A 570,410-nucleotide genomic window follows, 5' to 3' on the forward strand; every position below is an offset into this window, starting at 1 on the left:
TCCCGTGGCCGCCAGTGCACGGCTAATGCCGCCACGGCTATCGCCAACTCCAGTTCCAAACCATTAAATGAATGGGCCCCATCTGACTTGGATCGAATTTTATTAGCTGGTAATACATATTTCAACAGGTGCATGTCACGACTTGCAAACAGACCGCAATTTTTAAATACTGAAGAGCTATTACCCGCAGTTTCTGTGGCCGCTACAGAATTCGAATTAAATATACAGCCCGATGTTGTCGTTGGAGTTGTTAACTCGAGTGCGCCATCTGACGTTCTTGAAGGATACTTCCCTAATTTGTCTTCGGGGATTGAATATTTTTTTACAACACACGATAAAGGAATTATTACATGTCAAACAAATATTGCATTGGCGGTAATGAAAGTAATCGTCGAACGCAATCAGTCTCCCGATGTCGAGATCCCAGAATATTACTTATTCGACTCACATTCTCGGGGACCCAAAGGTTATGTTGCACCTAACAGAGGAGCCTCCATGTTGATGAAGTTTGCAAATCAAGGCGATTTATGTCAACATCTTGCTGTTGCACTACAGGTAAGAGGCCATCGAGATATGCAGCATAGTATCACAGCTATAAATGCAACACCCTTGGTCATCCCAAATGAATCGCCAGTACTGAATGAACAACACGACACTCAGATAGTTAGCGACGGCAATCTGAATAGCAGTGATCCTGTTCACGAAGAACACGCGTTTGTTACTACAGCTCTTATGCCGATTGATACTAATATTCCAGATCTAAACGAAGTTGTTTCGAATGCTAATACCGTAGAAGAGAGACCAATACCTATCTACGAACTCAAACGGAAAACTGTGCCCCCGGTCAGCGTCTTGAGAGAGCAAAGAGCAGAAGAGCTAGCGTGGATAAGGTTATTCCCAGATGGTCGAAATGGGCTTAGGGAACAAAGACCCGTTCCAATAACACCGCTCGATTACTACCAAACTCGAGTGATGAGCAATGACAAACGGTTCCAATTTAACGAGTACATATTTTACGCCCTCTCGTTAGTAGAACTTTGCAAGGCTCAACAAAATGTTTTACTCTTTTTTTAGTGTGCAGTCGGGTATTTTGTTTTTTTAATAATAATTTTTTTATTTAACAACATGCTTTGAATTCTCTTGTTTATTGTGTGATATTCATTTCACACAATAAACAAGAGTTTGAGGAGAACAAGAGAGAGAATTTTTATCAATCTTCAACTCATGTGACTATTTAAAGTTTGAAAAGCCCGCCAGTAAATTGTTTAAGGGGGTACAAACTAGATGGCGGATCAATCGTCTTCCTTTATTTATTTTTTTGTATAATGTTGTCATTCTTCTCGCCGAAGGTGGGTAGTATATTCTTTGGTTGAAATCGTACCAGCTGGGCGGATCGGATTTAAATTTTTATTTTCTATAAAATATATAAATTAGATATGTCTTGTGAATTTTTGAACTGTATGAATAAGAAGACACCAAAGAATAATATCAGTTTTCATAAGTAAGTACACTAAATGGTATTATGTATGGTTTTCAGTTTTCACGCATAAACTAATGGACCGATTCCAAAAATTCTTTCACCATTAGAAAGCTGCATCTTCACTGAGCAACATAGGCTAGGTTTTATCCAGGAAATCCCACGGGAACGGGAACTATACGGGTTTTTCTTTGAAAACACGGGCGAAGCCGTAGGCGGAAAGCTAGTAAGAAATAAAGTATGAAGGAAAGTGTGCTAGTTTATTAACAACTATATTTGAGTACAACTATATTTCTTGCCATTAATTCCAGAATTTGTTAAGCATATGTTTGTCCTTTATTATTGTACTTCATTGTAAGGCCCTTAAAGTGCCTTTATAAAAAATAAGTGAGTAGTGCGTTTATTTTTATTAAAAAGTACCAGTTGAAGTTGTGATACGGAAACGTCATCGAGGTAAGTAAATGATTTTAGATTTTTTAAGTAATTAAGTATTGATTCTAAGTGATTTATTTAGATTTATATTAATGCATTAGATGTAAAAGAATGATAATAAAAACTATTACATAAATTACATGTAGTTACCTAACATAAAACTAGAATCTTGTAACTGTAACTATACTCAGTTGAGTACACTGACGACATACATAATCAAAATAACCGTTTACTTTTTGATACTTTACAATGAAGAAATAGCAATATACAGCTCAAACTAGTTACCGTAGGCTTCAGGAAGCTGTTGAAACTGTGTTACAGGGTAGCGAAGATGATGAATGTGACTTGGCTATAAGCATATTGACTGATGAACCCTGTACAAATATTTAAAAATAATGGACAAGCAACCTTCATCTTTCAGTTTCCTTATTTCACCTGTAGACAACGTTCACTGAAAATAGTGGTGGTAGATACTATTTACATATAACTATTATTATGATAGATATGGCTGTTACTAATGCGTCCTGGCGTTAACGTGTAATATGTGATAACCCTGGATCAGCTGATGTTCTGACGTCATATTGTAAGATTTTATTTACGCCAAAGTGTGAACCAAGAAAATCAAGCAGCATCAGTTGTCGAAGGGTATACGGTATACCTCAAGATGAAGTTGGACACTAACCCCCCAAAATTGTTTAACAGCTGCGGTGTGTTTGTGTGTGCAGTTCAAGAGTGTTGGCAGTGTAAGAAGTGCCTGAAAACAGTTTGGGGTTAACAGTTAACAGTTATAAGGACCTTCCAACGATAAGCGAAATGAAAAAAATTCATATGAAACATGGCAGCTCACAACGTGCAACTACTGTTGTTGTAAAAGGCTCAAAATATTTTAATTTTGAGGATGAAACAAAGACATTTGTAAGCCTAGTGAAGAGAGGAGTCAAACATGATCGTTAGAACAGATTTAAAATGTCGGTATGGAGAGTCCTCAAAAGGGAGGGATTACATTCCTATCATTTTAGGAGAGTGCAGGAGATAAATGAACCGGACTTTTCAAAAAGGTCTGTCTTTGCTTCGTGGATAATTAGAAGAGTGCGTTCGGATCCAAATTTTTGTACAAAAATTTTGTGGACCGACGAAGCTACCTTTACGCGATCGGGCTACATCAACCATCGGAATGAACATCTGTGGCTCCACGAAAATCCGCATGCAGTTAAAGAGATTTCTTTGCAGCATCAGTTCATAGTCAATGTTTGGGCAGGTATGATCGACGACGTTCTGATTGGACCAATCATTTTACCGTCCACAATGAACGGTCCAAGATTTTTGGAGTTCCTACAAACCGATTTATTTTGATAAACATTCTCTTCTATCGTTCTTACATAAACAATTAGCAGTTTAATGCACTAGATTTTTCACAAAAAGCCAATAATTAAAAAAATACACAAAAAAAATCTAAATTTTTTAGACTTTAATTATTTTTTCTATTTTTTGTTCCATGAATTAAATTGAAAAACGATGGCTGTGTAATTGTGGCCTTATTATGGCATTTATTGCACACAGATGTTGAAGATGGCGACTTTTTGATAAGAATTTCATGGACTGACGAGTCAAATTTTAGCCATGAAGGCATAGCAAATCTGCATAATTTGCATCACTGGAAGAAAAGAGGCCAAAATCCGCACAAAAAAAGGCAGACTTCCTTTCAGCGAAAATTCAGCGTAAATGTTTGGGTTGGTGTTATTGGGCGAAATCTTATCGGCCCATTTTTTATCATATTTATTGCCAAAAAGACTCAATGGATACAATTATTTAGAGTTTCTTCAAAATTATTTACCTGAACTGGTACTACCAGTTTTAGAAGGGGAACTATATTTTCTATCACCAAAATTTATATTTGTCATTAAGTTGTATCACCTAATAAATAGATCTATCACCACGAAATATTTTTGTTCTCAGATAAACAAAAATTGTTCCCAGGTATGAATTATCAAATTAATGTTAAACGCATCTAATATGTCTCGAAAGAGCTCAGCGTATGCTCTTAAAAATTATTACTTTCAAATCTTTTCTGTTCCCTACCTTCGACCTATATCAAGAATTTTCAAGTTCTCACAGTGCGACAACTATTCTTTCATAGCCTTATTTTAAAACAGCATAGTTTCCCTAGAGATAATAGTGACTTAACCCTGGCTTCAAAGCGTAAAAAGAATAAAGTTTTTATTATTCAGTAATAACAGTTTTGTTACTTAAATAATAGCTCTGTGCTCAGAATGGTAGATCTGTCTCCAAATAAATCGATTATCGATCCCTGACTGCGACTCCTTTTTATTTGATATTTTGTCACCAATACAGTAGTAACATTCTATTTCGTTCAGATAATAAATTAATAGTATTCGTTACCAATTTAATACATCAATTTATAATTTTAATGAAAAAATGATCAAAGGGTCGGAGACAAATTGGCGCGACAAGCTGATTATTGAGTGGTTATTATTTTTAAGAATAAATATTGATTATTTTAACTTTAATTAAGTGTTTTATCTACTATTCTGCTAGCCATAAGCCAGCTATTTTAAACCAGCGCTGAATGTTCAGTGGTAATTATTTTAAACAATAAATATTGATTATTTTGACTTTGTTTTATTTACTGCTCTGCTAAAAAATTTATTTAAACATAATTTATACTTCCAGTGGAAATTTAGAACCTTGGGAGTCTAGTTAAGTAGCAGAATGTTTTGGTTGAAACGATGATGACAACCCTAATTTTTTATTTGAACTTAATGCAATTTTCTAATAACATAATATGATTTATTGGTGATCTCTTTAAATTAGTTTGCTTAAATACTTATTAGGACACATCTATTATAATACATACAAAAACATTTATTTGGTACTAGACCTTATATCTCAGGATTTTAGGTGATTTATTGTGGAACTGATTTTGCATTGTTTGGTGACTACATTTTGGTGACAGATCTACTATTTTGAGGACAAACCCTATTATTTAAGAAACACAAAAATTGGTGATAGCTTAAATGATACCCTTTTAGAAGAACATGTGCCAATTGTTTTTTCAAAATGATGGCTTTCCGGCACATTACCAACGAACGGTACGAGAGCATTTAGATAATGCATTTCCAAACTCATGGATTGGTAGAGCTGGCCCTATTCCATGGCGAGCACGGTCCCCAGATTTGACACCCCTGGATTTCTACGTATGGGGACGAGCAAAAGAGATAGTGTATGCAAGTGGTGCCCATAAAAGAAAGAAATTTTTAGTGGAACGAATAAACACAGCATTCGTAAAAATGCAAGATGAAATGCTTTTAACTACAACCTCGGAAATAAGAAAAAGGTGTCGTGCATGCATAAGGTGTGGAGGCGGCCAATTCGAGCAAACTTTGTAATTTTAATTTAATAAAAACAACTTAACATAAAAAACGTATTTTCATTATCTTTACTCTAGCAACAAAGTATCTCTTAGGTCGACCCCTGATGTATTATTTCTGTCATGTAGCATATCGTTAGAAAGGGTAATAAGTAAAGAACTTTTTACAAAAAATAAACCAATAGGTATATCAAGACGTAACACAAGAGATCTCGATCCGGACGGTGCCCGTTCCGCATGTATATCCCTAATAAACCTAGTAAATATGGAATTAAAATCCCTACGCTGTGTGACAGCGGAACGAAGCTAAATGCAATTCCGTATATTAGAGCCACGAACACCTCTCTCCCGGAGGAAGGACACCGATCCCGATGAGTTATACTCATATTTTGGTATGAGTATAACTCATCGGGATCGGTATGGCTATGGGGGTTGTTATTAAGACCCGCATAGAGGAGTACTGGTTTTCCACCCTTGACATATTTTATACTCCCAGTTTTAGCGCACATCGTCTATCGATCGTCTATCGATCGTTTTTTATTACTAAGCAAATGTCTCCATTTTAACGATAACGACGACATGTGTGCGGTAGAACTGGACTACTCCGAGGCCAAACTATTTAAAATACGGCCAATACTGTCACATTTGAACAAAAAATTCCAAGACCTTTTTTATACACCAGCTCAAAACATTGCACTAGACGAGAGTCTTTTAATGTGGAAAGGTTGGCTTGAAATGAGTCGGGCAGCTTTATTGGGAATAGCTGCCCGGCTCATTTCGAATTAACTTTTCAATATCCATTATTATACACTGGATGGTTTCCAAAAAAAAAAAAAAAGAATAGAAGAATAGTGGAGGAAAACTAACCCCGAATAAATATGTTAGATATCTCCTTCTGAGCTAACTAGCTTCTGAGTTTTGATCATTTGTCCGAAGGGTGGTTAGTTGATATGCAATGTAGTATTTTAGAAGAAAGACTTCGTAACCTGTCCAAAAAGGTAATACATATAATGCTCTCCGTCCCGCTCCGTTAAGAGAAGTAGAGTCAGTTTTACAACAGATCAGCGGATCAGAGGGTGGGCTTGTGCCTGAGAGTTTATTTGCCGATATATGACGCAAAAATATATGGATATTATGGCAGTAGTAAATAGATTAGGATTGCGATCTTTTCTTTTAACTTTAACTTTCAATCCCAAATGGCTTGAAATACGAAATTCAACAAGTTACACCAAATTTGATGGATCTTTGCACAGGAGTTTCACACAAAAAAATATAAAAGCTATTTCTCAAAACTAGAGACAGAAGTCACATATTGAAATGATGAAGGGTTTATTAATTTAAAGTGTAACAGTAAGAATACAGCTACCATTAAATACAGAGACAGAGAGAGATGTAGAAATCAGTGATTTGTGGATAGTACCATACAACATTGCACTTTATCTTAGATACGATTGTCACTTCAATTTAGGATCAGTGTCCATTCGCACTGTCATTAAATACCTCTTTAAATATATGACTACAGGTCCAGATGATGAGTAGCCATTCTTCCAGACGAACTCAAAAACAATGAAATTGAACAGTACGTCACAAAACAGTACATCGATGTCACGAGACGTGAGCCAACTGTAAAGGTGTTAGACGTTCATTTAGAGAATCACCAATCAATTTTCAAGACGAGAAAAGAAGAGCCCCAGAACCTATTATTACATGAAATAACGCATGATAAATTAAATATCATAGTTATGCTCATCCTCACCATGGCGATGTTGTAGAGATGGACAAAAGTTGTAGAACGGTTTTACGCTTTAAGGCACGAAATAATATTATTTCTACAACAAAATAATAAAGTTTATAAAGAACTTTAGCAAGACAGTTGGTGGTGTCTTTTAGCGTTTCTTTGCGATATAACAGAAAAACTTGGTGAACTTAATCGTCGATTACAAGGTGAGCATAAACTTATTTCTCAAATGGCAAGTAAAGTGTTTGCTTTCGAAGACAAACTTCATATTATGTATATCGAAGAAATAAAACATGAAAATCTTAATAATTTTCCAACATTGCTAAAAGCTCAACAGGATGGAATTAAGGTTTCCCCAGAAAATCTGATTTATATTTCTAATTACTTATTTTCATTAAGCAACGAATTTCAGAAGAGATTTCAGGATTTACGTAAAATAAAGAAATGTCTTCTTTTAATTGAAAATCCTTGGCATTTAGTAGCCACTACAACAGAGCTTGCATTATTGGGTTTTGATAATGTAAAATTATCTGATCTGATTGATTTAAAAAATGATACGAATCTGGAGGTGATTTTTAAAGAGAAAAGAGAGACACATCAATATGAAGAATTTTGGAAATTAGTACCGGATAGCTATGAAACGTTAAAAAATTGAGCACATTTACTCTTGACATTGTTTGCATCAACTTACCTATGTGAATCCTCATATTCAAAATGAAATATGCAAAAAATGTCTACAGATCTCGGCTTACCGATTCGCATCTAGTCGACGTCTTGAGAGTAGCATGCAGTAACTATGTGCCTGATTTATCAAAAATTGTCAAATATTTGTTACAATGTCAAAAATCACATTAATTTTTATGACAGAAATAAATGCTAATTTTTTTATTATATAGTTTTATTTAACTGTCGCATAATCTTCGCTTCATCACTAGTAACAAATGCGAAAGAAACCCAGTCTGTCTGTTACGCATTCGTGAATAAACCACTGAATCGATTCTGATGAAATTTGGTACATAGATAGACTATTCGCTGATGACGTAGGTGAACATAGGTATGTATGTAAATTACTGCGACCCGCAAGATTAAACAGTAGCAATTATGTGGCCCAAGGTAAAAAAAGGTTGAGTATAGCTGGGTTAAAGGGTGTATATTATTATTAAAATTAAATCTGTATGATCTAGTATAGTTAGAAAAAAAATATATTAATAAAAAATGTTTTACAGATTTCCCACAAATAAATCCAATCAAAATAAATGGATTGAGGTTCTCCAAAAAAATCGAGGCGATCCTCGCTGGACACCTCGGGAACATAGTCTTATATGCTCCGTGCACTTCATGCCGGCAGGGTGGTTAGTTGATATGCAATGTAGTATTTTAGAAGAAAGACTTCGTAACCTGTCCAAAAAGGTTATACATATAATGCTCTCCGTCCCGCTCCGTTAAGAGAAGTAGAGTCAGTTTTACAACAGATCAGCGGATCAGAGGGTGGGCTTGTGCCTGAGTTTATTTGCCGATATATGAAGCAAAAATATATGGATATTATGGCAGTAGTAAATAGATAAGGATTGCGATCTTTTCTTTTAACTTTAACTTTCAATCCCAAATGGCTTGAAATACGAAATTCAACAAGTTACACCAAATTTTGATGGATCTTCGCACAGGAGTGATACTTCACACAAAAAATATAAAAGCTATTTCTCAAAACTAGAGACAGAAGTCACATATTGAAATGATGAAGGGTTTATTAATTTAAAGTGTAATGCTCCAGCCACACGACTCGACGAGTGGTATGGGAAGTGACGAGGGAAGTAGGCAGGGACGTAGTGTGGCCACGTTACTCGTCATGCCACTCGTCGTGCTCATCGTCCTGCTCACTGCTGTCGGCTTTTGCGCGCGAGTCAAAGGACCGGCAATACGAGTGCGAATTAGGGATGGGCGTCATGGAATCAACGGACTAGTTAAATTAACCGTCTGTATGTACACTCAACGATTCGACTAATCCATCGCTCACCAATGCACTAGTTGAATTCAACGGCTAAACAGTCTTATTGATAAGAATAAATTCTTTTCTTTGAAGTTTTTTAAAAAAAATATTTTTGGTTTACAAGACCAATGTTTTGAATTTAAACTATAAAAACAAACGATAATAAGTTTTTTAGTAATACTTTTTTTAGGGAGTATAATTTTTGTAAGAAAGCATAAATATTTATTAATTGTTTTATTGAGATTAGAATTTATTGTTTTAAGAATTTATTTAATAATAGTTATTTATTTTACACATGGACTAGTCGAAGATTTTAATTAGTTGAATGACTAGTTGATGAACGACATTTTCTAGTCTCGTTGATGAAAAATACGTCGACGACCCATCCCTAGTGAAGAGCGTCGCGATTAATCGCGCGAGTAGAGCAGTGTGTGGCCAGACGGCAATATCGAGGCGAGCGGCAGCGCGATGAGCAGGACGAGGAGCAGCACGAGTAGCAGGACGAGTAGCATAGTGTGGCTGGGGTATAACAGTAAGAATACAGCTACCATTAAATACAGAGACAGAGAGAGATGTAGAAATCAGTGATTTGTGGATAGTACCATACAACATTGCACTTTATCTTAGATACGATTGTCACTTCAATTTAGGATCAGTGTCCATTCGCACTGTCATTAAATACCTCTTTAAATATATGACTACAGGTCCAGATGATGAGTAGCCATTCTTCCAGACGAACTCAAAAACAATGAAATTGAACAGTACGTCACAAAACAGTACATCGATGTCACGAGACGTGAGCCAACTGTAAAGGTGTTAGACGTTCATTTAGAGAATCACCAATCAATTTTCAAGACGAGAAAAGAAGAGCCCCAGAACCTATTATTACATGAAATAACGCATGATAAATTAAATATCATAGTTATGCTTATCCTCACCATTATAATTGTCGCTACTATAATAATATGTTGGCGATTTTGCAAAAAAAAAGTACAGTCAGTACTTAAGAAGGGAAATTCAGGGTTTGCGCGCTAGTTATAGCCGTTGCGACCCACCAGATCCAGCGCATCCACCCCACGCAGTGCCCATATACTCAGTGGCGTAAAAAGTGTGTCATAATAATGTTATGAATGAATGAATGAATGAAATGAATGAAAAATACTTTATTGTACACCTTATAGAATACATTTTACAAACTTAAAAATATAATATAGCAATGTACAGTAGGCGGCCTTATCGCTGGCAGCGATCTCTACCAGGCAACCCAGAAAAGACGAGGAAAATAGATGAGTCAATAACATGGTGGTGCAAAATAAATAAAAGTGCCAGAAAAATATTTTATTATATATATACTATACTATTTTTTACATATATGCATCTTACATTATTACGTTATGAGTGGTATATATATAAAAGGTATATGACAGAAAAACAAAGCAGATGCCGTTTAGTAGGTTGCAACAAAAAAAGTAGGACTAAATGTTGGAAATGCAACATTTACTTTTGCTTGACCTTTGATAGGAATTGTTACTTCCAATTTCACACAACAAACGTTTAATACGTGCTTGATGTTGTTCCAGACAAAGTTGATTGATGATCCGATCAAAAATATTTTATAATTGTTACTTACTCGTAAAACGAGAAGAGATTATGGATTAAGTATTTTTTTCCTTCCTAAAACAAGTGTTCAAATTAATAATTAGTTTTTTTTTTTTTTTTTTGAAACCATTTATTGATAGAAAAATAAACATACATTAAGCATACAGAAGAAACACCACATAAATCGACACGATTTGATCGTGGTGCACATGCATTCTAGACGCCAAACAAATACTAGACAGATTAATATAAATTTTGCTGCATTACATTTGAAAATAACATTACATTATGATATTACATTGAAAAATACATTAAGATGGCAAGTAAATTATACAACAGAAAAATATGACGTACAATAGGGTACTTGTGGAAAAAATTATTTGCGATCACCTACTGTGCTGGCCGAGTCTTTATAAACGTGATATATAGTATGATTTTAATTGACGGTTAACATTTTTACAGTTTATTTTATTTTTAATGTTATTATCTAATTTGTTGATTAAACGTGGAATTATGTATGAGCATCTTCTTTCGCCATAGCGGTTATTGGCTCTGATAGTACATAATTTATTTTGTGTTACTTTTCGTGTGCCAAGGTTGTGAGATGTAACTTTTTCAGTAAATGTTTTATTAAAAAGTTGTTCTTTTAAGAGTTGTACTTCTACTTTTTCAAAAATTGGTAACACATTGCAGTGCTTAAAAAGTTTGCTTATATCGTTTTCGTATTTCTTTTTTATTCTAGTTGGGACTATTTGTTTTAAGATGCGAATTTGAAGGTTGAGTATATTTTGTAAATATGTTTTATACGTTCTGCCATAGCTACTAAGGCCGTAGGATATAATCGAATCGACTAAAGTGTTGTATAGTAATAATTTTACCTTGTATGTTAGTCTGTTCCCTATTGCATATATTTTAGCTGCGAATGCGCGGAGTTTGTCACATACGGCTTCAATTTGTTTGCCCCAGTTGAAATTATGATCTATGATTAGTCCCAAATATTTGTAATGATTCACAAGTTCGATCTGACTACAGTTAGAGCACGATCGTGAGCATTGGTTATGCAAGCATGAGTGACAATGGCAGATAAGCTGCGGCAAGTCAACTTGTTTCATATATGGAGACTTGATGTACAATAATTTAGTTTTACTTGCATTGATGACTAATCCCGCATTATGACACCACTTAGATATATTGTTGAAGTCGTGTTGCAGAAATTTAAGGGCTAAATTTGCATTCTCATGGTTTATAAGGATACAGGTATCATCAGCGTACTGAAACATTTTACAATGACTGAGGTGGTCACTCATATTGTTGACATAAGTTAAAAAGTGCAACGGCCCCATCACCGATCCCTGAGCTGTACCCACTTCAACGCTGCTCATTTCGCTGAAACTGTTTTCTATTCTGACGCAAGATTTCCGTCCATGCAAATAGTCTTTACACCACTCAAGGAGATTGCCCCTTATTCCGCAATAGTCGAGTTGGTCAACGAGTTTGCGATGGTCTAGCGTATCAAAAGCACGCGAGAAGTCTATGAAAAGGGCGAGTACGTGCTTTTTATCATTAAGGTAAGTATTAACCTCGTCAGTAAAGTTTGATAGAAGTGCCGTAGTGCTTTTGCCGGATTGAAAACCATATTGATGCGGAGAAAGAATATCATTTTTCCTTAGAAAAGAGTGAATTTGGTTGCTTATTACTTTTTCTGCAATTTTATTAATGCAGGAAAGTAAGGTAATTGGACGATAGTTCTGACAATCATTTTTTTCACCTTTTTTGAAGACCGGTCTTATGCAGCCAGTCTTCAGTGCATCCGGATATCTACCAGTCCGAACTGAGGTATTTATGAGATTGACTATTACGGCAGATATTTTATCACTTATAGACTTAATATCGATCGCCCTTATTTTATCCATGCCTGGAGCCTTGTTATTATGTAAGTTTTTAATGATATGTTGTACTTGTTTGTGAGTGGTTGGCTGAAATCGCATACTAACATCCACCGGCCTACTGTATCTCTTAAGAACTAAGTCAATTTTAAATAATATATATAGCAATATGGCATTATGTTTTTAATTGAATTTTTAAATTCCAATGCGAATTTTTCCGCGATTTCTTTACAGTTTAGTGGAGTGAAAGCACGTACGATTTGTGTGTCGATTGTTCGGGTTTTGTTTCCACAGATACTATTAATAACTTGCCACAACTTTCTAGGATCGCCATCATTTTCCTTTATTTTGTTACTATAGAATTGATTCCGGGCAGTTTCAAGAGCTTTATTAGTCTTGTTACGAGTTTGATTATACAGTAGTCTCAGCTGTGCGTTAGTTTCATCCTGTCTCCATTCCTTAAAAAGCTTGTCTCTTTTTTCACATAATTTTATTAAATTAGTATTTATCCATGGTTCTCGTTGAATGAATTTTCGTGGTATTATTTTATTTAATGTAGATTTTTTATACGCTTTATGAAATTGTTGTGTTATATATTCAAATATGTTATTAGAATTATTCATTGTGTTTGTTGGTGAGAAGTCAATAGCATTTAATTCATTATTTAATATATTATAATCCAACACTTGTTTAATTTTATTTGTTGGAGCACGCTGTATATGACATGCTGTTGGTGTTGTGTCGATGCATGCAAGTACGACAACGCGGTGATCGGCAAGCACAGTATCAATAGCGGCTGTGTACGGGTCAGATGTGTATGTTCGTATAAAGATGTGGTCGATGCAGGATTTAGTTATTAGTTTTTGTCTCATTTCAATACGCGTATAATCTGATATACCGCACATCAACCCATACCCAGCTAACAAATTTACATAGCGGCTTTTTTGCATTGTTGTGGTTTTTAAATCTATATTCATGTCACCTAGTAAAAAAAGTGAATTAAAAGTACTTATATTGTTTACCTCGGCTAGCAGATTGTTCAATTCTGTGATAAATAACGTTTTACAACTAGACGGCGGTCTATACAGTGCACACAAGGAAAAACACTGCTGATTGTTTTTTATTTTACCACAAATATTTTCAAAAGAACTATATTTACTGTTGAAACGTGTAAATTTTAAATGCTTTTTTATATATAAAATTATTCCACCACCCCTTTTATTTTTTCTAAGTAGTGTGTGCATTGTATAGTCCGGTAAGCTATATAAATGACAAATATCTTCAGAAATGTTAGCTTCCGTAACCACAACGATGTCGAGGGCATGTTTTGTACATGAGATGATTTGCAGCAGCTTAGGAAAGTTCTTAAGCATTGAACGAATGTTTACATGTATGCAAAATAATTGTAAATTGCCAGACGGTAAGTTTTTGAGGTAATAATTTAAATCTGTACAGTTAAATAATTCAGTGACCTCTCTTATATTACGTGCTTTATGAGTGTGAGAAAAGGACATTTTTGTATACATAATTTTAGACACTACATAATAAAACCGTTAGGTATTAGTTTAATTACTTATCATTCAGCAGACTATCAATATCATTTACACATCGAATAACGGACACTTTACAATTATCAGACTTACGTGCGAGGATACGTCCTTCTTTGCACCAGATATATTTGTAGTATTCCCGTAGACGTTGCTTAGCGTTATATAATAAAGTTTTGGTCTGGGAGGTTAAAGCTTCTCGAAAGTAGATAGGGTTGTCGGGATTGTCGGTTGAACCACGGATATTCAGGTCACTTACTTTTAATTTAGAATCTCTTCCTGCCGAAATCCAATTATCACGATCACTTTGAGATTTTAATTCTACTAGAATGACACTCGGCCGCTGTGGACGGCCGGGAAGCCTACGGATTGTTCTGATGCATTCCTTATTTGCTTTAATTTTTTCTCCTAGATTTTCTATAAGACTTTTATCAGTATATTCACGACAGACGGGTACTCCAGATACTTCCAACGAGTTGCATAATTTGTTTTGATCTATCTCATTTAGGCGTTGTTCCAAGGCTTTGACTCTCAGTTCAAGTCCTTTATTTTGATTCGTAAGATACTCGTTCTTCTTTTCCAAGGCTTTGATTTTATTCGCATTTTCGGTTAGCTTTTCTACGGTGTCCGATAGTTCGTCGGATATGAATGTAAGCGTATGTTGAAGCGGCTCAATTTCTTTCTTGAGGAGTTTCTCCATTTGAGCACTCATATCGTGAATTAGCTTTTTCATATCGATCGCCACGTTTCCAGGGCTACTTTGAATGTCTAGATGAGAATGTGAGGCGGCTAGAGCGTGTGGATTGTCATCTTCTTCACAGGGAACAAAGAATGAAGATCGTCGCGGCGTATGATTCTGGCATTCATCACAACTCCATTCCAGCCCCGCTGTTGCACGAAGAGCCTGTATTTGTTTGTTTGTCAGGTTGGCACAATCTGTTTGAGCGTGAACTGTTTTCTCACATCTGCTACACTCTAAGCCAGGGGACTTTCGTGTTATACTTTTGTTACACTTGAAGCATTTTTTGAAAACCATCTTAATGAGGGTATTTTAATATAACCAGTCGCACTTGTGTTCGAATCAACGGTTTGACGTAGAATGAACGGTTTGACGTAGAATGAACGGTTTGACGTAGAATCAAGTAATAGTTAGGTAAGCTAGTACGTCCATATGCACAATTTAATTTTGAGACTCATTTACACAAAGTCATTAGAAGGTAAAACCGTTGATTATTCTATAAAATGAACTTTTATTAACAACCTCTGAATTAATTAAAAATTCAACCGGACATTTCTTACTATTATGGTTAAGGGAAACCATCATTGATACTCATAATTTGTAAGAGAACTATGTTCTCATACGAGAACGCAGTCCCCATGCACTCGCACGAGGACTTTGTGAACTGTCGGGAAAATCATTAGATTTTTTATTATTTTTTGTAAACTGAAGGACTCCTAATAAATACATTTATTGAAAAAAAGGACAATTTTAGCATTCACACTTCCCAGGACCCAGGAGGATATAGGTCGACTTAACCTGTAACCCTGTTTGTATATAATCAACCGACTTGAGTGTTCTCTCGCATCTGTTATACTTTGAGTGGAGTAGTTTTATTCCTCGGTGCAACTTTTGTGTTACAAGATTGGACAAATACTGTTTTTACGGATGAAAAATGGGTCAATAAAAACAATATCCCGTTCCTGGGCTGATGATGCTACTGCTTCGACCTACGCGGTACCATTGGGAATAATTTAACGCCTCATCATTTGCGACGCTATTACAGCAAAGTACAATATGCACTGCTGGCATTTAAATAGAAGAAATCAGGCGATTACCATGAAGAGATGAATGCAGAGGTATATGAAGAGTGGTTCAAAATAATATGCTCCTATCATTGGAAGATCCATCAACAATTTTTATTGATAACGTACCTTAACACTCTCGCCAAATTGACAAAATGCCAACACAAGCTAATAAAAAACATGAAATTATTAATTGACTACGCAATAATGGAAAAAATGTGGACGACTCTGTGAAAAATAGAATTGTTAAAAATATTAAAAATCAAAAAGAAACCAAAACGCCATGTAATAGATGAAATGGCAGTAGGATATTGCCATATTTTCCTCAGGATTCTTCCCTATCACTGCCAATACAACGCTATAGAACTTATCTGGGCCCAAGTAAAAGGGGATGTTGCGAGAAGCAATACGAGCCCGCCATTCACAGTTAATTAAATGTTGGCACTAAAAAACGCTTGCACCCACGTGACAGCCGAGAACTGGGCAAGTGTTGTGGAGAGAACTAAACGTGTCATATTATGTCTAATTGAGACCGTGATATTGCATTTCAATATATGCACACAAGAGCTAATCATATGACAGAAGTAGAGAAGTAGAGAAAACACAGTAGAACATTCATATGACAGAAGTCTCCTCATCGGACGAATCTATTAATCATAATTAAATCATCGAACTAAAACGTTAATAGTGCCAGTTTCTAAAAATACTTATTCCAATATTACCAACAGTGGCTCTTGTTAAGTCAAAATATTGAGCAATATTTATTTATTTATTTATTTATTTATTTATTTATTTATTTACACACACACATAGAACTAACTATCATTACAGGTTAACCTAATTCGACAGAGTTCTTTTATAAATTAAGAAAAAAAAACATATCTCATAAAAATATAAAAATAAACACGTTGTAACACAAGAACAGCCTATTAAGCCTCAATAATTCATAAACTTAACATAATATATACATAATATGAAAAAACAGAAAGACGAACATGTTTCATTTGAAGAATTACTATTGAAGTCTATTAGATGTAGCCACATCTTACCTAAGACTTCAAGAAAATGTGTTAGTCAAGAAGCAGAGATAATACCTAAAAAGAGGCATTATCTCTGCTTCTTGCCTAAAGCATTTTTTTATTGAGAACTAAGACTACCGACATCCCCATCATTAACAACAACAAAGATTATGTTATCCACTTGCCACCCCGATGTGAACAGAAGGTAAAAATTCCAACCTACCTTCACTCAGGTGTAGCAATAGTTGATTTCAAGGAATTCAAACCCGGTGTAAGAATGCCTTCAGCATTAGTTAACTGTCTTAATGGCTATGCGACAATATTAATCCAAAATAGCTTAGAATCACCTCTGACTGACTCCGACAATAATAGCAAACCATTTAAAACATCAGACCCTTCAGAATGTAAATTTGTACACGATCACAAAAATACAGTGACTGACAACGACAAATAACTAATACATAATTTATCAATGCTGAGACTAGACCATACTAAAAAAAATGGAGCGTAACAGGATATTCGAACTATATCATGAATATAGGGACATATTTTATTGTGAACAAATACCATTAAGCTTTACCAACGAAGTTAAACATCATTTTAGGATTGATTTTTAGATTTTTGGATTGTTTGCGTTGAAAAGAAATGTCAACAGACACAAGTATGGTGCCAATGTTCAAAATGACGCCTCTCAACTATTTTTGGTGCAGAATCCGTGATGAATATCTAATGCTTGGCAAAATGGCTCTAAATATTCTTCTCCCGTTCCAAACAACATATTGTGCGAAATATAAGGATTCTCAACCTATGCAGCCATGAAAACAAAATATCGCAAGACGACGCCGAACCTGACTTCAACTGCCTTCTATCAAACCTGACATCAACCAATTGATGAGAAATAAAAAACAGTATCACACCTCCCATTAGTTTGATTTTTTATTTTAAAAATATCTTCTTCTACTTGCCATTTATGGTGAAGTAAGTACTGCACCAGTTCAAGATGATATTGGAAAATATTTTGGACTCTGAATTTGCTTTGGAATGCGTAAAACAAAAAGTCTGCCGTTTAAGATTGTTTTTAGAAAATAAATATTTACATTAACAACAGAAATGCGGATGGAGGATGTTAATTATTACACCGATTTGTGTGGGAACTGGGATAGTGTTCTTCGGTTTCTAAAATAACTTTTTCTCATAGTTTTTGCCTTTTTCTCATAGTTAAGTATTGCTGTTTTGCTTGCTAGTTTATTAGCAGTAGATTAGGTTTAAGATAATTAGCTTAAGCTTGTAATTCCACTGATCTCTGCGAAAGAAAATCTTTTTGGACTGATTCCAAACCAAACCGAACCAAAAACTTGTTCACATTGTATTCTCAGGTTTGCTGTTGACTCCGCAAATCTGCGGAGTAGCACCGCGCAAATTATAAGACTCAGTACGCGTCTGGCTCTGCGCTTGGCGACACATTTTTAGGCTGGCACTGCGCTTGAATGTTGTAGATTTTCGGTACAATTTGTGGTTTTGGAATTGTGACTCTTACTTTAAGATTGTTAAGGCTCAAATATGAATGAAGAAGCGGGGCTAGGGAATGCAAACCGGTTTCACCGAAATTCGAAAACCCGGGTTTTTGTGATATTTTAAACGATAAAAAAACTCGGTTATTTTTAACAAGTTTCCGGTTTTTCAGTATTTTCGGTTTTTTTGTAACGGCAACACTATAGCACTGTCAAAGTGACATTTGTGAAGCAAAACCGCCAACCGTTTCAACTGTCATCATAATTTTCTTATAAGAGATGTTTGTTTCTAAGATTTAATAAGTTTTGACTATTTTAAAAGTATAAATTATAGAAACAATAGTGAATTAATCGTAAAATTCAAGTGTTCATCGTACAGTACTGGTGTTTTTGTAAGTATTTTATTGGTTTTGTATGCAGTTTCAAATTGTTTTGTGTAACACTAATAATGGACTAAATTATGATTAAACTATTAGTTAAAGGGTGCATTATGTTATAATTATTTATTGTTATATGCTATTGCTAGCTACATTGAATGATATTTGCACAGAACAGAACATACAATGTCGGTCTTACTTGCTAATGCAATAGTCACATTTTTAACCGCATTAATTTTAAAAAGGCACTAAAATCTATTTGAAAAGGCATGAATTCTAGCTTAAGCGCAATTTTTTTTGTTGCTGATGATCGCTCGACCGATACTTAATATAAAAATGTACGTTATTACAAATTTCTTATCGCTTAGGTCTGTTATATTCCGTAATCTGTTGCTTTCAGTTCAGTATGGGGGACTTTGTGGAAAACACGAAAAAGTCTGAAAACAAAACTAGCGTGTGGCTACACTTTTTAAAATCGAAGACTAAGTCTGAAGCTAAGTGCAAACATTGCAATAAAATACTTTTGACTTCCGGAGGTTCAACATCGGCACTCCGAAATCACTTAAAAAATAAACATTTGATTTCATTAGATTCTTCAAAAATAGCCCATCAGCAGCTAGAAAATGAAGAGGCTACACCTTCAACTTCTAAGAAACCAAAGAAAATTACAGAATATCTCACAACTTCTGACTCTATGGAACTAACTATTTCAAGAATGGTTACTGTGGATGGTATAGTTTTCAGGGTATTTGCTAATTCTGCTGATTTAAGGAGACTGTTCAAAAAAAGTAACTATGCCCTTCCAGCCTCAGCTAACACAATAAAAAATATTGTCATGAAATGCAGCCAGAATGTCAAAGATGAAGTCAAATGTGTGTTAGCTTCTTTAAAAAAGGACGGAAAAAAATGTTCTTTGACGGCAGATGAATGGGTGTCTACTCGCAATCGTCGTTATATGAACATTAATTTGCATTCTCCAGACTTAAACAATAAAGAACATATCAACTTAGGACTTGCTCGAATAGAGGGGTCAGCCACAGCCATAAAGTGCGCTAATGTTTTACAAACACGACTTCAAGAATTTGATTTGTCTCTCGAAGACGATATTTCTGGGCTGACTAGCGATGCAGCTGCAGTGATGATGAAAATGGGGAAATGTTTACCCGTACATCATCAACTTTGCTATGCACATGCCATACAATTAGCCGTGCTAGATGTACTCTATAATAAAAAAACAGTAGTTGATGAAAGGTCATGTGGAGATGATGAAGGAACGGAAATAGAAGGCATTAATTTACATCAATCTGATTCAGACGAAGAAGATGACGAAGAAGATGGTATTGTATTTGAAACAGATAATAGGCAACAATCAGATGTTTCTAATCAGCACTACAAAGATATCATTCAAAGGGTTAGAAAAGTAGTTAAGTTGTTCAGAAAATCTGCAACTAAAAATGATGTGATGCTACAGAAATATGTGAAAGAGAAGTTTGGTCGGGAGTTGTGTGTGATCCTTGATTGCAAAACTCGTTGGAGTTCACTGTGCAATATGATTATTAGATTTTTAGAACTCTATGAGTGTATACAAAAAGCCTTGCTTGATTTAAAGTCGGACATCCGTTTCACTGACAACGAAATCACTTCTCTAACAGAATTGAAAGATCTACTTGAAACAGTCAAAGGAGTTGTAGAACAACTCTTCTTACAGCCGATACTGCATTCAAATGTTTGTTTAATAAACTATCGGGCTATAACAGTGTACTGAGTTCTGAACTGCATGCAGCTTTAAAGAAGAGGATCGGAGAAAGATACCTTTTAATTCAAGGCGTCTTGAAATACTTAAACGACGCTCAAGATTTTTTCGAAGATGAATCTATTTTTCCTAAACCGACGCACAGTATTTTTTTGACCCTTCTTTTGCGACAGCCTAATTTTATTGAATGAATGTATGGATATATACATGACAAACGCAAGAGTAAAACTCCCATGAAGCTCACTATCATACTTTTCGAAAAAATTCAATCTGAATAAAAAGTACCGGTATTTTATATAATTCAATTTTAATTTTTTATTAATTTTTCTACCATTATAACACATTTTTTTGCATTGCGAGCGTCAAGGCTAGCCATAGGGCCAATTTTCGATCCATTCGGGGAAGAGCTGTGACTTCGCAATTTCGAGATAATCGCATAAATAACAAAATTTCATTTCTTTTTTTGTGACTGAACTTTTAAGAATAGGCAAATTATTTTTACTTCAAAACATAGTTATATGTATGGACTACTTCCACAAAAAAAACCGATCGCGAAAAGAGCGGGATTCGCGAGATATTAATTTCTGAAAAAGTACCGGTTCTTTAACGAATTTTTTGTATAAAATCCACAATATAAATTGAACTTATATAGAGTTGCGTTTCTCAGATGACGGAATACTACAGAAAATTTGATGAGACATATTGTTAGTAAATTGAAGTGTCTATAACAAAATATAAAAAATAAAAAAGTTATAAAAAAAATTGAGTTAAAATTAAACAAAATTTCTTTATGCAGTAAAATTACATCATTTACAAATTAATCTTAATTATTTTTTTATTGATGTTATTTAGCGTTTATCGCGACATAAGGTGTTATAATAAAAATGTTTTTGCTTTAAAAGACTTTCAATAAATTCTCTATTTGTTTGGTCGGATGACATTTAATTAGATAAATAAAAATAAATAGTTCAAATTTTTTTTATTCAACTCATCCATCAATTGAAATTGCTTTCTCTAGGCACTAGATATCAAGATTACGACTATTTATTTCAACTTATTAGTTGACATTATCGGGGTGTGTGGAGTTTTCGCAATCCAGACTAGAGGGCGCTTTTGCGCGCTGAATCGCGCTATTGAAATGTTTTGTTAGTTACATATAAGATGTAAGCTGATTTCCATGAGTTGGGTTAATTGGTTTGGAGAAATAAGTAAAAAAAAGTAAAGTTGGTAGTTTGAAAAGTAAGGTTGGTTGAATTAGCGTTTTATCCGCTTTAAACGAAAAATCGGTTGGTTTTATCGGTCCAACCGTTTCAGTTGGTTGGTTGTGGGTCAAAACCCTAATTAAATCTTCTATTTCGTTTTGTAAAGCCATTTATTGGTTGTTGATTTTTGACTTTTCTTTTTTACTTTGTTTTTTAATTTCTTTAATCCAATTATTTTATTTGATTAAATACTTTCACTGCCATTCATACAGTTTTGTATACGTAAAGGCTATGGATAACGCTGTAGCTGGAACCTCTTATCCTTCGGAGGTGGCCTCATACAGGCTAGATGTAGAAACAGGCTGCCATACACTAACTCGATATGATATATACATATATCTGGATCAAGAGAGTAAAAAACTCCATGGTCGCTATGGAAAACCGTTTGACTTATCCAAATCGGAAAGGAATATTTTTGTAAAAGCGATTTTTGCAACTATATTAAATACACCCCTTTCAGAACCACAGGAGAAAAATTTTAACATTGCTATAAACCGTTTTATCAACAAAGTTGAGAAAAGATATAACGATAGCAACAGAATTTTGTCACAATTTCGAAAAAAAAATAACGCTTGGTTGAATAAGCCTTTTATAAATGATCTTCCTCAAGATGTCATTTCGAAACCTTCTGAGGTTGTGAATGTACCACCTGCCGTCTTGGATGTATCGCCTATGGTTTTGGACGTGCCATCTGAGGTAGCCGATGAACACCCAATAGTTCCCGATCCTCATCGCTTGGTCTTGCGTGAAATTGCCTGTTGTAATAAAGATGAAGAATATGCAAAACTTCATAAACGAACGCAACTTAGAAAACAAAAATCACTAGAATTATTGATTCAGAATGAACCATCAGCAAAACTGATTTCATCATTTACTAAAGTCATTAAATCTCATGACAACAAAAAACTAAGCAAAAAAAGTGCCCATGACTTAGAAGCTGTGATAAAGATATGTTTGGAGTCTGCAAATAAATCAACTGAAGTGTTGGCAAAAATAAATCAGTACAGTAATCCATACTCTCCAGAAGAAGCGCTTGGTATACTTATTGACCGAAAATATAGTGTCGAAACATATAAATTTTTACAACAAGATTTAAATAAAAGAGGTTTTAAAGCTTTTCCACCGTACAGACTTGTAGCAAAAGCAAAACTGGAGTGTTACCCAGAGGATGGAGTCTTGGCAAATGAAGTTGAAGCTTCTGTTTCGCTACAAGGTCTGCTTGCACACACATTTAAAAGAATTGTAAGTCTCTGTGATGATGTCATTAATGCGTATTGCGAACGAATGGATTTGGACGAATTGTCTTGTAAATTTGAAGGCTCTTGGGGCTTTGACGGCAGCACAGGCCAATCATTATATAAGCAGAAGGCACCCCAAGATCCTTTGTATGATGAAAATACTATATTTGCCACAACCTTCGTACCATTAAAGGTCATGGAAACGTGCAGCAGTCAAATTCTCTGGGTAAATCCAACACCTCAATCATATCGCTCTTGCAGGCCTCTACATATTCAATATAGAAAAGAGTCAAAGTCTCTTATTCTCAGAGAAAAACAGTACGTTGAACAACAATTAAAAAATTTGTCCCCTATCGCAGCAGCCACATCAAAAGGCTTCATAGTAAAAACTATTTGTAATCTTACATTAAGTATAATAGATGGCAAGGTGTACAATATCATCAACAATACCTTTTCTCAACTAAGGTGTCCAATTTGCGGGTTGACAGCAACTAAATTCAATGACCTGGATTTGGCGTTCTCTACACAAATTAATAAAGAAGCTATAAAAAATGGTCTGAGCCCTCTTCATGCATTTATAAGATTTCTAGAGTTCTTACTCCACTTGGGATACAAAAATGACCCCCGAGTAAGACAGTGGCGAGTCTCAAAGTTGTCACCTGCGGGCATAATTACTGAAGACCGAAAAAAAACAATTCAGGCGCAAATACGGGATCGTCTGGGTATACTAGTAGATGTTGTACGTCCGAACTCTGGAACAACTAATGACGGAAATACTGCTCGAAGAGTTTTCGCTAATGAGGAAAGTCGCGGCATATTTGCAGACATATTAGGAATAAGTAGATGGCTTGTAGATGACATACACGTAATTTTAGTGGCAATTAACTGCGGTCTACCGGTAGACTCAACGAAGTTCGGAATTTTTTGCAGAAATTTAGCCAAAAAATATGTAGCTAATTACAACTGGCACCCCATGACGACGACAATGCACAAAATCCTTATTCACGGCCAAGAAATTATAGAAAACTCGGTACTGCCCGTAGGTGTTTTATCCGAACAAGCTGGAGAGTCCAGAAATAAATATTGGCGATATGACCGCGAACATCACAGCCGAAAAGACGACAGAAAACACACAATGGAAGACTTATTTCATAGGGCATTGGAATCGTCCGATCCAGTTATATCGAATACACGTTTGAGTATGCGCCAAAACAGTATGAAAAAATTGCCTTTGCCCTCTGCTGTTATCGAAATGTTGAAACCATTTCAATTTAATGAAGAAGAAGATGAACACAACGAAGAAGAATCATATTGTACTGAAATTGAAGACAGTTCACTCATTCTAACAAATGAAAATGACGTATTTTTAGTTTAGACATTTTCACATTTCATTTCACTCCCTTAGCTACATATTTTTTCCTGCCAAATCCAAGGTCAAGTTTATTTTAATAATTTTACAAACAAGGAAACTTACAAATTTATGTAATCCTCTTCATAGTATAATGTGGTATAAGTATATAAATAAAGAAAAGAAATAGTAATTGGGGTACCTACTTACCTTTATATGAAAGTATGAAATAAAAATATTGATAAAGTGTGATTTAGGATTTTATACAAAAAAATCGTTAAAGAACCGGTACTTTTTCAGAAATTAATATCTCGCGAATCCCGCTCTTTTCGCGATCGGTTTTTTTTGTGGAAGTAGTCCATACATATAACTATGTTTTGAAGTAAAAATAATTTGCCTATTCTTAAAAGTTCAGTCACAAAAAAAGAAATGAAATTTTGTTATTTATGCGATTATCTCGAAATTGCGAAGTCACAGCTCTTCCCCGAATGGATCGAAAATTGGCCCTATGGCTAGCCTTGACGCTCGCAATGCAAAAAAATGTGTTATAATGGTAGAAAAATTAATAAAAAATTAAAATTGAATTATATAAAATACCGGTACTTTTTATTCAGATTGAATTTTTTCGAAAAGTATGATAGTGAGCTTCATGGGAGTTTTACTCTTGCGTTTGTCATGTATATATCCATACATTCATTCAATAAAATTAGGCTGTCGCAAAAGAAGGGTCAAAAAAATACTGTGCGACGGTAGAGTTTATAAAAAGTATTGTTACGAAAATTGCTTTCGACGATGATGAAAACGTTCCTTTGGCATCACATGTAAATTTAGCCATTTCTGCTCCTGCATTCAAAAGTTTTAAAGAGGAGCTTTTACATTAATTGAAACCAACTAAAAGTAATGCTGCCCCTACTTTGTTTGCATCCAATTTAGAAAAGAACAAAATGGTTTTATGTGAAATGGCGTTACACGAAAATGGCGGTGGTAGCGGAAAATTGTTAACAAAGGCATACCAAGCTCTTATTACTATCAAGCCGACAAGTGTCGAATCAGAACGAGCATTTTCTACAGCCGGTTATTTTTGTAATAAGATAAGATCTCGTTTAAATGACTCTTCTCTGGATGCTTTGATTTTCTTAAGATCTCATTTCCTTTCCAAAAAGTTTTAAGTTTTCAGATAATTTATGCTCTTTTATTAGTTGATTTATGTCTTTATGAATCTACTATTTTTACACAATGTTTCCATGATTTAAAACTGTCGTTTAAAATGCCATCTAAAGATACTTGCCACAAGTGTGATCTTCTTAACACAAAAATAGAGTTAGCTGTTGGCGAAGACAGATTCAATTACGAAGTTGAGCTTCTTGAGCATCAATCACAAGCTGAAAAAGCTTATTCAGAAAAAAGAATGGATAAAGATGAAGCCAAGCGCAATCCTTCTTTTGGAGCGTATACATTTGACCTGCAGCAATGCCTGCCTACGCCTTACCTGAAAACTTCTGTTGCTTTTTACAAACGGCAGCTATGGTCTTTTAATCTGACAGTACACGATTTAGCTAATGATAAAGCTACATGTTATATGTGCGACGAAACTATCAGTGCTCGAGGAGCTAATCAAATCGCGTCATGTTTGTGGCATTTTCTTATGAAATTGCCTCCAACAATCAAAGAAGTAACGTTTTATTCAGACACATGTGGAGGCCAAAACAAAAACAATGCTGTTGCAATGATGTTTGTGGTTTTACGGCACATGCATCCAACGCTAGAGACAATCAACCATAAGTTTCTCGTCAGTGGACACAGCCACATGGAGTGTAATTCGGATCATTCTCTCATTGAGAGCACAAAAAAGAAAACGCAGATAAAAATAAACCACCTCAATGATTGGATTCAACTGGTAAGATCTTGCAAGATTAATAATGCGTTTAACGTTGTACCAATGAAGCTTGATGATTTCCTAAATTTTTCGGAATTAAGTTCGAAAAAAATAAAAATTTTGGTGATAAATTCTTATGGCAACCTGTAAAATTCTTGTAAAATGGCTGCAATATAAAGATCCCATAGGAGAAATTCGTTTCAAGACAGATTTGGACAATGAAAGCTCTTTTAAAGTAATAAAATAATGTAATAATTGTTTTTGGTGTTTTGTGTTAAACTATACTTTTATTTTTTATAGTTAAATTCCGGAAGGTACTAGGTATATTATAGTATTAACTTATTCATTTATTATTATCATTATCGGTATATTTGTTTTTCTTTATATATATTATTTGTATATTATCAATATTTATAAGTAATTTATTATTATTTTTTTATATACATATAATGTCAAACGTAAGTTCTGAGTATCACGATTGTAGTTCTGATCTTTTAAACAGCGATGAGAATAGCTTTCATAGTGCTTCCTCTCCTCTCGACCTTGTCCTCTCTTCCTTGTTTAATGATGCCCATAAAAATTTTAACGCGACTCACATTAATGCACAGAGTATTCCGGCTCACTTTCCTGACATGCTTGCATCATTCGTAGAAAATAATATCCATGCTATCCTTATCTCCGAATCATGGCTAAAGCCTTCCCTTCCTTCAGCCAATTATTCCCTTCCCGGCTTTAACCTTATCCGCAATGATCGTATTGGCAAAGGCGGTGGTGGAGTCGCGATTTATCTTCGGTCTTACATCCCGTTTAAGTTGATTCGATCTTCCTCTCAGCCCCCTCCTAATAACACCACTGAACATCTCCTCATCGAAGTCCTACTACCTAACTCCAAAATTCTCCTTGGTGTTTTCTATAGCCCTTCCCTGACCAATAATTACTTCCCTTCCTTTGAGAATCTCCTAGATGACCTAACTCCCGAATACGATCACATAATTTTTATGGGTGACTTCAATACATGTCTACTCAAAGATGACCACCGTAGTAAAAAATTATGCTCTCTCCTTTGTTCACACAACCTCCAATTACTCCCACTTAATCCTACTCATTTCTCTCCTGGCTGCTGCCCATCCCTTCTTGATCATATCATTGTCTCCTCCCCTCTTTCCGTATCCAAGCATGGGCAGTGTTCTGCCGATGTTTTTCCTATCACGACCTGATCTACTTATCCTACAAACTCCGCCCACCTAAGTTCAAACCTTCCTCTATCCTGCTGCGTAATTTTGCCGGTATGGATTACGATCAACTTCGACTGGATGCTTCTGAGTGTGATTGGCAGGCAGTTTATGATGCAGACACCATGGACTTAAAAGTGAGCGTATTTAACGATGTCATGCTTGCTTTATATGATAAACATGCACCATTAAGACCTGTGAAGAAAAAGCACACACCTGCACCCTGGCTTTCTCCAGAACTTAAATCGCTCCTAAATAAAAAACATCGTGCCAAGTCTAAATTGAAAACTGCTAAAACTGCTGAGGTACAGGTCAAATATAAAAGTATCCGTAATCGTTGCAACGTATTGTGTAGGGATGCACAAAGGCGCCATATCCATAAGTCGGTCGAGAACGGCGACCCTGTTAAAATTTGGAAATTTTTAAAATCTCTAGGAGTTGGTAAAGCCTCCCACACCTTTTCTTCTTGTAACATTAATATCGATAATTTAAATTCACACTTTGCTTCTTCGTCTATTCTTAATCATAATGTACAACTTGCCTCTACTGTTAAAAATCTTTCTACCATTTCTACTCCTGATTTTCCCCCGTTTATTTTCAAGAAAAGTTCTGTAGATGAAGTTAAGAAGACAATCCTGTCCATATCATCGAATGCCATTGGTACTGACCATATCAGTCGTAATATGATCATTCCTATCCTTGATATCATTATTCCCGTCATAACACATATCCTTAATTTTTCAGTCACCTCCGGTTCTTTTCCTAGTTCCTGGAAGGACGCTCATGTCATTCCCATGCCCAAAAAATCTAATCCTTTGAGTTTACCTGATTTTCGTCCTATCTCCATCTTACCATTCCTTTCTAAAGTACTCGAGCGTCTTATCCACTCCCAGCTTACCAGTTTCCTTAACACTAATAACATCCTTAGTCCTTATCAGTCAGGCTTTCGTCCCGGTCATAGTACGACGACAGCCCTGGTTAAAGTTACCGATGACATTCGTCATGGTATGGACAACAAGCAACTTACTGTTCTAACTCTCTTAGATTTTAGCAATGCTTTTAACACGGTAAATCACAATATCCTTCTGAGTTTGCTACGACTTCTTAACTTTTCATCGACAGTTCTTAACTGGTTTCAAAGTTACCTGGGCGACCGGCGGCAGCGTATCCTGATGGATGACAAACATTCATCTTGGTGTGCAGTACCCGCCGGTGTGCCACAGGGTGGCGTCTTGTCACCTCTCCTATTTGCCATATTTATTAACAATCTCACATCTCAATTAACTTCTCCCTACCATATGTTTGCCGACGATTTACAGATCTACACGCAATCAACCCCTGATAACCTACCTAACGCAGTTCATTCCATCAACAACGAACTAACCAACATAGTAACATGGTGTGATCAATTTGGCCTAAAAATCAATCCGTCGAAAAGCCAGGTCATCGTTATCGGTAGTCCTTACCAAATATCGGAGGTTGATTGGGGTATACTGCCTTCTGTACAGATTCGGGGAGAAATCATACCTTATAGCGAGCACGTCAAAAATTTAGGTGTCTACCTGGATCAGACACTATCTTGGTCGCATCACATTCAGGAACTGAGTCGGAAATTTTATGCTGCTTCCAGTTCATTGCGGCGTCTTCGTAATTTCTTACCCATATCGACCAAAGTTATGCTAGCACAGTCCCTTCTCCTTCCTATTATTGACTACGCTGATGCTTGCTTTCCTGATTTATCAGTCGAGCAGATAGAAAAACTTGAGCGCCTCCAGAACTATGGTATCCGGTTTGTATTTGGTCTTCGCAAATACGACCATGTCTCTTCCTTCCGCAAGAAGCTCAAGTGGCTCCCAGTCCGCTTTCGCCGGAAAGTGCATTACTTGCAGTTACTTTATCGTGTCCTTTTTGACCCTAAGACTCCTTCATACCTTAAAAATAAATTTGACTTCTTGCACTGTGAAAGCTATTCCCTTCGTTCAGTGGATAGGCTTGTCCTGTGCACACCTTTCCATCGCACGCGCTTTTATGGTGATTCTTTTATTATTACGGCCATTAATCTATGGAATTCCTTACCTATACCCATAAGGCAAGCTCAAACTCTATCTAAATTTAAGAGCCTCATACGTGACCACTTTTTAAATCTTGCGTTTGAATCGATATAGTATTTTGTATTTGTAGTATATTTTATAGTATATTATGTTTATATTTTTATGATGTATTTATATATTATTATATTTATTTTATTTATAGCATTATATTATTATATGTATTCTATATCTTTTGGTATGGTATATTTTATCTTATTTTAGTGTGTATATTATGACTGTATTTTTAGTAACATCTATTTATGTTTAACTTTTTACCTACCTCCGCTGTAGTAATATTGTTTTTCACACAATCTGTTGGTTGCCTGGAAGAGATTACTTGTTAGTAATAAGGCCGCCCTCTGTGTTGTTTGTACTAGTTTAAGTCCTATTGTACCCACTTTTGTTATGTTGGCAGCACAATAAAGTGTATAAAATAAAATAAATAAAATAAATTACAGAAAAAGGGGCAAACAAAATTTTGACAACATACAGCTGGAAGTTGTATCCAAAGACACTTTACTGATAAGTAAAGAAAAAAAGAAGGATTTGATGAATCTATTACCATTAATAGATCCCGCATTTCATGAATTTTATAAAAATACTAGCGGTCCGCCCCGGCTTCGCCCGTGGTACATATGAAAAATAGATGTTGGCCGATTCTCAGACTTACCCGATATGCACAGAAAATTTCATGAGAATCGGTCCACCCGTTTCGGAGGAGTATGCAGACTAACATTGTGACACGAGAATTTTATATATAAGAGATAAAGACCGATAATACCGATAATTCGGCCAAATACCGAATACCAAACAAAATGGCCGAATAGGCCGAATACCGAATAGTAGCCGAATATTCGTGGCAACTCTAGTTTAAAGGAAAAAAAAATTCAAAGAGAAACTCAAAATTTGGAATTTGATTAGAAATACCCATTTGCATGTGTTTACACCACAAATAGTTAACTACTATTTACATAACAAATAAAAAAAGTTATAAAGTTTCATATATTTTTAATTCGACAACCAAAAATTAAAAGTATAGTGTAGTAGGTATTTAAAAAAAAAATCACAATTTTATTCACAAGCAATAGAGCTTAACAATTGGTATAATTTAAAATGATAATAATTTTAATTTATTTTCCCCAAACCAACAACATATTAGTAAATAGTCATACCAATGCTAAACGTTTTAACAAAATACATACATATAATAATGTTGCCTATTCAACTGAATTTCTAATATAAATTCTAATATAATACATATATATTATTTCTAGCAATTGATGGTCAAATACATACACCTACATAAATGTAGTATAACTAGCGGTCCGCCCCGGCTTCGCCCGTGGTACATATTTCGCAATAAAAGGTAGCCTATGTTCTTTCTCAGGGTCTAAAGATTATCTGTGCCAAATTTCATTAAAATCGGTCCAGTAGTTTATGAGCCTATTAATTACAACCAAACAAACAAACAAAGTTTTCCTCTTTATAATATTAGTGTAGATATAGTTTATTCACATTTTTTCTCAAATCCGTGATACACATTAAAATAATCCCAAGCAATCATAGAAACTAGAAAAGCCTTGCGTTTTAGTTCATTTATATAAATCTATACTATAATATTAAAGAGCTGAAGAGTTTGTTTGTTTGATTGAACGCACTAATCTCAAGAACTACTGGTCCAATTTGAAAAATTCTTTTAGTGTTAGATAGCCCATTTATCAAAGAGCACTATAGGTTATATATCATCACTCTAAGACCAACAGGAGCGGAGCACTGCAGGTAAAACCGAGGAGCACAGCGCTTTATAAATATTTCAAAATTTTAAAGGATATAAAAATGATGATTTAATTTTAACTCAAAATTAAGTAACCTTCAATCTATTTCACGCTTCCAAACTAGCAACGGCCATTGCTAAAGCACCCTCTCTTGTCTCGTTTCCGCCGATGAAGCCTGTACTGTGACAGAATATGCAACCTTTTATGTTCGCTACTTCACTCAGTAGATCATCTCGTACCCCCCACCACTTCTTGTGTAATGGTTTCCTGGAATAAATTGAGATACAAATGACAAACATTGATATGTATATATTTTCGCCATTGATATACATTACTACTATTATAAAGGCGAAAGTTTGTAAGTATGGATGTATGGATGTTTGTTACTCTTTCACGTAAAAACTACTGAATGGATTTGAATGAAACTTTACCACAATATAGCTTATACATCAGAATAACACATAGGAAATCCCACGGGAACGGGAACTATGCGGGTTTTTCTTTGAAAACGCGAGCGAAGCCGCGGGTGGAAAGCTAGTACATTAATATGCATTTATTTTTATATATTTTTCCCTTAAACTTATAGATAAATGGAAATTGAATTGTAGTTATAATATACTAGTGGTAAATTATAACTTTTCTGTATTTTGACGATTCAAAAGAGCTAAACAGTCTAGTTGAAGGCATAATTGTCCGAGTTGTGAAGTCCCATGTAAAAAAATATAAAAATAAAAGTAACAAAGGCACATATAAACCCTCTTATCCGCGAAATAACATCAAAACCGATTTAGTAATTTCAGTTTTATCCTAAATACACATAGTGATACAAAACTTTAATATCACTATCATTTATGTATTATAAAACTTCTTAAGCAATTATTCATTGATAACAGTAAAAAAAAGACAGGTTGCACTCCGGGAGTGCTGGCAGAAGTGAAAACTTGATTATTAACATTGAGCACGTTTGATATTTTGGAATGGTATCCGTCTTACGCTTTTTCGATCAGGTCACGTGTCCTGACGCGAGTTTAAGATTTTATACCCATTACAGAAAAAGTGCTCAACGCCGCTAAAGAAGTTTTCACTTCAAAAATTATTACCTAGTAACAAAGCTGCCAGGATTCATAGGTACTGCTTGCACCCTCCAGGACTTCGGCTTGTCGTTAAACAACACATACATAATCTCTTGCGATACACCCATTTCCTCTTCCAAATCAAACAAATGCTCTTTCCATGGAAACCGTTCCTTAAATTCCAAGATTTTACCCGACTTGTGCACTTCGAAACGATCCTCTAACGAGTTTTTCACGTAATCTCTAGCTGGCAGCCAGACTGATATGAAATAATTCACTGTGTATATAAATTCCTCGCTCACTAGCTTCATGGCTTTTTCGAATATTTCATTGGTGCTTATTGTCTGTGAGGAGTTCCATTCAGGGTTCAATCTGCTGACTCTTGCGCTTAAGTGCGTGCGTATTTTATATCTAGGCTCCTTATCAGTCATGGGCACACCATTATCAATAGCATCCATTTCTTCAATGAAGTTTTCGTAAACTTTTTTAAATATCAGTTTTAGGTCATCAGATTGTAAAGGATGTTCTTTTGGTGCGAGCGTTTGTATAACTCTCTCACCGTAAAATGCGTAGATGAGCCCAGCTGAGCTTAACCTGAGAATAAAATAGTTAATGTGTGTGGCATCATCACTACATAGTACAAAACAAAGTCGTTTTTTCTGTCCCTATGTCCCTATGTATGCTTAAATCTTTAAAACTACGCAACGGATTTTGATGCGGTTTTTTGTAATAGATAGTGATTCAAGAGGAAGGTTTTAGTATATAATTTATTAGGTTTTAGACAAAGCGGGCGAAGCGCGGGCGGAAAGCTAGTAAAATAATAAGATGCCACTTATTGAAATATTTGCAGTATATGTAATGATAACAATAGAAAAAAACTTTATAAATTTATGATTTGTATAAGACTTTATGTAGGATTTAAAAACTTGATCACCTTATTTCTTTATCAGAAATTTAATCAATTACCCTAAAATGGATTGAAATTGGACCTTGAACAAAAATATATTTAATACTATAATTAAGTATATTAGATGTTTTATTTATTATCTGTCCTAAATAACAGTACTAATTTTATATATTGTGATTGTCTCTCTTTGTTTTAGGTATATGTGCGATTTGATTGTTGTCAATTTATTAATGTTATTTCCTCAATCATGTATTATCTTCCCAATGTGACATTGGCAGAATTGTGCTTAAACAAAATGGCCACCCTTTGAAAAAAAAATTATTATATTTTTTTTATAATCAACTGTTCAATCATATCAGATGCTATTAAACATTTTACATATGACATGGCTATGCAAATCATTCCTACCGTTTAAACAGATATAAGTACAGATGGCAAGACATTTTGCTCTTTCCTGACATGAATTAAAAACTATAAGAAACATAAATAAGTGAAGTCCCGTGTCCCCGTTGTGGGGTAAGGGGCAGATGCATTATTCATACATCTGTTTCACTGGTCGATTTTCTTTAGGGACAAGTAGGTGATCAGCCTTCTGTGTCCTGCCAGACTAAGACATTTTTTTTTTCTTCGTCTCCTCCAGGAATCGAACCCAGGACCCCTCGTTTCTACGCTAACGCGTCAACCACTGTACCAAGGAGGCGGTCATAATCAAGAAACATAAATAACTTACTTAATATTATATTTATCACCCAATTCAGGTTTCAAGCTGCTCAGTGTCTCATTAAATTCCCTTTGATGGTGATCATATCGCTTCTTGTTATGGTCGAATACCGCACCAACATCAACTACTATGTCACAAGCATTGAGCTTCTCAATTTCCCTTGTTCTGATGATTTCCGCATCTTTGTATTCTGGGAGGCGTTGCAGCATAAAGCAGGCTAGGACTTCATCACAGTGGAATACTCCATCGTGTGTTCCGATCTGATGAATGAAAGATCTTATTAATAACTAGCGGTCCACCCCAGCTTCGCCCGTGGTACATATTTCGCAATAAAAGGTAGCCTATGTTCTTTCACAGGGTCTAAAGATTGTCTGTGCCAAATTTCATCAAAATCGGTCCAGTAGTTTATGCGTGAAAACCATACATAATTACAAACCTTTCCTTTTTATAATATTAGTATAGACTACTTTTAAATACAAATTTTCTATTATTTACCTAGAAATAATGTTTATATATAATAATAAATAACCTAAACCTTTTAACCTGATTAAGGTTTTAATTAAATGATATGAATACTACGATTTTCGTAATTGAAATAAATAAAGCTGGCAGGTCTGTCAACATAAAGCGGGAATTGAGAACGAAGTTGTTATTTATATTTTGTTGGATTGAAAACACCATGAAATTGATAATACATAAAAGGATAATATATCGTTAACCACAACCTTGTATTCTGGTGTAACACTAATCCCTGCAATCGTCAATAATTATTGTTTATCATACTGCTTTTTATAACCTCAAAATTTACAAGCAAAATTCTTTACAAACTTAAAAATACCAACCTTAGTCATTTCGATTTGTTTAAAATATTGTTTAGATACACTAATGAATCGAGATTTCGAATTATTAGATATCAATACGGCAAGATTAGGTAATATACGCTTAAACATAAGTTAACGATATCGTGCCGTACTTACAAACAAAGCGGCAATCCGAAGTAACTTTTGAATTTAATTTATCGTTACCGATAGCACATATTAAGAGATACTAGGAAGCGTTCTAAATGATTAAATAAAAAAATTTATATTTAATATTTATCACAAAAGAACACCGTTAAAATTATAATTTGCTAAGCTGCAAACATAGAGGAATAATGTATAGCTGAGCTGCAAAATGCCACAGATTATAGAAGTAAAAGAGTATCAACCACGTACACAGACCACCTAAGAAATTAATAAAATGGTTTCTATATAGATTTAGTCAGACACAGTATTTTTTATCTATAATATTTACCTGAATTATAGCTATTTAAGATACTGAAATATAAATCGGTGATAATTATTGTTCTAGAATCTAATTCTGAATAAACTTTTACTGTTGAAAAACCTTACTTTTTTAGTACTTTGTTGTTTTTACACGCTTTATATTAGCTTCACCTGTATGTTTGTTTGTTTGTAACCGACTTCTTTGGGCGCGATTTTGACCCACTTTAAACGGCCAGATTTCGTTCAAACTTTGTAGATTTATTGAGGACCGATGACAATACACTAATTTGATAAAATTTTCTATTTTTTAGTTCGGTTTTCTATAAAAAGCGTGTTTTATAGTTTTTTTTAACTATTATTATTTATCATTACCTCAGATCATTACTAACAACACTGAGAAGCTTTTAGAATGTTGCTAGTGTATTTGATACCATATTATGATATTAATCAAAGTAAATAAATGGAATTTGAAAAAAAGGTAAGCTATGTATTCGATCTATTAGAATTAAACAATGTTTAAAGAATACCTTGCCTTTTTTTTAATATGATCTATAAACAATTTGCAATCACTTTGAAAAGTATAGTGCCATCTATTGGTGTTTTAATATAACTAATAGAAATAAGTTTTTATTAACCAAAGTATAGATGGCGTCGCTTTCTTTAATGACTGTCAGTTTGTTCGAGGCGTAGAGAGAGAAACCAACTTGGTATCTCTGTCTACGGTTCGAGGTGTCCTCCCCTGATAGAAGTAGAACGTAATTAATAATTATGAATGCTTTCTAGGTAATAGTTCATGATAATACTAAGTTAAAATTTAAATAAAAATAAGCAATAACTCATTCTCAAATATTCATAATTTGTAATAATTTGTACGTGTATTATAGCGACATCTGTACAAATATACGTCAACTACGACATAATTAATTTATAATAATTAATCGAGATGGCGCTATAATGACGGGATTTGAATTATTCTAATAATTGTTAATTAAATTGGTATTGATCGCCTCTGCTCCACTATTTCTGTTTTTCATTTTTTTAAACAGCAATAACGTAAAAAGCGAAGACAAATAATTAATATAACTCCAACATGTCCACGAGAAACCATTTCAAAATAATAAGTAGGTAATACCTATGGTAATACTAAGGTAATACTAGTACCACAGACTAATAATAATATACTACTAGTACTAGTTATTATTCTGTGGTAATAATATGTTCATTGCTAACCGTAACTCCCACGTACCAAAAAAGGTGTAATTTTTTATTTATTTATTATATTTAATTCAGGTAATAGACAATAAATTGTACAGACCCATAGAATAAATAACTATAATAAATAATCTTACAGACTAACATACATATAATAATTTAAAAGTAAAACTAAGAATACCTATAATAAAGTAATGTTATAAGCCACAAGTTAAAAGATTTTCAATTTTAAATATTATAAATTTGCTACTTCTTACCTGTGTTCTTACCAGATGGCGTTAGCGTATCGAAGCTTTTAAAGCCTGTTTTACTACTGCTCGATATTAAGTTGTATTATACCGATGTTCCAGATATAGTGAAAAATAATGTTTGAAGATCTACATTAAAAATTCTTATGTTATATTATTAAGAATTATGACACCCTGCAATTTTAATCGATACTATATTCATTTATACTTAACTAGCTTACCGCCCGCGGCTTCGCCCGCTTTGTCTAAAACCTAATAAATTATATACTAAAACCTTCCTCTTGAATCACTCTATCTATTAAAAAAAACCGCATGAAAATCCGTAGCGTAGTTTTAAAGATTTAAGCATACAAAGGGACATAGGGAAATAGGGACAAAGAAAGCGACATATCATCACTACATAGTATAAATACTATGTAGTGATGATATGTAGGTACTTGTATTACAAATATCTGTATGTTAAATTTACATGCATATTTCTCTTGTTACAGGAGGTTTTATTAAAAAAAATAATTTAATACTAGCTGCATCCCGCGGTTTAACCTTGAATTATAAAAAATAGCCACAGTTACTCCTTATAACGTCATCTATATGTCAGTCAAAGTCACATCAAAATCGTTCCAGCTGTTCCAGAGATTAGCCGGAACAAACAGATAGACAGACAATTGTAAATATAATTGTAAAAATTACTAATAATACAATTGTAAAAATTACTATTTTGGTGTATGTAGGTACGTGTATACGTCGGTAATCGACGGGGCGACGACGTGGGCGCGTCAAATAGCGTAAACCTTTACAACCTTTAGATACAACAAATATGTTGTGTCTCTCCCAGTTGAATAAATAAATGTTTGAGTTAAATTATAATTTATAGTATCTATCACTTTAACACTAATATCGTTTGTTAAAATCTTTAAAATTACACAACAGATTTTGATGCGATTTTCTTAATAGTCGAGAAAGTTTTTTGTATAGGTACATAATATTATAATTTATTAGGTTGTAATGCCTAATAAATTATAGGCTAAAACCACAGATAATATTATAATACTATATTAGTACTAAAACCTTCCTCGAGAAACACTAGATATCTATTAAAAAAAAACCGCATCAAAATCCGTTGCGTACCTACTCCGTAGTTTTAAAGATTTAAGCATACCTACATAAGGATATAGGGACAGAGAAAGCGACTTTGTTTTATACTATGCATATATATTTTATACTATGTATTGTGATCATATAGGTAGTCAAATAATAAATACAAGTAGGCTAATTATTTAAATTGAATCAAATGTAAAACAGCGGGGTTAGTGACTTGCAAAAATATTGTTCGATGAACTATGTTTTTGAAGGTCTGATTGAAATTTAATTGTCTTCTATAATAATGTATGTATAACTATGATTATCAAGTATCTACGTTATTTAATTGATTTTTGGACTTATCCAGGTTCTCGAGGAAGGCTTTAGCATTAGCATAATATAACTTATGAGATTTTAGACAAAGCGGACGAAGGTCGACGCCGCGGCCGTGGTCGCGGGCGGAAGTTAGTTACTTAGGTATAAAGTCAATAAATTATACAAGTACTAAAACCTTCCTCGAGAAACACTATCCATTAAAAAAATCCCATCAAAATCTGTGATATCTTATCTTTGAATGATGCCTTCATATTTACTCATCCATCTTCTATGTAATAAAGAAAAAATATATTTTTGGTTTATTTGGTTGAGTTGAGTTACAATTTAACTAAAAAATTATAGCATTGATTTAAAAAAAATATATTACTATTAAAAAATATACATTTCAAGTAACTTAGACTTTTTATCCCGGCTCTACCTGTGTGAAGCCGGGACAAGCGGTGTGGATAAAAATATGTACAAACCAACACAGGATAATATTCTACAATCTATAGTAACAAAAAAAAGCTAAAGAATATGTTTGCACGCGCCAATCTCGGGAGCTACAGGATTCATTTCAAAATTCTTTCATAGTTTGTTATTTACGTGACCCTTGAGCGCTCTATTCTTTTTATAATACATGAACCTAGGACAAAACTAGACAGCTTGTAAACAAAATACAGAACTTAGAAACTTCACATAAAATCTAATGCAATGTTATTAGAAGTGGAAAAGTGTAAGTAGGTTGAAAGCTTTCCGGCAACTTTATAAAATGGCTAATTAGCTAGAATTTTTTTCCCCTTTTCGATCACGATAGAATCATGACATTTTACTTCGACGTCCAATCGTGTGTGCGTTAGTGTGCCGTTTTTGAATGTTGTATTAGTCTATCTACCCCGTTTTTTATATCATTGGTCTAAAGTCGTCGTTAATTGAAGTTCGAGGCAGCTCCGTCAACAAGATTCCTGAACCATATATAACTCCTGACATTCGCTGCCCTTATAGGCTGACGCTTTTGGGAAGCGAGGCACGTGCCCACTTTTTTGACAGCATTACATGGAGTTATGTTCCGCGGTTGCTATGGGTTACGCTGGCTTTTATAGCTGAGATATTGCTTGGCATATTATAGGGTTTTGCTTTCGTTTTATGCACTAACTTCCTATTGTTTTAATTTCGTTTAGTAAACTCGTAGCTAGCCACCGACCCCGTTTGTTTATTGTTACCTACTTATATTATGGTGTTTTAACTGGGGAAGTTAAATACTTTTTCAAACTCAAACATTCATTTATTCAATTAGACTACTATTTAGTAGCACTTTCGAATCGTCATTACATAAGTATTTTTAACATTTACCACCGATTCGGAAAGCAGTATCTATGGAGAAGAATCGGCAAGAAACTCCATAGTTGCTCTTTTAAATCATGTTCCTAGTCGTCAATCATGTTCGTAGTCATTTTCTTTCTGTCTTCAAGGACTTGATGTTTTATGTTATCTACGTTTATCTGGACCGACTTAATTCGAGAAACTAAGCGAACTATTTTAAAGTTTAAAGTTGACAGTGTCAGAGTCGATACATTGATTTTTATCCCATTTCAGCCGAGTGAAGACAGGTAAATGGCTAGTACATATATAGTAAGCTGTATACATTGTCTATACATATAAAAATGAAACCCGTTTTCCTTGGTCACGGCATCACGCGTGAACGGGTGGACCGATTTCGATAATTCGAAAAATGAAGTACGAGGATGGTTCTTATGTAGAGAAAACGTAAATATGTGCCACGGGCAAAGCCGGGGCGGACCCTAGCGGTCCGCTCATTATACTATATTATTGTTTACTATATACTACATATATTATTATGCAGCTTAAGTTGTAGTTGAAGGTTTTTATTCCGTTCAGTTAATTCGTTTAATTTTTTCTGTTATTGAACGTAAAGAAAATTAAATATATTCTAATTATATTGAATACTAGACGTTTTATTTTGTGAATACGTTTTTGATTTGTAATCAATGTTGAGGTCGTTTATCAGTCTATAAATTAATCAAAAGCAAAATGATGAAGTGTTTTCAAGACGTGGGAAACTAATGTATAGAGCTAACGATAGAGAGAAAAGTAATAATTATTAATATAATATTATGTAGTTTCAAAAAACTAAAAACATTCTTACGCTTTATTATTTTACTAGCTGTGCCCCGCGGTTTTACCCGCAATGCTCTGCTCCTGTTGGTCATAGCGTGATGATGTATAGCCTATAGCCTTTCTCGATAAATGGGCTATCTAACACCGAAATAATTTTTCATATCGGACCAGTACTTCTCGAGATTAGCGCTCAAACAAACAAACTCTTCAGCTTTATAATATTAGTATAGATTGATGCTTTATACCTACATATTATGATATGATCATAAGCAATATTTGTTTGTGCAAGCACAGTGGGTTGCCTGGAAGAGATCACTCTTTAGTGATAAGGCCCCCCTCTGTGCTAGTCTAGGTATGTTTTAGTTTTAAGTAATTTGTATTATTAACTAGCATAGTAAAGTGTTAAAAATAAATATAAAATAAATATTTTATTAGCTACTATAAATAATCCTAATTTCCTCGTGCTTATTCTTACTAATTTTATAAATGCGAAAGCGTTTTTTTTATGACAGATTTTATGATATAAGTTATTTCCCGCAGTTTCGCCTGCGTGGTTTATATAAAATTAGCTTACCGCCCGCGGCTTCGCCCGCTTTATCTAAAACCTAATAGATTATAAGCTAAAACCTTGAATCACTCTATCTATTTAAAAAAAAGTAGGAAAAAATCTGAATATTTTTAATTTGAACATGTCTGATTGTCCTGTTGATTCGTCACTTGTTTTTCCAAGAAGGTTTTCCACACTCAGTTTGAACGGTTTGTCATTGCAGACACGTTCTTGACCCTAAGTGCATCGTAATCCCTTAAAAAAAGTTATAATTGCCTGAAGTAAAAGAAGTTATTTTTGTCAGAGTTTCACCAATTTTTGTCTTCATTTTTTGTGTCTATTGAAATTAATTGGTAGATAGAGAATTAGGTACAATAATATTAATAAGGTAATTATCTCGAAATGGTCCTACATCAGCCGCGGACTGCCCAAGGCTGTATATCTATAGTGCAATCATGGACAGGCTGCGGCTGGTGTCCTCGTGGGACAGTAAAGTTCTCGAAAGGGCCTATTCGTGTTGGATCCGTGTCCACACGTAAGCCTTCCAAAGGACCGGTTACCGTCCTTATGATGGTACCCGAGTATTATGGAATTGAGATTAATAAAGTCATACTTGAAAACCTAAAATTTATACATAAAATCAGCATCAACAAAAAAATTTAATAATTTTAAAATATATTCCAGTCTAATAATTCAAAGGAATTTAAACTGCATATATAATATGTTTATTTCGTGTGTATGTTTTGTAAATATAAAAACATATAAAAAACTGGATCGATCGTTGACAAGGACGAAGTTTACATACGGGGAAGGACATGCTACAATGTAAGAGAAACCGTGAATTGGAGCGTACATACATACATACATTTAAAATTATTATTGTGTCCGTTCATTATTTATACAGAGTTATGATTTTTTTTTTTCAATTTTTTAGTTAAAATTTATTGTTATGGAACAAGATTTTAGTATCGCTGAATCGCTATAAATCAAAACTTATAGTAGATAGACATAAAAAGATAAAGGATCAAAATCTAAGTATATGACATTAATTTAAATTAAAATTCAAATGATGAAAAAAAAATAATATAAAAACTATAATATTATGGTTTTGTAAATCGGTAGAGCAATTTTAAAGGCAATTAATTGTTCTCTAATAGATTTTGATATAACACGCACAATTTCGCTGGTTTTCAGGTCTTGTACATAGAACAATATATAATAATGTGTAATACAGTACCTATAATTAAATATTATTTACTTGAGATATAATTAATTAATTTTATAAATATGAGCCATGACTTATGAAACATTTTTTTTGTGTTGATTATTAGACTAATGTAAATATTTACTACTTATCATGTAATAAATATGTCTGTAATAAAATCACGATTAAATTCATGTGTTTTAATCTTGTTAATGACTTTTTAAACGAAATTTAACGATGACATATTAATATGCGTCTCTACATCTCTACATTTAATATATCGTAATATTTTATATAAAACTGGATATAATATATTAATCAGATTATAAATTAATGAAATCACATCTGTTTTTTAAATTCTTGGCTCGAATTCTTATTTTGATATTTTCCCATCATTATGTAGAGACACTAAAAATATTAATTTGTTAAAATGTTGACGCATCCATCTTCATTATTACTATGTTGAATAATCTTTAATTTGGACACCAAACTAGATATTATTAATGAGAGCGATCATTTAAAATGTTGAAAATGAATCGTACAATTTTGATAGAGACAGCGAGAAATGGGCGCGCTGCGTGAAGAAAAAATGCAAAGTTCAGGAAGTCTTAACTATTCGGCACTTCGCGCTAAACGCGAGCGAGCTTTTGAAGTCTCCAAGACTGTATCGGGAATGGGAGCTAGGTGTGATTGTAGACTGGCCTCAGATAGTCAGTGCCGCGCGAGACTTCGTTCGGGCCGGTCATGTCATGCCGCTACGGCACGCGACAGCGCGCAACCGAAAACGCACCCGATAAACCGCTCCGGTAACCTAACTAGTGCAAACGTTCACAAAATATCACAGAGCAAAAAACACCACAGTGCGCCAAAAGTTTTAGCTCGACCAACTTTTGAGGTTAGAGTTTTTCCGGCAGTTTTCCCAAGTTGGACGCGGACCTTTCGGCGACGCTCCGGGTTTTCTGCAGTTGCATAACAATGCAGGCCGCGTGGAAATGTGTTTTGTGCGGTGGAAATTTCGTGTGTTAGCTCTAGATGTTCCGTTTCCACGCGGCGAACGGCACGCTAAAGCTGATTTGGACCGATTTCAGTTTAACGACTCGTACCCGGTGGCCGCTTACGAAACACTACAAGCAAAAAGTTTCGCCGAAAAAAGTTCCTTTGCAATTCGCTTGACAACAGTAATCAGATAATTGTTTAACAAAATTTCCTTTCGCGCGCCGATAACCACTTGTGCGCCGGAGTCGTGCCTAAATCTCACCATTCTAAAGATTAATTATTTGGGCAAATATTTGAGGGCCTTTGAGCGTTATCGCGTGCTCTGTAGATTCTTCAAATTTTCTGTCATTCGAGATATTTACTTAGTTATTTTATTGGCCTCGATCCGAATCGCTCTGTGGCTTTACTCTGTGACATTTTGTGGTGGTGTCAGTGGTGTACATTTGTGCTTTATTTGCAGCTCTCAGGGAAACGCTACTAATATCTATTACCTTCCCGATGTGATGTTTTACAGCAGTGTACTGTATCAGTGTTTAGTTCTGAGTTAGAATTACAATAACCACAAGTGATCCGATCCAGGTGGAAACGGTAGGAAAGTGACACGCTACCTATTGGTGAACGCGGTTTTGAAAAATATCTAGTGTGAACGGTATTTCGAAAGTGCATCTAACCTCGTGGCTCCAACCTCAGCGATATACGTAAGTTTTGGCTCATTATTCTTAATTAATTACTCGCCGGTCATCGGCTAATGTTAATGTCAATTCGAAGATGCTATTTTCGGTTTTGCGTGCATATAATACAGTCTGTTTTGCTATGTTCTAATTTGTCAGTTAAAATTAGACGTTGGCCTATGCGTTACGCATGACATAAGTGGATTTATTTTTCTTCTGTAGGAACTTTCGTATTGAATTCGTTTCTTGAGATCTTGACCTACGTAATGGTTTCTGCAAATTATGTTATCGTCGTATATTTTCCTTATCAACGCCTATTCATCATTTATTTTATGAGGGTCATATAATAAGTCTAACGAGTATATTTCATAGATTATTGTTTGTGATTACATTAAAGATGTATCTAGAGTTAAAGAGGTAGAGTGAAAATTTCGTAAATAATTTTTTAAACAATACCTACGATGTTTGAAGAATAAATAAGTGGAAATATGTATGGCAATTTAAATGACCAAGAAAAAAGCGTAGTTGGTGTCGTGATTTTTGTATTGCGATAGGCATATTAACCTAATATATCTAATATATTGAGCATATAGATATATCCCAACGTAAGTGATAAAATACGGTTTATTCCGTTAAGTCAATTACTTTCACTTTCAAGATTTCAAAGGCAAATTCATTCGGCATAAAACTTTAGAATATTTAACTGCACGTTCTCTACAAAATTGTTTTATGTTTACTTTAATAACTCTATCCATTTCACAAGGTTCATAAAATATGATATTTATTATAGTTTTAATATTTTTATTTTATTATTTTTTATAATAACAGAAGTAACTGTACAATTTTATGTGCAATACAGTTTTCACGGTAGAATTCGTTAAGCACATTAGATTTAATTTTAATATGGCCTTAGAAATGTGCATATTTTATTATAGGCTTATGTTAAGCCGATGAAGACATTTTCCTTATTCGTATTGATTTTTAAATACTATTTTATAAAAACAATTTCATATTTGTTGTTCTAAAGGGCTTAAAAAATAATATAGAGCGTTTTCACTGAACTTTTTTCAAGGTAGAGTCGCTTTGATTTAACAAATTATAACAGTTACTTTTTTTAATAGGTTTTAAGCAGAGCTATTTTGTGTGTACTTTAAATACATATAGGTTTATGTAGGCTGCTCGTTTATTCTTTCATTGTGGTTTTTAATTAGATTTAGTATTTTATGACTAAAATTTGACTGCTTAAAAATTATATACATATAAGCGTTATTCTTCTGATTAAAGTAATTGTCCAAATATTGTAGGTATGTACTTTATGACAGGATATTCTTATAGAGACACGTCTTAGAATTTTAATATATTTCAATTTACGTTAGTATTTTCCGATCCCATAATCGGCTTTGCAACTTGACATCAAACATGAACTTAGGAATATTTTAACACAGTCGTAATAAAACACAAGGCACAATTGTATCGCTTTCTCTAAAGGATACCATTTAACACTTGTTAATAACTCATTGTCTTTCATTTTACTTTCAAAAGACGATAACGTCAGTTATTCGAATACATAATATGTATAAACGATGTTATGTAAGGTCTTTTAACACGCTTCAAAAAGTGAAGTCCCTTGTCCTTAGTGGGGTAAGGGGCAGATGCATTATACATCTGTTTCACTGATCGCTTTTCTTTAGGGACAAGTAGGTGATCAGCCTTCTGTGTCCTGCCAGACCGAGACATTTTTTTTTCTTCGTCTCCACCGGGAAACGAACCCAGGACCCCTCGGTGCTACGCTCACGCGTCAACCACCAAGGAGGCGGTAACACGCTTAAGATTCACCTATGTTTGTATGTGACCGACTCTTTTACATTTTGACCCACTTTAAACGGACAGATTTAATTCAAACTTTGTACACTTATCAAGGATCAATGATAGTATAATAATTTCACGAGTTGAACAATTTTTAATTAAAAAAATTAGCTTTTTTATTTTATTTTTTTGGTGAGTATATTTTTGAGGAGTAAGTACCTAAGGTCTGATTTTATTTTTTTAACATTAACAGTGCTACCTTGTGATATTTATGCCAATGTTCTTGTGAAATTATAATAATTAATGTAGTTATGCCAATTGTAGAAATAGGTGTCTCTACATATTATAATTGGTAGTTTCTGCGTCTATTTGATATCATTTTCTGAATGATTGGACCAATTTTGTGAATTATCAGGGCAATATAAATGGATAGGTATACGGGTAAAACCGCGAAAAATTGTACATGAATTATTTTTTCAATGTTCCCATTTTATTTCTCATATGGCATCAACGTTTTTTGACAACAAGTGTTTTGTTAGATATGTAATAAAAGGTATGCTTGTGTTCTTTTAGATTATTTCATAAAACTCAATCTATCTCTTGCAGAAATATTTTATTTTATATTTTTTTTACTGGCTCCACTTTTCTGTCCATATAAAAAATATTTGTCCACCTAACACCCTTGTGACAAAAACTGATAACCCCTACGAAATGGTATGACTGACTCGCATTTTTATGAAAAATTTAAGTTATTCGGTTCTTATTCAACATGTACATAAAAATCTTTTAATGCACAAGGCCTTAATCGATTTTTTATTATTATTTAAAAAACTGTCCACTTTTTTTATACGTGTGTAACGTCACGTATGTAACGTCTCTAACTGCCATACTATAAGAATTATCAGAATCCTTCTCTTATTTTGTTGAGTGGCAACACTATTTGGCATGCTGGCAACATTTAAAAAACAAAAGCAGCCATTTTTTCTTTGAGAGAAATGGTGTTTTGTGTTGATGTGAGATTTGTCGCTCGAAAAAAGGGTATTTAAAGTGTTTGATTGCGAGGTAAGTATATATATTCTGTCTTATTATTATAAATCTTTACGTAGGTTTACTATAAAACTAAAGAATCAGACTACTTCGTGGTTCTTAGCATTCACAATCGAGTAGTAATTTTAATTTAAGGTTATGTCGCCCGCATTTTTTGTCATGATTGTAACGATGTGTAACGAAATGTGTTACGTTACAGTCATGACATATTGTTAGGCTTAGAACACATAGGTCTATTAAAAAATTGCGCGAAAAAAGGACGATAATATTTTCAAATCTAAACGGCTGAACGGATTTTGATGTGCAAGATATCATTGGATTGGTCTTTATCTATAGTTTTCCATTACCTTAATATGTTTTAAATTACAGATGGCGTTGACGAATGCCGAAAGGCAAAAAAAATATCGAGAGAAGTTACAAGTTCAAAATCCCGAGAAATATAAAGAACTACAAACGAAAAATGCAGAAAGGAATAAAAAGCGGAAAAAATATCAATTTTTTTCAATACAATTTTGATTTATGCATCTTTTTGTTTTAATTCATTATTTTATGATATGAATTGGTTTTACCTACCTATATCTCCATTTTTTCCTGTCGTGTGAGTGTAAGACACCGTGTCGACGTTAACTTTTTAATGCTAGGAAGAAAAGATAACTGATATATGTACTAAGCTTTATAATGGTCATGTAAGTAACATTCAGTCATGTATGTAACGTTTGTTATGATGTCATGAATGTAACGGTACAATTTTTCGCGGTTATACCCATAAACTGAAATAAGACTAGAGATATTATATGTCTTTGTCAATAATATAGTTATTCTTCTGTAGACTTGAAGATATTTTTATAAAACGTCATAAATACGATGAAAATTATAAGAAACTAGCGGTCCGCCCCTGTTTCACCCGTGGTACATTTTAACGTTTTCTCTCCATAAGAACCATCCTCGTACTTCAAGGAATGTTATTAAATATAATTAACGAAAACGGTTCAGCCGTTCTCGAGTTATACGCTTAAAACACATTTTGTGATTCATTTTTATATTATACAAGCAGTCCGCCCCGGCTTCGCCCGTGGTACATATTTACGTTTTCTCTACGTAAGAACTATCCTCGTACTTCAAGGAATATAATAAAAAAAGAATTAACGAAATCGGTTCAGCCGTTCTCAAGTTATGCGCTTACCAACACATTTTGGGATTCATTTTTATATTATAGAGATATACATATTTATATAGATGTACGCTTTACTAAATGTAAACATATGTAATTAATACCTAAGTATATTTCTTTTATTGAAGGTCAAATAAACAAGTTATTACCATAAATCCCAAACTTTAAGAGAAATTTCACATAAAACCGATTCTCAGAAAATATTTTCATACCGACAAAAACCAACATTGATTTCTTAATTAACTACACGATGTTTCGCTTGAAAGACATTTAAATATAATTTCGAGTCATAATTTTTAATGATTGGAGTTTTGTTTCTTGTTTTTTGAACAAAAATATCAGTAGGGAAGTTGCTAATATCCCATGTCTGCAGGAAGAGTACATGTCTCTCTCTGGGGAACTGCGCCTAATGAAATCAAATCTAATATATTATTATTTTTTTATATTTTAATGGTAGGAAAGTATTTAGAATTTATTAGTTATTAAAAAGTATAGCTCTACCAAACTACATAAAAAATATAGCTCTATCAGACTCATAGTATGATTAATTTATAGCCAGTTTGGCTTACAGTTTTGTTACCATGTTGTCTTAAAGCAGTATTATTTCCAGTGTGTGAAAGTGATGGCGCTAGAGTCTAGACGACCTATATTTTTTCCACATTGGAATGAATGCGGCTTTAAGACATCATGGTAACCACTAACCCCCCTGTTCGTGATTTCTGGTGATTTCCAAATTCACTTAGCAAGCGAAAACGAAGGTTAAATATATACTAATATTATAACGCCGAAGAGTTTATTTGTTTGTTGGTTTGAACGCGCTAATCTCAGGAACTACTGGTCCGATTTGAAAAATTCTCTTGGTGTTCGATAACCCATTTATCCAGGAAGGCAATAGGCTATAATATATCATCACGCTAAGACCAACAGGAGCGGAGCCATACGGGTAAAACCGCTACCTAGTAATTAATAAATTGTCTTCAAAATAAATTGTCAATTAGACGGATTACTTCGTCAATTTTTTCTCCCTTCACAGTAAATATTTAAGGCAAGCCATTCCGTGCCATTTACAGAATTCCCGTTTATCGATTGCCAAAATCGGGATTCGTAATTGGTATTTCAATATAACGATATGAAAAAACTAATAACCGATTGTTAACTCTATAATCGCATTAATTTAGACTTTCAAGTACGTTACTTACGTTGTACGTATCTATGTCTTATGCAAGTTTAGTTGCCATAAAAATGACAATAATTAATCTTCTCGAAAAATGTCAAAGAAGGTATATCATATTCTACAGTTTGTCTCTTGGAAAATATAAGGTCTAATGTCTTAAAAGATCATCTGGGAAAAATCCTAAGAGCACCTAGAGATATTATTGCCATATTTTGAACATATTTTGGTTCATATTTTCAACTAGAAATGGGAGTAATATTGGAATTATAAAAAAGTATCTACTAACAAAACAAAATATTGTGTTGCGTATTAAGAATAATTAATAGCTTTTTAATGGCAAAAGATTAAATTAATCAAAGTTATTTTATCGAAACAAACGAGCAAATAGACAATATAGGTTATACCGTAGTTGCCATGCCAAATAAATAAGTTGCATGCTTGCCATAGTAAAATAGTAATAAAATATGTATAATGACTAGGCTATCTTTCGAAATAAATTTACATTTTATATTAGTTACTGTACTGTATGTATGTGTATATCTATACATGTGACATACATTAAATGAACTTGACTATTTTTTCTTCATATTTTGTTTTAAAGGGAAATAATTAAATCAATATTTCTTTCTCTATTCTAATTAATCTGATCTACTTTATATTGTACTAGCGGTCCGCCCCGGCTTCGTCCGTGGTACATATGGTACGTGGTACATAAAATATAGCCTATACGGATTCGGAAGAAATGGTAAGAGAAATTTTGAAATCGGTCCAGTAGTTTTGAGCCTATTCAATACAAACATACAAAAATACAAAGGTTTCCTATTTATAATATTAGTATAGATATAGATTCTAGATCAAAATAGGGGATTTCATTTCATAGTGTTACTAATACTTAACGTGTTAGTACTTTAAGGGCTGATTTTTCAATCGTTGGTTAAAACTTATTCATCGAATAACGTATTAAACTACCATTTCAAAAATGTATTCTAATTGTCCGTATTTGACATTTTACAGGTGACATTTTAAAATGATCGTGTAATACTTTATTGGAATGATAAATTTTAACCAAGGATTGAAAAATCGGCCCTAAGATATTTAAAAATAACAAATAAATATACTAAAAATAAGCACTAAGGCCTATTTGAGGTTAATTACCCCGTCACCTAGATTGAAGATTTCTCTTCTGTTGAAATAAAAATTTGACACTTAGAGATCCACGTGATCTTTTCATTTTCGAACTCAAACTGAAACATTTATTATTTATCTTCTTTCAGAAACGCTTTTAATTTGATTTGCTTGGATTAATCCGATACAGTTAGAGCCAGTCATAATACCTAATGGCGTAATACATAGTTATAAATTATAATAAATATTTTCTGTGTTATTTGAGGAGTTACACTAAGCATTATCTTCTTCCTAATTTTAAGCATTTTGAATGGCCAAACAATCTCGGATTTATTTCCAATTAAGTACCTACTATTCATAGATTAAAAAGACACAATGAAAAGAATAGAGTCAAAATTAAAATACTTAGAAATTTTTATTTATTAATAGAATAAAAATATTTTGCAAACAGCATAACATCAAACGCAGTGCCGTCAACGTTAAATCGCGTAATTACAATGAATATTTACTCAGTCCTATCTATTTGTTAGAGTTTTAACAATTCGGCCCTGAGACAGTTCAACGACATTTGCAGTTATGTGACTATCACTGTAATTGTTATCATTTTTCACGCTGTATGACGCACTGATAAGAGATCGAAATGCACTACGATTAGTTTTTCTTGCTTTTCATCACGCAAGCTTCACCTGTATATTTGTTAGACTCTATGATCCATTTAAAAAGGATAGATTTAATTGAAACTTTGCTCGCAATCAAAGAAATTAGTACTATAATTTTATGAGGTTACCTTAGGAAAGCTTGAGTTTTAGTTTTTTTTTTAACTACGATAAATTTTCATAAAAATATTCAGATTGTAGAGTTTATCTGCACACATTAATCCGTAAAAAACGTTAGGTTCAACAAGGTAATTATCATCGCATTATGACTATATTATAAAATCTGCCATCGAGATAAACTTATTTATAATTCGCATACATTTTTTCATCATATCAAAAGCGGCAATACAAGTTCCACAGACAAACGTTATCACAAACAAAAAACTAGTAGTTTATCTGTTGAATTTACATTATGTCGAAATTACTGAATAAAATCTACGTCACTTCAACCTATGCTTGGTCACGTACGCATACATCGTTAGCTATTTTGTGACTGGGTTGCCATTGAAAAGAACTGAGCGTTGCAATTTGCATATATTATATGTGTGACCTGCATGCATTACTTTCACGGGGCATTACGCAATTTAATTCCGCTTTTTTCATTCATAAATGTAACAAGGTCGCTTTATGCAGATTAAAAATAAAATTAGTATATAAATAGATTCAAAAGATATATCAAGTTTCTGTACACGTACTTTTTATCATGATTGAAGTGTTTTTATCTAATAGTATTTGCTAACGTTTAAAATAATTTCTTGTGTACAGAAAACACTCTCCAAGAGTAAATAATGACGTTGCGCATACCACGTGAATACCTAAATAACAGGTAATTGCTTCTATTATGTTTTAGAAAACAACGACCTCGAGGGTAAATTTAGCGAAATATCGTACTGTCTGGTTGAATTTCTGGCGTCTGGCCGCTTCCCGCGTTTCCTAGATGCACACGTAATTTAAAAAGTTTACAAATTGTCGATGGATTTGTGCGCGGGAAATTTGAAAATATGAATATGATGGCGTCATGGAAGAAATACTTTCAGGTTTATGCTGTTATGTTATTTTAACTGTTTCTCATATAGAAATTACATTTTACATTGTTATTGTAAAGAAAACGGTTCTGCATAGAGCAACTGCTTTCCGAACCGTTGGTAAATAGTTAATCTGACAATTCAAAAGTGCTTCTAGAAGAAATCTTATTGCATAAATAAACGTTTCAGTTATATAATAAATAGATTATAAAGCACTCGCAAATTAAAATTGCACCGTCTCGATATAATACAACGCGGTATCATTTCGTATCGCCGTCTATCTATCTGACACTGATTTTGTTCTGATAACCGTAGAAAGTATACAACGTACGATATCACTAAAGTATATATCTTATCTATCGTCCCATTTGTGTTATCTGTACCGAAATATAGCGGAAGTGTACGGGTTACTGAAATTGTTGTAAGATTACATCTTTTTAATATCTAAATGCTAATATTTGGTGTTACCTCGTTTGTATGCACGTACGCCATGTTATAGAACGCGAGGGCCCGTGTTATGACCTCTTATTTCCCAGTCAGTTTACGCCGTGAATTGAACTGACTGGCAGATTCATATACCATAATTAACCATGGCTGGGGATAATATTTTTGCCAGTCAATTCAGGGCGTAATCTGTCTGGAAATAAGAGGTGATACGGCCCCTGAAATAGTTATTTGAAACGAATTTAGTACAAGGGATAGGTTTCCTTGTTATAGATATTTTTATCAAGCTTATGTAATATCTAGGTTATCTCTTATCGTTAATACTAAACTCGATAGTGATTTTTAAAGTAAATTTTTAAATGCAACTAAAATTGTTTTAAAAATAGACGTGACTTGGTTTTTGTTTTCTTTACAATTTTTAATGTATACCACGTGTTTTCTTATAAGTTAGTTATTTTGACAAAAATATCGACCGGTCACTTACCTATTTAGTAGTAGTAGGAAAAAGCGATTGAAACGTTAAAAATATACATAAAGTATGACATGACTGTCAGGGTGACTATATTTAGTAATGTTTACCTACCAGGTTTTTTTAATGTGTTGTTTAAAATTATTTTTAAACTTTGTACTATTATTGGTGTCCGTGTGTGTTAATAATTTCATACATTTGTGAATTTAAAAAGATCGACAGTTACATTCCTTCAATAGTTTAAAATAACTTTAGAATGTACTCTACATTTCTAAAAGTTTGATTTCAAGATAGTGTTTGTAATACTAATCTACAAATTATAAAATAATTTTTATTATCTGGTAGATAAGTAGTTTTTCAATAAAATTAAGTAACAAACAATTACCTTTCTTTTTATAAGTCACTAGCTGGTCCCCGCGATTTTACCCGCATTGCTCCACTCCTGTTGGTCTTAGCGTGATGATATATTATAGCCTATAGCCTTCCTCGATAAATGGGCTGTCTAACACGCGAAATAACTTGGAAATCGAACCAGTAGTTCCTGAGATTAGCGCGTTCAAACAAACAAACAAACTATTCTGCTTTATAATATGTATTAGTATATATACATAGATATTAGTAGCTTAAGACATAGGCTGGTAACTGGTCAATTTAATAGGACACAGGTGTATGCAAACACATGTGTGCTATCTAAATCACATAATCAAATAGGACAAGACATGGTGATAAATGTCAGATGTAAGAATTAAAAATATTTTAATTTAAACCATATTATTATAACCACTAAACCATATATTATATACTTCCGCCCGCGGCTTCGCCCGCGTGGTGTTTTGATAAAAGGTAGCCTATGTTCTTTCTCAGGGTCTAAAGATTGTCTGATACAAATTTCATCAAAATCGGTTAAGAGGTTTAAGCGGGAAAGCGTAACAGACAGACAGACAGAGTTACTTTCGCATTTATAATATTAAGTAGGGATGGGATGTGTCTAAATTAGATAGAAAATAATCTCTTTTAATACAAAAAATTATACTTCTAAATTCTCTACAATGTAGCGAGCATGTTTACATATATTTATAATACCTACTGTATGTAATATAGGTACAATAAAAGAGGCAATAAAAATAAATAGCCCTAAGGTTATCGCTACTTGATATACAAAATACCACCTACAAAGGAAAAGTTCATAAAATTATATTAAAAAGTAGTGGAAAGTTTAATTTTTTTATCAAACTGCATCTGGCACGCCCTTGAGTAAATTATGAATATGCACAGATAATATATTTCGTGAGAAAACCGGAGTTTTATGTAAAAAGTTTGTATGTCACACCGTTAAATGGTAATAAATATATGGAGTTGTTCTGAGTTTGATATGCATTTTATTTTATGAGTTCGAGAAAATGGTGCCTTCTCTTCGTTTTAAAACTAACATTGTAAGGATGAACTTCCTTATATAGATGTAATATATTGTCGTCTGTAAGCTCTGCTCTCCGAAAGTAAACATTATAAGTATTACCGTTTAAAACATTTCTGCTATTATTTAGTCCAGTCGATTTTAAATTTAAATGATATCATTTTTTTCTCATTAGAACCGAGTTCACAAGACCTTATCCGTGTTCATTTTAATCTTTAATGAGTAAATAATCGCAATACATTATATTTCTTAAATAGTAAAACTACAGCCTAATATTACTGCATTTATAGTAAAACTAGCTGCTCCGCGCGGTTGCACCCCCGTGGCTCCACTCCTGTTGGCCGTAGCGTGATGAAATATAGCCTATAACCTTCCTCGATAAATGGGCTATCTAACACCGAAAGAATTTTTCAAATCGGACCAGTAGTTCCCGAGATTAGTGCGTTCAAACAAACAAACAAACAAACTCTTCAGCTTTATAATATTAGTATAGATTTAAACCATTCAACGCAAGCAACGCCACGAGTTCCAACTATCTATTCAACAATCAAAACACAGAAATGGAGGAAAAATGCTAATTCAAGATTAATTTCTATCGTTAAGCGAATAAACAAGCTGTAGAATGCAACTTTAAGATAACTTGGATAAGTGATTTTCATTGGAAAGTTACCCGGATGACAGTTAAGTTATCAACTTAGTTTTATGGTGGTTGAATGTGACATTTAATAAGTAGAACTGTGACATCGTGTTTAATTACCTTAATGAAAACTACTTTGTGAAAGCAATATATTTGTGTTTAATGGCGTCTTGGTCAATATAAGAAAATAAATAGTATATATTATATAGTATATAAATATAAAATAATAGTCTAGAAATCTTTGATCATTTATTTTATTTAACACTTTTATTATACATACTTTTATAAAATGGAAAAGAAACAAAAAATTCTCATACAGCTTTATATGTCTAATGGGGCGGTCTTATCACTTCAGAGTGATCTCTACCAGGCGACCCCTTGTGAATTATAATAATAATAAATACACTTTATTTAGCACCAAATAAAAACAGACAATATAACAAAAAGAAAAAGACAATATAATGTAAAGCCAAAAAGGCAGCCTTATCTCTACTGAGCGATTTCTACCAGGCAACCTATGGGTAGGATTTGAATTTTATAAGGGGAAAAAAACAGAAGTTCAATAAAAAATTAATCAGGGGCTTACTATTTATTTACATTGTCGTACAAATATTTCTTACACGAGCAAAGCGAGCTAGTAGTTTAGATAATTAATATTCACAAAATTGCATATTATGACTTGGTATAGAATAGATATAAAGGAACCGTTCTAGTGGTGGGCCTGGAAAGGGGCATCTGCTGGGCGGGACACGCGGTAGAGTCGTAACCGTTCCCGCAGTTCCGTCCAAAGCAGCGCGATGGAACAGAGTGGGATTTTAGTCGGTAGAAATCCGACATAACCACGGCTCCATCCCCGGGAGCCGGGGGTATCTAAGAAGATTTCCCCACTATAAAAAAAAAGATATAAAGGAACTATTTTAAATCGTCACTTAAACAGCAAAGTATAATTTAATTTAATAGTAGTGAATGGTCGATTGTATACAATATTAATTCTGTACACAAACTTCTTAGAATTAACTATTAAAGTCTAGTAAAAAGAACCGGAATTGAGTTGTAAATGATTCGTAACGAAAAAACTGGTCATTCAGTCTTGAGCAATTATAGTAACTATTGAGGCCTTTATTCTTTGATTCTTCGATGATAAAGCATAAACTAGAATAACTATACTAACTATGCACTAACTAGAATATGGAGGATTATTTGGAGCCCCAAATTCAAGGGCCCCGATATTTTTTTACCAATATAAATGAGGCTTGTGTCCGTGTTTTTTTTTAAATTGATACACAACATTCGATATGGATCTTAAAAATGTTCTTTAAAATTCGATAAAGTATGTTTGAGGCAAATTTTCACAAATATGGGCAAAACGTTTGGTGCCATGTATAAAACTACGACGAGGTAAGAAGTGGAATAATAGTTTTTTTTTACAATATATGTATATCTAAGGTAATAGAGATGTTTTCTTTCGTTGTTTGACCACATTATGTTCTTATAAACTTATTAATTGTAAGTACCTGTATTCATAGAGATTGATTAAGTATAATTATAAAATTTTATTCTCGTCGTTACCCACCATATAAGAACATAGGGGCCCCACTTGAGCCCCAAAGTTTAAACAACCAATTCGTTGCACCTTAATGCCTAGTTCAGTTGAGGGCAATGACTTATCTAAAAATCTGAAATATAGCACGTGTACTGTATCTATTAAGAGCGCATATTCTATTTAACGCAAGTCAAAAACTCCGCGATCTATTACGATAGATCGCGGCTTGCGCTATCCTTTTACTATGAACAGCATAGGTCCACAGGAGAGCGCCGAGCAACATGTCCTCTCTCTGGAAAGGCTCGCTGCCGACTGATTTTAATCGGGTCGCGCGCAGTGTTTTATAGTACTTTAAAAAATTTGTAGAAAAATAATAGAGGTACCTTAGTTGATTTTTTAAATTTTATCTTATAAGTAAGACATTCTTTTATTGAAATATGTATAAATTATATTCAATAAAGCCAAATATCTTGGTGAAAATAATCATTTTGACGACTATAATTTCTAAAAAAATTCGCATTGTTCGGATTTTAATTTCGTAAGTTAGGAGTCCAAAATAAAAAAAATCTTTTAACTAACTATTTTAATAAGGATCTTTGCAGTTAGTTAAAAATAATTGTGTGTTAGATCTGTCAGCAATTTCAGATATTTTTAGCTTCGAAATTGACACTAAAAGTGAAATCAAGTAATCATCGGCTCAGTTATCTTGATGGTATTCACAAATACTGTATTAATTGAAAAAAACTCTTAACTAACAACATAGACAATAAAATTTCCTAAAATTATTAGTAATTCATATGTTTGTAAGATAAGTGGTTGATGGACAATCTGGTTTGAAAAATCACATATTTGAGCCAAACAGCGCACGGACCGCGTACACAGCCTTAATATTAAATAGCTATTTCTTTGATAATACGCTGCCTACTGTATAATAGTAGTATTGTTTTGTGTTTGTTTTCGATTATACAAAAATTCATGAACTTTAGAGCGATTTTGAATTAGTGGATGAATGGAAAAATTATTTATTTTACAGGATAATGGTAAGTTATAAACTGATATTATAATATACCTACCTAGGCTAGTTTTAATTTTTTAAATGAAATACATACACGTTAAGATAATAATATCAATATAGGTACTTTAGCAGTCAGCACAGTTGTGTTTTTTTGTTACCTGTAAAGTTTTATGATGATAGATTAACTGCTGAATTGATTTTGATAACCATATGTTAAAATACATCCATACTAATATTATAAATGCGAAAGTAACTCTGTCTGTCTGTCTGTTTCTCAATCACGCCTTAACTACTGAACCAATTTGCATGAAATTTGGTATAGAGATATTTTGATACCCGAGAAAGGACATAGGATAGATTTTATCCCGGAAATCCCACGGGAACGGGAACTATGCGGGTTTTTCTTTGACTGCGCGGGCGATGCCGCGTGTGGAAAGCTAGTAATCTATAATATCTCTAAATTAAAATAAACTATTGTTTGAAAGCATAGACAGCTACTATAATTTATATAACAAACAGATAATTAATTTAAAAATAATTGGAAATTAGGTACCCACAGTCTCTGGTATGAATGATGAGGTCATTGTTCATTATAATAAAGAGATTGATTTGCAAGATAAAGATAGATAAGCTTCCTGTTTGAATTCCAATAGCTTCCAAGAGAATTGTCCATCATTTTTGGGAACATCTGTTAAAAGTTATAGTGTTACTACTTCGTGCTTCTATTCATTTTCGTACTAATATCTATACAATATATAAAAGAAAGTCGTGTTAGTTACTCCACTTATAACTCAAGAACAGCTGAACCGATTTAGCTGAAAATTGGCAGGGAGGTAGTTTAGAGCCAGGAGAAGGACATAGGATACTAAATATGTACCACGTACTAGGGACCACTAGTTATGTATATAATTATAAATAAATAAATAAAAAAAATAAATAAAAATCATTTATTTGTTTCATAACACAGTGTAGTAATTATGTTAATTATGTTCCATTTCCACATATTTATCTTCATGGAGATTAATTAAAAATATCGGGGATTTGGTCAAATCTATATGCTGAAGAGTTTGTTTGTTTGAACGCGCTAATCTCGGGAACTACTGGTCCGATTTGAAAAATTCTTTCAGTGTAAGATAGCCCATTTATCGAGAAAGACTATAGGCTATATATCATCACGCTAAGACCAACAGGAGCAGAGCACTGCGAGTAAAACCGCGGGGCACAGCTAGCAAATAGATATACAGTCAATCTATAAGGAATCCAAATTTCCTTTTCTCTAGAGTTACAAGGTCTTATTAAATTATTAACAATACATAAGCTATTTAAATTGCGCCAAGTGTCAACGGCTGAACGAGTTAAATTTTTGTGGAACCTGTCGAAAATCATGACAAAAAACCGGAACAGTTGCTCTGCTTATGTCGTACTCGTACCTGTTTGCAGTTTGATGTATATGCAATTAACTGTACTTCTCGAAAATTTGAATAATAAAAAGAGCGCACGTGTCAGAAGTGAAACTTCTTTAGCAAGATTCCAACTAACTAAAATGGTGACGGTATCAAGCGACCTTGAAATTTTACTCTCAACGCGTCTAAAGAAGTTTCACTTCAATAAGTAAAACTGAGAGTTACTAAGAAATGGGTATCAAGACTTCAAGATATTTAGATCTTGTTTGAATGTTTACATTCCCCAAGGACTACTCAACCGATTTTGATAATTCAAACTCTATTTGATAGCCTTTTCCAATTAACAAAAGATTAATAAAGTAATTAAGTGAACCTTAAGTTATATATATTGTTTTAATATGTTATTACTTATTCCATACGGATAGTTATAGATATATTTTCCTCCACTTAACAAAGATTTTCTTCGTGTCTTTAAAGATATATTATATGCATACCTAAACACTACATACCTTTGCTAAAACGGGTGCAAACGAATTGTGAAATGTCTCATGAATTGTATTTTACCAATTAATATTGTAAGCATATCGATAACCAATAATGCGTTTGATAACACGTTATCAAAACGCATAAATACTTATCTGTCTGTTAAACTACTTTTTGGACAGTGTTGATTTATTACTAACTCGTTATTTTTATTCAGTAGTGTGATAACAGTAAATGTAGCTCTAGCTAGAGATTGTATGAATGGACTCTATAAAATGTAGAGTTTTTGCGTTTGTATTGCCGACTCTATCAATTTAGGTACATACTATATATATTATTTAGATAGTGTCGGCTCTAGCTTTCACAAGAATGTTAGACAATGAAAATAAAACTTTATGTGCTCTACAATTTTCACGAAATCAGAATCTAAACTGCATATTTATACATCATCTCTATATAGATTTTACTCAAGCAAAAAGCAAAAATTTTAAGGCAAAATTTTCAGGTCAAAATAAGAGGAAGTTCTTATTTCCAATCAACTCTCATTAGTATTAGATATATTAGGTACTTGAAAAACCAAAGAAAGAAGATCTGCTATCAATGCTTGCTCCGAATCCCCACCGTGGTTATTAACTTGTCATAAAATATGTACATCCGTACTCGCCAATAGTCCAAATAATGTTGCGTACATTCACCTAATAAAAGGCCCATTTAACGAATTAATTCGCAAATATTTCTATTAGGTCTATCCGCTTTGCCTATCATAATATTATGGTGTAATTTATGTGCTGGGATCTTTAAAGGAGGTCAGGTACTCAAGGTTTAATGTGACATAAATATTGTTTATTATTGTTCAATCCTACTAATATTATAAATGCGAAAGTTTGTGAGGATGGAAGGATGGATGTTTGTTTATTTTTCACACAAATACTACTGAACCGATTACAATGAAATAAAAAATAGTATAATGGTTTAAATAATGATTTAATAATGGTTTAAAATTTTAAATGTCTCATAGTATCCAATAATCAAAATTCTTTGTCACACTGATATCTGACTAATCTCGGCTTGCAAATAACGTAATAGTTGGCGAAAGTTTTATCAATAAAACAATGGTACAGTCGATTCATCCCGACGCCTGTGTATTTTTAGCGTGATCGTAAATAGCCTGTCCCACTAATCTGCAGATAAGATGCTGTTAATCTCAAGTGGTTTGCGATTTTGAGAATATTTTATGTTCCCTACGACCTTGTTAGGGGTTTTGGGATGTGTGATATACTTAATACGGGTAATTTATCTTTGAGAAATTGTTTTTGGCTTTTTTATTTCGTGAAATGTGATCAATATTAACTCTTAATACTGGTACTTATAATATACAATTATTAATTGCTTTTTCAAGTGGTAAATGTATGTGTGACTTGTTTTCACTGAATAGGAGTGGAATGTTAAGAGCAAATAGTGTAAGTTGGATATCTATTAAAGGAAGAATTCCCTGATGAACATTATCATTATTTTAATGTGTTTGTGTATTTGTGTAACTCTTATTTTAGTAAGTTTATACCACTTTTAACACGCTTTTATTAGCTTCATATATATTTTGTATGTATCCGACTCCTATAGACATATATTAAACGGACAGATTAAATTAAAAAGTTGTACACTTCAGGGATCGGTGACACTGCAATAATTTCATAAGGTTTTTTATATACATTATTTGTATTATCTTTGTAACTTGCCGAATAATACTAGTATGTAGAAAATACCCGGGATAATTTAGGGCCGATTTTTAAATAAATCCGTCCAATAAAGTAGGTATTACACGATAATATTAAAATTTCACGTAAACTGTCAAATACGGGCAATTAGAATACGTTTTAAAAATGGAAGTTTTATACATTATTCGACGAATAAGTTCTAGCCAAGGATTGAAATCAGCCCGTTACTTAAATATTATTCATCCTGACATATTGTTGTTTTATCAAATGACATTTGAATTAATCATTAGAGCGTTGACACAACATGTGTTGTTTTGGAATATCTAATTACTTTGTTATTTTACAAATAGTACAGAATAATTAATTATACCTAGTAAAAAAATACAGAAACGTGGCACAACGTAACATTTTATATTCAAGCAGCTTAATAAATTTACCACTAAGAAGACATTTTCTTTCTTGTTCCCAACAACGTATCAATATTTTACAATCAGGAAGCTCTTAGGAAATAGATTTATTACCTTTTTTAAGTAATCTTAGTAAATACTTATATTTTATCCGAATAGGTAGGTACTACGCGGCAAATTTTTTTTATTAAAGCTTGTAATTTATATTTATTAATAACGTTTATAAAATGCAATTAAAAACCTCATAAATCAGCTCAGAAAGATAATGTAATTCTACTAAAACAAAATATTTCCTTTTACTTGGAAAATACGTTTGAATTAATTAACATATTTGAGACACTAATAAGAAATTTATCTTTTGGTCTTGACCTAAAGAATACGTAAGTATTAGCTGGTTTAATTGACTCTTAATTTTGCCATTTTCGGTAGTATTTACGAATAAGTTGGTGAAAAACATATTTAATTAGGTGTGATCGAAAAATTTCGAAATTAAGATTGATATACGATTTCTATGAAAGTACCTATCATTTTTAATTTATTATTTTGTATATTGTAGCAATTATAATATATAATTACTATAATGTGGTAATATTGTTCTCATAGTTGTAGGTACATCATCATTTAATTAAGCAAAAATGCAATATTACTAAAAATAATAATAATAATTAATAAACACTGCAGCGCTCTACCATGCTCTACAGCACGTATCGCAATGAAACATACATTCGACAAATCTGCATTTTATTACTTAAAGAATTACTATGTATGTACCTACATATACGTATGTCATGCGTATTGTGGCGTCATGCATAAATTATCGTTTAATTCAATGATTGTGTGACGTGAGCATGACGTGAGATTAGTGCATGATACACTATGCTATGCATGACATGCATCGATCTAAACGAGCATACATATCAGTCATACTTGCAGGATAGATAAAAGCAAGATTCGTGAATCTGCTGCCGCACGTAGCTTGCATGTCATTCAATCCAATCATTAAATTAAACTATAATTCATGCATGGTACCACGCCACGCTTGTCACGCTGCATCACCGTCTACCTGCAGCAGGGGCAATATTAGAATTGGACCCTAAATTGGCTCCTTAATTGTGATGTGTATTGACAAACAGGGGCAACTTAGAGAACAGAAAAATTGCTCCGACCGCCGTCCAACCGAGTTTGTTCCAATATTGCCCCTGCGGCAGCTGTACGTGAATAGCCGGCTTTACTGTAAAACCGTGACAAAATTTTTGACTCGTGTCATGCACAGAGTAAAAAATATGCAGATAGATCCATTCTCACGATAATTCTATGCCAATGTGGTGCGTCTGAAACTGCGAGCTATGTCATTATCCAATTGTTACGTAACTCGGCGACGACCTAAAATCAAATCTGGCTACAGACGGACGCTGGTCCTAGTGTTAGCGAACTAATTGTTTTTATATATGATTTTCTTTCTAAGCTTAGTCCGCTTTGTCTAAAACGTAATAAATTATAATATACCAAAACCTTCCTTTTGCCTACCTAATAAATTGTATACCTTCCTCTATAATCACTCTATTTATAAAAAACGCATTAAATAATGTTGCTTAATTTTGCCCGTGCCCCGCGGTCCTACCCGCATTTCTCCGCTCCTATTGGCCTTAGCGTGATGATATGTAACCTATAACCTTCCTCAATAAATGAGCTATCTAACACTGAAAAAAAAATTAAAATCGGGCCCGTAGTTCTTAAGATTATCGCGTTCAATAAAACAAGCAAAATGTGTACATGAGTATGTTTGTTGTCACACTTTCGGTTGGTTGCCTGGAAGAGATCACTTATGATTAGCTCGCTTTCTGTGCTTATTGATAAGTATGTAAAACGTTTAAATTCAATGTGCGTAAAACCACGATATCAGTGTTTTTAAAAAGATAAAAATGAATTTTGTTTCTGTCCCTTCATCAGCGATGATTTTGCATTTTATTTACCTAGTCTGGGGTTTTGTTCATAATATTTGCATGTATTTATATGGCCATAAAATTGCGCTTTTAAAATCGCGATCACTAGAACCACACCCAGTAGTCCGGCTAAATGAAATAGTGCATTTGACTTTGCAGTGCGTTCGATTTCAAGGGTAGTCAGAATGTAGTCAGGTTGCTTTGCAAGTCGGTTTGGTAATATGTGCTATTACCACCATTTTAATGTGTTGTTGATAAATAATATTATAAAGAGGAAAAAAACTTTTTAGAAGTGAAACTTCTTTAGACGCGTTGAGAGTAAAATTTCAAGGTCGCGTCATGGAGCAAGGGGGCGATTTTCTTATCTTTGAATCTTGCCACAGAAGTTTCATTTCTGACACGTGTGCTCGGCACACACACTCTTTTTTGTATGTATGATAGTAGTAGAGTTAATGGATGTTTAAAATAATAATAAAACTACCTAAATTAAAATTCAAGGATATTCTTCCGCAGACAGGTAAGAAAGCTACTATAATGTAAAGAAAATCGATCAATGAAACAGATTTGAAATTTAGTTAACCCTCAAGAACTACGGGACTTACCTTACAATTATAATATACCTTACCTTACATAAGTCATCACTACATAGTATAAAACAAAGTCGCTTTCTCTGTCCTATGTCCCTAATCCCTATGTATGCTTAAATCTTTAAAACTACGCAACGGATTTTGATGCGGTTTTTTTAATAGATAGAGTGATTCAAGAGCAAGGTTTTAGTATATTATTTATTAATTATTATGTTTTAGACAAAGCGGGCGAAGCCGCGGGCGGAAAGGTAGTGAATAAATAATTCCTTATATTAGTATTAGTGTTACAACATCTGTCCCTCAGCATTATCTCATAGTTAGAACAATGTGTATTTTTTTCTAATCAGTTGATAAGATTTTCAAGTTTGTTTATCTTGGACATGCATGAAGTTACAGTTAATGATAAACGTTTGGAAATAAATTTAACGGATTTAAAACATGTCACATTTACTGGAATACCTAAATTATGAGACTAATGTAAAGCGTAAGAACTTAATTTAAAACAAGTTTTTGTATTTTTTTTTTACTTTTAAGAGACACATCTAGTTTTTGTTATATTATATTATATTGCTTCGTTATTTTTACGTTTGAGTTTTATAGAATAACTAGCGGTCCGCCCCAGCTTCGCCCGTTGTACATGTTTACGTTTTATCTCCATAAGAACCATCCTCGAACTTCAAGGAATATAAAAAAATAATGGCATTATTTTCTTCACTAATATATATTACCTTGTTTTCGTATCAATACAATGTATACTCTGAACTAGCTGTGCCGTGCGGTTTCACCCGCATTGCTCCGCTCTTGTTGGTCTTATATATATATAACATCTAGCCTTCCTCGATAAATGGGCTATCTAACACCGAAATAATTTTTCAAATCGGACCAGTAATTCCTGAGATTAGCGCGTTCAAACAAACAAACTCTTCAGCTTTATAATATTATATGTATCGACTATAGTCCTTTCCACCTAAGATGATTTCTGTGACACATCGATTTTTGACACGTGTAGAGATGTCGGTTACTGAAATCGTATCAATTGTTTCCGATAATCGAAAATATTCTATATGGAAATGAAATCGATTTGAATAAAGTACCAAAATTAGTTTTTTCGGCATTTCGCCAACAATTAACTAAGGAAACTTAGCAAACAACAGCAACAAAAAGTCAACAATAACAATTAGTAAAAATAACAGAATACCACGTAAAGTATCAATATAAAAATGCAACTTGTATACAAGGCTGACGTACTCGTACAGACAATTGACTCGATTGACAAACGATCACAAGATGGGCGCCGATTATATGATTTTCCAACTCTATGATTTTTCAACGATCCATTTCATGTACACGAATTGCGTAGGTATTATATTTTAGTGTCATTTTATTTTATTTTTCATTATATTAAACTAAACAATAGTGTTTTTGATTTATAAGCTTAAGATGTTTCATTTTTATATTTTTGGTAATAATGCCGCCATAAAATAAAAATATTATGCACTAAAATTATTTTGACTTTTTAAACATAAAATACGTAATTCGGAACACGATGAAGTGTCACAGGAATCATCCTAAATGAAAAGGACTATAGTTAATGTAAGATTAGAATTGCAACAACCTTCGTTCTGTCAAACTTTCCAATATACGTGTATTATATTATACTAGGTTTCCGCCCGCGGCTTCGCCCGCGCAGTCAAAGAAAAACCCGCATAGTTCCCGTTCCCGTGGGATTTCCGGGATCGCGTCATTTTCCCGGGATAAAAAGTAGCCTATGTCCTTTCTCGGGTATCAAAATATCTCCATACCAAATTTCATGAAAATTGGTTCAGTAGTTTAGGCGTGATTGAGTAACAGACAGACAGACAGAGTTACTTTCGCATTTATAATATTAGTATGGATTTAGTCCACACGTGGTAAGTGACCTAAAGTAGAACATGTGCGTTTTATCTCTTTGCAAACTGGATTTTAATGTATAACTAGCTTTTCGTCCGCTTTGTTTAAAACTTAACTTAATCCATACTAATATTATAAATGCGAAAGTTACTCTGTCTGTCTGTCTGTTACTCAATCACGCCTAAACTACTCAACCAATTTGCATGAAATTTGGTATGGAGATATTTTGATACCCGAGAAAGGACATAGGCTACCTTTTATTGCGAAATATGTACCGCGGGCGAAGCCGGGGCGGACCTCTAGTTAATTATATAGTTACATCTTCCTCGTGAACTACTCTATAGTCTATACATTATTATTCGAAATCTGTTGCGTAGTTTTAAAGATCTAAACACGCAAAGGGACAAACAGACAGACTGATAGAGGGAAGCTATTTTGTTTTATAGTTTTTACATACAAAGATATATTATGTAGTTACATACGGAAAACAATAATAGGCCTAAAATGAAACGTGGTTATAAACAAATTTTTATAATAAATATTTGTATCGAGAAAAAAAATATTTTAGTTATCAATCGAGGGATTTCAAAAAGATATGATTTTAAGAACGAATTAAAATATTTCTTTTAAACAGGTTACAATTTTAGGCATAGGTAAATAAATAACATTTCACATAATATCACCATATTTACCCAATTATACAAATTTTATAGGTGAAGTGTATAAGAAAATAAAACATAGAAAATAAAACTAAAATATATTTCATATCGTTATTTCTTTATTCATGAACGTTAAAATATATATTTATGTTATTACTTTATTATAAATGCCTATATAAAAAAATCTTAAGTCAATGTGTTTGTTGTGTATGGTTTAACCGATTTTTTGAATGGTTGAACCGATTTTGAATTTATTTTAGAGGCAAGCTGTTTCTCCTAAACACAGGTTGCCCAGTAACCTAGCTAGGGAAACATTGGCTTGTATAAATTGTTTTAGTAGCCTTTTTATATTTATATACTTTTACATGAATATTAATTGTATATTGTAATAAATTGTAATTGTATTTAAGTATGTTTAACAAATAAATTTGATTTGATATATGTTTTTAGTTATATAGTAGATATCCGCTCGCGGCTTCGCCCGCTTTTTCAAAGAAACACTCGCATAGTTTCCGTTCCCGTGGGATTTCCGGAAACCTATCCTATGTGTTAAATTTCTCTATATGTGTGCTAAATTTCATTGTAATCGGTTCAGTAGTATGTGCGTGAAAGAGTAACAAACACACACACACACACATCCTCACAAACTTTCGCATATTATATATAATAAGTAGGATGTAGAAAGGTCCAATCCAAAGAATCCAATACACAATAATTTTGTTTAAATATCTACGTATTGATATAATATTAAATATGGTAGATACTATTACCTACTTCTATCTTGTCATAAATTATTGTTGTTTATCATATGTTTATTGATTATCATATTGTGTTTATGGCAAAAAAATCTGATAATAACGATGATTGGATAGAAATAATAAAGTAAACAATACATTGTATAACATTTATTATTTACAAACATTAACAAATAACATGAATTTGTAAAATTAAAAAGGTTCTTGTACGCATGTCGATCATTTCGGCCAAACTGGATTGATACCAACCAACTGCGCATGAGATTATAGAAAAAAACCGGCCAAGTGCGAGTCGGGCTCGCGCACAAAGGGTTCCGTAGCAGCAAATATAATAAATTACAGTTAAATCAACCTATCTCAAAAACTATAAGAGATACTTTGATCAAACCAAAAATCGTTGAAAGAGTTAATTAGCATGCATCACCTCTATTTTTTTTAGAATTTTATACCCCGTAGTTATAAAAATAGAGGGGGGGGGACATACTTTTTACGACTTTGAGAGCTGATATCTCAAAAACCGTTCACTTTAAGAAAAATGTTTTTTAGAAAACTTTATATCATTTTAAAAGACCTTTCCATTGATACCCCACACGGGTATGTACATCGAAAAAAAAAATTTCATCCCTCAGTTACATGTATGGGGGGCCCCACCCCCAATTCTTTTTTTTACTATTTAGTGTCATATTTTTGTAGCGGTTCATACAACACATATTCCCATCAAATTTCATCACTGTAGTACTTATAGTTTCCGAGTAAATCGGCTGTGACAGACGGACAGACGGACAGACGGACATGACGAAACTATAAGGGTTCCGTTTTTGCCATTTTGGCTACGGAACCCTAAAAAGGTTCTCCAAGTGATTCCCTACTAGCTGCTCCGCGCGGTTTCACCCCCGTGGCTCCACTCCTGTTGGTCGTAGCGTGATGATATATAGCCTATAACCTTCCTCGATAAATGGGCTATCTAACACCGAAAGAATTTTTCAAATCGGACCAGTAGTTCCCGAGATTAGCGCGTTCAAACAAACAAACTCTTCAGCTTTATAATATTAGTATAGATTCAATCATTGTTCTAGTCCGATACGGTGAATCCACAGCAATCTGAAAACAAATAAGTTTATTAATAACATATCAATACTATTTAATACAGTTAGGTATGACTTGATTATTAGCACTGCGATATACAGACATTCAATCATCGTCATCATTCAAACATCAACGAATTGTTTTATTAGACTGACTTTGTTCTGTTTTAATTGTGGGTATTGTATTTTTGGACTACAATAAAGAAAATATTTAAAAAGTGATTGCTGTAAATGTGTTCATGGAAATAAAATAGACCAATCCCTGTGCAAGGTACTCTTTTGTAAAGTCGGTTGAAAAGAGTTAATCATTACCAGCTAGTCATATTGAGAAACAATTTTTCGGCTTTAAATGTCAACAGATAACTAGTATAAGCTCCTGTTATTTAAGTTTTAGTTTTATTTACCTAATTTGACAATAGACATTCATTGATTTGATCAACTTTATATCTCTTACTCAATACGTACATTTTATATTGTAGTAGCTGTGCTCCGCGATTTCACCCGCGTGGCTTAGCGGTCCTTCCTGGTCTTAGCGTGAACCGTGATGACTGATGATATATAGCCTATAGCCTTTCTCTATGAATGCTAAAGCCTCGATGAAGGCTATCTAACACCGAAAGAATTTTTCAAATCAGACCAGTAGTACAGAGATTAGCGCGTTCAAACAAATAAACTCTTCAGCTTTATAATATTAGTATAGACTTAACTGTATAAAATCTTATTTAAATCGGTAAAAACTTTAGCGCTTCCAACGCCGATGTTATATGTAATCTACAATAACTTTTAAGGTCAAACAGCTTCAAATAAAAGGCTATTTTACATGAAAATAAACGTGTACAATTTATTAACATAGGCTTAAAATTGTTACGGTACTTGACGAAACGGTATGTTAACTTTTGTGACGTAATAGGCTTGTCTGTACTAACTTAAGATTGAATTTAAAATGTGTGTAATACAATAATTATGTATTTGTATTTAAAAGTCTTGATTGTTTTTTGAACTGATTTTGAAAATGTTTTCACCGATTGAAAGTCAAATAATTTTTCAGCGATATGCGCTATTATTTTGTGGAATTTACTGACCTACTTCGTAACACAAGGAACGGTTTATTAAAAATTATAAACCCAAATTAGGATTGAAATAAATATAAATGTGTGCGTGTACTAGTGTACACACCTAAGAAGTGAAACTTCTTTATGACCTTATTTTTCAAAAAATAATTTACTATAATATGCAACTTTACAGAAATACGAATCGAAGTCGAATCACGCGTAGTAGGGATAAGAAAAAGATGGCACGTAACGGAAAAATGTCACGCGTAACGAAAAAATGTTACACTAAATTTTTTTCCAACCCCGATAAAGAAGTTTCACTTCAAAAATTACAAGAAACTATAACAATTTATTACTTCATTTTTGTATTAGCATTAGCTCTATGCAAATTGCAGTTGGTTAGTCTAATATCTATAATATCTAATCTAATATATATTATAAATGGATGTATGGATGTATGGATGTTTGTTACTCTTTCACGTAAAAACTACTGAACGATTACAATGAAATTTAGCACACATTTAGAGGGTTACTGGGATTAACACATCATTTATCACGGAAATCGCACGGGAACGGGAACTATGCATCGAGATAGAATGTACTACGTACTAGAGAGGCGATCGCTACTACACTCTCTTTAACACGAGCTAGAGGTAAGAATCACAAGTCTCTTTAGTCTGTGTCGGACTGTGCCCCCCGCTTGCCGCGTCAACACGTGTTATTGCTCTGTTCAAAATGCCTTCGTGTTTGCTTAGATATTGTTTTAAAAGTTCCCATAATACAAACAAAGCCCGAGGAGTGACTTTTCACCAGTAAGTTTCCTTATTATGAGTAAGTCATGCATTTTACTAATATCGTTATCATTTTGCGAAAAATCACCACGCGTTCTGCGTTTCGCGCCATTTTTCATAGACTAACAGCACAGACGTGACACTATCGATGAGTCTGTTAAAAAAATGTAACTGGATTTTTTTAACTATGTATATACAATATCTACTAGGAAAGATTACCGTGGTGTAGTATCTAAATATTTATACTTTTACCCGACTACGCAAAGTAAAACGGTAGCCGTAGGTTATATTAAGTAATATTTATTTATTTACCTATTTTTATTTATTAAAAAAAGGTTAATCAACAGTTGTTCCAATAGGATTTATAAATTATTATGCACAACAATTACAAATAAACACAACATTCACAGAAACTAATACAGTAAAAGTTCCTTAATCGCGCTTCCTATTCGACCCAATTTCTATATTCACGACTAAAAATTTTTTTTATTCGCGGATTTAATAAGTACATACATAATAATAAAATTATTCCAATAGGTATCTTACCCAATATCCTTGTCAAATGGACTAATAAGAAAGTAAAATAGATCTTATTACAAGTTTGCCTAAAGTACATAATATTATGTTCTTAAATGATATCGCCGAGGCCTTTGACACAAGCCGCCTTTGTCGCAAGCCACCTCTGAGGCGATTGATGTTTTTGAGAATGTAAATAAACAGAATGGAAGCAACCTTATAACTCAATAAATAAAGTATATTTTTAAATGTAGTTCCGTTTATAGTAAAGTTACAAAAATTGTGATCGAGTAAGGGGGCGTCCATAAATTACGTGAGGTGTTTTTTTAAATTTTCTGCACCTCCCTCCCCCCCTGGTGAGATGTCGTGAGAATTTATTCAACCCCTCCCCCATCCTCAAATCTCACGTGAGATTTTTCAAAATGTGAGTTTCTTATACGTAAACGCCATCAACATTGAATCATCGTATCCATTTAATTAAGGCTATTATAAACCAATACTCCAAAATTCGATTACATCATGAAGCAAAAACTGATAAAACTATTGATTACTACACAAAACGACAAAAGCTTACTAAATTGATATTATTTAAAGGAAATTAAAATACATAGTTTAATATAAAATCCTCGTTTTATTAATTCCCTAGTATCAGTACCACCAGATAGTACCGAGTAAACAGATTGCACAATGTGTCGCATCTGCACGCATTGCTTAATCTTTGAACTTGAAGCCACGCCTCGCTCGTTCCACACGTACCCCACCACATCGGCCGCGCGCAATGTTTTTGTTTGGAATAACCCCTCTAGTACATATATCTCGATGGAACTATGTGAGTTTTTCTTTGAAAATGCAGGCGAAGCCGCGGGTGGAAAGCTACTTAGTTACTTACATATTATGTATAATGTAAATTGTTATTATGATGTTACAAGATGTAAACATTTAAACATGAGGTACTTATAAACTTGTAAAATAAATTTTACAAGTAGACGCAGTTTCAATATTATTTATAGTTTAGTTTGCATGTGGATTACATAAAATTTTATCGAGAATACTACATAATAATATTAGTTATGTCACATAAAACGTTATTTTCTTAATCAATTTTAAATCTATGTTACGCTTATTATTATAAAAACATTATAGCATTCTAGGTTTTAGTTTTTTTCTTTTAGTTTTTCTCTAATTTTCAAAGATATATGAGTCATATCTATGTATTTAATCTATGTATCATATAAAAATAGGCAAACAAACATACACAGTATTCTAAATAATAGTATTTTTAATATAGATTTTTAATGAGAATTTTGGAAGTAATATCGCATATCAAACTATTATTATCTAATCAATAATTTATGTAAAATATATAAGTACCTACTTGTTACTTACCTGTATAGCCTATTATCTAGGATACGCCATTTTTAAGTCACGCAAATGACCTGTTAACCTAGTTTCTTATCTTATATTAAAAAGTGAGTATTTTTCATAGATGGATAGATTTTCCTTTACATGTTGTAAGTGTGTCTGTTTTGATTCAAACGGCGTCTATTAGATAAAAGATTGATTAAAATACAAGGTCATTTATCAAGTTAAGATGGTTATCTTAACATCAAAGGTTATTGAGCTCTTTAGACCTGAAAACTTAGCATTTATGAAAAATATATTTATAAAGCAGCTCTACAAATTGATAAAAATAATCATAACAATCTTTAAATCGCTTTTCAAAATATAATAATAAATATATAGTAACTACTTTAAATTTCACAACTGCAAGGGAAAAACACCAATTAAACTTTAGGTACAATTCGTATAAGATTAAAAAAAACAATAATCCATAACAGATCCCAAATATAGATTATAGTTCATATCCGTTTACAAATAAATAATCATCGTTCTAAAATCTAAATGATAAAATTTACGTCAGTATTTTTTACTATTAGTTTAGGTTACGCCTGGTTTTATGTCTGAGTTATGAATAAGATATTTTATGTGCATTCAAATAAGTTATAAAAAAGGTGATATAAATTTATAGTATTTGAGGCTTAATTTATATTAAAACACAAGGATGATGCAATCACTTTTATTTGACACAACAAACTGACATACGATCGGTGACATTATTTGTGTGTACCCTCACTAATATACTACAATCCCTCCACCTTTAGTTACAACTTAATGACTAGGTATTACAAAAATTTACGTTTTTTACGTATACGCAAAGGATATCTACGAGGTGTCAACTGATCGTCACTCCGGGGGTCTATAGGGGCGGAAGGAGAACTCACGCTAGTAGTGACAGAGCTTCCTTCAGAATCTGAGCCAACTGGTACCGACTCACTCCTCTCCACCTCTACCTGTTCTTGTTGAGGAGCTGGCGATGACAAGACGTTTGAATCATGAGGAACCCCCTGCAATTGCGGTGGATCTTGTTCCGTAACATGTTCCCCAGGAACTGAAGATTCAGTCACCTCATTAGAAGTGTAGTCCCCGAAGCAACTCACATCATCAGAAACATGTTCATTGTATTTTTTAGAACCCTTATAAATCAAAATTTGGTCTATATGTTTGCGAACGTAGACATTTTGTTCTGGTACATAAACCAAATACATCCTTGAGCCAATGTTTTTCTTAATTATACCAAATTTATAAGTATGTTTGGTTCCATTTTTATAATAGTGTTTAAACAAAACTTCATCTCCGGTTTTAAATATAATTTTACGATGACCCCCATAGGCGTTACTTTGTGAAATCTGTTTAGCATGAACATTATCCTTAATGACACTTGACAAAGACTCTGAGGTCGGTGAAGTGCCACCAGCCACCGTACTACGTTCATAAAGTAAATCTAAACGGCAACGTAACTTACGGCCAAACATCAACTCTGCGGGAGAGACACCGGTAGTGCAGTGAGCCGAATTTCTATAATTAAATAAATATTCGTATAATTTATCAACCAACATTTTGGAGCTGCCTTCGTTTAAAATCACCTGAATGCTGCGTTTAAATGTTTTCACAGTATTTTCGGCCTGACCGTTAGACGCTGGGTGGTACGGTGCAATAGTTACATGTTTTACTCCATTGCGTTGACAAAAATTTTCAAAATAAGCTGAACAAAAATTAGTTCCATTATCCGTCACTATAACTTTAACTAAACCAAATCTACTAAACATTTCACTGACTCTCAATACCACCGCTTCACTATCTGTCGTTGACATAATAAAACATTCTACCCATTTAGAATATGCATCAACTGCTACTAAAAAATTTTTATTGTTCAACGAAAACATATCTAAATGAATGCGCTCCCAAGGACGCTCGGGGTAGGACCAATGGGCGAGGGGCGCGCGCGGGGGGCTGCTACGAAAAACATTGCAAATACTACATGAACCAATTTTTTGCTCAATATGTTTATCGATGTTAGGCCACCACATACGAGTGCGCGCTTCATTCTTAGTTTTAACGATTCCAAAATGAGAACTATGCAATTCATTCAATAAACGTTCACGTAAAATGGTAGGAATTACAATCTTATGGCCGCGCATAATGCAACCATCTTCATATGAAAGTTCATTTCTACACATAAAATACGGTTTTAAATCTACATCCGCAAGCTTTTTAGGCCAACCGTGCTTAATGAAATTTATAATTTTAAGGAAAATATTATCATTTTCAGTGGCGCTCTTAATTTCGTTAAAAGATATAGGTTTTAAAAATAAATTCACAATAAAATTAACGTATGAACATGAGTCGGTTGTATTTAAATCACATTCAGATTCAGACGGAATTTCTAGAACCGATCGAGACAAAAAATCTGCAACATTGTTATTGCTATTAATATATTCGATATTAAAATTGTATGCCGATAAAAACAACGCATATCGCTGCAAACGGTTCGCAGCGAGTTCGGGAATACCCTTTTTTGATGCAAATATCGACAACAAAGGCTTATGATCAGTTCGTAAGGTGAAAGGAACAGTACGACCGTACAAATAATGATGGAATTTTTTTATTGCAAAAACTATAGCAGATGCCTCTTTCTGAATCTGCGCATAATTACGCTCCGCGGACGACAACGACCGCGACGCATACGCCACTACCCGCTCAGCGCCGTCCGGCTGCCGCTGTGCCAGCACGGCGCCCAGCCCCGCCGGCCCCGCGTCTGCCGTCACTATCGTACACAGCTCGGGGTCGAAGTGGGCCAGCACCCGATCCGATGATAATTCTTGTTTAATTCTACAAAACGCCTCATTCTGTTCACGGCCCCAAAACCATTTTGTATCTTTTTTTAGTAACAAATGTAACGGATCCAAAACACTCGATGTGTTTGGTATGAAACATCTATAATAATTTACCATACCTAGAAAAGATTTCAACTCACTAACGTTCTTTGGGCAACTTGCGTTTAAAATAGCTTCAACTTTTTGTTTTGATTTATGTAGACCGTTTTTATCTATGACGAAACCGAGATATTCGATAGATGTCTGAAATAATTTACATTTCTCTCGTTTTACACGTAAACCCGCATCCTGCAATCTACTCAAAACCAGCTCCAATCTCTGCAGATGCAATGCTTTTGTAGGACCCGTTATCAAAATATCGTCCAAAAAGACGCAAACTCCCTCAATACCCACCAATAACTGATCCATAGTACGCTGAAAAATGCACGGAGCGTTCGATAAACCAAAAACCAGTCTATTGTATCGAAAGAGACCCAAATGAGTGTTGATACATGTCAATTCTTTGGAATTATCTAATAATAATTGATTGTAAGCCCTAGAAAGATCAAGCTTAGAAAATTCTAACCCTCCGTGTAATTTAGAAAAAATATCTTCGATCCTAGGCAGAGGATAATTATCGATGTACAGCACTTTGTTTAAAGTTACTGTAAAATCCCCACAAATTCTTATATTGCCGTCGGGTTTTAAAACGGGGACGATAGGTGTTGCAAAATCAGAGTAATCAACCTTTTCCAAAATACCTAAATCAAGTAAACGATTTAATTCCGCCTCCACTTTAGTTTTCAATGGAATCGGCACCGGTCTAGGTTTAAAAAATTTCAATTGACTCCCTGGTTTGATTTTTAAAGTCACTTTATATTTATTAAACGTACCTAAGGTATCACTAAAAAGTACAGAATATTTATTTAAAATCTTATCTGCAAGTCCGTTTGATTCTAAACTGTTGTAGTTACACGAACTAAACTCCAAACTAAAAATAGAAATAAAATCACGGCCTAAAAGTATCGGTTGGTTTTTGTGTGTGTTTACAATAAAAAAATTAATCGGTTTAACGATATTATCATAGGTAACGTTCATACAAATATAACCCAATGGGTTAATTCTAGTCCCGTTATAACAATTAAACACCACACTACTCGGTTCTAACAACAGTTTACGTTTAAAATATTTTTCATAAATAAGATATGGCAAAACGGATACTGCACTACCGCTGTCGATTTCACAAATAAACTTTAACGAATCCAACAACACCGAAAGACGCATAGGTTCTCCATTTAAACATTTAATATTAAATAACTCACCAAATTCAGAGTCCTCGCCGTGCATTTCTACATAATTATTACGCTTAACATTAACGTTACAAACTCGTTGTAAATGCCCTTGTTTACCGCACTTATTACAACTATAACTTTTAAAACGACACTGCTCTTTTGAATGGCCTTTACCACCGCACACTACACATAACACTTTCTCACTGAAGCTGGGGCCCCGGGCCGCCCTCCCGGGGGCGCCGGGACGGACGGCGAACACACCAACCGGACCTCGTTCAACTCCCGGCTGCAAACTCGCCGATGATGCCGAATCAGCACTTTGCAATGCCAAGCGGGCACACTGCACGCTTAATGCCATCTCCAACGCCTTGTTGAAAGACAAATTATCGATATTCTCAGCGAATAACTTTTCTTTTTCTTTGGCATTTACTAGACCCAATACGAATCTATCACGTAGTGCTGTGTCCAATTCGCCCTTGAAGCCACAATGTTGCGCTAAATGTCGTACTCGCGCCGCCCATTCAGTTAAATCTTCCCCCGGTCTTTGTTCAGCCTTATAAAACAAATATCTTTCAGCAAAAGTACTTCTCTTCGAGATAAAATGATCGTTTAACTTCTGTACGAGTGTGGCGTACTCGATGTTTTCTAAATCCGAAGGAAATACTAAATCTTTAGCGACGCGATAAGTGTCTTCTACCAACGCTGTCAACAACAACGCGCGGCTCTTCACCCCGGCTTTGTCTGTATTTTCATCAATGCTGTTAGCCGTGCAATACTGCTTAAAACGACTAATGAAAATACTCCATTCTTGCGCGCGGTGGTCGAACGTGAGATTGCTGCCAAATGATGCATTTCCAACAAAAGACATATTTCACTGTATTCTATGTACTTTTTCACGTGTGAATTACTATTTCCTCGTCGCCAATTATAGTATTTGAGGCTTAATTTATATTAAAACACAAGGATGATGCAATCACTTTTATTTGACACAACAAACTGACATACGATCGGTGACATTATTTGTGTGTACCCTCACTAATATACTACAAAATTATAAGCAGGTATTACATCCCTTTCACGTACAAGCTATCTAACGTGAGCAAGAAGGAAACAAAAGAACCCTAGCTAGGTATTACTAATTGGGAAACGAAAAAAAAAAAAAAGAAATTAAGGCGCGAAGTTATCGTCATTATGAAAAAAATTGCCAGCCAGTATTGTGGATGAGTTTAATAAAAACGAATATATTGTACCTAACTACTTACATATTATTTAATCTACTTTTAAGAAAGGCAATTAAAATAAGTTAACTTATTTTTTGTAAGGTTCTTATTAACAATAATGTGATTTTTTATGAAGTAGGATTGCGTCATTCATAATTATTATTGTACATGTTACTGGTTAAGACACATAAAATACAAGCATATTAAGTTCTAGGGCAGATTCATAGGAAAAATGTGTCTTTCTTTTGGTGAAAGAATTTCTAAGTCCGCTAAGAAAAATATATTAATTAATACATTACAAACTAACATTAACTATAAATTATCGTAGAAAAAGATATAAGTCTACTTGCGAGTAAAAAATTGAAATAGAAGAAAAATAAGCTCTACTATATTCTAGAGGAAAGTTTAAAAAAAATAATATAAGAGAAATAAATTAGCTCTATTCTAATAAAGTTTATTGAAAATTCTCGTCTAATATAATATGAGATCGGTACTAGGTAAATATTATTACTATAAGGAAAGGTTAGTATGTGGCTTTGAGGTTATAAAATAAAAACCATTTTCATGTCACACATTTTATGTTGGTTAGTAGTATTTTTATTCGAATTGATGTTTTGTTTCTGTTCATGTTATATAATACTAGCGGTCCGCCCCGACTTCGCCCGTGGTACATATTTACGTTTTCCGGGATAAAATATAGCCAATACGGATTCGGAAGAATCCCTCTAAGTAATGGTAAAAGAAATTTTGAAATCGGTCCAGTAGTTTTTGAGCCTATTCAATACAAACATACAAAAATACAAAGGTTTCCTCTTTATAATATTAGTATAGATAAAAAGGCTTAACGAGTTACAGAAATATTGTCTTTTATGGCTAATTGATAAATACATTTTCATAAAGGAAATTTTAAAACATTATTTAATGATTATTTACTCTCATTTCTTTCACTTACCTACAACATAGATTATTATCTGTGATTATTATCTACTTTTTTATTTTTCCGAGAATGTTGCACAGAATTAACTCGTAATATAAATAAATATGAAGCATAAATTCATAAGGCATATGAATAAAACAAAGTATACATTGGAAACGTGCTTAGAAAGGAAAATACAAAATTTTGCGATGATACAAATGTCCGTTGATATAATTAATTGTTGTATCTATAATCGAGTTGACTAATGGTCACAGATTAAAAAATATAGAGAAATATTTATTATCTGTGCTACCACGTGTACAGAGTGTTGCCAAATAGAAAAAACTTGAAGCGAATGTTGACCCACAGTTACGTGAATGAAGGAATTGCTTTTAATAGACGACTGGCAGACATTTTGTGATTTGAATCATCGTGTTATTGGTTTTTTGAATTTGTCGTTTAAATCGTTATTTACATTGGAATAAAAAACACATAAATAATATACGTTATCTTAATTGTAGAGAACAAAATGTTAATCCTCTTATAATTGGATCGGGTGTATTATAATCCATTTTAAAATCCTTTTACATAAAAAAACAAGCATAATTATATCTTCACAGATTATATTTTTATGCAATACATACATATATGGAAGTTTGCGCGGGAATGCGCTGTGTTATCTGTGAAGCAATTTCATAGACTAAACAAAATATATTTTAAACTATAAGTTTTGGTAATGTATGAGAAAACATGTAATAATAAACACGTTTTCGATACAGAAATACTTCAAGCGTGTAAGCAACACTTCAAAACACTGAAACTATAATGGTTTTTACGTGGAATAGAGATATAAATATCACAAATACTAAATAAATAGGTATTTGATGGAATGTTCTAGTAGTTCAGTGCTTAAGGCCTACGACTTCCAGAAATGTATGATTTTTTCTTAAAACTATCTACATCATAGCCCCAATTGGTGAAAGAAAACATCGTGAAGAAACTAGCATGTCCCTGAATCAAAAGTTCGTTGACATGTGACATCTGCCAATCTACACCTGGCCAGCATGGTGGATTATGGGCAAATCTGTGTAGGAGCAGTGTCGCTGAACGTACAAATATGGCCAGGGTTACCGTGAAGTTTTAAAGCAGTACTGATTCCTGTGTGGGAAAGTGATGGCGCTAGACGACCTATATAGATCTGTCTTTTTCCATCCTGGAATAAGTGCTTGAAGACGTCACGCCAATGATTATTCGTTGAAAAATGAAACCAAAACGTGTTCTTGAAACATCAAAGATCCTAGTAATAGTTCAACAATTGGTTATAGTGGAAGCCGTCAATGCTAAAGCATAGTTCGCACGTGACAGCATTGATGTGTATATTTCTGTGTACAGCGACTAAAATAGGTGTGTGACGATTTGCCAACTAGCCGTGACGTAACGGCTTTAGACCTATTTGAAAGCTATTGGGAAACCATTTTTTGAAATCTTAATACAATACCTTTGATAATTATTACGCTTGCACTTAATTTGTAGGTCAAATGAATTAGAACTATTTCGTTCCGGCTTTATCCGTTGATATATTTAGTATTTACCTATTTCCAAACGAGCTTAAAATTGGTTTGAATTTTATCCATAACAAATTACCAATTAATACTTTTTATCAGTATAATTTTAGATTACATAGTTTTTATGTAGATGTTTATTTTTAATCATCTTCCAATGCGTTTATGTCGATTCGTGAACTCAATGTTTTATAATCTACTAGCTTTCCGCCCGCTTTGTCTTAAACCTAATAAATTATATACTAAAATCTTCCTCTTGAATCATTCTATCTATTACAAAAAACCGCATCAAAATCCGTTGTGTAATTTTAAAGATTTAAGCATACATAGGGACAGAAAAGGCGACTTTGTTTTATACTATGTAGTGATTTACATACTAATTAATTACATATAAGAATGCACTCAAATCATTATAAGGTATACATTATACAAGTTCCGCATATTTGAAAAGTAATACGTTTTTATAGATAGCAACACTAAAGGGCAAACGGTCACTATTTAAATTCTTACAGATCTCGATTACAAAAGAGACCCGTTCCCTCGATAACCACCTTATCTTTAATTATTTTTATCAGTATGACCATTGAATCAGTTTTTTCCGTAATATTCCGAGATTGGGGACCTATTATGAAACTACTCGATATCGCCCATTATCTGACCCCTTGCTGTTTAATTCATTGGCATTCGATAATGTAATGATAATGTAGAACGGGATTTGTACTTGCATAATTTCGAATGGTTTTCGTATAGAAGTGTTTGAAATTTGTAATTACGTAGAGAAAGTTTAAGAAGTACCTACATGATATAAAATATTTTCAGTACTTTTCCCTGTATTTATATTGTTTTGATCTTTGTCAGTATGGCTACTTTATTACTTTACTAGCTTTACGCCCGCGGCTCCGCCCGCGTTTTCAAAGAAAAACCCGCATAGTTCCCATTCCCGTGGGATTTTAGGCATAAAACCTATCCTATGTGTTAATCCAAGTTACCTTCTATATTTGTGCTAAATTTCATTGTAATCGGTTAAGTAGTATTTGCGTGAAATAGTAACAAACACACACATACACGTCCTCACAAACATTCGCATTTATAATATTAGTAGGATAGGAAGTAGGATTTGGTGTTCTTTTAGTTGCTGTGTTCGATATGTAAGAAAAATATCAGAAATAATGTTATATTCCGAGTTCTTTCGACAGTATACACTATTCATTTGTCTCTCTTAACGTAAGTTATTGAGATGTTAACCAGAATTAAAATATGCAAAAGGTGATTAAAATATTAACAATGTAAGGCCAAACGTCGCTATGTTAAAAGCGATCTAGGAGACCATATTGAGATGTCTTTTTGAGGACATTTCAATGGGAAGATGGTTACAATATTTTCGTTTATATGCAAAAATTGATTACAATATGCTCATCTGCATATGGTGTTGTCTTTTTGTTAGCTTTTGCCATGTCCAGGAAAATATGAATACTTCTTGTTGTTTTCTATGTTGGTGGTTGTGAATAGACTTGAAATAGAAAGGTGAAGGTGAAAATTAAATTCAGAGTCGCATCCTGGAAAATATAATTGTTTCAAATAGAACCAATTAGAAATTTGTATTGACTTAAATACTTACTAAGGTCTATCTACTTACTACTTTATTTATGAACATGATGTTTAATGCAATGAACTAATGATTTTGGCTGCTTTGCTTGGTAAATGGTGAAAATTAGGGTTGCCCCACAGTACTAGAATTATCAGTCAATATTAAAACTAACGTGGACCAAGTCGAGATCTTTTGCTGTGTTTCAATATAAACGCTTAAATTAGATTTAATTTACACGTTCAGAAACAGGTTTTATATCGAAATCCGTTGTTTAACTTCACATGTGGATTTATATTTATTGATAAATAGCCGGGTATTAATGCTATCTGTTCACAAATCACGTTGACCCATATTATATGTTTTACTTAATTAAGGCATTTGACTACCAGCCCTTTGTTCAGGGCTGTCAACGCAGAAATCATTATTATTTTTTTTAATTCTATAATCAGTTACTTTTTCAACATCTAAGATAATTTTATTTGTTCTTGAACATTGCTATAGGTAAGTTTAATAGAGAGTAGATGTCGTTATTTCATTACCTAATTAAATTTTTATAAAACACTGCATCCATCTGTCATTGTTTATTCATTCAAATCGCTCTTGTAAACAAGTTAACAATAATTATTATACTCTACCTTTGCAGACTTTTATACCAAAAGAGCTGCGATAAGGGCCAGTACTTTTTGACACAATAAAATAGTACAATTATTTCTTCTGAAAAATAATCAATAATTTTTTGACAACCCTATCAGCAGCCAATATTCAAAGAATTCCAAACATGACCGATTCACTATCAGAGAAATTATTACAAGAATATATTATCACTCTCTATAAGCAAGAACCTAATGTATTTAAATTTGTACCAGAATGCGTAAACACGCGTCTATGTTATAGCTGAATAAAATTAAGTGGAATGCGATAGATGACATTAAAATAAAATGCGTAGTTATTATTAGTACTTTCATATATTTTTGGTGCTCGTCGTAGACATATTTATGAAGAGATGGGCGCAATATTTTCTGAAAAGAAATAATTAGTGTGCATTATAAAAAAAATGTGCGCGTGTACTAGTGTACACACGTAAGAAGTGAAACTTCTTTATGACCTTATTTTTCAAAAAATAATTTACTATATGCAACTTTACAGAAATACGTCAATCACGCGTGGTAGGGATAAAAACAAGATGGCGCGTAACGAAAAAATATTTTTCCAACCCCGATAAAGAAGTTTCACTTCAAAAAGTTTTTCAATAGCATTAAAATATATTATATTTTCGTAGTTGCATACGAGTAATGTGACCCTGTTTAGGTTTAAAATTTCTGTTCAAAGTATTAATTTAAATTACCTACCTATTTTTTAAAAGTAAATACTACAACTATTGATTTTATCATACATCTCTCTACCGGCTCTATGAAGTTGTTTGTGTTTGAAACAGCGTACAGAAATAATGTTTTCTTGTCTTGATTTTACTCGAGTATTTTACATTAGCCTACAGAAACATCTAGATCCTTTTAATTCCTTAATTCATTCTCTTATTAACATTATTGGAAATATTATATTTTCGACCCAGTTAGTCAAATTATGAATTAGATTTATGATCGTTTGAGGTCGACCCTTTTCTGTTAATGTTATTTATATAAGTCATAAATAAATTAATGACTTTTCTCAGAAAACACATTGAGGTTTCGTTAAATAGAATTTAAATGATTGACAGATAATATCAATTTAAGTGTTTAAAAATACATTTGAGACTCATAAATAATAATTATTTATTAATTGCTTACAGATCTTCATTTAGAAAACATAGGTCGTGTGCTAAAAATAAAAATACAGAAATTATTTATATTTTAAACTAGCGGTCCGCCCCGGCTTCGCCCGTGGTACATGTTCACGTTTTCTCTACATAAGAACCATCCTCGTACTTCAAGGAATATAATAAAAAAAGAATTATCGAAATCGGTTCAGCCGTTCTCGAGTTATGCGCTTACCAACACATTTTGCGATTCATTTTTATATATAAGATAATCTCAAAATCATTTGTCAAAACTATCACTCAAGTCTCGATCGTTGGTTGTTTTAATTGGCGGCAATATAGAGAGCGATATCAAACATCAAAGGAAATGATAAATAACTTTTACATCACTTTAATTAACTGCCTTGCAAATATTCATACTTACCAATCAAACCCCGGTAGTGAGTAAATAGAGACAAATTCTAGCTATTTAGGGCCAATAACTAACGCGGCAACATCAGAACACTAATTAAAGAATGTTATGTTTGATGTAAAAGCACTTGTAACAATTGAGGTTATTAAAAAAGCGCGCCGCTGCGGACCTGTCAAATAATTGGCGGGAATTTTTTGACAGGTCGTAATTTAATCTGTGGTCAGCTATAGTCTTTTGACGCCAAATATTTAATGAAATGTTAAAGTTTATACTCTCTAAATATATGTGGACTAGATTTCCGCCCGCGGCTTCGCCCGCATTTTCAAAGGAAAATCCGAATAGTTCCCGTTCCCGTGGGATTTCCGGGATAAAACCTATCCTATGTGTTAATCCAAGTTACCCTCTATATGTGTGCTAAATTTCATTGTAATCGGTTCAGTAGTTTTTACGTGAAAGAGTAACAAACATTCATACATCCATACATCCATACATCCATACAAACTTTCGCCTTTATAATAGTAGTATATGTGGATTATTCATTCGTTTTAAAATAAACGAAAGGTTTGGATGCAAGTGTATTTTTCCATTTGTATTAAATTAAGTTTAATAACACCGGTTTTTAAACGCCATCTGGCTGAAATTGGGACAAATAAAAGTGAATACATTTGTAATTGGTCACAAATATTTTGATGTGTCTGATAAGAAATTTTATTTCTATAAATAAAAAGTGGAAAAATTATGCCTAACGTTACGAATTATAATTTGTTTTTGAATATTAATTATATCTATAAGTACTTGGCTTTTTATCTATTGTTTTTTTTTAGTAAATTACGTTTTAAGAAATAAGTTTCTATCCAATTTCTTCCGTGGTTAATCCTAGATACAAAAACTTGTAGATATTACATAAACATTGCGACATTAATAATAATATTTGTAGGAATATTAAAGTCAATTTACTATTTTCATGAATATGAAATAAGTGGTAAAATAAAGAAGTTTTTTACGACTAAACAATGTTATAATATATAAAATATTTGATTAGACGTTTAGCGAAAATAAAAGTCTCGATTCTAGTTCATTGAGTAAATCAGATTATACGAGGAGCATTACAGCGGCTGTTTTGGTAGTGATGGGATTTTATTTATCGATATCGATATTTAGTGCCTGTTAAATTATTTATGATGAATTTATGATTACAGTATTATTAAGTTCTAGCTTCTACATTAATATACATGTTTTTGAAAAATGATTATTTTTTTACGATAACAATAATATGCAAAGAACACCAAGAGAACAACTGATTACTACCTAATATCTTTATAATTTAACCTACTTTAACTTTCTTTAGAGATGTATTAGGTAAGTATTTAGTGATGTAACTATAACGAAAGTTATTTAAGTATTCTTATGTTTAGGACCGCGTTAAGAGGTAGAGCTGCATTAGCTGAAAAAGCTTTGAAAATCAAAATTTGTTCGTTAAAATTTAATCTATATACTTATAAATATTAAAAAAACCACCACATTGCGTGTGGTCGATGTATTTCACGGTCGAATAAATTTTATGGTGTTTTTACGTGTCGTTTAATTTGCATGCTTTCGGTATCGCGAATTAATTGCAAAGTCAATGCTAATTTAATTAATGCAGGTTATGAATATCTTTCATAAAAATTACGATTCTTTCTTGATGAGTCATGATTTGATGGTATTTGAGATCCGAATTTGTGAATGAGCTTTAGTTTTTTTGGAGATTTTGATATTAATATTGGATTTGGAGATTTGAATCTAGATTGCAAGTTCATTTGCTGGTTAGGAATTAAATTTGGTGCATTTTTTATTTGGTTTTGTTGAAGAGGTTTGATTAGTTCATATTATGAAAGGAAGGTAGTAAATAAATATTTAGAAATTTGTGGTTTATTTCTTACTTGATACATATTAAATTGCGAGGAATTTAAGTAGATAAACGAACTTTCAATATGTAACTGTCCTTATAATTAAATAAAAATTCCAAAAACATTTTTCTACAGTCACTCATCAGTAAAAGTTTCCAAAAATTCAAAATTATTATACAGTACTACGTTTTACGACTTCTTATCGCTACTATGCGTTTATTCAAACATCTGGCAGTGACTGAATAATGCATTTTTATCCACGGTTTTACAATACTCGTGTTCATTTAGAAGGTGAAGTATGTGTAAATATTTGAGCACGCTCCAATGTTTTCTTACAAATATTGCAAAACTTTATTGTCCATTAAATATTTACGTACTTACACGTTGTGTTTACGGATGTAGTAAATTGAATGAGCATTTCCATAGTATCGTAAATTCTTGTTGTATCTTTGTGGGTCACATTTGTTAATCCAGTATTTGGTTCAGATTTTGAAGCATGATTATATTCAATTGGTGTTATTATGTGGGATAGTATGACATAAGCTTAGTTTAAGTAAAATGTAGCAAAATTTAATTAGTACAATAATTAAGAAATCAAATAAATTCTCAACAAAATGCATAATAGGTACGTAATTGTATTAGGTATGTTTTTATTATTTCTTATTATTGGTAGATGAAGGCCACATAACATATTGCAAGAATTCTTGTTAAAACAGTTCTGGGCAAAGACTTAAATTTCACCTTGCGACTAAAATATAAGACTTACAAAATAAAATGTGTCCTATGTGTCTTTAGTTGCTCGAGGCTATCTATAACAAATTAATAGTTTTTAATTATCTTCCCGTTTAGCAGGCTTTTGCGGAGACTATGTTCATTATGATTTATGTTCGTATTCATAAAACTTAGGCGCAAATGGAAATTTAAATAACTTGTGAAAGCTAACCGGTTTTATTTAAGTATGCCAATAACATGGGAGTTCAATTATACATTAGTTTGATGATTATATAGTTTTATTTAATAAACGTAGTTAATTAGGTAACTCTGACGTTTATAGCGCCATAATAAGCATAAATGTCTGTTAAATAGATATAAGGAAATGTAACAGAGAATGACATAATTTACGTTTAAATTTATAGATGTTGTGATAACAAATGTATAATCAAATTGACAGGTTAAATGAAATGTGACTAGTATAAATAGATACCAAATATGCAAATCAAAAACTAATAAATCTTATAGGTCAGTTTCAATTAGTATCGAATAATTATTTAATAGTTTTTGTAATAACACGTGACAATATTATAGTATTACGAGCTGTTTCGATAATTAATGTTGTTCTGCCTTACTTATTTAGAAGTATGAAAAATAGACCTCAGACCATCTGTCAAGTTTCGGTAGAATTTAACTTCAAACACCGCTATGAGAATTTTACATATTTATCGATAAGTTGTATCCATCACTAGCGCTAGACTATTCGATGGCATGCTCGCAAAATATCGTTTCTAAATCTGTCGTAGAGTTATGCATTGTCTCACCGCTTCACTTTGCTTGACCAAGATGATCCTTATTTATTGCCATAACTGTTAACACAGAATACAGATAAAATATATATTTAACAGCCGCAGTATGGTCTTTAATGGAAATTTGACATCAGCCATATAGTGTTATATCGTTGAATCTTGTTGATGGGTTACTTGTAATATTAAATATGTACATATTTATGATTGATTAAAGGTATTGTGCAACATACAATCAAATAAATGTACTGGGAATGTGTTGTTATGAATATAAAGAAAAATGGGAGCCAGAAAGAGGTGCCAAAGAGTCTGTGTCAAAAAATCTTCGTTTATTCCTGAAAAGTTCCAATTATAATTTAATAATAATAATATCATACAAAAGTACATAAACGATAAAAATTCTCGTAAGTTCATAGAAAATATTACATATAATATAGATAAATTATAACGATCTCAATCAATACATATATGAACACTTTATAAAAACGGTTGATAGGTGAGAATCCTTTAAAATACAAAATCTTATAAAAAAACAAGAAAAAACAAATAATCCCGCTGTGTTAAAATAAAACAAATCGTCCACTGACAACAAATTGCATATTCACGTAAATACATTAATTTTGGCGAATTTCAATTTAAATGCATATTGATATGTTAAAAGTGAAGTTTCAATGCAAAAATATTAAGATAATATAAAAATGTTGAAGATATTTGTAATTTGTTGAACGCAAATTAATTAAATATAATTTTATATTGTGAATGACATTTAATATAACATCAATTCACAAGAATTACTACGAAATATTCCCACACAAAGAGATTATGTATAGAATTTTTTTGTCAATTTAAATCAAATCACACAAAAATTGTTATATTTTTTTTTATTATTACTAAATAGTTACTCCATTCGAACAAACAAGACATACATTACAGTAATGGAGCTTTTATTTTATTAACAACTAGCTTTCCGCCCGCGGCTTCGCCCGCTTTGTCTAAAACATAATAAATTATATATACTAAAACCTTCCTATTGAATCACTCTATCTATTAAAAAAAACCGCATTAAAATCCGTTGCGTAGTTTTAAAGATTTAAGCATAGGTACATAGGGACAGAAAAAGCGACTTTGTTTTATACTATGTAGTGATAGTGAAGTCGAATATCATTGCTTCCGTATTGCAAAATATTTATTTACATTAAAATTGTTTTTGAAATACATCTCACATCAAGGAACAAAACATTAGTTATAGATCATTTTTGTAAGCTAAATATCAACCGTTATTTTAATAGGATCTAGACAACCGTGTCACACGTGACTAGATTTCTAGATATTCTAGATATATAGTAATACAGTTAAACTAGAATTATTTATTTATTTGTTAATAGTTACTCTAAATAAATAGTACAAGGAATTAAACAAATATCTAATAAAAATCATATAGATATAGCTGAAAACCCGTTAGTATTAGGTAATTATATGCTGAAATTTTTAATCTCATAAAATACTAGCTTTTCGCCTGCAGCTTCGCTCGTGTTGTCAAAGAAAAACCTATGTGTCTGCCAACTTTCATGAAAATGAACTGAAGGAGTAACAAACAAACCGACATACAAACTTTCGCATTTATAGTATAAGTACGATTACTGAAAAAAAAAAGTATTTCTAAGTTATAATAGTACACGCTAAGTCGAGCATTGTTCAAAATAAAAAGCGAAACGATTACGGGAAGTCACATCAAAGTGTACATCTAAAAATGTAACCGTAGCAGCTGCCAAAATTTCGCTGAAAAAAACTGTCATCTCAAAATATTCTAGCTTCCTAATTGCCTCCATTCTCTAATTCCGTTTATCATACGTCACCAGTTCAATGACCTCTCTTATCGCCCCTTCCAGTTTAGTTTTTCCTTTTGTTTTTTTTTTTATTTCATGCCAGTTAGTGTTACACATTGGCGGCTAATTTGTTTTAAATATAAATAGTTTGACATTTAAGCTTTATTTGTTTTGGAATGAGTTAGTTGCACGGTTAAAAAAGAAGTTAAAATTTTTGGTTCAATCCCGAAGACATTTGTTATCCTCTTTCAGATAAATCAATCCTTCCTTGTTCGTTTTTATTGAACCTCTTTGATATCGCGTATGGACATAAAAAGAGAAAATTCTTGTTAGTCTGTGTTCCCGCCAAAATCGTGGAAGATCGCATCTGTCAAAGTCAGTTCGCGCCAATCTTGAATTACGTCACATTACGTTTAACGTATCGAATGGGTTTACACCTCGAGTGCACTGACATCCAGTTAGATAGTGCAGAGATTTCTGAAGCTTATTTTAACGGAATATTTATGCTAAATATTATACGTAAATCTTGTAAACAAGTTTTCGATTTGTCCAATTACTACTAAACAATTGAATATAATTTGAAAATTGTATGATAAAAAAATGCTTAAAAAGAATTGACTATAACATTACATACATAGGTAATACTCAATATAATATTTCTAAGAATTCTTCATTCATCCAACAATACAATCAAATATACAAAAACGCTATAATCATTTTCTTAAATCAGCGTAAAAAACAACCATAGACAAATACAGATAATATAACTTCACACTGGCAAGGTGTATGGAAAAAAAAGTTATAAAAAAAAACTAATACATATAAAAAATTCTCTCCATTGATGTCAAATGCGAATCACAGACAAGTTGGGAGAAAGGTGTGAGTTAACTTGATAAGATATGACGTTTAGATGATGTAAGGTGTATTGTTATCGTTATACCATCAACCATTTTCATGATGCGAGCAACCTTTGGATTATTTGATATTTATAACTATTTTATATTTACGCCATTATATAAAATATTGCGAAGCTCTCATAATTAGGGGAAATGTAATACCTAATTTTAATGTTGCAACACCTTCCTTAGAACCGTTTTCATTTTTCATATATAAAAATTTTTTATTCTAAGTAAATTGAATTGAGTGTGCACACAAATAGATTGCATTAAATAATGTAATATAGCCAAGTCGTAGTCAGTACAATAATAATTTTGAAATCAATTTACTTCTCACCCAAGGAAACAATTATGTTGTATAATATACTAAATTACTGCTCAATACACAACAAATTAAAATAGCTACGTGACTAGACGTACCTACATTAATAAATATTTAAATAATTATATTCTAAGGAAATACTAGAATCGTATTACAGCTTTACTCGGATAAATGTGAACAAACATTTCAAATTCATTTAAAAAACTAATTCGGTTTCAAATTTTGAAATAACGTAATTTTCACGTACCATAGACATTGTTCTTTCATTTTAAATTATACAACTGTCAACGATTCTATTATTTTCATAATTAAAATGTGACAGATTATAACAAATGGTGGAATTTACTGGCAAGTTCATTTGAGTTTTAATCTCAGTAATATCTTCACTGTCACCACGATATATTAGAGTGTTGATTACGCAATATGATAATTTAATAAATAATCTATTTTAAGTCCCTTGTGTGTGTTGTGTGAGTCATCTGCACTATACAGATAAAAAATTGTTTGACACTAAATAATATGCTTGCTTCTGTTTTCGGAAATATGTTTCCATAGTTTTCATTTAAAACGTTATTATTATTACACTATTTACATAAATACAAATATTTTTAGAAAAAATGGTATCATTGTTTTTTTATTGTTACCTATGCCATAAAGAATGAAAGGGACACTGGCATGAATTTATTTTTAAATACACACGCGCGCTATAAATTCTTTCAGATTTTAGAAGGAATTTGGTTGTTTATATTGAATTATTTTATTATGCTAGTAATTTTAAATATCTCTATTGGAAGTCGCCATTCAAAATATTTGGCGCCAAAATGTATATAGATTATACAATGATTCATGTAATCTTCTTATATATAAAAATGAATCGCAAAATGTGTTGGTAAGCGCATAACTCGAGAACGGCTGAACCGATTTCGATAATTCTTTTGCACGCCTCATAAGCGAAGCGTTGAGGTGGGTACTACTGTCACTTCGCGCAAAACATCTGATTTTTCAAACTTAAAAAGTCTTTATGTATCATACATTGCACTTGTAAGATAATACATACACACACATATTAAGAAAAAACACTATTTTTAACGTTCATGATATTTTTGATGTCATTTTTGTTATTTAAACTAGTTAAAAAACAGTTTAAAAAAGTTCTGTCTTGGACGTCCGTGTGTCTGTATGTGCGGATCCTTTTTCTTGTTAACACGATAGCGACCGAAATACTTTACTAATCGAGTCTTTTTTTTTCTCTTACGCTTGAGTATGCTCAGGAATAGAACCCTTTCATTTTTCAGGGTCTGATTCGATGTGGTTTAATTGTTATTAAATAAACAAAAATAATAATTAATAAATATTTATTAAAAAAAAATTATGAGGCGTGCACTTTTGGATTTTCCAAATTATTTTTATTATATTCCTTGAAGTACGAGGATGGTTCTTATATAGAGAAAACGTAAACATGTACCACGGGCGAAGCCGGGGCGGACCGCTAGTTTAGGATAAAAATTTAAATACAAAATACTATTGAATCAACCAAAGTTACTGATTATGTGATACCTATAATCTGAAATATAAATATTTTAAATGTAATATTTAGAAATGAATGAATGCATTTTTTTTAACTATTATAGATAATCTTAAAACAGAACGCATGTAGAATACATGAAATAGCTTTAATAATACAATAAATGTATTTTTTGATCACTTTCCTGTCAATATTTCTCGTAGAATTATCAACAGCTATAAGAAATGCAATCAATGTATTGATGCATATTGTTTTCTCCGTGTACATAAAAATTAACCCGTTATCACAAAATATTCAATAACCCGTTTTATCTTTTCAATAAACCAAGGTTAATGTTATTTACATTTTATACTGATTACGATTTTTATTAAGTGACAAATACATACAATTGTCCGTATTTATGCAAAATGGAACCACTCGACAAATTTCGTTTTTTGCTTTTATTGAAGAATACTCATCCAAAAGTGGTCTAAATTCTTATACAAACAAGAACCACATGATTTTTACGTTGGAAATAAGGTATACTAAAAGCAGAAAGGAACCACCAGCAACAACGAATAATTACATATTAAGCAAAACCGAACCACAGCACCACGGGACTGCTTTGTTCAAACAAATAAACGAAATTACTATCATGTCATTTTATACAAAACAGATCCACACCTACTTGGTACCATTATACATTACACATATTTCTATTACTAACAATTATTTTTAATACACAAAATGGAACCAGGTTTCTGTGGTATGGTTATGCGTAAAATAAATACATAATTTAATTGTAATTTTTTATTGCAAAATAAAACCACAAGCATTCGGTTCTATTATGCATAAATAAATATTGTAAAATATCCTGAAAGCCATCATCGCTATATGGAACCAAATGCCTTGACTTGTTACAATGCTTCTCATCTTTAAACAACGTATTTCATTACTTAAATAAAGCTTAAATAGCTCAAAGTGCAAAACTCCAATTTTTTAAGTAAAACGTCGAACGTGACATATTCAGCGAAGTAGTTCGAATACGTGACGGTGTTATTTTCCTCCGCGAAGTAAGTTCTATTGTTTTTGTTAATTACCTTTAAAATTAAATGTGAAAATGTTTATTAATAAATAAATAAACAAGCACTTGGTAAGAAAAGCATTGGAGACGAACACCGAAGATAATAATGAAGATACAACGGGTAAGTAGTTTTATTTAATGCATTTAAGTACTTATTGAATCTGAGATGCAGGTACGCTTTATCCACTTTTGATTCATTCCCGATTGTGGTGTGATTTTAAGAAGATAGTTCATTAAGTAAGTGCAAGAGGAATCCTCTGTGGATTTACGTATTTTAACGACAATGTTGTTGTTCACGAAGGCGAGTCGAATTAAGAGTCATTTTGTTACGATTTATCTGTCATTGTGAGATGAAACTACTAAACCCTGTTTTAAAAATAACTGTCGATGATCTAGGTACCTACCTACTATTTTGGTAAAATACGTTGAGATTCAGATTCAGTAGGTACAGTACATTCAGCCACATCATTCAGTGCATATAATATTATTTGTTTGATTTTAAAACTCGCGCGGCTACTGTTTTGACCGGAACAAGGCCCTAGGCTGCGAAATTCAAAATTTTAACAAGTTTATTAAATTTTTTGCTAGGGTTGCCACTGTTGCGTATGATTTTTAGGGTTCCGTACCCAAAGGGTAAAACGAGACCCTATTACTAAGACTCCGCTGTCCGTCTGTCTGTCCCTCCGTCTAGTTAGACAGTTGAAATTTTCATATGATGTATTTCTGATGCCGCTGTAACAACAAATACCAAAAAACAGAATAAAATAAATATTTAAGAAGTTCCCATACAATAAACCGTGATTTTTTTGACGTTTTTATAGATAATGGTACAGAACTCTTCGTTGCGCGAGTCCGACTCGCACTTAGCCAGTTTTTTGTACATGGCGCATGTACATACAACATAGTCATAGACACGGCTTTATAAGAACTAATAATATTTTGCTGTCGCCATATACTTACGTATGAAAGCCACGTGGCTTTGTTTAATGTTTTGATTTAAAGCTTTTTTCTTTTTATTACAGAAGATAACGAAGAACCTTATACGTCGGTGCCTCTGGAGAAGCTTTCTTCACCTTCTAGCGATATTCAGGCCATATTACATCTCATTCCACAAGATGCACAGAGTTTTTATAACGGTCTCATTAGTGATGATGCAATAGGAGATCACATAGATGGACTAGACACGGTGGATTTCGAAATCCAATTTGATGATAACGTCGAATAAACGTCCTATATAAGTATTATTTTATATATTTTATTAATTAAAGCTTTAATTACGATATTATAAATACATAGTTTCATTTATATCATTAAATCCCTGGGATGTGGTTCCTTTTTGTATAAGAGAAAACCTATCAATTGATAAATGTTAAAAGGAACCACATGCACATTTTCTTAATTATCTAGAAAGTTTAAGAATATTCAGAGCAAATTTATATACACATACTTAAATAAGCAATTTATCAATGAATTTAAATAAAATAAATTTTAATTTTACATCATCTGACAGAGCTTCAAATGTTTTTGTAAATCCTTTGATATCTCAGAAGTGCGTTTTTGCTGGGTGGTTCCTTTTTGCTTAAATACGGACAATTATGTTTACCACACATGTGTTTAATGCAAGTTATGTTTAAAATCAATGAGAAATATTGATTAGTAATTTGAAACTAAATCGATGCTTCGTTAATTCAAATACGACCTTTCCTCGCACCTTGATTATAAATTATAATATGATTATTTAGAACAAGCTGTGCCCCGCGGTTTCACACGCATTGTTCCGCTACTGTTGGTCTTGGTCAGTCTTACTGGTGATTATATATTTATAGCCTTCCTCGATAAATGGGCTATCCAACACCGAAATAATTTTTCAAATAGGACCAGTAGTTCTTGAGATTAGCGTGTTCAAACAAACTCTTCAGCTTTACATTATTAGTATAGATTAATACTAGCAGTCTGGCCCGGCTTCGCCCCTGGTTTTCTCTCCGCGGTTTAAGGACGCGTTTACGAATCTGACAAAAATACGCAGTTTTTCGGTGCATTTTGCGGCGAAATAGTACAAAACCAAATTTAACTAATAATTACCATAAATAGATTACTCCTTAATCTTTAAATGGTACTATATTTTAAGTCGAAAATTTTGGTTTATAATATTGAAAAAAATAATTTCCGTTGCCTCTTCACCCAAAATTGACAATATCGTGCTGAATAAACGAACATTTTTCTTGTATTTAATAAAACAAATTGATTTATTTAAAAATATTTTAAGTAAGTAGACATGTCTAACTCAAAAAGGTACTAGATAAAACTATCAAAATGTTACAAATAGGCTGAGAAAAAAATTAAAATCAAATCTTATTTTTTCACATATTTAGCTGTAACGCGTGATACTTATTGCATTGAAATAAGGGTTATTTTATTTGTCACTACCTTGAATTATTGCAACACAATTTGTAATGAAATATTTTAGTAATTTAGTCTGCGCTCAGCCGCCGTTGTGAGTAGACACTGTGACGCTTGTAAGCAGCTCCTCGTTTACGAAAAGATCACTGTACGAATACAAAATATTTCACCTAATAAACTTGATCCTTCTAGCATTTATTTTATTTATAGATTTTATACTTATGGGATTATAAATTTCATATTTAGTTTCTGACTTGATGGAGTGACCTGAACGTGTACTTCGAAGACTGCTACTGGAACTAATAAACGATTAGAGCTAGGTATGCCGAGTTTGGGCTCGTTTTGTTAGTTATGTTGAGAGTTGAGACCTTACCTCCGGACTTGATGGAGTGACCTGAAGGTGTACTTCGAAGACGGCTACTGGAACTAATAAACGATTAGAGCTAGGTATGCCGAGTTTGGGCTCGTTTTGTTAGTTATGTTGAGACCTTACCTCCGGACTTGATGGAGTGACCTGAAGGTGTACTTCGAAGACGGCTACTGGAACTAATAGACGAGTAGAGCTAGGTATGCCGAGTTTGGGCTCGTTTTGTTAGTTATGTTGAGACCTTACCTCCGGACTTGATGGAGTGACCTGAAGGTGTACTTCGAAGACGGCTTCTGGAACTAATAGACGAGTAGAGCTAGGTTTGCCGAGTTTGGGCTCGTTTTGTTAGTTATGTTGAGACCTTACCTCCGGACTTGATGGAGTGACCTGAAGGTGTACTTCGAAGACGGCTACTGGAACTAATAGACGAGTAGAGCTAGGTATGCCGAGTTTGGGCTCGTTTTGTTAATTATGTTGAGACCTTACCTCCGGACTTGATGGAGTGACCTGAAGGTGTACTTCGAAGACGGCTACTGGAACTAATAGACGAGTAGAGCTAGGTATGCCGAGTTTGGGCTCGTTTTGTTAGTTATGTTGAGACCTTACCTCCGGACTTGATGGAGTGACCTGAAGGTGTACTTCGAAGACGGCTACTGGAACTAATAGACGAGTAGAGCTAGGTATGCCGAGTTTGGGCTCGTTTTGTTAGTTACGTTGAGACCTTACCTCCGGACTTGTTGGAGTGACCTGAAGGTGTACTTCGAAGACGGCTACTGGAACTAATAGACGAGTAGAGCTAGGTATGCCGAGTTTGGGCTCGTTTTGTTAGTTACGTTGAGACCTTACCTCCGGACTTGATGGAGTGACCTGAAGGTGTACTTCGAAGACGGCTACTGGAACTAATAGACGAGTAGAGCTAAGTATGCCGAGTTTGGGCTCGTTTTGTTAGTTACGTTGAGACCTTACCTCCGGACTTGATGGAGTGACCTGAAGGTGTACTTCGAAGACGGCTACTGAAACTAATAGACGAGTAGAGCTAGGTATGCCGAGTTTAGGCTCATTTTGTTAGTTATGTTGAGACCTTACCTCCAGACTTGATGGAGTGACCTGCAGGTGTACTTCGAAGACGGCTACTGGAACTAATAGACGAGTAGAGCTAGGTATGCCGAGTTTGGGCTCGTTTTGTTAGTTACGTTGAGACCTTACCTCCGGACTTGATGGAGTGACCTGAAGGTGTACTTCGAAGACGGCTACTGGGACTAATAGACGAGTAGAGCTAGGTATGCCGAGTTTGGGCTCGTTTTGTTAGTTACGTTGAGACTTGAGACCTTACCTCCGGACTTGATGGAGTGACCTGAAGGTGTACTTCGAAGACGGCTACTGGGACTAATAGACGATTAGAGCTACGTGAAGGTAGTCGTGATGATACACCCGAAGGGCAACCGGAAAGATATGACGATCAATTTTTGAAGGAGAACATGAAGACACATTTAATTCGATTTTATAAGAACAGCCTCCTTCCAGAATTGACCGATCCAAGATTCAAAAGAAATATGGAACTACAGGAACATTCATCAAATTGCCATAGTAATATAATGAAAACTAAGAATTAATTAAAAAGAATTGTTTTTCTTGAGTTTTATCCATTTTTTTATCTTTTACCCTACATAACCCTACCCTATCTATCCTACCCTACACTACTCTACTGTACACTACTTTACCCTATTCTACCATACTATACACTACTCTACCTTACCAAACTTCACATAAACCATGTACTTAATAGTCTGAAAAAAGCCTAAACATTTTGTTTGGATAGGTGAGCCTGTTCTTGAGTTATAAAATTACAACGCAAAGTGGCATCACTACATAGTATAAAACAAAGTCGCTTTCCCTGTCCCTATGTCCCTTTGTACGCTTAAATCTTTGAAACTACGCAACGGATTTTGATGCGGTTTTTTTTAATAGATAGAGTGATTCAAGAGGAAGGTTTATATGTATAATAATATCCATTAAGTAGTGGAGAAGTACTGTTATTTTTGAGGTTTCTAATGTGATGTCGTAAAAAATTACATTTATTCCGCTTACATTGCAAACGCAGGCTGAACCCTACGAGTTTTATCAAAATAATGTACTAAGTATTATACACATTGAAAAGTTCTACAGAAAAGTCCGCGATGGTATATGTCTATCTCTTATGGATAACCCACAATAACTTTTTTTTGTCATTTACTTTTTACGACAAATAATGGCTAATTTTCGAAGCGATTTTAACCAATACAGCATTAATCCTTAAGCAATTAAATACCATGGATACATTGTTCATTTAATATAGATCTATATGGCCCTTTACACCGCATGATTTAAGTGAATATTTTCGAAGATATTACAGATTTAAAAATTGCGGGACGTAGCGTTTGCGGCCGCCCGGCTATGTATTTTATACCCGTGCGAATTGCGATGCCGGAGCGGGCCGCTATATTTTTATACCTATACAACGTTCACAATTTTTCTGTAGTGTATTTAGTATCAGCATTGCACCCGTGCGAAGCCGGGGCGGGTCGCTAGTATTATTATAAAGAGGAAAGGTTTGTATGTATGTATGGTTTTCACGCATAAACTACTGGATCGATTTTGATGAAATTTGGCACAGATAATCTTTAGACCCTGAGAAAGAACATAGGCTATGTTTTATATTTATTGCGAAATATGTACCACGGGTGAAGCCGGGGCGGACCGCTAGTTGATTATAAATAGATAGATACATTATATTATCACTATCATCACTACATAGTACATATAAAACAAAGTCGCTTTCTCTGTCCCTATGTCCCTTTGTACGCTTAAATATTTGAAACTACGCAACGGATTTTGATGTGAAAATAATGTACTAAGTATTGTACACATTGAAAAAGTCTACGGAAAAGTCCGTGATGGTATATGTCTATCTCTTATGGATAACCCACAATTACTTTTTTTTGTCATTTACTTTTTACGACAAATAATGGCTAATTTTCGAAGCGCTTTTAACCAATACAGCATTAATTCTTAACCAATTAAATACCTTAAATACATTGTTCATTTAATATAGATCTATATGGCCCTTTACACCGTATGATTTAAGTGAATATTTTCGAAGATATTACAGATTTAAAAATTGCGGGACGTAGCGTTTGCGGCGGTACCGGCCGGCCGCCGCGGCCGTGCCATTGCACCCATGCGAAGCATGGGCGGGTCGCTAGTTAGATATAAATAAAGATACATATTATATACGTATGATATAAGATTTTTGATAGATTTTATTAAAGTGAAACTTTTATTACATCGTCTCAAACTTTTTGGTCTGTGTAGCGCATGTCGCGTGTATCGCGGCTGCCGAGTAGGTATACCTACTCGGCACGCGACATGCGCTACACAAAGCAGTGTTCGGAACCGTTCGAACAGTTTCACTTTTACCGTGGTTTCATAAAACCACACAACATTTTATTTATAGTAATGTTTCAGTATATTGGAACTTAAAAAGTATTTGCAAGTACCTATCAGTAGTATATGTATGTGCCAAATAAAAGTATTTTCTTTCTAGTTTTCGAAAACCCACTTGCATTTGATACCACAACAAAATTATATACTAAAAAAACGAGCCCAAACTCGGCACACCTAGCTCAGCTCGTATATTAGTTCCAGTAGCAGTCTTCGAAGTATACCTTCAGGTCACTCCATCAAGTCCGGAGGTAAGGTCTCGACATAACTAACAAAACGAGCCCAAACTCGGCACACCTAGCTCTACTCGTCTGTTAGTTCCAGTTGCCGTCTTCGAAGTACACCTGCAGGTCACTTTATCAATTGCGGAGGTAAGGTCTCAATATAACTAACAAAATGAGCCCAAACTCGGCATACCTAGCTCTACTCGTCTATTAGTTCCAGTAGCCGTCTTCGAAGTACACCTTCAGGTCACTCCATCAAGTCCGGAGGTAAGGTCTCAACATAACTAACAAAATGAGCCTAAACTCGGCATACCTAGCTCTACTCGTCTATTAGTTCCAGTAGCCGTCTTCGAAGTACACCTTCAGGTCACTCCATCAAGTCCGGAGGTAAGGTCTCAACGTAACTAACAAAACGAGCCCAAACTCGGCATACCTAGCTCTACTCGTCTATTAGTTCCAGTAGCCGTCTTCGAAGTACACCTTCAGGTCACTCCATCAAGTCCGGAGGTAAGGTCTCAACATAACTAACAAAACGAGCCCAAACTCGGCATACCTAGCTCTACTCGTCTATTAGTTCCAGTAGCCGTCTTCGAAGTACACCTTCAGGTCACTCCATCAAGTCCGGAGGTAAGGTCTCAACATAACTAACAAAATGAGCCCAAACTTGGTACACGTAGCTCTAATCATCTATTAGTTCCAGTAGCCGTCTTCGAAGTACACTTTGGCAAGTACTTGTTTACCAATCAATCACTGTCCAATGAAATTAGGTAAATGGTATCTACTTTTGTGACCATTCAACGTTACAAACAAATCAAAGTAAATTAAAAAAAAAAACATGGCAATAAAAATAAGTTCAATTATCAAGTCGTGTCAGTTTAGTCATAATTTCGTCGTTTCTCGCATTTCGCTGTGTGTGTGAGCCGTGCACGTGTAGTAGTAAGACTCAAAACGTAAAATTGATGCGCGTCAATTTGTATATGCGTCCTTAATCGGCATCTGTTTATCGTAGCGTGACGCCTACTCAACAGAAAAATAGTTTTTCAATTCAAAACAGTAATCTTTGAGATTGGCTCGTTCAAACAAACAATCGGACAAACTCTTACTATTATATTTTAAGTATTATACGTTTCGGTAAATTATTATTACTTTTAAACTTATATCAATCAGTTATTGCGTGATAGAGCAATGAACTAGGTAAATAATACTACGGTGTAACAATAAAGTTTATTTACTCCAGAACTATTTAACAGACTTGATTGAAATTTTTGAAAAAAACTCAAACTCAAACATTTATTTATTCATTTAGACTTCTATAAGCACTTTTCAAACGTCACAACATATTTTAACATTTACCGATTCGGAAAGCAGCATCTATGGAGAAGAACCGGCAAGAAATTCAATGGTTGCTCTTCATTCAGAAAGCAAGCGAAGCCGCAGGACGAAGTTATACATCATCGAAGAATCTCACGAGGCCTCCACATTTGATGATGTCATCCACACATCGCCTAGTAATTTTTTATCTGCGAAAATGAAAAAGAATCATTAAAACGTGCGGTTTGAAATGTCAATTAGGATCGGATCAATCATTCTCGTTAATTCATTCAGGATCGAATGACAGATTGATGAGAGAAGGATTGGGCCTTGTTAGCCGTCCGGCCGATTCATTAGCAATACATACTACTAATATTATAAATATAAACTAGCTTTCCGGCCGCGGCTTCGCCCGCGTTTTCAAAGAAAAAAGAGCATAGTTCCCGTTCTCGTGGGATTTCCGGGATAAAACCTATCCTATATGTTAATCCAAGTTACCCTCTTTAAGTATGCTAAATTTCATTGCAATCGGTTCAGTTGTTTTTTTCGTAAAAGAGTAACAAACATACACATACATATCCATCCTCACAAACTTTCGCATTTATAATATTAGTAGGATAGGATAGGAATTAGGATAGGATGCGTATGTTTGTGAGGATGTTTGTTACTCTTTCACGCAAATACTATTGAATCGATTACAATGAAATTAGATATATAGGCAGCTGAAGACCCGGAATAAGACATAGGCTACTTTTTATCCCGGAAATCCCACAGGAACGGGAACTATGCGGGTTTTTCTTTGAAAACGCGGGCGAAGCTACGTACAGAAAATATAGTATGTAGTATTATTTCGTTCACTCTTAATTAACTCGATGGAATAGACAATTGTATGAATGGTTGTTATGAATGCTTTTGAGTGTTGAATTAGCGATTGGTTATTTATTTATTTATTTATTTATTTAAATAGGTACACATCACAGCTGACAATTTTGACTAATTATACACAAATTTAATCACATGTTGCGGTAAAATGCCAGCCAAATTGTATGTACACAGCACAATTGAGGTTAAAAAAAATTTTATTAAAAATTACATTATTTAGCACAATTCATAGATCAAGTAAAATATTTTTTTTAAATACATGTCAAATCATAGTACAGATAAATATCACATCACTATAGCTACAATACATTAAATTACATAAAATACAGTTAAATCAATAAATACCTATGTTACATTCAATCACATAAAATAAAATTCATTATTAGTTAGACGCTTTTTGCTAAGATTTGTAGTAATTAGTGTGTTGACGTCATTTGGATGAACGTCAGAATTATTATACGTATAATCTTTATATATAAAAATGAATCGCAAAATGTGTTGGTAAGCGCATAACTCGAGAACGGCTGAACCGATTTCGATAATTCTTTTTTTATTATATTCCTTGAAGTACGAGGATGGTTTTTATGTAGAGAAAACGTAAATATGTACCACGGGCGAAGCCGGGGCGGACCGCTTGTCTTATATATAAAAATGAATCGCAAAATGTGTTGGTAAGCGCATAACTCGAGAACGGCTGAACCGATTTCGATAATTCTTTTTTTATTATATTCCTTGAAGTACGAGGATGGTTTATAATAACCGTGGTACATATTTACGTTTTCTCTACATAAGTAGAGAAAACGTACGGTACATACCACGGGCGAAGCCGGGGCGGACCGCTAGTAGGTATTTTAATAAAATGCTTATTTATTTCTTGATAGCTTTAGCTTATTCCTTGTAGAGCAAAGTTTTTTTTATAGTTTCCTGCAACATTTAATCTAAAATTCTACATCATATTTCATAAAATTTCCGTAAAAAAAGAACCTTTACAACACTATTCTGATTTATGATATTAATTAGTGAAATTCATTTCTGTTAACTTTATCTCAAATCGTATTTAATATAAATTTTATTGTACAATAATTAATCAATAGGCTTTTTTTCTTCACCTAAGATTTCTAGAAAGTGCAGAAAGCGTCCATTAATACCATTAATCACTAATAAATAAACAATGCAGTTAATTCTAAACCTCTGACCGGAAAGATTTCGAGGAAGCAATCAAAGTCCAATTTGTGAAACTACCCGCTAATCAATTGGTCAATGAAAGCCGTGCTCCAGATACACTATCTGGAACTTATCTTGTAATTAATTATCGATGACAGTGCTGATTTTAAAGTTGTATAACGGAAAGATAGTCTGACAGATAATGTTTTAACTTGCTTCTTCTATTTAGATTTAAGGGCGTTTATATTGTCAAGGCAAATTTTCTAAAGTTTAACACCATTTACCAGATAATGTTTAAAATTCCTACTTATATCTGGCACTTTATATTTTGGCACTTTATGATTTAGTTTATATTGTTTATCAAGGCAAATTTTTGCAGAATAGAGCTCGCAAAACTTTTTTGAAATTTGAAACCATTTATGAACATTAACTTTTTAAACATAATAGCAGAATACATTATGCAGCGGTTTTTGTCACCTTGACCTAAAAGATCATTCTATTATTTCTTAGCCTCTATCTACTCTATGTCATAAATTCGTGAAAGGAAGGACATACTAACAAACTTTCGCAAGACTAAGAATGATTATCGTTTATTAGTCAAAACATTTAGCTATACCCTTTTTATTGTCAAGTTTTATTCATTTTCAACAGAATTATCATCTCATTACCAAGAAAATTATACCCTTTTAGCAGAATATTAGACATCTTTATCAATAGTTTCAAATCCTTATCAATAAATTTAAATGTATATGCCACTACCGATGTGACCTGGTTTCGCCTGGGGTAGGTACGTATTATATTATATCTTATAGTACTCAGGGATCACGTACATTTCCAAGGGTGAAAGGATTTTGGAAACCGTCCAGTTGTTCCTATGCTTAGCTCGTTCAAACAAACAAACTTTTCAGCTTTAAATTATTAGTATATCTAGATTTTTAGGAGCAGTAAGTGAGGTCAGGTATAGAAATAAATAGCGGATGAAGCTGGAAGGATACAATTGCAGGATAGGACAAGTTATACATTTGGGTCTCGGATGCGTGAAGATGGACGGATATTTATGGTTATCTCAGTCTGTATGATGAAGATTTGTGAATTTTTGACATAACCCATTGACCACCGAGCGGCCCGATCGGGCCGAGACACAATAGATTTTCTATTGTGTCTGTGATCCGAGGACTGACGGATTAAAATTGGTTAAGAAATGTGATATTTAGTTTAACAGCATTCAAATGCTTTATAAATAAATTAATAAATGTTTCAAGACAATAGGCATGACGAAAGATTTTGAAATCCTCTTCCATAATGTGTGTATACGTTTACTATACAAGAAAAACCCTATATTTCGGTAATATACTTAAATTTAACGAAGATTAAAGCCATTTTTCAAAAAATATTTAATATCTGTGCCAAAACAGCTCGCAGGTGTCATGGCGTAGGCGTGACGTCAAACTTTGGTAAATACGTAATTATTTGTACGCATTGTGAAGAAAATTAAAAAAGTCTTTATTTAATATGTGTTATATAAACGAATTTCAAAGTTTATGAGTGGTGTGCAGTATTGCAGTATGAATCTACATAAAAATAATGCTCAAAAATGTGTTAGTAATTATTTCAAGCGAGAAATAATAAGAAATGATTGTATAAAGTTGGTGCGGAGAACCCCGAACCACGTATTCGTGAATTCCCAATTGTATTTCTGTTCTGAGTCGATAAAGCATACGTGAAACAATAGAAAATAAATAAAAATGCGTATTCTCAACATATTCATAACAACAAAACACATCTGACGCGAGTTGTTTACTTATGCGTGACGTCACGCGTGTTTTAGTCAAAATGGCTAACTGCAGAATTTCAATGTTTTATTTTATTGATAATCTCATTAATCTTAATGGTTTTAAGATTTCTAAGTCACTATATTGAATTTATTTATTGTACATTTTCCCTTAAAAACACTAATACGATCATTTATGGATACTGTCGTCATGCCTATTTTCACACACGGCACGATCTGGTTTCCATAACACAAGCGTAAGCTTAGTATGATGCCAGATGACTGATAAGTGATAAGCATACATACATAAATGGAAAACCTTTAAAGAATAGAAAAAATGTGATCACGAGGCGGGATTCGAATCCGCGTCTTTTAGCTTGCAGAAATATTTAAGCAAACATCTCAATGATTGTATGTTTTAATGTGCTTTATTTATAATTATGATTTGATAGCAAAATTTGTTTTTCTAGTGGAATTTTGATGACATAATTAGATAAAACTATTTAATCCTAGTGAAACTAGTTCATGTACTTTGTTTTGATCAATAAGTTCATAAAATATGATTAAGAATCGCCTTATTATTATAATTTAGTAATAGAGATGCAGAATTTGAAAAATAAGTATACAAACATGCGTACATTAGAAAAAATAACTCTTCCAAACGCAGTTAAATATAACATCTACACGGACGCTAAACCTGCTCACTTAATATTTACTCATCTATTTTGGTTCAGCAAAAATAGACCGCAATTGAAGTTTTTCGTCTGTCAATATTCTTACGCTTCCTAGAATCGAATATGCTTCCTTGAAAGATTGCAATTAATTTAACATTTAATTTTAAACTTTATTCCCAAGTAATACAGTTCAAATAAGACTGATAGGATGGAAATAGATTTTCACACCACCGTGAAGATAGTTTAGTTTTGTTAATTATTTGAATGAAATAATTTAAACGGTATGCGGATTGATGTTTAACATGAACGGTTTGGTTGCGTATTTCATTTGTTTTATATATAACGATGACTTTCAATTTTGCGAAGTTTTATCTATTTGTAGGTTCTGAGAAAAACGGAGTTTTATTGAGCGATTAAAACTATAGGAACTCAACATAATTTAGTGCGGCATTTAGAATACAGCGACGTGCAATTAAAATTAATGTGTTATTGCTACTCTTTTATAGAAAATGTATTATATTTGAATATAAATCTTATTCTATGTGTCATCGCTTATAAATATTTATAAGTCCTAAAATTAATTTCAAAATTGACCGCAAATAAGCGTTTCCCAGAGAGATGATTCAGAAATCTTAGAACTCTGTCCACATTATTGGTTTTACGAACATGTCTCCGGTAAATACCATTACCAATAGATTACGCGACCCCATGTTCACATTAAAGGCGAAATCACGCAAACTATCGAATAACACACGCAATAATTAGTTTATATGTCTTTTCCTAGTCGTATCGATTACAATAAAACACCGCAATCTAATAATAACAATCGTTTGTTTCAGATACGAGAAACCTGCGGTGTAAGCGGAGCCGAGCGGTGCAATATTAGTGCATTATGTATTACATGAGCCGGCAGAGATTCACGCGTCGAACTGATTATACTTGAGCCGTGAGTCAATGTCGGTAGCGCGTGCGTCGGAGCGATAAGGCGATGTCAGACAGGACGTAGGGTAGTTCAGCGTAGAGTCGGTGCGTGTGCAGTGAGCACAAGCGAGCAGTGACGGCGGTAGGGCGGCTGCAATGGGCGCGGCGCGCCATGCGACCGCGTGCGCGCCCGCTGCGCTTGCTGCTCGCGGCGCTGGCGCTCGCCACCTGCGCCGCGGCGCCCGCGCCGGAAGCGCGCGCGCAACGCTCCGCCAACCTGAGCCACATTACGGGCACCTCGCGCACAATACAGATGTTCCTCAAGAACCGCTATCTGCAGCTACTGCCGGATGGCACCGTCAACGGCACCACAGACGCCAACAGCGTTTACAGTGAGTATGCGCATGTTAAGCTAGGTATTGCTAGGTATTGTATTTTTAAGCTAGGTAATATTTTGGGTGGTGTCTCTCGATGTAAGCCAGAAGCTACTTCATCTTTACGCGGTCGGGAACTGCTAGAGGCATGCGCAAGGGCGTCCCGCCTTGAAGAGGATCACGAACATCGGCTACTCTAGAAGAATGCGATTTCATTCCTACAATCCCTTACAAAGATAGAAAATACAAACATTTTTCCTATTTATAAAGAATGATAATTTTATATCCGTATCCAGTAGTAATATGAAGTCATTGAGATAATATTAATAGGAGACGACACCGCCTACATCACTTATGTTCCACTCAACATACGTCATGTGACGTATGTTGAGCGGTATTTTTTAATGGTTTTAAAGTGAAACGCATCAAACATGCCTTCGTGTGTGTTACGATATTGCACAAATAATACAAATAATACGGAAAAGTGCAAAGGAATAACTTTCATCGTTAAGTACCTAACTAAATAATAATTTTTAAAACTTAGTTAGAGCAAAAAAATAGCGCACAGATTTTGTTCGTGGTGTCTCCTCCATACGTAGTAATATTATCTCAATGTATGAAGTATGTATTATAGAGACATTTTAATGATAAGCTTAAAATACATTTGCGAATAAAAATATTAAATGGCACTTTTTCGTAAAGATAGAGCCACATATTCTAGGACTCACGTAATTAATGGCTTCTACAATGTAATATCGACAGTCTAATTTATGCTAAATACCTAGAAAAACATTGAATTTTAAACGACCAAAAAATTTATTTGAATGATACGTATTCTATATTGCAATTTCCATAATGTAATCATAATATGTAAAACTTAGACCTTGCAAGATAAAAGGAAGCGCAAACACTATAAACTACAAAATTTATGGACCGAATCTTAGTCATAAAAATTTGATCTGATATAAAATATACCATTTTTCGCACTATAAATCGTTGTTAATTACCCAAAAATCAACCGACACTAAAAACAATTATTAGCCTAAACTAATAAAAATTACAATAAAATGCAACCATGAATACTAGATGAACTGGTTGTATTAAAATTATAAATGCATTATGTATATTGCAAATATTTGATAAGATTATTTCAAATGGAAGCAAAACGGAGGCGATAAAAATAAAATAAGAATGAATTATACGTAATTTATGCAGCCGTAAATCGTGTATCGATTAGGTGTTTATACGAGTGGCCTGGCTACTCTAATAACCAATGGCATTGAAGAGAAATACCTGCCTAAATGGATAAGGTCAGAAGTTAATTAGACCTCTCTCTTTTCTCTTAAAAAGCTTTTAATTTATCGCTACTTTTAATAACTAGCACGCAACTTCGACTGGTCTAAATAGTTTTGCCACTTTTTTCATTTCAACTAAGCATAGCAGAAAAAAAAAGTGGCAAAACTATTATACAGGGTGTCCCACTATTGGTATACTAAGCGCGAAGGAACTTGTAGTTTAGCATACACTGATCACGTAAAAAATACTTAAACAACAAAATTACGAATTAAATTTTTGCTAAATTTTTCCTGAAAATCCATGTTTTCTTCGCTTCTCTAATGTGAGCTTTTTGTCTATGAAAACATAATCTTAAACAATAGCTCACGTGCTGGTGGCAAAGTTGGGCGGGTTGCTTGTTATGGGTGTACACATAAAATTTCCTAAACACATAAAACCTCCTTTGAGCTTAGTATACCAATAGTGGGACACCCTGTATAGTAGCAATAGGAGCACCTATTGGTCGGTTCGTATAGAAGAATGCTATGGGCGATGTACCATCACATTATAGCCTGCCTTTCTCGATACAAACATGGTCTATCCAACACAAAAATGATTTTTCAATTCGTAACTAAGCAAGATCATAAGTCGTCTTATTTGCGACTTCAACAGCAATAGCAATTGTTTCCCAAAAAAACTGTTCTATGATAGATGTTATAGTGACCACATGTTTGCAAGGTCTTTACGTATATTATGTAGATGTAATTATTAATTCGAATTCAACATTTGGTTAAAACTCACTTTAAATTTTAATGCTCCATAGTAGGTATCATGGGTAGTTTAAATTTAAGTTCAAACGTAAAGGAGATTGATCAATATACATTTGGAATAAAATCATAAGATACAATCATTTCAAACGCAAGCCAAACAAATGATCTTGAACAGGGTAAAATGTTTCTCTCAAATTAAATGCTAATTCGTTTTTTGCACAGCATTAAGCAGACAGACGGTAGACATTATTGTAGCGTGATTTAAATGAGTCTAGACAGTTTACTACGTTGACATGTGTTGGAATTCGCTTTCATCAAATATTTGTCCAAATATATATTGTTTGGCTAACGAACAATAGCTTGAACAGTGGTTGTTCTTTTTTTAATTTCAATTACTTACATGAGTAATTCCTCGACTATACTTATAGTAGAAGAACAACATTAAATTGGCATAGGACGCCTAATTCTCTAATGCTCGAATATATTTTTTAATTTTGCACAATGCTCAATACATGATATAGTCAGATATTTTGGTCTTGATTATTATTAAAGCATAAATTTATAACGTTTCACATAACATATACACAATACAGCATATTATATGCCTTTTTATATATATTTTGCGGTTGTTGATCTTACCATAATAATTTCACCTGTATTCTCTTCTTCTTAAATAACATACTCGCTAATAACTTCACCAACTTTCTCATAATTGGCCATAATCATTAATGTTTTTGGTTCAAGCCTTTTGTTCCACCATTGACCTCGGTAAGTAAAACACAATACTCAATTCAAACAGCTCAATTATAACTGTATATAAAATTTCAATCTTTGTTATAATTACATAGGAGATAGCCATTCGTTGCTGTCAAATTGTAATAATGACTCAATTATCATTAGGTTCGCCCGCGGCAGCTGTGTGGTGGTCTCTCTGTTATGATAAACCTTAGTTATTACATATATTAAACTATGAAAATAGAAAGCATAGGGTTTGTTTTATTTGGTTTTGTATGTGCAATTGATATTAAGTCATTTAATCCAATGTACAGTACGCTGTGTAGTCCAAAGGAGAAGCTTGAAATGGATATGGTCGATACTTATGTTTGTAAATGTATACGTAAAATGTCTAGACTCTAGGTAGGTAATCAAAATAATATGATTTGATTAACTATATTTATTCCTTAGTATGGTAATGCGTTCTGATGTAATTAAATTAAAATCTTATATAATTACATTCAAAAATATTGGGATTCTTAAACCACAAACGTTGCATCCAATAATTAATTTCATATATAAGTCATCAACTCGCAAATAAAGATGGATCCGACACATTCAAACATAATAATATTTGCATGTAATTTTAGAATCGGTATAAAAAGCAATATTTTATAAGCATCGAGTGACAAATGGCTATAAGAACAGAAGTTCAATGCATAAACCTGATTCTGAGGACACCTTAATGTTATTCTAAATGACCTGTTAAGAACGCTCAATGATATAAATTTTATATTGATAGCAAGGATTCATTTCAATGAAGCAAATCTTATTTTTGTTACATTTTAATAAGAAAATCTTACCACAATTTTTATAGAAATTTTGATATGAGTATTCCGAAATATTTATGTGGTCAAAAGGCAAGACAGATGAAGAAACGTTCTGTAATCGATTTCTTCTTTCTCCTATGCTTTTTCCTCTAGACCTATACGCAATGGGGCAGAGCGGTAATTCTTTAAAAAAAAAAGTTCTGAATAATTTTGCTTAAAGTACTTAATGCAAAAAATAGTAAGATTATAAATATTAAATATTACCAAATCGGGCCAAAATTAAATCCGTAAATCTCTTACTTGCACGCCATTTTTTCATACATTATATACACGAAGCTACATCAAAATACCAGGAAGGTATGACCAGACCTTAATATCGTCGTATAAATAGTAACAAAATAGTGTTCAATAAATCAAAACGGCTTCTACATTCCAGTAGTATGTGGGAATGTAGCTGAAGCGTAACCACAGAGTATACAGATCTGAAAGGTAACATATCAAATTGTTAGTGCAATTGAACATTAAGGGCCCTCTTCACTATAGGCAGCGTTGGCCCAACTGATCGTCGATGTTTGCCGCCATTACGGCGATTATAAACATCAACAATGACGACCGATCATAGACATTTAGGCTTTACACTATCGTGATTGCCTTTAGTCGCCCAGCGTTGCCCATTGTGAAGAGGGCCCATTATATTATGTTGGATTAGGATCAGTTTGTGCGGTTTTTGGAAAAGTAGACTATAGGTAATATTGTAAATACAATGAAGCACATTGCAAACAAAACTAGCTAGTTTTAAAGGTTACCTATGTAGTATGTATCTATAATTTTTTAACTTATTAGTAGGGATTTTCATTGCATGCTATAATATGTTCTGAAAACATAATGAGCAATGTCTAATATGTTGGCATGAATACAGGGTTTTAAAAGTATGTTAGGATTTTTAAAAATGTAAATATATTATACGAGTATTTAATTTATCGTAATTAACAATTTATTCGATTCGATTTGAAACAAATAACATCAGCATGTGAAAAAATGTACTAACTCTTCCTATCGTTGTTGTTGGTAAATAGTTTCATTTTCTTATCTCTTCTTTTAACATATTATTAACATACACTTGCACCAATTTGTGATTGTGAATGAAGAAAGAACAACGATCACTCTCAAACAATTAATAATAATAAATAATATAATAATAAATATAAATATAAATATTATAGGACATTATTACACAAATCGACCTAGTCCCACAGTAAGCTCAAAGGCTTGTGTTGTGGGTACTAGGCGACGATAAATATAATATTATAAATACATATATAGATAATAACACCCAGACCCAAGAACAAATAATTGAGTTCATCACACAAATATTTGCCCTGACCGGGGATCGAACCCGGGACCGTCGGCTCAGTAGGCAGTTGCTTTACCACTGCGCCAACCGCGTCGTCGAATTTCACACGAGTAAAGATTTTAAAGCTTTTATCTTTTCCTCGTAATAATTTCCTTTGATTGCGAATAAACTTTCGAGTTTTGACAAACTCATTATGTACTCAACATTGTAGTTATTGTAATAACAATTCTGTTGTTACGTAAATAGAGTTCATTTTAGCGTTTGTTATATAAGTGAAGTAATATTGTATTTAACTGCATATGAGCTCGGATTATCAATTATTACTTTGTGGAAAGCCATTTTGCGAGTCGTACTTTTTGCCACTTGGTCACGAATTATTCTGTCGACGTATTTCGAGGTTGTGTGCGGTTTATTTGATCCAATTATTATTTGGGTTAGGGCTTGATGAGGTTTGTATTTTATGGATGTTCGATAAATAACTGAGCTTTAAGAAAGTTCTATTTATCGATATTTTTTAAACAGTTTCGTTTTATTGTTGTTAAAAGTAGATGATGAACGTTAAGATTTTTAAAAGGAAAAAAATATATATATTATGAGGCGGGATTCGGGCCCGCGTTCATCACCTAAAGAGATGATAACACTATTTTGCTATTAAACTTAAAAATATGTTGACACAATGAAAAGAAAACATTGGAACAAACTCGGTCTTGCTTTGTAGATAATGTTTAAGATAAATAATATAATGTACCTACCCACTGTTAAAATCAATATTGTATCGAATCAATAAATAATGTCTAATCACAAACGCACAGATAATTAATTAACTGAACTAGTGTCACAAAACTATATAAATCATTATTAGGATATATTATGTCGAAGTAAATTCATTTATTTTAGTAATTGGAGTTAATATTTACTCGTATTATAATTTTAAATTTTAATAATGTTTTTCGACTTTTTATTTTCATTTTCATTTAAATAAGCACAAATCAATCAATAATATTCATTAAAATTAATCATATTATAATAAATAAAGACTAAAAACCTCGACGTATTTTTTTAAAAATATCGAAATACGTTGAAGCCTTTCGCAATTGCATAACGCTCTAAATCAAAAATAAGAAACTATTTATTTTATACGAAATACGTTAAATCTTCATTAAGACTTACAAACAAACAAACAGACAGTAAATATGTTGCCACTTACCGAATTATGGATGGCAACTCGGATAAAACAATATAATTTAGTGCCAAAAATATTGCATTTGGTTTATTCTCTATTGCACCTCTTATTATTATTTAAAATTTATTTAGTTGACTTAAAAAACTTTACATAAAAAATATAGGTACCTACGCACACATCGTCGAAGGTACTTTATTGTAATTATAAAAGACGGTCTGCAAAAAAAAATGAAACAATTATCTTGAATTCCGCGCGTGTACCTACCCACTTATAACTTATAGGTAAGATTTAATTCAATTCCCTTATCAATTATCTACCATTTTTTTCATGTGATAATTTGGTTCTTTCCTAGATCAAATACATTTCTAGTTTATCCCATACACGAAAATATCCCAGTCGCAGACCACACGTACGAACAATAAACCTCAGAAAGTTGGCATGTATCGAGATTTGTCATTTCACAAAGAATTTACTGCACAGCCGGTAATGCTCTAATTCATTGGATTGCTTTATTTTCAGTCTAGACTGAGCTAGACTTGGTTTCTAGGTTTTGAAATCTTTTTGTGGGTGGTCGCTTTATCTTACGACCTGACATTAATTGTTATTTTTAGTACACTAGAAATGTATTATATGGTTTGTACACGTGTAAAAAGTTTTAATCGATTTAAAAATGTGATTTTAATACTTTATTGCTCTTAAAATTGTTACAATAAGACTTAACCTAAGAATACACTTAAACAATTGGTGGTCAATCGCTATGTAGCGATTTCTTCCAGACATCCGAACGGAGAGAAAAATAAATGATTATTAAAAAGGCTAAATTTTTGTAAAACCTGTTGAAAAAACAGGTTAACGTTAAGCTATGATATTTGCAATCACTGGATATTTTTTTTACAGTTATAATAAACTAAAAAGCCGGTATTTGTACGGAACCTTTAGTGTCACGATTCCGACTCGTACTTGACCGATTTTTTTTTGTTCTTTGCTAAAAAGCTTCAATACTATTTCAAAATGCATAGAGCTTATTCTAAGGCGAAATTTACGAGTGTGGAACTGAGATGCGATCGAACAAAAACAAACACACAAAAATAGTCTTTGTTCATCCCACTTCAGATTTCAGATAGTTGACGATGAAGGATTTATTCATTATTGTATCGTAATGATAGAGAATTCCAGATTAAATATTTTTAACGTCTTTATAAAGATATTTTAAATTGTGACGTTATAATTTTTAAATTCTAAATTTGTATCGGTTTTTGAAGATTTTTTTGTGTTGATTTTTTAGGGTCGGTGTCAGTTTAAGTTGTGAAAAATTTGTTTCTGAAATAATACTTACTTTGAATTTGATTTTTTCTTATGTGTTTACATAATATACTTTTGCTATTTAAATAAAATGCTTGTATTAAAATTAAATTTATGGTGCGTTATTTTCATTTCAGTTTATTATTAAACTAGCTGTGCCACGCGGTTTTACCCGCATTGCTCAGCTCTTGCTGGTTTTAGCGTGATAATATATAGCCTATTAATAGGCTTCCTCGATAAATGGGCTATCTAATACCGATATAATTTTTCAAATCGGACCAGCAGTTCCTGAGATCAGCGCGTTCAAACAAACAAACAACTTATCGTTACCACAATATTGTATATCAAATTTATTAGCAGTGAAATAAAACACCACGTGTTAACTTAGTCGGCTTAGATTTAAATAATATTTTAGGTAAATAATATTGTGTTATGCCGGGTCCAGACTGGTGAAACGTAACATGCAATGTAACATGCAATGAAAGAATTCACCGTCCACATTGCTGCAATGTATCATGAAAGGTAACACACTTTGTAACAATTTCTCATAGTTTGGACGTCTTGCGCGCGCGAATTGTGCATTACACGCGCATGCTACGAGCATTACAAGCCGCGCGCGGAGCGATCCGAAATTTGTCGGTTTTTCGACGAACACAAAGGGGCAAGGAACACGACTACGCTACGGGAGGTTCGTAGTGAATGCGCGTTATGAGCGCGCTATGCGTCCACACCAGCAGCGAACATGCAATGAAAGGCAGAATGTTACATTGCATGTTACGTTTCACCAGTCTGGACCCGGCATTATATGTATTTACATTTAACAATTTTCTTCAATACGTTAATTAGAAGCACGTGTAGTTTTTTTCTATTGTATTACACTATGTCTAGCTTGAATTTACATTATTCAAGTAAATTTTGAACCTTTGAATATTATAGAGTTTTTGATATCTATATAATTATTTACTTATTGTGCTGTTGTTTAATGTTAATATTTTACATTTTATTTATTTGAATAAATCGTAGTGCCTAGTTCATATAACGAAATTATTATTAATATATATTATTAAGCCGCGCGGTTTCACCCGCGTAGCTCCGCTCCTATTGGCTCGATAAATAGTTTATCTAACACTGAAATAATTTTTCAAATCGGACCAGTAGTTCCCGAGATTAGCGTGTTCAAACAAACAAACAAACTCTTCAGCTTAATAATATTAGTATAAAAATATTAGTATAGATTTGCGATGGATAAATTAACCTCAAAACTTATTAAGATAACCATATTTTAATGCTTGAACACTTTTTAGATACATCTGACTTTCCAAGCACATATTCGTTGTAAGAACTCCTAAATACCTACGTACATAAAATTACCTACTCAATCCATCACGAAGAAATTTGCATAAAAAATCATCTTTGATCTCCAGAATTTATAGCGAATCATATTGAAGACTTACTGTAATATTTTCATATCTTTCAACAAAATCGTTATTTAAATGCACATAAAATAAATGGTTTGACACAAACATGATGTTGTATTGCGTACAAAACACCGACTTCATGTAAATGCACATTTTTTGCAACATTCGTTAAAAAGATGCGTAAATCAAATGTTATTCCACTTGGTACCTACTTTAATTTTTATATTAAACGTATTTTTTTTCTAAACTTATAAAGTACTAGCTTACCACCCGCGGCTTCGCCTGCTTTGTCTAAAACCTAATAAATTATATACTAAAACCTTCCTCTTGAATCACTCTATCTATTTAATAAAAACACATCAAAATCTGTTGCGTAGTTTTAAAGATTTAATCATACATGGGGACATAGGGACAGAAAAGGCGACTTTGTTTTATACTATGTAGTGATTCTATATCTATACTTATATTATAAAGCTGAAGATTTTGTTTTTTTTTGTGTGTTTGAACGCGCTAATCTCAGGAACTACTGGTCCGATTTGAAAAATTCTTTCGGTGTTAGATAGCCCATTTATCGAGGAAGGCTATAAGTTATAATATATCAACAACTATACAATTGCGGAGCAATGCGGGTAAAACCGCGGGAGGATATAAAAAAAATGAGAAAAGTAGGTAGGCTTCTATTTTGACATATTTTGTCGTTGAAACTTGAAATAGCAACCGAAAAACATTTTTCGAAAATAAAACCAAAATATATGAATGGTGTTTGCTTTGTTTATGTGGTTCATATTAAATTAAACTACATAAATCAGAGTTTAAATTATATGACCTAATTAAATTAATATTAATTTTATTCATATATTCAAAAAAGTTTTTTCACTAATCACAATTATATGTAAATATTTGTTTTACGTCTTAACTATGACATATTGTTATGCCAACGAACGAACGGACAAGCACATATTTTGTATAATATTAAAATTATCAGTTTAGTAATATTAATCGTTATTAATATCGTTAAAAATAATAACGACATCGCGTTAACGTCAAAAATAATAAATTTTCCAATAAGCCATTTATTTTATGTACATGCAGGCATTTTAATGGTCAGGCATTGTTCAATTGCTTGACCAATTTGCATGATCGTTGGTTGAACGACTTTTTTAATATGATTGTATAATATTTAGGAAAGTGCATACCATCTTAGATCACATCTCAGTTTCATATCAGACGAGATTGTGGTCAAGCAAGCAAGGGAAGTCCCTATTCTGTTATATTCACATATTCAATATTCACATAATCCATACTATATAATATTATAAATGCGAAAGTAACTCTGTCTGTCTGTTTGTTACTCAATCACGCCTGAACTACTGAACCAATTTGCATGAAATTTGGTATAGATATATTTTGATACCCGAGAAAGGACATAGGATAGGTTTTATCCCGGAAATCCTACGGGAACGGGCTTTTCTCTGAAAACGCGGGCAAATTGGAAAGTGTGGCACCGCCTTAACATTCTTGATCGGGACGGATACCCGCATTTTAATATAGTAATTTACACCTGGTTAGCATGTGTGAAGAAATTTTGATTTGTGGTAAATGGCTTTTTGAGGTGTATCATATTTAGCTTTAATAGCCGATCTTATCTGTGACAAAATAATTTAGGGGCTTGTATGAAAATGCCTTATCAAATTATGCGAAGTTAATTTGGAATGGCTTTTTAACGCCAAGAATATTATTATAACAACACTTTTTGGTATAACCGTGAAATTTCGTCATTAGAAATTGTTACAGATTTGATACTTCACTAGATATCGAACCTAGGACCTTCATTCTTGAAGTTAACCGCTGAACCAAGTATACCAAATAATGATAAAATGCAAGTAAAACTAAAAACATATAGAGGAAGTTTAATGAGACAAAATCAAAGAAATATATTTAAATGCCACGACGTCCGTCTGTCAGCGACCCATTTATCTTTTTAACATTTTAATTAGACAATCCATTAGTTTGATTTTAATTCATTTGTAACCATTAGTGAAATTCGCTCATTTGTTATTTTAATACGAATTTGTTTAAATATAAAATATAATCCGATTGTTATGAATGATTGTATTATTATCTATATTCTATAGGTATATAATTTAGAGCTATTGCATTTCTAAATTAAACGCGTAAATTGTTTTAAATTTGTTTAAGCCTTTAAGGTGCTCGAATCGGATTAAAATATTTATAAATAAATCACGTTTTAAAACGTAATTTTATCGAATAATATAACAAATGCATAAGGCACTAATAAACGGTATGCCGTATGATAAGCAACTCCCTTAAGGGCCGATTTTTCAATGCTTGGATAAAACTTATCCGTTCAATAAAGTACATATTACACGATAATATTAAAATGTCACGTAAACTGTCAAATACGGGCAATTAGAATACGTTTTTAAAATGGTAGTTTTATACATTACTAGCTTCCGCCCACGACTTTGTAAGTGCCTCCCCGTTTTCCCCGTTCCCGCAAGAGTTTCGGGAAATCCTTTCTTAGCGGATGCCTATGTCCTAACATCTACCTGCATGCCAAATTTCAGCCCGATACGTCCAGTGGTTTGGGCTGTGCGTTGATAGATCACTATATCAGTCACCTTTGAGTTTTATATATTATACATATATAGATTCGTCGAATAAGTTTTATCCAAGCATTGAAAAATCGGCCCTAAGGCATATATTTTCATCTGTTATTATTTACTAAACTAAACGTACAAAAAACCAATATATGAAGAACTCACTCTTTAATCGCCTGCCTTCGATATACAATCAAAAATTTTCTACTCTTGACATATTTAACAGCCCTCGCAATCGTTTTAAAACCAATGTAATTAAAATATTATCTAACGTACCTAACACATTTTAATCATGCACACACACACATATATACACACAAACATACCCAAACGCACGCACGCACTCACCCACACACACAACTCACCACTCTTTAATAAGTTACTGTTTTAAATATACATGTAATTGATAATAATTGTAAAACTCGTAATTGGCGTATTGTATCATAGATATAAGTAGAGTAAGTCAAACTGTAAGCTGTGTAGTTTTCAAAATAAATAAATAAATAAATAAATAAACACATAAAAGTCAAATATATTATCATTGTAAAGTACTTTCTCCGAAAATGATGTCTTGAAATAGCAATCAGCAACATTTATAGCATTTTTGTTAATTATATTTGTTAAGATCCAATGTTGGTGATTAAATAACTGAATGGTACATGTTCCGAATTTTAATATGAACCCTTAAGTACCGCATCGATTCATTTGGCAAAGAATAAGTAACGTGGCAGAGGTGGCACGACTCAAACTTGAACTAAATTTTCTTATCACGTTTTTATTATCTTCACCTATATGTAACCGACATGTTTGTATGTAACAGACTCCTTTAACACGATTTTGACCCACTTTATTGGATATTAACTGGTGGAAGTATATAATTGATAAATACAGGATATTAATATAAAGTGTGTCGTTTTGTAAGTATTATCGTTGTTTTCGTTTTACATTACAGTCTGTAGTATTCATTTTACATTGCGACTATTGCGTGTAATTTTAGACAGATTCTTAATTACTTTGATTTACTTTGATTGTATAATTTATCAGTTAATATTAAATCACTACAGTCGTCCTTAGATTCCAACCAATTGAACCTTAAGCTTCCTAGGTATAAAGCTACTGTATAACCACACACCATCATGAAACTCAACGACAGTGAGTAATAAGGTGTCAAAAATTCCTGTCAAATTCAATTGACCATGTCATTGGGTAGACGTTTGAAAAATCAAATATTTAGTCCATGCCTTATCTGATAGCGAAACACGCTCTACTGTGAAATGATCGATGTAAAGCAGTGCTTCAATAAAAACGATTAGGTACATTACAGTTTATTGTCCTGGTTTTGTCTGGGTTTTTATAGGGGAAGCAATGTAATAACGTTTGTTAAAAGGAAACATGTTCATGGTAGAATCATCAAGATCTTTAATACAGTTTTCAATGGAGTATCAAATTTATTTTACTTTTAGATTAAAAATATAACAGATAAAAATCTCTGTATGTAATAGTGCAATAAATTAGGAGATAATATTATGAGAAACTGTAGGTAATATTATGTAGGTAGAGATCAATAGCCAACGTCTCTGATAAAAATAGGAATATCGCAGATATCTGTACAAGTAGAGAGATAATATATTACAAGTTTAAATTCAATACCTATAAATAAAATGAAAATTACTTTAAAAATAAATTGAAGCCTGAAAATCGATCGTATGAGTGAGAAACAAAAATAGAAAATGTTTTATATAATTTTTTGTTTATTTTGTTTCATTAGGTTTGGTGGGGTTTTTGTTAAAGCTTAATAAGAGTTGATCGAAAGATTTGGGCGAGAGTCCAACCTATTAGTAAGTAAAAAACGCGCATGTTTTTTTCAGCTACAGTTATTTTTGTATTTGAATAATATGTTTTTCAGAATAGATTTCTTTAAATAATAGAGACAGATTGTGGCGCTTGGTGCTGTTCATCTAAAACAGTTAATATTTATGTAAAGTTATAAATTGTACAGTTAGTTAAATAATTCCTGACGTTTTGTTAAAACCAGGTCTAAGGGTAACGAACTGTAAAATATCTTATATTTTTGAATGTGTAAATAATTCATTCATTCATCGACATTTTTCTGTGGTTCATTGACCAGCCGGTTTCATTACGATGATTACATTTACCAAAAGCAGAAAATGACTATAGATAAACTGAAAAAAAAATCAATTGCATTTTTAAATGACTCCAAATTTAGTAATCCACCATTAACATTTAAACTACTTCAATATATGTATATATTTAAAAAACAAATGACACGTCTACGAAATAATCTTTGTCACAGCACAGGTGCATCGACACGCGCAAAACAGGTCGGACTCGACTCACTTACCGAAAATGATGTACCGCCAAATTGCAAGTTACCCCTACCATAGGGGCCTTCAGGAAAACGGCTTATTTGTCTTTAAAACACAGCAAAGCACCTGTAATGCTAGCAGTGTGTTTATGAGCGGTGGTGACCACTTAACATCAGGTGGCCTACGTTTGCTGATATTAAAAAAAACATTGGATACTGAGGTTTCACGCATTCCTATTAATTCAAAGAAGTATTACTAGTATAGCATTAAATTATCTGTGGTATTGGTAACGTTTTTACACCAAAGAATAAAGTAGCAGATGTGATACGTAATCATTGAAGTCGGGGATTATGCATTATTCAAAAGTTGTAATGAATTTATATAGGAGTTAACCCATTTCCCAGATATTTCGATAACTTCATCTCTCTCTTTGTTACAGAAATATTTGAAATAGATAATACCGAAATATTGCCTGCTTTACATGAAAACAGTATCTCATTAAAAAGATCCACTATTGATGAAAAAGCTAAACATAACCACTATTTATCAGCAAAATGGATGTATCTCTTGAAATTTGAGCTATTAAATGTTTCTAAATAGCAGTAAGAACATTAATAAAATTGCAGTAAAGTTATTAAGCTTCAATATAATGGTCTCGTAATAGAGATTAAATTAATATGCCGGGATGTCATGATATTATACTCCAGTGAAAGTATATGCGGTAGGTTGAATTTTACTACGATATTAATGTAGGAATGTGAATTAGTATGTATGAAATTAATTTTTACTGTTGCATTTTACATTTTAATGTTCAAAAGTGGTCGGTTTAGTTTTTAGCTGTAGAAGCTTTGAAGGTCATGTACCTCGTCTATACTAATCTATACTTCTATTCTATACTAATATTATAAAGAGGAAAGGTTTGTATGTATGTATGGTTTTCACTTTTCACGCATAAACTACTGAACCGATTATAATGAAATTTAGCACACCTTATCAAAAATTAAAATAAATTATGAATAAAATTAAAGGTAGGAAGGTAAAATATTCGTGAATAAAAGTGTTCTGTGGTGACCTTTGGCTTGCAAACAACAACCTAAGGTATTTTACAATCTCCTAACACATGGACTAATTCCATAAAAATATAATTCAGAAACTTATTAAACTCGAAAGCAACTCACTCGAAAATTCTCATTCGAGAACCCATAGTAAGGGTAACATTTCTTTGACCTTGGGATTAAGAGGACTTAAATCGGGACTCATGTTTTATTAATTGCACTTCCATTAGATTCTCATCAGGCTACTTGTTTTTATTTAATGATTCATTAACTTTTATTGTGTTTTTAATTTTTCAGGGACTTTATTTTTCGGCCAGAGGCCATTGTTACAAGGAGCTTTATTAAATTGAAGGTAAAATCGGAATGTACACTACAATCATTGAGATACATGTACTACATATTAACTCAATGACTACAATAATGTTAAAATGTTTGGCTGTATGTTTCAGCTAATCTCCGAAACTGGATTAATACAAGATATTGGCTGATAGTGCTCTTATCAAAATGACTATTGGGTATAAAAAAGTACACTTTAGCACCTCATTCATAGCAAAATTGGCGAATTTTATCAAAATCTTATTATTTATCGTTAGGTCCGTACCTATAGGTCCATCATTGAAATTGTTAAATTATTTATTTTATTATTAAATAAAAAACAATCAAAACCTGTGCATGCATTTAAGGTAAAATTTAGATTGGTATCGTTTCATTTATTCTTGCTTTTGACAAAAATAACAATTATAAATATCAGTTAGGTAACAAAGTCGTGGGCGGCCAAACTGCAGTCCTATATTAGGTCCGTATAATAAAAAAAGAAAAACAATACAAATAATTGTTAAAAGATGCGATAAATCCACGATCAGATAAAGCTTAACTATGATTTGTGGAGGCGGTGTGTAAACATAAGTATTTTTATTTGTATGTCAACGCAATACACGCACGGAATTGAGAACCACATCGAAATGGATTTATTTAAAAAATCAGCGTACATTCATCACAGCTTGTCATCTTTGTTATGGATATGGCATTTAGCTTTGGCTGAGAAATATTTAAAGTAGCTTGTTCAAGAAAATTAAGCCTATGTCACACCTCACATTTTACTAGTAAAATTATTTTTATTTAGTTCAGTAGTTTCGGAACTTACTTGGTACATATAAACAAACAAAAAAATATTTATAATATTAGTAATTAGTATGTATAGGACTACAGATAACCGAATTTAGTAACGCTGTTCGATGTTTAGGCTTGAAATAAATAAATAAATATAATATTCACATTAATAAAATTTGAATAACAAGTTTATTATTAATATTTTATAGTCTAATCATTATGATATATTCGTTTAGAAATTAAATGAGGGCACGATGTTTTGCGAGTTTGTTTTCAAAATTGCTAACTTTTGATTAATTGGTATTTAGAATCTCCAAAATAAGATAAATCATTTTGAAAACCAAAAAGTGGTTTTATTATTTATATAATATAAAAAAGACAGTTAAGTTTATGATTTAATAACAAAAATTCAACCTGTAATTTTATACCGAAGGTGTCCTTTTACTCAATAGATACAGACATATGTATAATTCAAACCGATACTGTAAAGGGAGCAATAACAATGAATTTATAAAATTGTTGTAGTGATATTATGGTTTACAATTTAAAGTAAATACTGGTGATTTTTTTCGGCGTCACGCGTGAACGGATGGACCGATTTAGATAAGTAATTCTTTTTTTATTATATTCCTTAAATTACGAGGACAGTTCTTATGTAGAGAAAACGTAAATATGTACCACGGGCGAAGCCGGGGCGGACCGCTAGTTTTAAATATAAATTGGTATCTTTGGTTTACGTATTTATGAGAATATTATTCAACAACTGTGATTATTAATTCATTGTAACATCCGATAAAATCATAAAAATTAACTAGAAATTACTAGTTCTAACCGAAAACGCGTTATACCAGTAACATCCAGTTATTTTAATACATAGTAAAATGTATAACGTATTTATTTACTGACGTTTATAACTAAAACTGGAGGCCGATAGTTAAGATGTTAAAATTACTTATATCGTGTTACATCCGTGAGAATCTTGATTGATAAACTTTTATGCTTTTTTTTTCTTCTTTTTTTTAATTTAATGCTTGTTCTGGAATATTTAAAGCGGCCAGTTGATTGAGGTTATATTCCAATTTTATGTAACCTATTTTGTACTGGCTGTATAGATTAAATATGATATGGAGATTAAAAAGAAATGGGTTAGCTGGCTGGCGGTAAATTTGAAATTTAAATTTGACATTTGTCCTAGTTTGGTGACTTGACCTGTTGACGTTTAGTTTAGTTTTTTCTTTTTAATACGTCACAGTTTACTGTTTTCGATAAAATAATGTTACAAGACATTAGAATTTTTGTGTAGTACCTTACTAAATTTAGCGAATGTAACGCCTAATTTTTTTCATAGAAATCCTTACAAATATTGTATTTATTAACATAAATAACAGACGTTGCCCCAAGTACAAGTATGTAGCCATACTTGATAATATAATATACTGTAAGCTACTCAATTTGCACGGTTCCAGCTGATTTGACAGGTGACACCATGACTTATGGGTTATCTCATTGCGAATAAAATGATACATAAACTCCTTGTTTATTTATAGCATATGTTATTTTATTTATTTATTCATGGCGATATCACAGAGAAACAAAAATTACAGAACATAATGGCGATTGTTAAGGATTTAACTAAATTATTTAAATAGTAGTATCATATTGTTGTCGAAAATGCAAGTATTGAAGACGCAAAGAAAACCGTGATCGAAGAATTTGTCTAAAACCAAAATTTATTGTATGTGATTAAAACATATTTAGATTTGTTCGTACGTCTTTAATTTCAAAACACGACACCAGGTCCTAAAATAATTTATAAGGACACTATAAAAACAGGATCAAGCTAGTGGTCGAAAGACGGACACCGGGACATTTTGATTATATTTATTGGCGTAATAAAAATGTAATTGGTGTGTGAACAAAATAACTTGTTAAAATAGAAAACATAAATTATGGCATTTTAAAATTGTGACTAGCCTATTTTTAATTGTGTTTAATTTATTTGATAGCCCTTGGTGACATTTTATATTAAGTTGTATGGTGCATCGGCTTTTCTGTGTGATTTTATAAAATGACTTTATTTTAGGGTTATTCTTTTTCTCTATTTGACTGTACCTCACAAAATATTGTTACGAAATCTATCAATCATAGAAGACTTTTGTTACAGAGGCTACACTAATAAATAAAATATAATACTAGCTTGCTGCCCGCGGCTTCGCCCACGTAGTCAGAGGAAAAATATCACTATTGCTTCCTACCTATGTCCATTCTCCATACTCAAAAGACTTGATACCTAGTCTTTCATGATTGAAACCGACAGGCAGAGATATATTATCAGGAAATAGGTGCGACACAATGCGACAAATAAAAACTTAAATATACCTACTGTCAAATTTATAATTTACCTACTACTAAAGAATAAGGATATACGTGTGGAAAGTACAGTCAGCAAAAAAACACAAACTCATTTTCCACCCGACTGTACAAAACTTGTGTAAGCAAGTGCATTGAAATGGAGAATTCTTCCGATTGTCCCTTGGGACAAGGGCTGTGTGGGCCAAAACACGTGTATTCAAATGAGCGTTGTTGCATTGTATGCATTTCGGTGAAAGTAATTGCATAATGCATTCTTTGGTAGTAAAAGTTTTTTTGTTTATTAATTGTATGTAATTTGTTATGTATGTATATGCTATCTATACTAATAACTAGCTTTGCCCCGCGGTATTACGCGTATTACTTCGTTCCTATTGGTCTTAGCGTGATGATATATTTAGCCTATAGCCTTCGATCGATAAATGGACTATACATATAACAGTGAAATAATTTTACAAAGCGGGATCGTGATTCCTGATTTAAGCGCGTTCAAGCAAGCAATGAAACAAAAAAACTCTACAGCTTTTTACCTAATAATATATATTTTACTTACTACTGTATATTATTATATACTAATAATATGCAGATGAAGAGTTTGAACGCGCTAATCTCAGGAACTACTGCACTGATTTCAATAATCCTTGCACGGTTGGATTAAAACTATCACGGGCGAAGCTGGGGCGGACCGCTAGTTTTGTATATTTTAAATTACACATGTAGGTTATTTTCATTACAAAAATTAAATAAATCTCTCATACATTTGTCGAATATCTATTTTAACACATGATTGTCACGAACATTTATTGCGGTCATAAAAAATGGCTCCCATAATAGTTTAACGGTCGTATAAAATCTGTCCCACGGCCGCAGAATTACGAAAATATATGCGTGGTAATGGATTTTGTAAAACATTAGATTGTTCAAATAAATAAAAACTTTACATTCAAAATAATAATAAAAAGTTTAAAATGTTATGGTTCGATATTGTTGATTTTAATTATACATAAATAATAAATAAAAAAAATGTGTGTGCCGAGCACATGTGTCAGAAGTGGAGTGTCTTTGGTTAGATTCAAAGATACCAAAATCGTCGCCTTACTCCAAGACGTGACGGTATTGCAATGACGCGTCATTGCAAAACCGTCACGTTATGGAGTAAGGCGACGATGAAACCTTGAAATTTTACTCTCAAAGCAATTTTACTCTAAAGAAGTTTCACTTCAAAAAAGCAAGTAAGCACTAAAAATATATCTCATTCTTTTTTTTCACTGAAACTTACCCAACTCACGCATCCAATTCAGGTATTTTTTCATAATCTAAGACTTTAGCCTTTTATTATATGACATTCTAATTAAATGATAAAATCAAGGTCAGGGCCAGCCATTAATAATCCCTTCAACCAATAAACCAAGTACTTAAAGCCACGATTAATTGCATTATTATAAATAATTAATCAAATTTAAAACATGTACAGCGCTGTCAGAGCCTATAATTGTGTAGATAATATATTATTGTTATTATATTGTATTATCCATAGGCAGATACCTACATAATATAAAAAAATCGTAGGAAAGTCAAAACTGTACATTTAATACTTTTTAAAAGAATACTTGGGGCGTGAGCTATATCAATATATCGATCAATAGATACCGAAGCCAAAAATATATTTTATAGAAATTTTGTTTGTATGTATGTATGTCCGGGCTAATCCGCCGATAATTTGAGACCTGAGGAATTAAATAGATCGGTTTTATCCCTGAATTCCCACGGGAACGGGAACTATGCGGGTTTTTCTTTTACTACGCGGGCAAAGCCGCTGGCGAAAATCTAGTTTATTATATTTTGTGGTAATAATGTCATGATTTTAAAGGAGCAACTACAGAGTTTCTTGCCAGCTCAGCTCTGTAGAAACTGCTTTCTGAACCCGTGGTAATAAAATTATGTATTTTGAAGATTCAAAATTGCTTCAAAAGTAAGTGTAATTGAATGAATAAAATATGTTTGCATTTGAGTTTAGTAACGTCTATAATCTTATAATCTAGGTAATCCATTTTAATAATATAATTTTTTAGACCTCGTAGAAAAGTCATATAAATGGATAATTAAATAATGTAATTAAGAATAATCTAATTTAGTAAATGAAGAATTAAATAATGAGCTTTTTATAAGATTTAATTTAAATCCCGATAGGATTTGCGTGGCAGTAATGAAACATGTTGAAATTTAACAAAAAAGTCGAGTTTGACACATCGCCTATATTCAATACATACAATACAACTAGTGGTCCGCCCCGGCTTCGCCCGTGGTACCTACATGTTTTTAAACTATCCTATCTCTCAAGTTGGATCGAACTGCACATGGTGTGCGAATTTTATTATAATCGGTTAAGTGGTTTAGGAGTCCATTGAGGACAAACATTGTGACACGAGATTTATATATATTAAGATAAAATCTTTGTTTTTTAATAAAATTATTTATTCATTATAAATCGCGATAATTGAGAAACATGTATTTTAAATAACATTATCATTAAAATTTTTATTTATTAACAATTTTTTTTTATTCCCAAGAAACTCATCGCAAATTAAAGTTCCTGCAAATAGCAAAAACTGAATGAAATAAAACATGCGACAACTAATTATATTGCAAATATGTTATATTGATAAATGACTGAACGTTTAAGATTTCCTACTTCAAAGAATCACAATTTAGGTTCAAACAATTTATTTTATGTCACGGAACAATCAGTCTCATACTTCCTTCTCTATTAGTTTGAAGGATTTCTTGAAATAACATCAATAATATCGATTATCGTAAAATTAATGCTAACACTATAACTAATCTTGCTAACCTTATGATCATATACTGAATATTATAAAGCTGAAGACTTTGTTTGTTTATTTGAACGCGCAAATCTCAGGAACAACTGGTCTATTATTCATTTTTGTATTTTATGTATTCTATCTTCTATGATCTATATTATTATTTTATGTATTATATCAGCCACCCGCGTAACATGTACGTTTCTTCCTTATCTCTTACCTTGGGCAGCCTGGAAGAGATCGCTAGTAAGCGATAAGGCCGCCTAATGTACCTAGTACCTACCATATTAATCGTCTTTGTTTAATTGTAAATATTACTTGGTGTGGTATATTAAATTGTTAAAAAAAAAATAAAAAAAATTGTCTAATTTTAAAAATTCTTTCGTTAGATTCATTTATCGAGGCTATATATATATCATCACGCTAAGACCAGCAGGAGCGGAGCCACGCGGGTGAAACCTCGGAGCGCAGCCAGTATCACATAGTGATACATAATTATTTAGGAAGAATACCTATAATTATTTTCCTAATAAAAATGCTTGAAGGAAATTTGAATTGTTAATAGTTGAAAACCAAGAATCAAAATTCACCTCGTGATCGAATTTTTTCTATTCTTTATAAATTTATATTTATAAAGCATTTGAATGCCATAAAACAAAAAATATCAATTTCTACCTACTTCTTACAATCAACACATAAAAAGTTAAAAAAAAGGAATAAAAACTATTGATTTCATAAGAGAATAAAAACCACGGGGCACAGCTAGTGTCTACTTAACTATCATCCACCCATACCTTAGTGCTTGAAATTTAATTCTTTTCATAGTTACTATGTTACAAACACATACGCATAATATGTATTTTTATGTACAATTGTATGTATATTATCTATTGTTTAATTACCCTGTTATTGCTTATAATTGTTGTTAATTGTTATTACTAGGTATGTCTAGGCGCCAGTACACAAAAAAATATTATTTACATTTTAGACTGCATTAATTATATTATGTTATATTTCCTGAACTGTAAACACAATGAATAAACATTAACGTGTTTAATAAATAGATAACATTTATCTGGAGTTGAAAATTGCAATTTTAATCGTGTTAATTTTTTAATTACGTGTAGGTACTAAATAGTTTTTATTTTAGCTTCAAAAAGAGACCGGAATAATAGTCGGATCACTATTAAACAAAATTCTAACTCGTCTGTCTGTCTGTCCTTATGTATATTATCTACTAGATGTTTAAAATATTTAACAAATTTTGATGCGCTTTTTTAAATAGATTTTCAAGAGGAAGGTTTTAGTACATTATTTATTAAGCTTTAAACAATGAGGGCTAAGCAGCGGGCTGAAAACTAATAAGTTTAGTTTTAAAATATGCATACGGAATTTGATTATTGAAATTCAAATTAAATACAAAACGGCTATCCTTAATTTGAGAAATCTAAAACAATTGTACCAAGATTTCAAAACAATATACCTAAATCATTGTCGAAAGCGTCATTTGAGTGGGTTTTAAACATTACGACTCAAATTACGTGATACTGAAGTATTATTATTATTTGAGTTAAGTTAAGTAATTCTTATCTACTTCAATCTGGTTTAACTTATGAGTTTCAATTTGTCTATTTAAATTTAAAGGCAGTTTTGATGGAAACATATGTGGAAATAAGTAATTAAATTTATTATTCGTAAGTAAATTTACACTTTTCAATAATCTATACTAATATTATAAAGCTGAAGAGTTTGTTTGTTTGTTTGAACGCGCTAATCTCGGGAACTACTGGTCCGATTTGAAAAATTCTTTCGGTGTTAGATAGCTCATTTATCGAGGAAGGCTATAGGCTATATACCATCCCACTACGACCAACAGGAGTGGAGCCACGGGGGTGAAACCGCGCGGAGCGGCTAGTCTTTAATATGAATCGCAAAATGTGTTGGTAAGCGCATAACTCGAGAACAGCTGAACCGATTTCGTTTATTATTTTCTTATAATATACCTTGAAGTACGAGGATGGTTCTTAATTCTTATGAAGAAATCGTAATTACATGTATGTACCAAGAGCGAAGCCGGGGAAGACCGCACGCTAATAAAAATATCTATAAAAATCGTATCTATGTTTTGGATTTGTGAATATTCCGGGCATATGTTTTTTGCTTAGATAGAAGTCAGCTTAAAATGATTACTAAAGGATAGCATAAAAATAACAGAGGAAAAATAAACCACACTGAATTATGCAACTGTAGATTTTAAATTTAAATTTACTTTCAAACCGCATACCGTAGTTCATATATCTAAATAATGTTTCGCGTAACTGGACGTAAAAAATAAATAAAATAAATGATAGAAATTGTGGACCGGTCGTGGACGGCATCATTAGGCGCTCTGGCATTAATTGTCATCTGAGTCTATGTGCTAGGAGCTTGGTACGTAGACTAAGAGCTGAGTGAAACTTTTAAGGATTAGATTTAGGAATATCGCATAGTATAAAAAGTAATTGTTTCCCGCTATCTGTCTGTCCCTGTGTATGCTTAAATCTTTAAAACTACCTATGCAACGGATTTTAGAGCGTTTTTTTTAAATAGATCGAGTCATTCCCGAGGAAGGTTATTTGTTATGTTGTAGACAACGCGGGTTTACCCGCGTGAGGAAAGTTTGTATGTATTAAGAAGAAGAAGTGAATGATTTGTCCCAACAACTCAAGATCCAATTGTAATAAAGAATTTGCTTTTTTAAGAAAAAAAAAAGATCAATTAAACTGTGTAAATAAATAAAAATATAATTCAAATGTAAAGTTCGTCTACTCTTAAGCTATTCGATATGTAACGCAAGAGGATTGGATTTATGAACGGAATCGAACGAAATGTGGCTGCGAACGGAAAATGTAGGCTTTCGTTAAAATATATAAGTAGGTAGTGTGTTTTATTGAAGTGTCGTTTAAATTAGTTTGTACCTTATATTTAGTCTCTCCGTTATTAAATTGTGGAAACGTGAGCATTATGGTTCTTTACTAGATATTTTCGCTTTGAATTACGTTATACTAGATGTGCCCCGCGGTTTTACCCGCATTACTCAGCTCCTATTAGGCTCAGTGCGATTATACATAACCTATATCCTTCCTCGATAAATGGACTACCTAACAGTGAAATAATTTTTCAAATCGGACCCTTGATTCCTGAGATTATCGTGTTCAAGCAAACAGCTCTTCAGCTTTCTAATCTAGCTATGTATCACAGTATTTGACAAACAAGGATTTTTTAAATGTAAGCAATAAAAAATAATGCACCTATGTATTTTTATATGCATTATGTTTTAAAAAGTCGTTTAGGAAATAAATTATTTACTTTATGTTGTAGTACAATAGAATGAGACGCATTCTTTAAACTAATAAAAAATACACAACCAAATCCCTAAAACATGTAGGTAGATCGAAATATTTCTATTTATATTCCTAAAGATATAAAATGAAAAACTACATCGCTAAGCTTTCTAAATGTTGAATGGTCTTGTCAGTGAAGAAACCCGGTATTATTACAAGTATCTTTTAATTAATTAAAGTATATATTGAGCCATTAATTGGGACACGTGTTTATGAAACTACAAGTTCCGTTCAAACTAATATTTATGCGATTAGCGGATAACTTCACTGGTTTAATAAAAATATTAGGAATACATAGTTCGCTATGAAGTTAGTTATGTAGTTTTGTGGATCAGTAGCTATTAAAATAGAGATCGCGGTATTTTGTAAATGGGTGAAAAATATTTTCTTCTTATATCATAGGTACTTGTTATTGAGGAAGCTATAACAGTCATCAGTACTAATTTGAAGCAACATTGTACTATTACTATAAAGGTCAGAATCCGTAGGTAATAGATAATGTAAGTAACTTCTAATTCATAAAATTCTTAATAAATTAATGCTAAATTAGACTTCAGGAGTAGGCAGTAGCAATAAATAATTGAGGTTTTCTCAAAGGGCAAGCAACATAAAATGTTCATCTTATAAGAAGTATTATCATTTCGTCATAAGGCTGTATTATAATTATTATCCATACATCTAAATGCAACCATAATTCAGAAGCATAATCAAAAATGTTTTCCTAAACATTTACAGATAATATCGTGGTATATTTATAATCAAATTCACAGGAAATGAACTCTTAATGACTTTTATCGCCAATTACTCCTGTTTCGACGTTTTTATTATCCAATTATAATGTATTCAAATACCTAATCATTAATTAATATTGATTTATTGTGTTTGTTAAATACTGAAGATGTTTGAAAATCCATGACACTTGGAGAAATTAAATCGCGTGGGCGTAATGAGGGAAATATTGGTTAATTAGGAAAGGTATATTAAAGTGAAACTTTTATTACATCGTCTCAAACTTTTTGGTCTGTGTAGCGCATGTCTCGTGTATCGCGGCTGCCGAGTAGGTATACCTACTCGGCAGCCGACCGTCACGCGACATGCGCTACACAAAGCAGTGTTCGGAACCGTTCGAACAGTTTCACTTTTACCGTGGTTTCATAAAACCACACAAAATTTTTATTTTTATTTGTTGTCTATACTTCTATACTAATATTATAAAGAGGAAAGGTTTGTATGTATGTATGTATGGTTTTCACGCATAAACTACTGAACCGATTACAATGAAATTTAGCACACATATAGCCCTCTATGTAACTTGGTTAAACACATAGGATAGGTTTTATCCCGGAAATCCCACGGGAAAGGGAACTATGCGGGTTTTCCTTTGAAAACGCGGGCGAAGCCGCGGGCGGAAATCTAGTACCTACTATATAAGTTATGAGAGACGATTTTAGTTGGAAAGTTTAGGCACATTATTACAATATATTATTTCGTTATTGTAATACTGTGGTTAAGGTGAAATGTCAGAAGTGGCTGAAAAACAGCAGAGTGACACATTTCGTGTTTTTTTTAAGTAGGTATTTTTTTTATCCATTTATATTACCTACACGATTCATAAATTAATTTGTGAACTGTATTTTATATGAAATCGCTTACCTTCATTTCTTCTTGTCCTGACTGCATCAGTCCCATCCACAGAACAGTAAGAACAAATAGTTATGGTAATTGAAATATACAATAAAATATGTTATGTCTTATTCTAAATGTTCAAAATTAACGGATATTAATATAGTGACAACGCTTCTTCGTGATGGTTTGACACAGACTGAAGTTAGGCGCGGGAACTGTTTCGGCGGTTATATTCGAATTTCGAAGGCGAGGAGAAAGAAAAATTAACAGCAATAGATAGATAATATTATTATAAAAACAATAAATAGTGTTTGGTTATAGATGCTTTAATATAAATTATATACTGCAAATTTTATATTTCATAAAATTAACACAATTAAATTATAATTTCAAAGTGTATTTTGAATAATAGGTACAATTTGCTGAGCAAAAAAAAAGATCAACTATGGATTTCGTTGTCGGTTCTTCTCCATAGATACTGCTTTCCGAATCGGTGGTAAATGTTAAAACAGTTATGACGATTCAAAAGTGCTTCTAAAAGTCTAATTTATTATATGCTTGAGTTTGAGTTCAATTACTTCACTCGCATTTACTGAAAAGACGTATAACTAACATAATACAATGGACAGTTTTCTATTTGTACATCGTTATCCCTTAACAAGAGGGATCTTTTGCGATATCTAACCAATTATAGGAACTAATATCAATTTAACACGATATATATTTCTCTGTAACCCACATTGTTCGTAGGTTTACTATTAGATACCTAATCTAATAGATATCTAATACTAGGTGCGCTAGGTAATCCGATAGTTTAACGATCTAGGTTGAAATGAAACTAGTACAGTGCTTGCAATTTAATGACATTTTTATTAGGACATTACTTTCTAGGAATTCTAGGAGAGTTTTATGGCCGTGTTATTTGAGATGTCTGAATGTGGTTGATGAAATTAGTGCTTTGTGTTGTATAACGGCTTTTAATTTATTTAAAACTTTTTATACAGATTTTAAACTACTATGTTTTCATTATTATAATTAGAAATCAAGAATTTTTATTCGTAGTTAGCTCAAACTGTTTATTAATAGGTAAGTAAGATAAAATATGAGTTTTTTTTATTATGTTGTTTTGTAGAGAGCACTAATTGTTAGTGATAAAACTCTTTTATTATGGAAAATATTCAACTTGAGTCTTGATAATAATTTCATGTTGTACATAATATCCGTGTTGTATTTTAGTACGATAAATAATTTATAAAGAATTTACTTTGATTTCAAAGTAATTACTTAAAATTTATCTTTTTTTTATCAAGTATTCTACTGCAGAAACTATACAATCAAGAAAAACATTTATTAAATTAAACTGCACACGAATTAAAAAAATCACAAGATGTTGCCATGTAAATCTTATATATAAAAATGAATCGCAAAATGTGTTGGTAAGCGCATAACTCGAGAACGGCTGAACCGATTTCGATAATTCTTTTTTTATTATATTCCTTGAAGTACGAGGATGGTTCTTATGTAGAGAAAACGTAAACATGTACCACGGGCGAAGCCGGGGCGGACCGCTAGTCTATTAATATTTATTATTAGTACTGATGACATTTTAATTGATTACTCATCATGGCAGCCATTTTGTATTTATTATTTATTATTACTCGTGTGGGAATGTGAAATGTTAATTGAATTTGCGTTTCATTCATGCGTTTATGTATTTTTGAAGCTATTTTTGAACGAAATTTTTAAGCTTTTTTTATTTTAAATACTATTGCCTTTTGTTTTTAATTGTTGAGTCTTGTTTTATTGTTTTTGTGACATTTTATTTTTCCTGCAATCTAACATAATATTAAAGATATTTATACTTTAAAATAATACGCCATAGATAATTAAAACTGATAAATACTTTGTTAGCTTTGAATGAGAAATCCAATATTATTTGTGTTCTCAAATATTTTGTCTAGATAAACGTTATCAGTATCAACAAATAAATTTTGCATCCAGTAAACTTTAACCTGGGCACAGATAAACAAAACAATATAGCCGATGTGTGAAATTTGTGGAGGCGGCCATTTTTATTTTTTATCTATATTTTTAATACAATTAACAAAGAATCAGTTATAGAGTCAGGTAGCGAGAGATACCTCAGTTATATAATTTAAAAAAAAAAAGTGTGGCACTCGGGGACTGCCGCGGTAAAGCTATTGCATATAACATGCCTTCAAGCCACACCTCCGAGCCCGTCGGAGTGGGGAGCGTGAGGTTTTTTCGTTACGGAATTTCTCGATTCGGTCCCCGCGCTCAAGGCCCGCGATTGAAGCTATGCAATAGCTTAAAAATATATATAAATGAAAAAAATAATAAAACTACCGATTTAATGAAAATGATCACTACTTTTTTATTTTTTGTCATTTTTTTCTTCAAATAGATTAGGTTTTCGAATACACACAAAACCACGTGGTTAATAAATTCGCTAGAATTTGTGTTACTGATAGCTTATCAGTCTACAATGTTATCTAGAAGTGATCACGTTGGGTGGTCAGATTTGCCAAGCGAATGTAAACTTTATCAGTATCGAAATAAGGAACAATTAGATTTTAATTGAGGTGTGAATAAAGGTGTATTGATGTTAATTATAGTTAAATATGTGATTTGATCAAATGATTTTGGTTTGTGGCTTGCAAATAGGCAAGAGAAAATAAATACGTTTATACACGATTTATTAAATTCAAATTTGGATAGAAATATCTAAAAGCGATACACAAGAAATACAAGAGCAGAGACAATAGAAGAAACAACGTGAACCGATTTGTTATTTTTTTAGGTTTATTTTATATCTGTTCCTTTAGGAATATTGAACTGGCTGACCATCAAATAAAGTTTTTAATTTTAATAGGTTACGCATATTATGATTTTTTGATTCCTGTATGAACGCGAATATAATTAAAAATAGTAACATATTTATGGTAAAACAAAGTGATCATATTTAGTCGAAAGAGTTCCAAAAATGCAGTTATGCGGGTTCTAATAAAAACGTCAAATTGACAGCACTAACGTTAAGTCACGCACGTCTAAGCAGTATTGGAATTTGATCCTTATCACATGTTAATAATGTATATTTTAAAATGCGTTTATCACACTATAATAAACCCGTTTTGAATTCACGCATAACTCATAATTTTATTTACGGCCGTCCTTTTGCTAATTTCTACACATTGTGTTCAAGTTTGCGAATGAACATGGCGGAGTGAAATGGCAATTTTGACATCTAGTGGGCGATTCTAAATTAACTTGTTTATTCGTATTCAATTCCCTTAAATATCATATTCATGAGTCAAGTCATTTTAATCAAGACGTTTTGTAACGCTCTATCCCATAATTCTACCGAAATCAACTAACATCCTTACTATTTTATCAAAGCAAAATGTTATATCAATTTAAAAATAAAGGTGACAGTAAAAACTCTTGCACCAAAAAAATAAAAACTCCTTGCACATCTCAAAAAAAAGTTAGTCTATGGCACGAAAGCGAAGGCGGTGCCACACGTTCGCCGTTCGGCCTAGTTGCGTCGCATCCATCACACTATCACTATTATATTATCTGTGCTATCATGTTGGCTGAGAGATAATCCGTCGTCAGCTCAGAGGAATAAACCTATAGAGTTCTTACATTGAGACAGAACAAAATACATATTTTCTAATCTACTTACTCTTAGTCAATAACAGCATAAGTCAGATTGAGATAGCGATAGAGTATCTGCACTGTCTTCAAACGTAGCGCGCCGGCTAAGTTTTGTTTGCCTTCCAGCTGGAGGTCTCGGTGCGTCAAGTGTTTTTAACGAAATATTTAGAAAATATAAAGTGTTTAGTGTTTCTTTTTATTTGTCAGTGTGCTAAAATGACTATTGTATGTTTAGCTACCGGCTATTACTAGTCGAATGGGAGTTTTGGATGAAAACAATGAAAAAATATCTTTCCATCGGTAAGTGATTTTCAGCAAATTGATAAATATTTATGTTCTAACCCTATTTGAAGGTTTTATCAAGCGCTTTTTTATAAGTTTATGTTGTAACTGTAACATTTACCCACTTTATGGGGTTGTGGAATACAAAAGAATTAAATAATTTTTAAAAAATGTCACAATATTATCACGTTTGGCATTTTGTTTACCACCGTAGTGTTGTAACACATCTAGCGTATATTATCGATTTATGACAAAAAATCTATTTCATATTAACGTTGATTTATTTATTTTGTTTCTTATATCAGATTTATATGTAGTTGTTGTTGCAAATAATAGATGTAAATTTTCTACAGCAGGAAAATAAAAAATACCACGTGGTTGTTTTATTTGACTTATCTGTTTAGTTTGTTGTTTCTCTTTTAGATTATTAATAAATTCATTTTGTTTAAGATTTCCAGAGCTAAATAAAAAATGGGTATAAAACATGAGACGTGTAGATTGGACGCCGTCGAAATTTGCTAGATTGTGTTCACTGCATTTCGAGCCTGCGTGTTATCAAGATGGATACTCTAGAAGAATTGTGCAATCTTACGCTTACGTTTTTTTTTTGTTCCTTTAGATAATAAATACATTTGTGTGTGAGTGAATTTTTATTTGGAATTTTTTTTACACATTTACTTTAAATGTGTAACTATGTGAAAATTAAACGGTTGATTAAATGACAGTTCTCATAGATGAGAAACTACTATTTAAATACATACCTACTTAATATACATGCGTTTTCAAAGAAAAACCCGCATAGTTCCCATTCCAGTGGGATTTACGGGATCAAAAGTAATTTTTCCAAATTTCATTGTAATCGGTTTAGTAGTATTCGCGTGAAAGAGTAACAAACATCCATCCTCACAAACTTTCGCTTTATTATTAGGATGTAAGGAAAATGTTTTCTTTAAGACTGTCCTTTTATGAACTTGTTAAAATTCATGCTGACTGTGCCTTTCTCCTCACTCCTTTAACTTTATCATCATTTCCATCTTTATTTTAAATTAGTTACATTTCAAGTTTTAAAATTTATTTTAAAATATACTAGCTTTTCGCCCGCGTTTTTAAAGAAAATCCCGCACAGTTCCCGTTCACGTGGGATTTCCGGTATAAAACCTATCCTATGTGTGTATGTACAAAATTTCATTGTAATCGGTTCAGCAGTGAAAGAGAAAGTTATCCATTCTCGCATAATTTCGCATTTATTATATTCGTAGGATTAAACAAATAATGTATTCAACTGAAATTAATGATTAATTTTGTTTTTTTTTTATTATTTATTATTTCACGAAACCGTAAATGCAAAATGCATTCACGATTTTATCGATGGAAGCACATCCCATCACTATCACCTTCTATCTATCTATCTAGGTCTGACGACCTCAGAGGAATAAACCTATAGAGTACTTGTATCGAGCGTATACAATTTACATATATTTGTTTCTCTCTATCTAAAGAAAACTTCGTATGAAAGAATGAGATAGCTATAGACTACAAGCTACGTTTCAACATAGTCATGGCACCATTTTTACTATAGGTACGTATTTAGATAGATAGAAGGTGATAGTGATGGGATGTGCTTCCATCGATAAAATCGTGAATGCATTTTGCATTTACGGTTTCGTGAAATAATAAATAATAAAAAAAAAACAAAATTAATCATAAATTTCAGTTGAATACATTATTTGTTTAATCCTACGAATATAATAAATGCGAAATTATGCGAGAATGGATAACTTTCTCTTTCACTGCTGAACCGATTACAATGAAATTTTGTACATACACACATAGGATAAGTTTTATACCGGAAATCCCACGTGAACGGGAACTGTGCGGGATTTTCTTTAAAAACGCGGGCGAAAAGCTAGTATATTTTAAAATAAATTTTAAAACTTGAAATGTAACTAATTTAAAATAAAGATGGAAATGATGATAAAGTTAAAGGAGTGAGGAGAAAGGCACAGTCAGCATGAATTTTAACAAGTTCATAAAAGGACAGTCTTAAAGAAAACATTTTCCTTACATCCTAATAATAAAGCGAAAGTTTGTGAGGATGGATGTTTGTTACTCTTTCACGCGAATACTACTAAACCGATTACAATGAAATTTGGAAAAATTACTTTTGATCCCGTAAATCCCACTGGAATGGGAACTATGCGGGTTTTTCTTTGAAAACGCATGTATATTAAGTAGGTATGTATTTAAATAGTAGTTTCTCATCTATGAGAACTGTCATTTAATCAACCGTTTAATTTTCACATAGTTACACATTTAAAGTACCTAAATGTGTAAAAAAAATACCAAATAAAAATTCACTCACACACAAATGTATTTATTATCTAAAGGAACAAAAAAAAACGTAAGCGTAAGATTGCACAATTCTTCTTGAGTATCCATCTTGATAACACGCAGGCTCGAAATGCAGTGAACACAATCAAGCGTCCAATCTACACGTCTCATGTTTTATACCCATTTTTTATTTAGCTCTGGAAATCTAAAACAAAATGAATTTATTAATAATCTAAAAGAGAAACAACAAACTAAACAGATAAGTCAAATAAAACAACCACGTGGTATTTTTTATTTTCCTGCTGTAGAAAATTTACATCTATTATTTGCTACAACAACTACATATAAATCTGATATAAGAAACAAAATAAATAAATCAACGTTAATATGAAATAGATTTTTTGTCATAAATCGATAATATACGCTAGATGTGTTACAACACTACGGTGGTAAACAAAATGCCAAACGTGATAATATTGTGACATTTTTTAAAAATTATTTAATTCTTTTGTATTCCACAACCCCATAAAGTGGGTAAATGTTACAGTTACAACATAAACTTATAAAAAAGCGCTTGATAAAACCTTCAAATAGGGTTAGAACATAAATATTTATCAATTTGCTGAAAATCACTTACCGATGGAAAGATATTTCTTCATTGTTTTCATCCAAAACTCCCATTCGACTAGTAATAGCCGGTAGCTAAACATACAATAGTCATTTTAGCACACTGACAAATAAAAAGAAACACTAAACACTTTATATTTTCTAAATATTTCGTTAAAAACACTTGACGCACCGAGACCTCCAGCTGGAAGGCAAACAAAACTTAGCCGGCGCGCTACGTTTGAAGACAGTGCAGATACTCTATCGCTATCTCAATCTGACTTATGCTGTTATTGACTAAGAGTAAGTAGATTAGAAAATATGTATTTTGTTCTGTCTCAATATAAGAACTCTATAGGTTTATTCCTCTGAGCGTCAGACTGTTTGCTCACGGGCTCCTATTGACACTGTCTTTACTCTTAACCTATTTATTGCCTTCTTGTCATTTAATTTGGAAGTAACAGTAGCTTGGTAGATAACACGTTTCATGTTGTAAGAAAGGGGATATAGAATTATCACTAAACATACCGTTATTATTTTTTGGCATGAAATATACATTACCTATAGCTATAATAAGAAGACAATTTAAAATGTATCAACATGAAATCATTAATTATATTTTATCAACGTGAATTATTAATCCACTTGGGTTTTTCTATTTTTCATTGCGTCATTATTTTTTTTCAAAAACTAACCAATGTTTGGCTAAAAACTATCAATAATAATAATTAGCACAAATTCCTTTATCTTAAAACCTAATCACTATGTTATTTATTAAAAGCACCTTAAGGTACTATACCTTTTAAAGTAACCTATGATTGATATAAGAAATCAATTATTCATTGAACAATTTTATTACCAATTCAACGACACGGCACGTGTGGGCATAATATTTAACATTTTTATTATAATACATTCATAGACAACCGATTTATATGAAAACAATACATGTTGAAAGGAAGTTCTTTTTAGTTTATCTGTATATTTTGAATGTAAATAGTTTATTGTCTGTGTGTAAACTCTATAATCTATGTTCTCTTCTTCTTTAAAATATGAATAAAACGGCCAAAAATTCTTTCTAAAGCTTGATAATTCCATAATTTATATTTTATCTAACCGATCGACATATCTATGATCTAGCAAAAACGTCAATACGGGTTTTCTACAATATTTTTTTATTTAAATGAGCTGTAGGCGTCTTTATTAATTTTTTTTTAATAAATAACATTCTCATGTTCAACCGAAACAGTGCGATCCCATAATAAATGTTTGAATAATTTAAATTTAAAATAATTTATTGGTTTTCGCATTCGTTTTTTAAATTTGTAATCGAACAGATAATAACAAAACAGAGATTTGACAATAGAAACTATTGTCCTTTATCCAGATAATAAATCAGTGTTGCCGACTACGTAAATTATACATTTCGTAAACGGCCATAAATTTAAAGCATTCACAGCGCTTTACAGTAATTGGACTTATTTTCACCTTCCTAGACGATAAATACTTAATAATTCAGCGCTTAAATAGCGCTTGAAAGAAAGGTAGTAAATATACGTCGATGCAAGCTGGTCAAGCTTAAACATTATTTATTCTACAACCTACAATTAGGGTTATCAACGAGAGAAAATAGTTCAGGAATTAAACTATTACCTATTTCTTTTAATATGTGATGTCAAACCCTTCATTTATGGACATATCGATCAAAATATTTAAAATATAAGTTATCAATGTTAACTTTGGTACTATTCCTAAAATAAATTAACTTTAAAATGTATTAGTGACAGCCCTATTCTTGATATAGTAGGCAATTGGCCCTACAAGAGCCAGGCTAATATAATTGCGTGGACATTAATTCGAAATCCAGGAATTGCCTGCAATCTTTACACCTATCTGCGAACGTAGATCATATCGAATGGTCTATTTACACGACTTTTAAGGCATAAGCGGAAGCGGTATTATTTTAATCAAATTGTTTTAATTTATAAATTAAATAATAAAACTATTCTCATTCTTTAAACTATAATATTAGTTGAAATTTCTGAATAAGAAATTTTGAATTGGAGATTAATTAATATATGCATACAATTTTATTTTTTACTAAGACATTTCAATAACATTTTTTTAACTTTGTGCTCATGGGCGACGATGATCATGATCACCTCACTAGGTGACCCACCTGCTCCGTTACCCGCTCTATTATAAAAAAAAGCCTCAGATTTTGTCAATATGGACTTGAAACATTATAGAGTAGGTTTCTAATTTCTATTAGTGAAAGAATTTTAATGATCGTATCATTACTTCTGAAGATTACTTTCGCATTTAATATTGAATGAAAATACTTTTTCATGTTCCTAAAAATCTTATAACTTGTACTACAGGCATGTGGGCGTACTTCCCACATGGTAAGTAGTGATGCTGTCAAGATTGAAGCAAAGCCACCGTACTCCCGATGCACAGATAATCAAATAACAGATACAATATAGCATAGACTATAAATTGTGGTGATTAGGTCAAGTCAATATGCATTTGAATATTGTTGGAATTAAAATTGAGTAGGTATATTAAATGTGAGTAAGTATAGGAAAGGAAATTAATTAAAATGCTGTGTGGTTATTTAATTATACCAGAATAAAAAAAAATATATTGAGTTGAGTTTATTATTTTAATCAAAGATTGTTTTTTAGAGTTATCTTGTGGATCTCAATCACGTTCTAATATCTCAACCGTCTTTGATTATAATTTGCATATAAATAGTAGATTATATTACTTTATATAATATTTTTATATCGGGGTTATCATATGCGTAAAATTCCGTTTTACAATTAACTCGCTTTCCGCCCGCGGATTTGCGCGCTTTATTTAAAATTTATAACAAACTAGTTGTGCCCCGCGGTTTCACCCGCATTGCTCCGCTCCTGTTGGTCTTAGCGTGATGATATATAGCCTATAGCCTTCCTCAATAAATGGGCTATCTAACACCTAAAGAATTTTTCAAATCGGACCAGTAGTTCCTGAGATTAGCGCGTTCAAACAAACAAACTCTTCGGCTTTATAATATTAGTATAGATTATATAAGTACTTATACCTGCCTCAAGCACCACTCTATCAATTAACAAAAACCTCATCAAAATCCGTTGTATAGTTTGACAAACAAACAGCAAGAAGCGACATTGTTTTATACCATATACAGATTTCAAACCGTTAATATTTCACCTCTATTGAAATTTTATATAAACATACATTAACAATTACCACATCGCACCTACTTAACAAATTAGTAACATAAGGTAGCAAATGTCAGGTGCTATTATTAGTGATGACGGAACACTGTTTAAACAATTGGTAGACGGTTAAACAGTAATGCAAAGAAATAAAATGAAAAAAGTTACCGGAAAAAGATTGACGAATTATTAAACAGAATTACATGGGTTATGAAAGATGTTATTTATGAAGGATTTCTAGATATGAATAAGGATTTAATAAACAAAATAGGGTTGCGATAATAACATCTTAATTTTTAGTGTTTATGTGTAAAAGCGACATTTTAAATCACTTATTACGGTATTCCCTATCTTTAATACACCGATTTTTGTTGTCATAACAAGCTTATAAGTACACTTTAAAAGTTTTAGAGACCCATACAGTTATAATTTAATCAATTTATTCAGTCTCATTTATAATCAACTAGCGGTCCGCCCCGGCTTCGCCCGTGGTACATATTTACGTTTTCTCTTCATAAGAACCATCCTCGTACTTCAAGGAATATAATAAAAAAAAGAATTATCGAAATCGGTTCAGCCGTTCTTGAGTTATATGCTTACCAACACATTTTACGATTCATTTTTATATTATAGATTACAGAGATATTAAGAACGTTAATATAATCTCATATAAATCATATGAATATTTAATCCCAAGCTAACAATATAACGGTATTCACGTTAATGACGCTTAAGTTGACATAATGTTGAGAATAATTACGATTAAATTTAAACAAATTACATTATAATAAATTCAGCTAAAATGCTCTTACTTTTCATGATCATGGGAATACAACCTCGTTTTGTGTACAAAATAAGTAAAGAATCACTACATAGTATAAAACAAAGTCCCTTTCTCTGTCCCTATGTCCCTATGTATGCTTAAATCTTTAATTATTTATTAAACTAGCTTACCGCCCGCGGCTTCGCCCGCTTTGTCTAAAACATAATAAATTATATACCAAAACCTTCCTCTTGAATCACTCTATCTATTAAAAAAAACCGCATCAAAATCCGTTGCGTAGTTTTAAAGATTTAAGCATACATAGGGACATAGGGACAGAGAAAGCGACTTTGTTTTATACTATGTAGTGATTCCTACGATAACATAGATGTAACAACAAATGTAAACATAAATAGATTAACCTTTGACACGACCAAAAATTAAATTGTAACCAAAACCGTCATATAGGATAGTGTTACAAATTCCGACACCATAGACTATGATATAACAGATAATATAAGGACAGTAACCCAATAACCTTGACACAGACTAACAGTTACCGAATGGTGTTATGACCATAAGCGGCCATGACAGTGACGGTATAAGATTTAGATTATCTGTGATCTGTTTTGTTTCTTTGTTTTTGTTGTGAAATTAGTAGAATTTTTAATTGTTGTTTTTTGATTAGATAAAAATGTTGATACGAAATTATTCATATTGTTATTGTAACATTTACGACTTTCAAGGCTTTAAGGTTCTGTCAAAACATAACTATTAGATTAATAGGTATAAATCACAATAAAAACCATATAAAAAGGTATACCAAACCTTAGATACTTCATTACTACAATTACATCATGTTCTTTAAATTATTACTAAGATAAATTATTTCCATACAAAGAATTATGCTCCGAATAATCTTTAAATCTTACTCTCACTTCATGGCCTCGATGTGTTGAACAAAAGTTTCTTATATCACGTAGGTACACTTTCCTTGAAACAGTCGCGTCTCATTTTATATTGATGTTATGTCAACAAGTTTGTTTAAATACGGTCTCAGAATGCCTCCTTGTGGGACACCAAGGCGGAATAAAAGAATCCAAATGAGTCACTAAGACGGTATGTTTACGAATAAATACGGTGGTCTTTATTTTGGGACCGGTGAAATCAAATAATAATGTTGATATAAACTTTATTTGTAATTTTCACTTACCATTTCCTTCTGACCGCCTCCTTGGTACAGTGGTTGACGCGTGAGCGTAGAACCGAGGGGTCCTGGGTTCGATTCCCGGTGGAGACGAAGAAAAAAAAATGTCTCGGTCTGGCAGGACACAGAAGGTGGATCACCTACTTATCTCTAAAGAAATTCGATCAGTGAAACAGATGAATAATCTGCCCCTTACCCCACTAGAGGACATGGGACTTCACTATTTCCTTCTTCGGTCATAAAAAAGCCTTAAATCGTACGTTATTGTAGGCTTTGTCTAATTCATATTACATTTATTGCACGCCTCATAAGCGAAGCGTTGAGGTGGGTACTACTGTCACTTCGCGCAAAACATCTGATTTTTCAAACTTAAAATGTCTTTATGTATCATACATTGCACTTGTAAGATAATACATACACACACATATTAAGAAAAAACACTATTTTTAACGTTCATGATATTTTTGATGTCAGTTTTGTTATTTAAACTAGTTAAAAAACAGTTTAAAAAAGTTCTGTCTTGGACGTCCGTGTGTCTGTATGTGCGGATCCTTTTTAGGGTTCCGTAGCCAAAATGGCAAAAACGGAACCCTTATAGTTTCGTCATGTCCGTCTGTCCGTCTGTCCGTCTGTCCGTCTGTCACAGCCGATTTACTCGGAAACTATAAGTACTACAGTGATGAAATTTGATGGGAATATGTGTTGTATGAACCGCTACAAAAATATGACACTAAATAGTAAAAAAAAGAATTGGGGGTGGGGCCCCCCATACATGTAACTGAGGGATGAAATTTTTTTTTTCGATGTACATACCCGTGTGGGGTATCAATGGAAAGGTCTTTTAAAATGATATAAAGTTTTCTAAAAAACATTTTTCTTAAAGTGAACGGTTTTTGAGATATCAGCTCTCAAAGTCGTAAAAAGTATGTCCCCCCCCCTCTATTTTTATAACTACGGGGTATAAAATTCTAAAAAAAAATAGAGGTGATGCATGCTAATTAACTCTTTCAACGATTTTTGGTTTGATCAAAGTATCTCTTATAGTTTTTGAGATAGGTTGATTTAACTGTAATTTATTATATTTGCTGCTACGGAACCCTTTGTGCGCGAGCCCGACTCGCACTTGGCCGGTTTTTCTTGTTAACACGATAGCGACCGAAATACTTTACTAATCGAGTCTTTTTTTTTCTCTTACGCTTGAGTATGCTCAGGAATAGAACCCTTTCATTTTTCAGGGTCTGATTCGATGTGGTTTAATTGTTATTAAATAAACAAAAATAATAATTAATAAATATTTATTAAAAAAAATTATGAGGCGTGCACTTTTGGATTTTCCAAATTTTTTTTCAAATGCGCTTGATATTAGTAAATTCCACTTTATAAAACCTGGAAATATCTATACGGCCAACATCTGAAGCAATTTTCCAAATCGAGAATATTATAATATAGGTCCTTAATCTCATGAATGCACTGCTAATAAACATCGTTTAGAGTTTAAAAACAAAGACCATATGTTCATCATAATATGTACTATCTCTAGTTTAACTACAAATTGATAATAATTAATCATTTCATGACACAATTAAGGCTAGTTTAAATAAAAACAGAAGCAATCTAAAGAGTTATAACGTTAACCTGTTTCTTTTTTTCAATATGTGAAATAATACTAGTCTCGTTGTCAATTGCTAAAAGATGTTGAAAACCACTTCAAATAATAGTCTCGGAAGCTTACGATTTACTTCAAGTGGCTACTCATTGCATGTATACTTATTAACCACTTAAGCGGTAAGTACAAAGCTTACTATTGTTGAAGTATAGAATAAAGGAAAAATATTTTATAAATATCATGTATTTTGCAATAAGACGATAATTTTAAATCTATGCCAATATAATAAAGCTGAAGAGTTTGTTTGTTTGTTTGAACGTGCTAATCTCGGGAACTACTGGTCCGATTATTTTGGTGTTAGATAGCCCATTTACTGAAGAAGGCTATAGGCTATATTTCATCACGCTAAGACCAACAGGAGCGGAGCCACGCGGGTGTAACTGCGGGGCGCAGCTTGTATTCAATAACTTCGCAGTTTCAACTTTATAACATGCTCTGTATATTTTGTCAAACATTTCCCTATATTAAATACTAGCTGTGCCCGCGGTTTTACCCGGATTGCTCCGTTCCTATTGGTCTTAGCGTGATGCTATAATATAGCCTAACCTTCCTCGATAAGTGGACTATCTAACAGTGAAATAATGTTTCAAATCGGAACAGTAGTTCCTGAGATTCAAGCAAACTCTTCAGCTTAAAATTTGTATAGATTAAATAAGTTGTTAATTATATTTTCCCTTTTAAAATATATCGTAAATCGAATAGATTCATCCAGTAAACGGATAAAGAGCAAAAGCGATCTAAATATAGTATTATTTATGCATACCCGTCAGATGCATCTTTTGACGGACGGTGAGCGGTATAAATCAGATTGTTTTTCTTTTTTTGTTGCATTGTTTGTTAACACTAATGAGGGATTTATTTGTTTTCTCTAAACGGAGGGTGTAATTAATCCTGTTGGGCCTATGCGGGTTTGTTTGAGTTGGTTTTGATGTAAATAATGCTTGAGTAAGCGCTCTACAAAATATGCTTTTGAGGTGACTAAAAGATACTCAGTATTAGATATATTTTCGTTTATCACTACATAATATTAAACAAAGTCGCTTTCTCTGTCCCTGTTTCCCTAGTAACGATTTTGATGCGGTTTTTTTTAATAGAAAGGGAAAATTTTGGTTTAAGAGAAAGGTTTTAGTAGATATATAATTTACTAGCTTCCGCCCAAGGCTTCGCCCGCGTGGTGTTTTGATAAAAGGTAGCCTATGTTCTTTCTCAGGGTCTAAGGATTGTCTGTGCCAAATTTCATCAAAATCGGTTGAGAGGTAACAGACAGAGAGACAGACAGAGTTACTTTCGCATTTATATAATATTAGTAGGGATTAGATTAATATATTATAATATTAGTAGGGAAGGAAGAGGTATTACTCCACCTCTTCCTTGTATAATGATTGCCAACTCTTATCTGTGCGTAAACTTTTTATTTTCAATGCAATGTTAAAAAAACACAAAACAATTACATTTGATCCTAATATATTGTTGCACCGGAGGAATTATATTGTCTGCATGACTGCAGCAGTAAGAACGGATTTGGCCAAACGTCACTTTAATGTTGGTAGCTCATTTTTATATAACAAAATAAATAAGTCTCTCAATATTTACTCTCTAACCTGTAATAAAATAAAACCGATTTTAAAGGAATATCTATTAAAACTATCATATGAGGACACTGAAGCTCTATTATTGTAAAGATCATAAAAAAAAAACCACACACACACACACACTCTACACAAACGTATACACACATTCACACACCCATACATACTCTCTTACATACTCATGTTTATTGTAATGTAATGTAATTTTATCTCCAATGTAATGAAATTATAATATATACTGTAATTTTAATTTTAATATTTAATTTTAGAAATAACATAGTCATTTCTAGTTAATTTGAGGGGTGGGCGCAGGTGTCTGTAGCACAGTTTTTACTAACACAGATACCGGAGTTCCTCCTATTTTTATTGTATAATTTTTCAAATAAGTTTATGATATTAACTTTATGTGTAACTTTATGTGTTATTTTGCTGAATAAATGAATTATGAATTATGAATTAATTATGAATTAGTAGGGATTAGATTTTAGATTGGTGCATAGTACCTATATACTTTGGTTTCATAGCTTTTTCGTTAAAATAATAATTAATTGTCAAATCATTGATAATATGTAATAGTTATTTTTAAGCATTTTATATCGAGCTGTAATGGAATTCAATACAAATAAAAGAAGTCATGAAATAAGAGAAAATTAAAAATGTCCTGTCATTTTAACTTGAACATTTAAATAGTTTTTGCGATCAAACATAATTGAGTTATCAATGTAGATTTCTTTGTTTAGTTTTTGTTTCCTTGTGACGGGTTTTTTCTTTAACATCGCGAGTCGCGACAACAGAATGGTTTTATTATTTTCAAGTATTAACAAGGTTGATGTAAATTGTAGAGTTGTTTTTTATTAAAATTATTGACATACTAGCTTTCTGCCCGCGGCTTCGCCCGCGTTTTCAAATGCCCGCAAAGTTCCCGTTCCCGTGGGATTTCCGGGATAAAACCTATCCTTTGTGTTAATCCGAGTTACCCTCTATATATGTGCTAAATTTCATTGTAATTGGTTCAGTAGTATTTGAGTGAAAGAGTAACAAACACACACACACGAAAATTTGTGAGGATGTGTGTGTACACATCCTCACAAACTTTCGCATTTATAATATTAGTAGGAAACTAGGTTTATAAGTATTCTTCAGCATATAATTTCTTGTAGTCGTCTAAAATACTTATTAGACCGGGAGATACTGACACAAAATTTCGAGTCATTTGTAACAGGATGGCGGTTCTACAGGGGTCTTAGTACGCAATGATAAAAAGAAAAATGATGGTGTGATCGCTGGTATCGGTGGTTTAGTCGTGTGGACGTTAGCCGAACTCGTCGGAAAAATAGCGAAAGTCAAACGATTTGTAACACAAAAATTTTAGTATTTACCGATAGCCCATAAAAAAGAAGTAGGCGGTAGTGTCATGCCATACTTTTCCGGTGTGACTTACAGCCCGCCATACCGACGCGAATATGTTGATTTAAATAAAACAATTATTCAACCATTTGTACCAGGCTAACTTTTGCACAGGTAACCATCGTCGTGCAGCCATTTACGAAAATCGCCATGCCATACTTTTCGGACGATTCCAAATGGTCGCCATACCGCCGAAAATCTGCAAAAAAAATTTATTTCGCCAAACTTTTTGTACCAGTATTGCATTTGGATTTTTGGAGAGTATTTGATAAAATGTGACCATTATTATATTTGCCATACTTTTAGTAGGGGGAAAAAGTGCTGTCATACTTGAAAAATTAATTTAGTATTAATTTATATAAGTGAAGATTTCCAACACCTAGATCTTTGAAATTTTGTATTTATATTCTTTGATCCTCAAACTTCCAGGAAAAATAAGTGCCATACTGTTACAAATCGTTTGACTTTCGCTATTTTCCGACGAGTTCAACTAACGCCCACGCGACTAAGCCGCCGGTACCAGCGTTCACACCATCATTTTTCTTTTTGTCATTGCGTACTAAGAACCCTGTAGAACCGCCATCCTGTTACAAATGACTCGAAATTTTGTGTCAGTATCTCCCGGTCTATATAATATTTGGACCGTATTTTTTCAGAATCCGTCAAAAAATTCGTTGCAATGTTTTGATAGATGCAAAAATCCTTTTAATTCTGCGTAGAAAAATATGTTTTGAACGATAAGTACCTACCTAATTAAAACAAGACTTTTCGCCAAAGTCAGAACTCAGTAGCCAAGAGCTTTCTTAATGTATCACAAAATATAGTACAAGAACACAAAATAGGCATTCTACAACTAATAGTTAACAGTAATAACTAATTATTCAAACTTGAACCAAATATAACGGTTAATAATTACAAAGTTACCGCTGCCGGTAATTGCAGTAATTTATATGGTCATTGTTTGAATGTTTCGCTTATTTTGGCGATGGTATGCGTACAGGTGATCTTTGATAAATGTGAATATTAAAACAGTATTACAAGATTAAGGATAGACGATACCCGCGTGGCTCCGCTCCTGTTGGTCTTAGCATAATGATAGGTATATAGCCTTCCTCGATAAATGGGCTATCTAACACCGAAAGAATTGTTCAAATCGGACCAGTGGTTACTGAGATTAGCGCATTCAAACAAACAAACAAAAGTTAATAACAACAAACAAATTAGATAATGCAATAAGCTACCTCTATATTCATATTTCTTAATCATCAGTATCTATAGTACCTCAGTCTCACAAGTCACAGGGCAAGCGTTGCATATTGTATTAATAACAATAAATACAGCTTTTTTATCGATAGGGAAGCGCTTGACCACAATCTTGCTTGTTAAGCTGAGATGTGGTCTAAAACGGTACGCGCTTCCCTAGAAGGTACCTGTTCACTCTATGCTTCAAGACCCCCATATTGTACTCGTCGGGGAACACAGATTCAGGAAGCATGTTCCAGTTCCTCCGATAAGCTTCTTTATTTAATATTTTGTAACAATTACAAACACATATATAAAATATCTTTTATGTAGTTTATATTGTATAAAGCAAGAATCATAGATTGAGGAAACATGATTGACATAGGCTACGTTTTTAGAAAACGCATTAATTCACGCATTTAGTAGATTATTATTATTAGTATGTGTTAAGTTCTAGCTGTGTCTCGGGGTTTTAACCACATGGCCACGCACCTGTTGGTCTTAGGGTGATGATATATTATTATAGCCTATAGCCGATTCTCGTTCTTCGATAAATGCTATCTAACACCGAAATAATTTTTCAAATCGGACCAGTAGTTCCCGAGATTAGCGCGTTCAAACAAACAAACAAACAAACTCTTCAGCTTTATAATATTATTATAGATTATTAGTAATTGGTATGTTTATCAAGCCAAAAGCACTACAGGAATGTTCATGTATGAAAGAAATGTACATATTATATTATCAAGCATGCCTAAACCGTTTCCTTGGAATTAAAGGAGTGGTCAGTTACAAATGAAGATAAATCTCTTAAATAAGACATTAAAACGCCTCCCAAACTTAAAATCGAGTTATCATTCGATCAGCACTCGGAGGGATAATTTAATTTTTTAAAACGAGTATTTTTATTTTTTATGGATTACGTTGTCATGGTAACAGTAATTTTTTACCCGTGTTTCTCTCGCCGTGCGTTTACATCAAACGAACATAGAGCTAGAGAAAGAGCATTTCGTGATCTTTTAGTGTAAACGAAAACTCGTATTCAGTGTTGTTCGGTATTAGAACATTGTACAGAATCTTTTCGAACGCACTAAGAACAACGAAAGAATGCTCTACGCCTGTTTACAGTAAAAGAATTTGACATAGTAGTGGTGCTGGAATGAGTATTGGCTCGTTTGATGCAAATGCACCGTTACGTCACGAAGTTGGTCAATTTTATGATTATAGCGATGTCGTTATCAAGAGAAATTAATGTGTTACTTAGTTACTTTCTTGCCTAACACGGTAGGTACTTACAACAATTATTTCTTCTTTAAGAAAATTTTGCATTATCTAGGATTTTCAATAAACAATAATGATTATTAATGGTAGAAAATTACTACTGAGCGTATTTAAAAATCTTAAGCAACCCTAAAATACGTAAAACCGTGAAATTAACTAAATTTACGATAAAATTCTTGATGCTTTTTTGTACTTTTTGGTAATTTGTTTCACATTAGCATATTACGCTTGTTATAAAATTAAAAAAAATCGCAATTTGATCGATGATTGCAAAATTTATAGAGATCCTATCGTTATTACAAGAATATCGACATACCTATATGAAGTTGAAATTGTTTTAAGTTGTACGGTCCGGTACAGAATGTTCATTTCTCTATACAAATTATTTAACTAGCTTATACCAAGGTTATGCTCGTCTTTGCAACTAAATAAAAGTAACATTTAACATTTTTAATTTTGCTTCTCAAAAAATTTTTTGAGAAGCAAAATTACAATATCTTATAGCATAAAAATTACACACGATACCTACATTTATTTAAAATGCTAACGTTTAAAACTTAATCTACTTACAAAATCAAAATCAAAATAATTTATTTGTTCATCACTTTTAACATGCTGTAAGTATAATTGCGCAATGAACGTAAAATCTACTAAAAAGTACGTATAGTAGCAGTCCGTATCACGCAAATAGTAGTAAATAGTAGTCGTCCGTCCAAAGTAAATATTTGGAAATTAGCGACTCGGTGACCATGTGCCCTTTCTACACTCTCGAACAAGAACTGGCTTTGAAAAACATACACATATTATATAGATATGTTATGAAAACTAAAAATTAATAAAAGTCAACTGTGGTAAAAAAAACATCGATTCGACGCAAAAATGAAACCGGTGGATTCAAAGATAATTAACAAAGATCTAATAAATAATTACGAGTTGAATATTAAAGTAAGAATAATGCAAAGAAAAATACATTATTAATTAAGACTATACTAGATGAGCATTTAAAAACATCTGATTATTGGGCCTTCCCTTAAGTTTTTATATAACGAGTAATCACGTGTCGCAATTATTAAACCATTGTTTTTTACTAGAATTTAATATATTTGCATTATACCTTTCCACTATCCTACTCCACATAATTATTACATATTGTTATATCTATACTAATATTATAAAGAGGAAAGGTTTGTATGTATGTATGTATGTATGGTTTTCACGCATAAACTACTGGACCGATTTTGATGAAATTTGGCACAGATAATCTTTAGACCCTGAGAAAGAACATAGGCTAACTTTTATTGCGAAATATGTACCACGGGCGAAGCCGGGGCGGACCGCTAGTCAATACTATTTTATAAGGCATGTATACGAGAGTGTGCACTGCCCTTAACGACAAGTAGAGTTCATTGTACTCATTGCATAAGTAAGCTATGGGAAACTCGATCAAGGTGACTTGTCAACAATCAGCCAGTTGATTTAACATTACAGCATTGAAAAACTGTATTTAACGTATATTTTGCGTTACGTATTCAAAGAATTCGGTTTTTTGTCTGTGGCAATTTTGATTAATAGTTTTTATTTTTTAATCTGTAAGTATACAATTGTCTTTCTCGTCAAATTGACAGAAGCGGGAAATTATAATTAAATCGATTGTTAACTACTAAACCTAAAAAATTTAATATTTAATGAAAATATTTTTAATTCCATACTTTAATCCATTAAAAAGACATGACTCGTTATATCAGATATTTCATAACCAAAAATAGAGCACTCACAAAAACACAGATTAAAAAGCAACATTACGTCTTCCACAGACTATAAATAACAGATACGTCAATATTACCAAATGAATTGGTTTACCGCCCTTTTACGGTATTACACAAATATATCAGGATTGAAGTAATTATCCAACTAAACATTGATTTATATTTAGTTTTAATAGTATTATGTCACGCGATAGGATGACCAGTAGAGTGGTTATGATTACAGTTATTTGGGGATAATTTTAAACTATATAATAAGTTGAAGCTTTTTTTAAACGCTTTTATTAGCTTTACTATGCTTGTATGTAATCGACTCCATGTTTTTTATTTATATGTTTTACCTGTATGTTTGTGTTTAACTGAATCCTTAAAACTCGATTTTGACCAACTTTAAAAGGACAGATTTAATCCCAACTTGGTACACAAATTAAAGATCAGTGATAATACGATAATACCATTATTTCATGAGATCCAGCGCGTTTTTTTCAACTTAATTCAATATTTTTCAATTTTAAATTAATTAATTTAATATCATAATAGATCTTGTATTGCAAATATGTTATCACTATATAGTATAAAACAATGTCACTTTATCTGTCCATATTCTCCCTATGTATGCTAAAATCTTTAAAACTACGCAACCGATTTTGATGCGGTTTTTTAGATAGAGTGATTTATTAACAAAGTTTTAGTATATAATTTATTAAGTTTTAGACAAAGCGAGCGAAGCCGTGGGTGGAAAGCTAGTACATATCTATTATAACCTGAATATTTATAAATCTAGTCATATTGAAGAAATTATTTTTTAGGCCTATAAACTGTCAGTCATCGGTTGAAGGCCTATTTATTTACATATTTTTAATTGAAATTCACTAATTATATGCAAATTCATGATAATGATTTAATTCTGAACCAATAGCCCCGCATTTTTTAACTTATGAATATGTTAATTTCATTGTTTTTAACTTTATCTAATTTATTCAGATTTAGACGAACCAAAATGTTTTGCTAACATTTGTATATAATTTACTTAGCGGAAGAATTCCAACCAATACCTGTGGCCCCATCAGCGGCTCGACGGAACACAGTTAGTCGGTAAGAATCCGACATAAGATCGCCATAAGCTCCCGGGGAAGGAGCCGTGGGTATCTTTGGAAGATTTCCCCACTTAAAAAAAAAGTCTTTGTTTTGTCTTGACCACATTTAGCAAATGTTTATTTTGTGGTCCTTTTTCCTTTGTGATGTTGTTTATCATGCTTCTTCTAACGAGGCAATAATGGGCATTATAAAATAACGTTATTCTTTATAAGTTTTATAGTTATATTTGTCTTTAATTTAAGTATTTTAACATATTTTTCATATAGTTCTGGATTTTGTTTATTTTGTCCGATTATAAATTGAAACGTAGTCCCACTAGTGTCATAAAAACAATATTTATACACGATTGCACTTACTTATTATTTGGTATAATTTCATAAAAAAGGAAATTCTTGTTAGTTATGTATGTTTGATTATTTTTTATTTCTGATATTTTGTAATTTAATGCACGGAAAACGGATTTTAAAATTATTGATATTCTATGATCGAATGTTTGTTAAGAACAAGAAAACGTTGTATGTGTGAAGTATGATTTTTTATAATTTTTTAAAATTATCAAAATTATCAGCTATAAACTGTAATTAATAACACTAGAAATCCTAAACCCTTTAACCTATTTACGACTTGTTTTAATCTTCTTATTTTGTTTGTTTCAGGTAAGTTTTGCAGGTGATATTAAGGTTATACTCGATCTTTGGTAGGTCATATTTTCTATCACATCTAAAAGTAATAAGGCCGGTTGCAGAGATTCACCGACCATCAGTGAGTACGTCAGTCGCGCTTGTCATATGTATGGAAATTCATAAAACCGTTCATAGCTAGACCGACCATACGCACGCGTATTTCCATACATATGACGAGCGCGACTGACGTACGCACTGATGGTCGGTGAAGTTCTGCAACCGGCCTAATAAAAATTTTATTCTCGTAGATGTATAGGGTTAAATCCATAAAAAAAAATGCATCTTCTAACTATTATGCGTGTATTATGCCTAGGGCAATCAATGTATTGACATAATAAAATATGAAACGATTTAATAATAGCCGTATTTATAGTCTACACCTGTTAATGATGAGTACCACAAGGAAGTGATAGATTGTTTACAGTAACGGACTATAAATACGGATGCGGGCTAATGACCTGATGAAATTAACTAGGAATTTAATAACTTTTCAGATTACTAAATGCTATAACAGGTAAAGGCTTATAATTCGAGAAGATACGATTACCTTATATTAGACTCGCGCGTACACGCGTACCTACAGACAATCCTACTAATATTATAAAATATGCGAAAGTTTGTGAGGATGTGTGTGTGTGTGTGTGTGTTTGTTACTCTTTCACGTAAAAACTACTGAACCGATTACAATGAAATTTAGCACACATAATATAGAGGGTAACTTCATTTAACACATAGGATAAGTTTTATCACAGATATCCCACGGGAACGGGAACTATGCGGGTTTGTAATTTGAAAACGCGGGCGAAGCCGCGGGCGGAAGCTAGTAAATAATAAATACTGAATTAATCACGGTAATATTTTGGACTTTAATAAAGCTCTATATTATTAATTATTATTATAGGTAGATAGACTGGTTTATTTACAGCATTATGGGAATTTGTCAAAAGGAAAAGGTGCGACAATTGCATAGTTCTCGAAGTGGTTAAATATCTTTTGAATTTAGTCGGGTTATATTCTGCATATCTGCTTCTAATACCTTCATATTCAATAAATATTCCACTATAAGCCCTGTAAATATCAATATAACATAAAATTTGCAACAAGAAATTATTATCATTTCATATTGTTTCCTCTAACGAAAAATACCTACAATACTAATACTTCACAAGTAGTAAATGCCTATTTCATATCAAGCTATAAATTCCATTTCAACCCAGTCATCATCACTTGATAAAAATAAACCATTCAAGATACGACTATTTGGCAGATGTTTAGTCGTAAACGTGGCTGAAGTTGTCGCCTATTTAATCGGTTTTTCCTCACACAAAATACGTTTTCTCAGCAATAAAACGGTAATGGATAACACTCAACTGCTCTACATTCGATTATCCTTTATTCTGGAGTCGTAAATATTTAATGTACGATAGATAAAGCGCGCTGTTCACGCGCCGACTGATGTAATGCAATTAGATGCTGATGTAATAAAATAGTAATTGATTATAATTATTAATGATTATAAAATGATAAGATTTAAGTGTGGAGATGATATTTTTAACGGGTATCAAATTATAATTTATAATAAACACATTTTTTCAAGTGTTTCTTTTTTGTGTACAATTTTCTGAAAGGCATCGCATTCAACTGAAAATGATGCGTTCTAGTATACCTTATAAACAAGGTGCACCAAACACACGAATGAATTAATTGCAATTTTTCTTTCATTTGCGTTCATGAACAAAAACAACGTATTCGTGTAAGCGTGTCGTAAGCAGCTATATTTTGACCCAACATGTCAATTTATATTATGGGGTTAATATGTTATATGTCAACGTAAATGGCAACCTACCAGCACAACATTTAATTTCAGTCACACCAAGTACATACACATTAAATCGAACACATAAACATTCTCACAGAGATATCGTCGCATCGTTCACAGCGCGCCTTTCCCACCCTCTCAAGCGAATTCGAGCGAATTTAAGATTAAATAGCAGTAAAAACTTTTACGACCGATTCTGTTGGACTTGCCGAAACATAAAACGTTTGTCGGATCTTAATCCTTATGATATTATTTAACGACCATTTAATTGAGTTTTTACGAGCGTGTTCGTCCTGTTAAAAGCTTACTTAGTAAATAAGTAATTTGTCGATAACGTGTAAATACCACTTAAGTAGTCCTTAACATTCCATAATGTATCGTTTGTTTTATTGTGGTAATCTGTGTTCGAAATATTATGAATCTTACCCGCTCTATTTCATGGGAGTAAGGAATATTCATTAAAAAAAAGACGTGTGTCACTCGGGGACTGCCGCGGTAAAGCTATTGCATGCTATGCCTTCAAGCCACACCTCCGTGCCTGTCGGAGTGGGGAGCGTGAGGTTTTTTCGTTACGGAATTTCTGTATTCGGTCCCCGCGCTCAAGGTCCGCGATAGAAGCTATGCAATAGCTTAATACATAATTTTTCACTTGGCAGATTTTCAAAAATAAAAACAATTAAGTATATGCTTACCTACGCTATCAAATATTTGCTTTAATTTAAAGTTTATATTCTAACGTTTGAAGTTTCTAGCCCAACTTCACTAATGGTCTTAGAATTTAATAGTGAAATAATTTTTCAAATTGGACCTCTGGTTCCTGAGATTAGCGTGTTCAAGCAAACAAAGTCCTCAGCTTTATAATAATAGTATAGATCTAAGACAACGATAACAAATAAACAAATACGCAATTATTAACCAAATTCTTATCAATTAACATTGCACTCATTAAAGGACAGAAGCAAACATAAAACAACGAATGATAAAATATCTCACCAAAAACAAACCGGTTATATGCGAACAATACTTAAAATCAAAAGTGGTCATACGACTTGAGGACTAATTCTCGTGTTGGCATGTAACAGGACAGCTTTTTAAATAAATAAATATCTTAAGAAATAAATCGGAAGAGTCTGGAAACCAAATATTATCTATCATGTATTATAAAGCTGAAGAGTTTGTTTGTTTGTTTGAACGCGCTAATCTCAGGAACTACTGGTCCGATTTGAAAAATACTTTCAGTGTTAGATAGCCCATTCATCGAGGAAGGCTATAGGCTATATATCATCACGCTATGACCAACAGGAGCGGAGCAATGCGGGTAAAACCACGGGGCACACATGTTTTGTGGCGTCATGACGATACATTAACAGATTTATTAATTTTATGTAATAGATTATCTCTATATGTATTTAATATAACAGATACGTTACCTCAAATCATTTCCGAACTTTGTCTTAATACATACATACGATAGGTACATATACCTAATAATATTGTGTATTAAAGTTTTACAATAGAATTATTTTCTGAATATACTTTACCCAAATCAATATACCTCACTTTAATTCAAATTCAAAATCAACTTAATGGTCGGTTAATTTCAAAAGTTTTACATCCATATCATACGATGTCCACCACGTTATCACTTGAAACAGGCAATAAAGCATTGGGATGCTTCGCCAAACAAAATTTCGTAACACGTAAGTCTTTTGTGGATAAGCCTTGACCAGTTTATAATATCTTGATTTATAGCAAGCTTTTGTTTGATGAGATTTATTTTAAACTGGAGGATAAATATTTGTGTACTTCAATAGATAGAGTCCTTGCAAGAGTTTGTAAAACTTGTAAATGTTACATTCATATTTAATGAATCAGATTAGGTTAAGTTTCAAGCTAGAATATAACTACACAGGCATCGTAGTTGTTATTAACAGGGGAATAATAATACTATTACCTGCTTAAAGTTTTTCAATTTTCAATTACTTAGAGGTATAAAAAAACAGTTTTTAACCTATACTCAGCCCTAGTACCGAAAAAATTTTAAACCATTCATTTCAAATAATACATTAAAATATAATTAATCTTTGTAAAAGTCGGTGCAGTGGTTTTTGAGCTTTGAACTTTGAACAGAGAGACAGACGCAAGGACTTTGCTTTTTTTTACAATATGCAGTAAGGATTTAGCCTGTGGTGAGGTATGTAGTAAGGTATATCCATAAAAGCTAACGTCATTATCAAAATCGTTATCGCCAAAGAAACCGCATCATTAAGCATATGTGAGCGGCGTACAGCATTTGATCGTGTGCTAAATATAACATGTTTATTCGCATTCCACCTACCAAGGGTTTAAGTTCTTTGATTAATTATTGTAATAAAGTAAAAATTAATAACCAGATTCTTTTACGTAGGTTATAGTACGATCTTGTTGTGTTGGCTAAATCGCCTAATGACTAGAAAAATCCGCTTTTTTATTATATACTAGCGGTCCGCCCCGGCTTCGCCCGTGGTACATTTTTACGTTTTCTCTACATAAGAACCATCCTCGTACTTCAAGGAATATAATAAAAAAAAGAATTATCTAAATCGGTTCAGCCGTTCTCGAGTTATGCGCTTACCAACACATTTTGCGATTTTGCAATACTTAGTTTAAAATTGCTATGTAAATTTAAGTGATACATGAGCAGCCTATCGTAGGACACTATCACTATTTCACTACTCACTGTATAATAAATTGACATTTTGAGATACTACGATAATATGTTACGAATGAAATCTGAGTTTTTTTATAATGTCTTCCTTAAACGATATTATAATAACTTCAATATTGCTCATATAACTGTCAAAAATACATCATAAAAAATAATATTAAAACATAAATAGACAGAAATCCTTTGAACTATCTATTGAGACTTCATAATGTACATACTTATAAAACCTTTTTAATAAAAATGAAAAAAAAAAAAACTATAATCTAGGAGGCCATGTTGGTGGTCGGTAAATAACAATGTTTATAGGACATTAACAGCATAATTCAACCCACCAGAATATTGAACTAATAAATATTTTTGTCTGTTTGATTTAGTGTACCACGGGAACGAAAGAATTGTGTGGATTCATGCACACGTGTATAAAGTTCATAAAATTTGAAACGATGTTCTCAATTCAAATACATAATTTGAATTTGTAATTCGTGTTTACTGTGAAATTGTTCAGAGTGATTCATCAATTATTTTTACATGTATACTTAATTAATTGTCAAATTATATACCGATAAAAGTTGAAAGGTCACGAAAACTAGAACCTATTACAATATTATAATTTCACATAGTAGATTTAAATTCGTACCCTAGTTATTGTTCATTAAGTAATTATAATTAATAAATTATCCAACTAACATCTAGAATTTTATTAAAGTACAAACTAGTTTCCGCCATACCGTGGCTTCGCGTGCTTTGTGTTAGTATACTAAAATCTTCCTCTACAATTGCTCTATCTATTAAAAAAACGCACAAGAATATGTTTTTTTACGCAGTTTTAATGATTTAAGCATACATAGGTACAGATATTTATTGTTATTTTATTTATTCACATCGTAAGTTAAGTTCCATGTACTATTCCATGTTCCATGTATATCAGGATTTTAACCTTATTCGACAAAGTTTTTTTATTAAATTAAGAAAAACAAATCCATCTCATAAACCTTATAAATACGTATACATATATACATACATCGACGACACACGATCGACATTGTTATATACTATGTAGGTAGTAACTTAAATTTAAAGTCATGTCCACACTATTCCAACGTAAGGGCGCATCAAATAGAAATTAAAATCACTATAACAATGTTTATGTTACGGTCCCAAATGATCGGGATGGCATCCTCGTATTTGTTACAGTTAGTTTAGATAAGGATATTAACGGTTTTGAACGGTCAAGTATTTTGTTATCTAATTGTTGATGATATTTAAGGATTTGGATGTAAATGCAACTAAATACCTACTTTATATATGTAGTAGCAAGTTATGCATTACTAGATGGAACCGGCGGCGTCACTTACTTGGTAGTCTATTAGAGTAGCCTTTGTACTAATCAAGACTAAAATTTTTCGTTGCATTAAATTACATATAGATCCTACTAGGTCTTACTCTTATTTATAAACTTTTTAAATTTTGCACGCCTCATAAGCGAAGCGTTGAGGTGGGTACTACTGTCGCTTCGCGCAAAACATCTGATTTTTCAAACTTAAAATGTCTTTATGTATCATACATTGCACTTGTAAGATAATACATACACACACATATTAAGAAAAAACACTACTTTTAACGTTCATGATATTTTTGATGTCATTTTTGTTATTTAAACTAGTTAAAAAACAGTTTAAAAAAGTTCTGTCTTGGACGTCCGTGTGTCTGTATGTGCGGATCCTTTTTCTTGTTAACACGATAGCGACCGAAATACTTTACTAATCGAGTCTTTTTTTTTCTCTTACGCTTGAGTATGCTCAGGAATAGAACCCTTTCATTTTTCAGGGTCTGATTCGATGTGGTTTAATTGTTATTAAATAAACAAAAATAATAATTAAAAATAATTATTAAAAAAAATTATGAGGCGTGCACTTTTGGATTTTCCAAATTATTTTTAAATATTTTCATCTTCGTATTTCTCATCCTGCAGGCTGCAACAGTAGGCGCTACTTAAAAATTAAAGATTATTTACATCTCTTTTCGTACTATGTATTAGGAATATGCATCTTGTTACGTATTCATCTACCACGCATAAATATTTGAATTTGAATAAATCTTGATATACCGCGCAATTCTAAACAAGACTCGAACCCAGTACTTTCTCTTTAGGTCAACAATTAATTTGTTCGTACGTGATTCGAGATAGTTCCTCTTAAATAAGCTAGATATGAGCATTTCTATTTTGGAAATTATTAGAGAAATTTGTATTTATGAGACGTGAGAGATATATCTTTAAGATAAAACTTAAGATATAGTACTGTAAGTAAAAAGTATGTTGTATAATTGGAAAAAATTTGACCTACAATAAAAAATTTGTCAGTCATACATAATGTTTCTTTATCAATTTATTACTGAGTAACCAATAACCTAAGTAAAACCATGTAAAACTATGTAATTATTTCTAACTGTTTCTAATTATAATCAATTTATCGCTTGTAATTAAAGCGCGCCAAAGAAAAATACATGTATATTAAATAACTACAAAGGTACATACACAAAGAATAAATCTCCTTTAACCGCAATCGGGTAACAAGACATACGAATCTTCGAGTGTGGCCGCCATTTGCATATTTCGTAACAAAATTACGAATTTTAAGTAGCCAATACCATGTTATAGTACGTATTTTCCCCGCTAATACTGCATTATGACTATAAATAAGTAACGGTTTGAACATTCAAAATTAATTCCCTAATTATGCTAATTTTGAACAAAGTTGTAATGATTATAATAACAGGTGTGGATAGGGCTGCCACGAAATAGTTTTATTAATATTGAAACAATTTGCGATGAAATCAAATGTTCTGGTAAATACTCTTAAGTATTTGATTAAGATTATATTATACAGTAAGATATCCTCCAAGCGTGTATAACTCCATGTTGTAATTAAGACTTAAGATAAATTAATACCAAACATATCGGTTTAAATGAAGTTAAAAAATTATATCCCAATTATCAAGTTCTCCATTTACTCAGAAAACAAGACAGAATACATCAAAATAAATCATACTTAAAGTACAAAATCATACATATAAAAACCAGTTATAAATCTGGCAAGTGGCAACCCTACACAATACCCTGAAGCATCAGCCACAGCTTAATCACACTCGATTAAATTATAAAGTAAACAGTCGAAAGCGAAAGCCGACAAACCATCAATTTTGCTCGAAATTTTGATAACTTCATCTCTGGTAATAATAGCGTTGCAATCCCAGCCAATCACGGACGTGCATTAATGGTGCATTCACACATTCGTGTTCGCTCTTCGCCTCGAGAACATTTGTATACGAATGTCAAAAATTAGTCATTCCTCTGATTACATTCGACGATATATTTGACGAAACATACGAATACCAGTGTCTACGCGAACCACTGTACAGATTTGTCTTCTTTCTGATTACGTCTGAAAAAACGCTCTTAATTAACTGAAATACGCGCATATAAAGGCGAAAAGCGAATGCTCTACTTTTATAATAATATGCAAAATAAAGTAGCTGCAACCCGCGATTTTACCCGCATTGCTCCGCTCCTATTGTACTTAACATGATGTTATATAGCCTTATAGCTTTCCTCGATAAATGTGCTATCTAACACTGAAATAATTGTTCAGTAAACAAACTCTTCAAATTTATAATATTATAATGGGCCTCTTCACAATGGGCAGCGTTGGCGCAACAAATGATCGTCGATGTTTGCCGCCATTACGGCCGCGGCGATTATGAATAAACACCCACAATGACTGCCGATCATAGACATTTAGGCCTGTACACTATCGTGATTGCCTCTACTCACACAAAGCGAATGCGAAGAGGGTCCATTAGACTAGTATAGACACAATATATAGGGTTATTGCTATAGTATAATTGTGAATTAACACATATAAGAATCCCCTTATACGATTCTCGTAAACACGCTTGCTTGTTTGCGTGAGCCATTTCGAACGTTTTGTATGAAGTTTCCCTACTGGTTGTATCTGTATATTGTGGTATAGGTGCGCATTTGTTATTCGAATGTGTAAATGCACCATAAAACAATTTGGAACGATTCCCCGATTTAGCTCAAATGAGTCCCGACAACCATAGCCTGAGGGCGTGTTAGATGCTCGTTATAATTTGCGAAATAATCCTATATTGTTTCGCTGATTTGACATAATGTCAATGAACTTGGCAAGGTGAGAGTACTTGACCGCGTAATTGAATATTTTAACGCGGATAGGGAAAACGGATTACAGAGTAGCCTTATGTAGAGGTGACTTAATTATAATTTTTTACATAGAGTAATTTACACAAATGTACTTGAAATTAATTTTAAAACCACCAACTATCATAGCTCTTATAAATAAATATTACAATAATATTTGAATATATATCTACTTATATTAATTTAAGTACAAAATCCCTATATCTCATCGAAACATAATGCACTACTTATTTCCTTATATTTTTTTTATCTAGTATTAATTCTGAATGGAAATTCAAATCTACGAAACCTACGAAATTAGCCCCTCAAATATTAACATGTTCCTCCAGATAATGTCACATAAAAAAAATATAAAAGCTCTATAGAAATATACTCTATGAATAATAAAAGTGCGGTAACAAAGGGTCGGGGCTTGAGTTAAGTACTATCTTGTTTGCACAAACGTTCATTTAAAAGTTGCTACACTTTTACGATTAAAATCCACTGTGTTGACGGTTTAAAACCGTTAAATTTTATAGTACAATACAATAATATTAATATAATATTAAAACACAATTATTAGCATAAAGTTTATTTTCAAGAAAACACAATGAAATAAAATTAAACAAACTTAATCAGTCAATAATCTTATCAATAATCTAATTAATAAAAATCAATCAACGCTAATTATTAACGCAATCCTAATTTAAGCCTGGAAATATAACCTATTTGTATCGATAATAAGTAACCCATCCATATAACGACTGCGCGTAACGTTGCTTAACCCAATATCATTTACCGCTTTACACTTTACGTGCCTAGAAAATAATAATATTTCAGGACAATTTTCACTCATGGCACCATTTTTATCCCATACTAAGCTTTCGCTTGTGTTATGGAAACCAGATGACTGATAAACATACATATATAATTTTAAATAGATGCTTATATCTTAGATCATTCTAAGGCTTATATAGATATTAATTAACACCCAGACACAGAGCAAACATCTATGTTCATCAAACAATTATTGACGACGCGGTTGGCGCAGTGGTAAAGTAACTGCCTACTGAGCCGACGGTCCCGGGTTCGATCCCCGGTCAGGGCAAATATTTAATAGTGAAATAATTTTTCAAATTGGACCTCTGGTTCCTGAGATTAGCGTGTTCAAGCAAACAAAGTCCTCAGCTTTATAATAATAGTATAGATCTAAGACAACGATAACAAATAAACAAATACGCAATTATTAACCAAATTCTTATCAATTAACATTGCACTCATTAAAGGACAGAAGCAAACATAAAACAACGAATGATAAAATATCTCACCAAAAACAAACCGGTTATATGCGAACAATACTTAAAATCAAAAGTGGTCATACGACTTGAGGACTAATTCTCGTGTTGGCATGTAACAGGACAGCTTTTTAAATAAATAAATATCTTAAGAAATAAATCGGAAGAGTCTGGAAACCAAATATTATCTATCATGTATTATAAAGCTGAAGAGTTTGTTTGTTTGTTTGAACGCGCTAATCTCAGGAACTACTGGTCCGATTTGAAAAATACTTTCAGTGTTAGATAGCCCATTCATCGAGGAAGGCTATAGGCTATATATCATCACGCTATGACCAACAGGAGCGGAGCAATGCGGGTAAAACCACGGGGCACACATGTTTTGTGGCGTCATGACGATACATTAACAGATTTATTAATTTTATGTAATAGATTATCTCTATATGTATTTAATATAACAGATACGTTACCTCAAATCATTTCCGAACTTTGTCTTAATACATACATACGATAGGTACATATACCTAATAATATTGTGTATTAAAGTTTTACAATAGAATTATTTTCTGAATATACTTTACCCAAATCAATATACCTCACTTTAATTCAAATTCAAAATCAACTTAATGGTCGGTTAATTTCAAAAGTTTTACATCCATATCATACGATGTCCACCACGTTATCACTTGAAACAGGCAATAAAGCATTGGGATGCTTCGCCAAACAAAATTTCGTAACACGTAAGTCTTTTGTGGATAAGCCTTGACCAGTTTATAATATCTTGATTTATAGCAAGCTTTTGTTTGATGAGATTTATTTTAAACTGGAGGATAAATATTTGTGTACTTCAATAGATAGAGTCCTTGCAAGAGTTTGTAAAACTTGTAAATGTTACATTCATATTTAATGAATCAGATTAGGTTAAGTTTCAAGCTAGAATATAACTACACAGGCATCGTAGTTGTTATTAACAGGGGAATAATAATACTATTACCTGCTTAAAGTTTTTCAATTTTCAATTACTTAGAGGTATAAAAAAACAGTTTTTAACCTATACTCAGCCCTAGTACCGAAAAAATTTTAAACCATTCATTTCAAATAATACATTAAAATATAATTAATCTTTGTAAAAGTCGGTGCAGTGGTTTTTGAGCTTTGAACTTTGAACAGAGAGACAGACGCAAGGACTTTGCTTTTTTTTACAATATGCAGTAAGGATTTAGCCTGTGGTGAGGTATGTAGTAAGGTATATCCATAAAAGCTAACGTCATTATCAAAATCGTTATCGCCAAAGAAACCGCATCATTAAGCATATGTGAGCGGCGTACAGCATTTGATCGTGTGCTAAATATAACATGTTTATTCGCATTCCACCTACCAAGGGTTTAAGTTCTTTGATTAATTATTGTAATAAAGTAAAAATTAATAACCAGATTCTTTTACGTAGGTTATAGTACGATCTTGTTGTGTTGGCTAAATCGCCTAATGACTAGAAAAATCCGCTTTTTTATTATATACTAGCGGTCCGCCCCGGCTTCGCCCGTGGTACATTTTTACGTTTTCTCTACATAAGAACCATCCTCGTACTTCAAGGAATATAATAAAAAAAAGAATTATCTAAATCGGTTCAGCCGTTCTCGAGTTATGCGCTTACCAACACATTTTGCGATTTTGCAATACTTAGTTTAAAATTGCTATGTAAATTTAAGTGATACATGAGCAGCCTATCGTAGGACACTATCACTATTTCACTACTCACTGTATAATAAATTGACATTTTGAGATACTACGATAATATGTTACGAATGAAATCTGAGTTTTTTTATAATGTCTTCCTTAAACGATATTATAATAACTTCAATATTGCTCATATAACTGTCAAAAATACATCATAAAAAATAATATTAAAACATAAATAGACAGAAATCCTTTGAACTATCTATTGAGACTTCATAATGTACATACTTATAAAACCTTTTTAATAAAAATGAAAAAAAAAAAAACTATAATCTAGGAGGCCATGTTGGTGGTCGGTAAATAACAATGTTTATAGGACATTAACAGCATAATTCAACCCACCAGAATATTGAACTAATAAATATTTTTGTCTGTTTGATTTAGTGTACCACGGGAACGAAAGAATTGTGTGGATTCATGCACACGTGTATAAAGTTCATAAAATTTGAAACGATGTTCTCAATTCAAATACATAATTTGAATTTGTAATTCGTGTTTACTGTGAAATTGTTCAGAGTGATTCATCAATTATTTTTACATGTATACTTAATTAATTGTCAAATTATATACCGATAAAAGTTGAAAGGTCACGAAAACTAGAACCTATTACAATATTATAATTTCACATAGTAGATTTAAATTCGTACCCTAGTTATTGTTCATTAAGTAATTATAATTAATAAATTATCCAACTAACATCTAGAATTTTATTAAAGTACAAACTAGTTTCCGCCATACCGTGGCTTCGCGTGCTTTGTGTTAGTATACTAAAATCTTCCTCTACAATTGCTCTATCTATTAAAAAAACGCACAAGAATATGTTTTTTTACGCAGTTTTAATGATTTAAGCATACATAGGTACAGATATTTATTGTTATTTTATTTATTCACATCGTAAGTTAAGTTCCATGTACTATTCCATGTTCCATGTATATCAGGATTTTAACCTTATTCGACAAAGTTTTTTTATTAAATTAAGAAAAACAAATCCATCTCATAAACCTTATAAATACGTATACATATATACATACATCGACGACACACGATCGACATTGTTATATACTATGTAGGTAGTAACTTAAATTTAAAGTCATGTCCACACTATTCCAACGTAAGGGCGCATCAAATAGAAATTAAAATCACTATAACAATGTTTATGTTACGGTCCCAAATGATCGGGATGGCATCCTCGTATTTGTTACAGTTAGTTTAGATAAGGATATTAACGGTTTTGAACGGTCAAGTATTTTGTTATCTAATTGTTGATGATATTTAAGGATTTGGATGTAAATGCAACTAAATACCTACTTTATATATGTAGTAGCAAGTTATGCATTACTAGATGGAACCGGCGGCGTCACTTACTTGGTAGTCTATTAGAGTAGCCTTTGTACTAATCAAGACTAAAATTTTTCGTTGCATTAAATTACATATAGATCCTACTAGGTCTTACTCTTATTTATAAACTTTTTAAATTTTGCACGCCTCATAAGCGAAGCGTTGAGGTGGGTACTACTGTCGCTTCGCGCAAAACATCTGATTTTTCAAACTTAAAATGTCTTTATGTATCATACATTGCACTTGTAAGATAATACATACACACACATATTAAGAAAAAACACTACTTTTAACGTTCATGATATTTTTGATGTCATTTTTGTTATTTAAACTAGTTAAAAAACAGTTTAAAAAAGTTCTGTCTTGGACGTCCGTGTGTCTGTATGTGCGGATCCTTTTTCTTGTTAACACGATAGCGACCGAAATACTTTACTAATCGAGTCTTTTTTTTTCTCTTACGCTTGAGTATGCTCAGGAATAGAACCCTTTCATTTTTCAGGGTCTGATTCGATGTGGTTTAATTGTTATTAAATAAACAAAAATAATAATTAAAAATAATTATTAAAAAAAATTATGAGGCGTGCACTTTTGGATTTTCCAAATTATTTTTAAATATTTTCATCTTCGTATTTCTCATCCTGCAGGCTGCAACAGTAGGCGCTACTTAAAAATTAAAGATTATTTACATCTCTTTTCGTACTATGTATTAGGAATATGCATCTTGTTACGTATTCATCTACCACGCATAAATATTTGAATTTGAATAAATCTTGATATACCGCGCAATTCTAAACAAGACTCGAACCCAGTACTTTCTCTTTAGGTCAACAATTAATTTGTTCGTACGTGATTCGAGATAGTTCCTCTTAAATAAGCTAGATATGAGCATTTCTATTTTGGAAATTATTAGAGAAATTTGTATTTATGAGACGTGAGAGATATATCTTTAAGATAAAACTTAAGATATAGTACTGTAAGTAAAAAGTATGTTGTATAATTGGAAAAAATTTGACCTACAATAAAAAATTTGTCAGTCATACATAATGTTTCTTTATCAATTTATTACTGAGTAACCAATAACCTAAGTAAAACCATGTAAAACTATGTAATTATTTCTAACTGTTTCTAATTATAATCAATTTATCGCTTGTAATTAAAGCGCGCCAAAGAAAAATACATGTATATTAAATAACTACAAAGGTACATACACAAAGAATAAATCTCCTTTAACCGCAATCGGGTAACAAGACATACGAATCTTCGAGTGTGGCCGCCATTTGCATATTTCGTAACAAAATTACGAATTTTAAGTAGCCAATACCATGTTATAGTACGTATTTTCCCCGCTAATACTGCATTATGACTATAAATAAGTAACGGTTTGAACATTCAAAATTAATTCCCTAATTATGCTAATTTTGAACAAAGTTGTAATGATTATAATAACAGGTGTGGATAGGGCTGCCACGAAATAGTTTTATTAATATTGAAACAATTTGCGATGAAATCAAATGTTCTGGTAAATACTCTTAAGTATTTGATTAAGATTATATTATACAGTAAGATATCCTCCAAGCGTGTATAACTCCATGTTGTAATTAAGACTTAAGATAAATTAATACCAAACATATCGGTTTAAATGAAGTTAAAAAATTATATCCCAATTATCAAGTTCTCCATTTACTCAGAAAACAAGACAGAATACATCAAAATAAATCATACTTAAAGTACAAAATCATACATATAAAAACCAGTTATAAATCTGGCAAGTGGCAACCCTACACAATACCCTGAAGCATCAGCCACAGCTTAATCACACTCGATTAAATTATAAAGTAAACAGTCGAAAGCGAAAGCCGACAAACCATCAATTTTGCTCGAAATTTTGATAACTTCATCTCTGGTAATAATAGCGTTGCAATCCCAGCCAATCACGGACGTGCATTAATGGTGCATTCACACATTCGTGTTCGCTCTTCGCCTCGAGAACATTTGTATACGAATGTCAAAAATTAGTCATTCCTCTGATTACATTCGACGATATATTTGACGAAACATACGAATACCAGTGTCTACGCGAACCACTGTACAGATTTGTCTTCTTTCTGATTACGTCTGAAAAAACGCTCTTAATTAACTGAAATACGCGCATATAAAGGCGAAAAGCGAATGCTCTACTTTTATAATAATATGCAAAATAAAGTAGCTGCAACCCGCGATTTTACCCGCATTGCTCCGCTCCTATTGTACTTAACATGATGTTATATAGCCTTATAGCTTTCCTCGATAAATGTGCTATCTAACACTGAAATAATTGTTCAGTAAACAAACTCTTCAAATTTATAATATTATAATGGGCCTCTTCACAATGGGCAGCGTTGGCGCAACAAATGATCGTCGATGTTTGCCGCCATTACGGCCGCGGCGATTATGAATAAACACCCACAATGACTGCCGATCATAGACATTTAGGCCTGTACACTATCGTGATTGCCTCTACTCACACAAAGCGAATGCGAAGAGGGTCCATTAGACTAGTATAGACACAATATATAGGGTTATTGCTATAGTATAATTGTGAATTAACACATATAAGAATCCCCTTATACGATTCTCGTAAACACGCTTGCTTGTTTGCGTGAGCCATTTCGAACGTTTTGTATGAAGTTTCCCTACTGGTTGTATCTGTATATTGTGGTATAGGTGCGCATTTGTTATTCGAATGTGTAAATGCACCATAAAACAATTTGGAACGATTCCCCGATTTAGCTCAAATGAGTCCCGACAACCATAGCCTGAGGGCGTGTTAGATGCTCGTTATAATTTGCGAAATAATCCTATATTGTTTCGCTGATTTGACATAATGTCAATGAACTTGGCAAGGTGAGAGTACTTGACCGCGTAATTGAATATTTTAACGCGGATAGGGAAAACGGATTACAGAGTAGCCTTATGTAGAGGTGACTTAATTATAATTTTTTACATAGAGTAATTTACACAAATGTACTTGAAATTAATTTTAAAACCACCAACTATCATAGCTCTTATAAATAAATATTACAATAATATTTGAATATATATCTACTTATATTAATTTAAGTACAAAATCCCTATATCTCATCGAAACATAATGCACTACTTATTTCCTTATATTTTTTTTATCTAGTATTAATTCTGAATGGAAATTCAAATCTACGAAACCTACGAAATTAGCCCCTCAAATATTAACATGTTCCTCCAGATAATGTCACATAAAAAAAATATAAAAGCTCTATAGAAATATACTCTATGAATAATAAAAGTGCGGTAACAAAGGGTCGGGGCTTGAGTTAAGTACTATCTTGTTTGCACAAACGTTCATTTAAAAGTTGCTACACTTTTACGATTAAAATCCACTGTGTTGACGGTTTAAAACCGTTAAATTTTATAGTACAATACAATAATATTAATATAATATTAAAACACAATTATTAGCATAAAGTTTATTTTCAAGAAAACACAATGAAATAAAATTAAACAAACTTAATCAGTCAATAATCTTATCAATAATCTAATTAATAAAAATCAATCAACGCTAATTATTAACGCAATCCTAATTTAAGCCTGGAAATATAACCTATTTGTATCGATAATAAGTAACCCATCCATATAACGACTGCGCGTAACGTTGCTTAACCCAATATCATTTACCGCTTTACACTTTACGTGCCTAGAAAATAATAATATTTCAGGACAATTTTCACTCATGGCACCATTTTTATCCCATACTAAGCTTTCGCTTGTGTTATGGAAACCAGATGACTGATAAACATACATATATAATTTTAAATAGATGCTTATATCTTAGATCATTCTAAGGCTTATATAGATATTAATTAACACCCAGACACAGAGCAAACATCTATGTTCATCAAACAATTATTGACGACGCGGTTGGCGCAGTGGTAAAGTAACTGCCTACTGAGCCGACGGTCCCGGGTTCGATCCCCGGTCAGGGCAAATATTTGTGTGATGAACTCAATTATTTGTTCTTGGGTCTGGGTGTTATTATCTATATATGTATTTATTAAATATTATATCTATCGTCGCCTAGTACCCACAACACAAGCCTTAATTGAGCTTACTGTGGGACTAGGTCGATTTGTGTAATAATGTCCTATAATATTTATTATTATTATGTATCTCAATTCCATAATACTCGGGTACCATCATAAGGAAGGTACCCGGTCCTTTGGAAGGCTTACGTGGGGACACGGATCCAACACGCAGAGGCCCTTTAGAGAACTTTACTGTGTTGTTACCAGCCGCAGCCTGCCCATGACTGCACTATAGAGATACAGTCCTAGGCAGTCCGCGGCCGATGTAGGACTATTTCGAGATATGGAAAACAAAATAAACTGGGCTATGGAGTGGGATGTTAAATGGGCCGGTATTTGGGGACTATTGGAAACTATGGCACCTGCCTTTCTACTAAAAGAAAGTAAAAATATGTTGGCAGGTGGTGACTCGCCCTCTCACTGTATGGGCCCCCGAAATAAGTCGCTGCAATAGTGCGACAAGGGGGCAACATATTGTGAGCAGCTAAGGGTGGAGAGGCGTCCCTGGACTTTAAACTACGATCACGCGCTCCCTGAGGGTCCAGCATCACGTGCCCACTCGCCACTTACGCTTCGCATCCACCCTTCGAGCTAAAAGCTCTCGCGACTCCACTCTGGCCGGCCGGTTAAGGCAAGCCAGAGGTGGGGGTCCTGTCCTCGTCAGGCTTCACTCCGACCGGCCGGTGAAGGCGAGCCGGAGATGAAGACAGGGGCCTCCCCCGGGAGCACTCGGTTCCCGCGGGGTCGCTACTCCCCGACACCCCGCCACAAGGTGTCCTGCGGGTTGACTGATTGCACGGGTGGAATATCTATTGTCACGTAGACAATAGATATTCCAACCGTGGGCGATGGGGTCGTCACATCCCTACGCCCTTATTATTATTATTTTTTATGCTTTGCATTCACAGCTTATGTTCAGCTGGTATTAATAGAATACACGGGCGTAAACCAAGTGTAAGCTATATAATTATATTATTAAAGTTGTTGTCTGTCATTCATTCTCTGTCTGAAGAAATTTGCGTACTATTCTACATGTATTTAATATTGCCGCCTTTTGTAATTTTATGTATGTATGTTTTGGTAAATCTAATAATTCTATGGATTTGTGAAGTTGACTGGGTATAACACCTGTAGTGGAGATTACTATGGGCACTATGCTAACATTTTGTAGTTTCCACATTTTTGTTATTTCTTGTTTAAGTTCTATATATTTATTTAGTTTTTCGGCTATAGTATTTGGAAGATTGTGAGTATTGGGTACAGCTATATCTATTATTAATGCCTTTTTTTCCTTTTTATCAATCAGTGTAATGTCAGGTCTATTGTAGTGTACAGTTTTATCAGTTAATATAGTTCTGTCGTAGTATAATTTATGAGAGTTATTTTCTATAATGGTTTCTGGTATATATTTATAGTATGGTGTATTGTCGTATGGAATAAGTTTGTATTTTTGCGCTAATTTTTGGTGGATAATGCTAGCTATCTGATCATGTCGGTGTTTGTAGTCGGATTGGGTTATTGCTTTGCATGCTCCTGTTATATGTTGGATGGTTTCTGGTGCACTATTGCATTTTCTACAAATATCTGATGATAAATTCTTGATAATATATTTCTGATAATTGCGTGTCTCGATAACTTGGTCCTGTATAGCTAGCATGAAGCCCTCAGTCTCAGGAAAGAGCTCCCCTCTCTTAAGCCATGTATTTGATGCTGCCTTATCTACATGAGGTAAATTAAGATGTTGGATATGTCTTCCATGAAGTGATTTTTGAGTCCATGCTGTTACTTTAGTACTATTACTTATCAGGGTCTCATTACGCTGGGTTGTATGGTCAGATAAATTAAGTGGAGTAAACTTTTTATCGTTTTGTACGATGGCATTGTGCAATATTACTGTAAGTGCTTTATTATGGAAAAACTTTCTAAGAGTGGCTATTTGCTTATTGTGGAGATTGACAATATCTATAAGTCCCCTCCCTCCATCAATTCTTGGTAAAGTTAAACGTTGGATGCATGATCTTGGATGATGTTTTCTATTTTTGCTCATGTTTACGTTGATAATGCGTTGGATGTTTTTAAGTTCTGATTTTGACCAATTTATAATTCCAAAAGAGTATGTGAGGATAGGTATTGCATATGTATTTATTGCTTTTATTAAATTTCGTGCATTTAATTTTGACTTTAGAAGTACATTTAGTCTATTCTTAAATTGGTTGGTAAGATCTATTTTGGTTTCTTTGTTTAAGATTTGTTTTGCCTGATTATATCCTAAATATCTATATGTGCTATTTTGGTCTAGTGGATCTATTTTCTCTCCTGTATCTAAAACGTAAAAGTGTTCATAATTACGGCCCGCTTTAACAGAATTTATCTTGCACTTGTCAATACCAAACTCCATACAAATATCTTTTGAAAAATTTTCAGTCAATTGTGCACGTTTATTCATATCATTTTGTGAAGAAGTGTATAGTTTTATGTCATCCATGTAAAGTAGGTGTGTAATTTTTACAACGTCATTATTTCTGATACTGGATATTTGTGCGTTTATGTTAGGAGTATATTTAAGAGGGAAACCCAAGTCGTGGGCATTTAAAATGTTTGATAGTGGGTTGAGAGCGAGGCAGAACCAAAGGGGGCTAAGAGAGTCCCCCTGGAAAATGCCACGTTGTATTTTAATGTTATCTGTTAGTTGGAATCCATTGCAAGTATTAATTTTTAATCGAGTGGCCCATTTTTTTGACGCGACTGAAAGGAAATCTATTATAATTGGGTTAACTTTGTATAAATCTAACACTTTAAATAACCACGAATGTGGGACCGAATCATATGCTTTTTTATAATCAATATACATTGTGAATAAATCTTTTTTCTCCTTTAGTACCTGTTTAAGAATAACGGAATCGATAATCAACTGCTCTTTACATCCTTGACTAAATTTTCTACATCCTTTTTGTTCCTCGCTTATTATGTTATTATTATTAACGTGTTTATTTATATTTTCAGCTATACAAGAAGTAATTATCTTATAGACTATTTGTAGGCAGGTAATAGGTCTGTATTTTGCTGGGTTAAGTGGTTCTTTAGGATCTTTAAGTATCATATGTGTTATTCCTTCGGTTATGAAAGGGGGAATTGATTCAGGGTGAAGAATGAAATTATTGATATGGTCCAATAAAAAGGGATGAATATATGTTAACTTTTTGTACCAGAAACTGTGAATATTATCTGATCCTGGGGATTTCCAATTCTTTAACTTTGATAGTGAGTTCATAAAAATTTCAGACGTTATATTTTCAAAATGCATTGTTTCTAAATCAGAGTATTTATTTTCTTCGTCGGCAATCCATTCAGTATGATCATCATGTTCAAGTGGCTGTTCCCATAAATTAGCCCAGTAGTTTCGAAGTTCACTTGGAGTCGGGTTTCTGCTATTGTGATGAGTAGCTTGTTGATTATGCAAATTCCTGTAAAACTGTTTTTCGTTACTAGAAAATAAATTATTTTGTACCTTACGAAGAGTACAAGCTGTATACCTTTTTAATCTTTGTGATGCTACTGATAATTTTTGTTTAAGTGTATCTAATACATGTTCGGGTTTATTATTTTCTGGTTCATAAGTTGCGTGCGTTTTATAACTTTCTAGGATTACATTTACATGTTTCATTACTTTTTTATTTCTATTATTATTTATATACTGCGTCAATCTACCTATTTTAATTCTCAAATCTTCTATCTTCTTTTCTAATCTTCTTTGCCAGGCTGGTTTGTGTGTTTTATTTCTAGCTTGTGTATTTAGTGATGGTGTGTGTATTTTAGATCCGTTATACTTCGCTGCTGTTAGTGCACCTAGTGTAAATTATTGTCTGTAAAGACATAAAATCGGTGTCGTAGTCTATATGTTTGGGCAAGATAACTTGGTTTAGATACTGTACGGCTGTGTTTAATTTTTTTGTAACTTTTTGTTTCGGTATATATGAACGCTCTGTAGGACTTGTTTGTAAATAAATGCTAAGGTTTTCATTAAATACGGTATCTATTTCTTCAATTGATTGCGGGTTATTTTGTTGTTGTTCTTGAGTTTGATCAGTTGGTTCATCATTCAAAATTCTATTGATATATGATAAATGATTTTGTTCGTTCAGTAATTCTACAGTGGTTGATCTAGTCTCCAGTAATTGCGATGTCATATTATGTGTTTCTTCTGTTTCGTTGGTATTAGTAGGCTGGTTAATTATACATCGGTCGTGTGTCTCACGATTGTTTCCGTCCGATAAATTTGGCTGCAAAGTTAATATTTGGGTATTTTCAAAACTATTTTCGTTATAATTAGTTATTCCTAGTTCCGCTGCAACTTCTTTCTTAATATCTGCAATTTTTTCTTTACTTAAGTATCTATTGTTGATTATAATCCTTCTTTGGTCAGCTACTCTCTGTTCTGATATGTGCTCAAGGTGTGGGAATTTTGAAATAAAATCTTGATGCATTTGTTTTCTATATGATGTTTTATTAGTTTCTAAATGAGTAACCCTAAAATAGCTGCGAATTATGGCTTCGTTATATTCTCGTGTCCATCTCATTCGTTGTGATTGTTCGTGTGTAGTTGGTTCAGTAGGATTTGAGAATTGATTATTACTAGAGTTTTGTGCTAAATCATTTTGTTGTTGTACTTCTTTAGTTATTTCAGCTATTCGTTCATCTGATAATAATTTATTCCGGATTATGGCTCGTCTTTGGTCTCCTATACGCTGGCGGCTTACTTGAATGTGAGGGTATCTGCTAATGAATTTATTGTAAAGAGACTCTAAGTATGTTCTATTGTCTGTTCCTAATGTTGTAATTTCTAGATAGGTGCGCATTATGAATTCATTCATTTCTGTTGACCATTTTCTGCGCATTGTTGTTTCACTTGAGGTGGGCACAGTAATACCAGCGCTATCTGCTGTCTGTGCAACATCCACGAGTGATAATGAGGGGTTTGATAATGATTTTGGGGTGATTAAATTCTGTCTGCTGGTGGTAGTTTTATGAATAATATTGGGTTGTCTTACATTGGGCCGATTACGTAACTTATATGAGAAAGTTGATGAAGCATTGGTATGAGATGAACATATTGATGAAGGTGATGTTTCTTGTAATGAAGTTGGCGATTTAGTGGGACTGTAAGCTGTAGATGTCGTTATATTAGAGATAGGGGAATGATTAGATGATGAAGATAAACATGAAGGTGATAATGATTGTTCGGCTGTCGTCAATTTTTCGAGGGGAACCCGCCTGTTCAGTCCCCCGTCGCCAGCGGTTCGCAAGCTGTAGCATCCAGCGTTGGCTCCAGATGCGCCCCGGCGTCCTCCGGGTAGCGACCGTAGGTTGTATCTTCGTCTGCCGCCTACCTCCTCCATGATTGTTACATTATGTTCCCACGAGTAGCTAGGGACGATCGGTCCACCACGGCAGAGCCCTGCGTTCACCGTAGCAAGGGTAATTTAAACCGGATTTCCCCTGGTTTCCGGAGTTCGCAAACTAGCGACTAAGCTCCCCTTAGCCATGCATCCTTCGGCGTTTGCTGTTCCACCTTGGATTGGGCTGTATCTCGCTTGGTCTGGTTTCTCGTCTTGGGCCTATCCGGCATGAGTAGCTCTACCGGCTTAGCCCCGAGAGTCATTGAAACACTCAAGCCCCATCACGTCGTCAACGTAGAGATACGGTGATGGGTTATTATTATTATTATTAATTATTTGCCTCGGGTGGGAATCGAACACACGACCTCTGTCTTGGAAGGCAGGGCCACTACCAACCAAGCCAACCGGTCAGTCAAAACTAGAAATATGATAAATGCCTTAAAATAGAAGAATCATTATCAATAAAATATAACAGGAACAGCCATTTAGTTGAACACGGAGCCGCAGTTTGTTATATTCAATTTCTAACCCTATAAAGTAACAGTTAAATCGCATTGCATTTGTAATGATTGATGTCTACTGTTCATTCCGATAACCTTTAACACCATTTATAATCGACACAATTACTACTTCAAGGTACATTGCGTTTGTTCTTCGCCGAACGAATGGCGCTATCATTCAAAAGGGGCAATGGAACCGCATTATTGTGAAATGCCGCTCGCTTGTAAACAGAACCAGTCTCGTAATACAGGATTTGTAATTGATGGTAAAGGGCAAGTAATATGTCAATAACATTGTTAGCAGCTTTCGTGGTAAGTATTGATAATTGTGTGATACGATTATAACCCCTAACTACAACTACTTAAGAGCAATTTTGGTATAACACAATTTGGGTTTAGAAATTGAATCAAGTGCATCGATTGTTCTAATTTCTTGTAAGGTTGAACAAAATTTATTCGGCACGAATAAAATTCGTGAAACTCTCGGAACTAAATGAAAATCCATTTATAATCGTTTTATCCGATGACTTACAGGTGAAAGGTTATAACTTAGTGAGATTTTACAGTAATAATTTCATACTTTTTAATACGCGATAAAGAATTAGGTAAATAGACATCTTTGAGAAAATTGTGTAAATTTAAGAAGAGAATCTTCAAATGTAAAACTGAATAGACCACAAACATAGAAACAAAAAATAATGAGTATTCTACACCTAGATTTCCGCCCGCGGCTTCGCCCGCGTTTTCAAAGAAAAACCCGCATAGTTACCGTTCCTGTGGGATTTCCGGGATAAAAGAAGCCTATGTCTTATTCTGGGTCTTCAGCTACCTACCAAATTTAATTGTAATCTGTTCTGTAGTATTTGCGTGAAAGGTTAACAAACATCCATCCATCCATAAAATATTTTTTTTTATAATCGGGCGATGAACCGAAAATCTCAATCTAACGACTCCTGCAATCCACTACACTTATCGCGATAGCATACATTCAAAAAATCTGCATTATAATACGAAATAACGTAAATATATTTACGCAAGCTTTAAAAACCGCAAGATAAGACAATCGCATGCGTATATTTCCTACTTATCTAAATCTTTATTCAACTAATACATATTTGTAAAAGTATGTGAGATTAAATTCGTAAACTTTTACGCTAACGGCCGCGGCCGCGGCGTTGCGGATTTGTATGTAAAGCAAATTAATTATATAGATTACAGTGCGAAATAGGACTTTCCTGTCTATCCATACTAATATTATAAATGCGAAAGTAACTCTGTCTGTCTGTCTGTTACTCAATCACGCCTAAACTACTGAACCAATTTTCATGAAATTTGGTATAGAGATATTTTGATACCCGAGAAAGGACATAGGCTACTTTTTATCCCGGGAAAATGACGCAATCCCGGAAATCCCACGGGAACGAGAACTATGCGGGTTTTTCTTTGACTGCGCGGGCGAAGCCGCGGGCGGAAACCTAGTATTCATATATTTTTTAGCTTTGTTATGCACAATGCTAACGAATTCGCGAGCTAATGCCGGCCACTCACATGCCGTAATTTGTAATATTTTTTCCATATATTAACTTATTCCAAACCTTCCAAACCGGAAAATGTTCCCAAATATTTAATAATACGAGTTGGATGAAACTTTAAATATTTGAATAGGTGATTCGAAATAATACGTGAGTTATATAAATAAGCACTTGATTTTGCCGGCGGGTGAAACCGCGCGGCACAGCTAGCATACATTTTTATTTTTTTTTTATGTACTAAAGTGCAAGTAAAGGGGCAGATTGGGCACCTGATGTTAAGTGGTCACCACTGCACATAAACAGTAAACACTTACACTGAAAGTGTTACAGGTGCTTTGCCGGCCTTTTAATCTTATATCTTATATATAAAAATGAATCGCAAAATGTGTTGGTAAGCGCATAACTCGAGAACGGCTGAACCGATTTCGATAATTCTTTTTTTATTATATTCCTTGAAGTACGAGGATGGTTTTTATGTAGAGAAAACGTAAATATGTACCACGGGCGAAGCCGGGGCGGATCGCTAGTCTTATATATAAAAATGAATCGCAAAATGTGTTGGTAAGCGCATAACTCGAGAACGGCTGAACCGATTTCGATAATTCTTTTTTTATTATATTCCATGAAGTACGAGGATGGTTTTTATGTAGAGAAAACGTAAATATGTACCACGGGCGAAGCCGGGGCGGACCGCTAGTATGTATATAAAAATGAATCGCAAAATGTGTTGGTAAGCGCATAACTCGAGAACGGCTGAACCGATTTCGATAATTCTTTTTTTATTATATTCCTTGAAGTACGAGGATGGTTTTTATGTAGAGAAAACGTAAGTACCACGGGCGAAGCCGGGGCGGACCGCTAGTAGGTAATAAATACGCTCTATACATATTCTATATCGGTACATAAACTTACAAAGGAAGCGATTTTTACTTCACTAAGCCGTGTCAATTTGTATCCACGTTAGATTTTCCGTCCACCTGATAGCCTTTCAGAATTGTTTAAGTCCAACAGCTTTAAATCAAAGAGAAAGACTCAACGCGTTCGCCTAGTCTAATGTTACAATGTAGAGCGGTTGTAGAAAGTAAGCGAGCGATGCTATTTTTACACATTTATTTTAAACATATGTCATTGCCAATAACAAATATTAGATAACTGTTGTGTTGTTGTTTGTGTTGTGTAAACAAATTGGTGTTAATGTTTCGTATTTTTTTTTAGTTATTCAAATTACTTATAATATGTGTTTTAGGAGAATGCAGTTACAAATTATAGTTAGTATTGTATAGACGGTATTGTACAATGTACACGTTTCAAAATATCAGACTGGGATATTTACTTTAATAGAGTTATGAAATGCGAAAATAAAACTAAGAAGTTGGATTAGATATCTATACTTTTTACCTTAGTAAAGCTTAACTAAATGTATCAAGTTACAAAAACGCTTCGCTTATAAATATAACACCACCCGATAGTAACATAATACATACTGAAAGGCGACGTCTATCAAGATCACTTTTCTTTTATTATTTCTCTTAAGATTATAAATATTATGCCTTTGTTTTCTTCGTTATTATAGTTAATGGAAACTAAGCAGACCTTTTAAAAATAGATACAGTCGTTCATCTCATGCACAAACATAAAATCTTTGAATTGAAGGGTTCTACTTCCTTTTTATCAGTAAATAAGGACTTTTTTTCTCTCTTTTGAAATAAACTAGCCTTTATGATACAATTATTAATATTAGAATGAAAAACCATTCCTTCTGCAGATAATCGCAAAAAAATAACATACTATTTCGCGCCATTAACGTATCTGTCATTCGAATTTGACACATGTCAAACAACCAAAGCACAGATAACATAACATAAAGCGCGCCTAAAACTCGTACCTTCTTACAAGATGCGCTATGAGACAAAAAAGGAAGTTGATTAATGTTTATGCAACGAATTCTCAGTGCAGTGATAAGCGGCCGTTGACCTCGGCTTCTGACGCCGTCGCGATACGTACTTGAGATTATATTCGTCACGTTTTTGCAGTATTCCGTGCGTAGTGCAGATAGCTGGATTATTGCATTTTATTGTTAGACGAGATATAGATGGCCATATATGGGCATAGTACTAGTAGTATAGTACTATCATGTACTAGTACATGTTTGTCGTGTGTAAAATTAAATTTTAGAGTTCATCTGTCAAATTAAATTTTCGGAATAATTAATAACATTTTTTTATCACGAATTTGAAGAATGAAACAACTTTTATAACAATGTTAAACATTATTTATTAGTAACTAGCCGCCGCTCCGGCTTTACCCGTGGTATACGTTTACGTTTTTTCTACATAAGAATTAAGAACCATTTACCATCCTCGTACTTCAAGGAATATTATTAAAAAAAATAACGAAATCGGTTCAGTCGTTCTTGAGTTACGCTTACCAATTAAATATTTTGCGATTATTTTTTATAATATTACTAGCGGCCCGCCCCGGCTTCGCCCGTAGTACCTACATGTTTAAACTATCCTATCTCTCAAGTTGGATCGAACTGCACATGGTGTGCGAATTTTATTATAATCGGTTAAGTGGTTTATGATTCCATTGAGGACAAACATTGTGACACGAGATTTATCCATACTAATATTATAAATGCGAAAGTAACTCTGTCTGTCTGTCTGTTACTCAATCATGCCTAAACTACTGAACCAATTTGCATGAAATTTGGTATGGAGATATTTTGATACCCGAGAAAGGACATAGGCTACCTTTTATTGCAAAATATGTACCACGGGCGAAGCCGGGGCGGACCACTAGTATATACATATTTGAATGTATTTTATAATATTCCTTCATCTACATCCATTCTACATTTTAGGTTTAATTATTTTTATTTCAAAACCTCTGTTTTGAATTAAAGTATACTGCATCTGGTTGAATGCTAGATTAAACTAAATAAAATCACTTATACATGCAAATGATAATTTCATACATCCTATTTTCATTGAAAATATATTTACATATCTGTTAGTATTTGTACAAACGATTATATCTTGTTCGGATTGAAACTATTTCTTAGTATCAATTTGTATGATGTAAAAGTAGGAAATATTATGTAAAAACTAGCGGTCCGCCCCGGCTTCGCCCGTGGTACATAATATTTACGTTTTCTCTACATAAAAACCATCCTCGTACTTCAAGGAATATAATAAAAAAAGAATTATCGAAATCGGTTCAGCCGTTCTCGAGTTATGCGCTTACCAACACATTTTGCGATTCATTTTTATATATAAGACTAGCGGCCCGCCCCGGCTTCGCCCGTGGTACATATGAAAAATAGATGTTGGCCGATTCTCAGACTTACCCGATATGCACAGAAAATTTCATGAGAATCGGTCCACCCGTTTCGGAGGAGTATGCAGACTAACATTGTGACACGAGAATTTTATATATAAGAAGATATAAGTTTCATTGCATTTTTATAGAGTTTTACTTTTAGTATTCATAGAGAATTTCAGAACTCTGATCAACCTGAAACTGTATTATTTATTTATTTACCTATTTGTTTCACGAGGTTGGTGAGTCTTCATCAGAAACGGCTGTCAGAAGCCAAACGATGTATTATTCTGGGTATAATTATTTATGTAACATGAAATTAAATTTAAATGCTATCTTCACAGGCTTGGTCTACAGGTAAAATAATAATAAAAGTAAATAGCTATCGATCTCTGTACTTTTCATTTATTAACATAATTTTATAAAACTTACCGATAATAATTTCTTATAATTTATATTCACAATAATCGCACATGCCTTGCTATTATAAAACAATACTCACAAGGTAAAACTTCTAAACAGCCCACCTTGAAATTACCAAGAAATGATTCAATTCTATAACAAATTGGTGTTTATTTTTATATGTACTGACGAATTTGTTTATTTTCTCTCCAATAATAGGGAGCGTTACGACGCAAAATATTTGAAACAATTGATCTAACCCATGTGTAGCTGATTTTTTTTCTAACAGACAAATAAACTAAATTGCCGTATGAGGAATAGGGATGTGCTATCAAGGTTAAGTTGATATCGATAGATTGTGTGCTATTATAAAACTCTATATATTATGCTCTTTAGTCTATATCATTCATGTATGCGTATGGAAGGATGCACTTGCCTATTATTTGTTTGAACCGAAAGTCACATTGTTTATCATATAAATTGAGTTTATTGAAACTATTGCAATGTAATTGAATCAAAAGTCATATTGATAATTGTTTTATTGGTTGTGCCTCGTTGTAATGATAATATTGAAAAAGTTAAAGATACGTCACGTAAGTTTAACCGAAAATTAGGAATATGTGTGAAGGCATATTTTTAAATCTTAAATAATTATGTTCTGATATCACTTTATGAAAACGAATGAACGAAAAAAACATAGCTATGCAAAAGTTCACTATCCAATCGCTAATTTTAAACTTCGCAAAAATTGTGCCATTCTAAATTCTAATCCACGTTTTTGTTTGACGTTTGAGCAACGTGATAAAATATAATAATGTATCCATTATTTTTAAATTATCGACAACAGCTGCACATCACTATATGTTACGCAACTGTTTATTGTTGCTTTATTTAAATAATCGGGCTATTCACCTCTCGCAAGGCCGTCAGACTGTATACTAGTTTTACATTCGGGTTTGCTCTACATTCATGATATAATGTCGACTTTTAGTTCATATAATTAGTTACATTTGTCGGTTTTAATTTATTCTATATGCATTTGAATTTATCATAGTGACCTTGAATTATTTGATTTTAAGTTTAAATTAAAATGTTATAATAATATACACATTTAGGCTAAAAAATAAAAATACATATTATTGTCAATCAGTCGTAACTCGGAGATAACCTTTTCTAAATAAAATATAACCTTGGTATTTAAAGCTAAATTTAAAAGCATAATTATTATAAAAAAAACTGTATTTTTGTTATGTTTTACTGAAATTTTATGTAAATAATTTATTTTTCTTTTTCAGGTAAGTTCGTATGTCAATACATTTACCTCTTCTCTATAAAGGGTAAGTAAGTAAATTTATAAAATGAGATAAGAAATCAAAATAACCATAATTCATGCTTAAAAATATTTATTTTTGTTAAGTATTTTGCATGTGTAAGTGTTTGTATGTATGATGATTTTTCACACTGAAATCATTGAGTCATTTTTTTTGAATTAAACTTTGTTTTTATTTTTATCTAACTAATAGAATCTTTATATGTATGTTAATTTCGTGTTAGTTCCTCCGAAACGGCTGTACTGATTCTCACGAAATTTGGTACTATGCCTATTGGGTAGATCTGAGGATCGGCCAACATCTATTTTTCATACCCATAAGTGATAAGAGCGCTGCAGAAAATTAAACGTTTGCCGGGACATCTAGTAAATTACATATAGGCGTAAAATACACTTATTTTAACAATAGCAAATATGTTGTTGTTAACTTCATTTACCAAGAGTAGGCGCAATCTATTTAAATGTGTAGATATTATCGTTTAACCTCACGTATATTAACTTGTGAAAAGCAATTCACTAGATTAAGTTAGATTTTACGAGTCTAACTGTTACAAGTTAACTGTAAATATAAAGATGCATACATAGAGAAAACCTTCTTTTACATTTATTTTCAATAATTATTTGTCGAAAACCATCTAAAACTGATCAAATTATGTAATTCTCTTTCCTTTTCACTAGATTATTGATCGAATTATTATAAAAAGATCTAGAAGATCTAGATTAAAAATAAGGTTTGGTTTAATTGAAAATTGAAGTCGTCAATCAAATATATTATTATACTAGATTTCCGCCCGCGGCTTCGCCCGCGTTTTTAAAGGAAAACCCGCATAGTTCCCGTAGTAGGATTATACATTTAACAAAAAATTTATATAGGTAGATATCGCATTTCTATTTCCATATTTGTTACAATAGTCTCGTTGTGAACATAGCTTAAAGAAAAGCTGATAACTATGAAATTATGCGGAGATTTAAGATATTAAAATATGTTTGTAAGCAAAAGCTTTAGTACTTATAAAAATGGTTTATGAAGTTACCTGTTGTCGCGTTAATCCAATAAAACATTTTTTAATTTTAACAAAGAATTTTAGGAAAATTTTTTGGTCTTGTCAATGATTAGAATTTTGCAATAAAATTTTGTATTATCTTTTTTATACTCATTACTACTAAAGAGGTTATCTGTCTGTTAAATATAAGAATAATTTATTATTGAAACTGCAAAATGTTATCAATTTAAAGCACTAAAAATATATAACTAAGCAAAGCACTAAGCTTATATTTTACTAGCTGTGCTCCGCTGTTTTACCCGCATTACTCAGCTTCTGCTGTTCTATTATATAGCCTATAGCCTTCTTCGATAAATGGGCTATCTAACACCGAAAGAATTTTTCATATCGGACCAGTAGTTCCTGAGATAAGCGCGTTCAAACAAACAAACAAACTCTTCAGCTTTATAATACATATTAGTATAGATAGACCAAATATTATTAGATCATAATTATATAATTGGACTGATTATCTTATATATAAAATTCTCGTGTCACAATGTTAGTCTGCATACTCCTCCGAAACGGGTGGACCGATTTTCATGAAATTTTCTGTGCATATCGGGTAAGTCTGAGAATCGGCCAACATCTATTTTTCATATGTACCACGGGCGAAGCCGGGGCGGACCGCTAGTCTTATATATAAAATTCTCGTGTCACAATGTTATTCTGCATACTCCTCCGAAACGGGTGGACCGATTCTCATGAAATTTTCTGTGCATATCGGGTAAGTCTGAGAATCGGCCAACATCTATTTTTCATATGTACCACGGGCGAAGCCGGGGCGGACCGCTAGTAATAATATAATATATTATGTGACATTTACATAACTTCACGCATTTAGAGATACAAAAATAACTATAAACAGAAATAAGGATTTCAGGGGAACATTTTAACAACCTAATCCTCCAATTACCACCAAATAAAAATTTAATAAGATTTTACAGCTGCGGGATAAAGTTTTCACAACTCTGTCGTCAAATTATCTTCCCCTTATTTTGATATAAATCTATCAATAATTAAGGACTTTTAATTGCTTTTAACGATAACTCGAAGTTTTATGACTTTCGACTAAATTTGGGCTAAAACTTCTTAGAATATAAATATTGTGTGGATTGAAGGAAGTTGTTTCTTCAATGAACGTAAAAGTATTTTGGTGCGGATGTTGGTTTTAATTATTTTTAAATTAGAGATGAAATTTAGAAGAATTTATAATAAGGCAATGAAATTTTGACAATATCCAAAAGGAAATTTAATCAAAAATTATTATAAGAATTTACGTTTATTATTATTAGTCCTGAAATCCTTGTTTTGATTTAAAATTGTGTTTTCACCGACTGTGCCAGAAAAAGTGCTATTCTTTTCACACTTTCTATAAGAATTTATTGTAAAATGATAACTCTATACATTACTCGTTTAGTTTAAGATAATAGAGTTACAAATATATTATTTCTCATACAAATGTAATGTAATACAAAATTTATATACGTGCTCTGAAAAATAAACACGGCCAGCCTTGATCCCGATTCTAGTTAGAAACATTAGATATTGTTAATAGTTAATGTTATTTTAAGTACTGAACTTTTGAATATTAATAAGTATTAAATGTTATAGAATACTAGCGATCCGCCCCGGCTTCGCCCGTGGTACCTACATGTTTTATAGCTTATGTTTCTCAGTGAAGATGTAACTTTCTAATGGTGACAGAATTTTTGAAATCGGTCCAGTAGTTTATGCGTGAAAACCATACATACATACATAGTACATACATACATAATTACAAATCTTTCCTCTTTATAATATTATTATATATATGTAGATATAGATAGATAAGATAGATTAGTATATTAGTACTAGCGGTCCGCCCCGGCTTCGCCCGTGGTACATATGAAAAATAGATGTTGGCCGATTCTCAGACTTACCCGATATGCACAGAAAATTTGATGAGAATCGGTCCACCCGTTTCGGAGGAGTATGCAGACTAACATTGTGACACGAGAATTTTATATATAAGATTAGTATAGATTCATATGGAAACTAGTATTGCCTGACCAATGCCATAAATGAATTATTATAAAGCAAGAAAGAGCTTTTTTAAATATCTGACACCAGCTGTGCCCCGCGGTTTTACCCGCATTGCTACGCTCCTGTTGGTCTTAGCGTGATTTTATATAGTCTATAGCCTTCCTCGATACATGAGCTATCTAACACCGAAATAATTTTTCAAATCGGACCAGTAGTTCCTGAGTATAAATTACTTTTTCATAAATTTAACGTTTCGTCCCTAATCTCCAAAACAATTGGATCAATTTTGACGACACTTTCACAATATAGCTAGATAGCTGATAATATTACCTCTATAAAGAATAGCTTGTGCTTGAATTTTATTTTAAAACCTACAATCATAAGAGAGCAATTTCTTTAATAATCACGTGCCGAAAGTTTGATATTGGCGTATATCCAAATAGCATAGGACGAGATATCACCATATGAATGACATTAAACTTATTTTTGATTCAAGGACAGACCTTAACCCTTAGCTAAATATATCTACAATCTATAATAATATCATGAAGTGTTTTTTGAGAAGATATTTAGCTAAAAATTACTCGACCGTTTTAAGAAATTGTTTTATTGTAAGGCAACTCTACTTAGATTTTTTATGAATGAATGAACAGATAATCTATACATATGTATATGAAAAATAATGTTTGTCTTTATGTCCTTTAAATAATTGAAAAATATGAATTTGATCATGTGATGATCTTCAGTAAAGTGTTGTGCATGAGCCTACGAAGATTTCTGAGTCGAGGTTCGCTCAATCTTCGACAGTGTAAGTACCACATTCGAACCCGGGGTGCACAGCTAATCCCTATCCCTACTATCCCTACTAATATTATAAATGCGAAAGTAACTCTATGTCTATCTGTCTGTTACGCTTTTCCGCTTAAACCTCTCAACCGATTTTGATGAAATTTGGCACAGACAATCTTTAGACCCTGAGTAAGAACATAGAACATCTCCTTCAAAACACACTAAATAATAATATTCCTTTTCCTAGAGAAACCTATAAAAACTAACTGAAGCTATAAATCTTAAACAGTTTCTAAGAACAATTAGGCACCAATTGTCTAGGCGCCTCTTGCGATCTAATAATTGCTACATGACCTAAGTTATAAGCGCCTATAAATTATTGAAAATAGGACAGACTGATTAAAATTATAAGGTGTGACATTTACTTCTATAATTAGTATTTGTTAAACAATGCAAGCGTTTGACTTACTTCAAACTATATACGTATATACTACCTATATATTAGGTACTTACCTACTTTATTTACAGCGTAGGTTGTGTTCCAAAAGACATAGTTCTGTATTGTTTTAAATTTATTAACTGTGGTATTACAAAATATGTGGGTGCTCTAAAACGTATTATGATGAAGGTATGATTTTTTGTGTGTTTGTGTTGGATAAACTCAGAAACCAATAAATTAACTTTGAAAATAATTTACTTGTATGGAGCTACATAATTCTTGAGTGGTATTTTTTATTTTATATCCCGGCTTTATAATATATCACTTTGCTTATAAAATTTGAAGGGACCTTCCTACTACTTCTGTTAGATACATCTTAATATTATAATTAATAATTATTATGCAAATAGATAATTAATATAGGTAAATACAAAGTATATAAATAATTCAAGTTAACAGAGCAATACGTTAAGCACATAAGTTATTTACCAGTCGCTATTTATTAATACGATAATAAGAATCGATTTGTACGCAAATTAAGTGGATTAAACAAATGACCTGTATGGCTTACATATGCATTATGTAGCCTAGGGCTGTCACAAACACAAAAATTAAATATTTGATATGACATTGGCTTAATTTTGTTTAATACCTAATTTAGCGTTTAACTGAGCTTTCCTTTTGGTAAGACAGTGTTAGCGTAAATATTTTGCAATATATATAAAGATGTTTAAAAGAATGTTTATAAGAATAATAAGACACTCTTTTAAGAGACCACAATGTGTAATTCATTATCTTCAACATTTTTCAATGCATATAAATTTTGGTGATCATTTAGTCACAATTTCAGTAAATACAAAGATAAATATACAATTATATACAATTTTACATTGAGGACTATACGTTTTAATTACACCTTTTATTAAATCACAGTTAAAACCTGAAACATCCCAGTCTATCCATTATAGTAAACTACGATGTAAAGTGATCTGAATATGCAAAATATCAATTTATCTCTTTTTGTGTAAGGTCGAAATATTTTTTTCTAAACGGATAACCTTAAAACTCATTTTGTACAGCCCTACCACTAATCCTCCATACAAGGGACATATAAATAAGCAAGTCAGCTGAGTGGCGCCTATCTGCTGATCGATTATGCAATAAATTATTGTAATTAACCTGATTCATATTGTTTTTACGATAGAAACATGGAACGCAAAAAGGTTTGTGTTTGTATGATTATTATTTACTTAATTAATTCATAGTTGCAAGCATAGAAATCTAAATAACAAGACACATAGAAGTGCTGTAATGTCATAATTCGTATGAAAACCGCTGTCGCCAAAATCAACACATTCAAACCGAAAGCTAAACAGTACACACAAGTAAACTATGCCTTTTATTGGACAGCTTGATTTTAGTGAAAACTAACTTAACTATTAAATTAAGCTTTTGAATATGTATCCTAACGCACGAATTTACGGTTTATTTTAGAATAACATCCCTAAGTATATGAGACTTTTTGCTCCAATACGAACAAACGTGATAATAAGAATGGTCGACTGTGTCATTCATTGTTATTTCGATTACTATGGTGACACTCGTAATACTTGTAAATATTCTATAATTTTAAGGAAAAACGGCATTATTTCTAAAAAAAATATTTTCCGATGAAATATTATTCCTTTATAAGTATAATTACAACTTGTGGAAGAATTTCCGCAATGGGAATTGCTGAAACACACCATGTATACACTCATACGTCTCCAGAGCAACTGAACAGTGACGAATGCACTGGTGATGTGAACATCACCTGAGTGGCGACAAGGTCACGCACGCTTACGACTTCTAGTGTCTTGTTATTTAGATTTCTATGGTTGCAAGTCTTGAAATAGAGCACAAAATAAGAAGATAATATTTATCTTGAAGGAAGAATTAGAAACGTGACAGAAAGAAGAATTATAAATTACCAATTCCAGCCAAAGTAAAACATTGAACATCAATAAAATTATAAGATTAGGCCACAGAATACATAATAGTAGCTAAACGCTACAGAACGGACACTCTCCGCCTCCCGCCAAAATTAAACTTACCTCACCCCCGCGCGATCAGACATAAAATGGGCCATATTTTTCTGCAAGGACGATACGCAACGAAGTTTGACAACATTAATCAAATTGACTTAAAGTAATTTTATTATTTTGGATTTGTGATTATCGTTTTTCGTAGAAAATGGTTAGATATTGTGCTGTTTACGGATGTATTTCATCAGAAAAACGCGAATTTTTTTTTACGCTAGTCACAAATGTGCCAACCATAAAGCGTTAACACACACATTTGCAGTCTCTACAGTGTGACTGTCAAAACGATCATTTTGTATGGAGTGTCCGGGGTGTGATTAGGCTTTTACGAATTTTCGACATTAATTTTATTAAGATCAAAATTTGATTTTTATTTTGCTCGAGGATACAGATGAAAAACTGCAATTTCAATATGCTTTGGATAACGTATTATATACTTAGGCGCTAACTTACCAAATTTCCTACAATATACCATCGAAGTGTTGTCCGGCTTTTATTTATATATAATATTTTTTCTAGTTTCTTTATTTATAAGCTTTATTGCACACAAACAGAGAATACAAATTTTACTTAATAGGAGGACATATTTAGTCACAAGGCCTGTAAATTTCTTATTCATATAAATAAATAAAAAGTCTTGTTTATCAACTAAGAATTTTTAAACCCATCTATTTAAAATATCTGCTATCTCATCCCAATATCGTACGAACTAAATTTCCCATAGTAACAAATTTACCGGTAAATGTATTAGGAAGTTAATCGTAACAATTTCATACAAGTATTCCTCTGACAGTTACACGGTAAATTTCTATACAAACATACAGAAATGGGTTAATGTCGATATTATTATGGACCGTGGTTTCGCTCACTGTAAATTTCAATGCAGTGTCTTGTCTGTTTTAAAAGGGTGAAATTGCGCTTAAATTTAATTTTAATATTATAGAGCTGAAGAGTTTGTTTGTTTGAACGCGCTAATCTAAGGAACTACTGATCCGATTTGAAAAATTCTTTCGTTGTTAGATTGCCAATTTATCGAGGAAGGCTATATATCATTACGCTAAGACCATAAGGAGCGGAGCCACGCGGGTGAAACCGCGAAGCGTAGCTAGTTACAATTAAAGTTTAACTTATTTTGATGAAAGAAAATTCAGTATTCATATTTTAATTTACTAGCCGCTCGTCCCGGCTTTGCCTAGACTGAACAAGGATACGACGAACTAAAATATAGCCAATATTACTTTCTGATACGTTTTCTGTTAGTGAAAAAAATAATCATAATCAGGCCAGCACTTTTGGACCCTATTCAATACAAACACACAAAATAAATCTATATCAATGCATCAAATAATCCTACTAATATTATAAATGCAAAACTTTGTGATGTGTATGTGTGTGTTTGTTACTCTTTCACGCAAATACTGAACCGATTACAATGAAATCTAGCACACATATAGAGGGTAACTTGGATTAACACATAGGATAGGTTTTTCTTTGAAAATGCGGGCGAAGCCGCGGGCGGAAATCTAGTAATAACAACGTCATGGGAAATGATTAGCAAACAGATAACATAATAATTCATGAAATAAATAAATTATGCATAGATTTCTATATATGGAAAAACTTATAAAGCGTAGTATTAATATTTGTATGGTAGCTAATTGGAATTTTTATACGCTTGTCAATATTATTAGATTATCGTATTAGTGGTTTTAAAGTGTAAACTACATAAGGCTTTGGTTAGATAGCTTAATATAAGATAAATTTTATTATTCTAAAAGTAAGGATAAAAAGACGTGTGGCACTCGGGGACTACCGCGGTAAAGCTATTGCATAGCATGCCTTCAAGCCACAGCTCCGTGCCCGTCGGAGTGGGGAGCGTGAGGTTTTTTTCGTTACGGAATTTCTGGATTCGGTCCCCGCGCTCAAGGCCCGCGATAGAAGCTATGCAATAGCTTAAAAACTATAGTTTTATATATTCTGTAATATTTATGTGTGTATATTTTCGACGATTTTACCTAATTTCAGAGGAAATGGCCAAGCTTGAAATTGGCATAGGTATAAATAAGTATAGTATAGTAGTTAATGTAACTAGTTATAATATAATTACCTATCTGTGGTATAAGTTCGAAATTAAGTATACAAAATTTTATAACTGAGTTTGCAAATAGACTCGAGAATCCTATTAGGATAGGACTTTCGCATTTATAATATTAGTAGGAAGTAGGATAGGATAGGTCCTATCCTACTTTCTACTAATATTATAAATGCGAAAGTTTGTGAGGATGTATGTATGAGTATGTGTATGTATGTATATTTGTTCACACAAATACTACTGAGCCGATTACAATGAAATTTACCACACATATAAAGAGTAACTCGGATTAACACATAGGATAGGTTTTATCCCAGAAATTCCACGAGAACGTGAACTATGCGGGTTTTCTTTGAAAACGCGGGCGATGCTGCGGGCGTAAAGCTAGTTATATAAGAATATAATTATATACATAGTATATATAAGAAATATGTATTTGAAAATAAATACGTGTGAAAAGATTTACAATACAAATTATTCACTATTAATTAACGACGTTTCTAGTAGTTCAATTAGCATAACAACAAATTATAATTATGCCTTTGACATAAATTTACCGTCAAAACATCGAATAAAAATGTCGAGAGATTGATAAATTGGCCCTTTAAACAGTTAAAACTACAGATAATAATATGATGAATATTCATACGATTGAAAACGATTATATTATAGTGACAAGTAAAAATGAAATACAGACTATATTTGCGAACTTTCTTTGATGATAAACATCTATTATATTATGAAAATATACAGACTGTGCTAATACTTTTCTATAATAATAAAATTTATACAAATACTAGCTTTCCTGTGGTGCGCCGTGCGATAGGAAGCGTAGAGTCAGATAGTGTTACATAAAATCTATACAAACTATTAATATAAAGCTGAAGTATTTGTTTGAAAGCGCTAAACTCAGCAACTACTAAACCGATTTTGAATAGACTCCTAGTTAATATATTATTGTTTTAAGTCCTAGCGCGTAGACGTACTAAAATCGTAATTCTTCAATATTGTTCTAAGCTCTTACGTGCTAGAGATCGTACTTCTTTCATATATCTTGCTATCTAGCACCCACCGCTACACCCAAGCTATATTTTGACACGCGTAATCTGCTAGCAACGGCAAAAACCACCAGATTGAGTCACTTTGATTCGCCGCGATGTGACAGCTCGCGATTAGCGGTTTTTGTTTGAAGATACACAAGTTATAAGCGATTTTGGTTCTATTTTTAGTGTGATTTTCCTATTATTATGTTTATGGAAGTGTTTAGTTTACGGACATTGAGAGCACCGTTTTTTTTTCAAATATATGGATTATTGCGTATAATTTTTTCTGGTACTTATATTATTTTATTATGTTCTATATTTTAACTTATCTGTCAGTTAAAGAACAAAAACGTGTGATAATAATAAAGTGTTAAATAGAGTCACTCAAATTGTTATCAGCATTCTGTTATTTGCTATGTTAAAATGTATTTTTATAGGTTTCTAATAATATCTATCTTTCAGAAAGTAACTTCGTAACCGCTTCAGTCCATAACTTAAGTTACTACTTAAAATTAAAATAAATTTTCCGTCACATATCGATATATAAGTATATAACCACTTAATACTAATTTTACTTATCTCAACAGCATTGATTTATTTTTTCACATTCGTATGTTAATCGAATGATAAGTTAAAAATTAAAATCTAGGTTGGTTTTCGTTTTTTTTCGCTGTTATGTTATGAATATGCCTATCTGGATTATTATTAGACGTAATAGATACATTATTATTTTTTTATAAAGATTTAAAAAGCTTGGGAAAGCCTATATCTTAATATAATATATAAATCTCGTGTCACAATGTTTGTCCTCAATGGACTCCTAAACCACTTAAGACGATACACAAAAAAAAATCTACTGCTTGGCGGGCGGAGTCTAATAGCTCGCTATCGCGAACGCGGGTGTGCGCGAAGTCATTCTTGCAAACTCGCCGCGCTGCCGCTGGCCGACTCGGGACAAACATGTATGGAGTCGTCATACAGTTATAATATTCTTATACATATATTTAATTGTTGATTTATTGGTTTTATTTTCTTGCTTATAAACAAATAATCTTCTTTTTAACAACTACTTAGACATTATTAATAATTATTATTATTTCGTAATGTTTACTTTATTACAAAATAATACAGGTTATAAATAATCTTTAAAATAACAAAAAATATTGTTACTCTGAAAAAATTAAATGGTACTCAATAACGCGGACTACTGAATGGATTTAGATAGAATTTGATGCTGACGTAGATATTACGTCATGCCCAGAAATGAAAGGTAATATTTCTGAAAGAAGTTATAAACCCTAATTCTTCTCAGTCAAAGTCAAGAGTGGAAGATATCACTAATACAGTAAAACTGATGCGAAACTTTGGATGTTAATTTGTATATTTTTTTGTTAGTTGTTACTTAATCACGTCAAGACTACATTACCAATTTTGATAAAATATAGCTAATTGCCTGGATTTACACAAAGGATACTTTTTATCCGAACTGAACACTTCTGTGGGATAAGACAGGATTCACGATATAATCTAATTCCACGCGGGCAAAGCCGCGGTCGGAATGATATTTTTTTAAATAAAAAAATTGTTTAAAAAAAAAACACAAAATATATTGACGCATGTATTTATTTTTTGCACTCTATTATAATTGTAATTATTCATTACAAATAATCAAAATAAAATAGCCAGAACAAAGTTAGGCCCTGGTAGGGTAGGTAGGCAGGTACAGCAATGTGAGACGAACACTGGCTTATTTATACCAATAATAATGTATTATAAATATTAAATTAAGTTTACTTTCTAACAACAAAAATACATAATATTAGCTAATGTGAAAGCGAATCAACCAATCATCACACAAAAATGAAATGTGCACACAAATATTCATCCAAATCGGTTCATGTCATTAGGAGGAGTGACTGCAGCGCCATCTTCCGGGCCCAATTGTGTTTCCAGATCACCCAGGAACTCAATTTAATATACTTACACAAAATTTTTCGAAATGAAAACTCACATTACTATGTAAATATGAATATAAACCTGTTTTATTACTAAGCAATTTCCCGCACAGGTGTAGTAAGTATAAATGAAATAAATATCAACATCAAATTCTTTATACAACATACTTATCTACCACCTTCTAAGAAATGTAATTCTTGAAATTATTTCTTATTTTTTTTAAATATAATACTACTCCAATGAGCTCCTGTTCCATATTATGTCCGCCATACTTCCACTAAGTTCACCATGATTTTTTATTTCTTTGCACTTTGTTGCTTTTTGCTAAAAATGGAATGATGCGATAAAACCAGTAGAGCTTTGATAACATACATTTTTGACTGAATAAAGGTACTTACGAAGGAGTGGATTCACATTGTGAACAATCAGTGGGTTTATTTTCCTTCTGGATTCCGGATTTCTGAAAAGATTATTTATGCTATAAATGAAAAAATCTTACACATTCGTTATGTACTTAAAACAGGGGTACATATCAAACATCGTCTATAATACAATTATCATCAAATTTAAAATAAAACCAACTTACTTCATTAATTTGTTCTAATTGTAAGCATTCTTTTTCCTCCAACCTTTATGTTTCTTCTTCTTATTTTCTTTATTGTCCCCATTTGTCTCATTTTGTCTTATCGTGTTGTCACCCTTTTTTACGATTGCGCGAGCGACACAAGTTCCCCGTGTGACGGCCGTAGCGGGAATGACTCGTGCAGCGATCGGGGTAGGAAGGTACAGGGCGGCTCTCGCTATATTGGCTGGTCGCGCGCTAATTTCAAGTATTTCTTGTTTATTTCAAAACCATCGCATATTTCAAAATTCTAACACGGTAGACGTATAGGTTGTATATTTTATAGTTAATATCCAAAAAGTCGTAACTTTACGTTTGTTATTTTGAAGATGCCAGAGATTAAAAAAAAATAACAATGATAACTTTGTATTTTTTTTCTATCGAGAAAATATCATGGAATCATGTTTCTAAAACGGTAGACGTATTGTGTTACTATTGAACTTTCTTGTCAAGAATTTTCATCACGACAACTTTAATAATATAAAAATTAGGAAGGTTTGAAAAGGGCCGTAAATGTTAGAAAAATTAATTCATCACCTTAACCGATTGTAATAAAATTCGCACACCATGTGCAGTTCGATCCAACTTGAGAGATAGGATAGTTTAAACATGTATGTACCACGGGCGAAGCCGGGGCGGACCACTAGTATACCTATATATACCTATTTATTTTAATATATTTTTATTATTACAACTACGATCATTATTAAAACACATTCACTAGTTTTCGTACATTCATAATCAACTTCAATTTATTCAATTTGACTGTGGATTCATAAATAAAGAACACTAAATCCTTTTTTTGCTAAGTCAGGTAAAAATAAGCCGGCACACGCTTGACCGGTTTAATCAGCACATTGCGTGTGTGTCTAATGGCCGTCACACCTAATTGCGAATGACTGGAGTGAAAAAAAACTTAAAAATATAGCTTCATTAGATCTTAATGCATTTGAGATTCCTGGTTCATTAAGCCCGGTCGGATTTGCATTTATTTATATTTTAATTACTTCTGGTTTAAAAATAGAATTATTTCATATTGTTTCACGTGGAAACTTTTTTTTAACAACAAAGCAAGATTCTTATGTTATCTGTGACAATTGTTTGAAATGGCGGGAGAATTTTTTGAATTAATTAATTATAAATTAAAAGTTAATTACACATTTTATTTATAAACAATACCGTCTAAGATTGTGTTATAGAAATAATTGAGAGGAAATTAAATTATCTGTTATCTCTATTTTAATTAAAAATTCGCTCGTAATATTTTTTTTTATCTGTATAAAGCCGTCGTGTCGTCTATAATAGTCATTTTAGTACTGAGTCATAGAATAAGATTGTTTCTATTACTGGAGTGTGTTTACAAAATAATTGTTTAACTGGGCTATTGATATAATTAGCAATGAAATAATTACTCAATAGTCAATACAATTAACTGTTGAATGAAATCTGATTCTTATTTTGTTTAATCATTTGATAAACACATTGGTTAAAATAGTTGAGATATTTTAGTACCGTTACAGTTGTGTCTTGTTCGTAAGATTAAATGCGCCTATAATAATATTATGTACATTTAAGATATGGTGGTAAATATTAAAAATATGTTATGACGATTCAAAAGTGTTTCTAGAAGAAGTTAATTGAAAAATGTTTGAGTTCGAGTATATTAGAGATACTTAAAAATTATAAAAAAGTTCTGCTACTTGCCTTAAAGAAAGAAAAAACTTTTTGATCACTATAATAATATATGGACCGATTCAAAAAATCTATGTAGAAACCTGTTTCCAAATTTCATAGACATACGTTTTGCGTTAGATGAACAGAAACCTAACTTATGTTATGAATGCGAAAGCATTGTTTAACAAAGATGAACTTTATATCAAACTTAACAATTACATGTCATTATTTCATTTACATACGGCTGATGAATGAAACAAGCTTCAAAAAATGATTACGAGCGTTTCGCGTGATCATAAAAATGCTCAATAATTTTACAAACAAACATGAGTAGGTACATTGCAGCGTATTAACAAGCGATGCATGTTCATTTTCCATGGCCCATGACAGACTGACATAAAAAAAGTCCCGCCAACTGACATAAAAAAAGTCCCGCCAAAATTGCACAGATTATAACAACTTTGTTGAAATAATGAGTTGGCTATGAAATGCTCGGTAGAGTACCTAAATTTATGGTACTTAATAGATATGCTTTTTGTTGTTATTGAATATTAATTAAGTAAGTAATTAAGTATTAGGTACAGATTTTCTCAAATATGAGAAATGTTACTGAACTTTTTTTACCAAATTATTCATAGTGGCGGTTTTGAAGTAACCTTACTACCTACTTTATAAATAGGTTTATTTTGTTTTAGAAAAAACAAATTTAATAAAATAGTTATTTGATTCTATAAATTCCCTTTAAAAGTTTTGCAATAAAAAAAATGTACATTTTTATTGTTTTCGTAGAATTTTCAATAATTGGTAATTTTCCATTCTTACATACTTACACATAATTGAAAAAAGTCTTTCTTGGAATTAAATAAGTATGTATTATTTATTATTTAACTCGCTTTTTAACTGGCTTCCCATTGAAAAGCGTTATTTGCATTAAACTTCGAAAAAATGTATGAAACTGGTTATAAAGTAGGTACTTACCAAAAGTGAAAAATATTTCTCGAGGTATTTCATAATTATTTTAATAATTGATATTTTCTGACGTAATACCTACTTGTATTAATATAGACTTAACAATAAAATAAAACAGATTTCAATTAGATTTTTTTTTATTATTTTATAATTAGTTCTTATTGTTATACTTATTTCTTATTTTTGCATGCACATGTGCATTATTCTTTCACAAAAAAATGTTTATGGTATAAATTACATCTATTATTATACTAAAATCGTTTCCTATTTGCCGTAGATTATAATTATTACTACTATAGTATTACATTATCTGTGATATGACTAACGTCACTGTGTCTATGGTTTATCGATTTTCTCCAAAGAAACATTTCCTGTAATTCAGAGACATCGATATATCGTCTAGAAATTAATTAGCAGATAATAATCACGTAATTTGTCTTTAATAATTGACAGAGAAAGTGTGATTCTATTATCTATGTGCAGTTTTCTCGAGGTAATTACTGGGGTTTAGTGTGTAGGATTGTTCAGAAAGCCAAATTATCTGAGTAGCAATTCTTAGCGAGGAATTTTAACAATACTTGTTATAACAAAGAATATCAAAAAATATCGAATTATTAAATTGTATCCACGCCAATAAGATGAAAATGCTAAAAACTTATAAAAAGATAGTTTGGTTTAAATCATTTAATAAAATATTAAACACCAAAGCGTAGGTATCTGTTTTAAAAGATTATCATAATTAACAACAATTTTACTTCCCTCTGTATCAAAACACAAATCTTATTCGCATCTAATAATATTATCATTTGCAAACCAATGTTAGAAAGTTAATACCTGTGTAATTAAAGTGCTAAATCAAAACAATGTTTAACAGTATTACTATTTAACTTGAGTTCAATAAACTTACGAAGTCTAGTACTATTTATATTGCTATTATATTCAAATGTAGATAATCCAAATAAAATGTTAATCGCCATGGACCAATAGTTATATACCTATTACAAAGTTTTATCAAAATCCGGTCAATAACTTTTGCGTGCAGGTTGGATAACAGACATACAAACAAAATTTTAAAAATGTATTTTTATCTTGTGTTACTTGTAAGAAGACAAGGGGGTATTTTTTAGTTTTTATTCAATGTACAGTATTTAATAAATGAACAGTAGGTATATTATGTATAAATTCATATACAACAAACACAAACAATTATAACAAGAAAATTGAATTGTATTACCTACTAAATACGAAGATTAGTACCGTTATTCTAAGTTTATATTTTATATTACTTAGAACATTAATGTATTGCAAATCTAGTATCAGGATCGCTTGTGGGCAAGCATTGAGATATTTATGTTTATCTGTAATAGTGGTAATAATGTGTGAAAATGATATTTATTTCTTCGTTGCTTATTTTATAGTGTCATTTATGTATTTATGATGTAATAAAAAATAGACCGACGTTTATGACGACATGAAAAACTACGTTAGGGTCGAAATTATGCACAATAAGCATACTCTATGAATTGAGCTTAGAGCCCAACAAACAAATAAAATAATAAATTACATCATCAAAGTATTACTTTGCCCACCTTTGCCCAATTATTCGTAACTAGTTGTGTCCCGCGGTTTTACTCGCATTGCTCCGCTCCTATTGGGCTTACCGTGATGATAATAATATATAGCCCACAAGCCTTCCCCGATAAATGTACTAGGTATCTAACAGTGAAATAATTTTTCAAATCAGACCCGTGGTTCCTGTGATTATCGCGCGTTCACAAACTTTTCAGCTTTATAGTGTCTACTAGCTTTCCGCCCGCGGCTTCGCCCGCGTTTTCAAAGAAAAACTCGCATAGTTCCCGTTCCCGTAGGATTTCCGGGATAAAACCTATCCTATGTGTTAATCCAAGTTATATGTCTCTCTATATGCGTGCTAAATTTCATTGTAATCTGTTCAGTAGTATTTGCGTGAAAGAGTACCTAACAAACACACACACATCCTCACAAACTTTCGCATTTATAATATTAGTAGGATAGGATAAGTAAAAAGACCTACCTATACATGACCGAAATATCTATAAAATGAAATCACAGTTTCTCTGTAATATCATCTATTGATATATTATGTACTAGCTTACCGCCCGCGGCTTCGCCCGCTTTGTCTAAAACCTAATAAACTATATACTAAAACCTTCCTCTTGAATCACTCTATCTATTAAAAAAAAACCGCATCAAAATCCGTTGCGTAGTTTTAAAGATTTAAGCATACAAAGGGACATAGGGACAGAGAAAGTGTCTTTGTTTTATTCTATGTAGTGATAGTGATAACGTATGTCTCTAAACTTCCTTCTCAGTACTCTATTACGAATATGGAGAAAATAATTATTCAAACAGCAGTCTCTCGAGCAAATTATAAGCACAATCGATGGAGCTACGATAAGATGGCAAATACCGATGGTCATTGGGTATTGTAGCCAATTGAGTAATTAAGGGCTTTCTAACTTGTTCGGTTTATCTAAACAGATCAAATACGTACTAATTGTTGTATTTGATACTATTATGTTTTTATAGAACAGTTTAGGATAGCATTATTTAAAGTATTGGCTACGTAATTATTGTTTTTTATATTTATTAGTGTGTAAGTTATAATTTATGAGATATGTATAATATTTTGTGCCTAGGTACAGTAAAATTTTCTTTAAAACAGCTATGAAAGTTCTGGTTTTGCGAAATGAACGTCTTATTACAAAAAGTATATCCTAAACCTTGCTATCTAAATGTATCAAGTCTATACACTTATCAATTCAATAAATCCTTGGGTAATTTGTGAAAACACGACTTTCTCAGCACAAGCGTATCCGTGGGCGGGTACTAGTGTTCATGCCTAAATAATTAACCCACTTGGAATGGCTTGTAGTTAATTTATGTAGTAATATCGAGTTTGTTAGAGCCCTCGTTGAACCTGGTGTACTGGTTGTGCCGTGCGGTTTTACCCATGAAACTGTGAGCAAAAACTATTATTAATAACGCTCAAATAAAACCAATCGAACTGGGTGTAAGATACTATGACTCGCGGTTTCAAACAGAATCTACGAACCAATTATTTTAATAGCTCAAATTAAACAAAATGTTGAATAACGTTAAATTTCCTATATAATAAAAAATCACTGTGTCTACAGAAATAGGTAGATGGAAGATAGTATGTGCCGTGTGGCTTCAACTGCCAGTGAAACCACGGGAATAAGAAAGTATTTTTTTTTTTGCTTTTGTCATATTCTAACATTTAAGCTACAGCACTGCTAAAATGCAATGCTGCTAACTGCAGTGTGGGACGGCCTACAACGAGATGGACAGACGATCTGATCAAAGTGGCGGGGAGCCGCTGGATTCAGGCCGCTGGTGATCGGTCGTTTTGGAAATCTTTGGGGGAGGCCTATGTCCTGCAGTGGACGTCCTGAAAGGCTGGAATGATGATGATGATGATGACTGCTAAAATATCATCGAGAATGTTCAGAGCTTTTTCTACAATAAAAATATTACTTTACAATGTTTTTAAAGTGGCAAGTGGCGATTGTACTATAAAATCCAACAATTCATAGTATGAATTTTATACATAAATAAAGCTAATAACTTATAGCTTATTCAAGTTTAAATTAAGTAAATTATGCAGGTTTCTAAAGCGTCTTTATCTTAACAATTAACTTATCTATCAAGTTATGAATTACCAATAAAGTTTACCATTACATTGTTCACTTCCTGATTGTAAAGTTCTATTATATTGAGAAATACGATCAATATAATTCATGTATTGTTATGTAAAATTTATTTTATTAATAGGTTATGTTAATATTGGCTATACATTTTCATTTAAATTAGACACAGGGTAGACAAAGATAAGATAGTTTAATTGAGGTTTATTTGTATTGCCTTACCAAGATAAAATTGTAAATAATTCTTTATCTTTTATATATAAAAATGAATCGCAAAATGTGTTGGTAAGCGCATAACTCGAGAACGGCTGAACCGATTTCGATAATTCTTTTTTATTATATTCCTTGAAGTACGAGGATGGTTCTTATGTAGAGAAAACGTAAACATGTACCACGGGCGAAGCCGGGGCGGACCGCTAGTCTTATCTATAATATAAAAATGAATCGCAAAATGTGTTGGTAAGCGCATAACTCGAGAACGGGTGGACCGATTTCGATAATTCTTTTTTTATTATATTCCTTGAAGTACCAGGATGGTTCTTATGTAGAGAAAACATAAATATGTACCACGGGCGAAGCCGGGGCGGACCGCTAGTATACATATAAAAATGAATCGCAAAATGTGTTGGTAAGCGCATAACTCGAGAACGGCTGAACCGATTTCGATAATTCTTTTTTTTATTATATTCCTTGAAGTACGAGGATGGTTCTTATGTAGAGAAAACGTAAACATGTACCACGGGCGAAGCCGGGGCGGACCGCTAGTAAATAATATTGTTATACACATATACATATCGTTAAGGCGGCGAAAGGTTAAGGCGGCAAAAAGCTGAAGACCGAGCTCTATGGCGTGCCTTAGGAGAGGCCTATGTCCAACAGTGGACGGAAAAAGGCGAGACATATACTATACCATACTATTCTTGTAATAATATGTCGCGGGTGTACTGATATAAATTTTAAATGCATATCAATACCTATAGGTAAGGGATTTTCGTTATACATAAAAAAATGTAACACTAAAAAACTTATAATAATACTAGCTTTCCGCCCGCGGCTTCGCCCGCGGCTTCGCCCGCGTTTTCAGAGAAAAACCCGTTCCCGTGGGATTTTCGGGATAAAACCTATCCTATGTCCTATCTCGGGTATCAAAATATATCTATACCAAATTTCATGCAAATTGGTTCCGTAGTTCAGGCGTGATTGAGTAACAGACAGACAGACAGAGTTACTTTCGCATTTATAATATTAGTATGGATTTTATCTATACTTAATTTTTACTAAATTTATCTATACTATATTAAATTACTAGATAAGAGTGATAATTAACTGGATCTCCTAATGCTCTATCTTAATCTTAATTTCTTAATTATACTATATATAGTCCAGGAGGAATCGGCGCATGAGTACCGAAAACTATTCCACCTCAATTTTTTTACGTGATCCTCTTCAAATTGCCCTACTGATGATATAAATGCATGTTGCCATGGGGCAACCCGGTGCCATATTGTTTAAACCGAAATTGTTTAAACAATTGCAAGGAATTGTTATTTTTCAACCGGACAAATTTTTTTTATATTTTTTATCGAAATACCAATAAAAAAGGTCCAATTACTTTTCACGATAAAGTTAATATTTTCAAAGATATGAATTTTTTAAGGTTTGAAAAATCTCAAATTTGGGTACTTTCGACCCATGAAAAATATATTTAAAAAAAAAATAATATATAAGTAATATTTTTTTTTCAATTCTCTATACAATAGTTAATAATATTGTTAATAGAGATTTAAGAAAATTTCATTGTTTATATCTGTTTTTTAATTGTTAACTTCGCGCGCTCACAAATAATATAAGTTGCATACTTCTATGTGGTTGTGATTCAGAAGACTGTAAGAATATAATATATAAAAATAATATTGATAATAAATAAATACTTATTTTTAAATCTTGTTTTATTATTTCATACTTCTCCATCTATAACTTTCGTTTGAAGAAGTTATTCAATGTAATTAATAAGGTAAAAGACCTAGTTATTGACACTTTAAATTTTATTTTAGTTAAAAAAAAAACAAATCAATTCTAATAAATTAATAAATATAATTTTTGAATTAAAAATTTTAAGATCTTTGGTTTTTTGAGAACATTTCATTCTTTTAATTAAAATCAAATTGCGAGTGTCAAACAACTAGGCCAGTGTCAATAACTGGGTCTTTTACCTTACTTGCTGTTTCAATAACAAAAAAGTAATATAAACTGACAAAAAAGTAATTTTAATTACATGTTTCAATTTATGCTTAAATAACTTTAAAAAAATTGATTTCAGAAAAAAATATATAAGAAACAAATTGTAGACAATTTAATTATTAATAAGATTGCTCTCTTTAGAAATCTTGATAAAGTTGATAGTTTTTAAGATAAATGATAAATAATGATTCAAGACACAGAGAGGCCGATGCAGCGCATGAGTAAGAGAGAGACGGCGATACTTAAAGGTAAGCGGCGCGTACTTGTGAGCGCGCGAAGTTAACAATTAAAAAACAGATATAAACAATGAAATTTTCTTAAATCTCTATTAACAATATTATTAACTATTGTATAGAGAATTGAAAAAAAAATATTACTTATATATTATTTTTTTTTTAAATATATTTTTCATGGGTCGAAAGTACCCAAATTTGAGATTTTTCAAACCTTAAAAAATTCATATCTTTGAAAATATTAACTTTATCGTGAAAAGTAATTGGACCTTTTTTATTGGTATTTCGATAAAAAATATAAAAAAAATTTGTCCGGTTGAAAAATAACAATTCCTTGCAATTGTTTAAACAATTTCGGTTTAAACAATATGGCACCGGGTTGCCCCATGGCAACATGCATTTATATCATCAGTAGGGCAATTTGAAGAGGATCACGTAAAAAAATTGAGGTGGAATAGTTTTCGGTACTCATGCGCCGATTCCTCCTGGACTAATATTCTTAAATATACTATTATAATAAAGGCGAAAGTTTGTAAGGATGTATGGATGTTTGTTACTCTTTCACGTAAAAACTACTGAACCGATTATAATGAAATTTAGCACACATATAGAGGGTAACTTGGATTAACACATAGGTTAGGTTTTATCCCGGAAATCCCACGGGAACGGGAACCATTCGGGTTTTCCTTTGAAAACGCGGGCGAAGCCGCGGGCGGAAATCTAGTAGGTGATATTTTTTAATGTATTAAAATACGAATGAAAGTTCGATATTGTTTAATTGTACTGTACTCAAAATATAACTTAACCATATTCAATATCTAACAACATGACGTAAACAAAGGACATTAGAATTTAGTTACATTTTGTAAACAACATGATAAAATTAATTGAAATAATTAATTATAATAATTCTATTATCGGAATATTAATTGAATAAATTATTGTTTCGCTTCAAAAGCGTAGCGAATAGAATAATCGTATAAATCTCGAGACATCGTAGGCGTTTAATATCAAATGATATCGTAAGGGCGTGTTTACACTAGTATTTTATAGACTTCCTACATAATTTTGTTAATTATGAACTGTTGTACAAAGCTAAATATTGCAAATCAAATTATAATTATCTATCTTAAAAGCATTAAAATATCTCAATTAAGATTAATATACATATATGTATAACGTAATTTTGTCTTGCCAAAATCAAAATGTATCCAGTTTTACTTTTGAGTATTTATCAAAAATCAAAATTAAAGACTCACAAATCTTAATTTGCACATTTTTGCGAATAGCGAAGCGAATAAGGAAAGTTAACCATTCGCATTGAGTGCGGTATTTTACTAGTATTCGAAAAAAAAATGTCTCGGTTTGGCAGGACAAAGAAGGCTGATCACCAACTTGTCCCTAAAGAAAATCGATCAGTGAAACAGATGTATGCATCTGCTGCATCTGCCCCTTACCCCACTAGGGAACACGGGACTTCACTAGTACTGTATGTACACGCCTTTACAAACTCTCTCGTGTTAAAATGATACGTCATTTACAGCTAACAGAATCTATCGTTCGAACATAACCGTTCGTTCACAAGCACGTCAGCTAGTTAGAATGTGATTGCAATGTATTTACATGCGCTCGAGAGTGAATGGTTCTGAATGAACGAATGACGGCTGTCGATAGTTCTATATTGTATCTGTGGTACTGATTACGATGTATGAATGGCGGGAAATTTGAAAATCGATTTTCGAATTGAGGTGAAATTGTTGTTTTTTTTTTTAAATTGTTGATTGTTTTTTATAACGTTGAATTGCTAGATTAATTATTATCGAATTCATTGCAATTAGGTAAAATGTTTATTATGAAATTAATAATTGCTAAGCAAGTGAATATGATTGTCAGATAACAAAATTCTAGTAATAACATATTTGCAAAAAATTGCATTTACCTACGACTTAAAAACAGTCGCAACGAACCTAGTTAAAAAATTACTTATCATTATGAGACTGTTTATCAAATAACTAATAAAACTGGTAATAAATTAAAATGTCTATATTTGCGTGTCTCTATGCAAAAATAATGGCTAATTCATAAAATGTAAGTCCAGGACATATTATTATTTGTTAATAATATCCATTGTTTATAGATTTATAATATTTTTATCATTAAATCTATTCTTATACTCTCTCCGAAAGTTTAGATTGGATTAAAAATCTGCTTTTCTATAACTAACCAGTCATAACTATCTTTACCCATAAAGAAAAAAAAATATTGACAAGTGACAGCTATAACTGTCAAGTTATATTTATAATCTGTATCAATAAGCACAGGATATAAATAATATTCACGGTAGCTGAAGTGGCAATGCAAATGGCGACGCGTGGGTGTTGTCACGTAATTTTCGCCCAGCAATTGAGATGTAATTGACTCGTAAAATGGCGTTTGCTTCCTTATTGAGTATTCGTGGCCCTTTTTGTTCTTTTTGCGCTGTTTGAGAGTATATTTTGTAAGATATAGGCGTTTATCATGGCTATTTATTGCGTTAGAGAGTATATTTTATAAGTTATAGTTTATTATGCGTATTTTAGTGGTATTTTGGTCCTGTGAAAGTCTATTTTATGTCTATTTGTTAGAGAAGATGCCCTTGTATGACTGGCAATAAGTATCGGTGCTTGTTTCATTTAGTAGACTTTATTTTGCGTAGAGACATCCTACATAAAATACCGATTCTCAATAAAAATGTTCATGAGTTAATTATAATCTTTATTACAGGAGTTTATTAAATTTATGTACCCGGCGCGGCCTAAGATGATCCCTATGACACTGACAGTTATTCTCAAGAGACAAACTTGTAATGGCGTCACCATTAAATTAGAAACGTATTGGAGGCGTCTAAAAATGGCATTTATTAATTTTTACGTAGCTTTATTCCATTACAATGATATTCCGTTGGAATTATAACAATTCTTAACATTTACGAGAAATTATATCAATCTGACTTTACGTTTACGTCCTTCATAACTTACATCGTTGGCATTTATCGACTAGTGCGAAAGTATCGATAAACAAATTTCGATAATGGAAACGAGTTCACATTTTTTCCATGCTTAAGCTATAGTTCATTCTCTATTGAATGGAACAGAAGATCGCAGCATAATTAATTAATTAATTACCGTTCGCGTTAATTTACTTACCTATGATAATATAAGTTTTTTAGAAAAATTAAATGGGGGATTCCATTTTCATGATAAAATAATATACACTGTGTTAAACGGGTTAAAGATTACGAGAAAATGATAAGGTGCATTTTTATGTTTTGGAAAACTTTCGTTTTACTTACCGTTTCGTTTACATAATAGACGTTAAAAATTCATTTTATAATATTTGTAAAAACATGTTTACCGACGTGGCTGAATGCAAACCACGCCTTAGCCTATAAAATAGTAAAGTATCGACACGATCCATCATACGAGCAATCACTAAGACGAACTGTCATAGGGATCATCTTAGGCCGCGCCGGGTATAAGTAATTTTACATTTAAATTTTTCTCGTCATTTATTTGTTTATATAAAAACTAGTGTTACGCCCGCGGTTTTGCTCGCATAACAAAAATAACAACAGGTCTTTGCCCTTTCAGAGCCCAATCAATTAAACAGCCCATATTAAAACTATAATCGCAATTGAGACAAGTTCTAAGGTCAATAAGTTAATTATGTTAATGGTGCCACAGCCTCCAAAGATGGCTGATTACACTCAGTACTACGTAATTAAACTTCAAATTGAAATCTAAGCTTCACTATTTAATGGTAGAGAAAACTTTATAATTAAGAGGAATTCCGAATGACGAAGTTAATCTAATATTTTGATATTAACAATTATAATTACTAGCTGTGCTACATGGTTTTACCCGCATTGCTCAGCTCCTGTTGGTCTTAGCGAGATGATATATAGACCTTCCTCGATAAATGGGCTATCTAACACCGAAAGAATTTTTCAAATCGGACCAGTAGTTCCTGAGATTAGCGGGTTCAAACAAACAATCAAACAAACTCTTCAGCTTTATAATATAAGTATAGATAGTATAAATTATTGTAAGTATTAGTAACAAGTGATTGATGAAAAAAAAGCTGTAAGTATATTTCAACAAGCACAAACCTGTAAGTAGGTATATTTTCATCCAATACCTACCTTCACGATAGATACTTGTACTATAAAACGATCCTCTGAAGTGGCATTCAGAATTTTCAATAATTTACTCTTATACGCAAATCCCTCGATATTATAATGTGACTAAAACTGATTTTAAAGCCGAATTAAATTACGAACTATTAAATTAATTAATTATTTAACTTAGAATCTCGCGTGATATCAATCATAAGATATCTTCTTCTTTCTGCCTTTTAAAAATCTAAAATTGAACCTTAGACGAACATTTTTAATGAAAAACTTACAGTAACTGAAACATCATTTGACAAACAAATATTACATCATTACACACATGGATTTAAATCACTAACAGATAATACTAAAATAAATTTCTTCATATTTCAAGTATTTCAAGACGGCACAGATAAAATAAGTTAAAATTACTAAATCTCTAAGCTAGACAGGCAATATGTCTAGACACTGCATGGCTAATACCTAAGTTATGGGGGAATGCTAAGCTCCTGTACTTTACGGTTTACAAAAAAGCCTATTTGATATATGATGTGTCAATTACGCGTATCGAATGGTAATTCAAATGTTTTCTTATTATTTTATGGAGAATTAAATAAAATAACTTAATAGTTAATAAACTTCCTTAGAAAATAATTAGGTAACTACAAGAAACTAAAATAAAAAAAAATGTGCGTGTACTAGTGTACACACGTAAGAAGTGAAACTTCTTTATGACCTTATTTTTCAAAAAATAATTTACTAAATGCAACTTTACAGAAATACGTCGAATCACGCGTGAATCATAAGAAAAAGATGGCGCGTAACGGAAAAATGTCTTCGTATTTCGTATTTATTCGGAATTTCTTATAACTTGACAAATACATACATTTATCTAAACAATACCTCACAAATATAATTATTGTATTAAAATTCTCTTCGTAGATCTATGTATACAAATTTTCATAAATCTTTAAACCATTCGTGCGAGCTTTGACTCTACATATTATTCTACCATACAAAAATATTCAATCACGTTATCTGCGTACACGCCATTAATCGTAACATTCAATTTTCTAGAAACCGCGTTAAATATTAATATTCAAGCGACTTTCTATATTAAAGGGCGAAATAAATCTTGAGATAAGGCTGTTAACTCCCCGTTAGCGCTCGATTAAGGTAATTGCTGTTCATTGGATGTCAATCTTGTAAATCAATGGGTATTAAACAAATGTTTGAAAAGTCCCCTTGTATATACACCAAAGATATCCGTCAATTTGAAGACAAAAGAAATTCATTTGGGAAAGAGATCTGAATTTCTTTTTTATGGGAACAGATCTTTCACAGCGGGTATGCCTATATCCTTCTCTAACCTCCTAAGTAAACCTGGACTAATTTTTTATTATTTTTATCATGAAATCGCTCCATTGCGCCTTAAAATAAAAACAGACCGACACACTTTCGCAGTTTGCACTCATAATGTTAGTTAAGATTCAATGTACGCATAATATATTATTTTTCTCCCAATTTCTCAGACCTTACGCAAATTACAAGTATAAATTTACACATATTACTTTTTATTCGTGTACCACGCAAGTAAAACCGCACTCTGCAACTATGTTCAGAATATTCCTTGAAATCTCCGTAACTAAAAGGTTTAAAACCCAAAAGCCATTAATACACCTAAAATAAGGCAAGCTATTTACAATCATAGCAACAATAACAGCGATAGTACCTCGTTCCGATTGTAAATTAATTTGCCACTTATAGCTAGTGTTGTTCGAAATGTAGATGATTTATCGATAAATAAAGTACAAGCCTCTGTTAAGTTGCCTTTACTGGTTTAAATGTGCTCGTGGAATACAATTTAATAAGGTAAATGGAGTAGAAATTTATTAATACACTTACAGATTCAGATGAGAAATGTTTTCTTTTATGTGTGATACAAATTCAAGTTGAATGGAAAACTTTATACTAACAAATATCAAGTTCATATCGATTGTGATCAGGCAACTGTATAACTTATTTTATAATTATTTAGCAATGTTCACGTTGCTAAAAGAATATGTTACTAAAAATCAAACTAACAAAACTTATCTAATCGCACAATTCAATAGAGATTAAAATCAATCAATTGCTTAGAAATAAATCACCGTCAATAAACATATTAAAATCTATTCATAACAATTACTATAGATGAAAGGTGCATTTCCATATCAAACCAATGAAACGAAACGCAAATAAACAAACCAATTCAAATATCTCAAGTCATTGATCCGACATTGATACGTCAAAACATCGACAGATTTATCGATAAACGTCTCGCACGTCACTATTTGTTTACTTAGCCCTGCCTATTTATATTTTCAACAGATTTCTACTTAGTCTAAGAGCAAGAAACTGTTATATTCTAGGAATCTACATTACGACTACAAATTTAATGTGAAAGCTTATATTGTTACATGTTTATGGTATTGAACTCGTAATGTATTCGCGTATATGTCAGGCTTTAGGAAGTGACTTAAATAGGTGCATTTATTTTACGTGGTTAGAATTTGTTTTGAAGTGAATAAACGTTTGTACGACAAAATTACGATAGATGTTTCATAGGATAAATAAGTTTGTCGGATATTAGCATTTGAATGTTTGACGACAAATTGTTTCAAAGCTTTCATATATTTTTGTTTACTTTTATACGTTTTGAAATAAATGTATTTTAACCTTTGCTTCCGTTTCAATACTACCATACTGAATTGTTCATAACAAGATATATTTTTTATCATTGTTTTTTTAAAGTGAAACTTTTATTACATCGTCTCAAACTTTTTGGTCTGTGTAGCGCATGTCGCGTGTATCGCGGATGCCGAGTAGGTATACCTAGTAGGTATTACGGCTATTACCTACTCGGCAGCCGACCGTCACGCGACATGCGCTACACAAAGCAGTGTTCGGAAACGTTCGAACAGTTTCACTTTTACCGTGGTTTCATAAAACCACACAACATTTTTTATTCATTTAGTTTTTTTAGAAGTCATTCGATTTATTCAGAGTCAGCAATCCGATGGGAATGTTTTATATTCTTGCACAAAATACAGTTCTTAATTAAATTCAGCAAAGATTAAAATTATACCTAGCTTATTGCATTGGCTACTTTTTACTTGGGTAACTCGCAAGTAAAGCCGCGGGTTCAAACTAGTCGTAGCTAGGACAATTCGATTAAAGTTAGTAGCGAACATTCCTTAGTTATTGTAACATTGTTAGGGCTATAGAGAATAGAATGTATGACATTCACACCGGGTATAGTGAGTTAGGGTTGACACAAATACTTATAATATTTTAGAGCTGATTAACGTGGTTTAGTAATATTTTATTTTAGTAGTAAGTATGTAAATCTAGAATGATTGTATTTGTTGTTTATTTATTTGCTTTTTAGTTTAAGTGATTTTGTAGAAGATATAAGTACAAAAGACAGGTTGGTTAGCAAATCAGTTAGTAAAATGAATATAGGTCGATATATTCTAATGTTTTGAATTGATTTTTTTAACAAAACTCTGGTACAGTTATTTCTTATATCACCTTAAACACATGAAAACACTAAAAAGTTAAAACTATTTTATTCCAACACTGTAGGTATGTTAGAAAATATATCTACTAAGAAAACAATCCACTACTTTATACATCTAGCTGTAATTGAACATTCATTTTTCAACTACATATTTATAAAGCTTTAATAATAATAAATTTCAAGTGACAACCCTAAACATTGTCACCCAAGTTCACAGTTACGCCCCAAAATTAAAAACACACGGTCGGCGCGACAAAGACTCGAGAAGCCAATAAATAACATCAAAATTATGCATCTATCCTTATGAGATCTTTATTTAATATTTATTAAGCCAACGGGATGATAATGGTAGTGATAAAATGTCCTGAGGGATTCAATTCCTGTCTCATTGTGTTAGAAATCCCATGCGAGATAGTTATGGAATTTGTAAGTGGAGAATATTTTGGACTGAATGTTGTTTTAGATATTACTAGATTTCCGCCCGCGGCTTCGCCCGCGTTTTCAAAGGAAAACCCGCATAGTTCCCGTTCCCGTGGGATTTCCGGGATAAAACCTATCCTATGTGTTAATCCAAGTTACCCTCTATATGTGTGCTAAATTTCATTGTAATCGGTTCAGTAGTTTTTACGTGAAAGAGTAACAAACATCCATACATCCATACATCCATACATCCTTACAAACTTTCGCCTTTATAATTTTAGATATTATTATGCTCAATACAGTATACTATAGTAATGTGACTGGACTAGTCAGCTTCAAGAATCTATATTTTTAGGATGCGTGAAATAGGTTTCTGCTATTCTCATAATTCTTAAACATTCGTTGCCTTGTACTCTACAACCATTGCAGTCTTAGATAAAAAGACGTGTGGCACTCGGGGACTGCCGCGGAAGCTATTGCATGCTATGCCTTCAAGCCACACCTCCGTGCCCGTCGGAGTGGGGAGCGTGAGGTTTTTTCGTTACGCAATTTCTGGATTCGGTCCCCGCGCTCGAGGCCCACGATAGAAGCTATGCAATAGCTTAAAAATAAACAGTATGAATAAATTAATTAATTCCTTATTGTAGGTACACACCAAAATCTTATATATAAAATTCTCGTGTCACAATGTTAGTCTGCATACTCCTCCGAAACGGGTGGACCGATTCTCATGAAATTTTCTGTGCATAACGGGTAAGTCTGAGAATCGGCCAACATCTATTTTTCATATGTACCACGGGCGAAGCCGGGGCGGACCGCTAGTAGAATATAAATTTCAAAGTATCCTTTGATATAAAACGAAACTAATGGCCAATAGATTATTAAACATAAAACAATTATCATTATAACTTACTTGATAGTAAATCATCATTAATTACTACCTATATTTATTTACATAATAATCACATGTCAATTACATAATTATTAATTGATTATAATTGAGGATTAACATTTGCGTGACACTGGGTATTGGCTATTGCAATCGAATCATGTTTTATTTGACCTTTGTTATTATTAACTACGCAGCTTCTGCCGACTGCCGATAATAATATTTAATAGAAAAAATATTACTGAAGATATTTGATTGTGTATGTTATTAAATAAATAAATAAATATTTCAGGACAATTTCACACACGGCACGATCTGATCCCATACTAAGCTTTCGCTTGTGTTATGGAAACCAGATGGCTGATAATTTGATAAACATACGTATATAATTTGAAATAAATACTTATATAGATAATTAACACCCAGACACAGAGCAAACATCTATGTTCATCACACAAATATTTGCCCCGGGTGGGAATCGAACCCACGAACTCTGGCTTGGAAGGCAGGGCCACGACCAACCAAGCTAACCGGTCAGTCAAAATTTATTATTATTGTGAGAAATTATATTTATTGTGAGAATTTGAAGTGTAACTAATATAACTAGTGATCCGCCCCGGAAACATACGGGTGCAATTATCAATGTATAATACATAAAAACCTTTCTCTTGAACCTCTCTATCTATTTAAAATATGGCATCAAAATCCATTGCGTAGTTTTAAGCCTCTGACAATACAGGCAGCGGGAAGCATCTTTGTTTTATACTATGTAATAATAATGCATCATAAAGTTATTTTAAATAGACTATTCACTATTCAATAGATATATGTATATTTAGTTATAAATACCCTACTATGTAATATTATAAATGCGAAAGTTTGTGAGGATGTGTGTGTGTGTGTGTTTGTTAGGTACTCTTTCACGCAAATACTACTGAACCGATTACAATGAAATTTAGCACACATATAGAGGGTAACTTGGAACACATAGGATAGGTTTCATCCCGGAAATCCCACGGGAACCGGAACTATGCGGGTTTTTCTTTCAAAACGCGGGCGAAGCCGCGGGCGGAAAGCTAGTTTAGTTATAAATGTGGTATTTTAAATCAATTTACTTACAAATTGTTCTAATCACCTCATTCACAAAGGAGCGTTCAGCTTTCTCCGTTTATCTTAAGCGCCTGTCCTGTTATATTATCTTCTAATGAGAATAATAACTATTTAGATATTATTATAGATATTTAATAGAGAATTGTACTTAATTACGAAGGTTTAGAGAGGAATTTACTACAGTTATCACTTATCACTAAAGAAACTATTTCTAAGGAGTAAACTGTCTTTCAAGTTTTCAGAGTGACATGTTGTTTTTTAACCGACTTCAAAAAAGGAGGTTTCAAATTCAACTGTATTATTTTTTTGGGTTTGTTACCTCAGAACTTTCGACTGGATGAACAGACTGATGATTCATTTTTAGAATTCTAGTGCTAAACCAACCAGTATATATTTATATTTTGTCTCGTTGTAATTATTAGCTGTGTTTTACCTGAAAATAAAACACATATTAAATACTTACCTATATTTGAAGCTTACTTCATTGGAGAAGGTACCTAGCTTTTTCCGCCTATTTTGCCCTCTCTTTCCGTTGTATATATGCTATCTCTCTCGCACACCTCTCCACCAGGTGGCGGGGCGCACGATAATGTGCGGGCGCTGGATGTTTTTTCATTGAGTCGAAATCCACAACAGGTGGACGTTAAGTGTAAGCTTCAAATATAGGTAAGTATTTAATATGTGTTTTATTTTCAGGTAAAACACAGCTATTAAACACTTGACCGTAATTTGAAGCTTACTTCATTGAGACCTGTTTGTTACCCACCTGGTGTACAATGTGACGCCAATGTGAATTTGAATACATAAGTAATTACTTATTTCTTTATTTGAAAGAGTAAGGTGTGCAGATAGTATACCAGCTAATAAATCACACAAATTTTTATATTATATAATATATTAACAATCCCAGATGAAAAGTTAATCAAATAAGAACCAAAAAGTTAATCATAATGATTAAAAGTATTAGAACTTATGAGATTGGTTCAAGCGTACCTTAGTTAACCTTTTGGGCTTGAAAAGTTAAAGTTACTACAATTTTCACTATCTTTAGCGTAAATCTGCGAAAGCGCCAGTACCTAACGACTTTCAATTACGCATTTAGATTTTACTTACAAAATGAAGCAACAGCTGATCCCGACGAGGCAAAAATACCTCAAACTCAAACCTTTATTTATTCAATTAGAACTCTGCAGAAGCATCATTGAATCATCTTAACATAGAATTACCAAATGTCTCAACTCACACAGTTTTAACCCAACCTGCTACAAGCGGACAAGAAGAGACCTTGGTCCTTACTTTTGGGGTCAGAAGTAAATTTAAAAGGTCACCCCTTGAATAAGGCAATAAAATAACAAAACAGGTAAATGGTTTAAATTATAATACAGATTTTTAACATCCAACTAAACCGTGCGGTATCTTTTAATGTTTAGAGCCAACGTCGCAATCATAATCTAAACATGGCTGGTACTTTCAGTACAATGCATGAATTATTTATTTAAAACTGATAGGTCATAAACTCTGTACTGGAAACAAATATACTGAACTCAAGAGACTAAAATGATAAAGAGCTTATCTGTGTCCCAAAACTGCAATTACTACAGCTAAGTACGTTACTTTTAATCAATTCAGTTTTAAGATATAATTATGATTTACATCAGAACTTATATACCGAAAGTCTCGGGACTACATAACGTGACTTATTTATAATAGTGTTTGTGCATAACACTAGGCAGTCAACAGCTATACGAACGTCAGATAGGAAAAGAGCCAAATTTATCCAGTCAGTAATAAAGGATTTTAACTATACTTATTATAATTCAACCAACTACTACTAGCTACTCCGTACGTCTTTTGGGTAGACGGAGGCAAATAGGATTTTTATTCCAACTATATCATTTGATATTTTGAAAATGTACTCCACATTTTCATACCGTCAGAGTCATTTTGCAGATTATAGTGGTGCAGCACTGAACACTGTCTATTAGGTGACTGGTGCTGCTGACCGGGCCTTCAGTTCCGCTTTCCAGAATACCTTCACCCTTCTAGGTGCTACTACTACTGAAATAGCGGTACTCTATCGCGTCGTTCAGGTCTCTAACTGACAGGATTTCTCATATTATCGTAACAACCTCGCTCGTTCTAATGCTGGGGCCACACTAACGGGAAATGCCATTAATTAACGCGATAATGGACGTTAACTTTAGGTGTAGCCAGTATTATTTAACAACGGCATTAACATTGCCGTTTGGCGAGGCGATAGCTTTATCGCGAGAATTAACGCAATGAAGCGGTCACACTACGTCCATCTTGCTAGAATTTTAGTAAAATTAACGCTGTTTTTATCGCCAACAATCGGCATTCACGTTGACCGTTCAAGTGTAGCCACTCACTTAACGCCTTAAAAATTATCGGAATAATTATCGCGATAACGGGCATTAGACGTTAGACGTTAGTGTGGCCCCAGCATTACGAGAACAAATTATCGCCAAGGAATTCTGCTGCAGGATAATGGCAAGAGAGATTATAAGCTTAACTATGCATTATTATGCTCGGGAATATGGTGGATTTTGAATACTATCGTCGTCTGAAAGTATCTCCTTTCGATTAACTTCATTAAGGATGCAGATCTGATCCCATCTTTGTTCCGTAGGAATGCTACGACAGTCTAAACGTTACACTGGACAAAGAAAATTGCCCTAAATATAGTCGGTTGTTCCAACATCCGTAATATGGCTAGCCTACCTTGCTAGCCCTTGATTGTAACTGCTACCAATGCAGGCATTGCTCTCGTGTTGTCCACAGTTGTGCGAGTGCAAAAATGAAGAACAGAGCTCGTGGGGAGCTATGTCCAATGAATCTGTGTTAAGATTATGACAGTATAGGACAGTTAGCTGTGGATGCGAAGACAGGACATTACTTTATTCATCCGTAAACACGCGAGGCAGCCACGGACAGCGATATAGCAAGAACTAAACTAGCAAAGTTTAGTTCGCTTACCAGACTTATATTTTAAAAGCCGTATAGTCTGTACCTACTGCATTTCATTTATTGCCCCCCCCCCCCCCCCTCAAAGCAAAGAAATGAACAGTCATTTGGCAGAGCTTTCTCGTTAGGGTAGGGGTTCCAAGTAATATCTAATAATAAGAGGCTTTTGTTTAGATAGATTGACTTTCCGTTATTTATCCTCTATCCTATGTAACTCAACAGTCAGTATTCTCAGTATCCGTTGAGTACTTAAACGTTTTACGTAAATAGTTGTATATAACTTTATTATACAATAAAATAATCCTGGTGGGATGACAAGAAACTTGTCTAACAAACGATTATCCTAATCCCTCAGCGATTTATTGTTTGAGCCCTGAAGAAAAATCTCATGGGTGCAATAATGAGGTCAAATGGGTTGAAAAACGAGTCAAATAAATTGCCTACAAGACCGGGCAACTAAAATAGGCCTATGAGAGGTCAAATATACGTAATCAATCGTTTGAAATTTGAAATTTGATTTTGAATCAATCGTCATTTGTTACATTCAATCGCTTTGCGATTAAAAAATCTCTTCCGATGTTTTTATATGAAAATTGGTCGGCTAGTGCCATTGAATGACGATACCAAACATACCGTTGACACAAGGCTTGGTGACAATCCTCGAAACCACCGCCACAAATCATCTGCGAGATGATATTTGATCCGACTCGCCTTCCTTTGTTGTGAATAGGCTTTACATTGGTAAATACGATTTGTTCAATTCCAATTTCCATAATTGGTAAACCAATGGTGGTTTCCTGATTCCTGAAGCGTAAACTTTTAGGATACGAAGTATCAATTTCATGCGCCCATTATTTGACGTCTCTAACCTTTATTGTATTTATTAGGTCATATTACTATACTGCCCACTGTGAAGAAGATTTCAAAACCTTTTTCTACCTACCTTAGAAGAGTGAAGATCCGATACGGTCATATCCAAAACTTCTTTCGTGGGTCCTCGTTGACGAAAGCAAATATCTATGATCATTTTAATGATCAATCCTTTGTATATTTGCACCAATCGCCATCAAAGCCCCGCGAGGGCTGATATATATTTGCACCATGTCTCCGTGAGGTACTGTTGTAGTCAAAGCCCCGCGAGGGCTGATATATATTTGCACCATTTCTCCGTGAGGGACGGTTGTAATCAAAGCCCCGCGAGGGCTGATATATATAAAAGATGGTGCAAATGCACCATCTTTTCCGTGAAGGACGGTTGTAATCAAAGCCCCGCGAGGGCCGATATATATTTGCACCATTTCCCTGCGAGCGACAGCTGCGCGAGGGATGTTTGTAACTAGAAATAAGTACGGCCTGCCAAAAAATGCTTAAGAGACACCCTGCGAGGGTGGATTTGACCTGGCTAACCCCTGCGAGGAGTAGTGGCCACATTTATGTATTCTGCTTCGAGCAAGAATACACCTTAGTGCTAATATAAAATTAGCAGTAAATAATCATTTAAATAATATAGCAATTAACAAGGTCCTTTAACTTATTTTCCAATGTTAGCGACAACTGTCCAGGATGAATTAATAAGAATTGATTTGACAATGGTAATTAATTATTATGTTTATATAAAAAAGAACTAACTATTTAATAAATTCATAATTCAAATCAATTCACTAAATTTTAAAATGAACTTCGATTCATATTTATTTTTGTTCATGCAATCGATGTAACATTTAGTTGCTTTATATCCGTTAACATTCCTTACGAACGCAACCATACCGTCGTAGGACGTTATATTTAATTGAACAAAATATTCTCCACTCACCCGCAATTTTTTACTTTTTGTCAAGGTGTACAAGTTTATAATATTATTCTAAAACGTTAGAAGTGAATTGTAAATCCTTTGAAATAAATGTATCTAAATCTAATTTATATTAAGGTATCTCGATAATTATTATACGATAACCCTTTCAGCACAAGTTCAGTAAACCAAAGAATTTAATTGTAAAATTTTGGTACTTACTCGTTTAAACAAAAAAGTTGCATCATTTGAAACATAGGAAACGTAATTTTCAATCAAATTAGCCGTGTGTAATATGTCTATTTTCACATAAAAACGGATCAGAATAATACTCATAAAAGGACACGTATAGACTACGGATAGTTTTGAATGTGTGGTACATTCATGGTACGTATCTACTATACATGAGCGAATCCATCATTATTCAGTTGAGCGGTAACTCCCGTACGATTTATAAAATAATATCACAACATGTTCTGACATGTCGTGACTCGTGACTTCTTGGAGCTGACTCATCTCGTTCGATAATTTTTAGTAATAAACTATTATAGGAATTCCGAACGGTTCCTAGCGATAACGACAATGTAATAAAGTCGTAGCAATGGATTGTATGCCTGTAAAGCTTTGAGTTGGCTCATATCCATACTAAGTAGGTATTAATTGTAATTTTTCCAAGAAAAATTCACTTGTAACCTTGTAATAAAAACACATTATTAAAAATGACATAAATAATTAAAAATATCTATATACAAGAGAGGGTATTTGATATATCTAGTAATATCAAATAATCACAAAAGTAATATTAACGATTCGAGTAAAGCCGAACGGTAACACCGTTAAAATAGCTTTACTCACAGTATTAAAAATTCAAATATTAATTAGTACATATTGCATAATGAAATATTTCAAAAGAAAAGTTACTATTTCAAGTAAAATGTAACGGTTGTATCGTTAATTTTAAATATCTTTATTCATGCTATTAAGTATTTAAGCATATTGAAAAATAAACTATTGCTGAAGGATTCATTAAAAACCTCAGCATTTTAAATAAAGTCCAACGATTATACCGTTGACTTTAAAGATTTTTACTCATTTTTAAGTAAAATATTATTTGAATAGATGTAAAAATAACTCACTGTACCGATCCGACGGGATACACTTTTTAACACTTTTAGCACTTGCTTTAAGCAATACTTAATAGCACCAAGGTTGTAGTCTTGTAGACAACCTTCTCGCGGCGGAAGCTAGACGCCAATGAAAAAACATCCAGCGCCCGCACATTATCGTGCGCCCCGCCACCTGGTGGAGAGGTGTGCGAGAGAGATAGCATATATACAACGGAAAGAGAGGGCAAAATAGGCGGAAAAAGCTAGGTACCTTCTCCAATGAAGTAAGCTTCAAATTACGGTCAAGTGTTTAATAATTAGTTTATAAATATCACTATCACTACATAGTATAAAACAAAGTCGCTTTCCCTGTCCCTATGTCCCTATGTCCCTATGTCCCTTTGTACGCTTAAATCTTTGAAACTACGCAACGGATTTTGATGCGGTTTTTTTTAATAGATAGAGTGATTCAAGAGGAAGGTTTATATGTATAATAAGATCCATTAAGTAGTGGAGAAGTACTGTTATTTTTGAGGTTTCTAATGTGATGTCGTAAAAAATTACATTTATTCCGCTTACATTGCAAACGCAGGCTGAACCCTACGAGTTTTATCAAAATAATGTACTAAGTATTATACACATTGAAAAGGTCTACAGAAAAGTCCGCGATGGTATATGTCTATCTCTTATGGATAACCCACAATAACTTTTTTTTGTCATTTACTTTTTACAACAAATAATGGCTAATTTTCGAAGCGATTTCAACCAATACAGCATTAATCCTTAACCAATTAAATACCATGGATACATTGTTCATTTAATATAGATCTATATGGCCCTTTACACCGTATAATTTAAGTGAATATTTTCGAAGATATTACAGATTTAAAAATTGCGGGACGTAGCGTTTGCGGCCGCCCGGCTATGTGTTTTATACCCGTGCGATGCCGGAGCGGGCCGCTATATTTTTATACCTATACAACGTTCACAATTTTTCTGTAGTGTAATATGATCAGCATTGCACCCGTGCGAAGCCGGGGCGGGTCGCTAGTAATTAATATATAGAGAAATTATTTAATTCAATTAATATTTTGTTAACTTTCTAATACGGAAAACGAAGCGATGACGAAGGGAATTATTGCGGTAAAACAGTAAACAAAATACCAGATGCAAAATGAATTGCTATTTTGATCAGTCAATCTTCGTTAAGATGATTTCTATATAATATCGATTGAGATGCAATGATTTGAGATATCACAAAGCCATTTAAATAATTTCATAAAATAGCGTATCAGAAAGTTACAATAATTTATTTTCGCCTAGGCGTAGTTATACTGAGTTTCTTAACGTTTATTTAAAAAAAATCTTCAGAGCTTCAACCGAAAATATTACCTAGATTTTCGGTCTCTCCTCTCTAATATAAATCTATCATATCAATCGATAATAATTTATCTCTATCTATAAATGATGTAAGTAATATAACTATACATTGCCTCTACAACATAACAAATAAGGTTCTGGTCAGAGTTACATAACGGGATATACATCCTATGTTTGCCTTATATACTGATTTAATGATATCACCAAAGAAGCAATACATTTTATTTGTAGAGATATTAATAAAACCCTTTAAGTCAGCCCCCGTGCAGCCCGATTTATGTCTTTATTGAACCTGACAAGTTGCCAGTCGCAAATATTAAATTGAGTTAAGAAAGGTTGCCATCATACAATAATAACTTATTGAAATGTCAATGCACAATATTGGATTTTAATTTATAAATCAGTGACATGCAAAAATGGAATTAATTTTAGATATCGAAAATAAAATAAGAGCGGTGTTGTTTAGTTTTCGTGGTATCTTATTTTAGTATATTCTTTTGGGTGGAATGATAAACAGTGTGAGTAAAATAGTAAAAATAAATGTGTATATCGTTGTTTTTTTTTTCGTAACATTTCGTGTATCGATGCCGTCATCTCTATTCCATCTCTGCGTACATTTTTTACAATCTATCATTCGCTTCATTTTATATTACTCTATTCATTTCCAAACAGAAATGTTATTAAAAAAAAGTGAAGAACTGAAAGTTCTTTAGCAATATTCAAAGATACCACAATCGTCGCCATGACGAAACCTTGAAATTTTACTCGCAACGCGCCTAAAGAAGCTTCACTACAAAAACATTTTCTTTTCCCGCCAAAATACAAAGCTGTCACTTTTACGAATCTGTGCTCACTGTAAAAGAAAATTAAATTAAAAATTAGCAAGCATGACAAACGCGTGTCACCTCCGCATGGGGGGTCCGCTGTCAAATTATTCCGTCGTATGTCAACTAACTGTCAACAATGTCAAATATTAATTGGACACGCCGACCCTTAACACTGTGATTGATATAATACCAAATGACTTTAACACTTTGGCAACTTTTTTTTCGACTACAGTGGGAAGTTTAAAAGGGACTGTTTAAAAAGCATGCCTTGCGAAATTTTCGAGTGTATTTTTATAGGTATTGATAATCTGTGGTATGTCAAACGTTACATATGTTTTGGCGGGAATTCAATCGATATTTATTTTGTTTCTTGATGCATATTAGTATCTACTACCTATACTTATAATTCATACTGTTGCAAAAATAATTAAAAATTAAAATAACTTTCTTACTTTAGAAAAAATAGCATTATTATATTAATTATATTGTTCTTGAAGTTGGCGGCAAATCTATAAGCTCAAAGTGACATAGTATCAAAATTAAAAAAACATTACAAAGCACCACAGATAATATCTGTAGTAAATAACTAACACTATAAAATGTAACAATTTTACGACTTTCAAGCACTGAGGTTAAGAGTTACAAATAAACAAATTTAGAGATAATGGTTTAATAGCAATAAGGTTTACATACTGTCGTTAGATATGTCGTATCAAATTAGGTTTAAGTCCTATAAAACGAGAGAACATGGTTTTGATGAGAAGAGCACATACAGGCGTGATTATATATCTACTACATACATACTTATTTAATTATTATAACTTAACTAAATACAGGGATGGACTTCAGTGAGTTCAGTATGGATTCTAATTTATTTAATATACTTATAAATAGTTTTTCAATTTCAAGGTTTTCGTAGGCATTTGAAATTTGAAAAACATACATTACCTGTATAAAATATACGTCAGGAAATAAATTAACTAATTAATGTAAATATACACTCTATCAACAACAATTATTAATACGCAAAGGCGATATGTAATGTCAAAGGTAAATTCAACTCCTTGCACAGTAAAAATCCTACTAAACTAACTTTCCGCCCGCGGCATCGCCCGCGTTTTCAAAGAAAAATCCGCATAGTTCCCGTTCCCGTGGGATTTCCGGGATAAAACCTATCCTATGTGCTAATCCAAGTTACCCTCTATATGTGTGCTAAATTTCATTGTAATCGGTTCAGTAGTATTTGCGTGAAAGAGTAACAAACACACACACATCCTCACAAACTTTCGCATCCTACTAATATTATAAATGCGAAAGCTAGTGTAACAATAATTATAATACTTATTGAATAGAGTCTTATTAGTTCAGAAGGCTGAACTTAACTAGAAGTAAAAATATCTAATTAATAGGTGTAAAATAAGTTCCACGCCCCATGTTCATGCCCCATTTGATAAAACCTGTTTAATTTAATTACTTTCCTTTTAGATTCAATCTAGATTATTAACGTTATATTTCATTAAACACTATAAGCAGGTAGTCTATATTTTCACATTCCTATTATAAATCTAATAATGGTCTAAAAACAATTATTACAATATCGAGTTGTCTTTCTTGTTTTTTTTTTCGACAATTTTAGTAGAGTCGCTTATTGGCTCGCTTATTTTCGTAAAACTCTCACTGTTATGATAAATAAATGTAGGAAAACATAACATTTTATTAGGAATTATTTATATATATTTCTGCTATGAAAACGAAATCGTCTTACGTAACAATTAATAACACTATTAACGTCATTTAGGGCCGATTTTTCAATGCTTGGATAAAACTTATTCGTCGAATAATGTATAAAACTACAATTTTAAAAACGTATTCTAATTGCCCGTATTTGACAGTTTACGTGACATTTTAATATTATCATGTAATACTTTATTGGACGGATAAGTTTTATCCAAGCATTGAAAAATCGGCCCTTAAACATTAAGGATAACAAAAATGATAAGCGATTATATTAAAAACGAGTTAAATATGAAATAAACGAGTAGCCTAATAATTTTCTCACAGAATTAATAATGTAATTACAAAACGCTATAAGTATGCTAAGATCGTTAATGGAATCATTGACTACAACTAGTAGCTTATGTTTTGAGGCCCTAAACACGTAATGCCGGAGGCCATGAATAAAAATATTCTAGAATTTGTTCGTCTTACTGGTCTTTATAAATTCTCATCTTTTAAGCAAACATATGCATTCATTTTATGCCATTAATAAAAACCTTTTAAGTTTGTATTTCTATTTAGAAAAATATCTGAACAAATTCGATTAAAATTCAGCATGGCTTAATATAAAACCTTTCCACGCAAAAATAAATCTTACCAAGAATACAAAACTGTAATTATTATTTTAAGACCATCTTATGATATAGTAGGTGCTATTGTGCATCTTATGTTCATTTTAAACTTCTTCTAGAGTCACTATCTTTTTAACAACCGCAACAAAATTCGTTCGTTGTTTTAAAAATGTAAGCATACAGCATACAATGTAAGTATGTACATACAGCGGGCAGCGGCTTTGTTTTAGTATATAGTTCTATTTTCTATTTTATAAATTTATGTAATAGTATATAAGTTAAATTAACAATACTGGCTAAGTCTGGAGAGGAAGGCGTCGATCGTCTCTAGCACAGGTATCTTCCTAGTTGAGGCGATCGTCGTGTCTAAATTGTTTTTGTTTGTATGTATTGTTCTAAATAAACGATTTTTATTTATTTTTATTTTTATAGTGATAGTACATATTAAAATAGTGCCCCTAAATGTTCCTTGGGCTTCAATTCCATAGCCACTCCGTCCCTGCTCCCATACATTGAGCGGCGCGCGCGTTGCTCCCATAAACGGGCGATACATGAATAAAAAACAAATTTTACTGCCATACCAGATAGCTTGAATGAAATAGCTTTATATCAAAGGTGACTGAACTAAATAGTAGCGACACCTCTTTATTTAGAAGTAGGTTTCTGTTTTAAACGTTGTTTGTGTGACTTAGGTTTTAAGATAGTACCTATATCTAATATTGCAATTTAACTGAATATATTGATAGACTAGCACTAGCTGCTCGCCCCGACTCCGTCCTTTTACATATTTTTTGTAAGCTTTTCTAACATTCAAATAAATGAATAAGGGTAAACAGTTGTTCACCCTAATTTAAGCGGGGACTTAAATCTAAGAAACTTACAGGTCATTAAAATCTGTTCAGCCGTTCATAAGTTATAATGATAACTTATTTTATTTTAACATAACATGCACTAAACTTCATTGCTTTCGAGGAAATATCCTGTAAACTATTATAAAAAAAGTAATCAACTATCAACTACCTACTTAGCCTTTAAAAATTAACGCGGAAAAAAATTTGCACGACACCTAATCAACATATAATAAAATACCACCAAAGTGGATTACTTATCAAGCGACTCCGGGTCAAGCCATTAGCTTTGAACTCAAGTCGTTTTTCGATCATTGATACTTTGAGATTTTGCACTGGTTATAATATTGGGTATTTTAATTGACATTAATAGTGATGTGGTGTGTCGATAGTTTTTTTAAGATTTTTTAAAATTGTTGGCGTAAAAATCTGTTGTTTTTGTTCTAGTAAATTTAAATTTAAAATACACTTATTTGTATAGTTTTATATGGAGATATTTTATTCTATTATTTAACAGGTCGTTTTAACGCTTTTTTAAAAACTGACCACAGATCCGTTGTCTATGCTCATTGCAAATTGATTAAAAAAAACATCAGAACTAAAACAATACAATTAACATACGTTACAATTAATTGTTACGCTTTTAATTTCATTTATATTCTTCTTAGAATACAACTCAATAATCAATTATACCACTCTTTTTACGCTCTATTTAAAAATCTTATAATATAAGAAACTTTTAACCATTTTCCCGCTCTATTTTACCGCACCAATCAATTACCAGTTCCAGAAACTAGACATCAACCAATTGAAAGCTGACAAGATTCTCCCAAGAAATTGCGATTTGGTATACAATTCGTCATGTTTAGAACGAATCTAACTGGTCTAAGGTTGCTAAGCGACGGTTTAAACAGACTTGGGAAAAGGCGGTTCTTTTACTGTAATCTAAATGTATTGAATGTAATTTTGTTGCTGAATAAAAAGGTCTTATAACGGCAAACAACTATAAATAATAATCGACCTTCATTTTTAGTATACATAATTGATAATACACACATAAGTACCTCATAACGTCATAACCAAACAAAAAAGTTTTCATAAAATTAAATGTCGTTATTCCAACGTTATTCAGTAACAGAGAAAGAGTTTCTTTTTCTTAATTAATTGAAAGGCACAGCCCTATTTGCATGATAACATAATAAACTGTAATATCTTGTGACATACAGATGCTCTTTATATTTTCAAAATAATTTCTACTAAGTTATTTTCAAACTAACGAAAAAGCACACAAATTTCACAGATCTATATTTCGACATCGTTAAACATCTTGGGTATCTCAGTATAAATCTCCCCTATAAAAATAAAATTATATCTTTCTACGCATCAAAACATTTGAATAGTCCAATCATAGATAAATATCTTAAACTTAAAATAACAGATTTATTTCAATAGCAAGGATTATAAAAGGGGCATAAAATGAAACATAAAATCTATTTCTACATGAGCAATGAGCATGCCACTTTGACACACTATTGACTATACTAGCTAGTTGCTCTGACTTCGCACGTCCAAACTTTACACAAACTATTGTATAAATATTGTTTGTACAATACATTACATTAATTTATTGCAGATAAACTTTAATTCAATATAATAAATGCGAAATTTTAAACTGTTAGATTTTTACTGAATCGCACGTATAATATTTGTACTTACATTTGAGCATATCATTAATATCGCCACTACTGCAATAGCAGTAAGAATATTAATATTTGTCTATTAATATCATCACTAACTGCATTAGTACACAATTTTACTGTAAGAAAACGCAATGAAAAGATCTTAAATCGTATCTACCAACCCGCTCTTTGCCAACAAAAATGGCCAAAATCACAGATACAAAAACCCATAGAAGTAACTATTACACTAGGAACAGAATAGACTGAACAATCATAAAATACATATACACCTGCATATTTTTATACAGATCAAATAAAGAAATGATTTTATAATCTTGTTTTATACCAGAGGCGCTGAAAGCGTTAACAACTCTACAACTTGTAATAAAAGAACTCTAAAAAAATTATACGACTTCAAAATGCCTCTGAAAATAGATGGAAAATAGTATACGATTTGATAGTGTAAATAAAATATTGCTGTCGCTATAAAATCTTACTCTTTCCTCAATTCAATGGATTTGTAAAAATAGTTTTGTTTTGTCTAATGATAAAAGCGTGTAATGCCACAGAATAAAATTGTAGTGCATAAAATGAATATATTCTTATAAATAAAACAATTTTTTATATTTTAGAAATATTAATAGGATAAAATCTGTGGATAAAACCTATGTGTTAATCCAAGTTACCCTCTATATATGCGTGTGCCAATTTTCATGAAAATCGGTTGAGCAACTTTCGCATCTATAATACTTATAGGTAGGATGATATGCATAATATAATGATGCACTCCTTTTTTATTCGTATTTACATATTCTATTTTAAGCTCTAACATAATATTATTATACAACGTTTCCACCCGCGGCTTTGCCCGCGCAGTCAAAGAAAAACCCGCATAGTTCCCGTTCCCGAAGGATTTCCGGGATTGCGTCATTTTCCCGGGATTAAAAGTAGCCTATGTCCTTTCTCGGGTATCAAAATATCTCCATACCAAATTTCATATTTGTAGTTTAGGCGTGATTGAGTAACAGACAGACAGACGAGAGTTACTTTCGCATTTATAATATTATTACTAGCATTCCGCCCGCCGCGGCCGCTTCGCCCGCGTTTTCAGAGAAAAACCAGTTCCCGTAGGATTTCCGGGATAAAACCTATCCTATGTCCTTTCTCGGGTATCAAAATATCTCCATACCAAATTTCATGAAAATTGGTTCAGTAGGTTATGCGTGATTGAGTAACAGACAGACAGACAGAGTTACTTTCGCATTTATAATATTATAGTATGGATAGGTTACTTCTTAGGTTACTTTATTAAATAAAAGACATCATATATAAGAAAGCACAATTTAATTCATTAAAATTATAATCTATTTACCAACTAATACTTATCATAAGGTTACATTTTATATTATGTTATTCATAACTGATAAACCTATGCATCCATACTAATATTATAAATGCGAAAGTAACTCTGTCTGTCTGTCTGTTACTCCATCACGCCTTAACTACTGAACCAATTTGCATGAAATATTTTGATACCCAGAAAGGACATAGGATAGGTTTTATCCCGGAAATCCTACAGGAACAGATTTTTCTTTGAAAACGCGGGCGAAGCCGCGGGCGGAAAGCTAGTAAGTGTATAAATAACATATACATATTATGATTTACAATTCGCATTATTTCTAATCTATTCTCAAACATTATTATGTAAAACACTCATATACTTCTAATTTAATAATAAAATGTATGTTTCAACCTGAAACGTAATTTTTAATTTTTAAAACTTAATATATCAAGAGATGTCATCGAGAGTGTTTTAATTCTTATAATTATTGCGTACAAAAAGAAACAAATCTATTATCCCTTTTTACGTTGCAATACAAAACTCAGAATCTTAATAATAACTGTTATGTTATTTGATAATTACTAATTACTGTCATGTTATTTGATATCTATAAAAAATTCTGTACATGTAGGTCACACATTTCGTTCACTTCCTGTAGCCAGATAAACGACGAGAAGAAAGCTTTTCAGTGTTGTTCGAACTGAAAAAAGATTGTATGTGCCGAGCACACGTGTCAGAAGTGAAACTTCTTTGGCAAGATTCAAAGGTTTGTCGCCTTACTCCATGACGTGACGGTGTTACCATGACGAAATTTTACTCTCAACGCGCCTAAAGAAGTTTCACTTCAAAACAAAATATGTACATATAAAGTTATTAGAGATAAACTACGATAACATGGCGCGCCCCTCCAAAATTCAAAACGTTTGAAAGTATTTGTGAAATTCATAATAAATAATATAATAATATAATATAATAATAAAAATTATTTATATTTCACTACACACATTGAAACAGTAATTTGGAGGGGCGCGCCATGTTATCGTAGTTTATCTCTACTACAGTTTAGACGGCCTACGGAATATTCATATTCTTAGTATTTGGTTGTAAGTAAGCAGCATTTGTTAACTTTTTATACCAAAATGAATCACAACTGTAAAACAGTCTTTTTATCATTCCTATGTCTATAAACAATTGGCACTCATTTAGATCGATGAACTTTACACAAAGACATAAATGTGTACATAAATTATACTAGCGTTTTATTGGTCCATGAATCACTGGTGTCTGACGCGTTACGTAAGATGGCCAAAAACTCATTAATTAGATTAAAAATTTACATACAAATTGAGAAATTATTTAGTTATTATATTATAGAAGTACATAGTATTAAAAAGTGTAATGCTTTTTTGGCTACTATTAATCAGTTTATTTGAATATCAATTAATAGCTAAGAAGTCAAATTAACTTGACTTTCTTAGTAATATAATTCAGCAAATGTGTTCTTTAGAATAGTGTCTTTTGTAATTATGAAATAAATAAAATATCATGCAAATAGATAATAACTCTACATTATAAAAAAGCCTCCTTGTAAAAATTCATGCTGTACGTCAACAGGGATACATCCGGGTTCGAACAGTGGAAGAAAATCGAACAAAGAGATGATTAAATGCATTAATTATCTGATAATTTCATATTTTCTATATCCGCTCTCACTAAAACAAAACAATCACACTATGCACAGGCATTGTACCTATTTAAAAAATAACAATCCATCGCACTTTGTTTAGAATCTTTGTACCTATTTTTAGCCTAATATACAGTTAAAAAATCAATCAATTACTGTAGGTACCATTCCATTAACATACAAAAAATCTATTTACACAGATCACTTCCGCATCATCTCAGTCACGTTACTCATTTATCGATAACTAGGAACGTCACTAGTACCTACGTGCGCGGGCGCACGTTGCCGCGTGTGACGTCACACCCGCGAAATTGCTAACAAGGCCGAACGATGACCTCACGCTTACAGCTTCAGCTAACTATTTTCGGTTTTATTGAGTGTAAGAATTTTTACTTACGCATTGACAATAGTCTTTTAAATTTTTTTGTAGAGATCTGTATTGATAGTAGTTTATGAATAATTTGTGAATTATAAATAAAGTTAACTATGAATAATTTGAGGTAGTGATTGCGAATCTTGAGTTTAGAGTAAAGAGTAGCATACTTAGATAATGACTGATGTTTTTAACTTGTATTTTAGCCGCCGCACACCGCGTAATTTAAAACAAGACTTTATATTTTATACCTGACTCTACATTTATACTTATGCTGACGGTATTTCATATCTACGTGGTATTTACAGCTGAAACCGTTAAATAAATAAAATGTTACGTTACGTAACAACAAAAAAGATGAGAATGTAAGAGAGATAAAAAGTTATTACAAGAACAATTGCAACTGCAATGCTGCCGATTTATTTATATTAGGTACATTCTATCCTGGGTTAAACCCCTGTTTACTAAAACCGGCGCACATACATTGATATATTGACATACATACTAACGTTAGACATTAACTGGAACCGAGTGCAACAATGTAACAATTAATTGTGTCAAAGTGTGTCAAATACAGCGGATTTCCTACAATTGTGTCGAATGTTGATACAATAACAAATCCTCGTTGACACGGGGAGACACGCCTTGATAAATATTTTATGTAATGTGGAGCAAATTGAATTTTTATATATTTGGGGATTGTTTGTTCCGTAATAATTGTAAGTAAAAGTACGTTGAAATAAATATCTAATACATATTACTGTTTTAATAGTGAACCTAGATTTCAATTTAATTTAATGCGAAATTAAGCTAAATTATTATTGCTTATTATTGCTTTTTTTTCTAAGGTGCAGACTGCAGGTGGTAAGGGGCAGATAAATTATGCACACGTCTGTTTCACTGATCGATTTACTTTAGAGTCAAGGTGATCAGCCTTCTGTGTCCTGACTCCTGCCAGACCGAGATATTTTATTTTCTTCATCACTATCGGGAATCGAACCCAGGAATCCGCGGTACGAATATGATTAAAATATATGATTCTACTTATCGTAACTTAAAATTCCGTCTAAAACCGACTCTTTCACAAACTTTCATTAATTTGTCGACACAGTCCTATCAAACCATATCGCTTGGTCAACGCTTGGTCAAACCCGATTTTGACAGCTACCTGCAGCTTTCACCATAATTATTATTTATACACCTTGTCTCTTCATAATTTCATTAGCCGGTACTTTATCAGTAATAGATTATAGATTTCTAAATGTCTCATGATTCATGTTTTTTGATAAATCCGGTGGCTGTTAAACGTTGCTTGTCATAATTAGGTACATTATCATTATGTATCATATTTTAACGGGAGCAATGCGGGCTTTTCTTTGAAAACTTGGGCGAAGCCGCGGGCGAAAAACTAGTGTTACATATAATATACTTCCTCTTTATTATCTATTAAAAAAGCTTACATTAAAATCTGTTGCATAGTTCTAAGGGTCTTAGCATAAAAATTACATAGAGACAGCGGAAAGGGTCTTTGTTTTTTACTCTGTAGTCTTTAATAAAATATTATGACGTCATAAGCTACGATAGAGCATGTAATAATAAATAGACATAACCATAATTTTTTCAAATTCGCATATCTATTATCTAGCAAATTATAGCGTCTAGTGAACATTTTAATACTATTTAATTAAAAGTTTCCATCCAAAAACGTGTTATTTCCTAGCATCTAATACAGACATTAGTGCTAGACGTAGACATATATTAAACTAATTGCGACAAAAAGGTGATATTCACACATCAAACGGACATTGATTGCGTTAATTAGTTAAATAACAACAATTAGAGAACACGTCCGTCCCCGTGTGTGGTCGTCGCGTGACTGAACCAATTACACGCATAACTAGCGCCATCTATCTTCTATTGGTCTATTTTTGCATCTAGACGTGATTTTAATAGTTTTTTCTATGGATCTGTAATTATAGCTGAAATGTGAAGGATCGGTGGAAAAAAAAGAGACGTAGGGATTTGCAGTGTATTATTATTAATATTGTTTTAATATGATATTTGCTCTATGTCGTACTTGTATAGTTTTTTGTTTTTACTTAAAATGTACAATGTTAATTTTCAAAGAATATAATGGTCTGATGACAAATGAATTCTAAAAAGCAATGATCATAAATATTAACTTTTATATAAGAACTAGCTGTACCCCGCGGTTTTATCCGCTTTGCTCCGCTCATTTATAGCGTGATGATAAATAACCAAGAAAAATGGGACTATTTTCCAGTGAATTAATTTACTCCCCCCTCCCCCCCCTTAAGAAAATTTACTGAATTTATTTACTATTTATTTTATTATTATAATGTCTCCCCGTGACCACGCTCGCTGTGTTCGAAACGTCGGGAAAATAATATAATGAATAAATCGCGTTTAAAATCCGTTAAAAAGTCTTTAATTTCTAAATTATACTCGCGTAAAATCAAATACTAGAAAAAATAGTGAATTAATTTTTCAAATCGAACCACATGGTTCTTAAGATTATCATTCAAACAAACAAACTCTTCAGCTTTATAACAGTATATATATAGATAGATACATATTTAATAGAGCTTCTTCGATCGTCTCTAGGAAGTAAAAGATAGGCCTCGTTTAGTCTATAACCTCATACATAAGGTGCCTAGCTTGTCGCATTAGGCTATCTAATAACGGTCATTTGCGATTACCTGTAAAATATTGATGTCTTCAAGCATTAGTCCGTGATCGCTTCAGGCGGGTTACTTGTATCCTTGGTTGAAGAATTGATATTTGATAAGTATGGTTCTTGTTGAAATTTATTGTTTGATTGATTTCTTGCGGCTTGTGAATTTAAAGACAATAGATAAGATGTAAAATAATATTAATATTAATTAATATGTTTATGTAATATGTAATTTATGTATTAAAATAAGATGGTAGAAGAATGCTTCGTAAAATCAATGGTCAAACGTGGTATAAATAATTAAATTATTTAAAATAATGTCCTGTGAAGTTTTATTTCCTATCTACTAGTTAACTAACATAAAGATGATTCAATGTTTTATTTATGTTCGAGTGTACACTGAAAATAGAAAAATTAAAAAAAAAACAATTGATTTTTATACTTTAATAACTGATATTGTTAAACTGTAATAAAATTGTCCATAATAGAGGTTTAGATTAAAAATATAATTATTACCTCTATATTCATAGAGTTAGTATTTCTGTAGATACACGTCTTGATATATTCCCTTCTTAATTCTTCTTAATTCTATTGATTAAAAAGACATAGATTCTTGAAACAAAACAAACAAACAATAAACTTACACCGAAACCACCAAAAAAGGTAAATTGCGTTAGGTAAATTGCACGGAATACGATATCCAGTATCAGGTGATAATATTTATCTGGGACAAACATATTTTACGCTAATAACAAGTGAAGGCAAATCCAGGAAAACTGTATAAGGCATAACGAGGTATTTGTTGTTTTATCTGTATTCGTTTATATTGTATTGTGAATAGCGCCATCTATGGAGAATTAATGCAAATTATGGTGATAAAGGTGGTATATGATGTTTTGCTGTGAGGCCATCATAGTGAAGTCCCATGTCCCCTAGTGGGGTAAGGGGCAGATGCATTATGCATCTGTTTCACTGATCAATTTTCTTTAGGGACCAGTAGGTGATCAGCCTTCTCTGTCCTACCAGACCGAGACATTTTCTTTTTATCTTCGTCTCCACTAGCAATCGAACCCAGGACCTCTTGGTTCTACGCTCACGCGCCAACCACTGTACCAAGGAGGCGGTCCATCATAGTACTTCAGACTTATTGTGACTAAGTGATGATATCTTCAATCTTGCGTCGAAATTTCCCTGTAACAATTGAAAAAAAAAAGTTAAGATTGAAGATTCATAGATAACTAGATAGTCTAGATAACAATAAGCAAGATCCCAATTTTAAATTTATAGGGTCTAAGTTGGAAGGCTTCATCATATTATGAATAATTTATGATAACTACAACAAAAACATAAACTTCAGTTAAGTGCTTTAAATCTAAATGAAAAACGGCATTACTATATACGAGATACATACACACTATATTACGTGCAGAGCAAGTTCTTTCGCGATCTTTTAGTGTTAACGAAAGCTCGTATTCAGTGTTGTTCAGTATTAGAACATAGAATATTTTTAAACGCACTAAGAACAACGAAAGAATGCTCTACGCCTGTTTACACTAAAATAATTTGACATAGTGGGCTTAGAATGAGCATTCGCTCAATGTAAATGCACCGTTACAAAAAGGCAATGATATTTTGTTTTGAGTATAGTAATTTTACCTATTTATAATCCTATTTACTTAACAATCAAAGAATTTGTCATCTATAATTATTTAGAACATGAAATTTATTCATTAAAAACTTATACAAAATGCATACTACATCCGACAAACTACATACCATATAGCCTCAACATATATTATTATACAGTAAATCTAACCCATAGTATTTGTTACAGCGATACTTCAACGTGCGACGTTGAAGGTCGGCCTCCTGACGATCCAGGGGGTGTCCACTTGTCTCTACCTCTGCATGGATGCCTGCGGGTTTCAGTACGCAAATGTAAGTAATTCATTACATAAAAAGAATATAAACGTTCATAAGTACATAATCAATACATACCTATACATGCATTAAAAGTGAATAAGTAAATAGCCATTGTAATGCTTTCGAAAACTTCTGCACCGATTTTCATTTTGTATAAAAAATGAATAGCATGGTTCTCAAGGAATATAATAGTGTAGAATTTGTTAAGTTTTAGACAACGTGGGTGAAACTGCGGACAGAAAGCTGATAAAACTTTATTCACTTTCGTTGTTCGGAAACAGATTAAAATATGTTTATGGTAGAGCGGACAACATAATAAATGAATGAATACTCTTCATATAGAAATATAGTTTGTTACATGGTTGAGATAGCTACTTATAATAGAAATGTACAAAGGCGGCTTTATCGCATGTGAGCTATTTCTTTCAAGCAACTAGAGCTGTTGGTTCGCCAAAGCGATCATCACCACAAAAAACACATAACGAATGACAGACTTATCGCTACTAAACGATCTCTTCCAGACTAAAAATAAAAAAGACAACTTTTTTTGCACTTCATTAAAAAATCTAAACCAATTGGTGTTGTAATTCGAGCAGTGTCGCGTCAATCATTTTCGGTATTATTAAATCCTTGGCCTGGATGCTTTAATTTAAACAATTGTACTGATTACTGTTGATAATATGCACAGACTGTAATTAATTGAATTTCATTGATGATAATTTATTGTTTTGGTCTTTGAATCGGCTGTTGACTTACTTGATTACTTTGGTTTGCGTGCTTAGAATTTGTTGAAGGCATGAATATGAAAAGATTTAAACATTGATGTATATTATATAAAAAAGCTTGCTAAAGCTCCTATTTTTTTATGTAAGAACTTTAAAATATCTAAATATTCATGAAATATTTTTAATAATTACATAAAGCGTTTTTGACTGAATATTTTTATGATTGAAAATATTTTTGTTGTTATTAACTGCAGCAGTTTAAAAGTTTTGCATTGAAAGCATGAAACAATAAAAGTACTAGGTACAAATGTGTATATTTGGTAGATCTGCACAATCTATTATATCCTTTAATTATTATCAAATAATTTTCAACAACTGTCCCATTAGTTTTTGCATTACAAGATCAGTGTATTAAAACGCTCTCAACTCTATGCCATCGATGAGCGACAAAACCCAACACTGAACCTGTTACATAAACATCAACAAGTGACGTAACATTTGTCGGAAGTCGTGTCATAAACTTTTAGTACTTGGTGTAGAGGTCTAAGGTACGCGGAAGCGGGAGCGGGAGCGAATTTCAAATACAAATTATATTTATAGCTACACAATAGTAGAAGTACATAATAGTTGACTCATTGGTGTGATGAACGCAGAGGTCCTAAGTTAGATTCCCGATGGAGACAGATTTGTTAACATAAATTCATAATTGATACATATTTTTAAAGCTTTAAGGAGTTATTAGATTTAACAATTGGAATCCACAACATATTGTAGAGCATGTTATGTTAGAGAGGTCAAAGGGTAATATTTTATTTAATACTTACGTACCTACTATATTGTATACATTTTTAGAATAAATATGCAATATGTTATGACTGTATGCTGCAGCTATTTGTTGCATTAATTAAGAAAAATCCTAACGATGTTTTAGTAAAATCCATTCCCGCTTCGCTTACATCCATATCTTATCCCGAATAATTTCAAACATAACTACAGATCCCCGAAATAGCTTAATTAAATCATAACACCGTGTAATGGTGATTGCCCACAGATTATCCGTGTTAGATTACAGTATAGACAACTATAATTATATGGGTGATATGTCATTTGATATTTATTGGTGTTAAACTTTCTTTTTAATTTTTGTTAGGAGTTGTTTAATTATATAAATTATTACACCAAAAATATTTGTACCTGGGGCCGTATTATGACCTCTTATTTCCAGACAGATTACGCCGTGAATTGAACTTACTGGCAAATTCACATAATGATCGCAATAACCAGCCATGGTTAATTATGGTATTATATGGTAAATTATGGCGTAAACTGACTGGAAATAAAAGGTACGGCCCCTGATATTCTACATTGAATTTACCAGAGTAAGTAAAAAAATACGTACAGATAGAAATAGATTCTAAAAAAAACAAAGTATAAGTAGCATAAAATTATAGAGACCGCTAATATTAAAAAATAACCTGTGTATAAAAATTGCTTTAGTTATTTCTTGGTGTAATAAAGTGACACTTCCCTACTAACATATTACATAGTTATTTCTACTAAGCTATATAAATTCACACTTTATAGTAATACGTCATACAGGTCACATTTTGAATATACGTAAGTACATAAATTATAATTTGCATGCGAATTATTTAAACACCAAACTAATTAACCCGCCGAACTTCACGCCTCGTGAATTTTTTTCTGGAATTTTCTAATGTTACCTATTCTACCATTCAGGGCAGAATCAGAGGCTTAGAAACTATTAAGAATTTCTATCTGTAAGAGAACATGTATAAAAACATGAAGAATTATATAATATTTTGGTTCAAAACCAGTTATATTTTGTCATCTTATCATAATACAGATAATCAAAATCCCAAAAACCAGGTTCACGGTCAAAACTTTCACCAAGCCTGTGGATCATTAATCATCGATTGATCGATAGATCTCGAATTAGATCACTCGATAAAATACACTTGTTGTGATACTATTGTGATTTTGTAATGAACTCGGTAATATTTTAACCGGACAATAGATTAGGTAATGGGCTATTTATTTTCGTTTTATGAATAATTATGTGATGTTATGAAAAATTACTAATACCATAGAATAGATATACATCATAGTACTAATAATTCGTAATACCTAATTCGTAATTAATAATTCATAATAATTAATAAAACGTAATAATTCCTAATAACTACTTCGTAATAATACGTGATAATACTTATTCAAATTGAAGTTAATAAGCAAAAATGAATTAATTAAAGAAAATAATTGAAATTTTAAATCAATAATTAATGAAAGTTTAATGACGACAATTTAAAAAAAGCTACATCTGTTTGACAAATATTTTTTTTTATTTATTGTAGTAGGTGATCAGCCTTTCTACCAGACCGAGATATTTAGCTCCTACCGGGAATCGAACCCAGGTTCCTCAGTTCTACGCTCTCACAATAACAAAGTCAATTTCTTTCTAAAAGCAATTTCTATAGATAGAAACAAGTCATCAAAAAAAATTTCAACATCAATTTGTTTATATAAAAATCCATTTATACAACAATTTTTCTTCACTATTGTTATTGATAGATTTGCGAGTGGGTGTGACAAACAAACAAACAATCGACAAAATGGTTTTATATCTATGTGATTAATGGATTCGTGAATTTGTCACTACGTGAGATGGCTTTGAAATAATTGTTGTGTAAAATAAGATATTGAGGGAGACTTTTGTTTGGGTGGGATTCAATATTCTATTTATTTGTTAAAAGTGTTATACATATAAACAAGGAAATCGTGTGAAAAGATCAATTAATAAAGGTTTGTACATAATGTAATTGTAACAGCGTTTTATAGGATTAGAAAATACGTATTAAAAAAAGAATTTGCCACTCGAGACGAAAAAAACGTCGTGTTTAATAATAAATTAAAACGTTCTTTGGTTATTTCTTAAAAATAGCAATATTTACAAAGCATCTCAAAACTGCTAAAAAGTCCCAGAAAAGAATACTCCTCACTATATTTCTTTCTCTGCTCATAGTAAAAAAGTTTCTAAATTTATCAAAACAATAAATAACAATTAAAACCAACGTTTAACAACATCACCAGAATAAAAATTATTCAATTCACAACACATAAAAAGATCAAAGAAACAATTCAAAAAGGCATCTATAACATGATAGAGCGGTTAAATATAACATAAATAAAATTAACGACCAGTTTTTCATATTAATGTCTTAATGTGTTTTTGCTGAGACTAAATAGTAGTGAAAATATGATGTATGGGTTTTATTTTTAACTGTGCTTTTAATATTTAGGTGTATTATTTTTTTGTGAAAAGTCATGACTTTCAAATAAATACATTATAAATATTGAGTTTATAAACATATTTGTAATATTTTTATAACCATACTAGCCGTACCCGCGGCTTTACCCGCATTGCTCCGCTCCTGTTGGTCTTAGCGTGATGATATATAGCCTTATAGCCTTCCTCGATAAATGGGCTATCTAACACCGAGAGAATTTTTTCAATTCGGTCAGATTAGCGTAAACAAACAAACAAACTATGTACCTATAATATCTTAGGCTTTTCATGTGTTGTCAAAAATATAAATACCAAAATGACACAATGTAAAAAGAAACAAAACTTCAATTCGATTACATTTTACGGGTGGCAATTCAATTTCGTATCTAAAAATATATTTTAATTATTTTTTATGTGCATATCGCAGTTGATTTTATAGCCATAATTATATAGGGATGTTTACACCCACTAGCATTTGTTGTAATAATAAAGAGCTGTTTATACGACCCGACATAAATCGAAAACACTTGTAGCCGCACTTGCTTGTGTTTATCTTTATTTTATCCCTTTCAATATCTAATAAAACCCATTAAAGGCAATATAGAACATTATTATGTGTTTGAACATCCTTTAATAGTATTTAAGACTAAAGTTTTTATATGGCTTATTTGTAGGTATATTTTCACTCTTTATTAAACTAGTTTTTGTATCAGTTATCCTATGTCTTTCTTGGAGATGTTTCGTTTCATTAAAATCTGTACAGCCGCGGCCGGTGTGGCATTAAAACAAAAATAATTTGGAAAATCCAAAAGTGCACGCCTCACAATTTTTTTTTAATAAATATTTATTAATTATTATTTTTGTTTATTTAATAACAATTAAACCACATCGAATCAGACCCTGAAAAATGAAAGGGTTCTATTCCTGAGCATACTCAAGCGTAAGAGAAAAAAAAAGACTCGATTAGTAAAGTATTTCGGTCGCTATCGTGTTAACAAGAAAAAGGATCCGCACATACAGACACACGGACGTCCAAGACAGAACTTTTTTAAACTGTTTTTTAACTAGTTTAAATAACAAAAATGACATCAAAAATATCATGAACGTTAAAAATAGTGTTTTTTCTTAATATGTGTGTGTATGTATTATCTTACAAGTGCAATGTATGATACATAAAGACATTTTAAGTTTGAAAAATCAGATGTTTTGCGCGAAGTGACAGTAGTACCCACCTCAACGCTTCGCTTATGAGGCGTGCAATTATGCATAATACTTACCAACGTAATAGAAATATAAAATTTTGGTTATATTCTTAAAACGCTAGGATAGGATAATATCAAATATTGTTTTTAATACATAACATAGATAACATGTGTAATTGTGTAGGTATGTATGTTTATGTAAACATTATCGTCGATCTTGAATATCCTGGGCTGGTTTCCACTGCTATAAATTTTAACAACTATAACTGCTATAATTTTTTTACTCTGATTCGGCTTTCAACCCCTTTTATATGCTCCATTGGATACAGAATATATTATACTGTACGACACCATTATGACTTCGTTTAAACATTTTACATATGAAAACAAAAGTTGTTCTATAAATTCAAGAAATTCTAAAAAGGTAAGGTGATCCATTCTCCAAATTAAGAATTATTCCAACATTTTTATACATATGCAATATTAAAAAAATTAAACAATAAAACAAGAAAAACATCCTTGCCAATAAAATAACTATTAAGTCATACCATATCGCACGGAAAATAGTGTTAAAAGTGTTTTCAGAACAAGTAAAAGTCGTTTTATAAATAAATATTAATGGTCGTGAAAACATCGTAACATGTCACACATTGGTATCAATACATCATTTATTTAATGTGACACCCCTAAGGATAGGGTCGCTATTCTAATAGTTTTCTGGCTTGTTTTTATGTATCATGTTTATGTTATTTTTATTTTTACAAGCTTCATAGTATTTGGCATTGCTCGCTGTGGGCTTTTGTCGAAGTTAAATGTTTATAATCATACCTACACACAAGCCTACATATGTAGTGACTAGCTTTCCACCCGCGGCTTCGCCCGCGTTTTCAAAGAAAAACCCGCATAGTTTCCGTTCCCGTCAGATTTCTGGCATAAAACCTATGTGCCATCCTATGTGTTAATCCAAGTTACCTTCTATATGTGTGCTAAATTTCATTGTAATCGGTTCAGTAGTATTTGCGTGAAAGAGTAGCAAACATACACAAACTTTCGCATTTATAATATTAGTAGGATACCTTTTTGGTTACAATATTACTGCCAGAATGTATTTCAAATGCTTGCTCTGCAAGCTACAAGTATTTTCAATCTTTCCGCATAACACATTACCAAAGCAATTGAAGAAAATAAATAGAAAAAAACAGACACATTACGTCCTTACAAGCGCCATTATGTTTCGGGCTATTAACTCCAAAGGGGAGCTTTCTTTCAGATTTTACTCGACAATTTGTTTTACAAATGACCATTTACATGTCAAAGGAGCATTGGAGGGTTTGTTTGAAAGGGACGAATATTTCTGAAAGATAACCATTGCAAATATGGAATATGGGAAATGTTTTACTATGTATGGTATTCAACAGTTATGTGTAATGTTATATGTACTAAAAGCTTTTAAATACAAATTATGAATTCCTTAAGATTTACCTAGGTTTTGGTGTGGTATATTGATGCTATGATTCAAATGCATGTTAACCTTATTTTGATAAGTCTTTAAGACAATTTTAAACTATGTTTCAAGTGTTTTAAACGTTTGAATAGTTTAAACTCTACAATGAAAACGTTTTAGTTGACATAAAGCTGACGAAAATTGATATATTAAAGTCTAAAGTAAAATCAGAAAAATATATTACTACATATTTATTAGAATATTTCTAGAGTCAGTAATCAATTTTGCATACAATAAAAATATGTCGTTGATCGTGTCCTGTCATTCCGTTTGCATGCAGCTCTTTTTGAAGTGAAACTTCTTTGTCGGGGTTGGAAAAAAATTGAGTGTAACATTTTTTCGTTACGCGTGACATTTTTACGTTACGCGCCATCTTTTTCTTACCCCTACCACGCGTGATTCGACGTATTTCTGTAAAGTTGCATATAGTAAATTATTTTTTGAAAATAAGGTCATAAAGAAGTTTCACTTGTTACGTGTGTACACTAGTACACGCACATATTTTTTTTTCATCTAAACAAATCCATTACCAAAACGCTTTAAAAGTAAAGTGTGAGAGGGCGGGAACTATCATTAATCTGAATCCTGAGTTAATTTAAATGTGGCAACACTGGCATTTGTCACTTATAAGGGTTGTAAGCTTTTACGACTAGTTTCTCACCCATACTTCGCGTACGGAACTACGGAATAAAAATGAAACATGGAATACTTAGGTATATAGAAATTATGTTTAACTGGTTAAAGAATTTGGTGCGTGTTTATTTTCAACAACACACATGTACGTTATTATATCTTTTAGACTCTGAATCGAAATAAAATACCAAATTGCTTGAATTTTATCAAATAATCTACTAATAATATTTGACCGCAAAAACTACTAAACAGATTTTGATGATACATTATCATCATCTATACATATAATAAATCTGTAGAAGGGTCAATTCTGTACATTGAAAATATTGAAAAAATAAATAGCAGGGGGTGTTACTGGATCGATACCAAACCCAAATATGTGATTAAAAAATTTTTGTCTGTCTTTCTGTCTGTCTGTCTGTCTGTCTGTATGTGAAGGCATCACGTAAAAACTAATGGTTCGATTTCGATGAAACTTGGTATAATTATACCTTATTATCCTGGGCATAAAATAGGATACTTTTTATCCCGGAAAAATACGTAGAAATAAATAAATCTTAATTTTTCCGCGCGGACGGAGTCGCGGGCGGAAGCTAGTATAGAATATAATATGTACAAATGCTTACTATTGCCCGCAGGTTTATCCGCAAGTGAAACCGCGTGGCGCAGCTAGTAATATAAATTATAATATTTATGAAAAGGAAGTATGAGTGTGATATTTTATAATATAACATAACGATTCCCAACTTGTCCACAGAAATCAATTTAAATCTTTTTCCCATACCTTTCACACGCAGTCGACTGAAGCGTACTCAAAACAATGGTAATTGAAATAAAACAATAACGGATAATCGATTCAAGCCTTTATTGTTGACAGCTTTGATATAATTTAAATTGACGATACGAAGCCTCCATGGACTTAGAAACTTTGAGATAGGGTTGTCACAAAAAATTGGAAAAATTTAAGTACCAAGAATGATAAAAGCATAACAAAATAGTATTGATGTACCTATTTGTAGAAAGTATAGTCATAAAAAATTGCTGTGATATGAATTTTATTTGTGTTATCTTAAATATTAATGTAGGACATCTGCAAATCGTTGTATCACTCTTCTTGCAAATAAATGAATTTAAATTTTTAAAACGGTCAATACTTTCATTATTTATATTTATGAATTTTTCATTTAAGAGTTAATTTCAGCATTGTATGATCAATTAATTAATAGCTATTTTAAATGATTATATATTGGTATATACTAAAAATATCTTAAATTTTTTATTTTTAGTGGCAACCCTAAACATAACGGTATGTAGAGTAGTTTTGTCTAACCCTAAGCTTGACATTCTTAACATTGTTAAGGGGATGATACTGAATTCTTAAGATTTTCATTAAGATATTCCTTTTGTAAGCAAACTCCTACAAAATGGGTTATTTAAAGGTTAGAATAACTTACATGGGAGCTTTCTTGTGTTTGTTTTTACGTTGGTATTATTATTTAGGTATACTAATATTATAAAGCTGAAGAGTTTGTTTGTTTGTTTGAACGCGCTAATCTCGGGAACTACTGGTCCGATTTGAAAAATTCTTTCAGTGTTAGATAGCTCATTTATTGAGGAAGGCTATAGGCTATATATCATCACGCTACGACCAACAGGAGAGGAGCCACAGGGGTAAAACCGCGCGGAGCAGCTAGTTTAGAAATATAATACAACATACATTTTTAAGTTCGAAATAGTATTGTGATAAAAAACATGTATAGTTTTATACTTACTTATATAATAATTTAGAACTCTATAGACTCTTCAGAGTTTGTTTGTTTTAATGCGCTCATCTCTGGAACTACCCTACCCAATCCTGAGTCACAGATTATTACTTAAATAGTTATGAAATTACACGGATCTGAAAATAATTAATACAAACAGATAACAGCCAAATAAAATAACTGTATTAATCGTACTAAACTTTATTTATCTCAAAAAACAATACTATCAACGTGCTATAAACCGTCAGGTACCGTTAAAAATTTATTCAATTAATAGTTTTCAGAAAATTGAACCGACAGCTGTTTCGTAACACTGACACAATCGATCACTTTTATAATCTATAGTTACGTCACCGCTTCCTCTTGTAAATGATATTATGAAGTAGCTTCTGATTGGGAAGGCTGGAGGTACACTGGGATCTGATAAATATGATGTTCGTTTAATAAGTTTAACATTGTTCTAGTGTCATTTTTACATGTATCTAACCATAGTATTTCTGCTAGTTGTTGTGTTAATTTCTTGGCTAATCATATCAATTACCCAATTATCTTTCATCTTTTAATACATTATTAATTATTATAGAACTACTTCAAAACTACAGAATATCAGCATAAATGCGTCCAGCATACATGTCAGTAAATTAAATATAAGGTATTTCTTGCTCAACACGGTTTCATTGAATTTAAATATATCAATTTGACTAAAAATAACAATTTATACATAAAAATTAAAAAGCTTTAAATTCAAAATCGATCATATTTATGATACAACAATGCTCTACATTACAATTAATTTTGTTCCAAATTCAATTGGACTTATCTTCGTACACCAACATCAATGTTATTTTAAAATAGATTTTTGCCTTCTTTAACTACTTTACTATTAATACCCATTGTGCCACCAACCTAACCGAATATATTGTATCGTGGGAGAGCTCACAGATCATAATAGTTTCCGTCTCAGGGCAGTTGATAAACCTGCACTATGATATATATCAGGTTGATCCCGAACAATCAATAATATGTCACTCTTAATGTACTGGACTAGACCTACAGTAATGTTAAGTAAGTTAAAATGCGTTTTATATGGGAAAATATACTTTTATTACATTGAAAATGATATACATTTTGTAATGTCGTTTAATAACAGGATTAATCTAATGATTATAATATTCATTAGTTTAGTGAAAGCAACACATAATTTGAATTAAATTAAGTAACATTTGAAAATCAGTAGGTTATTTCCTTTATTATTTACTTTTTTAACAAGATTAAGGTGTTAACTATATTTAACAAATTAATTTCGTTCATCCATTTAAATATATAATTTACTTTTAAATGCCTATATAATATCTAACCCACATGTCTCTCCTTTCGCTGCAAACGATTGTACGTTCATTAAATTATTTATCAAACAGTCGGGACTAATTTTTTACGCACATCCCTTAAATGTAGATCACACGCCCTTAACAAAATAGAGCTCCCAAAACAGATAATAGACAAAACTGTTTGCCCAAAATAAAGCGTTTAAAGATAATGGCGGGAAAAGGATTAATAACTAGCGTCAATGACAATGATAGCAACCCCGAAATAGCCCGCCTTCAATGGGATGACAAAATTAAGAAAAAAAAGTAAAAGCATAGACTAAAGGTTTTTACCGCGCCCCGGGCGCCGTGAGTGTTGCCGTCACAAAAAATGATGATCAGAAAAAAAGTGTAAAAGGCCCATAGAATAGACATAATTTATCCTTGAATTAATGATAGCATTGTGTGTTTTCGTTGTAATTTTTATTTACGATTGTTTACCCTATTTTATGTTTTAATATGATACGATATTTATAGCCCTTTACATTTTTGTACTGAGGAATTTTGACTTTTTCCAAGGGTTGTTTTTATTTATGGCAACCGAATCGACGTTTTAATGAGACTGGTTAAAAATTACTCTCTTTGTTAAGTGACAAATGTTGTTCGTTATTCACAATAGAGATTTGTTTAATGGTCAATAAAAATTAGATTTTAATTCTTAAAAAGGACGATCGTTATCTAAATGGAAATGGCGTCATCCAATGTTTTGCTTATCTTTATAAAAAACTTAGAATATAATGCGTAGCTTAATTAAATTTAATAGATAATCATTAATTTCCATAACCCAACGAAAACGTATTTATAACTAAATTGCATAACATAACTTTCCATAAAGATAAACCAAAAATATTTAAAAAAATATTCTTCTACTTATTATGACGATGATGTTAAAAAAACAGCCATCTTGATTTTTATATCAATTTTATTGTTACATACTCAGACACGCCGCGTTTTATAAGATGAGGAGATTAAAATTCGTAATAAATTTATTAATGATTAATAATGATATCCAGTTTTGGGGTATTAGGTTAAAGATTTTAGATAGTGAAAGGAATGGATAGTTGTGGCAATAAAAAGTCGTAAAATAACGATAATGATGTTTCGATTGTTCTTTGGATGTGGGTGATAATTATTGTTATAGTGTTTTATGAAAAAGTCCTGTGTATTGAATATGAATATAAAGATTGGAGCACATTCCCCTTACTAACACATTGTTTGATAAACTACTTACATATTCGTTTTCTTTGGCAAAGAGGTAGATTGGACTTCAGAGCCGAGAAATATATTTTTTTATATTAGTAGATATTCACGATTCAACAAAGGTTTCACAAGTTTTATTCGTTTAGATACAGGGACTGTCAAAAACATGCCACTAATTTCACACAAAAGTTTCAAGACATAAAAATATGTTGAGTAGTTTTTACAAATACTATATTTATATCTACATCAATTGACAAAGCAGTTTCTACAAATTAGGACCTTTATATTTTCTTTACATTAAGAACATTTTAGTCATTAAATAATATTGTAATTGCCATATCATAAGCCTTTACACCATTACCTTGTACAAATATGAAAAAAAAATATTGTCTTTGGTGAGCATAGACTTTATGGATTATTCACACTCCCACATAACCGTGTTCCCGCCACGAACATTATATCCAGCGTTTTAAATTCCCATAAACCGAATGCAATGACACCATATCGGATCGTAAACTTTTATCTCTTCATTTCCTTTTATTTTACACCTTTTGTTCTAACGTTATTATAAAAACATCCCGATCCGTCGATACTGCCTTGACCAATGTGTGACGTTAAAAATAATGCGGCCATAAAGTTTTTATAATCTGTCAAATCGATAATGTTTCAGCCTTGTTTCAGCTTTGACATTGGTGAAAAAAAAAAGATTATACACTGTTTTTTTTTTGCTAATAGATCATATTTTCTTGGTTTATAAATAACTAGCTTCCGCCCGCGGCTTCACCCGCGTGGTGTTTTGTTAAAAGGTAGCCTATGTTCTTTCTCAGGGTCTAAAGATTTTCTGTGCCAAGTTTCATCAAAATCGGTTGAGAGGTTTAAGCGGGAAAGCGTAACAGACAGACAGAGTTACTTTCGCATTTATAATATGTATTATAGTGGGGATGTAGAGTTTAACCAAAAACGCAATACACTGAATTTCGGCATAGCTAGTTTACCGTAAGTATTTCATTTCCTTACAGTATAATAATAATAAAAAAATAAAGTATACCTAGTCATATTAAACATAAGAATTTACCTTAACCAGTGACCTCTCAACCTATGAATAAATAATCGATTTAAAAACCTAAATATTTTTAAGCAAAAACAAGGCTAATTTAAACCACTATTATTATGCCTTCAATATAATGATGTGTTAGGATACCTACTAATTACTAGACCGAACTAAATGGGCGTATGGCTGTGCAGGAAATTAAGTTCTAGATTTGAATCTAGTATTTAAGTTATGATAAAAAATTATTAGCCTTCAAATATATATTTATTGCTAATTATTTGTAAACGGTTTAGAGATGATGTTTTATGATTAGTCACGGTTTATGTTATTATAGAGATGTTGTTTCATATTGTACATTAATAAGAATTAATGTAAAAAGTATAATTTACTAAACTGTATTACTTTTAAAACATAATCTATACTATATTAACATTATAAAGCTGAAGAGTTTGTTTGTTTGTTTGTTTGAACGCGCTAATCTCAGGAACTACTGGTCCGATTTGAAAAATTATTTACGTGTTAGAATTAGATAGCAAAAGCAATTAGAAAAGCACGCTAGTACAAACAGGAGCGGAACACTGCGAGTAAAACCGCGGGGCACCGCTAGTTATTTCATAAACTTTAAAAATTATTTACTTTTGCAAGAAATATCTTATTTCTATATCGTATACCTATTTAATATATAGTAGGTAATGATTAATGAATAAGATAAAATATAATATATTCTTTTCCACGCACAAAATCTTTGGAATTTCAGTCACCTTCATAAAGATTATTCATTTGTATCAAATTTGCAAGTAAATGTATTTCCTTAAAGATAATTAAATCAACGTCGAATTCATTGATAAAATCAACATTCAGTACAATTTTAATGAAATTCACTTCGAATCGTGAACCAAAAAACCGTTTATATTGAACAAATACTTTCTCAATTTGCAAGTCAAAAGTGTATGAATAATTCAGTTTCGAGCGAGACGAGCAAAAACACACCTATCATTAAAACCCGAATAGCATTATTATTGGTTTAGCAAATTAATGTTATTATGCACTAGGCTCTTGTTATTGCCTAGGTTTTACGTAATTATGCAGATAGACTTTAGAACTTTAGATATTATCATGTGTGATTTGTAGTTTGTGTGTTTTATAAATTATATCCTCTTTAGTCTATGTTTTAAATTATTATAAAAAATATTCCGCTCTTTAAAATATTACCTACATCAGACGAGGTTTCAATTGCGGTTTTTTGCGATGCTATAATATTCTGTCGCATTATTATAATCTAGTGCAAATAAATTAAACTAAGAGTAAACATTGAAGATTATTAGAAAACAAGATTACCAAAATTGTATTTTTTGTAACTTCACATACAAGCAAGCTTAAAAAGTTAATTTAATATTGAAAATTAATAAACAAACTACTGATACATAATATTATATGTAGGTACGATTACATAATTAATGCCAGCTTTCAAATAAATATCTTAATCACACATCAATTAAAATATCTCTACACTTAAACGTTGACTAAGTATCTACATATTTTCAAATAAAACGTAAGTCCAATTAACAGATGATTCAAAGTAAAACTCATTTTATTAACTCAATTCAAAAACAAGATGCAACATTAGTAGGACAATATTTTTACGCAGGCAACCCTGCGTAAATCTGTCTCGTCTAGAACCGCGTAATTGACGTATTTATTACGGGATAAATAACTCCCGAAGCGCGTAAATTAGTGTAGTACCTAATTTAGCATACACGGATTTTAGTACTCCCTCACTAAATAGAGTGGTAAAAATAACTTGGTGTAATAAATTACTATTAACCAGCTATGTCTATATTTAATAACCATTTGTAACAAATTGACTTGATTGTATCAATATGTTAACATAAAATGGTAACAATTTATAGAATTTGAATTCATAATAATTAGTATTCGGTTTAGTTAAATTTTTAATTTCTAATCTCGATAAAAATTTGGCTGTATACGCTCTAGTCCTTCGCCTACTATTTGGGTTTGAAAAAGGAACAAGAATCGGCGGGAAAAACATGAATGACACACGATGCGTAAAAAGTTGAAAATGGCGCCGAACTAACCCTTACCTAATAAGTGTGGTCAACAGGGCCGATTGTCATCATTTCCCCGAAGCGGTGGATACAAAGATCGATGGGCTATATAAAATTCCAGGTAAATACGGTTTTGTCAAGCGTTATAGTTATTTCCTACATATTTGTTAGTTAAAACTGTCGTCTGCGAATCTAGTGTTAATTTATCCCATTCCTTTGAGACTCCGAAAGATTATAAAAAGGAGATTAAGTTTTTATTGGTTCGCGATTTTGGTGATCGTTATCAACGGCCTTCTAGATTTATAAGTTTTCCCACGAGTATTTGTCTAACCTGTATTATGGAGCTGTGGTATTTTTATACGCTAATTTAGGTTCTTCTGACGGATTTAAAACGCGATTTATTATATATTAAATTTAGAATATTATGTGATATTAAGTAAGTGAAGTCCCGTGTCCCCGTAGTGGGGTAAGGGGCAGATGCATTATTCATACATCTGTTTCACTGATCGATTTTCTTTAGGGACAAGTAGGTGATCAGCCTTCTGTGTCCTGCCAGACCGAGACATTTTTTTTTTTTTTCTTCGTCTCCACCGGGAATCGAACCCAGGACCCCTCGGTTCTACGCTCACGCGTCAACCACTGTACCAAGGAGGCGGTCACCAAGGAGGCGGTGTGATATTACTTAACTTGAATTATCAGGACATGTTACATCTCAGTCTGTCCGTGGACCGTGACCAAGCGCGCCGTAAATTTTACGAAACGTCCGATTTATTAATAGAATGAAATGAATACAGTCGCGTATATAAAGCAAAATTAAATATAAAACAACCATCTTATATTCCAATTTCACTTTAAATATGAGAAAACAATTTGATTAGTGCATTATGGAATCAAAATCAACTGTAACTAAACCGAAGTTTTCAAATTTTTATTACAAAAATGTGATCGAATGCAAAGAAAGCCATTTCAGTATAGTTAAAAGTAAAGTTAAAAAATATGCTAAACTAAATATTTAATTACCGTAATAAAGTAAACTTGAGATACCAATTACGCCGTAATAAATGTTAATTATCAACATTTTTGTTTAATGTATTTAACCAATTTGTTAACAGATCAAAACTTGTTTTAAGTAAATCCTACAGTTATTTATGAGGCTTTTATAATATTTTAATGTTAATGCAATGGTAATAAAAATGAATACTGACTGAAGTTAAGAGCATTCAATTATAAATATTTCAACGCAGTTTTTTAAACTTCTACCATTGATAGACATTTTGATATTTATATTAAATCTTCGTTCTTAAATTATTTAATAAATATTTTATTTCTCTGCGATTTATTTAATCATATCATTTAAACAATGTTTACATCGCGTATAAAAAAATGATACATAAGAGTTACTTCTAACCATATTTTAAGCATAAATACCAAAATATTATAATAATTTACAAATCTTCAAAAATATAAACGCACGCACACATTTTTACAAGCACGAATCCTTTCATGAATAATTACATAACTATAAAACGTATATGACGAGCATATCCTGGCGTCTGCCGTCAGCAGACTAGTTTAATTTTACGATCGTCTATATTGACACATGACAAGATTGGCCGTGTATACAAAATGGACTCCTAAATTGAAATCCTTACGAAGATACAACGTTCGCAGTCGTCAATCGATTCTAAAGATCGACAGAGATAAGCGTAGTGATGCCCTATTGTCCTTTATCGATAGCTTATCGAGTTATCGATGATTCTTACCGCTTGACCCGCGGGTTGTAGATTTATAGTTTGCTAAATAAATGTAAACATAACATCGAAAGCATTTGCATATTCTATTAGAATGTGCTTGTCTGAAAATATACGTAACTTTCTGGAATTGTGGGAATCTGAATTATGCAGACGGTCAGCGGTCGCGTGTTTTACCTCTTGAGAAAGTGTTGCTTGATATTAACTATTGAGTTTAAATCTTGTGTCATAAAGTATTAAATTAGTAAGTCTGAGAGCTGTAAATCTACGCTTTTATGTGATGTGAATATAAATGACAACATAGTTAATTATATAGCCATAAATAGATACGAATTAGCCGATACTTCTTTTTAATAAATAGCGTATTTTATAAAGCAAGAAGAAAATTACCTTCTATTTTATTACCTAATATGTATAAGAAAATTATGACTTATAGTAACCATTTGTCATCAGCTATTTAATAAGTACATACTTCAAACACTACCTTTATTTAGTTTTATGTTTCAACTGTAGAAAGAATTTATTTATTATTAAAGTTTCAATTACACAATTAAGTAACCATTTTACCTATATAATACTCACGAAATATAAACAGTATCTAAGTATGATGATGAAACAGATTAACATATTCCATCAAATTATTCAAACTGTACTTATAAGTTTAATCATATCTCGAGACAAAGACTTCCAATTACGTGCGTCAAATAAACAATACACAATTAGAAATTTTATCGACAATCGATATCGAACTCATCAATCTCTAGTCGATCGGTATGAACAAATTTTTCCGACGTCTTCGAACTATTTTACGAAATAGGGTATAATAGTTGTGATAAGATAAAATTTTGGAATAAAGAGCGATTAATAAACCACTTAGTTATAACTTATAAATGTCTTAATTAGTAGGTATTTAAATTGGGTTCCGCAAGTTGACGTTGAATATTCAAATCTTAATAAATGAATACGTTTCGATTGACGTAGAAAAATAGTGGATGAGTGATTAATACTGTTTATATTAAATAACATAACACTAATATTATAAATGCGACAGTAACTCTGTCTGTCTGTCTGTTACTCAATCACGCCTTAACTACTGAACCAATTTGCATGAAATTTGGTATAGAGATATTTTGATACCCGAGAAAGAGGATAGGTTTTATCCCGGAAGTCCCACGGGAACGGGAAATATGCGGGTCTTTCTTTGACTGCGCGGGCGAAGCTGCGGGTGGAAAGCTAGTGCGTTATAAAACTTTATATCTAAATAAACTGATAGTTCAAAGAGTTTGACAGATTGTATGTAGCAGTAGCTTTTTTAATCTGTGAATATTTGAAAGCAATTCTGTATCTGTCATATTTAACCGATTAAAACCAAAAGGATTTTGTTTAGCCGGTTTGTATGTTTGTCTTCAGTATATTTTCAAATCTATGTTATACAATTTTAGAAACGGCAAATACTTAGAAATGTCTAATCTACCAGCAATTTGTAGCGTCAAAACATAAAAATATAAATAGATTTATTTTCTTAATTTAAGAACGCGTGGTAGTCAAGTTTGGGACTAATTTATTATGTGCTGTTAGATGGAAAGGTAAACAAACACACGGATTACATAAAATGATAAACATTTAACACGATATTTACCCTATAATTGATTGGCGAAGTTTCCAGTAAAGCGCGTCACACACGGTGAAGATTTTATCTTAAGATACTGTTATATTTTATGTTACAGTATCTCAACGCATCCGGTATCAGCGTTCGGACCATCATTTTTCTTTTTGTCATTGCGTACTAAGACTCCTGTAGAACCGCCATCCTGTTACAAATGACCCACAAAATTTCGCGTCATTTGTAACAGGATGGCGGTTCTACAGGGGTGGGTGGTACGCAATGACAAAAAGAAAAATGATGGTCCGAACGCTGATACCGGAAGCGTTAAGATACTGTAATATAAAATATAACAGTATCTTAAGATAAAATATGTATTATAGTCATGATTATAGTATCTTCACCGTGTGTGACGCGCTTAATAGTTACTCTTGTATGGTGGATTACTAGAAACGGAAGGGAATTTTACTATAAGTAGGTACAGAAATATGCAAGGTCTGTATTGACTATTAGACACTGTTCAAGTTTCTAGGAAATTTTATTAAATTAAGTAAAGAGGATGCTGCTGGAAAGCAATGGTTCAAAATCGATGAGCTTTTAATTCATTACTCTTAAACTTATAGAGGATCAAATATTTTAATGTCTATAATAATACTAGTGGTCCGCCCCGGCTTCGCCCGTGGTACCTACATGTTTAAACTATCCTATCTCTCAAGTTGGATCGAACTGCACATGGTGTGCGAATTTTATTATAATCGGTTAAGTGGTTTACGAGCCCATTGAAGACAAACATTGTGACACGAGATTTATATATATTAAGATTATACAGTCTATAGATTAATAAGGACATCCTTGATCTATCTACTAGATTAACAAGACACACATTCAGATAAACAACTAAATAAATAATACTTAAATACAACATAGACCGTTCACATCAATTCTCCAAATATGCAAATGTACATTCGTTGTCTATTTGTCCGTCTGTACGACTTTCGCTTGAGAAGTTTATTATAAATTAAAATGGAATTATCTTCGGTGAAGTAATGTAATTGTGTCCGTTTATTTATATCACCGTATCGAGAATAGCAAGGTATCAGATTATATTACGACCTATGTTTATTTATGTTTAATAATAGTCAAATAAAACCTTCGCAATTGATCGTATAAATAGCTTCGTATACAAAGAAGTATAATTGTAATAGCATTGGAGTTTCCCGCCAAATTGGTCATAGACAAGAAAATGTTTTTACTGTTTTATATTATTATTTCTTCTAATTTTACATAGGTACCTAAGCAATGATAATAAGGTAATGAGACTGGAGACTTAACGTTCTTTTTGCTAAGCAAATTACTAGTAAGATATTTCAAAAAAACAGAAGTCTTTGAGTCATACTCTCTTACATAAGCACGACTGTTTAAATTTATCCAATGTTGTGTTTTAAGATAATTGCATAAGATAAATTGAATTGGTATAATTCCCTTTCAATGAGGCTCTTCAAATTGATTACCCATTATTAGTTTAAAACATATTTAGGTATAATGGTGGTTACTAATAACTTCATATAGAATAAATTTAACGCAAAATGTGTATCCCATAATCTTTATTACACGACATTAAAATAGAATTTATGCTTGAGCATTATTTCCTTCGACCATAAACAACACCTTGACAAGTTTTCTCCCGCCATTACCGTGACGTTCCATTTTACGGACATTCGCGTTGTCTTCACAGATTATAAACGAATATAATTCCTTTTCGTGCATATGAGTATAGTGACCTCTGGCGTGGTGTAGCAGAACTAGCGCTAATTTGCCCTGCAGGATTCGCTGCGGGGGGTCCAACGTTTTGCATGATAAATACGGGTACCTCCGAGATGAAATTCTATTATTTATACAAAATTACTAGTTAAAGTCTGGGACTTGTTTACGACCAGACAGACTTCCTAATGGCGTAGGAGTCTAATTATTTATAAACAAGAATCTTACGTGTTAAATGCAATGTTGGTGACTTTATAATATTGTTAATGTAGCCTATTCTAAGCCTAATAATTCAAAAGACTTCCGATAAATAAATTGCCACCGCAATAAATCTGCGAAATAATATTAAACCGGCGGCCAATCGCTATATATCAAGGAATAGAGCCGATTGAAAACAACGTATTCGAAGCTAATGCTGAGTCGTGGCACAATTTGCGGTACATTAGTACGACTTGCGGCAATTCTCTTATACATATTTATGAATGCGACGGACAATTTCTTTAGTTACCACACCGACTCGTTCGGATAACAAGGATCTTCATGATAGACCAATTTAAAGACAACTGTTCGAATTCCTCGCGGTAATATGTGTAAAGTCTATGCCGACCGGGCGACAGCTTTATCGAGCTATCTTTAGAAGTAGATAATAGAAACTCTTTGATCATTCTGCCCTAATAGCTCGGAGGCGCTTTCGCTCGTTATAAATCTAAAACTAAAATTGTAACACAACTGTACCGTTTAAACTGTATTAATTTTACTCAACTCGCAAATTGGACGAAAAACTTGTCGCATAACAGTAATGATTGACTTCACAAAAATAATTGATGAATTACATCGATAACTAAAACTGGATTTCTTTTGTTCCAGAAGGATCTCACGGACGACTGTGTGTTCGATGAGTATATAGAGGAGAACAATTACAACACGTACTCGCGGATACGAGGCGACAAGAAGACGTTTCTGGCGCTCGACAACCGGGGCAAGGCGCGGCGGACGCAGATCCCGCTCAGCCGGCCGCTGGGCAACCTGTCCGGGTACGCGCTCACGCTGACCAAGCGCTGGGAGGGGCCCAAGCAGGCGCAGTGCCCGCCGCGCCGGCACCGCGGCAAGCTGAAGCGCCCGCCGCCTTTCCACCGGAACTGCCAGCGGCGGGTGCAGAAGCAGAACATGAGGAAGCGCAAGCACAAGAAAGCGAACGATCCGAAAAAGAAGCGGCACCCGAAAGCGCGGCGGAAACACGCGAACGGCACCACCTCGACGACCACGGAGGGCTGGGACGAGTCCACCATGTCGACGATGTCCACGACGGACGCGGAGTTTTTTCGGTCGGCGACCGGCCACGCGTGAGCCGGTCGCTGCTCGCGGTCGGGGCCGCCGTGGCGCTCGCACACTAGCACCGTTCCACACTTACGCGCGAGAATCTCTTATCATTCCCACTCAACGCCCTTCCGAAGGAATGGCTCTTGATATTCGCACGCCGAATGAAACGGGCGACGCGCGCCCCAGACTCGTTAATCGTTACCCCTTGCGACTGCGGTCTGCTGATGTTTCACCGCGAAAGGATTATGTCTGTAATGTCCAGCGACCGCAGTATGATTAGCATTTCCCAATTAAATACTCAACAATTCGTGACGTTGCATTTATAGTCGTCATCGTATGATATTACTCTACCAAAGCTACTGAAATTATCTATCTCAATTTATATTCCTAGTTCGCTTTAACGTAGTCGTATCGGATTCCAATCGTCTTAGTTATCATGAAATTATTAACATAGATGTTATCGATAACTTATGTAATGTCTAATGAATTCGTTTAAACGAGTCGAGATTGATGTTTGGTAATGTGGAACTGTGTTAGGGGAAGGACGATCCGTGTTCGCGGCAAATGGGCGGCGGTGGAGCGCGAGCTCGGCTGACCCGGCCCACTGTTCCTCTCGTCTATTTTAACCTTTCGACCGAATCACGCGTCTGTTTATTATTCGTATATCATCCGAATCGATTTTCTAAGCGTCTCTTATTTAATTAAGTCTAAGTGATCCGTTAATGGACGCTGTGCGGCCGTCGTATTCCGTTATACGCGGTTATCAGATCCGAATATCTCGAAGCCCGTCCCGTACGAACGACTCGAATATTGTCTATATTAATGTTATGGTTATAATTGGTGACGAGTCCATTAGTTGCGAACATGGATCGAAGAAATGTTTTTGTACTTAGACGGATGTGTTGGGTGTATTTTCATAAGAAATTGACTGAAAATATATGACTGAGTAATGTAGGTACCGTCGGTTTTGGAATAGGCTATGATAGTGTAAAGTGCGGCGGCGGCATGCTTCTGTTTAATTTTAGTTGCGATGGACGCGAAGCGATCGATTTTATTTATCTGTGACTCGATTCGAAAGTTCGCCATTTCGCGCCCAAAATCCTTCGCTTCCGTCCGCCCAAAAAAATGAATTAGTGATAAAATTTAACGGCGACGAAGTGACTATTAGTAGTTAGTTATAAAACGTGTATGTAATTTGTAAATTATTTATTTTATTTTCCATAGAGAAAGTCGTATTTTGTTAACGTTTTAGTTGATGTTTTAATTCTCTTGACCCCTTAGTTCCATCCGATGTAGATAGTAGGATGACATACGCTTGTAATGTTAGTGAGCCAATTTTATGTGTATTATATTTATAACTCCGTTCTGTAACGATATGTTATTTGTATTGTTTGTATGGATGAATATTGTGAATGAATACATAGATATTATTACACGAATACATTCTGTATAGATCCCTCGCATTCGATTTATGTTCTTGGTATGTACCTATGTATCATTAAAAAATTAGCGGACCGTTTCTATGAATGTTAATTCAAAATTCATTCGATACAAATAAACGTATACCTATTAATCGATTTGTAGTGCATAACAATAACAATTAATGGTCCGCTGATTATAAATATTCAAAAGTAATGAATATTCATAGTAACAAGCTTTATGATTGTACCTACTTAAGTATGTAAGAAGGATGATATCAAGTTATTTATTATGTCTTGTTGTGGAAAATGAAAACGACGTAATGTACTATGTAAAGCATTTAACCACATTTATCAATACATCCTGAATCAACTCGTCATTCAATACATGTTTATAATCGATTTTAATAATCGATACGCTATTATTTTTTTGTAAATATCGTTCTTTTAGCCTAGAAACAGTATTGGTGCATCGTGAAACATCTCGATTTAATAACTAGTTTTATAATTTTGTATCAAATAAACTTTGTCGTAAGACTTTGTATTTTCATCATTCGATTATACGTGGTTATTTGAATTTTGATTCCTTTCAGACGTATGGCAACACTATATAAATCTCATACGCGTGCTCGAAAATATTCTTAAAAATTATCTATATTCTCTATGGTTTTAATAATCTATGGACAAGTTTTTAAGAACACAAATTTTCGAGTTTCGCGCGAATTTTCAAATCATAGTACCTACCTTGTCAATGTAAAAATAAATGTTATTTTTGTTATTTATATCTACACATGTGCCATAATACCCCTACTTTTAATAGTTTTATCTGTCAATAGTAATTTGTAATAATTGTCTATTATCTGTTATGGGATTTAACAGGAGTCGGTCAATATATGTATTATAATATTATAATACTCCTTAGAAGTTCCAAGAATCGTAATACATAGCATGGTAATTGAGCCGCAAGGAGTTGGGGCCATATAGTTGCATTTTAAAACGATTTAAAAATATTTCGATCACGAAACACCGAGTATACAAAATTATTTTATGTAGTTAATAAAGACAGATTTTTTAAATAAAGTATACTGTTAACATTTCAATATTATTTAGGACAGTAAAGTCCTAACAGTTTATTAAAGTAATTTATCAATTTGCAACATATGGTCAAGAGAGAAGGGGTAAAGAATTGGATATAGTAGTGAAAAATGTATCGAAAGCTTAGCTTGTACCCACCAATTTATGGCTCCTAAGCCTGTTTCTCGAAGTTCGAGACGGGTAAAACTTGGGTCAAACAGTATTACTTAATTAATTTCGATACTTTTACATTTTTACATTAATATACCGGTATTCGTGACGCAAATGGACTCATAATGCTTAATCGATAGTGTATTGCTCGAATAATCAACATAAAACAGAATCATCCTCGAAGGACCATTTCCACGAAAATTCGATCGAATTCAGTGTACATACATATAACTAGCAATAATAGGTTTAAAATGTACTCATAAGGAATTATGAACACTTAATTCGATCCGATTATTGTAGAAGTGATATTATTTTATACAAATATTCGAGCAAACCTTTATTATCGATATAGCATAATGTCGATTAATCGAATCGATTATCAATTCATCAGAATTAAAAAAAAATATTGCACGACTGGCGGCATAAATTTATATATAAACAATTACTACTTCATGTTGAGTCGTGCGATAGAATATCCAGAGGTTTCGGCTCACAATAACAAATTTTGCCAGAATAAGTAGACTTACCAAAAGAATGATCGAAACTTTAGACAATAACTTTTTACAGCCTCTTATACCGAGAATAAATAAAATGATTCTTTGAATATTGTACGATGTTTTATTTTTAAACCTATTTAGTTTATAAGTACACCTTTATAAATAAAATCTACAAGATATATATTGCAATAAAGTATAAGAAAAAATAGTAGAGATAGAAAAAAGAAATGGGTATCTTACCTTACCTTCTAATCGTATTGTTTCACCGATCGATTTTCATAAGTAATTTTGTTACTCTGAATGAACAAGGTACCTACACTAAAATCAAGACCAATATGTAACATAATAATTGTAGTCCAGTTATATTGAGAACATACCTACCTATATATTTTTAAACAGAAATATTAGGTATATATTGTAGAGAGAAACGACTCAAGCATAATATTATCTACTTAACTAATCTTATGTTATGTAGTAGAACTGTAGTAGGTAGAATAAGGGTAGAATAATGAAAGTGAGATATCTATGTAATATCATAGATCACTGTGAAATTCACGGTCTTTATATACAAGTTAAATATGCTGATTTGCACTTTAAATCTTTCTGGTTGTTGCTAATGTTTAAATAATAAGGAGATCCACATTATTATTCAAATTAATTCACATTTGTAGAGCTCTTAGCAGTTATAAATCTTCATTGCAACATGTTGATAGACAACCAGTCTTAAAATATGCCTAATTGGTTACATACAAGATGAATATCATTTATACTTAGGATTAAAAAGATACCTTTTAGCTGACTCCGAAACATTACTAATTACTACCGATTATGGCAACTGACACAAGAATATTTTTACAAAAAATAATTTGTTGGTATCGAGACATTCGCCTAAGTAAATGTACATAATGCCTTATTCTACATACTCTTTGCAAACCTAGGTATCCGTCATATACGGTATGTTTATAGAATGAAAACTAAAAATGAAAGAACTCATCATATTCAACTTACTATATCATACTTATAAATTACTATAAGCGTTTTGAACTTCACTACGTTGCTGACATAATAGAATTTTATTAAGTACATGTACATACACAAATAAATCTTAATTTTCCAGATTCAATCTGAGCACATGAAAATCCAATATAATCTGTATACTGCAAAAATGATATCTGTCAGTGTCACTCGCTACTTTTTGACAGCCGCTATCGATGACATTATCTGCGTCTTTACTCGATGCTGTATTCGATCGACGCCATTTTGTCTCAAGTGAATTTAATAATTCCTCGATTCGATACGCGTACAGAATCGGTTTCGGCCTAACATCAGAGATTCGACGGCGAATTGATTGATAATCGGGAATCGATAATTATGAAGAAAACATCGTCCCTTGTATGGCGATTTTTCGATCGCTTGGAAGAGAATAAAAGATGTGTAGCTGTGGTGTGTAAATTATGTGATTGCCAATACAAATACTTTGGGAATACAACGAATTTGCGGACGCATTTAGTGAATAAACATCCTATACAATGGGAATTAGGGCAGAATGGAACATTGGAAGAAAGCTATCGAGTGGCTGACGATGAAGCTACAAATACATCGAGATCTACTCCACGTAGGAAGAGATACACAAAAAACTACAAGAATGATAACGTACGTTATTCCATATCAGTTAATAAGAACCCAGATAGCATGGGCGAGGAGGGTGGCATACCTGTTATAAAAGTACGCAATGTGTTTATGTAATTAGCCTGTAGGTGTAGGTTAATGTTTTTTTATCTTAACTGTTGTATCGATTATAAATGATAGTGATGACCAATCGATAAGATCGATATCCAGTCCTGTCATAGCGTAAAATCGATATGGTTTTATTATGATTTGATTAACATTACAATCCATTGGATTGAATCCAATCACCATTAAACTTAAATAAAAAATTAAGTATGAATTTGGATTGATAGTTACGTAAATGATGATAATGGTCTTAATATAGAAAACAAGGAATCATTAAACAGTTTGTAAACAAACTAAAATTTAGGTTACTACTTACTTTATGGTACTTTTACAGCAGTTTTTTTCAATATTTCAAATATACCTACCTATGAGAAATTTCTAATACCTATTTTAATTTCTCATATATTATATAGCATTCAGATTTATAACTTTACTAGCGGTCCGCCCTGGCTTCGCCTGTGGTACCTACATGTTTAAACTATCCTATCTCTCAAGTTGGATCGAACTGCACATGGTGTGCGAATTTTATTATAATCGGTTAAGTGGTTTAGGAGTCCATTGAGGACAAACATTGTGACACGAGATTTATATATATAATCACTATGAGTTTATTTTAATAAGATATTTTCAAGGATCCTAACTAGAATATGACTTTGTTTTGCACGGTGAAAACATAGAAGTTTTAAACAATATTCAAATTTTATATTATTTTGTTTTTGGTATGCACTTATTCTTGATTTTTATTATTTTTTATTATCATTTAAACACTTGCTGTATTCTCGTCAACTTCTAAATATTAACAAACAATTTAATTGTCTTATATTTCAGGTAGATGTACTAGAAAATGAAACGGACACAGATCAGCATGATGACGATACCGAAGCAACAATAAACCTCGTGAAACAGATGGAAAACCGAGGTTCCGATGAAGAATGGTTAAACGATGAAGTATTTGAAACTGTAGAAGCGTATCAGCCACCGAAAAAGAAAATGAAGTATAGAACCATCAAACGCGAGGTCACAACACCCCCTCGCACAACTAACTACCAACGGATCCCCAAAGTTTCCAAACAAATATTAATCGACAATCGGAAAGACGAATATAGCGTGTTCGGTGAATATGTGAGCAATAAATTGAGGAAACTCAAAAATAATCAAACTAGAAGCAATATTCAACAATTAATTACAACTATACTGTGGCAAGCGGAGTATGGTGTATATGATAGTATGGAGACCGTTAAAAGGGTGATTCTACACTCTGTACAAGATATGGATGTACAGACGGAACAAGTTATCGTACATCAGATTAACGAAACCAGTGAAGTGCAAGATCCCATATTGGATCAGTAATTTTTTCATACCAAAGAAATGTGATTATAGTGATTTAAGTTTATTTGTTGTATATTATTAAATAAAGGTAAAGAGTTTGATATAAATAGTGTTTCTTCTTTCTTTCTTTCTTTATGGCAAGAAGATATTAGCCAAGCAGTCTCTTTGTGAGCCTTAATTTTAAAATAAGAATGATTTTTCTACTTTTCTTGCATTTGGACCAAATGATTGACTTTTTCTCTAGTAGTTTTCATGAATTATTTTAGCCTCATAACCCTAATTTGTTTTAAAGTAAGTCAATCTGAATAATTAATTATTACTTTAACAAAATGCCCTACAAAACATACAAAGAGGTCAAAATGAGAATCTTATTTATCAACAAAACGCGCATGCGCGTTCTTCAAAGGCGGATGTCAATGTCAAATGTCAAATCAGCTGTTCTACCATCATGGCGACGTTGACTCGCGCCTCGCAAAAATTATTAAAAAACGCGAATTTTTCGCAAATAACCGCTCGTAATATTAGTTTTGTGAATAGAAATAATTACAGAAATGTGTGGACCACCTGTGCTTGTGTTGTTGGTGCCGGTGTGTTGTTCTATGCTGCTAAAAATAGATATGGAAAGCACACCGTTTACGCGCTCAAAGTAAAGGTGAGGTTTATTTATATTTGCGCCGGCTGCAAAAAATTTACATTTGTTTAAGTATTAAGAAGGCCTCTGATGTCATTTGATTCATTATATAGGGAATATGTTACGTTAATAATTTATAAAATCGATAAATTGGATCTGGACTTTTAATTTTTTTTCAGATCATCACAAACCGTATGCCATTGATATTACATTTTATTATATAAATAACCATATTTAAAATCTATCACAAACGCCCTTTTACAGTAATCTTTTTTTATTCCATGAAAAACGGACAATTCCAAATAATAGAGCTACACTAATCTTTTTCTGTGAGTCACATAGGTACAAGTAAAAATTTCAGTTTTCAGAACCTATAAAAAAAAATCCTACTTAACAGGATTCATGACAATAAGCTTTTCTATTGATATTGATCAAATGATTTATATTTTATAATATTAAAAATTAAAATAAGAACTTCATGAGACTAAAAAGGTTGATGAATAGTCTGTAGGTTCTGGTTTGGTTTTCATCTAATAAAATATGTAAAAATCTCGAGCTGCAATGCTAAAGTTAAACTCCTTCGAAAAGGCTTGACCAATTCTCATGAAATTTTGTGTGCATATTTGGTAGGTCTGAGAATCGGACAACATATATTTTTCATCCCCCTAAATGATAACAGAAAGCTAGAACAATGTTTACTGGGACAGTTATTTAATCCATAGTATTATGAACCTTTTCTTTTTGCTTGTTTTTCAAGCACATATCAGGAAGTTCCGGCTTAAATTGGAAATAAGCAATAGTCAAGTGTTCTCTTATTTGTTACAGCGTAGCGTATTCGTTATTAAACTAATATGTTCAAGCATAAAAGAGGAGCAGTGTAAAAGAGTTTCTAGTTACTAATAAATAAATGAATATCCAAGTTACAGTCCTTCATCAAAAGCAGATGTTAACGAGATTGATGTAATTCTGGTAGTCGTCATCTATTCCAAGAAAAGAGAATTATGTTTTAGGCCAATGTGTTTCTATTTTCGCACCATTCATCATACCAGCACACTGTATGTCTCCTTCCTTGTAGGCTGTTAGCTGAAAGTGAAAAATATGGTTAAAAAATATTTAAAATACATCCTTAAACTTACGAAAATATTATTTTATCACAGATCTTTATAAAAATAAAATATAAGTAACTTTATTTGTCTATTCACAACAATAGGTACATTGCAATACATTGTAAGTGTATCATCTAGTGTTGTGAGAGACTGGTGCCTGAAATAGGTATCTTCGATATACAAAGATGTATTTAATTGGTCCATTTAATGTGGGCCAAAATCAAGTCTTAAAGGAGTTGGTTACATACAAACATGTCAATTACTAATAGTCAATCCAAGTAATCATTGTGAACAGGGGTGATTGGAAACGACTTACAAGAATTTCCAAGCGTTTGAAAAACCGGAATCGGATCTATAAAAAAAAAATATAATTTACAGTTGTAAAAAAAGAGTTATTTAGAATAGGTATTAAATGTGTAAGTGTAGTTGTTTCCCATCATCCCTGTGTACAATTACCCGGATTGAACCTACATCACAGATTAGAGAATAGTTACTTGCCTACATACAAATATACTATTGAAGCTAATAAGAGCGTATTGATAGCTAATAAATTGATGAAACTTCTAACAGAGATACTAAAACTTACTTATATATATTGATTTTCCTTTTTATTTTGTCAAGAAAACAAATGCAACTAAAATTGAGGTGGAAACCCGTATTGCTGTAATGCAATATTGAGAAGTGCACGCAAGCGAAGACGCGAGCGGAAACCTAGTGTAAAATTAAGAAAATTGGTTTCTACTTAATTAAATAAGAAATATAGACGGAGAATGAAAAATATTTCTACTTACAACGTTTTTCGATGCCCCGACGTAATGTATTTTTCGTCTACAAATTCAATAATTGAAAAAGTGGGTAGTTATTAAATTAACTTTCGATTCGGCTCGATTTCGCATGGCAATACCACATTTTTTAACTTCGATACAAACATTATTTTTTATTATTTAAGTACACATATTTTTGAAATGATGATAAAAATATATTATCACAGATTAGTGAATAGTTTTGACGTAACTATTAGATACCTACGCACAAAGTACAATATCGTCAGGAAATGTTTTACAAGGTGACCGTTTCAAACAGTCACGGGGGGCGATCCCACTGTAATTACTCTCGTGAATTGTGATAGCTTATATTTCAAATGTTCAGAAGCATTCGCCTTCATCACGTACTAATGTTTTTTTGTACTAAATGCATATGGTAATAGACAACCGTCCACCACCCGCGTCGCGAAGCAGCGACGAAAGTAAGATAAAAATCCACGACGACTAATGTGAAACGATTAATTTGAACGGGATCCGATGAGAATCGTATCGGGAGTTAGGTGTAGGGCACATCGTCGTTTTTTACACGTGTTAGGCGTAATGAGCGCTGCGTGAATCGGTAATGCGACACCGCCGTGATTGCTTTCGATTTTTTTTAATCGGTTTCACTTTTAAGTGGCCGGGATTTTAAGGATCGGTCATTTATAACATTGCACTATTAGGGTTAGAAAAATAGGTCGGTGGGAGGTGGTGAACGAAATTAATTGTGCATCGTGGACGGTTAATGAGGGAGGCTGGGTGTACACAGTACACTGTACATCTTAATTTAAAATTCCTATATTAGAGCTCATTATGCTATCAAAAATGCCTAAAGGGGCTCTACGACACGTTTCACATAGTAACGTTATTCCCAAATTATATCCTATTTGCACAAATAATAAGGGTAAACGGAATCAGCACGCGCTTCACATCTTTAGTAATGATTTCGTTTTTATCAGAGAGGAAAATAAACAATAAGGTGACGAATCGGAAACCACATGCACAGAACATAACACACATATTTGTGGATTTTGTGGACTATTTTAAATAAGTTTTTAGATGTTGGTAGGATTATACGAATCAGGAATAGCAGAATATTGTTCTGGAGCTAATCTCTCACCGTTTGGCAGTACACCTTTATGGTGATACGTGGTTCTTGTTCTGTGTTTGTAATTCTGCAGTTGTACTTCTATACTTTTGTAAAATTACAATAAACTTCCCTATTTACTGAGACAGTAAAAATTTAACCAAATTCTTGTAGAAGCGTTGTCAATTCGGACAAATTGGGTTGTCACGGATGGCATGTTTATACCGCCAATAAAGAAATAATAAATTGTTATAACGTACTCTTCGCGTTAACTGCTAAAGAGCATTAATTAAAGCCATATCTCAATTCAAAGGTAATTCGTGGTGGCATGTTAAGATCATAATAAGACCAGCAATTATCCTGTCTCACCATATAACACATATGTTAACGGCAACTTAATTGCTACACTAATTGGATTGTATCTGCTAATCGATGTATTATCGATATTTATTCTATCGAATTATGCTATACATGTCGGTTGTTATGATGTATGAAGTGCCAAAACTGTATGTAATTATATGGTATAAATTAGATTTCTTCCTACAGGCGCCTATTTATCTTTATCACCTTAAAATGCAGATAACACTTTCACTTAGATCCTATAACTTTGTGGCTCAATGTTCATAGTTGCCATTTGGCGACCCTCCGTCTCGTACCTATTTAAAAAATGCATTTTTTATTAAATTTTCATAAATTTATGCTTTATCATAGGTAATAAATAATAAGGAGCTTTAGGCAAACCGTACGTAACATTCTGTAACTTTGGCGTAAGAAAAATTGTAAGAAATTAAAACTATTTCCAAGAGATGTCTTCCAACTTACATTTGTAACAGTATCAATTACAATTGCAATGGGCTTAGTGCTGTGCATGCCATGCTATCGATAATGTCGATATTAATCTCTAGTAGTCGACGATTTGCTCGTTTTGTCGACGCGGCGCCTGCGAGACGCCGCGCAAATCCTATCATTACTCGTGTCTAGTGATGTGTGGATGATAGCATTTATCGATAATGGGTAACAAAGGAGTCGATAGTGATATCCCTAGATGAGAGTTATTTATTGCACCTACTTACATGGACTGCGATCTAAACGTAGGTAATATTGTGATATTAAAGCCGTTTATGGGGAGAACAGTTTTGAGGTAATTTTATAGTGCAGAATTGTTGCATACAATATAATCTATAGAATTTTAGTTGGCTCAGTAGTTACAAAAATTCTGACTTCAATACAATTTTAAAATTCAGGAATCGTGTAAATATACTTAATTTCGTTTTGTAACTAACATAAAGTACGACACCACTCCTTCAATCTATGAAAGAAAACATCCTGAAGAAACTAGCGTTAAATATATATATTTATGATTTGCGTATCTCATTCTGCTATTTTATATATTTCATGACCATTCTCAACAGAGTTTCAAAGTTCTTCAAGGTACCGTTCCATTCACAGTCGTGAAAGTAAAAGTAAATTCTCGTTATTGTAGGGCGCGGAGTCCTGAACCTTTTATGATTAAAATAAAATTTGATTATATCAGATTAAAAACAACGCTTGTTAGTTAGTAACGTCATCTACTGCATTAGATGCTTTTGTTTTTTTATTAGATAACTAAAAATTTGGAAAAGTCAAAGATACTTTTTGTCATTAGCAAAGTAAATGATTAAAAATAAATCTAAGTGCACACTAATTTGCCTAAATTTATTCTTAGTACGTGCCTGAAACATGTTTTACTGTACAGCTACATATCGTTAAAACTTTATATATTTACGAGTTGACTACCGCCTACGCAATTCAGTGGCCTACGCGTCTGCCAACACGTGGTTTCGCTTTCAAGACGCAAGTGAGGCCTCCAAGTATCAAAACCTAATCACGTACATGCCATTTTCTTAATTGTCACTATAACTCAATCAATGTAGACCACCTTGCTGAATGAACTGTGACGTCATCGAGCGGTATAAGGACATGTCGATTGGTAAAACCGCAGCCTTTTTGATAAAACCTGATTGTCTCAGTTATAGGTTTGTCTAATACATTATTCATTGTAGTGACCCCCGTGGTCTAGGAGTGTGATGTGGGAATTTGTAATTGATATGATTCAGTGGAACATTGTGACTAATAAGGCGTGTAAATTTAAAGGAAAAGTGGATCCCATTGTTTTGCTGTTTGTGACTAGCTTAAAAAGTTCCGTGATGAATGATTAAGGACTGATATGTTTCAAGCAACAAATCGCATCATAACAATCACAAAATGTTTAGCAGCTTAATTAATTGATTGATGTTGATTCCTCTTCCAAGTAACAACAGCTGGTTGAATGTGTGTGATTTGGCATAGATTTAGTTTAAATTCTGTGTTAATAATAAAGCTGTAAACTTTTAATTCATTGCTGATAGGTGATTATTATTTAATGCATATTTTCAACATTGTATATAAATAATTAAGTCACACGGAACTGCATGCGACGTCGTATCCTTTGCATAAATCATTATACAACATTTAACTAAGAAATAAGAATGTATGTTGCCCCATAACGATTTAAGGGCGCGTATAAAGTCAAATCACCAATCAACTTTTAGTTGATACGTGTAATATTCAAGACCAAATATAAAAAATAAAATATATGTAAAACTTGATGATATTTTCGATTATATTGTCAGATCAAAAACATAAAATATTGAAATTGACTCGATAGAAAAAATTCACGAAGTTACCTCTAAATTTCACACTTTTACGTTTTTTACTGGACATGGTAATACTTATTATGATTTTTTTTTCATAAACAATTATATTAAAACATTTGCAATATATTTGTCAGAGCATTTTGTGTAATTACTTTTAGTTTTGGTTTAATCACGATAAAACACTTTTGGCGCTTACTATATTTTTAATTACGCAAGAAATCATCTTCCATCGCACGTTCCGGGAGCTAAAAACATAATTCTATTTCATACATCAGACGCTATCGCTCCGTTGAGACGAGTAGACCACGCTAAAATTGCTGCGCCGTGTTTTATAATTACGCCGAATATTGATTTGTTGAAAATGGTAAACAACAAAATGAAAAGACTTAAGAAACGAGAACTAAAGAAGATTCAAATTGAAAAGATAACTAAATGTCGAAGGTAATAATGTATATAATGTATAATATAATAGTATTGTTATAATATTAATAAATAATAATTATAATATAAAAAGATAAGTCTTGATTTACCTATTTGAGAAAATTTAGTTAGGTAAATAAAATTCATAGTGGTACCTAATTCTTACAGTCGCGGTGCAATCAATCAAGTCAAGAAAGATTTATATTATTATTATTACTATAGGCAGATCCTATGTTCGCTCCAGTAAATAATAATATCAATAATATGTAAACCGGTTGTGAATAGTACATATATATTATATTTACAATCTGTATTAGATAATCATACATAACATCTATACATAGGTATAACAAATTCGTACGAAAGTCAAAATTGTACTTACATTGAATAGGTATTTTTTTTATAATATACATATGTATATGTATATATATAATATATTCATAATCTGTATTACATAGTAATATGTAGTACATATCTATACATAAATATAGTTTTTAGAATTTTTGTATGTGTGTCTGTATGTAGGTATGTCTGGGCTCTAATTTTGGTGCAGATATAGCTTGAGACCTGAGAAAGGTCATAGGATGAGTTTTATCCCGTAAATAAAAAAAACTGTCTGTGTTTGTCTGTTTGTTTGTACACGCTAATCTCCGGAACTACTGGACGGATTTGAATGAAAGTTATTTTGTTGTGTAGGTACTATTATATTATCCGGGAAATATAAAATAATAATTTATTTTGAAAACTGAAACACCTGATGCAGAACCGCAACAGACCACCTAAACTATAGATTCATTTGAGAAAGTTTATCCAGGCGAGTTTGGATATTATTATTTGTGTAAATTCTGTAAATTCGTTTCCGCGAGTTGAGTATTCATGCGACGATATTTATAGATACCTACATTCATAGTGCAACACACTGCCTTGCCTACAATTTACAAAGACACTTTTTATACTTAGTTATGTAGGTACCTAATTCCTACGGTCGCCTTGCAAATGCAATCAATCAAATTGACCCTGTTTGAAAGTAATTTACTAATTTCACAGAACAATTTTAAATTTGGAAAATGTGGACCCTCACTCTCAACCTGTGTCTACTGACTATTGCCACGCAGAAAAAAATACTCCAGAAAGGTACCTGCTAAAGTTACCAGCTGTCGATAAAATAATACGTAAATTTCGAAGAACTTTGTAATATTTTATAAAGGATAATTTTTATTTTTATTTTTAGAATAATTGCTGAGTCGAAAAATGTCGTACAATCTAATAGTCCATTGAATAAAAAGTTCTAGAGTGCGTGAGTTAGTAACGTAAGATGTTTCTTCGGAAACATGTCAAGAGTCCCTAGGTAATAAACATACTAAAACCCCGGGCCACTAGGAGGAGCCCCGGAGTGGGGGGAGGGGGAAAATGGGTCCATTTTTTCATTTTTCGCTTAAATCTCAAAAACGGTACATGTTAGAGAAAAACTTTCAAGGAAAAGTTGAAAGGCCATAAAATTATCTACAAGTTGTACCTGAATCATTTTTTCCTATATCCTACCGTTTCTGAGTTATACGCAGTAAAACATGATTTTGGCTCAAACAATTTCCACATCAATCGATCAAAAAATATTTCTTTCTTCCAAAAAACTCAAAAGTGCTACTTGTGACCGGTACTGATAGATTGCTCTTAATTAGGTCTATAATTGGTAAAATAAACACATTCCTCCATGGAAGCCTTTAGGAGGAATCGATTGTCAAAATATTATATTATGGTAGTTTGAGTTACTGAACTTGATCTTTTTATTTTTTTCTTCCAAAAAACTCATAAGTGCAACTTGTGACCGGTACAGATAGATTGCTCATAATTGGGTCTATCATTGATAAAAATACCAGATTCCACCATGGAGGCCTTTAGGAGGTATTGAATTTTATTAGGGTAGTTACGATACATGAACTTTTTAACTAACTACCCTAATAAAATTCAATTCCCCGTAAACGCCTCCATGGTGGAATCTGGTATTTTTATCAATGATAGACCTAATTATGAGCAATCTATCTGTACCGGTCACAAGTTGCACTTTTGAGCTTTTTGGAAGAAAAAAAATAAAAAGTTCATGTATCGTAACTACCCTGATAAAATTCAATTCCCCGTAAACGCCTCCGTGGTGGAATCTGGTATTTTTAGCAATGATAGACCTAATTATGAGCAATCTATCTGTACCGGTCACAAGTTGCACTTTTGAGTTTTTTGGAAGAAAAAAATAAAAAGATCAAGTTCAGTAACTCAAACTGCCCTAATATAATATTTTGACAATCGATTCCTCCTAAAGGCTTCCATGGAGGAATGTGTTTATTTTACCAATTATAGACCTAATTAAGAGCAATCTATCAGTACTGGTCACAAGTTGCACATTTGAGTTTTTTGGAAGAAAGAAATATTTTTTGATCGATTGATGTTGAAATTGTTTGAGCCAAAATCATGTTTTACTGCGTATAACTCAGAAACGGTAGGATATAGGAAAAAATGATTCAGGTACAACTTGTAGATAATTTTATGGCCTTTCAATTTTTCCTTGAAAGTTTTTCTCTAACATGTACCGTTTTTGAGATTTAAGCGAAAAATGAAAAAAATGGACCCATTTCCCCCCTCCCCCCACTCCGGGGCTCCTCCTAGTGGCCCGGGGTTTTAGTATGTTTATTACCTAGGGACTCTTGACATGTTTCCGAAGAAACATCTTACGTTACTAACTCACGCACTCTAGACCCCCCTTGGAGGGACTCATTCAATGGACTATAACCAAATTAATCAAAATAAAGTTCTGGAGGAATGTGTGTCGTCGACTGCGTATGTTTATTTAAAAATAGTATCTATACTCGCTATTTCGACAGACTTTTTTTACGGATTCGTGCTCTATACTGTTTCCCTAATATTGTTTTTTTTTTATATATTACATACAGACAGTTTTTACTTTTTTTATTGTTTTATAATATGTATAGATTATCATTAATAATTATAAACAAATAATAATAAAAAGACATATTACATAATTTGTGATGATTTCAACTTCACTGTTTTATACAATTATTTTAGACAACATACCTACTAACTACCGAAAATACGCGTTGAACGAGCGAAGAATATTGTGTATAATTTAGCGTGCGATGAACTTTACGTACGTTGGATGAGCCGGGTGTATGAGGGTATTGTGAGGGCGCGCGGCATGGCGCGTAATGTGCGGGGCTTAATCGTAGAATTATCTGGCTTTATACGCCTTCTTAAGCACCAGTTTCGATATTATGACCCTCAGATCGTCATGTCCCAGGGGTCACAAATACACCGTGTCTGTTTGTCTGTTTGAAAAAATATCACGTTTCTACAAGACAATGAAAAGAATGTTCGACATCGGACTTCTATCCCAAGCAATGTTTATTTAAATTATTTTTCTAAGCGACTTGGTACATCGGCTTTTTATTGTTACCGTTGACAACTAGCTCGTGTTTGGTACCTTTTTGGTTTTTGTATTGGGAAATTACTTTAACATATAGCTTGTTTGAAACTTTAGATTAAGTGAAATGAGGCTTGGTGGCGATGGAGTCGATATTTTTTTAGAACAAAATTAATCACTTCACTTAACTATTATATTACGTAATGCTTTTCGTCAATAAAAAAATTAAAGCTATGGATTGCAATGCAAAACATAATAGTTTTTATTTGCGCAGTTGCTGAAATAAATATGAAAAACACTATCATTTAAAAAAAATCCTGCATCAGAATCCGCGTAGTACGCAGTTTTAAAAATCTATGGACAGGCAGCTTTAAGAGACTTTCTTTTCTGATAGGCGCACAATGTATATGCAAGCACTGTATGTACCAAATACATATATATAGTATACTATATAGTGATTTAATATAAAACGTCTACACGATTCAATATCTTCCAGGCTAGGCGTCGTTAACAAAGGCCTAGGTCACTCTAAATGGTGTCAAGTTGATTCTGACCTATCTCCTATCTCTAACATAGAGATCGTGATGTTGTTATCATAAATAGTCTCCAATCTAGAGGTTAGTGTGTTGACCGAGATTTCGGAAAGGCAAGGAGGTTATGGGACAATGTATTTTCAGTTACGAGGTTTTTAATTGTACGATAAACTTACTGTTGTCCAGAAATTAAAAGGAAATTGACAAGCTATATCGGTGCATGCTATTTTAGCTTTCCATTGTGTTAACTGTGTGTATAAATATCGCACTGACAAACATGAATAAAGCTCATTAAAAATATCGTAAGGTAAACACTTCGCATATCGATCTTGAAGTGAATTAAAATCATGACGTTTAGGTAGGTAGGTACATAATAATACTAGAGGTCCGCCCCGGCTTCGCCCGTGGTACATATTTCGCAATAAAAGGTAGCCTATGCCCTTTCTCGGGTATCAAAATATCTCCATACCAAATTTCATGCAAATAGGTTCAGTAGTTTAGGCGTGATTGAGTAACAGACAGACAGACAGAGTTACTTTCGCATTTATAATATTAGTATGGATATTTAAATGACTCAGTAGGATACAAAATATATATCTAATAGTTTCACTTTACAAATACATGTACTATTGTTTTTAAAACACAATTCGCGCCACAATCGCGAAAAGAAAAGAATAAAAACCGTCTAGAACAATCTGTGTAAGTATTTACAGATGTCGGTTCCATCGCCCCGTTCACAACTTACATCAAAGCAAATAAAAAACACCCAGTATTCGTAACAAAATACTGCGTCTTGATATTATCGCTCTCACGATTAAAACTAAACCATTCCAATATCCTACAATAATTAAATAATTCAGTATTCAACCCTTATTTTGGGCATATTCGAAGAAGGCCACCAACGAAGTTCTCAAAGGTCATTGGGACAGTTTTTTGTCCGAAATACGTATTTATGATACTCATTGTATAGTGATGTAATGTTATAATTTGTTCTCGATTTTATGTGGCGTTTATTGTGTTTCACGTATGAATGAGATGTCGAGTTTTGTTCAGTTTTTTTTTAAGAATACATTTTTAATAGTACCTAGCCTGTAGCCGGAGAAATGTAAAATTGGAGGTTTTTGCAAATGTACGTAATGCTGTAATAAATAAACTTCGCAAATGATATATCAGAATTCATGTTCTTAAATGTTTCCATAACATTGGTTTTAGCATTAAATGTTTTTAAAATAAACTTTTAGGTTCAAAACAAAATTTTAAACATAAGGTTTGTAATACACATTAATTTAAAAAGTTTGTGTAATTGCCGAGAACTTATTACACGAATATAAACAATCCAAAATTGAAGCTATAAATAAAGCAAACATACAGAACCTAATTGTATCGAAATTCAATCGACGGAACATTTAATACTGCACAATAAAATGTCACATATTACATTAGATCTACGACCAGACATCCGGGTCCAGTTTCTAGGTTATCTATCTCGTATTACCTGAAAATATACTATTTTACAATATTATCTGTGCCCTGACACAGCTTTCGTGTGTCATTCTATTGTTCGCGATATAACTTGTCGGAGGGAAATCTTATTTATGGCCGGTCTGGAGGGCTGTTCCCTTGTATGAGCTTTGATATTGTATCGAAGCTGGAACACGGAAGTTTGGCTTTTAAACGGGGTTTAAGTCGAATCCATACTAATATTATAAATGCGAAAGTAACTCTGTCTGTCTGTCTGTCTGTTACTCAATCACGCCTGAACTACTGAACCAATTTGCATGAAATTTGGTATAGATATATTTTGATACCCGAGAAAGGACATAGGATAGGTTTTATCCCGGAAATCCTACGGGAACGGGTTTTTCTCTGAAAACGCGGGCGAAGCCGCGGGCGGAAAGCTAGTAGTATCATATTTGTTTGATGTTTGATGATTTTGGGAGTATGTATAAAAGGTAGGGTTTTGAACAATAGTGTAAATGTTTAAATGTGATTGGTGTAATATTTAGAAACTAGAGGCTAGTTGGTAAGTTAGATTTTTGCATATATTCATATTCATGGTTCAATGTCCACAACAAAACCATTATCTATATAATATATGTATAAAAGAAAGTCGTGTTAGTTACTCCACTTATAACTCAAGAACGGCTGAACTGATTTAGCTGAAAATTGGCAGGGAGGTAGTTTAGAGCCAGGAGAAGGACATAGGATACTAAATATCTACCACGGGCGAAGCCGGGGCGGACCACTAGTATACGTATATAATATTATTTTTATCCTTGTAACAATCATCATACAAATTAATTTTGATAGCGGAAACGTTGTTCATAACAGCATTAAAACCTCGTGTGTTCGATGATGAATCCTTACCTCATTTATCCTATTTCGTTTCAATTCTGATCAAAACGTATCCGCAACGCGATTCTATACGATTCAGACAAAGAACTGTTTAATCTCGTTCCTCAAAACGAAATTATCTTCACCAGATTAACTTCCCCTGATCACTTTCATAGCATTGCACTCGATTGGTACGACGTTGATTAGGACTGGCGGCGGCTTGGGGTTGCTAAGTGGATAAGTGACTGGGTTGTAATCTAGTTACGTCTATGTGGGGCCTGGATGTCTGAACTTGGTCACATTCGCACGAATATACTCTTGGACCCACTTCACAATGGGCAGCGTTGGCCCAACAAATGATCGTCGATGTTTGCCGCCAGTATGGCGATTATGAATAGACATCTACAAACGGCTGATCATAGACTGGAAATGGTTTAAAATGAAACCACTTAAAGCGATAGCTTAAATCAAATATATTTGTTTAATTTTCACACTATTTCTCTTTTTATCACTTAACTAAGGAAATGCGTAGATATCTAAGATGTTCTTCAACAACCATTTTAATACTTAAAAGGATCAATGACTAGAAAAACTGTAAAAAAATGTTACTGAATAAGTCTTTTTGTATTTTAATCTCTTAAAACATAAAACGCGTTTTAAAATCCAAAAGCATCATCATTTCTAACAAAATTTCGCTTGTTTTCATTGGTATATTATGATAAACAGGAAAGTTATTAAGGAGAGAACATTCATTAGGATAAAATTAAGACATCTCCTTTTAGCGTCGCCGTACTCGAGTAATAAACTAATTAGTTATTGCAAACGACGTCGCATAATCGTATATTTGGATATAAGTGGTCTAATGTCATTCAAGTAGGTATATTAAATTCAAGTAGAAATGTTTGATACAAATATACAATTATAAACTACGTGTATAAAATTATCATTTAGAAGAATTTAATACTAGTGGTCCGCCCCGGCTTCGCCCGTGGTACATAATATTTCGCAATAAAAGGTAGCCTATGTCCTTTCTCGGGTATCAAAATATCTCCATACCAAATTTCATGCAAATTGGTTCAGTAGTTTAGGCGTGATTGAGTAACAGACAGACAGACAGAGTAACTTTCGCATTTATAATATTAGTATGGATATTCATCTAGACCGCATCTTTTCTTATATGTTACAAAGCAAGGAGGCAAAAATCATACCACAAAATCGATACACTGCGACGTGAAAGAAAGACAAATAAACTCACTTTACCAGCACAAATGAAAACAATGTTTGTGGTAAACTGAAATAACGAATTATTTCTACTAGGTATAACACGTCATGTTGACAGTATATTATACACTTCGTAAGCAAATATGGTATTTGAATTAAATATAACCACAGATTACTAATTTCTTAAATAATTACTACGTATATTAGCTATGAAATATATGTTTCAAAAATGACTACCGATTATGCGATTATCTAAATATTTTGATATTCAAAATAATATTTAAATTAATGTAAATGTAAACTGTATAAAAACAATGTAAACTAACATAGTAATTAAGAAATAAGTAATACTTACAAGTGGACCTCTGATGTTCTATCTATACATATAATAAATCTGTAGAAGGGTCAATTCTGTACATTGAAAATATTGAAAAATAAATAGCAGGGGGTGTTACTGGATCGATACCAAACCCAAATATGTGATTAAAAAAATTTTTGTCTGTCTGTCTGTCTGTCTGTCTGTCTGTCTGTCTGTATGTTCAGGCATCACGTAAAAACTAACGGTTCGATTTCGATGAAACTTGGTATAATTATACCTTATTATCCTGGGCGTAAAATAGGATACTTTTTATCCTGGAAAAATACGTAAAAAAAAATTAATCTTAATTTTTCAGTTTTATCCATAGACGTTGTTCTGTAGAACCGCGAACACACGTTGCGTATTATTATAGGCCTAGCCGTATTTGGGTCCAATAGATATTTATAAGATGTCATTGTCAGAGTTACTCAAAATGGAGAAATAAACCATCCACGCGAAGACCGACATCCGCGCGGACGGAGTCGCGGGCGGAAGCTATCTATACATATAATAAATCTGTAGAAGGGTCAATTCTGTACATTGAAAATATTGAAAAAATAAATAGCAGGGGGTGTTACTGGATCGATACCAAACCCAAATATGTGATTAAAAAAATTTTTGTCTGTCTGTCTGTCTGTCTGTCTGTCTGTATGTTCAGGCATCACGTAAAAACTAACGGTTCGATTTCGATGAAACTTGGTATAATTATACCTTATTATCCTGGGCGTAAAATAGGATACTTTTTATCCTGGAAAAATACGTAAAAAAAAATTAATCTTAATTTTTCAGTTTTATCCATAGACGTTGTTCTGTAGAACCGCGAACACACGTTGCGTATTATTATAGGCCTGGCCGTATTTAGGTCCAATATATATTTATAAGATGTCATTGTCAGAGTTACTCAAAATGGAGAAATAAACCATCCACGCGAAGACCGACATCCGCGCGGACGGAGTCGCGGGCGGAAGCTAGTACACAATAAATCTGTAGAAGGGTCAATTCTGTACATTAAAAATATTGAAAAAATAAATAGCAGGTGGTGTTACTGGATCGATACCAAACCCAAATATGTGATTAAAAAAATTTTGGTCTGTCTGTCTGTCTGTCTGTATATGCTGACATCACGGGAAAACTAACGGTTCGATTTCGATAAAACTGTGTATAATTATACTTTATTATCCTGGGCATAAGATAGGATACTTTTTATCCTGGAAAAATACGTGGAAAAAAAATCTAAATTTTTCAGTTTTATCCATACACGTTGTTCTGCAGAACTGCGAACACACGTTGCGTTATATATATAGTGGATTATTTTTTTTTATAAAATGTCATTGTCAGAGTTACTCAATATGGAGAAATAAACCATCACGCGAAGACGGTTATCCGCGCGGACGGAGTCGCGGGCGGAAGCTAGTTATTAAATAATAATTAAAAAAAAAATATAATGATTTACTTTTCCATCAATAAATAAGGTTTTGTTTAAGAAAAACTTTTGTTTAGTAAATAATATTTGTAAATCATGTCCAAAATAAACACCACATACAATACCTTCGGATTCCGGTCGTCAATACTTCAAATTTGAAGTCCTGCGTAGCCACACGCATTGTTACACGATAAACATCTTGTTCGTCAATCACTACCAGGACCTACCCCCATAAACCTGCGACAAAAGTTATGGAAAATTAAACCTTATTACAAGAAAAATAAAGTTGAAAATTGAGGGTACCTGCCTTTTACCATAAACCACTGAATGGTCACTAAAAATTGAACCATAATGGTCAGAACATAAAGTTTAAAATTGAGGGTAGTTGCGTATTAATTTATGACGATTAATGGAAAAATAGAGCATCAGGTGGCGATGTGTTCGCCTAAACATGATTTCTGAATCGCAGGGCGTTATCTTGACTGATCCAATTAACATAGTTCATTTTATTTGGACGTAATATTATGACACATTTGGAGCGGTTTTCTTTACGGCATAATTTAGACCTTTTTGTTATGAACGATGAGGGGTTAACCTGTTAATTATTTTGTTTAAATAGGCCTGATAATTTCATTGGTTAATAATTTCATTATAGTTCAACGGATTTTAATCTATGATTGTTATAATTTACTCCTTATTATACACGTATTTGCCTAAATTAAATTAGATTTCGAAGATACCATAACTGCACCTGCAATTTGGACTCAATGCTCTCAATCTTAAGTGCCATTTCACAATTAGCAAAACCCGTCAAGATTATTTATATGGCGCGATCGGAGACGGAACCGATGCGCTCAATAAATCTCAATCAAGATGTACGATACGATATGATTGGTCGGTCTGTCGGTCGTCTGTCGGCGCCGGAGTGTTGCATAACTAACAGCGTTTGGTAATGAACTTCTGCTTCTTTCTTTGGAAATAGTCTGCCGTATAAATGGCTTATTTCAATAGAGATAGCGCTTATTTCTAAATTCTAGTGTATCTTCTGTTTCATTCTTTATAAATGGCTGTGTAATGGCTTTGCTCATGTTCCAATTAAGAGTAGGGTGTTAATGAACTTATTGAAGTGTAAATTAATGTGATGACAGAAAGCGTACTTAAAGCAAAATTGTGGTATCTTTGTTTTATTGGTTTGCGAGCATAATCGTCAATTTCCTCACATCAACCAGTAAATGAATATCATTGAAACAATAGCTAAGGTCTTCCACGGACTTATTAGACTAGATGTACCAAACTACGACAAATAATAAAAACGTTTACTAGAAAGACTGAGTTCTTTTTGGAATCGAAAAGTCTATACTTCTATACAATAGAATCTGATAAAGATTAACACTGAAAAAACATATAATTTGTTTACATTATTTGTCATCTAGTCCAAACTATCCGTGTTCTGACCAATGGCAATCTGGAGTGGTGGTCGCGTCACACAACCCGAGCTATGTGCTGTGCCGTGACTCCGCCGGCGATTAGTCACGAGCGCGTGCTTGCAATTATATCATCAACTGATGTGTAGACTGGAGACTAGCCCCGGGTCGATCCGGGATGCAAAAATGGTGTACCTATGTTGTTCGGTAAAGATGTAGCTTTCGACCGGTAAAATATTTTTTTAAATCGATCTATAAGTTCTGAGTTACAACGTAAGAAACAATAAACAAAAAATGTTTCATACTAGTGCAAAATAAAAACATCTAAACGATTTTATATCGTAAATAAGAGGTCTACCTCTTATTAAGAAATACGAGAAATCGATAGATGTAAAATGCATACGTATATCCTCTGCTCAACATTAGGTAATGCCATATTATATATAATGTTTATAAAATATGTAATTAAAATTAACTAACCACCTAAATAGAAAAAATAAAAAGTGTCTAAAAATAACTGCCCTTGAATCATTCGGACTCCAGAGACAAAGCTTTAGTTTTTTCATGTTGTGTCTATGATCGCCAATTTGTGTCGAAACTTGATGGATGACCAAATGGACGCGAAGCAAGGCATTGTAAGGCTCTTGACTAATACCTCATTAACTATAACCTATTAGAATTAAGACTTAATTAGATTGCCGTTTTGTATTATAATAGAGGGTTTCATGAATTAATTAAATATTTCATAAAACTGTAAGCAAAATCATTAGACATTATCTAACTCATATAAAGTATTTAGTGGCCCATTGTGGGGTATAGACTAAATGTATTTCATATCATCAGTTACCATAAAGATTGTTTGTTTGCAGACGTCAGTAGAAGGTTTTTACTAAAATATAAAATAACATTAACAAATAAATTTTCATTTAATTTCATTTCATTAAATGAATGTTATTTAAACTGTTATTTACTGGATATTACATTGCATTTAAAATCGATTGCTAACTGGCTCGAACCATTCCCACATAAGAATTCGTGAAGCTGCGCGAGTGTTACCATTTAATCAACAGACAATAAGAGGAACCTTTTAAACCTACTTTAAATGCATACAATTATGTTCTAACTCGCCTATTTGTCAGATAAATAACAGAGAATATATGTGCGTTTGATAATACAGAGATAATAGGCAAAACGCATTACGGGCCAGTGATTTATCCCCCGAAACTTCGATCCCATCAACCAATACATCATTGTTCAGATGTATTCTTCCTATTGTCAAGTTAACCCCATATCTTATCTCGCTCTCCAAGTAATTGTGTATTGCATGCCTTTTGTTGGACTCTAAGTCACACCCTTCGACAAATTAAATTCTTTAAGGATAGGCGCTGCTCTGAATTGATTCGGTATTTTCAATTCTAAATGGTAGTTAAATTGCAATATGTAAAACATTTAAATTAAAACTCGCGATCTTAACATATTCGTCTACATCAATAAGCCTGATTTCAGATAATTTAAAAGTTAGAAAGAAATGAAAGTAAAACGTCGCAACCAATTTGTAGCATCTATAAAATTAATTAGAATTTAATGCAATGCTGGTTAGTGATTTTAATTTATAACTGAGCTTTTTTGTCCGTAAAAAAACAACCGACGAATCGAATGTATAATTCAAGCACACAATATAACACGTTCACAATTTAGACTGGGGTAGAAGCCTTTAAAAATAATGAAAAGATAAAAAAAATCGCAGTCGGATGAAACCCATTAGAAAAGGAGGGGAATGTGATGAAAATAAAAGGAAAAATAAATTACGGTCAATCCGAGTTCGGGAAGTGGGAGGGGGGAGCTTTTAAGAGAAAAAAATGGTTTCTCCTGATTTCCGACAAAACTACAAGTCCTATAGAAACAAGTTCAATGGCAAAGTTGTAGGTAATTAAAAGTTCTACAACTTTTGTATTGACAATTTTTTCACATAACCTAAAAATTTAGGTGAAAAATTCAAAAAACCAAGTTTTTGGTCTTTTATTTTTATCTACTTCAAAATTAATTTTTTTTCTACGAAATTTGGTGGAAACTTACTTTATTATGTCCCAAATACACTGTAATTTATTTGATTGAAAATATTTATTTTTTCGCCTTATTTTGAATTAATACCAAAAAAACAACCTAATTTTCAATCGAAAAGTCACCCGTCAAAATATCAGCTTTTTTCAAAAACTTGGGGTGCCTTTTATTCATTGAAATCTCTATTTTCATATGGTGTAAAAAAAAATAAACACCACTATAGTAAATGTTCTCAGGAAATGCATATTTTCAATCAAATAAATTACAGTGTATTTGGGACATAATAAAGTAAGTTTCCACCAAATTTCGTAGAAAAAAAATTAATTTTGAAGTAGATAAAAATAAAAGACCAAAAACTTGGTTTTTGAATTTTTCACCTAAATTTTAAGGTTATGTGAAAAAATTGTGAATACAAAAGTTGTAGAACTTTTAATTACCTACAACTTTGCCATTGAATTTTTTTCTATAGGACTTATAGTTTTGTCGGAAATCGAGAGAAACCATTTTTTTCTCTTAAAAGCTCCCCCCTCCCGCTTCCCGAACTCGGATTGACCGTAATTTATTTTTCCTGACATTTTTATCATATTCCGCTCCTTTTCTAATGGGTTTCATCCGACTGCGATTTTTTTTTGTTTCAAAAATTATCTACTCTAGTCTAATTGAAGTAAGTGATTAAACGAAATCAAAAGTCAAGCGAATGCCACAGTTGTCGACATTTGTTATTGAGAGGAAAAAAATATTTCGCCAACAATGGGTCACTTTGTACGGTCACATGTTGCGGTGGGATGACGTTGATTTGACGGGTTCGAACCTGTTTCAGACTGGTCCTCATGTTAGATGTGTTTTCTCTTATTGGGATCAGTGTAAATTTCTGATATGTGTTGCGACGATTGGCAAGAAATCGTCCGAAAGGTCTACAGAATTGTATGGAATATGTATTAATACTATGTTATATTTGTTGTTATACTACGTACTATGATAGTTGCTCCATCGGTTCTTTAGCCTTATTTTAGTAATGTATTAACGTTTGTAATGTAACAAATAAGATGATAAATAATAAGCACATTATACGCACTTGCAAAGAGCGTTAAACCTTTCAAAAAAGTGTCGTACACATCAATACAACGTCTGTAGTAACAACCAAAAAACGTGTACATTCTCGCCCCTTAACAAGAAAATTTCTTACGTTCAAAAATTGGTGAGAAAACACGTGCTTACGGAGATTCGGTACACCGACTTGCGGCCAAATTTGGCAGATGCACCCGTATGAATCTGTCCATCATTGGCATTGAATATTGGTACACACGACACTGATGGATTGCCCCGTCAGAAACAAAACGTTTTGACTCTATGGCCTCACGTGGCGCCAAATTACCCCGCATTCGTGTGACGTATTTTGACATTTTGAAGGAGTGTTTAGAATAATGTCATAGTGATCGATAATGACAATAGCCGGCTGAATGGAATCGCGGTGGAATGTGCTAGAACGTCAATCAACGTTAAAGGATTCGGTTGTTTTTTTTGGTTATTATTGATATCGTATTAAGCAAAAATATATATGACGAGACGTGACGTGATGTCGGCATTTCTTTGTCGAGAGTACGACTGACTGTCTCTAAAATTAAGTATTTTAGAGACAGTCACTCCTAATTAATGTGTCCCTTAAATTGAATAATTTGTCTTTTTCCATTGGGTTGGTTAAAATTGAATATTTGTGCATGTGTAATTAATCATTTGTAATAATGCAGAAGTTCTTATCTTACCGTTCTCACTTCATGTTCTTTTATCCCAACCTTAAAACTTTATATTAACTGTGGTCTGAAAAACTTGTTTATTTATAATAACCTTCAATTGTCAAATGGTATACCTGTGTACCAATCGCTAAATCAATGTTTGTGTATAAATTGAGGACGTTGACAGCAATTTATACTGGAACAATAAAGCAATTTTGATGACAGCTGAGAATAAAGTGCCGACGTTCATATTATGTTATTATTGTCCCCTGCGGCAGTTTGATGCTCATTTTAACACTTATGTAATGTAATAAGATTGTTTTGGTTGAAGTAAGATACCTTTTTCAGTAGAGTCTTTTGGAAGACTTGGGTGACACACAATTAAATTATATTAAGCTCATTATTATGTGATGTGTTATGTGTGAAGTAGTTATATCGAATCGGAATCACGCAGTCCAATTAAATTCGTTACAAAAGTTTTTAAATCCTAAGGATATTATACCTACTTGCACAAAATGATATACACGAATGAAATATTCCATCGTTACTAATCTAATGAAAGAGAATCCGGAAAATACAAAATATCAGGTGTTGAACCAAGTTTTGGGCTATATCATGTGTTAAGTATACCTGTAACCTGACACATAATAATTAGGCCCCAAATTCGCAAATCGCACTCCGTCTAATCACCAAGAATTATTTACGGCCCCGTTCCATACTTTTATTAGATGACGTTCAAAACTTAGCAGTAAACAAGCAAACGAGATCTCAAAATATATTCGAGCAAAATAATCCGTACCGCAAAGAAAAGATCATCTCGAGATTGACTCTAACGACCTATTTACGTTGCAAAAATCCGAACACGCCCAATAATTTCTAAGTAATCGAAAGAAATACCTTCAAATAAAACCCTCGTTAGGCACCATGATGCGATGTATAAATGTATCAAGTTTAAATTGGAAGGTGCCGAGGTGCATACGATACGTAGGTGACGATAAAAAACAATCCCGACGCGATGTTATGGTACTTAAATATAGATACAAAAGGTCTAATACCGTTAGTTTGATGGGAGTCTTGTTTATAGCGGACGACGTGTCGTGTCGCTATCGTAAGGATAAGATATTTATGTGATACTGATATCGGCACGTATACGGTACATATAATTCCAATTCAAGGTAATATTTAGTGAAATGAAGTATGGAGAGGGAATAATATCGAATTCTGTATCGAAGAAATTCACTAGTTTTATGAGTGTCGAATTTTGTTGATGAATTTATCTTATTAGGTTCTTAATATTATTGGACATAGATTGGATTATTTATTTATGCACATTTATCCAATTGTAACGGAAAAATTAAAATGAAAAATGCAACAGTAAGGTCGTTGCATAATGGCAAATTTTTACAATAATTTAAAGATAAGAAGAAAGGACAAGTTTTCATTATATTCTATCCGTCTCATTTTCCTCTATCTTATATCAAATAAATGCATGTACCTATAACTTTTTGTCGCATTGAAATAAACATCAATAAAGTATGCATTAATATGTCTGAATAAATAGTTTATGGATTCTGGCCGTGACAGACCCTAAGCATAAACGCTATATTTCTGCATCAAACGATCCTTTAATCGAAGTTAAGGTAATTCGATTTTATACAATATGTTCCTGTATCGTTACAATTTATACATAATTCATACAACAATAAATTAGTAAAACTACATTATAAAATAAACATACAGAAAACGATAAAATAATCACCAATCTAATAACTTAATTCATTAGCTACACTCATCTCAATTCTTATTGAGTAAAACCACTATCGTATTGGGAAACTGTAATGTTAGTGTGTGTTTTCAATAAATAAATAAATAATGCAAAAATAACTGCTCTCCAGTGTTGTTTCGTTTTTCTTAAATAAAAAGCTGATATTTATAAAAATAAGAAGACTGTTAAAAGACACGATACATCAAGTCGTGTCGTATCTTATAAACAGTCGTCCAGTTGCCGAAATGAATTAGTGAATCGGCGTCGGCATTCCCGATGCTCTCGCGCAGTAAAAAGCGCAGCTCTAATTTATTTATGAGAAAACGGATCAACAATGGACGGTTGGATGTCCAGGAGAGCTCCCTATGGTTCAATTGTTTATGATACAAGTCTAAATCTAAGCTGATATTATAACGATTCTTTGTTTGTTTATAACTCGACCGGATAAACTCCAATGAAAAAAAGGATTAAAATTGGCCTTAAGCGTAACTTTAATGAGAAGAGGATTATAAATGGAATATTCGTCTGTTCGATCGGAGCATCTAGCAATTGCTAAAAAGCAATTACTAGTATATAGGCTAACAGACAAAAAAATCCAACCACTTGTTAAATTTGTTTAAATTTGCCATCTCTATGACATTATCCATATAAAAATTAAGCTCGAATATAACTTGGTGAAAACCAAAACTTCAAACGACTAGTTTTCCCAGCGAACTCAATATAGTTCTAACATAGCTGTACACTAACTCAAAATACATTTAATTAACTTAGCGCAGCGATGACAAGCGAAAGTCGTCAAGTTATAAATAAGTCTTGCATAAGTAAATTACATTCAGATCCGTACGGACAAACAGATAAATCTGTCCGCTTTGATATATAGCTGCGTTCACTTCCCTGAAAATGCCTCATGTACGAGAAAAAAGTGATCAAGTGATGACTTCGGTTGTCAATGATCAGCTTAGCTAGTACGTGTGTGTCGATTGAGTAGTTGGACTGGTTCGTAGAAGTGTTCTAGTGTTTATAGTGGAGATGACGGGAATTCTCAGTGAGATTCGCTCGGTGTTTGTTAGATGGGCTAGGGGTGGAACACATGACAGATAGGAGTTAGAAAAAGAATGGCTTGAAGTAAATGTTCCGTTTTCGAACACTAAATAAATAAATAATGTGTCCCTTTTTGTATGGTCCCTGAAGATTTTCTTAAAATCCTACTTCTATCAAGAAAATATATATAAAAGATAACAGTAACTTCAAATAAGATTCCTAATAACATCATCATAGCTGCTAATTATTGTTGTAACTCCTCATCTAACCGAAACAAAACCCAATTATGTCACTTTACCTGTTTTACAATCTCATGGAATAAATATTAACTGTTTAAAGTGTTTCTTTTTTTAACAGCTTGTCATCATACCCAGTAATACTTGATACGAGTAATACATCAACACTTAAACAGGGGAAAAACTAATTTGAATATTCTATTTACAAGCAAAGAGACCGCAACTTGTAAATGACATTACATGTTGTTATTTCAAACTAATTAAGTTTACTTTTAGACGCGTAGAAAAATTGCTAGGTGGGAGTGCAAATGAAATTATGCTTTATGAGAGTGGTGTAACGTTGAAAATTGTATGTGACGTAGATGGATGTGCTTGCTAGGGTTGTCAATTGAGGTTTAAAGCATGGGAACACTCAATTGACGGAAAACTTTATGCTGCTTCAATCTGCTTATTATTTGTAGATACAGAAACTCATTCAGCAATGTTAGATTATCCAAAATTCAACATTATTGTTACAATTTTAATACCCAACTTTTTTTACGATTTATTGGACTGTAATTTTTTGTTTTATTTTGTTAAGTAAACTGTAAGTAAATTGTTAAAAAAAAACACCAAATCAATATGTTTACTTATACACAATATTGTGTTTATATTCAAATCATTTAGACAAATAAGCCAAACAAGATTAAATTTCTCTAACCATGTGACATCCACAACTTAAAACTTTTCTAGAAATTGCTATGTGACAGCCCTAGCAACAAAATCGATATTGGTAATAACTTAAATGACAGGCTGATCGATTACGAGGGAGACACATCATCTAATGGTCCCCAAGACCACTTCAGCACCAGATCATGTGTGAAGGTGTTATTAGAGACACCTTGGACAAGGTAACTGGTAATTATGTAATCTGACGCAATAGGTTTAAGAGGATATTTATGTCATTAGTGGTGTGACTTTATTTGTGATGATTCTCGTATCGGCAATATGTTAGAAATTTTCGGTTTAGAGAATATGTCTATTTATGATAAGGATGCAAAGATTTTGCTGTGTTAAAAGTCATGCTTCGAAGCTCGAATGTAAAATGCAATTTTTACAGGAACTACAGCTGGTGAAATAATTTTGGATATATTTCTCAGTCTTAGCTTAATCGTATTACACTTGCTATCTTCGTTCAACTATTTCTTTAATCTGATGATTATAAAAGTTCCATCGTGTATCCTGTTAAAGATTTATAAATAAAACAAATCATCATGTTTAGCCCCTGATTTTCGTACAACCAACTCTAAATTTAATAAGGTAATGAATAGCACAAAAAGATAATTACCTGGACCACCGACGACCATAAGTATCTAAGTCCATGATGACTACATTATCATAATGACCACTCATCGAGTGTGATAACATAATCGTTTCATTTAACTTTTTGTTTAGTCATAATCCAATTGGCAGGAGGATTTTTTCTTCTGTTACGTGGGTGGGTCGTGATGGTTTAACAATGGAAAATATTTTGTTGATGTTCTGAACAAACACATTGGTTGGAGACTGCTCAATCTATATACAGGAATCTAAGGAAACTAAAAGCTTATGTAGATTTAAGTTTCTAGCTGTAATCAAATTGGGAAATTGATAAAAATTTTACGCAATTACGCAGTATGTAGAAGACTACTATTAGAATCTGATAAAATGAGAAGCAGAGGAGCAGCAGTAGCAAAATACTGCATTAAAGGAGATGACACACATCTCTTTCTATTAATAAATAAAATAAAATAAATGGACCTACCATACATATTTGAAATGAACTCATAATGATTTCAACGATCACATCTAAAAAGCTACTAATAAAAACAATTCCTAATCGAGCGCAATTGTCGGCAAAAACTCCGAGCGAATTCAAACGATACCTGCGCCTGCGGCGGTACACGGTGCCCGAAATGAGCGCGTGCGGTACCCAATCAGTTCGCTCCAACTAGGTATACCTACCGACATTAATAACCCATTAATTTTATTCATAACTATCGCTTTATTGACTATAGATTCAGAATGTGTCCACCCCTGCCTCGAGGCTGGTGGCATTAATGAAGCGGCGATTAATTTTTTGAGGACTTATGAATTTTAATGGTGATTATTGATTAATATGATGGGTGGCAAAAAAATGGTTTTTACTTTAATTTTAACACATCAAATCGAACAAATCTCAGTGCTGGACTTGGTCAAAGACACGGGTGTACAATAAACCGTTTTTTAAAGTTTATTAGTATCTATTTTGCGTTTTCTTGTATTGTTTTAGTTGATGTTGTTACATTGTTGTTTATTTTTATGTTCTATTCAGGGTTATGTCCTTTTGTTTCTTGACAAATATATTCTCCTTTCTTTAGAGTTTAATGAATCAATAGAGGCGCTCAGTTAGAATACAAATTCCGTTAAGGAAGTTAGCACATTTTTGCAGAGTTACGCACTGGCTACGAATTCAATGCGATCCTGTCATTGTTAGAAGCTTTATATTTCTTAGGAACTATTTATTCGATAACCATCCAATCCTATCTTATCACTATGAAAATACAATTTAGCTTCTCTCGCGTGCACTTCGTGTTATGGCTTGATTGTAGTACATATTCCGTTCCTATTTCAGTCGTATCATATTTTGATTTCTTCAAACAAATAGCTTATGTTTTTCTTACCTCATCTGATATCTCTATACCAAATATCCTCAAAATCAACTTATTCTGATTTAGTCGAGGTGCGAAATTATAGTAGATAGGAGTTACTTTCATGTAAGGTGTTGTTATGAAAGATTATTCAGATTCATTTAAAATATTAAGAATATTATGAAAAGTATAGGTTAGGATTGTACCGAAAAGATCTCGACAATTTCACCAATATCAGAACGCCCCAAATTTGCAAAGGTTCAAATGCACAAGCAAACAGTCAATCAAATAACGCAGTGATTAATATCGAGGGTTGCTGAAGACAGGCGCAATCAGCCGTGTTGAAATATCGAGATTTCTGGTTATAAATACTGGGTTTAACAGGGTCTGTACAAGTGTACATGTGTGTATTATGTGTTACGTATGTTTGGATAATATAATGTTACCAAACTGCATGAAAAAGGTCCACTATAAATAATTGTAAGACTAATTAAGGTCATTTTTAATTACATTATTATTTTGTGTCTAGATAAAGCGTAAGAAAGATTTTAGAACCATCAATATTTATCAAGCATGGCTTTAAATTGCAATTAATAATCATAGATAATTTAAAAATATATTTCGCCACTCATCTTATTATATCTATTTTTAAAAACTGTTGCTTGATGGAGGCATTGTCCGTTTTATAACAAAATATGGACTAAAACTATACCTCTGTACTAAAGTTATACCATGACTTTATAGTCTGGATTTTTAAACCCAAAAAAATATTTAAGTTTTTCTAATAAGATGGTATAGGTTATGAGTATCAAGAATCCTTCTTTTAAATGAGAAACAAAAGACGTCAACGAGTCGTATTTCAATTAATGATAAACTCTGCCTATTTATTGGGACGCGAAATTGAAATTTACGACATGTCCAAATTTTATTGCGGTTCTTTAATAGGCGATTGACCTCCAACGTGGAACCACGTGGTTCTGTTTCTGGGCTTTTATGGGACATTTATTTAGCACAAATACAGACAAAGTATCTTTTAATTTTATAAGGAAACTGGTTCATATGATAGCCGTTCCCCTAAGATAATTATAGGCTTGAATTACTAACAAAAAATATATTGCATTAGGTACGAATAATTATTTTTTAACAAAAATCTAAAACCGCTTTTAAATTGTCAGTACTAGACAAAATTTTAATTGGGACCAACTGGAAGGCACGTGCTTTCAAATAGAAAAAATAATCAAAATTGGTTATTTTTTCTATTTGAAAGGGATAACTACCCAACGATTCGACATTTCTGGGATAACTACCCAAAAAATATACCTTCGCATCTAGAATCCCCTTTTTTTCGAAGTCGTTTAAAAATACAAAATTGCATCTTGTCATATATTGAACACGTCATTTTGCAAATACATTACATCTCACAAGCTCAAAGCTGACTATATAAGGCAGGTATTTACATAATATTTGTACTCTAAAGAGTTCATATTGCCAAAATTCATGCTAATACGCTTCGGGGAACACGGTGAAGCTAATTGACCATACTTTGTTAACAGGAGTCTAAACATGCCTGCGCTGAACTGTAGGCCTGTTGCAGACGGGACGCTGCGTTTTATTTTTTGGGGTTCTTAAATATATGTGTAATGGATCAATAGTAGTACAAGTGATCTTGATCTTTGTAACTTTAGTAAAGAAGTATTTTTAACATTATATATTTGAAATTGGTAAGCTTAGCGTGCAGCCATCTGAACTAAATAAACAATTGTTTTATTAAGGGCTGATTTTTCAATCCTTGGTTAAAACTTATTCGTCGAATAATTTAAAAAACTACCATTTTAAAAACGAATTCTAATTGCCCGTATTTGACAGTTTACGTGACATTTTAATATTATCGTGTAATACTTTATTGAACGGATAAGTTTTATCCAAGCATTGAAAAATCGGCCCCTTAGTTAAGGATGCTACTCCTAATATAAAATATGTACTTAAAATAATAGTGGAGTGGTTCAGGCAATAGTTGATACGCTTGTGAACGTAATTATACTTTATTAATTGAATTAGTAAATCACAGATTTTCAATTATTTCAGCAACAACTGATAAGTGTGTTGGACCGTGGACGTAAGGGACGTTCAAAAAGTGCAGTGAAACCTTAAAATAATTAAAGAAACAAGCTGCCAATATGCTCCCGCCCTTTCGAACCCATAATAAATTAACATAAGTCGTGAGGGTGCCGTATTTGAGTCGTAATCATGACTGATTGTTTCACAAATCCTACCTGCAAAAACATTAAGACGAATTTGGCTACCACAATGTGACGAAAGCTAATAACTTGAAAAAAGAAGCTGACCACTTTAACTTTTTTAGATTATTATTTTGAATTAATAGATTTTCGTTAAAATTTTAACGGAAATTGGCAATGAATGGAAATAATTTGGCGACACTTATCTATATTTCAACGAGTTTGACCAATTATGGTCACTGTTAGAACAAATCTAATGACACCTCTTAGTAATAATTTATCTTTCCATTTATATGACAGTCCTTAGAAATATATATAAACATACAAAAACACAAAACATAAGCTGCTTTCGACAAACAAATAATTTTGCAAGTTTTACAGAGCAAGCGCCACAACTAAGATCCTGAGTACATGAATCTTAAGTGCTCAAATGATTAAGATGCAAATGTATTGAATAACACAAAGAACACACATTTCTAGACGGGCACGATTAATTCGATATTCATAAGGTCTCCAGGCGATGGAGACGTGGTAATAAATTACTTCGCAATAACTCTATTTAAATTGACGATTTATAAAATCATGCGTGTGTCAATATTAATTTGTAAGTTTTTATTTTGTAGGTAGTTTCTTAAAATAATAGGAAAGACTGATATAGGCTAAACTCTTGCTAAACTACAATGATCAACTGTATAAAGAATTTCTTCGTTAGGAACTAAGGCTATTGATAACGTCATAACATAATCACCTATAGATACTTAGCTGCTGTTCTACTACTACATTTATTTTCTTTTTTTTTTTGTTTTCACAATAAGCCTGATACAGTTTAGTTTTTAGTTTCCTCAATCCATCTCTATTTACAAAAACAAATCTATCCCTTCTCTCAATAGATCACTCATCACTGATATTCTAACACCATTAAGCATAATGAATCAACGAAAGGTCCTATAATTGGTACACTTGACCCCATATGGATGGAATTTCCCTAGAAATCGCCTAATTAAAACCTAGGACACACTTTCTAAGAACGTCTAGATGGCCAGATGATATCATGGTATAAGGCCTGTGTGGTCTGGCCCACCTACATGATATATGAAGACAAACTTAATTAGTAGGAGTCTGTATATAGCATTGTTTCAGACTAGCTTATCAGGTATGGGTCACGGGACTAAATCAAATGGAAGATCGTTTGGTTGGACTAGTTTTTATGGGTCAGAGCAGTAAAAGAATAACGTACGTTTGTTCTACGTATAGGTGATAATCCTTGAAAGAATTTAAAGTTCAGAGTTAAAATAGTCGATTATTTCATGATTCAAAAGCTTATTTTAATTAATTGAACAATACATTTTCCTATTGTGATTTGTGGTAAAAAGTCTGTTATATTTTATCAGCAAAATTCATTAAGCTCAATCGACCTGACCAATCGACCGATCGAATGACCTATTCATAAAATTGTAATAAGAAATTCATATGTATTACGAAGCATTTAAATTTTATATATTCCATTTCTCCGTTGATAAGTTACTCTATATGTAGACTGAAACCTTAACTAGGCTCATTTCAAAAATAAACTCCACAACCAAGCGTCCTATAAAATGAATCACATTTTTAATGCATTAAGCGTACTAATTAGTGTAAACAAGCCCTCAACAAAAAGGTCAAACTTGATATTGATTCGGAATAACCACGCACCAGTCGAGCGAAAGCGTAAACAATTTAATGAAATAAAGCAATATTTAACGATGAAATAATACGACGCACTCACGATATGTGCGTACGCGCATTTTGCTATGGATCACCCTGTATCGTAATTGATATGGCTCGCCTGGGCGGCGCTAGTTAAGATGTCAGTGTTTTTTGTTTTGTTATGGCATCGAGATAGAATGTACTACGTACTAGAGAGGCGATCGCTACTACACTCTCTTTAACACGAGCTAGAGGTAAGAATCACAAGTCTCTTTAGTCTGTGTCGGACTGTGCCCCCCGCTTGCCGCGTCAACACGTGTTATTGCTCTGTTCAAAATGCCTTCGTGTTTGCTTAGATATTGTTTTAACAGTTCCCATAATACAAACAAAGCCCGAAGAGTGACTTTTCACCAGTAAGTTTCCTTATTATGAGTAAGTCATGCATTTTACTAATATTGTTATCATTTTGCGAAAAATCACCACGCGTTCTGCGTTTCGCGCCATTTTTCATAGACTAACAGCACAGACGTGACACTATCGATGAGTCTGTTAAAAAAATGTAACTGGATTTTTTTAACTATGTATATACAATATCTACTAGGAAAGATTACCGTGGTGTAGTACCTAAATATTTATACTTTTACCCGACTACGCAAAGTAAAACGGTAGGTTATATTAAGTAATATTTATTTATTTACCTATTTTTATTTATTAAAAAAAGCCTAATCAAAAGTTGTTCCAATAGGATTTATAAATTATTATGCACAACAATTACAAATAAACACAACATTCACAGAAACTAATGCAGTAAAAGTTCCTTAATCGCGCTTCCTTTATTCGTGTTTTCACTATTCGCGGATTAAAAAAATGCGACCCAATTTCTATATTCACGACTAAAAATTTTTTTTATTCGCGGATTTAATAAGTACATACATAATAATAAAATTATTCCAATAGGTATCTTACCCAATATCCTTGTCAAATGGACTAATAAGAAAGTAAAATAGATCTTATAACAAGTTTGCCTAAAGTACATAATATTATGTTCTTAAATGATATCGCCGAGGCCTTTGACACAAGCCGCCTTTGTCGCAAGCCACCTCTGCAGCGATTGATGTTTTTGAGAATGTAAATAAACAGAATGGAAGCAACCTTATAACTCAATAAATAAAGTATATTTTTAAATGTAGTTCCGTTTATAGTAAAGTTACAAAAATTGTGATCGAGTAAGGGGGCGTCCATAAATTACGTGAGGTGTTTTTTTAAATTTTCTGCACCTCCCTCCCCCCCTGGTGAGATGTCGTGAGAATTTATTCAACCCCTCCCCCATCCTCGAATCTCGCGTGAGATTTTTCAAAATGTGAGTTTCTTATACGTAAACGCCATCAACATTGAATCATCGTATCCATTTAAATTACATCATGAAGCAAAAACTGATAAAACTATTGATTACTACACAAAACGACAAAAGCTTAATAAATTGATATTATTTAAAGGAAATTAAAATACATAGTTTAATATAAAATCCTCGTTTTATTAATTCCCTAGTATCAGTACCACCAGATAGTACCGAGTAAACAGATTGCACAATGTGTCGCATCTGCACGCATTGCTTAATCTTTGAACTTGAAGCCACGCCTCGCTCGTTCCACACGTACCCCACCACATCGGCCGCGCGCAATGTTTTTGTTTGGAATAACCCCTCTAGTAATATATCTCGATGTGTTATGGGTACATTTTATTTAGTGGATATGATTATTGTTGCTAAGGTAAGGATTGTGAGGTGGTCGAAATTCAACCTTTTCATTGTAAACACTCACGCCGCGATAAAATATATGAGCTTGAGATCTGAATTTTAGTATGTGAGCAATGATATAATAAACGCGAAAATATTAAGGAGTCTTTTTGTTTATAACATACGATTACATGATATTCATCTGCATTACACCTTTCTATGCAACAAAATAAAGCATTCTAACAAATATTTGATATTGACGTTATTGGTTAGGTGTTTATCTTTTACAAATTCTTCTGATCTATTACTTATCACTTTTTTGTTAAACAATGTAACCCGATTATTGCTCAATGCTTCTCATCGATCATGTTACCAAGCAATTTCACCAATTTATTAATAATAGCTACCACCTTAATCGTAGGCATAAGTGGCACCATCTTACGTAAGCACTTAACTCCTACTGATGTTTTTTATATGCTCCATATAGAATAATCGTAACTACCATGATCATAACACATAAATCGTTGACACATAGCCGATGTCGTAGCTGCGTAGGCGCATAGCATAAAAATATTGTGTGACCACAACCGTGTAATAGTTTAATTTTCTCAATCGACTCTTTATTGTGTTTAGCGTCAGATAAAATTTATTGTGATTGGTTTGCTGCTGTTTTTAGTTTATTGATGTATTGGAATGGTTTTTATAGAAGAGTGACAATGAAAAATAGGTATTAGGTTGTTCAAATGTTGATTTTTTTTATTCGATATTGATTATATAGTTGTGGAGTGATGGTGCGAAATTATGTCAATCTATTCTAATATTATAAAGCTGAAGAGTTTGTTTGTTTGTTTGAACGCGCTAATCTCGGGAACTACTGGTCCGATTTGAAAAATTCTTTCGGTGTTAAATAGCCCATTTATCGAGGAAGGTATAGGCTATATATCATCACGCTAAGACCAACAGGAGCGGAGCCCCGCGGGTGAAACCGCGCGCCACAGCTAGTTATAGATAAAGTTGTTAACAGCTTTTTGGTAAAAGTAAAGAAAATGTGATATACCGAACAAAAAGGCTTAGAAAATCTGTAACATGCTTATAACATACTAATAATAAATGAGATTTAAATTAGTCAGTGTCACATCTATAACAAAGACAAATCTAAGAGCGTATACGCACTATGCGGGTAGCCGCATTGCGGGTAGCCGTCCGGCTGACCGCAAGCACAATTGAGCGTATACGCACTATGCGGGTAGCCGCATTGCGGGTAGCCGTCCGGCTGACCGCAAGCACAATTATGTACGTAATATTCATTTCTATGCGCACTGCGATGCGGCTACCGCAGACCGCACAGTGCGCATAGAAATGAATATTACGTACATAATTGTGCTTGCGGTCAGCCGGACGGCTACCCGCAATGCGGCTACCCGCATAGTGCGTATACGCTCTAACGATTCATCATAAGTTGAAATTAAGATAAAAAATAAATGGCATGTGTCACTCGGGATGATGTAAGGATTCTAATAATATATCATATTCATTAATATCTCTTCTGAATATGGAAGTTACGTTAGAATTATAAACTATGAAACATGTTTATACTTTTTGAGGAGTACTACATTTCATTTATATGAGTTAACGTATTAAAATATTCGTTTAGTTTGATATTTTGTTAAAATAAGGAAATGATTATAAATGTCAAGTCAAAACTATGTGCAATCACATTTATTACTTGATAATTATCCTCTGCCTGCTTAAATCAAGCATCCTATAATTATCCAATTCTTATCTTAACCTCATAAACGTATAAGGGTAATATGTCTGCATTTTTACTCAATAAACAATATCCAATACTTTCACACGATTATTTGCGACCAAAACATCATGTCATACATCATTTTACATCCATTTTAGTCATTTAAGCGATTATTAAGACATGCGTGCGGATAAACTGTTCGTGATGGCAGCACCGATGCAATTTTTGCCAATTTTTCACAAGTGGCAACAATTTATCGCCTCGTAACGGTGGATTTCCTCTCATTGACAGATTTGATGCATGTTATTGCGGTTAAGCGGTGGCAGGATGGTTCGTTTGATGTATTGGTGCTCTGGTTATGTGAATGTGATATGATGTATTGGGTAATAAGATAGTTCTATCGGTTCTAGAATGTTCTGGAAGTTTGAATGTGTTTAGGCGAATACAGGCTGGTATTACAACCATCTGTCATAGGCACGATCTGATACGATAGTGAGAACGATACGATTATCAAATTATTTTCAAACAACCGATATTTAAATAATGTTATAATAAGTTTTAATTTACCTATTTTGTACTGTCACGATTAGTGAAACATTATCTGTGCTGACGTAGAAAACCACGATAGTTGATAGGCATACCTGCTATAATAATGTAACGAATAACGATGTAACGTGGATACTAATTATTAATAAATTATCCGATAGTGGATATTGCCTTACTAGCCTTGTTAAATCAACTACAATTCGTATGATACTCAGCATCCACCAAGAACAAAAGCCCGATTTATTCACACGCTTTTACGACATTCCTAACCTCAAATCACACCATAAGCACTTTACGCTCGAAATTAGGAGACATGACCCAAAACAAGGTCCTGTTGTATCCAACGGAGCAGTGCATATCGAGATTTTATGACCCAACAAACAAATAAAATAACCATCAATATACAATATAGAGTATTGAATTTAAAAGTCAAATGTTAGTGCGTTTTTATCGACGACATCAAGTGGCGCCGCGTGAGGATCTAAGTTTAATGTAAATGTAGGCACTTGTTCTAGCAGATCATCTATAACGTATTGACAAATGGATCATGAAATTTTTATATGAATATCGAATAGTTGTGACTCGTATTTAAATGGAAATTGACATTACTATACAATTTATGAAAATGATACGGAACCAAAAACATTTTTAATTTACGTTCCCTTTCTTTCAATGAATGCGTATAGATTTTTATGGCTGTTCTAGTTTCTTTAACGTTTTCCGAATGTTAATTTTCTCCCACATAGAGCACCTCATTACATAAGTCTAATAACATCTATGACTACGGTTTGATTATTCTTAATGTCTGATAACGTTTATGATTACGACAACTTTAGTAGTTGTAATAAACTAATCATCTCTTATAGATATCGTACCATTCATCACGTACGCGTTCAAAGCGTCTACGATCACTACAAATTAAATAGTAACTATTTTTGAAGTTAACTAGTAGGTAGTATTATCATTACTAACTATCATCATATAGGTGTCGTGAGATTACAAGTAATTCTTTCACCCAGGGCCGCTGTAATCGCGCGCGTGCCACCCGGAAGTGGCTTAGCCGATACGCAGGGGTTATCTTTGAGGAATGGTGCTCTCCAGCAGATAGCAGCCTCGTTTAGTATTAAAATGCGGTACATTATTCAAGCGGTATCGCGTCGTGAGTGTACAGGTGGTGCTCTGTATGGGAATATTGTTTGCTGTGGGATATAAGTGGATATGGTTGGTAAGGGGTATAGATCTTGATAAAGTATTGCCAATAATTAGGCTTGTTGTCAATCAGGTCGATCTTGCTGGTTTGCTCTTTATAGCTCAGACGTGTTGCTGAAAGGGAACGAACATTCTATATCAATGCCAAACCATGTCATCCAACTGTCTGCGTTACGGAATGACGCCGAAAGTTAAAGCTCATACACACAAAAAATTCGTTCAGTAAATATTCAGATAGATGATATTTATTTCAGTAACAGACAAACTTTACGAATTCAAGAGTCGTAACATCTAAATTTCAATACATAATACTACTAGCGGTCCGCCCCGGCTTCGCCCGTGGTACATATTTCGCAATAAAAGGTAGCCTATGTTCTTTCTCAGGGTCTAAAGATTGTCTGTGCCAAACTTCATCAAAATCGGTCCAGTAGTTTATGCGTGAAAACCATACATACATACATAATTACAAACCTTTCTTCTTTATAATATAAGTATAGATTCACAATATCACTAACCATAACAAATAAATCAACGACAATACCAATTCTAGTATCCAGGCACAAAATCAGTTAGACACATGTAACGCCAGCGCGGTAGGCCTAGATCCAGATACAGGTAACAGAACACAAGTACTAAACGACTACAAGTCTGTAAACAAGGAAATGCCTCAAGCCACCATTTATCAAGTAGCAGGGATTTTGCGTCAAAAAAGGTGTTATAATGGTATTATTTATGGTAACTCTGGTGTCCTGAAACGTTTTAACAGTTGTTTTCTATTATGCTTATTTTTGTTTAAAGTGATCATGGCACCATTTGTTTAAAATCTACTGATTATTTTTGACAACGTTACAATAATGTATTTATAGAATTTGATCTGAACTTTTTAGTAGTCATTTCCATCAACTTTCAACTTTGTTTGATAATTAATGTGATCCCACATAATAATATTATGGTCAGTATGCGATATTAATTAACGCCAAAGTTAAAGTTAGAAAATAGCAATCAATCTTTACAACATATCAAGTCTAACAAGCTTTCCAGATTTCATCTCATATTCCATCACATCATTCTTCCAAAAAACTGAAGAATTTAATCCTCCAAATAAACAATAAAAACAAATGTAAATACCCTTTCTGGTATCATAAACCACTCCATTACCGACTTATAAATTTGTCACTCAAAACCAGATTTCCAGAGTTTTTGACTGCATTGGACTGCAGTTTCCGTAAACATTGCTAAATCTATCCACTGACAAGCTGCGGTTCGCGACACGGTCGACGCCCACATCGGGATGTACGGCGTGCGCGTGCGTCGTGTTTTCTGTTAACCGTCGCATGTGCTTAGATGTGCTCTAATGTTGTATTAGAATTGTACAATGAACTTGTTTGTGGCACGAGGGCTGTTAATAATTTGCTTGGGAAGATGTGGAACTTTATTTGGCAGGAAATATCTTTGGGACTGTTCATTTGATATGGAGTAGATAGTTTGCTCGGTCTGGGAAAATGTGGAAATTTATTATGTAGGAAGAACTTTGGGAAGTGTGTTTGATGGATAGCTGTGTCGTGGTTGAATACTTTTTTCTTTGTAATATATTATTTATGTTTTTGGTCTTTATTTGACCCGATAAAATCCGCATTTAAGCTTATCCTATAAATTCTTTCTTACCTATATCCTATGTTGATTTGAATTTCCTAACTTACTAAACTTTTAAAACATCAGCAATTATTTTATCGTGGTTGGGTATTAGCATCCCTATTTCAAAAACACCCATACTTTCGCATTCCAGGCTATTAAAATTAGATCGTATATGTGGGTTGGAAAATAATATATGAGGGAAATAAGTAAACGACATCGCATGGACATCTAGATCGCATGCGTGTAGCATGCTCGGAGGTGTCTAAGTGTTAGATTAGATTTATAGATTGAGTTTTATCCGACTTTGAATAAAGATAATTTATTTTTAAGTTTTTTTTAGGCGTGGGAAAATGAGCTTGATTAATCAAAAAATGTATTGTATTTTTTATAGAGAATTAATTAATATTGTTTTTTTTTTTTATTAAAATCTTTAATAGGTGTTAAGATGATGATTTATAATGTAACGATCCAAACGTTTTTGAAGTGAAACTTCTTTACCGGGGTTGGACAAAAATTTAGTGTAACATTTTTGCGTTACGCCGTACGCGTGACATTTTTGCGTTACGCCATACGCGTGACATTTTTGCGTTACGCCATACTCGTGACATTTTTAAGGTCATAAAGAAGTTTCACTTCTTACGTGTGTACTCTAGTACTGAGTACACGCATACATTTTTTTTTATTCTGCACTAAGTATTTATTGTAAAATTGGCAAATTAAGCCTACTTTGTTATGGAAAATTCTAATGCCGATAGCATCACACCTTTTATGATGATTATAATCCTATAAAAGCCTTAATAAAATATTTACAGCCCTTGTTAAAATTTTTGCATAATCTTTATATCTTTTACATAGATAAAACTATAATTAGGATGTAAAATTATTTAAATTATTTTTGAAGTGAAACTTCTTTAGGCGCGTTGAGACTTGAGGGAAAAATTTCAAGGTCGCGTCATGGAGTAAGGCGACGATTTTGGTATCTTTGAATATTGCCAAAGAAGTTTCACTTCTGACGAGACGCTCTTTTTTATGCCAAATCTAAATGGTCTACTAATTTAATCCTTTAATATTAATTCATATTTTAATCTCATTATTTATGATTATGCTTTAGGCTTTGAAACCTGTTAAGTGGTTTACTTTACAGAAAGGTTTAAAGCAATACTAGTTAGTAGTAATATTTTTTATGATTTCAATTTAAATCATAAATTAATAAATACCAGTTTTATATACTCAATGACGCAAATAAGTATCGAAGCGAAATATAAAGTAGATCATTAGATATAATGAGGAATGTTTCTATATTAATATATTACATAAATATTTTTTTAAACTGAATTTCTCTTGAATGTACGACCTTTTCATTCGTTTTGCAGTGAAGTTTTTGGTGAATTATAAGTATTGCGTATTTGTCTGGTTCAGACAATTTGGTGTAGTTTTTTTATTAAAATAATTATTTTTATAAATAAGGCATTATATTTATACTCTTATTTAATAAGCTAAGGACAGCTCCTCTGACAAATCATAGTGGCTTCAATAAAGGAACCGCTAGTCCTGCCAAATCAACGATCTTCACGTCGACAGAAGAAGTGGCTTCTACCACGGAGATGTGGGAGTCGTCAGCCAGCTCACAATTACTTGTATATCAATGGGGATTGTATAAATAAGGAACTGTAGGAACTATATATATATATATAATGTATGTCTTACCTAATGTGCCCTCTTCACAATGGACAGAGTTGGGCGAGTAAAGGCATTTACGATAGAATAGACTGTAGAGGGTCTAAATGTCTATGATCGGCCGTCAATGTAGATGTTTATTCATAATCGCCGTAATTGCGGTAACCATCCACGATCATTTGCTAGACCATCGCTGCCCATTGTGAAGAGTTCCCATTATAATCTATTTAAGGACAGTTTTTCTGACAAAGCACGGTGGCCTTAGCAAAGGAGCCTCTGGTGTTGCTAAATCGGACGATCTTCACGTCAACAGGAGAAGTGGCTTCCACCACGGAGATGGGAGAGTCGTCAGCCAGCTCGCAATTGCTTACTTGTACACCAATGGGCGTGCAAGTGTCATCCTGAAAGTGGAATGTATATAATTAGCTTTCCGTCCGCGGTTTCGCCCGCTTTGTCTATACCCTAATAAATCTTAATATATACATATAAATCTCGTGTCACAATGTTTGTCCTCAATGGACTCCTAAACCACTTAACCGATTATAATAAAATTCGCACACCATGTGCAGTTCGATCCAACTTGAGAGATAGGATAGTTTAAACATGTAGGTACCACGGGCGAAGCCGGGGCGGACCGCTAATAATATACTAAAACCTTCCTCTTCAATCACTCTACCTATTAAAGAAGGTCGCATCAAAATCCGTAACATAGTTTTAAAAATTTTAGCATACCTAGGGATATAGGGACACTTGATATACTTTGTAGATCGACGACGACGATATACTTTGTAGTGATGTGAAGGCAGAACATCATAATATATCAGTGATGATGATGAAAAATACATTGAATGTTTCTCGAAAGTAATATGAATTGGTACTGAATATAGTTTATACTATACATAAAATTTTGAGCTCAATGGTTGAGATCTCGCTATAAAATATGCGAAATATACTTATAAATAAAATCCCAGTTTTAAGTCGGGTAATAGCTCTATTGTAGGTACTTAGGAACATTTTTATAATTTGAAAAATATGAAAGAAACACAAATAACACATTATTTAAATAAAAAAGTGAAGTCCCATGTCCCCTAGTGGGGTAAGGGGCAGATGCATTATACATCTGTTTCACTGATCGATTTTCTTTAGGGACAAGTAGGTGATCAGCCTTCTGTGTTCTGCCAGACTGAGACATTTTTTTTTCTTCGTCTCCACCGGGAATCGAACCCAGGACCCCTCGGTTCTACGCTCACGCGTCAACCACTGTACCAAGGAGGTGGTCATTATTTAAATAAGTACTTACATAATTATTTTTAATGTCCAGAACGGTGTGGGTTTGATAATTCGGTATGTAGACTGTGGGTAAGTCGATTCTTGCGCCGATTTCCACTCCTGGCAAGTTACCTTTAAAAATAACATCCTATAGTTATAACTTGATGTCAAGTAAAATATAACTAAACATCACGTAAAACTTAAAAGTAAAAAATAATAGTACATTTTGGATAAAATATAAAAAGTACCTACTAAAAGGCTGTAGAGTTAATTTGAAATCAAATTCAATTTTTTATTAACTTCTTCTAATTGAATTTTTACATTTTCTCCCAGTAAAGCACAGAAATTAAAAAAACAGCTAAATCTATGTTAGAATTCTATAACGATTGGTGGAAGATGATTAATTAAATTATGAATGAATTTATAGTCGTATCACATACATACTCACTTTTACATTGAAAAATATTAATTGTTAATTTAATATATTTATTTAAAACAATACCGTAACTCCCATAGGAACATGTGTACGCCTGGCCAGCGGGCAGCAGTACAGCACACGACACTAAAACCAACACTAACATTGTTCTAATTATCTATCCCTATGTATATAGCCTTATATATACGAGAAAACACGCGTGAAATATCATTAAAAATAATTAGTGAAAAAATTCGTTAAGTGGATTCTGGAACGAATGTTCGATGTTATTTGTAATGTTGTACAAACAATAAGAATGTTGGTAGTTAATTTCATTTTTTTATCGGGGTTGGAAAAAAATTTAGTGTAACATTTTTTCGTTACGCGTGACATTTTTACGTTACGCGCCATCTTTTTCTTATACCTACCTGCTACCACGCGTGACTCGACGTATTTCTGTAAAGTTGCATATAGTAAATTATTTTTTGAAAAATAAGTTCATAAAGAAGTTTCACTTCTTACGTGTGTACAGTAGACAGTACCTACACGCACACATTTTTTTAAATAGAAACAGACTGTTTGTAAATAGTGAAGTAATAAGTTAATACTTGATGATGTAAATCTAATAATTAACTTTCCAATGGAATAAATACCTACTTATTATTTGTCCATACCTAGAGGTCAACGTTGTGTATAAATGTATCATAGGTTTTACGTTGAATTGTATTACATCTGTTGTTAAAACCTTTTAAAGAAATCTTGGTCGGGCGAGGCCACAACACTACGTTGCGGCGTCGCGTCGCAAAAATAACATCGCACAGCAATGCGATGCGATGTCGCAACGCAAAAATTTCATCGGATACGACATCGAACGAAAAGACGCTAACCAACGTTTCAGTTTCTAGTGAGACATGGATTTACATAAATTATATATTTACGATAGATTACTTACCATAGATTTTTACGACGCGACGCCGAAACGCAGTGTTGTGGGCTGTGGCCTCGCCCTATGTATTTAGTTTTATCTATCACTAGCGGTCCACCCCGGCTTCGCCCGTGGTACATGTTGACGTTTTCTCTCCATAATAACCATCCTCGTACTTCAAGGAATATAATAAAAAAAGAATTATCGAAATCGGTTCAGCCGTTCTCGAGTTATGCGCTTACCAACACATTTTGCGATTCATTTTTATATATAAGAAGATTATTTGAATGGTTTTTAAATAATATCTTAGTATGTGGACAATATTACTTACACTGACACTTTCCAACTCAGCCCATAATAGTTCAATCATAAATACCCATACATTTACATTAGGGAATGCAATCCGGATTACCCGAAATCCGATAAATCCGGATTTTGCTCGAATTTAAATAGGCTTTTAAATCCGGATTTAAAGAATGGAATCCGGATTTTTCGAACATATTAGCACAGTATTACAATATTTATAGGTTCTAATGTTTCTTGCGTTAGACGATAGATGGCACTGTAAGTGCATCCCGTTCCCGCGCAAGCAGTCGAATTTGGCGCGAATCGCGACACGTCGCGAAGCGGGCCTAGAAATAATACGTTTGAATTTAGATCTTATCACATTGCATTACTGTTGACTTTTGTTTACAACAATTTATCACCATTCGGGCGTTTGTCCACTACAAGGAATTTTACGGTCCGGCATTCCGATTTTTTACGGTCCGGTATGGCACGTCATTAATCTATATACTAGCTTGTGCACTATACGTAATTTTACTGTCCGACATTTTACTTTTCCCTATTCCGGATGGTTTTTTGTGTCTACGAGTCGCTGTAGGTATAATTGTTTTCGAATGCCCACTTGCTTGGATTTTACTGTTTTTACTGCATATGCCAATTAAAAGCAAGCTCTTGTTTTACTTTCTTTTAGTTGGCAATGAGATTTGAGAAGTCGGTATTGTTATTTTATATACATTGACCAAGCATTGACCTATAATTATTATCTAAGTAAGTGTTGGTAAGTTAAAGTTCAAGTGGGAATAGCTTTAGCTCCTCGTCACCGATTAAAATAAATAAGTGAAACACGCATTTTAAATCTCTTACGGAACTTTACTTTTTATTATAACGAAGTAATATAATATTTCACCTTCTATATTTTTTACTCGTTTCTTGTAAAATGCAAAAACAATCATTTATGATAGCATTATACCGCCAAACTTCCTTGAACTGTACCGCACTGATCCGAGTAAAGACGGACAGGTGCACAAGCAATTCATCGGTTTTTTCATGCCACACCGGACCGTAAAAAATCGGAATGCCGGACAGTAAAATTCCTTGTAGTGCACAAGCGCCCTTCGAAGCGTCGACTGGATTTCAGCTTACGCAGCTTCGAGTATTCGAGTGAAGACAGGCTAAGTAATGGAGTAGCTTCCATTTATAATGTTAATACTTATTAATAAAAAAATACTTATTAATCATAGCTAAAATATAGCTATGATTAATAAGTATTTTTTTTTAACTTTGTAGAATCTTGTTTATTGAAGTTATACTTTGTGTGTAGTTGTGTTCATGAAAATTTGAATTTTGTTATTACTGATTTTGATAAAAATAAGAACTCTGATGGAAAGACTGTCATCATTACTAATAAAGAATGAAAAAGCAAAATAGGATTTTGCTTACTAATTTAGAAAATTGAAGCTGTTTCGTTTTAATATGTTTGTATATGATGAAAACTCTGTTTGCAATTTATGTTGTTTCTATTATCTAAGAAAATATTAAATGTTTTGTTATAATGTTTATGTCTGATGGATGTGACAAGGAGTCTGCTTTATGTTTTTTTCTTTACCAAAGTGTAAAAGTTTTTATTTTATTAGAATTTTAGAGTTTGTCTAGTTAATTTCTAGGTATTGAAAAATATAAATACATTTGATTTAACTAAGATTCATGTTTTTTATTGATTTTACATAATAATAAACGTTTCAAACGGAAAAGTCAAATTTTTCATTCAAAATCCGTTAAATCCGGATTCTCCGGATTATTGTATAAATCCGTTTTTCAAAATCCGGATTTTGTAAAGTAAACGGATTTGCATTCCCTAATTTACATCAATAGCGGTCATTAAACACGGAATATAATAAAAGTGTCTAAATATCAGTAAAACAGTGGGTGGTAGTGATATAGTCGAGATCGAGACGAGATTTATCGGTGTGAAACATTATGACGACGTGATGCAACTGTGGTGTTAGATTGAAGATCGTAGTGTTTAGATCAGGTGCATTTGGTTGGAAGTCATTAACTTGTACACTGTTTTCAAATCATTCATAGTAGTAAACGCGAAATAAGAAACATATATATATATCAATAGTTTAAATTGAATTAAGACATTTTTGAAGTGAAACTTCTTTATCGGGGTTAGAAAAAAATTGACTGTAACATTTTTTCGTTACGCGTAACATTTTTCCGTTACGCGCCATCTTTTTCTTATCCCTACCACGCGTGATTCGACGTATTTCTGTAAAGTTGCATATAGTAAATAATTTTTTGAAAAATAAGGTCATAAAGAAGTTTCACTTCTTACGTGTGTACACTAGTACACGCACACAATTTTTTTATATACAATAATTGATTATACTATACATAACTACGTAGAGATAAACTACGATAACATGGCGCGCCCCTCCAAATTACTGTTTCAATGTGTGTAGTGACATCCTTACGAAGGAGTTTGTATGTAGTTGTACGTATTCGTCTTTAGTACTTTACGTCCAGATTTGTTGGTCAACTAATCATAAGTTGCCGAGCGCCCAAGACAACGCACGTGTCGTTTTCATAGAATACGTCAGTGCAGCGCCATTACTAATAATAATGAGCGATTAGAGCGTGACTAGTCGAGCAATAAATCCGTGGATTTGTTTTTGTTTGACGGCCGTCTCATTACGCACACATGCGTTGTGAATTATTGGTGGTGCATTGTAAATACTTTCACAAATACTTTCAAACGTTTTGAATTTTGGAGGGGCGCGCCATGTTATCGTAGTTTATCTCTATCAATGTCTGAAGGTTCCAATCGAATAGTCAATAGACAAATAGAGTATAGACTGTTCTAAGATTCTCTCCTTTCACTAGAGAGCTCCTTTCTTCCTTCACAATTTTGACATCACACAAAGAATCTTTCTATCCTTATTTTCACTGCCGTTGCACTTCATATTAGCACCACAATGAAATTATATTGTTTTTAATGCTAAATATTTGTAGTACGGTAGTATTTCATACGTATGTATCGTTGTTTAACCTGAACTTTTCATTTTCAGGTAATATATAACTCTACTTTCTGAGTACAATTATTAGTGGTGAGTATATTATAGTGTAGTAGGTTTCCGCCCACGGCTTCGCCCGCGCAGTCAGAGAAAAACCCGCATAGTTCCCGTGGGATTTCCGGGATTGCGTCATTTTCCCGGGATATAACGTAGCCTATGTCCTTTCTCGGGTATCAAAATATCTCCATACCAAATTTCATGAAAATTGGTTCAGTAGTTTAGGCGTGATTGAGTAACAGACAGACAGACAGAGTTACTTTCGCTATAATATTAATAGTATGGATTTGTTGCATCGTCAATTTGAAACAAAGACTCTTTCTTTGTTTCAAATTGAGGAAAGAAAAGATATTTAATTTGGTGTAAATTGCAATTGTTGTAATATATGTAGTAGCTAACTGGCTTAATTAGTCGTTTGATTAAGAGCCTACTTTAGCTTAGCCTACTTACCTAGTCCATAACCACGACATCTATACATATAATAAAATCGTAGGAAAGTCAAAACTGTACATTGAATATTTTTTTAAAAGAATACATAATCCATGATCTATAATCGATATAGAAGCCAAAAATATAGTTTTTAGAATTTTTGTCTGTTTGTCTGTTTGTCTGTTTGTCTGTTTGTCTGTTTGTCTGTATGTTTGTCCGAGCTAATCTCGAAAAGTACTGCATAGATTGACTTCAAATTTTGCATGAATATTACTAACAGGTCGTGTGAGGTTTTTTTAAACATATTATCATGCTATCACCTCCGGGGGAGGAGCTGTGAACCTTTACTTTTCTTACGTATTCCGTGAACTACGACAGCGTACAATCTAAAGACTCATGTTTAAATGTTGTTTTTGAGTAAGCCATGCTATTATCTAGCTTTACACTATAAAAACTACGTCATTTACGTTATTTGGGCAGAGAAACTGTTTAATGAATCTTAGTACTATAAAGACAAATTTGATTCAGCGCCATCTATGAGATTTCGTAAAAATCAAATCAATTTACATGTTAACACTACTGAACACAATGTTAAAAATTAATAATTTAAATATAATTATGTTATTTATTTATTTAACTCTTTAACCCATAATAAATCTTCCCTTCCCTATAAGGTGCGCTTATATAATTCGTGTGAATATACTACATTTTTAAAAGTGAGGGTAGATGTATATTATTTTAAGTCAAACTAGACACCATTACAGTGTTATTAGGACCGAATATGTAGCCGCCTCAACTTACGGAAACGAGAGTAACCTGCGTTGTCTGTTAGTTATTATATAGTCGAATTTAACGTTACATGGAAATTGGAATCTAAATATATGTATACCTACTTATATTAAATCTGTAGAGGTCAATTCTGCACATGAAATATATTTCCTAAATAACTATCACGAGGTGATTAGAGATCGACATCGACGTCAAAAATGTTTGTCCGTCTGTCTGTCTGTATAACCGTTATAGAAACAAAAACTACTCGACGGATTTAAACGAAACTTGGTACAATTATTTTTCATATTCGTGAGCAGAGCAGCAACTCCATTTTTAAGCTTTCGTCGCGTGTGCGTTCTTAATGCGTGTATCTTAATGGTTAAAGCTACACAGAAATCAAGTATGAAAGAAAATATGTTCTCCATATTATATAAAAAATATCTCCCGACATCATAAATGTCTATCTTTTATGGTTGAGCTTAGGAGTTCAAAGCTTTCTTATATTTGTCTACTAGCTGTCCCCGCGACTTCGTTCGCGTGGAATAGTGACTATGGGACCTATGACCATGGGCTCAGGGTGGGGCAACAATAAAAAATCATTTTTATTTTCATGCTCCCACTCCCGCGCCCACTCGCACTCCCACGCCATATGCCACGTTCAGTCCCAATCCCACGCCCACGCCCACTCCCCTTCACAATTAGTACCTACCAGATCAAAGCCAGGGTAAGCGCCCCACCCAGCCCCACCGTGGCTACGCCCATGCTGAATTACTACTTAACATACAATTATTGAGTAAATACGTACAACCATACTGTACTGTTGTACTACCATAAATAATTAAAAGAATTGTTATTAAAATTTCTTACTAAACTGAGCTAAAAAACTTACGTACCAAATTATTAAAGAAAATCAAGAAATGAAATGCCTAACCTATACCAAATAGTTACTACATATTGTAATTAAAAATTATGATTAGTATATAATATCGAAAATCAAAAAAGAAATGCCTAACTAATTCTACGTAAAATTTCTTTTAAATTATGTCATATTATTTTTTAGGAACCAGGGGGGGGGAGAGGAGCAAATTCTATTTCCTTCCTTTCTTAAACGGATGTTTTTAATAATCTATGGTGTAGCCAGTAGCCACTGATCAGCTTAATCGATACTCAGTTTTTATCAAATCCAGAAACAAATCCAAATTAGATCTTTCCTGTCTCACGCACGTAACTAAAGGCTGAAGAGAGAGAGAGCACGTAACTAAACCGTTTAGACGAAGAAAAGTGTATAGAAAAAGGAATAAATAATTTCATAAACTTCCCGACGATCTTTAAAAATAAATTATAACTTTCATTTTTTTCATTCCCACTTTTACCCCTATGTAGGTATAATAAGTGGATGAACCAATTTTGATACACTTTATCTAAGAACCAGCGTCGGAAAATATTCTGATTCTGCCTAACAAAAAAAACCGCATCTAATTCGGTTTACCTGTTAGCCAGCTACGGTGCCATAGACAGACACACACACACACACACAGAAATACATAGCGGTCAAACACATAACACCAGTCTTTTTGCGTCGGGGGTTAAAAATATAATACGACATAATTTAAAGGACATTTTATGTGGAAAATTTACCTATACACCAGGGTAGATAATTTTTGAAACAAAAAAAAATCGCAGTAGGATGAAACCCATTAGAAAAGGATATGATAAAAATGTAAGGAAAAATAAATTACGGTCAATCGGAGTTCGGGAAGTGGGAGGGGGGGAGCTTTTAAGAGAAAAAAATGGTTTCTCTCGATTTCTCGATAATAATAACACCTGCTAATTTTTTTCTACATATTTTAATTGTACAGACATCACTTTTCCACAATTTTATTATATGTATTGATGATGATGATTGAGATTATAACACTCTTAGTCCGTTTTAATTTTTATTCACCCGCATCAGTGCCACCTAAAAAATCTTTATATATCGAAATTCGAGCAAAGTTAAGAAAATGAGAAATAAGAGTTCTCAAGGATCGTTAGAAATAAGAGGCTTACTATTGACCGAAAACAACATGTGTTATGCCGAACCTGAAACCGCTTCACAACGAGAATTGCGGCTCACAGCTGACCGCGAACGGCATGTACTATCCTGTGAGACCGAAACCTTCACTGAGGGTATATATAACGTCTCACAGCTGATCGCAAATGGCATATTGTACTATCCCGTGAGACCGAAACCCTCACTGAGAGGGAATTACGTCTCACAGCTGATCACGATCGTCATATTTTATCTCGAGAATTCTGAAACTTTTACTCAATATGAAGACCGTTTGACAAATAATAGGGTGCACCATAATATTATTCGATCTCTCGAAGATGAACATGAGCATAAGCAATGACTAGAGTAGGGACGCGAATATTACCATTATTTGAGACAAGAACGATTAATAAGTTTGTTTAATCAAAGATTAAGAATTGAAACTATTGGTCTCTTTTAAACGGACGAATAGCGAGAGGCCCGTCTTATTGCAAACAGATTTCGACATAGTCTTAATGACAGAGGTAAACATAGAAGATCAATCTACAAATTCGGTGGTGTGGTCCGACAAAATAATATAAAAGTGGGTTTGCTTATAACCTCACAATTGATTACAGATCATCTTCTGTATAGGCGATATTAACGTAGTATGTTCTTTTTGTAATGCTTTAAAGTGGAGTAAGGAGTCGGCTTTCGTTTGAAGATACGCCGGAACCTTTGAAATCACTACTTTTAAGTTTTAGAGGAACATGTGCAATCTAAACAGTTCTTAGACAATATTAGCTCTTATAGTATTGCGTTTTAAATGATCCTTTGGTGCTCAACAATTATTAGATGCTCCTTTCATTCTTACTTTTAAGATACAAGGTCAAGTTTATCATTTGATAGGATCCCTTTTGCCTGAAGGCCAACCTAAGTTTCTTTAAATATATTTTGTATTCGACTACGACGAATAATCGAATACAAGAAATCAATATTTCTCGAATTTAAAACTGAACTCATTTCACAATTTTAGAACATGTTAATTCATCAGGTTAATCCGTATATATGCGTTTTAAATCGACATTAGAAGCTTTTCCTCAAGATGGTGATATTAATATAAAATTGGTATAAATGCCGATAGACGGAAGTCTATCAGCACTCAGGAATTCCCTGAGCGTGTTATAACGCCCAGGCCGCAGTATTACAATTTTTCCTACAGTAGGGCGACGAATGTATTTTCGCATAGCAACGGAGGGGAACTCGTGGGGGGTAAAGTGACGCGGGTCACGTACCACAAACATGTTTAGTTTGTGGTACCGAGCGCGAAAGAAAGTCATCGTGTTTTTAGTAAAGTTACAATGTAAACTAACGTAATTTATTACTTAGGTACATATTCTATAATGGTGCGCTCAAACTGTTAATCTACATTTAATTTAGATTATTATTTTAATTACTAAGAAATGTAGAATTTAAATCACATTCATTCATGTTTTCTTCAGATATTCGATGTCTATGATTTTCGATGATTTTAAGATTTTCTTATCAGAGTATTCAATTTTAATGTAGTTAAATTTTATAAGAGACAATTAAGAACATTCAAAAATAAAGTGTCACGTATTTTTTTTAAACGACGAATGACGAAAAACGACCGAATCGCGGACGAAGTCGCGGGCAACAGCTAGTATTGAGTAAAAGTTTCAGAATTCTCGAGATAAAATATGACGATCGTGATCAGCTGTGAGACGTAATTCCCTCTCAGTGAGGGTTTCGGTCTCACGGGATAGTACAATATGCCATTTGCGATCAGCTGTGAGACGTTATATATACCCTCAGTGAAGGTTTCGGTCTCACAGGATAGTACATGCCGTTCGCGGTCAGCTGTGAGCCGCAATTCTCGTTGTGAAGCGGTTTCAGGTTCGGCATAACACATGTTGTTTTCGGTCAATAGTAAGCCTCTTATTTCTAACGATCCTTGAGAACTCTTATTTCTCATTTTCTTAACTTTGCTCGAATTTCGATATATAAAGATTTTTTAGGTGGCACTGATGCGGGTGAATAAAAATTAAAACGGACTAAGAGTGTTATAATCTCAATCATCATCATCAATACATATAATAAAATTGTGGAAAAGTGATGTCTGTACAATTAAAATATGTAGAAAAAAATTAGCAGGTGTTATTATTATCGAGAAATCGAGAGAAACCATTTTTTTCTCTTAAAAGCTCCCCCCCTCCCACTTCCCGAACTCCGATTGACCGTAATTTATTTTTCCTTACATTTTTATCATATCCTTTTCTAATGGGTTTCATCCTACTGCGATTTTTTTTTGTTTCAAAAATTATCTACCCTGGTGTATAGGTAAATTTTCCACATAAAATGTCCTTTAAATTATGTCGTATTATATTTTTAACCCCCGACGCAAAAAGACTGGTGTTATGTGTTTGACCGCTATGTATTTCTGTGTGTGTGTGTGTGTGTCTGTCTATGGCACCGTAGCTGGCTAACAGGTAAACCGAATTAGATGCGGTTTTTTTTGTTAGGCAGAATCAGAATATTTTCCGACGCTGGTTCTTAGATAAAGTGTATCAAAATTGGTTCATCCACTTATTATACCTACATAGGGGTAAAAGTGGGAATGAAAAAAATGAAAGTTATAATTTATTTTTAAAGATCGTCGGGAAGTTTATGAAATTATTTATTCCTTTTTCTATACACTTTTCTTCGTCTAAACGGTTTAGTTACGTGCTCTCTCTCTCTTCAGCCTTTAGTTACGTGCGTGAGACAGGAAAGATCTAATTTGGATTTGTTTCTGGATTTGATAAAAACTGAGTATCGATTAAGCTGATCAGTGGCTACTGGCTACACCATAGATTATTAAAAACATCCGTTTAAGAAAGGAAGGAAATAGAATTTGCTCCTCTCCCCCCCCCTGGTTCCTAAAAAATAATATGACATAATTTAAAAGAAATTTTACGTAGAATTAGTTAGGCATTTCTTTTTTGATTTTCGATATTATATACTAATCATAATTTTTAATTACAATATGTAGTAACTATTTGGTATAGGTTAGGCATTTCATTTCTTGATTTTCTTTAATAATTTGGTACGTAAGTTTTTTAGCTCAGTTTAGTAAGAAATTTTAATAACAATTCTTTTAATTATTTATGGTAGTACAACAGTACAGTATGGTTGTACGTATTTACTCAATAATTGTATGTTAAGTAGTAATTCAGCATGGGCGTAGCCACGGTGGGGCTGGGTGGGGCGCTTACCCTGGCTTTGATCTGGTAGGTACTAATTGTGAAGGGGAGTGGGCGTGGGCGTGGGATTGGGACTGAACGTGGCATATGGCGTGGGAGTGCGAGTGGGCGCGGGAGTGGGAGCATGAAAATAAAAATGATTTTTTATTGTTGCCCCACCCTGAGCCCATGGTCATAGGTCCCATAGTCACTATTCCACGCGAACGAAGTCGCGGGGACAGCTAGTAGACAAATATAAGAAAGCTTTGAACTCCTAAGCTCAACCATAAAAGATAGACATTTATGATGTCGGGAGATATTTTTTATATAATATGGAGAACATATTTTCTTTCATACTTGATTTCTGTGTAGCTTTAACCATTAAGATACACGCATTAAGAACGCACACGCGACGAAAGCTTAAAAATGGAGTTGCTGCTCTGCTCACGAATATGAAAAATAATTGTACCAAGTTTCGTTTAAATCCGTCGAGTAGTTTTTGTTTCTATAACGGTTATACAGACAGACAGACGGACAAACATTTTTGACGTCGATGTCGATCTCTAATCACCTCGTGATAGTTATTTAGGAAATATATTTCATGTGCAGAATTGACCTCTACAGATTTAATATAAGTAGGTATACATATATTTAGATTCCAATTTCCATGTAACGTTAAATTCGACTATATAATAACTAACAGACAACGCAGGTTACTCTCGTTTCCGTAAGTTGAGGCGGCTACATATTCGGTCCTAATAACACTGTAATGGTGTCTAGTTTGACTTAAAATAATATACATCTACCCTCACTTTTAAAAATGTAGTATATTCACACGAATTATATAAGCGCACCTTATAGGGAAGGGAAGATTTATTATGGGTTAAAGAGTTAAATAAATAAATAACATAATTATATTTAAATTATTAATTTTTAACATTGTGTTCAGTAGTGTTAACATGTAAATTGATTTGATTTTTACGAAATCTCATAGATGGCGCTGAATCAAATTTGTCTTTATAGTACTAAGATTCATTAAACAGTTTCTCTGACCAAATAACGTAAATGACGTAGTTTTTATAGTGTAAAGCTAGATAATAGCATGGCTTACTCAAAAACAACATTTAAACATGAGTCTTTAGATTGTACGCTGTCGTAGTTCACGGAATACGTAAGAAAAGTAAAGGTTCACAGCTCCTCCCCCGGAGGTGATAGCATGATAATATGTTTAAAAAAACCTCACACGACCTGTTAGTAATATTCATGCAAAATTTGAAGTCAATCTATGCAGTACTTTTCGAGATTAGCTCGGACAAACATACAGACAAACAGACAAACAGACAAACAGACAAACAGACAAACAGACAAAAATTCTAAAAACTATATTTTTGGCTTCTATATCGATTATAGATCATGGATTATGTATTCTTTTAAAAAAATATTCAATGTACAGTTTTGACTTTCCTACGATTTTATTATATGTATAGATGAAGACCGTTTGACAAATAATAGGGTGCACCATAATATTATTCGATCTCTCGAAGATGAACATGAGCATAAGCAATGACTAGAGTAGGGACGCGAATATTACCATTATTTGAGACAAGAACGATTAATAAGTTTGTTTAATCAAAGATTAAGAATTGAAACTATTGGTCTCTTTTAAACGGACGAATAGCGAGAGGCCCGTCTTATTGCAAACAGATTTCGACATAGTCTTAATGACAGAGGTAAACATAGAAGATCAATCTACAAATTCGGTGGTGTGGTCCGACAAAATAATATAAAAGTGGGTTTGCTTATAACCTCACAATTGATTACAGATCATCTTCTGTATAGGCGATATTAACGTAGTATGTTCTTTTTGTAATGCTTTAAAGTGGAGTAAGGAGTCGGCTTTCGTTTGAAGATACGCCGGAACCTTTGAAATCACTACTTTTAAGTTTTAGAGGAACATGTGCAATCTAAACAGTTCTTAGACAATATTAGCTCTTATAGTATTGCGTTTTAAATGATCCTTTGGTGCTCAACAATTATTAGATGCTCCTTTCATTCTTACTTTTAAGATACAAGGTCAAGTTTATCATTTGATAGGATCCCTTTTGCCTGAAGGCCAACCTAAGTTTCTTTAAATATATTTTGTATTCGACTACGACGAATAATCGAATACAAGAAATCAATATTTCTCGAATTTAAAACTGAACTCATTTCACAATTTTAGAACATGTTAATTCATCAGGTTAATCCGTATATATGCGTTTTAAATCGACATTAGAAGCTTTTCCTCAAGATGGTGATATTAATATAAAATTGGTATAAATGCCGATAGACGGAAGTCTATCAGCACTCAGGAATTCCCTGAGCGTGTTATAACGCCCAGGCCGCAGTATTACAATTTTTCCTACAGTAGGGCGACGAATGTATTTTCGCATAGCAACGGAGGGGAACTCGTGGGGGGTAAAGTGACGCGGGTCACGTACCACAAACATGTTTAGTTTGTGGTACCGAGCGCGAAAGAAAGTCATCGTGTTTTTAGTAAAGTTACAATGTAAACTAACGTAATTTATTACTTAGGTACATATTCTATAATGGTGCGCTCAAACTGTTAATCTACATTTAATTTAGATTATTATTTTAATTACTAAGAAATGTAGAATTTAAATCACATTCATTCATGTTTTCTTCAGATATTCGATGTCTATGATTTTCGATGATTTTAAGATTTTCTTATCAGAGTATTCAATTTTAATGTAGTTAAATTTTATAAGAGACAATTAAGAACATTCAAAAATAAAGTGTCACGTATTTTTTTTAAACGACGAATGACGAAAAACGACCGAATCGCGGACGAAGTCGCGGGCAACAGCTAGTACATCTATATATGGAGTGGTTATATTAGTCCATAACATATAGGTCACCATAATTTGTTCTTATCGCCTCTAGCTATGATTTATTATGGGCAGAAACAATTACCTCTTGTATATAGATAATTCGCAAACAAACAGGCTAGGTAATACGCAATTGTACAAACGTAATTATTGTTAACAGTTACTTCATTCATACGCACTAGAAAGTACGTAGTGTAGTGTAGCTATGAGATGACACTGAAAATTACTTATTTTTTGCACAATTATCAACATTCTAGCATTAATAGTACATACTTACCAATACTTAGTTGATCATAAGCACAAAACCACAGCAACAATACGCCAACCTGTCCTCTAATCCTTACAAAGCTTTGTTTAATTACTTAGACTCTGATAGATGGCGCTTACCGCGTATATATCACTCGCATGTCGCGTACGATTGGCGGATGACAGCGGACGTGTCATGGCGCCTGCGCCCGCGCAAATTAAGAAGATGGTGGTTAGTTGTACGTGGGTTTATGGGAGGTTGTTTTATTTTTCGTGTGTATTATAAGTAAAAATATGCGGGATATATTCAATAAATAGTAATCTATAAGGCCTATTGTCCACGAACAATGCGCGTCATGTTTTCGTCAAATGACGATTCCAAGATGAATGCTTGCATCTAGCGTTGAAACAATCAAAATGTACAACTGTGAACCATAGGCAAGCTCGAACATCTCCAATTATTATTTGCAATAAAAGATTATTCTTTGTACCAACATTTATTCTACATCAACTCAACGAAGAAACGGACACCTCAAGGAACCAGGTACAACGTAATAATTCAAGAAATAATGACGTTAAGACGATAGTTAATAAGTTATTAAATACGTGTGACACGGGACCGCCGTAAATTAAGAGACGCGAGTTGGAAGGTAATCCCTACAGTGAGGAAGTGAAAGTTGATCTGATCTGTCTGATACGCAGGTGCTAAGGTGGTCTGATCTTAGAGATGCTGGTTTAGTGTTATATTGTGATTTTCTTTAAAATGTCTGTATAGGTGGATATGTTTATGTATTATGTAAATAATACACTATATCTTATTTTTGAATGTCATAGTTACCTAGACCTAGAAGATAGTAAAATGTAAATAGTATTTAGTTTTTAAACTTAGCAAATTTTAATTTAACTTGAAAATGCCACACCGCGCATGTTTGGTTATGACATGCAATAAATCTTTTATTCATTAAGTCTAACATATTTTTTTCATTATATAGCAATATCGAAAAACATTTCTTGGGAAATTCGACAAAAAGATCGGTAGATTAAGTTAATTCATTGTTCCATTTATTTTAGAATTATTAACTTTTTTCTTTTCGCTAGCTCCTAGACTATCATCCCGTAGATCAGTTATTAAGCGATTTTACAGCGATATCGGCGCGATATCTCGCTATAGATCTGATGCTATCGGACCCAAGCGTCGTGGTTTATTGGATAGTACTTAATATTTGTTATTATGTTCGTGCGTATGGTATTTATTGTTATATAATTTTACCGATTGGTAGTCGGTTCGATTCCGGTAGTGGCTCGTTTTGGGAAAGTTGGGTTATTATGTTTTAAATTAGCTGCTTGCCCCGGCTTCTTCTATATAGCGCCAGAATTGGTACTGTTTTATAGGGAAAGAATTGTCACGATCGCCAACTGTATAATTTTAGAATTACATAATATTATATTAGCATAGATGCGACGATAATATTTTTTTCTGTTTTGTTTCACTCATTTGTCTACAAAGATTCGCGCAATGTACGAATGTTTGTACTCATGTAGGAAAAAAAAAGACGGGTTGCACTCCGGGAGTGCCGGCAGAAGTGAAAACTTGATTATTAACGTTGAGCATGTTTGATATCCATCCGTCTTACGCTTTTTCGATCAGGTCACGTGTCCTGACGCGAGTTTAAGATTTTATACCCAACGCCGCTAAAGAAGTTTTCACTTCAATAAAAAATATTTGCAAATCTCGTCCTGCTTATGGGATTGCATGTGTGTGTTATGGCATTCAGATGTAAATCTTTAAAATGTATATATTATGTTGCGTGATATCTAGTTACACTGCTATACATATATTATTTTTATTTTATAATAAAAATTGCTAACCAACAACGCGTAGGCGCATATATTTTAGAACATTTCGCGACTTGTCAACACGGAATTCACAACGTGATTTGTTTGTGTCTGTCGTCGAGTTATTTGCGAGTGATTCATTGCAAAATCTTCATACTGAATACTCAAGAGTATCTTCCTTGTTAGATGTTTTAAATGTTCGTGTGAAAGGTTGAGATTTTGGAAATAAGCCGATTGATTGTAAAGGTAGGTCAAGTCATGACTCATGAGTAATTCTGAATGTAAATGTTGAAGTGAAACTTCTTTAGGCAAGTTGAGAGAAAAATTTCAAGGTCGCGTCATGGGAATACCGTCACGTCATGGAGTAAGGCGACGAACTTGGTATCTTTAAATCTTGCCAAAGTTTCCCTTCTGACACGTGTGCTCGGCACACACGCTATTTTTTATTAATGTATAATCAATTTTTAAAAAGGTTCGAAATAATTCAAATTATTCGGGATATACATTCTGAACTAATTTATTTCTGAGTTAAATGTAATTTGAAATTCGTTAAAAAATTATGTTTTTTTTTTCAATGTATGGAAACGAGCCACTTAAAATTAATACAGGGCGAAAGTATCATACACCGTACTCCAGAGTACTTGTAGGATTTCATGATTTTAATCCTCTCTAAGTATACTTAATTATAATCTCGCTCGTAGAAAATATCTGTAAATATATAAAATGTATATTATTACAATTCATCCAAGATTCGGAAAAAACATCTAAAGTTCATAAACCCAATAAGTTATGAGATTATCAGATAAGCTAACATTATCATATTGTACATTGTTTCTAACAACAAGCGGTTATTGTTCTAGAAAAATCAGTTTATTATCCACTCGCTAACTGGTTAAAAGCTGCACAAACATATTGGTTTGGTTGTGCAAATATCTATGGGTATATTTCTATAGCAAGAATGGTAGGTATATGGTAAAAGATAGCTATTATATAGAAGAAACTGGTATTATCACTGCGTAGCATAGATCCAGCCGTGTCCCTATGTATTGTTAGTTATCTTTAAAACTACGCAACGTATTTTGATGCGGTTTCTTTCTGCAGCGCTCTGGTAAAAAGTTCGTCTAATGACTAATCGAAACTTTTGAACATACACTGAGTTATCGTTTTAATAATCTAAATATTCTCTCTAATACACATTATTGTTTTTGATACGCAGAATCAGTTTGCGCCTATTTTCACACAAGAAATGAAAAAATTAAACCACAATAACTTAACCAACTGAATACAGGTGTAACTCACCTAATAAATAATTACATTCAAACAGTGGCATTATTCACAGATGAATTATATACATATGGCGTGTAAATTACCTTACAAACTACCTATAATTATTTTTCTTGTTTATATAGATGATTTATTACATGTTTCACTTGCTTTCAGCCGCGGCTTCACGCTTTGACTAAATTTTAAAATAATAAACTAATGCCTTCATTAATAACCACTCTATTTATTAAAAAAAATCTCATCAAAATTAGTTTCGTTCACAAGTAAACATAGAGACAGATAGACAGCTGAATGTTACTTTGTTTCATACTTTGTATTGGACTTTAAGGGTGCTTTTCAACTAGGAATGTGCGAGGATGCGTAGCGAGGGATATGTTTGTAAAGAACCAATCATATCGCTTTATTTAGCGTTTGAAGCGATACTATTAGTTCTCTACAAAGTTACAAACACTACGCAACTCATCCTTGCACGTCTCTGGTGGAAATGCACCTTTAGGAGAGAATTAAAGATTGGCTATACTCCTATACTTAGTACTATTTATAGTAACAAAATAAAAGCTAGCTAATTAAAAGTCTCCCAAATCTCATTATCGGTAAACACGGAATAGTTTTCAATCAGCACACGTGGTACGAAACGAGGGTGTAAGCCCGTCGATGTTTCGCTTATTGCCTCGTTGGGGACGAGAGGTGCAAGATTTATGGTGGTACAGGGCTGGCACTTGTGAATTAACGTGGTTGAAATAAATTATTAAGTTTCTACTTTCTACTTATAATAATGCAATATGTTGATTGGAGTTAATTCTGGTAGAGTAGTTTTATTAGAATACGTATTTATTTAGTTTATTTTTTAATATACAAACTTAAAAAATAATTAAGATAGTGTTATAAGCAGAGCGCAAAATGCTGCCGTATTCCTGAAGTTCCTGAACAGAATACTCTGCTAGGAAATCTACTAATTTAATTATCATTATCTCGGCGTACTCCTGATTTCGCCAACAATAAGCGTTCATGGAAACAACACCGAACTTTTAAGCTATTGCATAGCTTCTATCGCGGGCCTTGAGCGCGGGGACCGAATCCAGAAATTCCGTAACGAAAAACCTCACGCTCCCCACTCCGACGGGCGCGGAGGTGTGGGTTGAAGGCATAGCGTGCAATAGCTTTACCGCGGCAGTCCCCGAGTGCCACACGTCTTTTTTCATCATAATTTTACATTATAACACAAATTCAGGTATTTTACCAAAGTTATTTAAAATCCTTTAAATATAGTTTATTTATGTTGAAGTTCTACTTTATTTTCATAAAAGGTTTATATCCATAACTTTGTACATATTTCATGTTGTGGCAACCCTAACGCACACGGTTATTCCCGCAAAGAATCCCAAAGGATTACCGGTTAAACCCCAGCTAATAGCTATCTAAAAGCGCGTCAAACTGTCGAAACTGTTGCCGGCAAGATGTTCAACTGTTTACGCTTCTCTTGTTGATAATTATTGGTTTTACTTTCAATTATTGCTTAAAATTATATCTTTTTGATAACCCCTAGCTATTTGAAGCCTTTACCCGATGTGCGCAGTGCGATGTCATAAATCTGAATACATACATATATGGTATAAAATCGCTGTTGCTATCTGTGCGTCCGTATGCAAAAATGCGCAACGGATTTTGAAGCTTTTCTTAAATAGGGAGAGTGATTCAAGAGGAACCTTTTAGTAAATAATTTGTTAAGCTTTCTACAAAGCGGGCAAAGCCGCGCGCGGAATGCTAGTGAAGAATAAAACCTGATTTTTGATAAAATAATGCTAACCGAAAAAAATGTACTGCACTCATGTTGAAAGTAAACATTATGTACCACCACCATAAAATGGTTATGGTTTTTCGGGTTGTTTGGCAGAAATCGCTTACAGCGATAAGACCGCTCTCTGTACATATTTTAACTTGTATCATTCTTATTTTGTAATCTTGTATTTTTGTGTGCAATAAAGAATTTTTCATTCATTCATTATGTTAGATGTTGTAAATGTAAAAAGTGGCAAACAATTACAACAAGTCTAGATTCTAGTAATACAATTAAATATTTAATCCTAAACAAGTCCGCATTCTTAAGATAATAAAGTTGGATACTTAATAAACAGAACAAACATTAATAAGTAGGCAAAAAGCTTAATTATTGGCGACAACTCACTCTACGTTATATGATTATTTTTTACCAACGGCAATAAAATTGTCGTAACATGGAAAATTTAAGGAGACTTTTGCGCTTTACTATCGAAGTTTTTCAAGTCTTATCTGAAGTTCGTGAAGTATGTATTTTGTTGAGAATATGTTTCCTTTTCTTGGTTTAAATTTAGCTAAAAGCATACACAGACCAAGGATCTTTGGATTTAAAAAAAAAACTTAAAGATTTAAATATACAAAAAATAGACTAACCTTAGAACTAAAATAACAATAATAATACAAGAGAAATTGAAAGTAATTAATCTTAAACATTTAAATATACAAAAAATAAACTAAACTTAAAATTAAGAAAACCAAAGGAAATTAAAACGAAGTGAAAGTATTTGGCCTATCTTTAATCCATATTAGGGACAATATCGAATGGTGTAATATTACAAGTTATATTGTTTTATTGAAAATGAAGAAGAAGAAATAAGATCATTTATTTAACTCCACAAGATTGCAATAAACACGATTAGCACACAATACAGTTAAAATAAGACAATACAATTCAAACACAACAATAAATAAATGTAGGTACAGTAAATTAATAATAAGAAGCTAAAAAGTGGAGCCAAAACGGTAGCCACTCAGCATAAATTGCAACGCAACACTGATTTTCAGCGGCCCTTATCTGAAGCGAAAATGCATATTCGTTACTCATTCCCACTCTCATTCCTGCCCTTCAGGACGTCCACTGCAGGACATAGGCCTCCTTCAAAGATTTCCATAACGACCGATCATCGGCGGCCTGCTTAATTTAAATAATGTAAAAACGAAATTAAAAAAATAGACCTCGATGTAGGCAAAAATACATGTATGTATTATGATATAGAGAAGAAAACAAAAGAGAGATACAATCAAACTTTACGTAGATGTTACCTAACTAGAGGAACTACTATAAAGTAATAATAAAGGTAATAATTTTGTGCTTTCCGGTAAATTAATAACCAATATAAACGCTACTTGAAAAGTAGGTAAGGGCGTGACCAAATAGGAAAAGATCGAAGCGTTAAATCGTCGATATCGCAGCATCACACCCCATAATCAATGATTGTCGCTTCCACTGAGAAAGCTACCGTTACAAGTAACGAGTGTTAGGCTGATTGTACACGAGGTAACAAGGTAGGAGCTTAGGCTTGCAATACAGTCGTAAAAAAGTCAGCAAAGAGGTTTAAAGGTAAATGTAAGCTACGTTTGCAATAGTTACGAATGTAAAGTGGATTTGGCATGAGATATTGTAGTAGGAGACCCGGGCTAAAGTAACAACATAGTAAAAAAAGGCTTGTCATGTAGAAGGCAACGAGATGGGTTCATTTAGTTACTCAGGGACCAGGGTGCTTAAACCCTAGGCGATGAAAAGTAAATGTAAACATAAAAAGTACTTCTAATAACAGATTATATTTGAAAAAATATGTTAAACGCCTACCGTGTAAAAACCTACAGTAAACATAACAGATACAACACGTAACTAACTTACTAACACCCGGTGGTCAAACTCATGCCATTCAATTGTCCATCTCGAACAAATGGCGGGAAACCGTGGGAAATTACCGTTTATAGCTTTGGTAATGAATTTCATTTGATAGGTGTTTGGTGACCTCTGTCCAGAACCGAATATGGATTTGATAATCGTAAGGATTTAATGGACATGAATTAGTTATTTATAATGGAGCTTTCTTGTAAGCAAAAATGTTTTAGCAATACAATTGCTATGCTTATTAAAATTAGAATCATCCAAAAATAGGAGAAGACTAAGCCATGCTGCCAGATCTTTATATTCATAAAACATTAATGTAAATCCTATTTTCTATAACCAAGTATAATATTCAATGTTCAATAAAAGACTTTGTTTTGTCTATTAATCCTTGAGAATACGTAAAACGAGTATGTATAACATTTTGTTTTTAACGTTGGGAAATTCATAAACGCATATCTACTACCTAACGAAGTAAGCCGAAATGTGCGTAACCTTACTTGACCTGACCTAACGATGAATTTGGAACATTCACACAGTTTAGTCCTAATCCTAGACCAATATTGTCTGGCAGCTATCCAGTGAACAACCATTAACCACTTGTCTTCATAGAGCATTTAGTACGCTAGATAGTGCAGAGGCCATTTATGTAGGAAAGAGAAATATAGGTAATAATAGCCAATATGTATTCAACTATAAATTTTTCGTGATAATGATTTGGCGTTGGGAAAGCAGAATTTCCATGTAAAGTTTATTTCACCAGAAGTTAGGTACTAGAAATAATCGAAGATTCGACAGGCTTTAACTCTTAGAATATGGTTGTGTATTTTTCACTTCCTATAATTAAATAAATGATAACTTTTCAATTCGATACTAATAACTACCTCTGAAAGTAATCATTTATTTACTCGATAGTAAACAGCTCACTGGAAACGAATTCTTTGTTAATGACTACCTTTGCATCACTTCTATACCTTTGCATCACTTATATTAGCATCACGTACGATTTGGTCAATCCTTACGTTATCTAGACACACTTATGATCTGTGTAACACATACGAAGCTGGTTGCCAAAGCCTATCCACATCAAAGAGTTGTGAGTTCGGGACTGGGAGCATGCCAGCGTGGCTCAATTAGTGTGTTTTGAACTTTAATTATTCTTTATACAGTGCCAAATATGTTGCGGTTGCCGAATTTTAGATCCTTTTGGAGTTATGAGGGTTGGGACTTGGGAGAGCTTATGTCGGTTACCATGACGTGAATAGCTTCCGTGATAGGATTTGTTTTGGCTTCACGACTATAAACCATGGTAATTCGCTTGATTTTAATTTATTTATTTCGAACAGAAGTCGCATAAGTGGCGATGTTGGTAAATATTGGCGTTTAACATAGGCACTAATATGTATAGCGTTTATTCTGTTAAGACAGAGCTTTAAACTGAACTTTGCGGTTATAATAAAAATCAGTCTTTACTGCTATACGTCCATGCCACGGAAATGTATCTGAAAATCCCATCCATGAACTTGAACCTGATATTTCTAACGCACCGCACGAAGCGCGATAGCAAACTGCACTTAAATCAAGAGATCGTGACCCATATTAGTACCAAAGCATTAGCCTACTAGTGGTGACCATACTATTAAATCATGAAAGATTCGCTTCCTTGGTGTATGTTCATGTGAACCGTGTTATAGGGCTGATGCTGTATATGTTTTGATAAATTTTCTTCACGTACAATTAGAGTGGTTCAGTGTCTATCTCCTGCCTGACGGAGCCAATACTTTTTGTAAATCCTGACCGGGAATCGAACCCAGGATCACTCGGTTCCGTGTTCAAGCATTAAGCACTATACCTCAGAGGCGATCGAAGTGTGAATACATACAGGATATAAAGAGTAAATTACAGTCAATCATTTAATACGCTAAGCTACCTATAATCGACACTTGACAAGATCTCGTTACGCAAATTAAGGTCATAAAACACGTCGCAATAAATAAATTATAAGTACGGTAAATAACCGTGCTCCGGGTCTTAATGCCGTTAGGATAACAAATGGGTAACCATTACGGGTGAGGCATGCGCAGGGGAGGAGCGACTAGTGGAGAGATTACAGGAATTATTGTCAAATAATTTGGTAGGACTTGATCAAGAAGGAGAGGTAAAGCCAAACATTAACTCTTAATTTAGTAATCATCAACTATTTAAGTAACATATTTTTAGCAGTTAATTAATACTTGAATATAAATGAAACTTAATAGTTATAACCAATTCCAATATAAATTCGCAAATATATGTTGCATATGACTTCGAATACAGTGTGAAGAGAGCATACATCATCATACATCCGCATAATATAAAAAGATCGCAAAACGCCCCTTACGTGATCACTACCTTACAGCCTAGTGCTGAAACGTTAACCGAGACCTTGTAAATGTTGGTGTTAGATCATAGTGCATTTAGCGCAATATAAGATAGATTAGTTAGTGCCTTGAATGTGATATTTTATCACATGTTTACCCGCTTCCGCTTAACAATTCTTAATCCAACACAAATAACCTTATGGCTTTGGCAGGCAGAACGCGTACTTAGCGTGCGTCAACCTTATGGCTTTGGCAGGCAGAACGCGTACTTAGCGTGCGTCGGAGCTAATCTGACGTCGCGCTATGTCGCCGATATGTGTCATACGATGATGGTTGTGTACCGTCAAGTATCACTAGCACTAGCGCTAGCAGTAAGCAACGCTGACGCTCTGATTGACAGTATGTGAGCGCGTAGTACAATAAATCTCGGCGTCATAGCGCCTCTCTGAATCTTCTCTTTAGCATAATATGTTTTTCCGCTTCAGCTTATCAAATCGTTCGATTCGTGACCACAACCGTAAAACCTAGTGCTGAAACGTTAACCGAGACCTTTTAAATGTTATTGTTAAGTCATAGAGCGGTTAGAGCATTACACATATTTTGGGTATAAGTACCATTTTCATGTTTCTACGCTACGGCTTAACAAATCGCTCCATTAATGACCACAGCCTTAGAGCCTAGTGCTGAAGCTTTAACCGAGACCTTGTAAATGTTAGTGTTAGATCACAGGGCGGTTGCTGCGCAGATTGTAACATTAATCACGGTGTGGGAGACACTATTAAATAGTATTTGATACGCTGTATTTGGTATAAGTGTTTTATAATAATGATGGTTAGAACCTTGTTAGTTATCGGGTAGTTAATACACATGTAGGAAATGGTCTGTTACAAATGTATGGGTAATTTTATATAATTGGTACTTTACAGTGTAATTGTGATTGTTGCAAATGGTAATGTTTAAATAGGTTTTGAGATAATTATATTTATCTATGAAAATAAAATACATACTATTTTATTGAAATGGTAAATGATATGTAAGGATATCTTGATTTAATTAACTGGTGGATAGTAAAAAATGTTTTAACAAAATAGTGAAATTTCAAAATTCGACATTAGGTAAAGTCTAAAGATATTTTTAGTTAAGATTCCATTTTCAGGCAAACCTATAAAAATGTATCCATTTGTTGAGTGGTAAATATTTCGTAAGACTGGGCTCTATTTCAGACAACGCTTAAGCTTTTAGACGACGTGTTTGTGATGAAAGGTTTCGTCTAAAACTTATAAATTATGCATTATTCGTAGATTTGTATAAAGCTTACTTAATTGTCCAATTAACCGCAACACAGCTTACAGACATCATATCATGATCTCACTTACCTAAACTGTTAAGAAAAATTAGCGCATATCACACAAAAGGACATGATAATTATTTTTTTTCTTTTATCGCCTGACCATCATGATATATCATGATATCAAATGTTACTATAACTTCTACATGAAATTGAATATCCTTAAAATACCTTTGTCTATTGATACGTATGGGTATTAATAAACATTTACTTTGATCAAATTGCCAGAAGAAATTGCCATGAAATGAGATGTGTCAACTGTCACTGCAGTAAAACGTAGCCTTTGTCACTCTCTAGCTTCCTAATCCAGACATAAAAATCATATCCTAAAACCGCTCTAACTCAAACATTTATGTATTCAATTAGACTTCTTTTAGAAGCACTTTCGAATCGTACATACATATTTCGTATTCGTATTTATATCGTATATACATATTTTTAACAATTACCACCGATTCGGAAAGCAGTATCTATGGAGAAGAACCGGCAAGAAACTCCATAGTTGCTCTTTTAAAATCATGCTCCGTTGAGACTTCGCACTAACAATATTAGTAGGACTAGAAATAAATCCACGTTCACACTCAGCCTACATCGTCTATTAACCGACTGGCCTGCATAATCTATCAACACAAGGCGTTAGGTTTCAAATGTTGCGATTAGCACTCCATCTTATCTGCTAGTTAGCACTGGTTCACTCGGCTTTCTAAAGGATTAAATGGATTTCATCAATGTATTTGACTTTGATGGAATGAATTTGTATCTCAAATTTATTCAGTGCTGTTTTGTTTATGCGTATTGTAGGCGTTCGTAGTTATTGTGGTTGAATTTAAGGCTTTCAGCTATGTAGTTGTATGGTTCGTGTTTTGACAGTTAAAATGAGATTTATAAATCTTTAATTGTATTTTCGTTAGATTTTTTTTTTTACGCTGCAATAGGGAAGCGCTTGGCCACGATCTCGCCTGATGGTAAGCTGAGATGTGGCCTAACATGGAGCGCGCTTCCCTAGAATGTACCTGTTCGTTAGATACATTGATAGCGTTATAGATAAATGATTATGTATTACTGTTTAATTTCTATTACATATCTCGTTTAATTTTAACATGTTTACAGAAATATGCACAGATTCCAATAAATGTTCAAACTTGTGTTAGAAATTTTCTGTTTTATTCCTTTTTTTTAAGTAGTTTTCGTTCAGTCTTCTCTATCTCCAAATCAAAACAACTCTTTAAAACCGTTTAAATACTCACAAATCATACTAATCTAGCCAATCATGAGATTAACTGTCGCCATCAGCCCATAATAGCCCCAATGTACGATGCCTCAGTTGAATATTGAGCAGCTGATAACAGAATCTTATCAGCTGATGGATCAAATGATTCATTATCTTAAACGGTGAGTTAACGAGACGTGATGAAGATGATTCATTTGAAATGCAATTAGGGATGGCTGGATTTATTGCATTTGATTTAAATTAGCTTATCGATGGATTTGATTGTCAAAACAATATTTTGTACAAGAAAATAAGACTACTTTGTACAAACTGAATTTTGGGCAGTAATTCAAGTACTGATAGCTCAATAAATACTGTTGATAAATAAATGATGTTATACATCGACTAAAAATACTTAACCATGATATTATTAAATATTAGTTGAGGGAATAGCCATATAATATATAACGTAACTAATAATGTGTTTTTGGGCGATGGTGACCACTTAACATCAGATGACCTCTTTGCTTGCTCTGCCATAAAAGAAATCATCAACGAAAACTTCCAGCTATGGAAATTGTTTTCTTCTCAAATATTGGCATACAGACTTTCACTGCCAATTTGACTTAAGATTACAAAATCCATAGACCAGCAATACAGTGAATTATATTCATGCAAATTTGTAAATCTGGACACGGTTTCACTGACAAACTAACTTATGTTGTACAATATTCGAATGGACAGCAGGTTATATTTTCAATATAGTTGGAGATATCTTGTATAGGCTGAAATTAATCGATTTTGGTGTTCATTTGAGTGATTTGAATACTCTACAATAAGATGATTTAGAATTAGTTAACGTGGTATTTCATAAAAAATTGCTCGAGATAAATAATAACAAAATAATGTTCTTTACATTATTTATCATACTTAGTGGGCATTGAAAAGTCTTTGGATTTAAACTGAAAATTACTTTACTAAACTTTTGTGAATACAATGCACGGCTGCATTGTTGAACTGAAAAGTCGTCTAGAATTATACTTTAAAAAACTTTTGTTTTCAATTCGTTCTATTGACTTCAGACTATAGAATCATTTACAGAATTAATCATTCTCAGAACCGTAACCTTACAAAGCTTATAATGTAAGGTACTCTTCCACAAAACCTTAGGTACTCTTCCACAAAACACAGATGCCTTTCAAAAGAAACTTTCCCGTAATATTTACGTAACAGCCTCAGAGTCTCACAGTTATTTACCAGCAATTGTACGATAAGGAACCAGCTCGGAGCGTTATTTATATATTTTGCATCTAATTACGATTATTTACGAGGTAGTACTGTCGGCCCGAATATGTGTCAACACATCCGTTATATTCTACTATTGTAGGAAGATTTAAAGATCTGGTGAGAGAAAGGTACGGTACAATGAGGTATTTGGTTCTTTAAACTGATCTTTTAGCTCGATTTTATATGATGTTTGGTACACGAAGGTGTGTAACAAGGGTTCATATTATATAACTAGCTGTGCCCGCGACTTCGTCCGCGTGGAATAGTGACTGCATAGTAGTTACTACTTAACACACAATTATTGAGTAAACACGTCTTGAAACACGTACTACCATAAACAACTAAATTATAAGTACTTACAGATTATTTTACAGTTAAGAAATAAAAAAAATAATAACACAAAATAACTGTTAGTAAAATTAAAACTAAACTGAGCTATAAAACTTTGTTACAGAAGAGTTCAAAATTTCCAGGGTGTGGCTATCCTCTCGCTCCCATGTCCCCCTCTTCTTTCACAGCCTTTCAACCCTTCCCTTTCCATCCCTAGTAAATGGTAGAACCGATTTTGATGTAAATAATATTATCTAATTGTACCTATATGTACACGTCATATCCTATCGTTTGATGCTCCATTTGGTTTATTTATCTAACCACTGTCACCCCTAAAGTGCCCTATATGTAATAAACGGATGAACCGATTTCGATAAAACATTACTAATTGTAATTCACCCGTTATGCACATTCATTTGATATATCACTTAGGTAGGTACTATCACAATATTTGACAACATTCGTTTCTTTCATTCCCACTTATACGGTTATACCTATACAGTAAAGTAAAAAAAGTAGTCAAATTTTATCAAAATCGGTTCATCCATTTATTTGATATAGAAGGTATAAAAGTGGTAGATAATAAAAAAAGTGAATTTTGACTCAAGTGACATATGAAATGAAAGGGCATGACGTGTAAAGTATAATTAGACATATTTAATCAAAATCGGTTCATCAAATCAAATGCCTGGAAAATCCCCGGAAAATGCCTGAGAAATGTCCGGAAAATGCCTGGGAAATGCGTGGAAAATCCCCGGAAAATGCCTGGGAAATTCCCGGAAAATGTCTGGAAAATCCCGGAAAATAACCGGAAAATGCCAGGGAAATGTCTGGAAAATATCCGGAAAATGCGTGGAAATGTCCGGAAAAAGCCTGGAAAATGTCCGGAAAATCCCCGGAAAATATCCGGAAAATGCGAGAAAATGTCCGGAAAAAGCGTGGAAAATGCCACTTCCAATTTGCGAAGTAATTAAAGCAGAAAACCAAAAAAGAAAAAGAAAGCTAAAATCTTTCATATTAAATGTATACGGGATATTCATATTTCATACTTAATGTATGGGAGGGTATAAAGATAATTTTTTGATATTTCTCGATTTATTTTTAAAAATTTATTACGGCCATTTTACTCATTAGGTTAAGTACTTTCGATATCAGTTTAAAGTTTTTTGTTATCTGTAATACTTACGGAAAAATCGCCTGTGCACACTTAACGATTACACCCTGTATATAGGTATAGTAAATGGATGAACCGATTTTGATTAAATATGTCTAATTATACTTTACACGTCATGCCCTTTCATTTCATATGTCACTTGAGTCAAAATTCACTTTTTTTATTATCTACCACTTTTATACCTATATCAAATAAATGGATGAACCGATTTTGGTAAAATTTGACTTATTTTTACTGATAGGTCGTTCACTTTCATTTAATATATCACTAAAGTATATTCGACAACTTTAGTTATTTTCATTCCCACTTTTACCCCTATATACCTAGTTACAATAAATGGATGAACCGATTTTGAAACAGTTTATTTAAGAACCAGCGTCGGAAAATATGCTGCCTAACAAAAAAACATCATCTAATTCGGATTACCTGCTAGCGAGCTACGGTGGCACAAACACACACACACACACAGCGGTCAAACACTTATCACCCTTATTTTTGCATCGGGGCTTAAAAATATAATATAATACGACATAATTTAAAGGACATTTTATGTATAAAATTTACCTAGAAATACCCCTCCCCCCTACTACCTCAGCTTACCCCCCCACCCTTGGGGACTTTCGATATGATCACTTGGACATAACTGTAGCGTATAACAGATAACTTACGTTTTATCGTACACTGTATGTGTATTGTGTACCATAGAATGCCTTAGCAAATGTTCGCCGTGAGTACTTAAATGGTCATAACTTTTTTATTTATGAACCGATTGACATGAAATAAACACTAAATGTTAAATGAAGATTACCACAATATATTAGTGAAAACCGCATCGAAATCGGATAAGCCGTTTCTGAGATTAGCGTGTTCAAACATACAGACAAACAGACAAACAGACAAAAAATTTTTTAACTACAGTTTTGGGTTTGGGATCGATTTAATAATAACCCCTGCTAATTTTTTTTTACATATTTTCATTGTACAGACACCACTTTTCTAGAATTTTATTATATGTATTGATGATGATATATCTAGATTGCAAATGTTAAAATGGATTCGGGTAATTTAGATTGTGGAAGGTCTTATTAAACATCAGTCACAGGGCACGTTGTGGTACATTTTTCCGAATTCCATAATCATTCAATTAAAAATCCGCATTTTTATAACTTGTATGACCTAAGGAAAGACATGCAAATACTATATATCTGCGCATAGGGGTTACATGAGTTACGTCCCTGATAATACCGTGGTAATCTTCATTCCATAGCAATGTTTGTTCTACTTCTATCAGTTGATACATACAAACAAAAACATTATGTCCATCTGTTGCAACAGCGACTAGGATCCCATAACTAGATTAAATCTCTCCACCAAATCCTCGTATCTTCTTTCGAACATCATATCAAACATAACATTCTCTCGTATTAAGAAATAGCAATAAATTAAAGCACCAATTACAATGACAAAACGCTGCATACGAACGGAGTGACAAGCGGCGTGTAAAACAAAAACCATATATTATTGAATGCGCGGGCGCAGACTGAACGAGATTTGTGGCGTTTCAAATTTTAGTATTTGTGTTCGTGTATAATGTGATATTTTTAATTGCTTTATGATGTTGGGTACGTGTTGTCTGATATTTCAATGGTGTAAGTTAATCACTTGATGAGCTAACTCGTGAAAGTTCTGTATGTTTTATTAGAATAGGTACTAGCTTTCCACCCGCGGCTTTGCCCGCGTTGTCTAAAAACTTATGCGAAAACCTTCCTCTTGAATCCGTTGCGTAGTTTTAAAAATTTAAGCATTCATAGGGATTAGGGATATAGGGAAAGTGACTTTGTTTTATACTACATAATATGTAATCACTACACGATATACTTTACAATTAATGATGATGGTTATAATAAACTCCTTATTGCCGACACAACTTATGTTTTTCGGTTATGACTTTTATTTGAATCTATAGTAATGTAAGCCGAATAAATATTTTTTATAATATTTGTGAAAGGTATATTACTGGATAAATATTTGGCAAAGTATTTAGTACTAGCTGTGCCCGCGACTTCGTCCGCGTGGAATAGTGACTGCATAGTAGTTACTAATTAACACACAATTATTGAGTAAACACGTCTTGAAACACGTACTACCATAAACAACTAAATTATAAGTACATACTTACAGATTATTTTACAGTTAAGAAATAAAATAAATGATAACACAAAATAACTGTTAGTAAAATTTATTACTAAACTGAGCTAAAAAAACTTAGGTACAAAAGAGTTCAAAATTTCCAGGGTATGGCTATCCTCCCGCTCCCATATCCTTCTACTTTCACAGACTTTCAACTTTTCCGTTTCACCCCTAGTAAATGGCAGAACCGATTTTGATGTAAACCATGTCTAATTGTACCTATATGTACACGTCATATCCTTTCGTTTGGTGCTCCATTTGGATTATTTATCCCCACTATATCACCCCTAAGGTGCCCTATATGTAATAAACAGATGAACCGATTTTGATAAAACATGACTAATTGTAATTCAGACGTCAATTGATATGCCGCTTGAGTATATTATTTGACCACATTCGATTATTCATTCCCACTTTTACCGCTATAGTCCAATAAATGGATGAACCGATTTTGATTAAATACCTCATTATACTTCTCACGTCATGTCATGCCCTTTCATTTGATATGCCACTGTCAAATATACCCAATTTGACAAAATTCATTTTTTTATTCCCACTTTTATACCTATATCCAATAAATGGATGAGCCAATTTTGATAAAATATGTCTTATTGTACTTTACACGTCATGTCTTTCATTAGATACGTCACTTGAGTATATTTGATAAAATTCATTTATTTATTCCTACTTTTACCCCTATATAAAATAAATGGATGAACCGATTTTGATAAAATTTGACTAATTGTTTCTGACAGGTCGTCTATTTTCATTTGATACCTATATCACTTGGGTATAACTGACAACATTCATTTTTTCCATTCCCACTTTTACCCCTATATATATAATAAATGGATGAACCGATTTTGATACACTATACCTAGGAACAACTAATGTAACAAAAAAAAACGCATCTAATTCGTTTTACCCGTTAGCGAGCTACGGTTGCACAGACGGACACGCAAACACACATAGCGGACGTAACACCCCTCTTTTTGCGTTGGGGGTTAAAATTAAAATACCTACGACATAATTTAAAAGACATTTTTCAGCTAAACCCCCCCCCCCCCACCCCACGGTACTTTCGATATGATCATCTGGATATGTCAAGGAATAACTTTAGCGTATAATTTACGTAATAAAGTTTTTCAGGTAAGTTATTCATGTATAGAATGCCTTAGCAAATGTTCGCCGTGATTACTTAAATGGTCATAACTTTTTTATTTATGAACCGATTGACATGAAATAAACACTAAATGTTAAGTGAAGCTTACCACAATATATTAGTGAAAACCGCATCTAAATCGGATAAGCCGTTTCTGAGATTAGCGTGCACGAACATACAGACAAACAGACAAAAAATTTTTTAACTACAGTTTTGGGTTCAGGATCGATTTAATAATAACACCTGCTAAGTTTTTTTTTAATATTTTCATTGTACAGACATCACTTTTCTACGATTTTATTATATGTATTGATGATGATGATGAGCTGATCGCAATCGCTCTCTCTGTACCGCTTCTTATTTGATGCAAATCACACATACAAATATACACAAAAAATATCTTTTTTATTCCCAATATGTATGTAAAAAAATGTAATATGTTATGAAAATGAGGTCTCTTGCATATTTACATTTGGTGGACTTTTACAATGTTGTGTCAACTTTACTTTGTTTTTATTTGTGTAAACATCTTATAATAAAAGCTTCGTCTACACTATTCAAATATTCCTCTTTTCCTCATGTGTCCAGTTATGTCCAGCTACATCGATTTATTACTATCAATAGTATTCTTATTTCTTAGTAAACTCAAACTCAAACATTTATTTATTCAATAAGACTTCTAGAAGCACTTTTGAATCGCCATAACATATTTTTAAAAATTACCACCGAATCGGAAAGCAGTATCTATGGAGAAGAATCTGCCGATTGAAGAAACTCCATAGTTGCTCTATTATTTAGTAATAGTATTATTACAGTTCATTTAATTATTATCTGTGCTAAAAAATAGTATAGAACGTGCCATCTACCATGACCGCACTATGATACATTCGAAAAGGAGGAGGAATGTCGTATTCGCTTCTGAACATTATTGTTTTACCTCGTCACCTGATGATAGTAGTCATGCTAGTCGTATGATGATCACATGCCTGTATACGTGCCAAACTCCAACAGTTTAGATTGTGTATCATCACTACATAGTATAAAACAAAGTCGCTTTCTCTGTCCCTATGTCCCTTTGTATGCTTAAATCTTTAAAACTACGCAACGGATTTTGATGCGTTTTTTTTGCGTTTTTTAATAGATAGGGTGATTCAAGGGGAAGGTTTTAGTATATAATTTATTAGGTTTTAGACAAAGCAGGGCGGTAAGCTAGTCTAGATAAAATTATTATTGTAATTCTATGTTGTGACGTTGTGTTATGGTATGAAGTTTTGTAACAACATCCAATGAAATTAGGCCAAAAGTACTGTATTCAAAAACACTCAACTTAATCCTATATCACAGTAAAGAGCTAAACTAATATCACACACTATTCCTTTGGTTGACTACGACTACAATATTTCTACAATATTGTAGGAACGCATCCCTACAGTTGTCCCCCAGAGCAGAACGCAGATTCTCACCCGTCATCACCATGCCCAATTTTTGCTCAATAGCATATCTATTGCTTGCAAAAATTGGGCACTCGAGTAACAGGTGAGGAACTGTCTCCTCAACTCCAGGCTGACATAGACACGACGGATTATCCTTCAGCTTTGTTGTTTGAACGGGCTAATCTCGGGAACTACTGGTCCGATTTGAAAAATTATTTCGGTGGTAGATAGCCCATTTATCGAGGAAGGCTATAGGCTATATATAATCACGCTAAGACCAACAGGAGCGGAGCAACGCGGATAAAACCGCAGGGCACAGCTAGTACAGTATAACTATCGTCTATACATCATTACCCCTACCATACGTCACGGACCTACAATGGGGAGATTTCAATTTATAGCTCGCCCCACACGCGCTCGAATTACAAACAAAGTTAAAACCGTGATGTACAATACACGATCGAGTGTCTATTTATGCGACTCTCGTATTTTGTTTTCGATATTGATTATTCATACTGTTAAAAATGGCGAGTGTTGCGAATTTAGTATTTAGATCAAGCTAAAGAGTTTGTTTGAACGCGCTAATCTCAAAAACTACTGGTCCGATTTGAAAAATTCTTCCGGTGTTAGATAGCCCATTTATCTAGGAAGGCTATATCATCTCGTTAAGACCAACAGGAGCGAAGCACAGTTAGTTAGCTATACATCGCACAAGAAACTTAAACAACTCGATGTAGAAAAACCACCACGCCACGTTAAACTTAATGCCACCACCGAGAGAACGATAGAAATCTACATTCATTTACCTCATTACGCATAGTAGGTAACACGGGTGACGCTACACCATAATGTACGCCGACTCATAATAAACATGCATCAGTAAGTAATACACGATAAATTAAATAAGGGATATCAAGTTTAAGTGCATTCTTAATGGTGGACACTCGGATTGATATAGAGCCCACGTCGGGTGGTATTTCGTAATAGTAATGCGCCTTAATGGTTTTAGTTTCGAATTAAATATAATTGCCGGTTAATATTTAAAAGTGTTAGACGAGATTGATTGCGGTGGCTTTGATAATGCAGAAATGTACCTAGGTGTTAAATTGGAGGTTGAAGTAGCTTCTATACAAGCTTCTCCTTTTGCGGATCTGTACTAGTATTGTTTATGCGAATGTCTGTCTGTCTGTCTGACCATTGCGCTATTACGCTAAACCATGGCATCGCTTTAATCGAGATTGAAAATGAAAAAAGTTGAAGAGCTAGAGTCAAACTTAAGCTCCTTGTCTTTCCAAAATCAACCCTTAATGAAAGTTGGAATAGCTGATTATTGATGTGAAACATCTATAATTGGCGCACGAAAAACCGATCTCTACCTTTTTTTTTTTTTTTTATAGTGGGGAAATCTTCCAAAGATACCCACGGCCCCCGGGGAAGGAGCCGTGGGTTATGTCGGATTCTTACCGACTAAAACCCCACTGTGTTCCGTCGAGCCGCTTTAATGATGGGGCCGCGGGTATTTGTTAGAATTCTTCCGCGACCCCCTCGGCGGTAGCCCATCTCCAGGCCAGGCGCAAGCCAAGAACAGGAAAGGTGGTTTGCCTGCTCTTCCCTCCCGTTAACCGATCTCTACCTGGCGATGAATGCCGATGCTAATAGTTTTGTCCGCAGCTGCAGTTTTAACCGCGGGAATATTATAATAATTACTAACTACTTATCCTATTATGATTAATATTAACTTGTTATCCTAAACTTGCATTTCCCGTAATATTTATGGTAAGCTTTCATTAGACAATATTTTATGCTCGCTCATTATTAATATGTCATGTAGGACCTAGGAGACTTTCATACCTTTCATATGTTGACACTAAATTATTTATTTAAAACTTGTAGCAATAAATATAGCTAATTTACTTGTAGACATTGCACCTTACACCTTGGTCAAATACATGATGCCTAAGAACAAATTTTTCTTGATTTAATCATTGGATAAAATTTTCTTATCATTGATATTATTCATTTGTATTTTAAAGACCAAAATTTGGTCAGTAAATCAAGATCTGGGGATTTTTTTTTTACTTTTCATTGGTCAGAGATCAGTTTGTATAAGTATATTTTTATACGCTGAACTCAAAGATGTCTGCAATTTGTTTTAATTCTATAATCGGTATCGGCAAAGCTCCTTCCTATGAAATATTAATCGACCGTCAAAAGGTATCATATTGAGGATCAATCATTTATTTATTTATTTTATTTATTTATTTATGTAAAGGTACCTTACAGCTAAACTTACACTAGGTATTACATTAACAATTCAATACGCCAATTAAAAGGTACACCAATAACAATACATAATACTGCGAGTGAGCAAAGTATAAAGATAAAGAACGATATAACAATTACAAACCCTATATTATATATAATTATAGTTAAATAAAAAGGTAACAATAAATATGAGTGAGTACAAGTGTGATTGTAAGTGTGTGTGAGTGTGTGTGTGTGTGTGTGTGTGTGTGTGTTGTTTGTGAATTTCTTTACAAATTTTGGTCAAATAAGCTGTAGTATTAATTTTTTAAACTTAGAGCGAGATAATTGAAAGGGATCTGCCAAGGAGAATTTATTATTATAATTATTCGGAATTCTCAGAAAGGGTGAATGTTTGAGGTAATTAGTAGAGGTTGCTGGGACATTAAAGAGAGGCGTATGACGAGTACGTTGTGATGGCGCACGATATTGTAAGTATTCTAAAGCAACAGGAAAATCAAAGTTATTATTGACAATATCATGCAATAACATAAGGTCGATTACATCTCTACGATCCTCCAAGGTATTGATTTTATAGTGAGAGCAAGCTTGTGAATAGGTTAAGGGTGCACTCACACACATCAGTCACCGTCAAGTCACCGATGACTGATCGGTGACGGTTTGTGTACGTATCCACAAACACCAGTCACCGTCATGTTGTCCGTCAGTCACGTCGCCGGTTTGACTGAATCATTGAACACATACATCAGGTTAGTGAGTGATTAGACGTGTGTCACGCTAGAGAACATGTAGCAATTGACGGTAGCACGACGCTGACTGAACTGAGACGTGACGGCACCGGGTGAGTGGGGATAAAAGTATGATACATGTATGGAAAGATTATTTGACGTGCCTGACCGGGGACGTCACTGATAGATTTCGTGCCGGCGACTGTCGTGTGGGAACAGAGTCATACTAGAACTATTGATACATATTTTTTTTTAATCCTGTCCGGTGACGTGCCGTGACGGTGACTGATGTGTGTGAGTGCACCCTAAATCATGTTGTTTATTTTTATATTTCATTCTATTTACAAATACCTTTTGAAGCTTTTCCAATTTAGTTATATGACATTTATAACTTGGACGCCAAATAACGCTGGCAAACTCAAGAATACTACGTACATACGCGTAGTACAAAACTTTCAAACATGCCGAATCATCAAAGGGTTCCGCTTGCCTCAAAACAAATCCTAAATTTTTGTAGGCTTTTTGAGATATTAATTCAATGTGCATGCGGTAACTAAGTTTGTCGTCATATATGTTTTGCTTGCAGTTGTCGGTAGGTATAGCACATATTGTATATCGTAGTTGTCATACTTATGCGTGAGGCACTGTTGGAGTGTTCCTTCTATAATTCTTTCCTATATATTATCCAATTTCTTCTTCTTTCCTATACATTATCAGATCACCAAAAATATGGTAATAAAACATGTCGGGATACATTAAAATTTGGCTAATGTTTCTTTCTCTTGTATGCTGAAGTAGCTGATTAACTACAGGTACTTCCTGAAACCTATATTATACCTACTCCAAAGAAGGATATTTAATAATCTTCCATACTAGCTGAGCACCGCGGTTTCACCCGCGTGGTTCTGCTCCTGTTGGTCTTAGCGTGATGATATATAGCCTACAGCATTCCTCGATGAATGGGCTATCTAACACTGAAAGAATTATTCAAATCGGACCAGTAGTTCCTGAGATTAGCTCGTTCAAACAAACAAAAAACACAAACTCAGCTTTATAATGTTAGTATAGATTATTTGATAAATCAATAATTATGAATACCGGTAGCAATAAACAGGTGAATAAACGTCGAGGGATTGTAACGAATGGACCACGATGAACATTACCATAAGTCATGGATGTGAGAAAATTGTTTAATTTCAAACGTTGTAAATAGCTATTGTGAAAGTTAGATTATTTGATTAAACACTTAAATACTAAAACACGTAAAAGGTGTATTTTTCAAAAAGATGTTTAAAAATTGTGAAACTTAAATTCGGTACATACAATGAGTGAATGTAGAATAAGAAAGAAATAATGCAGCACTATACAAAACAAACACAAAAAAGACTACAAAAAATGAAACATACAATAAAAAATGGTGCTTATGACTGACATACAATCCGTACTAATATTATAAATGCGAAAGTAACTCTGTCTGTCTGTCTGTTACTCAATCACGCCTAAACTACTGAACCAATTTGCATGAAATTTGGTATGGAGATATTTTGATACCCGAGAAAGGACATAGGCTACCTTTTATTGCGAAATATGTACCACGGGCGAAGCCGGGGCGGACCTCTAGTAACATATATATGTTCATAGTACATAGTGTTCACTTGTAGCCTATATTTTTTTTAATACGTCATAATCTATTAACACTCATCATATTGTCTATTATGCGTTAAAAAATGACATCCCTTGCAAACTGCAGTGAAGTGAGTGGAACAAGCACGACTGATAAAAAAATGTTTAATTTATTAAAACTATTATCATATAAACAACAAGCGCGAAGATTCACAGTTTTATGTCAAGCTCTACTAATTAAAAAGATTTATTCTTTCCCCGTTAATTTATCGTCAACCCCAAGGGGTGTTATTTATCTGTATGTCTGTACGTTTGTAACTGAACGCCGTTTAAACGGTGTTTTGCGTGATTTACTGTAGCGGGTAGTTTTTAACGTCTCTTTAGATTGATAGAGCGATGTTATCTACTAATTGTTAGGATAAATTGCCTTGTTTGTACGTTTTGCAGTGTAATTATGGTTTGCGTTGATTAATGGGAATGCTAGTACGAGATATTAGTAGTGACTGCATAAAGTATGTATACAGGGTTTATTATGTATGTGTGTGTATGTTTATTATTATTGTAACTTCCATTCTTTTTTAATGAACTGACATAGCGGTATGGGGTATTTTTGGAATTAATTTACCTATTGTAGAGTTACATCTCCTATATATAAAAATGAATCGCAAAATGTGTTGGTAAGCGCATAACTCGAGAACGGCTGAACCGATTTCGATAATTCTTATTTTATTATATTCCTTGAAGTACGAGGATGGTTTTTATGTAGAGAAAACGTAAATAAGTACCACGGGCGAAGCCGGGGTGGACCGCTAGTTGAATATAAATCTTTATTTATAACCTTTCCATTGACTATTTCTTAACTAATAATAACTTGTATGAATTTTCACAAATTGATTCAATTTCGTTCCTCTGTTGTGGACTAAATTAAAAGGCATCTGCAGGACTTGATAACATGCTTTAAAACTAAACAAATAAATACAAAATAAACCTAACAAGCAAATTAAAAAATAGAAAGTCTCATTTATACCCATTGTGACCAAACACACATTGGATTCAGTTTACAAAGAAACAAGAGACGTGATGTGTTTTCCGCGTTCCGTCCCCGAAATAATATTCGGAAGTAGAGAGAGAATAGCTTGGTGGAAGCCGGCTATTTGTATCTTTTGTCTTTTACGACGACGTGTGGTTTTAGATGATTTAGAAAGTTCTTAGTGATGTTATAGTTGGATGAAGGAAAAATGTTTTTAAAAGAAAGAAAGAAAATAAGCATAAGAATTTGAATTTGATGAATTATAATAAGTACCATTTTTATTTTTATTTTGTAGGTGCCGATACATATCTATATGAAATTTTAAGCTCCCTATACTTTGCACAATTGTGGCACATATACTTTTAGCCTCTTGAATTTTTTTTTGAATTTACATCTGAAAACAGCCCGTGCGTAACTTTCTCTAGAAAGAAGCTCTGTTATCAGAAAACTAAGATTTTTATCCTATGGTGTATATCTCAATTATCTACACTGCATTATTTTTCCGTTTTACCGTTTATATTTGCTGGTATCTTGATTTCCTATATCTACTAATTAACCGAATTTGACTGTCTACAATACATTATTGGCGGCTAATATAAAAACATTTTATGCAATCCTATAAAATGAATCGTCCCAATTAAAAACTTGCTCATCGTTTCCTTAATCCTTCTCAGTATTGCAGTGTTTCATAAGAAATGTTTAAAAATCACCTAAATCAAACATAAGGCTACGTCGAAGCGTGGTTCCTATTTCTGACAGTAGTAATTAACATATTACGAGTTGCGAAACATAACATCGATAATCATAGTGTAGGAACGAATAATCTTTGTTTGTTTAAATATAATGTCTTAATCTGTTATAATATATGTCTTAATCTAAGCTTAAAAAGGGTATTTGTTTGACGTGAAAACCGAAAATTGATGGGTCGGATCTTTTTCCTTTATTGTAAACAAAATGATGTATAATTAACCTATAGCCTTAGTAATTCTGTCCGATATAATATCATGCTCTAAAGCTTAAGGGGGCGCATAAAGCAAAAGTGGTTTATCGCAGATAAAACCAAAACTAAAAATAATTACACAAAATGCTCTGACAAATATCTTGCAAATGTTTTAATATAATTGTTTATGAAAAAAAACTCATAATAAGTATTACCATGTCAAGTAGAAAACGTAAAAGTGTGAAAATTAGAGCTAACTTGGTGATTTTTTTTATCTAGTAAATTTTAATATTTTATGTTTTTGATTAAACAGAATCGTTGAACATATCATCTAGTTTGATATATATATTTTATTTTTTAGATTTGGTCTTGCATATTACACGTATCATCTAATAGAAGATTGGTTATTTTGCTTTATGCGCCCCCTTAACACCTCAAGGCGTTTCGAATTAACCACCGATTTGAATTAGGACATATATGGGTCCTCTTCACTATAAGGCAGCGTTGGGCGAGAAAAGGCAATTGCGACAATAGAAAGGGCCTAAATGTGTCATTGTAGACGTTTATTCATTATCGCCGTAATGGCGGCAAACATCGACAATTATTTGTTGGGCCAACGCTGTGCATCGTGAAATCCTGCTCAGGAATTAACGAAATTTTTAACGACTATAGCAACGAAAATAGGACATGTTTTACTTTGAAAATTTAAGTTTAAGGCTTTAACGGTTAAAGGTGATTAATGTAATCAGGTAGGTCAGCCATATCAAAGCTACCAATAACATCAAAATTGCAATACAATATTTCTCACACGGATCTTAGACTATGGGATGTTTAATTTTAATCAATAGCTGAACCGTATATAGATTAGCTGTGGATATTGTAATTACAATGTCGAGACGCCTTCCGGGTTTGAACGTGTTATTAATTAGACTGCGAGTGGATACACTATCGACTGTAGCCTTGTTTTGTGCCTGCCATTTGGGGCAGATTCTAGCTATTACTGGGATTGGTGTCTTTACTCTGATTGTTGGTAGATTGCGTAGAATGCTATCACCTAACCATTAATGATGAATACTAACTGGACTACTTTTAAAATGTTGGCGATGTCAAATATTAGAAAGGGTGGTTCTGGTAAGACGTCTGCCTTTTAATAGTCGTAGGTCGAGCAGGATAATCTTTCAATGATGGTACAGATCCCACCTTATTTTCAATTTGAAATTGCAGATATCTTTGGTTTGTAACTGTAGGGTCGCGATCAGGACGACGAAGGACTATTGATTTATGCATCAGTTCATTTACTTCTATAGCGATATTAAAGTTGTTGCAAAAATATTCCCTTTGAGCAGACTTTTGCAGATGAGTTTTGGTCAGTTGGGTAAATAAAACCATATTTTTCAGCAACCCGACGAGCTGGCGAGATCCGTGAAGCTGACGTCACGCGAGCGGCGCTTCATCAAGTTCGCGAGCGTGGAGCACGGTGGCCAGCTGTACATGACGCCGCAGGACTTCCTCGAGTCGGTGGTGGAGCAGGAGCCGCGCCGTGAGTTGCTAGTTATCTTAATATACATAAATCTCGTGTCACAATGTTTGTCTTCAGTGGACTCCTAAACCACTTAACCGATAATAATAAAATTCGCACACCATGTGCAGTTCGATCCAACTTGAGAGATAGAATAGTTTAAACATGTAGGTACCACGGGCGAAGCCGGGGCGGATCACTAGTAGCTATAGGAAAATAAATGTGGTTCAAGTAGTATTCATGATTACGAGACCGTAAGAGAATGGAACTTCTAGTAATGCAGATTGGACGGTTGTCCTATAAGTGTGACCTTATAAAATGCAGCTGAATTTGGGGTCTAGAATTGGCAATTAAGTTGGTAAATAGCTCTGCTTATAAATAAGGTAATAACAATTCAGTTAACTAGATTTTCTCAATTTAACAACTACATAGATAAAAAAACTTAAATAATTTATATACTTGTCAATATACTTCTTGAAAACTTAATTATATAACTTGCTGAAGCACCATTTAAAACGCCTACCATTTATATCTGAGCAAAAACGAGCGCCAAAACTTATGACAAACAACTGAAACGAAAGCACCTGTCTAAATTACAATTCCACTGTACCATTATGTCACTCATCTGTAAGGAGCTGGCCAATAACCACCTTCCCAGTATTTTGTCCATATTAAGCGTTCACAGAATTGCCTATTTGATTGGGTAATTAAGTTACAAGCGTGTATTTCCACAGCTCGTCTGAAACGTCGTGTGCTCACTAGTAAGGAGATCGAGCAGCTGCGAGATCAAACGCCGCCGCTGAAAAAGGGCAGCTCGCAGATGTTCAGGAACATGAGGGACAGAGGTATGGTATAATTGTAATATCAGATTATGAAAATTGGTAAACTAAGTTATTTTGAAATGATTAGTCATAAAGAATTTATGGAAGACCAGGGCCCGTAGACAAAGTAACAATTAAAAAACGATAACGAAGTTAGAAAAGGAAAAATGTATGGGATTGACATTAGATAGACCACGTGAGCTAACGCGGCGTATGGCAATCCCATACATTTTTGCCTTTTCTAACTTCGTTATCGTTTTTTAATTGTTACTTTGTCTAAGGCCCCAGCTGACCCGACAGACGTTGTCCAGTCTTCGCGCAAATAATCAAACCCATGAAGTTTATGTGGCAGTTATGTTTTCGCATTTTCCATAATGTTTTGGCTCAAATTTATTGAGATTTTCTTTAATAAGATGCTTCTCCTGGCAATAACTAACACATCAAAATAAGAATTATCGTAATCGGTCCAGCCGTTCATGCGGGATTCCGTGACAAAGGGAAACTGGGATTCATTTTTTTTATATATAAAAGAGATGATAATGTTATATGTTGTTGCTATATCTGACATGATTATTATTTTAATTTTTCAGGAATAATATCGTACACGGAGTACTTGTTCCTGCTGTCAATTCTAACGAGTAAGTATTTTTTTTCTATTTTACTAGCTTTCCGCCCGCGGCTTCGCCCGCTTTGTCTAAAACATAATAAATTATATATGTACTAAAACCTTCCTCTTGAATCACTCTATCTATTAAAAGAAACCGCCCCAAAATCCGTTGCGTAGTTTTAAAGATTTAAGCATACATAGGGACATAGGGACAGAGAAAGCGACTTTGTTTTATACTATGTAGTGATTAGGTAGTTTAATTAAAAATGGCGTTACTGAACTCTCATATGGACACTTAGAAAACACAACCAAAAAATTTAAATTTGAATATTTAGAAATATATAAATATATTTTCCTTGTCCTATCAAGATAAAGATATTGTTTTTAATCATTATTTCTATTTTTTTCAGAGCCAGCGTCGGGTTTCCAAATAGCATTTAACATGTTCGACACTGATGGTAACCAGCGTGTTGACAAAAACGAATTTCTAGTCGTAAGTCATTTTTTATTTAATGTTTTTGTAGTTAGAAATAGTGCACCAATTCATTATTATAGATAATGTTTTCTATTTTAGTTTATTAGAGGTGAAAAGTGGATTTTAATTATTATTTTGATAATACATATATGTTCCTTTAAAATAACTTTAGAGATAAAACAAATAGGTATTATTTGGTTAATATAAAATGGTTGATATAAAATTTTAATTCATTTAAATTTCCGAATTTTTTTTTTTTTTACTAATAACATAAAATATAGTGAATGCAATTACCTAGTTGATAATTATGGGTGGTTAAAAGCATTGTGTATTTGTATTCAATTTAGTAATTAATTTTTTGTAGTTTCATTTTAATTGCACCTAGTATTAAGTAGTTGTTAAGCCGTTATTTCTATCATAATGTAGAATTATTTTTTATAAACTTAGTAGCACTGCAAGCAATATGTGAGCACATGCATTTGCATTTTGATATGCTCCCTAGTTTTGGAGGTGAAGACAGACTTATAATCATTTATATCTATATATTATAATCAAACTAAAAATTCATTTTTCCTTTTAAATCTTCCTCTTACTCTGTAATCATAGGTACTTTGGGAACACTATAAAAGTCTTTCTTCAATCTTCTATAATTGTTAAAGTGAATATTTTTAATGTAAACTAGGTACGTCTATTAAAATACTTAATGGATACATAATACATAATTTACTTGGTTGTACATCGATATTTAAAGTAACAACATCGATAATAGTAGAAAAATACTCTACACATGCTTGTTAAAGTTACCATTTATAAAAAATGAGTTTGAATTAAAAAAGTTTATAATTTTAACAAAAATCTGTTCAAAAATTATTCACTTTAAAAGACATCGCTTGACAGCCCTACCCTTAACACTCATTAAGGCGGGGATCACACCTTCGTATTATTTTATTTAATTTCGCATGATTAGATACAGCGTCTTCTCGGCGGTTCAATAAAGGAGCGGAAAGATCTGGACAAGCACACGGAGCGGGCTGTGAGTTCGATATGTGGTTGTCGTGGATCGGTTTTTGTTCTGGTGGAGGGTAATCACTACGTAGTATAAAACAAAGTCGCTTTCTCTGTCCCTATGTCCCTCTGTATGTTTAAATCTTTAAAACTACGTAACAGATTTTGATGCGGTTTTTTTTAATAGATAGAGTGATTCAAGAGGAAGGTTTTAGTATATAATTTATTAAGTTTAAGACAAAGCGGGCGAAGCCGCGGGCGGTTAGCTAGTTTTATAAATAAATGTTAGGGAGTTTTGTACGTGCAAATTCATGTACTTTCTTTAGGTCATGTCTTATTCTGATGGTAAAGGTACATAAAATAAGCTATGGTAAAGGTACATAAAAATCCGTCTAGTGGTTTTTTCGTGCTCCATCCTCACAAACTTTCGCATTTAATATTAGTAGGATAGGCTATTTCACCTTTTTTCTTTGTGGTGTATTTGTTGCTATAATTGGAATTTGAAACAGTAATGTCATCTGTTATTTATAAGAAACATTAGAAAGGCTTAGCAGAGCCTTATTTGGACATTGAACTCCATAAGCACAAAATTTTCGATATCTACTACAAAAATATATTAAATTATTTAGATATTTCTTAAAATTCTTTAAGGGAAATCCTCTTCAATAAACCACCGTAAAATATTTTTGTCTTAGCAGTGGATTTAACCTAAAATTCTGGAATAGAGATTTATCTTTGTAGCTATTAGCATCAATTTATAAAAGGTATTAAAAAAGTCGATCCATGATAATTTAAATTGTATCTAACACAACAAATTCAGCATCACTTACTGCTCTTAACAGGTGTTAACAACGCTTCGAAAACTTCGTTTAAAAAATCTAGCAACTGGCAACCCTAATTTATTCGGCCATTGGTCTAACAGACAGATGATAATGTTGCCAGTGAAAATAAAATATGCTTTTTATAATATATGTTGCTATTTTATGACTTTCTTCTATGTTAAATTATTATTTTTCTGTTGGCAAGTTTTTCTAAACACTCTTCTTAAGAGCTTGGTTTACTTTTCAATGGGTTTCCCAATATATAAGTTTGACTTTATATTTAAAAAAAATCTTTATCTACCCCTGTACTATATATATGTATATTAATATATGATATATGTGCCTACGTAGCTGCTTTCCTTAGTATCGACGAGTTCGCTCAAGAACCGGATCAATCAAGGCGAGGACAAACCTAAACCGTCAGTTGTAAGTGTTGCCATATAAAAAAGAGCGTGTGTACTGAGCACACGTGTCAGAAGTGAAACTTATTTGGCAAGATTCGAAGATATCAAAATTGTCGCTTTACTCCATGACGTAATTGCCATGACGCGACCTTGTAATTTTACTACGCGCCTAAAGAAGTTTCACTTCAAAATATTTATGCATTGTTGCCATATACGCTTGCTGTGTTTGTCGAGCTTTATTTGTGGTTGTGTTATTAATCAAATTAATTGTCTGTGGTGTATTTTAATCATGTTTAGATTAAGTTTTTGGTTTAGTTTTAAGTGTGAGTTTTAGGAGTGTTGTAAGTGTAGAAAATAAGTGTTAAATTATTGTTTATTGCCCGTACATTTTCTTCATACTTTAAATTTACTTTCAATATAATACATGTTTACAAATTTTAAAATGTACTTAATATATTAAAAAAAAAACATGAAGCCGAATTTTTTGCATTATTTTTTATAGGTAACATATTTATTACTAGATTTCCGCCCGCGGCTTCGCCCGCGTTTTCAAAGGAAAACCCGCATAGTTCCCGTTCCCGTGGGATTTCCGGGATAAAACCTATCCTATGTGTTAATCCAAGTTACCCTTTATATGTGTGCTAAATTTCATTGTAATCGGTTCAGAAGTTTTTACGTGAAAGAGTAACAAACATCCATACATCCATACATCCATACAAACTTTCGCCTTTATAATAGTATTAAGATGACAGATATTGGTAAGTTATCTGTGATGGGTTTTTCAACATTCTTTCTCTATTTTTTAACTTCTCTGTGTATTTTATTCTTGTTATTTGTTCGAGTTTTATCTTCGATATTTATTACTATTTACATAATACTCTAATATAATTTCTTAACATATTTTCATAAGTTTTTTTACATCATATAACAAAATCATTTAAAAAGCTACTTAAAATAACACACTAAATAAAGCTTCAACTAAAATTACAATACAAAAATCATTAAACAACTAATATTAATCTGTACCTATTTAAATAATTTTATGTCTAAAAATGTACATATATATTTTAATATTTTAACTTTATGCAATATGCTTATAAAAAACCTAGAATTACAAAAAGAATAGGCCGATCTATATCTATATACAATATTTGGTATTCAAAACTGTAAGCCATATCTAAAATAATACAATATTTTCCTTTATAAACTCTAACTTCTATCTACCCTAAAAATAAAAAAAAATAAAAAATACGAAATCTACAGTTAAAATATATTTTTTACCGATTAAACATAAGTAATAAACCCATATTATACACGATGCACATATTCTAGATGGAGAAGATATTCAGTTTCGCGTGGCGCGACAAGCGAGGTATGGCCGAAGAGGTTCCGGGGGGCAAAGAAATACCAGACGCATATGATGATCAAGGTCTGCAAAGGAGGCACAATGTGGATACTATGCTGCAGGTAATGTAGACTTTGTAGACGACGTAAGGATATAATTAAAGGGTTAATTTTATCATGTCTCATGTTTTTCTGATAAATTGAACGTTGGTGGAGTGTTGAGGAGTTTCAGTTAATTGAACTGTTAAGGCTTTGTCAGATAGGACGCGTATTTTAGCGCTGCGTAGTAGCGCTACAGCGTCCTGTTTTAACGTCGCGCGAGGCTTCGTCAAACAGAACGCTTTAGCGCGCGTTAGGACACAGCAATTGATATTATTAAAGCTGCATGTTGTTTACATAATTATTACTTACGAACAAAACAAGGTACAGCGATATTAACTCCGGAGTCGGAAGAATTTTTTACTTACCAGTTTCATTAATTTCTTCTCCGATTTGTGCCCACAATTTTGCCTTCATTGATATATCTTTATAGTTTATATGAACTATCCTTCGTATTATATAAGCATGGATATTTTCTAACCAATTCTATCAAATTTTCGGTCATTATGCAGTATTTTATTATTATTTTACGCCTATTAACTCCGACGCTAAAATAAAATTTGTAAAAAAATACAACACCCGACGTTAAAGCGTCCTAACGCCGCGACAGAGCGTTGCGTACTGCTAGCGCCGGCGCTCTGTTTGACGGTATTCTACGATGGTAGTAGAACACATCTTAGCGTCATATCGCGGCGTCAACTTAACGCTCTGACGCGCGCTAAGTACGCGTCCTGTCTGACAAAGCCTTTATAGTCGAATCAGTTAAACTAGATAATGTTCGACGTTTAAAATAAACAAATTTTGCAATTTCAGTACCTATGTTAGCGATATAGTTCGTCGACATCTTTAACATTAAAGAATACAGTACCTACTACTTTGTTAGAAGTTCTAAAAACTCTTCTTTTTTTTTAGGCTTTAGTAGCATCATTACATTATATTTTTTTATAATATAAACGAATATTTCAATAAACGCTTCAGGTACATTTCTTCGGCAAGAAGGGTAACAGTGACCTGAAGTTCGAAGGTTTCCGGCAGTTCATGGAGAACCTACAGACTGAAGTACTGGAGCTGGAATTCCATGAGTTTTCTAAAGGTATGTGTCTAGAAAAAAAATATCAGTACTTAAGCTATAAGTAATATGCTAAGTGTGTGTATTCTGTTTATAAAACAAATATTTTTTTTCTTATTTAAATTAACCAGCAGTGTTGGCAAAACTGTTAACGACTTCTTTTTAGATTTTCTGCAACCATGTACTCACAATTTTATAAGACTTGTCCACTTTACAGTAGCGAAGTGTATATTTTAGTTCTTTTTTTTATAATTTGACCGCCTCCTTGGTGCAGTGGTTGACACGTGAGCGTAGAACCGGTCCTGGGTTCGATCCCCAGTGGAGACGAAGAAACAAAAAATGCATCTGCCCCATGGGACTTCACTTATCTATACAAAGTCAACCATATCTTGCTTTAATCCCTCAGTCCCGGAATCACAGACACAATAGAAAATCTATTGTGTCGCGGCCCGATCGGGCCGCTCGGTGGTCAATGGGTTATACCACAATTTCTACAAAACCAAACTGATTACCTTCTACCTACTTTTCTTTAAATAATCATTCTAAAAGCAACATATTCCAATTCCAGGCCACGAAACGATATCCGAAGTAGATTTTGCGAAGATCCTCCTACGATACACGTATCTAGACACAGATGAATATGACATGTATTTAGACCGACTTTTAGACCGAGTGAAGTATGGAAGAGGCATTTCCTTCCACGAGTTCAAGACTTTCTGCCAGTTTTTGAACAATTTGGAGGACTTTACCATAGCTATGCGTATGTATACGCTGGCTGATCATCCGATATCGAAGGGTGAGTGTTTGGGAATGTTCTAGAAGGTTCTAGATTTTTCCAGTACATCGAAATGTATGGAAAAAGTTCATGTATAAAATAAAACCAACTTTGAGTTGGGAGTTTTTTGTACCATATACAAGTATTTCGTATCTTGTTCTGTTGTTTATTTAAAAATAAATATTTCGAAACCAATTTTTCTAATATTGTAGTCCTTTATTGATTTTACACCCATCCATTATAGCCTACATGAATATATTTTTGACGTAATTTATATTATAAACTAGCGGTCCGCCGTGGCTTCGCCCGTGGTACATATTTACGTTTTCTCGACATAAGAACTAACCTCGTACTTCAAGGAATATAATAAAAAAAGAATTATCGAAATCGGTTCAGCCGTTCTCGAATTATGCGCTTACCAACACATTTTGCCATTCATTTTTATATATAAAAGAGAAGAAGATTACGTCAAAAAGCTAATAGCATTGGAACTAGAAATTATATTCTGATTTGTTATATATATGTACTACAATTTCACGCAGAATTTTTATATAATTTGATTTATAATATTATAGTATAGATGTACATAGTCAAAAATATCTTACCGAAATTATAAGGATGGAATATAAGCAAATACAAGGGTTAAAGCTGACAGCAGATAGCTAACACAATTTGCATGCCCTTTCGCGGCTTATTTGTTAATTTATAACGCTATTTTTATCTTTTACACACACATTAAGCATGTAAATAAAGAATGTAAATAAAGTCCATGTCAAATTAAGTTGCTATTTAATTAAATGTCTATTTTCAGATGAATTCCACCGTGCAGTTAAGATATGCACCGGTATATCTCAATCGGAGCATCTCGTGAGCACAGTGTTCGCCATCTTTGATGCAGATGGCGATGGGCTGCTCAGTTATAAGGAGTTTATCGCTATTATGAAGGACAGACTGCATAGAGGGTTTAAGGTATTTATTAAGCTAGAATTTAATTAAGGCTAGAAATTAATTAATAAAAGGAACTAGGTTCATTATTATTTTCTAAAAAATGTCAGCCAACCAGACAAAAAAAAATAACAAAAGTGAGTGTCGTTGAATGAAATTATGTATATGAAAAATAATTATGAAGAAGATGGATCCGGGAAATTTTATCAAAAGCAGTCTATTCGTTCTGCCATTGTACAGAGACTTTCATACACAATAAACTTCATTTGTGGTGGTAACCAGATAAAAACTAACCTATATTTTATTCTTAACTAGTCTACCTATCTCTCTAACAAATTGCATCTATATTTATGTAGTCGTTCAGACGGCTAGTCCTCCATAGTTACTGTATGAACCTATTAATTACTAGATTTCCGCCTGCGGCTTCGCCCGCGTTTTCAAAGGAAAACCCGCATAGTTCCCGTTCCCGTGGGATTTCCGGGATAAAACCTATCCAATGTGTTAATCCAAGTTACCCTCTATATGTGTGCTAAATTTCATTGTAATCGGTTCAGTAGTTTTTACGTGAAAGAGTAACAAACATCCATACATCCATACATCCATACTTACAAACTTTCGCCTTTAAAATAGTATTAAGATTATACTTGTTAATTATTGCAGTTTAAAAATTTATTTATTTCTTTTAATTTTCAGTCATACGCGAAGAACGAAGGCTGGGAAGCGTTCAAGTCCTGTGTGAAACAAGAAATGAAGAGTTCCGTTTAAATTTCAATATTTTGTTAAGAACAGAGAAAATAATGGAGTAGACAGATATTAAGATTTGATGTATGTATTGGAATAAGGGTCAGATACGTGAGACTCTTGAACAAAAGTCTTAGAAAATGACAAAAATTAAACGATTAAAAATTAATTATAATGTTTACTTTATTATTATTTATTGGATGAAACTTTATAGCTAAGTTTTTCATGACTTAGACCTGTTGTAATTATAAGTTACTGTTACCAATGAAAATGTTATAAGTATCAAAATTGTTCATTTTACGATCGTCCACTCCATTATTTTCTCTGTCCTAGAGATTTCTTAAATGCTCTACTAATTCATGCACAAATATTCTACTTAATCTAAATTGTACTTTACATTTTAAATATTAATATATAATAATAACTTACTGCATTTTGTATTAAGCTTATAGAGGGATATAAAATCACCAAATGTATTTGTAAAAATTTGATGTTTATTAGTTATTTTTCAAATTCAGAACTGTATTTGATTTTGTGAACCATTATCAAATACAAGCATTTTAATCAAATACACTTGCGACTAATTTATAGGTTTTAAATTTATTATAAGCATTTAATGCTAAATACATATAATTTAATTTAATTTGACAGAAAAACTAAACCATACTTGCATATGCGTGATCTGTCATAATGACATTTAACACTTAAAAGCATTGAAAATCATGTGATTTTTTTAATATATTTTATACTTTTTACGTTATGCTATTTAATACCAAACTATTTTTTGCTCAGAAAATATTATAATATACGCTAAATAATTGCCTTAATTAATTTTACATTACTCTATTAGTCTCGAAGTGTATTGAATACACATAAGACATAAGTATTAATTTATTTATATTTTCTACCATCTAATAAATAATTTATTGATTTTTATAAGTTTCGGTCCTAAACTTGCCAAAGAAAACATATAATAAAATTATAGCCATAGAAAGATCTCAGTTTATCGCCGCGAATTATTTTTGAAATAATTCTTTTTAAATGTAACTAGTTAGTTTTGAATTTAACAGTAAAGGATTTTTATTGAAACATATTATTATGCTTATATTGTAATCACTTCCTATTCAAATCTTATAAGTAAATCAAATTGACTCTGTAATCATAGCATTTGATAATTTCTAAGTAGGTATTTATTGCAAATTTGTCTTTTATACATAATATAGTCCATTGAAATGTTACATTTTTAGGCCTAACCTTGCATTTTTTAGAGGACGCAATTTTTAGGGGGGGTCAGTGTGAAGCTAAAACCAAGTTTGTGGGGTCGCCACCCTTGTTCCACGGCCGCCATCTTGAAAATAGCGGTTGAAATTTTTTTTATGATATATATCTTAAACTATTTATCTGATAAACATACACGTCAAAAAATAAAATTGCGTCCTCTAAAAAACGCAACCCCAAATGTAACTTTTCAATGGACTAATACAAATACAAAATAGACAATTTTGTTATTAAATAATATCAAATCAAATTTTGATGTTGTATATTTGTATGCTAAATACCATTTCTCTCTATACTAAAGTTATAAAATAACCAGTTTTCATTAGTATTTTTCTATAACAAAGGTTGTTTTGAGTGAGATTTTAATTGTTTAGTTGTGTGTTGTGTTTTCATGTAATATGTTGATTATTTAATAATTTAACTATTAATTTTATATTGCTGGCGATATTTTATTTATTTTAATGTAATTTTGTACTTAATTCAGAATATAATACTAATAATAATGAAATGACACAATTTGTGAAATGTTTTAGTAATTTTTTTACTAGTGTCTTCAATGTATTTAATATTAATATCTATAAATAATTTTATAAGCCAATTCTTGTCAAGTCATTACCTAGTATGTATAAGTGAATAAATAACTTGATTTTATAACTATAGAGATTTTTTGTGATGTTTTTAATTTCACATATAAAATGTAAGAACGTAATAAAGTGTATTGGGGTTATCCTAAAATTAATATGGTTTCTACAAACTATAATGTGCTAATTTTGGTTATAAAATAAAATTATAATAATATCGTTATATTAATTATACTTATGTTATAATCGATGAAGTAAAAACTGACTTGAAACTTACTCCAATACACTATATAAATAATTTTAATTGTGTTGGGTTGTGTGCAGTTACAGTATTGTCATAAATTTATAAGTAAAATTGACTGGTTTAACCATCATAGTTAAATGTAACTAGTCGTTCACCTACTTATTAAAAGTGATTTGTTATTTATTAATATTGTGATTATTAGCTTTTGTGAAATAAATTGTTTGAGATTATTGTTGTTTTTTTATTCACCCATATTTCTACATTACTAATTTTTCTCTCGATGAAGGCTCACATCACATCAAAGTGCAAAATCTTATGTAAAAGAAAGTCATGTTAGGTACACTAAAACTCAAGAACGGCATAGAACTAATAATGAGGTTACCTAGTTTTATCCTTATAATTTTGAAAAATTCACTACCGAGCCGTAGCCGGGGCGAACATGTTTAATAGATAATTAAAAAACGGCAAAATATGCAATAACGTTGGACATGGAGTTGCAAACATCAGTTGGTTACTTTATCTAGAGAAGTGCGATGTTTCGTAAGTTTGTGTATGTGCCTATAGAACACTCCTTTACAATTTAAAACAAACACAAAATATAAAATAATCGGGACGAATACTAAATATTAATTCATCATCCATAGATCATAATATATTATGCTGTTTTATATTGGTGAGAGAGAATAAACATTTTGTATTCGGCCCGATTCTACCAGTGTTAAGCTGTGAATACATTTGTTGTCTATCAAACACAAAAAACAAATCAAATCACTGCTTTTAACAATCAATAACCAATGTATTATTTTTAAAGGGGTGTACAATGTAAATATACATGTGCATACACGCGCAAGAAGCGCGCAAGTATAGAAATTCCAATTCGTTTATTCAATCAAATACTTAACCTAACCTTAGAGCTAAATTCATTTAGGTGGTGGTACCTGTATATAGGTTTACCAATTGACGGTTTGCATATATAGAGGGTAACCTGTAAAAGATATCAGCCATCTAGTGCTAAGTAATGTTCGGCGAATATTTCTTTTCTTAGTGCAGGGATGCAGGGGCGATATAAATAATTATTGCTTAATGATCCACTGATCTGTATTTTTTACTTGTTTGTAAAAATGCAAAAAACTGACTGCTCGATCAGACGACACCATCTCGTCACGTTATTTAAATTTTTATCAGACAACGAAAAATGCTGACTGGTCAATATTTTAGTTCATGATCAGTATTGGAGTAACGGTCGGGAATTTATTTCTGTTTTTTGCTGAGAACTAAATACACTTTTGCTCTATTAGACGTTTCCATCTGCACTCATTTTTTATATGAAAAATGTTTTATTATCCTACTTATATTATAAATGCAAAAGTTGCGTGTTTTTGTTAATTTCTTTGCTACTCCTTTAAAATAAAAAAAAACTGCAGAACCGATTTTCATGCAATTTGGCACACACAGAGCAACTTGGATCAACACTTAGGATAGTTTTAACTCCGAAACCCCATGGGAACGGGAACTATGCCGGTTTTCCTTTGTTTTCGCTGGCGAAAAACTAGTAACACATAACTAAATATTATAAACATTTTTTCAAGTAGTGGGGATCGAACCCACAGTCGCTAATCGTAATCTATACATAAGGAAATTGTATAACATTTTACAAATAAAAATTGTATGTAGATAAGGAATAATAAGGTAAATAAATAAAACAGAATTGTTCCACAATTACTTTATTCACAACATTTCTTACATAAATAATTTTCTAATTCCACTGTACTTATTTAATAACTTAAATAAATTAAATTCACCATCTTCCAAGTTAAATCAAAATATTTAAGATAATCCAACATAATTTATAATTAAAAAAAATGTTGTGTGGTTTTATAAAACCAAGGTAAAAGTGAAACTGTTCGAACGGTTCCGAACACTGCTTTGTGTAGCGCATGTCGCGTGACGGTCGGCTGCCGAGTAGGTATCTCGGCAGTCGCGATACACGCCACATGCGCTACACAGACCAAAAAGTTTGAGACGATGTAATAAAAGTTTCACTTTAATATCGGATACATTGTTTGACAAAATTATCTATTTTTTGATATTACAATAATCGTAAGTTTTTTGTATGTTATGTCGCAGGCAAGTTGTCATGTCAGCCGTTTTATTAACAGCCTAGGCTCTTTTTAGGGAGTCGATTATTTGGCTTTTTAACGATATGGCTAGATATTATTCAAATAAAATGGTTGATTTAATCTGTTACCTGCGACATAATTGTAAATGCAAAAACCTACAGAAATCAACTACCGAGATTTATAGATATTACAAATATTCATTGAGAATTATAATTTTGAAGATTTATAGATATAAATAATGTTAATAGCGCCTCTATAGGATATTAAGTAAAACTATAGTATTTATAAGCACGCATAGTTTATAGCAAAATGAAACTAAGCCCGGACGGAAATAAAAAAAAATAAACTTAGGAATTAAAAAAGAGCGTGTGTACGAGCACACGTGTCAGAAGTGAAACTTCATTGGCAAGATACAAAAATCCTCACCTTAATGTATGACGTGACAGTATTGCCATGATGCGACGTTGAAATTTTACTTTCAACGCGTCTAAAGAAGGTTCACTTAAAAAGATAAACTTAATTATTTCGAGACTAAAAGCTAATTGAATTTAAAAAGCTCTTTCTGAAATATTGAATTTATAGTGACTGTTTTTAAGCTATTGCATAGCTTCTATCGCGGGCCTTGAGCGCGGGGACCGAATCCAGAAATTGCGTAACGAAAAACCTCACGCTCCCCACGGGGACGGGCGCGGAGGTGTGGTTTAGTTTGCAATAGCTTTACCGCGGCAGTCCCCGAGTGCCACACGTCTTTTTTTGTATTTTTCACGCATACATAATATAATGTTATTCGCACCTTTTTTAAATGTTTGTGTTTTTAATTATATTTGGATATTATTATAAATCCATAACACGGTTATAGTCACGAACCAGTTTTTTTTTCATAATCACATAAGTCACTTAAAACAGCGTTAAATACTAAATTTTACAAATATTATGGAAGATAATTAATAATTTTAGTCATAGAATGTCATAGAATCATTACACATATTTGAATGAAAAATTAAATATAAAATAACTTGTGATCATTTATTTATTACATAAGTAAATAAGAAATTTAACTATCTAAATGTTAAACAGATAGCTTATGAAAATACTGAATCTAATCGAATAAGTACTAAAAACAGTTATTTTTATATTTTAAATATCTATAAGTAAAATTTAAGAAGGAACAGAAAATGAGACCTGACTGGTTAAAAACACTAATTTTTATAGCAGTCTTGACGTCACAAAATTCTATTTAATAAATCTATTAGCATCTGAAATAGTTATGTAGATTATTTACATTTTTATCACCGTTTGATTGAACTTATAAAATAACGCTCAAAATATAGACATTGTAAAACTGAAAAAAAGAGTACAATTTAGAATTACACATTGGTTTAACTCTTAAACATTGGTTTAACAATTTCATAAATTGTTGTGAAATTTTTCTTTACTCTCTTCATCGAAAATAATATTTGATTTCAACAAACAAAAAATCACTAAAAATTTACAAAATCAGTTTGCTTCAACTTTTTGAAAATATTTTCTAATCCAAAGTAAAAGTAAGTACAAACATCGAATCGTATCCCGAAAATAAGTTGATTCCCATTTTTTTTTCAAAATACATTGATCCCCATTTTTTGTTATTTTTCAAGTCCAATCAAATAAAGCAAGTACATTTAACAACCGGGCGCCGAAGAGAGTTGCATGTTTTCGCCATTTTCCGTCGGCGATGTGAGACGGTGACGTAGCAGGAAGGACGCTAGTACACGGCTTACCTGATGAATAGTAATATTATTTAAAAAAAAAAAACAAAATATGAACAAAAATTCTAATCAAGATAAAACTTTATTATTTTATGTGTTCTCAACGTATATTGAAAAAAAAAATATATATAAGAAATTACACGCGAGGCCGAGTTAAATATTAGTTTGAATGTAATAAGAATGTACTGCGATTCTACACAACTGCCTAATTGATGTAGGTAGTTGATAACAAATCGCAGCAAGTCAACGACTATTAGCAAAGTGAGGGTAGTTTATACGACGTATAAACAACATCCGAGCCCGTAGGCACGATTCGTACGAATGCGCCACGATTCAAAGGAAAGCGGCATTTTATAGTTTTCGACAACTAAACATGTTTTGTCAGGAAATAGTGACAACTATATTGACAACTACATATTCATTCACAAAAATATTAAATCAAAAGTTATGTCTAACAAATAAATGCAATCATGAACCAATTCTTATTTTATTTTATTTCCAGAGAAAGTGAAAAATATTTTCATTTTTCAAAGATCATTATATTTAATTTGAAACGTAACATGTATGAATAAGTTTTATTTTTCTTACCTCAGCGGGCGAATCCTCGTGTACAGCGTGACCACAACGCGTCAGCACCTGCATTTGAAATTTGCCTGTAAATTAGAAAATTATGATTAATTAGTATGCAGAAACAATTCTTATAACAATTATTGTATTATATTAGTCTGTTGTATTCCCAATCTGGGCAAGATAAGGATTGGGAAGGCCTAAGGCGCTTCCATGAAAGACGATCTTGTGCTATGGTAGACCAGTTTCTATTAAATTGGTCCAGGTCACCCTCCAACAATTAGGGAAAATATTTGAAGTAAAACTTATTTATCGGGGTTGGACAAAAATTTAGTGTAACGTTTTTGCGTTACGCGCCATCTTTTTTTATTTTAAAACCTTTACAACTTGATCATTAGGAATTTATTACCCCTATTGTTCGAATAAAAATAAGTTACCGCCTTTAAGAACTTGCCGACAATGTAAGTACACTATTGTTTCTTAGAAAACATTTTAGGAGTATACGATAATAAATCTATGACTCACGTAAACACGTGTTTGCTTGATTGGTATTCAATTATGATTTTGTGAATTCAAAATTTATAAGAATAAACCTCAAACTCTTTATGTCCAATAAAAATCCGCCTAAGTCGAAATTCTTTATAAGTTGAAAACTCTATAACTCGAATTTTTTGGCGTCTCCCTTGGTCTTTTGAACTACCGCACGAGCGGAGCGAGCGAAGCGAGCGAGTCGCGGCAGTGGCCGGCGTAAATATTCAAATAGGTAGCGAGGAGCAAAGCGAAGAGCATCTTAGGTTAACTTTTGAACTACCGCACGAGCGAGTTGCAGCAGCGGCTGGTGTAAATATTTAAATAGGTAGCGAGGAGCGAAGCGACGAGCGTGTTAGATTAACGTATTTCTGTAATATTGTATACAAGCTGTGTCGCGCGGTTTCACCCGCGTGGCTCTGCTCCTGTTGGTCTTAGCGTGATAATATATAGCCTATATTACTCGTGGATAATGTAGCTTTCGAATGGTGAAAGAATTTTTAAAATCGGTCCAGTAATTTATGAGCCTATTTATTACAATCAAACAAACAAACGTACAAAGTTTTCCTCTTCATAATATTAGTGTAGATGTAGATAGTAAATTATTTTTTGAAAAATAAGGTCATAAAGAAGTTTCACTTCTTACGTGTGTACTAGTTCACGCACACATTTATTTACTACATTTTCAAACAAACCCTGCATCTGCCCCACGGTGAGGTCCCTGTCGAGCCCGTCCACGGAGGCCAGCAGCAGCAGGCGCGGCGCGCGCGCGCACAGGAAGGCGGCGCTCAGCCCGCTGAACCAGCCCGCCCAGTGCTGCTCCGTGCGCGACAGGTCCACGCGCCAGCGGTACCTAACACCGTATTATTGGCTAACACACGCTTATATAAACGTGTAAAATTTTCACCCAGGGCCATATAGTCCGGGATTCATCGCCCATTTTTGCAAGTGATTACTATCAAGCTAATTTTTCGTGAGTAGCTTTATTTTGATGAGATGCCCAATAATTTCATGTACGAAACTCTCGATTGTGGTAGCTAACAGAGGAAACAAGGATAAAATATTTTGATTTGATGGTTCTCAAATATTAATTACTAACTGAATGTTTTTTTTTGTTCAATCTCAAGATAATTATCTAAATTATTCGAAAAAAATATTTGTCCTACAAAATGTATGGTTTGATCAAAGAGTCCCCCTTTCCAATGTGTATCGATAACGAAGTCATCATAAATGATTACTAACCAGCAGATTTTTTATTTTCACTTATTTAATACTTATTTAATTCAACAGACATATTGTCCTACAAATTGCGTAATAAATATTTGAGAACCGTCAAATCAAAAATTTTTATCCTTGTTACCTCTGTAAGCTACCACAATCGAGAGTTTCGTACATGAAATTATTGGGCATCTCATCAAAATAAAGCTACTCACAAAAAATTAGCTTGATAGTAATCACTTGCAAAAATGGGCGATGTATCCCGGACTAATATTGTGACCTCTTATTTACAAACAGTTTAGGCCATGAATAAGAATACGTCAATAGCCAAGGTTCGTAATTGTGATCGATCATAATATGAATGCACCAATCAGTTCAATTCTCGGCGTAAACTGTCTAGAAACCATTGAGATACACATATGGAGACGACACCGCCTACATCACTTATGTTCCGCTCAACATAAGCCATATGGCTTAACTGCACGCTCATTTTTTATTCGTTTTAAAGTAAAACGCATCAAATATGCCTTCGTGTGTGTTACGATATTGCACAAATAATACGGAAAAGTGCAAAGGAATAACTTTTACCGGTATGTACCTAACTAGATAATAATTTTTAAAACTTAGAGCAAAAAAATGGCGCACAGATTTTGTTCGTGGTGTCTCTTCCATACGTAGTAATATTATCTCAATGCCTGCCACACGGTATTATTGGCTAAAAAATTGGTTATCTGTAAAGTCGGTTTACTGACGATAGTTGAACGTGACAACGTCCGATTGTGCTTCTTTGTCGCTCGTTCCGCGCTCTCGCTTGCACTTCAAGCCTACATGGAACGCCTCAGAGCGAGGTAACGTCGCATGAGTCATGTTTTTTCGTGCGTGCAGCCGGCTATATCGAATTATAAGACGTTGTCACGTCAAAAATTAATAAATTGTGTAACCTATACTTAATAAATTAATACTATACTTAATTTTTTCAAGAACATTTTCTGAATGTTGAAAACAATATATTTTACAATTTCTGCTAGAAAATTTCCACACTGTATGAACGGTAAAACTTAGCCAACAGTATTATCAGCTAACACGATAATACTGTTGGCTAAGTTTTACCGTCACGTCTATATTTGAAAAAAAAAATGCATTTGTAATTTTGTAAATATTTTTTAACGGACTCAGCGTATGCAAAACTATAACCTCCATTGAGCTTAGAATACCAACGGTGGGACACCCTGTATAAGCATGTATTAGCGTTTGTATATAACAAACTAATATCTAAGACGTGACGGTAAAACTTAGCCAACGGTATTATCAGCTAACACGCTCATACAGTGCGGAAATTTTCGAGAGGAAATTGTAAAATATTTTGGTTTCGACATTCAAAAAAAGTTCATAAAAAAATATATTTTATTAAGTATAGGTTACAAAATTTATTAATTCTTGTTCGCATTAAATAAAAAACATCCTGAAAAAATTTTAAGTAAATGTTTTTTTTATTAAAAAAAAACACTAAACAAAAATTCAACCAAAAGATCCTTTTTTTTACAACAAAAAAAAACACAAATTTTCACGAACAACAAAACCTACCTCATTGCCCCGTTAGTAACCACCGGCGTGGGTTTAGTGAACCCATCCCCCTCCCCATCCCCGTTCCCCTCCCCATCCCCATCCCCTTCGCTCTCCTCGAGGATGACATCCCCGCGGGTGAGAGGAATCTCGCCGTCATCGGACTCGCAAGTGTAGGACTCCACCTCGTTGATGGCTAGCTGGTTTGTGGTGCAGCTGGGAATTTGTTATTAATTTATTTAAAAAAAATCATTTATTGAACAAGGTTCCTTACATCAATATATAGACCCCAGACTCCCAATAATCAATATAGCTTTCGCTGTGTTTCAGGAGGCTGTATTATATTTTAATATTACACTATTCATAATGAGTTTTTTGAAATGAAAATATAAAAATTTTCAAAATAGCGGGTTGAACCAAAATCAAAGTATAGCTCATTTTGGAGTAAAAAAAAAACATTACCTAGCCGAAATCTACGTATTAGTTTCAAAAATATTGGATATTTTAACTTTTCTTTTTTAAATTTGCCATATTCTTCGGGAAAACGATAAAAAGTAATAAAAGAATTTTAATAAGCCTAGAACAAAATGCATTTTCATATTTCAATAAAATTTTTGCATAGCATATTAATCATTTTATGTGAACATTATTTCCTTTTTTGTGTTCAATAAAGTTCGAATAGACACATTTTAATATAAACTTACTTGACAATTTGACTGGGCATAGACACTCGCGCAGAGTCAACATTCCTTACTTGTCCACTCCTCACACTGTTGAAAAAAAATTATTATTTTTTTATATAATCAAAAAATGCAAAAAATAATGTTTTTTTTTTTACTAGATGTGCATAGTGTAGCTAATGAATCAGTGTTAAGGGTGAAATTAATTCCTTCTTCATAAAAATACTATCATTCAGTTATTGTTTGTATAATTATTACTATTTAAAGGCTATTTTCCGAGATAGAAAAAAATATTTTTTATAGACAAAACTGTTTTTTCATGTTGTATAAGAAATGATTTATGTAAATATTATTGAATACATACCACCACTCTATAGCATGCTCTATGCTCTTGAAATGCGTCGGCCTTCCGCGCAAGAAGCTCTGCATGCTCGCAAGAGCGTCCATAGCAGTACCTGCAATGTTAATATGATAATACATATTATATCTAAAAAAATTGGTTGTTTGTAAAGTAGGTTTACGATCGAGATGTTTACGTGATAACGTCTTATTGGTGGCAGCGCTCGAGATGAGACGGGAGATTGGTCCGTCTCTCTCTCGTTATACCTGCAATCGCGCTCGTGAGGTTTTGGTGTGACACAAGTTTCTGAACATGCCACCCGACTAAATCGATTTTAAAAACGTTATCACGTCAATAAATAAAAAAAGACGTGTGTCACTCGGGGACTGCCGCGGTAAAGCTATTGCATGCTATGCCTTCAAGCCACACCTCCGCGCCCGTCCCCGTGGGGAGCGTGAGGTTTTTTCGTTACGGAATTTCTCGAATCGGTCCCCGCGCTCAAGGCCCGCGATAGAAGCTATGCAATAGCTTAAAAATCGCCGGAATGTTTGTACGCGCATAACTTAACTAAGGGCCGATTTTTCAATGCTTGGATAAAACTTATCCGTCCAATAAAGTATTCTGATAACTGTCAAATACGGGCAATTAGAGTACGTTTTTAAAATGGTTGTTTTATACATTATTCGACGAATAAGTTTTACCAAAAATTGAAAAATCGGCCCTGACTAAACTAACCAAATTATTATACTACTATATTAAATGATTATACCAAATTAGACAAATTATGTCTAAACTGAAAATCTTGCTAAAAGAACGGATCGGGCAGAACTGGGGCGAATAGCAAATTAGTAATAATTTCATTAAAAAATATTTTATTATTCATATTAATTTGCATGATGAAGTCTCTGATTATTGTGATAATTAGACATGTTATCTATTCAACGATTGAATCATTTATATTCTTTCAGATTACATAAAAACGAATACAATTCAGATTACAGTTATTAAATCATTATCTACAAATAAATTTACCTAACATCCATTATTCAGAAATTTAACATAAAAAGAGCGTGTGACGAGCACACGTGTCAGAAGTGAAACTTCTTTGGCAAGATTCAAAGATACCAAAATCGTCGCCTTATTCCATGACATGACGGTATTGCCATGACGCGACCTTGAAATTTTGTTTCTCAACGTGCCTAAAGAAGTTTCACTTAAAAAATAAAAAAAATGTGTGCGTGTATACACACGTATACACACGTAAGAAGTGAAACTTCTTTATGACCTTATTTTTCAAAAAATAATTTACTGTATGCAACTTTACATAAATACGTCGAATCACACGTAGTAGCGAAAACAAAAAGATGGCGCGTAACGGAAAAATGTCACGAGTAACGAAAAAATGTTACACTAAATTTTTTTCCAAAATTATAAATTATAAATTTTTTTCCCCATAAAGAAGTTTCACTTCAATAAAATTGAATCCCATACCCTCAACAACATCGATAACCGCTACACCCTGTATGTAGGGCTCCAGTGCGGGCAGGTGCGCCGCCCTCACGGCGATGGCGCCGCCCATGGAGTGCCCGAGGAGCACTAGAGGGGGCAACTCGTCTTCACCATACAGTTTATGTAGGATTTGTTCAACGTCTCTGTAACAAGTTATTACGTGCAAATTTATAAAGAATGGAAAAATAACATCATTATATGTATTTATAAAAAGCTTTTGAAAGCTAACTAACATATCGAGATATCTATACTAATATTATAAAGCTGAAGAATTTGTTTGTTTTAACGCGGTAATCTCAGGAAGTACTGTTCCGATTTGAAAAATTATTTCGGTGTTTAGATAGCCCTTTCATCGAGGAAGACTATAGGCTATATATCATCATGCTAAGACCAACAGGAGCGGAGCAATGCGGGTGAAACCGCGGGGAATAGCTAGTACATATTATAAATGCGAAAGTAACTCTGTCTGTCTGTCTGTTACTCAATCACGCCTAAACTACTGAACCAATTTTCATGAAATTTGGTATGGAGATATTTTGATATCCGCGGACATAGGCTACTTTTTATCCCGGTAAAATGACGCAATCCCGGAAATCCCACGGGAACGGGAACTATGCGGGTGTTTCTTTGACTGCGCGGGCGAAGCCGTGGGTGGTAAGCTAGTTATATATAAAAATGAAACCCGTTTCGCGTTGTCACGGCATCACGTGTGAACGGGTGGATTGATTTTAATAATTCTTTTTTTATTATATTCCTTGAAGTACAAGGATGGTTCTTATGTAGAGAAAACGTAAATATGTACATATTTACGGGCTAGTTACATATAGGTACATTTTAAAAGAATGGAAAAATAACATCATTATATTTATAAAAAGCTTTTGGATGCTATATAAATAAAATATCAAGATATTATGTGCACAAGTCAATAACTGCGTTAAAAACAACCGACTTCAAACTTGCACTTGCAACATTTACAAATACAGACAAAAATGCTCATAAAATAAAAACTACTGGGCCTATCCGAATAAAATTTTTATGGGACCAATTCGACACCATCCCGCATCGAACAAAAAAAGAATCACGTAAATCGGTTCAGAAACCACGGAGTAATCGGTGTACATACATAAAAAAAAAAAAAAAAAAAAAACATACCGGCCGAATTGATAACCTCCTCCTTTTTTTTGAAGTCGGTTAAAAATGGTAACTTTTTATAATGAGGTTTATAATGAAATGTAAACAATTTATTAATACTGTTAGGTTATTGTTTTTTTAATGCTTGCAAAAGTACATTTATATACATACTAGCGGTCCGCCCCGGCTTCGCCCGTGGTACATATGAAAAATAGATGTTGGCCGATTCTCAGACTTACCCGATATGCACAGAAAATTTCATGAGAATCGGTCCACCCGTTTCGGAGGAGTATGCAGACTATCATTGTGACACGAGAATTTTATATATACACTAGCGGTCCGCCCCGGCTTCGCCCGTGGTACATATGAAAAATAGATGTTGGCCGATTCTCAGACTTACCCGATATGCACAGAAAATTTCATGAGAATCGGTCCACCCGTTTCGGAGGAGTATGCAGACTAACATTGTGACACGAGAATTTTATATATAAGATACTAGCGACCCGCCCCGGCTTCGCACGGGTGCAATGCTGATACAAAATACACTACAGAAAAACTGTGAACGTTGTACATATACGTATAAAATAAAAAACATAGCGGCCCGCTCGACTCGCCCGATAGCCGGGCGGCCGGCCGGTACCGCCGCAGCGTATTTCCAAACTATACATAGCCAGAACGCAACCATAGGAAACTGCTCGTGTATACTTTGTAATACTGTTTTTAAGTTTGTTATTACAATATATACACGAATTTTGCGTACTGATCGTGTATACTTTGTAACGCGGATGCTTACTTCTTTGTTCCAAACTATACACGATCAGTACGCAAAATATGTATATAACTAAATATAGCTACTACACCACTTACGCTTGAGCGAAATAATAAATATAATGCAATCAAAGACTTGTACAGCTATATCTATCTACTTTTATTCTTCTTGATTGATTCAGTAAAATATTTAATAAAAATATTATTAGGTAAGCTTAGAAAAATAAATAGGTAACAGATATAAGGGTTACCTACCTATGGGTTAGGTTAGGTTCGTGGTTTTTTTAACTACACAAAAATAGGAAGCATAGGGGCTCCGTCACCTCGCAACCGTCTTCTTCTGGACTTATTAGATTCTTACATTTTAGCACTATTGCCAAATTGTAAGTCGTGCAGTTTCTGTTAAGTCGTCGTCGGGAACGAAGACACAAGCATCCTCGATACAAAAAATATACGATCAGTACGCAACATTACATACACAATACACATGCATTTTAATAATAGATTTCAAAACAGCAATACAATAATATAAACGCGAGCAATGGAAAGACGCCGCGCTTACTCCGAAACATACACGATTAGTCCGCATGCGTACTGGCGCTGTATATTTTGGAGCGCTATTCTTACTTACTTCACTACAAAGTATACGCGAGTATTTGCGTACTGCTGTAGTATAGATTGGAAGAACTTTGTAAAAAAGTTATTTCCAAACTATACGTGATTAGTTTCACACCGTTGCGTACTGGCCTTGTATAGTTTGGAAAGACGCACCGCCGCAAACGCTACGTCCCGCAATTTTTAAATCTGTAGGTAATATCTTCGAAAATATTCACTTAAATCATACGGTGTAAAGGGCCATATAGATCTATATTAAATGAACAATGTATTCAAGGTATTTAATTGGTTAAGGATTAATGCTGTATTAGTTAAAATCGCATCGAAAATTAGCCATTATTTGTCGTAAAAAGTAAATGACAAAAAAAAGTTATTGTGGGTTATCCATAAGAGATAGACATATACCATCGCGGACTTTTCTGTAGACCTTTTCAATGTGTATAATACTTAGTACATTATTTTGATAAAACTCGTAGGGTTCAGCCTGCGTTTGCAATGTAAGCGGAAAAAATGTAATTTTTTACGACATCACATTAGAAACCTCAAAAATAACAGTACTTCTCCACTATTTAATGGATGTTATTATACATATAAACCTTCCTCTTGAATCACTCTATCTATTAAAAAAAACCGCGTCAAAATCCGTAGCGTAGTTTCAAAGATTTAAGCGTACAAAGGGACATAGGGACATAGGGACATAGGGACAGGGAGAGCGACTTTGTTTTATACTATGTAGTGATATGTATGAGTTTTGCTTACTTACAAAAGATATAATGTAATAATAAATGTAATGTGTAACACGGTGTGAAACTTCCGATTGACATCGCCGGACGTATACGCCGAGCGCATTAAATATTTACGCTTCGTAAGCGACCGCCTCCTTGGTAAAGTGGTTGACGCGTGAGCGTAGAACCGAGGGGTCCCGGATTCGATTCCCGGTGGAAAAGAAGAAAAAAAAATGTCTCGGATGGTAGGATACAGAAGGCTGATCACCTACTTGTCCCTAAAGAAAATCGATCAGTGAAACAGATGTATGCATAATGCATCTGCCCCTTACCCCACTACGGGGACACGGGACTTTACACACACACTTCGTAAGCGAGTATTTCATATTTTATACCCTAAATATAAAAATCGCAATATAAATAAAAAAAGTCTATTGATGTAGATTCTCAATTAAAAAAATAATGTAATTGATTCAGTTTCAATGAATAACTAAACATTAATAGTCCATTGTCCTGTATTAAAAATTATTGATCACTCTCTGAAGATAAAAAATTGCCTTGCATAAAATTGCATTGATTTGCGCTTAAATAAATAGATACTTAATATTACAAAGCTGAAGAGTTTGTTTGAACGCGCTAATCTCAGGAACTTCTGGTCCGATTTGAAATTTTTTTTTGGTGTTTAGATAGCCCATTCATCGAGGAAGACTATAGGCTATTTTTTATCATGCTAAGACCAACAGGAGCAGAGCCATGCATGTGAAACCGCGCAGCGAAGCTAGTATAAATAAATAATAAATAAATATTTCAGGACAATTTTCACACACGGCACAATCTGATCCCATACTAAGCTTTCGCTTGTGTTATGGAAACCGGATGGCTGATAAACATACATAATTTTTTAAATAAATACTTATATAGATAATTAACACCCAGACACAGAGCAAACATCTATGTTCATCACACAAATATTTGCCCCGGGTGGGAATCGAACCTACAACCTCTGGCTTGGAAGGCAGGGCCACTACCAACCAAGCCAACCGGTCAGTCAATTAGTCAGTATAATTAAATAAATTTATGTATGTGTTAAATAAACAAAATCTCTTACTTTATAAGAGTATCAATGCTCAAATCGTCAGGGTTTTTGGCCTGCGTTTCTCCGTGACCTCTCACATCTATAGATACAACCTGGCAGTGCACCATGTTTGTTATTTCTTCCTGCAAGAAAAAAATATATTTTGGTAATACAGTAAAAGCTCCTTATTCGCGCTTCTTTCATTCATTCATTCGGTTTCACTATTCGCGGATGAAAAAAATGCGACTTAATTCCTATGTTCGCGACATTAAATTCTTTATGCGCGGATCAAATTGCTGCATACATATATGTATTTACCTAAATAAAAATCATTCGCTATCCCTAGTAAACGCCTGATCTACAACTAAGAATTTATGATGTCGTAAAAAAAAGGAGGAAATCAAGTAAAAAGTGCCAAGCCATTGTCTAAACCTGATGATAATACCTAATTAAATGGTAATTAATAAATATATATAAAAAACTTCAATTAAACTGATTTCCTTATGTATTTGCTTATTAATTTCGTCACCTAGGAACGTATCCCCTATAACCCCATACAAATTACCATTCCTTATTCACAGCATATTTACGGAACCTATTACCCGCGAATAAAGAGCACTGTATTGAATGTTTTCAATTGGCTTCAAATTTATAGTTAAAGTAATAAGTTTTGTTTTAGTTACTTTTTCGCTCTAGTGTTAGTACCAATACCAAGTACCAAGATCAAAACTTCTTTATTTAGGGTATTAAAAAGCAAAGTATAACTTGTTTAAATTTATTTTGTAAGTTTTTTGTTCTTTAAACAAACTTATCTCTATTAAACTATTATAAAATACATTTTTATTAGACAATATAATAACAAGGCATAATCAGAATGAATTTCTTACTTCATTAAATCATTGAAAACAAATAGGAGCTGATAAATAATCGCTATAAAATACTGTTGCCTTAATAATAAGCTCTAAAAGCTATACCTACTGTAAAACAAGCCCAGCTGAGACCAGAATAACCACCGCCATGCAGCGTCACAATCCTCGGCCTCTGCGGATGATCAGGTTCCGGTGAAAGGTAGACTCGGAAGGTGCCTCCATCAGTCTCGAGATCTACACACTTCTCAAAGAACTGCTTCCATGATACTGGTGTGTAGTCGCGCTTTCGGGACGCGCCGAACGGTGCCAACCTAGAAATATGTAGTACTATAATACTATATTCTGTTGAAATCAATATAGCCCTTTTAATTGTTTGCTTTGCAGATAAGAAGATGCCTTTATCACAATATTGTATGTTAATCTATTATTGTTTACGCAATACACATACTTACCTACAGTTATCATCATCAGTAAGATATTTGCATTTTTTTATAGAATTATGAACTATTAGAAAAATGTTTGATAATATTCTTTGTGTCTAAAATGAATAATGTTGATTGATGAAACACAATAAATTGAATTCACGTAAACATTTGAAATTATTGAAAAGTAAATATATTCTCTCCCTTTCAAAAGCTGTTACATTAAAATGAATAATGTATGATTGGAAATTTAGTTGAGATAACTCTTAGATCATTGTGGAATAATACTATCAACTAACAAAATACATAGACATGAATGTACTTAGAAAATAATATAACTCAATTTAGAAATCAAATTAAATTTAAAAAAATATCTTACTTGGATACGCCTGAGGTTCGTGGCACTCTTGGAGGGAGTTTGCTTTTCATAATACTTTTTTGCAAGGAAGACATTCTGGTCACAATCTTTTAAGTAAATATAGAAATATATATGTACAGTTAGGTGTTTTATTTACGGGATTTATTTAAGATTAAAAATAAAACAATTTAGCACAGACGCCGATTCTTCAGCATTTGCGATTTGTTTTGACACATGAATGTTTGATATGTTTGACTTTTGACATTTTAATCGAGGTGATCCCGTGCTGCCAGCTGAATAAACCGTAGAGTGAGAATGAACCATAGAGGAGGCACTAAAATGACAAGGAATGCGTGAGAGAAATACACTTATGACTATAAAGCTAAGAGCAAGAGAGACAGAAACATTGTTTTTTGTTTCTCTCATGTTATGCGATTTCTTTTGTTGGGGACAAAGGCAGTTTGTCCCAAACAAGCGGCTACAGTCCATTGTTTTGCTAGTTTTCTGTTTTTTCTCGCTGTTAAGTGACTTCAAAGTTTAATAAACGTTGACAGTGATCTGTTTTAATCCGACTTTAAGTGAAAATATGGTGCGTTGTAGTGTGATTGGTTGTAAAAATCGGCCGGAACGAAGATTACCAAATATTACCTTTCACACGTAAGTAAACTTATTTGAAGTATATTGTTTTATAGAACTGGATATAGTTGATACATTTTCATTAACTCTAATGTGAAATTATCTACAAATATATAATATTTTCATCGAAATAGACGTAAACATTTTTTTGTGTTATCCGACTAAATTACGAAGTGTTCTTGTTGTTCAGGACGCCATTTGTTTTTACGTAGTTTCAAATTTATGGTATAATCATGTGATTAACATTAGGGATACCAGTACAGGGTAAAATTTTCCCCAAAATCGTGAAATGTTTTTTTAATATTAAATGTTAATGTTTGTGTAAAGTTTGTTACACGGTTCGGTTTTCCGGTTCAGCTTTCCTCATTTGCATTGGTTTAAGTATTTTTTTTTTCAATGTCGGTTTTTTTGTATATTCCAGGTTACGATGCACATCATAACGCTGAAGACTGCGAAGCTGGCCCTTCCACACGAGCTGCAGCTGCCACTGAAGGCAGCGAGGACCCTGCCCCGTCAGGAGAGGCGGTGTTGGAGTAAAATCCGGAAGGCCACCCCCCGCGCCTTCCTCACCGAGGTGCGGCGCGCCTTTATAAGAACGAACGAGCGGCGGAGTCGTCCATTTTCGTCTGCTACTCGCGCGCACATTATCGCGGACCCTCTGCCCATTTATTTCTACCGTCATTTTGCTGTTCATTTTCAAATAAATGTATTTCGTTTAATTTGCTTTTAATTTGAACTATTTCCAGTACGTTTTTATTAGACTACATTTACGGCTGTATCTTCTAATTGCGTTGACATAGAAATTTGATTTTATTACTGCTTAAAGGTATAATAGACCTAAGTTTTTGATGTGAATATCAATTATTGAATACCTACATTACATTTGCGTTCATGAGTAAAGGGGTTATAAGATTAATTTTTTTTTTTATATAATGTAATAAAAAATTCATGTTTTTCGTAATTATTCCCGTATCTGTTTTATAAGATATTATTCTGTCTTCTGATTCAAATTCAATTTGAATCTGAATCAGAAGAAATAGCAATTAAAACCGCATATTCTGAAACTAGCAACTACTTGCAAGGGAATCACAACCTACAAGGTACTCCCCACGTCCTATAGCACAGACAAAGAAAAAATTGCTACAAGCAACATTTAAAGATACAACATAATAAAACAATTAGGTTTGTTCGAAGCCCTCGGTGCGCGAGTCCGACTCGCACTTGACCTTTTTTGTCCTAATTTTACTGTATTTTCTATTATTATTTACCATTGATTGAAATGATATCTAAACTTTAGCCTTGTTTTTTTATAAAAAATATATGAACTGGGATATTTCGATATTTGTGGTTAATTGCGAGAAGTGTAAAAGCAAAAGTTGTAATAAATATTTTAAATACCTACAACTTTACCATTAAACTTTATTCCGCAGTTATAGTTTTTTTAATCCCGATCTCAGATCGATCGTAAATAACTTTTCCTCTAATTTTTGTTACCTATATTCTCTTCCGTTTGAAATTGATTTCATTGTTCTATAATATTACTTTTATGTTTCAAAAGTTAATAAAAATCATGTTGAACAATATTACTTTGTTAATTTCAAAAGTTAATATTAAATTAGTGGTCCACTTAGGTCGTGCACATGGCCCAGGGGGGGGCATGGCCCATGACCCCCATGACCCCCCCCCCCCTGGATCCGCGCTTGTACCGGCCGGCCGCCCGGCTATATATTTTATACCCGTGCGAAGCCGGAGCGGGCCGCTATGTTTTTATATACAACGTTCACAGTTTTTCTGTAGTGTATTTACTATTTAGTATCAGCATTGCACCCGTGCGAAGCCGGGGCGGGTCGCTAGTTAAGTTAATAAATAACAAAATCTTTTCAAATCTGTCTTTTTCTTCATAAACCTATCTTACAAAAAAATACCCAAACATTTATAGATATTTTGCCAGTTTTTCGGATAAAAAGTTTTTGTAATAGTTGGCAACATTGACGTAAGGATTCGCCATCTCGTTCGGGTATACGCCGATGTCGTCTCTAGTACATTCTCCCTCTACGGAATAAACTGATCGAATTTCTGAGGACTATAAAATAGGACTATAATCTATATATTATTCGACCAAGCCAACTAGACGCTCGGGTGGAATGCGGCCTCCCCGCCCGCTTACCGCCTCAGGTACCGCGTTCGCCTTAGTACGGTTCGCAGCATCGACGCATTCGTACGTTTCGCATCGCTAGTTATTTCTGTACTTTTTATTATTAATCGTTAAAGCTTGTTGTTGACTGTTAAGTTTTTCGTTGTTATTTGTTTAAGTTTTTACTGTGTTGTTATTCATAGACAGCCCTCGAAATGGGAAAAAATAAGACTATTCATAGCGGAGAGCGAACAGTGATATTATTAATATTTTTTTTTTTGCTATCTGTACCCGAGACATGGGCGGGTGACGTCACAGTTGAAAAGGGTCTAGTTGGCTTGGTCACGTAGTACTATAAAATATATATAGATACCGCCTCACCTAAAAACAATAGCTCTGTGAGTGCGGCAATTCAGTTCTGTAGTGTGTGTAAGGCAATTTGTAAGGACGCTAGTGTGTGTGAAGAATTGTACTGCCAGCTACATAAATTTTACCTCATAAATGGGTAATGGGCTGAAGTTTGAAAAATATTTTTTTTTCATCTTGGCCTCGCCGGGAATCGAACCCATGAACATGCGACTCAAATCCACTTGCGATGCCACAAAGGTTGTTTAAAACTTAAAAGTAAAAAGCGGTAATAAAAAAATAACATATGAGTCAGTTAAACATGGTTAAACAGAAATAAATTATTGTTAGGTATAATTATCCTTTTTCATATATGCGTTATAGCTAGAGAGCTAGCGCAAAGCTACCTGTATGTATTTGACCAGACCTGGATTTTTGTGTGTTGATTCCCCTATACCTACTATACATGAGATGAGGAGTCACTAAGCCCAGAGTGGTGGACGAGCCGCGCGCTTAGGTAAGACAGGTGGTAATTTTTGGCGAACTTTGAAACCATTTGACCACGTCTGCCATTTTGATATTTGAAAATAGATTATTATTACTATCGGAAAATAACAATGGCAGACCATTATCACGCGGATAACATTCTGGCAGACACTTATGAAAGTGCTGAAAAAAATACAATTTTGAAAGTATTTGACCAGATCTGCCATTCATATATTTTATTTATTAGGGTCTTAAAAACTTATTTTCGAAACGGCAGACATTTTCATTGCGTACAGACTTCAGCAGACAACAAAACTTTACAGACTTCAGCAGTCAACAAGACTTAGCTTCTACATGGTCAGATGTATATAATATGTATTACGTTTACTGACCTTACATCAATGATTTACTTTATTAATGTTTTATGGTCATTTACATTTAATTTTGAAAACCATGGAATAAAATTTATAAATTTGATGATACAAAACTAAATACCTACATTTGTAAAGAATCTCAAATATAAAGTTGTGTTGCATATAACAAATCATCATTTAAATATTTAGTTTATTTCTTTATTTAAGAAACAATTAACAATTACAAAACAACATAAAACAACACGCATGCATTTATTGAAATGTTCATTCATCATCACTATCGTATGGCGTTGTGTGACTCGTCTTCATATTCCATTGAATCGGATTCTGTAAAAGTAAAACGTAAATTATATAATAAAAGAAATGAGTAAAGTCAAAAATAATTATTAAAGAATTAATCATTATAAACTTACCTAGTAAGGCAATGCCTTTGATGTCGCACGATGCCGCGGCCGCCGCGCCGCGGCCGCCAGTGTAGGTACTTCTGCTGCTACATGAAAATATGGTAGGGTTGCAACAAATGGAAAATAAAACAATTGTGATTATTACTATTATGATGTAATCATTTATTCATATGTACATTCAAAACATTTGCGATTATTAAATCTGATGTAATTATTTTTTCATAAATATATAATTATTATTAATTACATAATATATTGCACTGTGAAATATTTACGTATCACTTTATTTTTGATGCTTTAATTGTCTTTTATAAAATTTAAGTGACGCACTCGCATTGGGATCAACAATCCGATAAGAAAAGAATGGAGACAACATACCTATACTTAGCTTTGATTTCAATTCTACAGATACAAAATATGTATACAATCTATCTAAAATGATACAACGGATGTTTCCTGCGTTTTCTCGTCAAAATACCGAAACAACGTAATTATTGTATAGTGGTTGGGCGTGAAAGTAAAAAAACAAATGAAAAGTGTTTTCCATATGATTATTTATTAAATTTACGCGATTAAGAATAATTTCAACGATACAATTTAGTAAAGGATTAAAGAAAATACCTGCCTGATCATTTTATCAAACTCTAAAAGAATTATGGTTATTTCGCATCACTCGGTTTATTAGTTTGGTAATAATTATTAAAGGTAGTTACAACCCTAGCCATTGAGTCGAACGGTAGGCAACACAATATCGACTTTGTGCGGGTACATATGGTACATTTCTTCTTGCTGTGAAGCGTAATTATTATTATTAAGATTTTTTAGGCTATTTATAGCGTAGTAATTTTCACTTTTGCATGGAAGTGATGTATCTGCTAGTATCTAATCTGTACTGAAAACATCTGGCAATAACCGTTAGAGTGGGAACCGAAAAGAGCCCTCTCAGGTATAAAACCTAGACTATTTGAATGCTAGTAACTATATAAAATAAAAATACTATAGGCTAGAGTGAGAATAATATTGATATTATATGGAAAAAAATAGCTACAGAGATAGTACTGTATGCATAGATCTGACCATGTAGTAGCTAGTTTTTGTTGTCTGCTGAAGTCTGTACGCAATGAAAATGTCTGCCGTTTCGAAAATAAGTTTTTAAGACCCTTATAAATAAAATATATGAATAGCAGATCTGGTCAAATACTTTCAAAATTGTATTTTTTTCAGCACTTTCATAAGTGTCTGCCAGAATGTTATCCGCGTGATAATGGTCTGCCATTGTTATTTTCCGATAATAATAATAATCTATTTTCAAATATCAAAATGGCAGACGTGGTCAAATGGTTTCAAAGTTCGCCAAAAATTACCACCTGTCTTACCTAAGCGCGCGGCTCGTCCACCACTCTGGGCTTAGTGACTCCTCATCTCATGTATAGTAGGTATAGGGGAATCAACACACAAAAATCCAGGTCTGGTCAAATACATACAGGTAGCTTTGCGCTAGCTCTCTAGCTATTAGTAATAGTATTGAAAAAAACATTATGAATAAGTTCAAATTATTGCTAAAAGATTTCCTTAACCATGTGTATTTTTTGGGATATGCAGTACGGCAACACTGAATGGCGTCGTATTTTCGTAAACATTTTTAAAGTACAGGTGAAATTTCGAATAATACGATTATTCCTGATCGTGCGTGATCCCAGTGTCTCACTTATTTTTTGTTATATTTTTTTTACACAGTTTTATGGCACAAACAGGCATTTTACTTCGGGTTTTGTCCAAAATCTTCAAAAACTATCGGTATGCCCTCTCCACACAATGCTTGTGACACGACTGGCTCGGGTACGCCGAATTCGGCGTACTAAAAGTTGCCGCATTTTTCAAGTACGCAAGCGGCATCTAGTCGTAGCGCGCGCGCGGAGACCAATCCATAATCTAAGGGCGTATTCAGAAAGAAAGCTTGAAACTTATAAGCGCTTATCGGCGCTTGTCATGTTCATATATTTTCCTGTCAGTGCTGTCAACCCGCGCAGGAAAATATATGAACATGACAAGCGCCGATAAGCGCATAAAAGTTTCAAGCTTTCTTTCTGAATACGCCCTAAGGATATGTTCTTTACTTGCTCTGTGCCCTGTGGACATCATAGACTATAATATATACGTGCTATATACTTATCATTGGTTTCTCTGTCTACGCTTCATGGACAAATAAAAATTTATAGGACTTAGAGCGTTTTCACATTATCCGATCCGATATCGGATATCGGAAGTCGATAGCCGATATCCGATATCGGAGGGAAGTAAATTGTATGAAATATGTGCCTGTCTTTCACATTGTCCGGTCCGATATCGAATATCGGAGCCAACACCGATATTCCCAGTGGCTATCGGACGATAATGTTCAGTGTTGTCAACTCAATTTTCGAAAAGGCAGTATACCAACAGCAAAAAAGCACTAGTTTGTGTATTTACAGTCTTATAGGGTCTGTCTCTCGCTCAATCTTTAAAAAAATTCTTTGCTTTTAACCTAAAACCCTTTCTATTAAAAGAAACCTTTTTTTATTAAGAAAACACACATTTAAGTATTTATAGGCATTTAAAATACGATTTATACGGCAGGTATTTTTATTTGCCGTATTAAAATATACGGCAATTGGCTGAACTTAAGTAAACAAAAATATATTGCGTTCTTAAATTCAAATATCTATCTTCGAAAACATTAGTGTCTATCATCTTTATTTTATCTCATTCTGCCTCGCTCCTCCTCCTACTCGGATATTGGTTGTGCTGTTTATTGTATTGTTGTCATTGAGTGCCTTGTTTTTAACCGACTTCAAAAAAAAGAGGAGATTTCACACCGATTTTATTTTTATTTTGAATTTACAACAAAGAATACAAAGTTTGAAAACTCTTAATTCTAAAATAATTGGTTATGAGAATAAAATAATTTATGTAAGTATCTTTACTTACAGGAAATTACAACAATCATATTACAAATATATTTGTAATTTGAACGAGTGACAATATTATTTTAGGATATTACAGTGTAATAAGAAAAAGAAAAGAAAATGTGAACAAAGATTGTATCACTTAATAAATTTATCATTGGTACTACATGAACTTTTATAAATATATGTAGTGAAAAAATGACTAAATGACTAGGTACGTCTTGCTAAAAATACATTTATTAGATTTTGAAAGGTATTTACTAATATGTATTACCATGGACAAATATAAATTATATTCGTCCATGGTATTACTAAAACTATTAACTAATACTAGGTTGTAGAATGGTATTGATATAAATTTATTTAATTTATATTGTGTTAACATAAGTATATTATGTTATACAAATGACCGATATCAAAACTATTTAGTAAATAGCACATCTAAATAATATGCAGTAATTTGTGATATCAAATCTTTTTTTTACATTTTACTTTTCTTTTTTGAAGTTGTTTTTCTTTATCGTAGTTATTTTTAATGTACATGTACAACTATTAGTTAGTTTTTTAAAGAAACGAATCTTCAATGGCGGCGCTTATCATTCCCTCTCGCTCACACACGGCCGTACGGTATGCAAAAAAAAATGGAAAAATAAAATCACTAAAATGTATTTGATTTTCCCTATAATAGTTTTTATCATAAATTTACAATGACAATTATGCATTTGTGAAAGTAAATAATGTTTTATTGGAATTTGACAAAATATGTTCTTTGGGAAAAGTTGTTCAGTTTTATGGGCTTATTACAAGTATTATGGGGATTTTATTATATTCTGTATACGTAAATATGATAATTCATATAAATACACAAATACAATAACAAAAAAGTTTGTCAACAAACAATTTGAAATAATTAATAAAATAATTATCAATTTACGTTATTTTTATTTTCTTTTTTGATGATCCTACCATCTGTCAAAGTCAGCTTTGGCCGCCATTGAAGATTCGTTTCTTTATTGAACTGACTAATATGATTTATAACATTTGTTTTTTTTTTAATTATACCTTTTTTATCAACTGGCAATTTAGTTTAGTTTTCTCTAAAAATTTCTGGCAACACTCATGATGATATCGGAACGATTTTATCGGACAATGTGAAAGGGCAAATTGTATCCGATATCGGATATCGGCTATCGGCGTCCGATATCCGATATCGGATCGGATAATGTGAAAACGCTCTTACAATCGCCAAAGGGCGTATTCAGAAAGAAAGCTTGAAACTTATAAGCGCTTATCGGCGCTTGTCATGTTCATATATTTTCCTGTCAGTGCTGGTAACCCGCGCAGGAAAATATATGACGGCGCGCCGATAATTACTGTACTAAATAATAATTATCTGGCATAGTTGATTTCACGTAGTTAAATTGTTTGTTTTGATTGTCAATGTCAAAGTATTATGTTGTGTTGCCAGTAATGAAAATATTGTGAAGTAAGGTTGACACATGACGTTATAAAAATAAGAGCGGGTAGTCCCGAATAGGGTAGTGGGTTGGCACGATGGTGACAGCTGGCATTCTACTGTCAGTTGTGCACAGAGGCACACGCGTACTAACCTATTGGCTCTTAATCTGTTTTCATCTTGATTGTTACGCAAAATTGTGAAGTACTGTAAATTTTAATAAACTATCTGATTGGCGTTTGAGAAAATAGTGAGTTTATTTCGGTGTTCCCATCACTACTAAACCACCGCTATGTCTGATAACGGAGATCATACCGCCGAGCCTTCCGACGTTCCGTTATCAGAAGTGGGATTACTCCGTGCATCTCAGGAGCAGCATGCAGCCCACTCAGGTCAGATTGAACAACCTTCTTTAGAAAAAGAGTGCGACCGTTGGAAAACACTGTTTGAATTGCAGCAACGAAGTTTGACAGATTTGATACGGGCAATTCAAGAACCTCGGCTATCTGTATCAAAAATAGCTTTACCCGAATTTAATCCTGACCTTAAGGATAGCGATGCTCGTGCTTGGTGCGAAACAGTTGACCTATGCTTGCAAAAAAAAACACTTTCTGGTGGAGACCTGATAATAACCATGAGTAAAGCACTCAAAGGAATTGCGGCATCATGGCTAGCACAGTCTAGTTATCCTGGAATAACATGGGCCCAATTAAAGGATCTATTTTTAGCTAGATTCGATTTCGTTGAAACTCCTGCAGCAAACTTATGGCGATTGTTTAATGGAAATCCAAAGGAAGGTGAATGCTTATCCTCTTATGCCTGCCGATTTATGAGTGCAATAATGGCAAGATGGAAATCTTTATCAACGGAACAAATTGCCATTGCTGTTACACTAGCACACGCTGCAAAAATCGACCCAAGATTGCAGAGATTGGCTTTTACAACGGAAATAGACAACCGTATAAAATTACAACAAGAACTTATGGCATTTACGTTTAGAAAAAGAGGACCTCCAGCTCAAGAGCAGGTGACATCAGCTGTAGAAGCAAAGAAGCCGCGTCCCGAAAACTCTCGTAGGTGTTACAATTGCAACAAGTCCGGACACGTGGCTACTGAATGTCGATGGATTGGTAATCGTGATGACACTAAAGCACAAACCGAAACTTCAAGCAACTCTGTAACTCATGCTTCAAAGGAGGGCAGTGCACCGAAGAAGACCATCACTTCAACCTGCTTCAAATGCGGTGAACAGGGCCATATCGCAACGCGGTGCCCCGGCAAGGAGGCGAAATCCAACGAGGCTCGAGTGGAACGTCGTGTGGATATCTGCGCTATCAAACCAGCTACTGATGATCTTTCGGACGAAACCGGTGAGAAGTTTTCATTTTGTTTCGATTCTGGTGTCGAATGTTCTTTGATAAGGCAGAGCTTAGCAGAACGACTTTCTGGTAAAAGATTATATGGTGCAGTGACATTGCTGTGGCTAGGTAACGCTAGTATACATTGTAACACCCAAATTTTGTCAACGGTCTCGATTCAAGCCTATACGGTACAGTTGTTGTTTTATATAGTGCCGGATAGTAGTATTTCGCATGACATAATGGTAAGTAGAGAATAGAGATCTACTCGTGCTATGCCTGAGTGTTATATTCCCTTGGAGTTTAGCGCTGGGCTAGAAGTCCCTGTCAACCAGGCCGAGTCAGAATGCGCCAGTGACGGCAATGGTGAGTTAACTATTATCTTTAGAGTTTATCACTATTTTGGTAGTACCAGTTATCCTAAGTGGCAAATACAAGCCTGTGTGGCTTTTCATAATTATGCGATGCGTAGCCTGTGTGGCAGTTGCAAGCCTGTGTGGTATTTTAAGAGCCTGTGTGGTATTTTAAGAGCCTGTGTGTCAGTGTTAGAAGCCTGTGTGGCAGATAAGAGCCTGTGTGGCATTGCTAGAAGCCTGTGTGGCATTGTTAGAAGCCTGTGTGGCAGTTAGGAGCCTGTGTGGCAGTAAGGGGCCTGTGTGGCAGTTAGGAGCCTGTGTGGCAGTAAGGGGCCTGTGTGGCAGTTAGGAGCCTGTGTGGCAGTTAGGAGCCTGTGTGGCAGTAAGGGGCCTGTGTGGCAGTTAGGAGCCTGTGTGGCAGTTAGGAGCCCGTGTGGCTGCTTGGAGCCTGTGTGGCAGTTTGTAGGCTGTGTGTGATAACTTATGACGATTTATAGTCTGTGTGACACTCAAAATATTGCGTAGTTTGTATTTAAGCGTATGTGACGTAATTGGACTTATATTGCGCTTTTGAACTGTGTGCCTAGTTTTGAGTGTGACCCACTTTGGTCAGGATGCCCAAGCGGTGCTTGATGTAAAACATTCTCGTTTGCCTGTTTACAGATGATGAAGATGAGCGAAATGACTCCACACACGAGGACGTGTGAATATGCAGGACGGCCGTGACGGCGCGCCGATAATTACTGTACTAAATAATAATTATCTGGCATAGTTGATTTCACGTAGTTAAATTGTTTGTTTTGATTGTCAATGTCAAAGTATTATGTTGTGTTGCCAGTAATGAAAATATTGTGAAGTAAGGTTGACACATGACGTTATAAAAATAAGAGCGGGTAGTCCCGAATAGGGTAGTGGGTTGGCACGATGGTGACAGCTGGCATTCTACTGTCAGTTGTGCACAGAGGCACACGCGTACTAACCTATTGGCTCTTAATCTGTTTTCATCTTGATTGTTACGCAAAATTGTGAAGTACTGTAAATTTTAATAAACTATCTGATTGGCGTTTGAGAAAATAGTGAGTTTATTTCGGTGTTCCCATCACTACTAAACCACCGCTATGTCTGATAACGGAGATCATACCGCCGAGCCTTCCGACGTTCCGTTATATATGAACATGACAAGCGCCGATAAGCGCTTATAAGTTTCAAGCTTTCTTTCTGAATACGCCCATACCTAGTAAAAAACGTAACTCGTTTCTCAGTTCCCAATTTTGTCGATAGATGTCACTCACAGCAGCATTTGGCATTTTTATAAGTTTTTTTATACATTTAAGAACTAGATGTCGCCTTAGAGCATTAAGTTGGTTTTAAACACAGAACAGTAAAGTAGATAGAAGTGTGATGTGGGCGTGGCCCACGTGTCAATGATAAGTTTAGATCACCTAACTTGCTCTCAGTTGTGCGCAGAAAAATATTCGAGTCGGTTGTCAGCTGTCAAACCTTTTTTCCATATGTATTCATTAATTAGGACGTGTTGTTCGGTATAAAGAGTGCAAAAATGATAGCAGACGAAATAATATCAGCAATGAAGGCATTTCATACCGTCGGTAAGTCTTATTTTAATTTATTTTAATTATATTTTATGTTATAACTTCGCTTGTCGTAATTTGTCAAAATTGTATACAAATATCTAGTCAAAATGAACCTTAATCCATAAGAAATTAGTACTATTATAGATTGAACAGCAAACAAGACTTTCTGGAATATTATTGCAATAAACAAACGAATTTCGCTTTAGTGATGCTTGTTGTGCATATCGACAGTATCGATACTTTAGAAAAGACAAACATTATAAATATTAAATTTTATTTTATTTTTCCTTAGCTTTCATTTGTCTAATTTATTTATAGATTTCCCAAAGAGGCTAATTTAAAAGAGAAATGGATAAATGCAACGTGACGAGTTAACTGGATGCTGAACAGTAGCGGTCTAACAAAGGCCACCGATACATCAAACCTACAGCAGTTCCAAGATTTAAAATTATGCATATTTTCTGTTTTAATTTTGTAAATATAGATTTATACTATTTTATTCCGTTTTTTATTTAATAATAATAATATAAAAAGACGTACTTAGTAGTAATAAACATACTCCAAAGTGTGACGCATTATACTATAAGTACTCATATAAAAGAAAGAAAAAAAAATACACAAAAAATATTTATTTGTGAATTATCGATAACAAGGCTGACATCCCTCAGAGCATAGCATCAGATAAATATCAAGTTAATGTCATTAATGTTGAGTGACACAAATTTCAACCTTATCTCTATGTGCTGCGTTTCAAATTTATATCTATCGAAAACTAACGCCCTCTGTTGTGGAGTAGCTGAATGTTTTCGAATTTGGAATTTCTGTACAATGAGAAACAAAACAGCTAATATACCTAGGGATGTTATACTAAAATAAACCGTAACATGGTGCGTTAGGGTACATATTGAAATGCTGAATTTATAACCTAAGTCAGTTTTTACTCAAATTAAGCTGTCCAATCAAAGGCATAGTTTACTTGTAGTGTACTGTATAACTATCGGTTTAAATGTGTGGGTTTATTTATTTATTTTCTTTATTGGAAAACATACAGAGACAAAGACAGAGATATATAAAACAAAAAATCTTATTAACTAAAGATACATGAAAATGCCTCCTTATAGTGTTTTCACTGGGAACATATGTTATTATTTTTGCCAACACTCAGCAGTAAAAGCGACAAGAAAAAGTAATCGATAAGTAATATTTATCATGCGTACATAAAAACGGAGGTAAACAAGTATTTGCAAAATCTTTACACATTAACATTCTTACATGTTGAATAGCAATTTTTTTACATTCATTTTGTAAGACGAAGAGGAACAAGAAAACATAATATCAAGATCATTCATATAGGTATTATAAAAACTGGAAAGTTGGCGACACTGGTTTTCATACTAATTAGACATTACAGCACTTCTATATGTTTTTACTGTTCTGTGGTTTTAAAAATTTATGTGAAAATATTTTTTTGTCTATGAGTTGATTTAGTGTATACTAGCATTCCACCCGCGGCATCGCCCGCGCAGTCAAAGAAAAACCCGCATAGTTCCCGTTCCCGTGGGATTTCCAGGATAAAACCTATCCTATGTCCTTCCTCGGGTATCAAAATATCTTTATACCAAATTTCATGCGATTTGGTTCAGTAGTTAAGGCGTGATTGAGTAACAGACAGACAGACAGAGTTACTTTCGAATTTATAATATGTAATAATATAAGCATGGACCAATAAATATCAAGGTATAAGTAAGTATGTTTATGGAAGTATGGATTGGTATACTTTCTTGATTTGAAGCGTAAAATCTCGGCGTAAAATAATACTTTCTTGATTTTAATATTTTGACTAATGACGGTCAGTGTTGCCAATGTAGGCGATTTTTCACCATTTAGGTTACTCAGAACGAGAATCAAAAAGAGTTTTAATTTTAAAGTTAAATAAATAATTTGTTAAAATATAGTTCTTCTAGTAAACTTTATATCGAGTACAGCGTTGGTCAGGTCCAGGTCACATCACTAAGATCACGTGGCGGCAGTGAAGTGCGCGAGCGAGCCTGCGCGTGTCCGCCTCCCACCTCCCCTTCACCCCCGCGATGCTAGATTTATTTTCATAAAAATAAGTATAACAATCGACTTGCTGATGAAATGTGATACTGGATTTCAATTTTGTGTATTTTCTAGTATCGTTTTTGCAAGATATAACTGCACATTTCACCATGTTTATTCCTAGATATGAAAAAAATCCAGAGCAACGCACTTCGTCAGCACTCAACCACGACTACGAGCGCGCGCGGCGGGAACGTCGTGTTGTTCCCACCTGTGCCTACTGTTCCCACTTGGTTGTTCGCACTCTATCTTAGATCATTAAGTAATGGATAACACTCGCAGGCGTTTCCCCTTTTGCTGAGGTATAAGATTATTCGAATCGAAAAATCTTATGCTTTCATAAAAACTACTTGCGTAATCGATTACAAACACTCTGCGTATTCGTAAAACATCGAAAGGACGTCTGCGAGTGCTCCGCTAAAAATGCCGTTTTGCACTGTCAAGTCTTGCAGAAGCAATTCAAACATGTCGAATATTAAAAAAGATGGAATAACCTTTAATTTGTGTATATTTTTTTATTTTTTAACGTACATTTCTAATTAAATGCAATTTCTAATAATCGTCGATGTATCGTTTAGCGATATGATCAAGACAAATAATCGAGTCATGTTTCGAGAGAGAAAGAGACGAGACTATCATGGAAAGAAAATATACAAATTTAATCTTTATGTACTAAGAGATAAAGTTGAATTTAAAACGCGATAATGAACCGCATTCCTTACGAGACTATCTTTTAAAGAAATACAAATTTAATCTTTATGATCTAAGTTATAAAGTTGAATTTAGAACGCGATATTGAACCACACTCCCCACGAGACAACTTGGAATGAAATACAAATTTAATCTTTATGAAATTAGGGATAGAGTTGAATTTAAAAACTCGTCGCTTAAAAGGTCGTAAATTTTTACGACTTTCGTGACACAAATTATTTTTGTGAATGTGTGATTGTGTTTCAATAGTGTGAGTTGCCCTCCCCGCACCAAAATCAGCAGAAAGTTTAGTTAGAAGATTTGCCAGCGTACTCCATCCATTACTTAATGATCTAAGCACTCTATAGATATATTATCTATACTCCATCCTATAGGCTACTTCCATGGAACTATAGTCATACTAGTATATATAATTCCATGGCTACTTCACAGGCTACTTCATGCACGAGAAACGGCGACATTAGGGCCAGCTATGTTGGCAACACTGATAACGGTTTGACCGACAGAATACAGATTTAACTTTTTCACCAAAGAGAATACAAATACTACGTTTTTTCACTTCGTTCATCGCTGTTCGAGAGTGACTTCGTGTTTATTTTTCTGGTTTTTTCTACTATTTTACGACCCCTGCTTGCCTATCAGACCCTTTTCTCGCCCAACCGTTTTGACCCTTGCTTGTACCTGGACTTCGTTTTATGCTCAACCTGTGACTACGGCACTGGTGATACTTGTGTGTGGAAGATGTCCTACGTGAGATGTGTTTATGTAGGATGCGAAAAAACAAGTCGAGACGTATCAGTGTTTCGGTTTCCAGTTAACGATGAAGAACGACTTTCGCTCTGGATACAACATTCAGGTAAGGTAGCTCCATAATTTTTATTTTATTTTGCGCTATTACTTACATAAAGACACGGGGGGCGCACGGTAACTGTTTATTATCTTGCGGCACCCTACTCCTAGGGGTAGGGCAGGCAATTAAAAGAACCCTGTAAGTTACCCTGTAGTAACCCTGTAAGTAAGTATGTTAAAACCATAACAATTTAGAATAATAACCTACTGACCAATAAAATTGTGCCATGAAGCCCTGGCTTTCTGCTTGTCACTAAAAAGTAAGTACAAATTTAATAATTTGATTAAAATTGAGCTTTAATCTTTGCAGGAAATTTATTTTTGGATTCCTTGACCAAAGATGAACTATACTGTAGATTCATTTGTGCTGACCACTTTGATGAGTCCGTCATCCATAAAGGAATCAAGAGAAACCGACTTATTGGAAAAGCAGTACCTGTCCATTATCAAAAAGCTGGCGTTGTTGAACAACCATCGATTTCTGCACATGCACAGAAAACTAAAGATATGGAAATTGGTAAATATTTCAATTCATGTTTTAATTTACTAGGAGATACTTATGTTAATAATTGTAATTAAAATTCATGCCTAAAATAATTCTGATCCACATTGACAGGATGTTACAGTGGTTTTCACTCTTCAATTAATTAAAAAAGCCTTCAAACATAATGAAACTGAACAACTTTTTCTACAGTGCAGCACTATACTATGTACAATGTACATACATACTGCAGTACAGTGCGCTCAACTAGCCTCAGTAAATCTTAATACTATTATAAAGGCGAAAGTTTGTATGGATGTATGGATGTTTGTTACTCTTTCACGTAAAAACTACTGAACCGATTACAATGAAATTTAGCACACATATAGAGGGTAATTTGGATTAACACATAGGATAGGTTTTATCCCGGAAATCCACGGGAACGGGAACTATGCGGGTTTTCCTTTGAAAACGCGGGCGAAGCCGCGGGCGGAAATCTAGTAGTCACATAAATAAATGTATCCAAGTTAGCTAACTGCATCAATGCATTTAAGTCAATAGCTTGTATTCAAACCGATGAATGTAAATGAATGCTGGACTGGACTGAACGGACAACTCTTTCCATGGCAATGATTAACCCATTGACCACCGTAAGGCCCGATCGGGGCGCGACACAATAGATTTTCTATTGTGTCTGTGATTCCGAGGACTGATGGATTAAGACGGTTTTGAAATAATCTACATTTTAGTTCAAGCCCTTTGATTCTATTAGTCCATGATACTTATTGTGGACATGTTGACAGATGTCAATGTCATAACAATTTGAATTGCTATAGGGCGTATTCAGAAAGAAAGCTTGAAACTTATAAGCGCTTATCGGCGCTTGTCATGTTCATATATTTTCCTGCGCCGACAAGCGCCGATAAGCGCTTATAAGTTTCAAGCTTTCTTTCTGAATACGATCTTACTTGCTCTGTGTACTATATTACTTGCTCTGTGGCTCTGTGTTCAAAGTTCAAACTTCAGTCTTCAATATTGTTTTAAACTTTAAAACAGCACACTAAATAAAAATACTCACACATTATGCTTTAATATTAATACACCAAATTTTCATACCAGTTTTTATTAAATATGACAATTGACACAACAGACTTTCAGGACATATGTAGAATATGTCTTGAACGATCCCGAGCAACTTTTAATATTTTCACTTGTTATTACGCGAAAATATTATACTGTGAAATGCTGTCGGATTGTACAAAAATAAAGGTAAACTTTAAGTTTTTACCAAATTTTATAGCAGAAAATGTCATTCTTCATTAATTTTCCATAATATTGCAGCCTGATAAAGAGGATGGTTTGCCACGGCTCATTTGTAAAAATTGCTTTCGGCAGTTGAAGAGAACATATAATTTCAATATACAATGTGTAGAGAGTGAGATAAAATTAAGGAACCTTCTAAATAGTAATGATACAATAATTACGGAAGAGAAAGAAAAATGCATTGGAATCGAAGACGAAATACAAGATCTATGTGATAGTGTGAATGATGAAATAGAAGATTTGAATGACAAATCTGTAGAATTATTGTTAAAAGAAGAAAAAGCTATTGATGAGGATATAAAGTCAGGTAAACTTGTTTGAGTATATTTTATTATCTTATGAGAAAACCATAATGTTAAAAATTTCCACTAAAAATTATGTACTTCATAAAACAATATTAATTTCAGAACCTGGTTACAACGACAATGAGGAAAGTGACACTTGGAATGATGATGATGATAATTTACTTAATCAGTTCAAAACGGCACCAGAAGCTGAAGGTTTGCGATTCTTTATTATTTTATGTATATACAAGTGGTCGGCCCCGGCTTCGCCCGTGGTACATATTTAGTATCCTATGTCCTTCTCCTGGCACTATACTACTTCCCTGCCAATTTTCAGCTAAATCGGTTCAGCCGTTCTTGAGTTATAAGTGGAGTAACTAACACAACTTTCTTTTATATGTATAGATTACTTTTGTACATTGATTAGATTCCAAGTTTTTATAAAACATGATCACAAAAGGTTTGATCTGTATCTCATATTTTCTCATTTTCTACCATATGGCATACAAATATGCTGGAAATTTCCATTGTAGTCCATACATTTTTAACAGTCAAAAGCGTTATTATTTTATTTAATTATATAACATACTTTTTTCACACCCCGGACACTCCATACAAAATTATCGTTTTGACAGTCACACTGTAGAGACTGCAAAAGTGTGTGTTAACGCTTTATGGTTGGCACATTTGTGACTAGCGTAAAAAAAATTCGCGTTTTTCTGATGAATTACATCCGTAAACAGCACAATATCTAACCATTTTCTACGAAAAACGATAATCACAAATCCAAAATAATAAAATGACTTTAAGTCAATTTGATTAATGTTGTCAATCTTCGTTGCGTATGGGCGTATTCAGAAAGAAAGCTTGAAACTTATAAGCGCTTATAAGCGCTTATCGGCGCTTATAAGCGCTGGTAACCCGCGCAGGAAAATATATGAACATGCGCTTATAAGCGCTGATCGGCGCCGACAAGTTTGTTGAAACTTGTTGGAACTTGTCGGCGCCGATCAGCGCTTATAAGCGCATGTTCATATATTTTCCTGCGCGGGTTACCAGCGCTTATAATCGCCGATAAGCGCTTATAAGTTTCAAGCTTTCTTTCTGAATACGCCCTATCGTCCCTGTAGAAAATGTGGACCATTTTTAGCCTGATCGTGCGGGGTGAGGTAAGTGTTTAATTTTGGCGGGAGGCGGAGAGCTAAACGCTACAGAACGGACATTCTGTAGCGTTTAGCTACTATTATGTATTCTGTGCTTTCTTATTATTTCCTCTTAAGTATTCCTTCTATTTCATTTTAAAGTTTGAACTGAACTTTTTTTATCCAGTTTCCATAAAAATTAATCACATCTTGAAACTGAAGCATGACATTACATTTGTTTCCAGAAGCAAATGGCGAGGTAATAACAAAGAAAAAAAGAGAGCGCAAGAAAAAAGGTAGGACAAGTTCTTTTTTCTTTCATAAATTGAATTAATAAAATCAATTAAGTGCTTGAGTTAAATCATAAGAAACAAACAAAAATCTTCTCTTTATCATATAACAACTATTTTATTAAGCAACTTACAATATTTTATCAACTTAGATGGAACATGGTACAGCAAGTTACCACACCAGTGCGAAGTCTGCGGCAAGATACTGTGTTCTATAAGCAGTTTGAACACCCACAAAATAACTCACACGGACATCAGGCGTTATAAGTGTACCGAGTGTCCTGCGACTTTCAAGTGAGTTTCGTTTATTATGTTTTATCTTATTTTCCGTGATTAGTATACATTTTTTTAAGTTTTTGAAATGTTTAGTATAATGACCTTACCTTACCTACCTTAACCTTACCTACATAAGGTTATTATGGAGGATATTACTTTAATGATAAATATGCTATCCAATCGTAACTAATAATTATATTTTATTTATATTATAATTAAGATTTTAAGTTGTCACCAAGTGGCCGATTCACTGCACTATCACAATTATAAAGTCATTCTTTCATTCTGACTGACCGGTTGGCTTGGTTGGAAGTGGCCCTGCCGTCCAAGCCAGAGGTTGTGGGTTCGATTCCCACCCGGGGCAAATATTTGTGTGATGAACATAGATGTTTGCTCTGTGTCTGGGTGTTAATTATCTATATAAGTATAATTTATTTAAAATTATATATGTATATGTATGTTTATCAGCCATCTGGTTTCCATAACACAAGCTAAAGCTTAGTATGGGATCAGATCGTGCCGTGAGTGAAATTATTTGTCCTGAAATATTTATTATTTATTCTGCTTTCACACTCACGTTCAAAAAGTGTCAAAGCAAAAACCTGCATACACGATAAATAGACTTTGAGCTTTACTACCACGAAGTAAAGTCCTTATTTCAATAAATGTTTTATGCAACGGTGTTCAGACATAAAAAAAGTCTTTGAAAGCCAAAAATCGTCTTTTGTTCATCAGTGTCTTGAAATATATATTTTTTATTACAGAGGATACAGCGGTTTGTTCCAACACAAAAGTTTACATACTGGCGAGAAACCATATCATTGTGAATATTGTCCGAAACAGTTTAGAAAAAAAAGAGCACTTGTTAATCATATACGTATGCATACAGGTATGATATATTTTTTTGTAAGTTAAGCTGTGTTTGTTTAATTAATTAAGCATTTAAATTTTAAAGTATTTAAAGTATTAATGTAATGGCTCAGTGAAATTATATTAATTCTGTTTTTGTAGCAATTTGTAAATATTTGGTCCTTCGAGTCGGATTTTTTTCAAATTAAAAGAAAATATTCTTGTTTGGATAGTCCCTTTATCGAGAAAATATTGTGTTATCTAGTAAAGTTTATTAATAAAGCAGAAAGTAATATTAATAATATCCTCTAAAACTATTAAATATAACATTTTCAGGTGAAAAGCCATACAATTGCAATATTTGCTTCAAGAGATTCTCTCAAAGCGCTCATCTGGCGATACACATTAAACGGCATACCGGGATCCAGCCGTATCTGTGCCAGGAATGTGGGAAAGGTATATAATATTATAATTAAAATAAGAATGATTTACTTTTCATAAAAATCTACCGTACTTACAAGTTACACAAACAATGATGTAAAACTGATATTATTGCAGGATTCCCAATAAAAGCGGAGCTCAATGTGCATCAAAGAGTACACAATAGAGAGAAGCCATATTCTTGTCATCTCTGTGAAAAGACATTTGCCACTGCTAGCTATTTGTCCATCCATGTACGAATACATAAAAAAGAAGTTAGGTAAATATTTATTTTCTTATAACAACTTAACAACAAGAATGATTTTATCATGGACGTATAAAAAAAGACGGACGCCGTATTACGAACAAACAACGTGAAGCCACCACAGTAAGCTAGCGATCGTGTAAAGACAATAAACACGCACACACTCTCACCATAGTAAGCTAGTCGGCCGCCATTACGTCGTGAACTACCGACTGATTAACTGCGTCACTGTTTCACAAAAAATATTTAAAATGCCGTCTTGCGTGGTTAAATGGTGTCGCAACAGTACAATTTTAAATAACAAAACATAAGGGATTACATTCCACAGGGAAGCAAGTTATTTATTTTATGTTTTAATGACAAAATTATTACGGCAAAATTTATAGAAAAAAATACAGCCGCCATTGTCATCAGGACAGCTGTTGCCATGGCAACATGGCACACACACATGGATGTTTCGCCGCCATTACTAGGCTTCACTCAATGTTTAGGCGATATACCGTCCGTCTTTTTTTATACGTCCATGGATTTTATATTAAGTTTTTATCTCTAAGTACATAAAAAATGAATGGTATGTGATAAAATTGGTTATAAATTATCTTATTATTATATTAGAAGACAGGTCAAAACTGTACCCTAAAGAAGTAGATTTCCCTTAAAATTCTTATGATTTAATTCTAAAATTCAATCGACCAGCATATAACATAAAGTATTAATTACCTGACTCTATTTACTACTACTATCTACTTATGTAAAGATACGTATTATATAAAAATATTTGCCTCTTTCCAGATATAATTGTAAATACTGCCACCGCGGTTTCATAACGCACAGTTCCTACAACGTTCACGTAAAACGTCACGGGCAAAAGGACTATGCCTGCGAGTGTGGAAAGACATTCTACACTTCTTCAGAACTAAAACTACATAAAATAGTACATACAAAAAAAAAATGCGAAAAAAGATACCAATGCAAAATATGCGATAGAAAATTCACGCAAGGGGGCCATTTAGGTCGACATTTTAGAAAAGCCCACGCGAAACCGAACGCGCCTTTACCACCGTCGGATTACTATAAAATATTACTTCCACAGACTTTTAATAATTAACTAAAAATATCCTGTCCAGGATTTTTTCAGTAAACCCATCTTTAATAGATTTTTTAATAGACTACATTTATTATAAAATTGGTCTCATTCTATTATCACGCCGGTACAGGTCGACCTATATTCGGATCTTAGACCAATAAAATTATGAGTTTTATTTTATTGTGATTTTATGGTGAAAGAAATAAGTATCGAAGTTTGTTCCGATAATTAAATGTAAGTTAATAGCGAGGATAAGCCATACGATTGCGAATATATATTTGTTGTATTGATTTACTCAGAAAATTCTATACTTACAACTATTAAAGTGTCTTACTGAAGCTGGCGTAATCATGGATGCATGGAAGATTAAAATAAGACAAAGTTTATATTTAAATAAATGAAAATGATTTTCAAACACTGGTTTTCATTTAAATTGTAGAAATCTAATCATTAAAATCTCAGTCCAAAGGATTTACAGAATCAGGGATTATTTCTATTTCTGATATCGTAGAATGATCAGAACTTTCATTATGCTCTTATTAATTTACACTTTCCCCACTGCTATCTGCTACCTGTGTAAATAATCATTTTATCAGAAAATTCAACTTTGAAACAAAACTAAGAAGGGGATGTAACAGCAGCTCTTTATAATTTCATACAGAGATAATACGTGCGGTCACCACCTATATATAAAGACGACTGACGAATTTAAGAATTTTTTGACTGACAGGCTACCGTCACCTATCGCCTATATTGTTTTCGATTGTGTATGACTCTGAATTAACTCCTATTTCTTTTGAACAAGGTGCAAGATGCAAGTACATACATTGTTTCGGGCACTTACAATTCAATGATTCGGGGTGATTCGGGTGTTTCTGGAAATACGATAATTAGCGAAGATCTGCATGCGCATTATTAATTTTGCCTTTTGGAGTACTGTAATTATCTGTGATCTGTGGTAATTATAGTCCTTTTCCCAAGCCTTTTCCCTGTGCTTTTCCCCTAAGATGATTCCTGTGACATATCGTTTGTTGACACGTGTAGAGATTGCCTTTACTGAAATCGTATCGATTGTTTCCGATAATCGATAATATTTTATATGGAAATGAATTCGATTTGAATAAAGGACCAAAATTAGTTATTTCGGCATTTCGCCAAAAATTAACTAAGGAAAGTTAGCAAACAACAGCGACAAAAAGTGAACAATAACAATTATTAATAATAACAGAATACCACGTAAAGTATCAATATAAAAATGCTACTTGTATACAAGGCTGACGGACTCTTACAGGCGATTGAGATTGTAAAGTAAGTGATGACCGCTGCAGTTGCTGCATATAATTCCTTCAACATCGCATTCCTTGTATGAGTGCTGTCCAGCACATGAAGAGCACATTTGTGTACCTCTGCAAGCTTTTGCTGAATGATAAAACTTAAGGCATTTATAACATTGTAGCAGGGGTGGGATGTACAACTGGAATGGGTATCTGAACATTTGTTTATAAGCATATTGCGGCAGTGTCGTAGTCGCAAAGGTTACTGCAATAGTACCTAATGGTGTCAGTTTTCCATTTACTTTTCTCTGGAATCGTTTTATTGAAATCACTTCCGCATCACAAGTGATAATCTTGTATATCTTGTTAAATCTGTGGGGACATGTCGAATGACCCTAGTGGATTCTGTTAAGTGCGACGACACAAATGCTTTTAATTTATTTTTTAAAAGAAATTTCTCCATTTTAGATACTGTTTTTTTAAATGTAACACCAAGTTTAAAAGCATTGACTCTGTGCACACCAGCAATACCTTTAACATGCTCAGTGAAAAGTTTAGTAAGCGCTATTGGATTTTTATTACCAATTTTTTCACTGTCGAGAGATTCTACGTATAGGTACTATACAGTCTGTGCTTTGATTATCTGGGAACTGTCTCGTATAATTTGGTTTGGTAAAAATAATTTTTGAAATCGAGATCTTTCTTCGTCGTAGTCAATTTTCTTTTTTTAGTGTCTTTTTGACGGGGCTTTCGTCACCGAATCGACTCCCATAATATTTCAAATATATATTTTGGTGTGTATTAATTAACTAAAGGAACAATTATTTACAGTATTTACTATTTATACAAAATGTTGAAAAATTTAATCGCAGAAAAAATTAAACATCCAGCTTAGTTTGACTTCCCGCCAAAAAGTCAGCCATTTTAATCGAAGTGACCCCGTGCTGCCAGCTCAATAAACTGATCGAATTTTATAATAATCCAAATTTACAACATACACAACAACATAAATGATGAAAATTAAGAAGTAATTACAAAAAAGTGATTATATAAGTATAAAAAATGCAAAATATAATTTCAATTTTGATTGTTTTATGACATGTTCATTTCATATTATGCTCTGTGAACATGTGAACATGTTGACAAATGTCAATGTCATAACAAGGTATCAAATATCGTCTTTGAATTGCTTCAAATAACAATATTGTTTTAAAACAGTACAGTAAATAAAAATACTCAAACATTAAGCTTTAATATTAATACACCAAATTTTCATACCAGTTCTTATTGAATAAAATATGAAAATTGGCACAACAGACTTTCAGGACATATGTAGAATATGTCTTGAACGATGCCCAGTAACTTTTAATATTTTCACTTGTTATTACGCGAAAATATTATACTGTGAAATGCTGTCGGATTGTACAAAAATAAAGGTAAATTTTAAGTTTTTATCAAATTTAATAGCAGAAAATGAAATTCTTTATTAATTTTCCATAATATTGCAGCCTGATGAAGAGGACGGTTTGCCACGGCTCATGTGTAAAAATTGCTGTAGGCAGTTGAAGAAAACATATATTTTCAATTTACAATGTGTAGAGAGTGAGAAGAAATTAAGGAACCTTTTAGAAAGTAATGATACAATAATTACGATAGAGAAAGAAAAATGCTTTGAAATAAAAAACAAAATACAAGATCTATGTGACAGTGTTAAAGATGAAATAGAAGACTTAAAGGACAAATCTATAGAATTATTGTTAAAAGAAGAAAAAGCTGTTGATGAGGATATAAAGTCAGGTAAACTTGTTTGAATCTATACTAATATTATATAGGTGAAGAGTTTGTTTGTTTGAACACGTTAATCTCGGAAACTACTGGTCCGATTTGAAAAATTGTTTCGGTGTTAGATAGCCCAGTATTGAGGAAGGTTATAGGCTATCTTTACTTTACGGCCAACAGGAGTAGAGCCACGGGGGTGAAACTGTGCAGAGCAACTAGTAATGTTTTATCAGAAAACCATAATTTTGCCATAAAAAATTTCCACTAAAAATTATGTACTTCATAAAACTATATTAATTTCAGAACCTGGTTACAACGACAATAATGAAAACGATACTTGGAATGATGATGATGAAAATTTACTTATACAGTTCAAAACTGCACCAGAAGCTGAAGGTTTGTGATTTTTTATTATTTTATGTATATATTACTTTTGTACATTGATTCCAAGTTTTTATAAAACATGATCACAAAAGGTTTGATCTGTATCTCATATTTTCTCATTTTCCACCATATGGCATACAAATATGCTGGAAATTTCCGTTGTAGTCCATACATTTTTAATAGTCAAAAGCTATGATATATAAAAAAGCTAGATACGTTACCCGCTCTCTATTTTGGCAAGAAAAAACTCAGCTAAGTGCCCGAGTTTCACTTAGTCACGCACCATTTAGCGTCGTGGCTGGACGTTCTTTTTATATTTTAATCGGCAGTTGTTATTACGAAGTACATGAGTGAGACATGCATTATGTCTCGTGCGTGAGAGTGAAAGAGAGAACAACTGTATTGGTGATAATGCGTTAGTAAGTAGGTATGTATTAATTACGCTGTTTTTTAGTGCAATGATGTTGGTGTATGCCGCGTCTACTAGTATAATAGAGTCATTGGTCCAAAGCGTTATTATTTTCTTTAATTACATAAAAAAAAATAATAATAATAAAACTTTTTATTAGCAGATAGGCAATATTAAAATTAACAATTTAAGTACTTACAATCTACTTATTCTAAAAACCTAAGTGCTAAAAGGATTGCCGCTCAGCATTTTACAATGAAAAGCACAGGCCTTCATTGTAGAGCTGATTTTCAGCGACACCTAATTATACAGTGATATCTAATTCTAAGATTCAATATAATAAATAAATAAATAGATAAAAATAAATAGAATAATAAATAGTAATATCTATTTTTAAATAAATAAACATATTGTGTTAATAAATATATAAATACGTGTGATAAAAATATACAATGAAACCATGACGAGAATAATATATTGTGTGTATGTAGTTACAATGTGCTATAAAATGTTTAAATGTTTTTCTGTTTACATAAAAGGTATGCTGTTAAATTCTTATTAAATGAAAATTTTGACTAATATAAAAAAAATATATAAAATACTTTCTTATTATTTCCTCTTAAGTATTCCTTCTATTTCATTTTAAAGTTTGAACTGAACTTTTTTTATCAAGTTTTCATAAAAATTAATCACATCTTGAAACTGAAGCATGACATTACATTTGTTTCCAGAAACAAATGGCGAGGTAATAACAAAGAAAAAAAGAGGGCGCAAGAAAAAAGGTGGGACTAGTTCTTTTTTCTTTTATAAATTGAATTATTAAAATCAATTGAGTTCTTGAGTTAAATCCAAGAAGCTTATTATATCTAATACACTGGAGATTTCAGTATGAACATTAACTTGTAACAAGAAAATATGACCTTGAATGACGCCTGTATGTTTTTTTATCCCTTTCACACCCACTTGCCAAGTTAGGTACTATACAGGGTGTACCAAAAAGTAGTGATGAACGGAAGCTGAGAGGTAGAGGACCTAGAGGGCTATCCGAATCACCCCCATGTATGTTATGCGATTTTTCGTATTTTCGGAGTTATGACGATTTTTTCAATTTTTCACCTATCGCCGAGTACGATGATATTTTCACTCATGCTGACGTCAATGATTGCGGAAGATGCTTGATTTTTTTTTGTGTGCTAAGCTGAAAGATAGGCCAATTCAGTATGGTAACATTTACTATCGTTAGATCTTTGAATGGAATAAAAAAAATAATTAAATGGCAAGAAAGATAAAATTACCCAGTATGTTCACCACTTCAAGGGCCCGTAAAAAAATAAAATCACATAAAAAAAAATTTCCGTTTGACTTTTAAAAACTTGCTCTATCTATCAGATAGCTACCCTGAAAATTTCATTTTATTATTCAGAAGGCTTCAATCGAAAAATTTGAATCTAAATGTGGTAAGTGCAAAAATTGAATTAACATGATGATCATTAAAACCAATAAATAGGTGTTTAATTACCAGAAATTTTTAAAATAACCCCGCTGTTGCTCAATGCAAGTGCGACATCACCGTAAAAAGTTGTCTTTTAAATGTCTGAATGCCCTTTTATCATTTTTAATGGTTTCTTCTGTTACTATGAATTTCCGGGTTATTTCGTCTAAATTGTGGCATTCTCTCAAGTAGCCGAAGTCTTTTTAATATTCCCATTGAAACAAATCAATGGGGTTTAGGTCGAGGGACCGTGGAGGCCAGGCTTTAAGGCAGGCTTCACCGTCGCATGCGCAGGCTGCAACGACCAATCCATCTTTCAGGGTATCTTGGCCCTTTAGCCTGGCCTGCACGGTCCCCGGACATAAACCCTATTGATTATTTTCCGTGGGGATACTACAAAGACGAGAGACTGCCACAATTTGGACGAAATAACCCGGAAATTCATAGTAGCAGAAGAAACCATTAAAAATGATAAAAGGGCATTCAGACATTTAAAAGACTACTTTTTACGGTGATGTCGCACTTGCATTGAGCAACAGCGGGGTTATTTTAAAAATTTCTGGTAATTAAACACCTATTTATTGGTTTTAATGATCATCATGTTAATTCAATTTTTGCACTTACCACATTTAGATTCAAATTTTTCGATTGAAGCCTTCTGAATAATAAAATGAAATTTTCAGGGTAGCTATCTGATAGATAGAGCAAGTTTTAAAAAGTCAAACGGAAAACTTTTTTTATGTGATTTTATTTTTTTACGGGCCCTTGAAGTGGTGAACATACTGGGTAATTTTATCTTTCTTGCCATTTCATTCTCTTTTTTATTCCATTCAAAGATCTAACGATAGTAAATGTTACCATACTGAATTGGCCTATCTTTCAGCTTAGCACACAAAAAAAATCAAGCATCTTCCGCAATCATTGACGTCAGCATGAGTGAAAATATCATCGTACTCGGCGATAGGTGAAAAATTGAAAAAAATCGTCATAACTCCGAAAATACGAAAAATCGCATTACATACATGGGGGTGATTCGGATAGCCCTCTAGGTCCTCTACCTCTCAGCTTCCGTTCATCACTACTTTTTGGTACACCCTGTATACTAGCATAGTAAAGTTTCTTTTTTTTTTTTTTTTTTCTCAAGATGAAACAACGGTAGCACACAGCAAGCTTCCGCATCAATGTGATATCTGCGGCAAAATACTAAGCTCCAAAAGTAATTTGAACTCGCACAAAATATGCCACACGGACTTAAGGCCTTATAAGTGTACAGAGTGTCCTGCGACTTTCAAGTGAGTTCTGTTTATTACTTTTATATACATATTTCGTGTTTTCGCCGTTTCTATGCTTTAGGAAATGTCGTAAGGCTAAACTTAAAATATAATACCACGAGTAATATAGGATACGTTTTATCCCGGAAATTCCACGGAAACGGGAACAATGCGAGTTTTTCTTTGAAACCGCGGGCGGAGCCGCCGGCGGAAAGCTAGTGTATTATAAAACGATCTAATGGTTATATACTTAAAGCAAATTATTTTATTACAGAGGACACAGCGGTTTGTTCCAACACAAAAGGATACATACTGGTGAGAAGCCATATCATTGTGAATATTGTCCAAAACAGTTTAGAAAAAAAACGGCGCTTGTTAATCATATACGTATGCATAAAGGTAAGATATTTTTTTGTGAAAGTTAAGCTAACAATAAAAGTATTCTTGTAATCATTTAGTGAATTTTTTTATTATACATATTTCTGTGTATATAGCGATTTTTAAATATTTGGTCCTTCGAGCCGCGAAGATCGTACTATTTTAATTGAATAATAGTTTATTGATTCAAATAAATATATATTAAAATAAGAATATAATAAATTCTGCTGATGAATGCATGTGTAACAGCTTTTTACTGAATGTAAAAATAATGCATAAACACAAATATTTGTTTGCTCTTTGGTAAATATACAAAAAATTATTAAGCATTATAAATTTAATGATTAATTAAGCGTTATACAGAAAAACACTAGTTTTGTCAAAAAATAAATAAAAAAGACGGGTTGCACTCCAGGAGTGCCGGCAGAAGTGAAAACTTGATTATTAACGTTGAGCATGTTTGATATTTTGGAATGGTATCCGTCTTACGCTTTTTCGATCAAGTCACGTGTCCTGACGCGAGTATAAGATTTTATACCCATTACAGAAAAAGTGCTCAACGCCGCTAAAGAAGTTTTCACTTAAAAAATTCAATTTTCCAGGTGAAAGGCTATTTAATTGCAACATTTGCTTCAAGAGTTTCGTTCAAAGCGGTCAACTGGCGATACACATGAAGCGGCATAGCGGGGTCAAGTCGTATCTGTGTCAGGATTGTGGGAAAGGTATAAATTATAATTAAAACATTGAGATAGTATTACTACGTATGGAGGAGACATCACGAACAAAATCTGCGTGCCATTTTTTTGCTCTAAGTTTTAAAAATTATTATCTAGTTAGGTACTTACCGATGAAAGTTATTCCTTTGCACTTTTCCGTATTAATTGTATTATTTGTGCAATATCGTAAGACACACGAAGGCATATTTGATGTGTTTCACTTTAAAACAATTAAAAATATATATATGGCGTATGTTGAGCGGAACATAAGTGATGTAGGCGGTGTCGTCTCCATATGTATATCTCAATGAATTAAAATTATTTTTATTAAAAATCTACTTACTTACCGTATTTAAAAAATTAATGCTTTAAAATTTAAACTCACAAAAATCATGATCTATCTTTTTTAACCAATGTGCACAATAATGGCAGTTCTCGATTTGTTTTTTTATTCTTTTTTTATGAACTATGTTTTCTCAATTAATCAACACAGGTAAAGCGAAATCATGCATTAGCATTACATAAAGGAGTATTGACTAAACACTTAAATACAGCGAGTGCCAGAACCGACTCGCTATTGTTTTACTTGCCCATTACAGAAAGATTTAAGGTGATTGCAACGATCTGTTCCCAGCCAATATCCCGCTAGATGGCGCTGAATTCTACATTTCTAGTTTATTTGAGTTTTTGCGTAATTGGAATAGTCATCAAACCTAGGAATAGTCATGGCGGTTACTGAATATTATATTTTATTGAAATATGTTATATCATTGCCTTAAAATCCACCCAATTCGGTAAAATTATGCGTTTTAACATCTGTCATTGCATACAGGGTCGTTTACACACACAGACGTATACAAAAATGATAAAGATTTAACTCTAGATGGCGTGAATGTAAAGCGCGTCACACACGGTGAAGATACTACCTATAATATTTTATCTAATCTAGTAATATTTTATATTACAGTATCTTAAGGTATCCGGTATCAGCGTTCTGACCATCATTTTTCTTTTTTCGCTGTAGAACCGCCATCCTGTTACAAATGACCCACAAAGGAGAATGACCACGGGTGGTATCGGTAAAATTTTAGTTGTGCCACGTATTCGTTATATTGTTAATTCCTATTTGTATTTATAATGATCATATGTATCAATATTAAGTCTTAATTAAACCGGATAAATTGAAATAATAGTAAAAGTAAAAGTTTTTCTTTTGAAACATGTATGACTACGTATGGAATCGGTAAAATACTAGTAGTGTCACGTGTTCGTGATATTGTTAATTCCTATTTGTATTTATAATGATCATATTTATCACTATTAAGTTGTAATTATACCGAATAAATAGAAATAAAAGTAAAAGTTTTGTTTTGACACATACCTATATCTATCTCTCTTGCAAACGTCATATGTCATAGTTTCTATTTGAAATGTCAAATGAATGTGTTCGACGCATTGTTCGATGTTATTTTGAAATAATGTTTAAATTACGATTTACTTTTCACATTTGTCTTGTAAATTAAAATATTACCTATGTAATAAATGTAAAACTTAACGTTCATCGTTAGTTTAAACTCGATTAAGTAGTTTTTTGAAGTGTTGAATAAAACTATTGTTTTATTTTTATTGTCGCGAACTGCGGCTTATTTACATAAAAACTTTAATCATATCTAAAAGTACTAACATCAAGCTTTAAATTGAGCTATATTTCATCTTGACACAATAAGTTTGATTGCGATACCAAGTGCCATAGTCACTTGGGCAATCTCCTGTGGTTTTCATTTTTCTGTATGGGTAGACAAAACTTCAAAACGCCACCTGCTACGGTTTATATTATTATGAACGATTAGCTTTCCGCCCGCATTTTAAAAAAAAAACCCGTATAGTTCCCGTTCCCGTGGGGTTTCCGGGATAAAACCTATTCAATGTGTCCAAGTTACGTTCTATATGTGTGCTAAATTTCATTGTAATCGGTTCAGTAGTATTTGCGTGAAACACACACATACACATCCTCACAAACTTTCGCATTAGTAGGAAGTAGGATTGTTATAAAAATAAAAGTTATATTTGTTGGCGTAAACTATTTTATTGTAATTTTGGGAAATAAATAATGTCAAAATTGATTACCTACAATAAAACGCAGTTTTATTTTATTACCTACATTACACTATTGTTTTTTTTTATCAAAACATATATTTGAAGTAGCAAATATGATATTATGCTGATCCAAGCATTTTCACTCAAAACTAATATCACTAATGATTTGTAAAAGTAAATTATTTCAAAATACATTTCATAACCAACAAGTAAGAATAATTATTCATACAACAACAAATCAAAAACATTATTTACTATGGAAAAAAAACCAGGAAGGTGAAAAACATATTTACGATTTCGATGCACTCGACTTTTAGTAAAATAATAGGTAAAAAATAAAAATATTATTATGGTTTTGATCACAGACATATCTGTGGTTTTGATTTTAGCTACTAGTATCAGAAAGCTGCGTGTTCAATGCACGTCGGGGTCCCACAACTGTGGAGGAAGGAAGGTAGAATACCTCCATCGAATAAGTGAAGTTTCTCGACATACTCGATTTGCCGGCCGGCCTCAATGAAGATTGTCCGAAAGTTGTATATGTGCTCTGTAACGAAAAAATTTCGCTAGCGCGATTCAGAGTGAGGTGTCGTACAATATACCTAATGAAGTTTTTCATCTTTTTATTTTACTGCAAATACAAAATAAAAATTAAACAATGGTAATGTAAATTCTAAACAAACTACTACCAAAATACAATTAGAACAAAAATCATTTGACTTGTTTATTTCACCCAGAGGCCAGAGGCGGCTCGTGACAAAATTGTATAGGTGTTCACTTGAAATAAAACAACGAAAATACAATAGCGTTCGGGATGATTTATTACAAAAAAATGAGCACCACATTTTATAAATGTCTATAACACTAAAAATTACAAAGTACAGGCTATTTCAAAACGAATTCAATGACTAGGTATCAATAATTAGTAAATCACCGAATTTGCATTCGCGAGCGTAGGTATCCATAGTGTTTGTCACTGACGGTCACTGACCTCTATAACTTATAGTTATAGAGGTCAGTGGTGTTTGTTGTGTAAACATGTATGTATTTGAGTAGTTAGTAGCATATTATATTCTGAATTTCTGATCCATGCCTATTCACTCAAAACTAATAACACTAATGATTTGTAACAGTAAATTATTTCAATAGGTAGGTATTTGAACATTTCCCAACAAGACGTAAGAATAATTATTCGTAGGTATCTATACAAGATACAATAACAAATCTAATACACTATTTATTATTTTATTATTTACTAGCGGTCCGCCCCGGCTTCGCCCGTGGTACATGTTTACGTTTTCTCTCCATAAGAAGTAATAGCTAGAGAGCTAGCGCAAAGCTACCTGTATGTATTTGACCAGACCTGGATTTTTGTGTGTTGATTCCCCTATACCTACTATACATGAGATGAGGAGTCACTAAGCCCAGAGTGGTGGACGGGGCGCGCGCTTAGGTAAGACAGGTGGAAATTTTTGGCGAACTTTGAAACCATTTGACCACGTCTGCCATTTTGATATTTGAAAATAGATTATTATTACTATCGGAAAATAACAATGGCAGACCATTATCACGCGGATAACATTCTGGCAGACACTTATGAAAGTGCTGAAAAAAATATAATTTTGAAAGTATTTGACCAGATCTGCCATTATATATACATATATTTTATTTATTAGGGTCTTAAAAACTTATTTTCGAAACGGCAGACATTTTCATTGCGTACAGACTTCAGCAGACAACAAAACTTTACAGACTTCAGCAGTCAACAAGACTTAGCTTCTACATGGTCAGATGTATATATGTATTACGTTCCCTGACCTTACATCAATGATTTACTTTATTAATGTTTTTATGGTCATTTACATTTAATTTTGAAAACTATGGAATAAAATTTATAAATTTGATGATACAAAACTAAATATACATTTGTAAAGAATCTCAAATATAAAGTTGTGTTGCAAATAACAAATCATCATTTAAATATTTAGTTTATTTCTTTATTTAAGAAACAATTAACAATTACAAAACAACATAAAAAAACACGCATGCATTTATTGAAATGTTCATTCATCATCACTATCGTATGGCGTTGTGTGACTCGTCTTCATAATCCATTGAATCGGATTCTGTAAAAGTAAAACGTAAATTATATAATAAAAGAAATGAGTCATTATAAACTTACCTAGTAAGGCAATGCCTTTGATGTCGCACGATGCCGCCGCGCCGCCAGTGTAGGTACTTCTGCTGCTACATGAAAATATGCTAGGGTTGCAACAAATGGGAAATAAAACAATTGTGATTATTACTATTATGATGTAATCATTTATTCATATTATGTACATTCAAAACAATTGCTATTATTAAATCTGATGTAATTATTTTTTCATAAATATATAATTATTATTAATTACATAATATATTGCACTGTGAAATATTTACGTATCACTTTATTTTTGATGTTCTTAATTGTCTTTTATAAAATTTAAGTGACGCATTCGCATTGGGATCAACAATCCGATAAGAAAAGAATGGAGACAACATATACATAGCTTTGATTTCAATTCTACAGATACAAAATATACAATCTATCTAAAATGATACAACGGATGTTTCCTGCGTTTTCTCGTCAAAATACCGAAACAACGTAATTATTGTATAGTAGTTGGGCGTGAAAGTAAAAAAACAAATGAAAAGTGTTTTCCATATGATTATTTATTAAATTTACGCGATTAAGAATAATTTCAACGATACAATTTAGTAACCGAGAATTCAGAGGATTAAAGAAAATACCTGCCTGATCATTTTATCAAACTCTAAAAGAATTATGGTTATTTCGCATCACTCGGTTTATTAGTTTGGTAATAATTATTAAAGGTAGTTACAACCCTAGCCATTGAGTCGAACGGTAGGCAACACAATATCGACTTTGTGCGGGTACATATGGTACATTTCTTCTTGCTGTGAAGCGTAATTATTATTATTAAGATTTTTTAGGCTATTTTGAATCAGCTGTTCTAATTTAATTCTAGAAATTTATTAAAACGTGATTTTTTTAAAAGTATATTATGAGTTTATAAATACCTCAACCAATAGTTATTGTGTCCTATCCTCATTTCTTTATATCTTGGTAGTTAACTAAAGTGTTAAATTTACATAACCTCAACAACAACATTTACACTGCCACTGCACTAAAACTAAACTAACTAGCTCTCTAGCTATAAGAACCATCCTCGTACTTCAAGGGATATAATAAAAAAAGAATTATCGAAATCGGTTCAGCCGTTCTCGAGTTATGCGCTTACCAACACATTTTGCGATTCATTTTTATATTAGACTAGCGGTCCGCCCCGGCTTCGCCCGTGGTACATGTTTACGTTTTCTCTACATAAGAACCATCCTCGTACTTCAAGGAATATAATAAAAAAAGAATTATCGAAATCGGTTCAGCCGTTCTCGAGTTATGCGCTTACCAACACATTTTGCGATTCATTTATATATATATACTAGCGGTCCGCCCCGGCTTCGCCCGTGGTACATAATATTTACGTTTTCTCTACATAAAAACCATCCTCGTACTTCAAGGAATATAATAAAAAAGAATGATCGAAATCGGTTCAGCCGTTCTCGAGTTATGCGCTTACCAACACATTTTGCGATTCATTTTTATATATAAGATAAGATTATGTGAAAATAACCAGGAAGGTGAAAAACATATTTACGAAAACATAGTAACATAATATGGCTGTCGCTACAATAATTATATTTCAATTTTATCTTTTTATACCTAGTAGAACTGGCCGACGAATAAAAAAAATCGTATTAGAATAAATACAATAAATTACGGAACAAAAAAAGGATTGTAACTGAATTAGGTATGTTTGTTTCTGGGCGCACCGTTTTCGACGACGCGACGCGCGACGTAAGCGTATAGGTATAGGTACCTACTTTGCTAAAACAAACTAATAAAATTGTGTGTCTGTCTGAAAATTCGGAAAAGCATATTTTGCAAGTTTGTAATTACTTTGATAGTTTACCGATTTATAATAATTGTAATTGTAATTGTATAATATATAATTTGCAATGTGGTGAAATTTCATAAAAATCACGGGCCAATTTTTTGTTTTGAATCCCACCGAAAATATAATTGCGTTATTAGAATAATTAATTACTATACCTACCCACGATCAATTATTACAATATAGTCTCAAATGCATACTAGAGAAATATTGCAATTTGATTCAATTAAAATGCATAGCATACAAAAATAAATTCACAACACAAGAAATTCCGCGCGCAAATCATAGCGCGTGTCAATGAAATCAAGAATGTTTTATATCAAGCCGACGCGGTCACGCGGACGACGACGCGACGCCGAACAAAAGTACCTACGACGGACGACCACGCTTCGAGTTGCCAAACAACATGAGTAATAAATTGTTTACAAAAAAAACAAGTTTTCCATTTTTCTGTATGAGTAGACAGAACTTCAAAACGCCACCTGCTACGGTTTATATTATGAACGATTGTTATAAAAATAAAAGTTATATTTGTTGGTGTAAACTATTTTATTGATCAATAATTTTGGAATTTAAAATTGTCAACATTGATTACAATAAAACGCAGTTTTATTTTATTACACTATTGTTTTTTTTATCAAAACATGTATTTGAAGTACCATATGATATTATGCTGATCCAAGCATTTTCACTCAAAACTTATATCACTAATGATTTGTAAAAGTAAATTATTTCAATATACATTTCATAACCAACATGTAAGAATAATTATTATTATTCCTACCTACAACAACAAACCTAAAACACTATTTACTATGGGAAAATAACCAGGAAGGTGAAAAACATATTATTATTTACGATTTCGACGCACGTCTCGACTTTTAGTAAAATATAGTAGGTAAACATAATATTATGGTTTTGATTTTTGCTACTAGTATAAGAAAACTGCGTGTTCAAACTACTTGTTTGTCTGTCTGAAAATTCGGAAGTACTTTGGTAGTTTACCGATTTATAATAATATTGTATATATCGTTGTTTAAAAAATATTCAAACACAATAAAATATGATATACTGATTTATCACTGGTTTCAGTGATGAACTGATGAGTCAATTATAGCCACTATACTTTCGTCATACGTGTGTATGATTGATGTGATTTGCAACGTGGTGATATTTCAGAAAAATCACGGGTCAAATTGTCCCACCGAAAATATAACTGCGTTATAAGAATAACTATACCTACGATAAATTATACATAATACAATATAGTCTCAAATGCATACTAGTGAAATATTTTATTTGAATCAATAAAATAAAAAAATAAATAAAAAATAATAATAATACAAAAATAAATTCACAACACAAGAAAATCCGCGCGCAAATCATAGCGCGTGACAATGAAATCAAGAACTTTCGAGCCGACGCGGACGACGAAGGAGCCTAACAAAAGTACCTACAATCATAGGCGGCTCGTGACAAAATTGTATGGCCGTGTTCACTTGAAATAAAACAACGAAAATAGGTACCTACAATAGCGTTAGCAGTACAAAAAAAATGAGCACCACATTATAAATGTCTATTTATACACTAAAAATTATAGAGTATTTCAAAACGAATTCAATTATTATTTAGCAATAATTAGAAAATCCCCGAATTTGCATTCGTGATCGTATTCATAGTGTTTGTCTACACTAATATTGTAAAGAGGAAAACTTTGTTTGTTTGTTTGATTGTAATGAATAGGCTCATAAACTACTGGACATTTTACCAATGTTTGCAAGTTTGTGATTACTTTGATAGTTTACCGATTTATAATAATTGTATACTTATATCATTGTTTAAAAATATTCAAACACAATATGATATAGGTACTGATTTATCACTGGTTTCAGTGATGAACTGATGAGTCAATGTTAGCCACAATACTAATCACTTTCGTCATACATGTGTATGAACTATGATTGATGTGATTTGCAATGTGGTGAAATTTCATAAAAATCACGGGCCAATTTTTTGTTTTGAATCCCACCGAAAATACATATATTACTATCTAATTGCGTTATTAGAATAATTAATTACTATACCCACGATCAATTATTACAATTTACAATATAGTCTCAAATGCATACTAGAGAAACATTGCAATTTGAATCAATTAAAATGCATAGCATACAAAAATAAATTCACAACACAAGAAATTCCGCGCGCAAATCATAGCGCGTGTCAATGAAATCAAGAATGTAATTTTATATCAAGCCGACGAGCGACGACGCCGAACTAAAGTACCTACAGTACCATTTACCTTCAGTGTACAATACAGTTTACAGACCTACGACGGACGAACAATAATGAGTAATAAATAAAAAAAAACATAGTTTCTAAGGTCATTAGTTTTATTTTATTTTATTGTTATTTTCTTTGAACGATTGGAAATGAAATTACTCAATTTTTACACAGAACTTTGATTTATTAGAATTATGCTCATTATGCATAAGATAACGAACGCGAATGCACGACATCTAGCGCGTCAATGTCTAAACATCGCCTTTCGTTTAGACATTGACGCGCTAGATCTGTAATAAGTATATAGTCTATGCGCTAGATGTCGTGCTTTATGTCGTGTTTCGCTTGGCAAAAGTCACGCACACTACTGTAGAAGTGTCAAATTTTTCCGGTATTTTACTGTTGTTTTTCTAAGTAAATATTGTAAATTATTGATTAAAAAGGTCGAACGCGCACACATTTCATTATAGAGAAGTGATAAAATGATTAGTTTTAAAGAAATAGTGTCTGTGTTAAGTGTTTAGAGGTAATCAAAAATGTATGGAGGGACGGTCGGAACATCAACCTTAAGTGTTAAAATCTATTCAGTACGTTGGTCAATTACCTTATTAACTGAGTTTGTCAGATAAAATCAGTCAATAAGGATATTGACCGACACCCTTAGTCAATAACTTTATTTACAAATGTTACCGGTCAATAAGGATATTGACTGGTTCAGGGTTTTGACTGTAGCATATACATCAAATTAAATTAGACCTTATTTGAATGAAATAAAGTTGGATTTACAATGCATTAAAACTTAAACTGTCCCTTTTTTGTGGCTGACTGTGTATTATCATTAAGGATTAAAAATTTTGATTACTTATTAGGGTTAAAAATATATATTTATTCCAGGATTCCCAATAAAAGCGGATCTCAATGTGCATCAAAGAGTACACAACGGAGAGAAGCCATATTCTTGTCATCTCTGTGAAAAGACATTTGCCACATCTGGCAATTTGTCCATTCATGTACGGATACATAAAAGGGAAGTTAGGTAAATATTTTTTTTATTACGACAACAATGAATATTAAGTTTTTATCTCCAGACACATCCTACTAGGTTACCTATCTTAATCTCGAATTTTAATATTCCGAATATCATAATCCAGAAAACGTTTGGACATTTTTTCATAACCCCGAATTTTAAAATTTCGAAGTTTTGTTTGCCATATAATCGCAACTCCGTATTTCATTTGCCCATTTCTTTATTTGTAAGACGTTTTACAATCCAGACGAATGAGTTCCAGACATACGTAATCTAAATGCACAAAATCCAGATGACCGTAATCCATATGCACGAAAGCCAGATTTTTAAAACACAAATTTTTGAAATACAGTTAATTGATATCCAGACAAACAATGTCCAGATTTTTTAAATTCAAATAAACGATATCCAGCAAAACGAAATCCTTCCAGGGAGTCGCAGCACGAACCTAACCTAACCTACCTACTGAATAGATTTTACACTTTAACCTTTCTGTAATGGGCAAGTAAAACAATAGCGAGTCAGTTCTAGCGTGGAATAAAAAGATTATGAAAATCTGGCAATAGTTTATCTGTTATACGATTATATGGGAACCAAATAAAAAGATTATGAAAATTTGGCAATAGTTTATTTGGAAAATGGTATGATGGGAAACAAAAAAAAGTATTCTGAGAATCTGGTATAATGAGATCTGTATTATGAGAATACGGGAAACAAAAAAATACTTTTTAAAAATCTGGTTTTGGTGCATCTGGAAATTGATTCATCTGGGAAATTAAAAAAGGAATTTTAAAAATTTGTCATTCATTACATCTGTCTTTTAAAAGTTCTAACAACCGTTTTCGGGGTTTTAAGATTCGGGTAATAGAAATTCGAGTTTTTAATAGGTTACCATCCTACTAATATTATAAATGCGAAAGTTTGTGAGGATGTGTGTGTGTGGGTGTGTTTGTGACTCTTTCACGCAAATTCTACTGAACCGAATACAATGAAATTTAGCACACATATAGAGGGTAACTTGGATTAACACATAGGATAGGTTTTATCCCGGAAATCCCACGGGAACGGGAACTATGCGGGTTTTCCTTTGAAAACGCGGGCGAAGCCGCGGGCGGAAATCTAGTAAATAATACTGAATGGTATTTGATAAAATTGGTTGCAATCATTGTCTTATTATTATTTTATTAGAAAAATAAAACAGCGTCAAAATTGTACCGTAAAGAAGTAGATTTCCGTTAAAATTCTAATGATTTAGTTCTAAAATTCAATCAATTACCATATATCATAAAGTATTAATAACCTGACTCTATTCTACTCATGTAAAAATACGTATTATATAAAAAGACGGGTTACACTCCGGGAGTGCCGGCAGAAGTGAAAACTTGATTATTAACGTTGAGCATGTTTGATATCCATCCGTCTTACGCTTTTTCGATCAGGTCACGTGTCCTGACGCGAGTTTAAGATTTTATACCCATTACAGAAAAAGTGCTCAACGCCGCTAAAGAAGTTTTCACTTGAAAAATATTTGCTTCTTTCCAGATATAATTGTAAATACTGCCACCGCGGCTTCGTAACGCGCAGTTCCTACAATGTTCACGTAAAACGTCACAGCGGCCAAAGGGACTATGCCTGCGAGTGTGGAAAGACATTCTACACTTCTTCAGCACTAAAACAACATAAAATAGTACATACAGGCGAAAAAAGATACCAATGCAAAATATGCGATAGAAAATTCACGCAAACGGGCCATTTGAGTCGACATTTTAGGAAAGATCACGCGAAACCGAACGCGCCTATACCAACGTCGGATTACTATAAAATAAAACTTCCACAGACTAACCAAGGGTTGGTGTTCGAAATTCAAAAAGTGGCGCCAATTGATGACAATATGAAATGTGAGGAAACCTAGCGAAGAGCTGCTGGCTGGCTGGATACAATTGTTTGTGTTGTGTTGTGTTGCGGAATTTGAATTGTGCACGATTGTTGAATGTGAAGGAAAATGACGATGTTATTTGAAGCGTGAATCCACTAATTTTTGACGTGTCAAATTAATACGTATCGTTCGAAATTTGAATTGTGATTCGATGGTTAGAGCTAGCGCGCAAGAGCAACTTTTGTCTCCGCAACTATTTTGTCTCTCCCATCAATTGTATGGGGAGTTGCGTCGCTACGTGCGCGCACTTTCATACTAGCCCATAGAGTTGATGGGAGAGACAAAATAGTTGCGGAGACAAAAGTTGCTCTTGCGCGCTAACTCTTATTTGCATTGTGACTAGGATTGTAATTAGAAATTGTGCGGAGCGGCAACTATGAGCTATTATTACTACGTATAGAGGAGACACCACGAACAAAATCTGTGCGCGCGGCTAGTGAGTCATAGATTAAGCGAGGTCACCAACTCACCGCTATAGAGGCGACACTTTATAAATATTATGCCTATTTATACTTAACAATTAAAAACAATCAATTTAAAAAAAATATAATTAATTTAATAAAGAAATTATTAATGAACTTATTAAAAACTTTTCAATTAAAACCAATCAATGTAACAAAAAAAAATGATACGTAGGTAATTAATTTTCATCTTTCAAGATTTCAACCTTTTTTTCAAATAATATTCACAGTACATAAATGTGTAAAATTATTATTTTCCACTATAAAAATTTACGTCGTGTAATATTACTATTTAGACATCTTTCATACCCAATGCCATTTCTTAAATTTTTAGTCTATGATAAATGACGCAAAATGGCGCCCGCCAAAAATTTTGCTCGATCCAAGTTTTAAAAATGATTATCTAGTTAATTACCGATGCAACATTATTCCTTTGCAATGTGCCGCATTACTTGAATTATTAGTGCAATATCGTAACACACTTGAATTGATATATGTATTTTGATGAGTTTCATGTTTTTTTGCTTTAAAACAAACATAACATGAACATGACCATCGTGCTATTAAAGCGACTGAGTGCAGTGTGGCCGGTTGACCTATGTTGAGCGGAACATAAGTGATGTAGGCGGTGTCTTCTCCATACGTAGTAATAGTATCTCGATTCGCGGCAACGTCGCATCGTGCGTTTGTGAACACAGTTTTATTGTTTCTATGCAAGAGGCAATGTAATAAAATAATTGAATATTAGTGGAAATAAATGATAGTTGCGGTTCTTAAAAGTGGAAACTATGCATTATTTTTAATTAAGAAAGTTTTTTTGACAATATGCATTGAGTTATGGCAATGTTTAGAAATTAATAATATTAACGGATTTATTCAATATATTATTTTCCTGACGTTTCGCACACTTTGCAGCGTTAAAAATCCGTTTAAATCTTTAATTTCTAAATCTATAATACTCGCGTAAAATCAAACACTAGAAAATACTATATTGCAAGGTTTTAAAAATGCATTAGGTTCAACAGGATTGCATGAACAAATTAAAAGTGCCATTACAAGTTCGATTTAAAAAATGGCGTCAAATACTGGTTTTTTTAAAGAAATATTACACTTGTAAACGATAATTTAGTTTAATAAACGAAAAACACGTTTTTATCTATATTGCGCTAAAACCATTAATAGATTTTTTAATTATTTTACGATCAAAAAGCTACATCTTTACCAAGTAACATAGGCTAAATTTTAATTTATTCCGGCTAAAACCGGACGAAGTCGGGTCAATCGGCTAGTCTAACGATAAGGAAGAAAAATTATTTTCTTAAATTATGTGGAATCGATTGTATCTCTCGACAACGACGCTTATTAGCGCAATAAAAATTAGTTTAATTCTCATGCTTTTTATTACTTACGATTCTTCTCTATCTTTATGAATTTTAATGTCGAGCCAATGTAATTAATAGGCAACATTTGACGTCTATCAATTTTATCTTCGAAGAGAGGTAACCTGCTTAAAAACATCGATTAAAGTGAATTAATCGATACTGACTTGAAACACATTTATTAATTTATGATGATTTTTATTCACAAGTAATCAATGCATTCGATTCTAGATGTCAGATTTCGATTTTTAGAGTAACTTCTCTGGTATTTAAAAAAAAAAGGTTTATTGACACAAAATTGTTGGAACGTCAGTTCTTTAAGAGCTAGCGCGCACGAGCAACTTTGTCTCCGCAACTATTTTGTCTCTCCCATCAATTGTATGGGGAGTTGCGTCGCTACGTGCGCGCACGTTCATACTAGCCCATGGGTGGAGAGACAAAATAGTTGCGGAGACAAAATAGTTGCGGAGACAAAGTTGCTCGTGCGCGCACTGTCTAAATCAGAAATTGTTCATTATGTTTAGAATAGTTTATCAGTAAAATCAAATCTTAAAATGGCTCTACTAAAGGTGAAAATTTTGTAACCCCTTATAAATATTTCTGTAATGATACATAATGTCATACTCAATTATTTTTAGCTGTAAATAAATTATTTTTGTAAATTAGTACATATGTATATAGATTTATATTTATATATTTTAAATAAATGAATTTAAACACTTTCTAATCTCAATATGAAATATTTGGTTGTGCGTATGTGTGCGTGTTTTATTATAGTTTATTACTATTATGTTATATATACTATTAGAGTAAGATTATGTTCTATAACTAGATAGATTAAGTTGTTTTTCAAATACAGACATATGTCATCATAAGATTAAAAATACTGTTAGGGCCGTCGCAGATATGGCGAAGCGCAGCGCATTTTTCACTGTCAAACTATTATCGACATTGCCCCTATTGAAATAACATTCAAAAAAACGCAGCGAACTTTTCGCGGGTGACGCTTCGATGCTCCCCGAAATAAATAGTTTTTATTTGATTTTGAATTTTATTTTGATAAAAAAAAATGTCGATAATAGTTTGACAATGAAAAATGCGTTGCGCCATATCTGCGCCGACCCTTAGTTTTATAATCTGTCGCGGGATTGTAATTACATATTGTAAATTTCAATTTAGCTAGTAAGATTATGAACTAAGGGCGTTTGTCCACTACAAGGAATTTTACGGTCCGGCATTCCGATTTTTTACGGTCCGGTATGGCACGCAATTAATCTAAATACTAGCTTGTGCACTATACGTAATTTTACTGTCCGACATTTTACTTTTCCCTATTCCGGATGGTTTTTTGAGTTTACAAGTCGCTGTAGGTATAATTGTTTTCGAGTGCCCACTTGCTTGGATTTTACTCTTTTTATTGCATATGCCAATTGAAAGCAAGCTCTTGTTTTACTTTCTTTTAGCTGGCAATGAGATTTGAGAAGTCGGTATTGTTATTTTATATACATTGACCAAGCATTGACCTATAATTATTATCTAAGTAAGTGTTGGTAAGTTAAAGTTCCAGTGGGAATAGATTTAGCTCCTCGTCACCGATTAAAATAAATAAGTGAAACACGCATTTTAAATCTCTTACGGAACTTTACTTTTTATTATAACGAAGTATATATATTTCACCTTCTATATTTTTACTCGTTTCTTGTAAAATGCGAAAACAATCAATTATGATAGCATTATACCGCCATACTTCCTTGAACTGTACCGCACTGATCCGAGTAAAGACGGACAGGTGCACAAGCAATTCATCGGTTTTTTCATGCCAAACCGGACCGTAAAAAATCGGAATGCCGGACAGTAAAATTCCTTGTAGTGCACAAGCGCCCTAACGATGTTTATGATTTGATGATGATTTATCTGTTAACACAATGCAAAGGTCATCAACCGACTTCAAAAAGGAGTTGTCAATTCAAGTTTTTTTTTTCATATTTGTTAACTCAAAAGTTTCGATTCGGTTTATTTGAAAACTGGTGCCTCTCATGTAGTCCTGAAAATTTCAAGGTTTAGTGTTATTAAAAGAAAGTATATAAGTACTTAAGTATTCCTCGTTTTTTTTGCATCATCCTTCTATCATAAAAATATAATTAAAAAAGTTAAAAACATTTGTAAAGACTATTCTTGAATATATTTCTATTCACAATTTTTGTTGTTTTATTTAAACCTTAAACAATGGTTTCCATACCTGCAACTCTAATATCTTCATACACTAAACATAATTATTCGTAAAAAAAAATAATGTTTATACTTGAAAATGGGGGGAAAGAAAATAGCAAACAAATATTCCTCGATAAATGGGATATCCAACATCGAAAGAATTTTTCAAATCGGACCGGATCTTCTTGAGATTAGCGCGTTCAAACAAACCAACTCTTTAAACGATAGGTACTTCGCTGTCTATATCTTTCAGTTAATCAAAATCCTAGTTAATCAGACGTAAGTATAGGTATTTACTTACCCCATAGTTATTCTGAATACACCTCAAGGAGACACGGTTCGGTTTTCAATACAATGATCATGTAGTTAGTAGGAAAAAAGTGAAGTAGGTACCTACCTGGTCTTTAGTGATATTCATGAATAAGCAAATATGGTAGTTACATAATATAATTTAATTATGTAAATAAATTAAATAAGATCTCGGTTTCCTTTCATGTTAGTCAAAACTCAAAAGTCAAATATAGCACATGCTAAAAGTAGGATAAGTAGGTACTTTCTTATCCGGAACGTTACTTGATATTGAGTAAACACGACCAAATACTTTTTATAAACAAACTGCATCTTATTAGGTACGGTGCATTTAGACCACACGAACATAGAGCTAGAGCTAGTACAAGAGCATACCATCTGTCATGATTTAATATTTTTTTATCTTGTGTTTGGTTGCCTGGAAGAGAAGGCTACTAAAGCCATAAGGCCGCCATTTGTGCATGTCTCTCTTCTGTATATGTATATATGTCTTTTTCCTGTTTGTAATGGTGTACAATAAAGCGTATTCATTCATTCATTCATTCTTTTGTATAAACGAAAATCGTATTCAGTGTTGTAACAGTTGCAGTATTAGAACATTGCATAGAATCTTTTAGAACGCACTATTACAAAGAAATACTTCTCTAGTTTACACTAAAAGAATTTCACATGGTAGTACATAAACACAGATCACAGAATAGATCTCTATGTACTTATATGTGAATAGGATGAGAATGAGCATTCGCTCATTTGATCTAATAGCGCAGTCATTTAATCTTAAATTAAGTAAGAATCTCGGAATTCGAGATACCCAGCTGTAAGTTTGTAAATACTTGTATATTGACACCCAAAAAGTTGTCTCAAAACCTACATAATATGGTAAATTTCAAGGTCAAAGGTCACAAAAATAGTTTTTTTGGAAATATCTCATTTCCTGTGGGTTTTTTGCTATTTGTATTTATTATTAATATTGCAGAATACAAAATTTGTTTAAAAAAAATTATAAGTACGGTGAACCGTTTCAAGATAGAGGGCGGAGAGCGCGCGGTCACAGAATCACTTGTCAACTGTTACCTATAGCTCCGGTTTAGTTGATGAACTATCGATAAATCAACGATTATATGATTACGAAGAGCAAACATTAAAAAAAAATTACGTGTTGCAAATTCGATGTTATATTTAAATCGTGCAAATAATCAAATATACAATACAAGGAATTTTAGCAGTTGAACAAAGTTAAATATTTATTTTAGATTCAAAAGAAAACTAAAAATAGGCCATTGTATTGCCCCTTGTGAAGGTTATTAATTACTAAAGAACCTAAGATCATTTTCAGTTTTTGATCATGAAACCATTTATAAAAGTTTAGAGGAATAGAAAGTTTCAATGAGCTTTTACATTTGAAGAAGAAGCTTTTATATTTGAACCGTTCGAGTTGCTACGATATATTCTTTTAGGGTTCCGAACAAAGGAAAAACGGAATCTTATTTTATTGAGACATCGATGTCTGTTTATTCCAAGTCTATTCAGTGGCCTAACTTTAATGAACCGTGAAAGTCTTTTATAGACAGTTGATTTCAGAGATGATTGCGGCTACACCGGCAAATTATGTGTCTTCAATTTTTTGTTTGCATAAATGCCTAATGCTTATCTAGAATTTATCTTTTATTTATACAGAAGTCAGAACCCTCTGTCACGAATCCGACTCGCAGTTTTTCTGTCTTGATATGTAAAAAAAATATATTGACTTTTTGAAGTGAATCTTCTTTATCGGGGTTGGACAAAAATTTAGTGTAACATTTTTGCGTTACGCCTTACGCGTGACATTTTTGCGTTACGCCGTACGCGTGACATTTTTGCGTTACGCCATACTCGTGACATTTTTAAGGTCATAAAGAAGTTTCACTTCTTACGTGTGTACTCTAGTGCACGCATACATTTTTTTGGCATCAATAAAATATTTTGTGAATTAAAACGTTTTGGACTTTATACAGGTTAGATACAAGCTTTAGAGCATTTTACATAAACAAGTTAAAAAGGCAAAATAAAATCTAAAAATTCCTCTACTAAATACCTACCTCTCTCTTGAAAACCATAGATAAGCTTACACAAGAGTTGACATAATAAAATAAATGTAAAAGTTTGTACAACTTCCAAGGACGGATTCTGGAGCTAAAAAAATTAAAATAGATTGATTAAGTAGTTTTCTAGTTAAATAGTAAGAGAAAATCGAATAAAAACCAATTCTTTTCTCAGTGACAAGATTTGTAGAGCAACTACAGAATTCCATGCTGGCTCTTTTCTGTAGAAATTGCGTGGTAGGTCGGTAGTAATTAAATTTAAAGACTTAAGTAGTTCAATTTCGGAGCTCATCTTCTCTTTCTAATAAAATAAAGAGAGATAATGTTAGTTACACTATATTCATAAGGTACTCAAGAACGAATGAATTTTAGCGCTATTATTTGGGAGCACAGGACTCTGAAGAAGAATGTCAGAATAACGACACTATGTAACAACGTAGTTGAAGGAAGGAAGTTTTCCGAAGATTAGGGTGCATCAAGCGGGTGTAGCCTTTTACAAAAATCAGAAATTCGAATCTGATGGATTGAATTTTTGGATGGAAAAAAAATTGAATTCTTTTGAATTGGTTATTTATTTAAATGTCGATTAATTTCCCTAGGAAAAAAGTATAATGTAGGTATATATTAGTCGACACCGCGACCGGCCGGCCCTGTTTATATGCGTTATTTGATCAAACATATTATAAAAATGTATGTATGTAGGTAATGTAATAGCAGATTTCCTTAAGACAACAGAAACACAGATAACTCTGAATATATATATTTCATGTCTGCGTTTGAATCTTCACTTCCAAGACGCAGAGGGAGTAGGAAGTCAAAATTATTAAATTTAAAAAATAAATAAAATGATTTCCAATATTATAACATTGTGCATATTCGTCTCTTGTTTCGTTACGATTAAGACAGGTGAGATACTTTTCATTTATTTTGGCTATGCGTTCATAGATCAATCAATTAGGCACCTTTACGTTTCATGTACTTAGGTATTAAAATATAATTTTGAAATGAATCATGATTAGAATATTATATGTCACTCACTGTAAAGACCTCCAAGAGATTTTTGGAAAAATTTAACTACGATTCACCATTTTTACGAACACATTCAAAGAACACAGGATCCATCCCATACCACAATAAGACATTCGTGTATAATTTTGAGTAAGAACCAAAGCAGAAGCAGTTTATAAGAAATTTTTGGTAAAATAATGAAAATGTATAACTACTTAACTAATAAGATTTTTCGAAAAATTTGCCAATTTTAGTCAAAATTTATAGATTTTTTAGAACAAGGAATGAAGATCATCCAAGTTTTCACTTTGGTAAGAAAAATTAAAATTTTTAATGAAATTAAAAAATAGTTGGAAAATCCAAAAGTGCACGCCTCATAATTTTTTTTAATAATTATTTATTAATTATTATTTTTGTTTATTTAATAACAATTAAACCACATCGAATCAGACCCTGAAAAATGAAAGTGTTCTATTCCTGAGCATACTCAAGCGTAAGAGAAAAAAAAGACTCGATTAGTAAAGTATTTCGGTCGCTATCGTGTTAACAAGAAAATCCTCCGCACATACAGACACACGGACGTCCAAGACAGAACTTTTTTAAACTGTTTTTTAACTAGTTTAAATAACAAAAATGACATCAAAAATATCATGAATGTTAAAAATAGTGTTTTTTCTTAATATGTGTGTGTATGTATTATCTTACAAGTGCAATGTATGATACATAAAGACATTTTAAGTTTGAAAAATCAGATGTTTTGCGCGAAGTGACAGTAGTACCCACCTCAACGCTTCGCTTATGAGGCGTGCAAAAAATCATGAAATGTTTTTAATTTTTATTGAGGACTTCCATTTGCAATATCACAACATTTTTCATTGATTTTTACTTAGATATTTGATGACTATGTTGATGTATTACTATTTACTAGTATGAGTAGTATGACAAGTAGAACTCATAGTAAGTATAATCATTTACTAGCTGCTTAGCAGGCATCGCCAGGATTACTTTCAAGGAGGTGCATAAATTAGGTACCTATATCTACAAGCTACATATAGATTATCTAATATTAAAAATAGAACAGAAATATGTATGTGTGACGTAGTATTTGAATAATAGAATTAACTACTACTTATAAAGTGAATTATGCTAATAACTTTTTCATTGCCAAATATCATAGGTACATGATATTACATAGTACTTACCTATATAAGCATAAATATTATTTGGTGATTGGGGCCCATAGAAATCTAAATAACAAGACACTAGAAGTCGTAAGCGTGCGTGACCTTGTCGCCACTCAGGTGATTTTCACATCACCAGTGCATTCGTCGCTGTTCAGTTGCTCTGGAGACGTATGAGTGTATACATGGTGTGTTTCAGCAATTCCCATTGCGGAAATTCTTCCACAAGTTGTAATTATACTAATAAAGGAATAATATTTCATCGGAAAATATTTTTTTTTAGAAATAATGCTGTTTTTCCTTAAAATTATAGAATATTTACAAGTATTACGAGTGTCACCATAGTAATCGAAATAACAATGAATGACACAGTCGACCATTCTTATTATCACGTTTGTTCGTATTGGAGCAAAAAGTCTCATATACTTAGGGATGTTATTCTAAAATAAACCGTAAATTCGTGCGTTAGGATACATATTCAAATGCTTAATTTAATAGTTAAGTTAGTTTTCACTAAAATCAAGCTGTCCAATAAAAGGCATAGTTTACTTGTGTGTACTGTTTAGCTTTCGGTTTGAATGTGTTGATTTTGGCGACAGCGGTTTTCATACGAATTATGACATTATAGCACTTCTATGTGTCTTGTTATTTAGATTTCTATGTTGGGGCCCAAGACTAGAAGCATATTATAACGATTTTTTACTATGCTAGAAGTCCATTTTAATGTTTGAATTTTAATTTATAGGTAACTATCTTCTTTACATAAACACTAAAATATAATTTGGAAAATCCAAAAGTGCACGCCTCATAATTTTTTTTAATAAATATTTATTAATTATTATTTTTGTTTATTTAATAACAATTAAACCACATCGAATCAGACCCTGAAAAATGAAAGGGTTCTATTCCTGAGCATACTCATGCGTAAGAGAAAAAAAAAAGACTCAATTAGTAAAGTATTTCGGTCGCTATCGTGTTAACAAGAAAAAGGATCCGCACATACAGACACACGGACGTCCAAGACAGAACTTTTTTAACTGTTTTTTAACACGTTCACTGCGGCACCTAAAATGCCAAACTTACCGTTGTTGCGGCATGTCTTCCATACTTCACATCGGCAAGTTCACCACTGTGCGTCATGAGCCATTTTTATCACATCGCACCTACTGACTTTGAAGGTTAATAATTTCATGAAATTTCAAGATATTTCAAAATTTTTTTTTTCGGATAATAGTATATATAGTCTTGTATATACCGCATAAATAGCTTTTAGTTTGACCCAATAGTTTAAAAGATATGAGGGAAAATGTAAACCCCTGATTTTGTGAAAAATTATTTGCCATCCCGCACTGCGTTGATACGGCATGTTTACAGTAATAGCGATGGGAAACACTGTAAAATAAAACATCGATATCGATATAAATCAATTTTGTATATTTCAGTCTGTTTGTTAACAGATAACGAGATCGTCGATACAAAAAAAAAAACACATATAAAACAAGGTATTTGATAGAGTACTATCAGGAAATTGTTCAGTAACTTTTGTTTTAATTTGTTCAGTAACTTTTGTTTTAATGTTTTATATTATTTTCACAACTGTCATCACATTTTTGCATTTATGCTACGAAATAAAAGAAAGTAAAAAAACTAAAGCCTCTAAGGTATCATCGTCATTTAAAAATTTGATAACGACGCGTGCGGTCCTGGTACATCACTATGCGAGATTGACACGCGGCGCGCTCGCAGTACAGTGCGGCATGAGGTGCTTGTCCATGGCAAAATATTTGACATGCCGCACACAAAAGAAACGGTTTCTTTTCTATGCGTGTGTCCAATATTTTGCCATACGATTTTTAAACGAAATTGAGTCCTACTTCAAACTGTGATCACAAAAATATATTTGTCTCTTTTCTAGTCATTGATTAACATATAAAAAACCTCGCCGCACCACGGTGAAAACTGCGATTTTGGGCGCCGCACTGTGGTGTAGTCGCTGATGGCCCGATACTGGACATGCCGCAGTGAACGTGTTAACTAGTTTAAATAACAAAAATGACATCAAAAATATCATGAACGTTAAAAATAGTGTTTTTTCTTAATATGTGTGTGTATGTATTATCTTATAAGTGCAATGTATGATACTTAAAGACATTTTAAGTTTGAAAAATCAGATGTTTTGCGCGAAGTGACAGTAGTACCCACCTCAACGCTTCGCTTATGAGGCGTGCAAAATTAATGTTATTTTAGCAAGAAAATACCGTTTATTTACAGTCTTATTACACTCATTATCTACATAGTACATACCACGGTGGATATTGTTTACGAAGAGCAAACATGATAATTAAATTTTTGCGCGTGTCGCAAATTCGATGTTATATTTATATCTTTGTGCAAATATACATTGTAAGAAATTTTAGCAGTTGAACAAAGTGAAATATTTATTTTTAATACAAAAGAAAACTAAAAATAGGCTACGGTTTTAATGAGCTTTTATATTTGAAAAAGAAGCTTTCATATTTGAACCGTTGCGACGATGTATTCTTTTAGGGTTCCGTTGAAAGGGAGAAGAAGAATCTTATTATTATTTAAAGATATTTCGCTGTCAGTTTATTCCAAGTCTATTCCTTATCGCTGTATTTTATGAACCGTGGTCCGTGAATCCGAAAGAATTTTTCAAATGGGACCAGTAGTTCCCGACACTCGTGCGTTCAAACAAACAAACTCTTCAGCTTTATAATATTAGTATAGATTTATTTCTATGTTCCTATTAAAAATACACTTTTAGATACACCATGTGCGGCGAGGCAGATATCAGGACAATCTGTTGTGTGTGTGTGTAATGCGACATACTGTGACGATTTCACCAGGGATGAACCGGAGCAAGGGTCGTACAAGATCTACACATCTTCGAAGGTAAGATATAAAATAAAAGTGTCTATGGAGAACGTTTTATATATTTTGTAATAAGAAAGCATCATGTTTTGAATAGTATCTAGGTAAGAAATATGGAAGTAAATTATTTCAATTGAATCATGTTTTTAATACCTAATTTAAATTCATCATCATCAGCCTATATTGTCCACTGCTGCAGGCCAATTTTAATTCGATTATTCGAAAATAATTATTATTCAAATTTAAATTAAATATAGTTTTGTGCTTTCTATTTCATTTGTTTTCAAGGAAAATGTTTAGGCAGAAAACACATTCATAATCGCATGATTGTTAATCAGGTGATTATACTATTTTATGAAACAAAAAAACAGCCTAAAGTATAAAATCATAAATCCTTAGACACACAAAGAGTATAAATTTTGATTACGGAAATAGCCTAGGTACTTAGGTACCTTAAAAGATTATTGTTATCAATCGCATCTAAGCCTTTGCAATGATGATTAATATTCTATGAGATAAGTCTCGCAATTAAAATAAGACAAACGTTTACATAATTTCTAACAAAGCGAAAGGGTTGTTACTTGTTATGTTACCTATTTATCAAATAATATAACTAAATTGTGTAATAACTCTTATAAAACTGTTTAAGAAGTTTATTTGCATGTGGTTTAATAAATTAAACTAATAAAAATACTCATGTAGAGATAATTTCCTTCACTCATAATTTACAACCTGATAACTACATAATTGCATCAAAGCTGTTCATTATGTAATTCTGTTTATACGCATTTATTTCCATACTAGCGGACCGCCGCGGCTTCGCCCGTGGTACATATTTCGCAATAAAAGGTAGCCTGTGTTCTTTCTCAGGGTCTAAAGATTATCTGTGCCAAGTTTCATCAAAATCGGTCCAGTAGTTTATGCGTGAAAACCATATATACATACATATATTTGAAATATCACCCTCAACATCTGGACACTTGGCGCTCTTCCACCGTGCGATTTAGGAGGAACTTTCTTCCACGCACCACTCCTCTGTGGAACGACCTCCCGAGCTCAGCATTTCCGGACAGATACGACTTAGGGTACTTCAAAAAGAGAGCGTACTCTTCCCTAAAAGGCCGGCAACACACCTGCAACCGTACAGGTCTTGTGGGTGATTATGGGCGGCGCCAATCATCGCATTAATCCGGTGACGCGCCAGCTCGTTTGCCCGCTAATACATAAAAAAAAAACATACAAACCTTTCCTCAATATTAACTAGTATACATATTTTACAAACGGATATAAAACTTTTTTACCTATGTTTCAGAGCGGCCTACGTTTCAATAAAAGCGAGGGAACTTTAGGAGAAAGTAAGTTAATTATATAAGAAATATAATTTGTAACTAACTAGTTATAACGATTCATTAAAAAAAATTACGTATTTCAGGTAAATTATGCCTCTTGTGTAGTAATACTTTTGAAATACAACCGGACAAGACTCATCAAGAAATCCAAGGGTTTGGTGGATCAGTGACTGACGCTGCTGGCATCAATTGGATGAGCTTAGATTCAACTATACGGGACTATTTGATAAAGTAAGTGATGTGAGCCGGTACTTTATCCGAACCGCGAGGGACTGGAACATGCTTCCTGAATCTGTGTTCCCCGACGAGTACAATATGGGGGTCTTCAAGCGTAGAGTGAACAGGTACCTTCTATAGGGAAGCGCGTTCCATCTTAGACCACATCTCAGCTTAACATCAGGCTTTACGTCAATCGTACTTATCCCATGACACTATTTGATAGAGTAGAGACTAGAGTTATATAAACTTCCTTTTCCTCAATCTTACCAATCCATGTATTTGTTCCCGACAATACTTTTAGTATCCTTTAAAAGCGGGTAATGCACCTCTGCAAATATTCTTGCGCGCTCAGGCGATCTCGGCTCTTGCTTCTTCATCACTACATAGTCTAAAACAAAGTCGCTTTCTCTGTCCCTATGTCCCTTTGTATGCTTAAATCTTTAAAATTACGCAACGGATTTTGATACGGTTTCTTTTAATAGATAGAGGAGAATTATTAATTAGAGATTCAAGGGGAAGGTTTTAGTATGTAATTGATTAGGTTTTAGACAAAGCGGGCGAAGCCGCGGGTGGGAAGCTAGTACGTAAATAAAAGTTTTGTGTTGTGACGCTTCTAAAACGATAATATCTTTCGCCTTTTAAGTATGTATTTCGAGTACAAAATAGAGAAATTTGAGAACTAACTAAGGAGTCGACATAAATTAAATGTTTAAACGTAGATAGATATCATGACACCATTTTACAGTTTACCTATCCAAGACAATTTTTGAAACGGCTGATTGAAACGTTTGGTTGCTACATAAACCTTAACTAAGTTAAATTAAAAGTGTTTCGAGTCTGAAATCTGTATGCCAAGTTGCTAATATATCTTATTCCCTTTAGGTCATATTATAGCAACAAGGGGTTGGATTACAACTTTGTGAGAGTTCCCATCGGTGGTTGCGACTTCTCTACACGTGCATACGCGTACAATGAACTGCCTGTAAATGATGTTAATCTCTCCAACTTCACTTTGTCACCAGAGGATTATGAATATAAGGTAATTTCACGAAGACATTAAATTTAAAAAATAACTGGCGGTTAAAAAATAACTGGCGGTTCAAGTCTGGATTTATTTCAATCATATTTTAATTATTTATTAGTCCAATTATTTAAATTTAACGAAAGATAAAAACATAATATACAGGGTGTCCCGCTATTGGTATACTAAGCGCGAAGAGACTTGTAGTTTTGCATACACTGATCACGTAAAAAATACTTAAACAACAAAATTACGTCAAAAATTTTTTGCTAAATTTTTCCTGAAAATCCATGTTTTCTTCTCTAGCTTCGCGCAGCCGGCATATACCGCTTCTCTAATGTGAGCATTTTGTCTATGAAAACATAATATTAAACGATAGCTCATGTGCTGGTGACAAAATTGGGCGGCTTGTTATGGGTGTACACATAGACTTTTAAGAATTCATCTACTTGAAAAAAAAATGCGTCTGGAATTTTTTAAGTATTTTTTACGTACTTAGCGTATACAAATCTATAACCTCCTTTGGGCTTAGTATACCAACAGTGGGACACCCTGTATAATATAGGTAAATTATGTAGATAGGTACATATAATATCTATCTAAGTATGTTAGAAAATGTTGTGTTTTTGATCACATCAAAAACTGCAACACACAACAAATACACAAAAGTAGGACGCCCCTAAATCCTAATCATTGCTCTATTTTTTTAAATATTTTTTATAAATTTTTTTTCATCGATTGTATTAATATATTCTTGGCTAAAGTATTCAGATGTTTCTTACCTCTATTTAAAATCGCAACTAGAGCATCATCTTATATATTGCAAACTAGTGGTCCACCCCGGCTTCGCCCGTGGTACATGTTTCGCAATAAAAGGTAGCCTATGTCTTTTCTCGGGTATCAAAATATCTCCATATCAAATTTCATGCAAATTGGTTCAGTAGTTTAGGCGTGATTGAGTAACAGACAGACAGAGTTACTTTCGCATTTATAATATTAGTATGGATGTAAAACCCACAAAATACTATGTTCATAACTTTTAGATTCCCATGATACAAGCAATAAATGCGGCAAGCAGTGTGCCCGTCAACATCTTGGGCACCACGTGGTCTCCGCCTGTGTGGATGAAGACTAACAACGCGTATACTGGAGTCAGTCGATTGAAGGCTGAATACTATCAAACGTATGCTGATTATCATATAAAGTGAGTAAGAATTTGATGGTTTTTTTCATGAATGCTGTTTCGATCTAAATATTTTCAGCTGGAGAGAGAAAGCCGACAAGAAACTATTTTTATTATAGTATTTTCAAATGTCATAACTCTATCTGTTTCAATGTATTATTTATATTAATTGATGCAATTCTAACAGAAATAAATACTAGAAAGTGTAATTTAGTAGATAACAAGTATTAAACTGATTTTATTTCGCAAACGTTATATAAAATATATGTAGGTATTAACTGAAATTATGAAAATCAGATTCATTGAAGAATACGCGGCAGAGAACATCACAATATGGGGAATCACCACAACCAACGAACCCCTGAACGGAGTTCTTGGAGTCATTCCATTCAACTGTCTGGGATGGACTGCTAGTGAATTGGTATGTTATGCCTTTTATATAAAATAGATAGCCGCTCCGCGCGGTTTTACCCCCGTGGCTCCTCTCCTGTTGGTCGTAGCGTGATGGTATATAGCCTATAGCCTTCTTCGATAAATGAGCTATCTAACACCGAAAGAATTTTTCAAATTGGACCAGTAGTTCCCAAGATTAGCGCGTTCAAACAAACAAACAAACAAACTCTTCAGCTTTATAATATTAAGTATAGATTTTCGGTTATTAATTTTATTATAACATAACCATAAACAAAAGAGTATAATTATATACGTTTCTGTGTGTCAAATATTGCTTTACAAAATATTATAAAATATGCGAAAGTAGGTAACCCTGTCTGACCGTTTCTTTTTCACATCTAAACCACTGAACCGATTCAGATGAAGTTTGGTACAAAGATAGTTTGAAACTTCCACAGAAACGGGAACTATACCGTTTTTTTTTACTTATACTCGGACGAAAAGCTAGTCGTCTACAATTATTATGAATATTATGTGCTATTAATATTATTTAAATAACTTGCAGGGTAGCTGGATTACCAAGTATTTAGGACCAACGGTGCGTAACTCTACATTCAAGGACATCAAAATCTTGACCGGTGATGACCAGCGCTACTCGGTTCCTTTATACTTTAATGTGGTGTGTGAAACTTTATTTTTATAATAGTACTAGCGGTCCGCCCCGGCTTCGCCCGTGGTACATATTTACGTTTCCTCTACATAAAAACCATCCTCGTACTTCAAGGAATATAATAAAAAAAGAATTATCGAAATCGGTTCAGCCGTTCTCGAGTTATGCGCTTACCAACACATTTTGCGATTCATTTTTATATATAAAGATTACGTTCATGAAAGTGTTGAAATTAAGTTAATCTATCTACTGTTTTAAGGTCCGATTATAGTTCTTTATTCACAAATTTTCATAATTCTTTCTTTCGTATGGACAAAAGATCTTGAATTTCGCTTTGGAATCGATACAGAATATAGAATACTTATAATAGCACAGATAATAAAAAAACTAATATTAATACAATAATATGAAGTGGATATGAGTTTAAATGATATTGTGTTTGTTTACAATTACAGTATGTCACGTATAGATTGCCGCCGCATTGTCTAAAACTTTATAAAAGCATATGATAAAATATTCTTCACGAACCACTCTATCTATTAAAAAAACCGCATCAAAGTCCTTTGCGTAGTTTTAAAGTTATGAACATACATAGACAGCGGGAAGCCGGGAAGCAACTTTGTTTTAGACTTGTTTTATTTTATTATTTTTTTCTATATAGTGGTAAATGATTTCAGTTATTAGCAAAGTATCCAGAAGCCCTTGAATACATAGATGGCGTTGGTGTGCATTATTACGCGAATGCCATAGTCCCAGCGGAAATTCTAGATATTTCTATAGACCAGTATCCAGGAAAGTTCATAATGGGCACTGAGGCTTGTGCAGGTAAGATATAGTTTAACATAATAGTAAGTATACTTTAACATAATATACTTTATAAAATCGTAAGGACGTCAAAACTGTACATTGATTTATTTTAAATAATAGTCCTCCGATCACCCGATCTACAATCGATAGCCAAAAATATAGTTTTTAGAATTTTTGTCTGTTTGACTGTGTGTATGTTCAACTCAAAAAGTACTGCATGTATTTACTTCGCATATTGCATGAATAATATTACTAACAGGTAGGGTCAACATATAGGCAACATATCACGCGACCAATAGGAGCGGAGCAATGTGGGTAAAACTGCAGGACACAGCTAGTTAATATAAAATTATTTATTGTATCATTGCGACTTTATTTGAATTCAGTATTTACTAAATGTAATATCTCATCATTCTTTTATTTCTTTTTTGCGCTATCCTTATTCTTCTCACATTTCCTTTCCTACCAGGTTGCCTGGCAGAGATTGCTGTGTAGCAATAAGGCCGCCTATTGTGCAAAATTTTTGTACCTCATTAATTTGTACCACATTTCCTACATTGTTTTGTACAATGAAGTGTTATAAATAAATAAAATAAATAAATATCTGTGAAATATGATGATCATTGATACGTGTTACAGGATTCTTACCGACCGACATAAAAGTTCTTCTGGGCTCGTGGGACAGAGCGAACTCGTATATAAAAGCAATATTGCAGGTAATATAAATGGCAATTTGTAACACTAATTCAACCACTTATTGAAAAAATTATTTTTTCTTCTGGACATATTCTGTTAGTTAATTGATTCTAATGGCTATTTTTATAATAGCTACATACATGTAGGTGCTAAAGCTTATAATAGTCTTAGCATTAGCCGAGGCTTCGTTTATTCAAATTTTAAATCTTAACGATTCTCTATTCCACCTGTAGACAGTAGACACACAAAAAATACACCGAAACGTATTTTCCAGGATCTGAACCACGAAGTGAGCGGCTGGATCGATTGGAATTTATGCCTAGATACAACAGGGGGACCAAACTGGGCATCAAATTTCGTCGACTCCGCCGTTATTGTGAACGCAACCGCCCAAGAGTTTTACAAGCAGCCAATGTACTACGCTCTAGGACATGTCTCCAAGTTTGTGCCTAAAGGGTCTGTGAGAATCGAAGTTTCCGAATCAAAGGGACTGTTACAATCTTCGATACCTAATGCAGCTTTCTTGACGCCGAGAAATACAACAGTATTGGTCCTTGCTAATACGTAAGTATTGTCTATGGTCATCTCGTTTAAAAATAACGTACTTTTTAATGACAATTTGTGAATGGTTATAATCATGGTTATAATTTTGGATATTTTAGGATATACTAGCTCGTGCCTTTGATATCTCATTTATAATTTCTATCTACCTACATTGAGTAGGTATACTAATATTAGTATGTATCTACTCAATGTTTATTACTAGGTCTAAATACATGAACAAAGCGATTAAGGCCGTATAATATTGAAGACTACATTTAATAATAAAAACACGATTTTGAAAATATTTTAAATAATTGTAAATTAACCATTTATGTTTCAGTGGAGGAAACAGGAAGGTGAAAGTGAAGCGCTCGGACGACTCCATGGTGTTGGACCTCATCGCAAATTCTATTGTGACCGTCGAATTTAACAATTAAGGATATTTGAAAATAGTTGTAATTTTTTTTAAACCTTAAATCATCTTAAGAACTGCAAGTGCTATTTTATAATACCTATAAGTACAAAACTCGTGTATTTTTTACTATAAAATAAATAAAGATTTTATTGTGAAAATATTCTGTCTTATACAATAGGTATGTACTTGTTTATGCAATATACATACTTATAATTATAATTTTTGAAACCTACATTTATAAAATTATGTTTGAAATTTAATATATTATCTAAATAAAAATTAATACATCTTTTTTTCCAACCCTGATAAAGAAGTTTCGTACTTCAAAAATGTTAATGATAAAGAAGTTTCGTACTTCAAAAAAACACGCTTTTTATGTGTGACGGTCGGCTGCCGAGTAGGTATACCTACTCGGCAGCCGCGATACACGCGACATGCGCTACACAGACCAAAAAGTTTGAGACGATGTAATAAAAGTTTCACTTTAAAATCAAAGTAATTAGTCATGAGATAAAAGCATTTGTCTTCCCATATTAGCAGTCCGTCTATTCTATATTTTAATTTTACAAGAAAATAGCAAGAAAGCAATAAAATGAAATACATTTATTAAACTCTTAGTTTTTTAGAAAAAAAGGGTAAGTATGTTGAAGAAAAATAAAATGCAGTATTGTATTGAAATAATATATTTTACATAAATTGTATTTTATTTATATTTAAATAAATTTGTTTTGTTTACTTAAAAATCTAACTAAATATAATGTTAATAATTATGAATCTAAACACAGACTAATAACTGAATTAAAATAACTAAAACAAAATAACAAAAGTAAAACAAAGTGTTGAAATGTGAGAAAAATGAACAAAGACAATTATTTAAAGTGAATAAAAGAAAAAGTATGAATAAGAACTAGCGCGCAAGAGCAACTTTTGTCTCCGCAACTATTTTGTCACTCCCATCAACTCTATGGGCTAAAAAAAAGTCTCCCGAGAGTTTCGTCGCTACGTGCGCGCACTTTCTTACTAGCCCATAGAGTTGATGGGAGAGACAAAATAGTTGCCGAGACAAAAGTTGCTCTTGCGCGCTAGATCTAAGAGCGTATACGCACTATGCGGGTAGCCGTCCGGCTGACCGCAAGCACAATTATTTACGGAATATTCATTTCTATGCGCACTGTGCGGTCTGCGGTAGCCGCATCGCAGTGCGCATAGAAATGAATATTACCCGCAATGCGGCTACCCGCATAGTGCGTATACGCTCTAAGTGATGTTTTCTATAATATATTAGAGTACAAAATATTCTTTATACACTAGGATTAGTGTGTATGGTAAAAGTGATTTTCTTATATCACTGAAACCATAAACACTATAATTCATAAGAATATACAGACATTTATCTTTTGAATGGACATTGGACTATCATTACTTTTTAAATTAACTAAAATTTAACACCTAAGTGACATTCCGCTAAATTGAATTAATTTATACGCTATTTCGCTGTAGGTAAATTTATTTTATTAATAGGAATGGAATCGATCCTTCCAAAAAAATAATAAAAAATTAATAAAATGTCAAAAATGTTTTCATCATCAATAAACAAATTGGTAACAATATATTCATTTTTTGTCAATTTTTTTTATAATGTGCTTATTTCTAACAAATTTACACCAATTTTGCATGGAAACTTACCCGTCTTTGTAGTTAACCTACAAAATGTTTGTGAGTATACATATTTTTTATTAAATTAGCCGCTATGTCACTAACAAAATCTCCAAATAAACATTATAATACTTGTTATCTATAAGCATATTGTTACAGCTGAGATTATATCTGTATGATTAAAGATGAAGAATAATAAAATATTATTAAGCTATTGCATAGCTTCTATCGCGGGCCTTGAGCGCGGGGACCGAATCCAGAAATTCTGTAACGAAAAAACCTCACGCTCCCCACGGGGACGGGCGCGGAGGTGTGGCTTGAAGGTATAGCATGCAATAGCTTTACCGCGGCAGTCCCCGAGTGACACACGTCTTTTTTTTGGTTCTTTACAAACATGTTATAAACTTACTACCTACAACATAATAGTGAAGTATTTTTTTTAATCAGTTTTAAATATTTAAATTATATACTTAATACAAAGTAGTAATTTTAAATGCTTCTTCATACATCGAAATTAATGTATGAATTAGGACATTTTAAGGTGAAAGTATAATTGAACAAATTCCTTCATTTAATGCTTACAACATTAAATACTTTCGTGATAACATACCTACTTTCTGGTCCCCATTATCACTCCATTATTTTTATACATCTTTCCCCAAAATAAAAACTGAAAATTATATAAATTAAATGTAATTTATTGATATTACACTGTTTTACTAAATGGTAATGTATTCAAATTTTACTTGATTATTGTCATTACACTAACTACTAATTAGTAATTACACATAAAAATTTGCATGAGATGTGAAAATATAAGTCTTTTACCCGAAAACTACTAAACAGAAATGGATGAAATTTTATATGTACATAGATTATACATACACCCAGTAGAAACAAAGCTGCTCTATAGTCTATGGAACTATTTAATTAAAATTATTCATCTTTAATCACACGAAATAATAAATTATATGTCAATCTTGGGTCTATATTGTAATCGTAGCGGGGGGTCCCTGAACCTCCACCGAGTGACGTAAACAAATTTCAACGTATGATCCTTGCCTAATAATTCGTCATTGCATAGTATGTCAATCTGAAATAAATAAAAATAATTATCAATAACTCGCAAATTATTCGGAAAATATATCGTAGATGTTATAGAGATTTGATTATGTACTTATGAATATTTTGTAATCATATAATATTATATTGTTTTCATGTTCAAGAGGTTGTATTGATTAATGTGATGAATAATTATGATATTGATTTTTAAATCTAATTGTTTGCTATCAAACAATATAAAGGGCAATTTAATAGTTCCCCATCATCATACATGAATTAAAATTATGGAGATAAATTTCAAAAAAAAAATTGGTCTACATAAAATTATAAGGCCAACATTTAATCCTTCTTAAAAATATAATTATAATTATAATATTATATATGCGAAAGTTTGTGAGGATGTGCATGTGTTTTTTTGTTACTCTTTTACGCAAATACTACTGAACCGATTGCAATGAAATTTAACACACATGTAGAGGGTAACTTGAATTAACACATAGGATAGGTTTTATTCCGGAAATCCCACGAGAAGGAACTATACGGATTTTTCTTTGAATACGCCGGCGAAGCCGCGGGCGGAAAGCTAGTAATAACATATTTTTAAGACATAAACAAAAAATACTCACTTCTCTATATTTGTCTATTCCGCTCAACACTTTCTTGGCTACAAATTTCTTGAGGTGCGTGATGGTGGCTTGTGCTGAGCATCGAATGAAACTACGCTTTAGCGTTCTGAGCGATGTTGATATGCATTCCAAGCAAACATTCACCTGTAACATTATTATATTATTTTAACAATGTTCTCTACACATTTTGGTAAACATATTAGATACAAATGCACATATGCAAATTGAGATATTAGAATTATATACCATAAACTTTCTGCATGTGAATTATTAAGTTAGAATAGTGCCTTTACAGTTATCAGTTTGCTGTACAAAAAAAAACTGCCTTTATCATTTATCAACGCACATCAAAACAAGTTAAAAAAGATTCCCGACAAATCGCCTATTATCATAAATTCATCTATACCAATTTTCTGTCAATTTCTTTTTATCCTGTTATTACAAACAATCCCCATTTTTTTTGCATCATCAAATACATCTTAATATGTATTTATAAATCTCGTGTCACAATGTTTGTCCTCAATGGACTCCTAAACCACTTAACCGATTATAATAAAATTCGCACACCATGTGCAGTTCGATCCAACTTGAGAGATAGGATAGTTTAAACATGCAGGTACCACGGGCGAAGCCGGGGCGGACCGCTAGTAACACTATAATACATACCTGTTCATCCTTCCTATGACAGTCGCTATTATCCTGCTGTTCGGGCTCGTCCCCACCGCCGGGCTTGTCCGCGGCGAGCGCTGCGTCCTTGGGACACGGTAACCCGCGGGCGCGATAGAAATCACGTTCACGCTTTATTTCATCTGAAATTTGTGGTGTGTAGTAAATGTTTTTTTCAATATTTCAAGTAAAAACTTCCAGTTTAATCAATTATGACTGGCCAAGTATTTTTGTATCGTTCTGTTCATATTTTTTTTGAAGTGTAAACTTCTTTAGCGGCGTTGAGCACTTTTTCTGTAATGGGTATAAAATTTTAAACTCGCATCAGGACACGTGACCTGATCGAAAAAGCGTAAGACGGATACCATTCTAAAATATCAAACATGCTCAACGTTAACAATCAAGTTTTCACTTCTGCCGGCACTCCCGGAGTGCAACCCCTCTTTTTTTTTATTTGAACTTAATTTTACAGCAGTAATCTTGAAAAAATCATATGAGACCACTCTTCATCCCTAATTTTAAAAATATTATAATGAAGAAAAGATAATTTAAATCTTATTTGCATTGAAACTTAAAAGTGTAACATAATTTGTTATATTAGCTGAATAATTTATTTTAAACTAGATTTCCGCCCACGGCTTCGCCCGCGTTTTCAAAGGAAAACCCGCATAGTTCCCGTTCCCGTGGGATTTCCGGGATAAAACCTATCCTATGTGTTAATCCAAGTTACCCTCTATATGTGTGCTAAATTTCATTGTAATCGGTTCAGTAGTTTTTACGTGAAAGAGTAACAAACATCCATACATCCATACATCCATACATCCATACAAACTTTCGCCTTTATAATAGTATTAAGATTAAGATTAAGATGTTTCATCATCATATTAACTTTCATTGCTTAAAAGAATCTTAAATATTTAAACCACCATTGCTTGTCAACCTTTCCTACCTTTCGTCACTTACTATCAAAACCACACGATACAATCATACTCACTGTCCTGCAGATCGGGTACGAGCTTGTACACAATATCCTGCATCGTCCTGTCGAAGCTTATGTATTGCAGCGGGTGGGACTGATGTATCACTATGTTGCATGTTGGACATGTGTTGTTCTCTTCTAAGTGCTTCACTAGACAGCTCTTGCAGACTGGAATGTAAATAATAAACAAAAATATAAGTAATATGTGAATGTGGTTCTTGTAAGTGTGGAATAGTGAAGTATATGTTCAGCCTGACCAAATATTGGAGAGTATTCCACTATAATTATAAATGTGAAGTTTGTGAGGATGGATGTATGTTTATTACTCTTTTACGAAAAATATACTTTCATAGGAATATAGGTTATACATCAAAATAACATTTGATGTGCCCTCAGTTTTGGCCGCAAGTGAAACCATGTCTTACAGCTAGTTGTTCTGTAATAAACATTAAAGTTTGTAAGAATAAATATAGTTACACTTTCATGCATAACAAATTTTGATGATATTTGTCAGTGCTGTAGCTAATGTACCAGAATAACATATACTCTATAAAAATACTTGTTGTTTACAATGCCAAATTTGTCCTATATAAGAATTACTTATTCATTCTGTTTTGTAAGATTTTTTTTTCCTTTATATTTTCTTCATACTGAAACCCTCCTCTTTATGGTATGTATTTATTTGTTTTTACATTCTTTCTTATAAAATTTATATATTTTTTTGTGGTTTGTGACACCTTTACATACAGTAGATAAATTTCATGACATATTTTAATCTATTTACTTAGTAGTCCACATAAGTAGTACAACTAACTGTTTAAAGTTCATAACACTCCGAAATACTTATAGGCCTTAAGTACTGCCTGGCCATATACCATTGGATACAAGGTTATCTTAAAGTCAGATAAAAATTATGAAATATCTATGTATATATTGTACCTATACTGTGAAATGAAATATCTTTCACCTGCTCTATTGCTTACATTATACCTTTTTAAACCTTAGCAATGCTGAATAATAATAATACTTACACGTATGAAGACACTCGGTAACTGTGGTCGCGTCAATGAAGTAGCCGCGGCAAATCTTACACGTAATATGACTGTTTAATGTTTTTAGTTTTATTCTTCTTTCCATTGTCATCCTAATGTGTAATAATGTACCAAACCATTAGTATTTAGTTTGAAAATAATGAAAAACAAAAATAAAATCAACACAAACGCTAAGTCACAAGCACCAAACACAAAAGTGACGTTTGACAATGACAGATGACAATTAGAAAAAGTGTTTCTTTTTTTTTGTACAGATTATGTAGAAAATTTATACAGCAAGCTTAAGATTGTTGATGTGTATCGAGTTATTAGGAATCGATTCACATCGATTAAATTTAAGTAAAAAAATAAAAAGAAGAAAACTAGTGAAAGGTTGGAAACTGGGAATGTGGGGTGGGATTATTTTATTAATTAAAATACGTGCACGAATTGGCTTTTTAATTATATATTAGGAATTATTATAACTTGAAACATCTTTTTTAAGAGAATAGAATACACAAAAACAGAAAATAAGCACAATAACACATTATGATAAGCAGCTGATGAGGAAAAAAGAAGGCTTAGAAGGTATCTAAAGTACTTTTAATATAAGTAATACAGTTTTATACTAGCTTTCTATTATACTAGTAGGCTTTTTGGGATTAAACCTACATATACAAGACCTAAAAGGTGAAAGCATCCTTTCTCACGTTTCAAAATATCTCTTTACAAATATTCATTCAAATCCGTTCAGTAGTTCTAGTTTAGGAGTGAAGAAAATACAGACAGACCGATAGAAAGACAGTGACTTTCGCATTTATAAAATTAAGTTAAGATTTGTCATAAAATTTAGTGTAACATCTTTTCGTTACGCGTGGCATTTTTCCGTTACGCGCCATCTTTTTCTTATCCCAAAGAGAAAAGTAATATATGTTTTATCCCTACCACGCGTGATTCGACGTATTTCTGTAAAGTTGCATATTATAGTAAATTATTTTATAAAAAATGGTTGCCTGTAAAGTCGGTTTTACACTTAGATCATTAAGTAATGGATGGAGTACGCTGGCAAATGTTCTAACTAAACTTTCTGCTGATTTTGGTGCGGGGAGGGCAACTCACACTATTGAAACACAATCACACATTCACAAAAATAATTTGTGTCACGAAAGTCGTAAAAATTTACGACCTTTTAAGCGACGAGTTTTTAATCGCATTCTAAATTCAACTTTATAACTTAGATCATAAAGATTAAATTTGTATTTCTTTAAAAGATAGTCTCGTAAGGAATGCGGTTCATTATCGCGTTTTAAATTCAACTTTCTCTCTTAGTAGATAAAGATTAAATTTGTATATTTTCTTTCCATGATAGTCTCGTCTCTTTCTCTCTCGAAACATGACTCGATTATTTGTCTTGATCATATCGCTAAACGATACATCGACGATTATTAGAAATTTCATTTAATTAGAAATGTACGTTAAAAAATAAAAAAATATACACAAATTAAAGGTTATTCCATCTTTTTTAATATTCGACATGTTTGAATTGCTTCTGCAAGACTTGACAGTGCAAAACGGCATTTTTAGCGGAGCACTTGCAGACGTCCTTTCGATGTTTTACGAATACGTAGAGTGTTTGTAATCGATTACGCAAGTAGTTTTTATGAAAGCATAAGATTTTTCGATTCGAATAATCTTATACCTCAGCAAAAGGGGAAACGCCTGCGAGTGTTATCCATTACTTAATGATCTAAGGTTTTACAGGCGAAGATTTTACGTGTCAACGTCTTTTTCTCGATCATAGTTGAGTGGGAGAGAGACGCAAGGCATTCGGCGGGCCTCTCTCTCGTTCGGTGACTCATCGTAACGTTACCGAGCGTTACCATGGGCGTAGCTAGCCATGGGCACAGGGTGGGGCAAAAAAAAACCGGCCAAGTGCGAGTCGGAGTCGCGCACCAAGGGCTCCGAATAAACCTACTTTTTATTATGTTGTAACTCTAAAATGTATGTTTTAGCAATTTTTTCTTTATCTGTGCTATAAGACATTGCTTTTAACCAAATTTCAAGACTCTGTGTTCACGGGAAGTAGGTACAATGTAGGTTTTGATTCCCTTGCGAATGTCGAAATTTGCGATAATTTGCAGCATAAAATGGCTGTATCTTTTGATTGCGTTGGCTTATAAGTTTGATTTTTTCACAGCTTTAAGAGACCGTAGACTTGAGTATTCGATATAAATTTCAGTTTGATAACTCTACGCGTTCCTGAGAAAGAGTGTGTTGACAGACAAACCGACAGGCAGACTTTGTTGTGCGTCTGTCTGTCTAAAAATACCTTTTTTTTCAAGAACACGTGGCGGTATCAAGCTGAAATAATAATGAATAAATCAAAACAAACAAAAGATACCTACAGCCGTTTATGTTGCAAATTTCATCCCTATATTATATAGTTTATCTGTCTAATACAATAATATGATTCCTTTTTACCATAAAATATAGGTCTATGTAAATAGAAAAATGAACCATTTTAAATAACTCAGTAAATAAAGCAAAACCTTGCACTTCCGATTTCATGTTTGTTTTAGGTTAATGGTCACTTATTGACCATAAAAATACAAAATGTAGACAGATCCAGGTGGAGCTTTGCTCACAATCTTATAGTTTTTGACCGATATCTCGAAAACTATCCACTTTAGGGCAAAAGTTGCTTAGACTTTTTTGTAGAAAGTAAAATTTTGCATATTTTATACCATGAAAATTTTTTGGAAAACTTACTATTTACGGTTTATGGCCTATTTGATGAACCGGTTGATCGTTAAAATATTGGATTAATGAATAAAATGCATGTATGTACATAGTTTTTAGGTCACTTTATTCTCTACAAGTTTTAATGAAATTTTTTTTCTAGTTCCCATATTTTTTGAGTTGTTCCACGTATAATGTAGAAATGCCGAGGCTCGGCGGGTGACGTGGCAGGCCAAAAGCTTTTTTACGGATGTAATAAAAACGAAGAAGAAATTTCCAATGCAAGTGGATTTTCACCGTTTCCGAAACGGCAAAATTTTTTATTTATTTTTTTTACTTAAGTATAGAAAATTACAGAAAATTTTTTAAAATATTTTTGCATCCGAATATAAAATAACTACTCAATATTATTTAGAATATATATATACGAAACATACCTATGTACAAAATATATACGAAACACACATAGGTACCTACCTTGAAATTTACTATTTATCGCCAAACGTTAAATAACTCAAAAAGGATTAGAAAAAAAAGTTTCAAATAAAGTAATCTTAATAAATGGATAATGCATATTATGTATAATATATTAATGCCTTTGCATTTCATTGATAAATCCAATATTTAAAGAGTTACTTGCCAAAGATGATTAACCGGCTCATTAAATAGGCCATAAATCGTAAACGGAAAGTTTTACTTACATAAAGTTTACAAAGTATAAAAGATGTAAAATTTTACTACCTACAAAAAATTCCCAATATTTTTTTGCCTTAAAATGGATAGTTTCCGAGATATCGGCCAAAAACTTTTATGTAAGATTGCGAGCGTAGCTCCACCTGGATCTGTCAGCATTTTGTGCTTTTATGGTCAGTAACTTATCCTAAAACAAAAGTGAAATTGGATGGGAAATTTAGTGCGAATTTGGCTAAATAAAAACAGTTTTGAATGGGGTAACAGTACTACACTACTTTTTCTGGCACCAAAAGTGGTTTAAATCATGTAACATAGAAGCGCAAGCTTTTTGTTTAGATCGCATTTTTTTTTGTGTCGACTGACAACTTTCGAGTGAGAATTTTTAACGAATATTAAGTTTTGTAGTCAGTACCTAGATAATTACGTTTTTTAGATTTGGTTAGGTACCTTCCAGATTAGAGCCAGGGTGGGGCAAGTGCCCCACCCTGCCCCACCGTGGCTACGCCCATGAGCGTTACACTTTTTCATAAGTGACTCCCAGTCGCAACCTAATTTAAGACGTTGTCACGTCAAAATAAGGTCATAAAGGAGTTTCACTTCTTACGTGTGTACATTAGTACACGCACACGTTTTTTATATATATTAAACCGCGCTTGGTATTTTTTTCTGTTCATATTATGTTTATACTAGCTTTCCACCGCGGCTTCGCCCGCTTTGTCTAAAACATAATAAATTATATACTTTAGTATCCTTCCTCTTGAATCACTCTATCTATTAAATAAACCGCTTGCTTAAATCTTTGAGACTACGTAACGGATTTTGATGCAGTTTTTTTTAATAGATAGAGTGATTCAAGAGGAAGGTTTATATGTATAATAACATCCATTAAATAGTGGAGGAGTACTGTTATTTTTGAGGTTTCTAATGTGATGTCGTAAATAATTACATTTTTTCCGCTTCCATTGCTAACGTTGGCTGAACCCTGTATTGTACACATTGAAAAGGTCTACAGAAAAGTCCGTGATGGTATATGTCTATCTCTCATGGATAACCCACAATAACTTTTTTTTGTCATTTTCTTTTTACGACAAATAATGGCTAATTTTCGAAGCGATTTCAACCAATGCAGCATTAATCCATAACCAATTAAGTACCTTGAATACATTGTTCATCTTCTTATGTATAAAAATGAATCGCAAAATGTGTTGGTAAGCGCATAACTCGAGAACGGCTGAACCGATTTAGATAATTCTTTTTTTATTATATTCCTTGAAGTACGAGGATGGTTCTTATGTAGAGAAAACGTAAATATTATGTACCACGGGCGAAGCCGTGGCGGACCGCTAGTTTAATATAGATCTATACGGCTCTTTACACGTGAATATTTTCGAAGATATTACAGATTTCAAAATTGCGGGACGTAGCGTTTGCGGCGGTACCGGCCGGCCGCCATTGAAACCGTGCGAAGCCGGGGCGGGTTGCTAGTTATACTATGTAATGATGTACGTCAATCAAAACAAAAAAAAGACTTGAACATATTTTGACGACATTAATTTATATTGTGATTGTTTTCGCGAGCGGAGCTGGGTGTGGAAACTGGAAAAATAGTTATTAAATAAATATCCAGTAATAATAATAATTTGTTTCCGAGCATAAACTATTCGATGTTTTATTCGAATAGAAAATCGATATGAGTTAGCTGTAATCTGTGCGACTTTGACATTAACTTCTATATATCTGTGCAGAAGTAATCTGTGTACGAAATTGTTTTTTATTTTTAATCTTTGTTGTGAGATTTTTGCAAATTGCATGCATGTGTTTGTGACTATTGTGATTGCAAAACGAAAATGGACTGAATTAATATTTTTGTTGCACGTGAAGTTAGTATTTTATGTTAGTATAATATAATCGCCGTCAAACTGGGTGCCAAAACGGTGGAAAGGTTTTTGAACCTAGCTGACGACAATTTTATTGAAGATGTCAGCGAAGACTTGAAATGTTTTCTAGCCGAAAAAAAAATTGACAGGTACAATTAATATTATTTTTTTTATAATAAACATTGCTTAATGATACTGCACATGAAAGCATGATAATCACCGGTAAAGTGCTTGTTTTTAATTGACGAATAAATAATTGATAATCACTGAAAATAGTTGGTAAAACTGAAATGATTCAAGGTTATTGTCCAGTGATGATCGTAGGACGTAAAGAGCATAACCGAATATACATAAAGGCACCTTGAACACGAATAGCGAATCGTGATATGACAAAGGCAAGGTGTTAAATTATTGGAATTATATCGGTTTGTTGTTTGTGTTAAAAAAAAATCTTGTCATTTTTTTTAATATTCACCTTATTTTTATTATTCAGCCATGGCTGTCCCACTGCTGGGCAAAGGCCTCTCTTCCCTTCGTCCACGTCTTCCTATTGTGAGCAATTTTAGTCCATTCCTCCCAATGAGAGTCCAACCAAGTTTCGCCATCTGATTTTGGGCCTATAACAAAGCACCTGTAGCATTTATATTCATTTCATATTGGAAATAAAGCCAGTATATATCTTCTTATATATAAAAATGAATCGCAAAATGTGTTGGTAAGCGCATAACTCGATAATGGCTGAACCGATTTCGATAATTCTTTTTTTATTATATACCTTGAAGTATGAGGATGATTCTTATGTAGAGAAAACGTAAACATGTACCACGGGCGAAGCCGGGGCGGACCGCTAGTATTATTATAAGATCTCTTCACAAAAAGTATATTAATAAGAAAATGTATTTACAATTCAATCAACTGATATTTAATCAAGAAATCTAAATTAATTCTTATGATTTGCAATTGTATTTATTTCTTCGTGTGTGACTTACTCTCATACATAATAATCTTGTTTCTAGTAAATAAACAAGCATGATCCGATTTACATGAATCTTAATATGTATATATAAATCTCGTGTCACAATGTTTGTCCTCAACGGACTCCTAAACCACTTAACCAATTATAATAAAATTCGCACACCATGTGCAGTTCGATCCAACTTGAGAGATAGGATAGTTTAAACATGTAGGTACCACGGGCGAAGCCGGGGCGGACCGCTAGTATTATATATACTTCAGTATTTTTTTATTAACCCATTGACCACTGAGCGGCCCGATCGGGCCGAGACACAATAGATTTTCTATTGTGTCTGTGATCCGAGGACTGACGGATTAAATGCCTTTTTCTCAGTATTTTCTTTAGCAAAAGATATACTTCTCGAAGCCTGTTTTCCATGTTATTTAGGGCTGATTTTTCAATCCTTGTTTAAAACTTATTCATTGAATAACATATTAAACTACCATTTCAAAAATGTATTGTAATTGTCCGTATATGACAGTTTACAGGTGACATTTTAATATGTTCGTGTAATACTTTATTGGACGGATAAATTTTAACCAAGGATTGAAAAATCGGCTCTGAATCAAAATTTTATTTAATGTTCACTTTGTTGTCTAAAGAGAGCCATAACTTTAAACACATTCTTATGAGTCTTAGTGCACATACAATCTAAGCTAGTGTAACAATATAAAAGAATGCTGTAGATACATCTATTACATGATTGATACAGTAGGTTGGTCATCTATCAGAGCATGAATGAAACTGGTCTGGTGCGATCATAAATTGTGAAGTTTCATGTAATCTACATTATTTTCAGATATTTTCACATGTCAAGTGTAGGATGGGTATCTGAAAGAATGGAGGATTGTTTCTTGATTAATTTTGATATTTCATTTGTTTTTCAAATTATTGAATAGTACAGAAAATTAACTAATGAAATAATTTAGTCCAATGTTACCCCATTCCCCAAACTAAAAACCCTATGATGTATAATATTTTGGGTAAACCAGTACATATTAAGGATAACACTGTTTGATTAATATTTATTTACTAGCGGTCCGCCCCAGCTTCGCCTATGTTCTTTCTCAGGGTGTAAAGATTGTCTGTGCCAAATTTCATCAAAATCGGTTGAGAGGTTTAAGCGGGAAAGCGTAACAGACAGACACAGAGTTACTTTCGCATTTATAATATTAGTAGGGATTTAGCTTATTTTTTTTCTACTTGATGCAACAGTTAAGACAAGAAAGCATATTTTTTGTTTTTGTAAGTGTTTTAGATATTTTTTCTATATCTAGTACTACAAAATATAATCTCAATCTAATTCTTTCTATGATCTAATATCATAAAGAATGTTATAAACCCACACACAATTATACATACACATATACACACATGCAATGAATGTTTTATTTTTAAATTGGGTCATACTTTCTGTATAATTATCGTAATGGTTGAGTTTCATGAAATTTTGTGCTACAAACTTGTTCATTTTGTAATCGGTTTAAATTAATATAATATTGTATTTGTATAGATTTAAACATAGTATGTAATTCGTTTTTTATTGCTAAATTAGCTGTGCTCCGCGGTTTCACCTGCATTGCTCTGCTGCTGATTGTCTTAGCGTGATGATATAATATATAGCCTATAGCCTTCCTCAATAAATGGGCTATCTAACACCGAAATAATTTTTCAAATCGGACCAGTAGTTCCTGAGATTAGCGCATTCAAACAAACAAAAAACAACCTCAACAGCTCCCATTGTTAATTCAGCACTATGCGAAAACAAACCATAAATGTATTATTTTGTTTAAAAATCTGTACATTATCTTTATAACCAAATCTGGTTACAACTGGATGGATTTTGCTTTGTTACCTATATCTAAGCTATTAGTCCTTGGCAGAAGAATTTAATTACATTCAACGCACACGCGAATGAATTTGCTGGTACAGATAACTAGTATACTTTTATGCTTTATGCAGTTGTTCAATAAATACGCTATATTCTCTAGTAGCAATCCGCCCGCGGCTTCGCCCGCTTTGTCTAAACCGAATAAATGGTAACCTTCCTTGAGAATTGAGATTCATTCTATTTAAAAAAAGCCGCATCAAATTGCGTTGCGTAGTTTTAAAGATTTAAGCATATATAGGGACGAAGGGACAGAGAAAGTGACTTTGTTTAACACTATACTAGTGATGATCATAAAATTAATATGCTTAATGCTATATTCTCTAAGAAACAGTTTATATACACAGTGTGCTAGTCTTCCCGCCCGTGAGCAACTACCGTCGGTTCCTGATACATCGTTGTGTGGAACAACTGAACCGGCCTGATCTCGCGACCTTCTCGATTGGCGTTAGTGACGAAAGGCGGACCGTTGTCTGCTATAGAGACCGGCTGCTGAGGTACGGAACAACTCTGCGATATTTTTCTTCTTTTGAATCTTGCCAAAAAAGTTTCACTTCTGACACGTGTGCTCGGCACACACGCTCTATTTTATTGTAAATTTAATTATAGATTGCTTACTGAGGTGGTGTGGTAAAGAAGGAATATAAGACTTAAATGTAATGAATTTTCATTACATCAATAATACCAGCTTATTTTCATCAAAATATTATATTAGTTTTATTACGATTTCATACAGGTTAATATATTTATTAGCATGAGCTATTGCCTTAGATCATTAAAAATACTTTTTAATTAGGTACAAACCTTTCTTTGTACAACAAATGAAAACTTAAAGAAAAAAGAAATCGTTATTAGGAATAGAGTAAAGTATTTATTTGTTTACAGTGATGAAGCCTGCGCCCGGCCAGCCATGGGCCTGACACCGACAGACCGGGGCGATGCGGGCCTTACTACGAGTAAGTGGATTTTATTATAAGTCTAATCAATCTATAAAATATAAATATTTTACAGCAAAAAAAATTAAGTAGGTTTACGATCGAGATGTTTACGTGATAACGTCTTATTGGTGGCAGCGCTCGAGATGAGACGGGAGATCGGTCCGTCTCTCTCTCGTTATACCTGCGATCGCGCTCGTGAGGTTTTGGTGTGACACAAGTTTCTGAACATGTCACCCGACTAAAACCATTTTAAAAACGTTACCACAGTATTACAATATTATTTCCTACAGTAAGGAATCGCCTTTGATGTCGCGCGATGCCGCCGCCAGCGTAGGTACTTACGCTGCCACACGAAAATACGCTAGGGTTGCAACAAATGGGAAATAAAACAATTGTGATTATTAATATTATGATGAAATCATTCATTCATGTTTACATTCTAATTCAAAATAATTGCGATTATTAAATCTGATGTAATTATTTGTTCATAAATATATAATTACATATATTGCACTGCTAAATATTATTTACGTGGACACTTTATTTTTGGATGTTCTTAATTGTATATTATACCATTTAACTAAGTAATGCATTCGCATTAGGATGTACAATCTGATTAGAAAATAATGAGGACAACATATTATACATAGCTTTGATTTTAATTCAACAGATACAATTAATACAATCTTTCTGAAATATTGTAAATATTCCTTCTGGGATTTCAATGTAGATTTACATCCGTAAACGGAACAGTTTTTGCGCGCCATAATAGAATATGAAAGTACCCATGTATAATAAAATTATTACACAAAAAATACGATTGCGTCGTCCTTTCGCGATAGTTAATGCAAACTCAGCGTGATTGCATTAAGCGGCCCGCGTCGCCCGACCCCCCGCCAGTTCCCCTCCGTTTCTCTGCACAAGTACATTCGTCGCCATACTGTAGGAAATATGGTAATACTGTGACGTTACCACGTTAAAAACAATACATACATACACTTTATACTTTATACTAATTTATTTTAGATATGGTAGGTACATACGCTACTTTTTTACTGTTTCATTTACCATGTGAAAGAACAAAAACAGACACACAAAAACAACTTATAAATGAAGTGCAATACTTACGTCAACCATTTTAGTTGAACTATAAAACTACTTCGATACTTATATAATTCATACCATTATGTGATAGCAAATCTTAAACTAGTACGTTACAAAGTAACGCATACATACCTACATAAATCCTTATAGCAGTCGAGTTTCCTGCAATAACATCCTTTTCCTGAATACCTAGTTAGTAAAAAGTAGTTGGAGTTTAGCGCTCGATCATACTGGGTTTTAATGGCGGTAGGTAAAATATAAAAAAAGGTCATTTTGGTCGTTATTTCGACGTAAATGTGTGCTATCTGTGGCAATAAGAAATAAGAAGTGCCTTTTCTACAATCGCTCCCTAATTGATCAGCTCATAAAAAAGAGTTTCCTTCTACTAAATAAATGTCTTCAGACTGCAAATAGAAAAAACTGAAATGTTTAATGGTAATAGACCTATTCTGATATTTAACTCATATTTATTTTAAATCAATCTTCAAACTAACCTTATCGTATAAAGTTAGGTTTAGTACACATACCATTTGGAAAGACTTCGATGCAATATAATACTAAAGTACTTGTGTAATATTGCACTATAGTCTACACCACACTGATACCGCGAAGTTGCAACAGGTCGCTTGCTCAAGCTGGCTCATTTACTATTCACTATCGAATAGTTGGCGATAGTAGTCGTTAAAGTAGTAGATTAATGTCAAATTTAACAATAACAGTAACGGTGAATTTTACAGCGACTGCGAAATATGTTGCACCAGGGTATTTTTTCACAGTTAAAGTTAACAGGGTTACAACTTACAAGTCAAGTGATCATTTTACGACAAACTATTATCGACATTGTCCTCATTAAAATAACATTCAAAAAAGCGCAGTGCGCTACTTTTCGCGTATGACGCTTCGATGCTCCCCGAAATAAATTGTTGTTACTTGATTTTTAATTTTAATTTTATGAGAACAATGTCGATAATAGTTTGTCAATGAAAAATGCGCTGCGCTGCGCTCCGCCAATCTGCGCCGGCCCAGAGTCTGAATTGTGACGTCATCTATAAAATTGTCAAATGGTGCAACTCATATTTTCCGTAACCGTTACTATAACATGATTGTTATTGCTAAAGTAACATGTTGCTACCCAGCCTTAGTATTTACTATCAATACTATCGTATAGCTAGGCGATAGTGGCGCAGGCTTATAATTGCACCGTTATAAACATTGCATAATTGAAAACGATTACGTTACCATAAATGTCGGTGTTTAACAATAAAACTGTTATTATAACGCTCTATATTAATCGGAATTTCGATCTAAATTATTCCGCTAATCGTGTATTATGTATGTTGGATAATAGTTCAACGTTTGATTTAATCATATGCAATAATTTAAATAAGGCTGCATTTTGATTTTATTTAAATTGTCACTGATTTCTTTCGTGTCGTGTAACTGTTAATGGAAGACACAGGCTCCTGAAAAACAGTTCTTACTCTCTTATCTTAGGAGCCTGGGTCACTTTAATTTTGTATTTTTTTTATGTGAAATAAATGATTTATTTATTTATTTTAAATGAACTAAGCAAGCTGGATTAGGAGCTATCATAAGATTGTAATGAGCAAGAATGTGTCTGTAGTTTAGTTTTGTTGTTATGGAGCGGAAAGTGAATGCTAAACATAGTCGGTATGTAGTCCATCGAGGAATCGCTAAATGCATCATGATACGTTGTTTTTTCAATTGTATTTTATCATTTATGGCATGAAGATGTAGAATTCATGGAGAGACCTTATTCAATGACTTAACTAAATAATCTTTGATTAGAAGTCTTATCCTGTCTATATTATAAATTAAAATAATTGATTTTCCAACTCTTGTCGTTCATCTCGGAATTAGTTTCTTTCTCAATCTCAGATGTTTATAAAATTCAGGTCGTCTTTGATCATAATTACCTACAAGAAGTAACTGTACAATGACTGCCGGCGTATACAGATTGGCGTGTTGAAATTTCTCATGTTTTTGTAATGTTGGTACCTATCATCTTGATTATTATCTTCATTGATTTCATCCTTGTTTAGATTAATATTACAAAAGCCGTTTCTATTAGCGAATCTTCGGTTATTATTGGCTCTTTTACCAGTAGACTCAATAGCATATTCTGTTATCGAATCTTCCTTTCTTATTGAATTGACACTGCTAGTAAGATTTAGCAACAGTGTCAATATATAAAACATTCGCGCAATGACATACAAGAACCACTACTGCACTGCATCACGCCATCACGCCCCATTTTGTAACCGCCAAGATTCTTCCTTCATTCTCCCTTATACCACAGAATATACTTATGCTGAGTCAATATTCACGCAATTAATTAACATACAAGAACCACTACTGCACTGCATCACGCCCCATTTTGTAACCGCCAAGATTCGTCCTTCACAATGTCGGTCGCAGCAGAGCACGAACCGCTATGACATAACGCATGTTGTAAGCGGTAAATGACCAGCGGACGAAGTGGGCCGACGATAGTGAAAGTGGCACATTCGCGCAGGGCATCTGAACTTAGATTTTGTAACTGCATCTCGCGATTGTCTGTGAATACAACCTTTTCTGGAATGTTTAATGGGGTCATTATGAACGGACTCTGTGATTGGGAAACTTTTAAGGGGTATTTATGGTTATTTTCAATCTTCGCAGTCTTTAAATAAGGGAAGACGTTCAAATTCGATTATATTTTTTTGGAGTTGTTACCTCAGAAATGTCGATTGGCTGAACCAATTTTTTTTAATCTATCTTTATTTGAAAACAACTGCCTTCCGTTTGGTCCAATTAAAGTTCTGTCTAGTTTTGGCCATTTGAAGGTGGTTGAACTTTTGTTAAAAAAATATTTTTTTCATTGTGTCGTGTTGTTTATTTGTATAATGTGTGAATGCTATGAAGACATGCACATAATATTTCTGGTTTTTAATAAATTCCAATCTTGACTACGAATTCGTATTATATATGCAATTCGAGATACATCATTGGGTCAACATCTTTTCCTGTCGTTGCTATTGCAGAACCGGCAACGTGCTTTGCGATTGTTGCTTTAAAAGTAAGGTCACTTTACTTACATCACTGTCTCAAACCTACATGTGAAAATATATGCGTGACCCCGAAGTTAAGTTTCAATTTAACCCGTGCGGTTTGACCTAGATCTTCACATTTCATTTGCATTCATTAAGGACGTAATATGTAGTTCCTTAACGGTTGTCTAAATATGGATACGTATGGAAATTCGTTCTCAGTTTTAATCACATGTTATTTTATCATTATCTAATGTTTTGATAGATACTAGTATATCGATATCAACCACTTCGTATCCATCGTTACATATGGTCTATACTTGTTTTATAGGTGTTTTTCAATCAACCGGGAAAAGCAGTTCTAGATTTTTCTCGTAATCGATACAATTTTTTTGCACTGACCCGCGTATTACGTAAATGATATGGAAGTCGCTTTGACTTATCGTAATACACTTATGTTTTGTAGAGCATAACCATTTATGGTTATGTAGAAATGGGTAATAAATTTGTATTATTTTGAAGGAATTGGAATTCGTATATTTGTGTGTTGAAATTATATCTTTAGCATTGTTATATTTTCTAAAGAAGGAAGTCTATTGGCCTGAATAACAATAATAATAGTGGTATCAAATAAATGACTACCTGGTTCAATTGGATTAGGTAAGAGGATTAGATCTAAAGAATGTCGTAAGTTGTTTGATATGTGTTTTTCTTATTAATTAGGAAGGCAAGGAAAGCCGCTAGTTACGCGTCAATGTTGTTACGAATACGATGTTTTTAGATTAATTGATGACTGTTTGGATTAAGTGATTAGTTAATATCACAGATAAGTATGGGCTTAATCTATGTCTTTTTAATTTTAAATGATAATTTTAATAACGTCCATGTTGTATTTCTTCAAAAAAACTCAGGATGTTTGTTTTTTTAATGTTGTTGTGTTTGTTTGATGTTCGTGGTTATTTGTTCGAAAATATCAACGTTAAAGAAAGATTCTGCGTGTCTATTTGCGAGCTATGTGTAAAAGTGACAATTAAGGTGATTACAAGGTTATAAATACTAATTAAATCGTTAAGAAATTAATGACCGTGTAAGGTAAATAACACGCATCGCATTAAGACTGCTTATGGTTAATGGCATTAACTCCCATTATCTTAGCTATTAGTCTTTGCTATTTCGTTTGATGTTGATTGATGATTAGTGTCATGTGTAATCAGTTATGCTTATTTTCTAAGGGCCGATTTTTCAATGCTTGGATAAAACTTATTCGTCGAATAATGTATAAAACTACCATTTTAAAAACGTATTCTTATTGCCCATATTTGACAGTTTACGTGACATTTTAATATTATCGTGTAATACTTTATTGGACGGATAAGTTTTATCCAAGCATTGAAAAATCGGCCCTAAGTGTCAAGTAAATTATTTTGTTTATATAAAATATATTTCTCTGGTTGGTTTCTATCCAAAAGGGATGGATGCTGGTAGTTCTTCCTGAATTAATTACCCCAAGTATTTTTCTACTTGCAACATTTTTCAATTTAATTAAATTTGTTGTATGAATAATTTCCCTGTTTCGTATTTTTTCACTAAGGATATTCTGTATTCCGCATTTGATAAAAATAAGTGCCTGTATGTTATCTTGGATATAAACTTGTCTCGGTATTTCAAGTCAAATAGTCTTGCGAAAAAATTGGGTCACGCGAGTGCTGGGTCAACATTCACACAAGAGGCATCATAGTGGATATATTGCTATAATATAATATACCTAAACTTATACGCTGTCTAATAAGAAAAATATATTCTTTAAGTACGTCGAGTCAGATAGATGAGATTTTTCAAGTGTCGTTGTTTTATAATCTGCTATCGCTAACCTCTGTAGCATATAGCTTTACTTATTGCCAATTCAAATCTCTAACCCATTTTGATGACTTCACATCATCAAAATGTTAGAGTCGTCGTCGTCGACGTCCATTCAAGATAATAAAAGGATTTCCATTGAAAATGGTCATCGTAAGGAAACTATAGAGTCAAAGATAATCATTAGTAAGATAAGTCTTAGTATCTTCACCAATTACCGGCTTAGAAATGCGGTAATTTCCATCTCGACTTGCCTTCAAGGATGTGCCAACTACGAGCTCAAACGAGCGAACACAAAACACAAACAAAAGCGTGAGTCGTGATTGCGATCGCATGGGAACATTGCATTGATGTAACACTACGCAACGCACACGTTCGTTATCTTGATGGACGCGATATTATGTTTTGTAAGACGTTATTTAATAAAATTATTGACCTGGCTTGTACGTGTGTACATAAGCAGGTGATGGCTTTCGGGTCAGAATGGTAGAGGTGAATGGCATAGTTTAACTGCGGGATTAGGACATGTGTTGACATTTATTGAACTATGTTAATCGTACAGTTGTCTATATAATATGATATCTTTAGCTCTGAAGGAAGATAATGTGCTCAATTAAATGTTCATTAATTTTATACAAAACATTTCAATCTTTTTAAAATACTAGAGCTTTTTTGATTTCCAAACAGTTTTAGAATGTATTCGGATACAATTGTATTGTGGAGTACCTACCATCTATAATGCAGCATGACAGAATAATGCAACAGTATGAACGATTACAATCTTTGATATATGTTTGCTTGTTAATAGTTCCTGTATTAGATCTAAGTGTATTTTTATTTCCTATCACACTTTATCAATGATGACCGATAACCAAAGATCGATTTGACATAACCACACCTTACAATTTGATTTCTATCACTGATAATGTAAATTGATGATATTTGTAAGTTATTATTTCCCAGTTCATAATCATAAACTAATTCTGTAACTGGGTCTTTAAAATTTGGAGAAAAGTTTCTTTTGGAGAACATTTCTATATTCGTGCCAAAATATCAATTAAAGTTGTTCTCGTATAATAAACATTTATTTCATTACATCAATTCTAACCCAAAAATATCAACCCACATTAAAACGTAAAGCAATCGGCACCGTACGAAAGTGAAACAACCCGAATTACTTTCATTTTCGATTGCTATATATTTTTAAATGTCCATGATTCTGTAAGCTCGAAAATGGTGTAAACCCTTGAAGAGTAAAAAATTCCTGTAAATCATGGTGACAGTTTTTGAAAAGTATGAAAATCCTTGAAGAGTAAATTGTACGAAATCATAGTGACATTAATTTTTTAAAAGTATGAAAATCCTTGAAGAGTAAAACGTCCCGTAAATACGACATTGTGTTTTTGAAAAGTATGAAAATCCTTGAAGAGTATAAGGTCCCGAGTATCCGAAATCATGGTGACATTATGTAACTTTGCAGGCCCGGTGGGGGGTGAGCCGGCGCGCGCGCAGCTTCAGGAAAAGCCCAGGTCAGTTGAACACTTCCTACATCTCCTCATTCCTTATCCAACCGTCGACGGTGACGGACGCGTTACAATTATTACGTATTGTGTTACGAATTTGAATTGTACAGTGATTGTGTTATCAGTTTGGTGTTTGTGTACGAGTGACCTTGTGGATTGCTTTGCGATTGTTCTCTGGTAATTGTTTTTTCCATTACTTATGGTATTACATAGTATGTATTGTGAGTAGTAAACCTTATGTTTAATGGTAATGCCATTTTTAATTTAATGTTAGCATGTTTTGCTCCATTGACTAGACCAAGATTAGCATGTCATCTAAGGTCATTGAACATGTGGTTTGTTGATGTTTTCAGTTATGTACTGTAGTATGGTAAATAGCCCTTACCATGAATTTATTCCATATATAAATAACATGGTCAATAGTTCTTTAAATTTAATTGCATAACATGATACAATTAATGTAAACTGAATCTTATCAACAGAAAGATATGTCAACACTATCTGTAACAAATGTTATGCCACACGACTCATAATGTTTGTTAATTATGTTTTGATAACGGATATACAAAAATATTATACGTATTTATTTACTACGGTATACATTAAATAAGTAATTAATTAATAGAAGATAATAGAGATAAATGTTAATCTACCCTCTTTTTGTTTACCATCTGACGTCACATGTCTTTTAGTACTGATTTAGCAATCACTCTTAATATTATAAAAGCGAAAGTTTGTTCGTATGTATGTTTGTTTCACACAAATACTGTTGAACCTTTATAATTAAAATTGGCACACTTGGAGGGTAACTTGGATTAACACATAGGATAGGTTTTATCCCAGAAATCCCATAGGAACAGGAACTATGCGGGTCTGTATTTGAAAAACGTGGGCGAAGCCGGGGGCGGAAAGCTAGTACATAATGATTACACCGTATTAGGTAATAATTGAGTCCTTACTCGAGTTAAATTATGTAATGGGTAATCTGATAATCTTGTGAAATGAGTCGAAATAATAACAATAGGTACATATATTGACTAATAGTTGCCAAATTGGCTAGGTACATTATATTACTTCAACCGACTTCAAAAAAGGAGATTCTGATTTATTTATTTTTTTGGTTTGTGACCTCAGTACTATCTGGGTGAATGGACATTGATATTTTTTTTATTTGAAAGAATATCCTCTATATGCCTCCCATATAATCCTACTGGCTTTCCGCCCGCGGCTTCGCTCGCGTTTTCAGAGAAAACCCCGCAGTTCCCTTTCCCGTGGGATTTCCGGGATAAAACCTATTCTATCTCTCAAGTTGGATCGAACTGCACATGGTGTGCGAATTTTATTATAATCGGTTTAGTGGTTTAGGAGTCCATTGAGGACAAACATTGTGACACGAGATACGACACGATATATTAAGATTTAAATTTTGTTCATTTGTGGCATATAATGCAGTTTGTTACAAAGAATTGTTATGTACACTTTATGTATAAAACAAATCATATAATAACTTTAAATAAGATGTCATTGGTTAAACGGGCTTTGAGGTTAGTATAAGCCGTATAAGTTACAATAATAACATAAGGATAGACCTTTAGTTTGCCATTTGGCGCACCCATATAATATTACTAATGCCAATGTTATGTTGCAATAACATTGGTTGTAAACAATCACATAATAGAGATTTTTTTAATATCCTTAAGAAATGTTTTTTAATAAACATGCTTATATGTATATTTCCTTATTTATTAAATCGATTTTGAGTCTCACAGCAAGAATAACATAGCATGTACCTACTTCGTTATAGTATCGACTATCGACTAGCTTTCCGCCCGCGGCTTCGCCCGCTTTGTCTAAAACATTATAAATCATATACTAAAACTTTCCTCTTGAATCACTCTATCTATTAAAAAAATCAGTTGCGTAGTTTTAAAGATACATAGGGACAAAGGGACAGAGGAAGCGACTCTGTTTTATACTATGTAGTGATGGATGGATACCTACTTGATAATAAACATACTGAGGACAATTTTAAAGTATGACAGTAAAGGTTTTAGCTAAAACTTATATTTAAATATTTATATTAACAAATTTCTTAACAAGGCTATAAGCATTCCTCTTCAGACTTCGTATATAGGTCAAAAAGCATATTACGTGAACGATATTTTACCCAATAACTATAAGTTGTATATAATTTTGTACCAAAATAAAAAAAACAAACTATGTTTTAATATAGGTATGCCGTTATTGTCGTTAAGGCAATTTGTTTATCTTTTTTAAAAATAATGGTTTGATTACTTATATATTGTTTCACGCATTACAGTCTTATCACTTGAGGGTTTTCGTTCATTTCCATTAAATAAACTCAATTAAGGCGATAGATTTTATATTTTCGTAAAACCTATACTAATATTATAAAGCTGAAGAGTTTGTTTGTTTGAACGCGCTAAACTCAGGATCCACGCGTCCGATTTGTAAAATTATTTCTCTGTTAGATAGTCCATTTATCGAGAAAGGCTATAGGCATATGTCATCACGCTAATACCCATTGCATTAGGAGCGGAGCAATGCGGGTAAAACCGCGGGGCACAGCTTGTATCAAATGTAAAACGTGGAAGTAATTAATTCAATTAGGTGTTGATAGATGAAACACCTTGCGTCAATTGATGGTGTCAACTGTCAATTAATGAACATTAAACACCCATAAACTTGGAAATTACCTTTACTTATCCATACTCCATACTAATATTATAAATGCGAAAGTAACTCTGTCTCTCTGTCTGTTACTCAATCACGCCTTAACTACTGAACCAATTTGCATGAAATTTGGTATAGAGATATTTTGATACCCGAGGAAGGACATAGGATAGGTTTTATCCCGGAAATCCTACGGAAACGTTTTTCTTTGAAAACGCGGGCGAAGCCGCGGGCGGAAAGCTAGCAATATTATAAATGCGAAAGTAACTCTGTCTGTCTATCTGTTACTCAATCACGCCTAAACTACTGAACCAATTTGGATGAAATTTGGTATGGAGATATTTTGATACCCGAGAAAGGACATAGGCTACATTTTATTGCGAAATATGTACCACGGGCGAAGCCGGGGCGGACCACTAGTAGAAAATAAAACGTGGTCTGGTAACACCAAGATAAAATGAATAGGTATCTAGTAATTAGGCGTCATAGTTGTTTATTAATTATAAAAAAACAAGCAATGTTAATTAACTAAAATCTTTATTTTTTGCACGAAAATATGTCTAGGTTCTCTCTCTTGTGAAAATCACTCAGTGTAATGTAAGAAAATATGTCAAAAACGTAATTAATTAACAAGGTACATGTTGAGATTTTTTTATATGCTAGTTTTCCGCCCGCTTAATAAAGAAATACCCGCATAGTTCCCGTGCTCTTAGAATTTCCAGGATAAGACCCTCCCTAAAAGCTTTCTCACGTCTCTAGCTATTTCTGTACTAAATTTCATCCAAATCGGTTCTGTGGTTAATGTGTGGAGAAGACATATACAGGCGGAGTTACTTACGCATTTGTAATTTTAAGAATATGAAGTTCTACTTATTACGTGGCTGTTAACATTGAATTCTTTTAATACATTGTACAATTCGATCAGTACAAATCTGCTTTTACTTGGCCTCGGCAATTCTTAAGTGCAAGGCTTGTGACGTCATTAGTAAATACTAAATGGTATTACAATACATATCTAGTGTAAAGTATTATCTGATTGTAACGAAGATTAGAAGTAATGTGTAAAAATAGTTGATTCTTGCATTGTAATTGTTTCAATGTAAGGGATTAGTTGATGTTTATTTGTTAAACATGCAAGAAAAACACAAACAATTACGTGGTTAGGTATAATACAATCGCAAGCGAACGGAAGTAATAATTATGCTTTAGAAGTTAGAACACAGACAAATCAGCATACTATCTTACCCAGGTTATGAAGTTTTTGCCTTGGTGTAACGCTTGCCTTTTCTTGAAACTTCCCTTGCTAATTGCAATATATTTCTCGCGTTTCTGGCTACATCAATCATCAGACTGATGCAGTATCTACCACCCATAAAGTTCTATATTTTTTTAATTTTTGAACACGTGAGTGTTCAATAAAGAAACGTATGCATTACCAATTTTGAGCATTTTCAGGTTCAGTTGCGTGTTGAAATAATAAAATAGGAACATGTTAAATAAAATATGGATTTAAAATCGTAGCCGTATTTTGTCTATTCATGTGTACAAGCTGCTTCTCTAGGCATTTCGACTACTTTTATACACTCGGCGTCACAAAAATCGCACCTCTATAAGAATTTCCTTCAAAGTCATTTTAACCCTATTAATCAATGGTAGACATATGACTATAAGGTATCATTGGAAAGGCAATTTATTTAAATTTCAGAATATATCAATAAATTTGGTTTTTAGTTTACCAGGGAATAAAAAAAAGCAAGTTAATACAAATGATTAAAAAGTTAAATTTTATTTTATCAGCAAAAATTACAACAAAGTCCTTATAAACAACTTAAAACCTAGTGTTACCCCCCCTAGCCCTGATGACTGCTTCCATGCGTTCTGTCTTGGACCTAATTAATGTGACAACAGTCTCTTGAGGAATGTTGTCCCATTCTGCAACGACGGCATCTTGGAGGTCTTGGAGAGTGGTAGGAGCAGGACCACGTGCCCGTACTCGCCGTTTCAATTCATCCCAAAGGTGCTCAATAGGGTTCAGGTCTGGACTTCGCGCCGGCCAGCGCATAACAGGGATCCCAACTTCTTGCAGGTAGTCTCTTACAATTAAAGCGGTGTGACAGCGTGCATTAACGTGAACCCACTGCCAACAAAACCTGCATAAGGGACAACCTGCTCCTCTAAGATCTCTATTATATACCAAGGAGCAGTCAGCGACCCTTGCCCGCGAGCACTTCCAGTCCGAGAAACACACACAAGGTTCGTTTTGCCGTCGATTGACATGCCGCCCCAGAACATGCGCGAGCCACCCCTGTATTCCACTGTCTCTTGAATACAGGCTTGTGCGAATCGTTCCCCTTGCCTCCTGTACACTCTTCGACGCCTGTCGTTGCAGAAAAGACACGCTCTCGTCTCATACGAGAAGAGCACAGCCCTCCATTGGTCTATTGTCCAATCCACATGGTCACGGGCAAATTGCAACCGGTCTCTCCTATGCTGTGCAGTCAATTTTGGCCCTGTAGCAGCCCTGTGAGCTGCAATTTTCTTCTCCCGTATTCTTCTTCTAATCGTGGAGAAGCTTACAAACGTTCTGCAAGCTGATCGCAGTTGTTGTTGCAGCTCAACAGCATTGGAGAACCGATTACGTAAAGACGTCGAAACAATGAAGCGATCTTCTCTTTCGGATGTGGACCGTTGTCTTCCAGATCTACGTCTTCGGATATAGCCACCAGTCTCTTGGAAGCGTTGGAACACTCGTCGAACGGAAAAACGACTCGAGTTCAGTTGCCGAGCAACATCACATTGGCGCGTCCCTGATTGCAGTAGTGCAATGACTTGAGCGGCTTCATCTGCAGTGGTATCCATCTTCTGGGGTATTTTTCTTACTATAGCTGTTCATGTGTGTTCACTTCAAAGGTTGAATAGCGAATGACCCACATTTAACCCGGGTCACCCGTTTTATACCCTTGTAAGGAAGTGTAATTAGTGACCGTTGTAATGCGTATTTTGACAACATTTTTTTTAACGTTACGTGCTAATGAGATCTGTTGTGTTTAGGAATTCTATCTGTTGTTCATTTAAAGGTCGTTAAACATACTTTCAATTGATACCAATATTAATTGGGTTTAATGTATTCGTTGCTGGCGGGAGATGCTTGAAACTTATTTTCGAAGAGGTGCGATTTTTGTGACGCCGAGTTTATTTTACAACTTTAAATTCTCGCAAATTAACTACCGTCATATAGGTAATTGATTGCTACCTTGAGTCTTAAATAGATTACACTGTCCATTCAGTCGTGTTGAAAAACTATCGGTGCAGCAACAATTTAAATCGATTAATAATCATGCAACACTAAATCAGTATTATGCTAAGAAATTCTGCATAACTGATCGCGATTAGAAACAGGATCTGCTTTTGGGTTATGTTTACGTGATTTGTATTTATCGTGATCATGTTATGTTCTTTGAGTTGTGATTAATGAGGTAGTATAACTTGCAGTATAAGAAAATGAACTGTAATTTTCGTTATAAAGTTTCAATTAAATCTGTCCGTTTAAAGTGGGTCAAAATCGTGTCTAAAACAGTCGATTACTGACAAACATACAAACTCAAAAACATAAAAATGATAATATAAGCGTGTTAAAAATATTTGTAAAATCAAAACATTTAAACAAATACGATTTATTTACCAATATCAATACGCAATGCACGTAAAAACATAATTTCATAACAGCCGGTAACACAGCGATTAGAATGCGCGCGCGCCGAAAGTGTGTCGGCCAGTGAGAGGTTACGGTGACCTTGGCCGAGATGCGGTGTAAACCGGCTAGATGGATTGGTAGGTTGAGAGTATGTAGGGAAAGGGAAAAGGGGATTTTTGTACTTGTCCGGGTTGTAATCTGGGGGGTTACCCGGGTTGGTGAAGTTGGTGGGTTTGTGATTATGTAGAAGGGGGTTTTGTATTTATCCGGGTTGTAATTGAGATAATATAAGCGGTTCAGACAAACCGGCAAGAATTGGTTGATTCTGTGTGTGTAGGGGACGGAATAAATTCAAAAATTCAAAATTATTTATTTATTTCATTTACAGGTCTTAAACTTATTTGTGATTGAAACAATCCTAGTAAGCAAATAAAATGTTTTTGTCAGGAGGTTCCGCTCTGGGGATATAGGGGGATATTTTGTATTTGGCCAGGTCGTATCTGGAAGGGAGGGTAACCGGGTTGGTGAACTACTAGTTACGTATCATAGATAGATGAATAAATAAATATTCTAAATCCATATTAATATTATAAATGCGAAAGTAACTCTGTCTGTCTGTCTGTTACTCAATCACGCCCTAACTACTGAACCAATTTGCATGAAATTTGGTATAGAGATATTTTGATACTCGAGAAAGGACACAGGATAGGTTTTATCCCGGAAATCCTACGGGAACGGGTTTTTCTTTGAAAACGCGGGACGAGCCGCAGGCGGAAAGCTAGTAAACTATAAAGTAAAACCAGTTTCTAGCACCTGTAACAAACATCCTACTACTATATGCCTATATATGATTATGTATACTTAGGTTTATTTTTATCTGCACCTTTATGTTGTGTAATAATTGTATTTTCAGGTATATCCATAACACAATTTTGCAACTTTGAAAGTAATATACCTATGTACAAATATTTTAACATATAAGTATCAAAAATAGAGAGAGAAAAATAGAATAGATATGTTTATTTCCGTAAAAAATAATTAACACATCATTTTGAACACATTATAAGAAAACTTGTACAACATTTACAAGCATAAATTATGTAATGTACAAAATTATGTAGAATTCCATGATATGATTGCGTGAGTTGAATCTTTTGTAATTAAGACAATCTTCGTGGGTAAGTAACAAGGGACAGGGCCAGATAGAAAGCTCTACGTGCATGCAAGATAGGGTCAGAGTTTAGCTTCCTAATTACGTCACATGTTTCTCTTTTTGGCACAAGATAAAACTAATTGGTGAGCAACTGTTTATAATTAGATGAGGTTGATGATTGATGAATGCCATTGATAAGCATGTCTTTATTACAATGTAAATTAACTGTTTGTAATTACAATTGTTTATACTAGTAGTGCTAATAGCGCCATAACATAAACGTTAATATTGAACGATTTCCACAAGCAATCACCTAACTTCCTATGTTCTATACGGGAACAAATTTCTTCTGCGCCTTCGTTAACAATAGTCCCATTCAAGTCAATGCAATGCCACATAATTGTGCGACTCTTGCGGAAGCGCAATTAGGTAAGATCGAAAAAACTAGGTTACAAACATTATAATCGCGTCTTTGTTCGCAGATCCGGGCCGACGAAGCCCAGACGACCCGATCGAGCGGTGTACGTGCCGCGGGCCTTGCGTGCGACCGAGAACACGACGGACGAAAACAAACCGCTGGAGAATAAGAGAACCAGCCACAGCGCAGACGGGAAGTGTCCCAAATCGCCTGCTTCCAAAGAGAAATCCGCTCACGGTACACCGAAAAAATCTCTCAACAAGAATTTCTGCAACGTTTACACGCCGCCGCATCTCAGGAACCAACGATCTGCGCCCAGTATAGAGAACCGGGCCCCCGGCGACCCCGAGCCGACCGTGCCTTCCCTCTGCCCAGTGCCAAACGGTGATAGTGCAATATCGAATAGTGATAATAGTTTTAAAGAATTAGAAGTAGGCGAGAGTTTTTATATAGGAGATTATTTTGCTAATGGACAACTAGGTTTTTATAGTCCCAGTTTTTACGAGTACGCCGAGAGCGAGAACACGGACGACAATTGGAGGACAAATGAATCGGAGGTGAACATGGCCGTGCACGAAACTCAGAGCAATATTATAGATAATAGTGACTATTTGTACGATAAGGATGAGGACGTCGAAAAGAATGAGCTTAAGCGGGCGTCGCAGGAGATAAACAGAAGCAGCAAACGAATAATTAAGCAAAGTTTCGACTCGGACGTTTTAGTGATATCAGATCCGATAGAGGAGTCCCCGAGTCCGGTCAAAGAAGAAACAGAGGTTCAAAAGGAGATTAAAGTTAAGAAAGCAAAGCCAAAACTAGAAGCGAAAGTGTCCTTAAAAAGAGAGGAAAATGACTGGGACGCGGTGTTCGACGACAGCGGGGAGTGTTTGGACCCGTCCTTACTAGAAGAATTAACATCGACTGTAGGCAAAGTGCACATATCGAAAGCGAAGAATAACTACGATCAGTACCAAACGCGTGGACAGGCGTTGTTCAACGGGCCCTTCGATGAAACGTTCGCGCACGTGGTCGAAGTGTATGACTTCCCGAGCGAGTTTAAGACGAACGATCTACTCTCATTGTTCAGTGAATATAAGGATACGGGCTTTGAAATCAAGTGGGTGGACGATACGCACGCCTTGATTGTCTTCAGCAGCGCTAAGATTGGTGAGTTTTTCATATATTACTTTTTAGATGTGATTGTTATGGTCAGTATAATTAGATTTGATACAATATGTATTTGTTGGTATTGGTTAAAAACTAGGTTTAATCATATTGACATTAGCATTTTTGCTTTAAATAGTTATTTATAATAGTTCGGTATCAAGTTTGGTATCTGAGACTGTTTCTACAACTCCTTCAAATTAGTAAGTTAATTAAAAAACTTAATTCATATCACGTTACTAAGACATACATATAAACGAGTCGTGACTGAATACTATGAATAAATAAAACCTTATAATAATAATAACCTATATAAGAAACAAATAATCGTGTTTCTTTGTTAATTAATTTTATATATATATATATCAAGATTAACAAAAACAACCTTCCAAGTTAGTATAGGTAAACCAGAATCTGATGGCAATTAGGGAAATCAAAATTTTGGGTGTGCAACCCTAGGGAAAATGGACTGAACGATCTTGATACTGCTTATTTTTTATTTTGTCCTCAATATCTTAAGTCACATTACATAAGTGGACAATACTGTACTTAATAATGAGATATCCACTTAATATTATGTAGGTACATAGTTACATGTATAATATAGGTACAATTATACATATTACTATTATACAGGTAATACATATTATTATTTACACATACCTATATTTGTATATTCATTACCAGTATGCCATGTGAAAATATCGATATAATGATAATGTGGATCAAAACTGCTTATAATTTTTTAAAGTGAAACTTTTATTACATCGTCTCAAACTTTTTGGTCTGTGTAGCGCATGTCGCGTGACGGTCAGCTGCCGAGTAGGTATAAAGCAGTGTTCGGAAAGTTTCACTTTTACCGTGGTTTCATAAAACCACACAACATTTTTTATAAAATAAAATAAAAATAAAATAAAACTAATAACTATATTAATTTTCGTAAGTATTAACAGATACACACATTATAAAATTGACTTGGACAGCTTGGACTTCTCCTGTAATAAGTTTTCATAAAATTATATTCTAATCAACAAACAATATTATAGTTACCTACACATAATATTTTTTAATTTAAAGTATCAAAACGGGTAAGTCCAATTTACCAATAAAATCTTCAAAATTGAAATTTGTGATGTGATTGACCCTTCTTCATCGAATGTTTTTCTATACACATTATAAACAACACATCTTGCTTGTGATCGCAGCAGCTTTTTCGACATTTTCGAAGAAAATCCTAAAAATTATTCATCAACTGCAAAAAAGACCAGTAATTTGACAACCAATTTGATAGTTGTTAAATAAGTTGCCACATGAAAATCTTTTATTTCTTAAATATAAATATGCCATCAGATTCTGGTAGACCTATACTAATAACACGCAAGGAAATTTTATACAATTATCGAAATATTTGATCGTATAAATATAGTTACTCTAGTACGATTAATTTTAATTGGCATAGTATAAAGAGAGCGCACGGTATCTAAACTCGCGAGGCGCAGGGTTTACACTTGTCACATTATTGCTATCGCTCACAGCAAATAGCAATGGCGCAGCCCTCACGAAAACCGTCCATGAGAAGGAACAGATCGGCTTTGTGTGCTTGCGTCAAGCTTGCGTACGCACAGTCACGAGCATATATATTATGATATCTATTTGCAGATATGTATTATTGACACCTAGGTGACGTCACATACTTATGCTTTGAGAGGTTATCTCAATTATTAACTATATATTTTCATCACATAATTTTGATGCCACTTTATTATGCTGCCTACTAATGTCAGATATTTTTGCTGTATACGGGCAGACAGATATTATTGAACTTGTTCTTGTGACAGATATTTTTGCTAATCGCCCCCTAGTTATATATTAATATGCTCGTGACTGTACATGAACGGGGGTCAATCGTGGCCAAGCGATCCGCCTACATACAAACGGCGATGTACCTTTGTACGAAGATAACTTACTTGTTCTCTTTATACTATGCCTATAGCTACTCCGGTATGATTATTATTTGCGAGTACATAGATTGCAGCGATCTAGAAACGCATCGAGGCGGAACGATGAACATGCAATGTAGTTGCATAAGATTATCTGCTTGTTTAAATGTTTGAAATTATTTCTGAATAGTTTTAATGTTTCTATGGAAAATTAGGGAATGTACGTATGACTTATTAGTTCCAACTTCCACCCGCAGCATCGCCCGCGTGCTGAAAGCAAATTTCATTAGGATTGTTTCATTTAGTAAAATGCAGCTACATATTTTAATATGACAAACAGTCACTCCAATTTTATTATTAGTAATGATGAAAAAGCCTTTTCGTATTAGACTAATTTTATTTTTTCACACTGTTCGCAGCACAGAATAGTAAAACAATTATTAAGATGGCGTTCCATGATTAAAAGAGAATTTTACTATATATATTTTAACAACATGCATATAATATTGTCAAGTTTTTCAGAGCACATATTCAAATGTCATATAAATAAATTAGCACGTGGGATACATTGATAACTATAGAATAGAAGCATGGCGGATAGAAATTTCTATTATCGTAAGTTCTCCCACGAAGTAACATCTGCAAAGATGGTAGGATAATTAATTAAGATCATAAATAAACGAAATTTTAAATGTCGATTATTTTAATTGTAATTAAATATATATTTGTTTCAAAGGTATTTAACCTAGCTATTACAAATTAATTTTCATCATCATTCAATTACTTTTATAGCGTCCCTATTTAAAAATGTTCCTATTTAATAAAATTTAAAAATGCCGAAAATAAAATTAATTTTCATTATAATACATAGCCCAACCGCAACCCTAATTTCCTATCGATATATACAGAGGGAGCTGTATATACAAAAAATCCTAACCTGCCACAATACTATCCATTCATTACGCTACACCCTGAATAATAGCGGTCTAAGCTCGGTTTACCTTGTATCTTGTAATATCAGTATATTTATTTAAGGTGACTTGATCATTTTCGCGTATCACATCTCCGTCGCGTAGCATCGACGCGTATCATGTTTGCTAGTGTGGACGCAAAATGTACGCGATCGTCATACACTTCGTATCATGATACACCCCGATTGCTATTAACCGCGTATCTGATACGTGTCGTATATAATCGTATAATATTTATGGTTCACGCGATAAAAGGTACCTACGGTATGGTCAAAATGGGCGTCCACACTTAGGATACGCATACTCGATACGATACGCCTGATACGAATACGATTACTTGATACAATTAATATTGATCCAGCTTTAGGTAACCCCAATTTCGTATCTTTCAGAAGGTATTGGTGGAAATTTCTGCCACAGTATCGTCTACTTACAGTTACTGTATTACCCATTAATTACGCCACACCCTGTATAATAGCTATCTAAGCTCGGGTTAACTTGTAACTTGTAATATTGACGCAATATATTACGTGCGTTTTGACGTAACCGGTGCGCTAATGTTTATTATCGATATGATATGGTGGTTCATTATATTCGTAATATTTTTTTATATGTGATTTTTTTTTTAGGGGCTGATATACCTACAGTTTAATCTAAAGCTCGGTTATTATTTTATTATTTTAGGAAATATTAACGCTTTTAAGTATAAGTTTCTGGTAACATTATAGGTTTGATAGAATCGGTTGTTCTAATTGTCTATGGTTATTTTTATTTAGTCCGCAGCTCGGGAATTTGTCATCTAGGTTCTATTATTTGGAGTTGAAATGTTATTTTATTTGAAAATTTGGTGTTTAATCCCATTGTACAATCACATTACGAATCAGAAGCGCGAAAACTATCATCGAAGTATTCGTATTGTCAACGAAAGCATTTGCCTGGGATTTTGAAAAGCGCTCCTGTCGTTTGGAAAAGGATCATTTTTTTACATATAAAAAAACTAGTTCATTATACTTCTGGTAGCGTAGTTGGTTGTGATCCTTATTTATATAATATGTATGTCAGTGATATATGACTGGACTACAGGTATGACGAAAAGTGATGGTGAAATTTCCAAAAACATACATTTATCTATTTTAACATTTCTTTCTTTATTCCTAAAAAATACATTTGTCCCTATAAGGAAATGCTTACATAAGTCTAGTAATCATCGTTTTTCAAATTTTAATACATTCAAACATTTATCGACCATAAACAAACTAAAATAGCATAAACCGTGTATAATCTGTGACAACTTTCAATTTCATGCCGCGTGCTACTTTTTAGTATACATACTGTGTATGTGTATACTGTATACATAGCTATACTGTTTGTGGCGCGTGCGCATCGCCTTGAACTTGGAATTGTTTCGTTAATTAGTTTGCATATCGTATTACGTGATGTTTGCTTTTTTCACTTGTGTGTTCGTATGTTTATTATTTTCTATGTAACACACATCTTTAGACTCGATTTTGAACGAATTAATGAAAAAATATTTATTGTACAGTGTACACTATATAGGCCATAAGAAATGCATTTATTTTATAATAGAATTCATTTCGCATTATACCTTACTTACTCCACATCAAAACAATGGTATCAATCGCTTCCCACATTCAACCATGATTATCGATGATTGTTCTCTCGACTGTTTGTCTCAACGTTCACTTCCATGTTTCTTACGTGTATTATTGCAATGTAATTGGGTCGTGAATCGTGATGTCTAGATGGTGTGTCGTGATTATCTATATACTAATATACTAATATAATAAAGCTGAAGAGTTTGTTTTTTTGTTTGTTTGTTTGAACGCGCTAATCTCGGGAACTACTGGTTCGATTTGAAAAATTCTTTCGGTGTTAGATAGCCCATTTATCGAGGAAGGCTATAGGCTATATATCATCACGCTACGACCAACAGGAGTGCAGCCATGGGGTGAAACCGCGCGGAGCAGCTAGTAAATTATAATGTTCGGCTTAGGCTGCTTTTCTGCAGAGATGTGCGAGTATGTGTAGCGAGGAATGTTTTTGTCCTAGCACCCCTGAGCCGTTTCCACCAGACCTGGGCCTAGCGAGGTGACGTAAATGAAGCGATACTATTGGTTCTTTAAAAGGCATCCCTCGCATCCTTGCACATCTCTGGTGGAAACGTAGCCAAAGCTCGGTTCTTTTAGTATATCTTTTAGTTATATCTTTTAGTATAATTATGCATTAAGATGTGTTACACTCATAGTATCCTGGTACTTTATATTATAAACGCGAAGCTTGTAAGAATTAATGTTGGTTTATGGTTACTCTACAAATTGCTAAATTGGTGCAAGGATAAATTATATTCTGCATTATAATTTGTAGTACATGGGCTTTTTACCCGGTACCATGCGACATGCGAGTGATGCCGCGTATTTCAGCTAGTATAGTCCCTCTAATATAGCAAATAAGGCATTGTAAATTTCTTTATAAAAAACAAGAGTTAACACACTTGGATTGATTGGACAACATTTTGATTGGTATCCTGCCCTTTTATAGAAGTAATTTACTGTAATATAATCTCTAATAGTGTGCAGGTTCAGAGTAGGTTCAGACATCTTTAAATTCTAATTCTATATGATTGATAGTTAATACGAGATGACAATTACATTATCTGTGCTATTACTAATGTGCTGAATGCAATAGGTTAACTATAAGTTGCACAATCGAAACATACCTTGTAAGGCTTAATAGTTTTGCAGATAGAAGTTAGCCAATAGCTCCCAAAAGGTCAACGACTACCTTGTTTGAATAATAGGAAACTTAGCTCATAGAAGCGATGCCTGTCTCCTTAAAGAAACAATTAGTATCGTTTTTTTTTATATAATATTTACTTCCCTTTCCTTTCCTTCCTAGCTTTTTCCAAGCTATGTATACCGGAATACAAACAAAATTGCCTATCTAACTCAGATTTTTTTACTAGAAAAATTATCAAAATCGATTACTTAAGTCATTTTTTGTTTATTACTAAAAAGCAAACTTCTCCTTGATAATATGTATAAAGATATTCTTATCATTCAATTAAGCAATATCGATGTGACCCACTAATAAAGTTTTGTCCGAATAAGTGTAACGATTACGTAGCCAGCAACCTAAACCTGTAATAAAGTAACTTAAGTAAGTTTGAACTTTTGAAACAAAGTTACCAAGCTGAAAATAACTTACATCACATTACTTAACAGTAACTTCCTTGACTTAAAGTGGAAAGTGGGTTTGGAACGGGTTTAAGAAAATACTATCTGTTATACATTCTAGCGACGGTATTTACAAGTTATAAAGTATAGAGCTTTTGTTAAAGGCTTCCGTGTTTACTTTAAAGTTGCTAGGCGGGATTGTGTTCTTGTATGAATGGAATAAAGAGGATTTTTACGTGTATTTTTCTGGATTGCTCCGCTATTTTGGCTGTAGTGTGATGTTATATAGCGTAGCCTTCCTCGATTAATAGACTATCCAAAAAATATTTATTCGAACTAGTATTATCCGTGATTGCTTTTACCGAAATTAGGTCATTTTACAAGACAAATAAAGGTTCAGCTTCATAATATAGGCCAAGAATATGCCTTTACATTCCTTATTTAATACCTTAATATTCTTAATATGCTTTTTGAAAATTTTGGGTAAGGAAAAAAAATTTCAGGTCAATAAATTTGCCTTGAAATCTAAGAATCACAAACTGCTAGAAGGTGGAAGTAATTCAACATATAAAGAAACTAGCATAAACTAGATAATTTATCTCAACGCATTGTAATAATTATCCACGTTATATTGGCTTAAAGGCTGTTCAATCAGGGTCAATAGTGCAGGATGTTTTTAATATGTGACTAGTGCCATTAGAGAGAATTAGTTTACATATTTTATGCAATTTAAGCTGTTATTTTGTTTACCAATTATGTTAGGAAATGATCATGCTTTAAACAGCATTTTTATGTTATTTTTATAAGATTTTAATCTTGCATAAACAGGATTTAGGAATAATTTACGTTGTTCTAGCAAAGTACCTGCAACATTGATTTTGAACGTAACAATGAATATAACACGAAATAAATATATACGAGCATAAATTAATAACACCTATACTTTACCTTACCTGCAGGGTCTACATATCTATAGTTAGATCTTATTGAAAATGTAATAGGCACTTGTTTTCATACTTAGGATATATGTATTTATCCGACTTTTTTATATTTTTTATCCTAGAAATTTCAACTGGGTGAACCGATTTCGATTATTCTTTTTTTATTTGAAAGCTCCGGTTGGCCCTATTTAAATTCCTTGTTCTGACCATTTGAAGGTGGTTTAGATTTATGTTAAAAATAATTATTGAGATGGTTTGGTTAATTTTGTGTATCACTATCGTAGCTTTTTTTTCATGTTCTATTATTCCTTTACCGATTTTTTTTTCATATTCTATCACTCCTCTACCACCAAAGGTATACACACATCGATCCCAGACCGGTAATTGCCTGCTGCAGTATAGTTGCGCGCGCGCCGGCACACTTGCTCAACGTTGCGTCATTGTGTCGTTGACCCCGCGGTATGTAGGTTGTTGTTCGGAACAACAAAACACCTAGTATGGTCAATGGTGTGAACAGACGTAGGAATAGGTGTACGTTTGAAATGGTCTAATGATGGTAACATAATTTGATACTTACGAGGGTCGTAATACCCCAATTACTATTATTTTATTTTTGAAGTGAAACTTTAGGTGCGTTTACTTTTGAGAGTAAAATTTCAAGGTCACATCATGGCAATACCATCACGTCGGGAAGTAAGGCGAAGATTTTGGTATCTTCGATGCCAAAGAAGTTTCACTTCTGACACGCGTGCTCGGCACACACGCTTCTTTTTTAATTACAGCGATTTTATGATAGGATTTTTGTGTCTGGAGATGGTAAGGAGGCTTGTTTACTAGGTACCTACGTTGAAAAATTTGACTTATAAGAAATTTTTTTAGCTATGCGTGAGAAACTGCGGGCTTCGGCTAGTAAACGGTCTAATGATTTGTTTTTGTCTGTTTTTGGTGGTATGTCGTAATAACGTAATAATATGGCCTAATGATGATAGTCTGCATGATTCGAAAGTAAAAAAAAATGGTTAATGAACTGCCTCTTTGCAAAAACTTGGCGTAACCTATTTGAGTTTTTTTGCATTGTTTTCCGCCTGAGCCACGTGGGTGTTTTAGAAACATAACAGAACAATTATTATTGTCGTGACAAATCTAATGGAAGATTTTGTAAGAGTTTTAATTATGAAGACTTACTTAAATGAATCAATTAATCGTCATAGAAGGTTCACCGGATCACGACTAACGAGGTATCAAAAACAAATCATAAATTAAATATGTGTACATTTCTGGAACTGTACACTAAATTTCATATGGATTCGATCACCTTATTTAGCGTGAATAAGTAACATACATCCATACATTATTTACAAAGTTATACCACCTATGCAGTTTAACCCGTGAAGAAGTATTTCTATAGCTTATGTGGTATTCTGGTACATAAGCTACATAAGTAGCAGTTATATTTTGATATCTGGCAGTTATCTGCGAGATATCAAAATCAGAGTGTTTTTCGCTTGAAAGAGGAACACACGTACATAGGTGTATCCATTCATTTCCTGCATCATTTTGCGTTTATTGTTAGGATTTGAAACAAATTTAAGAACGATTAAAACTCTATTTTCACCAATATATAACAACGATTAATGTGTCTTGTTATTACAAAGTTCCTGAGCGAGACGCGCTAGACCAGTCGAAGCAAGGGTGTTGACCTAAGCGTGGTTTAATGAATCGAACGGTACCTTATATCGGGTCTCCGGTCTGGTAGTCTGGTTTAAAAGTATCACGTGCTATTTCAAAGAAGTATTTTTTTCGAGTTTGCTAGTGTTGAAACAGGTTGTGTAGCGCCATCTAGTTTTGATCTGTGACGAATGTATAGTATGCAGTTCTTTTTACATGAACTACGCATAATATTTATTTTAGTTAGATACGATTTTTGTTAGTATGAGTTCAGTTCGCAACACTAACTGGTAAGAAATATATTTATTTATGAGATTTTTTTGTACCACACTCATTATTTTAAATGCAAATTTAACTGGTAACCAAAATAATCTATATGTAACATATATATAAAACTCAAAGGTGACTGATATAGTGATCTATCAACGCACAGCTCCAACCACTGGACGTATCAGGCTGAAATTTGGCATGCAGGTAGATGTCATAACGTAGGCGTCCCGTAAGAAAGGATTTTGATCAATTCTACCCCCAAGGGGATAAAATAGGGGATGAAAATTATTACCATGAAAATTTTTCTTTTCCACGCAGGCGAAGCTGCGGGCAACAGCTAGTGTAATAATATATCAGAACGAAATGTATGTACTAATATTATATGAACGAAGAAGTTAAAAAGCTTTATATACATTTTTAATTACGTATTTATATAAAATTTATTATCAATTACATTGGTTACTTATTATTTTTTCCAATTTCCAGCTGCAGAGGTGTTGTCAACGCAACGTTCGCTGGCCAAGTGCCGGCCGTTGCACGCGGCGACGCTCGAGTCTAGAAACAAGGCGAAGAAGTGCGCTGAGTTCTTACAGCCATACAGGTAAGTTCTAGCATCGTTATATTGAAATAAATAAATATAATATGAGAATGTTGCTCCGTTGACTCACCGTATTTTTCACCTAAAAATTGTCACCGATCTTTGATATGTGTCTTTTGCATACGAACTTAAATACAGGTGGATTTAATGTGTCAAAAATGGAATCTTTTTCTTGAAAGTAATATAATCGTGTTAAAAATGGAAACTTTTTGATGAAGCAAATATAGGCTTGTTTAAAATGTAATCTTTTTGTTGAAGCAAATATTAACGTGTTAAAAATGGAATCTGTTTGTTTCAAGCTAATAAAAGCGTATTAAAAATGGTATCTTTTTGTTGAAGCTGATATAAGCGAGTAAAAATAAGAGACGTGTGGCACTCGGGGACTGCCGCGGTAAAGCTTGCCTTCAAGCCACACCTCCGCGCCCGTCCCCTTGGGGAGCGTGATGTATTTCGTTACTAAATTTCTGGATTCGGTCCCCGCGCTCAAGGCCCGCGATAGAAGCTATGCAATAGCTTAAAATGAATATCATCCATCATCAAATTCAAATTCAAATTATATTTATTTGCAAGAATGTAGTTACAAATTATAGATGTTTTAATTACAATATTATGTGGCTAATACATTCTACCCATTGATTGGGTGTGCAAATATTGAAAAGAAAGTTGATTAGTCTAATTATCATGAATGAATTGCAGGCAACGTCCCGAAACGTGCACGGCGCTGGCTCGCCGGCTCGTGTCGGGCGCGCTCGGCGTAAGGCTCAGCACCGCGAGACAGGAGCGAGATGAGGAACGACGGCTTATCATGTTAGCTAGAGGTACGTGTTGTACACGTACACTATACCTATACCACAGAATACATAATATGTAGTAGCTAAACGCTACAGAACGGACACTCTCTGCCTCCCGCCAAAATTAAACACTTACCTCACCCCGCACGATCAGTCTAAAAATGGTCCACATTTTTCTACTACAAGGACGATACGCAACGAAGATTGACAACATTAATCAAATTGACTTAAAGTAATTTTATTATTTTGGATTTGTGATTATCGTTTTTCGTAGAAAATGGTTAGATATTGTGCTGTTTACGGATGTATTTCATCAGAAAAACGCGAATTTTTTTTTACGCTAGTCAAAAATGTGCCAACCATAAAGCGTTAACACACACATTTGCAGTCTCTACAGTGTGACTGTCAAAACGATAATTTTGTATGGAGTGTCCGGGGTGTGGCATAAGTATCAGGTATAAGTGTTGTACACTATACAGAACACTCGATACATGATACATTATTCAAGTGACAGGTTACAGAATACACTTCATTGTAGTACACGGAATATGACATGATATAAGTATACATAATACACGAAACATGTGGCATGTTACAGAAAACACAATTCACGAAAAGCGGCAACTCAACACGCTTGCTATACATGTTTCACTATAAACGACACACTACTCACGAATATAGTACACATTACACATTAGGGGTGTGGGTTATGACATGACAATTATATGACTACACAATATACGAATTATAGTACAAATTTCAAGATATGATACACAATATACGTGACACAAGTATTCCGTATATAAAATATAATGCATTTTAGATTTGTAGTTCAAAATACTTGTTTTAAATTCCAGAAAAGAAGCGTCAAGCGGCACTACACAAGGAAGCAGCGTGGGACGGGTCGCTCGCCGACCGCGCGCTGCACTCGCCCTCCTGACCGACACACACACACACACGGTAATGGCACGTAGCACATGACACGTGGCACGTAGCACATGACACGTGGCACGTAGCACATGACACGTGGCACGTAGCACATGACACGTGGCACGTAGCACATGACACGTGGCACGTGGCACGACACGTGCCGAGCGTTGCAGTCATAGGGGCTAGTGTGAGTTTGATCGAGTACGAAACGTTACTATCGCGTCTGCGTCACAGCGAAATTTGTATGGGGAATCAAAGCTTCCCCATACGTCCGCTAGGGGCGCTGTTCGATTTCCCATACTAATTCGGCTGTGACGCAGACGCGATAGTAACGTTTCGTACTCGATCAAACTCACTCCAGGGGTACAGATGTGGCACGTTACACGATATGGTTATATGTGACATGTAATACGATACGGTTACATGTGGCACGTATGACGTAATACGATACGGTTACATGTGGCACGTGGCACGACACGTCACACGGTACGGTAACGTGTGGCACGTGACACGACACGTCGCTCGATACGGTTACTTCAAGAAACGATACGATTGTTTCAAGTCCGTATCGATTAATTCACTTTAATCGATGTTATTAAGCAGGTCACCTCTCTACGAATACGATAAGATAAAATTGATAGACGTCAAATGTTGCCTATTAAATTGACTCCACTATAGATATGTGACCCGACACGATTACATAATATGACATGTCGAATTTACACAAATACGAGTCGAATAACACGTACGGGTGGAATATTTTATTGTTTAACTGTCAAGGCACGGTTAATTAGGCTATGATCTTGTCGTTACCGCGTTCAAACAAACAAACTCTTCAGCTTAATATTATTAGAATATGAAGTAAAGATGAATAATATTATCACTAAATAGTATAAGACAAAGTCGCTTTCTCTGTCCCTCCCTTTGTATACTTAAATCTTTAAAACTTGACTTTTTTAATAGATAGAGTCATTCAAGAGGAAGGTTTTAGTATATAATTTATTAGGTTTTAGACAAAGCGGGCGAAGCCGCGGGCGGTAAGCGAGTTATAAAGATAAATCTAAACACTGATATCCTCTTATACTTTTATCTTACATATCTTATACATTACAGGTGCAATTACTCTTCGCCACTGCACAGCCGTGGAGACTCTCACATTATAGATATAATATAATAAATAATTATATAGTCATATTGATTTGATCAAAAGGGACACACATACAAGGAATGTGGCAATATAGTCGTGTTACCATGGCAACGTATAAACAGGTTTTTGTTAAAAAAGTTGTAGTGTGTGTTTCCCTTTTGATCGCAATAAGTTGATATTATACGTGAATGACGTCACTGTTTTTAATCTATAGTGGATTTGAAGATACAACAAATATCACTATATTTGTTTTATTTTTTTTTTAAACGAAACATGACTCTTTAATTATACTCAAAAATCTTGTAATAGAAATATTTATTACTTCTAAATGGTATATCTATATGGCTATAAAAATGAATTTGTTCGTACTTGAGTATGAAACAATCTGTCTTTCCGTCTCTTTTAAACTCATAATGTTGTATGTAAGAAAGAGTGAGACAAAATATATTAAATTAAAAAAAAATGTAATGTAAAACATATGTGACGTCATTTACGGATAGTTAAGTATTTTTGTAAACGAATTAATATATCACTGTATTGTCGATAAGACCGTTTCTGCAATGTGAGTGAAAAAGAAAAAAAAATGGTAAATAATAATATTTTTTAAAGATGGTTAATTTTTTTTTGTAGGTATGAAATACAGATTATAATTGAAAATAATTCGTGTATGTATAACTTTTTTTTATGTTACAGCATTACATATTTTTTTTTTACTTACAAAAACGTCATATTTACGGATTTTCACTTTTTGTTTTTTTCATTTTCACACTAGAAAAATAAACAGGTTTTATAAATAATACAGTGATAAAACACACATAGCTATGCGCAGGTTTTGGTCGCTCTAGCGTAGTTAGTTCTAATTGTAAGTTAATTTTGTACGAAGAGGGTAGAAAATAAAAATAAATTTTCTTTTATATTCAAGAGGCTTTGGTATTGGGCGGTGCAATATATAAATATTTATTTATATTTTTAATAGTAAAATAAATATGTCTTACAAATCCAATACGCTTGATTGCTGTCACAACAATTTTTTTTATAAAATCATATTATTTAAAATCGTATGTATGTCCGTTTATTAAACGCATGCAAACCCCTCCACGGTGTGTTGTCTGACGGAAAACACCATTAGGAATAAGACGATCTCTTTATTGAAATAAACGGTTAAGTTTCGCCCTCTTCGTGTCAGTCTCAATTGTGAGTCGAGTGAATGGTTACAATGCATAATATTTTTGTTTTTTTTTTGCGTTTATTTGTCTCTCGCGTTCTCTTCACACGCTCTTTCAATACTGATAAACGTTATATTTATTTTTATCACATGGCACATTGAAATTTAAAACGAAAATGGGTAGGATTGGTTTCAAATAGATTTTAATAGAATATTTAGTTGTGATGTATTATAATCGATTTTATCATACTTTTAAAAAATTTATAACACATGCCTTCCACCCAACGATTTTTTTTGTTTTTTTTTTATAGTATTCGTATACCAAATAAATATTATTATATTATAAGCTTTGTGTGCCTCGTTTCTAGTCTGCTTAGGTAATGAGACCAAAACCTGCGCGTATATTAACATATTAAGTAAATTGTCTATAGTTTTATAGACTATTGAAAAATTGTCTATGCTCGACATAGACTAGGTATAATAAAAAAAAATTGTCTATCATAGACTTAAGTCAAGCATGACTGTCAAGTGTTCATTTTATTTATTATGTGCGTTTTTTTTAATGAAAAAAATATCTGAAATGTCTCTTTACAAAAAATATAGATAATAAATTGTCTGTGGTTGTTTAACGAAAACTGTATAGTGTCCTTTATTTACATGTCTAATTGTAATATTGTTTTTATTCGATAAAATGATTAAAAATTAGTAGAATGTGTATCTAAATAAATAAGTACTGATTTTGAATAAAATAATTTTTCTTCGACATGAAATTATATTAGATAATGCATTTATTTTATGTTGTTTGATTTGCACTTTTTACATATAAAATGATGATTTCTTATTTAAAGATTTATCTGAATATAACTAATACATTTTATGTTCTATATATTTGTCATATGTTTAAATAAAATATATTACCAAACTGAAATTTCATGCATAATATTAATATTATTTGCATACAAATGACATTTTTCACATTTGTGAAGTGATACTTTAATAATATCAAAAATGTCATCGCACACAATGTCTGTATCAAAAGGAATTTTGCTAAATGGATTTGGATGAAATTTGAAACACAGATAGGTCTAGAATAATTGATTTAAAAATATATTATTATCTGTGTGTCCTAATTATTTATTTTTGAACTTTATTCAATGACAACGAGTATGCGATCGCTTTTATATAGATAAAAATAAATGTTATTTCTAACTGAAAAAGGGATGTGAAAAAAATGTTTTATCTGTGGAAAGCAATTTAGTAAAAATTATCTTTTTTAACTCAATTATTGGTATCTGTTACCATTTTAACACCAAAGATGCAAAAAGCATTTTAAAAGTAAAATATTAATGATATTGATAAACATTTGATGCTTTATAATTTATTGCTTATATCAATTGAAAAAAGAAATAAAAAGGCAAATTTGAAAGTCTAAAAATAAGAACAACCTTTGAATGAAAATATTATGATTGTCCAAGTTAATTTTATTTCGTCTAAAATTTTCATTCACAGGTATAAAAGTTCTAGTAACTCGAAAATGAAATGATAAAATCATAAAATACTGAAGCATTTCTTTTATGATCTGTAAAAATGATAAGAAAATGTCTTACTTCGATAAATCCCATCTGTCTTAAAAGAAAATAATGATTTCTTTAAAAAATATACAATAATACAGATAAGGCAGATGAGATTTGTCACTAAATCACACAAAAAATCTACGAAGAAAACGAAATTTTTAAAGCAATTGTCGATAAATTTCGATATAATGGGACTTCTTCACAATGGGCAGCGTTGGACGAGTAGAGCCAATCACGATAGTGAAGACGTGCGTAGAGAGCCTAAATTTCTATGATCGGCCATCATCGTAGTTGTTTATTCATAATCACCGTAATGGCGGCAAACATCGACAATCATTTGTTGGGCCAACGCTGCCCATTGTGGAGCGGGCCCATAACATAGCACTTAGTTAATATTACAGCAATAATTTGTTAATATTGTTATTATTTGATCACAGTCCAAAGGCGCGATAAGTCTTATGATAAATGTTTCGAGTTTGGATCTGTACAAAATGTAAAGAATCGTTATTTTTGTAAATCTAAATTGTCTTGGTTGACATAATAAATAATTTGTGACTGATTTGTGCTTTTTATTTTACCTTTTCTGGAAGATTAACTATATTTTCCTCTTACACACACACGACAGAGTACACAAATAACTTTATATTGGTCTCAAAGGAATGTATTTCTCAAATACTATCCTGAAAAGTATATTTTAATCCCTGAAGATGGCAATTATAATAAAATATTTTTATCGTAAATAATAATTTAATAATGATGTAAAGAACTTGTAGCTAATAAGGATTCGTTATAATCATGCAAGGCAGATATAATTATATCTGGTTATTATTGAAAATTTAAAATCTAGATACTGTATGTAACGAAAACCATTATAGAATAGCAAAGAGTTATCGATAATTGAGATAAATTTAAAACATTTATCATTCACCGTGACAAATTGAAGTTATTAAATAAAATATAAAATACGAATCGATACGAGACTTATCAATTAAGTACACTGCGTAAAATAAATAAACAATGCATATCCGAATTCCGAACGCGAAAATCCTGCACGAGTTTTGCAAGTGAGGATATGTCTTAATAATTTTGACCTATTGTCGACTCCATTGTCTCTTGGAACAATGTTCATTGCGATAAACAATAAATATAAACAGCGTACCTAAACAAATTTGTCTTCAGTGTTCTTGGTCGGTTCGCGAAAGCACACCTCATGTAGCGAGAAATGAGACGGTCAATAATTATATTCTACCTCTTATCTGGTGCTTGTACACAAATGAAAACATATCAACATCAGATTTTTATGGCGAGAAAAACAAGATCCAATGCACCGCCTATGCAAACGGGATATTCGTACAGTAGAATTAACGATGGACCAGGAATCATTTCGGTGTTTAATAATAAAATTGGAAACGAAACAACGTCAAAAATAGCTTCAAATAAAACCCAGCACGGTGATGCAGCAAATGATGATGATAAAAAGAATACAAGCAAATTAATGAAGACGGACAATATTATTACCGATAGTTCACCAGAAAATAAGAAGGAAAAAACTAAGACTGCTTCTGAAACCAATTTAAAAAATAATACTGAACGCTTGGAAGCTAAGCCTACTACTTTAAATGAGTTCATAATGAATTATAACGGTAATACCGATTATCGAGTGGACGATGACGATTTAAGAAAGGACTCAAATATGTATGATGGATGGCCGTATTATCACCCGTATGACTATGAGCATTTAAAGTATGATAATGAAAACGACAAAGCAAAAGATAAACGTTTCATTTACGATATAATTGAGAGAGTCATTCCTGTACAAGAAGTAATTAATAATGACATTCCGCCCCCTTATTATAATCCTGCTACTGAGTCAAAGGAAAGAGAACCTGAGTATCCATCGAATAATAACTATGATAATCCTATGTATGGAAATCAACCATTTTTTTCATCAGTGATAAATGACTATATTGATAGTAATTATGAAGACGATCCTTTAACTTTCAAGGGTCTTAATTGGATTAGTAATGACATTGATACTAAAAGGACGTATTCCGATATTGATGATAATAATAAGCGTGTTAGACGTTTACATATTGATGAACCGACACATGAGTCTCCAAGAAATAAATATTATAATAATTATAATTCTGATGAAAATTCAGCAGTTACAGATAAAGGTTATAATAAATACAGAAATACTGAGGATGAAAGTTTGAAAGAAAAAATAAAAGATGACAATAAAAGAAGATATAGATACAATGGCGATAACTATAGAGGATTCAAAGATTTTGTTGATACCTTTGCAAACAAATTTGGCTCAGAAGGCCATAATAAAGACACTAATTACAAAGTGAATAGAACACAGGATAAAGGTGAGAAAAAGAAAGGTTTTCGAAGAGTGTACCATAAGGATGAATATCAGGAAGATAACGAGTTCTATGACAATACCAATAACAAAACTTCTTTGACAGAAAATGGTGGTTCAAAGTATAACATAGGAGGATCGGAAGCGATTTTAGGGTCACGAGCAGCCGCTGCAGTTAGTAATGAAGGGAACGCCGTAAGTCAAGTTGGAAATAAAGAAACTCTGAGGGATTTCAATAGGAATAGGGATAGATACAATAAGAATGGGTATGATGCTGACTTTAATCGCTATAAAGATATTGCAAGAATGACTGCGATACAGAACAATGCAGATTATTTCGATCCTTTTTAAATTATTTGTTAAACTTTTTTAAATATCTATAAATTATTTGTTAAACTTTTTTATAGTAATAAACGTTATTATGCAATGCAAAGTGTTTATTGAATTATAATAAAAACAAAATTTCCTTGTAAAAATCATTTAATCACCCACATAAGAAAATAATACAAATACATTTCTTAACAAAGTATAAATTGCTAAATATAGCAGTTGTTGATCTGTACAATTTTGTTCATTAACTGAATATATAAATGGAACGTTTGGTTCCCTTTTAGAAATATGTACTATATCATTGCAAATGGTAAAACCGTGCATGATTTTTTACTCTTTACTCAGGCATTTTAAAAAATCAATTGTGCATAACCCCATCCTACGAAAAATTAAAATATATATAGAACGTCATAATATAATTAATAATTATCTACCTCTTAACGGATTCGCTACTGTGTTGTCTAAGAATGATAAATCTTCACTTAATTTCTTAGCTTGAGGTACTTGTGGAAATATAGGTAAAATGCTTAAAAATTTGGTCATCATATTTGAAGTTTTCTCGCCTAGTTTATCAACGTATGTTCCTAGACCTATATGCCAGGGTGACCTGACTATTCTTACTACAGAACGTGTGAATTCACTGCTATCTTCAAACTCATCACTGTCTTCATCATCATCTTTTTCACGCTTAGAATCTGTAGTAGCTTGTGTAGTTGTTGAAAATTCTTGATCATAATCGTCTTCTTTCATTTTGTCCGCCGGATTTCTCAGATTAATAGAGCCTATATTTCTAGGGAAAATATTTTTTTGTTTAGCTAAGGATCGAGCTTTTTTAGGCTTTGGTGCTTTCTCTTCTTTTACAGTTTCTTTTGGGCGTTGGAGCTTTGCAACGAATTTAGTTCTCGGTTCTAAAGGTTTTCTTCCACTTACAAACTCGTCGTGATTTACATCAAACTCATAATCATTAATATTGAAATCTTCGTCTTCATGTTCAGCTGAGTCTTGGTTTTTTGTCCATCGATTACGTATCTGGTAATCTTCTTCGCTGTTAACTTCTTGGTATTTAGGTATTGGTTTCTTCACTAAAACTTTCTTCTTTTCGGGCTTGCTTTTTGTTGTATTCTTCGGGGATTGAGTGACGGTTGGATTCCTGGGATTACGTTGATTGCTACTGTGAACATTTATATATTCACCAATTTTATCTTTAGTTACAATATCAGGTTTATTGGATTCAGCAATTAATTTCGAGACAGGCTTGTCTGTAGTTTTTTGAACCAGTTTTGCAAGACATGTCGATACAAAAAAGTAAATCAACGTGAGTAATAGTAATTCTTTCATTGTAAAACGTGATGTTATTCCTGCTAGCGTATCTCTACTAGCACTCTGATATTGTTTCAGGCTTAAAGTAAACACCGAATGTTTTTAGTTATTGTAGTACAAAGTTAAACAATGTATGCATAAATTCGTAGTGATTAATAGATAATGTTTAAAAACAAAATACAATTGCGTACACTAGGGTTCCGTAAATTAAAATTGTGTGCGTGTAAGTAATAATTTTATATCGCATATTTTTATCTCTATCTAAGAGCGTATACGCACTATGCGGGTAGCCGCATTGCGGGTAGCCGTCCGGCTGACCGCAAGCACAATTATGTACGTAATATTCATTTCTATGCGCACTGCGATGCGGCTACCGCAGACCGCACAGTGCGCATAGAAATGAATATTACGTACATAATTGTGCTTGCGGTCAGCCGGACGGCTACCCGCAATGCGGCTACCCGCATAGTGCGTATACGCTCTTAGTCTTAAAGAGTCCTTACAGTTAAGTCGTTCTAGAGTTGTAGAGATAGAACGAAAAGCAATTGATTTTTATGACATAAGAAAATATGTTTTTTTTTCTACGTTTTACTTAATAGAGATTGTATTCTTGAATGTGAACAGAAAAGTTTGTCCTATCTTCATGATTGGGAGCTAAATTGGAGAGCATACAGCTAAGATTAAACTAAATAAGTTTGTAGTTTTAGGTTCTAGATAGGTCTTTAGGTTCTACCTAGTTCGCAATGAGAAAGAAAATTTCACTACAAACATTGTTCTTCATGAATCAGTTGTTTGCTATAAACCATATGTTGACGTGTTTATAAACAATCAATAAATTATCTCGGATCAATTATAAAACTGCTATATTGATCTGCTTCACATTAGTCTTTACACTGTAACGGCAAGATGAAGGTGTTACTAGAAATTGTATCTCTGCTTCTTTATTTCGAATTTATACTTACAGTTCAGATGAACTATGTATATAATGATAATCCTAATCTCGGATATATTGCCGCTATGCCTAGCATTGGATCTTATACTAAAACAAAATTCAACGGACCAAGAAAATATTATGTCGGTAACACGAACCAAAAGTATATGAAACTGGTCAACGAAGAAGCAATAAATTCACTCTTCAGTGTTAAGAAGAATCCGCCAAACACAAATGACCCAGTTTCTGACAAGAATCAAGAAAACGAAGCTAAAAATATACAGTACGATAAACAATGGCAAGTGAGGAAATTTAATAATAACATATTAGTGAATAATGCAAATAATGCTCAAGAATCATCCTCTATATCAAGGGATACCTATAAATCACCACCGCTGAAAAATGATATTGTTAAAGATAAACCAGCAGTATCACAAGAGCGTAAGCATTATGACTATTATGGAATCCAAGACAAATATAATAAAGTCAACATTAAATCGGTAGCAAAGCCACAAGTTGATCAATTTAAAGCAACTATACCAAGTCCTCAGAGACTTCTACCAGAAACAAACAATGAAACAAATGTTGACACTAAAGACGATGCATTTAAAAACAATATCATACATAATGACTACACAATGACAAAGCTATTTAGTGACATGACCCAAAAAGCTTTTGAACGTTATCAACGGAAACAGGAATTTAGAAAAAGAGAAACAAATAATCAAAAGGGGAGACCAGTCAATACAAATGCTGATAAGTCAAAAATCAAAACGAAACCTGATGTGAAATTTCACAAGGAACACAATGTAAAATTTTTAGATAACAACAGGCATATACCAGCAAGAATCGGTAAGAATGAAGAGAACGACAAACCTTACGCTCTTTTTTATAGAAGTCATGAAAATTTTGATCACCGAGATTTCTATACAGGTGTTGTTGATCAAAGTTCTTTGGACAATACCATTAACGGAGCAATTGATATTGAAATCAATGTAAGAGATAAAACAGATAATAGAAGTGATAATAAGAAAACGAAAAAGATATCTAATGTAAAATTAAATAAGAGGCAGAGCAGTTACGATGATGCGATGCCCTGATGATAAAATGATCTAAGTTATCCAGTCTTTACCTGTGCTACTGTGTGACATTTAACAATGCATCGAGAATAGTGAAAAACAAATAACAAAAAAAAATACTTAAATGTGTTTTTAATTTTTATTGTATACAGTGGGGTGATTCACAAATGACTCACCTATCAGAAGAATATTTTGAAGAAGACATCAGAGAAATTTCTAAAAAATAATTTAGTAAACTAAAAACCGAAACTGTTCATTTTGCTTAACTGCTAAGATGTTTCGAACATATAGGTACCTACTATAAAAATTATCTTCTACAATTTCATATTATTAGAATAATAACTTCGCGAATATCATATTTGTGCCTAGTGTAGATACTTTTTCTTTCTATTACAATACCCTGTACTAATATGTAAAATACATACTTATTATAAAATATATTTTTTTACGTCAAATCGAATAAAATAATATAAATTAATTTGATGATATCCAGGAAAACTAGGAGAAGGATATGGGTAACTTTTTTGGCAAAACGATATCTTGACCTATTTTCTAACAGAGAGAAACTTGATTGTCTACGAAAAGTTTGGATATTTTTTTCAGCTATTAATTATTACAAGTTTCAGGATAATATATACCTACTTTAAATAATAATAAATCTATTTACACACAGTACGGCTCAAAATATGCAATTCCTTGCAAAGGGCAAAAAAATCTAATCATTCTTAACCTATTTCCAAAACAAAATTGTTTCGAAACTCACGACCATTATTAATTAAATAGGTAGTTTCATACTAAACATAAATGCTGTGACTTGGCTGTGACAAATAGACCGTGACGATGGAACGCATAGCGCATGCCATTGTTCAGAGAAATAATATTATTGTATTCAATATTGTATTGAGCTATGGGTCAAATATGCAATTAAATTGGTTTAATTTTCACTTGGTAATCAATTAAATATCATTGCGTAATTTCATGGTGTTTTAGAATAAAAATTTCCCATCTTACGCCATCTATTACTTACTCCGAAAAATAACAAAACTTACCGAGAAAAATACAAAACTGTTAGGTACATAAAAAAACCTAACTACTTACTTTAAATTATTTTATTCTTCTTAGTTCTTTTTGATTAACCTGTATTGTACTTAATCGAGATGTTAAAATAAATTTAATTTTCAACTACATTGTATGAAAATATTTTTTCATCTAATGAATTTTCCGCTCAATAGTAATTAGTACCCTCTACAGTCTACATACCTATAACATTTCTATACTAACTGACTACGAAAGCATCGTCATCACATAATTTCCAAAACGAAGCAATTGTTTACATATTTGTGCATCTTATTCCTAAGCTCCATTGAAATTTTAGTTATAAAATTCTTAATCTTCTTATATATAAAAATGAATCCCAAAATGTGTTGGTAAGCGCATAACTTGAGAAGGGCTGAACCGATTTCGATAATTCTTTTTTTATTATATTCCTTGAAGTACGAGGATGGTTCTTATGTAGAGTAAACGTAAATATGTACCACGGGCGAAGCCGGGGCGGACCGTCAGTATTTTATAAGAATACTTGTTCTACGAGAATTTAATGAAGGGCCTATGGGAGCTATTGTTTATCTTCTAACGTGGCTTTATCGTGGCGTAACCTAAATCTATTCGAAATGTTTTAATAAGAAAACATATTTTCCATAAAAAAAACATCCGAATAACAATAAGTACCTATCAATTAGTTTATTTTATCGACAATGCACTAGAAACGACCCATTTGCAAGTGTAACGAGCAGGCATGCACCGTACAAATTAAAGGTTTTTTATTATCATTGACACAGAAGAGCATTGCACAATCGCGAGAGAGCAAGATTCGGGCCATTGATGAATGTCAACGTTCGATACTCTATTATAAACGCTATATAAATATTTGCTGCGACCTTTGCCGTCATTTCTGCACCGAAACGCTGAGATAATGCCACGTCGTATTGTTCTATTACTTATAATTGCCCATGGCTCTTGCATGGAAATGCGGGAGACAGTCGAACGAACGGTCATGGTTCGCAGGACCGGTTCTGATCTTCAACCAGCCGCTACAGGATATATTTACAAAAAAGGCAGCGATGGGGAAGCTGTCGTTACAAAAATGGGTGAGACCGAAGTAATGGAACAGCTATCAAAGTTGTACGAACAACCAAAATCTTTTGCTGCTCCCATCCCAATCAGTTCTCCGTTCGCAGAAGATGATACCAAAGCGGCACTTAAAGCCAAAGATCATGTAATACCAGTTAAAGAGAATTCAGAAGATGCAGTAGATGGTATAGCTGATGACGACTATAGAAAGCTTTTTGACGAATACGCGTCTACATTCGACGACTATTTAAAAAGTTTAGGTGGTTTTAAAAGTGGTGAAAATGACGATTTTGGCAAACAATATGGATATGACGTCCATCATGATTATAATCCAAAGAAAGATTATAGCTATGGAAAGCAAGGAGCAGGGGATTACGATAATAAAAAGTTTGAAAGCTACTATCTATCTAAAAAGCATGATAAGCCTTACGATAGTGATGTATACGGCAATCTTTATAAACATCAAGAATATAATCACGATAATAATGATAAAGGGTTCGGCTCATATAAAGGGCACAAAGATGAAGGCAACACATTTCAATACAAGAAAGCTGATGAAAAGGACTACAATAAGGACGCAATCAAGGACAGTTACAAATACAGCGATGAGCCAAAATACTACGGACATGCGGGCAGTGGAGATGGGCATGCTTATGGTTCAGAACACCACGATGCTTTGGGGGCTGAAGGAACAGAACATGACAACACAAGTGAAAACTCCGAAGAAGATAGCACAACAAATACCTATGGAGACTTCCCAGCTAAAAGCGGACTGGCTGCAAGTAAAAGCTTCAGCTATGAAGTTAAGCATTAATCCGGCTGTGTTTGCTATTGTTTTGTTGTTAAAGTTTCGTAGTTTTGTATATATTTAATGTATTTTAAGTATAAAATAAGATCTCTTTATATTGGATTTTTTATTTATGTTCCATCCCATGAATTTTGTATGTTCCCAAATTATATTATGAAATGTGTTGATATTAAAAATATTAATTATCACAGTTAGTTACTTTTAACACAGTTAGTTACTTAGATATTAAGTATGTAAGTGTGTGTGTTTTCATGGAGGGTGTTAATAAATTAATAATAGAAACAGATCTTTGAAAGTTAATGATGATTTTTGCTTGGTTTATGTATTATGGATGTAGAATGAAATTTTCATAGTACGTATGCATAATGGCTTATAATTTGAACAATAAATTGTATAAACAGAGAAACAGTATTATGACTATAATAAACTAATTTCCGTTTACATATTTTAATTTTTAAGCAGATTAATTAAGAAGAAATATTTTGTATTGTTCAGGAATTTTAAAGCACTCCTGTAAAAATTACAACTTTTATTGAAAAATGAGAGCAAATCATATGATTAGTATCTTAGCCTACAATATATCTATAAACATTGCTTTTTAGTTTTTATTAAAGTATTTTTTTAACAAAAAGACAAGCTTTGTCACAATCTACGACAAAAAAAATAAGTCGGGTTTTCCTTCCTGACGCTCACGCTAAACTCCAGAACGCACGAACCGATTTCCACGGTTTTGCATTCGTTGGAAAGGTCTCGGGCTCCGTGAGGTTTATAACTTTATAGCAAAGAAAAAGGTGTCTCTGGCGGCGAAACGGAGTTCGCCCGGTTTGCTAGTAGGTATAGTTTATGCAAGTACATAAAAGCTCCCTAATGTTGGTAGGTACTATTAACCATTGAAAGATATCTATCTATATGGGCTTTATGTATATCGTTAGCTTTATGGTTATCATCACTACATAGGTAGTATAAAACAAAGTTGCTTTCTCTGTCCCTATTTCCCTATGTCCCTTTGTATACTTAAATCTTTGAAACTACGCAACCGATTTCGATGCGGTTTATTTTAATAGACAGAGTGATTCAAGAGGAAGGTTTTAGTATATAATTTATCAGGTTTTAGACAAAGCCGCCGCAGCCGCGGGCGGAAAACTAGTAAATTTTAATATGATAAGATTAATACAATGTAATTCTAACGCAAGGTACTAAATATTTTGTTCAATTAAATAATATGAACGTGTGTTGTTTAACGACCACGTGTCGATTCAAAATGGGCTTTCCAGTTAATCCGACTAATTAATATTATGTGTATGGACGTTTGTATGTATTTCTATGTAATTTGTATGTAAGTAGTTACTACTTCACGCGAAACGCTAAAAGCGCTGGTAGCACTCTTTCACGCGAAAACCACTGAACCGATTTTCATGATACATATTTCACACGGATGTAAGTAAATAGTTTGTGTAACCAGAATACCATACAAGTGATAGAATTGTTTGATTTTTCGTGAAACCGCATGGCATATTTTATTTCCCGAAATTTTATTCGTATTTAAAATATTAATTAGGTAAATATCTGGTATAGCTGAATTTAGTATTATATAAGAATTCACAAGTTAAAATACAATGGAACTACACCTATTAAATTGTATCATAAATCTGAGTCACAAAATATAAATTATTAAACTGGAACAAAAAAAATACATAGGCTAATTTGCGGTGAGCGCTACATTGCACAATACAGAGTTTTTCATTATCTAACTTCTTTGTCACCTCTAACCTCGCAAATCGAACTGTTACATGGCTACCAGAAAGGTGGCAGTGGAACACTCATGGTCCTTCTGCACTTAACACTGATATAAATATTGAGCAATCGAGTTATGAAATTATTACAGCACAGCTAGCAGTACAATAAACATCTCAACATGAAGATCCCTATTACAATTTTGTGTGTCGCCACAGCTACGTCAGCGGTCCAGATTGGCGTGCCTCCTGCTACGGGATACATTTACAGGAACGACCACAACGGCCCAGCCAGTCTCATCCAGTTAGGAGCGCATTACCAGCAGCCAAACTTCCTTCCAGCTTTACCCCTTTCAGCACCAATTAAAACTATCGAAGCCTACGATATCGCCCCTGTCCCATTGCCATATATAGCTGCTAAACCGATTGTTATCGAAGACGCTGAAGATGAGAGTTCGGAAGAGGAATCTGCCGAGTACAGCGATGGCTTAATCGGCCTAGGTCATGAAGGCGGCGGTGGTAGCGAATATGAGGAAGCTCATCACAAAGCTCACGGCGAAAAGGGAAGTAAAGGATACCATTCTAAAGGTCACTTTGCTAAAGGACAAGCTGGCAATTACGGAGAAGTGCACAAAGAAGGGCATCATAGTGAAGCCAGTGGGGAGAAAGGAGCGCATCATGATGAAGCCGACTCATATGGAAAGCATCATAAATCGGGTAAGGGCTACAAGGGCGGCGACCACGGACACAAGAAGTACCACAGCAAAGGAGAGGACATCACCGGATACCACAAAGTCTTCAACAAGGACGAGTTCAAAAAGGACCACGACTTCTATGACGTTGCTGATAACAGCGGACATTTTAAGAAGCATGGCTCTGACAGCAAGCATTATAGCGAGCATGAGGGCGGTCACAAGGAAGGTGAAAAGGGGGTGTCTGGGTTCGATAAAGGAGATTTTGGAAAGTCTGGCTATCACAACAACGGACATATTGACGATGGTGAATCGGGCCATGTGAGTAAAGAGGGAGAAGAAAGCCATTACAATCACCATGAAGGCTACGGCAAAAAGGGCGGGAAAAGTCATGAAAAGGAATACGAATATGAAGACGAAGACGAGGAATAGATTAATTTTCTGTGATACTAAACTCTAATGTAATTTTGTTATGTTTGATACACAACGCTGTGATTTTTAATTTATTACCGAATAAACGAATTTATTATTAACACGTTCGCTGCGGCACAGATATATCTGTACTTTCCATTACTGCGTTACGGGTCGTTTTAAACCTTGTCCTATACCAGAGATTGTGGCGGCACGAGGCATATTAAACCCCACCGCCCGTAGGAGACCAAAATCCTTTTTTTGGCGCCAAATAAGACAAAGTGTGCGGCTTTTGTCGTGATTATTATTAACAATGAGTTCATTAACCTAAATCTACCGCCGCCCGTGGTTAGATTAGTTAGTTTAGATTCTATGGGTAAAATAAAATGTGGGGTCTGATGTACCCCATACCGCACTGAACAATAGCAGTTTTTCATATAAGTTAGTGATGGGAAAAGAAATATCGATTTTATTTAATTGTATTTATTTATCAAACTTATGGATGTTTTTTTATTAAAACAGGCCAAACCAGAATATTGTTTGCAACCAGTGCATTCTGTGAGAATTTCCTTTACTTTTTTTGTCGGCTTCACGACTTGTTAAGAAGATGCGGAGTTTTTCGTAACATCCTACACATCTCCTCTTCTTTGATCCCTTTAAGAGATGATGTGCCTTGTTTGTTGGCTTGTTGACTTGGGCAAGAGTTAAATTTTGATGAGCCATACACCGATTGCCGGGTGTTTTGGATTTGCCGCTAGTTGATTCAATGAACAAACACACTAATAGTAATCATGATTATCAACCTATTTGAAGAAAGTTACTCAACATGTCACATTCACGTTTCTATTAACGATATTTATTATAACGAGTAGTTTGAAAATTAGGTACATTCAAGTCCTTCTTTGTAAAAGCTTCAATAAGTTGTTCCACAAATAGTCTCGAGTGCGTTGCACAACACTAACCGCGTGAAGCTAGCTTAAGGTGCGGTACGAGGTGCGCGGTGGTACGAGGTGTTCGCAACCTCGTTCCGCACTGTGTTAGAATTTTTATTTGTTCAGTGCGGCACGAGGTCTAAGAAACCCGGTATTAAGGTCGGTATACCATTGAACTAGGAATCAATAGCACATCTCAGATATATAGATATCACTTTCCTACACTGAACCAGATGGAAGTTATGCCTCCCGCACGACAGAGAAGTTTAAGTTTTTTCCTACCGCTATAACGACGAGACACGGACAGGGTGTTTCAAGCCCTGTTTCGCAGCGAACGTGTTAACAATGTAATTTGGTGCATTATTTTCATAACCCATTTATTAAACTTTTATTTAAGTTACTACCTAAGTATTTAATAACATACATTGCTTATACTTAGATTTGGCTTAAATAGATACAAACAATTATTTCACTCAGAATCATGACGATACTCGTGAAAAAGAGCAAATAGTGAACTTTACAAGTAGGTAGTTAATTGAAATTTCACTTAACATTAATTATAATGTAAAGAAAACAAAGTATTCTGTTGGTGTTCGAAAACAAATATCTCCTAATTAAAGTATTTAAAAAAAATGTCAATTATTTCTGGTTAACAATCGCAACGACACCAATTATAATTAGACTTTTATTTTCAATTCAATCAATTCAATAACAGGTTGATACGAATATAAAGCTTAGAGTATAGACCATTATTTTGTAAAATCCTTCTGTCATACAACGAAAATTTTTGGTTTTTACTTTCTTCGACTAGATTTCATCTTTATACTGTTCAATCAAAGCACACGCTAGAACCTCGATAATGTATTATTAACGCATACAATAATATTTTAAATAATAAATTAAGTACCTAGTACCTACCCTAATTCCAAACATTGTGAGCTACAAACTTAAAAACCAATTAAATATAATGATTATATAAGCAACTTCAAATTACGAAATGTACGACATTGACAATAAACTACAATATTGACAATAAACTACAATATCTCGGTACAGGCAAAAAGGAAGGATTTTTTTTAAGAATTACGACAATCTGTTTCTATACCTTTAGGTATTTCTATTATTCTTTGACTCAGATTTCAACATTAATTTGTTAATGCTCACCCAAAAACATTAAAACAAGGTCAAAATACAGATAATAAATACAAATGATATAGACTTTCTGTTATTGGAATTCGGATTAACAAATAGGTTCTTACGAGAAGCATAATATATTCTTAATGTTTAATTTATTACCTTCCTGAACGCGCTATTCTTGAATTTCAAAGAACTGTTTACAATTAACCATAATATGAGTTAAATCATTACTAATTAAAATCCGATAATTTGGCAATGAATTTAGTTTCTAATCACCGACTTCACGTACCAAATAAAATATTACCAAATTAATCACGGCTAGTGAAATTAATTTACCAAATAATTAAATTGTCTTTGGCCAACGACCAAGAACGATAATGTTGGAAATTACGAGCTTATTCAATCGTGAACTTGACAAATTTGAGAAAATTGTAATACCAGCACATCCGTTAACGTAATTCCGTTTGAAATGAATAAAAAGATAATTGTTACAATAGATATTAGAAACTTCATATTGGGTAGGTATTAGTAGAAGAAATGAAGACAAGATATTAAAAAACATGTCACATAATTAGTGGCTAGCCGATTCAATTATGAGTTTACAATATGTATTTAATTCATGCAGCAGTAAATAACGAATCTTTAACGAATGTTTTGTCACTCAAGTCGTTTTTTTGTCTTCCTAGCCACAATAGAACTGTATTACTTGTAATGTAGCTTTTGTTGCTTGATATCTGCAAATCAAACCTTTTTTTTATAGTGGAGAATGCATTTAGGCATACCCAGAGCACTCGGGGAAGTGGCCCTGGGTTATGTCGGACTCACCCTGCAGAGTGCAGGGACCTACCGACTAACTCCACTGTGTTCCGCCGTGCCGCTGTTTTGTGGGCCGCGGGTATTCGATAGAACCGCGTCCCTGTATTATAGCTGTTTAGATATTATACTTACATATTATTTAAGAAAGGGATTACCAAGAATCTACAAAATAATATTAAGTCATTTTTAAAATATATTAAAACCGTATTGTAGTATTGTACCTCTATTTATTAAAACCAACAATAAAAACCGTACTTGCCTTTCATCAGCTTAACAATATTTTGAGTAATAAATGATACTATTTTAATTCAAGAAGCAATCCTTGATCGACACAAATCGTCGCGCGATTGGGCATATTGATTAGAAGTTCAACAGCCCGGAACCAGACAATTTGATCATCTCAAAAAAACACCCTTGACCAATAAAAGGCTATATAAACTAAACAATGGACATGTATGTCAGTGTCGCAATCCACTCCAATTGCGCAAGATCCGACAGAGAGAAAAATGCAAAAGAAATTAGTTCTTGTATCGCTGACATTGATAAGTTATTGGGTTGAAGCGACGCCCGTGAACTTGGACACGCTCGACTTCGACAATACAGATGTATCTGATCTTAAATATAACTCCAAAGATCTAGAAGACTATTTGAAATTCCTAGAGAGCGGAGATGATAAATCAAACGATAAGGCGAAGAAGAAAACATCAGCGTTTAAGAAGAAGAACACAGAAAATAAAGGAGCAAAAGTTAATTATAATATTGAAGATTTGAAGAAATTCTTTAAAAGTCTAGGCGTCAAGGACGATGGATCCTATGATGATAGTGAAGTGTATGGCCTTGCTGAAGGAGAAGCATTAAAAGCAGTAGGAGTAAAAGGAACTGAAAATAGAAAGTACAAGAAAGGCACAAAAACTAGAGGCTTTCACAGAGTGCAACATAAAGATGAATACAAGAAGGACAAGCAATTCTATGAAGATGATGAAGTAAGTGGTGATATAAAGAAAGTTGGCGCGAAAGGATTTGCCTATGATGTTTCTGGAGGCTTAGGTTTTGATAAAGGACAGTTCCATCACGTGAGAAATAAGGGAATTTACGGCAAAAAGGGCGAATCGGACAAGGGAAGTGCAGAAAAGGATTACAGTGGTTATTCTGATTCTCAAGGGTACGACGCATATTATGACAGTGAAAATAATTAATAAGTACTTAGCTAGGTGCGTAAGAATTTTTCCATAATTTTTATATTGTAGATTCGAAGGGTGTAGTAAATTGTACTAGATTATTATTTAAGTAAAGTAATAAATCAATGTTTTTAAATGCGTGTTTAATTCATTACTTTGCAAATATATCCTGATGTCCGTTACATTTTCTGACATGTATTTAATAGAAAACGTGCGTGACATTGTTTTATTTGCCCATTTTTGTTCGGACTAGTTTTTTTTATACTAAAAACATAATTTGTTGTTGTAAAATATGGGCTTTTTTACTTATTGTTCAGGTAAGACATTATACCTTCTATTTAAATAAATGGATTGATTATCTTAACTAATAATCTAATATCAAGCTGAAGAGTTTGTTTGTTTGTAATACAGGCTATATATGTACCAAAGGCCAAGGCAGAGCTAATCTAAGTGCCTATTTTTACATTATCAATAGACGAATAATTTTTTTTCAGCAATTCTTCTAACATTTTTTATGGAATCAACACAAGCTTATCGTTTTATACAGTATCGTCAAACACCCTTTGCAAACATTAACCCTCTTATTTTGAGCCCGGAAATTGATCCTTATTTCTCTACATTAAAACATTATGGATTATCAACAACACCCATAAACGATGACGATCCAACAGCGTTAAAAGCATACAGTTGTTCTTTAATGGTATGCCAGGATCAAGACAATTTGAGTCCGGTATGTGCTTGCAATTTTAATACAGGCAATGTAGTATCGTTCAAAAATCAATGCGACGTACTTAAACATAATTGCAGATTTGATACGGGTAAGTATTTATTAATCTATTATTATTACAAGTTACAACGTAATTATTATTGTTTGTTTGTTTGTCTTTCTTTCGCGTCGATCGTCGTCTATGTTTTTTTTCAACTGAGCGATTTTATGGTGTGTTTTTTGAGTCTGGAGATATTTACAGTGATAACGAATTTGTACCTTGGTAGAACATCAGCTCATTTTTGGGCAGATATATTAAAATACGTTTTTTAAAAATTCCCATAGATGGCACTATAACTATTAACTTTCTTGACCACACGGGCGAAGCCGTGAATATTCAGCTATTTTTTAACATAATACGATAAATATTATCGTCTATCGACGAATCCATTTATCGACAAGACTTAATAAAAAGGGCACCCTTATCTTACCTGGATTTAGGATTTTCCATTATACTGTGATTATACATTCCATTTTTTTTAGGTTTTCGAGTCATTTTGAATGAAATTTGTCCTTGGGAGTTTCAATCAAGAAGAGACAACAGTCAGATGGAGTTTGATTACAATGACCCTAAGTATTATAATGACTAAAGTCTAAATCACAAGAGAAATAATTAATCCATTAAACATAAAAGTGTAAAAACAATACTGTGTTTCATTTACTGTAAGAGAGAATTTATATTTATACTTACTTACAATTATTATGGTTATTGTTTATTCCAATTTGTATTTCATCCATATCCATAAATTTCATCATAATAAACCATTTACCAAAATTTCTTAGCCTTGTTTCACAGAGCAAGTAATATAGTAGGTACCTTGTTTTGTTAAAAAAGAGTCTTGCGTGATTCAAAAATGGGGCTGCAGAGAAATCGTTAAAAAAGCGGGCGGGAAGCAAGTTTATGTTGTACATTTAATATATTAATATCACTAATTACTTTAGAAGTGAATCTTTCGTAGTCAATATAAAATAGTTAATAAATTTTCATTATATTCATTCACATTTCATTTAAATTCGCCTATTTCAATGTATAGATGATAAAATATGTTTACAGTTCCTATTTGTAGCGGGAATGAAGGAGTATTTAGGTATATTTGGGAATTATAATGAAGAGCTCAGGTTAGGTCGACACGTCTTTTTAATATGAATAAAAATCTTACAAAAAAAGTATCAAACATGCTGAACATGAAATTTGTTTTTAAAAAATTGTAAGGCGCAAAAGTTTAGAACATGCTCCCCGCGTTGAAAGGTACTCTTTCAAGATCCATCAGCAACCTCAGGAAGTGGACATATTCTGGAGAAGGAACGCCGAAGCACGCCGGTGGACGTCCTCACATCAGCAACTCGATTGATTCCATCAGAGCCTGGATGCACAGCTACAATCCTCCCAAGTCTCCACTTTAAGGGCGGCAAGTTCTCCTCCTTTATTACGACGAGAGTGTCAATCTTTAGTGGATTTTGATCCTTTTGCCATTTAGTGCGGTGCTGAAGCTGCGAGATATACTCCTTGGACCACCTTGCCCAAAAATGCTGTCGCAACTGCTCAATTCGCTGATGACGAGAGAGATGATTGGCGGAGTGTTGTTTGAAATCAGGTGATGGTAGTGATGTTAATGGACGTCCAATTAAAAAATGACCAGGTGTGAGTGGCATCAGGTCTTCCGGGTCTGACGAAAGTGGAGTGAGTGGCCTTGAATTTAGAATCGCCTCTATTTGAACTAAGGTGGAATTCAATTCCTCGTATGTAAGATTACAAAGTCCCAACACTCTAACTAAATGAAATTTAGTGGATTTTACGCCTGCCTCCCAAAGTCCCCCAAAATGTGGTGAGTAAGCTGGAATGAAATGAAAATTGATACCTTCATCAGCCAGATTGTCAGTAAACGAATTGCAATTACCTTTTAAGAATTTTGAAAGCTCATTATAAGCGCCGACAAACGAGGTCCCATTATCCGAATAAATGTTAAGTGGTTTTCCTCTTCGTGACATAAAACGTTTAATAGCGAGTAAATAATTATTGCTAGTTAAGTCACCAACCAGTTCAAGATGCACGGCCTTCGTACTGAAGCACACAAAAAGCACAATATACACCTTAACGACCCTACAACCTCGCCCTTGACGGCTGACAGCAGAAAGAGGTCCAGCGTAATCTACTCCTACATTTTCAAACGGAAAACTGGGTTTTATACGATTGGGGGGTAAATTACCCATCAGAGGGGACAATGTGTTACCTTTGATCCGCACACAACGTACACATTTACGGAAGGTAGCCTTTGCTAAACGTTGGCCACCAAGAGGCCAATAATTTTCTCTGATTGAATACAATAACAGTTGAGGTCCTGCATGTAACAAACGCTTATGCTCATGTTCGAAAAGTAGCTTGGAAAATCGATGAGCGGACTGTATGATTGCTGGATGCTTCTTTTCGTATGAAAACTCAGAATTGTCCAAGCGACCTCCAACTCTCATAATGTTATTATGGTCCATGAAAACATGAAATTTATGTAACGCACTCTTCCGAGGCAATGATTTATTATGTAACAATAAGTCATATTCCTTTAATGATTCCCTTTGAGATAATTTTATGACTAAGTTTAATCCCTCCTTTAATTCTTCCTCACTAAGCGAGCTTGCAATAATTGTCTGCTTTTTGCAAGCTTTGATAAATCTCAACACATAGGCTGCGGTATGCTTAAGTTTGTTGAAGTTCGAGAAACGGTTGAAATCAATTAACTTATTTTCTTCAGACGTTTGACAAACTACTGCATTGAATGATCTTTCAGAGCGAGTCTCCGGTAAGTCGATTTTATTTATTTTATCTTTATTCTGACAGGGCCAACAAGATGGGTCCTTTTGCAGAAAGCGAGGCCCTAACCACCATCCTTCAAGAGAAAGAAGGGAATTTATACTGACACCTCGAGAAATCAAATCTGCGGGGTTCTCATCAGTTGGTACATGTCTCCAGGTACAGTTTCCTGTTTTCTCCAAGATCTCAGCGACACGGTTTCGTACAAAAGGTTGCAACTTACTGGGCATCATTCTCAACCATCCGAGAACAATGGTGGAATCAGTCCAGAAAGTGACGCTGTGAACTTTGACACGTAAGGAACTCAGAGCTTTTTCATAGATACGTGAAGCAACTAAGGCCCCACAGAGCTCTAGTCGAGGAATTGTGGTCGGTTTTATCGGAGCTACACGGCTTTTTGCCATCAACAGTCGCACCAAGATCTCACCTTTGACATTGCCACTTCTCACATACAAACAAGCTCCATACGCCCTTTCGGACGCGTCAGAGAAGATATGAAACTCGACCCACTCATAAAGCTCGCAAATAACATGTCGCGGCACGCGGATATGATTTAAATTATTTATTGTGAGAAGAATTTCATTCCATGATCTCTGAACGTCAGATGGTAATGGATCATCCCATCCTAATTTGTGCAACCACAATTGCTGCATTAACATTTTCATGTTTATGATGCAGGGTGACAGAAGTCCCAAAGGGTCAAAAATCTGTGAAATAACAGACAATAAATCACGTTTTGTGTTGCCTCCTCTAATCGATGAACTAATCGGAAAAGTGAGCTCGTCGCTATTGGTTTGCCAATTCAGTCCTAAGGTCTTACTTGACTCAGTGGAACCAATGTTCAAATCAACTGGAGACTGAATTGATTCTGACGCAAAACACGAAAGATTCGACTTCCACTTTCGTAGTGGCATGCAAGCTGATGCCAACTCCGCTGTAACTTGCTCACGAATTTTACGCACTTCTTCAATAGAATCACCGCCTGTAAGCAGGTCATCTACGTAAAAATCGTGAATGATTATCTCCTTAACCTTCTCATCTTTGCATTCAAGGCCGATTTGCTTCAGGCATCTTGTTGCTAAGTATGGAGCACTTGCTGTTCCATACGTGACAGTATTTAACTTATTAACAGTCAAAGGCTCTGTTAAGTCAAATCGCCAAATGATTTGTTGGAGATGTCTAAAATCGGGATGTACCATCACCTGGCGGTACATTTTCTCAACATCTGCGGCTATAATAATTTTATGTTGCCGAAATCGCAAAAGAATAGAAAGCAAGTCATCCTGAACTGTGGGTCCCACCATCTGTATGTCGTTAAGACTTATGCCAGTTGTAGTGGGACTGCTTGCGTTGAACACAGCACGCAGTTTCGTGGTTGTACTGCTTTCTCTTAAAACGCCATGATGTGGGATAAAATTATTGACGTGACTAGGGTCCACTGAATCACATTTGGTCATGTGGCCCATGGATTCGTACTCAGCCATGAATGATTTGTACAATGTACGTAAATTTGGATTATTCTCCAAGCGGCGCTCCAAAGACAAAAAACAGCGTTTTGCTTTCATGAACGAGTCGCCAAGTACTTGTGGAGATTCCTTTAAAGGTATTTTGACGCAAAACCGGCCGTCTTCCAGACGAGTGGTATTGTTTATAAAATGATCCTCGCATAACCTCTCCTCGGGGGAATAATTTGATAACGGTGACTGAACTTCTTCTAATTGCCAAAAGCGACTGAGATCGAATTGGCTGTCACTGCTATCAATGAGGTTGTCATTATACATCGGACTCACCATGCTAAAGTTGCACATTAATCTTTGGGATCTTGAATGGGTACTGGCACCTATAGGGCCTGACACTAACCAACCCAATCTCGTCTCACAAAGAATTGGTTTCCCTTCACCCAGAGTAATCTTTTGTGACCCTAAAATATCCCAGAAAACATCAGCTCCTATGATTAAGTCAACTTCGGCAGGCGAACTGAAGTGGGGGTCTGCCAGGCAGATTTCTGAAGGGATGTTCAAGTTTGACAAATCAACTTGTTGAGAGGGCACATTATCTGTGATGGAAGGTAAAATAAAACACTTAATGTTTAATGAATAATTTTCATTCAATGATTTAATTGAAAGGCTGCACATTGCAGAGATTTGTGATGAGTTCATATTAATACCCATGATGGATTTATTTATTTTAGTGATGGGTAAACCCAAACAATCGTGTAACCTTTGTGTCATAAGGCAAGATGTACTTCCGCTGTCTAAGATTGCACGCGCTATGTGTTCTTTATTTTGCGAATCATAGACCTTAATCAGTGCAGTTGAGAGAAGAACATCACCAACACCTTCATTGCACGACAAAACTCTCGCTGACAGAGTAACTGAGTCACCGCTCGCTGCGGGCGTTGGAGGCTGGCCCACAGTGGATGCGTTATTACCGGGACGTACATTAGATTGTGATAAACTATTATTGTTACCTTTCTGAGATTTAAAGTCGTTAATATGTATTAAGGTATTGTGTTTCTTTTTACACACTCTGCACCCTGCTTTCTTGCACCGATTAGCAAAATGCCCAGGACTTAAACAATTAAAACATATTTTGAATGAAGGTAATAAATCAAGACGGTCATTATTACTTAAAGATAAAAATTGTGGACAATTGCTGAGTAAATGACCACTGTTGCATTTAGGACATGAATTAGACCCTGAAGATTCAATAGACACCATAGATTTGATTTTAGAATTTCCCTTTGATTGTTGATTTGACTGATTTTGATTTCCGGTATTTCGTGATAATTCTAATGTCTCAATTAAATCTGCATGATTGCGTAAGAATGATTCAAATGTAATAAAGTCAATTTTAATGTCTTTATCCAACCTACCTTTAAACTCTTCCCATTCACGGAATGTTTTTGAATCTAGTTTCTGAACAAAAATATAAATTAATAATGTATCCCAGTGCTGGACATCCTCACCAAGTGACTCCAAAGCTCTTAAATTTTTATTGATCTGGTCTATTAATCGCTTTAATGCTGCAGAATTTTCTTTTGTGACAGGTTCCATGTTGAATAACGCAGAAACATGATTGTGTATTAATAATCGTTTGTTATCGAACCTGTCGCAAAGTAACTGCCACGCAACATTATAATTTTTAGCGGAGAACTCGATCGACTTAATAACTATGGCCGCGGAACCCTCTAATGACGATCTGAGATAGTGAAACTTATTAATATCGTCAATGTCACTATTATCATGTACTAAGGCCGCGAACGTATCATGAAATTCAAGCCATGTTTCATATGAGCCGCTAAATTTAGGTAATTGAATGGTTGGTAACTTAACGACGTGATTAGAATGACTGTGGTTTGATGGGCATTTGGAATCATCTTTTTTATTAAACTGATCAATTAACATCTGAGCATGAGACATAGCATTGAAATAATGGGACTCAAAATCCGTTCTTTCCTTTAACTGAGACTGCATATCATCAGACTCACATTCCAATGCAAGTTGAATGTCATCGAACCTACCATACATTGATTTCATTTTAGTTAACCGCAATTGCAATTCGCTTACCGTCGGGGGATCCAGTGACTCGGCATCAATTTTATGTACATAAGAAGAAAACGAAGTTAACTGACCCTTGTAACTGGCACGTATCTTTATGGGATCCTTTCTTGGAGACATTTTGGTAGGCAGACGCAAACTCCACTGAAATGTAATATGATAACAGATTAACTTAAGTAGGTCAAACCTAAGTCAATACTTGCAAACCTTAAATTTAAGCTTAAACAATCTTAAAATACCTAAACGTACTACCACGGATATTTTTCAATACAAAATCAGTCAATTTATGCACTGTAGTACCGTAATTATAAAAAAAACAACAGGAAAACTACTTAATGATACATGAATTTCAGGTTATGATATAAAAATTAACAAATGCAACATTATAACCTTTGTCTGGCCAACTTATACCTAAAACTATATTACCGTAGTGAAGAGAGTGATGGGTTTAAATTACACAATTATAATCCGAAAACGATAGTTCCAAGTAAAATTCCACCCTTCAGACAACGCGGCTGAGTGCGACGCTCCGCCAACTCCACCGATAGGTACAATTCCTTCTGCAATCGTTTCTTTATAAAGGCGGCAGGCGGCGGCGTAGATCCGGCTCGAAGGACCATGTAGCGGGAATGAAGGAGTATTTAGGTATATTTGGGAATTATAATGAAGAGCTCAGGTTAGGTCGACACGTCTTTTTAATATGAATAAAAATCTTACAAAAAAAGTATCAAACATGCTGAACATGAAAAGTTTAGAACACTATTTTTGTGTAATATTTTTAATCTGTACATTTAGTTGCTTGTCTTTGCATTTCAAGTTGTCATTATCGAATGTCAATCTGTCAATCGCTCAGCTCTTTAGTCTCTGTTTTTCAATTGAATGAATCAAAGTGTTTGTGTTAATGATTGTGAAACAAAGAATTTTACAAGACGAAATAGATGAGGCTCAATATAGTACAATTATTTAACATTACTCATGAGTACGGAAGAGACTCTGTTGAATCTCGACTTCGACAAACCGAACACAAATATTCCGCCTCCTGATGACGGCGTGGTATCTTTATCGAGCAGTGCTGAAGACATTTGTTTAGTGCCAGAGATCGGGTTCGAGGGCACCGTGGATTCTCCGGGTGTAAACAGAGAGTCGCAGCCGCTGCTCGGCGGCCGCGGCGACGTAGAAGTATCATTCAATCATTTCCCAGGTAAAAACGCAATATCATTTCTCCAATAATTAATTCATTAGAATCATGTTTTTTGCGATCTAGCGTGCATTGTTGGATTAATATCGATAAATGTCTCCCATTCGCACTTGATGGTCTTCATTTACCTTTGTTTGGCTTCTTTTGACCGCTGAATAGTCAATTTATGTGGGTACAGCGTAATCTAAAATCTCGAAGATTTCAATGAAATTTCACCTTGACACGAAACTGCATTTTCCTGTTCTCAGTATCGATGACTAAATTTCGTGTATATTATGTCCATTTTGAAAATTCGCTCAAAATAAAACATATTATTTTATAAACACATTTGTTTACTCTGAGCAAACTTCAGCTCATTAATCGGTTTTTTGTTTCAAGAAACTTAGCATATTTCAGTTAGACATTAGTCTGAATGTAGGTACAGTAGCACTGATGTCAATTTTCAGTGAAGCGTAACAGCTGTAAAGTGTTTTCAGGTGTAATATTACTGTATATGTTTATTATTTATTATGGAATTCCCATTTCTTTGCAGTAAGTGACTTGTGAACATATGCTTGATGTTTATTTGTGAACTTTAGGGTAATATTGTAGAGTTTTGTGCATTTAGAGTTGTCCATATGTTAACACTTGTAGGGTTTTCCTGTATTTTTATATATTTAAACCAATTATTTTTATCAGTTGATTGTGTTTGAACTGTTTAGAGTAATGGAAACATTTTATGCAGCTTTGTATGTTTTATTTGTGTTAGTTATTTATTTTTCTGGAGATTAGAGAAGTGAACCAAGTTGTGCTGTTAATGTTATTATAATAATTAATCATTTATTTTATTTATGAGAATAACAATTCTCACCTAAATCTTTTAATAATAATTTAACAAGGCTCATTTAAAATTTCTGCCAGCACAGCTCACTGTGTCATAAATTTTTAATAATTATGATAATTTGATTCACACTTAAGTCTCTAATTGCGAGACCAGTAAATGACCAATTAGTCATGCCTCATTGAAGCTATATCTAAAAACAATTAGATATGATTAATGCAAACCTACAGTGTTACACACTTGCTAATAGTTAATATTAAATTTTATCCACATAATTGCATTGTTACATTTTATTAATATTATAGATTAGCCGAGCTCCGCAGTTTCACCCGCGTTGCTCCGCTCCTGTTAGTCTTAGAGTGATGAAATATAGCCTATTATAGTCTTCCTCAATAAATGGGCTAACACCGAAAGATTTTTTCAAATCGGACCAGTAGTTCCTGAGATTAGCATGTTCACACAAACAAACAAACTCTTCAGCTTTATAATATGTATTAGTATGATAGATAGATAGATAGATGTGTGAAATTTCAGATAGGTAATATAGGTTTGTTACTCTTACATGTGAAAACCGATAAACAAACTTTGATGATACTTGCTAGTTCAATCATTCAATTCAATTATTTATTTTCCAAATTATTACGTGGTTATGTGTGTAATTTGAACACTGAATAACACTAAAGCTGTAGAAGCAATTTGAAGTGAAACCGTGTAGTAAAGCTTGAAATATACCAGCTGCAGCAGTAAAATATAGTCTATGCCCACAAGTAAAATATAAGCATTTTAAATAGTTTTAAACAGTCCATTAATATGAGAGAGGTACAAACTAGGGTATACAAACATCAAGAACGGCCTGCAGTTATAGAAGATCTCTTGAAATAATTACATCAGACTACAAGCTTTACAAAGATGGAGATACCAGATGGAGTTAGGTAATAATCTAAAAATAGTTGTGCCCCGCGTTCTTACCCTTACATGAAGTTAAATAGCATTCAGTGTCTTACATGAAGTTAAACAGCATACAGCCTTCCTTCATAAATGGACTATCCAACACTGAAAGATTTTTTCAGATCGGACCAGTAGTTCCTGAGATTAACGTGTTCAACCAACAGACCCTTCAAATTTTGGTTATTAGTATAGATTAGAGTAATCGTAATTTTAATACAGATAATATCAATAAATACGCAACTGATAAAGTATATGAGTCAGTTTGGTTACTCTGAATGTTGTAGACAGGAAAATAAAAAGTGGAAACTTGTTGATATTGTGATGCGTCATATGTTGCACGAAAATATTGATAGGATTAAGGGGTGGAAATAATCCATACTAATATAATAAACTAGTTATTTTTAGCATGATTAAATATAGCCTTCCTCAATAAATGGGCTATCTAACACTGAAAGAATTTTACTTAGCTGGATCACAGCTGACAGCACCATTTTTGATGAAATTTCGAATGAAAATAGAAGAATATTGTTATAATAACTGAAACCCTAATTTTTGTGGTGAATGAAGTCGCGAAGCACATCTAGTATTACATGTGTCAATTTGATTACTTTCCCTTTTTGAAGTACCTACATACGTTGATTAGGGTGCCATCTATAATCTCATTACTGTAGAGATACGTAGCTTCTGCCCACGACTTTTGTATCGTAGGCGTAAGTATTTCTTGTAGGGTGAATATAAAGATGTGTTTTAGTTAAAGATAGTCACCAAGGTATACTTACGTTGGTACGTAAATCGTCCATTGAACGTAAAGCTAATCGGGACTAGATTTAGTCAGCTTTTAGGTATTGATTTCAAAAGGTTTATATCGTCTCACGTAAAATCATGACGTAACTATGTTGAATTTTTATTTACAAAACTACTCTAAAGTTAAATAAGTTGAGTCTTGAACATTTATACTTAGTAAGAACTAGAGGTCCGCCCCGGCTTCGCCCGTGGTACATATTTCGCAATAAAAGGTAGCCTATGTCCTTTCTCGGGTATCAAAATATCTCCATACCAAATTTCATGCAAATTGGTTCAGTAGTTTAGGCGTGATTGAGTAACAGACAGACAGACAGAGTTACTTTCGCATTTATAATATTAAGTATGGACATGGTATACCATACAGCCTACAGGATTACTTTCGCATTTGTGTTGCACTCACACACAATCCAATATTCATATCTTTGATTGTATCTACGAATCAATAAATATATCAGTCTATATACTGTATAATATATATCATTATCTGTTCTGGGAATATTCAACAGATGGTTACGTAGATTTTTTCGGGCGGCATATTATTATAATTTTTATGTAGATATTATGCACGTTATGTATGTTTTTAGATTTTTTTATATTTGGCTTGCAAGTATCGATGTAGGTATATGAGATTTGTATTTTTTTAATAAAATCTATGACTGCTATTAATAAATAAAAAAGTTACTCAATATAAATGACAAGTTTACTGCCCACGGCTTCTTTCGCGTTTATATGTATCACGTAAAATAAAAATAACTAATAAAAATCTCCTTTAAATCCCTTGTGAAAGCGTTATGAATACAAGGGTGTTCGTAATTGTGAATAATGGACGCGTAATTTATGGACGCCCCCTAAGATTTTAATACGCGGATTGCGGAGAAACGCTTTTACGTAATCTACCTACGGAATTGAAAAAGAAGCTCATAAAAGATAGATAAAATGGCATTGGTGTTGTGTAAATTTGTGTAATAGGTATTTGCATTTAGTGTGATAAGAACTAACAAGTTTGTATGCAAATTATATTGAGTAATGAGTTAACTGTTAAATGCTTATGTGGGTTAGCGGGTTATCGATTTTACCATATGGGCGGTTGCTGATCGTTGAAAGTATGTATGCAACCAAATGAGAATAGGATCGGTGCAGCGCCAGCGATTTGATATAGTGAATACTGAATAGTGATGGATCAGGCTCATCTATCCCTGATTATGTTGATAAAAGATATAGTTAGTGAAGGAATCATTTTTAATGTAGAGTATGAAATAACGTTATAGAGGACTAGGTTTTGTCATGAATATGTATAAGAAAAAATTTTGAGGTGTAATTAAATTTTTTACCAGTGACAACAGGTATGTCGAACAAACGCGAAAATATAAGAAATAATATATAAATGAGTACCTACATAATATAGTAAAATACCTTGTCACTAAAAAGGTAAGTAGGTTTCGTAGGTATATTGAAGAGAAAAAAGACAATATGTAGGTAATGTACAATAAGTAAAAATTTTCAGTTTATTACTAATATTATAATGTTGAAGAGTTTGTTTATTATTTTCTTGAACTTGTTAATCTCAAGAACTACTGGTCCAATTTGAAAAATTCATTCGCCTAAGTATTTATTGAAGAAGGTGTTATAGTATTAGAATTATTATGCGTAATAGTATTCATATCATATCCTGTTTATTATTAGCATGTCGTCATAAATATTAACTTTACACGTTTTAATCCATCAGTCCTCGGAATCACAGACACAATAGAAAATCTATTGTGTCGCGCCCCGATCGGGCCTTACGGTGGTCAATGGGTTAATGCAATTCGTTTTGGTTTTACCTTTTAATTAAAATAATTGATTTTTAATTCTTACATGACCTTGTTATATGAAAGATAATCTCGATGTGATTTTAATAGATATAAATCTTCTTTTAAAGTAAAATAAAAAGGTCGGTCTAAAGACTAAAAATTATAGGATTAGCGTAGTGTTTTCTTATATAAAAATATAATGCAAGAAAATATCTTAAGTTTAAATAATTCTAATTTCTAAAGAATATTAAAAATTAAAATCATTAAATAACTCCGAATAAGTTTACTTCTTGAACACGCTTTCAAGGCGAACAAAATATGAAATTTTTTGTTTATATTTTATAGGCAAAAAGTCGTAAAACATACCGTGATTAGGGTTCCTTAGCAGAATTATTTCAGGTCAACCAACATTTAATCTTTACGGTTCCCATACAATAAACGTGTTTTTTTTTATTGATAGTACGGAACCATTCGTGCGCGAGTCCGACTCGCACCAAGCCGGTTTTCTATGGTCAGCTTAAAATAGAAGCCAAAAGCACTAAATTTTTAGTACAAGTGTACTCACAAGGCCGATAAAAGATTTCTAGGTTAATACTTAATATCAATGGCCAATGCTAAGGTCAACCAACATTTAATCTTTACGGTTCCCATACAATAAACGTGTTTTTTTTTATTGATAGTACGGAACCCTTCGTGCGCGAGTCCGACTCGCACCAAGCCGGTTTTCTCACAAGGCCGATAAAAGATTTCTAGGTTAATACTTAATATCAATGGCCAATGCTAATTGCTAAAAACAGGAATTGAAGTCGACTCTACTATTTTAGTCGAGTTCGAGACACGGTCGAGTTTTTAATGTTAATTACGTAATATTAATGAGCTATGGAATAACTTGAATTTGTAAATAGTTGTTTCTTTTAACTAGTTACTATGTTGTGTTGAAATCTTAATGAGATCAGATAAGAATATCATTTCTTTTATTTCTTCAAAATATAAAATTTTAATACCTAGATTTAAAAGATAATAGATAAAGAACGACCATACCTATATGCTAGATATGTGAAACAAACATAAGAAAAAACGTTTTATAATACATATCATTATAATATTTAACGTAGCGTAAGATATAAAATTATGGTAAACTAGACGAGACCGAGGCTTCACCCGCGCTTTCAAAGAAAAACCCGCATAGTTCCCGTTTCTCTGAGATTTCGGGAATAAAAAGTAGCCTATGTCTTATTCTGGGTCTTCAGCTACCTACGTGATATTCCTTTGTAATTGGTTTATCAGTATTTGCGTGAAAGAGTAACAAACATCCATCCATCTATCCATCCTCACAAACTTTCGCATTTATAATTTTAGGAGGATTAATGTATCCACGAAACAATTAATCTAGGTGCACCGTGCAAATATACATATAAATACGTACATAAATCTATGCATATTTACTATTTACTATTTAGTATGATAAATCACATTGTAAAGTTTGATCAAGTTGCTTGACGGGGATGCATGATGCAACTTGATATTTAATTAATTAACACAAGGTTATGTTTATCCAAAACCGCAACCACTTTCCGACCTTCTGTGTACAATACTGAATTTAATAGTGTGTATACAATTTCATTGTTACTCGGTTAGGGTAGGTCGTTTTATAGTATAGCTTTTAGCCCGCAGCTTCGCTCGCGTTGCCTAATTAAAATTTTCAAAATTGAGTGTATCTAACAATCAAATAAGTATTTTCTCTTTGTTATAAGTTTACATTTTCGAACTTATGTATTTATTTATCCTAAGGGTTGGAATTTTTTTCAACCCCTTTCACATTTGAAATAGCTCTAAGGTTTCTCAATGCATCGAAATAAGGTGTCACAGTTCTGGAATGAACTTCAATATATTTTAAAGTATTAAGAAATAGTATAACGTTATTCAATTGTATCTAGACAATCGTTGGAGATGTTATAACGAGTTCAGGGTTGATATAAAATTAATACATTTAGACTTCAATCTAGGCTGCAATTACAGATAATAAATATATATATTTTGAATATTAATAGCATGGTAAACTTTTATTCAATTGAAATTTATTTGTGGATAAGATAAGTATTAAAAATACTTTTTAAATTCTTGTAAAAGAGTTTTGTGTCAGAACAATATTATAACTGATTTATAGGCCTACCTACTTACATTTACTATTGTACGGGTTTTCTTTATGATATTAGGTAATAGATTACGTATATGATGAAATTGTTAAATTACTATTAAAAGTTTCATCATAGGACCATTAACTAAATTAATTCGAAACGTTCAACCGCCAAAGATTAAGGCAATCTTTAACCTTCTATCTAATAAAAATAAACAATTGTATTTAAAATTATCCGTACTTCCATACAAACATTGTTAATTGCGAAAGTTATTTTATTTATCTATTTGTCTTGTCAAATGTGCAAAAAGCTTCAATAGAGGAGTTGAAATAGGGAGAAGAAATTGTATTGCTAATAGCAGTAGTAATTTATCGCAAATGCGAGTGGAGCCACGGGACAACAGTTAAGCACAACTTATTAAACTTATATTAATAAGGGACATATTTGATTGTTTGTAACTTGATTTTGTAATCATTTAACTCAAATACTTCAAGATTTATTTTAAAAATTCGTACATCTAACTTTTACATCTAGTCAGAGATTAGTCAGAGTCACGAGAAATACAATATTAAAGAATATTTTTATTCTTTATTATTCTATGATTTTAATGATAAATTCGACAAATCTAGTAGCCAGTTTTTATTAAAACACTAGCGGTCCGCCCCGGCTTCGCCCGTGGTACATATTTACGTTTTCTCTACATAAGAACCATCCTCGTACTTCAAGGAATATAATAAAAAAAGAATTATCGAAATCGGTTCAGCCGTTCTCAAGTTATGCGTTTACCAACACGTTTTGGGATTCATTTTTATATTATAGATAGGTACTACGTACGCAAAATTTTTACCATGCAAAACACACAAGACGTAACTCTATTGTTATATTAGAATTAATCAATACCTATGACGCAGATTTACTATCAGCATCGAATCTATGTTTGTGTACATTTCACCTACGTATATATAGCAATTAGCAGGGCGTATGTTTGTTCATTGTATCAATCAAATGGATATGGTAGACTTCTGCCCGTGGTTTTACTTGTGGAGAAACTATGTTTATTTCACACCACAAGAACAGATTTATCTTAACAAAAAGCAGATCTCTTAACATATTATTTTCTTTAAATTCTCTCCCTTCAATTTTGTTTTTAACTAGATTTCCGCTCGCGGCTTCACCCGCGTTTTTAAAGAAAAACTCGCATAGTTCCCATTCCCGTGGGATTTCCGGGATAAGACCTATCCTATGTGTTAATCCAAGTTACCCTCTCTATGTGTGCTAAATTTCATTGTAATCGGTTCAGTAGTATTTGCGTGAAAGAGTAACAATCACACAATCAAATCCTTTCGCTATTATAATATTAGTAGGATTCATTTACCTGTGGCCTTCAGCAGCGTCTTTCCAAACTATACAAGGCCAGTACGCAACGGTGTGAAACTAATCACGTATAGTTTGGAAATAACTTTTTTACAAAGTTCTTCCAATCTATACAACAGCAGTACGCAAATACTTGCAAATACTCGCGTATACTTTGTAGTGAAGTAAGTAAGAATAGCGCTCCAAAACATACAGCGCCAGTACGCATGCGGACTAATCGTGTATGTTTCGGAGTAAGCGCGGCGTCTTTCCATTGCTCGCGTTTATATTATTGTATTGCTGTTTTGAAATCTATTATTAAAAACACGAACCTAACCTAACCCATAGGTAACCCTTATATCTGTTACCTATTTATTTTTCTAAGCTTACCTAATAATATTTTTATTCCATATTTTACTGAATCAATCAAGAAGAATAAAAGTAAATAGTACAAGTCTTTGATTGCCTTTATATTTATTATTTCGCTCAAGCGTAAGTGGTGTTAGCTATATTTAGTTATACATATTTTGCGTACTGATCGTGTATAGTTTGGGACGAAGAAGCAAGCATCCGCGTTACAAAGTATACACGATCAGTACGCAAAATTCGTGTATATATTGTAATAACAAACTTAAAAACAGCATTACAAAGTATACACGAGCAGTTTCCTATGGTTGCGTTCTGGCTATGTATAGTTTGGAAATACGCCCTTCAGCAAAGTTTCAATATTTATTCCTCTTAAAACAAATAAAGGTTTAAGTTATATTTAATTTACATACTATATTGTCTTATCATATATGCTATAGATAATTGTTTTTGGAACTAATATCAAGTCTGGGAATATAAGTTTGTGGTAAACAATTTCTTTTTACATTGTAACGTACCTGCTTACGTATTAATTTATTTTTAGACATAGCAATCGTTGTTTATGATTTCAGCTTTTACTTTTTCATGCGTAGTACGAAATATTTTAATATTCTCTTTGCCTTTTTATATATTTTCATGTATGACTTTGTATCAAAACACTGTTAATTATTGAAAAACATTGAACCTTCATTTCGCGTTCAATGACCAAAGCCGCAAGTTAATAAAATTATTAGTATAACGGTTATAATATTTCGGCTTTTACACTACCTTATCCGGTGATTATACCCAAATCTTTTTAGATTATTAATTTAGTGTATTGGCTGACCTAACAAATTTTCTGTTTTATTATAACCTACCAAAGACATGACATACCTAATATTTCGGGAGCGTAAACACAATCTGTTAGCAAATTTTTATCAAATTTTTTGTATTTGCGTGAGACGAACAAACAAACTTTCGCAATTATGTATAACTAGCTTTACGACCGCGGTTTCGCCCGCGTTTCCAAAGAAAAACCCGCATAGTTCCCGTTCCCGTGGGATTTCCGGGATAAAACCTATCCTATGTGTTAATCCAAGTTACCCTCTGTGGCTGTTTTCGGTGGCCTTTTTGCGCTGACCCTAAGGATAATGTATCTAGAATCTAGATAGTTACTTATATTATACAATTCTCGTTTGTCCCCAGATGACCCGCAGTTCAGCGAACTGGTGTGGCAGGCGGAGGTAGCCATAGACAATGGTATATTCCCGGAGAGGATATACCAGGGCTCGAGCGGCTCGTACTTCGTCAAGAACCCGGGAGGGGTGAGTTGGCTTTTTTCACAACAATTTTCATTCCTACAAATAAGATGAAATTACTTTGAATATCTAAATCAATAAATTGTATTTAGGGTGTGAAATACTTGTTTATTTTTAATTTATTTAACACAATTAAGCTAAAATTTGTACTGCTCTGCCCGTTATAAAATTATATTGAAATTGTACAGGTTATTGACCTATATATCTTACAGCAATTTGCACGCTTCTATCTCAACTACTTACTATAATTATTTTTATAATATTATAGTAAAAATAAACTGAAGCGAACATTGAAACCTTCGCGGGGTTAAGGAAATTTTAAGACACAATTCCTTATTTGGTGTGAAGGGTACAAGAAAAAATAAAAATAAAAGTTATAATAAAAAATTGTTTCCGCCCGGGATCGAACCGGGGACCTTGTGCGTGTGAAGCACACGTGATAACCGCTACACTACGGAAACCGATGGATATGCTCGTGAAATTAAGTATCTGTTAGTTGACAGTTATCAACTGATTATAGCCCAAGATACTCCACTGCTTGATTTTGCACCCTGTTTTTTGTAATTAATTTAATTTGAAATTAATGTTGAGGGAGTATGCAATGTATAAGCGATAGATTGTAAAATTGGTAGGCCTGTAAAATAAATGCTGCTGTATCTCTAATTAACTAAACATTTATAGAAATCTTCAATCTTACTATTTAAATAGTAAGTCTAAACAGTGTTTTAAAATCGATGTCAGGAGAGATCTTGACTGAAGGGCTGGCTGTTTTATACGAAATCGTAAAGTTTAATCAGTTTATTTAAATGTTGATATCAGTTGATAATGTTATTTATTGAGTTCGAGTTCATTTTGAATTGCGTTTTAAATACATACATATTTTTGTTAAATTTAGGTAAGAATGCACTAGTTTTAAATTATTATCGTATTATTTTATGCTGCGTTTTAAATTTTAATAATAAAATTAACCTTACCACTTAATATTGACTTAAATAATCTTACAAGTTACCTTCAGCATGAATTTAGAACATTTTTTAATCTAATAAAAATATATATTACAGAAAATAGTGGGCGTGTTCAAACCAAAAGACGAGGAGCCTTACGGCCGTCTCAATCCAAAATGGACGAAGTGGATGCACAAGCTGTGCTGCCCGTGCTGTTTCGGGCGATCCTGCTTAATTCCCAACCAGGGTTATCTGTCAGAGGCGGGAGCCAGTCTGGTGGACTCGAAGATCGGGCTGAGGATCGTTCCTAAGACTAGGGTAAGGATTTAAGGGCCAAAGCATTATTATTGTAGTAGGATATCGTTCTGAAACCGGGGGTACCTTTTAGAGTGTGCGGTAGATTCAAAGATTGATGTGAAGGTCGTTCTGAAGACTAGGGTAAGGATGTTGCCATGATTATCGAAGCACCGAAGCTTGAATGATTTAGTAGAGCGTCATTTCAAACTCAAACATTTATTTATTCAATTAGACTTCTTCTAGGAGCACTTTTGAATTGCCATAACTTATTTTAAAATTTACCACCTAATATTAATGTCTAAGATTAATTATAGAGACCCAGTTATGTTACTCTAAATACTCTAGAATTATTTTTATTAATGTTTTAACGAATATCACACGCGATGGGCAGTCTTGAACACAAATAATAATAGGTCATTGAATGTTCTTATCTTAAAAATGTAATATGAATAACATTGTTTGTTGTTATTGCTAGTTTATCGAGACTTTATTGAATAGAGGTGATGCCTGACTTGGTATGCATGAAAAAAAAACTTGTAACAGTAAAGTTTTCTGTAAAAAAGCATCTTATCTGCTCTGATATTTGAGTACATAATATTACACTACATCCAGTTTTTTTTAAAGTTAACAAAAAAAAATTCAGAAGCCAACATGCCAAACAGTATTAATGGTAGAAAATCTTGGATTTATCTTCAAAATCATAAAAAAACAAATAAAAATGTGTAATGCAATAAATACTACGAGACGAAAACACGAGAAAAACACATTGAAAAGCAAAAATAATCTAGAAACATACAATTATATACATTAATACTCGAACTAAATCACACACTATATTCATTTTTTACAATTTTTTTTATAAACAATTTCAGGTGGTGAAACTAGTGTCAGAGACGTTCAACTATCTGCGGATAGATCGCGAAAGGTCGCGACTTAAGCGGGCCATCACAGAACAGTTTCCTAACTTGAGGTTCAACAGGATGGGATTGCCCCCTAAGGTGGGCCTTGTTTTATTTGTTTTTTTCTTGAAATAAATGTTTAAATACTTAATTTTAAGGAATTAACTAGTTTTTACGGATTCTTTTTTGTCTGTCTGTCCGTTTACCAGGCTTGACGTTTGACATTTTCAGAGACGATGTATTTCTATTTTGAAAAAATTGAAAAATTATAGTTAAACAATGTTTGCATGGTCATACATTAGATGGGTGACCAAGTTTTATTATTGCTCTTTGACTTTAGCTGATTTGTTGTGTCAAAACTCGGTATGTGACAGATTTTTTAAACAGAAAATAAATTAACATTGCCTACAGGTAAATTAGCTTGGAGAAATTTTTGCATATGTAGTGGTGTGTATATTACTCAGATCTTAGAGCGCGTTTCCACTATATCGTTCTGGCCTATACAAAAATGTTTCGATATCCTAACATTACTATTTAATTTTATACTTATTCCTAGCAACACTTTTGTTTTCAATAAAAACAAGTTTTTATTTGAAAGAAAATGGTTTTGACTTTATAAAAAAAAATATATCATTCAATTTTACGTCCTTGAGCAAACGACAAGGCGACTACCGTGAAACAATAAAATATCGTGTCCATAATAATTTGTTTCATAATTAATATTTGACCATAATAATTACGAAACAAAACAAATAAATAAATCGTCACTTGATAGTGGAAAGTGGAAACACGCACAAAACCAGAATAAACCAGTTTACGCTGTCCGCAGGTGCCACGTGCAGTCGTTTGGTAGCGTTAGAACATAAAGCACATTTCATTCAAAAATTATAATTATTATGTACCTACGTAGTTTAATTGATAAATTTTGTATTTGTTGATTGTTGTTATTATTTGTTATTATTGTTATAATATTTGTTGAAGTGAATTACATGTCCCGCAGCCGGAGGCCCCAAATGAAAACTCAGATGTACTTAAAAACTACATTTAATAGCTAAAATGAGACTTTTACACCCATGTCTGCACGATGCAGACCGGAGTTAAAGAATGAATTTATACAGTTTAATAATTATAAAGATTAAAGACGTAAGCAGGGAAATCGCATCCACAATCCACATTCTATTCCCGTGCGAACGGCGTATTCAGCAGTTTTGTATGAAGGCAGGGCCATAACTAGTGTTTAATTTGTGTGTAAGTGTTGTAACTTTATATTGTTAATTCAATATGGCTCCAGTGTTAAAACATGGTCGAGGCAAGCCTTTGACTTCTCAAACTAAAGAATTAAACTTTAAATGTCGTTTCTTTTTCAGGTTAGTAAATTTTTCATTTTAGTAACATTGTTAATGTAAAAGTTATATGTATGTTAAATGTGCAAATATTAAAATAAAGTCTCATCTTTTTCAGAGGAGAAACACATATAGTTTAATTTAAAATCCCTTATATATACAGGGTTACTTGTAAAACACCGGCAACCTCGCAGGACAAGATAGCTAACATCATAAGTAACAACATTTCGACTTTTGATAATTTGTTAGATTTTATTTTCATACAAAAATAAATATTCATTTAATTTTCCGTCTGAATATTATAAACTCTACACCTCCCAAAAATTACGTAAACAAAAAGCGAACGAGAGGGGGAAGGGGGCGTCGCGTCGTCCATCCGATAATTAATAGAACATAGACTTACAAATGTAAGGAGAGTACACTAAAAGTTTAAAAAATCATTTAAAAATAATTTATTGCGTTATGCCAAAAGTCGTAGAACAAATGTTGTTACTTATGATGTTAGCTATCTTGTCCTGCGAGGTTGCTGGTGTTTTACAAGTAACCCTGTATAAAATAAAAACTAAAAATAAAATGTTGTTTTATTTTATTTGCTGACCATACACTACTACAAACGCAAAAATTTCTCCAAGCTAATTTACCTGTAATATTAATTTATATTAACAATTGCAGATGGGATCATTCCAATTATTCGTAGAGGGTTATAAGGATGCAGATTATTGGCTGCGACGATTCGAACAGGATCCACCGCCCGAACATGTTATGAAAAAGTGAGTATTTTTGCCAACATATTGTATTAGAAAGAAAGGAAGGAATATCCTACTAATCTATACTTATAATAAATCTGTAGAGAGGCCAATTCTGTACTTGAAATATATTTAAAAAAAAATTAAGAAGGGGTGATAAGGGATCGCTACTGATGCCAAAAATGCAATCAGTAAAATTTTTGTCTGTCTGTCTGTCTGTCTGTCTGTCTGTCTGTATATTCGCTATAGAAACAGAAACTACATGACGGATTTTAACCAAATTTGGCACAATTATTCTTCATACTCCTGGGCAGGTTATAGTAAAAGAATCATGTAAATCGGTGTAGAAACACCAAAGTTATACATGAAATACGCTATAAGTCATCGCGCGTGAATACAGAATCATGCCATAAGGATTATTTTTGTGTATCAGTTGCCGCGTTCGACGCGCTTCGCGGCGGGAGCTATAAAAAGGCGGCGGGTCTGCACCCGTTTCGCGTTGTCACGGCATCACGTGTGAACGGCTGAACCGATTTCGATAATTCTTTTCTATTATATTCCTTGAAGTACGAGGATGGTTCTCATGTAGAGAAAACGTAAATATGTTCCACGGGCGAAGCCGGGGTGGACCGCTAGTATTATAATAATATTATATAAAAAAGGTTGTGAGGATGGATGTATGTCTATGTGTAGGTGTGTGGATGTATGTGTATTTTTGTTACTCTCACGCAAATACTACTGAACCGATTACAATGGAATTTAGCACACATATAAAGGGGAACTTGGATTAACACATAGGATAGGTTTTATCCCGGAAATCCCACAAGAACGGGAATTATGCTGTGCAACTATAAATAATAAACTGAAGTTTCAAGGAGATTTATATAAAAGTTTTAGAAATATAGTATAGCAATTTGTTCATTGTTATTATTTAATCTAGTTTAAGTTTGTGGCTACAAACATAAACTGGAATAAAAGCTAACCTTTACTTAATATAACATTAATTTAAGTAATTTGTGAAGTCGTAGACTCTTATACTATGTGTGTAAGTATCTAAATATTATTTAAACTATTTAATAAAATGGACATAGAACAATAAAAAGCAGTATATAAAAAACACTACGAATTCCAACCTTCATTAGAAAACCATCGTTTTTAGGGTTCCGTACCGAAGGGTAAAACGGGACCCTATTACTGAGACTTCATTGTCTGTCTGTCTGTCTCTCATAAACCGTGATTGCTAGAAAGCTGAAATTTCCACAAATGGTGTATTTCCGTTGCCACTATAACAACAAATACTAAAAAATAATAAAAATAAAATATTAAGGGGGTCCCCATAGTACGGAACCCTTCGTGCGCGAGTCCGATTCGCATTTGGCCGGTTTTTGGGAACTTTGTGTATATAATTTGGTATTTTTGAACTATATTTTTGACAATTTTTTAATCATATCCGCCTATATAAGATTTCAGCTACAATTCGAGCGTCTCGTGGTACTGGACTACATTATTCGGAACACGGACCGCGGCAACGACAACTGGCTGATCAAGTACGACGCGCCGAGTAATAGAACGGACCACGATATGACTGAGCCTTCGGTGAGTTGACGTTTTTGTACATTTTTTTTTGTGTGAATTAAAATGTTTGTATTCTGCAATTTTGGAGTTTAATAAGTGTTTTCGATAAAAATTTTCATACATTTCCTTTCCCATCAGGTTGCCTGGTTGAGATTGCTGCTTAGCAATAAGGCCGCCTCTTGTACAAACTATGCATTTCTTTTGTATTAATGTTATTTTTGTCATAATTCAGTTTGTGCAATAAAGTGTTATAAATTATAATTAATAATTAATTTAGTTATAATTTAAAATAAATAAATTTAGATAAGTAATTTAGTATATCGTCAAAAATTTGGAATAGTTTATCCTGTTATATTACAAAAGTAAAGTATAATAAGCCTATTTGATGATATTCCAAAAGTCTGATTAGCCATTATTACATTGTTTCTATCCTAAATATCAAAAAATTGGTTGTCTGTAAAGTCGGTTTACTGACGATAGTTGAACGTGACAACGTCCGATTGTGCTTCTTTGTCGCTCGTTCCGCGCTCTCGCTTGCACTTCAAGCCTTACACGGAACGCCTCAGAGCGAGGTAACGCCGCATGAGTCATGTTTTTTCGTGCGTGCAGCCGGCGCTATCGAATTATAAGACCTTGTCACGTCAATAACGGCCAATTTCTGTATTCCCAATTCTAAAATTGTTCCAAATATTGTCAATTATCAAATTCCAAACGCTATTCCAAGCGATAAACACCCAAATGTCACATTATAGGAGTGGAACGGCGGTATAGAGGTGCGCATAGCGGCGATCGACAACGGGCTGGCGTTCCCGTTCAAGCACCCGGACTCGTGGCGCGCCTACCCCTACCACTGGGCCTGGCTGCCGCAGGCCAAGCGGCCCTTCAGCCAGGAGACCAAGTCAGTACATAGCTAACTAGCTGTGCTCCGCGGTTTTACCCGCATTGCTCCACTCCTGTTGGTTTAAGCGTGATTTTATGCCTTCCTTAGTAAATGGGCTATGATTTTTTGAAGTGAAAACTTCTTTAGCGGCGTTGAGCACTTTTTCTGTAATGGGTATAAAATATTTAACTCGCGTCAGGACACGTGATTGATCGAAAAAGCGTAAGACGGATACCATTCCAAAATATCAAACATGCTCAACGTTAATAATGAAAAAAAAATGAAAATGAAAATATATTTATTTAAAAACCATAATATGTTTTTACACAGATACACTTTGATTGACATTGCACGCTTTACACATATTGGCTTAATCTAGGTTTATTAAAAAAGATTACCTATAGTACCCACACTAGGCAAGCCTGTATCGTGGGCACTGAGACATTTTACCAAAAAACAAAATTAGATGTCCTCGGTATGATCAACGCTTACTTATATCTTACACGTACAAAGACATTTTATCACTTATAAGCTACAGGATAATAAATACTGAAGATACTAAATAATAACATAATACTTAACATAATATTTTATAAAATAAAATAAATAAATATATATATATATATATATATATATATATATAGATAATGTATATATAACGATAAATATAATAAATATGAAATAATATAGGTGCCGATTATACTCAAATTAAAATTAAAATAATGATGCAAGAAGATTTTCTGTTGATACGTAGTTCAGAGAATTAAGGTAATTAGTTACGATGATCTTTGCTTTTTTAGAAGAACAGTTTTTAATATTACAATTGGAGCTAATTTTATTATAAATAAATATACCAACAAATGGATTGAAACGCTTAGCAAAAGAAGTATTTACACGAACATTTGGTATTTTGTAAATACGCTTTCTCACATAATTCTTGTAATTGGGAGAGGAAATGACCCATTTGTGCGTCGATATAAATTTATCAAGGATAAAAAGTTGGCGAACTGTAAGAACACTAGCGTCTTTATAAAGGTCAAAAGTAAGGTATCTAAAAGGTTTTTGTAACATAGTCTTAAGTACCGCTCGTTGATAATCAAGTTTTCACTTCTGCCGGCACTCCCCCAGTGCAACCCGGCTTTTTTTTATAGCATTGGAAGGCAAACGAGCAGACGCAATAACCGATGTTGATGGCAAAGTACATCGCCCATAAACATCCATAAAATACGTATGGGTGTTGCCTACCATAGAGGGGAATAGAATAAAAGCGGTCTTATGGAGAAAGGTGGAGCTAACCGTGAATTAGGAAGCGGTGTGCTTTTGGCCTTTAAGAAACACATATGCTTTTTTCTTAAAATAACTCAAGTCGTAGTTCGTCGGAAACACAGTTGATGGCAAATTATTCCAAATTATATATATGATTATATATTGTCAAGTAAATTTTCAATATAATTTCAAATTTCAGGGAGTTGGTTCTGCCGTTGCTGTCAGATATGAATTTCGTTCAGGAACTATGCGATGAACTACATATATTGTTTAAGGTGAGGTATTTTATTTTCTACATATTGAGATATTACTAAATAATTTACTTGTCGTAATTTGAAACAAGGTGTGTATCGAAAAAGTAAAACTTTTAAAGTAGAAAAGTTATTTCTCTATTTCAAGAAACCGTATCCAGAAAAACTGCGTTTGGAAATCGTACCCACGTGTTTTGATAGGTAACATATTAATTATCTCCATTACGAAATCACTTGTAAAGTCTTATGTAAATCCATACTAATATTATAAATGCGAAAGTAACTCTGTCTGTTTGTCTGTTACTCAATCACGCCTAAACTTCTGAACCAATTTGCATAAAATTTGGTATGGAGATATTTTGATACCCGAGAAAGGACATAGGCTACTTTTTAACCCGGGAAAATGACGCAATCCCGGAAATCCCACGGGAACGGGAACTATGCGGGTTTTTCTTTGACTGCGTGGGCGAAGCCGCGGGCGGAAACCTAGTATTCTATAAAACAACTTGACCCAAATTAAATGAAAATAATATAAATAACCGATGAATAAAACACATAAAACTATGACTATACAGCAAGACAAAGGCTTCGACAAAGGCTTGTTCGAGCGGCAAATGTCGGTAATGCGGGGACAAGTTCTGAACCTCACACAGGCGCTAAAAGATGGCAAGAGTCCCGTGCAGTTGGTGCAAATGCCCGCCGTTATTGTGGAGCGGTGAGTAAATAGAGAAAAAACAATTGGTTTATTTTATTTTTTTGATGTGACGATGTCTTATAATTCGGTAGAGCCGGCTGCACGCACGAAAAAACATGACTCATGCGGCGTTACCTCGCTCTGAGACGTTCCATGTTTCATTCAACTTTTCCTTGAAAGTTTTTCTCTAACATGTACCGTTTTTGAGATTTAAGCGAAAAATGAAAAAATGGACCCATTCCCCCCCTTCCCCCACTCCGGGGCTCCTCCTAGTGTCCCAGGGTTTTAGTATGTTTATTACCTAGGGACTCTTGACATGTTTCCGAGTGCAGGTCCACACTGCGAGCCTAGCGCGGTTGCGACGGCGGGCGCGAAATATCAAACGTATGAAACGCGCCTTTGCGTCCACATTGAAATGACTATGGCGGAAGCCTAGTGCGACGGTAATGAGCGAGCCAGCGCGCGTAGTTTTCAAACTCTCCTATCCGCGCGTTCTGGCCACACTACGGGCCTAGTCAGCAAGCGACCCAATGCGCGGACGGCGGGGGTATCAAACCAGTTCGGTCTTGTCGCTCGACTTCTTATATTATATCCTTTATTGTTTTTCGTAAAATAGCGGTAAATACTTAATTGTTGAAGTGAAACTTCTTTATTTATAAGTGCGATTCAATCTAAAACACTTATATACACCACAGTAATTTTGTAGGGTATAATCTCAATTCTTCATATAAGATTCACCCGTTATTCCTCTGTTTTATTTATTTCGTGTACAACTTCTATAATGATCTCATCTCAAAATCGGACTGTCCAGTAAAAATAGCAAATCGTCCAAAGTTTGCAACACCCGAAAAACGTCGAACCGCTACTTGAGCTCGCGCGTCGGTGTGGCCACCGCGAGCGCCCGCTCGTCGCGCCCGCCTAGGCCGCCGCCACCGCGCATTCAGTGTGGACGCACACCGAAGAAACATCTTACGTTACTAACTCACGCACTCTAGACTCCTCTTGGAGGGACTCATTCAATGGACTTCGAGAGCTTCTATAGTCGCTAAGTTTTTTAGGGTTCCGTACCTCAAAAGGAAAAAACAGAACCCTTATAGGATCACTTGAGGATCACTAGAACGCTTGGAGGTATGAAGCTGAAATTTATATCAATTACTCAGGTCTACTGTCCCTTGAAGCTGTAAAAAAATCAAACTTCTAAACCAACGCAATCAAAAGATACAGCCGTTTATGCCGCAAATTTTCGACGCTTGCAAGGGAATCAAAACCTACAGGGTGCTTCCCGTGAACTCAGAATCTTGAAATTTGGTGCGAAGCAACGTCTTATAGCATAGATAAAGGAAAAATTACGAAAACCATAAATTTTTAGTTACATCACATAATATATTTTTTTTAATAATTTTAATTTTTAAACTTACTACCCATTTCCTCATAAACGCGTAGAGGTATTAAATTGAAATCCATACCAAATACTCAGGTCTATGATACATTTAAGCTGTAACAAAATCAAACTTCTATGTCAACGCAATCAAAGGAACAGCAATTTAAGCTGCATATTTTGAAACTCGCAAGTACTCGCAAGGGAATCAAAACCTAAAGGGTTACTTCCAGTCGACCTAGAATCTTGAAATTTGGCATGAAGCAACGTGTTATATCACACATAAAGGTAAAATTCCGAAAACCTTAAACTTTTAGTTACATTACAAAATATATATTTATTTTTTAATAAATATAAACTTATTTCATTTTTTTTCTCATGAACGCGTAGAGCTATCAAGTTGAAATTCATATCAAATACTTAGATCTAATTGCCTTTAACCCGTGAAAAAAAAATTGCAGGTTTGTACGGAACCCTCGGTGCGCGAGTCCGACTCGCACTTGGCCGCTTTTTTTTTAAGTTTAATTCTGTAATAAAAATGGAAAAACTTTTGTACATATTTAATCTTTAATGTGTTTAACTAAAATTTTCAGGTCGAAAAGCGGTACGACGTCATCGCGATTCTTCGACTCGTTCCAGCAGCGCTTCCAACAAAAGTCGCCATTCTTCTCCTGGTGGTGAAGATGGTAGTGTGCTGTTTATTTATTCATTATTTATTAAATAAGTAGTACAGATAGGGAGGATAACACGTGAAACACGCTCAACACAGTACATAACATGCAATACAAACAGAATAACATTCACAACATAATGGATTACATACACTGCAGATTGGATAACACGCGCTACACATCCCATTGAGTGAATAACACTTGTAACACACTCTACACAGTGTATAACACGAGCTACACGATCTACAGAGTGTATAACACGAGCTACACGATCTACAGAGTGTATAACACGTGCTACACGATCTACAGAGTGTATAACAGGTGCTACACGTTCTGCAGAGTGTATATAACGTGCTACACGTTCTACAGAGTGTATAACACGTGCTACACGATCTACAGAGTGTATAACAGGTGCTACACGTTCTGCAGAGTGTATAACACGTGCTACACGTTCTGCAGAGTGTATAACACGTGCTACATGCTCTACAGCATTTCACACAGTGCATTTCATGTTCTTCATTGAGGATAACACGTGCTAAACGTTCCATAGAGTGTATAACACGTGCTACACATTCTTCAGAGTGTATTCAACGTGCTACACGTTCTGCAGAGTGTATATTACGTGCTACACGTTCTGCAGAGTGTATAACACGTGCTGTACTTTCTGCAGAGTGTATAACACGTGCTAGACGTTCTGCAAAGTGTATAACATGTGCTACACGTTCTGCAGAGTGAATAACACGTGCTACATGCTCTACACAGTGCATTTCATGTTCTACACTGACGATACCACATGCTAGACGATCTACAGAGTGTATAATACGTGCTAAACGTTCTGCAGAGTGTATAATACGTGCTAAACGTTCTGCAGAGTGTATAATACGTGCTAAACGTTCTGCAGAGTGTATAATACGTGCTAAACGTTCTGCAGAGTGTATAACACGTGCTACATGCTCTACACAGTGCATTTCATGTTCTACACTGACGATACCACATGCTAGACGATCTACAGAGTGTATAATACGTGCTTAACGTTCTGCAGAGTGTATAATACGTGCTAGACGATCTACAGAGTGTATAATACGTGCTAAACGTTCTGCAGAGTGTATAATACATGCAAAACGTTCTGCAGAGTGTATAACACGTGTTACATGCTCTACACAGTGCATTTCATGTTCTACACTGAGGATACCACATACTAGACGATCTACAGAGTGTATAATACGTGCTTAACGTTCTGCAGAGTGTATAATACGTGCTAAACGTTCTGCAGAGTGTATTACACGTGCTACATGCTCTACACAGTGCATTTCATGTTCTACACTGACGATACCACATGCTAGACGATCTACAGAGTGTATAATACGTGCTTAACGTTCTGCAGAGTGTATAATACGTGCTAAACGTTCTGCAGAGTGTATAATACGCGCTAAACGTTCTGCAGAGTGTATAACACGTGCTTCATGCTCTACACAGTGCATTTCATGTTCTACACTGACGATACCACATGCTAGACGATCTACAGAGTGTATAATACGTGCTAAACGTTCTGCAGAGTGTATAATACGTGCTAAACGTTCTGCAGAGTGTATAACACGTGCTACATGCTCTACACAGTGCATTTCATGTTCTACACTGAGGATACCACATGCTAGACGATCTACAGAGTGTATAATACGTGCTTAACGTTCTGCAGAGTGTATAATACGTGCTAAACGTTCTGCAGAGTGTATAACACGTGCTACATGCTCTACACAGTGCATTTCATGTTCTACACTGACGATACCACATGCTAGACGATCTACAGAGTGTATAATACGTGCTTAACGTTCTGCAGAGTGTATAATACGTGCTAAACGTTCTGCAGGGTGTATAATACGCGCTAAACGTTCTGCAGAGTGTATAACACGTGCTACATGCTCTACACAGTGCATTTCATGTTCTACACTGACGATACCACATGCTAGACGATCTACAGAGTGTATAATACGTGCTAAACGTTCTGCAGAGTGTATAATACGTGCTAAACGTTCTGCAGAGTGTATAACACGTGCTACATGCTCTACACAGTGCATTTCATGTTCTACACTGACGATACCACATGCTAGACGATCTACAGAGTGTATAATACGTGCTTAACGTTCTGCAGAGTGTATAATACGTGCTAAACGTTCTGCAGAGTGTATAATACGCGCTAAACGTTCTGCAGAGTGTATAACACGTGCTACATGCTCTACACAGTGCATTTCATGTTCTACACTGACGATACCACATGCTAGATGATCTACAGAGTGTATAATACGTGCTAAACGTTCTGCAGAGTGTATAATACGTGCTAAACGTTCTGCAGAGTGTATAACACGTGCTACATGCTCTACACAGTGCATTTCATGTTCTACACTGACGATACCACATGCTAGACGATCTACAGAGTGTATAATACGTGCTAAACGTTCTGCACAGTGTATAACACGTGTTACATGCTCTACACAGTGCATTTCATGTTCTACACTGAGGATACCACATGCTAGACGATCTACAGAGTGTATAATACGTGCTAAACGTTCTGCAGAGTGTATAACACGTGCTACATGCTCTACACAGTGCATTTCATGTTCTACACTGACGATACCACATGCTAGACGGTCTACAGAGTGTATAATACGTGCTAAACGTTCTGCAGAGTGTATAACACGTGTTACATGCTCTACACAGTGCATTTCATGTTCTACACTGAGGATACCACATGCTTGACGATCTACAGAGCGTATAATACGTGCTTAACGTTCTGCAGAGTGTATAATACGTGCTAAATGTTCTGCAGAGTGTATAATACGTGCTAAACGTTCTGCAGAGTGTATAACACGTGCTAAACGTTCTGCAGAGTGTATAATACGTGCTAAACGTTCTGCAGAGTGTATAACACGTGCTACTTGCTCTACACAGTGCATTTCATGTTCTACACTGACGATACCACATGCTAGACGATCTACAGAGTGTATAATACGTGCTAAACGTTCTGCAGAGTGTATTATACGTGCAAAACGTTCTGCAGAGTGTATAACACGTGCTAAACGTTCTGCAGAGTGTATAATACGTGCTAAACGTTCTGCAGAGTGTATAACACGTGCTACATGCTCTACACAGTGCATTTCATGTTCTACACTGACGATACCACATGCTAGACGATCTACAGAGTGTATAATACGTGCTAAACGTTCTGCAGAGTGTATAATACGTGCAAAACGTTCTGCAGAGTGTATAACACGTGCTACATGCTCTACACAGTGCATTTCATGTTCTACACTGAGGATACCACGTGCTAGACGATCTACAGAGTGTATAATACGTGCTTAACTTTCTGCAGAGTGTATAATACGTGCTAAACGTTCTGCAGAGTGTATAACACGTGCTACATGCTCTACACAGTGCATTTCATGTTCTACACTGACGATACCACATGCTAGACGATCTACAGAGTGTATAATACGTGCTTAACGTTCTGCAGAGTGTATAATACGTGCTAAACGTTCTGCAGAGTGTATAATACGCGCTAAACGTTCTGCAGAGTGTATAACACGTGCTACATGCTCTACACAGTGCATTTCATGTTCTACACTGACGATACCACATGCTAGACGATCTACAGAGTGTATAATACGTGCTAAACGTTCTGCAGAGTGTATAATACGTGCTTAACGTTCTGCAGAGTGTATAACACGTGCTACATGCTCTACACAGTGCATTTCATGTTCTACACTGACGATACCACATGCTAGACGATCTACAGAGTGTATAATACGTGCTTAACGTTCTGCAGAGTGTATAATACGTGCTAAACGTTCTGCAGAGTGTATAACACGTGCTACATGCTCTACACAGTGCATTTCATGTTCTACACTGACGATACCACATGCTAGACGATCTACAGAGTGTATAATACGTGCTTAACGTTCTGCAGAGTGTATAATACGTGCTAAACGTTCTGCAGAGTGTATAATACGCGCTAAACGTTCTGCAGAGTGTATAACACGTGCTACATGCTCTACACAGTGCATTTCATGTTCTACACTGACGATACCACATGCTAGACGATCTACAGAGTGTATAATACGTGCTAAACGTTCTGCAGAGTGTATAATACGTGCTAAACGTTCTGCAGAGTGTATAACACGTGCTACATGCTCTACACAGTGCATTTCATGTTCTACACTGACGATACCACATGCTAGACGATCTACAGAGTGTATAATACGTGCTTAACGTTCTGCAGAGTGTATAATACGTGCTAAACGTTCTGCAGAGTGTATAATACGCGCTAAACGTTCTGCAGAGTGTATAACACGTGCTACATGCTCTACACAGTGCATTTCATGTTCTACACTGACGATACCACATGCTAGACGATCTACAGAGTGTATAATACGTGCTAAACGTTCTTCAGAGTGTATAATACGTGCTAAACGTTCTGCAGAGTGTATAACATGTGCTACATGCTCTACACAGTGCATTTCATGTTCTACACTGACGATACCACATGCTAGACGATCTACAGAGTGTATAATACGTGCTAAACGTTCTGCAGAGTGTATAACACGTGCTACATGCTCTACACAGTGCATTTCATGTTCTACACTGACGATACCACATGCTAGACGATCTACAGAGTGTATAATACGTGCTAAACGTTCTGCAGAGTGTAATACACGTGCTACATGCTCTGCACAGTGCATTTCATGTTCTACACTGACGATACCACATGCTAGACGATCTACAGAGTGTACAATACGTGCTAAACGTTCTGCAGAGTGTATAACACGTGCTACATGCTCTACACAGTGCATTTCATGTTCTACACTGACGATACCACATGCTAGACGATCTACAGAGTGTATAATACGTGCTAAACGTTCTGCAGAGTGTATAACACGTGTTACATGCTCTACACAGTGCATTTCATGTTCTACACTGAGGATACCATATGCTTGACGATCTACAGAGCGTATAATACGTGCTTAACGTTCTGCAGAGTGTATAATACGTGCTAAACGTTCTGCAGAGTGTATAACACGTGCTACATGCTCTACACAGTGCATTTCATGTTCTACACTGACGATACCACATGCTAGACGATCTACAGAGTGTATAATACGTGCTAAACGTTCTGCAGAGTGTATAACACGTGCTACATGCTCTACACAGTGCATTTCATGTTCTACACTGAGGATACCACATGCTAGACGATCTACAGAGTGTATAATACGTGCTAAACGTTCTGCAGAGTGTATAACACGTGCTACATGCTCTACACAGTGCATTTCATGTTCTACACTGACGATACCACATGCTAGACGATCTACAGAGTGTATAATACGTGCTAAACGTTCTGCAGAGTGTATAACACGTGCTACATGCTCTACACAGTGCATTTCATGTTCTACACTGACGATACCACATGCTAGACTATCTACAGAGTGTATAATACGTGCTTAACGTTCTGCAGAGTGTATAACACGTGCTACATGCTCTACACAGTGCATTTCATGTTCTACACTGACGATACCACATGCTAGACGATCTACAGAGTGTATAATACGTGCTAAACGTTCTGCAGAGTGTATAATACGTGCTAAACGTTCTGCAGAGTGTATAACACGTGCTACATGCTCTACACAGTGCATTTCATGTTCTACACTGAGGATACCACATGCTAGACGATCTACAGAGTGTATAATACGTGCTAAACGTTCTGCAGAGTGTATAATACGTGCTTAACGTTCTGCAGAGTGTATAATACGTGCTTAACGTTCTGCAGAGTGTATTATACGTGCTCCATGCTCTACACAGTGCATTTCATGTTCTACACTGACGATACCACATGCTAGACGATCTACAGAGTGTATAATACGTGCTAAACGTTCTGCAGAGTGTATAATACGTGCTAAACGTTCTGCAGAGTGTATTACACGTGCTACATGCTCTACACAGTGCATTTCATGTTCTACATTTACGATACCACATGCTAGACGATCTACAGAGTGTATAATACGTGCTAAACGTTCTGCAGAGTGTAAAACACGTGCTACATGCTCTACACAGTGCATTTCATGTTCTACACTGACGATACCACATGCTAGACGATCTACAGAGTGTATAATACGTGCTAAACGTTCTGCAGAGTGTATAACACGTGCTACATGCTCTGCACAGTGCATTTCATGTTCTACACTGACGATACCACATGCTAGACGATCTACAGAGTGTATAATACGTGCTAAACGTTCTGCAGAGTGTATAACACGTGCTACATGCTCTACACAGTGCATTTCATGTTCTACACTGACGATACCACATGCTAGACGATCTACAGAGTGTATAATACGTGCTTAACGTTCTGCAGAGTGTATAATACGTGCTAAACGTTCTGCAGAGTGTATAATACGCGCTAAACGTTCTGCAGAGTGTATAACACGTGCTACATGCTCTACACAGTGCATTTTATGTTCTACACTGAGGATACCACATGCTAGACGATCTACAGAGTGTATAATACGTGCTAAACGTTCTGCAGAGTGTATAATACGTGCTTAACGTTCTGCAGAGTGTATAACACGTGCTACATGCTCTACACAGTGCATTTCATGTTCTACACTGACAATACCACATGCTAGACGATCTACAGAGTGTATAATACGTGCTAAACGCTCTGCAGAGTGTATAACACGTGCTTAACGTTCTGCAGAGTGTATAATACGTGCTTAACGTTCTGCAGAGTGTATAATACGTGCTCCATGCTCTACACAGTGCATTTCATGTTCTACACTGACGATACCACATGCTAGACGATCTACAGAGTGTATAATACGTGCTAAACGTTCTGCAGAGTGTATAATACGTGCTAAACGTTCTGCAGAGTGTATAACACGTGCTACATGCTCTACACAGTGCATTTCATGTTCTACACTGAGGATACCACATGCTAGACGATCTACAGAGTGTATAATACGTGCTAAACGTTCTGCAGAGTGTATAATACGTGCTTAACGTTCTGCAGAGTGTATAATACGTGCTTAACGTTCTGCAGAGTGTATAATACGTGCTCCATGCTCTACACAGTGCATTTCATGTTCTACACTGACGATACCACATGCTAGACGATCTACAGAGTGTATAATACGTGCTAAACGTTCTGCAGAGTGTATAATACGTGCTAAACGTTCTGCAGAGTGTATTACACGTGCTACATGCTCTACACAGTGCATTTCATGTTCTACATTTACGATACCACATGCTAGACGATCTACAGAGTGTATAATACGTGCTAAACGTTCTGCAGAGTGTATAACACGTGCTACATGCTCTACACAGTGCATTTCATGTTCTACACTGACGATACCACATGCTAGACGATCTACAGAGTGTATAATACGTGCTAAACGTTCTGCAGAGTGTATAACACGTGCTACATGCTCTGCACAGTGCATTTCATGTTCTACACTGACGATACCACATGCTAGACGATCTACAGAGTGTATAATACGTGCTAAACGTTCTGCAGAGTGTAACACGTGCTACATGCTCTACACAGTGCATTTCATGTTCTACACTGACGATACCACATGCTAGACGATCTACAGAGTGTATAATACGTGCTTAACGTTCTGCAGAGTGTATAATACGTGCTAAACGTTCTGCAGAGTGTATAATACGCGCTAAACGTTCTGCAGAGTGTATAACACGTGCTACATGCTCTACACAGTGCATTTTATGTTCTACACTGAGGATACCACATGCTAGACGATCTACAGAGTGTATAATACGTGCTAAACGTTCTGCAGAGTTTATAATACGTGCTTAACGTTCTGCAGAGTGTATAACACGTGCTACATGCTCTACACAGTGCATTTCATGTTCTACACTGACAATACCACATGCTAGACGATCTACAGAGTGTATAATACGTGCTAAACGCTCTGCAGAGTGTATAACACGTGCTACATGCTCTACACAGCGCATTTCATGTTCTACACTGACGATACCACATGCTAGACGATCTACAGAGTGTATAATACGTGCTTAACGTTCTGCAGAGTGTATAACACGTGCTACATGCTCTACACAGTGCATTTCATGTTCTACACTGACGATACCACATGCTTGACGATCTACAGAGTGTATAATACGTGCTAAACGTTCTGCAGAGTGTATAACACGTGCTACATGCTCTAAACAGTGCATTTTATGTTCTACACTGACGATACCACATGCTAGACGATCTACAGAGTGTATAATACGTGCTCAACGTTCTCCAGAGTGTATAACACGTGCTACATGCTCTACACAGTGCATTTCATGTTCTACACTGAGGATACCACATGCTAGACGATCTACAGAGTGTATAATACGCGCTAAACGTTCTGCAGAGTGTATAATACGTGCTAAACGTTCTGCAGAGTGTATAATACGTGCTTAACGTTCTGCAGATTGTATAATACGTGCTACATGCTCTACACAGTGCATTTCATGTTCTACACTGACGATACCACATGCTAGACGATCTACAGAGTGTATAATACGTGCTAAACGTTCTGCAGAGTGTATTACACGTGCTACATGCTCTACACAGTGCATTTCATGTTCTACACTGACGATACCACATGCTAGACGATCTACAGAGTGTATAATACGTGCTAAACGTTCTGCAGAGTGTATAATACGTGCTAAACGTTCTGCAGAGTGTATAATACGCGCTAAACGTTCTGCAGAGTGTATTACACGTGCTACATGCTCTACACAGTGCATTTCATGTTCTACACTGACGATACCACATGCTAGACGATCTACAGAGTGTATAATACGTGCTAAACGTTCTGCAGAGTGTATTATACGTGCTAAACGTTCTGCAGAGTGTATAACACGTGCTACATGCTCTACACAGTGCATTTCATGTTCTACACTGACGATACCACATGCTAGACGATCTACAGAGTGTATAATACGTGCTTAACGTTCTGCAGAGTGTATAATACGTGCTAAACGTTCTGCAGAGTGTATAATACGCGCTAAACGTTCTGCAGAGTGTATAACACGTGCTACATGCTCTACACAGTGCATTTCATGTTCTACACTGACGATACCACATGCTAGACGATCTACAGAGTGTATAATACGTGCTAAACGTTCTGCAGAGTGTATAATACGTGCTTAACGTTCTGCAGAGTGTATAACACGTGCTACATGCTCTACACAGTGCATTTCATGTTCTACACTGACGATACCACATGCTAGACGATCTACAGAGTGTATAATACGTGCTTAACGTTCTGCAGAGTGTATAATACGTGCTAAACGTTCTGCAGAGTGTATAACACGTGCTACATGCTCTACACAGTGCATTTCATGTTCTACACTGACGATACCACATGCTAGACGATCTACAGAGTGTATAATACGTGCTTAACGTTCTGCAGAGTGTATAATACGTGCTAAACGTTCTGCAGAGTGTATAATACGCGCTAAACGTTCTGCAGAGTGTATAACACGTGCTACATGCTCTACACAGTGCATTTCATGTTCTACACTGACGATACCACATGCTAGACGATCTACAGAGTGTATAATACGTGCTAAACGTTCTGCAGAGTGTATAATACGTGCTAAACGTTCTGCAGAGTGTATAACACGTGCTACATGCTCTACACAGTGCATTTCATGTTCTACACTGACGATACCACATGCTAGACGATCTACAGAGTGTATAATACGTGCTTAACGTTCTGCAGAGTGTATAATACGTGCTAAACGTTCTGCAGAGTGTATAATACGCGCTAAACGTTCTGCAGAGTGTATAACACGTGCTACATGCTCTACACAGTGCATTTCATGTTCTACACTGACGATACCACATGCTAGACGATCTACAGAGTGTATAATACGTGCTAAACGTTCTTCAGAGTGTATAATACGTGCTAAACGTTCTGCAGAGTGTATAACATGTGCTACATGCTCTACACAGTGCATTTCATGTTCTACACTGACGATACCACATGCTAGACGATCTACAGAGTGTATAATACGTGCTAAACGTTCTGCAGAGTGTATAACACGTGCTACATGCTCTACACAGTGCATTTCATGTTCTACACTGACGATACCACATGCTAGACGATCTACAGAGTGTATAATACGTGCTAAACGTTCTGCAGAGTGTAATACACGTGCTACATGCTCTGCACAGTGCATTTCATGTTCTACACTGACGATACCACATGCTAGACGATCTACAGAGTGTATAATACGTGCTAAACGTTCTGCAGAGTGTATAACACGTGCTACATGCTCTACACAGTGCATTTCATGTTCTACACTGACGATACCACATGCTAGACGATCTACAGAGTGTATAATACGTGCTAAACGTTCTTCAGAGTGTATAATACGTGCTAAACGTTCTGCAGAGTGTATTACACGTGCTACATGCTCTGCACAGTGCATTTCATGTTCTACACTGACGATACCACATGCTAGACGATCTACAGAGTGTATAATACGTGCTAAACGTTCTGCAGAGTGTATAACACGTGCTACATGCTCTACACAGTGCATTTCATGTTCTACACTGACGATACCACATGCTAGACGATCTACAGAGTGTATAATACGTGCTAAACGTTCTTCAGAGTGTATAATACGTGCTAAACGTTCTGCAGAGTGTATAACACGTGCTACATGCTCTACACAGTGCATTTCATGTTCTACACTGACGATACCACATGCTAGACGATCTACAGAGTGTATAATACGTGCTAAACGTTCTGCACAGTGTATAACACGTGTTACATGCTCTACACAGTGCATTTCATGTTCTACACTGACGATACCACATGCTAGACGATCTACAGAGTGTATAATACGTGCTAAACGTTCTGCAGAGTGTATAACACGTGCTACATGCTCTACACAGTGCATTTCATGTTCTACACTGACGATACCACATGCTAGACGGTCTACAGAGTGTATAATACGTGCTGAACGTTCTGCACAGTGTATAACACGTGTTACATGCTCTACACAGTGCATTTCATGTTCTACACTGACGATACCACATGCTAGACGATCTACAGAGTGTATAATACGTGCTAAACGTTCTGCAGAGTGTATAACACGTGCTACATGCTCTACACAGTGCATTTCATGTTCTACACTGACGATACCACATGCTAGACGGTCTACAGAGTGTATAATACGTGCTAAACGTTCTGCAGAGTGTATAACACGTGTTACATGCTCTACACAGTGCATTTCATGTTCTACACTGAGGATACCATATGCTTGACGATCTACAGAGCGTATAATACGTGCTTAACGTTCTGCAGAGTGTATAATACGTGCTAAACGTTCTGCAGAGTGTATAACACGTGCTACATGCTCTACACAGTGCATTTCATGTTCTACACTGACGATACCACATGCTAGACGATCTACAGAGTGTATAATACGTGCTAAACGTTCTGCAGAGTGTATAACACGGGCTACATGCTCTACACAGTGCATTTCATGTTCTACACTGAGGATACCACATGCTAGACGATCTACAGAGTGTATAATACGTGCTAAACGTTCTGCAGAGTGTATAACACGTGCTACATGCTCTACACAGTGCATTTCATGTTCTACACTGACGATACCACATGCTTGACGATCTACAGAGTGTATAATACGTGCTAAACGTTCTGCAGAGTGTATAACACGTGCTACATGCTCTACACAGTGCATTTCATGTTCTACACTGACGATACCACATGCTAGACTATCTACAGAGTGTATAATACGTGCTTAACGTTCTGCAGAGTGTATAACACGTGCTACATGCTCTACACAGTGCATTTCATGTTCTACACTGACGATACCACATGCTAGACGATCTACAGAGTGTATAATATGTGCTAAACGTTCTGCAGAGTGTATAATACGTGCTAAACGTTCTGCAGAGTGTATAACACGTGCTACATGCTCTACACAGTGCATTTCATGTTCTACACTGAGGATACCACATGCTAGACGATCTACAGAGTGTATAATACGTGCTAAACGTTCTGCAGAGTGTATAATACGTGCTTAACGTTCTGCAGAGTGTATAATACGTGCTTAACGTTCTGCAGAGTGTATAATACGTGCTCCATGCTCTACACAGTGCATTTCATGTTCTACACTGACGATACCACATGCTAGACGATCTACAGAGTGTATAATACGTGCTAAACGTTCTGCAGAGTGTATAATACGTGCTAAACGTTCTGCAGAGTGTATTACACGTGCTACATGCTCTACACAGTGCATTTCATGTTCTACATTTACGATACCACATGCTAGACGATCTACAGAGTGTATAATACGTGCTAAACGTTCTGCAGAGTGTATAACACGTGCTACATGCTCTACACAGTGCATTTCATGTTCTACACTGACGATACCACATGCTAGACGATCTACAGAGTGTATAATACGTGCTAAACGTTCTGCAGAGTGTATAATACGTGCTTAACGTTCTGCAGAGTGTATAATACGTGCTTAACGTTCTGCAGAGTGTATTATACGTGCTCCATGCTCTACACAGTGCATTTCATGTTCTACACTGACGATACCACATGCTAGACGATCTACAGAGTGTATAATACGTGCTAAACGTTCTGCAGAGTGTATAATACGTGCTAAACGTTCTGCAGAGTGTATTACACGTGCTACATGCTCTACACAGTGCATTTCATGTTCTACATTTACGATACCACATGCTAGACGATCTACAGAGTGTATAATACGTGCTAAACGTTCTGCAGAGTGTAAAACACGTGCTACATGCTCTACACAGTGCATTTCATGTTCTACACTGACGATACCACATGCTAGACGATCTACAGAGTGTATAATACGTGCTAAACGTTCTGCAGAGTGTATAACACGTGCTACATGCTCTGCACAGTGCATTTCATGTTCTACACTGACGATACCACATGCTAGACGATCTACAGAGTGTATAATACGTGCTAAACGTTCTGCAGAGTGTATAACACGTGCTACATGCTCTACACAGTGCATTTCATGTTCTACACTGACGATACCACATGCTAGACGATCTACAGAGTGTATAATACGTGCTTAACGTTCTGCAGAGTGTATAATACGTGCTAAACGTTCTGCAGAGTGTATAATACGCGCTAAACGTTCTGCAGAGTGTATAACACGTGCTACATGCTCTACACAGTGCATTTTATGTTCTACACTGAGGATACCACATGCTAGACGATCTACAGAGTGTATAATACGTGCTAAACGTTCTGCAGAGTGTATAATACGTGCTTAACGTTCTGCAGAGTGTATAACACGTGCTACATGCTCTACACAGTGCATTTCATGTTCTACACTGACAATACCACATGCTAGACGATCTACAGAGTGTATAATACGTGCTAAACGCTCTGCAGAGTGTATAACACGTGCTTAACGTTCTGCAGAGTGTATAATACGTGCTTAACGTTCTGCAGAGTGTATAATACGTGCTCCATGCTCTACACAGTGCATTTCATGTTCTACACTGACGATACCACATGCTAGACGATCTACAGAGTGTATAATACGTGCTAAACGTTCTGCAGAGTGTATAATACGTGCTAAACGTTCTGCAGAGTGTATAACACGTGCTACATGCTCTACACAGTGCATTTCATGTTCTACACTGAGGATACCACATGCTAGACGATCTACAGAGTGTATAATACGTGCTAAACGTTCTGCAGAGTGTATAATACGTGCTTAACGTTCTGCAGAGTGTATAATACGTGCTTAACGTTCTGCAGAGTGTATAATACGTGCTCCATGCTCTACACAGTGCATTTCATGTTCTACACTGACGATACCACATGCTAGACGATCTACAGAGTGTATAATACGTGCTAAACGTTCTGCAGAGTGTATAATACGTGCTAAACGTTCTGCAGAGTGTATTACACGTGCTACATGCTCTACACAGTGCATTTCATGTTCTACATTTACGATACCACATGCTAGACGATCTACAGAGTGTATAATACGTGCTAAACGTTCTGCAGAGTGTATAACACGTGCTACATGCTCTACACAGTGCATTTCATGTTCTACACTGACGATACCACATGCTAGACGATCTACAGAGTGTATAATACGTGCTAAACGTTCTGCAGAGTGTATAACACGTGCTACATGCTCTGCACAGTGCATTTCATGTTCTACACTGACGATACCACATGCTAGACGATCTACAGAGTGTATAATACGTGCTAAACGTTCTGCAGAGTGTAACACGTGCTACATGCTCTACACAGTGCATTTCATGTTCTACACTGACGATACCACATGCTAGACGATCTACAGAGTGTATAATACGTGCTTAACGTTCTGCAGAGTGTATAATACGTGCTAAACGTTCTGCAGAGTGTATAATACGCGCTAAACGTTCTGCAGAGTGTATAACACGTGCTACATGCTCTACACAGTGCATTTTATGTTCTACACTGAGGATACCACATGCTAGACGATCTACAGAGTGTATAATACGTGCTAAACGTTCTGCAGAGTTTATAATACGTGCTTAACGTTCTGCAGAGTGTATAACACGTGCTACATGCTCTACACAGTGCATTTCATGTTCTACACTGACAATACCACATGCTAGACGATCTACAGAGTGTATAATACGTGCTAAACGCTCTGCAGAGTGTATAACACGTGCTACATGCTCTACACAGCGCATTTCATGTTCTACACTGACGATACCACATGCTAGACGATCTACAGAGTGTATAATACGTGCTTAACGTTCTGCAGAGTGTATAACACGTGCTACATGCTCTACACAGTGCATTTCATGTTCTACACTGACGATACCACATGCTTGACGATCTACAGAGTGTATAATACGTGCTAAACGTTCTGCAGAGTGTATAACACGTGCTACATGCTCTACACAGTGCATTTTATGTTCTACACTGACGATACCACATGCTAGACGATCTACAGAGTGTATAATACGTGCTCAACGTTCTCCAGAGTGTATAACACGTGCTACATGCTCTACACAGTGCATTTCATGTTCTACACTGAGGATACCACATGCTAGACGATCTACAGAGTGTATAATACGCGCTAAACGTTCTGCAGAGTGTATAATACGTGCTAAACGTTCTGCAGAGTGTATAATACGTGCTTAACGTTCTGCAGATTGTATAATACGTGCTACATGCTCTACACAGTGCATTTCATGTTCTTCACTGACGATACCACATGCTAGACGATCTACAGAGTGTATAATACGTGCTAAACGTTCTGCAGAGTGTATAACACGTGCTACATGCTCTACACAGTGCATTTCATGTTCTAAACTGACGATACCACATGCTAGACGATCTACAGAGTGTATAATACGTGCTAAACGTTCTGCAGAGTGTATAATACGTGCTAAACGTTCTGCAGAGTGTATAATACGCGCTAAACGTTCTGCAGAGTGTATTACACGTGCTACATGCTCTACACAGTGCATTTCATGTTCTACACTGACGATACCACATGCTAGACGATCTACAGAGTGTATAATACGTGCTAAACGTTCTGCAGAGTGTATTATACGTGCTAAACGTTCTGCAGAGTGTATAACACGTGCTACATGCTCTACACAGTGCATTTCATGTTCTACACTGACGATACCACATGCTAGACGATCTACAGAGTGTATAATACGTGCTTAACGTTCTGCAGAGTGTATAATACGTGCTAAACGTTCTGCAGAGTGTATAATACGCGCTAAACGTTCTGCAGAGTGTATAACACGTGCTACATGCTCTACACAGTGCATTTCATGTTCTACACTGACGATACCACATGCTAGACGATCTACAGAGTGTATAATACGTGCTAAACGTTCTGCAGAGTGTATAATACGTGCTTAACGTTCTGCAGAGTGTATAACACGTGCTACATGCTCTACACAGTGCATTTCATGTTCTACACTGACGATACCACATGCTAGACGATCTACAGAGTGTATAATACGTGCTTAACGTTCTGCAGAGTGTATAATACGTGCTAAACGTTCTGCAGAGTGTATAACACGTGCTACATGCTCTACACAGTGCATTTCATGTTCTACACTGACGATACCACATGCTAGACGATCTACAGAGTGTATAATACGTGCTTAACGTTCTGCAGAGTGTATAATACGTGCTAAACGTTCTGCAGAGTGTATAATACGCGCTAAACGTTCTGCAGAGTGTATAACACGTGCTACATGCTCTACACAGTGCATTTCATGTTCTACACTGACGATACCACATGCTAGACGATCTACAGAGTGTATAATACGTGCTAAACGTTCTGCAGAGTGTATAATACGTGCTAAACGTTCTGCAGAGTGTATAACACGTGCTACATGCTCTACACAGTGCATTTCATGTTCTACACTGACGATACCACATGCTAGACGATCTACAGAGTGTATAATACGTGCTTAACGTTCTGCAGAGTGTATAATACGTGCTAAACGTTCTGCAGAGTGTATAATACGCGCTAAACGTTCTGCAGAGTGTATAACACGTGCTACATGCTCTACACAGTGCATTTCATGTTCTACACTGACGATACCACATGCTAGACGATCTACAGAGTGTATAATACGTGCTAAACGTTCTTCAGAGTGTATAATACGTGCTAAACGTTCTGCAGAGTGTATAACATGTGCTACATGCTCTACACAGTGCATTTCATGTTCTACACTGACGATACCACATGCTAGACGATCTACAGAGTGTATAATACGTGCTAAACGTTCTGCAGAGTGTATAACACGTGCTACATGCTCTACACAGTGCATTTCATGTTCTACACTGACGATACCACATGCTAGACGATCTACAGAGTGTATAATACGTGCTAAACGTTCTGCAGAGTGTAATACACGTGCTACATGCTCTGCACAGTGCATTTCATGTTCTACACTGACGATACCACATGCTAGACGATCTACAGAGTGTATAATACGTGCTAAACGTTCTGCAGAGTGTATAACACGTGCTACATGCTCTACACAGTGCATTTCATGTTCTACACTGACGATACCACATGCTAGACGATCTACAGAGTGTATAATACGTGCTAAACGTTCTTCAGAGTGTATAATACGTGCTAAACGTTCTGCAGAGTGTATTACACGTGCTACATGCTCTGCACAGTGCATTTCATGTTCTACACTGACGATACCACATGCTAGACGATCTACAGAGTGTATAATACGTGCTAAACGTTCTGCAGAGTGTATAACACGTGCTACATGCTCTACACAGTGCATTTCATGTTCTACACTGACGATACCACATGCTAGACGATCTACAGAGTGTATAATACGTGCTAAACGTTCTTCAGAGTGTATAATACGTGCTAAACGTTCTGCAGAGTGTATAACACGTGCTACATGCTCTACACAGTGCATTTCATGTTCTACACTGACGATACCACATGCTAGACGATCTACAGAGTGTATAATACGTGCTAAACGTTCTGCACAGTGTATAACACGTGTTACATGCTCTACACAGTGCATTTCATGTTCTACACTGACGATACCACATGCTAGACGATCTACAGAGTGTATAATACGTGCTAAACGTTCTGCAGAGTGTATAACACGTGCTACATGCTCTACACAGTGCATTTCATGTTCTACACTGACGATACCACATGCTAGACGGTCTACAGAGTGTATAATACGTGCTGAACGTTCTGCACAGTGTATAACACGTGTTACATGCTCTACACAGTGCATTTCATGTTCTACACTGACGATACCACATGCTAGACGATCTACAGAGTGTATAATACGTGCTAAACGTTCTGCAGAGTGTATAACACGTGCTACATGCTCTACACAGTGCATTTCATGTTCTACACTGACGATACCACATGCTAGACGGTCTACAGAGTGTATAATACGTGCTAAACGTTCTGCAGAGTGTATAACACGTGTTACATGCTCTACACAGTGCATTTCATGTTCTACACTGAGGATACCATATGCTTGACGATCTACAGAGCGTATAATACGTGCTTAACGTTCTGCAGAGTGTATAATACGTGCTAAACGTTCTGCAGAGTGTATAACACGTGCTACATGCTCTACACAGTGCATTTCATGTTCTACACTGACGATACCACATGCTAGACGATCTACAGAGTGTATAATACGTGCTAAACGTTCTGCAGAGTGTATAACACGGGCTACATGCTCTACACAGTGCATTTCATGTTCTACACTGAGGATACCACATGCTAGACGATCTACAGAGTGTATAATACGTGCTAAACGTTCTGCAGAGTGTATAACACGTGCTACATGCTCTACACAGTGCATTTCATGTTCTACACTGACGATACCACATGCTAGACGATCTACAGAGTGTATAATACGTGCTAAACGTTCTGCAGAGTGTATAACACGTGCTACATGCTCTACACAGTGCATTTCATGTTCTACACTGACGATACCACATGCTAGACTATCTACAGAGTGTATAATACGTGCTTAACGTTCTGCAGAGTGTATAACACGTGCTACATGCTCTACACAGTGCATTTCATGTTCTACACTGACGATACCACATGCTAGACGATCTACAGAGTGTATAATATGTGCTAAACGTTCTGCAGAGTGTATAATACGTGCTAAACGTTCTGCAGAGTGTATAACACGTGCTACATGCTCTACACAGTGCATTTCATGTTCTACACTGAGGATACCACATGCTAGACGATCTACAGAGTGTATAATACGTGCTAAACGTTCTGCAGAGTGTATAATACGTGCTTAACGTTCTGCAGAGTGTATAATACGTGCTTAACGTTCTGCAGAGTGTATAATACGTGCTCCATGCTCTACACAGTGCATTTCATGTTCTACACTGACGATACCACATGCTAGACGATCTACAGAGTGTATAATACGTGCTAAACGTTCTGCAGAGTGTATAATACGTGCTAAACGTTCTGCAGAGTGTATTACACGTGCTACATGCTCTACACAGTGCATTTCATGTTCTACATTTACGATACCACATGCTAGACGATCTACAGAGTGTATAATACGTGCTAAACGTTCTGCAGAGTGTATAACACGTGCTACATGCTCTACACAGTGCATTTCATGTTCTACACTGACGATACCACATGCTAGACGATCTACAGAGTGTATAATACGTGCTAAACGTTCTGCAGAGTGTATAACACGTGCTCCATGCTCTACACAGTGCATTTCATGTTCTACACTGACGATACCACATGCTAGACGATCTACAGAGTGTATAATACGTGCTTAACGTTCTGCAGAGTGTATAATACGTGCTAAACGTTCTGCAGAGTGTATAATACGCGCTAAACGTTCTGCAGAGTGTATAACACGTGCTACATGCTCTACACAGTGCATTTTATGTTCTACACTGAGGATACCACATGCTAGACGATCTACAGAGTGTATAATACGTGCTAAACGTTCTGCAGAGTGTATAATACGTGCTTAACGTTCTGCAGAGTGTATAACACGTGCTACATGCTCTACACAGTGCATTTCATGTTCTACACTGACAATACCACATGCTAGACGATCTACAGAGTGTATAATACGTGCTAAACGCTCTGCAGAGTGTATAACACGTGCTTAACGTTCTGCAGAGTGTATAATACGTGCTTAACGTTCTGCAGAGTGTATAATACGTGCTCCATGCTCTACACAGTGCATTTCATGTTCTACACTGACGATACCACATGCTAGACGATCTACAGAGTGTATAATACGTGCTAAACGTTCTGCAGAGTGTATAATACGTGCTAAACGTTCTGCAGAGTGTATAACACGTGCTACATGCTCTACACAGTGCATTTCATGTTCTACACTGAGGATACCACATGCTAGACGATCTACAGAGTGTATAATACGTGCTAAACGTTCTGCAGAGTGTATAATACGTGCTTAACGTTCTGCAGAGTGTATAATACGTGCTTAACGTTCTGCAGAGTGTATAATACGTGCTCCATGCTCTACACAGTGCATTTCATGTTCTACACTGACGATACCACATGCTAGACGATCTACAGAGTGTATAATACGTGCTAAACGTTCTGCAGAGTGTATAATACGTGCTAAACGTTCTGCAGAGTGTATAACACGTGCTACATGCTCTGCACAGTGCATTTCATGTTCTACACTGACGATACCACATGCTAGACGATCTACAGAGTGTATAATACGTGCTAAACGTTCTGCAGAGTGTATAACACGTGCTACATGCTCTACACAGTGCATTTCATGTTCTACACTGACGATACCACATGCTAGACGATCTACAGAGTGTATAATACGTGCTAAACGTTCTGCAGAGTGTATAATACGTGCTAAACGTTCTGCAGAGTGTATAACACGTGCTACATGCTCTGCACAGTGCATTTCATGTTCTACACTGACGATACCACATGCTAGACGATCTACAGAGTGTATAATACGTGCTAAACGTTCTGCAGAGTGTATAACACGTGCTACATGCTCTGCACAGTGCATTTCATGTTCTACACTGACGATACCACATGCTAGACGATCTACAGAGTGTATAATACGTGCTAAACGTTCTGCAGAGTGTATAACACGTGCTACATGCTCTACACAGTGCATTTCATGTTCTACACTGACGATACCACATGCTAGACGATCTACAGAGTGTATAATACGTGCTTAACGTTCTGCAGAGTGTATAATACGTGCTAAACGTTCTGCAGAGTGTATAATACGCGCTAAACGTTCTGCAGAGTGTATAACACGTGCTACATGCTCTACACAGTGCATTTTATGTTCTACACTGAGGATACCACATGCTAGACGATCTACAGAGTGTATAATACGTGCTAAACGTTCTGCAGAGTTTATAATACGTGCTTAACGTTCTGCAGAGTGTATAACACGTGCTACATGCTCTACACAGTGCATTTCATGTTCTACACTGACAATACCACATGCTAGACGATCTACAGAGTGTATAATACGTGCTAAACGCTCTGCAGAGTGTATAACACGTGCTACATGCTCTACACAGCGCATTTCATGTTCTACACTGACGATACCACATGCTAGACGATCTACAGAGTGTATAATACGTGCTTAACGTTCTGCAGAGTGTATAACACGTGCTACATGCTCTACACAGTGCATTTCATGTTCTACACTGACGATACCACATGCTAGACGATCTACAGAGTGTATAATACGTGCTAAACGTTCTGCAGAGTGTATAACACGTGCTACATGCTCTACACAGTGCATTTTATGTTCTACACTGACGATACCACATGCTAGACGATCTACAGAGTGTATAATACGTGCTCAACGTTCTGCAGAGTGTATAACACGTGCTACATGCTCTACACAGTGCATTTCATGTTCTACACTGAGGATACCACATGCTAGACGATCTACAGAGTGTATAATACGTGCTAAACGTTCTGCAGAGTGTATAATACGTGCTAAACGTTCTGCAGAGTGTATAATACGTGCTTAACGTTCTGCAGATTGTATAATACGTGCTACATGCTCTACACAGTGCATTTCATGTTCTACACTGACGATACCACATGCTAGACGATCTACAGAGTGTATAATACGTGCTAAACGTTCTGCAGAGTGTATAACACGTGCTACATGCTCTACACAGTGCATTTCATGTTCTACACTGACGATACCACATGCTAGACGATCTACAGAGTGTATAATACGTGCTAAACGTTCTGCAGAGTGTATAATACGTGCTAAACGTTCTGCAGAGTGTATAACACGTGCTACATGCTCTACACAGTGCATTTCATGTTCTACACTGACGATACCACATGCTAGACGATCTACAGAGTGTATAATACGTGCTTAACGTTCTGCAGAGTGTATGACACGTGCTACATGCTCTACACAGTGCATTTCATGTTCTACACTGACGATACCACATGCTAGACGATCTACAGAGTGTATAATACTTGCTTAACGTTCTGCAGAGTGTATAACACGTGCTACATGCTTTACACAGTGCATTTCATGTTCTACACTGACGATACCACATGCTAGACGATCTACAGAGTGTATAATACGTGCTCAACGTTCTGCAGAGTGTATAACACGTGCTACATGCTCTACACAGTGCATTTCATGTTCTACACTGAGGATACCACATGCTAGACGATCTACAGAGTGTATAATACGTGCTAAACGTTCTGCAGAGAGTATAATACGTGCTAAACGTTCTGCAGAGTGTATAACACGTGCTTAACGTTCTGCAGAGTGTATAATACGTGCTCCATGCTCTACACAGTGCATTTCATGTTCTACACTGACGATACCACATGCTAGACGATCTACAGAGTGTATAATACGTGCTAAACGTTCTGCAGAGTGTATAATACGTGCTAAACGTTCTGCAGAGTGTATTACACGTGCTACATGCTCTACACAGTGCATTTCATGTTCTACATTTACGATACCACATGCTAGACGATCTACAGAGTGTATAATACGTGCTAAACGTTCTGCAGAGTGTATAACACGTGCTACATGCTCTACACAGTGCATTTCATGTTCTACACTGACGATACCACATACCACATGCTAGACGATCTACAGAGTGTATAATACGTGCTAAACGTTCTGCAGAGTGTATAACACGTGCTACATGCTCTGCACAGTGCATTTCATGTTCTACACTGACGATACCACATGCTAGACGATCTACAGAGTGTATAATACGTGCTAAACGTTCTGCAGAGTGTATAACACGTGCTCCATGCTCTACACAGTGCATTTCATGTTCTACACTGACGATACCACATGCTAGACGATCTACAGAGTGTATAATACGTGCTTAACGTTCTGCAGAGTGTATAATACGTGCTAAACGTTCTGCAGAGTGTATAATACGCGCTAAACGTTCTGCAGAGTGTATAACACGTGCTACATGCTCTACACAGTGCATTTTATGTTCTACACTGAGGATACCACATGCTAGACGATCTACAGAGTGTATAATACGTGCTAAACGTTCTGCAGAGTGTATAATACGTGCTTAACGTTCTGCAGAGTGTATAACACGTGCTACATGCTCTACACAGTGCATTTCATGTTCTACACTGACAATACCACATGCTAGACGATCTACAGAGTGTATAATACGTGCTAAACGCTCTGCAGAGTGTATAACACGTGCTTAACGTTCTGCAGAGTGTATAATACGTGCTTAACGTTCTGCAGAGTGTATAATACGTGCTCCATGCTCTACACAGTGCATTTCATGTTCTACACTGACGATACCACATGCTAGACGATCTACAGAGTGTATAATACGTGCTAAACGTTCTGCAGAGTGTATAATACGTGCTAAACGTTCTGCAGAGTGTATAACACGTGCTACATGCTCTACACAGTGCATTTCATGTTCTACACTGAGGATACCACATGCTAGACGATCTACAGAGTGTATAATACGTGCTAAACGTTCTGCAGAGTGTATAATACGTGCTTAACGTTCTGCAGAGTGTATAATACGTGCTTAACGTTCTGCAGAGTGTATAATACGTGCTCCATGCTCTACACAGTGCATTTCATGTTCTACACTGACGATACCACATGCTAGACGATCTACAGAGTGTATAATACGTGCTAAACGTTCTGCAGAGTGTATAATACGTGCTAAACGTTCTGCAGAGTGTATAACACGTGCTACATGCTCTGCACAGTGCATTTCATGTTCTACACTGACGATACCACATGCTAGACGATCTACAGAGTGTATAATACGTGCTAAACGTTCTGCAGAGTGTATAACACGTGCTACATGCTCTACACAGTGCATTTCATGTTCTACACTGACGATACCACATGCTAGACGATCTACAGAGTGTATAATACGTGCTAAACGTTCTGCAGAGTGTATAATACGTGCTAAACGTTCTGCAGAGTGTATAACACGTGCTACATGCTCTGCACAGTGCATTTCATGTTCTACACTGACGATACCACATGCTAGACGATCTACAGAGTGTATAATACGTGCTAAACGTTCTGCAGAGTGTATAACACGTGCTACATGCTCTGCACAGTGCATTTCATGTTCTACACTGACGATACCACATGCTAGACGATCTACAGAGTGTATAATACGTGCTAAACGTTCTGCAGAGTGTATAACACGTGCTACATGCTCTGCACAGTGCATTTCATGTTCTACACTGACGATACCACATGCTAGACGATCTACAGAGTGTATAATACGTGCTAAACGTTCTGCAGAGTGTATAACACGTGCTACATGCTCTACACAGTGCATTTCATGTTCTACACTGACGATACCACATGCTAGACGATCTACAGAGTGTATAATACGTGCTTAACGTTCTGCAGAGTGTATAATACGTGCTAAACGTTCTGCAGAGTGTATAATACGCGCTAAACGTTCTGCAGAGTGTATAACACGTGCTACATGCTCTACACAGTGCATTTTATGTTCTACACTGAGGATACCACATGCTAGACGATCTACAGAGTGTATAATACGTGCTAAACGTTCTGCAGAGTTTATAATACGTGCTTAACGTTCTGCAGAGTGTATAACACGTGCTACATGCTCTACACAGTGCATTTCATGTTCTACACTGACAATACCACATGCTAGACGATCTACAGAGTGTATAATACGTGCTAAACGCTCTGCAGAGTGTATAACACGTGCTACATGCTCTACACAGCGCATTTCATGTTCTACACTGACGATACCACATGCTAGACGATCTACAGAGTGTATAATACGTGCTTAACGTTCTGCAGAGTGTATAACACGTGCTACATGCTCTACACAGTGCATTTCATGTTCTACACTGACGATACCACATGCTAGACGATCTACAGAGTGTATAATACGTGCTAAACGTTCTGCAGAGTGTATAACACGTGCTACATGCTCTACACAGTGCATTTTATGTTCTACACTGACGATACCACATGCTAGACGATCTACAGAGTGTATAATACGTGCTCAACGTTCTGCAGAGTGTATAACACGTGCTACATGCTCTACACAGTGCATTTCATGTTCTACACTGAGGATACCACATGCTAGACGATCTACAGAGTGTATAATACGTGCTAAACGTTCTGCAGAGTGTATAATACGTGCTAAACGTTCTGCAGAGTGTATAATACGTGCTTAATGTTCTGCAGATTGTATAATACGTGCTACATGCTCTACACAGTGCATTTCATGTTCTACACTGACGATACCACATGCTAGACGATCTACAGAGTGTATAATACGTGCTAAACGTTCTGCAGAGTGTATAACACGTGCTACATGCTCTACACAGTGCATTTCATGTTCTACACTGACGATACCACATGCTAGACGATCTACAGAGTGTATAATACGTGCTAAACGTTCTGCAGAGTGTATAATACGTGCTAAACGTTCTGCAGAGTGTATAACACGTGCTACATGCTCTACACAGTGCATTTCATGTTCTACACTGACGATACCACATGCTAGACGATCTACAGAGTGTATAATACGTGCTTAACGTTCTGCAGAGTGTATGACACGTTCTACATGCTCTACACAGTGCATTTCATGTTCTACACTGACGATACCACATGCTAGACGATCTACAGAGTGTATAATACTTGCTTAACGTTCTGCAGAGTGTATAACACGTGCTACATGCTTTACACAGTGCATTTCATGTTCTACACTGACGATACCACATGCTAGACGATCTACAGAGTGTATAATACGTGCTCAACGTTCTGCAGAGTGTATAACACGTGCTACATGCTCTACACAGTGCATTTCATGTTCTACACTGAGGATACCACATGCTAGACGATCTACAGAGTGTATAATACGTGCTAAACGTTCTGCAGAGAGTATAATACGTGCTAAACGTTCTGCAGAGTGTATAACACGTGCTTAACGTTCTGCAGAGTGAATAATACGTGCTACATGCTCTACACAGTGCATTTCATGTTCTACACTGACGATACCACATGCTAGACGATCTACAGAGTGTATAATACGTGCTAAACGTTCTGCAGAGTGTATAACACGTGCTACATGCTCTACACAGTGCATTTCATGTTCTACACTGACGATACCACATGCTAGACGATCTACAGAGTGTATAATACGTGCTAAACGTTCTGCAGAGTGTATTACACGTGCTACATGCTCTGCACAGTGCATTTCATGTTCTACACTGACGATACCACATGCTAGACGATCTACAGAGTGTATAATACGTGCTAAACGTTCTGCAGAGTGTATAACACGTGCTACATGCTCTACACAGTGCATTTCATGTTCTACACTGACGATACCACATGCTAGACGGTCTACAGAGTGTATAATACGTGCTGAACGTTCTGCACAGTGTATAACACGTGTTACATGCTCTACACAGTGCATTTCATGTTCTACACTGAGGATACCACATGCTAGACGATCTACAGAGTGTATAATACGTGCTTAACGTTCTGCAGAGTGTATAACACGTACTACATGCTCTACACAGTGCATTTCATTTTCTACACTGACAATACCACATGCTAGACGGTCTACAGAGTGTATAATACGTGCTAAACGTTCTGCAGAGTGTATAACACGTGTTACATGCTCTACACAGTGCATTTCATGTTCTACACTGAGGATACCATATGCTTGACGATCTACAGAGCGTATAATACGTGCTTTACGTTCTGCAGAGTGTATAATACGTGCTAAACGTTCTGCAGAGTGTATAACACGTGCTACATGCTCTACACAGTGCATTTAATGTTCTACACTGACGATACCACATGCTAGACGATCTACAGAGTGTATAATACGTGCTAAACGTTCTGCAGAGTGTATAACACGTGTTACATGCTCTACACAGTGCATTTCATGTTCTACACTGAGGATACCATATGCTTGACGATCTATAGAGCGTATAATACGTGCTTAACGTTCTGCAGAGTGTATAATACGTGCTAAACGTTCTGCAGAGTGTATAACACGTGCTACATGCTCTACACAGTGCATTTCATGTTCTACACTGACGATACCACATGCTAGACGATCTACAGAGTGTATAATACGTGCTAAACGTTCTGCAGAGTGTATAACACGTGCTACATGCTCTACACAGTGCATTTCATGTTCTACACTGAGGATACCACATGCTAGACGATCTACAGAGTGTATAATACGTGCTAAACGTTCTGCAGAGTGTATAACACGTGCTACATGCTCTACACAGTGCATTTCATGTTCTACACTGACGATACCACATGCTAGACGATCTACAGAGTGTATAATACGTGCTAAACGTTCTGCAGAGTGTATAACACGTGCTACATGCTCTACACAGTGCATTTCATGTTCTACACTGACGATACCACATGCTAGACTATCTACAGAGTGTATAATACGTGCTTAACGTTCTGCAGAGTGTATAACACGTGCTACATGCTCTACACAGTGCATTTCATGTTCTACACTGACGATACCACATGCTAGACGATCTACAGAGTGTATAATACGTGCTAAACGTTCTGCAGAGTGTATAATACGTGCTAAACGTTCTGCAGAGTGTATAACACGTGCTACATGCTCTACACAGTGCATTTCATGTTCTACACTGAGGATACCACATGCTAGACGATCTACAGAGTGTATAATACGTGCTAAACGTTCTGCAGAGTGTATAATACGTGCTTAACGTTCTGCAGAGTGTATAATACGTGCTCCATGCTCTACACAGTGCATTTCATGTTCTACACTGACGATACCACATGCTAGACGATCTACAGAGTGTATAATACGTGCTAAACGTTCTGCAGAGTGTATAATACGTGCTAAACGTTCTGCAGAGTGTATTACACGTGCTACATGCTCTACACAGTGCATTTCATGTTCTACATTTACGATACCACATGCTAGACGATCTACAGAGTGTATAATACGTGCTAAACGTTCTGCAGAGTGTATAACACGTGCTACATGCTCTACACAGTGCATTTCATGTTCTACACTGACGATACCACATGCTAGACGATCTACAGAGTGTATAATACGTGCTAAACGTTCTGCAGAGTGTATAACACGTGCTACATGCTCTGCACAGTGCATTTCATGTTCTACACTGACGATACCACATGCTAGACGATCTACAGAGTGTATAATACGTGCTAAACGTTCTGCAGAGTGTATAACACGTGCTACATGCTCTACACAGTGCATTTCATGTTCTACACTGACGATACCACATGCTAGACGATCTACAGAGTGTATAATACGTGCTTCACGTTCTGCAGAGTGCTTAACTTTCTGCAGAGTGTATAATACGTGCTAAACGTTCTGCAGAGTGTATAACACGTGCTACATGCTCTACACAGTGCATTTTATGTTCTTCACTGAGGATACCACATGCTAGACGATCTACAGAGTGTATAATACGTGCTAAACGTTCTGCAGAGTGTATAATACGTGCTAAACGTTCTGCAGAGTGTATAACACGTGCTACATGCTCTACACAGTGCATTTCATGTTCTACACTGACGATACCACATGCTAGACGATCTATAGAGTGTATAATACGTGCTAAACGTTCTGCAGAGTGTATAACACGTGCTACATGCTCTACACAGTGCATTTCATGTTCTACACTGAGGATACCACATGCTAGACGATCTACAGAGTGTTTAATACGTGCTAAACGTTCTGCAGAGTGTATAATACGTGCTTAACGTTCTGCAGAGTGTATAATACGTGCTAAACGTTCTGCAGAGTGTATAACACGTGCTACATGCTCTACACAGTGCATTTCATGTTCTACACTGACGATACCACATGCTAGACGATCTACAGAGTGTATAATACGTGCTAAACGCTCTGCAGAGTGTATTACACGTGCTACATGCTCAACACAGTGCATTTCATGTTCTACACTGACGATACCACATGCTAGACGATCTACAGAGTGTATAATACGTGCTTAACGTTCTGCAGAGTGTATAATACGTGCTAAACGTTCTGCACAGTGTATAACACGTGTTACATGCTCTACACAGTGCATTTCATGTTCTACACTGAGGATACCACATGCTAGACGATCTACAGAGTGTATAATACGTGCTAAACGTTCTGCAGAGTGTATAACACGTGCTACATGCTCTACACAGTGCATTTCATGTTCTACACTGACGATACCACATGCTAGACGGTCTACAGAGTGTATAATACGTGCTAAACGTTCTGCAGAGTGTATAACACGTGTTATATGCTCTACACAGTGCATTTCATGTTCTACACTGAGGATACCACATGCTTGACGATCTACAGAGTGTATAATACGTGCTTAACGTTCTGCAGAGTGTATAATACGTGCTAAACGTTCTGCAGAGTGTATAACACGTGCTACATGCTCTACACAGTGCATTTCATGTTCTACACTGACGATACCACATGCTAGACGATCTACAGAGTGTATAATACGTGCTCAATGTTCTGCAGAGTGTATAACACGTGCTACATGCTCTACACAGTGCATTTCATGTTCTACACTGAGGATACCACATGCTAGACGATCTACAGAGTGTATAATACGTGCTAAACGTTCTGCAGAGTGTATAACACGTGCTACATGCTCTACACAGTGCATTTCATGTTCTACACTGACGATACCACATGCTAGACGATCTACAGAGTGTATAATACGTGCTAAACGTTCTTCAGAGTGTATAATACGTGCTAAACGTTCTGCAGAGTGTATAACATGTGCTACATGCTCTACACAGTGCATTTCATGTTCTACACTGACGATACCACATGCTAGACGATCTACAGAGTGTATAATACGTGCTAAACGTTCTGCAGAGTGTATAACACGTGCTACATGCTCTACACAGTGCATTTCATGTTCTACACTGAGGATACCACATGCTAGACGATCTACAGAGTGTATAATACGTGCTAAACGTTCTGCAGAGTGTATAATACGTGCTAAACGTTCTGCAGAGTGTATAACACGTGCTACATGCTCTACACAGTGCATTTCATGTTCTACACTGAGGATACCACATGCTAGACGATCTACTGAGTGTATAATACGTGCTAAACGTTCTGCAGAGTGTATAATACGTGCTTAACGTTCTGCAGAGTGTATAATACGTGCTAAACGTTCTGCAGAGTGTATAACACGTGCTACATGCTCTACACAGTGCATTTCATGTTCTACACTGAAGATACCACATGCTAGACGATCTACAGAGTGTATAATACGTGCTTAACGTTCTACAGAGTGTATGACACGTGCTACATGCTCTACACAGTGCATTTCATGTTCTACACTGACGATACCACATGCTAGACGATCTACAGAGTGTATAATACGTGCTAAACGTTCTGCAGAGTGTATAATACGTGCTAAACGTTCTGCAGAGTGTATAACACGTGCTACATGCTCTACACAGTGCATTTCATGTTCTTCACTGAGGATACCACATGCTAGACGATCTACAGAGTGTATAATACGTGCTAAACGTTCTGCAGAGTGTAAAATACGTGCTTAACGTTCTGCAGAGTGTATAACACGTGCTACATGCTCTACACAGCGCATTTCATGTTCTACACTGAGGATACCACATGCTAGACGATCTACAGAGTGTATAATACGTGCTAAACGTTCTGCAGAGTGTATAACACGTGCTACATGCTCTACACAGTGCATTTCATGTTCTACACTGAGGATACCACATGCTAGACGATCTACAGAGTGTATAATACGTGCTAAACGTTCTGCAGAGTGTATAATACGTGCTAAACGTTCTGCAGAGTGTATAAAACGTGCTAAACGTTCTGCAGAGTGTATAACACGTGCTACATGCTCTACACAGTGCATTTCATGTTCTACACTGACGATACCACATGCTAGACGATCTACAGAGTGTATAATACGTGCTAAACGTTCTGTAGAGTGTTTAACACGTGCTACATGCTCTACACAGTGCATTTCATGTTCTACACTGACGATACCACATGCTAGACGATCTACAGAGTGTATAATACGTGCTAAACGTTCTGCAGAGTATAAATTTATAAAGAATAGAAAAAATTCGATCACGAGGCGGGACTCGAACCCGCATCCTTCGCGCCATTCCGGGGCGGATGCCTCACCAACTCAGCCACTCGTGACCCGCCCGAGTGATCGAATTTATTCTATTCTTTCAGTTTTATGTGTCTGAAGGGACACACCGCGCGCCATCTATTGAGATGATTAACAACCATTTCAACCAATATGAAGCACTTTTCAGTGAATACAATATTGTAACGATGGAACACGACCTTTTTTGTTGAATTTATATTTTTGGTTTTATGGCATTCAAATGCTTTATAAATATAAATTTATAAAGAATAGAAAAAATTCGATCACGAGGCGGGACTCGAACCCGCATCCTTCGCGCCATTCCGGGGCGGATGCCTCACCAACTCAGCCACTCGTGACCCGCCCGAGTGATCGAATTTATTCTATTCTTTCAGTTTTATGTGTCTGAAGGGACACACCGCGCGCCATCTATTGAGATGATTAACAACCATTTCAACCAATATGAAGCACTTTTCAGTAATAAATATAAATTTATAAAGAATAGAAAAAAAAAATTTTTCTATTCTTTATAAATTTATATTTATAAAGCATTTGAATGCCATAAAACCAAAAATATAAATTCAACAAAAAAGGTCGTGTTCCATCGTTACAATATTGTATTCACTGAAAAGTGCTTCATATTGGTTGAAATGGTTGTTAATCATCTCAATAGATGGCGCGCGGTGTGTCCCTTCAGACACATAAAACTGAAAGAATAGAATAAATTCGATCACTCGGGCGGGTCACGAGTGGCTGAGTTGGTGAGGCATCCGCCCCGGAATGGCGCGAAGGATGCGGGTTCGAGTCCCGCCTCGTGATCGAATTTTTTCTATTCTTTATAAATTTATATTTATAAAGCATTTGAATGCCATAAAACCAAAAATATAAGTTCTGCAGAGTGTATAATACGTGATAAACGTTCTGCAGAGTGTATAATACGTGCTAAACCTATGCACATATAATTTAGATTTAATAGTCGAATGTTACAATAATCTTATTATATTTGTAATTGTACCTGTGTGTTCTCCAAATAAATAAATAAATAAATAATAAACGTTCTGCAGAGTGTATAACACGTGCTACATGCTCTACACAGTGCATTTCATGTTCTACACTGACGATACCACATGCTAGACGATCTACAGAGTGTATAATACGTGCTTAACGTTCTGCAGAGTGTATAATACGTGCTAAACGTTCTGCAGAGTGTATAATACGTGCTAAACGTTCTGCAGAGTGTATAACACGTGCTAAATGTTCTACAGAGTGCATTTCATGTTCTACACTGACGATACCACATGCTAGACGATCTACAGAGTGTATAATACGTGCTAAACGTTCTGCAGAGTGTTTAACACGTGCTACATGCTCTACACAGTGCATTTCATGTTCTACACTGACGATACCACATGCTAGACGATCTACAGAGTGTATAATAAGTGCCTTACGTTCTGCAGAGTGTATACTACGTGCTACACGTTATGCAGAGTGTATAACACATGCTAAACGTTCTACAGAATGTTTAACACGTGCTAAACGGTCTACAGAGTGTATACGTGCTACACATGTATACACATATATATATACACATGCTACACATGGATTTCACTCTACACAGTACATATATTATACGATCCTATACATACATACATTACACAGAAGATAAGATGTCTGCATTTTATTTATAGCTAATATTTATAAATATTAAATAGATATTTGAATTTCATTCTAAAAATATACTTTCCTGACTTATAAACACAGCCCCTCAGTACAGAATTTAAATTTTATTTTTAATTTATAATTGATTCTTAAACTAAATTATATTTGTAATGCACGTTTTTCTTTTTTTTTCAGCAGCATTGAACACCGACGGTAGTTAGGAACGAAGACACTGTTATTAATATAATGTATAGAACATTTTGTATGTATGTTTTAGTATAGCTCGGTAAATACTGTACTCTACTGAAGTTGAAATTGTTTTGATTGCATTCCATTATGTATTTTTTACTCAAATCATAATAAAATGTCATGTTTGGAGGTTTTATAGTTGTATTATTTAATGTTGAAATGTTTAACCATGTTTTAATTAAGAATAATGTTTCATTGACCAAGAATCGAACCTGTGACTTGGTTTTAAATACTGGACCAAGATGTCACGAATGTAATAAGTACATAATATAGTATGTATCAATTACTTTGTATTTTATAACAATCCCATTCCCATAAAAATTGAATTAATAAAATAATCATCCTTGAATATTAATATAAGCTTCTATGTATTTTTAAAATTTAGAAATTAGAGCAGTTCTTTTGAATTGAGTATATGGAAAATTTAAAAAATGGCAGTACAATGTTTTGACTTCAAAAATTAAATATAGTTCAACTTCAGTAAGTAAATAAAAGGCGTTTGTATGTAGTTGTTTGTTTTTTAATTTTTCACAAAATTATCACTACCGATCATTTTTTGTCGTAATTTTTTTTACTGGAATATCTTTTTTCTTTGAATCTTACTATCTGTTCGTGAATGTAAAAATTTTATCAATTTTGTACAGCCGTTTAAAGTACGAATTACTTGGATATTCAATTTCTTTTACGCAATTATCGATGTTTACAGTCTTCATTTATGTCTATCTGTTTATTTATTGAATTATCTTCTAAATGGCTGTACAGAATTGAATGAATAAAGATGAAATTATAATTGTTTTATCTATACTGTAATCTTGTTTTTTTTTTTATTTAGCAACGAAATCTTCTTGAAAGTATAATATAACATTTCTTTTTTATTTTTATACAAAAAAACAAAAAAGACGTGTGGCACTCGGGGACTGCCGCGGTAAAGCTATTGCATGCTATGCCTTCAAGCCACACCTCCGCACCCGTCGGAGTGGGGAGCGTGAGGTTTTTCGTTACGGAATTTTTGGATTCGGTCCCCGCGCTCAAGGCCCGCGATAGAAGCTATGCAATAGCTTAAATTTTTTTTTCGTTTTTGAACTACATACAAACGCCTTTTTATCCTATATATAGCTGATATAGCGGTCGCAGGTGGACCAAGCTAGTCGTGTCCTCAGCTGTTATTTATTGTAAGTTTCACCAAAATGAGCTCAGCTCTTCCATACGTTTAGACCAATTCGCCGACGATATAAAAACCATTGATTACATGTTATTTTGAGTTTTACTGGCTGCTAACGTACTAAATTAATTTTTAGTTATAATACTTGATAATTACACCCGGTTTCTATAATCTATGATTTTGTCTCCAGCAACTTTATTGTCTTTGAAAGTTCTAAGATCTTTTTAAATAGAGAGTTGATTTATTATAAAAACTGGGCGTAAATATTTATATCAACAGAATGAAAATTATTCTACAAACTTCTAGAAGACATAGACATAACATTCAATAGACAATTATATTTTTTTTAATATTTTTCATTGCTTTTTTATATGGAGGGAAGATGTTATGAGGACCAACTCAGTGTATTAAAAAGTGTCCGCTGAAAGGCAGCAAATTAAGATGGCGCCATAGTAGCAAGTGGAAAGATTTAAAAAATAGCGCTATAAATTAAAAGAGTAGGATACTAAATAAAAAAGGAAAAAAACACTTTCACAAATATTTTTTTCTCTTCGGATTTATAACAATAAATAAATAAAAAAGACGTGTGGCACTCGGGGACTGCCGCGGTAAAGCTATTGCATGCTATGCCTTCAAGCCACACCGAGCCCGTCCGCGTCGGAGTGGGGAGCGTGAGGTTTTTTCGTTACGGAATTTCTCGAATCGGTCCCCGCCATAGAAATCTAAATAACAAGACACATAGAAGTGCTATAGGTCATAATTCGTATGAAAACCGCTGTCGCCAAAATCAACACATTCAAACCGAAAGCTAAACAGTACACACAAGTAAACTATGCCTTTTATTGGACAACTTGATTTTAGTGAAAACTAACTTAAATATTAAATTAAGCTTTTTAATATGTATCCTAACGCACGAATTTACGGTTTATTTTAGAATAACATCCCTAAGTATATGAGACGTTTTGTTTCTTTTTGCTCCAATAAGGTTGAAACTGTGTCATTCATTGTTATTTCGATTACTAAAAAATAATAATTATTATTACTATTATTACACTCGTAATACTTGTAAATATTCTATAATTTTAAGGAAAAACGGCATTATTTCTAAAAAAAAATATTTACCGATGAAATATTATTCCTTTATTTGTATAATTCCAACTTGTGGAAGAATTTCCGCAATGGGAAATGCTGAAACACACCATGTATACACACATACGTCTCCATAGCAACTGAACTGTGACGAACACACTGGTGATGTGAAAGTCACCTGAGTGGCGACAAGGTCACGCGCGCTTACGACTTCTAGTGTCTTGTTATTTAGATTTCTATGGTCCCCGCGCTCAAGGCCCGCGATAGAAGCTATGCAATAGCTTAAAATCTATCTAAAAAGTTTATAAAAGTCTACAACTGCTAATTTCATATCCTTTCCTCTTGCTACGCAATTTTGGTGGGTTAGTGAACTATAATTTGCTGTTTGGTCCTCCTTACTTCTACCCTCCATACTTTTTTATATTTATTTTAGGACCATTTGTGATGTTGTAACAAAGTGATTTAGTTTTGTTTATCTTGCCTCTGATTTTGATTTGTGGTACATGTTTAATTTAAGACTAAATTTGTACACTTATTTGTTAATATAATTATTTAATGAATGTATTTATGGTTTTTTATTATCACTCTCATTGTATAGTTTAATTATTCACTGTGAGCGTGTTTTTACTTATTTGCTGTTTTTTTATATAAACACATATTTACAGAAAAATCGGGTTATATATATATATTACTTAAAAATTGGGTGACACATGAGATTATTATTTTACTAATTTCTTTTCATTATCCACAAATATGGAAAAAAGTAATATAATAAAAATATAATTCATATCTATTAAAGTAATTTTTATAATTAAAATAAGTAGCAAATCGTAGAAAATTTTAAAATTATTTATTATGTTATTAGAACTTTCTCAACTACTCCTCAAAAGTAATAACAATATTTCAACCAACTTTCCTATTTAATTATGTAAGATTGCAGGATTTTTGTTCCTGTGACTAACGTTGAAAAATAAAGCCTAAGACATAATTTAAAATATACAAGTGCCTAATTCTATATGAGGTGGAAAATAGTTCGAGGTGATATCACAATATAATATATTATTAGATACCGGATTCTTGCAAAATCTCTGTTAATAGTTAATATTATGTTTATCTATGAAAACTACGATATTTGTATGGCTAATTGAATATCGACAAACTGCCATTCATTTGACATAAAACCATACTAAAAAATATCACGCATGTAAAATTATTAGAAATCTTTTTTTTATTGCAAGTACAGGAATTATACTTTTAAATATTTAAGTAAAATTTCCTCGTAATGTCTCTATAGCGATGTTTCACTTAAATAGTAGTATTTTCGGTATTAATCAGTTCTTTAAAGAAACGAATCTTCAATGACGGCGTTTATCATTCCCTCTCGCTCACACACGGCCGTACGGTATGCAAAAAAAAATTGAAAAATAAAATCACTAAAATGTATTTGATTTTCCCTATAATAGTTTTTATCATAAATTTACAATGACAATTATGCATTTGCGAAAGTAAATAATGTTTTATCGGAATTTGACAAAATATGTTCTTTGGGAAAAGTTGTTCAGTTTTATGGGCATATTACAAGTATTATGGGGATTTTATTACATTCTGTATACGTAAATATGATAATTCATATAAATACACAAATACAATAACAAAAAAGTTTGCCAACAAACAATTTGAAATAATGAATAAAATAATTATCAAGTTACGTTATTTTTATTTTCTTTTTTGCTGATCCTACCATCTGTCAAAGTCAGCTTTGGCCGCCATTGAAGATTCGTTTCTTTATTGAACTGACTAATAAATGAACAATGATCTTAAATAATAGCATCTTGGCGGTCTTAAAAATAAAGATCAAAATGTCCAGAAATGACAGTTTGCAAGCTATGCTTTTTCACTGGCCTATAATTATTATTATATTCGACATGTAGGACAAGTGACAAGTGAGATATGCATTTTGTTATTTATTGTATGTTTAGGATAACATCACAATATAAATACTGCAAATTGTTAAATTCGCGCCAAAACATAATTAAAAAAATGACAGTACAGACTAAAGTACTAAACTAACAACTTAAATGTCTAAGTCAGACAATATTGAAATATTTTGCTATGGTGCAAGACTTCCGATTTAATTAATCTGTATTTGATTACTCAAGATTGTGAATGACGACATAAATTATACATACCTAGTAAATTTTCTTCATACATGAGTTGAAGAAGATGTTTAGATTTGCCTCGCTGTATGGGCCTTAAATTATTTTAAAAATGAATCAATAAATAACACGACACGCCGAAAGCATAATTATATCGATTGAATTTAAGTCGAGAAAATAATTATCCACACAGTATACAAGAAAATCACTATTCTTACAGTAGGTATACAGTTGTTTTTTGATTCAGGTATCTGTTGTATAATTTAAACACTTAAGCCCAAAGTTAAAAAATAGTTTGTAAATAGAAACATGAGTTTGTCATCTTAGGATAGTATGAATCTAACTGCAGCATGACTTTACTTGCACTTAGGTTCGTTAAGTCTAAGTTACGTCTGTGTTATTATTTTGGTTATGTCATGTTTATAATATTATTTAATTGGAGAATATATAATCATTGCATTTTTATTTGGTGTTTTATTTCTCAACGAATTTCCCATCTTTTGAATACATAGTTACCTTAAAATATTTGTTTATATATAAGAGATTTCAGTAATTTCACGAACTATAATTATTATACCATTTAACGTGAAAGGTAATAGACGTATACTCCAGTGTTTCACTTTTTGCACACTCATAGCTAGACTATAGTACAATCTAAAAATTTGTTTTGCCTTGCCTGCTAACTATTTCATTACCTAATTATTATTATCATCCTAGATAAAGTGCCTCAATCGGTTTTTTCATCCACTCCAGATATATATGAATTATCATAATTTACTATAAAAAATGTATTATATTACACTTTACTGAGAAAATTAGCATTTCTATTCATATACCTAGGTAGATGTCGTGGCCATGTCGTAGATTTGATGAGAATTGATTGATTTGAAACATGTGTGATTATATTTTAAACAATTTTCTATATGGATGAGTATTTTTGTAAACTCACTCTTATTTTCGGTCTAATTTAATAGGACAACTAGGAAGGAAGGATATTAAATAAAATACATTATTATATTCTAAATCATTTAATAAAATTAAAACGATATAACATATGGACAATAAATAGTTGTGCGGTGAAATAAAATTAACATTCATATAAATATTTTATTAAATGGGTAATCTATTTCATTAAAAAACCTATATAAATTAATAATTACACTATTTATGACTGAACAAGCGACGAATTATACAAATATATTGAATTAAAACGGATTTTTGTATAATACCCGAGTCCAAACTTATTAAATATCTTATTTGCAATAAAAATATATTATTATATTGCACACACAATTTAACCTAAAAAGGAATGCTCTGGAAAGAAACTACTAATGCGACTAGAAATATAAGCATATAATATAAGAGACTGGGCTAAAGAAGTAACAAATACAAGAAATCTAAATAATTTGGAAAATCCAAAAGTGCACGCCTCATAATTTTTTTTTAATAAATATTTATTAATTATTATTTTTGTTTATTTAATAACAATTAAACCACATCGAATCAGACCCTGAAAAATGAAAGGGTTCTATTCCTGAGCATACTCAAGCGTAAGAGAAAAAAAAAGACTCGATTAGTAAAGTATTTCGGTCGCCATCGTGTTAACAAGAAAATCCTCCGCACATACAGACACACGGACGTCCAAGACAGAACTTTTTTAAACTGTTTTTTAACTAGTTTAAATAACAAAAATGACATCAAAAATATCATGAATGTTAAAAATAGTGTTTTTTCTTAATATGTGTGTGTATGTATTATCTTACAAGTGCAATGTATGATACATAAAGACATTTTAAGTTTGAAAGATGTTTTGCGCGAAGTGACAGTAGTACCCACCTCAACGCTTCGCTTATGAGGCGTGCAAAATAATTATCGAAATCGGTCCACCCGTTCACGCGTGATGCCGTGACCAAGGAAAACGGGTTTCATTTTTTATAAATATAGATTATTTTTTATAAATATAATCATCTCCTCTCTTCCTCCCCCTGTTATTATTATGGGTGACTTTAATGGCCACCATACTTCTTGGGGCTCGTACATTTGCGACTCCTTTGGATATCTTTTGGTTGACCTCTTTGAAGATCTGAATATGTGTATTATTAACGATTGCCTTCCTACCCGTAGAGTCTCCCCATTACAAAATCCTAATACTGTAGTGGACTTAACAATTTGCTCTTTCCTCTACTCATGGGAGCGACCATTTTCCAATCCTCATCTCCTGCTCACGCACAGTCCATGTTCCCACTAGAGCTTTCCCACCTTTGCTCAAATTTAAGTTAGGCAATGCCGACTGGGAGAAATTTGCCAACTCCCTTGATACCAAAATAAGTAATCTCCCAAATGCTTCACCTGAGAATTGTTTGGAATCTTATTCTCTTTTTGTTAACTGTCTCGAGACTACTGCTACCGAATCTTTCCCATTGAAAACTTATTCAACTCTGTCTTTTAAGAAGCTATCCCCTCCCTGGTGGGACCATGAGTGTACTGCCATAGTTAAGGACCGTAAAGAAGCCGAGCTAAGATATGATTCCAGTATGTCTTATGAGAACTTTATTAATTATAAGAAAATTGCAGCACGAACTAAACGGGTGCTATCAAAAAAAAAGAAACAGGGTTGGATCCGTTTCTGTGAGAGCTTATCTCCAAAAACCCCGCCATCATTAATGTGGAATAGTATTCGCCGTTTCCGTGGAGCTCTATGTGATAAAAATAGAGTATCCAACAACTCAGACGTTTGGCTTGATGATTTCATTGACAAACTATCCCCTCCATTTGTCCCCTCTTCTGATCATTTTCCTTGTCCTCCCCATAATTTAGTATCATACGACAGTATGGATTGCCCATTCACCTTGCAAGAACTTGTTACGGTTCTTGATGGCTTAAAAGACTCATCCCCTGGGGTTGATGGTATACCATATTCTTTTCTTTGCAAGTCAGGCGATCAAACAAAATCTTTTTTTCTAAATTTAATTAACATTTTCTTTTTACATGCCATTATTCCGGACTCTTGGAAATCCCAGCTTATTATTCCTATCCCCAAACCCGGCAAGGATCCCCTTAACCCCAATTCCTATAGACCAATCGCCCTGTCTTCTACCTTAGCCAAAATCACCGAACACCTTATTAAAAATCGTCTAGAATGGCTGGTCGAGAACAGGGGCCTCCTAGCTAGTTCCCAATATGGCTTTAGGAAAGGTTTGAGTGTATTAGACAGTCTTAGTATTTTAACAACTGACATTCGTTCCTCTTTTCACAATAAACAGTATTTGGTTGGCGTATTTCTGGATGTAGTTTCAGCGTACGATAATGTTCTTCTTCCAGTGCTCAGACAGAAAATGTTACAGCTGAGTTTGCCTGAGAGGATGATACATTTCATCTTCAACTTATTAATGTTGAGGACGATACAAGTTCGCTGTTCTAAAGACACACCTACTAGACATGTATTTAAAGGCCTCCCTCAAGGTTCCGTTTTGAGTCCATTATTGTATTCTATATACACCTGGGATTTGGATAAAGCCATTCCATCGTATTGTAGCGTTCTGCAGTATGCGGACGATATAGCATTGTATACTTCGTCAGAGAATATGGATGTGATTACCTTTCGACTTAACAGCGCCTTATCTTATTTGGAAAATTGGATGAACGATCATGGCTTGTCACTATCGCCCAGCAAAAGCAATGTAGTTGTGTTCACGAAAAAACGCTTGATCCCACAGCCGGTAATATTACTAGAAAACTCCTCAATCCCTGTAGTCAACAAGATTAAATTTCTAGGGGTGGTGCTTGACCAAAAGCTGAATGGTATGGCTCACACTAACTACATTTCTCAGAAGTGCGAAAAGGGTATTAATGTTTTACGCTCCCTAGCTGGTGTTTGGTGGGGATCACATCCATATTGTCAAAAACTAGTTTATAATGCTATAATCCGTAGCCATTTGGATTATGCGTCGTTCATCTTAGAACCTTGCAATAAAACAGCTTTAATAAAATTGGACAGAATACAATACAAGTGTCTGCGACTCATTATAGGTGCCATGAAGTCTACCCCAGTCAATGCCCTTCAGGTAGAATGTGTAGACCCTCCTTTATATCTCCGCCGTCAATATCTGTCAGACAAGTATTTCTTTCGGCTTATACAATTATCCTCTCATCCCCTTCTTCCTAAAATTCGAAATCTACTTCAAATACTTACTCTAAATAACCTCCGTCGTCCATCTGATTTTCCTTGCCTACTTAAAAGTCTCATCAAATTTAACCGCCTTCCGGATCCAACATCCCAATTTAGTATCCATCCTTTATATTCAACTCCGTTTCATGCACTAGTTTTTAACCCCAACATTAATATGAGTTCTGGTATTCAAAAATATGCTCCAGATTCTAATGTTGCTTTTAACTGTCTGGTTTCTTCCCACTGGCGTGGTTATAATCTTTTTTTTACGGATGCCTCAAAAGTGTCAAAACATCTTGCTGTAGGGGTTGCTGTATGGCACCATAACTCTAACACTATTTTACAATTTAAATGTCCCCCTCTCTCTTCTGTTTTTACTGGTGAAGCCACAGCTATCTTGGAAGCTCTCAATTTTATCGACTCTCATAATCTCCAAAATTCAGTTATTTTTTCGGACTCCCTCAGCTGTCTTCAGACTATTACTTCTAACCCTTTCCGCCCAAAGTCTAAATTTCCTATCATCTTTCTAATAAAATCCGCACTTTACAACTGCTTCAGAAAAGGGCTTCAGGTAGATTTAGTACATATTCCAAGCCATTCTGGTATTGTAGGCAATGAGAAAGCTGACGTTCTGGCTAAATCTGCCATTCAACATGGTACTCTGGAGCATTACTCTAATTATGCCCACGATCTCTCTTCTCTTTCTAAGGATCGCTTGGATCATACATGGAACAGTCAGTGGAAAAATTCAACCAAAGGGAAATTTTATAGAGATATCCAACCCTCAATTCCACGTAAGCCCTGGTTCTTCCGTTTCCCTAATATAGACAAGCCTACTGTTTCCACCATTTGCCGCCTCCGTTTGGGTCACAATACCACTCCTAATCATTTATTTAAAATTCATGTTCGTGACCATTCTCTCTGTGAGTGTGGTATAGACGAAGGAAGTTATGACCATTTATTCTTTGTTTGCCCTAAGCTCCGTATCTCACTTCTGGATATCCTTCCCCCAGATGTTCCCCTCCCTACTAATTTTAAGTGTTTACTTTGCCTTGTCCCTACCTCATTTGTGAATATCCTATCAAAATTTATCAATTTTAACAATCTAAAATTTTGAACTCCCACTGACTACCTATACCTATTTTATGTTATGCTTTTGTGATGTGTTGTGTTGTCTATAACTAATATTTGTTCTTTGTCAGGTTATACAGCTCCATGTAAGAAGTCTTTCAGTAAATAAAAAGTAAATCATCTCAACCGTGATTTTTCCTCAGCACAGAGCACGCTTAACATAAGCATTAACTTAAACTGACCATCCGTTCAAAACTTGACATTGGCAGAATCCGTCCTCACTGGGATCGGGAGTTGCCATTTGAAAAAGAAGAAGAAGAAGAAGAAGACAATATTGAAATATTTTGCTATGGTGCAAGACTTCCGATTTAATTAATCTGTATTTGATTACTCAAGATTGTGAATGACGACATAAATTATACATACCTAGTAAATTTTCTTCATACATGAGTTGAAGAAGATGTTTAGATTTGCCTCGCTGTATGGGCCTTAAATTATTTTAAACCTGAATCAATAAATAACACGACACGCCGAAAGCATAATTATATCGATTGAATTTAAGTCGAGAAAATAATTATCCACACAGTATACAAGAAAATCACTATTCTTACAGTAGGTATACAGTTGTTTTTTGATTCAGGTATCTGTTGTATAATTTAAACACTTAAGCCCAAAGTTAAAAAATAGTTTGTAAATAGAAACATGAGTTTGTCATCTTAGGATAGTATGAATCTAACTGCAGCATGACTTTACTTGCACTTAGGTTCGTTAAGTCTAAGTTACGTCTGTGTTATTATTTTGGTTATGTCATGTTTATAATATTATTTAATTGGAGAATATATAATCATTGCATTTTTATTTGGTGTTTTATTTCTCAACGAATTTCCCATCTTTTGAATACATAGTTACCTTAAAATATTTGTTTATATATAAGAGATTTCAGTAATTTCACGAACTATAATTATTATACCATTTAACGTGAAAGGTAATAGACGTATACTCCAGTGTTTCACTTTTTGCACACTCATAGCTAGACTATAGTACAATCTAAAAATTTGTTTTGCCTTGCCTGCTAACTATTTCATTACCTAATTATTATTATCATCCTAGATAAAGTGCCTCAATCGGTTTTTTCATCCACTCCAGATATATATGAATTATCATAATTAACTATAAAAAATGTATTATATTACACTTCACTGAGAAAATTAGCATTTCTATTCATATACCTAGGTAGATGTCGTGGCCATGTCGTAGATTTGATGAGAATTGATTGATTTGAAACATGTGTGATTATATTTTAAACAATTTTCTATATGGATGAGTATTTTTGTAAACTCACTCTTATTTTCGGTCTAATTTAATAGGACAACAAGGAAGGAAGGATAATAAATAAAATACATTATTATATTCTAAATCATTTAATAAAATTAAAACGATATAACATATGGACAATAAATAGTTGTGCGGTGAAATAAAATTAACATTCATATAAATATTTTATAAAATGGGTAATCTATTTCATTGAAAACCTATATAAATTAATAATTACACTATTTATGACTGAACAAGCGACGAATTATACAAATATATTGAATTAAAACGGTTTTTTTTGTATAATACCCGAGTCCAAACTTATTAAATATCTTATTTGCAATAAAAATATATTATTATATTGCACACACAATTTAACCTAAAAAGGAATGCTCTGGAAAGAAACTACTAATGCGACTAGAAATACAAGCATATAATATAAGAGACTGGGCTAAAGAAGTAACAAATACAAGAATTCTA

General features: G+C 33.7%; 19 protein-coding genes, 2 long non-coding RNA genes and 1 other non-coding gene across 34 annotated transcripts; 16 read left to right on the top strand and 6 right to left on the bottom strand.

Moving 5' to 3' along the window:
• Positions 1-31,428: 31,428 nt before the first annotated feature.
• LOC149899485 (MYG1 exonuclease) lies at positions 31,429-35,119 on the bottom strand. 2 transcript variants are annotated; one of them, XM_090113738.1, is made up of 4 exons: positions 35,017-35,119; positions 34,049-34,299; positions 32,439-33,005; positions 31,429-31,605 (listed from the first exon to the last, which is right to left on the bottom strand). In XM_090113738.1, exons 2-4 carry the CDS (start codon positions 34,246-34,248, stop codon positions 31,446-31,448), a joined length of 927 nt encoding a protein of 308 aa, XP_089969864.1. In that variant the 5' UTR covers positions 34,249-34,299; positions 35,017-35,119; the 3' UTR covers positions 31,429-31,445. The 2 variants fall into 2 exon arrangements, with proteins under 2 accessions (XP_089969864.1, XP_089969863.1); XM_090113737.1 differs by having other exon boundaries at positions 34,882-35,113.
• Positions 35,120-42,762: 7,643 nt separating this feature from the next.
• bnl (fibroblast growth factor branchless) lies at positions 42,763-261,307 on the top strand. Of its 5 annotated transcripts, none has more exons than XM_090113518.1 (5): positions 42,763-42,855; positions 43,506-43,743; positions 105,636-106,109; positions 236,700-236,803; positions 257,586-261,307. In XM_090113518.1, the coding sequence occupies exons 3-5, from the start codon at positions 105,890-105,892 to the stop codon at positions 258,063-258,065; spliced, it is 804 nt and encodes a 267-aa protein (XP_089969644.1). In that variant the 5' UTR covers positions 42,763-42,855; positions 43,506-43,743; positions 105,636-105,889; the 3' UTR covers positions 258,066-261,307. The 5 variants fall into 5 exon arrangements, with proteins under 5 accessions (XP_089969644.1, XP_089969648.1, XP_089969647.1 ...); XM_090113522.1 differs by having other exon boundaries at positions 257,589-261,307; XM_090113521.1 differs by having other exon boundaries at positions 42,767-42,855; positions 43,560-43,743.
• Positions 46,083-47,093, top strand: LOC149899487 (uncharacterized). The gene is made up of 2 exons (XR_016457895.1): positions 46,083-46,584; positions 46,939-47,093. It is a non-coding gene; the product is annotated as an uncharacterized LOC149899487 (long non-coding RNA).
• A 1,131-nt stretch (positions 261,308-262,438) lies between the features above and the next one.
• LOC149899488 (uncharacterized) lies at positions 262,439-264,368 on the top strand. Of its 2 annotated transcripts, none has more exons than XM_090113710.1 (2): positions 262,439-262,923; positions 263,761-264,368. In XM_090113710.1, the coding sequence occupies exons 1-2, from the start codon at positions 262,570-262,572 to the stop codon at positions 264,280-264,282; spliced, it is 876 nt and encodes a 291-aa protein (XP_089969836.1). In that variant the 5' UTR covers positions 262,439-262,569; the 3' UTR covers positions 264,283-264,368. The 2 variants fall into 2 exon arrangements, with proteins under 2 accessions (XP_089969836.1, XP_089969838.1); XM_090113712.1 differs by having other exon boundaries at positions 262,439-262,851.
• Positions 264,369-264,679: 311 nt separating this feature from the next.
• MICU3 (Mitochondrial calcium uptake 3) lies at positions 264,680-356,374 on the top strand. Its single transcript, XM_090113640.1, has 12 exons — positions 264,680-264,913; positions 346,513-346,654; positions 347,368-347,478; positions 348,045-348,092; positions 348,472-348,554; positions 349,504-349,569; positions 350,714-350,788; positions 352,099-352,233; positions 353,188-353,302; positions 353,847-354,074; positions 354,865-355,022; positions 355,692-356,374. The coding sequence occupies exons 1-12, from the start codon at positions 264,710-264,712 to the stop codon at positions 355,761-355,763; spliced, it is 1,437 nt and encodes a 478-aa protein (XP_089969766.1). The 5' UTR covers positions 264,680-264,709; the 3' UTR covers positions 355,764-356,374.
• Positions 356,375-359,882: 3,508 nt separating this feature from the next.
• Positions 359,883-440,379, bottom strand: l(3)73Ah (polycomb group ring finger 3-like lethal (3) 73Ah). 2 transcript variants are annotated; one of them, XR_016457882.1, is made up of 6 exons: positions 440,142-440,379; positions 439,126-439,278; positions 438,132-438,274; positions 437,466-437,609; positions 436,058-436,870; positions 359,883-360,626 (listed from the first exon to the last, which is right to left on the bottom strand). XR_016457882.1 is itself a non-coding variant. In XM_090113729.1 (5 exons), the coding sequence occupies exons 1-5, from the start codon at positions 440,251-440,253 to the stop codon at positions 436,745-436,747; spliced, it is 678 nt and encodes a 225-aa protein (XP_089969855.1). In that variant the 5' UTR covers positions 440,254-440,379; the 3' UTR covers positions 435,382-436,744. The 2 variants fall into 2 exon arrangements, 1 of the variants encoding a protein (XP_089969855.1); XM_090113729.1 differs by lacking the exon at positions 359,883-360,626 and having other exon boundaries at positions 435,382-436,870.
• LOC149899491 (protein phosphatase methylesterase 1) lies at positions 361,352-374,318 on the bottom strand. Its single transcript, XM_090113728.1, has 10 exons — positions 374,100-374,318; positions 373,408-373,609; positions 372,463-372,572; positions 368,098-368,258; positions 366,631-366,721; positions 366,291-366,356; positions 365,608-365,802; positions 363,501-363,658; positions 362,299-362,363; positions 361,352-361,722 (listed from the first exon to the last, which is right to left on the bottom strand). The coding sequence occupies exons 1-10, from the start codon at positions 374,171-374,173 to the stop codon at positions 361,624-361,626; spliced, it is 1,221 nt and encodes a 406-aa protein (XP_089969854.1). The 5' UTR covers positions 374,174-374,318; the 3' UTR covers positions 361,352-361,623.
• On the top strand, positions 374,388-375,433 carry LOC149899492 (uncharacterized). The gene is made up of 2 exons (XR_016457884.1): positions 374,388-374,735; positions 375,136-375,433. It is a non-coding gene; the product is annotated as an uncharacterized LOC149899492 (long non-coding RNA).
• On the top strand, positions 389,451-396,804 carry LOC149899493 (uncharacterized). Of its 3 annotated transcripts, XM_090113983.1 has the most exons (11): positions 389,451-389,831; positions 390,135-390,341; positions 391,456-391,574; positions 391,647-391,935; positions 392,036-392,128; positions 393,300-393,350; positions 393,497-393,638; positions 394,385-394,509; positions 394,806-394,925; positions 395,028-395,169; positions 395,947-396,803. In XM_090113983.1, exons 1-11 carry the CDS (start codon positions 389,717-389,719, stop codon positions 396,260-396,262), a joined length of 1,719 nt encoding a protein of 572 aa, XP_089970109.1. In that variant the 5' UTR covers positions 389,451-389,716; the 3' UTR covers positions 396,263-396,803. The 3 variants fall into 3 exon arrangements, with proteins under 3 accessions (XP_089970109.1, XP_089970110.1, XP_089970111.1); XM_090113984.1 differs by lacking the exon at positions 391,456-391,574; XM_090113985.1 differs by lacking the exons at positions 389,451-389,831; positions 390,135-390,341 and having other exon boundaries at positions 391,217-391,574; positions 395,947-396,804.
• Positions 398,691-416,564, top strand: LOC149899494 (uncharacterized). The gene is made up of 9 exons (XM_090113986.1): positions 398,691-398,951; positions 399,024-399,312; positions 399,598-399,690; positions 400,819-400,869; positions 402,724-402,871; positions 403,125-403,249; positions 403,831-403,950; positions 413,235-413,376; positions 414,910-416,564. Exons 1-9 carry the CDS (start codon positions 398,814-398,816, stop codon positions 415,277-415,279), a joined length of 1,476 nt encoding a protein of 491 aa, XP_089970112.1. The 5' UTR covers positions 398,691-398,813; the 3' UTR covers positions 415,280-416,564.
• Positions 422,547-434,286, top strand: LOC149899495 (lysosomal acid glucosylceramidase-like). The gene is made up of 12 exons (XM_090113883.1): positions 422,547-422,650; positions 426,719-426,846; positions 428,138-428,180; positions 428,258-428,405; positions 429,276-429,432; positions 430,458-430,618; positions 430,895-431,018; positions 431,556-431,669; positions 432,338-432,485; positions 433,107-433,183; positions 433,438-433,727; positions 434,047-434,286. Exons 1-12 carry the CDS (start codon positions 422,590-422,592, stop codon positions 434,141-434,143), a joined length of 1,548 nt encoding a protein of 515 aa, XP_089970009.1. The 5' UTR covers positions 422,547-422,589; the 3' UTR covers positions 434,144-434,286.
• Positions 440,380-445,352: 4,973 nt separating the features above from the next.
• LOC149899496 (uncharacterized) lies at positions 445,353-480,354 on the top strand. 2 transcript variants are annotated; one of them, XM_090113726.1, is made up of 9 exons: positions 445,353-445,599; positions 448,701-448,850; positions 449,239-449,309; positions 456,783-456,831; positions 464,849-465,951; positions 475,419-475,533; positions 476,227-476,348; positions 477,179-477,281; positions 478,365-480,354. In XM_090113726.1, the coding sequence occupies exons 3-8, from the start codon at positions 449,264-449,266 to the stop codon at positions 477,259-477,261; spliced, it is 1,518 nt and encodes a 505-aa protein (XP_089969852.1). In that variant the 5' UTR covers positions 445,353-445,599; positions 448,701-448,850; positions 449,239-449,263; the 3' UTR covers positions 477,262-477,281; positions 478,365-480,354. The 2 variants fall into 2 exon arrangements, with proteins under 2 accessions (XP_089969852.1, XP_089969853.1); XM_090113727.1 differs by having other exon boundaries at positions 477,179-477,278; positions 478,364-480,354.
• A 2,005-nt stretch (positions 480,355-482,359) lies between these two features.
• LOC149899497 (uncharacterized) lies at positions 482,360-483,853 on the top strand. Its single transcript, XM_090113573.1, has one exon. It carries the CDS (start codon positions 482,360-482,362, stop codon positions 483,851-483,853), a length of 1,494 nt encoding a protein of 497 aa, XP_089969699.1.
• Positions 483,854-484,164: 311 nt separating this feature from the next.
• On the bottom strand, positions 484,165-485,170 carry LOC149899498 (uncharacterized). Its single transcript, XM_090113511.1, has one exon. The coding sequence runs from the start codon at positions 485,168-485,170 to the stop codon at positions 484,259-484,261; it is 912 nt and encodes a 303-aa protein (XP_089969637.1). The 3' UTR covers positions 484,165-484,258.
• Positions 485,171-485,832: 662 nt separating this feature from the next.
• On the top strand, positions 485,833-487,423 carry LOC149899499 (uncharacterized). Its single transcript, XM_090114021.1, has one exon. It carries the CDS (start codon positions 486,059-486,061, stop codon positions 487,181-487,183), a length of 1,125 nt encoding a protein of 374 aa, XP_089970147.1. The 5' UTR covers positions 485,833-486,058; the 3' UTR covers positions 487,184-487,423.
• A 1,473-nt stretch (positions 487,424-488,896) lies between these two features.
• Positions 488,897-490,260, top strand: LOC149899500 (uncharacterized). The gene has a single exon (XM_090113934.1). The coding sequence runs from the start codon at positions 489,135-489,137 to the stop codon at positions 490,104-490,106; it is 972 nt and encodes a 323-aa protein (XP_089970060.1). The 5' UTR covers positions 488,897-489,134; the 3' UTR covers positions 490,107-490,260.
• Positions 490,261-491,847: 1,587 nt separating this feature from the next.
• Positions 491,848-493,054, top strand: LOC149899501 (uncharacterized). Its single transcript, XM_090113813.1, has one exon. It carries the CDS (start codon positions 492,016-492,018, stop codon positions 492,955-492,957), a length of 942 nt encoding a protein of 313 aa, XP_089969939.1. The 5' UTR covers positions 491,848-492,015; the 3' UTR covers positions 492,958-493,054.
• A 3,244-nt stretch (positions 493,055-496,298) lies between these two features.
• LOC149899502 (uncharacterized) lies at positions 496,299-497,037 on the top strand. Its single transcript, XM_090113514.1, has one exon. It carries the CDS (start codon positions 496,328-496,330, stop codon positions 497,015-497,017), a length of 690 nt encoding a protein of 229 aa, XP_089969640.1. The 5' UTR covers positions 496,299-496,327; the 3' UTR covers positions 497,018-497,037.
• A 254-nt stretch (positions 497,038-497,291) lies between these two features.
• LOC149899503 (uncharacterized) lies at positions 497,292-498,364 on the top strand. Its single transcript, XM_090113698.1, has 3 exons — positions 497,292-497,316; positions 497,494-497,817; positions 498,249-498,364. Exons 1-3 carry the CDS (start codon positions 497,292-497,294, stop codon positions 498,353-498,355), a joined length of 456 nt encoding a protein of 151 aa, XP_089969824.1. The 3' UTR covers positions 498,356-498,364.
• A 521-nt stretch (positions 498,365-498,885) lies between these two features.
• On the bottom strand, positions 498,886-504,836 carry LOC149899504 (uncharacterized). The gene is made up of 2 exons (XM_090113494.1): positions 504,371-504,836; positions 498,886-504,275 (listed from the first exon to the last, which is right to left on the bottom strand). The coding sequence occupies exon 2, from the start codon at positions 504,249-504,251 to the stop codon at positions 499,023-499,025; it is 5,229 nt and encodes a 1,742-aa protein (XP_089969620.1). The 5' UTR covers positions 504,252-504,275; positions 504,371-504,836; the 3' UTR covers positions 498,886-499,022.
• Positions 504,837-504,986: 150 nt separating this feature from the next.
• Pi4KIIalpha (phosphatidylinositol 4-kinase II alpha) lies at positions 504,987-561,785 on the top strand. Of its 3 annotated transcripts, none has more exons than XM_090113575.1 (11): positions 504,987-505,332; positions 514,737-514,855; positions 515,911-516,111; positions 516,963-517,088; positions 519,005-519,102; positions 520,542-520,674; positions 521,406-521,551; positions 522,999-523,074; positions 523,626-523,765; positions 525,716-525,808; positions 558,917-561,785. In XM_090113575.1, exons 1-10 carry the CDS (start codon positions 505,107-505,109, stop codon positions 525,801-525,803), a joined length of 1,353 nt encoding a protein of 450 aa, XP_089969701.1. In that variant the 5' UTR covers positions 504,987-505,106; the 3' UTR covers positions 525,804-525,808; positions 558,917-561,785. The 3 variants fall into 3 exon arrangements, with proteins under 3 accessions (XP_089969701.1, XP_089969702.1, XP_089969703.1); XM_090113576.1 differs by having other exon boundaries at positions 558,920-561,785; XM_090113577.1 differs by lacking the exon at positions 504,987-505,332 and adding an exon at positions 505,753-505,860.
• TRNAV-CAC (transfer RNA valine (anticodon CAC)) lies at positions 515,238-515,310 on the bottom strand. The gene has a single exon. It is a non-coding gene; the product is annotated as a tRNA-Val (tRNA).
• Positions 561,786-570,410: the final 8,625 nt, after the last annotated feature.

The sequence above is a fragment of the Colias eurytheme genome, chromosome 20 (assembly GCF_061535395.1).
Source record: "Colias eurytheme isolate Ceu_HAF_F1 chromosome 20, ilColEury1 Martin Lab GWU primary, whole genome shotgun sequence".
Lineage (NCBI taxonomy): Eukaryota > Metazoa > Arthropoda > Insecta > Lepidoptera > Pieridae > Colias > Colias eurytheme.

Coding starts and splice junctions, on each gene's coding strand:
- LOC149899485 (XM_090113737.1), bottom strand. CDS start 34,989: ATGTTTAAGCGTATATTACCTAATCTTGCCGTATTGATATCTAATAAT. Junction 34,300..34,881: donor AACAAATCGAAATGACTAAG/GTTGGTATTTTT, acceptor TTCATTCATCAG/ATCGGAACACACGATGGAGT. Junction 31,606..32,438: donor CCTGGCAGCTTTGTTACTAG/GTAATAATTTTT, acceptor AATTTATTCCAG/GAAACCATTACACAAGAAGT.
- bnl (XM_090113518.1), top strand. CDS start 105,890: ATGCGACCGCGTGCGCGCCCGCTGCGCTTGCTGCTCGCGGCGCTGGCG. Junction 106,110..236,699: donor AGACGCCAACAGCGTTTACA/GTGAGTATGCGC, acceptor TATTTGTTACAG/CGATACTTCAACGTGCGACG. Junction 236,804..257,585: donor GCGGGTTTCAGTACGCAAAT/GTAAGTAATTCA, acceptor CTTTTGTTCCAG/AAGGATCTCACGGACGACTG.
- LOC149899488 (XM_090113710.1), top strand. CDS start 262,570: ATGAAGAAAACATCGTCCCTTGTATGGCGATTTTTCGATCGCTTGGAA. Junction 262,924..263,760: donor GTGGCATACCTGTTATAAAA/GTACGCAATGTG, acceptor CTTATATTTCAG/GTAGATGTACTAGAAAATGA.
- MICU3 (XM_090113640.1), top strand. CDS start 264,710: ATGGCGACGTTGACTCGCGCCTCGCAAAAATTATTAAAAAACGCGAAT. Junction 350,789..352,098: donor ACAAACCTAAACCGTCAGTT/GTAAGTGTTGCC, acceptor CACATATTCTAG/ATGGAGAAGATATTCAGTTT. Junction 353,303..353,846: donor ATTCCATGAGTTTTCTAAAG/GTATGTGTCTAG, acceptor TTCCAATTCCAG/GCCACGAAACGATATCCGAA.
- LOC149899491 (XM_090113728.1), bottom strand. CDS start 374,173: ATGTCTTCCTTGCAAAAAAGTATTATGAAAAGCAAACTCCCTCCAAGA. Junction 362,364..363,500: donor CACCGTGGGGCAGATGCAGG/GTTTGTTTGAAA, acceptor TCTAATTTACAG/GCAAATTTCAAATGCAGGTG. Junction 361,723..362,298: donor ACGAGGATTCGCCCGCTGAG/GTAAGAAAAATA, acceptor ACTATTCATCAG/GTAAGCCGTGTACTAGCGTC.
- LOC149899493 (XM_090113983.1), top strand. CDS start 389,717: ATGTCCTACGTGAGATGTGTTTATGTAGGATGCGAAAAAACAAGTCGA. Junction 391,936..392,035: donor TGATGAGGATATAAAGTCAG/GTAAACTTGTTT, acceptor TATTAATTTCAG/AACCTGGTTACAACGACAAT. Junction 394,510..394,805: donor TCATATACGTATGCATACAG/GTATGATATATT, acceptor TAACATTTTCAG/GTGAAAAGCCATACAATTGC.
- LOC149899494 (XM_090113986.1), top strand. CDS start 398,814: ATGAAAATTGGCACAACAGACTTTCAGGACATATGTAGAATATGTCTT. Junction 402,872..403,124: donor GAGTGTCCTGCGACTTTCAA/GTGAGTTCTGTT, acceptor ATTTTATTACAG/AGGACACAGCGGTTTGTTCC. Junction 403,951..413,234: donor GTGTCAGGATTGTGGGAAAG/GTATAAATTATA, acceptor TATTTATTCCAG/GATTCCCAATAAAAGCGGAT.
- LOC149899495 (XM_090113883.1), top strand. CDS start 422,590: ATGATTTCCAATATTATAACATTGTGCATATTCGTCTCTTGTTTCGTT. Junction 429,433..430,457: donor CAGAGGATTATGAATATAAG/GTAATTTCACGA, acceptor CATAACTTTTAG/ATTCCCATGATACAAGCAAT. Junction 431,670..432,337: donor TTCCTTTATACTTTAATGTG/GTGTGTGAAACT, acceptor AAATGATTTCAG/TTATTAGCAAAGTATCCAGA.
- LOC149899496 (XM_090113726.1), top strand. CDS start 449,264: ATGGGCCTGACACCGACAGACCGGGGCGATGCGGGCCTTACTACGA. Junction 465,952..475,418: donor CTTCAGCAGCGCTAAGATTG/GTGAGTTTTTCA, acceptor TCCAATTTCCAG/CTGCAGAGGTGTTGTCAACG. Junction 475,534..476,226: donor GAGTTCTTACAGCCATACAG/GTAAGTTCTAGC, acceptor AATGAATTGCAG/GCAACGTCCCGAAACGTGCA.
- LOC149899497 (XM_090113573.1), top strand. CDS start 482,360: ATGAGACGGTCAATAATTATATTCTACCTCTTATCTGGTGCTTGTACA.
- LOC149899498 (XM_090113511.1), bottom strand. CDS start 485,170: ATGAAAGAATTACTATTACTCACGTTGATTTACTTTTTTGTATCGACA.
- LOC149899499 (XM_090114021.1), top strand. CDS start 486,059: ATGAAGGTGTTACTAGAAATTGTATCTCTGCTTCTTTATTTCGAATTT.
- LOC149899500 (XM_090113934.1), top strand. CDS start 489,135: ATGCCACGTCGTATTGTTCTATTACTTATAATTGCCCATGGCTCTTGC.
- LOC149899501 (XM_090113813.1), top strand. CDS start 492,016: ATGAAGATCCCTATTACAATTTTGTGTGTCGCCACAGCTACGTCAGCG.
- LOC149899502 (XM_090113514.1), top strand. CDS start 496,328: ATGCAAAAGAAATTAGTTCTTGTATCGCTGACATTGATAAGTTATTGG.
- LOC149899503 (XM_090113698.1), top strand. CDS start 497,292: ATGGGCTTTTTTACTTATTGTTCAG. Junction 497,317..497,493: donor CTTTTTTACTTATTGTTCAG/GTAAGACATTAT, acceptor ATTTTTTTTCAG/CAATTCTTCTAACATTTTTT. Junction 497,818..498,248: donor TAATTGCAGATTTGATACGG/GTAAGTATTTAT, acceptor CATTTTTTTTAG/GTTTTCGAGTCATTTTGAAT.
- LOC149899504 (XM_090113494.1), bottom strand. CDS start 504,251: ATGTCTCCAAGAAAGGATCCCATAAAGATACGTGCCAGTTACAAGGGT.
- Pi4KIIalpha (XM_090113575.1), top strand. CDS start 505,107: ATGAGTACGGAAGAGACTCTGTTGAATCTCGACTTCGACAAACCGAAC. Junction 505,333..514,736: donor ATCATTCAATCATTTCCCAG/GTAAAAACGCAA, acceptor GTTTGTCCCCAG/ATGACCCGCAGTTCAGCGAA. Junction 519,103..520,541: donor CCCGAACATGTTATGAAAAA/GTGAGTATTTTT, acceptor CGCCTATATAAG/ATTTCAGCTACAATTCGAGC.